Source organism: Solea solea, chromosome 3 (assembly GCF_958295425.1).
Source record: "Solea solea chromosome 3, fSolSol10.1, whole genome shotgun sequence".
In the NCBI taxonomy this organism is placed as follows: domain Eukaryota; kingdom Metazoa; phylum Chordata; class Actinopteri; order Pleuronectiformes; family Soleidae; genus Solea; species Solea solea.
Window position 1 is genome coordinate 20883670 of NC_081136.1, and position 560767 is coordinate 21444436.

The window sequence follows — 560767 nt, forward strand, 5'->3', positions numbered from 1 at the left end:
CCACTTATTGTAATAATAATTACAATAATAATTGTTACATTATTAACAGTGCTGCTAGTTTTAGAGAGTGGGATGAAATAAACATTCCGATCTGAGCGCTCCGACTTTCCGTTCTTTATTATCCAGTCACCATTTGTCAATGCAAACAGCTAAATGACTGATATTATTTTATAGAAACACAAGTCTGTCAACTTGAATGGGATCGAGAACACCTGGTGCTGTGTGTTTCTACACAAGAAGAAGATCTCACCGTGAGATGCAGTTACTTGTCTCTCTCCACACTATATATCTGCAGAGAGAGGAGAGGGCTGAGGCTTGTAAGTTGTCCTTGCAGCTGCATGCTGCAGCTGACAGCCCTAATGCAGAACCACAGCACGGCCAATCTCACTGTCCATCTCGCCGTTCGCTGTTTCTTTTTCTGTGATGTAAAGGTCAACAGGAAACTGATTCAATACGCACTGGCTTATAGAGAGATACAGCACCACCTACGGAGGCAGAGTCAGACATACACGGCCAATATATCGATGTTCTCCTCTGCGTCTATACTTGGCATGTTGTCCAATTGCCTGTTTAAGTTGAACGTAGGCCTTAGCTTCATTAAACTGTGCATGTAAACATACTCACTGACTCGTACTCAGCACTGATTGTGCCCCGAGAATAACAACCAGCCTGAGGCTGGCAGAAATGCTACTGATGACAGTAAAAAACACACACATTTATCACATTCACTGAAGTGACACAAACAAGTCAGTAGTAGACCATAAACCCAAATGATACCATTTTATTGATCCAGATAATGTTCACATTTAAGTAGCAAAAAAAACCAACAACCCTCAAACGGAATAATTGACAAAATAGTTGACAACTAATTTAGCAATCAATTATGAATCTTTTTCTTCTTCTATAAAAGAAAGTTACATACATAAAGAGACATAAAACATAAAAAGACACATGACATGACATTCATACTTCATCATCATTCAACATAATCTTCATCATGGGTGTTAGAGGGAAGGGATGAATATAAAAAATAAATAAATAAAATAATAATAATGATTAAATATATATATTTAATCATTGTTTATTATATGTACACATACATCCATAAATATGAATGGTAACAACAAGCATAATAATAATTCTAATAATGATGATAGTCAACATTTTACAAAAAAAAAGGGTTTGTGTCAGTATCTGGTGTGACCACCATTTCCTTGGCATAGAGTCGATCAGAGTTACCACTCCGTGGGGTGAAGTAACAATGATCATAATAAGAAGAAATAAATAAATGGAGAGAAACAAGGGATCTGCCTCAGATCCCCAAACAGCCACTGTGTAGGCCACCCCCACCCATGTCTGGACAAGGGGGGCAGCAGGCCACACCATTTGGCATCTGCCCGTGACCCACAATCCCTTGCTCTTATCATGATTTATATTGTGATTTGGGTCAAGACAGTGTGTGCTGTCTGTAAAGAGAAAGTTTGGGGGAAAACTGGTGTAGACTATGGTTGCAATTGATGGAAAATGATAAGTGGATGGTGAACTGGTCATTTATTTATTTATATTGTGAGAACAGTTCTTCGTTTGTTTCAATTTTGCCCCCCCTCCCCTCTATGAAGACCATGTGATGTGGTTGAAAAATAAATCTATTAGAAAATTAAACATGATTATACTAAAGACTTAATCGTACTGAGATGTGAACGTGCTTTTTCAGCACTTTTTTAGACCAGGATCATTTTTCTGTTTGTCGGAACACGTGGAGCTGAGAGGCCACAATGCCCAAGATCGTCTAAGTGTGCGAAGATGACTCACTCAGCAATATGTTCAATCTACTACACCCACGGTGACATTTTATAACAAATTAACAGAACAGATCACTACGGTATGTAAATGAGAGACATAATGCAGAACAGAACTGTGTTTTGTTTTCATAGGAACTTGGAAGTCAGAACCTGGAGTGATGTCACCTCTGAGTTCACAGCATTCCAGTTGAAAAGTCAGAAAAAACATGGACACAAATGTATCTCGAGCTAGTCAATGTTAGCCATTTTGAGCAATACCAGATTATAACAATGCTATATATGGTATTTTGCACACACAAACAGCGTGGCACCATGTCTATGGTTAAATTTAAACAGTACTATGTGTACAAGTGATTTACTGTGGAACAAATATGACAGCGGTGCTATTAACGGTAAAAGCTAGCAGTGTTTGTATGGTCCAATGTCGGGGTTGGTGAGGTCAATATGAGTATCCATGACTTAGGAAATTCTAAGTTCCGACTTGGAAGGCACCATAAAAATGCCACTGTTGTGATTAAGTGATTAAGTAATTTAAGCTGTAGTGCATGCATTTTTTTTTGTGTCTGTGGACACCCTGATGGGTGCAGTGTGGATTTCATGCTCTGTGAAATTACCGATACACTGCATGGATGTGAGTAACCCAAATTTTGTGTTGGTTGGGCATGACAGCGCATGTGATGCGATAATTCATGTTTGGTTTGAACGCAGAATATAACTTCAGTTAGCATAAAAACTCAAAAGATGCTTAGTTTCTTCATTGTAGGCTACTGCAAATACACAGTGGTCCAAAATGGTGGCCTCTGGATGGGTAATGAAAACCAGTAATTCATACACTCACTCAATCTCTCTTTCTATCCCATTTTATTCTCCACATGAGGGTCGCAGGGGGCACTGGTGCTAATCCCAGTTGGCATAGAGCTGACATAGGTACGCCCTGGACAGATCAGGTGAATATACATTTATAAAAAAATAATAAAGACAAGTATAATTATCTTGTTTTTAATTTCTGCCATGTGGAAAAATCCACCTAAAATGTACACACTTGCCCTTTAAAGCAAAACTGTTGCAACTGTAGCAATACTATCAATGACTGTACTTATTGTGGCCAGGATAATCATGACTACGTGACGTTTCCTTGTCGCCCTATGCAGGCAAAGGGGAAACACCGAGTGAGACATCTTCCTCTATCGAGCATCTTCGACCATGCGGGGCCCCGACGTAATGCAAACCCACACTGCCGTGTTGTAGCTTGAAGCGGAGAGTGTGAGTGGAGGAGAGGGGGCATCCCGGGGCAACTTTTCCACGGGAACATTACTCAAATAGATCGGCGTGTTGTTCCAAAATGGCTCAAATCACGAGCGAGGGGGCAGAGCAAGATTCACAGTCGAAGCCGGAGCAAAACGGGACCGGTGAAACAGCAGAAACCGGCTCAGAGGAGCAGGCCGTGCCGGACCCCAAACAGGAACCGGGCGACAACAACGAGCTGAGAACAGGAATGGACGCGAGTGGTGGTCGCGGTGCACCGGAAGAGCACGATGGAGAACCGTCCCGAGTCGCCGAGTCTGACAAAGAAGCCGACTCTCCAACTGAAAAACAACATAGCGACGAGGGGGATCCCGGTGACAAACTCTCTGAACCGGGGAAAAGTCCCGTTCAGGGGAGTTTGGCGAGTAGTATCGATTCTGCACAAGAGGGCTCCCGGGTGCTGAGGCAAGAACAAAGAGAAGGGGAGAGCGTGTCCTCCTCACCGCCTGCCGAGCGCACAAAGACCGCGGAGAGAGCCGCCCACGGCACCAAGAGACGGGCCAGCGTGGAGCTGACCTCCTCGGATGGAGAGCCGCTGAGCCGCATGGATTCTGAGGACAGGTCTGTTGAACCAACGAGAGGCCTACACTGATTTCTACAGCAGCCGAGGGCTGTTGATAGGTCACAGCAACTTCACTGTGTGCTTTATGTTAGCTACACACTGTGACTTTGCTGCTTTAAATATTTCTCCTCCGCCAGATTCTATAGTTCCTATAATATATTCACTCACAGTATGACGAGTTCACAGTAGTCTTTCTGTGTGTGGCGAGTTTCTCCATCTGTGATGAGTCTAACAGCAGCACGACTGAGGAGGCTTGTTCCGTTAACCCTAAAACACACCTTTTCCCTTTAACACACGTGGTGTAGGGATACAATGCCACTGCAATGACTTTAAAGGTGGCAGAGACTTAAATAAACGCTGCCAAACTTTGTGACCCTTAATACAAAAGATACTTTCCTTAGTTTGAAATTGCTAGAGGGATGATGAAGTAAAACTATTAAAGGTGTGGTAGACATCATTTTTGGTGTAACAGTTTTTAGGTCCATTTAGCAGAAATATGTAAAATAATCATACTGATGTGTAATATTTGAGTTTTCATCACTGCAGAATCGACCCTTAATGTTTACAACAGGAGTGGGTCCCCTCAATGGAGGCCACCATGTTGGCCCGCCACCTTTTTAGGCTTATAATAACGTAAATGCGTGTTCCATTTGTAGTTGGAAACACACTGCAGCTTTCATTACTTTTACCATTAATAGCACTTCTGTCGCATTTGTTTCATGTTAAGTCAGTCGCGAACAAAGTAGTTTTTTATGTATTCTATTGTTTAAATGTACACCTGTTTATGTGTGTTAAATAGTTCTTTGTCGTTGACTGGTATTGCTAACAAAGGCTAGCCAAAGATATGTTTGCGTCTATTTTTTTTTTCCAACTTCTCAACTTGAACCAGTGAACTATATGCTTAGGTAAGGAAAGGTTGAGGTGAGAGCGATTCTACACACTAAAATGCACAATTCAATAAGGCAGTAACTAGTCCTTGGTATAGTTTTATTGCATTATTCTGTTAGCAGTCCATTCCGCTCCAAACGACTTTCAACGTTTGTTAATTATACCCCAAAAACCAGCCATGCCGAGAGCTTTGTGTGTTTTAAATGTGTCCTGAAGCTCCACACATGAAGCTAAGTAGGTCTGCGGGGCCTGTCCACGGGCTCCGGGTTTACCTGCGGGACAAGTCGCTCACCCTGTGTGGGTTGGGCTAATCCAAAATAGTGAAAACAAGGGGGGTGTTCTCTGAAGACACGCAAAATATGTAATTAAAGTATGTATGATTCGTGCTGACATCGGATCAATATCGGTATCGGCCAATACTCAAGGCTGCAATATCTGTATCATATCGGAAGTGAAAAAGTTGTATCGGGACATCCCTAGTTGTTAACAGCTTCATAGTTTAAAGGTTCTACAATGACTGTATTGGACTGATATCAATATGGGCAGACACTTGAGTTTGTGATATTGTTATCGTATCGGACACGAAAAAGTGGTATTGTGCCATCCATAGTCCTCTTCCATACACAGTCTGTCAAAACCATGCCAAGTTAACAGGTGGCAATAAACTGTAAAGCCTTGTTGGCAATCAAGTGTTATTAATTTAATAACACTAATCACAGTCACACAAGAGTGTTGTTGATGACGTATATTCTCCGCAGCAGCAGGTGTGTGTGTGTGTGTGTGTGTGAAGCAGACAATCGTGATGTGTGTGTGTCCCCCACATTGCACGTGATGTGCATGGGAGGGTGCGTTTGCGTCTTTATTTGCCACCAAATGACATGCACTTTCATCCTGTCCAGTGTCCGAAGACCTTTAGAACGGTACATGCTTTCACGTCAGATTCTCCAAAAGTCTCTAGTAACGCCAGAAAAAGTGGCTAGATTTGTCACTAGTCTTTTGAAAAAGAGTTGCTACAAGGATCTGAATACTCTGTATTAAATACAGTAAAAAGTTTGCTAGGTAAGCAACACTGTTTGCTGGATGACAAGCGGGACAGCAAGTCATGTACATACATACATGTTGCTACATTAAAAGTGTTATTTTCAGAATAAAAGCCCCCATTTTGTAATTGATTTGTTTTGATTATATTGTTTTTGTTAAAGTTTGGGCCCATAATTGTAATTGAAACACAAGTTTTGATTAATTGCACAGTCCTAGTGCTAACAACAGCTTGACATTTTAATTTGATATCCATAGCCTTGTGACAGCAGGGTGTGGGTGGGTATAAATTATGTATGATAGAAAATGCGCTGCACATAGATGCGCTGTATGAAAGTGAGTGAATGGCAAACCTGTAGTATAAAGCAGCTTTGATTGGTCATCAAGACAAGAAAAGCACCGTTTACTGAGGTTCACATGCAGAAGTGATGATGTTGGTGATTAACAGTAGTTGACAATGTCAGTTGGCCACTTTTGCTAGACTTGCACATACATAAACACGTTCCCCATGACAACAAGATGGGAAATGAGTAGACTGACACTAATCACTAACACCTACACTGCTAATCATCAGGTGCACTGTGGGTACAGTGTAGGTTCACTCAAAGCTCCACGACTCATAGAACCACAAACAGTTTCCAGATCTATATATTAATTATCTACTGCATTGTTCTCTCATCAGCAGCTATTTCTGTGAATCTTGCTCATATACATTCATCTAGTGAATGATTAGGTGGGACCTTTCTAATCAGGCTCTAATCTCTAGTTGTTGGATATACCAGGGTTGCATGGTGAAAACTTTGCAGCCTACTCAATGTCTTCTGAGTGGAGAGGAATGGCAGCTTTCTTGTTGACTAAGAAATTAAAGATTTGTGTGTTGATAGTTTTCTTCTTCAAAGCTATAGCACTCAGTAGGTTTTATTATTTGAAATATTAATTGGATGAGGAAGGGATGTAATAAAGATAAAATAGTAATAGTATTGTAAGTATTGTAAGAGTTTCACATTTCCAGCTTCTTCTACCTGCAATGACTCTTACAACCAGCCATTTATTGGCGAAAACAAGCACTTTTTATGGATATAAATGGTGTGATTGTGCCCAAAGATTACACTGCAGCCATTGCCACCTGTCGCGGCTGTCGCCCAAAGCGATCTGCTGGACCAATTATGAAACTTTTTAAATGCACACTTGGACCTAGTGGTCTGTCCCAGATCAGAGCTGAAGAGTAGAGCTGAAACGATTATTAATTGATTACTAAATTAATCGACAACTTAATATTCGATTCATCGGTTTGAAGCTTTTTCCATGATTGAAACACAATTTATTTGCTCTGGATAACAAAGAAATCATAAAAAAGTTAATAATTTTGGTTTGTGGCCAAACGAGACATTTGTGAACATCATCATTTCCAGGTTTGACAAATGCCAATCAACATTTTTTAAGGTTTTCTGATATTTTATGGACCAAACAATTAATCGATAACGCGAGAAAATAATCGACAGATGAATCGATTATGAAAATAATCGATAGTTGCAGCTCTACTGAAGAGACAGCCAAAGTAGGAGAAATGCCTATGTTGGAAATGATAGTGCGATTAATCATCATATTTCCAGTCAGTGTAACTATAAAATAATTATGATGGATTTTGTTAAGGTAAAATTGTTACCCTGTATTACTTTAAAGGTGAGGAAGTAAGTTCAAATAGCAAAGAACAAAACATTTCAAGGCCTTTGGAACAATTGATGACCTTCCTTGACAAAAGTGTCTGCAGATCATGTAACTTGCAACACTGTTGGACAGATTTACATGAATTCAAAGCAGTTTGAGCCATCTGATTTTCTACTTGTCTTATTTTCTAAGACAATTATGTTGAAGTTGATAAATAGCAATGGAAGTGTTAAAGAAAATAATGTTAACACATTAACAGCAAACATGATTTAGTAACTAACTTTGAGTGGCCTATGCTTGAGTAAAGTGCTGTAGGATACACATTGATGAAGATGGGGGATGGAAGCATCTGTGTTAGCGACATATCTGCCTCTTAGATGTCTTATTCAAACAACGACAAAGTCAGCCAGGTTTGAAGCCTGTGAAGGGAACCGTTTTTATGTTTTATTCGCTCACTTTTTTGGTCCTGTAATTTCAGGACTTCTAGCCACTGAGTAGTCAAACATTAGGCCTACAGTTTAAAAACTAACTGGATAGCATATAACTGATGGTGATATTCTGAATGTTGAACTGATCAATTAATATTTATTTATACAATTATATTTGGCTTTAGTTATTTACAAAAATCATGTAAATCATTTTCAGTGGAAAGGTAGTGAGGGGACCTGGGAGAGAGCCCTAACCCTTGTGATTATCCTACCGTGACATTTATAATCCCGGTTAATCGTAAAACTGGTTAATCATGACATTCCTACTCCTTAATCTATTTTCTTTTTCTTATACAAGATCCTGAATAAATGACCTTAATACTATAATAAATGAAGACATTTCTTTTTAGGAAGTCATATAAATAGGGCTGCTCCAGGCTTATGATGCATTTTAATATATGTTTTATATGTGCTTTTAACCTGCCTCTGTAGCACTTTGAGATTAAAAAAAAAAGTAAAGTGCTTTATAAATATGTGAATTATTATTATTATTATTGTTATATTTTTGAATAATTTTATCCATCAACAATAGACAACACAGGTGCAGGATGTGAAAGGATCTGAAAACTCCCTATCTAACCAGTCACACAGTATAAGTCTTCATTCACACCATAATAAAATGTGATTTAGCAAATATACAATTGTTTTCAGTGCCATACCAAGCCTGACTCTAGTACCAGGGTCTTTGAATGCATCTTTTACTCTAAATCAACAGTCAAATATAAATCAACATATGTTACCAAATACCTACTAGGAATGGGCATTTGTAGCAAAAATGCTATGTGAATATTAGGGCTGTAAACTAATAGTAGACTGGTTGATTTATTGGTCGATATGTTTTGGCTTGACCAAAATTCTGATCAGTCGATTTTTTGCCGTGTTAATTTCATACAGTCTATGGTTAATTTCATCAGGAGGAGTGCCAAGTGCTAATAGGGGTGTTTTCAGAGCACCACTGTTTCACAGGTAACTGCTTGTCTTCAGAGAACACCCCCCTTGTTTTCACTGTTTTGGATTAGCCCAACCCACTAGAGACAGATAGAACTTCCATGTTCTTCAACGTCCTCCAACTTCCATATTCAAAGGCATCGGCAGAGTGGCAGCATTTAACAAAAAATGATGGCGGGAAAAAAGTCTAATGCAAAGTTTGTATACCACAGCTCGACTACAAACATGGTATATCATATAAAAACGGTAAGCTAAGTCTGCGTTAGGTTGCGCCGTCCATTTTGAATATATGAACATATCAGAATCGGCATATTTCAATGTTTTAGTCAATTAATTGTTGATTTGTTTTATAACTGCAGGCTATGTTCAGTCTCACTCTGTGCGAGGCCATGCACAGAGCCAAATAATCTAAATGTTCCTCAACAGTTCTTGTGCTGATATCACTAGTTGGCATAGTATATTTTCGGAAATCATGGGCTAAGATATTGCACTTCAGTCGACCAAGAAATTCTTTGTTTGATTACATCCCTAGTGAATATTCAATGGTATTATTTGTCAATTATTTTATACATGTTATAGGCCCATGAATGGTGTATGAGAGCTAGTGAAAGTAATGCAGGGCTCACTGTGTTGAGCTACAAGGAGCAGCTTACAAGATGCATTCAAGGACCCTGTTGAATTTCTTCACTTCTGTGGGATCTACAGCATGTTGAGCTTAGAGGAGCAGCTCCAAGGTGCATTCAAGAAACCTTGTAAATTTCATGAATTCTTCAAACACTCATGAAGTCACTAAATGATTGCTGCGACATTTGTATCTTTTAAATACATAACAAATAGTCTGAGTAATTGATCGACTTTTTATAATCAAGCTTTTATCAACTACTCATGCCTACGATATTTAATCATCTATTAAAGCCGTTAGTGGACTAGTCCTCACACAATATCATTACGATTGTGTTTTTGGTATATTTTGGGTACATTTACATTTTGGGGTCACTTTTTCAAGAGAGACCTGTTGAAGAAAATGCCATGAGTTCAAGTAAATTTTTTTTATTACATCTTACGATATTGTACAATTAATGGTTACTCCATGAAGACAAGTTGGAGCAAAAAATCTGATTAAATCAACCTTTCGCTTTCTTTAGATTAGATTTGACTGTATTTGTCCACACTGGGGAAATTCATTTGTTACTGCAGCAAAAGGGTCCGAGGTAGGCAAGTGATAATTACAAAAAAGTAACACAAAAAGGATATAAAATTATAAGTAAGTTTACAAATACAAATGGAAATACAAAAGGCACTACCATTTAAATATAGAAGTATGTGGGAAAGTGTTGAAATATTAAATTATATTTATATTATATATTAATTATAATTATATTTTAAAATATTTACATATATGGAGTATGCAATTTACAATTGATTTTGTCTCCCTCTCACCTCTCAGGTGTTACCACGGTTCTCTACTTCCCATTATCCACCATTTCACAATAAAAGCCCTCTGCACAGTAAAGTAAATCCATGATGCTGCAGCTGTGCCAATACCACAATACATGTAAAATAATTGACTATAGTGTGTGTGGCCCAAAGAGGAGAGAAGCTTGAAAATAGTTGAAACAATCTGCTGCCTCTTAACTGAGTAACTGTACTGTTGTAGCAGCTGTAAGACAACACTGTCAACTGTAGTTCCCATGCAAAGCAGCAGCTGGACACCAAATGTGTGTGTGTGTGTGATTTGTTTTTTCTTGTATTTGTTACCCGGGTTAGGGTTAGGCAATAACTGGTTTTGTCAAAGTTAGGGATATGGCCAGGCTGTCTAAGGGAACAGAGGTCAATGCAGAGTCTTTAAAAGGATTGCCGTGCCAACCTGTGTGTGTGTGTGTGTGTGTGTTTCAGAGGTGTTAATCCTCTGGTAGGATGTGTAATCTCTGCTCCCACAGTGAACCAGTATGGACACTGATCACAGCAGATGTCGCCTGGCCACACACACACACACCTGCTGCTGTTGCTCTGTAAGGGCTGTAAAATGAGCTCATATCACATTTGCATCATGAAATGGTTGCGAAATTTGAGATAAAACTTAAGCCGTACGCTGTGTTGCATTCACATCGCGAGTTTACTGTGTTCCAGTTCAGAAGTTGGAAAAAAAACATGCTAGCAATGCTAATCTATAACAATGCAAAATACATGGCATTTTGTGCACACTAATAGCGTAGCAACATGTCCACTGGTAAACGATTAAACAGTACAATGTGTATGACCGATTTACTGTGAAACAAATGCAACAGAAGTACCATTAACGGTAACAGTACCAGTATATGTATGGTGTAATGAAATCCTGTAATAAAACCTAGGAGTCTACAATATCTTAAGAATATGTGGAATCTCAAACTTGCACCAAAGTCCATAGAGAAAGTTGGCATTTTTTGCTGATGGGGACATATGGGTTAATAAGTTTGTGTTGCTTGGGTAAATCAAAAAGAATAATATAACATTTGAAGTTACTGATGGAGGCAGCAGTGGGCCAGTAGGCTCTGAGTCCCCGTATGCTAAAATTGCTGATTTATTGAGCATCATGAACTTCTATGTGTGGCTGTGAAGAGGAGAACGTATTCTGAAGATGGTGATTTTATTTGGTGTTCCTGTTAAGTGGCTAAAATCATTTTCCTTGTGTCCTGCCGGTAGCCAAGACTTCCAGAAATTCTTCCTGGAAGTCTTTAAGCTGTTTTCACACAAAGAATAAAGACACACACAATTGGGTTGAGAATGCAGAAAGAAAACACTTTGAATGTGAATCATCCAGAGATGTTTCTGCATAAATTAAACGTTCATATTCTTTTCCAGCGTATTATTAATGTAACCTTTGTCACAGTCATTTGTGGTGTTGCCCATCTGATATCTTTTTTGTTGTCTGTATTCTGCTCTAGTATCAGCAGCACCCTGATGGACATGGAGAGCACGGCGTCCAGTGGTCGCTCCACTCCGGCCATGCTAAATGGCCATGGTGGGGGTGTGGTGTCAGGGAGCGGCGCGGTGCCCACTGGAGGAAAGTCTCTGAGCTACACTTGCTGCTGGGACCACTGTCAGTTGCTGTTCCTCAGCAGCCCGGACCTGGCTGAACACATCAGAGCCATGCATGTGGACGGACAGAGAGGAGGGGTCAGTGTCCGTCTCTCTGTTAGCTCATTGTACTCTCACAGCTGTTGTTTTATTTGGAAGATTAATATATGTGATGGAATAAAACTCACTTTTATGTGTGTTTTTCTATGCCTGTGTCATCACTGAAGGATACAGAGGAGCAACTTGAGTCGGCAGCTGTTGATTTGTGATGTTTTTGCTGCTTCTACCCAGTAATATTTGCACTAAGAGTAATGTTGAGGTTTCCTCATCAGTCCACACGGCAGTGTAAACACATTTAGATTAGTGTTTAATAACTGGTTACTGAAGTTAAGTTATTTTCCTATTTGATTTATAAAAATCAGCCATAGATATGTTAGGTTACGTCCTCCTCTTGTGAAAGTACCTAGAACACACACATGTACAGCATCATCTGCTGGTCCCCACATGCAGTGTAGAGAAACTAAGACTTTATCCACACTGTTACATTTTCATTTTAAAGCTCATTAAATCTGCTAGAGTGCTGTCAAACTACAGTTTTTGTGCACCTTAAATGTGAATTTTGAAAATGCTGTGTGCTTTGTTTCCTTTTCAAATCCTCAAGATTGTGGTTCATTTGTACAGACCGATGGATAACACACTATCAGCTTTTTCTAGAACTAGACTAGAAAATCTGCTTCCTGCTTATGGAAGAGAAGTGGACCAAAGGCCTGGACAATAAACCTTTAGGTTTCTTTTGATGTTAAATAATCTGAAAGCTGTTTCTTCATCTTCAGTCTGTCTTTCTCTGATTTGACTGTTTGTGTTTGTGTGTCACAGGTGTTTGTGTGTCTGTGGAAGGGCTGCAAAGTGTACAACACACCATCAACCAGTCAGAGCTGGCTGCAGAGACACATGCTGACCCACAGTGGAGACAAACCGTTCAAGGTGACCACACACACACACACACACACACACACCCACCCCTCATGTATACCACACTGTGCATCAGCGTGTTTACACTGACTATAAATCATCCGTGTTCCTGCAGTGTGTCGTCGGAGGCTGCAACGCCACGTTTGCTTCCCAGGGGGGGCTGGCCCGTCACGTCCCCACTCACTTCAGCTCCGGTTCATCCAAACTGTCCAGTCAGGGCAGAGTGAAGGAGGAGTCTCCGTCCAAGGCCGGCCTCAACAAGAGGAGGAAACTGAAGAACAAACACAGACGCTCACTCCGTACGGACAACACACACACAAACACTTGATTTTATATCTTAGTGAGGACACTAAGGCCCCTTACCCTAACTTTAACCATCGAAACTAAGTCCCTAACCTTAACCCAATTCTAACCCTAACCCTGAAGCAAGGTCTTAACCCTGAAAAAGCCCTTTAAAGATGTGGGAGAAAATGTCCCCACAAAGATAGATTCTTCCATTTTTTGAACCTCACGAGGTATGAGGGCTGAATATTGCTGCTGATTTCCAGAATGGATTTGATAACGATGAATTAAAAACGAGATATTTCAGTTTCCATTAATGCACTTTTGTTTAATATGACCACACAGTGTAACTCTACAGTACAGTTGTGGATGGCAATTCAAACTTTAAACCTTTTTAAGTTCAACAAAACTCTTCAAAAGTAATTTAAAAAACTGTCCAGGAGAGGGTGCCGCGCGCAGGTGGGCCTTCATCCTTATACTCTTTGCTCATGAGAAGACAGCGGTGATGTTGTGTTGTTTTGATGTGACAATAGAGGAAATAAACAAAGTAAACTGTCCTCCTGAGCCAATAATCACGACACCAAAGCTGCTGAAAAGCAACAAATGTACGATATGTATGATATGATGTGTTTCTGGTTCTACATCAAGCAAAGTAACGCTGCGTTCCGTTTATATCGGAAGTTGGAATTTGTAACTGGGAGTTGAATTTTATTTGTATAGTGCCGAATCACAACACACATTATCTCAAGGCACTGTACATGGACAACATCATAGAGTCTTGTGTTTGTCTTAGCCTTGCCAGATTTGTGTACAGGAAACAGAAAATTGCATATGTTAAATGATCGATCTAAGGAATCAATATCAGATCTTCCATAATCATAATGATTTTTATTTTTTATTTTTTTCAGCCCGACCCCATGACTTCTTTGACGCTCAGACCATGGATGCCATCCGTCATCGAGCCATCTGCCTCAACCTGGCAACACACATCGAGAGCCTGGGCAACGGTCACAGTGTCGTCTTCCACAGCACGGTGAGCTCACACACCAACACACTTAACATGGCACAATTATAGGTGATACTGCAAGTCCCAGTCGACTGGTCGATTTATGAGTCGATACGTTCTGGCTCGACTTAAATTCTGATTGGTCGACTTGTTGCCGTGTTCATTTCATACAGTCTATGGTTAATTTAATCAGGAGGAAAGTGCTAATGGGGAGGTGGTCAGAGCCCCCCTGTTTCACACGTAACAGTGCGTCTTCAGAGAAAACCCTCCTTGTTTTCACCATTTTGGAAAACAATATTCAACAGTTGCACAGATGCACATGATGCATGATCCCCCCTGATTAGTTGATTTTTAGTCAAAATTTCAGAGCTTCAGTCGACCAAGAATTTCTTGTATGAGGTATTAATGTGGAGTTAGTGTGTGACATAAAGAGAGTGTTCTGTCTGTTTGGAAATAAAGACAGAAGCTTTGATTAAAACAGTTTTCTCTGCAAGCAGGCAGCATGCTGTAGGTTGTTGACTGTATGAAACACACTAACACTGAATAAGTGTCTTTATAACCCCACACATAAGTGGCCCACCACTTCTTGCCAAGTCATAATAAGTTATTGCTCTATGTTTTTTAATGGGTAGATTCATTTTGTTCATAAATAAATTTTTTGTGTGAATGATATATCATTCCATGTCAACTCAAACACTTTTATTTTGAAAATCTGTAAAAGGTGTGTCACAAATAGTTATTACGTTATCGTGATGGAATATCCTGAGACCCCTGATATAAGTGTTGGTGTGTGTTTTCAGGTAATAGCCAGGAGGAAAGAGGACTCTGGGAAAGTGAAGGTCCTGCTACACTGGACCCCCGAAGACATGTGAGACCTGATCTTCTCATCTTAGCCCTGTCCTCTTGTTTTTCTCTGCCATTAGATTCGATTCATTGTTAAAGCTGCTGACATCATCTGAAGGCTACATCCACACTGTGGTTTTTTACAATGAAAACAGTCTTCATGAACTGAGTATGATGTTTCCTGTCCACAGACTGCCAGATGTGTGGGTGAATGAGAGCGACAGACTGCAGCAGAAGACCAAGGTGGTTCATCTGTCAAAGCTGCCCACAGACACGGCTGTGCTGCTTGACCCCAACATCTACAGGTGTGTATGTGTGTCCAGAGTGATGTACTGACACTTAACAAAAGACTCAACCAATAAAATCCACACATGCTTAGTCCATAGAGAAAATCATTGATTTTACGGCACAGCAGACAGCACTTGTTGATCCTAAAATGGCCATGTTCTCAGTGCATGTGGTATTAAGTATATACCAACAGCACATCATATAACTCGTGTAACGTTTGTAAACATTTACCACTGATGAATAATGAAGCATTTCTCCCACAGGATGTTCTTCTAGCAGCTTCAGTGAAGCTCTGTTGTCACTTCCTGCTAATCAGACCCTTCGGAAGGGAGGTCGTCTCCTCATCCACTCCTCTCCAACCCCCCCCAGAGGATGTTGGGAGTTGTAGTTACTCGTTTCTCATGGCTACGTGAGACCTTCAGTGTTTCTTCTCAATAGGTGCTGAGTTTACTGAGGAACTTTAGAGCATCACGTTTGCTTTATTTAGGTGACACAACTAGACTGTAAACTAACTGATGGTGCTTTAACTGTAGACAGTTAGACATGTGTAGAGAGAAGCTTTTCTGTAAATACTTGAGATTTGTAATATATTTTTATACTTTGAATTTTTTTTTTACTTCACTGTAGATGTCTTTGTTTTCCCTTCACTGAACATGTTTAAATAGATGATTTTAAAACTGATAATATTGCCCATGTGCATATAGTGTTGCTATGATTTGATGTTATTAAACTTTTCCACCCTCTACCTGCTCTAGTTACTCATTTTATGTCTAATAAATATTGACACCATCACAGTTTGAAGTTTTAAATGAAGGGGATAAGCAGAAATATTGCAAAAGCTGTTCTGGAACTACAGCCATTTTATTCATTGTGTTCCTCCATTTTCAGAAGCCCAAAATTAGTAGTGGAACAAAACATTTGGGGGTAATCAGCTGCTTTTTAATATTATTTATTACTCAACACAGACATCAATCTACATAAATGACGATAACTTGTGATTTGATAAAGTAAAACATCTAAAATATTCAGTTTGTCTTTTATACAATGTTAGTGTATTATCCAAACTCTGCTGGACACAAAGCAGTTTCCCACCAGTGAATGAACATTTGTGCCCATTATACAATTGAGATTATAGAGGATACTATATAGAGTATAGTTTAAGAAAAGTACACTTTTCTCTTTATGTGCAATCTTAACAGCTTTTTTCCAAAACAATACAAATACAAACTGATACACACCTGTCAAAGACATCTAGTAAGTGACAACAGTGTAGTTTTAGATGTAGTTTTAGTCTTTGTTATTAATAACAGACAAATCAAGTCCAGCAATTCAAAATTCTGTACAACAACATAAATAAAATAATAAATGTATAAACAATCATATCTTTCACTTGGCGGCACTCCGCGACATTTTTTTTTGCAAACATACAGAGCCAATCATGATTTAGAAGTGCCAAGAGAGATGCATTACATCGCCAGCAGAGGGCGCCTGTCTGTGACAAGGCTACAATTTAAGCAGGGGTTGTTCTCTTTGTTTTTGTTACGTTGAGTTCCTGTAAAAAGGTCATCAGAGAAGTGTTATGCTTGAGCAGCCACCGTAAAGTTCAGGTAGAATATTGTGAAGAAGCAGTATTTTACCTGTTCGATTACATATAATAAAAAAAGAAGATATTTTCAATATCGCTTTTACTAAAAATACATTCATTTACCTGAAAGCCAAATCTGAATATTATAAATTCACTGGAAGGGTAGATATAATTAATCATTTTGAAGTGGATTTCTTTTGTTTTGGATGGAAATTGGTATTTATGAAATTTGGGTATATATTTTTTGTAGGTCAAAAAAGTTCAGAATGTAATTCCTTTAAGATTGAGCAGGGTATAAATCATTTTAGCGGATCTATTGAATTCGTTTGAGTATTTTTTTTATAGATACAAATAGTTCCATGTGTACACTTTTTCCAACACAAGAAAAAGTTAATAATATATAATAAATGTCGCATAAATATGACTATCCTACGTCAAGTTTAGTAGCCGGAAGTGGCTGGCGAGACTATTTCCGGTGAGCGATGGCTGGTCTATTGAAGAAGGTACGAATAGAGGTCATGATTTTGTTTTAAATGACATTTAAATAGGAACAACGCCATATAATGCGAAAGCATTTGCTTGACATTGCTCGCGGCAGCTGTTTATTAACGCGTTTGCGCTGCCGCGGTGACTTCGTGAGCTGTCGTTTGTTTTGCTAACGCAGCTAGCATTAGCTTTGCTTACTGGTTAAAATATGGAAACAGTGAAAGCGGATTGTGGTCACTACGTTCGCCAGCCCAGTCCTCCATGAAACATGCTGCACTTATCACCATCGACCTACAACTTTAAACCCGGCATAAAGATTTGATGTTCGCTCCATCAATGTTTAGCTAAATGTCACATTCAGACTTTTTTTTTTTCCTATTTAAATGCAATGTTTTTCTTTGACACTGTGGTCAAATCTAAGAGCTAATGTGCAGGTAAACACGAGGAGCATGTCTGCACAGGCAGGTCGGAGGTCATCTGACTGGTAAAGACAGGAAGATAACGATGAGGAGAAGAACAGGCTGTAAAAGATGACGGACACCAGTGAACAGAAATAACTGTGATTTTAACCAGCGACTCTGCTGCTGTTCTTTTCTAGACAACCGGTCTGGTTGGCCTTGCCGTGTCCCACAATCCACATGAGGTGAGCGCGCACACACACACACACACTCTTCCCTGCATGTTGTGTTTGTGTCTGGTGTGGAGAGTCCTGCTGCTGTTACACCTGTGTATCTCCATATCCTTTATTTTATTTTATATCTATATACAGTGCTTAACAAATTATTAGACCAGTACCCAATGTAAGGTTTATGCCACAGCTGCCCTTAATTAATTGGTAATTATCAAAATCATATAACGATTAACACACCAGTATGTAGAAGCTCTTTAAATGAAATTATATTTTTAATGCTAAAATTGTTATCCAGGAAATTTCAAATTTTCTGTTTCACAAAAAAAATGAAATGCTACTAGAGCACATTAATATTTCTTGATTTAAGATGTAAAATTATAGTTATTTAATTACATTCCTGAACAGAAAAATGTTAGCCTGAGTTGACAGCACATTTTGGCTCAGCTCGCTTTGAACCTGGCCAGAGCAGGTACCAAAAAAGCAAATAAAACAAGTAGGTGGCTGATTGGAAACATTTTCCATATCACGTAGCCCTACTGTAAAAGTGATTCCTCACTTATTTGATTCAGTATGTGGTCATGCAGCATGTGTTTTCTGCTCTGCTCTCTCCTTCTCAGCGTCTGAGGATCCTCTACACAAAGATCATGGCGTCTCTGCAGACGATGCCACAGGATGCCGCATACAGGAAGTACACGGAGCAGCTGGTCACTGAGCGCTACAACCATGTCAAAACGGTCAGTAACCGGCCGCAGTGCAAGTGTGTGTGTGTGTGTGTGTGTGTGTTTATACATCCATGAGCATCAAGGACATGATTAAAAAAAAAAAAACTCTCCACAGGAGCCTAATGTTGAGGAGCTGGAGAAGAAGCTGAACTGTGGTCAGATTGAAGAAATCATATTCCAGGTACGTTATTGTTCCACTCAGTTGATAATAATGAGGTCATCATATTCAAAAGCACTGCCAGAGTGTTTAGAGTGTTTGTACTAGAAATGTTATTTGCTCTCCACACGTTCAAAGTGTGACTACTTCCTGTCAAAACAATGTACACCAGGTTCAGGGATTTTTAAATAAAATGTGTAATATAACTATCTTGGTAGTTATTCTTATAAAACAGTATAATGTACATTAGGGATGCACCGAAATGAAAACTGTTGGCTGAAACTGAAAATCAGCACTTTTCACTCCGTGGTCCGTCAACCTTTGTGTAGAAGGCACTTTAGTTCTGCAATTAAGGGACTAAGGTCTCTTTACTTCACTGCTCAAAGGGGGCGAGAAGAGAGAGAGAGTGTTCTCTGGTGTGAAGTGAATGTCATAATCTGCGCTGTATGCAGCCAAGTTTCGCTTTTGTGCAAAAAGACGTTCAACAGACTGCAGTCCTGTTTTGTTCGTTTTGTTTCGGTGATAAGTCTTTTGGACAAAAACTGAAAATTTCGACAGGCATTAAATTTTTTATCATTTCACAGCGGTGATAATACATAACAGGAAGTACTCACTCCACTGGTAATGTCATCCTTTTCAGGTCACGTTGGACCTAAAAGGGATAGTTCAGCATTTTTTTGTAACTGACGCTGACTTTGTTTAAAAAAAAAAACCTTAATTTTTTGAAAAAGTACCAACTCTATTAGATACTCTACTTGTTTCTTTCTGTGATGTGATTTACTCACATGAATTGAGCCATTTGCTTAATGTGTATAGTGAAGGTGTGATAAGAAGCTCTTATTTGAAACTTTTACCATTTATTTTACTTAACTTTTGATGTGGAAAGACTTGAAATGTCCAATTTATTGTTAAAACGGTATAGAAATGTTTCAGTGTCACTGACTGTGTGTGTGTGTGTGTGTGTGTGTGTGTGTGTGTGTGTGTGTGTGTGTGTGTGTGTGTGTGTGTGTGTGTGTGTGTGTGTGTGTGTGTGTGTGTGTGTGTGTGTGTGTGTGTGTAGGCGGAGTGTGAGCTGGCTCTCTCCAGGAAGATGTCACAGTGGAAAGCCTGGGAGCCGCTGATAGAGGAGCCTCCAGCCAACCAGTGGAAATGGCCTATTTGAGTTCACTTGTGTAAACTGTTGTCTGAATGCGTGTGTGTGTGTGTGTGTATGAACCATACTTCTACAAAATGATGTACAAATTAAACTCCTGCAAATATTCCCCATTTATTCTCTAGTCATTAATTGACCAGACAGATCCATTTTCACATGTCTGCGCGTATTAGTGTGAAGATCATGAAGAGGAAAACTGCTCCTGTGATCTGGATTCAGTCTTTTACAGACTATAGTAATCGTTTCGGGCTATAACTATCTATTAGTCAGCTTCTATAACAACTATTTACTTTTTTCTGTGATTTCCCCATTTTAAATGTAGTAGGTTCTAATTGTGTGACTTTTGTATGACTGAAAACTGAATTTGAACAAAACAAGAGATTTGAGGCTTTTCACCATTTTAATGAGCAAATAACTAATAAATTGAGAAAATACAGATAAATTAAGTAACAATGATAGTTGCAGCCCTAAACCAGAGATTAACCATTCCAATAATATTCAGCTTTTTGAGTTAAAGCTGCGTCAGTTCACATGAAGCCACACAGGCTCCGCCTTCACTCTCACTTATGTGGTCATGATGCAGCAACAGCATCTTCAGCCTCTGACATCCTGTGAACCACTGGTGGCTCTCTGCAGCAGCCGAAGCATGATGGGATAGACGGGCGCAAACTCCTTCCCCTGCCGAGTCCTCACCGACTGCACATAGGCCTCCAGAGCGCCCCTAAGAGGATGACAGAGGAAACGGTTACACTCAATTCTCAATAGCGAGACTGCAATTTCGGTTAGAAATCCGTTAGGAAACAGGAGTTTTTCAAAGTTAAATGTCTCGAGTTACTTTCACCTCTGTGCCTCAGCTGTTTTTTTTTTAGCTGAGTAAAAAAATAAAAATGGTGAACCCAAAAAACACATTAAGAAGCAAATCAATCTGATGAAGATTATTCTAAACTTAGTGTATGAGAGCTAGTGAAAGTAATGCAGTGTTCACAGTGTGTTGAGATGCATTTAAAAACCCTGGTAAACTTCATCACCTCTGCTGCATCTATAGCGGGGTCTCAAACCTTTTAAACATAACACAAATAGTATTTACAGTGCCTTGTGAAAGTATCCGGCCCCCTTGAACTTTTCAACCTTTTGCCACATTTGAGGCTTCAAACATAAAGATATAAAATTTAAATTTTTTGTCAAGAATCAACAACAAGTGGGACACAATCGTGAAGTGGAACGAAATTCATTGGATAATTTATACTTTTTTAACAAATATATAAATTATTCGGCCCCTTTACTTTCAGTGCAGCAAACTCACTCCAGAAGTTCAGTGAGGATCTCTGAATGATCCAATGTTGTCCTAAATGACTGATGATGATAAATAGAATCCACCTGTGTGTAATCAGGTCTCTGTATAAATGCACCTGCTCTGTGATAGTCTCAGGATTCTGTTTAAAGCGCAGAGAGCATCACGAAGACCAAGGAACACACCAGGCAGGTCCGAGATACTGTTGTGGAGAAGTTTAAAGCTGGATTTGGATACAAAAAGATTTCCCAAGCTTTAAACATTGCAAGGAGCACTGTGCAAGCAATCATATTGAAATGGAAGGAGTATCAGACCACTGCAAATCTACCAAGACCCGGCCGTCCCTCCAAACTTTCATCTCGAACAAGGAGAAGACTGATCAGAGATGCAGCCAAGAGGCCCATGATCACTCTGGATGAACTGCAGAGATCTACAGCTGAGGTGGGAGAGTCTGTCCATAGGACAACAATCAGTCGTACACTGCACAAATCTGGCCTTTATGGAAGAGTGGCAAGAAGAAAGCCATTTCTCAAAGAAATCCATAAAAAGTCTTGTTTAATGTTTGCCACAAGCCACCTGGGAGACACACCAAACATGTGGAAGAAGGTGCTCTGGTCAGATGAAACCAAAATTGAACTTTTTGGCCACAATGCAAAACGATATGTTTGGCGTAAAAGCAACACAGCTCATTACCCTGAACACACCATCCCCACTGTCAAACATGGTGGCGGCAGCATCATGGTTTGGGGGGACAGGGAAGATGGTTAAAATTGATGGGAAGATGGATGGAGCCAAATACAGGACCATTCTGGAAGAAAACCTGTTGGAGTCTGCAAAAGACCTGAGACTGGGACGGAGATTTATCTTCCAACAGGACAATGATCCTAAACATGAAGCCAAATCTACAATGGAATGGTTCACAAATAAACGTATCCAGGTGTTAGAATACCCAGTCAAAATCCAGACCTGAATCCAATCGAGAATCTGTGGAAAGAGCTGAAGACTGCTGTTCACAAACGCTCTCCATCCAACCTCACTGAGCTCGAGCTGTTTTGCAAGGAAGAATGGGCAAGAATTCCAGTCTCTCGATGTGCAAAATTGATAGAGACATATCCCAAGCGACTTGCAGCTGTAATTGCAGCAAAAGGTGGCGCTACAAAGTATTAACGCAAGGGGGCCGAATAATATTGCACGCCCCACTTTTCAGTTTTTCATTTGTTAAAAAAGTTTAAATTATCCAATAAATTTGGTTCCACTTCACGATTGTGTCCCACTTGTTGTTGATTCTTGACAAAAATTTCAATTTTACATCTTTATGTTTGAAGCCTCAAATGTGGCAAAAGGTTGAAAAGTTCAAGGGGGCCGGATACTTTCACAAGGCACTGTAATTCACCTCCATGTGTATTTTGTGTTTTCTGTAATACAGTACAGTACAAAACAATGCATTTACAATTGCACCAATATTATGGCTTATTCACGTTTCATTTTGTTATTATCTGCCCACTTGTTACTATATCACATGTACAGTATAGTATGTTTTTGGCCTCTAACTGTATGAGCAGTTGCCACAGTCATTATTGCTGCACATCTCACAACACCACTCACTCATCACGCTGACAGCAGTGCAACTGTTTGATTAACTAATTGGTAAATGATCACTTAGTGTTAGAGGGCAGGACACCTCTGAGTTAGATTGGATACAAATGTATGGTTTATGTTTAGTAATGAACCAACGAGTTGGATCTACAATGTGCTGAGTTGAGAGGAGCAGCTTGAAGATGTATTCAAGGAACCTCATAAATGTCAGCACTTTTGCAAACATATGATGTCCACTAACTAAATGCGTGATGTCGCTGCCACCTTGTAATAACAGATGCACCACAAATGAGGTTGTCATTGGAGTTGAAAGATTGCTTTCGTTTGTTGTGCAGCTTTTTAATATATTACTACAGTACTAACACACTTTTTATTATCAGTGAATAATCAAATATGCATGCCTGTTGAAAAATGATTGTTGTTTCTTAGAGTGGTTCTTAAAGGTTTTGTTTGTTGAACATTTTAGCCAGAGGTCGATCGAAAAGCCAGACTAAAACTCAGAGTCAAACAAAAGAGTCCGTCTTGCAGTCAGATCAAAGTTCACATTTAATTTTTATCAGTGGCTTCTTTCCTGCAGTCTAGTCTAGTCTGCACAGGCAGCAGCAGTGTCCATCATCCATTTCAGACTCCTGGCACATTTATGCATCAGCCTGGAACACACAAAACCAGGGCACCAGTAGTTTGTGCTTGTGCGTCGTTATTCCCATGACAGACAGGTGGCAGTACTGAGCTGTGAAACAATCTGAGCTAAGAAATGTGTTTTATGATTCATTTAAACATCATTATAATTAAAAAAGTATTATAAATGTCACTGTTATAATTGTATCCCATATTATCTTGAGTCTGTGTCTTGAAGGTTTTCCTTTTTTCCTCAACATAACATAAGATGTAATGCAAATAAAACTGGATTAAATAAAGGTGAACAGAAGAGGCAAAAAAAAGCTGACAGTTTACCTGATGAGGCTGAGTCTGTCTCTCTCTGACGGATGATCATCCAGCCACTGAGAGTAACGAGCAATGGACCACTCCGCTCTCTGAGGGGGAGGAAGCACCGTCATTCACTATCATTTTCAAATCATTAATAGTAAGAATTGTAACAGGTCAGGGTTTTTTAATAGTGGGACTGTATGAGGTAGTAACATAGTCAGAGCTGTTTGCTCTGTACACTGAGACACAAATGATTGCCCTCAGTGAAAAATGGATGTCAAAGTGGACACAAGGGAAAAAAAAACACCTGATATATCTTCAGAAAATGTTGACCTCTTAATCTCACTTTGTATTGATCCACTGCTGCCTCCATCAGTAAGTTCAAATGTGTTATTTTGTGACTTTGGGATTCAGAATTTTGGAAACATTACATGTTTTTTATTAACTTATTTACAAATATAAATCTGACAAGTATTGAGTGCATATGTATTTACCCACTCGGGTAAGTAAAATCCAGTGGAACCAATTGCCATCGGAAGTCACACAACTAGTAAATAGAGTCCTCCTGTGCACAATTAGATCTCCGAATAAATACACCTGTTCTGTGACGGCCTCAGAAGTTTATTTTTTTACCAAACAAACAGCATAGTGAAGACCAAGGAGCTCACCAGACAGATCAGGGATAAAGTTGTGGAGAAGTTTAAACAGAGTTAGGTTATCAAAGAATATGACAAGCTTTAAACATCTCACTGAGCATTATTAAATCAATCCATTGAAAATGTAAGGAGTATGGCAAACAGCAAACCTACCAAGAAATGGCCGCACTGGGAGCAACTATGCGTGTCGTATGCTGGTTCTCAGTGCAGGGAACCAGCATACGACAGTCAGCAGCTCAGAGAACATGAACTGTGTGTGTCTGTGTGTGTCTGTGTGTGTGTGCGCTGACCTGATGAGGGGACTTGAGTTCAGACGGGGCTCTGGTGAGGAGGAAGTGCAGCAGGGTGCTGTAGGGGATCAGATCCCCCACAGCTGGACTGTTGGCTATCAGCTCACTGGTCTGAAACAGCAGGGGTCTGGAACACATGAACACACTCTCAATGATATCTGTCCATTAACAGCAATGGGCTAAAACATGTTTGAACAATGACCCTGATATTATGGCCTGGTCATGTTTATGGCTGTGCTCCAGGTTAGATGCAAACATGTAGCTTTTGAACGCACATTTATGGCAGTATTCAATCTTAAGTGAAAGATGTTTTTGAAGGTACTGAACTAAAACTTGGACAACTACACACATCATTCTTTAAAGTAGACACATCATGATCAGTTTGAACACTGATCTCAAAGCTGCCGTCGGGGCTGTTTTCTTTCAGCTAACTTCTCATGAAAGCATTATGTTAGGTGGCTGACAAACAGCCTGCAGTCACGAGCAGAGAGGACGGCCTCTTTGTGGAGTTCTGGCTCTGATTAGATAAAGTGTTGAGAGACACTGGAAACATTTCACCTTGATTTAATGTCTGAGCCTAAGACTGAAGCTGTGTTTCAACTGAGTGGAACAGTAAGGTACAAATCTTTTTGCATTCCATTAGGAAAAGTACCAAAATAACCAGGTCCAAATGTTCCACTTTTGGCACACTTCCCTTGGGGTACCAGAGTGAAATGGTACAGTGCAGTCAGCTGATTGGGCGACAGAAAAACGTCCCTCCCCTGCGATCGGGGTAAATATCCCATGGAAGTCGAGGCAAATGCCCACAGTCTATTCTCGTACAAGCTTCGTCTTGTCTGCTTGTAGATGACAGTGACAGCTATCAGAATTAGAACATATCAGGAATGAATTATAAACCATTAGATGGTTACTCAAGGTCTGCAGTTTAATGTTAAATTTCAACCCCTATTTATTTTTCTATTTTCCATGAACTATTTCACGAAGTGTAAATTGTATGAAAATGTGAATTGTTGTATTTTGTTTGTTTGTCACCTACAACTTCAATTAGCAGCTTCTGCTAATTCAGGCATATTTACATGTGTGTTTAATCCGGATTTGCTCTGCCCTTCTTTAAATGAATGAGATTTCAAATACAGGATTTCACTGAAAGTAGACAGACATTTGTCAGTGGCTGCTGTTTGAATATACAGTATCTCCTCCACTGCTTCTACACCACGAAGTGATACCACAGAGGACTGTTGTGAGTGTTGATGTTTACACACCTGAAGGAGCGCAGCATTCTGTATGGTTTCCCCAAATCAGACACTCTCCTGCACAGAGGAGCCACTGCCATCTCCATCTGACACACACATGAGAAAACGCACAGTTCACGTCACTACTGCTGCATCACTGAGCCAAACTCTCCGATGGACCAGACACAGCTTGAGAGGATCCGCCTCACCTGAGCAAAGTCAGCAGCCAGTCTCATCTTGCCTCCCTCGCCCAACGGGCGCAGCAGGCTGGCATGGCGGATGAACAGCTCGATGGCTCTCTGAGCGATGGACTCCGTGCTCTGGTAGATGAAGTCGGAGCACTGGACGTGTCTGAAGTAGTCGCTCATTACTCTGGAGATGAAGCCCTGCAGCTCCTTCATGTACAGGGAGCAGGGCACATCTGGTTTGTCAGGGCTGGACAGGGGCCTGCAACACAAGACACATTTCAGTTACCATGGTTACGCTAAATATGGTAAAACCACAAAAGAAAAACATTCAGTCTTGTTTAGAGGATGAAACACAAATCACTGCAGTTGCTTTCAATCTGCCTGCATGTGTGAACACAAATGTTCATTAAATGACAATAACTTAGGTTTCTCTCCCTCCCTCTAGTTTGAGCTCTTCCTCTCTGTCCTTACTAAATATCATTACTGCTAACGCTAATATTATCCTTATCCAGTCTTCATCTAAGGCTTGTCCTTTTCTGAGGGTCGCATGAGGAGATGGAACCAACCCCGAATGGGATTGGGGCAAGATGCATGATGTCACACCCTGGAAGAGATGATGAAAATGATAGTGATGATAATAATTGTTATTTATGTTATTGATTTTTGAAATGCTCCTGGTCTCAATGTCTCCTCTATCTTCTTCTCTCCTTTCCATTCTTCTTTTCACCCACCTCTCCTTGACTAGCCCCTTTCCTTCCCCCTCCTTTCTCTCCTCTCTCCTACCCTGAATGGTCGAGGTGGAGGACCGTACTCTCCAAGTCTGGAGATTTAGTCCTGTTAAGAGAGGTTTTTTTCTCTCCACCGTTGCCTTGCTCACTGTGTTCCTGTTGCGTTTCTCTGTAATAATTGTAATATTTTGACCTTACAATGTAAAGTGCCTTGAGATAATGTATGTTATTAACGAGAGAACAGAGAATAATGTAGTAATAATCCCCCCCCCCCATCTGTCCTTCTGCATTCTTTATATGTGGACGACAAACCCAAAACAATGTCCAGACACAGATTTGCATTCTGCCAGAGTTCATGTCTGAAAGCAGGTTGTAAAACTTAATGCAGGTGTTTTAAACCTTAATTTGGGGCAAAGTCAACAATCTCTTAATTTCTTAAAATCAGATTTGACTCATAAATCGAGTTCTAAGTCCCTGCAACCTTAAACGGTAAAACTATGACTGTCCACCCATTCATTTAAATAAGGGCCTGGGTTAGTGGTTTCCAGAAATCCCTGCCGGGTCCATGGAAAAGGTTCCTCTGGTTCTTCTTGAGGTTTCTTACCCCGAGAAGTCCTCCTGGTGTAGTGTGATGATGATGGCCTCTATGGAGTCACTGACTGACTGCAGCAGAGGCTGCACTGCGCTGCTCATCAACGCCTGCACTTTCTGCATCATCAAAATAACAAAAAAAAAAGAGAGGGAAACACAGTTGAAGAGCAGGAAGATGAATTTGTACCCAGAGCTGGCAGAAGACAACAGCTCCTGGTCCAAATCACATTAACTCTTGAGACTTAGGGGCACCCTGTTGCCATAGCAACACAATTGGGTGAGCAGTGGGCACACGCATGCGCGCACACACACACACATATGTGTATAAATATATATAAATATGTATAAATATAGGTTTGATGAGTGGTTCACCTTTGAAATATCAGCTGTGGGTGTGTGCGTGTGTTGACAACAGTGCTGTTTTCACTCTTCTGATTTTCCACCAACGTCAGCGGAGATTCAATATGTGATCTACTAGTGTGTGTGTGTGTGTGTGTGTGTGCATATTAAGCTGCTTTCACCCTTGTGTAGAAAGATAATGTATGTATCATAAAATCTGATACAACCCAAAAGTTATATGTATCACATGCTTTACTATGCACAAACTGTAAAAAAATAAATAAAATAAAATAATCAGCAACAGGAATTTAGTCATGTTATGGGCTTTTTATTTCTTCTTTATGGTAGAATATTTGTGACACAGTTTGATAATTATATTTTTGAAATAGCTTGTTGTGTGTTGTTAACAGCTAAATACATACTACTCTAGTTTGTGATATCGGTATCGGACACAGAAAGGTGGTATATTGTCATCCCTATTTAAAAGTAATAAATGACGTTACAATATTACTTTCTTTACAAAATAATGCATTAGTTACTTTTATCAAAACACCTGCTGGCGCATACATCCATAAGTCATATTATTTATTTAATTCAGTCACTAAATTAAGTGTTTATTAAGGTAAAACATGACTTTTTTTTTTTAACAGTTCGTAAAGCATACCAAGAAATGTGTAATCTGTAATAACAGAGCATATACTTGGAATTAATTAATCAATATTTTATTACCGACAAAACCATATGTAAGAAACAGACAGTTGCAGAAAAACAAGAGCATCAAATCATGATCCTCAGTGTTTTATACTTGTGTTCATTCATGTTTCTTTCAGTATTGAATGATATGATATATTCAGACAAATGGAGAATATCACCTCGAGGAGAAAGAGTAAATGTTTTGGGGCATTTAAATACCAAACTCTGAACATAACCTCATCCCCACCAGGTTAAGTTACCATGGTGATGTGGGTTAAAAGAGTCTCTCTCACGACACTGAAGAGACACTTTGGTCACTGACATTGTTTCACACAGACATGTGGTTTTATAACATCTCATGTCTGACCACCACCTGAAGCTTCCACAGTTCACAAAGAGCTCCAGGGAATTAGGCGCTGTATTACTTGATATATAATGTCATTTTGTTCATCACTTTGTTCCCAAAAATATTATTTATAACCACAAGAAACAAAACAACCGTTATGTTGTGTTTCTGATCTCCTCCACACTGTTTCTGGATCAGCAGGACACCTACACACTAACAACACAAGCCAGAGTCATGTGTGTGAAACCATAATGTGCCAAAATAAATTTCATTTCAATTTAGTGATGAATAATAATAATGCTTTGATACATTACTGTGAAAGTCTGACTTTCAATGGAATCGTCAAATGTAGAAATAGCTTTTTTTCTACCCTAACCTGTACTTATTTCACATGATCAACTGTGTATTTGTTGATTTCTATTATTATTAGTTAGTATTATCGATTTTTAATTTAGGCATTTTTGGTCCTCAATAGAAAATCAGGAGGCAAGCAGAACAGATGAAGGACTGCTTTCAGAAGAGTCTCTTCAAACAAAGAAATGGCGGCTTTTGAGTGACAAGCCAGAGTTTGAGACGAGTCTCTCAGCTTAATCCCCGTTTCAACCAGATGTATCTAAGGAGTTATGATCACTATGGCAACCATTTATTTCAGCTGGGAACACACACAGACACATGACTGAGATCAGTGGATCACAGTTTGCACACACACACAAATTCCTAAGTTAAAAAGATGCAGAGAGACACACAAAAATACAGCAAAATAAATCTGTCATCTGTCAATAAATACAAAACAAAAAAGATGACATTTTCAAGATTGCTGTGTGTCCCTAAGCAATAACACGACTACATTGCTGTAGTTAGTTAGTGTTATTTGAGTATTGAGTATGGTGCCCCTGTTGGTCTTGTTTTATTTGCTTTATTTTATTTTTTGTTGCTTTTCATCTGTTAATTTTATGTTTCATATAAACGCTATATATACACTGAATTGCCGAATGCAATAATTAATATTATTTCTAATTGATTAAACTGATCGAATGTGTAGAATTGCCAAGAAGCTGATAAAGAAACTTAAAATTAGTATTTGCAGCTGCAATTTAGCAGCGGAAGGTCAGAGGGACGATTCTTGGCTCATCAAGTCCACATGCCATGTTATTGATTGTTTGTGTGTGTGTGAATGTAATGTAAAAGTGGTTAAAAATACACATGTACAATAAAAAGCTTGGAGGAATATTTTTGTTATTTGTGAGGAAGTGCTATTTAAATTATATACACAAAACTTCTATAGCAAGGACACATGTAATTGAGATGCTTTCAAGTGTCAATTGCTTCAAAGAAAGTGTGTTTGCAATTAAAAATATGACAAAAATGTTTTGCTGCAATACCTCCAGAGAAGAAGACATGGCCTCTGCAGCAGCTGGTGGACAAGTCCCCAAACCTGATATAATCTGCAGGGCAAAAGTAAACAACAACATTAATAAAATCAAGTCATTTCAACAATAACTGTAATGCTACTTTCATATTTGACATTATCCTCTATGTGCCTTTCATAAAACTGTTGGTGACAGAACACATGGAGAGACATATGCTTTATTTGATTATGATTACAAGAGAGGAGGAGACTGCAAAGATTCAACTCTTTATGTAAGACACCAGAAATACTAATACTGCGATTATGATGTTGCATTCACACTGAATGTGTGAATTGCTGTGCCGTTCATACCATTTGCACAGCATAATTTTTGTGATATTTTTTGTGTCTTCACTTCTTTCGCATGGGTAGCTGACTTTATTCCTTTTTCTTTTTTTAAACAGTCTCTGTAGATAACATTTCTAGTGTCATAGAGCTCTATGTGTGAACACACAGAGGTGATACGTGTTTACTTTATCGGACTCAAGTAAGTCGGCCTAGCGCCGGACATGGACATAGCATTCAGCATAGCATAAGTTGCATAGCATAAGTTGAAAAATGTCAAAATGAGGTGACATCTTTCAATTTAAGCATAAAAATGCAAATTTTGCAAAAATGCGCCACCTAGCAACACCAGTGTAACTGCAATATTAGTGACCTGTAGTACTCTAATAGGACAGGGTACAAGTATTTGTCCACTAATCTAATATAAAAAATATTTTATCAATTAAAAATCGGGTCAAGCCCTGGAGGAAACTCAGTGAATTAGCTTCAGCATCAGATCTGGCTATCAGCCACTCTCACTTACTCATCTTCTACCACTTTATTCTCCACATGAGGGTCGCTGGTGCCAATCTCAGCTGACATAGTGCGAAAGGCAGTGTACACCCTGGACAAGTCACCAGTCCATCACAGGGCCACATATACAGTAGAGACAAACAACCATCCACTCTCAACTACAATCAATTTAAAGTGTCCAATTTGCCTAATCCCCAAATCTGCATGTCTTTGGACTGTGGGAGGAAACCGGAGAGCCCGGAGAAAACCCTCCCCGGTCTTCTTGCAGCAAAGGCAAGAGTGCTAACCACTACACCACCATCCCAAATTTAAAACTTTTCGAAAACATTCACTTAATTCCAAACCAGTTTCCAGACCTGGAAAACAGTCTTTCTAATTTCAAAACCTTTCTGGGAACTTTTCTAGGAACTTTTCAAGGAATTTTTCTACAGTGACACAGCTTCACTTGTATACTGTATGTATCATTAGAGACGTTCTTTTTCTTCCCACCTTGGCCACAGCCTGCTGCAGACGGTAAAGGGAGTTGATCACAGCCACGTTCCTCCTCTGACCCTCTGTTAATGGACCGATCACCTGACTGGCATCACCCTGAGTACACAACTGCACACAGAGGAGGGTGTGATTAATGGACTGACTGATTAAAGAGAGACACACAGCAAGAAGGTATATGGTGTACACATATGACATTTAAATGTCATATTATACAAACCAGAATAACTGCATTTCACAATATTAGTTTGATAGTAAAAGTTGTAAAAAAAAAATGCTTTAAACTCATTAAATGGCTCTAAGATAAACTGAAAACACATTTCCTTACATTTTTAATACTTTAAAGTGGAAAAAAGGCAATCAAAAACATTGTGTTAGAATGACTGGAAAAATGCATATTCCCTCATGTGGAACCTCGCAATAAATCACTAGGAGCTTACTGTGAGTGTTTTATTTTTTATCTGAATGTGTGATGAAACTGTGTATGGCCCTACCCTTACATAAACAAGATACATATAAGAATGTATCACATTTTCAAACCTCAAAAACTGTAACCTCATCCTAACGGAACATGTCTTCACCTTAAAATTTAATAATTTACATTATGTGAGGACTTGATTTTTTTGTCCCCATATGTGACTGTATAAACAGATTTAGGTTCCCACAACATAGGTAATAACTGGATCTCTCTCTCTCTCTCTCTCACACACACTCACTCTCACACACACACACACACACACACACACACAGCATACATACCAGCTGTTCGGACTTGACAGAGAACAGTTGGACAGTCTTGGCAGCATTCTTCGCCACAGCCAGGGTGAGATCTGGATCTACCAATGCTACATTTAACTCACTGTAAACAAACAAACAAACATGCTATTTCAATTACATCACCTGGCTAATTACCACATGCAAGCTGTACGCTAATAATTTGTGAGCCTAATCTAATTTAGACAATTCATGTAATGTGAGATGTTTGCTTCCTAATGCCAAACATGAGCAATAAATGGACATGACTCCAGACTCTGATGGACTCATTAAAAACAGGTCTATATATCTATAGAGCCCCTCGCTCCTCCTGAAGCATAGGCCATTGTCAATTGCCCTCAGGCGCGCTTAAATAGTGACCGTTTCAATTATTGCCGACCTGGCTCATATATGCTACCATATATAACATAACATAATAACAGCTTGACCAGTGACTGTACAGCTATATATTAAGTTACTGCAAATGCAGGATGAACAATTAAGTTTCTACTGCTCCATCTTCACATTGAAAAATCTGTAGTTAATAACTTTTAAATGCTCACAATGCTGATTAAGTCAACATGACTCTCAGTATTGGGACATTGCTGTGTTGCACACAGGAAGGAAGTTATTTTACATCAAAGCAGACAGAAGCAACAGCAACATTGACCTAGTAAAGGGAGATGGCTAATGTACATGCCTGCTGATGGTCTTGATGATGCTGTCCAGCTCATCACTGGAGGGCGGGTTGCGGCCACCCATAGGGAACACAAGGTTGATGGGATCGAACAGCCGAGAGAGGGACTTGGAGAGGTACGCTGCTTCATAAGGCTGCAGAGAGTCCTTCAGGGCCTTCTCTGGACTGCCCACATACACATTGACAACAATTCACAAAAGAAGAATGTTATGGGTTGAGCGGTATCAGTAACATTGTAAAAAAGATCTGGAACCTCACAGTTTTTTTTTAAATTGTTCCCCCTGCAGTAAAATCTTCTTCATGTTTCTTGGTAGATGTTTGATGTGGATCTGTGTTATCACACGCGAGAAAACTGTAACACAACATGAGTTTTCTAACTGCGACTATAAGAGAATGTGTTTTGTAAAGATTATTGATTATATTCTAATATAGTGACATACTGTAATTACATTAATGTAATTAAAACCAGCTGAATGGACGATACATTTCAGGGTTCTAGCTAGTGTATATTAGCATAACAGCCCTTTATCTTATACTTTGTGGGCTTTACGTTAAATAGAGGGTGTTACGTTTTTTTGTTTTTTTAAGCATAACACCCTCAATTTAGCGCCAGTGTCAATACTGTGCTGATTTCCTTGCAGTAACATAGCATGTTCGTGGCTACTGTGATCTAATCATGCCAGTGTAACCGAGCGTCCGGGGGTCGCCTGAACTCTTCATAAAATCAATAACCAAACATCAATAAACTGGACGAGACACGAGTTAGCCGGTTCAGGTATCCATCACTTCCCATTCATTCTTTTTATTATTAGCGTAGAACAAGAACAGTGGTACAACGACATTAGTCATCTATGAATCGATGATGTAAAGGCAGATTGCTCTGCGCAGTTCATTCATACAGCTGTCTTGAATTAGCAACCTATCAGCCAAATCAGAAAATAGTATTTATTGTTGCAGGGGAAAGTCTGAAAAAAGGTTTCCGCTACACTACTCGTTCCACGAAGGCTCAGGAACACGCATGAATGCTGTGAATGTGTGCACAGGTTTCGAATGAACGAGCACAGTCAGGTAATCACTTCAATTATATCACTTAATTTATGATAATAGATGCTTATTAAAGTGTACGTTTGAAGTGTAAAGAGTATGAACTTAATGTTTCTCTGTTCTGCCATAAACACTTAGAACACACAACACCATTCATAAGCTCAAACACAGGCATGTACACACCAGAGGTTGCGCTAGACTTTTTCGTTGTCTGTCATTTTGACTGACAGTGTCATAAAAATCCCGTCATAATCAATTTTTACCGGTCACTTTAAATGATAATAATGACATATTCAATTGCATTGTTCATATTGCAGTGGAATATGAACAGTTCACCTGTGGCCTAAACGCACAGTCTCACACCTTCCTCCTCGTCCACATGGACTTAAATCGCGTGCCTGCTTGCGCGTAGTTGCGCGTGGTAGGAAATCCCGCAACATGCGCTCCTTCTGCACAAGTGGATCAGCTGCACCGGTCACAGACGCGCTCCAAAGCCTCCTGTCCATAGCTCTTTAACACGCTGTCAGCACTACAAGGATAGCGAGATGCATTGAGTACGGTGTCCAGGTCAGAAATTATGCTCAGATTCTCCGATGGGAATCTTTATTTTGTCGCACAACATTTTTCTATCCGCCCTCCTCAGCCAGGAGAACTCCCGCTCCTACTGAACTCGCCTAACCTCCTTACTGCCGCTTCCTCGCTCCGCTGAGGCCAAGGGCTGAGTTTGTCCTTCATCTGCATCTATCCCTCTTTTTTCACCTCTTTTATCAACATAGTTTTTAGGGCTGTGAATTGCAATCTGTCAAAATGACGGATGGCTCTCAGATTTTTCCGTCACCGTTTTAAAAAAAACGGTCAATGACGGAAAATATTCGGTTAACGCGACCCCTGGTACACACACAGACAGACAATGAACCATGCTGTTTTTAAGGGGACAATTTGGGGCCAAAAAGGCAAAAATAGGTTTAGTGAAATATGTTCTTTATTATATTAACATATTATCTTCAGTATCTTTTTAATATATAATGAATCCCCACAGTAACTGAATTGAACAATTGTATACTGAAATACGTGAGGAGATAACAAATTTATACTATTAAGCCTTTTGTTGAAAACAACCCATATTCAACCCATGTGATTGACAGGTGTATTAGCCAATAGTCACAGGAGGAAGCTCTCCTCAGACTTAAGATAATTTCTGACACCAGTGGATGGACAGAGGATGAGTCCAATTGAAAAGAAGATGTCAGTTTGTGGGCTCACCTGTAGTCTTGTTTGCCATGTGTGAAGAGGTCCTGGGTGTCTGTTTCCTGGGACATGATGTCCAGTGACACATCCATTCCCCCGTTGCTTGTGAGCACTCCCTGCAGACTGGCACTGTACTGCTGCAGGCGGCGCCACAGCTCATTGTACAGACGCAACAGTTTAGGGTACTCTCCTTCAAATGCCTGTTTTAGAGAGGATGAGGCTAGAGAGAAAGAGACAAAACTTAGAGGTAAGGGGAGTGACCAAAATGGTTTGGAACCACCAAGACTCTTATTGTTGTTATGTTATTGATACTTATATTAATGGTTGTTATTACAATATGGACCTCTACAGGCCATTAGTCTGTAAACCCAACTGAAGGGAAACCATTTCACCATGGGAACACAAAACAGCATATCAGAAAAACTTTATTGAACTCACTAACAGAGGCTCTCCAACTGAAGGCCCTTCAGTACGGAGCTAAACAAGATCCCAGCAACAAGATAACCCTCTGCTGATTTCCAACTGCTTGAAGCAGCCTGTTATCCTCCCATCAGAGGCAGTGACACTGAGCCTGTCTAAGGTTCAACCAAGGATCCAGAACCAACCAAAGAGGAACAGACACCAGAAACATGGTCACCATCTACTGTCTCTGGACCAACGCAACAGCACCTTAAAAGTACATTTCTTACATCTTTCAAGGACTTGGTAACATAAACTGGGCCTAGCATAGCATCACACAAATTGGCTAAGCAACCTTGTGAAATATTGTATTGAAGTTACTCGGTGCATATGGGTTGCTGTTATGTCTAGATTTAGGTTACTATGATGTTAGTGATGTAGTGCTTCTTAGCAGCAACCATGCGGTCAAGAAGTGGCCATCTTTGTCAACTGCCATCTTGATTTGTAGTCTATCTCTACCTGACTGACACAGACAAACCGACACACACACGTCTTTATAATAAATGTTTCTAAAAATATACAGTCTGGTCTGATTAATATTGCACAATTGTGAATATTGCCACACTCTTCCCAATTGAATTCCAATCTTTCAATTCAAGCTAACTATTTATTAAGTATTTATTGGCATTCATTAAGTTACTTACTAATCAAAATTGAAATTGGTATTCGGCAAAATGTATAATTCTATAATTCTTCTTCTATCTTTTTCCTTCTTTTGAAGGATGGTGCCCTGAGGAACTGTATTAAATAGTCATTTAATCATATTCATGTTTATATTATTATTACTAATAATAACAATAACAATGATGATAATAATAATACTAATGATAACAATACCTGATACAAAGTCCCCATTTTATGGTACCTCACTTGATACAGGGAACTGATCCCACACAGAGGTGTACTGTAGTAGACTAGAAGAATGTGTGGAATGAAAAATATGCTATTTATGGTTTTGTTACATTAATCAGTGCCTCCCGGACCCTCCACATAATCCCAAGTAACCTTTGTCGCTGTGATTAGTTAATTTTACCCATAATACACAAATGTGCACTGACATACATTTAACTTACTCCCTCAATTATAATAGTGAAGTTGCAGACATGTTTGACACAAACAGCTAACATGTATCAACAAATGTATTGCTGAAGTACGTGGTGGTGGAGATAAACTGATTTGTACCATTAACAACATTAGACCTACCTGAGCTGTTGGGTAATGTACATGTAATGCTTTTAACTTTTAATCAAAAACTGTGTGTAGAGTTACATATTACGAACATGCTTCTACATGACTAACATGTTCAACACTCCACCTCACACAGCATTCTGGAATTGCATGTTTTTCAGAAGTGTGAACAGAAGCTGATTCTGTTAACAAGCAGCCAAATGTGTTCCTGTTCTCACTTTGTTATTCCCTTCAATCAGACAACTTTCTGCTGACATGCCACCATATGTGGTGTGTGTGTGTGTGTGTGTGTGAGAGAGAGCAAGTGCAAGATTATTGTTAGCATAAACACCCATTGTTTTTAATTCTTTTAAATACATATTTATTTTTAGATTGATTTAGATTTATGATTTACAGTTCAATCAAAAGGTCCATGGTCCACGATACCAATAATATCACAATATGATTCTGTGATAATCAACATATTGCAAGACAATCATAAAGCGATACACTGTCTAACTGAAGAAAACAAAACGGTGAAAAGTTGCAAGATTTCTGTATTTATTCACAACATAGAGAACAAAGTGCATTAAGTCGATGTGTTAAACGTGGATGGGGAATCTCTTAACATAGCTTTCTCCACCAGGTAACTACCCAAGTTTCCCTTGTTCATTTGCGCTAGGCACATCAAGTAGCGACACCCTGCCAGTTTCACTTTCCTTGTTTACTTTAGTGCGCCTTAATTTGTTAATTATCAATAATTGTATCAGTTAATGTATTGCACGAGTAAGGACAACGATAAATCACCAAATTAATATTTTGACCCACCCCTAACTAGTAGGGTTGCAACAGTTGATTAATTGATTATTAATCAACTAAACCAACACGTTTGATCATCAATTAATCTATTTAAGTGTTTTATGATGTTAGTTTTATGAATTTTCAGCTTCCAAAATCTGAATGTTTTCTGGCTTCTTTGCTCAATTGAGAAATAAATGATTACAACTGAATAAGTTTGGTTTGGGAACAAAACAAGACATTCGAAAACATCATAATTTACAGGTTTGAGAAACACTGGACAGTTTCAATATTTTCTAACATTTTATGGACCAAACAACTAATTAATTAAACAAAAATAACTGAGAGATTAATCAAATTCTGAAATAATCATAAGTTGCAGCCCTAAAAGCTACATCAAAGCTGCTGTCAGTTAAATCTATGTAAAACAGCTCTATATTCTGAACCTGGTTGAAGCCTATAAAAAAAGGTGATTAACACTATTCTTACTGTTGGTGGTTTTTCTGCCTTGTGGTTTTTTCCACCCCTGAGTCACCCACACTGTGATGTCACAGATTTGCCAGGAAGGACAAAAAACACACCACAGAGCAGTGACAACTCTACGAGTGTTACACTTTTGTACTATTTCAATCAATCTTTCAGTTTATCAAAAAAACTGTGAGCACTTTCCCTCAAAAGTAAAGTTAGTTTGTCCAGGTTCTGGTCATGGTCATCTTCAACTCAAGTATGTCAAGATGCCTACACCTAACTTGTGAGGATTTAGGTGTTAATGAACGTCCTCTTCTGCACCTCACTCTGTCCAATGCCTGATTTACTAACATGACTAGGTATACAGGGTTCCCACACCTTGGTTGACATCAAATTCAAGGACTTGTATGGTTTCACATTACCACCACCCATCACCCAGAGCCAGACACAACCACTTCTAGCGATACTTTTGCATGACAAGCAGCTAATTTGACGATTTACATATCGTGAGCAGACCAGGATTTACCGGAATGATACCAACTACAGGTATTTCATCCCAGCTGCGGATGGTCTGCCCGTCATGCAGAATTCTAGTGCCGTATTGCTGGAAACTGTTCTCATCCATATGGAGCTCCCAAAGATAACAGTGAAACTTGCCGAGCTGTGTCCGGCTCCGGGTTGTGGTGTTGTGAAACCACACATGACAGCTGTTTCTTCTCCCTCGTTTCACTACTCAACATTTATTTCCATATGCAATCATACAGAGAACAAATACACAACAATCACAAAGCAAATGTTTTCACTCCACCTTGTTCTTCAAAATCCAAATCAAATTACACACACAGCAGGCATCCGATGCAATTAATTAAAGCCCATATGCAATCATCCATGTATGAACACATTATTACCACAACAAATACTCATTGTTTGGTCTTTTTGTTTTATGATAACTTTTTTGTTTTTCCTTATTCAGTGCCCACAACACCGCTAGTAATTACAACTCGACATTCTACGTACAAGTCTACGTACATCAAGCAATGCAGGGTGCTTTAAATATTTACCTAAATATCAACTTAACTTCTTTCTTGCAAAAAATTCAATCACTTTCAATTACCTATGTCTATTTAGGGTGATTTTCAAAAACTTTCAAGGATTTCCATGGTAACCCTGACTGTCAAAACAACCTGTGGATGAAACTCAAAGCTAGTTTTCTAGCCCTCCTGCTGACTGCAGCTTTAACTAGTACAGGTTACAGCTTACCCATGTCTAAATCTAAAAACAGATTGTAACAGACCTCCAGACCTGTAGCTGTAAAGCTACAAAGTGATGCAACCTGCTCCATCATGAACAACAGGCAGCTCATTACTTGCATTACTGCAGTTCCACTGATTTCCTGCTATTAACAGAGCTCTTCTTACAGAGCTTGATTATTATGGCTCCGTAAATGAAACCTCCCACTAGTTGTTTGTACAATATCTATCTAGTGTGTGTCTAAAGGAAGCTTTAAAGGCACACAAAAACACAAACACACCCTTTAAGCAGTTCATCTTTGCTTTCAATTAGCAGCTCTGATACTTTCAGCATCCTAGATGGCGAGAAAATGGCTGATCTTACCTTCAGTTGCTTTGTGAAACTCCTCACTCAGTGTGTTTGTTACATCAGTCCAGAAGGTATACAGGATATCAGGCTGGCCATCCTGGCATTTAGAAAACAGAAAAGGAAAATAGTAACAAGAGTTAACAAAGTGACATACACGCAACCTTAGTTTAACACTCAGACCCTCTTTACACATGGCATTAAAATGCATTTACTGCAGTCGGATTGCAATCTGATAGTGCCTATAAGTACAGGTGTAAATACACCAGAGGACAGATTGTTAAATTACACATAACATATTTCATTACAGGCAGGAAGACATGAACTCTCTCTGGAATAATCTGCTCTCGGCTCATTCATTATCAAAAGTCTAGTTTACACCAAGCTCTGATTGATCAACCTTGAAACTAGCTCAGTTGTCACTGTTGTCAGTGCTCAGTGTACAATAACATGTTCTCCTAACAACTGGAAATTAAATTATAGCAACAGCTCTATGTTTATAATTAATAATATTCAATAATGCTAAAGAACGAATAAAGGATTGTGAATTTCCCTCACAGACAATTTTAGAGCACTGCTACACATGTCATGTGGGTTAGAAGAGAGAAGGGCTGACAGAGATACCACTAAATCTTCACGTCCTCCACCAGCAGATGTACCTTCCTTGTCACCAGTCACCCTGTTCACACCTGATGCCAACACCCAGGATTTTTACACCTGTGTTTCATGAACACTTGTTGATTTGTGGCCTCGACTAACCCATGGTCATTTCTGTTCTGGCACAATCTTCTATGGTATTTCACCAATATACTGTACTTAAAAATATTGGAATTTTGACTCTGTTGGAAGGGTTCATCCATTTGTGATATTATCAAATCTCATTCTTCAGAAAAAAAGGACATTTTATGTTTCACAATACAGCTGCATGGAGCACATTGATTTGGCCTCTCCTGCCTCTGCAGTCTCTCAGTCTACCTCTTACATTGATAAATAAAAGCACACAATGACAGTACACACTAGGGCTGTTGGAACAAATTTTGGAGTCGAATATAATTTGAATAATTAAAAAAAATCAATAATAATGGAATGTTGTAATTACTGTTCAAATGTGTATGTTTTTTTAACACAGAGACACACAGTGTCACACTGAGTTGTGTCAGATTTCACACACTACTATGACACGGCAAGCGGTGGAGAGAGGCAGCAGTGGAAGCACCAATTTATGGTGTGGGTATGGTGAATATAAGAGTGAGGAACAGAGAACAGTCAACAAAAAGATGACTTCCTGCAAAACTTGTGCAGTCTGTACAGTCTGTACAGTCACACTTATTTACATTTAAGCATTTAGCAGACGCTTTTATCCAAAGCGACTTACAAAAGAATTAGCTAAATAGAAGAAGTTTTGGAAAGAAATCCACTGGCTGGACTGACAGAGGGTGAGAGTGCAGAAGGAGATTGTGCAGGGGAGGGGGGAGGGGTAGGGTAAGTGCTAGGACAGAGCATACTAACCTGTGTAACTATGCATAAAAAAGCCCAGGGGATGTGTAGAAGCTATTTCTGAATCAAAGGCTTTACACTTTAATGCTCTGCTACACTCATTACACTAAATATTATCATCTTCATAATGGGTTCCAGCTATTTTTTTGCATTTCTGAATGCCTCACTCCTTCTTCATCTGCTTTCTTTGTAATACAAAGACAGAGATCTGATGCTTTTGACTCAATTGTCAATTGTTGTATATATATATATATATATATAACTGAAGTTAAATATGCTGACACCAGATACAGTCCTGGGTCTGTCCATTCATGAGACAAAGAGTGACAGTGCACCTGCAACACTGAGGAGGCCTTATACATTTAGACATTTCATTAGGTTTTCAACTCACACCTACATCTCTGGGTAATTTGTGTGCGCGTTGTTTCCATAGAAACAGTCTCTCACTCTAATTTGTATTACTAGCCTTCTGTGGAGGTAAGAGAGATGATGGTCATGAGGATGTGTTAATGATTGCCATAATTAAAAATCCCCATATAAATGTGTAGCAGCATACTGATATATGGACCTGAAACTGACAGCTTCACTTCATGTAACATTTCTTGCTCAAATTTAATGAAATCACTTATTTTATGTTTTATATCGACTGTAAGAAAAATGAACATAAATCAATACACAAAAACTACAGTGGTGTTGTTAATCTACCTTGCTTATCTCATCAATGAAGCTCACATGAGTGACAGGGTCTCTCTTCTTCATCAGGACCTTCTGTAGATGCTGCACCTGTGAACACACAGCATTGAAATTGTTGTATTTACAGTATAAAGCACTCTTCAAGTCTTGATGACCACTCAAAGCTACTTTACATTATTGTCATTCACCCAAACACTTTCATACAGCGCATCTACGTATGTGCAGCGCAGCCATCAAGGTCGAACACACAAGGATATATCGGTAAGTAGACTAGTAGCAGAGTCGGGAATCAAACCCACAACCTTCAAGTTGAAAGACGACTATCGCCCCACAGCTTCACGGCTAATTAATCTGCACTGTTAACTGACCTGTTTTAAATGTGATTTCACAGTGGTTGTACACTAACGTAGCTGAATACACACCTGTCTGCATGCAGCACATATTTTGTCCATCAGTTTTTCCAGGTTGGTCCACAGAGCAGCACGGAAAGCAGCCGTGCTCCCTGGTGTTGGCAGTACTGCTCTACCTGGAGCTCCTGCAGAGATACATTCTTTATTCATTTCTTTATTTCACTGTTTGTTTTTTGATATTTGGCCTAAAATATCACCATATTTTTTCCTTGAAGATAATTTTTTTGTACAAAAATATAACATATACCTGTATGTATATATATATATATGTATATATATCTATATGTATATGTATATGTATATGTATATATATACACATATACGAGGGCTGCTTATGCATTAATTAATTAGAACGATGAAGTGACTGCTTCATCAAAACTATGAAAATAACACAGGCCCTTCAGCCAGAATTGACTATTCTCTGTGGCCATGGTTTAATTATCTATTTTGGATCGAGTCAACTGATGAACTAGGTCAAATTTTAAAAATGCAAAATGAGGACAATGTATCCAGTGTGTGTATGTTTTGACTTTCTCCTCCTTGGGTCTCACCTCTGGGGTTCGCCGGCTGCGTCATGGCCTTGATGTCAAGAGCACTGGTGATGTTGTCCTGTATGGTGGTGTGGTATCCGCCCACCACACCGCTGATGGTGTCTCTCAAACTTCCCAGGTTGTAGAAGACCTGCAGGGCTGTGCCAACCTGGGTTGGATTCTGCCCGACAAAAGGAAGAGAGCAAGACAAAGACAAAAATAGTTGGCAGTAATTCAGAGAGTGACTATTTTTAACACAGTGCAATTAACTTAATGCATCTGAAAGTTTCACATGCAAAACAATCCTAGAACTAAGGTGACAACAGCAGCTAAAAATAAAGCGTAAGGAAGCGGGGGAGGGTGGCGAGTTATCTACACTGTGTATACCTCATACATTTTCTTTGACTTCTTTTATTTCAAGACTGTTGTTTCATGCCAAACAGGAGTTGTATTTGTCACTGTATAATGCATTTGAAAGGTCCAATTTGCAACATTCTGCCTCAAAAGATGTCAGGAAGCAAATATTAACTATGTAAATATACAGTATATCAGTGATTCAATTAAACAGATTACATCAACAAGAAACAGTTCTTGGTACAATAAGTTATTTATTTAAAATTGTTGAACGTCGGTCAACTCCGAATTTCTCAAGCTGTGGCAGACTTGAGATCCAACAGTGTCTGGCATCTCTTCGTCCCAGCTATACTTCTGTCAACAAAAATACTAAAAGATTCTTTTGGTGGGCAGTATTACTGGAGCGAGAAAGCCCAACGGGTCAAAGATGGAACTGACAAGGGAAAACAGGCCTTTCCTAGTTTGTGGTTGATCTTGAAAAGGAACTGGTCTGCTTCGGCACACAAATGAATGCCCAATGTTCTCTCAATTGGCAGGTTGTCTTCATCAAAATCCAGATCTTGAAACCCTTGTGCTTGTTGCTTGACCATGTAAGCTGAAATCCACCTTTTGCCAACATACTCTTCAGCTCAGCACAAATGGCTGTATCTTCATCAGTAGCTGACTTAAGACCGTCATCTATGGAAACATTTTCTGTTTTGGCCATCTCATGATACAATTCATCCACAAAATCGGTTGGTTGCAACACTTGGTGATGAACCTCAGGAGGACCCCCAATAGAGAGCTTGTTTAGATCTGGCCCCTGCAGTAGCTGTTGGCTCAATAATGTTTCTCAAAAGCTTGCTCCACAGTCAAAAACACGTAGTTTCTGCTTGGTTGGATGGATGTCTGACTGGTGAGGCAGATATCACGTTTGTTTGAACCACTGAACTCCATGTTCAATGGTCTAATATTCCAGTGAGTTTTGATTTGATTTTATTTTATTTGAAAGGGACCATGTGCAATTAAAAACATAAATGTCACCATTTGATGCATTACAGTTGCCCTTGAATGTTGGAATGGTAAGACATGGTAGATATAGAGATGGTAGAGATATAAGTAGAGATGCTTTGTGATTCTTCACAAGATACTCTATGACATTGGCTTGCTGAGAGATGGCTTGGCAAAGTCCATCAAGCATTAGTCCTGATCCTTTGAATAGCTGCAGGAGGAGCATCATGTTTAATGCTGGGTGTTGTTAAGCTGTGCTGTGATGGTAGCTGAGAGGTAGGGCTCCTATCTGCTTTACTAGCCTGCACACCAGCTCCAATGACACTTTTGTCTTCTTGTGTGTATTTATATTTGTGCAAATTCTCCATTTTAGCATCAGACTCTGCAAGCACGGTCTCCATTGCATGCATTTCCTTTTTGCCTTTATTGCAGTTTCTAATCTCTTTTGCTGGGCCTCAAACTCTTCAGCTTGCAGTTGAGCCTCCCTGCATCATTTTTGTGCATGCCACTCTGCTTCTTCCTATTCTATAGCCAACTTTTTTTTAAATGCAGCAGCCTTTGCCTTTAACGATGCCCGCTCCATTTCTGCCTTTATTCTGACTGAAGAAGATGACGACATTGTGCTTCCACATTGTGATGCAGATCTACTTTGGCGTCTACTGGTCAACTTTGATAATTTAGACCTACAGCAGGTGGTACCTGTCTATCACAATCTTCAGCCTGCTCAGCACATATATTTTTTGGATCAAACCAACTCCTTTAATCGTCCATAAATTCCTCTTCAGTTTTTTTACAGTGTGCACATTTTTATCGTCTTCCATTAATTGCTCAATTTGCTTCATCAAGTGAGTTAACTGGGATAGCTTGTTCCTGCGTGTTTAGATTTATCTAGTCTTGTGTTCCTCTACTGCCTTCTCAGTCATTTTTACTGTTCGTTTCCCGCTATTTTGTTCATCAATGACAAGGTTTTTTTCACCTTTAATTAGCAGAAGAGTCAAAGCATGTAACAGCTTTACACATTAAATGTGCTCCACATTTTAATTCAGCTAAATGGTCCTTTGTATCTCTCCTTTTTTTCACATGTACTGACGCATGTCAAATAGACTCGCCCAGTGCAATCATCTGTCACCAGGCAGAGAAGCTCACTCTGCGGTCCGCCAAAAGTCGCTATGGACATTTTCTGGAACTTTTCCTGACAGTTCCCTAGTCATAATTGCAGATAATGTCCAAGTGAGCTCATGAGAGAACCTTAAAATAAAGTTTGTACGAAAGTACGTAACTCTTAAATAAAAAACAAATACCTTGTGGTGTTGTAATTTGTTTTATGTGAGGAGAAATGGAGGGAAGTTAGTGAAGCAAGATGGCCACAAACAGGTTGCATGAAACACAAAGAAGCAGCCATGAAAAGTTGTATAAGTGGGGAAAAAAATCAGTCAGCTGATGGGATAAATGTTTACTGCCCACCTTTCTTCAGAAGAAAGAAGTAGCAAATGCAAGTAATATTGTATTGCTTCTGTTGATGAAGACCAATCAGGGGCATAATAATAACATCAAAAAACAAACAAAAAATAACCAAAAGTTATGCACTGCAACTTTAAACCAGGCTCCACCCCTTGCTATGATGCTCTGGATATTCTCCTGCTGTTGTGAAAACCCAGACAACCTCCTGCTGCTTTCTTATATCATTCATATAGCAGTGGCAACCTCCAAGTCTCCAGATATTTTCAGCAGCTCATGTCTAAATATGGCTGTCGTGGAATTGAATGGGGACCAAAATACAGAATAAATAACTGTAGGCCAGAAAAAAAAGGCTAATAGTGGGGGTTAGAGTAAGGACTTAAGAAGAGAATACTATGAGACAATAAGTCGAAGTTTGCACTTTTGTGGAAAATATGCCTATTGTCCTCATTACTAGAGTATAAAAGAGACAAGACAACAGGTCCCACCATCATAGGGATATAGTCATGCATATTGGATAGCGCCATATCGTGTTAAGGTATCTGTGATAACTGCAACTGTTGCATTGATAATCATCATATTTATTACATTGAATACATTTCCATGAACTATTATAAATGATATATAATATATAATGATTAAAAGTAAAGTAAATATCATTAAAATCCAAATAAATTAACCAAGTATTATCTGAAATGTATTTTAAGCATGAAATACAGATCATAAACAGATATCTTATTTTAGAGTGTATTTACAGTGCATACAGTGTATTATCACTCTCCTTTGAGAAGCACAAACATCTCAAAAGAATAGAAGAGAAGAGAAGAGAAGAGAAGAGAAGAGAAGAGAAGAGAAGAGAAGAGAAGAGAAGAGAAGAGAAGAGAAGAGAAGAGGATCTTCTACGTGGGTCAGTGAAGCTCCCACTCAACAGATGGGCCACAGGGTCTCTGCTGGCACAGAGAGAGCGCTGAGGTGAAACTTGCTCCCACTCAGCTATGCCAGCATGTCCAACTGCTTACATAATCTTCACAATAAACAACTTCCTCAGCTGATAAAAGAAACTGTCACTGTGTGCAGGGATTATTCTAAACTGGGTAACAGCGGATGCCATGCCCTCTTGCAGTCGTGTATATGAAGTTTTCCCGTAAATATAAGAAATTTATGCCAGTAGAAAATACTCCCGTTTGCTAGAAAATGCACAATGACTCCTTAACATTACCAAAATGATGGTAAATAGACAGTCAGACAGCTTAAACGCTGTTTAAGAGACTCTCTTAACCTGAGATAAACGCTGCCATCCCGGTGTTGTTTATTTGTCACTGTCACCAGCCATTTTGCTATTGCAAAATATTACCTTTAAGGTAAATTCAAGTAGAAATAATAAATTCCCCCAGCAAGGAGGAATACTTCCTCTCTGACAGCCAAGTTGGGTCGAACCCTGTCACCCTACAGTGACTGGACCTGTGCTGCTTCTCGTGGGGAGGGGGTGCAGCAGGTGGGCTACTGCTCTGCTCCATGGATGTATGGCAGAGATACTCTGGCTACTACTAGCAAGGCATCCCCCCAATATAATGGTAGGGGAAACACTGGAATGGATGGACATAAAACAGATGAAAATGAGGCCGATTTTCAAAGCCCCCTTTTTACATTCACAGTCATAACAAAGTTGTAAAAGTAGCTTTGTCGAGTCGAAGTCATTTATCAATTGGCTGAATCATTGTAAATCAGCTGATTGACAACTCAACATGCTTTACACTTCAGTTTTGCAGTTTTGTTTGTGTTTGGCTCACGCCACAACAAAATGAACGAGGCAAAATTGCTATCAGACATCCGCAACTCTTACTCTCTTCCCCTCTACAAATCCAGACTCAAAATCCACCTGTTCAAAATAGCCTACTCTCTGTAATCACACTCCATTTTACTGTTTACTGTGTTGTCCTGTTGCCTTGTGTGATGAAAAGGCGGTTACAAATAAAATGCCGCAATACCGTAATTTAAGATGTTTTAAACTATGAAGCTGTTAACGACATGTTTGTGCTAGCCATTTCAAGCTATTTCAAAGACATATTACCCAACTGTGTAACAACAATTCTTCTACTATAAAGATGCAATTAACAGCCCACCACATGACTCAGCTAAAATGATGTTGGTTTAGATTATGTGATGAAGATGTCACCGTGGATGGCCGCCTCAGTATTTCACTCTCTAATACTTGTTTTTTTTTTTGCTGCTATACTCCCGTCACTTTCACCACAGAGGAACTCTGTTTTTTTCTCCAGTTTACACCGACCCTGACATTTTTCATTTGGTTGGAGGCGGCTCTCTGTATAATATACAGGAGACGGAGACGGGGAAAGCGTGCTGGAGTGCTCGTGAAGCTGCGCCAGCAGGGCCTAAGTGCCCCACTCCCGTCCATACACCTGGTGAATGTCCGCTCCTTTGGAAATGAAATGGATGAGCTGCTGCTCGTTAATCAAAAAAACTTGGACTTTGTTCCGCCGCCCTCTGTTTCACCGAAATGTGGCTAGGTGAACACATCCCGGACTGTGCACTTCAGCTACCGGGCTTCTGGCTGTTCCAAGCGGACCGCAGCGCTCACAGGGAAAAGAGAGGAGGTGGAATATGCTTCTATGCAAACAAAGATTGGTGTACTGATGTCCCAGTGTTGGAAAAGTCATGTGGCCCTAATCTGGAGTCCCTTTCCATAAACTGCAAACCCTTTTATTCACCACAGGAGTTTTCCTTATTCATTCTGGTCGGAGTTTATATCCCACCACAAGCCTGTGTGTCAGAGGCTCAACAACTGCTGGCTGACCAGATAATGGTCAGATGCCCTCATCATTATTCTTGGGGATTTTAACAGTGCAAACCTGACCCACAAACTCCCAAAATACAGAAAGAATACTGTACTTACTGGACCACCGCTACACTATTTTAAATGATGCCTATTGCGCTGTTCCCCGGGCTACTCTTGGACTCTCTGATCACTGTCTGCTTCACCTCATACCTAACTACAGACAGAAATTAAAAACGTCTAAGCTTGTGGTAAGAACTGTGAAGAAGAGGACAGAGGAGTCAAAGCAGGAGCTACAAGCTTGCTTTGACTGAACTGACTGCAGTGTCTTTGAAACAGCAGCCACTGACCTGAACAAACTCACTGACACTGTGACATCATATATCAGTTTTTGTGAGGAACTGTGTGTGCCAACCAAGACATTTCGTGCATTCAGTAATAATAAACTATGGTTCACACCAAAATTAAAGAAGCTGCGCTAGACCAAGGAGGAGGCCTACGGCAGTGGGGCCTTGTGCAAGCAGGCCAGGAACAAACTGACCAAGAAGACGACCCTGCGTCAGTTTGAAGAGGCCTGCAGCCTATCACCAACTACAGGAGCCTATCCCCCCACCTTGAGAAAAATCCTTGACTGGCTGAGAACCTCAACAACTTCTTTAGCAGGTTTGAAAAGCAGCACTTCACACCTCACAACCACTCACCTCCTCCACTCACCTCCACAAAAGGACTGCCTGCTGCGCCCACCACCCATCGACACTTACAATCTGTGAGGAGGATCCACAGATCCAGGACCTGACAACTAGCCCCCCCATCTTCACCCAGATCCCTGGAGCTGTGCAAAGTGCCCTCCTGCTTCAAATGCTCCACCATCATCCTGGTCCCTAAGAAGCCCGCCATCACAGGATGAAATGACTACAGGCCTGTCGCCCTGACATCTGTAGTCATGAAATCCTTTGAGAGACTGGTGTTGAGCCACCCTCACACCCCGGACACAAACTATTTAAACTGCTGTATTTATGTGAATTTTTGGATCATATCAAATCTTACATTTTTATCTGTCTGTCTGTCTGTAATTTGACCAGTATCGGACCGATACTGATATAGAGTACAGAGTTCCCAAACTTCCGTTGACATCCAATTCAAGGACTTTTCAGGACCAATTCCCTCAAATTCTGGGACTGAATGTGCTGATACAGCTTGGAGGGCAACTTGTAAGTGCCACTTCGCCCATGGCCTCCACTTTTATCAATTTCTAGCACGCTCTACATTTGGTCAATTAATTGTCTTTGGAACTTGGGCAAGCCAGTCTTTGTAATTTTCTTTGGTGAGGGTCACCAGAATTTGCATTTCCCAGGCATCAAGTAATTTTTAATTAACTGTTCTGCATGGAATCTCATGTCAATGGTGGAGAGAGACGTGTACAGTGCCCACAACACTGCTAGTAATTACAACTCAACTTTTGTTTTGCTTAGTCCTTGTATACTTACATAAAGCAATGCAGGGTGCATGAAACAGTAGGTGGCGTGGTAACAAACAAGGGCACATCATCGGTTGGAGACATTTACCTAAATATCAACTTCACTTCTTTTTTGCATGAAATTCAAGCACTTTCAATGACTCATGTCTATTTAGGGCTATTTTCAATAACGTTCAAGGGCCTTAACATTTTCTTTCTAATTCATAAGCTTTGAAGGATTTCAAGGACCCATGGGAACCCTGTATCGTATAAGCTCATCCCTACCTTCGGCTATCCCTCAACTTTTGATATACAGAATTTGGATTTAGCCGATCCAACACAGTGTTCATAATAAGTAAATGATTATGAGGTAGTCAGTGTTCATGTTATAGTGGTGACCACAAATTTAAGTATGGGAGACAGTGAGAAGCAACTACATTTGGTTTATGACAGTGTAGCAGGCCAGAGAATGCCAGCCGAGTAGGCGTTTCCAGAGTGAGAACATGTTCTGCTTTTTGGGTGCAAGCTGCTTTATGATCAGTATGATTATATCAAAACCCACTGACATAACTTAACTGTAAACAGAGGCCAGTCATTTTAAAAGACATATATCCATTCCATTCCTAATTATGCTGTATAATTCTGTATAGTTTAGTAGAGTCCTTCCCATTCAATTTGCTGTTAAAGAGGCATTTCATTGATTTTTACACACATGTTGTATAAAAACAAAAATCAATGAAATGCTGTTTACTCATCACTAGTGCTCGTAAACCAATACAAACAGTTGAATGGAGTCTTGTGTGCTTCTGAAAGGGCACTTTCCTCCGAGGGTGTTATCAGGATTATCTTGAAGGTTGGCTTCTCAACAGAAATACCATTAACAAAACAAAAAAAGGTTTTATGACACGTCATGTGTCACGTGTCACTGAGCCACACGTGTTTTACAGTGAGGGAGAAGCTCTAACGTCAGCACCGAGCAAATGTCTTTGCTACTTTCGGACATATGGTGCATTTGTATTCAAAGGTTGTAATTTCCCTGATAAGAGCAGCAACTTTCAATTGGAACACTGCCAAAAGTTGTACTGTTATGTAAAAATTGCATCAACCATCAATGGTGAGAAAGCTGTAGTTTTATTTTTTTTTATTACCAATTTTAAAAAGTGCTGTACTAATACTGGTATCTGCTCACTTGTTACTGTTCACTTTGGTTAATTTCTGAGGAACTGGTTAAGTTTATGGCTAAGATCTAAACAGTCGTTTGGTTCTGGTTCTGGTTAGACTGACTGGGGATAAGGCCTTGGTTAGGCTGTCCAATTGAGTGAAAGTCAATGCAGTGTCCGAAGCAGAATAGCTTTATGCGTGAGTGTGTACTTGTATTTGTATATTGTTGTGAGGTCCAACAAAATGTACAAATCTATCTTTGTGAGGACATTTTGACCTTGTGGTGACATTTTGTCTGGGCCCAACAACATTAAAGAGTTTTTTTTCAGGGTTGAGACCTGGTTTTAGGGTTACAATCGGGTTTAGGTTAGATAAAGTAAGGCTTAGGATTAGACATTTATGGCACTTTTCCATTATAAAGTTTTATCACTACTCAACTCTACTTGGTTTTTTTTTTGCTTCTCCATTAGGGATAGTACCTGGTACCTGGCGCTTTTGTGGGGCCTGCTCTGACGAGGTTCCAAGCGAGTTGAGTCGATATTAAAATGAGACGTTAACAGACTGCTGGCCACTGAGAGTGTTGTCACTGGAAGAGTCATGAGTGTGACCATAGATCTGTAGATCAGTTAAAAAGCCAGGGATCGTGAGCCGAATCACAACCCGTTCAATTATACTTCAGTGACTGTGTCAGACGGAGTCTGCGCTCCTGTCATGCAGGAAGGGTTGAACGATTCGGTAAACAAATCTTTTTAATGAACTGATTCTAATGATTCAGTACCAAAAAGAACTGCTTTGCCCGTCACTAGTTTGCGTGTTTGTGTTGCGTATAAAAAGGCGTCATGGCAATTTCAAGCAGCTGTGCTAAAAAGACCCTGCCCCCATTGAGGAGGTACTATGAAGTACGAATGAAAAATGACGTGCCTGAAACCAAACAGTTAGAGTCGAGGAGAGCCGAGTACTGCCAAAACTGTATAATGCAAAAACACCATTAGTTGCAATGGTTAAGGCTAGGATACGGGGCTGGGGAATGCAATATCAATGTCTATGGTTTGTATTTATGTAGTCTTGATGACCACCCAAAGCTGCTTTATACTACAGATTTGCCATTCACCCATTCATGCCCAATGACTCATTCTTTCATATAGCGCATGTGCTAGTTCTAGTGTCTTGCCCAAGGACAGATCGGCATGTAGACTGGCAGAGCAGGGAATCGAACACACAAACTTTGAGTTGAAAGATGACTTGCTCTACTACTGAGCCACCGTCGCCCCAGTGAGGTGTCCTCACTAAGATACAAAAATACATTTGTGTGTGTGTGTACCTGTATCTCCATGCCCTGCTCCAGCAGTCTCTTGGCTTGGTTCTCCACCTCCAGTCTGGCTCTGCTAATCATCAGCAAGTCATTTTCAATGACCTCAATGCCGCTCAGGTCTACGCCTTGTGACAGGTAGTCTGGAGAGAGTGCAAACAAACATCGAAAACATGAGTCAATACTCAGAAAACCAAGGTAACTAAATTTCTGCTAATGTATATTTGTGTGGATATATGAAATATCAGAGTCAGATATCAGACTGTTATTTTGAAAGGTTCATATATCTGGGGTGATGCTAAATACACTGCAGAAACTGCAGTCATATGTTCATAAACAAGAAATTATTTACTATTTAAATATTTTAATGAACTTGTCTCATTATTAGCTTGGCCTCGTTTTTAATCTGGCAATGTATATAAGTATATAAATGCATATAGTGTGTAGGTGCAGACAAGTCTTTAGTTGAGAGAGAGAATGTATGTTTGAATTTAAACATGTTATTAAATCATGTATCTTGTAAATGTAAATATAAAAAAAATCCTTAAACATCAATATTTACACGCTTCAGGATTATTCACTTTTTTGTTATAATTTCTATTGTCCATCAGTAATATGTGTTGTCTCCCTGAGGGTCAAAGGGACAAAGTTCACTGTAAAGTGATGAGAGGGGCCATTACTAATCATGCCTGCTTTACTTCTCAGTTCATTAACCAAACTATTTATATTACACTATTATATGCAGAAGAGCAGTGAAAGCTGCATCACATCAGTTTGTCAAAACTGTTGCTTCACCTCCTGTATTCATTCTTAAGAGTGAATTTTATTATTATATTATATGTATCTATTGTTAATAAACATGCACTTATTATCTACTCTTAACAACCACTCAAAATGCTTTACACACATGCAGTGCTGCTATTTATAGCACTTCTCTGTCACACATCTCATTCTCCCACTCTGTGACTTCGCAGTCATCAAGAGACAAAAGGGATTCCAAGCTGTGTACTGAACTACAAACTTCTGATAAGTGGACAACCCACTCATGAGGACATGGTCCGGAGGTTAAGCCAATTAACGTTAATTAAGCGTTTTTGTGTGTATCTGCGTCATTACCTCGTTTATGAAGCCCTAAAAGTCCATAAAAATCAGTTTATCCACTGCTGAGAGGGCAGGGTTTGATTGTTTTCCTGAGCTCTACGAAGCGGAACGGCACTTCGGTTGACTAGTTACGTCACTGGAGAATTTCACCACTCCTCTAAACGGCAGCGCCTCCTAGTCCAGGCACTAGAGTCTGGTTACTTCCAACTGTAGAAGAACTACTCTCGTTTTAGCTGCTGAGCTCCGTACAACCGATAAACTCAGCAGCTACAACAAGGGTAGTTCTTCTTCTTCTTCTACAGTTGAAAGTAGCAATATAATAGCACCAAACTTCACTTAGAGGAAGGAGCAGAGCCAACAATACATATATTATAATTTTTACAAACCGTAAAACTGTCTTGGTGTGCTTGTTTTGTCGTTTAGCATTAGCGATAGCCGGCTACATGCTAAGCTACACGCTACGCTCGTGTTTCATTTGCATGTGTGTTTATCATCTCAGACTCTGGATCAAATGCGTAAGGGATTATGGCATTACTCAATGTTTTGATAAATGCTACCGGTGCATCCGGGTCTGAGAGCTAATGTGCCAATTACGTCACTTCCAGGTAATTGGCCAATCACAAGACAGTGGGAAAGCTCTCGTTGGCTGGCCAATCACAGGACAGTCCGTGTTCTGCGGGTGTGGTTTTGGTCTGCAACAGTGCAGCTGACGAGAGTGATGAGACATGTACAACGGCTCGTTAGTAGCGACTAGGACATTTTTGACCCTAAAAACGACTTCATGTTTGTAAGTACACCTCCATATCTCACAGTAAGTGAGATAGGACCATGCTATGGCCTCTTTAAGTTAAGTTTATCGTCCACCTGCACCTTATTCAGAGTTCCTATCAGAGTTCTCTGAGTTCTTATCTGACTTAGTGCTTAAGACAGATAAAATCATAATTGTAGGGGATTTCAACATCCATGTAGATGTTGACCGTGATAGTCTTAGCTGCGCATTAAACTCGCTGTTGGAATCAATTGGTTTTATTCAACACGTTAATAAACCAACTCATTGCCTTAGTCACACCCCCGATCTTGTTTTAAATTATGGTATTGATATTGATAACTTAAACATATTTCCTCAAAAATCCTTACTGATCATTATTTACTCACATTTAATTGTACAATAATGAACTACAATAACATAAATAAGAAATACAGCTACAGCCGGTGCATGTCTGATAATAATATTAATACATTCAAAGAGACAGTGCAACCTTTATTTAACTCGGTGCCATATGTCAGTACATCTGAAGGTACCTTTTGTGATTTTACTCCCGCCCTCATAGATAAGTAAGTACAGCGGCCTCACTGCGTACTACATTAGATTGCGTTGCCCCTCTGAAAAAGAAAGTGGTGAATCAGATGAGACGAGCACCATGGTTTAACTCCAATACTCGCGCTTTTAAACAGGCGTTACGTAGATTAGAAAGAAAATGGCGTTCCAGTAACCTAGAGGAATTTTATATAGCCTGGAAAGATGGTTTTGTAAAAAAAGCCCTACACAAAGCTAGAGTTGCCTATACTTTTTACCTTATATATGCTTCCTCTAGGAAACATTATTAGGAAGCACAACATACACTTTCATTGTTATGCAGATGACACACAGCTATATTTATCAATGAGGCCGGATGAAATAAATCAGGTTGTTCAACTCCAGGAATGTCTCAGAGACATTAAGTCCTGGATGACCTGTAACTTTTCTACTTTTAAATCTGAGGTCATTATACTTCTCCATACAGACAGCACTGGCTTGTAAGTGTTTAGATATTTACACTTTGTTTCTCTGTTATAGTGTTGCCTCTGTGCTGCACCACAATGGAGTTGAAAGTAAGAAGTATGAACACCCATATAGAATGATACTTGGGGTTGGAATCACAGGGTACTTCACGATATGATAAGCAATACATGATCTACGACACCAATAATACCAATACAATTTTATGATAATCAATATATTGCAAGATAATCATAAAGCAATACATCAATACATTGTCTTGCAACACAATCATTTGAGTTGAGCCCTGTGAGCTTTCACAAACCCTCTGAAGCACAGTCTCTTTCTCACTCCCTTCTGCCTGAGACAACTTAAAATATCGATATTTGCCCTGGTGTATCGATTACCATATTGCACAAGGAAGGACGACGATATAACACTGAATCACTATTTTGACCCACCCCTAAATGACAGACAGCTAGTTTTATTTAAAATCCAAAACTTGCAGCGTGATGCCCAAAATCCATCCAAAGCCAACACCGGAATAGGACACCATCAACAATGTAACCAATGCAACTAAACATGAATAATGATGAATAATAGCCATAATACCCAGAGTTTCCAGTTATTATCTTGACTGTAGCAGTCTGCCATATTCTCATAATAACATATAACATATACAGATCAGGGATTGCTTGATCAATTCGCTTGATTGTTCAATAGATCAGTTAGTGTGAGTATTATATTATATCACGCTGTAGACCCTGCTATGGCTGGGCGACCTGGCTTATAAATAATATTTCAATATTTTTTAGGCTATATCTAAAGGTGGGCAAGATATAGCATCTGATATAACATGGCGATTGTTGTTTTAAAGATATGCAGATTCTCAAGTATTGAAATGACCGATAAAACACACACTAAAACGCTACACATTTGCATGCAGCAGAAGCCCACCTTACAGCATCGGTGAGCACGATTCAGTGTTACATGACCACTAGTGCTAGCATCCTCCCTGCCACACAGGTTAGCCATGCTTGGTTATGCCAGTAGGGATGAAACATGGAGACACCAGCCCACGCAACTAAGTCTTCGAAATTATTTTATTATTTGCTCTTGCCTGTTTTTGCACAACAGTCGAGCATCTGACTGTTTAGCCAGAGTTCAATGTTTCTACACTGTAGTTCAGTTATTCAGTTAAGTCTTTTTACTTGAATGCTAAAGATTAAAGAAAATAAAGAGTTGTTTTCCTGAAACACTGTGTCCATAAATATAATCTGTAAGCAACAATGACTTAAACTATTAAAATAGGATATTGACTAAATATCGTTATCATCAAAATCCAACAATTAGAGATATTTGCTCATGCCCTATTGCCCACCCCTAGCTCTAAGAGGATATAAAGTTAATGCTTCTCAAAGGAAAGTGACAATACTGTAAATACACTCTAAAATAAAATATCTACTGTTTATGATCTGTTTTAAATGCTTAAAATACAGCTATTACCTTCATTTTTTTTAGATAATACCTGATTTATTTATTTGGCTTTTTAATGTTAATTGAAGGATAATTACATGTGTTACAAACAATGAATTTGACTATAACTACGGTCAAGTTCTGCTATGACACAAATAATTAGACTTAAAATGAATGTATTCGGTGACTTTTTTACAATATAATTTTATCGATTCTATTTATTTTTTAATCAGTATAATATTTAATGTATAATATTTGGTGTATTTCACACATCTATTCAATATAATAAATTATCAATGCAACAGCCTATAAAACCAGGAAAAATCTGTCTCATGTCACAATATAGATATAATATTGTTCGCCAGGCCAGGCAAAATTATCGAAAGGAATTATTGGACATAAGCCTCCATTTAAGAATTTTTAATAATTTTTAATCTAATTAATCCCCTTAGGGAAATTATTCCTCTGCATTTGACCCATCCTAGAATTAGGAGCAGTGGGCTGCCACATTGAGTAGCACCCGGGGAGCAATGTGGGTTGGGTACCTTGCTCAGGGTTACCCCAGCCCTTTCTTATACTAACTATACTTTTTGGGCAGTGGTAAGCTCAATCAAGAGTGTGGATACAACCACAGCCTATCATGACCTGGCAGAACCTTATGAGTTGGGTTGGGTTCTGACAAATATGAATTTTCGTTTTAGGTGAGGTTCAGTTACACTAGTTGAGCTAGCCTGAGTACATGTGTGGCAGTTCACTGTGTGCATATTGATTGTCATTTACACTGCACATGTCTGGAAACAACACAACCAGTAACCATGGCAACAGTTGCTTGCCAGAAACAGGCTAAGACAAACTCAGTGCAGCAGCAGTGGTGGCAGCAGAAGCGGCGGCGACAGCAGCAGCTTATATTAACTAAATTGGTCTAAGGTCAAAGATCCCAGGCACGCTTTAACTGAGTGTTCCTTTATCCATAATGCAGCTGCCACCTTCCTGAGAAAGATGTCAGGAATTCAGTGATGGAAATTATTGTGGTGAAAACCCTTTCAGCTCTTCTTTTTGTGCTGTGATGCCTGCTGCTGATCACTCACATTCCTCATATGCATCAAACATACATGTGGTTTACGCCTACGTTTTTTTTTTTTACATTCAATGAAATGTATAATTATTCACTCTTTAATGTCCTGTTTTTGTACAAAACTCTTATCTTCATGTGGCTACACTTGTTTGTAGCCACATTGTTGTTGTTTGTCGAACTCGCTTGAAGCATGGACTTTTTCCAACCTGTGGATGTTAATTTTTATATACATACATATATATATATATATATAAAAAAACACATATATGTGTTCTTATACATATATATGTATGTATTTATGTTTACATATATACACAGAGAAATACATACATATATATGCATACATACATAAATATACATTAATAGTGTTTTTTGCTACCTTAATATCTATCTACTGTATCTATCTGAACAAGGCAGATGGCAGCTATGTCATTTATAATGTCTTTTACACTACAATACTGATTTGAATTGCACACTGAGTATTAGCATCTTTCTGATAGCTGTTTTATAAAACAGGAGGATCAAAAGATAAATGAAAACCAGGCTCTGGTTGTGAGAGGAAAGGTGTTGAATTGTGGGGTGTTAGGACGGATATCACACCCTTTTAGATTTGCCATTTGTCTGGAGCTGCATGTCTATTCTTCCCAAAGACACATAGAGATGGAGCATATTATCAGGCAGGTGGCACACTGGGGTACACAGGGGTTGAGGAATTGGATAGAAGCCATATTAAATACAAAAGCAATCCACTCAAAGCCTCAACCCAAGTGCAAAGCCTGCCAGAGACCACGATGGAACAGCTGAGCCCAGCATCGCTTTGCTTGTTCATATATGCTCAGGTGTGTTAAGAGAGAGGGGAAAATCAGAATTTGGTTCTTGGTGACTTGTGTCATAATTTGGTCGGGGGGATATACACACAAGCACAGATGTTTTGGTCTTTAAATGAGTTAGTGGTGGAAATATCTTCCATAACTGTAAAGAAGCATCATCACAACCGTAATATGAACCAATACAGAATAGTACCTTTACTTGGTAGGGTACAGATGCTGCCCGATGGCAGTATCAGTGAGATACGTAGCATGAAATTCATTGCAGTATGATGACAGCAAACGACGACATCGAACGTGACACAACAGACAACAATGGAAGACATTCAGCAGCTCTTTTTATCCCTGCTCGGTTTGTAGCACCATATGTACCATTTCACCTTTCTCAGGTTCCAGACTTGAATACTAATTATATTTCACTGATTTATCACTATGGTTATGGATCCATTCAAATTCAACTTATTTTGACTTATTTTGAAAATTCACCCAGAAATCTACAGATTTTCCCTATTCAACTAAGACCATACAAGATAAATGAAATTTGACTCGAAAGGGAATATATTTCTTACTAACAAAAAAGTTCTAATATAAATATATATACAAAGCTGAGGGAGAGATGCTGGAGCAGATGTACAGCACTTGGCTATAGGAATACCAGTAAACGGGCCAGAAGTACGTTGGCCGACGGGCAAACGCACTGCAACGACCCAAAACACATGCAGGAGGAGAAACAAGCTGCATATAGTTTTGGGAGTTGCTGGCGTTTTGGGACTTGCCGGTGTTTTGGGACTTGCCAGCATTTTGGGACTTGCCAGTGTTTTGGGAATCTGCAGCATTTGTGAATATGCAGCTTGTTTCTCCTCCTGCATGTGTTTTGGGTCGTTGCAGTGCGTTTGCCCGTCGGCCACCGTACAGAAGTGGTGGATGAAGCTGGCATGAACACGTCATCATCATCATTATCATCACCTTGATCACTATAACTAATCTCACTAATTCTAAAGTTTCATCTCAAAAAACGGTGTAAAAATGCCTTGGACGTGATCAACTGTGTGCGTTATGCGCAACCATGAGTAAAAGTGAAATGAGGGTCTACGCATGCAAATATCTCAGCAACCCAATGTTCGATTTGGATGATTGACACCTCTATCGATCAATCACAGTCAGTGGAATTTGGGGGTGGCACCAAAATTCCCCTTAGAAACACCAATGATGGACCAGAAGGAAGTAAATCCATACTGTATATAGTATATCGAACAAAGAACACATACTCCACTCTAAAACACATCTGTCTTTATGTAAACAACCAGGAACTTGCTGATTCGCATAGGGGTTGACATTAGCAGCGTTTTTTCCAGCAGGAAATAGATTTTTGGGAGATTTTTGACCACGGAACAGCCAACGAAAGACATACTTTATGATTTTGCAAACTTTTTTTTGGTACTGTCTGGCTTCTAGCTTGCGGCGCTTTCGTCACACAGTGATGAGACATACATCTTTGTAATCAGCAGAATCTGCTTTCACATGACATCTTGACACATGGAAATGGACATACGCTGTTTTCGCATTTTTGTTATATGCCCATATAATTACTTGGGGTTTGACTTGTGTTTCCTTTAGGTGGCTATGCTGGTAGAGGCTTTAAGCTGAGTTTCTTCACGTCATTTTGGCATGCTACATGTTAGGATTGGTGCTTCCTACTGTGTGCAGAGATCGCCTGTATCGCCACGCATTTTGCGCTGCCCCCTGTACCGGGGCTCTTGTATGAAAGAGGTTAATGGAACAGTTGGGGCGGGTTATTTTGGTACTACTCCGGAAATGCAAAGAAAATACATACAGTACTGCTTTCACTCGCTGGAAACACAGCCTATGTGAACCTTGGGAAGGGTAGATGTTATGTAGAGTTACATAGAGTTGCATATAATATAGAAGGGTGGGCTGCAGTAAAGCCAGTGGATATGTGGTTAACTAAGAAATAGCACAGGGGCAGGTATTGGTAGAAAGCTCTAGGTACCTAACTTTGGTACATTGCTGTAGATTATGGAACATATTACTGAGGAGACCAGGAAAAGAAAAAAAACTGTGAAACTCAAACAACAGTGTTTAATACAGACTTTATATGGTTGGTAGATAGGGTTCACACATACTCAGGATCTAAAAGACAGGAGCCAGAGCTGGGGGTGGGAAAGCTGAAGATGCTGAGATTTTCGTTGGGAGTGGCCAGGATGGACAGTACTGCTCAGGTTGAACGGTTTGGAAATAAAGTAAGAGAGGCAAAGATGAGATGGTTAGGTCTTGTGCAGAGGAGGGATAGTGATTATATTGGACAAAGGATGTTGAAGATGGTGGAAAAGAGGCCACAAAGGTCACAGAAAAGGTTTATGGATGTTGTGAAGGAGGACCTCTAAAGGGAGAAGCCGATAGAAGAAGAGGGTCATGATGGACCCAGCTGACTTGTGGACATAGAAAGTATCAATTGTCTTTCACTTAATACAGCAACATTTTTTTCAATAGTTAAACTAAAAGTAGCTTAGACACCGAGTGTACTTTCTGTGTGCTTTAGACGTTAGATGGCTAAAATAGACTTCTTGTGTGTTTGTTCCTGGGGGATATATTGTGCTGTGAAACAGATGTGCCCACTTTCAGTGCAGGGGGGAAAATGATCCAGCTCATTCTTCATTGGGCAATGACAAGAATATAACCGATATTCAAAGATACCCATGTGCGAATAATACTTTATGACATAACAATTATTACAGCATTCAAAGTTGTAGCATGGTAGTTTGTTCTCCCCTTCAGCATCACCTTGGTGATGGAGGTATCTGCATCTTACTTATCAGAGAGGCTAAAAACAGCAGTTCATTTATCCAAGTCATTTACTTTAACGCGTGAATCAGATTAGTTTCAGTGAACTCTGTGACTTCTGCAGTTGAAGTAAGGCTTTTAAAAAAACTGGGAGTTGCAGTTAGCTGAAGGAAATACAGAAGACAGACATTGGCCGTTTCTCAATATCCATACATCCTATGTGCGTACGGACAAGGACCAGTATGTGCGTACTTGCATACTCCCGTACAGCCTCAGTCCAAGTTCTGTTCCAATTCTCAAGTCTGTGAACAGCGAGTATGGTTCTCAAACCCGGAAGTGTTCTCGCTCCGCCCAGTTTACCAAGTATGCATCGGGTGGAGTGTACTTGGGAAAGCCATGTATCCCAGAATGCATTTTGGTGGAACATAGCAGCAGATAATACAAATATAGATCTGAAATAAATATTTTTCTGTGACCAGGAACGCAGTTTTAAGATCATTTGATGCGAGAAATTAGTCATTTAGAATTCAAACATCGTGGTTTGTGTATTAAGATATGACGTAATTATAGTTTGGCAGCGACGTTTGTCGGCGGTGATCAGCTCCGCCTCTGCGGACGCTTGGCGCTCACAGTGCCTGGTGCAGGGCAGCGTTATCTCGGCCTGTCCTGATGAAATGATCCGCTGGCTCAGACGTCGCTGTCATTAGATGCTTGGTGTGATCGATAGATTTGTTGTTGATGTGTTATTTTGTTTTTAATGTAAACGTTTTGACCTGACAGTTTAAAAGTTTGTATATTGTTAATGTTTTATTTATTTTATCTTTGAATTTTAGATTTATATTAAAGTCTCACAGTCATTGTATCTGTATTCAAATATGTACATAAATACATATATATACACACACACTACTCTACAGTGCTGTAATATAGCTATTTCCACATTGTACTGTATATTTTAATAAAAAATAAATTAATAAATGAAGTTAAATAAATGCCTCAGTTCTTTATAAAAAACATGCGTTGATTACACGTAGAAACTTCTTCGTGCGCCTCGCAACTGAACTGCGAGAAGTGAAATGATTTGATATACATATGTTAATTACATTTTAAGTTTTAAGTTTAAGTGGGCATTTAATTATTGTAAATTATTGTCATAACATTTATACCATGGATATTATTTTAAACAGAGGTTTGTAAGTCCCACAGCATTGTAAGTGGGCATTTGCGTGTTGTTATTCAGCACCGTTTTCTGTATGCGTTCCGGGACCTGTGTCCGTCTCATCATCCCTGCGCTGTCATATGTATACTTTGCGTTCCGGCACCTTATGATTTACAAATTACGCGCTGGTTGTAGGCTATACCTGGTCATATTGCTGTTGGTTATGTTTAACGTGATGATTACATGCTGCGCAAATAGAGTATATGATAATAAAAAATATTTTAATAATAAAATAATAATAATAATAATAATTGTGCCCCCCCATGCATTTCATAGGCCCACCTTAAGACTGAGGTCTGGCGACGGGTCTGAATATACGGACCAAACAACTAATCAATTAATCAACAGTTGAAGTGATAATGAAGACAATTCACAGTACTGAAGGCTGAATTGGTCAAATGTTTCATATGCTTCTCTGCTGAATATAAAGTCTACTCTCTCCCCCAAAACCAAATTCAATGCTTGCATGCGACTATAGCTTATGTCATTTTTGTTTGATTCTTTCTTTAAGCTCAAGAACACACATTGTCTGACAAATATTTATGAGCCATGTGACAACACAAAACAGACTGCTTGTTTTATGCAGGAAGTTGTGTTTTTTGGCTTTCAAGAGAAAGAATGTCTGCAGCTTCTTAAACAGAGCATGCATAAAGAAGCACAGAGACTGTCAGGCTGCACTGTATCACCACCACTATTGTAAACTATGAAATGACACCATGTGCATTTTCTTAAAGGCACAATGAAAAATACATTTTACATTCTGTTTGATGCAAATGTGATCACACTGAATATCAGAAAGAGTGTTTACATTTTATCATACCGGTTTTCTTCCTCACCCATTTTTATCGTATGAATTCCTTTTAACATGCTGGCCATAGTATATGAACAAGAACCACCTTTCTTCAAAGTGACTTGTGCTTTTGTGCTCTGTACCAAACTGATCTCTATCAAAGATTAGGTGTCATTACGACAAGGAAAACGCCATTTTGTCATGTTCTTTGCTATGAGGTGTCACTACATTTGTGGCAACAAGCACAGTATGTTATAATCATCCATTTTTTCCACAGTTAACAAGACATTTACTGAAAAGCAGCTACAGCTTCCTGTAGCCAGTCACCATCAGAAAAAAGCTCTTTCCTCAGAGCACAGAAAGGGTTTCACACAAAAAGTAGATTTTATACTCCTTTTCAAAAATCTTATTTGGGAATCATGTGTGCATTCATGGTTCAACTTTTGTGGTCGACACCAATACCTAGAGGTGTCAATAAATCATGATTCTTATCATCAAAGATTCTAAATTGATTCAAAAACGTCCAAAAATGTTGATTTAGTTTACAATCACTAACGTAAACGCAGACACTCTCTCCTGCAACAGTACAACAGTGAGCATTGCATCAGCGAGCTAGCTCTACTCCAGTGTTGTGTAACGTATTACCGTAAAGTAACTTCTTTTTCCCAGATTAAAAATTTAACTGAAAATTTGGTAACGAAACGTAGTTCCTTTTTCAATTCAGCGCAACGTTACTTTTCCCAGGGACAGATTTGACAGCAACACTGCCTTCTCATCTGCGCACTTAAACAGTAGTCACAAGCACTCATTTCACACGGTACGTGACAAAGGCTAGTAGCATAAAGAGCAAAGGTACCGTAAAGGTAATGTAACGTAAAGGTAACAAGTAACATGAAAAGTTACTTTCCATAGAGTGTAACTAAGTAAAGTAACAGACTACTTTGTTCACAAAGTAAAGAGTAACGAGCAGACACCACTTTTTAAAAACAACTTCTCAAACACTGCACTGAGTTAGCAGTGTTAGCATGGAGCAGCAAGCGAGCATTTAAGTACACTTTGGATTCTACAGTGTGCCGGGGGAAAAGCAGCTTGACAAGACCCAGATAATATGCATGCTGTGCAATTTTTTGAAAATGCAAGGACGCAACCGCTGTCACCCCGAGTTAAAGGAAATGGAACAGCAGCTGACCAGCACACATTGCACCACTTTAATAAACATCCAGCCGATTCTGAACAAGTAAAAAGAATAACCATAGCCTACTTCATTTCAAAAGACCGCTGCTCTTACTGCGTAGTAAAAACAAAGGCTTTTATGACTCCAATTGAGCCAAGGTATGTCATACCCTCACATAACCTTTTCAGGTTATACACAGGATACTTGGTCAAGTTTAGGTGAAATAAATGTATACATTTTTCTTGAATTTGCTCGCATTGACGTTGCCGTTTTCCAAATATAAAAGTTGTTGAATATTTTGTAATTGTACTTTCGATAGGGATACATATTTAAATTGCCACTGAATGTTTTTCACAACAACAAACTTTTAATGGCGCAGCTGAGAGTCTGGAGGTGGTGTGGGTTATCTGCTAATTGGAGGGTCAGTAGTTCAATCCTTAATCTGACTCATGCGTCCTTGGGTAGAATACTAATACATGGTGGTGTGAATGTGAATGAGTGAGTGTAAAACCATTTGAGCGGTCATTATTTGATTTAACAAGGTAACTGCCCTTGCATGATCGGAGTGCAATCAAAGTTCATGACTGCTCTTTAATAAATTAAGCACTCACGTCGAGAAAGCTTACTTTCAATCACATGCATTTCTGTTTAGAATAGCACAACTGGAGATGTGATAAAAGCAAACAGCCTTTTGGTTTATACATATTTTCTACTGCAATAAATTGAGCTTACAGCAATTTAAGGTGTGAAACTTGCCTCTCACACATCAAATCTGTCATTTCTATCTTGGTCTGTGACCTGTCTCAAGAAAGAAACATCTACAATCATCTCTTTTTCTCCCTCTCCTTACTGATACTTGGATCTCGGAGAAAACATGCCCCCCACTGAGCTGCACGTGTCAGTATAAGAGTCTCTGCTTAGATGACAAGAATAAACAGGCAGAATGTGGGAGATGAAGAGCCCAAATATAAAACTAGGAGTTCTTTTTTTGTCAGCGGATAACCCAGAAGAGAACAGATGGGCTCTGATTTCAATTCTGAAGTCATATCTTGTTTCCTTTGGTCAGCAATGCTACCATGTAACCCTTGTTAATGGATTTCTAGCACTTTAGCTCACCAAGCAACAATGGGAAAACAGTTACTGGTAAAATGGTAGCCAGATTGGCACAATTAAGCATGTATTCATCCGGTAGGTGAAATGCAAACACAAACAGTGGAGGGAGTGCCCAAAGTCCTGAGAGGAAGGATGCTACCATTAGTATCGTCATGGCCACCGTTTCCCACCTGCGCTCTTTAATGAGGGCAAACAGTCTTATGTGGGTAGCCAGCTGAGAGGAAAAGAGACATAAACAAGAAGTGAAACACAAAAGAGAGAGATTTGTGTTTTGCATGCATGAAGGAAAAGAGACTGCTTTATGGGGCTAATTAGACAAGCAAAGAGGTGTAAAAGGAACAAAAAGAGGAGGAGAAGAGAGTGGTGGGGGGGAGGGCACAATGGGTGAGTAGGAGGGCTACTGGAGGAAGATAGAGAGAGAGGCAGGAAGCAGGACAGAAACAGACCAACAGCAGAGAGAGGAGAGCAGCAGTGTCAATATCTCATTTCTCTCATTTCTCCAGGATCTGTGACTACATGCTGAAATCTGCTGTTCACATTTGTACTCTGAAAGAACTGAATACGGTGGAGTAACATCTATAAATGATGGACGGCTGAATTAAACCTCCGGCTTATCACCTGTGGGCGCAACGCTGCCTTAAGGGGATTGAGATTGAAAAGCACTACAGGGAATGTGAGAAACCCAAGGATCACTGAGGAACGGATTTCATCTGGAGGTAAACTAACACATGGCGTCAGATTAAATTATCAAGTGTTAAGAGCAAGACAACGTGAATGTGTTGGACAGAGGCAGGGTAAAAATCAACACATTCTGCTTTAGGTAAACACACACAGCACACTGACATGTTGCTAAGCCCACGAGTCACGACTTTCTAGAAGAGATTACTTAAAGTGAAGACTAATTGCAGTAAATGAGTGGTTGTCAAACAACAGCAAGGAAACGTTGCTCTTCCCAAAGCAGAGCGGAGTTCACAGAGACAGTCTCCTGTCGTAAGAAAGCTCATACAGAGCAGAACAAACCAGACAGAAGATAGAACTCATTTATCCTCACAGGGAGGTCATCTGGAGGACAGATATATTTAATGTAACACAAGACATGGCTCAAATATGAGACAAGCAGTACGAAAAGTGTATTGAGCCGTGAATTAAACAGAACATTCTCATGTGTCTTCACAAAAAAAAGATTACGGGAAATACATAATACAGCAGACACAATATAAGAACAAGTCAGTGAAGGCTGAGCAAAAATCATTCAGAAGGATACACCCACTGCTCTAGGGCTGAGCGATATGGGTATTGCCTAGGATATTGATATATATCACAATATAAATCAAATCAGTATTATGTAACACCGGCCAATATGGATTATAAATAACATCTTGATATTTTAAGGTTATATCCCGATATACAAGATATATCGGGATATAAAGCTGCACACAGGTTGTTTCTCTGGACTCAAAAAAGTTTGTGCTTCTCAAAGGAGAGCGACAATACACTGTACATTCTGTAAAAACACAGGTAATACCTGGCTTATTTCTTTGGCTTTGTAATGGTAAATGGATATTAAGGTGTGTTAGAAACAATGAAGTTGCCAATAAATATGGTCAAATTCTGCTATAAAACAAATAATTGTGCTTAAAATTAAAGACATATTAGAGATACAATTTATCTTTATTACTTTAACTAGGGATGGGTATTGCTACGATTTTAGCAATAACAAAAGAATATGTGAAATTAAAAGGTGTGAAAAGATTCAAAAGGTATTTTATCATAATAAAAGTGACTGTGACAATGTCTTGAATAAGTAGCTACACATTGAAACAAACTGAGTAGGGGTCAACCAATTATTGGCCTGACCAATTATTGGGGGGGCCAATATTAGACATTTTGCCAATTATCTGGGTCTGCATTTTATTTTAAGGTTCACCGTTATTGTTAATTATAACTACAAAGTGTGCTACTGTGGCTCGCTCCAGGCCATTTGCTCTTAATCTGTAGATTCCACTGCTGACAACAAAATGGAGTCTCTTTCTGCTAATTAGAATTTGTTACCAAACGTCCATATAAAAGTTAAGAGAACAAAGAAGAAAAGGCTGTTATTGTTATCATTATTTCTTGCACTTAGCTCATAAGAGGGCAGTTCAAGAATTGGAGACAGTTTATGCACGATTTTTTTTATTTCAATTTCATGTAAAATTTGAGGTATTAATAAACATTAAAGGCATTAAATAAAGTTGTATGTTATTTTGACAAATATTTTCTTTTTGTTACTGTAAATGCATATTGGTTCTAAATATTGGTTACCAACTCATTAAATTGTATAAAAACAAGTGTAAACCAATATTGATTTACCTTTACTCACCATAAGGCTGCTTTGAGAAATATTAAACACGCTTCATGTTTATATATTGCTGCATTTGTAAATGTTTTGTTGGGTAGCTAGGGTAATTTGACATCTTAATCAAGATATAATAATGTGCTTTACTATACTTTTTTGTAAAACAGTAAATATGAAAATTCATGGATAACAATAATATTCATATTTAGCTTTAAAAATATACTGCCTGGCCAAAAAAAAGTCGCCACCTAAAAAAATGGGCCACACACTCTAATATTTGATTGGACTGCCTTTAACTTTGATTACGGCACTCATTCGCTGTGGCATAGTTTCGATAAGCTTCTGCAATGTCACATGATTTATTTACATCCAGTGTTGCATTAATTTTTCACCAAGATCCTGTATCAATGATGGGAGAGTCAGACCACTGTGCAAAGCCTTGTCCAGCACATCCTAAAGATTCTCAATGGGGGCCTGAACAACTCTTTCACAATTTGAGCCCGATGAATCGTGGCATTGTCATCTTGGAATATGCCAGTGCCCATCAGGGAAGAGAAAATCGATTGATGGAATAATCTGGTCATTCAATATATTCAGTTAGTCGGCTGACCTCATTCTTTGGGCACATAATGTTGCCGAACCTAGACCTGACCAACTGCAGCAACCCCTGATCATAGCACTTCCCCTACAGGCTTGTTCAGTAGGCACTAGGCATGATGGGTGCTCACTTCATCAGTTAAATCCAGATGGCAGGCAGTGTATAATGTCTGTTAAAGAGCTTTATAGACACATACAAAAATATTTTGGTAATTACCAATGCTGTTAATTTATGGCAGCTGTGGCTTTGAGTGGTGGCCAATGAATTTGTTAAGCACTGTATATACATCTTTTCCTGTACCCAACTGCAGAGGTCATTTAGTCTTTACTGTAGTACTAATGTCGCAGCAAAAGTAAATTAAAATTTACTTAATTGAGGAAAATAAATAAACATTAAAAAAAAAATGTCATAGAGGGCACCAGTATAGAAATCAGGGAGGTAGCAGCCTACTTTGACCACTGTTGTAGTCATTAGTCATAACGGCAGATCTTTGTGTGTTTGCTGATATCCGATAATACATTTTAAAGGCAATACTGGTATTGTACCAATAATATTGTGCATCCCTAATCTACAATGTCAAAACTGACATCTTGCCCAGGCTTGCTAGGTTTATCTTCAAATTATTATTTTATATAAATGCGGTCCAAGGCAGCACTGGAGTCTGGGCATTTGTGTCTTTGTGTTTTGTTTATTTGTTTTGTTTATTTGTCCCATATAACAAAGAAATCACTAAAACTGAATAATTCTGCTTTGTGGACAAAACAAGACATTTGAGAGTTTGTTTTCCTGCCCCAAATCATACAATAATAATATATCTGAAAAAAAGCCAGCTGACTCCTGTGGTCTGCTTTGTGAAGTCATTCTGCAGAGTACCAGCTCACTCTTCAACACTCATTTGCTGAAGAACACATGACAAGAACCATCAAAGACCAAAAGCCAGTATCAGAACCAATTAAACACACACTCCGCATGCATGTACACACACAGAAAAAGGCACACAGCTCCACGGGGATGGTAAATGAGTTGTCAAACACATCCACAAGCAGAGAAATTATGAATTTTCAATGTGATAAATTCTTTTCTTTTATGCTATTTAACTAATGTCTTTTATCCTTCGACCTCTGCAGATCAACAACGGAAAGCGACCAGGCAGAGCACGAGGAAAGGGGATGGTGATGATGATGATAAGCGGACATGTCGTAAATCCATTTCAATCAATTCTTCTCTTCCAGTCAATTAAGGATTAAATGCAAATACAAAGGCTTTGGATGTCCAAGAGTATCTCTGGGTGATCACCAGTGACTTTTCATGACCTATATCTGTGTCTGTGACAATTGAGCAAGTATGCCCTCCTGCCCTTTGGAACCTTCCATCCTTCCATTTTCTTCCAATATGAAATCAAAAACCTGACAAGGTGCCATGGACTGTATCGGGACAAGCACCATCTCCAGAGAGATAAAGACAAGAGTGTGAAGAACACCTTAAAGGTTGAGAGTATAGTGTTCCAGCACTGGCATCATTTTCCAGGCCGGGATGACACCATGAGCAGTGATTCAAACACAACAGACAATGACAAGACAGAGGTTGGAATGAAAGAAAAGCATTGATCACGACGCACTGGACTGATGCTGCAAACCACATGCCCCCCTATGAGGGGAGGGCATGTGTTTTCTTTGCTGTTGCACAAACAGAGTCTTCCCTTTGCCTGAGAGAAGCAGCCACTGTTGCCAACGCGATAGAGTTTTTCATGTTTCATGTCAAAATCCAATGTGCTCACAGACAATGATACAAATCAAGCAGCAAGTTCCTTGTGGTCGCTTTGATCGCTAAACTGGAGAACACCCTGCTGGGAGGGAGCGGTGAGTTTAACTCTGATATCACCAATATAATTGTTTTTTCTTTAGTCCAAACTAATGGGAAACTAAGGTACATTATCCACATATTCTAGTATTTTGTGTATTTGGTGTGTTTAGGCTCAGCAAGAAAACAAAGTCTCACAATTTGACAATAATGACCTCTTGTTCCTTTTTGCCAAAAAATGGCATAACAAATGATTTGGCGCTATAATAATACAATTGAATTGAATTGAATTGAATTGAATTGAATTGAATTGAATTGAATTGAATTGAACCATGCCTGGTATTGTCTTTGTTGGCTTCTCTGTCAGTTACAAGTACAAGTACAAGTGTATATATTATTATTATTTGCCACATAATAAATATGTAGTATTTTAAGTTCAGCTCAGCACATCATTCTTTGGTTTAACAACAGTAAAGCATGGTGATTTTTATCACAATAAGTAGGTTAAATAACTATTCCATCATATAGCAATACATATTTTACAGAATTACAAAAAGTGTTTGTTTTGATTGGAACAGTATATAGTTCACAGTAAAAAAAACATTTGTACGATGCAAAATGAATTTGGCTTTTACTGTTTATACCTTGCATTCTTTTAACTTTTGTAAATCCTCTTTTTCATTGACTGTTGCTTCTTTAAAGTCAAAGACTAGTGTCAGCTGCAAACACACACGTGTGGATACAGTATATCTTTGGTTAAAATAAAAAAAATCATAAAACATTGATATGTAATGCAAACAGCTAAAGTTTTCCTTTTTCAACCTGCCCTTCAGGCGACTTCCTCACATCAGGATAATGCACACACCTCCAATGCTGATCTTTGCAGCCGCCATGAGCAACATGACTGTGATTGACACTGCTGACCCCTACGACCTTGACTTGACTTCGTCTGAGGATATTTATCCCATCAGCTTCCAGGTATGGCAGAAGTCTCAGACAAAATCTACTTTTTTGTTTCTTTAGTCAAATTAGATTAGATTATTTGATTGATTCCACAGTGGGGAAATTCACATTAGCGTAAAATCATAGCATTGTGTTTGCTTACAAGCAAGTGAATAAAATGTATGTATGAACTGGTAATTTCCTTGTTAATTACCATACAATTGATAAGTCTGAATGACAGATTTTGTTTATTTATTTTTAGAATTATATGTAAGGACACTTCTAGAATTCCATTTCTTTTTTACAAAAACATGGTTCCATTTACTTACATTTCTGACAATATATAGTGAGGTATATACTAATAAATAATCATTCTTATACATATTTTGACCCAATTCAGGGAACTGCTTTTTTAACATTTTCAGAACAAGTATTCCACAGTTTGTCCCCTACTGAGTGACATTTGTTTATATCTTTTTTTGTTTGTTTTTCTCAAATATGAATGTTGCCGTTATATGCTATTCAGTAGAAAGTATAAATTAATCTTCAATGTTCTCACTGACCACATATTCCATATTCTCTCACTTTGTCTTGCTAGATTTCTCTGACAGGCTTCCTGCTTTTGGAGATAGTTTTGGGCCTGAGCTCCAACCTCACTGTGTTAGTCCTCTACTGCATGAAACAGAACCTCATCAGCTCTGTCTCAAACATTATCACCATGAACCTGCATGTGGTGGACGTGTTGGTGAGTTCTGACCTATGTTATCAGCTATACCTCAAAGGGCCAGTTCATTATTTCAGTGTACTATATGTCAGTCTGCTGAGGTCCATGTAACGTAAATTACATTATGCATCCATGTTTAGGTAATGAGCGTATGTACCACACGTCAATAGCACATCCTCCAGATAAGACAATTTATTGGATCAAAGGTGGCTCAGAGGTACAGTTGTTTTCCAATTAGAAGGTTGTGTGTTCAATTCCTAGCTCTGTAAACATTTTGATGTGTCCTTGGGCAAGACACATGATTCTACGTTGCTCCTGATGGCATGTGCATGGCTATGAAAAATGTGTGACTATTGCTGCACATAGATGCACTGTATGAAAGTGTGATTGAATGACAAACAATGTAGTGTAAAGTGGCTTTGAGTGGTCTAGAAAGGCACTACATAAATACAGACCATTTACCATTGTCCACCTGGTAGATGGCTAGTCTGATGAGCTTGTCCAAAACAGACACCCAAAACGTTTTTTTCTGGTCATGAAAAGACAAGAAAAGTGCTATATAAATACAGATGGTTTACCATTGTCCACCCAGTAGATGGCTAATCTGATGACCGTATCCAAAACTGAGAGCAGCTGCTAGAAAGTAGCACTAACTGCGTGACTAACTCAAGCCACATTAACTGGCAGTCAGTGATATACTCATCATGTATCTGTATTTCGCTTATGCTACAATACAAATATTCACTCACACGCAACATAAGAGACAATATAGTCTGGTGTCTGCTACCATACAAATAAAATGCTAACTATTCATATCTTACTGAGGTATAGTGCATATTGTTTGTGAGTTAGAACTTCAGTCTGAGGACTGGTTCTCTACAGAAGACCGTTGATAACAACAGTTTACACACGTCAAAACAAAGAGTTAACAGGCCATTGAACCTATGAAATATGAAATGAAACAACTGAAAAGACAAATGAAGTGATGGCAAAAAAATATGTCTGCTAATACTAACAATATGACAAACATGGCCATATGGATTATGAGGCAGTTTCTAATGGCATTGCTTCCGTCGGATGTTATTTATTTCATGCTGTGTGACCATAAGGATAGGGAAATACAGTCAGAAATCACAATGACAGAAAAAAGGCAACTAGCATTCATGCAGCACAGTAACCAATGTGCAGGAGAAACCAGTGTTGGAGCTTAGTGTGCCAGTAAAGTAAAGTAGGCACCATGTGCGAGTGTCTGTTGACATTCTGCTGCTAAGCACCTTCCACTGGACTATTGTTAAACCAAAGGTTATTCATGTCTTTTTGTACATATATTGCGCAACCAACCAGAGTCACCTTCTCGTGTTATCCCGTGTGATCAACACCTGACAGCATAGTCAAGAGACACGTAAATAGGATCTGTAGTGTGCTCATTTTAACCAACTACAGCCACTTTCTCTTCCTGTGAGGAAATCTTCAGTTCAATACATCACAGGTGATAATCATGACCGATGCCATAAAAGAAATCAAACAGTCAGATAAGAAAAAAAGATTTTTTTTGTAGTATTATTTATATTATTAGTTTTATTATATAGTATTATATAGTAGTGTTGTTGTATCATTTTGTTATTATATGCCCACATGTCACTGTATCACTTCACAAGAGAATCCACATTTACAACTGTATATATGAAGTATACTAGGTATTTATTCATTTAGTGCGATGACTGGCACTGCATGGAATGAACAAGAGAGGTTTATGCTGGAGTGTATCCACTGAAGTGTCATTTAAATGTCCATCTGACAGTCTTGTGCTGAACCTTTAATTTGACACACACGTCACACTGACAGCAGTGCAACTGTTTGACAACTAATTGGCAAATAATCATTTAGTGTTAGAAGGGGTGGGACACCTCTGAGTTCGATTGGATAAAAATGTAATCAGGGGTATGTTTCATTATTTAAACCTTTGGCAAGCTACTTGGCAAGGGACTGGGAGCTACTGGTAGCTCACAAGCTACTCCTTGGAGACCCCTGCCCCATACTCAGCAGTCTGGTGTTAGCCAGGCTAATTAATCCCAGGAATACCTGCTAAATTTAGTAAGGAAACTTCTTGAGCAATAGAGAGTGACCAACTGCACCCATAGTCATGATTACACTATGCAATTGGATCGACACAGGAACATAACAGTGATTAAAACCAACACCAAAATTGATTTTGGTCCTTAACTTACTGGTAACAGTCTTAAGACCAGATAAAAACTGTATTTGTGTTGTGACCTATATTGTGATCTGTTTTCAGGTATGTGTATGCTGCATTCCACTGACAACCGTGGTGGTGCTACTTCCTTTGGGGTCAGACACAGCCATGATATGCTGTTTTCACGAAGCCTGTGTCTCTTTTGCGAGTGTTGCTACTGCTTCCAATGTCCTGGCCATCACTGTGGACCGCTATGACATCTCAGTGCGGCCAGCTAACCGTGTGCTTACAATGGGCCGGGCTGTGGCTCTGCTTGGATCTATCTGGGCTTTATCTTTCTTCAGTTTCCTGGTCCCCTTCATGGAAGTAGGCTTCTTCATCAACTCTGGTTCAGACCTTGTGAACCAGACTACAGTAGTCACAGTGGCTCATACAAATGAGTACTACACAGAGCTGGGCTTGTACTATCACCTGCTTGCACAGATCCCCATATTCTTTTTCACAGCAGTGGTAATGCTGGTGACTTACTACAAGATCCTACAGGCACTTAACATTCGCATTGGAACACGCTTTCAGCAGAACCTTCCTAAGAAGAAGCATAAGAGTAAAAACACGATCTCTTTGAGTACTGCAACACAAGCAGAGTCGACTGATGCTTCACAGAGCAGCACAGGAGTGAGGGCGGGTGGCAGTGCACCTCTGGGCATGCGGGCTTCTGTGTCCGTCATTATTGCTCTGAGACGTGCAGTAAAGCGTCATCGAGAACGGCGGGAGAGACAGAAAAGAGTCTTCAGAATGTCTCTCCTCATCATCTCCACCTTCCTGCTCTGCTGGACTCCAATAACTGTGCTCAACACCATCATCCTTAGCACCGGGCCCAGTGACTTTATGGTCCGCCTTCGGCTGGGCTTCCTGGTGATGGCCTACGGAACCACCATCTTTCACCCGCTCCTCTATGCCTTCACTCGGCAGAAGTTCCAAAAGGTTTTGAAGAGCAAGATGAAGAAAAGAGTGGTGTCTGTGCTTGAAGCTGACCCAACACCAAACAATGTGGTCATTCATAACTCGTGGATTGACCCCAAGAGAAATAAAAAGGTCACCTTTGAGGACACCGAGGCCAGACAAAAATGTCTATCCACACATAATGTGGAGTGAAATGTAAATATGTCAGAAACATTTAGATGAGAATTACAACACTGGGAGTAACTTTCAAAAGAGAAAGTAGTAGATATGTGTTTCAGAGGGAGATGATTAATGTAAATGCCAATGACTCCATGATGGACGAGTTGATGGTTTCTTAGGGTTGAAACCCAAAGAAACACAAAATCTACCAAAACAGAAGAGACAATTTTAAGTTACAGCTCAAATTGACTGGTAAATGTTTCAGCAAGTGTCAGCAGTCTCTGGAAACACCAGTACCTTGGATATATTGGATTAATTTTCATACAGTGAAGGAGGAGGAGGAGATGTGTCATCCATATTGGTTTTATGCAAAAGTGAAAGTTAAAATAAGAAAAAATGGGGTCTTTGTTCATTAACAGAGTATATATTCTGGGCAGCTTACTAAATGTATATAATATGGTGACAATACAAATTATGTTTTTTTTGTCAGATGAATAATCAGTTTATGTTAAGGGAGCTTCTTAATATCATATGTAAAAATGGAAAAGAAAAATGCAGTTCAAGGTTGGCACTTAGAGCTGATCTTTTTCTTCAAGGCAAAAGTTTCTCAAAATACTGTAGGTATCACACAGGCACATTGAAAAGGGTAATTTATTGCTATTTATTGTGTGTAGTGTGCTATCAAGAATAATTTAGTTGTTAACTATATCTAAGCATTGGTGTGTGAGTGTTGTTCCCTGGTTAGCATAATATGAGACAAATGTACAGTAATATAATACTTTAATATTGTTTGTCACCATTTGTAATTAAAAAAATGAAAGGCACAAAACGTGTCAGTATCCTTTTGTTCCCTTGCTTATTTAAATGGAATTGAGACATGAATATAATCTAGGCTAGGCCTGCAACTAATGATTATTTTCCTCATTGATTAATCTGTAGATTATTTTCTCGAGTGATCGAGTACTTGTTTGGTTTGAATAATGTCAGAAAATGTTGAAAAATGTTTACCAAACCTGGAAATGATGATGTTCTCAAATGTCTTGTTTGGTCCACAAACCAAAATTATTAAGCTTAAATGATTTCTTTGTTTTATTGAGCAAAGAAACTGCCTCCTTGACTTCTGTACTTTTACAACACTTATTTTCTTTTATATATATACACAGTAACTAACAGTTATTGGCCCAAGCACTGCTGATACAATATATTGCCATATCGGCAAAAATTCCAATGTTGTGCATCCTTATTAAATGCCTCATGTCATCCCAAATTTCTCCTGCCAATTCTGTTTACTTATTCAAAACACAAATATATAACTTTGCTCACTACACAAAGTAGGGCTGCAAAGTCTCAGTCGAGGGGTTGATTTGAGTCGATACGTTCTAGTTCGACTCAGATTCTGATAAGTCGACTTTCTTCCGTGTTAATTTCATACAGTCTTTGGTTAATTTGATTTCATCTGGAGGAATGTACCAAGTGCTAATGGGGGTGTTTTCAGAGCTACCCTGTTCCACAGGTAACAGCGTGTCTTCAGAGAACACCCCCCTTGTTTTCAGTATTTTGGATTAGCCCAACCCACAAGTACGTTGGTGGTTTTATTTAATCATCTAAATATTCCTCATCAGTTGATGTCACGCTGATATCAACGTAGTACAGTATAGTATATAGTATATTTTCGGAAATCATGCGCTATGATATTGCACAGATGCATGTGATGCAAAACGTTTTGGTACCAGGTACTATTTTTAGTACCTGCTCCGGCGAGGTTCCAAGTGTGCTTAAGTAGGTACTATGCGATGATTGGTCAGACTGCTGGCCGCTGACTGGCCAGAGTCCCGTTACAGAAAGAGACGTCCCACACACAAATCAAGCCGAACAGCGCCTAACTGTAGACTTAAAACTACTTAACAATCCTAAAAACGTGGGTTAATCTCGAACAACTACAGAAGTTTGGGGGTAAAGTCACTAGTCACTTGTGTGTGAGTGTGTTTCGCGTATAAAACAAAGTCACCGCAGTCTCACTTAGCCGTACAGTGATGACTCCGCCCACGTTAAGTAGATACTTTTTTGTAGTGGAGATGCAACCTAATCGTGCCGTGTCGTACCTAGGCGAGTAGAGCAGGTGGAAATGCGCCATTTGAGTCGAAATTTCAGGGCTTCAGTCGACTAAGAATTTATTTGGTTGATTGCAGCCCTAACACAAAGTGTACAACACTACACTATCATGTAATTTTTTTCATGCAACGATGAGAGTAATGGCATTAACCGGTTGGTTTACAGCAGTGGTTTCCAAACTATTTAAGCCTGGTCCCCCCATTAGCAGTTTCAATTCTCAAGGAGAATATAAAAAATATAAAGAAATATAAAAAAAAAAAAAGCCAGACAGTTGTTACAAATGCCACAAAGTGCATTATATGAAGTGGGATGCAAGTTTCCTATTTTTCCATCTTAATTCCAGATTGTGTTCTTAGTGTGTGTGTTAATTAATTTTATCAAAGACCCTGAGAAGTAAGAGAAGTAAACATCCTCATAAAATGGACACAATGACATTAAGTGTTAATAACCTTGGTTTAGCATGCTGATAAACTGGAGGGACAAATTAAGGGATCATGGAAGTGATTACAGCATATCGTGAGTAGGTTTTAATGGGCAAACCAAATTTCATGATAATTTGTCTGTCGAGACATTTGAACTCAGAACTACAATGAATGTGTGCTCAACTGGTCACAACTTAATGGAGTACTGACTATATTTCTTAAATGGTACCAGGTATCGATTATGAAAATAATCGTTAGTTTCAGCTCTAAATAATTATTTATTTATCTGTATAAACCACCTCACCGCTTCCCCCCTAGGGGGGCCCGCCCCACTATAGAAGTACTGCACTAAATAGCCAATGTGATAATCCGTTAATAAAACCAAGTTCTGGGATTTCAGCTTGTTAAATGTGCTGTTTTTTGGCTCTGACAGATGTTTGAGGCCATCTTCATTTTGAGGTTTAAACTATATTTCTTACATTTTCTGGCATTTCAGGGACCAACCATCTAATTAAATAATTGTGAAAATAAATGATAAACCTATTAATGAAAAAATATAATGAGGAGTAGGACATGCACAATAAATACAATCTAACAGAATACAATATGTAACACAGCTCATATATCCTTCAACCCTCTTTACAATGTATTTGTATTTAATTCCTTCAAAGACTATTAACAAGGGTTAACATACACCAAAAATGCATGTAAAGAAAGTAAATATAGAGTGTATATATATATATATATATACACATATATATATAGTAGACTACTTGCTCTGTTAATTAGTTGCACAAACACGGTAAGTGTTTGTTGCTGTCTTAGAGAACCACAAGGACATTGACCTTATAAAATGTTCTACAGCCAATGGAATGTGTGTGTGTGTTTGTGTGGTATGAGAAGTGGTCACTTGTGCCTGTGAACCCACTCTATCATGCTTAATACCTTTAGACAACTAAGGTTAATATGGTGCAAAGATACAGTGGCTGGTGTCAGAGATATGTGCTGCATCAATGTCACTTCTCCTCTGTTGACATGAGAAGAAGGTCACACAGTTCTCAGCATCTACATCAACCACTGGTTGACACAACAATCCCAACATGGCCGCCACTAATCACCATCTGTGTCCTGATTTTTAAAAACAATAATACTGGAGGCACACGTGTGTCACATCGCAGATCACTGTATTGGCTCACAAGTTTGTCTCTCTAAAGCTGTGGAGAGCAGCACCCAAATGGCAAGTGAACAGAAATGGCATCCTGCTCAATTATGTCTCTCAGCAACTGAAGTTGTAAAACAAAGCTACAACAGCCAATATTTGGCAGATATTCATATCTAAGTCGAGCTTTGACAAGATTTCAGGCAATTGAAAAAAACAACGGAACAACGGTCTACAAAGCCGCACAGACCTCTGTTTCCAGCTGGAAAGGTCTGTCCAACAGTGAAATAAAGCAGCGACATATTCTAGTGATATACTCAAGATAACCAGATGTAGGTTTTAATGAATGAGCTGTTTGTTAAATGACAAATATGAGTTTTTCCTAAAGTCCCTGCTAGTTGCCAGGTTTTCACAGGGAGCATGCCTGCCTTTCAAATGCAAGTTAAAGGAGGGGGTGCAGAGTAGAATTATATTATTATTCAGATTTGTTTATTTGTAATTAGCTGTATGTAAGACAGTAGCCATGTGTCAGTATCTCATACAACTCACTGTTAACACCTATCAAACATACGATTTCTATTCAAGAAGATCCATTTTACCTTTGTAAACACATGGTCAAATTCACTAAGTGTTTAGAAATCAGATAACACTCACCTCTAGTATAAAAAGTGTTGAAGTTGTGAAGCTTGTGAACACATGTAGGTTTTTTTCTTACCGGAATACTACAGCAACAGTTTCCTTAGAAACAGATATGAAAATGACGTCAAGACAGATGTATGCCCTTACCGAGTTCACTTAGGCTTTGAGCAGCCTTGGTGATCTCTCTGCTGCCTCCCTGGAGCTGACCCTGGAGCCTCTTGCTCAGGTACAAGATACGAATGATCCGCCGTAGAAGGTCGCAGGCCACCTGGAGGAGTGAAATGGATCAAAGGGGATCAATGTGGCTAATGTCGTTATGGCAAGTTATTCACACTGCAAAATATGCCTCGTTTCTGGGAATTGTGCTAAAATAATGATAACAAAAGTATGAGTGAATGGGTGTGAATGTGTGAACGGCAAAACTGTATCAAGACTAGAAAAGTATGTAATATACTATAATTGCAATGCCTTGACTTTAGTGAGGTAAGTACACAAAGTCCCAGCCATAACCACAAAATAAGACATAAAAAAAAACAACAATGGTACATAATTGGCATAATAATTCTTATATTATTAATTATACCGAAAATAATTTTCCGGTAGGGACTTTTTTTTCGACAAAACGACCGAAAATCCACATGGGCTCACCTCGACAAAAAAAAAATCGGGGAAAAAAAGTCGAAATGTCGGGGGGGCGGGGCTTGTGGAATTTTCATGTGTATTTGTGAATTGCATTTTGTCTTTCAAGTTATTACATTGCCTATTCAAATAAACATCATAAAGTGCGCTATACAAACCCAGTCAAGATCCTGCACACTGGTGGACACTTAACTACCTCTGCATCCCTGCTACATCCGTGCCAGCGGAGAGAGTTTTCTCTTCCGCGGGATGAATAGTGAACAGACTCCGCACTCGCCTTCTTCCCAAACATGTGGACATGCTTGTGTTCTTGAACAAAAACTAGGCCGAAATGGCCAATAATCTGCAGAGCGGGTGGATTGCGTGCGGGCGGGTTGCGGTGGAAATAAATAAATAAATAAATAAATAAATAAATAAATAAATAATACGTAGGTTAACATATTGACTAGATCTGAAATGAGGCAGAAATAAATTCACCTAGAGGATCTACGCAGCTGCTGTGTTCCATAACAGCATATTATGTTTATCAGACTGCTACTACAATGAATGATGATCGGGTGGCTGGCGAGTGTGGGTATTATTTGTTGAAAAAAACATTGCTGCGGGTGTATTATTGATATTTAGCAGCGGGTGCGGATGACATTACAGCTCACCCACACATCTCTATCACCTATTTTACTCTTCATTTTATTTGTGATTAGCTCAGCGTGATTGATCTTTTTGTTTCGTTTAGTTGTTGGTCACTGCTTTGATGTGAATATTGGACATTACATCCATGTTTTTGAGCCTAAAATTAAGTAGTAGCCTACAGTGTAGAATATTTTCCACCCTCCTCCCTGCTGAGAAGTTCCCATCTCTAGTTTCCGGCCAAGTGTTTCCTGATTTTCCGTTTCGGTCAACACTTTTCATTTCGGTGCATCCCGCGTGATATTGTTCTTGCCAATAAAGATGTTTCTTGTTGATGTTATCCCAGCTGCTTCCAAAGTACATATATATACACACACACACAAATATATATATATATATATATATATATATATATATATATATATATATACACACATGTTTGATGTAATGCAGTTCTGTAATGTTCTGCGTCTGTGGTAAGTTGCTCCTATTTCAGTTACTTGCCCTTACTTCATGAGTCACCATAATGGTCCTTCAATAAGCCTAAGAAAGCCCAATTTCTACCTCAAATTTACCTCAAAAAAAGCTCTGCATCCACCCCTGCTCAGTCACTCGGCTCCCTCACCATACTACCTTGCTAAATTTTCCTATAAAAAACCCTGTATAGTATAGTGTTGTTGTGATTGAGCCTCTGTTTTGGCAACACCAAAGCTGAGTAATTGTTCTTCTTTTATAATCAATAATAAAACCCTTACATTCACTTCATGTCTCCCATTGTTAACACCTGCAGGACACAGTCCATCATTGAAGCTCATCACAAATTTCAAAACCCAGGAGGGAAATTCCCCCAGTGACTAGTCAGAGCTGAGTCGCAACCAGCTCACGCAGCCTGAGAGTGATATCACACACATGGAAAATCAGAGTGACACTGAGCCATTAGCCCAGGAGAGAGACCTCACTGACCTTTTGGCAACTGCCGTTTCATTAAATCATGATTTACCTCAGCTGCTCATGCAGTAGTGCTGCAGCCTGGTGCCTTCACTGCATGTTTGGTGCTCTGCACAAAAATTGTGCCTATTATGGGCAAATGCTCATTCTCCCTCCTACACAGTATTGATTTCTCTATGGGTTTGGGAAAGCTTCATAGCAAATGCAAAATAAAATGTTCTTTGGTAAAAACTACCAAGCAAAGAACAATTTTGCCTCTGTGTAAAATAAGGCACTGAGTGATTAGCAACACAGCAACAGAAGTGTTAAAGCTGCTGTCAGTGATGTATTGTCATCTATTGCTGCTGTTAGCACTGTCCCCACTCCTCTTTACATTACCTTAAGAACATGTTTGGTTTGTATTTTTCAGAAATCTGTCAGAGTATAGTTATTTAACACAGATAACACTTCAACAGCAGCCTTAATATCATACAATTATTGTGAAATGTAGTGTGGAGACTCACCTGTAGCCTGGCAAGCTGTGTAATCCTAGCCATGATCTTGTTGTACGGGTCAATGATCTTAGCCCTTATCCTGGGGAGATGTAAACATTTTCATTAAGAACTAACACAGTTAGAAAAGCAGACATTTTATGTTGAAGAAGCAAAATCTGGAGCTTCTTCTCCCAACCTGAACTTTTAGCAACATCTGACCTCATCCACTAACCATCCTTAAAAAAGAAATGTCTTCTTAAAAGCCCATGTAGGCAGTTTTTACAAGGGATGACATGAAACCACTTTTTCTTGTCCGATACTACTACTGATATCACTAACTGGAATATCTGCCTATACCGATATTTCAGACCTTTCAAACTATCCAGGCAAACCAGACCTACATCAAGATGTACCGTTTGCTCATACTGTTTGACACAGTACCGTAGTCCTGTGTCAAACAGCATGAGGCGAATACACGTACTGCTACACCCCAAGTGCACAACATATCAGATTTTTTGATTGTATCGGATATTGGTCCGATAGTAAAGCGGATAGTAAATCTGACCAATACTGAGTATCATTTAAACTCATCCCTAGTTTTCACGCAGATTCTTCCGAAAATGTTTTCTTATTATGTGCAAACAGAATCTAAACACTGAAACGTTGTGAAAATGTCATGTAGACATGTGTATTCTGACCAAAATAATTCTTATTCATGATAATATTGTGATAATTATGTAAACCTTAAGTAAGCAAGATGCAGATTTCCTGCATCAAACGCATCACAAAATAACACATTACCATGTGCCATGTTGTAAAATCACACATTTTCTCTATGAACTTCGGTGTGGGAGACTAAGCAGTCTACAAAGTGACATAAACTTAAATTTTCTGAGGGAAAGGGTTGTCTAATATGACATGTTTTCAGTGAGGGCAAGTGTCTATGTTTCAGGTTGGTTTCTCTCATCGGCAGAGAGCAGGGAGTGTGTATGACTAAGTCAGTACAAGGCAATAGTACCTTATACAACCACAATTCAAAAAGCCTGAACTATCTCTTTAAATCACATGCACAATTATGGAATCTGACACCATTTTTATTAAAGGCCAGTAATCGTCACACAAGAGAATGTGAAGCCACAGACATCTCTAAAAAATGTGTATCTGCGTAAAATATGGTTTTATTGTTTTCCTGGGCTCTGCAAAGCGGAAAGGCACTTCCGTTTGCTGATGACGTCATCAGGAAACCTCACCACCGTAGCTCCTCCTGGTGCGGGCACTAGTCTGGGCACATCCGGTTGCGTACATTCAACCGCAGAAGAAGAAGAACTACTCTCGTTGTAGCTGCTGAGATGCAGAGCATCCATCGTGCCAGAGGGGGAGCTGAATATTTGAGAGCTTACGTGCTAATTAGGTCACTTCCAGGTACATCACAACACAGTCCACGTTCTGGGGGTGGGATTTTGGTCTGAAACAGCGCGGCTGACGAGAGCGTCAGTGAGGAGATATTTCGATCGGCTTGTTTGCAGTGGCTAGGAGGTTTTTGACCATAAAAACAAGTTAATAGTAGACCTCCATAACTAACATATATGTGCGATACGAACATTCAATGTCAGCTTTAATGGATTAATCGAGAAAATAATCGACAGATTAATCGATTATGAAAATAATCATTAGTTGCAGCTTTAGTTATATGATAATATTAATAACCTTTGCTCAACTCAAGCCATGATAAAATACATTTACCTGTCGACTGCTGCCTGCAGAGCACTGATCCTTGTCTGCATCATTTGAAGGACCCCTGAAAAAAAGAGCAACACAATATTTTTAAGTCTGACTTTAACAGCTACTGTAAGGACACTTCATCTAAGGACAGCTGGCTCGCTCTTGTGGTAAAACCCAAGAACTGCAACAGTTGCAGTGTATAAAATCCCTGTTCCTGCATGTAATTCTGTAAACATTGATCAAATTATGAGAAGTTGGAGTTTATGACCGCTGAAAGATATGTCACATGACATTCATATACTGAAATGATAATTGTTCCGTATTTTATAGCACTTGTTCTCAGCCATAGTTTATATTAAAAGAACTGGCAAATTTGGTCACACATGTGCGAGTAGATGTACTTGCATTGTCTCAAATGTTGGTCTGGAAATCTTTTCAATGACATTTTCTTTTCTTACAGTTATTGTGATGTATCACTATATGATTGTTTTGCAATACATTGACTATCACAGAATCATTGTATCATGATATTATTGGTATACATTGCGTGTCGTACTGTATCCTATCGTATCATGAGGTACCCTGTGATTCCCACCCCTACCTGAAGGTGTGTGCATTTTTTGAACTGCGACTTTAAACAGGGAGGGAGATGATGTTGATACTGTGCCATGTCTGGGTTTAACAAACTAATGCTATCTGCTGAACTTGCAAACCAAGATGCTAGTAGAAGAAAAATACCATGAATATTATTCTTTGCTTTTGCAGCCTCTATCATTTGACATAGGCTATACGCACTGTGCATGGAGAAAAGGCGCAGACAAACTCAGCGGATTGTGTGTGTGTGTGTGTGTAAGAGAGAGAGAGCTGCAGTGAGATGAATGAACAGAATTTTTAAATCGTTTTGGGGGGAAAAGACAGAATGCTTTTGTGACAGTCAGTGCTGATTCTGCTGCCATGCATTAATAAATCTATGTGAAACTCTGGGCACCAGTGTTACCATCGAAAAAAAATGTTGTCGCACTCCAAAGATTTTTGGTCACACTCTAGAGCATGAATTATTGCTTTTATTAACCAAACTAGAAATGAGTGCAATTGATCTGCTGAAGACATTGAAACAAACTGAATTCAATGGCTGCCAGGAAGGGAAAAAAAAATCAAGTAACAAAATTTGAATTTCTTTACCTTCAAGAGACTCGATCCCAGTCGCTTGAGATAGCAAGTCTTCATGTCTAGCCACAACCTGCAAGAAAGAATAAATAAGATGGAGATGGCTGCTGTTATTATGTATGATGATGTTTTAAATCATGGGATCTCCAACCATTCAGCTACATGCTCAGTTTTAAACTACAACACAAAAAGCTGTGAAACCATTTGACATTTTAACATTTAACTCCAAAAAGAATGTGGTTGTAATATTAGGTTGTGAACCTGGCTGTGAAGCTCTTTATCCAGTTGACTGATGCCCTGTGCCAGCTTGGCCAGCTGCTCTGCGATAACAGCATGGTGTATCGCCTGAGCAGTGTAGGTCTTTACATCAAAGTCATCTGCCAGGAAATCAGCATAGCATGCTGAAAACAAAGAAGCAAAACATTAACAAACCATTTAATACATTCACTCCTAAAGTAACTGAAAAACTGAAGTAACACTGAAAATGTGACTTTTCTTGACGATATCGCAATTGTAGTTTAATTTGCAATACAATTTTAAGCTGCAGTTCAACATTCACTGTGAAATTTAGTTTATTATAGTGAATTTGTTTCAAGGACAAAATACATCAATCTTATGATGAACAGATGATATGCCTTACTAAATGTTACTAATTTAGACAGAGAATAGATTATAGATCATTCAAAAATCTTCTGGATAAAAAATATATATATAATTTTTGTGCATACATCACAAATTTGATTAATATGTATAAATGAGTACCAATCACAGTGTTTCTCATTAATTATGTAGTAATGATGACCCACAATAGTCTAGTTATAGTCCACAGCATTTTAACTTGTCGGTAAAGACAGATGACAAAGAAGTTTGTTCTTACTCTATAAACTCTATAACAAAATCTCAGGAATATGATTTATTTCACTGACATGTATACATATACATTTTATTTTTTGATTTTTTTTGAGTTAACTAAACAGTTATCTACTTTGAACTAAATCATAAATGATTCTGAAGCATGATTAGAATATTAGAATTCTTAGAAATTATAATTTGGGACTTTAATGGACAAAAGTTTTTGAGGGGTCAGGGCCCCCTCACATGGGATTATGTTAATTTTACTACAGAAAATACAAAATTACCTCTACAGTTGGGCACATGAAAAAACATAGATATATCGGTATCACCCAAGCACTTCTGATGCATCAACATATCGGATAAAGCAAATAGTCCAATACCGTAAATCCAGTATGATCGGAATACCCTAAATATGACATTGATGCTTCACTTTGCACAGGCAACGTGTTGAAAAGAGACATTTCCGCGTCTCAGAGCTGCAAATGCCTGCTACACAGGCATTGTGGAGCATTATTTATTTGAAATGGCTAGTTATCCGTGGTTTTTAAGCATCGTCATATACACGTGCACATTGACATGTGATGTGTATATATTGCAGCTTATGATATTAGTTAACGGTAATGTTTAAAACTGCTATTTAGACTTGAAAACGATTATGTATTTGTGGAGCCTTCTCTGTTTTCTCAAGACGCGTCTCTGTCAGAGTAGTTTCAAACACTGTCCTCTGCACCTTCATTTTCTTACTGTCAGTATCCGTGCAATTTTAAAGCTGAAACCAGTGATATCAACATTTTTATAAGGTAGAACCACTGTCCACGAATACGTTTTCAGGTGATGCTATTTGAATACTACAAGGCATATAACTAACCTAACTTGCTAGCTAGCTTGCTCGATAAGTGTTTGGGTATTCTGCGGAGCGAATGTGGAAAAACTTGACAATACTGGGAATAATGTGTCAAAAGATTGTCTCCGAAGTGCAGCACAGACACCGTCGCTGTAGTTCATAACCCTGTTTTACCATCTTTCAGAAGTGAATTCGTGGAAGCTTCTCTGCCATCCTCCATGTTGACAGTTCCGCATGTGACGTTGTTTTAGGGGGACGTGTCCGTTCGCGTCACGTTGGTTGGTATGGTCTTAAAGGGACACAGACACATATATATAAAGAGTAGATGTCTCGTCCGCGCTGCTGGCCAATGGAGTCGAACGTCCGTACTGGCGGCTATCTTGCCACGTTCAGCTCGCTCACCCATAACATGTGTTGTAGTGGTACATGGACTTTTTAAATAACCATAACTTGCTCAATTTTCTACCGATTTTCAAACGGTTTGATTTGTTGTAAACGTCAGAGATGTAGTTACACTGCATATTTATGAATAATTATAACCATGGGCTTCAGGCTTCAACATTAAACAGAACAGAAAGGTGCAATGAATACATACATTCACAAGGCATTATGTTAAATCAATATATGGGCTACTAAAACTCAGGATACAGAATGGCATGAGATATATGTATACTTTTATAGTAGAAATATTACCAATATAATATAATAATGTATTTAATAATTATTACTTGTTTAAACTAAACATGTAATAATTGAAATTATTGGATTATATTAGTAATATTCCTAGTATTATAAAAGTATACATATATCTTATGCCATTCTGTATCCTGAGTTTTAGTAGCCCATATATTGATTTAACATAAATACCTTGTGTGTGGGGCCACACGGTGGTGTAGTGGTTAGCACTCACTCTTGGAACAAGGGCCTTTCTGCATGGAGTTTGCATGTTCTCACCCGTGTGTGCGTGGGTTCTCTCCAGGTTCTCCGGCTTCCTCCCACAGTCCAAAAACATGCAATGTGGGGATTAGGTGAATTGGACACTCCAAATTGACCATAGGAGTGAGTGTGAGAGTGAATGGTTGTTTGTCTCTATCTGTGTGTGGCCCTGCGATGGACTGGCGAACTGTCCAGGGTGTACCCCGCCTATCGCCCGATGTAGCTGAGATTGGCACAGCACCCCCCGCGACCCTCTGGTGGAGGATAAAGCGGTAGATGATGACTGACTGACCTTGTGTGTGGGGCCACACGGTGGTGTAGTGGTTAGCACTCACTCTTGGAACAAGGGCCTTTCTGCATGGAGTTTGCATGTTCTCACCCGTGTGTGCGTGGGTTCTCTCCAGGTTCTCCGGCTTCCTCCCACAGTCCAAAAACATAAATGTGGGGATTAGGTGAATTGGACACTCCAAATTGACCATAGGAGTGAGTGTGAGAGTGAATGGTTGTTTGTCTCTATCTGTGTGTGGCCCTGCGATGGACTGGCGAACTGTCCAGGGTGTACCCCGCCTATCGCCCGATGTAGCTGAGATTGGCACAGCACCCCCCGCGACCCTCTGGTGGAGGATAAAGCGGTAGATGATGACTGACTGACTGACCTTGTGTGTGGGGCCAAACGGTGGTGTAGTGGTTAGCACTCACTCTTGGAACAAGGGCCTTTCTGCATGGAGTTTGCATGTTCTCCCCATGTGTGCGTGGGTTCTCTCCGGGTTCTCCGGCTTCCTCCCACAGTCCAAAAACATGCAATGTGGGGATTAGGTAAATTGAACACTCTAAATTGACCATAGGAGTGAGTGTGAGAGTGAATGGTTGTTTGTCTCTATCTGTGTGTGGCCCTGTGCCTATCGCCCGATGTAGCTGAGATTGGCACAGCACCCCCCGCGACCCTCTGGCGGAGGATAAAGCAGTAGATGAGGACCTTGTGTGTGGGGCCACACGGTGGTGTAGATGTTAGCACTCACTCTTGGAACAAGGGCCTTTCTGCATGGAGTTTGCATGTTCTCCCTGTGTGTGCGTGGGTTCTCTCCGGGTTCTCCGGCTTCCTCCCACAGTCCAAAAACATGCAATGTGGGGATTAGGTAAATTGATAGATGGCTGACTGACTGACTGACCTTGTGTGTGTATATTCATTGCACCTTTCTGCCCATGGTTATAATTATTCATAAATATGTAGTGTCATAATAACTACATCTCTGACGTTTATAACAAACCAAACCGAAAATTGAGCAAGTTATGGTTATTTAAAAAGTCCATGTGCCACTACAGCCCGTTATGGCAAGATGGCCACCCTGTGCGGACGTTCGACCTAATTGGCCAGCAGCCGGACAAGACATCTACCCTTTATATATCTATGAGAGCACCGCCCCCTCTGAGTTGAAGACATTTTTTCTAGTGGCCACACGCGGTACTGCAACAAAAATACTTATGGCCCAAAAAGTTTCCTATTGACCACAATAGAAAAAGAGACACCTGTACAACTGTTCACAGGACACCTCGAGACATGGACATAGGCATTTTTAGATCTTTATATTTTATATATTTAATTCATGAAGTTTCATATTTGGAAAACCTTCCTATAGACCATACATAGTCCAGAAACTGGTGTGTACGATCTGCGATCAGTTTCCTTGGCTTGCGTTTGATGTGTTTGCTCACTGGTGTGTGTGCAAATTAAACTACTAAACTCCACCCTCTTCGAACTTGCGTTACCACGTCTGTCACATTCAGTACATTTGGCAAGGACAAACTTCATGGTTGAAACACTGCCATGTGAAAGGCTTTTCTGGGATTTGAACCCAGGACCTTTCACGGCCATTGCATTCATTTTCTTTTTATCAAGTGGTCTTGCCTGAGGTAAGTTGAAGACATTTCACCTCACATCCAAGAGGCACACTCTGCTAATGTGTGTTGGAGTTCACCTTTGTTTGTCAGTGGTTGAGTGTTGACCCCTAATGGAAAAGAGCTAAGGGCAGCATTGTAGGTGACTAATAGTTGGTGTCTGAGGCCACCTTCTCTGTTGTGTGATGGTTTTCTAGGTTAAAAAAAGAAGATGATTTCATTCCTCTTTCAAACCATATGTCCCACTTGGCCAGAATGTGGACATTCTCGTCATCAAAAGAGTATCTTTAGTTCTTCAGATGCAAATGGGCAAATCTCAAAAAAAGCCTTTCACACAGCAGTGTTTCAACCATTAAGTTTGTCCTTCCCAAATGTACTGAATGACTCACACAGTCAAGACAAGCCCCTCACGACACTATCTCAACTCTAAATTACGTCCTTACTAATGCAAGTTGTGACTGTGGTTGTATTGCATATTTAAAGTGGCAAACTCTATGAACCAACTGTAACGTTTGAGAAGATCGATTGGAAGTTCCCTATCTCGTTGGACTCGCAGTGCGATTCTTGCAGAAAGGCCTTTCACACAGCACTGTTTCAACCATGAAACCAGTCCAGTCTTTGCCAAATGTAGTATGTGACAAAGCTGTTATCTCACATGCTTAAAGAGCCGTTTCATTTGCGCACGCACACCAAATGCAGGGAATCCAAGGAGCAGTGGGCACCACCTGAGTACACCAAGGGAGCAATGGGTGTGAAAGGGGGCGAGTTGTTTGTTATGGGCTATGCCAGTTGTTGACGTGTGGAGGGATTTGAACGCCCAACTGTTGTCTTATGAGGCAAATTCCGGCTGCCCCAAAAGTTATCCTGTCAGAAGTGGGATTCAAACCCACGCAGCGCCTTGGACCGCTTGGCCATCCTGACTTGGCGGGTGGTCGCGACTTGTCCAGACCGGGCTGCCCATTTGCATCTGAAGAACAAAAGATACTCTTTTGATGACGAGAATGTGGACATTCTCGTCATGTGGACATTCTCTCACTTGGCCAGAATGTGGACATTCTCGTCATGTGGACCAAACCATATGGTTTGAAAGAGAATGTGTGAGGTGTCTCTCAGGTGACCCCATGGCTTTGCAATGGCAGTGAAAGGTCCTGGGTTCAAATCTCAAAAAAAGCCTTTCACACGGCAGTATTTCAACCATTAAGTTTGTCCTTCCCAAATGTACTGAATGACTCACACAGTCAAGACAAGCCCCTCACGACACTATCTCAACTCTAAATTCCGTCCTTACTAATGCAAGTTGTGACTGTGGTTGTATTGCATATTTAAAGTGGCAAACTCTATGAACCATGATCAAAAGTGAAGACGTCAGAGAAATAGTGAGATTTGAAGAACTTGACTCACCTTTATAAAAAGAAAAGGAATCCAAAAATGTGGTCCATTTCTTATCGCAATCTTAGGTCTTAGCAGACACGCTTCCCTGGAGAAATGTGTACATTTTGTTGGTCTTGAGGTATAATTCTCACTTTGGCTGAAAGAGGTCCCACATTCAAAATCCCACACAAAACATTCACTGGACTATAGCAAGCATAAATCCTCATCAATGTAAGTCCTTTGTGACTGAGGTGGAATTGCGGGTTTGCAGATGTAGACTCAAAAGCTCTGTGACCCATTCTTGACGAGTATTTCTCACATAAAATCTGTAACAGGACACCTACATAGAATGTTTTCTCTTTCAGCGGCTCGTTGGTCTAGGGGTATGATTCTCGCTTCGGGTGCGAGAGGTCCCGGGTTCAAATCCCGGACGAGCCCTCTGCAGGTGTAGTCCAACTGTAACGTTTGAGAAGATTGATTGGAAGTTCCCTATCTCTTTGGACTCGCAGTGCGATTGCAGAAAGGCCTTTCACACAGCACTGTTTCAACCATGAAACCAGTCCAGTCTTTGCCAAATGTAGTTAATGTAACAAGGCTGTTATCTCACATGCTTAAAGAGCCGTTTCATTTGCGCATGCACACCAAATGCAGTGAATCCAAGGAGCAGTGGGCACCACCTGAGTACACCAAGGGAGCAATGGGTGTGAAAGGGGGCGAGTTGTTTGCTATGGGCTATGCCAGTTGTTGACGTGTGGGGGGATTTGAACGCCCAACTGTTGTCTTATGAGGCAAATTCCGGCTGCCCCAAAAGTTATCCTATCAGAAGTGGGATTCGAACCCGCGCAGCGCCTTGGACCGCTCGGCCATCCTGACTTGGCGGGTGGTCGCGACTTGTCCAGACCGGGCTGCCCATTTGCATCTGAAGAACAAAAGATACTCTTTTGATGACGAGAATGTCCACATTCTGGCCAAGGGGGACATATGGTTTGAAAGAGGAATGAAATCATCTTCTTTCTTTAACCAAACAGAGAAGGTGGCCTAAGACACCAACTATTAGTCACCTACAATGCTGCCCTTAGCTCTTTTCCATTAGGGGTCAACACTCAACCACTGACAAACAAAGGTGAACACCAACACACATTAGCAGAGTGTGCTTCATTCCATTCTTCATCAATTTGGCAAGTGTAAGTACTAGGTATTGTTCAAAGTCAGGTTCCACCGAGATTTGAACTCGGATTGCTGGATTCAGAGCCCAGAGTGCTAACCATTACACCATGGAACCACTGGGAGCACACCTGTGCAGTTGAAATGTTTTTAAAGTGTATACAGTCAGGAAGGCCCTGCATTCAGGTGACAGTCTTTCCCTGGAGTGGTGGGTTAGAACCCTACGTCTCTCAGTAAAACCTAAATCTGGATTGTGGTCTGGGCTGTAGCACAAAACATCATACCACTCTGGTCAGAAGCTGGATATTTTTTACACCTATTCTGTGAGGTGTCTCTCAGGTGACCCCAACAACGGTCATTCTCAACTTGACTCAGGTGAAACTAACTACCCGGAAGTGGGTCAGAGTGTGAACCACCTGCGCTGTTCAATGTAACGTTCTCTTTACATGTATCCAGCCTACAGAGGCTAAATACCTGGATTTTTTCTTTTTTATCCACAAGACAGTCAGAAGTGAAGAAGCCTCGTGGATGAGTGTTAAAACATCTTCAACCTAACTCCAGCAAGTCTAGTTGTCTACAACAAACTCCTGACAATGACCTGAGTTGTCTACAGCAAACTCCTGACAATGACCTGGATGACCAAGAACCTTCACAGACAGAATATAACACATAGTCCAACAGTGTCTTTTCCCAATTTCCCTTTTCTTTTTAACTTCATCTGGTGATATTGTAATAGTTCTCACATAAAATCAGTTACACGACACCTACATAGAATATAGCACAACAGTCGTGGCTCGTTGGTCTAGGGGTATGATTCTCGCTTAGGGTGCGAGAGGTCCCGGGTTCAAATCCCGGACGAGCCCTGTACAGCCCGGTTCTCCTGTGAGGAAGCTCACCTGCAACGTTGGTTTCGTTGGCTTTGCAATGGCAGTGAAAAGTCCTGGGTTCAAATCTCAAAAAAAGCTTCCCACATGTACTGAATGACTCACACAGTCAAGACAAGCCCCTCACGACACTATCTCAACTCTAAATTCCGTCCTTACTAATGCAAGTTGTGACTGTGGTTGTATTGCATTTTAAAGTGGCAAACTCTATGAACCATGATCAAAAGTGAAGACGTCAGAGAAATAGTGAGATTTGAAGAACTTGACTCACCTTTATAAAAAGAAAAGGAATCCAAAAATGTGGTCCACTTCTTATCGCAATCTTAGGTCTTAGCAGACACGCTTCCCTGGAGAAATGTGTACATTTTGTTGGTCTTGAGGTATAATTCTCACTTTGGCTGAAAGAGGTCCCACATTCAAAATCCCACACAAAACATTCACTGGACTATAGCAAGCATAAATCCTCATCAATGTAAGTCCTTTGTGACTGAGGTGGAATTGCGGGTTTGCAGATGTAGACTCAAAAGCTCTGTGACCCATTCTTGATGAGTATTTCTCACATAAAATCTGTAACAGGACACCTACATAGAATGTTTTCTCTTTCAGAGGCTCGTTGGTCTAGGTCTAGGGGTCTAGGGGTATGATTCTCGCTTTGGGTGCGAGAGGTCCCGGGTTCAAATCCCGGACGAGCCCTCTGCAGGTGTGGTCCAACTGTAACGTTTGAGAAGTTCGTTTGGAAGTTCCCTATTTCGTTAGACTTGCGGTGCGATTCTTGCAGAAAGGCCTTTCACACACAGTCTTTCCACCAGTCCAGTCTTTGCCAAATGTAGTTAATGTGACAACGCTGTTATCTCACACGCTTAAAGAGCCGTTTCATTTGCGCACGCACACCAAATGCAGGGAATCCAAGGAGCAGTGGGCACCACCTGAGTACAACAAGGGAGCAATGGGTGCGATAGGGGGCGAGTTGTTTGCTATGGGCTATGCCAGTTGTTGACGTGTGGAGGGATTTGAACGCCCAAGTGTTGTCTTATGAGGCAAATTCCGGCTGCCCCAAAAGATATCCTGTCAGAAGTGGGATTCGAACCCACGCCTCCATGGGAGACTGCGACCTGAACGCAGCGCCTTGGACCGCTCGGCCATCCTGACTTGGCGGGTGGTCACGACTTGTCCAGACCGGGCTGCCCATTTGCATCTGAAGAACAAAAGATACTCTTTTGATGACGAGAATGTCCACATTCTGGCCAAGGGGGACATATGGTTTGAAAGAGGAATGAAATCATCTTCTTTCTTTAACCTAGAAAACCATCACACAACAGAGAAGGTGGCCTAAGACACCAACTATTAGTCACCTACAATGCTGCCCTTAGCTCTTTTCCATTAGGGGTCAACACTCAACCACTGACAAACAAAGGTGAACTCCAACACACATCAGCAGAGTGTGCCTCATTCCATTCTTCATCAATTTGGCAAGTGTAAGTACTAGGTATTGTTCAAAGTCAGGTTCCACCGAGATTTGAACTCGGATTGCTGGATTCAGAGCCCAGAGTGCTAACCATTACACCATGGAACCACTGGGAGCACACCTGTGCAGTTGAAATGTTTTTAAAGTGTATACAGTCAGGAAGGCCCTGCATTCGGGTGACAGTCTTTCCCTGGAGTGGTGGGTTAGAACCCTACGTCTCTCAGTAAAACCTAAATCTGGATTGTGGTCTGGGCTGTAGCACAAAACATCATACCACTCTGGTCAGAAGCTGGATATTTTTTACACCTATTCTGTGAGGTGTCTCTCAGGTGACCCCAACGACGGTCATTCTCAACTTGACTCAGGTGAAACTAACTACCCGGAAGTGGGTCAGAGTGTGAACCACCTGCGCTGTTCAATGTAACGTTCTCTTTACATGTATCCAGCCTACAGAGGCTAAATACCTGGATTTTTTCTTTTTTATCCACAAGACAGTCAGAAGTGAAGAAGCCTCGTGGATGAGTGTTAAAACATCTTCAACCTAACTCCAGCAAGTCTAGTTGTCTACAACAAACTCCTGACAATGACCTGAGTTGTCTACAGCAAACTCCTGACAATGACCTGGATGACCAAGAACCTTCACAGACAGAACATAACACATAGTCCAACAGTGTCTTTTCCCAATTTCCCTTTTCTTTTTAACTTCATCTGGTGATATTGTAATAGTTCTCACATAAAATCAGTTACACGACACCTACATAGAATATAGCACAACAGTCGTGGCTCGTTGGTCTAGGGGTATGATTCTCGCTTAGGGTGCGAGAGGTCCCGGGTTCAAATCCCGGACGAGCCCTGTACAGCCCGGTTCTCCTGTGAGGAAGCTCACCTGCAACGTTGGTTTCGTTGGCTTTGCAATGGCAGTGAAAAGTCCTGGGTTCAAATCTCAAAAAAAGCTTCCCACATGTACTGAATGACTCACACAGTCAAGACAAGCCCCTCACGACACTATCTCAACTCTAAATTCCGTCCTTACTAATGCAAGTTGTGACTGTGGTTGTATTGCATTTTAAAGTGGCAAACTCTATGAACCATGATCAAAAGTGAAGACGTCAGAGAAATAGTGAGATTTGAAGAACTTGACTCACCTTTATAAAAAGAAAAGGAATCCAAAAATGTGGTCCACTTCTTATCGCAATCTTAGGTCTTAGCAGACACGCTTCCCTGGAGAAATGTGTACATTTTGTTGGTCTTGAGGTATAATTCTCACTTTGGCTGAAAGAGGTCCCACATTCAAAATCCCACACAAAACATTCACTGGACTATAGCAAGCATAAATCCTCATCAATGTAAGTCCTTTGTGACTGAGGTGGAATTGCGGGTTTGCAGATGTAGACTCAAAAGCTCTGTGACCCATTCTTGATGAGTATTTCTCACATAAAATCTGTAACAGGACACCTACATAGAATGTTTTCTCTTTCAGAGGCTCGTTGGTCTAGGTCTAGGGGTCTAGGGGTATGATTCTCGCTTTGGGTGCGAGAGGTCCCGGGTTCAAATCCCGGACGAGCCCTCTGCAGGTGTGGTCCAACTGTAACGTTTGAGAAGTTCGTTTGGAAGTTCCCTATTTCGTTAGACTTGCGGTGCGATTCTTGCAGAAAGGCCTTTCACACACAGTCTTTCCACCAGTCCAGTCTTTGCCAAATGTAGTTAATGTGACAACGCTGTTATCTCACACGCTTAAAGAGCCGTTTCATTTGCGCACGCACACCAAATGCAGGGAATCCAAGGAGCAGTGGGCACCACCTGAGTACAACAAGGGAGCAATGGGTGCGATAGGGGGCGAGTTGTTTGCTATGGGCTATGCCAGTTGTTGACGTGTGGAGGGATTTGAACGCCCAAGTGTTGTCTTATGAGGCAAATTCCGGCTGCCCCAAAAGATATCCTGTCAGAAGTGGGATTCGAACCCACGCCTCCATGGGAGACTGCGACCTGAACGCAGCGCCTTGGACCGCTCGGCCATCCTGACTTGGCGGGTGGTCACGACTTGTCCAGACCGGGCTGCCCATTTGCATCTGAAGAACAAAAGATACTCTTTTGATGACGAGAATGTCCACATTCTGGCCAAGGGGGACATATGGTTTGAAAGAGGAATGAAATCATCTTCTTTCTTTAACCTAGAAAACCATCACACAACAGAGAAGGTGGCCTAAGACACCAACTATTAGTCACCTACAATGCTGCCCTTAGCTCTTTTCCATTAGGGGTCAACACTCAACCACTGACAAACAAAGGTGAACTCCAACACACATCAGCAGAGTGTGCCTCATTCCATTCTTCATCAATTTGGCAAGTGTAAGTACTAGGTATTGTTCAAAGTCAGGTTCCACCGAGATTTGAACTCGGATTGCTGGATTCAGAGCCCAGAGTGCTAACCATTACACCATGGAACCACTGGGAGCACACCTGTGCAGTTGAAATGTTTTTAAAGTGTATACAGTCAGGAAGGCCCTGCATTCGGGTGACAGTCTTTCCCTGGAGTGGTGGGTTAGAACCCTACGTCTCTCAGTAAAACCTAAATCTGGATTGTGGTCTGGGCTGTAGCACAAAACATCATACCACTCTGGTCAGAAGCTGGATATTTTTTACACCTATTCTGTGAGGTGTCTCTCAGGTGACCCCAACGACGGTCATTCTCAACTTGACTCAGGTGAAACTAACTACCCGGAAGTGGGTCAGAGTGTGAACCACCTGCGCTGTTCAATGTAACGTTCTCTTTACATGTATCCAGCCTACAGAGGCTAAATACCTGGATTTTTTCTTTTTTATCCACAAGACAGTCAGAAGTGAAGAAGCCTCGTGGATGAGTGTTAAAACATCTTCAACCTAACTCCAGCAAGTCTAGTTGTCTACAACAAACTCCTGACAATGACCTGAGTTGTCTACAGCAAACTCCTGACAATGACCTGGATGACCAAGAACCTTCACAGACAGAACATAACACATAGTCCAACAGTGTCTTTTCCCAATTTCCCTTTTCTTTTTAACTTCATCTGGTGATATTGTAATAGTTCTCACATAAAATCAGTTACACGACACCTACATAGAATATAGCACAACAGTCGTGGCTCGTTGGTCTAGGGGTATGATTCTCGCTTAGGGTGCGAGAGGTCCCGGGTTCAAATCCCGGACGAGCCCTGTACAGCCCGGTTCTCCTGTGAGGAAGCTCACCTGCAACGTTGGTTTCGTTGGCTTTGCAATGGCAGTGAAAAGTCCTGGGTTCAAATCTCAAAAAAAGCTTCCCACATGTACTGAATGACTCACACAGTCAAGACAAGCCCCTCACGACACTATCTCAACTCTAAATTCCGTCCTTACTAATGCAAGTTGTGACTGTGGTTGTATTGCATTTTAAAGTGGCAAACTCTATGAACCATGATCAAAAGTGAAGACGTCAGAGAAATAGTGAGATTTGAAGAACTTGACTCACCTTTATAAAAAGAAAAGGAATCCAAAAATGTGGTCCACTTCTTATCGCAATCTTAGGTCTTAGCAGACACGCTTCCCTGGAGAAATGTGTACATTTTGTTGGTCTTGAGGTATAATTCTCACTTTGGCTGAAAGAGGTCCCACATTCAAAATCCCACACAAAACATTCACTGGACTATAGCAAGCATAAATCCTCATCAATGTAAGTCCTTTGTGACTGAGGTGGAATTGCGGGTTTGCAGATGTAGACTCAAAAGCTCTGTGACCCATTCTTGATGAGTATTTCTCACATAAAATCTGTAACAGGACACCTACATAGAATGTTTTCTCTTTCAGAGGCTCGTTGGTCTAGGGGTATGATTCTCGCTTTGGGTGCGAGAGGTCCCGGGTTCAAATCCCGGACGAGCCCTCTGCAGGTGTGGTCCAACTGTAACGTTTGAGAAGTTCGTTTGGAAGTTCCCTATTTCGTTAGACTTGCGGTGCGATTCTTGCAGAAAGGCCTTTCACACACAGTCTTTCCACCAGTCCAGTCTTTGCCAAATGTAGTTAATGTGACAACGCTGTTATCTCACACGCTTAAAGAGCCGTTTCATTTGCGCACGCACACCAAATGCAGGGAATCCAAGGAGCAGTGGGCACCACCTGAGTACAACAAGGGAGCAATGGGTGCGATAGGGGGCGAGTTGTTTGCTATGGGCTATGCCAGTTGTTGACGTGTGGAGGGATTTGAACGCCCAAGTGTTGTCTTATGAGGCAAATTCCGGCTGCCCCAAAAGATATCCTGTCAGAAGTGGGATTCGAACCCACGCCTCCATGGGAGACTGCGACCTGAACGCAGCGCCTTGGACCGCTCGGCCATCCTGACTTGGCGGGTGGTCACGACTTGTCCAGACCGGGCTGCCCATTTGCATCTGAAGAACAAAAGATACTCTTTTGATGACGAGAATGTCCACATTCTGGCCAAGGGGGACATATGGTTTGAAAGAGGAATGAAATCATCTTCTTTCTTTAACCTAGAAAACCATCACACAACAGAGAAGGTGGCCTAAGACACCAACTATTAGTCACCTACAATGCTGCCCTTAGCTCTTTTCCATTAGGGGTCAACACTCAACCACTGACAAACAAAGGTGAACTCCAACACACATCAGCAGAGTGTGCCTCATTCCATTCTTCATCAATTTGGCAAGTGTAAGTACTAGGTATTGTTCAAAGTCAGGTTCCACCGAGATTTGAACTCGGATTGCTGGATTCAGAGCCCAGAGTGCTAACCATTACACCATGGAACCACTGGGAGCACACCTGTGCAGTTGAAATGTTTTTAAAGTGTATACAGTCAGGAAGGCCCTGCATTCAGGTGACAGTCTTTCCCTGGAGTGGTGGGTTAGAACCCTACGTCTCTCAGTAAAACCTAAATCTGGATTGTGGTCTGGGCTGTAGCACAAAACATCATACCACTCTGGTCAGAAGCTGGATATTTTTTACACCTATTCTGTGAGGTGTCTCTCAGGTGACCCCAACGACGGTCATTCTCAACTTGACTCAGGTGAAACTAACTACCCGGAAGTGGGTCAGAGTGTGAACCACCTGCGCTGTTCAATGTAACGTTCTCTTTACATGTATCCAGCCTACAGAGGCTAAATACCTGGATTTTTTCTTTTTTATCCACAAGACAGTCAGAAGTGAAGAAGCCTCGTGGATGAGTGTTAAAACATCTTCAACCTAACTCCAGCAAGTCTAGTTGTCTACAACAAACTCCTGACAATGACCTGAGTTGTCTACAGCAAACTCCTGACAATGACCTGGATGACCAAGAACCTTCACAGACAGAACATAACACATAGTCCAACAGTGTCTTTTCCCAATTTCCCTTTTCTTTTTAACTTCATCTGGTGATATTGTAATAGTTCTCACATAAAATCAGTTACACGACACCTACATAGAATATAGTACAACAGTCGTGGCTCGTTGGTCTAGGGGTATGATTCTCGCTTAGGGTGCGAGGGGTCCCGGGTTCAAATCCCGGCCGAGCCCTGTACAGCCCGGTTCTCCTGTGAGGAAGCTCACCTGCAACGTTGGTTTCGTTGGCTTTGCAATGGCAGTGAAAAGTCCTGGGTTCAAATCTCAAAAAAAGCTTCCCACATGTACTGAATGACTCACACAGTCAAGACAAGCCCCTCACGACACTATCTCAACTCTAAATTCCGTCCTTACTAATGCAAGTTGTGACTGTGGTTGTATTGCATTTTAAAGTGGCAAACTCTATGAACCATGATCAAAAGTGAAGACGTCAGAGAAATAGTGAGATTTGAAGAACTTGACTCACCTTTATAAAAAGAAAAGGAATCCAAAAATGTGGTCCACTTCTTATCGCAATCTTAGGTCTTAGCAGACACGCTTCCCTGGAGAAATGTGTACATTTTGTTGGTCTTGAGGTATAATTCTCACTTTGGCTGAAAGAGGTCCCACATTCAAAATCCCACACAAAACATTCACTGGACTATAGCAAGCATAAATCCTCATCAATGTAAGTCCTTTGTGACTGAGGTGGAATTGCGGGTTTGCAGATGTAGACTCAAAAGCTCTGTGACCCATTCTTGATGAGTATTTCTCACATAAAATCTGTAACAGGACACCTACATAGAATGTTTTCTCTTTCAGAGGCTCGTTGGTCTAGGTCTAGGGGTCTAGGGGTATGATTCTCGCTTTGGGTGCGAGAGGTCCCGGGTTCAAATCCCGGACGAGCCCTCTGCAGGTGTGGTCCAACTGTAACGTTTGAGAAGTTCGTTTGGAAGTTCCCTATTTCGTTAGACTTGCGGTGCGATTCTTGCAGAAAGGCCTTTCACACACAGTCTTTCCACCAGTCCAGTCTTTGCCAAATGTAGTTAATGTGACAACGCTGTTATCTCACACGCTTAAAGAGCCGTTTCATTTGCGCACGCACACCAAATGCAGGGAATCCAAGGAGCAGTGGGCACCACCTGAGTACAACAAGGGAGCAATGGGTGCGATAGGGGGCGAGTTGTTTGCTATGGGCTATGCCAGTTGTTGACGTGTGGAGGGATTTGAACGCCCAAGTGTTGTCTTATGAGGCAAATTCCGGCTGCCCCAAAAGATATCCTGTCAGAAGTGGGATTCGAACCCACGCCTCCATGGGAGACTGCGACCTGAACGCAGCGCCTTGGACCGCTCGGCCATCCTGACTTGGCGGGTGGTCACGACTTGTCCAGACCGGGCTGCCCATTTGCATCTGAAGAACAAAAGATACTCTTTTGATGACGAGAATGTCCACATTCTGGCCAAGGGGGACATATGGTTTGAAAGAGGAATGAAATCATCTTCTTTCTTTAACCTAGAAAACCATCACACAACAGAGAAGGTGGCCTAAGACACCAACTATTAGTCACCTACAATGCTGCCCTTAGCTCTTTTCCATTAGGGGTCAACACTCAACCACTGACAAACAAAGGTGAACTCCAACACACATCAGCAGAGTGTGCCTCATTCCATTCTTCATCAATTTGGCAAGTGTAAGTACTAGGTATTGTTCAAAGTCAGGTTCCACCGAGATTTGAACTCGGATTGCTGGATTCAGAGCCCAGAGTGCTAACCATTACACCATGGAACCACTGGGAGCACACCTGTGCAGTTGAAATGTTTTTAAAGTGTATACAGTCAGGAAGGCCCTGCATTCGGGTGACAGTCTTTCCCTGGAGTGGTGGGTTAGAACCCTACGTCTCTCAGTAAAACCTAAATCTGGATTGTGGTCTGGGCTGTAGCACAAAACATCATACCACTCTGGTCAGAAGCTGGATATTTTTTACACCTATTCTGTGAGGTGTCTCTCAGGTGACCCCAACGACGGTCATTCTCAACTTGACTCAGGTGAAACTAACTACCCGGAAGTGGGTCAGAGTGTGAACCACCTGCGCTGTTCAATGTAACGTTCTCTTTACATGTATCCAGCCTACAGAGGCTAAATACCTGGATTTTTTCTTTTTTATCCACAAGACAGTCAGAAGTGAAGAAGCCTCGTGGATGAGTGTTAAAACATCTTCAACCTAACTCCAGCAAGTCTAGTTGTCTACAACAAACTCCTGACAATGACCTGAGTTGTCTACAGCAAACTCCTGACAATGACCTGGATGACCAAGAACCTTCACAGACAGAACATAACACATAGTCCAACAGTGTCTTTTCCCAATTTCCCTTTTCTTTTTAACTTCATCTGGTGATATTGTAATAGTTCTCACATAAAATCAGTTACACGACACCTACATAGAATATAGCACAACAGTCGTGGCTCGTTGGTCTAGGGGTATGATTCTCGCTTAGGGTGCGAGAGGTCCCGGGTTCAAATCCCGGACGAGCCCTGTACAGCCCGGTTCTCCTGTGAGGAAGCTCACCTGCAACGTTGGTTTCGTTGGCTTTGCAATGGCAGTGAAAAGTCCTGGGTTCAAATCTCAAAAAAAGCTTCCCACATGTACTGAATGACTCACACAGTCAAGACAAGCCCCTCACGACACTATCTCAACTCTAAATTCCGTCCTTACTAATGCAAGTTGTGACTGTGGTTGTATTGCATTTTAAAGTGGCAAACTCTATGAACCATGATCAAAAGTGAAGACGTCAGAGAAATAGTGAGATTTGAAGAACTTGACTCACCTTTATAAAAAGAAAAGGAATCCAAAAATGTGGTCCACTTCTTATCGCAATCTTAGGTCTTAGCAGACACGCTTCCCTGGAGAAATGTGTACATTTTGTTGGTCTTGAGGTATAATTCTCACTTTGGCTGAAAGAGGTCCCACATTCAAAATCCCACACAAAACATTCACTGGACTATAGCAAGCATAAATCCTCATCAATGTAAGTCCTTTGTGACTGAGGTGGAATTGCGGGTTTGCAGATGTAGACTCAAAAGCTCTGTGACCCATTCTTGATGAGTATTTCTCACATAAAATCTGTAACAGGACACCTACATAGAATGTTTTCTCTTTCAGAGGCTCGTTGGTCTAGGTCTAGGGGTCTAGGGGTATGATTCTCGCTTTGGGTGCGAGAGGTCCCGGGTTCAAATCCCGGACGAGCCCTCTGCAGGTGTGGTCCAACTGTAACGTTTGAGAAGTTCGTTTGGAAGTTCCCTATTTCGTTAGACTTGCGGTGCGATTCTTGCAGAAAGGCCTTTCACACACAGTCTTTCCACCAGTCCAGTCTTTGCCAAATGTAGTTAATGTGACAACGCTGTTATCTCACACGCTTAAAGAGCCGTTTCATTTGCGCACGCACACCAAATGCAGGGAATCCAAGGAGCAGTGGGCACCACCTGAGTACAACAAGGGAGCTATGGGTGCGATAGGGGGCGAGTTGTTTGCTATGGGCTATGCCAGTTGTTGACGTGTGGAGGGATTTGAACGCCCAAGTGTTGTCTTATGAGGCAAATTCCGGCTGCCCCAAAAGATATCCTGTCAGAAGTGGGATTCGAACCCACGCCTCCATGGGAGACTGCGACCTGAACGCAGCGCCTTGGACCGCTCGGCCATCCTGACTTGGCGGGTGGTCACGACTTGTCCAGACCGGGCTGCCCATTTGCATCTGAAGAACAAAAGATACTCTTTTGATGACGAGAATGTCCACATTCTGGCCAAGGGGGACATATGGTTTGAAAGAGGAATGAAATCATCTTCTTTCTTTAACCTAGAAAACCATCACACAACAGAGAAGGTGGCCTAAGACACCAACTATTAGTCACCTACAATGCTGCCCTTAGCTCTTTTCCATTAGGGGTCAACACTCAACCACTGACAAACAAAGGTGAACTCCAACACACATCAGCAGAGTGTGCCTCATTCCATTCTTCATCAATTTGGCAAGTGTAAGTACTAGGTATTGTTCAAAGTCAGGTTCCACCGAGATTTGAACTCGGATTGCTGGATTCAGAGCCCAGAGTGCTAACCATTACACCATGGAACCACTGGGAGCACACCTGTGCAGTTGAAATGTTTTTAAAGTGTATACAGTCAGGAAGGCCCTGCATTCGGGTGACAGTCTTTCCCTGGAGTGGTGGGTTAGAACCCTACGTCTCTCAGTAAAACCTAAATCTGGATTGTGGTCTGGGCTGTAGCACAAAACATCATACCACTCTGGTCAGAAGCTGGATATTTTTTACACCTATTCTGTGAGGTGTCTCTCAGGTGACCCCAACGACGGTCATTCTCAACTTGACTCAGGTGAAACTAACTACCCGGAAGTGGGTCAGAGTGTGAACCACCTGCGCTGTTCAATGTAACGTTCTCTTTACATGTATCCAGCCTACAGAGGCTAAATACCTGGATTTTTTCTTTTTTATCCACAAGACAGTCAGAAGTGAAGAAGCCTCGTGGATGAGTGTTAAAACATCTTCAACCTAACTCCAGCAAGTCTAGTTGTCTACAACAAACTCCTGACAATGACCTGAGTTGTCTACAGCAAACTCCTGACAATGACCTGGATGACCAAGAACCTTCACAGACAGAACATAACACATAGTCCAACAGTGTCTTTTCCCAATTTCCCTTTTCTTTTTAACTTCATCTGGTGATATTGTAATAGTTCTCACATAAAATCAGTTACACGACACCTACATAGAATATAGCACAACAGTCGTGGCTCGTTGGTCTAGGGGTATGATTCTCGCTTAGGGTGCGAGAGGTCCCGGGTTCAAATCCCGGACGAGCCCTGTACAGCCCGGTTCTCCTGTGAGGAAGCTCACCTGCAACGTTGTTTTCGTTGGCTTTGCAATGGCAGTGAAAAGTCCTGGGTTCAAATCTCAAAAAAAGCTTCCCACATGTACTGAATGACTCACACAGTCAAGACAAGCCCCTCACGACACTATCTCAACTCTAAATTCCGTCCTTACTAATGCAAGTTGTGACTGTGGTTGTATTGCATTTTAAAGTGGCAAACTCTATGAACCATGATCAAAAGTGAAGACGTCAGAGAAATAGTGAGATTTGAAGAACTTGACTCACCTTTATAAAAAGAAAAGGAATCCAAAAATGTGGTCCACTTCTTATCGCAATCTTAGGTCTTAGCAGACACGCTTCCCTGGAGAAATGTGTACATTTTGTTGGTCTTGAGGTATAATTCTCACTTTGGCTGAAAGAGGTCCCACATTCAAAATCCCACACAAAACATTCACTGGACTATAGCAAGCATAAATCCTCATCAATGTAAGTCCTTTGTGACTGAGGTGGAATTGCGGGTTTGCAGATGTAGACTCAAAAGCTCTGTGACCCATTCTTGATGAGTATTTCTCACATAAAATCTGTAACAGGACACCTACATAGAATGTTTTCTCTTTCAGAGGCTCGTTGGTCTAGGTCTAGGGGTCTAGGGGTATGATTCTCGCTTTGGGTGCGAGAGGTCCCGGGTTCAAATCCCGGACGAGCCCTCTGCAGGTGTGGTCCAACTGTAACGTTTGAGAAGTTCGTTTGGAAGTTCCCTATTTCGTTAGACTTGCGGTGCGATTCTTGCAGAAAGGCCTTTCACACACAGTCTTTCCACCAGTCCAGTCTTTGCCAAATGTAGTTAATGTGACAACGCTGTTATCTCACACGCTTAAAGAGCCGTTTCATTTGCGCACGCACACCAAATGCAGGGAATCCAAGGAGCAGTGGGCACCACCTGAGTACAACAAGGGAGCAATGGGTGCGATAGGGGGCGAGTTGTTTGCTATGGGCTATGCCAGTTGTTGACGTGTGGAGGGATTTGAACGCCCAAGTGTTGTCTTATGAGGCAAATTCCGGCTGCCCCAAAAGATATCCTGTCAGAAGTGGGATTCGAACCCACGCCTCCATGGGAGACTGCGACCTGAACGCAGCGCCATGGACCGCTCGGCCATCCTGACTTGGCGGGTGGTCACGACTTGTCCAGACCGGGCTGCCCATTTGCATCTGAAGAACAAAAGATACTCTTTTGATGACGAGAATGTCCACATTCTGGCCAAGGGGGACATATGGTTTGAAAGAGGAATGAAATCATCTTCTTTCTTTAACCTAGAAAACCATCACACAACAGAGAAGGTGGCCTAAGACACCAACTATTAGTCACCTACAATGCTGCCCTTAGCTCTTTTCCATTAGGGGTCAACACTCAACCACTGACAAACAAAGGTGAACTCCAACACACATCAGCAGAGTGTGCCTCATTCCATTCTTCATCAATTTGGCAAGTGTAAGTACTAGGTATTGTTCAAAGTCAGGTTCCACCGAGATTTGAACTCGGATTGCTGGATTCAGAGCCCAGAGTGCTAACCATTACACCATGGAACCACTGGGAGCACACCTGTGCAGTTGAAATGTTTTTAAAGTGTATACAGTCAGGAAGGCCCTGCATTCGGGTGACAGTCTTTCCCTGGAGTGGTGGGTTAGAACCCTACGTCTCTCAGTAAAACCTAAATCTGGATTGTGGTCTGGGCTGTAGCACAAAACATCATACCACTCTGGTCAGAAGCTGGATATTTTTTACACCTATTCTGTGAGGTGTCTCTCAGGTGACCCCAACGACGGTCATTCTCAACTTGACTCAGGTGAAACTAACTACCCGGAAGTGGGTCAGAGTGTGAACCACCTGCGCTGTTCAATGTAACGTTCTCTTTACATGTATCCAGCCTACAGAGGCTAAATACCTGGATTTTTTCTTTTTTATCCACAAGACAGTCAGAAGTGAAGAAGCCTCGTGGATGAGTGTTAAAACATCTTCAACCTAACTCCAGCAAGTCTAGTTGTCTACAACAAACTCCTGACAATGACCTGAGTTGTCTACAGCAAACTCCTGACAATGACCTGGATGACCAAGAACCTTCACAGACAGAACATAACACATAGTCCAACAGTGTCTTTTCCCAATTTCCCTTTTCTTTTTAACTTCATCTGGTGATATTGTAATAGTTCTCACATAAAATCAGTTACACGACACCTACATAGAATATAGCACAACAGTCGTGGCTCGTTGGTCTAGGGGTATGATTCTCGCTTAGGGTGCGAGAGGTCCCGGGTTCAAATCCCGGACGAGCCCTGTACAGCCCGGTTCTCCTGTGAGGAAGCTCACCTGCAACGTTGGTTTCGTTGGCTTTGCAATGGCAGTGAAAAGTCCTGGGTTCAAATCTCAAAAAAAGCTTCCCACATGTACTGAATGACTCACACAGTCAAGACAAGCCCCTCACGACACTATCTCAACTCTAAATTCCGTCCTTACTAATGCAAGTTGTGACTGTGGTTGTATTGCATTTTAAAGTGGCAAACTCTATGAACCATGATCAAAAGTGAAGACGTCAGAGAAATAGTGAGATTTGAAGAACTTGACTCACCTTTATAAAAAGAAAAGGAATCCAAAAATGTGGTCCACTTCTTATCGCAATCTTAGGTCTTAGCAGACACGCTTCCCTGGAGAAATGTGTACATTTTGTTGGTCTTGAGGTATAATTCTCACTTTGGCTGAAAGAGGTCCCACATTCAAAATCCCACACAAAACATTCACTGGACTATAGCAAGCATAAATCCTCATCAATGTAAGTCCTTTGTGACTGAGGTGGAATTGCGGGTTTGCAGATGTAGACTCAAAAGCTCTGTGACCCATTCTTGATGAGTATTTCTCACATAAAATCTGTAACAGGACACCTACATAGAATGTTTTCTCTTTCAGAGGCTCGTTGGTCTAGGTCTAGGGGTCTAGGGGTATGATTCTCGCTTTGGGTGCGAGAGGTCCCGGGTTCAAATCCCGGACGAGCCCTCTGCAGGTGTGGTCCAACTGTAACGTTTGAGAAGTTCGTTTGGAAGTTCCCTATTTCGTTAGACTTGCGGTGCGATTCTTGCAGAAAGGCCTTTCACACACAGTCTTTCCACCAGTCCAGTCTTTGCCAAATGTAGTTAATGTGACAACGCTGTTATCTCACACGCTTAAAGAGCCGTTTCATTTGCGCACGCACACCAAATGCAGGGAATCCAAGGAGCAGTGGGCACCACCTGAGTACAACAAGGGAGCAATGGGTGCGATAGGGGGCGAGTTGTTTGCTATGGGCTATGCCAGTTGTTGACGTGTGGAGGGATTTGAACGCCCAAGTGTTGTCTTATGAGGCAAATTCCGGCTGCCCCAAAAGATATCCTGTCAGAAGTGGAATTCGAACCCACGCCTCCATGGGAGACTGCGACCTGAACGCAGCGCCTTGGACCGCTCGGCCATCCTGACTTGGCGGGTGGTCACGACTTGTCCAGACCGGGCTGCCCATTTGCATCTGAAGAACAAAAGATACTCTTTTGATGACGAGAATGTCCACATTCTGGCCAAGGGGGACATATGGTTTGAAAGAGGAATGAAATCATCTTCTTTCTTTAACCTAGAAAACCATCACACAACAGAGAAGGTGGCCTAAGACACCAACTATTAGTCACCTACAATGCTGCCCTTAGCTCTTTTCCATTAGGGGTCAACACTCAACCACTGACAAACAAAGGTGAACTCCAACACACATCAGCAGAGTGTGCCTCATTCCATTCTTCATCAATTTGGCAAGTGTAAGTACTAGGTATTGTTCAAAGTCAGGTTCCACCGAGATTTGAACTCGGATTGCTGGATTCAGAGCCCAGAGTGCTAACCATTACACCATGGAACCACTGGGAGCACACCTGTGCAGTTGAAATGTTTTTAAAGTGTATACAGTCAGGAAGGCCCTGCATTCAGGTGACAGTCTTTCCCTGGAGTGGTGGGTTAGAACCCTACGTCTCTCAGTAAAACCTAAATCTGGATTGTGGTCTGGGCTGTAGCACAAAACATCATACCACTCTGGTCAGAAGCTGGATATTTTTTACACCTATTCTGTGAGGTGTCTCTCAGGTGACCCCAACGACGGTCATTCTCAACTTGACTCAGGTGAAACTAACTACCCGGAAGTGGGTCAGAGTGTGAACCACCTGCGCTGTTCAATGTAACGTTCTCTTTACATGTATCCAGCCTACAGAGGCTAAATACCTGGATTTTTTCTTTTTTATCCACAAGACAGTCAGAAGTGAAGAAGCCTCGTGGATGAGTGTTAAAACATCTTCAACCTAACTCCAGCAAGTCTAGTTGTCTACAACAAACTCCTGACAATGACCTGAGTTGTCTACAGCAAACTCCTGACAATGACCTGGATGACCAAGAACCTTCACAGACAGAACATAACACATAGTCCAACAGTGTCTTTTCCCAATTTCCCTTTTCTTTTTAACTTCATCTGGTGATATTGTAATATTTCTCACATAAAATCAGTTACACGACACCTACATAGAATATAGCGCAACAGTCGTGGCTCGTTGGTCTAGGGGTATGATTCTCGCTTAGGGTGCGAGAGGTCCCGGGTTCAAATCCCGGACGAGCCCTGTACAGCCCGGTTCTCCTGTGAGGAAGCTCACCTGCAACGTTGGTTTCGTTGGCTTTGCAATGGCAGTGAAAAGTCCTGGGTTCAAATCTCAAAAAAAGCTTCCCACATGTACTGAATGACTCACACAGTCAAGACAAGCCCCTCACGACACTATCTCAAATCTAAATTCCGTCCTTACTAATGCAAGTTGTGACTGTTTTATTGCATTTTAAAGTGGCAAACTCTATGAACCATGATCAAAAGTGAAGACGTCAGAGAAATAGTGAGATTTGAAGAACTTGACTCACCTTTATAAAAAGAAAAGGAATCCAAAAATGTGGTCCACTTCTTATCGCAATCTTAGGTCTTAGCAGACACGCTTCCCTGGAGAAATGTGTACATTTTGTTGGTCTTGAGGTATAATTCTCACTTTGGCTGAAAGAGGTCCCACATTCAAAATCCCACACAAAACATTCACTGGACTATAGCAAGCATAAATCCTCATCAATGTAAGTCCTTTGTGACTGAGGTGGAATTGCGGGTTTGCAGATGTAGACTCAAAAGCTCTGTGACCCATTCTTGATGAGTATTTCTCACATAAAATCTGTAACAGGAGACCTACATAGAATGTTTTTTCTCTTTCAGAGGCTCGTTGGTCTAGGGGTATGATTCTCGCTTTGGGTGCGAGAGGTCCCGGGTTCAAATCCCGGACGAGCCCTCTGCAGGTGTGGTCCAACTGTAACGTTTGAGAAGTTCGTTTGGAAGTTCCCTATTTCGTTAGACTTGCGGTGCGATTCTTGCAGAAAGGCCTTTCACACACAGTCTTTCCACCAGTCCAGTCTTTGCCAAATGTAGTTAATGTGACAACGCTGTTATCTCACAAGCTTAAAGAGCCGTTTCATTTGCGCACGCACACCAAATGCAGGGAATCCAAGGAGCAGTGGGCACCACCTGAGTACAACAAGGGAGCAATGGGTGCGATAGGGGGCGAGTTGTTTGCTATGGGCTATGCCAGTTGTTGACGTGTGGAGGGATTTGAACGCCCAACTGTTGTCTTATGAGGCAAATTCCGGCTGCCCCAAAAGATATCCTGTCAGAAGTGGGATTCGAACCCACGCCTCCATGGGAGACTGCGACCTGAACGCAGCGCCTTGGACCGCTCGGCCATCCTGACTTGGCGGGTGGTAGCGACTTGTCCAGACCGGGCTGCCCATTTGCATCTGAAGAACAAAAGATACTCTTTTGATGACGAGAATGTCCACATTCTGGCCAAGGGGGACATATGGTTTGAAAGAGGAATGAAATCATCTTCTTTCTTTAACCTAGAAAACCATCACACAACAGAGAAGGTGGCCTAAGACACCAACTATTAGTCACCTACAATGCTGCCCTTAGCTCTTTTCCATTAGGGGTCAACACTCAACCACTGACAAACAAAGGTGAACTCCAACACACATCAGCAGAGTGTGCCTCATTCCATTCTTCATCAATTTGGCAAGTGTAAGTACTAGGTATTGTTCAAAGTCAGGTTCCACCGAGATTTGAACTCGGATTGCTGGATTCAGAGCCCAGAGTGCTAACCATTACACCATGGAACCACTGGGAGCACACCTGTGCAGTTGAAATGTTTTTAAAGTGTATACAGTCAGGAAGGCCCTGCATTCAGGTGACAGTCTTTCCCTGGAGTGGTGGGTTAGAACCCTACGTCTCTCAGTAAAACCTAAATCTGGATTGTGGTCTGGGCTGTAGCACAAAACATCATACCACTCTGGTCAGAAGCTGGATATTTTTTACACCTATTCTGTGAGGTGTCTCTCAGGTGACCCCAACGACGGTCATTCTCAACTTGACTCAGGTGAAACTAACTACCCGGAAGTGGGTCAGAGTGTGAACCACCTGCGCTGTTCAATGTAACGTTCTCTTTACATGTATCCAGCCTACAGAGGCTAAATACCTGGATTTTTTCTTTTTTATCCACAAGACAGTCAGAAGTGAAGAAGCCTCGTGGATGAGTGTTAAAACATCTTCAACCTAACTCCAGCAAGTCTAGTTGTCTACAACAAACTCCTGACAATGACCTGAGTTGTCTACAGCAAACTCCTGACAATGACCTGGATGACCAAGAACCTTCACAGACAGAACATAACACATAGTCCAACAGTGTCTTTTCCCAATTTCCCTTTTCTTTTTAACTTCATCTGGTGATATTGTAATATTTCTCACATAAAATCAGTTACACGACACCTACATAGAATATAGCACAACAGTCGTGGCTCGTTGGTCTAGGGGTATGATTCTCGCTTAGGGTGCGAGAGGTCCCGGGTTCAAATCCCGGACGAGCCCTGTACAGCCCGGTTCTCCTGTGAGGAAGTTCACCTGCAACGTTGGTTTCGTTGGCCTTGCAATGGCAGTGAAAGGTCCTGGGTTCAAATCTCAAAAAAAGCTTCCCACATGTACTGAATGACTCACACAGTCAAGACAAGCCCCTCACGACACTATCTCAACTCTAAATTCCGTCCTTACTAATGCAAGTTGTGATTGTGGTTGTATTGCATTTTAAAGTGGCAAACTCTATGAACCATGATCAAAAGTGAAGACGTCAGAGAAATAGTGAGATTTGAAGAACTTGACTCACCTTTATAAAAAGAAAAGGAATCCAAAAATGTGGTCCACTTCTTATCGCAATCTTAGGTCTTAGCAGACACGCAGCGCCTTGGACCGCTCGGCCATCCTGACTTGGCGGGTGGTCACGACTTGTCCAGACCGGGCTGCCCATTTGCATCTGAAGAACAAAAGATACTCTTTTGATGACGAGAATGTCCACATTCTGGCCAAGGGGGACATATGGTTTGAAAGAGGAATGAAATCATCTTCTTTCTTTAACCTAGAAAACCATCACACAACAGAGAAGGTGGCCTAAGACACCAACTATTAGTCACCTACAATGCTGCCCTTAGCTCTTTTCCATTAGGGGTCAACACTCAACCACTGACAAACAAAGGTGAACTCCAACACACATCAGCAGAGTGTGCCTCATTCCATTCTTCATCAATTTGGCAAGTGTAAGTACTAGGTATTGTTCAAAGTCAGGTTCCACCGAGATTTGAACTCGGATTGCTGGATTCAGAGCCCAGAGTGCTAACCATTACACCATGGAACCACTGGGAGCACACCTGTGCAGTTGAAATGTTTTTAAAGTGTATACAGTCAGGAAGGCCCTGCATTCAGGTGACAGTCTTTCCCTGGAGTGGTGGGTTAGAACCCTACGTCTCTCAGTAAAACCTAAATCTGGATTGTGGTCTGGGCTGTAGCACAAAACATCATACCACTCTGGTCAGAAGCTGGATATTTTTTACACCTGGCTTTGCAATGGCAGTGAAAAGTCCTGGGTTCAAATCTCAAAAAAAGCTTCCCACATGTACTGAATGACTCACACAATCAAGACAAGCCCCTCACGACACTATCTCAAATCTAAATTCCGTCCTTACTAATGCAAGTTGTGACTGTTTTATTGCATTTTAAAGTGGCAAACTCTATGAACCATGATCAAAAGTGAAGACGTCAGAGAAATAGTGAGATTTGAAGAACTTGACTCACCTTTATAAAAAGAAAAGGAATCCAAAAATGTGGTCCACTTCTTATCGCAATCTTAGGTCTTAGCAGACACGCTTCCCTGGAGAAATGTGTACATTTTGTTGGTCTTGAGGTATAATTCTCACTTTGGCTGAAAGAGGTCCCACATTCAAAATCCCACACAAAACATTCACTGGACTATAGCAAGCATAAATCCTCATCAATGTAAGTCCTTTGTGACTGAGGTGGAATTGCGGGTTTGCAGATGTAGACTCAAAAGCTCTGTGACCCATTCTTGATGAGTATTTCTCACATAAAATCTGTAACAGGAGACCTACATAGAATGTTTTTTCTCTTTCAGAGGCTCGTTGGTCTAGGGGTATGATTCTCGCTTTGGGTGCGAGAGGTCCCGGGTTCAAATCCCGGACGAGCCCTCTGCAGGTGTGGTCCAACTGTAACGTTTGAGAAGTTCGTTTGGAAGTTCCCTATTTCGTTAGACTTGCGGTGCGATTCTTGCAGAAAGGCCTTTCACACACAGTCTTTCCACCAGTCCAGTCTTTGCCAAATGTAGTTAATGTGACAACGCTGTTATCTCACACGCTTAAAGAGCCGTTTCATTTGCGCACGCACACCAAATGCAGGGAATCCAAGGAGCAGTGGGCACCACCTGAGTACAACAAGGGAGCAATGGGTGCGATAGGGGGCGAGTTGTTTGCTATGGGCTATGCCAGTTGTTGACGTGTGGAGGGATTTGAACGCCCAAGTGTTGTCTTATGAGGCAAATTCCGGCTGCCCCAAAAGATATCCTGTCAGAAGTGGGATTCGAACCCACGCCTCCATGGGAGACTGCGACCTGAACGCAGCGCCTTGGACCGCTCGGCCATCCTGACTTGGCGGGTGGTCGCGACTTGTCCAGACCGGGCTGCCCATTTGCATCTGAAGAACAAAAGATACTCTTTTGATGACGAGAATGTCCACATTCTGGCCAAGGGGGACATATGGTTTGAAAGAGGAATGAAATCATCTTCTTTCTTTAACCTAGAAAACCATCACACAACAGAGAAGGTGGCCTAAGACACCAACTATTAGTCACCTACAATGCTGCCCTTAGCTCTTTTCCATTAGGGGTCAACACTCAACCACTGACAAACAAAGGTGAACTCCAACACACATTAGCAGAGTGTGCCTCATTCCATTCTTCATCAATTTGGCAAGTGTAAGTACTAGGTATTGTTCAAAGTCAGGTTCCACCGAGATTTGAACTCGGATTGCTGGATTCAGAGCCCAGAGTGCTAACCATTACACCATGGAACCACTGGGAACACACCTGTGCAGTTGAAATGTTTTTAAAGTGTATACAGTCAGGAAGGCCCTGCATTCAGGTGACAGTCTTTCCCTGGAGTGGTGGGTTAGAACCCTACGTCTCTCAGTAAAACCTAAATCTGGATTGTGGTCTGGGCTGTAGCACAAAACATCATACCACTCTGGTCAGAAGCTGGATATTTTTTACACCTATTCTGTGAGGTGTCTCTCAGGTGACCCCAACGACGGTCATTCTCAACTTGACTCAGGTGAAACTAACTACCCGGAAGTGGGTCAGAGTGTGAACCACCTGCGCTGTTCAATGTAACGTTCTCTTTACATGTATCCAGCCTACAGAGGCTAAATACCTGGATTTTTTCTTTTTTATCCACAAGACAGTCAGAAGTGAAGAAGCCTCGTGGATGAGTGTTAAAACATCTTCAACCTAACTCCAGCAAGTCTAGTTGTCTACAACAAACTCCTGACAATGACCTGAGTTGTCTACAGCAAACTCCTGACAATGACCTGGATGACCAAGAACCTTCACAGACAGAACATAACACATAGTCCAACAGTGTCTTTTCCCAATTTCCCTTTTCTTTTTAACTTCATCTGGTGATATTGTAATATTTCTCACATAAAATCAGTTACACGACACCTACATAGAATATAGGACAACAGTCGTGGCTCGTTGGTCTAGGGGTATGATTCTCGCTTAGGGTGCGAGAGGTCCCGGGTTCAAATCCCGGACGAGCCCTGTACAGCCCGGTTCTCCTGTGAGGAAGCTCACCTGCAACGTTGGTTTCGTTGGCTTTGCAATGGCAGTGAAAAGTCCTGGGTTCAAATCTCAAAAAAAGCTTCCCACATGTACTGAATGACTCACACAGTCAAGACAAGCCCCTCACGACACTATCTCAACTCTAAATTCCGTCCTTACTAATGCAAGTTGTGATTGTGGTTGTATTGCATTTTTAAGTGGCAAACTCTATGAACCATGATCAAAAGTGAAGACGTCAGAGAAATAGTGAGATTTGAAGAACTTGACTCACCTTTATAAAAAGAAAAGGAATCCAAAAATGTGGTCCACTTCTTATCGCAATCTTAGGTCTTAGCAGACACGCTTCCCTGGAGAAATGTGTACATTTTGTTGGTCTTGAGGTATAATTCTCACTTTGGCTGAAAGAGGTCCCACATTCAAAATCCCACACAAAACATTCACTGGACTATAGCAAGCATAAATCCTCATCAATGTAAGTCCTTTGTGACTGAGGTGGAATTGCGGGTTTGCAGATGTAGACTCAAAAGCTCTGTGACCCATTCTTGATGAGTATTTCTCACATAAAATCTGTAACGGGACAGCTACATAGAATGTTCTCTCTTTAGAGGCTCGTTGGTCTAGGGGTATGATTCTCGCTTTGGGTGCGAGAGGTCCCGGGTTCAAATCCCGGACGAGCCCTCTGCAGGTGTGGTCCAACTGTAACGTTTGAGAAGTTCGTTTGGAAGTTCCCTATTTCGTTAGACTTGCGGTGCGATTCTTGCAGAAAGGCCTTTCACACACAGTCTTTCAACCAGTCCAGTCTTTGCCAAATGTAGTTAATGTCACACGCTTAAAGAGCCGTTTCATTTGCGCACGCACACCAAATGCAGGGAATCCAAGGAGCAGTGGGCACCACCTGAGTACAACAAGGGAGCAATGGGTGCGATAGGGGGCGAGTTGTTTGCTATGGGCTATGCCAGTAGTTGACGTGTGGAGGGATTTGAACGCCCAACTGTTGTCTTATGAGGCAAATTCCGGCTGCCCCAAAAGATATCCTGTCAGAAGTGGGATTCGAACCCACGCCTCCATGGGAGACTGCGACCTGAACGCAGCGCCTTGGACCGCTCGGCCATCCTGACTTGGCGGGTGGTCGCGACTTGTCCAGACCGGGCTGCCCATTTGCATCTGAAGAACAAAAGATACTCTTTTGATGACGAGAATGTCCACATTCTGGCCAAGGGGGACATATGGTTTGAAAGAGGAATGAAATCATCTTCTTTCTTTAACCTAGAAAACCATCACACAACAGAGAAGGTGGCCTAAGACACCAACTATTAGTCACCTACAATGCTGCCCTTAGCTCTTTTCCATTACGGGTCAACACTCAACCACTGACAAACAAAGGTGAACTCCAACACACATTAGCAGAGTGTGCCTCATTCCATTCTTCATCAATTTGGCAAGTGTAAGTACTAGGTATTGTTCAAAGTCAGGTTCCACCGAGATTTGAACTCGGATTGCTGGATTCAGAGCCCAGAGTGCTAACCATTACACCATGGAACCACTGGGAGCACACCTGTGCAGTTGAAATGTTTTTAAAGTGTATACAGTCAGGAAGGCCCTGCATTCAGGTGACAGTCTTTCCCTGGAGTGGTGGGTTAGAACCCTACGTCTCTCAGTAAAACCTAAATCTGGATTGTGGTCTGGGCTGTAGCACAAAACATCATACCACTCTGGTCAGAAGCTGGATATTTTTTACACCTATTCTGTGAGGTGTCTCTCAGGTGACCCCAACGACGGTCATTCTCAACTTGACTCAGGTGAAACTAACTACCCGGAAGTGGGTCAGAGTGTGAACCACCTGCGCTGTTCAATGTAACGTTCTCTTGACATGTATCCAGCCTACAGAGGCTAAATACCTGGATTTTTTCTTTTTTATCCACAAGACAGTCAGAAGTGAAGAAGCCTCGTGGATGAGTGTTAAAACATCTTCAACCTAACTCCAGCAAGTCTAGTTGTCTACAACAAACTCCTGACAATGACCTGAGTTGTCTACAGCAAACTCCTGACAATGACCTGGATGACCAAGAACCTTCACAGACAGAACATAACACATAGTCCAACAGTGTCTTTTCCCAATTTCCCTTTTCTTTTTAACTTCATCTGGTGATATTGTAATATTTCTCACATAAAATCAGTTACACGACACCTACATAGAATATAGCACAACAGTCGTGGCTCGTTGGTCTAGGGGTATGATTCTCGCTTAGGGTGCGAGAGGTCCCGGGTTCAAATCCCGGACGAGCCCTGTACAGCCCGGTTCTCCTGTGAGGAAGCTCACCTGCAACGTTGGTTTCGTTGGCTTTGCAATGGCAGTGAAAGGTCCTGGGTTCAAATCTCAAAAAAAGCTTCCCACATGTACTGAATGACTCACACAGTCAAGACAAGCCCCTCACGACACTATCTCAACTCTAAATTCCGTCCTTACTAATGCAAGTTGTGACTGTGGTTGTATTGCATTTTAAAGTGGCAAACTCTATGAACCATGATCAAAAGTGAAGACGTCAGAGAAATAGTGAGATTTGAAGAACTTGACTCACCTTTATAAAAAGAAAAGGAATCCAAAAATGTGGTCCACTTCTTATCGCAATCTTAGGTCTTAGCAGACACGCTTCCCTGGAGAAATGTGTACATTTTGTTGGTCTTGAGGTATAATTCTCACTTTGGCTGAAAGAGGTCCCACATTCAAAATCCCACACAAAACATTCACTGGACTATAGCAAGCATAAATCCTCATCAATGTAAGTCCTTTGTGACTGAGGTGGAATTGCGGGTTTGCAGATGTAGACTCAAAAGCTCTGTGACCCATTCTTGATGAGTATTTCTCACATAAAATCTGTAACAGGACACCTACATAGAATGTTTTCTCTTTCAGAGGCTCGTTGGTCTAGGGGTATGATTCTCGCTTTGGGTGCGAGAGGTCCCGGGTTCAAATCCCGGACGAGCCCTCTGCAGGTGTGGTCCAACTGTAACGTTTGAGAAGTTCGTTTGGAAGTTCCCTATTTCGTTAGACTTGCGGTGCGATTCTTGCAGAAAGGCCTTTCACACACAGTCTTTCAACCAGTCTTTGCCAAATGTAGTTAATGTGACAACGCTGTTATCTCACACGCTTAAAGAGCCGTTTCATTTGCGCACGCACACCAAATGCAGGGAATCCAAGGAGCAGTGGGCACCACCTGAGTACAACAAGGGAGCAATGGGTGCGATAGGGGGCGAGTTGTTTGCTATGGGCTATGCCAGTAGTTGACGTGTGGAGGGATTTGAACGCCCAACTGTTGTCTTATGAGGCAAATTCCGGCTGCCCCAAAAGATATCCTGTCAGAAGTGGGATTCGAACCCACGCCTCCATGGGAGACTGCGACCTGAACGCAGCGCCTTGGACCGCTCGGCCATCCTGACTTGGCGGGTGGTCGCGACTTGTCCAGACCGGGCTGCCCATTTGCATCTGAAGAACAAAAGATACTCTTTTGATGACGAGAATGTCCACATTCTGGCCAAGGGGGACATATGGTTTGAAAGAGGAATGAAATCATCTTCTTTCTTTAACCTAGAAAACCATCACACAACAGAGAAGGTGGCCTAAGACACCAACTATTAGTCACCTACAATGCTGCCCTTAGCTCTTTTCCATTAGGGGTCAACACTCAACCACTGACAAACAAAGGTGAACTCCAACACACATTAGCAGAGTGTGCCTCATTCCATTCTTCATCAATTTGGCAAGTGTAAGTACTAGGTATTGTTCAAAGTCAGGTTCCACCGAGATTTGAACTCGGATTGCTGGATTCAGAGCCCAGAGTGCTAACCATTACACCATGGAACCACTGGGAGCACACCTGTGCAGTTGAAATGTTTTTAAAGTGTATACAGTCAGGAAGGCCCTGCATTCAGGTGACAGTCTTTCCCTGGAGTGGTGGGTTAGAACCCTACGTCTCTCAGTAAAACCTAAATCTGGATTGTGGTCTGGGCTGTAGCACAAAACATCATACCACTCTGGTCAGAAGCTGGATATTTTTTACACCTATTCTGTGAGGTGTCTCTTAGGTGACCCCAACGACGGTCATTCTCAACTTGACTCAGGTGAAACTAACTACCCGGAAGTGGGTCAGAGTGTGAACGACCTGCGCTGTTCAATGTAACGTTCTCTTTACATGTATCCAGCCTATAGAGGCTAAATACCTGGATTTTTTCTTTTTTATCCACAAGACAGTCAGAAGTGAAGAAGCCTCGTGGATGAGTGTTAAAACATCTTCAACCTAACTCCAGCAAGTCTAGTTGTCTACAACAAACTCCTGACAATGACCTGAGTTGTCTACAGCAAACTCCTGACAATGACCTGGATGACCAAGAACCTTCACAGACAGAACATAACACATAGTCCAACAGTGTCTTTTCCCAATTTCCCTTTTCTTTTTAACTTCATCTGGTGATATTGTAATATTTCTCACATAAAATCAGTTACACGACACCTACATAGAATATAGCACAACAGTCGTGGCTCGTTGGTCTAGGGGTATGATTCTCGCTTAGGGTGCGAGAGGTCCCCGGTTCAAATCCCGGACGAGCCCTGTACAGCCCTGTTCTCCTGTGAGGAAGCTCACCTGCAACGTTGGTTTCGTTGGCTTTGCAATGGCAGTGAAAGGTCCTGGGTTCAAATCTCAAAAAAAGCTTCCCACATGTACTGAATGACTCACACAGTCAAGACAAGCCCCTCACGACACTATCTCAACTCTAAATTCCGTCCTTACTAATGCAAGTTGTGACTGTGGTTGTATTGCATTTTAAAGTGGCAAACTCTATGAACCATGATCAAAAGTGAAGACGTCAGAGAAATAGTGAGATTTGAAGAACTTGACTCACCTTTATAAAAAGAAAAGGAATCCAAAAATGTGGTCCACTTCTTATCGCAATCTTAGGTCTTAGCAGACACGCTTCCCTGGAGAAATGTGTACATTTTGTTGGTCTTGAGGTATAATTCTCACTTTGGCTGAAAGAGGTCCCACATTCAAAATCCCACACAAAACATTCACTGGACTATAGCAAGCATAAATCCTCATCAATGTAAGTCCTTTGTGACTGAGGTGGAATTGCGGGTTTGCAGATGTAGACTCAAAAGCTCTGTGACCCATTCTTGATGAGTATTTCTCACATAAAATCTGTAACAGGACACCTACATAGAATGTTTTCTCTTTCAGAGGCTCGTTGGTCTAGGGGTATGATTCTCGCTTTGGGTGCGAGAGGTCCCGGGTTCAAATCCCGGACGAGCCCTCTGCAGGTGTGGTCCAACTGTAACGTTTGAGAAGTTCGTTTGGAAGTTCCCTATTTCGTTAGACTTGCGGTGCGATTCTTGCAGAAAGGCCTTTCACACACAGTCTTTCCACCAGTCCAGTCTTTGCCAAATGTAGTTAATGTGACAACGCTGTTATCTCACACGCTTAAAGAGCCGTTTCATTTGCGCACGCACACCAAATGCAGGGAATCCAAGGAGCAGTGGGCACCACCTGAGTACAACAAGGGAGCAATGGGTGCGATAGGGGGCGAGTTGTTTGCTATGGGCTATGCCAGTTGTTGACGTGTGGAGGGATTTGAACGCCCAAGTGTTGTCTTATGAGGCAAATTCCGGCTGCCCCAAAAGATATCATGTCAGAAGTGGGATTCGAACCCACGCCTCCATGGGAGACTGCGACCTGAACGCAGCGCCTTGGACCGCTCGGCCATCCTGACTTGGCGGGTGGTCACGACTTGTCCAGACCGGGCTGCCCATTTGCATCTGAAGAACAAAAGATACTCTTTTGATGACGAGAATGTCCACATTCTGGCCAAGGGGGACATATGGTTTGAAAGAGGAATGAAATCATCTTCTTTCTTTAACCTAGAAAACCATCACACAACAGAGAAGGTGGCCTAAGACACCAACTATTAGTCACCTACAATGCTGCCCTTAGCTCTTTTCCATTAGGGGTCAACACTCAACCACTGACAAACAAAGGTGAACTCCAACACACATCAGCAGAGTGTGCCTCATTCCATTCTTCATCAATTTGGCAAGTGTAAGTACTAGGTATTGTTCAAAGTCAGGTTCCACCGAGATTTGAACTCGGATTGCTGGATTCAGAGCCCAGAGTGCTAACCATTACACCATGGAACCACTGGGAGCACACCTGTGCAGTTGAAATGTTTTTAAAGTGTATACAGTCAGGAAGGCCCTGCATTCAGGTGACAGTCTTTCCCTGGAGTGGTGGGTTAGAACCCTACGTCTCTCAGTAAAACCTAAATCTGGATTGTGGTCTGGGCTGTAGCACAAAACATCATACCACTCTGGTCAGAAGCTGGATATTTTTTACACCTATTCTGTGAGGTGTCTCTCAGGTGACCCCAACGACGGTCATTCTCAACTTGACTCAGGTGAAACTAACTACCCGGAAGTGGGTCAGAGTGTGAACCACCTGCGCTGTTCAATGTAACGTTCTCTTTACATGTATCCAGCCTACAGAGGCTAAATACCTGGATTTTTTCTTTTTTATCCACAAGACAGTCAGAAGTGAAGAAGCCTCGTGGATGAGTGTTAAAACATCTTCAACCTAACTCCAGCAAGTCTAGTTGTCTACAACAAACTCCTGACAATGACCTGAGTTGTCTACAGCAAACTCCTGACAATGACCTGGATGACCAAGAACCTTCACAGACAGAACATAACACATAGTCCAACAGTGTCTTTTCCCAATTTCCCTTTTCTTTTTAACTTCATCTGGTGATATTGTAATATTTCTCACATAAAATCAGTTACACGACACCTACATAGAATATAGCGCAACAGTCGTGGCTCGTTGGTCTAGGGGTATGATTCTCGCTTAGGGTGCGAGAGGTCCCGGGTTCAAATCCCGGACGAGCCCTGTACAGCCCGGTTCTCCTGTGAGGAAGCTCACCTGCAACGTTGGTTTCGTTGGCTTTGCAATGGCAGTGAAAAGTCCTGGGTTCAAATCTCAAAAAAAGCTTCCCACATGTACTGAATGACTCACACAGTCAAGACAAGCCCCTCACGACACTATCTCAAATCTAAATTCCGTCCTTACTAATGCAAGTTGTGACTGTTTTATTGCATTTTAAAGTGGCAAACTCTATGAACCATGATCAAAAGTGAAGACGTCAGAGAAATAGTGAGATTTGAAGAACTTGACTCACCTTTATAAAAAGAAAAGGAATCCAAAAATGTGGTCCACTTCTTATCGCAATCTTAGGTCTTAGCAGACACGCTTCCCTGGAGAAATGTGTACATTTTGTTGGTCTTGAGGTATAATTCTCACTTTGGCTGAAAGAGGTCCCACATTCAAAATCCCACACAAAACATTCACTGGACTATAGCAAGCATAAATCCTCATCAATGTAAGTCCTTTGTGACTGAGGTGGAATTGCGGGTTTGCAGATGTAGACTCAAAAGCTCTGTGACCCATTCTTGATGAGTATTTCTCACATAAAATCTGTAACAGGAGACCTACATAGAATGTTTTTTCTCTTTCAGAGGCTCGTTGGTCTAGGGGTATGATTCTCGCTTTGGGTGCGAGAGGTCCCGGGTTCAAATCCCGGACGAGCCCTCTGCAGGTGTGGTCCAACTGTAACGTTTGAGAAGTTCGTTTGGAAGTTCCCTATTTCGTTAGACTTGCGGTGCGATTCTTGCAGAAAGGCCTTTCACACACAGTCTTTCCACCAGTCCAGTCTTTGCCAAATGTAGTTAATGTGACAACGCTGTTATCTCACAAGCTTAAAGAGCCGTTTCATTTGCGCACGCACACCAAATGCAGGGAATCCAAGGAGCAGTGGGCACCACCTGAGTACAACAAGGGAGCAATGGGTGCGATAGGGGGCGAGTTGTTTGCTATGGGCTATGCCAGTTGTTGACGTGTGGAGGGATTTGAACGCCCAACTGTTGTCTTATGAGGCAAATTCCGGCTGCCCCAAAAGATATCCTGTCAGAAGTGGGATTCGAACCCACGCCTCCATGGGAGACTGCGACCTGAACGCAGCGCCTTGGACCGCTCGGCCATCCTGACTTGGCGGGTGGTAGCGACTTGTCCAGACCGGGCTGCCCATTTGCATCTGAAGAACAAAAGATACTCTTTTGATGACGAGAATGTCCACATTCTGGCCAAGGGGGACATATGGTTTGAAAGAGGAATGAAATCATCTTCTTTCTTTAACCTAGAAAACCATCACACAACAGAGAAGGTGGCCTAAGACACCAACTATTAGTCACCTACAATGCTGCCCTTAGCTCTTTTCCATTAGGGGTCAACACTCAACCACTGACAAACAAAGGTGAACTCCAACACACATCAGCAGAGTGTGCCTCATTCCATTCTTCATCAATTTGGCAAGTGTAAGTACTAGGTATTGTTCAAAGTCAGGTTCCACCGAGATTTGAACTCGGATTGCTGGATTCAGAGCCCAGAGTGCTAACCATTACACCATGGAACCACTGGGAGCACACCTGTGCAGTTGAAATGTTTTTAAAGTGTATACAGTCAGGAAGGCCCTGCATTCAGGTGACAGTCTTTCCCTGGAGTGGTGGGTTAGAACCCTACGTCTCTCAGTAAAACCTAAATCTGGATTGTGGTCTGGGCTGTAGCACAAAACATCATACCACTCTGGTCAGAAGCTGGATATTTTTTACACCTATTCTGTGAGGTGTCTCTTAGGTGACCCCAACGACGGTCATTCTCAACTTGACTCAGGTGAAACTAACTACCCGGAAGTGGGTCAGAGTGTGAACGACCTGCGCTGTTCAATGTAACGTTCTCTTTACATGTATCCAGCCTATAGAGGCTAAATACCTGGATTTTTTCTTTTTTATCCACAAGACAGTCAGAAGTGAAGAAGCCTCGTGGATGAGTGTTAAAACATCTTCAACCTAACTCCAGCAAGTCTAGTTGTCTACAACAAACTCCTGACAATGACCTGAGTTGTCTACAGCAAACTCCTGACAATGACCTGGATGACCAAGAACCTTCACAGACAGAACATAACACATAGTCCAACAGTGTCTTTTCCCAATTTCCCTTTTCTTTTTAACTTCATCTGGTGATATTGTAATATTTCTCACATAAAATCAGTTACACGACACCTACATAGAATATAGCACAACAGTCGTGGCTCGTTGGTCTAGGGGTATGATTCTCGCTTAGGGTGCGAGAGGTCCCCGGTTCAAATCCCGGACGAGCCCTGTACAGCCCTGTTCTCCTGTGAGGAAGCTCACCTGCAACGTTGGTTTCGTTGGCTTTGCAATGGCAGTGAAAGGTCCTGGGTTCAAATCTCAAAAAAAGCTTCCCACATGTACTGAATGACTCACACAGTCAAGACAAGCCCCTCACGACACTATCTCAACTCTAAATTCCGTCCTTACTAATGCAAGTTGTGACTGTGGTTGTATTGCATTTTAAAGTGGCAAACTCTATGAACCATGATCAAAAGTGAAGACGTCAGAGAAATAGTGAGATTTGAAGAACTTGACTCACCTTTATAAAAAGAAAAGGAATCCAAAAATGTGGTCCACTTCTTATCGCAATCTTAGGTCTTAGCAGACACGCTTCCCTGGAGAAATGTGTACATTTTGTTGGTCTTGAGGTATAATTCTCACTTTGGCTGAAAGAGGTCCCACATTCAAAATCCCACACAAAACATTCACTGGACTATAGCAAGCATAAATCCTCATCAATGTAAGTCCTTTGTGACTGAGGTGGAATTGCGGGTTTGCAGATGTAGACTCAAAAGCTCTGTGACCCATTCTTGATGAGTATTTCTCACATAAAATCTGTAACAGGACACCTACATAGAATGTTTTCTCTTTCAGAGGCTCGTTGGTCTAGGGGTATGATTCTCGCTTTGGGTGCGAGAGGTCCCGGGTTCAAATCCCGGACGAGCCCTCTGCAGGTGTGGTCCAACTGTAACGTTTGAGAAGTTCGTTTGGAAGTTCCCTATTTCGTTAGACTTGCGGTGCGATTCTTGCAGAAAGGCCTTTCACACACAGTCTTTCCACCAGTCCAGTCTTTGCCAAATGTAGTTAATGTGACAACGCTGTTATCTCACACGCTTAAAGAGCCGTTTCATTTGCGCACGCACACCAAATGCAGGGAATCCAAGGAGCAGTGGGCACCACCTGAGTACAACAAGGGAGCAATGGGTGCGATAGGGGGCGAGTTGTTTGCTATGGGCTATGCCAGTTGTTGACGTGTGGAGGGATTTGAACGCCCAAGTGTTGTCTTATGAGGCAAATTCCGGCTGCCCCAAAAGATATCATGTCAGAAGTGGGATTCGAACCCACGCCTCCATGGGAGACTGCGACCTGAACGCAGCGCCTTGGACCGCTCGGCCATCCTGACTTGGCGGGTGGTCACGACTTGTCCAGACCGGGCTGCCCATTTGCATCTGAAGAACAAAAGATACTCTTTTGATGACGAGAATGTCCACATTCTGGCCAAGGGGGACATATGGTTTGAAAGAGGAATGAAATCATCTTCTTTCTTTAACCTAGAAAACCATCACACAACAGAGAAGGTGGCCTAAGACACCAACTATTAGTCACCTACAATGCTGCCCTTAGCTCTTTTCCATTAGGGGTCAACACTCAACCACTGACAAACAAAGGTGAACTCCAACACACATCAGCAGAGTGTGCCTCATTCCATTCTTCATCAATTTGGCAAGTGTAAGTACTAGGTATTGTTCAAAGTCAGGTTCCACCGAGATTTGAACTCGGATTGCTGGATTCAGAGCCCAGAGTGCTAACCATTACACCATGGAACCACTGGGAGCACACCTGTGCAGTTGAAATGTTTTTAAAGTGTATACAGTCAGGAAGGCCCTGCATTCAGGTGACAGTCTTTCCCTGGAGTGGTGGGTTAGAACCCTACGTCTCTCAGTAAAACCTAAATCTGGATTGTGGTCTGGGCTGTAGCACAAAACATCATACCACTCTGGTCAGAAGCTGGATATTTTTTACACCTATTCTGTGAGGTGTCTCTCAGGTGACCCCAACGACGGTCATTCTCAACTTGACTCAGGTGAAACTAACTACCCGGAAGTGGGTCAGAGTGTGAACCACCTGCGCTGTTCAATGTAACGTTCTCTTTACATGTATCCAGCCTACAGAGGCTAAATACCTGGATTTTTTCTTTTTTATCCACAAGACAGTCAGAAGTGAAGAAGCCTCGTGGATGAGTGTTAAAACATCTTCAACCTAACTCCAGCAAGTCTAGTTGTCTACAACAAACTCCTGACAATGACCTGAGTTGTCTACAGCAAACTCCTGACAATGACCTGGATGACCAAGAACCTTCACAGACAGAACATAACACATAGTCCAACAGTGTCTTTTCCCAATTTCCCTTTTCTTTTTAACTTCATCTGGTGATATTGTAATATTTCTCACATAAAATCAGTTACACGACACCTACATAGAATATAGCGCAACAGTCGTGGCTCGTTGGTCTAGGGGTATGATTCTCGCTTAGGGTGCGAGAGGTCCCGGGTTCAAATCCCGGACGAGCCCTGTACAGCCCGGTTCTCCTGTGAGGAAGCTCACCTGCAACGTTGGTTTCGTTGGCTTTGCAATGGCAGTGAAAAGTCCTGGGTTCAAATCTCAAAAAAAGCTTCCCACATGTACTGAATGACTCACACAGTCAAGACAAGCCCCTCACGACACTATCTCAAATCTAAATTCCGTCCTTACTAATGCAAGTTGTGACTGTTTTATTGCATTTTAAAGTGGCAAACTCTATGAACCATGATCAAAAGTGAAGACGTCAGAGAAATAGTGAGATTTGAAGAACTTGACTCACCTTTATAAAAAGAAAAGGAATCCAAAAATGTGGTCCACTTCTTATCGCAATCTTAGGTCTTAGCAGACACGCTTCCCTGGAGAAATGTGTACATTTTGTTGGTCTTGAGGTATAATTCTCACTTTGGCTGAAAGAGGTCCCACATTCAAAATCCCACACAAAACATTCACTGGACTATAGCAAGCATAAATCCTCATCAATGTAAGTCCTTTGTGACTGAGGTGGAATTGCGGGTTTGCAGATGTAGACTCAAAAGCTCTGTGACCCATTCTTGATGAGTATTTCTCACATAAAATCTGTAACAGGAGACCTACATAGAATGTTTTTTCTCTTTCAGAGGCTCGTTGGTCTAGGGGTATGATTCTCGCTTTGGGTGCGAGAGGTCCCGGGTTCAAATCCCGGACGAGCCCTCTGCAGGTGTGGTCCAACTGTAACGTTTGAGAAGTTCGTTTGGAAGTTCCCTATTTCGTTAGACTTGCGGTGCGATTCTTGCAGAAAGGCCTTTCACACACAGTCTTTCCACCAGTCCAGTCTTTGCCAAATGTAGTTAATGTGACAACGCTGTTATCTCACAAGCTTAAAGAGCCGTTTCATTTGCGCACGCACACCAAATGCAGGGAATCCAAGGAGCAGTGGGCACCACCTGAGTACAACAAGGGAGCAATGGGTGCGATAGGGGGCGAGTTGTTTGCTATGGGCTATGCCAGTTGTTGACGTGTGGAGGGATTTGAACGCCCAACTGTTGTCTTATGAGGCAAATTCCGGCTGCCCCAAAAGATATCCTGTCAGAAGTGGGATTCGAACCCACGCCTCCATGGGAGACTGCGACCTGAACGCAGCGCCTTGGACCGCTCGGCCATCCTGACTTGGCGGGTGGTCGCGACTTGTCCAGACCGGGCTGCCCATTTGCATCTGAAGAACAAAAGATACTCTTTTGATGACGAGAATGTCCACATTCTGGCCAAGGGGGACATATGGTTTGAAAGAGGAATGAAATCATCTTCTTTCTTTAACCTAGAAAACCATCACACAACAGAGAAGGTGGCCTAAGACACCAACTATTAGTCACCTACAATGCTGCCCTTAGCTCTTTTCCATTAGGGGTCAACACTCAACCACTGACAAACAAAGGTGAACTCCAACACACATCAGCAGAGTGTGCCTCATTCCATTCTTCATCAATTTGGCAAGTGTAAGTACTAGGTATTGTTCAAAGTCAGGTTCCACCGAGATTTGAACTCGGATTGCTGGATTCAGAGCCCAGAGTGCTAACCATTACACCATGGAACCACTGGGAGCACACCTGTGCAGTTGAAATGTTTTTAAAGTGTATACAGTCAGGAAGGCCCTGCATTCAGGTGACAGTCTTTCCCTGGAGTGGTGGGTTAGAACCCTACGTCTCTCAGTAAAACCTAAATCTGGATTGTGGTCTGGGCTGTAGCACAAAACATCATACCACTCTGGTCAGAAGCTGGATATTTTTTACACCTATTGTGTGAGGTGTCTCTCAGGTGACCCCAACGACGGTCATTCTCAACTTGACTCAGGTGAAACTAACTACCCGGAAGTGGGTCAGAGTGTGAACCACCTGCGCTGTTCAATGTAACGTTCTCTTTACATGTATCCAGCCTACAGAGGCTAAATACCTGGATTTTTTCTTTTTTATCCACAAGACAGTCAGAAGTGAAGAAGCCTCGTGGATGAGTGTTAAAACATCTTCAACCTAACTCCAGCAAGTCTAGTTGTCTACAACAAACTCCTGACAATGACCTGAGTTGTCTACAGCAAACTCCTGACAATGACCTGGATGACCAAGAACCTTCACAGACAGAACATAACACATAGTCCAACAGTGTCTTTTCCCAATTTCCCTTTTCTTTTTAACTTCATCTGGTGATATTGTAATATTTCTCACATAAAATCAGTTACACGACACCTACATAGAATATAGCACAACAGTCGTGGCTCGTTGGTCTAGGGGTATGATTCTCGCTTAGGGTGCGAGAGGTCCCGGGTTCAAATCCCGGACGAGCCCTGTACAGCCCGGTTCTCCTGTGAGGAAGCTCACCTGCAACGTTGGTTTCGTTGGCTTTGCAATGGCAGTGAAAGGTCCTGGGTTCAAATCTCAAAAAAAGCTTCCCACATGTACTGAATGATTCACACAGTCAAGACAAGCCCCTCACGACACTATCTCAACTCTAAATTCCGTCCTTACTAATGCAAGTTGTGATTGTGGTTGTATTGCATTTTTAAGTGGCAAACTCTATGAACCATGATCAAAAGTGAAGACGTCAGAGAAATAGTGAGATTTGAAGAACTTGACTCACCTTTATAAAAAGAAAAGGAATCCAAAAATGTGGTCCACTTCTTATCGCAATCTTAGGTCTTAGCAGACACGCTTCCCTGGAGAAATGTGTACATTTTGTTGGTCTTGAGGTATAATTCTCACTTTGGCTGAAAGAGGTCCCACATTCAAAATCCCACACAAAACATTCACTGGACTATAGCAAGCATAAATCCTCATCAATGTAAGTCCTTTGTGACTGAGGTGGAATTGCGGGTTTGCAGATGTAGACTCAAAAGCTCTGTGACCCATTCTTGATGAGTATTTCTCACATAAAATCTGTAACGGGACAGCTACATAGAATGTTCTCTCTTTAGAGGCTCGTTGGTCTAGGGGTATGATTCTCGCTTTGGGTGCGAGAGGTCCCGGGTTCAAATCCCGGACGAGCCCTCTGCAGGTGTGGTCCAACTGTAACGTTTGAGAAGTTCGTTTGGAAGTTCCCTATTTCGTTAGACTTGCGGTGCGATTCTTGCAGAAAGGCCTTTCACACACAGTCTTTCAACCAGTCCAGTCTTTGCCAAATGTAGTTAATGTCACACGCTTAAAGAGCCGTTTCATTTGCGCACGCACACCAAATGCAGGGAATCCAAGGAGCAGTGGGCACCACCTGAGTACAACAAGGGAGCAATGGGTGCGATAGGGGGCGAGTTGTTTGCTATGGGCTATGCCAGTAGTTGACGTGTGGAGGGATTTGAACGCCCAACTGTTGTCTTATGAGGCAAATTCCGGCTGCCCCAAAAGATATCCTGTCAGAAGTGGGATTCGAACCCACGCCTCCATGGGAGACTGCGACCTGAACGCAGCGCCTTGGACCGCTCGGCCATCCTGACTTGGCGGGTGGTCGCGACTTGTCCAGACCGGGCTGCCCATTTGCATCTGAAGAACAAAAGATACTCTTTTGATGACGAGAATGTCCACATTCTGGCCAAGGGGGACATATGGTTTGAAAGAGGAATGAAATCATCTTCTTTCTTTAACCTAGAAAACCATCACACAACAGAGAAGGTGGCCTAAGACACCAACTATTAGTCACCTACAATGCTGCCCTTAGCTCTTTTCCATTACGGGTCAACACTCAACCACTGACAAACAAAGGTGAACTCCAACACACATTAGCAGAGTGTGCCTCATTCCATTCTTCATCAATTTGGCAAGTGTAAGTACTAGGTATTGTTCAAAGTCAGGTTCCACCGAGATTTGAACTCGGATTGCTGGATTCAGAGCCCAGAGTGCTAACCATTACACCATGGAACCACTGGGAGCACACCTGTGCAGTTGAAATGTTTTTAAAGTGTATACAGTCAGGAAGGCCCTGCATTCAGGTGACAGTCTTTCCCTGGAGTGGTGGGTTAGAACCCTACGTCTCTCAGTAAAACCTAAATCTGGATTGTGGTCTGGGCTGTAGCACAAAACATCATACCACTCTGGTCAGAAGCTGGATATTTTTTACACCTGGCTTTGCAATGGCAGTGAAAAGTCCTGGGTTCAAATCTCAAAAAAAGCTTCCCACATGTACTGAATGACTCACACAGTCAAGACAAGCCCCTCACGACACTATCTCAACTCTAAATTCCGTCCTTACTAATGCAAGTTGTGACTGTGGTTGTATTGCATTTTAAAGTGGCAAACTCTATGAACCATGATCAAAAGTGAAGACGTCAGAGAAATAGTGAGATTTGAAGAACTTGACTCACCTTTATAAAAAGAAAAGGAATCCAAAAATGTGGTCCACTTCTTATCGCAATCTTAGGTCTTAGCAGACACGCTTCCCTGGAGAAATGTGTACATTTTGTTGGTCTTGAGGTATAATTCTCACTTTGGCTGAAAGAGGTCCCACATTCAAAATCCCACACAAAACATTCACTGGACTATAGCAAGCATAAATCCTCATCAATGTAAGTCCTTTGTGACTGAGGTGGAATTGCGGGTTTGCAGATGTAGACTCAAAAGCTCTGTGACCCATTCTTGATGAGTATTTCTCACATAAAATCTGTAACAGGACACCTACATAGAATGTTTTCTCTTTCAGAGGCTCGTTGGTCTAGGGGTATGATTCTCGCTTTGGGTGCGAGAGGTCCCGGGTTCAAATCCCGGACGAGCCCTCTGCAGGTGTGGTCCAACTGTAACGTTTGAGAAGTTCGTTTGGAAGTTCCCTATTTCGTTAGACTTGCGGTGCGATTCTTGCAGAAAGGCCTTTCACACACAGTCTTTCCACCAGTCCAGTCTTTGCCAAATGTAGTTAATGTGACAACGCTGTTATCTCACACGCTTAAAGAGCCGTTTCATTTGCGCACGCACACCAAATGCAGGGAATCCAAGGAGCAGTGGGCACCACCTGAGTACAACAAGGGAGCAATGGGTGCGATAGGGGGCGAGTTGTTTGCTATGGGCTATGCCAGTTGTTGACGTGTGGAGGGATTTGAACGCCCAACTGTTGTCTTATGAGGCAAATTCCGGCTGCCCCAAAAGATATCCTGTCAGAAGTGGGATTCGAACCCACGCCTCCATGGGAGACTGCGACCTGAACGCAGCGCCTTGGACCGCTCGGCCATCCTGACTTGGCGGGTGGTCGCGACTTGTCCAGACCGGGCTGCCCATTTGCATCTGAAGAACAAAAGATACTCTTTTGATGACGAGAATGTCCACATTCTGGCCAAGGGGGACATATGGTTTGAAAGAGGAATGAAATCATCTTCTTTCTTTAACCTAGAAAACCATCACACAACAGAGAAGGTGGCCTAAGACACCAACTATTAGTCACCTACAATGCTGCCCTTAGCTCTTTTCCATTAGGGGTCAACACTCAACCACTGACAAACAAAGGTGAACTCCAACACACATCAGCAGAGTGTGCCTCATTCCATTCTTCATCAATTTGGCAAGTGTAAGTACTAGGTATTGTTCAAAGTCAGGTTCCACCGAGATTTGAACTCGGATTGCTGGATTCAGAGCCCAGAGTGCTAACCATTACACCATGGAACCACTGGGAGCACACCTGTGCAGTTGAAATGTTTTTAAAGTGTATACAGTCAGGAAGGCCCTGCATTCAGGTGACAGTCTTTCCCTGGAGTGGTGGGTTAGAACCCTACGTCTCTCAGTAAAACCTAAATCTGGATTGTGGTCTGGGCTGTAGCACAAAACATCATACCACTCTGGTCAGAAGCTGGATATTTTTTACACCTATTCTGTGAGGTGTCTCTCAGGTGACCCCAACGACGGTCATTCTCAACTTGACTCAGGTGAAACTAACTACCCGGAAGTGGGTCAGAGTGTGAACCACCTGCGCTGTTCAATGTAACGTTCTCTTTACATGTATCCAGCCTACAGAGGCTAAATACCTGGATTTTTTCTTTTTTATCCACAAGACAGTCAGAAGTGAAGAAGCCTCGTGGATGAGTGTTAAAACATCTTCAACCTAACTCCAGCAAGTCTAGTTGTCTACAACAAACTCCTGACAATGACCTGAGTTGTCTACAGCAAACTCCTGACAATGACCTGGATGACCAAGAACCTTCACAGACAGAACATAACACATAGTCCAACAGTGTCTTTTCCCAATTTCCCTTTTCTTTTTAACTTCATCTGGTGATATTGTAATATTTCTCACATAAAATCAGTTACACGACACCTACATAGAATATAGCACAACAGTCGTGGCTCGTTGGTCTAGGGGTATGATTCTCGCTTAGGGTGCGAGAGGTCCCGGGTTCAAATCCCGGACGAGCCCTGTACAGCCCGGTTCTCCTGTGAGGAAGCTCACCTGCAACGTTGGTTTCGTTGGCTTTGCAATGGCAGTGAAAGGTCCTGGGTTCAAATCTCAAAAAAAGCTTCCCACATGTACTGAATGATTCACACAGTCAAGACAAGCCCCTCACGACACTATCTCAACTCTAAATTCCGTCCTTACTAATGCAAGTTGTGATTGTGGTTGTATTGCATTTTAAAGTGGCAAACTCTATGAACCATGATCAAAAGTGAAGACGTCAGAGAAATAGTGAGATTTGAAGAACTTGACTCACCTTTATAAAAAGAAAAGGAATCCAAAAATGTGGTCCACTTCTTATCGCAATCTTAGGTCTTAGCAGACACGCAGCGCCTTGGACCGCTCGGCCATCCTGACTTGGCGGGTGGTCACGACTTGTCCAGACCGGGCTGCCCATTTGCATCTGAAGAACAAAAGATACTCTTTTGATGACGAGAATGTCCACATTCTGGCCAAGGGGGACATATGGTTTGAAAGAGGAATGAAATCATCTTCTTTCTTTAACCTAGAAAACCATCACACAACAGAGAAGGTGGCCTAAGACACCAACTATTAGTCACCTACAATGCTGCCCTTAGCTCTTTTCCATTAGGGGTCAACACTCAACCACTGACAAACAAAGGTGAACTCCAACACACATCAGCAGAGTGTGCCTCATTCCATTCTTCATCAATTTGGCAAGTGTAAGTACTAGGTATTGTTCAAAGTCAGGTTCCACCGAGATTTGAACTCGGATTGCTGGATTCAGAGCCCAGAGTGCTAACCATTACACCATGGAACCACTGGGAGCACACCTGTGCAGTTGAAATGTTTTTAAAGTGTATACAGTCAGGAAGGCCCTGCATTCAGGTGACAGTCTTTCCCTGGAGTGGTGGGTTAGAACCCTACGTCTCTCAGTAAAACCTAAATCTGGATTGTGGTCTGGGCTGTAGCACAAAACATCATACCACTCTGGTCAGAAGCTGGATATTTTTTACACCTGGCTTTGCAATGGCAGTGAAAAGTCCTGGGTTCAAATCTCAAAAAAAGCTTCCCACATGTACTGAATGACTCACACAATCAAGACAAGCCCCTCACGACACTATCTCAAATCTAAATTCCGTCCTTACTAATGCAAGTTGTGACTGTTTTATTGCATTTTAAAGTGGCAAACTCTATGAACCATGATCAAAAGTGAAGACGTCAGAGAAATAGTGAGATTTGAAGAACTTGACTCACCTTTATAAAAAGAAAAGGAATCCAAAAATGTGGTCCACTTCTTATCGCAATCTTAGGTCTTAGCAGACACGCTTCCCTGGAGAAATGTGTACATTTTGTTGGTCTTGAGGTATAATTCTCACTTTGGCTGAAAGAGGTCCCACATTCAAAATCCCACACAAAACATTCACTGGACTATAGCAAGCATAAATCCTCATCAATGTAAGTCCTTTGTGACTGAGGTGGAATTGCGGGTTTGCAGATGTAGACTCAAAAGCTCTGTGACCCATTCTTGATGAGTATTTCTCACATAAAATCTGTAACAGGAGACCTACATAGAATGTTTTTTCTCTTTCAGAGGCTCGTTGGTCTAGGGGTATGATTCTCGCTTTGGGTGCGAGAGGTCCCGGGTTCAAATCCCGGACGAGCCCTCTGCAGGTGTGGTCCAACTGTAACGTTTGAGAAGTTCGTTTGGAAGTTCCCTATTTCGTTAGACTTGCGGTGCGATTCTTGCAGAAAGGCCTTTCACACACAGTCTTTCCACCAGTCCAGTCTTTGCCAAATGTAGTTAATGTGACAACGCTGTTATCTCACACGCTTAAAGAGCCGTTTCATTTGCGCACGCACACCAAATGCAGGGAATCCAAGGAGCAGTGGGCACCACCTGAGTACAACAAGGGAGCAATGGGTGCGATAGGGGGCGAGTTGTTTGCTATGGGCTATGCCAGTTGTTGACGTGTGGAGGGATTTGAACGCCCAAGTGTTGTCTTATGAGGCAAATTCCGGCTGCCCCAAAAGATATCCTGTCAGAAGTGGGATTCGAACCCACGCCTCCATGGGAGACTGCGACCTGAACGCAGCGCCTTGGACCGCTCGGCCATCCTGACTTGGCGGGTGGTCGCGACTTGTCCAGACCGGGCTGCCCATTTGCATCTGAAGAACAAAAGATACTCTTTTGATGACGAGAATGTCCACATTCTGGCCAAGGGGGACATATGGTTTGAAAGAGGAATGAAATCATCTTCTTTCTTTAACCTAGAAAACCATCACACAACAGAGAAGGTGGCCTAAGACACCAACTATTAGTCACCTACAATGCTGCCCTTAGCTCTTTTCCATTAGGGGTCAACACTCAACCACTGACAAACAAAGGTGAACTCCAACACACATTAGCAGAGTGTGCCTCATTCCATTCTTCATCAATTTGGCAAGTGTAAGTACTAGGTATTGTTCAAAGTCAGGTTCCACCGAGATTTGAACTCGGATTGCTGGATTCAGAGCCCAGAGTGCTAACCATTACACCATGGAACCACTGGGAACACACCTGTGCAGTTGAAATGTTTTTAAAGTGTATACAGTCAGGAAGGCCCTGCATTCAGGTGACAGTCTTTCCCTGGAGTGGTGGGTTAGAACCCTACGTCTCTCAGTAAAACCTAAATCTGGATTGTGGTCTGGGCTGTAGCACAAAACATCATACTACTCTGGTCAGAAGCTGGATATTTTTTACACCTATTCTGTGAGGTGTCTCTCAGGTGACCCCAACGACGGTCATTCTCAACTTGACTCAGGTGAAACTAACTACCCGGAAGTGGGTCAGAGTGTGAACCACCTGCGCTGTTCAATGTAACGTTCTCTTTACATGTATCCAGCCTACAGAGGCTAAATACCTGGATTTTTTCTTTTTTATCCACAAGACAGTCAGAAGTGAAGAAGCCTCGTGGATGAGTGTTAAAACATCTTCAACCTAACTCCAGCAAGTCTAGTTGTCTACAACAAACTCCTGACAATGACCTGAGTTGTCTACAGCAAACTCCTGACAATGACCTGGATGACCAAGAACCTTCACAGACAGAACATAACACATAGTCCAACAGTGTCTTTTCCCAATTTCCCTTTTCTTTTTAACTTCATCTGGTGATATTGTAATATTTCTCACATAAAATCAGTTACACGACACCTACATAGAATATAGCACAACAGTCGTGGCTCGTTGGTCTAGGGGTATGATTCTCGCTTAGGGTGCGAGAGGTCCCGGGTTCAAATCCCGGACGAGCCCTGTACAGCCCGGTTCTCCTGTGAGGAAGCTCACCTGCAACGTTGGTTTCGTTGGCTTTGCAATGGCAGTGAAAAGTCCTGGGTTCAAATCTCAAAAAAAGCTTCCCACATGTACTGAATGACTCACACAGTCAAGACAAGCCCCTCACGACACTATCTCAACTCTAAATTCCGTCCTTACTAATGCAAGTTGTGATTGTGGTTGTATTGCATTTTTAAGTGGCAAACTCTATGAACCATGATCAAAAGTGAAGACGTCAGAGAAATAGTGAGATTTGAAGAACTTGACTCACCTTTATAAAAAGAAAAGGAATCCAAAAATGTGGTCCACTTCTTATCGCAATCTTAGGTCTTAGCAGACACGCTTCCCTGGAGAAATGTGTACATTTTGTTGGTCTTGAGGTATAATTCTCACTTTGGCTGAAAGAGGTCCCACATTCAAAATCCCACACAAAACATTCACTGGACTATAGCAAGCATAAATCCTCATCAATGTAAGTCCTTTGTGACTGAGGTGGAATTGCGGGTTTGCAGATGTAGACTCAAAAGCTCTGTGACCCATTCTTGATGAGTATTTCTCACATAAAATCTGTAACAGGACACCTACATAGAATGTTTTCTCTTTCAGAGGCTCGTTGGTCTAGGGGTATGATTCTCGCTTTGGGTGCGAGAGGTTCCGGGTTCAAATCCCGGACGAGCCCTCTGCAGGTGTGGTCCAACTGTAACGTTTGAGAAGTTCGTTTGGAAGTTCCCTATTTCGTTAGACTTGCGGTGCGATTCTTGCAGAAAGGCCTTTCACACACAGTCTTTCCACCAGTCCAGTCTTTGCCAAATGTAGTTAATGTGACAACGCTGTTATCTCACACGCTTAAAGAGCCGTTCCATTTGCGCACGCACACCAAATGCAGGGAATCCAAGGAGCAGTGGGCACCACCTGAGTACAACAAGGGAGCAATGGGTGCGATAGGGGGCGAGTTGTTTGCTATGGGCTATGCCAGTTGTTGACGTGTGGAGGGATTTGAACGCCCAAGTGTTGTCTTATGAGGCAAATTCCGGCTGCCCCAAAAGATATCCTGTCAGAAGTGGGATTCGAACCCACGCCTCCATGGGAGACTGCGACCTGAACGCAGCGCCTTGGACCGCTCGGCCATCCTGACTTGGCGGGTGGTCACGACTTGTCCAGACCGGGCTGCCCATTTGCATCTGAAGAACAAAAGATACTCTTTTGATGACGAGAATGTCCACATTCTGGCCAAGGGGGACATATGGTTTGAAAGAGGAATGAAATCATCTTCTTTCTTTAACCTAGAAAACCATCACACAACAGAGAAGGTGGCCTAAGACACCAACTATTAGTCACCTACAATGCTGCCCTTAGCTCTTTTCCATTAGGGGTCAACACTCAACCACTGACAAACAAAGGTGAACTCCAACACACATCAGCAGAGTGTGCCTCATTCCATTCTTCATCAATTTGGCAAGTGTAAGTACTAGGTATTGTTCAAAGTCAGGTTCCACCGAGATTTGAACTCGGATTGCTGGATTCAGAGCCCAGAGTGCTAACCATTACACCATGGAACCACTGGGAGCACACCTGTGCAGTTGAAATGTTTTTAAAGTGTATACAGTCAGGAAGGCCCTGCATTCAGGTGACAGTCTTTCCCTGGAGTGGTGGGTTAGAACCCTACGTCTCTCAGTAAAACCTAAATCTGGATTGTGGTCTGGGCTGTAGCACAAAACATCATACCACTCTGGTCAGAAGCTGGATATTTTTTACACCTATTCTGTGAGGTGTCTCTCAGGTGACCCCAACGACGGTCATTCTCAACTTGACTCAGGTGAAACTAACTACCCGGAAGTGGGTCAGAGTGTGAACCACCTGCGCTGTTCAATGTAACGTTCTCTTTACATGTATCCAGCCTACAGAGGCTAAATACCTGGATTTTTTCTTTTTTATCCACAAGACAGTCAGAAGTGAAGAAGCCTCGTGGATGAGTGTTAAAACATCTTCAACCTAACTCCAGCAAGTCTAGTTGTCTACAACAAACTCCTGACAATGACCTGAGTTGTCTACAGCAAACTCCTGACAATGACCTGGATGACCAAGAACCTTCACAGACAGAACATAACACATAGTCCAACAGTGTCTTTTCCCAATTTCCCTTTTCTTTTTAACTTCATCTGGTGATATTGTAATAGTTCTCACATAAAATCAGTTACACGACACCTACATAGAATATAGCACAACAGTCGTGGCTCGTTGGTCTAGGGGTATGATTCTCGCTTAGGGTGCGAGAGGTCCAGGGTTCAAATCCCGGACGAGCCCTGTACAGCCCGGTTCTCCTGTGAGGAAGCTCACCTGCAACGTTGGTTTCGTTGGCTTTGCAATGGCAGTGAAAAGTCCTGGGTTCAAATCTCAAAAAAAGCTTCCCACATGTACTGAATGACTCACACAGTCAAGACAAGCCCCTCACGACACTATCTCAACTCTAAATTCCGTCCTTACTAATGCAAGTTGTGACTGTGGTTGTATTGCATTTTAAAGTGGCAAACTCTATGAACCATGATCAAAAGTGAAGACGTCAGAGAAATAGTGAGATTTGAAGAACTTGACTCACCTTTATAAAAAGAAAAGGAATCCAAAAATGTGGTCCACTTCTTATCGCAATCTTAGGTCTTAGCAGACACGCTTCCCTGGAGAAATGTGTACATTTTGTTGGTCTTGAGGTATAATTCTCACTTTGGCTGAAAGAGGTCCCACATTCAAAATCCCACACAAAACATTCACTGGACTATAGCAAGCATAAATCCTCATCAATGTAAGTCCTTTGTGACTGAGGTGGAATTGCGGGTTTGCAGATGTAGACTCAAAAGCTCTGTGACCCATTCTTGATGAGTATTTCTCACATAAAATCTGTAACAGGACACCTACATAGAATGTTTTCTCTTTCAGAGGCTCGTTGGTCTAGGGGTATGATTCTCGCTTTGGGTGCGAGTTGGGGATTTGAACGCCCAACTGTTGTCTTATGAGGCAAATTCCGGCTGCCCCAAAAGATATCCTGTCAGAAGTGGGATACGAACCCACGCCTCCATGGGAGACTGCGACCTGAACGCAGCGCCTTGGACCGCTCGGCCATCCTGACTTGGCGGGTGGTCGCGACTTGTCCAGACCGGGCTGCCCATTTGCATCTGAAGAACAAAAGATACTCTTTTGATGACGAGAATGTCCACATTCTGGCCAAGGGGGACATATGGTTTGAAAGAGGAATGAAATCATCTTCTTTCTTTAACCTAGAAAACCATCACACAACAGAGAAGGTGGCCTAAGACACCAACTATTAGTCACCTACAATGCTGCCCTTAGCTCTTTTCCATTAGGGGTCAACACTCAACCACTGACAAACAAAGGTGAACTCCAACACACATCAGCAGAGTGTGCCTCATTCCATTCTTCATCAATTTGGCAAGTGTAAGTACTAGGTATTGTTCAAAGTCAGGTTCCACCGAGATTTGAACTCGGATTGCTGGATTCAGAGCCCAGAGTGCTAACCATTACACCATGGAACCACTGGGAGCACACCTGTGCAGTTGAAATGTTTTTAAAGTGTATACAGTCAGGAAGGCCCTGCATTCAGGTGACAGTCTTTCCCTGGAGTGGTGGGTTAGAACCCTACGTCTCTCAGTAAAACCTAAATCTGGATTGTGGTCTGGGCTGTAGCACAAAACATCATACCACTCTGGTCAGAAGCTGGATATTTTTTTACACCTATTCTGTGAGGTGTCTCTCAGGTGACCCCAACGACGGTCATTCTCAACTTGACTCAGGTGAAACTAACTACCCGGAAGTGGGTCAGAGTGTGAACCACCTGCGCTGTTCAATGTAACGTTCTCTTTACATGTATCCAGCCTACAGAGGCTAAATACCTGGATTTTTTCTTTTTTATCCACAAGACAGTCAGAAGTGAAGAAGCCTCGTGGATGAGTGTTAAAACATCTTCAACCTAACTCCAGCAAGTCTAGTTGTCTACAACAAACTCCTGACAATGACCTGAGTTGTCTACAGCAAACTCCTGACAATGACCTGGATGACCAAGAACCTTCACAGACAGAACATAACACATAGTCCAACAGTGTCTTTTCCCAATTTCCCTTTTCTTTTTAACTTCATCTGGTGATATTGTAATATTTCTCACATAAAATCAGTTACACGACACCTACATAGAATACAGCACAACAGTCGTGGCTCGTTGGTCTAGGGCTATGATTCTCGCTTTGGGTGCGAGAGGTCCAGGGTTCAAATCCCGGACGAGCCCTGTACAGCCCGGTTCTCCTGTGAGGAAGCTCACCTGCAACGTTGGTTTCGTTGGCTTTGCAATGGCAGTGAAAGGTCCTGGGTTCAAATCTCAAAAAAAGCTTCCCACATGTACTGAATGACTCACACAGTCAAGACAAGCCCCTCACGACACTATCTCAACTCTAAATTCCGTCCTTACTAATGCAAGTTGTGACTGTGGTTGTATTGCATTTTAAAGTGGCAAACTCTATGAACCATGATCAAAAGTGAAGACGTCAGAGAAATAGTGAGATTTGAAGAACTTGACTCACCTTTATAAAAAGAAAAGGAATCCAAAAATGTGGTCCACTTCTTATCGCAATCTTAGGTCTTAGCAGACACGCTTCCCTGGAGAAATGTGTACATTTTGTTGGTCTTGAGGTATAATTCTCACTTTGGCTGAAAGAGGTCCCACATTCAAAATCCCACACAAAACATTCACTGGACTATAGCAAGCATAAATCCTCATCAATGTAAGTCCTTTGTGACTGAGGTGGAATTGCGGGTTTGCAGATGTAGACTCAAAAGCTCTGTGACCCATTCTTGATGAGTATTTCTCACATAAAATCTGTAACAGGACACCTACATAGAATGTTTTCTCTTTCAGAGGCTCGTTGGTCTAGGGGTATGATTCTCGCTTTGGGTGCGAGAGGTCCCGGGTTCAAATCCCGGACGAGCCCTCTGCAGGTGTGGTCCAACTGTAACGTTTGAGAAGTTCGTTTGGAAGTTCCCTATTTCGTTAGACTTGCGGTGCGATTCTTGCAGAAAGGCCTTTCACACACAGTCTTTCAACCAGTCCAGTCTTTGCCAAATGTAGTTAATGTGACAACGCTGTTATCTCACACGCTTAAAGAGCCGTTTCATTTGCGCACGCACACCAAATGCAGGGAATCCAAGGAGTAGTGGGCACCACCTGAGTACAACAAGGGTGCGATAGGGGGCGAGTTGTTTGCTATGGGCTATGCCAGTTGTTGACGTGTGGAGGGATTTGAACGCCCAACTGTTGTCTTATGAGGCAAATTCCGGCTGCCCCAAAAGATATCCTGTCAGAAGTGGGATACGAACCCACGCCTCCATGGGAGACTGCGACCTGAACGCAGCGCCTTGGACCGCTCGGCCATCCTGACTTGGCGGGTGGTCGCGACTTGTCCAGACCGGGCTGCCCATTTGCATCTGAAGAACAAAAGATACTCTTTTGATGACGAGAATGTCCACATTCTGGCCAAGGGGGACATATGGTTTGAAAGAGGAATGAAATCATCTTCTTTCTTTAACCTAGAAAACCATCACACAACAGAGAAGGTGGCCTAAGACACCAACTATTAGTCACCTACAATGCTGCCCTTAGCTCTTTTCCATTAGGGGTCAACACTCAACCACTGACAAACAAAGGTGAACTCCAACACACATCAGCAGAGTGTGCCTCATTCCATTCTTCATCAATTTGGCAAGTGTAAGTACTAGGTATTGTTCAAAGTCAGGTTCCACCGAGATTTGAACTCGGATTGCTGGATTCAGAGCCCAGAGTGCTAACCATTACACCATGGAACCACTGGGAGCACACCTGTGCAGTTGAAATGTTTTTAAAGTGTATACAGTCAGGAAGGCCCTGCATTCAGGTGACAGTCTTTCCCTGGAGTGGTGGGTTAGAACCCTACGTCTCTCAGTAAAACCTAAATCTGGATTGTGGTCTGGGCTGTAGCACAAAACATCATACCACTCTGTTCAGAAGCTGGATATTTTTTACACCTATTCTGTGAGGTGTCTCTCAGGTGACCCCAACGACGGTCATTCTCAACTTGACTCAGGTGAAACTAACTACCCGGAAGTGGGTCAGAGTGTGAACCACCTGCGCTGTTCAATGTAACGTTCTCTTTACATGTATCCAGCCTACAGAGGCTAAATACCTGGATTTTTTCTTTTTTATCCACAAGACAGTCAGAAGTGAAGAAGCCTCGTGGATGAGTGTTAAAACATCTTCAACCTAACTCCAGCAAGTCTAGTTGTCTACAACAAACTCCTGACAATGACCTGAGTTGTCTACAGCAAACTCCTGACAATGACCTGGATGACCAAGAACCTTCACAGACAGAACATAACACATAGTCCAACAGTGTCTTTTCCCAATTTCCCTTTTCTTTTTAACTTCATCTGGTGATATTGTAATATTTCTCACATAAAATCAGTTACACGACACCTACATAGAATATAGCACAACAGTCGTGGCTCGTTGGTCTAGGGGTATGATTCTCGCTTAGGGTGCGAGAGGTCCCGGGTTCAAATCCCGGACGAGCCCTGTACAGCCCGGTTCTCCTGTGAGGAAGCTCACCTGCAACGTTGGTTTCGTTGGCTTTGCAATGGCAGTGAAAGGTCCTGGGTTCAAATCTCAAAAAAAGCTTCCCACATGTACTGAATGACTCACACAGTCAAGACAAGCCCCTCACGACACTATCTCAACTCTAAATTCCGTCCTTACTAATGCAAGTTGTGACTGTGGTTGTATTGCATTTTAAAGTGGCAAACTCTATGAACCATGATCAAAAGTGAAGACGTCAGAGAAATAGTGAGATTTGAAGAACTTGACTCACCTTTATAAAAAGAAAAGGAATCCAAAAATGTGGTCCACTTCTTATCGCAATCTTAGGTCTTAGCAGACACGCTTCCCTGGAGAAATGTGTACATTTTGTTGGTCTTGAGGTATAATTCTCACTTTGGCTGAAAGAGGTCCCACATTCAAAATCCCACACAAAACATTCACTGGACTATAGCAAGCATAAATCCTCATCAATGTAAGTCCTTTGTGACTGAGGTGGAATTGCGGGTTTGCAGATGTAGACTCAAAAGCTCTGTGACCCATTCTTGATGAGTATTTCTCACATAAAATCTGTAACAGGACAGCTACATAGAATGTTCTCTCTTTCAGAGGCTCGTTGGTCTAGGGGTATGATTCTCGCTTTGGGTGCGAGAGGTCCCGGGTTCAAATCCCAGACGAGCCCTCTGCAGGTGTGGTCCAACTGTAACGTTTGAGAAGTTCGTTTGGAAGTTCCCTATTTCGTTAGACTTGCGGTGCGATTCTTGCAGAAAGGCCTTTCACACACAGTCTTTCAACCAGTCCAGTCTTTGCCAAATGTAGTTAATGTGACAACGCTGTTATCTCACACGCTTAAAGAGCCGTTTCATTTGCGCACGCACACCAAATGCAGGGAATCCAAGGAGCAGTGGGCACCACCTGAGTACAACAAGGGAGCAATGGGTGCGATAGGGGGCGAGTTGTCTGCTATGGGCTATGCCAGTAGTTGACGTGTGGAGGGATTTGAACGCCCAACTGTTGTCTTATGAGGCAAATTCCGGCTGCCCCAAAAGATATCCTGTCAGAAGTGGGATTCGAACCCACGCCTCCATGGGAGACTGCGACCTGAACGCAGCGCCTTGGACCGCTCGGCCATCCTGACTTGGCGGGTGGTCGCGACTTGTCCAGACCGGGCTGCCCATTTGCATCTGAAGAACAAAAGATACTCTTTTGATGACGAGAATGTCCACATTCTGGCCAAGGGGGACATATGGTTTGAAAGAGGAATGAAATCATCTTCTTTCTTTAACCTAGAAAACCATCACACAACAGAGAAGGTGGCCTAAGACACCAACTATTAGTCACCTACAATGCTGCCCTTAGCTCTTTTCCATTAGGGGTCAACACTCAACCACTGACAAACAAAGGTGAACTCCAACACACATTAGCAGAGTGTGCCTCATTCCATTCTTCATCAATTTGGCAAGTGTAAGTACTAGGTATTGTTCAAAGTCAGGTTCCACCGAGATTTGAACTCGGATTGCTGGATTCAGAGCCCAGAGTGCTAACCATTACACCATGGAACCACTGGGAGCACACCTGTGCAGTTGAAATGTTTTTAAAGTGTATACAGTCAGGAAGGCCCTGCATTCAGGTGACAGTCTTTCCCTGGAGTGGTGGGTTAGAACCCTACGTCTCTCAGTAAAACCTAAATCTGGATTGTGGTGTGGGCTGTAGCACAAAACATCATACCACTCTGGTCAGAAGCTGGATATTTTTTACACCTATTCTGTGAGGTGTCTCTCAGGTGACCCCAACGACGGTCATTCTCAACTTGACTCAGGTGAAACTAACTACCCGGAAGTGGGTCAGAGTGTGAACCACCTGCGCTGTTCAATGTAACGTTCTCTTGACATGTATCCAGCCTACAGAGGCTAAATACCTGGATTTTTTCTTTTTTATCCACAAGACAGTCAGAAGTGAAGAAGCCTCGTGGATGAGTGTTAAAACATCTTCAACCTAACTCCAGCAAGTCTAGTTGTCTACAACAAACTCCTGACAATGACCTGAGTTGTCTACAGCAAACTCCTGACAATGACCTGGATGACCAAGAACCTTCACAGACAGAACATAACACATAGTCCAACAGTGTCTTTTCCCAATTTCCCTTTTCTTTTTAACTTCATCTGGTGATATTGTAATATTTCTCACATAAAATCAGTTACACGACACCTACATAGAATATAGCGCAACAGTCGTGGCTCGTTGGTCTAGGGGTATGATTCTCGCTTAGGGTGCGAGAGGTCCCGGGTTCAAATCCCGGACGAGCCCTGTACAGCCCGGTTCTCCTGTGGGGAAGCTCACCTGCAACGTTGGTTTCGTTGGCTTTGCAATGGCAGTGAAAGGTCCTGGGTTCAAATCTCAAAAAAAGCTTCCCACATGTACTGAATGACTCACACAGTCAAGACAAGCCCCTCACGACACTATCTCAACTCTAAATTCCGTCCTTACTAATGCAAGTTGTGACTGTGGTTGTATTGCATTTTAAAGTGGCAAACTCTATGAACCATGATCAAAAGTGAAGACGTCAGAGAAATAGTGAGATTTGAAGAACTTGACTCACCTTTATAAAAAGAAAAGGAATCCAAAAATGTGGTCCACTTCTTATCGCAATCTTAGGTCTTAGCAGACACGCTTCCCTGGAGAAATGTGTACATTTTGTTGGTCTTGAGGTATAATTCTCACTTTGGCTGAAAGAGGTCCCACATTCAAAATCCCACACAAAACATTCACTGGACTATAGCAAGCATAAATCCTCATCAATGTAAGTCCTTTGTGACTGAGGTGGAATTGCGGGTTTGCAGATGTAGACTCAAAAGCTCTGTGACCCATTCTTGATGAGTATTTCTCACATAAAATCTGTAACAGGACACCTACATAGAATGTTTTCTCTTTCAGAGGCTCGTTGGTCTAGGGGTATGATTCTCGCTTTGGGTGCGAGAGGTCCCGGGTTCAAATCCCGGACGAGCCCTCTGCAGGTGTGGTCCAACTGTAACGTTTGAGAAGTTCGTTTGGAAGTTCCCTATTTCGTTAGACTTGCGGTGCGATTCTTGCAGAAAGGCCTTTCACACACAGTCTTTCCACCAGTCCAGTCTTTGCCAAATGTAGTTAATGTGACAACGCTGTTATCTCACACGCTTAAAGAGCCGTTTCATTTGCGCACGCACACCAAATGCAGGGAATCCAAGGAGCAGTGGGCACCACCTGAGTACAACAAGGGAGCAATGGGTGCGATAGGGGGCGAGTTGTTTGCTATGGGCTATGCCAGTTGTTGACGTGTGGAGGGATTTGAACGCCCAAGTGTTGTCTTATGAGGCAAATTCCGGCTGCCCCAAAAGATATCATGTCAGAAGTGGGATTCGAACCCACGCCTCCATGGGAGACTGCGACCTGAACGCAGCGCCTTGGACCGCTCGGCCATCCTGACTTGGCGGGTGGTCACGACTTGTCCAGACCGGGCTGCCCATTTGCATCTGAAGAACAAAAGATACTCTTTTGATGACGAGAATGTCCACATTCTGGCCAAGGGGGACATATGGTTTGAAAGAGGAATGAAATCATCTTCTTTCTTTAACCTAGAAAACCATCACACAACAGAGAAGGTGGCCTAAGACACCAACTATTAGTCACCTACAATGCTGCCCTTAGCTCTTTTCCATTAGGGGTCAACACTCAACCACTGACAAACAAAGGTGAACTCCAACACACATCAGCAGAGTGTGCCTCATTCCATTCTTCATCAATTTGGCAAGTGTAAGTACTAGGTATTGTTCAAAGTCAGGTTCCACCGAGATTTGAACTCGGATTGCTGGATTCAGAGCCCAGAGTGCTAACCATTACACCATGGAACCACTGGGAGCACACCTGTGCAGTTGAAATGTTTTTAAAGTGTATACAGTCAGGAAGGCCCTGCATTCAGGTGACAGTCTTTCCCTGGAGTGGTGGGTTAGAACCCTACGTCTCTCAGTAAAACCTAAATCTGGATTGTGGTCTGGGCTGTAGCACAAAACATCATACCACTCTGGTCAGAAGCTGGATATTTTTTACACCTATTCTGTGAGGTGTCTCTCAGGTGACCCCAACGACGGTCATTCTCAACTTGACTCAGGTGAAACTAACTACCCGGAAGTGGGTCAGAGTGTGAACCACCTGCGCTGTTCAATGTAACGTTCTCTTTACATGTATCCAGCCTACAGAGGCTAAATACCTGGATTTTTTCTTTTTTATCCACAAGACAGTCAGAAGTGAAGAAGCCTCGTGGATGAGTGTTAAAACATCTTCAACCTAACTCCAGCAAGTCTAGTTGTCTACAACAAACTCCTGACAATGACCTGAGTTGTCTACAGCAAACTCCTGACAATGACCTGGATGACCAAGAACCTTCACAGACAGAACATAACACATAGTCCAACAGTGTCTTTTCCCAATTTCCCTTTTCTTTTTAACTTCATCTGGTGATATTGTAATATTTCTCACATAAAATCAGTTACACGACACCTACATAGAATATAGCGCAACAGTCGTGGCTCGTTGGTCTAGGGGTATGATTCTCGCTTAGGGTGCGAGAGGTCCCGGGTTCAAATCCCGGACGAGCCCTGTACAGCCCGGTTCTCCTGTGAGGAAGCTCACCTGCAACGTTGGTTTCGTTGGCTTTGCAATGGCAGTGAAAAGTCCTGGGTTCAAATCTCAAAAAAAGCTTCCCACATGTACTGAATGACTCACACAGTCAAGACAAGCCCCTCACGACACTATCTCAAATCTAAATTCCGTCCTTACTAATGCAAGTTGTGACTGTTTTATTGCATTTTAAAGTGGCAAACTCTATGAACCATGATCAAAAGTGAAGACGTCAGAGAAATAGTGAGATTTGAAGAACTTGACTCACCTTTATAAAAAGAAAAGGAATCCAAAAATGTGGTCCACTTCTTATCGCAATCTTAGGTCTTAGCAGACACGCTTCCCTGGAGAAATGTGTACATTTTGTTGGTCTTGAGGTATAATTCTCACTTTGGCTGAAAGAGGTCCCACATTCAAAATCCCACACAAAACATTCACTGGACTATAGCAAGCATAAATCCTCATCAATGTAAGTCCTTTGTGACTGAGGTGGAATTGCGGGTTTGCAGATGTAGACTCAAAAGCTCTGTGACCCATTCTTGATGAGTATTTCTCACATAAAATCTGTAACAGGAGACCTACATAGAATGTTTTTTCTCTTTCAGAGGCTCGTTGGTCTAGGGGTATGATTCTTGCGTTGGGTGCGAGAGGTCCCGGGTTCAAATCCCGGACGAGCCCTCTGCAGGTGTGGTCCAACTGTAACGTTTGAGAAGTTCGTTTGGAAGTTCCCTATTTCGTTAGACTTGCGGTGCGATTCTTGCAGAAAGGCCTTTCACACACAGTCTTTCCACCAGTCCAGTCTTTGCCAAATGTAGTTAATGTGACAACGCTGTTATCTCACAAGCTTAAAGAGCCGTTTCATTTGCGCACGCACACCAAATGCAGGGAATCCAAGGAGCAGTGGGCACCACCTGAGTACAACAAGGGAGCAATGGGTGCGATAGGGGGCGAGTTGTTTGCTATGGGCTATGCCAGTTGTTGACGTGTGGAGGGATTTGAACGCCCAACTGTTGTCTTATGAGGCAAATTCCGGCTGCCCCAAAAGATATCCTGTCAGAAGTGGGATTCGAACCCACGCCTCCATGGGAGACTGCGACCTGAACGCAGCGCCTTGGACCGCTCGGCCATCCTGACTTGGCGGGTGGTAGCGACTTGTCCAGACCGGGCTGCCCATTTGCATCTGAAGAACAAAAGATACTCTTTTGATGACGAGAATGTCCACATTCTGGCCAAGGGGGACATATGGTTTGAAAGAGGAATGAAATCATCTTCTTTCTTTAACCTAGAAAACCATCACACAACAGAGAAGGTGGCCTAAGACACCAACTATTAGTCACCTACAATGCTGCCCTTAGCTCTTTTCCATTAGGGGTCAACACTCAACCACTGACAAACAAAGGTGAACTCCAACACACATCAGCAGAGTGTGCCTCATTCCATTCTTCATCAATTTGGCAAGTGTAAGTACTAGGTATTGTTCAAAGTCAGGTTCCACCGAGATTTGAACTCGGATTGCTGGATTCAGAGCCCAGAGTGCTAACCATTACACCATGGAACCACTGGGAGCACACCTGTGCAGTTGAAATGTTTTTAAAGTGTATACAGTCAGGAAGGCCCTGCATTCAGGTGACAGTCTTTCCCTGGAGTGGTGGGTTAGAACCCTACGTCTCTCAGTAAAACCTAAATCTGGATTGTGGTCTGGGCTGTAGCACAAAACATCATACCACTCTGGTCAGAAGCTGGATATTTTTTACACCTATTCTGTGAGGTGTCTCTCAGGTGACCCCAACGACGGTCATTCTCAACTTGACTCAGGTGAAACTAACTACCCGGAAGTGGGTCAGAGTGTGAACCACCTGCGCTGTTCAATGTAACGTTCTCTTTACATGTATCCAGCCTACAGAGGCTAAATACCTGGATTTTTTCTTTTTTATCCACAAGACAGTCAGAAGTGAAGAAGCCTCGTGGATGAGTGTTAAAACATCTTCAACCTAACTCCAGCAAGTCTAGTTGTCTACAACAAACTCCTGACAATGACCTGAGTTGTCTACAGCAAACTCCTGACAATGACCTGGATGACCAAGAACCTTCACAGACAGAACATAACACATAGTCCAACAGTGTCTTTTCCCAATTTCCCTTTTCTTTTTAACTTCATCTGGTGATATTGTAATAGTTCTCACATAAAATCAGTTACACGACACCTACATAGAATATAGCACAACAGTCGTGGCTCGTTGGTCTAGGGGTATGATTCTCGCTTAGGGTGCGAGAGGTCCCGGGTTCAAATCCCGGACGAGCCCTGTACAGCCCGGTTCTCCTGTGAGGAAGCTCACCTGCAACGTTGGTTTCGTTGGCTTTGCAATGGCAGTGAAAGGTCCTGGGTTCAAATCTCAAAAAAAGCTTCCCACATGTACTGAATGACTCACACAGTCAAGACAAGCCCCTCACGACACTATCTCAACTCTAAATTCCGTCCTTACTAATGCAAGTTGTGATTGTGGTTGTATTGCATTTTAAAGTGGCAAACTCTATGAACCATGATCAAAAGTGAAGACGTCAGAGAAATAGTGAGATTTGAAGAACTTGACTCACCTTTATAAAAAGAAAAGGAATCCAAAAATGTGGTCCACTTCTTATCGCAATTTTAGGTCTTAGCAGACACGCAGCGCCTTGGACCGCTCGGCCATCCTGACTTGGCGGGTGGTCACGACTTGTCCAGACCGGGCTGCCCATTTGCATCTGAAGAACAAAAGATACTCTTTTGATGACGAGAATGTCCACATTCTGGCCAAGGGGGACATATGGTTTGAAAGAGGAATGAAATCATCTTCTTTCTTTAACCTAGAAAACCATCACACAACAGAGAAGGTGGCCTAAGACACCAACTATTAGTCACCTACAATGCTGCCCTTAGCTCTTTTCCATTAGGGGTCAACACTCAACCACTGACAAACAAAGGTGAACTCCAACACACATCAGCAGAGTGTGCCTCATTCCATTCTTCATCAATTTGGCAAGTGTAAGTACTAGGTATTGTTCAAAGTCAGGTTCCACCGAGATTTGAACTCGGATTGCTGGATTCAGAGCCCAGAGTGCTAACCATTACACCATGGAACCACTGGGAGCACACCTGTGCAGTTGAAATGTTTTTAAAGTGTATACAGTCAGGAAGGCCCTGCATTCAGGTGACAGTCTTTCCCTGGAGTGGTGGGTTAGAACCCTACGTCTCTCAGTAAAACCTAAATCTGGATTGTGGTCTGGGCTGTAGCACAAAACATCATACCACTCTGGTCAGAAGCTGGATATTTTTTACACCTGGCTTTGCAATGGCAGTGAAAAGTCCTGGGTTCAAATCTCAAAAAAAGCTTCCCACATGTACTGAATGACTCACACAGTCAAGACAAGCCCCTCACGACACTATCTCAACTCTAAATTCCGTCCTTACTAATGCAAGTTGTGACTGTGGTTGTATTGCATTTTAAAGTGGCAAACTCTATGAACCATGATCAAAAGTGAAGACGTCAGAGAAATAGTGAGATTTGAAGAACTTGACTCACCTTTATAAAAAGAAAAGGAATCCAAAAATGTGGTCCACTTCTTATCGCAATCTTAGGTCTTAGCAGACACGCTTCCCTGGAGAAATGTGTACATTTTGTTGGTCTTGAGGTATAATTCTCACTTTGGCTGAAAGAGGTCCCACATTCAAAATCCCACACAAAACATTCACTGGACTATAGCAAGCATAAATCCTCATCAATGTAAGTCCTTTGTGACTGAGGTGGAATTGCGGGTTTGCAGATGTAGACTCAAAAGCTCTGTGACCCATTCTTGATGAGTATTTCTCACATAAAATCTGTAACAGGACACCTACATAGAATGTTTTCTCTTTCAGAGGCTCGTTGGTCTAGGGGTATGATTCTCGCTTTGGGTGCGAGAGGTCCCGGGTTCAAATCCCGGACGAGCCCTCTGCAGGTGTGGTCCAACTGTAACGTTTGAGAAGTTCGTTTGGAAGTTCGTTTGGAAGTTCCCTATTTCGTTAGACTTGCGGTGCGATTCTTGCAGAAAGGCCTTTCACACACAGTCTTTCAACCAGTCCAGTCTTTGCCAAATGTAGTTAATGTGACAACGCTGTTATCTCACACGCTTAAAGAGCCGTTTCATTTGCGCACGCACACCAAATGCAGGGAATCCAAGGAGTAGTGGGCACCACCTGAGTACAACAAGGGTGCGATAGGGGGCGAGTTGTTTGCTATGGGCTATGCCAGTTGTTGACGTGTGGAGGGATTTGAACGCCCAACTGTTGTCTTATGAGGCAAATTCCGGCTGCCCCAAAAGATATCCTGTCAGAAGTGGGATTCGAACCCACGCCTCCATGGGAGACTGCGACCTGAACGCAGCGCCTTGGACCGCTCGGCCATCCTGACTTGGCGGGTGGTCGCGACTTGTCCAGACCGGGCTGCCCATTTGCATCTGAAGAACAAAAGATACTCTTTTGATGACGAGAATGTCCACATTCTGGCCAAGGGGGACATATGGTTTGAAAGAGGAATGAAATCATCTTCTTTCTTTAACCTAGAAAACCATCACACAACAGAGAAGGTGGCCTAAGACACCAACTATTAGTCACCTACAATGCTGCCCTTAGCTCTTTTCCATTAGGGGTCAACACTCAACCACTGACAAACAAAGGTGAACTCCAACACACATCAGCAGAGTGTGCCTCATTCCATTCTTCATCAATTTGGCAAGTGTAAGTACTAGGTATTGTTCAAAGTCAGGTTCCACCGAGATTTGAACTCGGATTGCTGGATTCAGAGCCCAGAGTGCTAACCATTACACCATGGAACCACTGGGAGCACACCTGTGCAGTTGAAATGTTTTTAAAGTGTATACAGTCAGGAAGGCCCTGCATTCAGGTGACAGTCTTTCCCTGGAGTGGTGGGTTAGAACCCTACGTCTCTCAGTAAAACCTAAATCTGGATTGTGGTCTGGGCTGTAGCACAAAACATCATACCACTCTGGTCAGAAGCTGGATATTTTTTACACCTATTCTGTGAGGTGTCTCTCAGGTGACCCCAACGACGGTCATTCTCAACTTGACTCAGGTGAAACTAACTACCCGGAAGTGGGTCAGAGTGTGAACCACCTGCGCTGTTCAATGTAACGTTCTCTTTACATGTATCCAGCCTACAGAGGCTAAATACCTGGATTTTTTCTTTTTTATCCACAAGACAGTCAGAAGTGAAGAAGCCTCGTGGATGAGTGTTAAAACATCTTCAACCTAACTCCAGCAAGTCTAGTTGTCTACAACAAACTCCTGACAATGACCTGAGTTGTCTACAGCAAACTCCTGACAATGACCTGGATGACCAAGAACCTTCACAGACAGAACATAACACATAGTCCAACAGTGTCTTTTCCCAATTTCCCTTTTCTTTTTAACTTCATCTGGTGATATTGTAATATTTCTCACATAAAATCAGTTACACGACACCTACATAGAATATAGCACAACAGTCGTGGCTCGTTGGTCTAGGGGTATGATTCTCGCTTAGGGTGCGAGAGGTCCCGGGTTCAAATCCCGGACGAGCCCTGTACAGCCCGGTTCTCCTGTGAGGAAGTTCACCTGCAACGTTGGTTTCGTTGGCCTTGCAATGGCAGTGAAAGGTCCTGGGTTCAAATCTCAAAAAAAGCTTCCCACATGTACTGAATGACTCACACAGTCAAGACAAGCCCCTCACGACACTATCTCAACTCTAAATTCCGTCCTTACTAATGCAAGTTGTGATTGTGGTTGTATTGCATTTTAAAGTGGCAAACTCTATGAACCATGATCAAAAGTGAAGACGTCAGAGAAATAGTGAGATTTGAAGAACTTGACTCACCTTTATAAAAAGAAAAGGAATCCAAAAATGTGGTCCACTTCTTATCGCAATCTTAGGTCTTAGCAGACACGCAGCGCCTTGGACCGCTCGGCCATCCTGACTTGGCGGGTGGTCACGACTTGTCCAGACCGGGCTGCCCATTTGCATCTGAAGAACAAAAGATACTCTTTTGATGACGAGAATGTCCACATTCTGGCCAAGGGGGACATATGGTTTGAAAGAGGAATGAAATCATCTTCTTTCTTTAACCTAGAAAACCATCACACAACAGAGAAGGTGGCCTAAGACACCAACTATTAGTCACCTACAATGCTGCCCTTAGCTCTTTTCCATTAGGGGTCAACACTCAACCACTGACAAACAAAGATGAACTCCAACACACATCAGCAGAGTGTGCCTCATTCCATTCTTCATCAATTTGGCAAGTGTAAGTACTAGGTATTGTTCAAAGTCAGGTTCCACCGAGATTTGAACTCGGATTGCTGGATTCAGAGCCCAGAGTGCTAACCATTACACCATGGAACCACTGGGAGCACACCTGTGCAGTTGAAATGTTTTTAAAGTGTATACAGTCAGGAAGGCCCTGCATTCAGGTGACAGTCTTTCCCTGGAGTGGTGGGTTAGAACCCTACGTCTCTCAGTAAAACCTAAATCTGGATTGTGGTCTGGGCTGTAGCACAAAACATCATACCACTCTGGTCAGAAGCTGGATATTTTTTACACCTGGCTTTGCAATGGCAGTGAAAAGTCCTGGGTTCAAATCTCAAAAAAAGCTTCCCACATGTACTGAATGACTCACACAATCAAGACAAGCCCCTCACGACACTATCTCAAATCTAAATTCCGTCCTTACTAATGCAAGTTGTGACTGTTTTATTGCATTTTAAAGTGGCAAACTCTATGAACCATGATCAAAAGTGAAGACGTCAGAGAAATAGTGAGATTTGAAGAACTTGACTCACCTTTATAAAAAGAAAAGGAATCCAAAAATGTGGTCCACTTCTTATCGCAATCTTAGGTCTTAGCAGACACGCTTCCCTGGAGAAATGTGTACATTTTGTTGGTCTTGAGGTATAATTCTCACTTTGGCTGAAAGAGGTCCCACATTCAAAATCCCACACAAAACATTCACTGGACTATAGCAAGCATAAATCCTCATCAATGTAAGTCCTTTGTGACTGAGGTGGAATTGCGGGTTTGCAGATGTAGACTCAAAAGCTCTGTGACCCATTCTTGATGAGTATTTCTCACATAAAATCTGTAACAGGAGACCTACATAGAATGTTTTTTCTCTTTCAGAGGCTCGTTGGTCTAGGGGTATGATTCTCGCTTTGGGTGCGAGAGGTCCCGGGTTCAAATCCCGGACGAGCCCTCTGCAGGTGTGGTCCAACTGTAACGTTTGAGAAGTTCGTTTGGAAGTTCCCTATTTCGTTAGACTTGCGGTGCGATTCTTGCAGAAAGGCCTTTCACACACAGTCTTTCCACCAGTCCAGTCTTTGCCAAATGTAGTTAATGTGACAACGCTGTTATCTCACACGCTTAAAGAGCCGTTTCATTTGCGCACGCACACCAAATGCAGGGAATCCAAGGAGCAGTGGGCACCACCTGAGTACAACAAGGGAGCAATGGGTGCGATAGGGGGCGAGTTGTTTGCTATGGGCTATGCCAGTTGTTGACGTGTGGAGGGATTTGAACGCCCAAGTGTTGTCTTATGAGGCAAATTCCGGCTGCCCCAAAAGATATCCTGTCAGAAGTGGGATTCGAACCCACGCCTCCATGGGAGACTGCGACCTGAACGCAGCGCCTTGGACCGCTCGGCCATCCTGACTTGGCGGGTGGTCGCGACTTGTCCAGACCGGGCTGCCCATTTGCATCTGAAGAACAAAAGATACTCTTTTGATGACGAGAATGTCCACATTCTGGCCAAGGGGGACATATGGTTTGAAAGAGGAATGAAATCATCTTCTTTCTTTAACCTAGAAAACCATCACACAACAGAGAAGGTGGCCTAAGACACCAACTATTAGTCACCTACAATGCTGCCCTTAGCTCTTTTCCATTAGGGGTCAACACTCAACCACTGACAAACAAAGGTGAACTCCAACACACATTAGCAGAGTGTGCCTCATTCCATTCTTCATCAATTTGGCAAGTGTAAGTACTAGGTATTGTTCAAAGTCAGGTTCCACCGAGATTTGAACTCGGATTGCTGGATTCAGAGCCCAGAGTGCTAACCATTACACCATGGAACCACTGGGAACACACCTGTGCAGTTGAAATGTTTTTAAAGTGTATACAGTCAGGAAGGCCCTGCATTCAGGTGACAGTCTTTCCCTGGAGTGGTGGGTTAGAACCCTACGTCTCTCAGTAAAACCTAAATCTGGATTGTGGTCTGGGCTGTAGCACAAAACATCATACTACTCTGGTCAGAAGCTGGATATTTTTTACACCTATTCTGTGAGGTGTCTCTCAGGTGACCCCAACGACGGTCATTCTCAACTTGACTCAGGTGAAACTAACTACCCGGAAGTGGGTCAGAGTGTGAACCACCTGCGCTGTTCAATGTAACGTTCTCTTTACATGTATCCAGCCTACAGAGGCTAAATACCTGGATTTTTTCTTTTTTATCCACAAGACAGTCAGAAGTGAAGAAGCCTCGTGGATGAGTGTTAAAACATCTTCAACCTAACTCCAGCAAGTCTAGTTGTCTACAACAAACTCCTGACAATGACCTGAGTTGTCTACAGCAAACTCCTGACAATGACCTGGATGACCAAGAACCTTCACAGACAGAACATAACACATAGTCCAACAGTGTCTTTTCCCAATTTCCCTTTTCTTTTTAACTTCATCTGGTGATATTGTAATATTTCTCACATAAAATCAGTTACACGACACCTACATAGAATATAGCACAACAGTCGTGGCTCGTTGGTCTAGGGGTATGATTCTCGCTTAGGGTGCGAGAGGTCCCGGGTTCAAATCCCGGACGAGCCCTGTACAGCCCGGTTCTCCTGTGAGGAAGCTCACCTGCAACGTTGGTTTCGTTGGCTTTGCAATGGCAGTGAAAAGTCCTGGGTTCAAATCTCAAAAAAAGCTTCCCACATGTACTGAATGACTCACACAGTCAAGACAAGCCCCTCACGACACTATCTCAACTCTAAATTCCGTCCTTACTAATGCAAGTTGTGATTGTGGTTGTATTGCATTTTTAAGTGGCAAACTCTATGAACCATGATCAAAAGTGAAGACGTCAGAGAAATAGTGAGATTTGAAGAACTTGACTCACCTTTATAAAAAGAAAAGGAATCCAAAAATGTGGTCCACTTCTTATCGCAATCTTAGGTCTTAGCAGACACGCTTCCCTGGAGAAATGTGTACATTTTGTTGGTCTTGAGGTATAATTCTCACTTTGGCTGAAAGAGGTCCCACATTCAAAATCCCACACAAAACATTCACTGGACTATAGCAAGCATAAATCCTCATCAATGTAAGTCCTTTGTGACTGAGGTGGAATTGCGGGTTTGCAGATGTAGACTCAAAAGCTCTGTGACCCATTCTTGATGAGTATTTCTCACATAAAATCTGTAACAGGACACCTACATAGAATGTTTTCTCTTTCAGAGGCTCGTTGGTCTAGGGGTATGATTCTCGCTTTGGGTGCGAGAGGTTCCGGGTTCAAATCCCGGACGAGCCCTCTGCAGGTGTGGTCCAACTGTAACGTTTGAGAAGTTCGTTTGGAAGTTCCCTATTTCGTTAGACTTGCGGTGCGATTCTTGCAGAAAGGCCTTTCACACACAGTCTTTCCACCAGTCCAGTCTTTGCCAAATGTAGTTAATGTGACAACGCTGTTATCTCACACGCTTAAAGAGCCGTTCCATTTGCGCACGCACACCAAATGCAGGGAATCCAAGGAGCAGTGGGCACCACCTGAGTACAACAAGGGAGCAATGGGTGCGATAGGGGGCGAGTTGTTTGCTATGGGCTATGCCAGTTGTTGACGTGTGGAGGGATTTGAACGCCCAAGTGTTGTCTTATGAGGCAAATTCCGGCTGCCCCAAAAGATATCCTGTCAGAAGTGGGATTCGAACCCACGCCTCCATGGGAGACTGCGACCTGAACGCAGCGCCTTGGACCGCTCGGCCATCCTGACTTGGCGGGTGGTCACGACTTGTCCAGACCGGGCTGCCCATTTGCATCTGAAGAACAAAAGATACTCTTTTGATGACGAGAATGTCCACATTCTGGCCAAGGGGGACATATGGTTTGAAAGAGGAATGAAATCATCTTCTTTCTTTAACCTAGAAAACCATCACACAACAGAGAAGGTGGCCTAAGACACCAACTATTAGTCACCTACAATGCTGCCCTTAGCTCTTTTCCATTAGGGGTCAACACTCAACCACTGACAAACAAAGGTGAACTCCAACACACATCAGCAGAGTGTGCCTCATTCCATTCTTCATCAATTTGGCAAGTGTAAGTACTAGGTATTGTTCAAAGTCAGGTTCCACCGAGATTTGAACTCGGATTGCTGGATTCAGAGCCCAGAGTGCTAACCATTACACCATGGAACCACTGGGAGCACACCTGTGCAGTTGAAATGTTTTTAAAGTGTATACAGTCAGGAAGGCCCTGCATTCAGGTGACAGTCTTTCCCTGGAGTGGTGGGTTAGAACCCTACGTCTCTCAGTAAAACCTAAATCTGGATTGTGGTCTGGGCTGTAGCACAAAACATCATACCACTCTGGTCAGAAGCTGGATATTTTTTACACCTATTCTGTGAGGTGTCTCTCAGGTGACCCCAACGACGGTCATTCTCAACTTGACTCAGGTGAAACTAACTACCCGGAAGTGGGTCAGAGTGTGAACCACCTGCGCTGTTCAATGTAACGTTCTCTTTACATGTATCCAGCCTACAGAGGCTAAATACCTGGATTTTTTCTTTTTTATCCACAAGACAGTCAGAAGTGAAGAAGCCTCGTGGATGAGTGTTAAAACATCTTCAACCTAACTCCAGCAAGTCTAGTTGTCTACAACAAACTCCTGACAATGACCTGAGTTGTCTACAGCAAACTCCTGACAATGACCTGGATGACCAAGAACCTTCACAGACAGAACATAACACATAGTCCAACAGTGTCTTTTCCCAATTTCCCTTTTCTTTTTAACTTCATCTGGTGATATTGTAATAGTTCTCACATAAAATCAGTTACACGACACCTACATAGAATATAGCACAACAGTCGTGGCTCGTTGGTCTAGGGGTATGATTCTCGCTTAGGGTGCGAGAGGTCCAGGGTTCAAATCCCGGACGAGCCCTGTACAGCCCGGTTCTCCTGTGAGGAAGCTCACCTGCAACGTTGGTTTCGTTGGCTTTGCAATGGCAGTGAAAAGTCCTGGGTTCAAATCTCAAAAAAAGCTTCCCACATGTACTGAATGACTCACACAGTCAAGACAAGCCCCTCACGACACTATCTCAACTCTAAATTCCGTCCTTACTAATGCAAGTTGTGACTGTGGTTGTATTGCATTTTAAAGTGGCAAACTCTATGAACCATGATCAAAAGTGAAGACGTCAGAGAAATAGTGAGATTTGAAGAACTTGACTCACCTTTATAAAAAGAAAAGGAATCCAAAAATGTGGTCCACTTCTTATCGCAATCTTAGGTCTTAGCAGACACGCTTCCCTGGAGAAATGTGTACATTTTGTTGGTCTTGAGGTATAATTCTCACTTTGGCTGAAAGAGGTCCCACATTCAAAATCCCACACAAAACATTCACTGGACTATAGCAAGCATAAATCCTCATCAATGTAAGTCCTTTGTGACTGAGGTGGAATTGCGGGTTTGCAGATGTAGACTCAAAAGCTCTGTGACCCATTCTTGATGAGTATTTCTCACATAAAATCTGTAACAGGACACCTACATAGAATGTTTTCACTTTCAGAGGCTCGTTGGTCTAGGGGTATGATTCTCGCTTTGGGTGCGAGAGGTCCCGGGTTCAAATCCCGGACGAGCCCTCTGCAGGTGTGGTCCAACTGTAATGTTTGAGAAGTTCGTTTGGAAGTTCCCTATTTCGTTAGACTTGCGGTGCGATTCTTGCAGAAAGGCCTTTCACACACAGTCTTTCAACCAGTCCAGTCTTTGCCAAATGTAGTTAATGTGACAACGCTGTTATCTCACACGCTTAAAGAGCCGTTTCATTTGCGCACGCACACCAAATGCAGGGAATCCAAGGAGTAGTGGGCACCACCTGAGTACAACAAGGGTGCGATAGGGGGCGAGTTGTTTGCTATGGGCTATGCCAGTTGTTGACGTGTGGAGGGATTTGAACGCCCAACTGTTGTCTTATGAGGCAAATTCCGGCTGCCCCAAAATATATCGTGTCAGAAGTGGGATTCGAACCCACGCCTCCATGGGAGACTGCGACCTGAACGCAGCGCCTTGGACCGCTCGGCCATCCTGACTTGGCGGGTGGTCGCGACTTGTCCAGACCGGGCTGCCCATTTGCATCTGAAGAACAAAAGATACTCTTTTGATGACGAGAATGTCCACATTCTGGCCAAGGGGGACATATGGTTTGAAAGAGGAATGAAATAATCTTCTTTCTTTAACCTAGAAAACCATCACACAACAGAGAAGGTGGCCTAAGACACCAACTATTAGTCACCTACAATGCTGCCCTTAGCTCTTTTCCATTAGGGGTCAACACTCAACCACTGACAAACAAAGGTGAACTCCAACACACATCAGCAGAGTGTGCCTCATTCCATTCTTCATCAATTTGGCAAGTGTAAGTACTAGGTATTGTTCAAAGTCAGGTTCCACCGAGATTTGAACTCGGATTGCTGGATTCAGAGCCCAGAGTGCTAACCATTACACCATGGAACCACTGGGAGCACACCTGTGCAGTTGAAATGTTTTTAAAGTGTATACAGTCAGGAAGGCCCTGCATTCAGGTGACAGTCTTTCCCTGGAGTGGTGGGTTAGAACCCTACGTCTCTCAGTAAAACCTAAATCTGGATTGTGGTCTGGGCTGTAGCACAAAACATCATACCACTCTGGTCAGAAGCTGGATATTTTTTACACCTATTCTGTGAGGTGTCTCTCAGGTGACCCCAACGACGGTCATTCTCAACTTGACTCAGGTGAAACTAACTACCCGGAAGTGGGTCAGAGTGTGAACCACCTGCGCTGTTCAATGTAACGTTCTCTTTACATGTATCCAGCCTACAGAGGCTAAATACCTGGATTTTTTCTTTTTTATCCACAAGACAGTCAGAAGTGAAGAAGCCTCGTGGATGAGTGTTAAAACATCTTCAACCTAACTCCAGCAAGTCTAGTTGTCTACAACAAACTCCTGACAATGACCTGAGTTGTCTACAGCAAACTCCTGACAATGACCTGGATGACCAAGAACCTTCACAGACAGAACATAACACATAGTCCAACAGTGTCTTTTCCCAATTTCCCTTTTCTTTTTAACTTCATCTGGTGATATTGTAATATTTCTCACATAAAATCAGTTACACGACACCTACATAGAATATAGCACAACAGTCGTGGCTCGTTGGTCTAGGGGTATGATTCTCGCTTAGGGTGCGAGAGGTCCCGGGTTCAAATCCCGGACGAGCCCTGTACAGCCCGGTTCTCCTGTGAGGAAGCTCACCTGCAACGTTGGTTTCGTTGGCTTTGCAATGGCAGTGAAAGGTCCTGGGTTCAAATCTCAAAAAAAGCTTCCCACATGTACTGAATGACTCACACAGTCAAGACAAGCCCCTCACGACACTATCTCAACTCTAAATTCCGTCCTTACTAATGCAAGTTGTGACTGTGGTTGTATTGCATTTTAAAGTGGCAAACTCTATGAACCATGATCAAAAGTGAAGACGTCAGAGAAATAGTGAGATTTGAAGAACTTGACTCACCTTTATAAAAAGAAAAGGAATCCAAAAATGTGGTCCACTTCTTATCGCAATCTTAGGTCTTAGCAGACACGCTTCCCTGGAGAAATGTGTACATTTTGTTGGTCTTGAGGTATAATTCTCACTTTGGCTGAAAGAGGTCCCACATTCAAAATCCCACACAAAACATTCACTGGACTATAGCAAGCATAAATCCTCATCAATGTAAGTCCTTTGTGACTGAGGTGGAATTGCGGGTTTGCAGATGTAGACTCAAAAGCTCTGTGACCCATTCTTGATGAGTATTTCTCACATAAAATCTGTAACAGGACACCTACATAGAATGTTCTCTCTTTCAGAGGCTCGTTGGTCTAGGGGTATGATTCTCGCTTTGGGTGCGAGAGGTCCCGGGTTCAAATCCCGGACGAGCCCTCTGCAGGTGTGGTCCAACTGTAATGTTTGAGAAGTTCGTTTGGAAGTTCCCTATTTCGTTAGACTTGCGGTGCGATTCTTGCAGAAAGGCCTTTCACACACAGTCTTTCAACCAGTCCAGTCTTTGCCAAATGTAGTTAATGTGACAACGCTGTTATCTCACACGCTTAAAGAGCCGTTTCATTTGCGCACGCACACCAAATGCAGGGAATCCAAGGAGTAGTGGGCACCACCTGAGTACAACAAGGGTGCGATAGGGGGCGAGTTGTTTGCTATGGGCTATGCCAGTTGTTGACGTGTGGAGGGATTTGAACGCCCAACTGTTGTCTTATGAGGCAAATTCCGGCTGCCCCAAAAGATATCCTGTCAGAAGTGGGATTCGAACCCACGCCTCCATGGGAGACTGCGACCTGAACGCAGCGCCTTGGACCGCTCGGCCATCCTGACTTGGCGGGTGGTCACGACTTGTCCAGACCGGGCTGCCCATTTGCATCTGAAGAACAAAAGATACTCTTTTGATGACGAGAATGTCCACATTCTGGCCAAGGGGGACATATGGTTTGAAAGAGGAATGAAATCATCTTCTTTCTTTAACCTAGAAAACCATCACACAACAGAGAAGGTGGCCTAAGACACCAACTATTAGTCACCTACAATGCTGCCCTTAGCTCTTTTCCATTAGGGGTCAACACTCAACCACTGACAAACAAAGGTGAACTCCAACACACATCAGCAGAGTGTGCCTCATTCCATTCTTCATCAATTTGGCAAGTGTAAGTACTAGGTATTGTTCAAAGTCAGGTTCCACCGAGATTTGAACTCGGATTGCTGGATTCAGAGCCCAGAGTGCTAACCATTACACCATGGAACCACTGGGAGCACACCTGTGCAGTTGAAATGTTTTTAAAGTGTATACAGTCAGGAAGGCCCTGCATTCAGGTGACAGTCTTTCCCTGGAGTGGTGGGTTAGAACCCTACGTCTCTCAGTAAAACCTAAATCTGGATTGTGGTCTGGGCTGTAGCACAAAACATCATACCACTCTGGTCAGAAGCTGGATATTTTTTACACCTATTCTGTGAGGTGTCTCTCAGGTGACCCCAACGACGGTCATTCTCAACTTGACTCAGGTGAAACTAACTACCCGGAAGTGGGTCAGAGTGTGAACCACCTGCGCTGTTCAATGTAACGTTCTCTTGACATGTATCCAGCCTACAGAGGCTAAATACCTGGATTTTTTCTTTTTTATCCACAAGACAGTCAGAAGTGAAGAAGCCTCGTGGATGAGTGTTAAAACATCTTCAACCTAACTCCAGCAAGTCTAGTTGTCTACAACAAACTCCTGACAATGACCTGAGTTGTCTACAGCAAACTCCTGACAATGACCTGGATGACCAAGAACCTTCACAGACAGAACATAACACATAGTCCAACAGTGTCTTTTCCCAATTTCCCTTTTCTTTTTAACTTCATCTGGTGATATTGTAATATTTCTCACATAAAATCAGTTACACGACACCTACATAGAATATAGCACAACAGTCGTGGCTCGTTGGTCTAGGGGTATGATTCTCGCTTAGGGTGCGAGAGGTCCCGGGTTCAAATCCCGGACGAGCCCTGTACAGCCCGGTTCTCCTGTGAGGAAGCTCACCTGCAACGTTGGTTTCGTTGGCTTTGCAATGGCAGTGAAAGGTCCTGGGTTCAAATCTCAAAAAAAGCTTCCCACATGTACTGAATGACTCACACAGTCAAGACAAGCCCCTCACGACACTATCTCAACTCTAAATTCCGTCCTTACTAATGCAAGTTGTGACTGTGGTTGTATTGCATTTTAAAGTGGCAAACTCTATGAACCATGATCAAAAGTGAAGACGTCAGAGAAATAGTGAGATTTGAAGAACTTGACTCACCTTTATAAAAAGAAAAGGAATCCAAAAATGTGGTCCACTTCTTATCGCAATCTTAGGTCTTAGCAGACACGCTTCCCTGGAGAAATGTGTACATTTTGTTGGTCTTGAGGTATAATTCTCACTTTGGCTGAAAGAGGTCCCACATTCAAAATCCCACACAAAACATTCACTGGACTATAGCAAGCATAAATCCTCATCAATGTAAGTCCTTTGTGACTGAGGTGGAATTGCGGGTTTGCAGATGTAGACTCAAAAGCTCTGTGACCCATTCTTGATGAGTATTTCTCACATAAAATCTGTAACAGGACACCTACATAGAATGTTTTCTCTTTCAGAGGCTCGTTGGTCTAGGGGTATGATTCTCGCTTTGGGTGCGAGAGGTCCCGGGTTCAAATCCCGGACGAGCCCTCTGCAGGTGTGGTCCAACTGTAACGTTTGAGAAGTTCGTTTGGAAGTTCCCTATTTCGTTAGACTTGCGGTGCGATTCTTGCAGAAAGGCCTTTCACACACAGTCTTTCAACCAGTCCAGTCTTTGCCAAATGTAGTTAATGTGACAACGCTGTTATCTCACACGCTTAAAGAGCCGTTTCATTTGCGCACGCACACCAAATGCAGGGAATCCAAGGAGCAGTGGGCACCACCTGAGTACAACAAGGGAGCAATGGGTGCGATAGGGGGCGAGTTGTTTGCTATGGGCTATGCCAGTAGTTGACGTGTGGAGGGATTTGAACGCCCAACTGTTGTCTTATGAGGCAAATTCCGGCTGCCCCAAAAGATATCCTGTCAGAAGTGGGATTCGAACCCACGCCTCCATGGGAGACTGCGACCTGAACGCAGCGCCTTGGACCGCTCGGCCATCCTGACTTGGCGGGTGGTCGCGACTTGTCCAGACCGGGCTGCCCATTTGCATCTGAAGAACAAAAGATACTCTTTTGATGACGAGAATGTCCACATTCTGGCCAAGGGGGACATATGGTTTGAAAGAGGAATGAAATCATCTTCTTTCTTTAACCTAGAAAACCATCACACAACAGAGAAGGTGGCCTAAGACACCAACTATTAGTCACCTACAATGCTGCCCTTAGCTCTTTTCCATTAGGGGTCAACACTCAACCACTGACAAACAAAGGTGAACTCCAACACACATTAGCAGAGTGTGCCTCATTCCATTCTTCATCAATTTGGCAAGTGTAAGTACTAGGTATTGTTCAAAGTCAGGTTCCACCGAGATTTGAACTCGGATTGCTGGATTCAGAGCCCAGAGTGCTAACCATTACACCATGGAACCACTGGGAGCACACCTGTGCAGTTGAAATGTTTTTAAAGTGTATACAGTCAGGAAGGCCCTGCATTCAGGTGACAGTCTTTCCCTGGAGTGGTGGGTTAGAACCCTACGTCTCTCAGTAAAACCTAAATCTGGATTGTGGTCTGGGCTGTAGCACAAAACATCATACCACTCTGGTCAGAAGCTGGATATTTTTTACACCTATTCTGTGAGGTGTCTCTCAGGTGACCCCAACGACGGTCATTCTCAACTTGACTCAGGTGAAACTAACTACCCGGAAGTGGGTCAGAGTGTGAACCACCTGCGCCGTTCAATGTAACGTTCTCTTGACATGTATCCAGCCTACAGAGGCTAAATACCTGGATTTTTTCTTTTTTATCCACAAGACAGTCAGAAGTGAAGAAGCCTCGTGGATGAGTGTTAAAACATCTTCAACCTAACTCCAGCAAGTCTAGTTGTCTACAACAAACTCCTGACAATGACCTGAGTTGTCTACAGCAAACTCCTGACAATGACCTGGATGACCAAGAACCTTCACAGACAGAACATAACACATAGTCCAACAGTGTCTTTTCCCAATTTCCCTTTTCTTTTTAACTTCATCTGGTGATATTGTAATATTTCTCACATAAAATCAGTTACACGACACCTACATAGAATATAGCACAACAGTCGTGGCTCGTTGGTCTAGGGGTATGATTCTCGCTTAGGGTGCGAGAGGTCCCGGGTTCAAATCCCGGACGAGCCCTGTACAGCCCGGTTCTCCTGTGAGGAAGCTCACCTGCAACGTTGGTTTCGTTGGCTTTGCAATGGCAGTGAAAGGTCCTGGGTTCAAATCTCAAAAAAAGCTTCCCACATGTACTGAATGACTCACACAGTCAAGACAAGCCCCTCACGACACTATCTCAACTCTAAATTCCGTCCTTACTAATGCAAGTTGTGACTGTGGTTGTATTGCATTTTAAAGTGGCAAACTCTATGAACCATGATCAAAAGTGAAGACGTCAGAGAAATAGTGAGATTTGAAGAACTTGACTCACCTTTATAAAAAGAAAAGGAATCCAAAAATGTGGTCCACTTCTTATCGCAATCTTAGGTCTTAGCAGACACGCTTCCCTGGAGAAATGTGTACATTTTGTTGGTCTTGAGGTATAATTCTCACTTTGGCTGAAAGAGGTCCCACATTCAAAATCCCACACAAAACATTCACTGGACTATAGCAAGCATAAATCCTCATCAATGTAAGTCCTTTGTGACTGAGGTGGAATTGCGGGTTTGCAGATGTAGACTCAAAAGCTCTGTGACCCATTCTTGATGAGTATTTCTCACATAAAATCTGTAACAGGACACCTACATAGAATGTTTTCTCTTTCAGAGGCTCGTTGGTCTAGGGGTATGATTCTCGCTTTGGGTGCGAGAGGTCCCGGGTTCAAATCCCGGACGAGCCCTCTGCAGGTGTGGTCCAACTGTAACGTTTGAGAAGTTCGTTTGGAAGTTCCCTATTTCGTTAGACTTGCGGTGCGATTCTTGCAGAAAGGCCTTTCACACACAGTCTTTCAACCAGTCCAGTCTTTGCCAAATGTAGTTAATGTGACAACGCTGTTATCTCACACGCTTAAAGAGCCGTTTCATTTGCGCACGCACACCAAATGCAGGGAATCCAAGGAGTAGTGGGCACCACCTGAGTACAACAAGGGTGCGATAGGGGGCGAGTTGTTTGCTATGGGCTATGCCAGTTGTTGACGTGTGGAGGGATTTGAACGCCCAACTGTTGTCTTATGAGGCAAATTCCGGCTGCCCCAAAAGATATCCTGTCAGAAGTGGGATACGAACCCACGCCTCCATGGGAGACTGCGACCTGAACGCAGCGCCTTGGACCGCTCGGCCATCCTGACTTGGCGGGTGGTCGCGACTTGTCCAGACCGGGCTGCCCATTTGCATCTGAAGAACAAAAGATACTCTTTTGATGACGAGAATGTCCACATTCTGGCCAAGGGGGACATATGGTTTGAAAGAGGAATGAAATCATCTTCTTTCTTTAACCTAGAAAACCATCACACAACAGAGAAGGTGGCCTAAGACACCAACTATTAGTCACCTACAATGCTGCCCTTAGCTCTTTTCCATTAGGGGTCAACACTCAACCACTGACAAACAAAGGTGAACTCCAACACACATCAGCAGAGTGTGCCTCATTCCATTCTTCATCAATTTGGCAAGTGTAAGTACTAGGTATTGTTCAAAGTCAGGTTCCACCGAGATTTGAACTCGGATTGCTGGATTCAGAGCCCAGAGTGCTAACCATTACACCATGGAACCACTGGGAGCACACCTGTGCAGTTGAAATGTTTTTAAAGTGTATACAGTCAGGAAGGCCCTGCATTCAGGTGACAGTCTTTCCCTGGAGTGGTGGGTTAGAACCCTACGTCTCTCAGTAAAACCTAAATCTGGATTGTGGTCTGGGCTGTAGCACAAAACATCATACCACTCTGGTCAGAAGCTGGATATTTTTTACACCTATTCTGTGAGGTGTCTCTCAGGTGACCCCAACGACGGTCATTCTCAACTTGACTCAGGTGAAACTAACTACCCGGAAGTGGGTCAGAGTGTGAACCACCTGCGCTGTTCAATGTAACGTTCTCTTGACATGTATCCAGCCTACAGAGGCTAAATACCTGGATTTTTTCTTTTTTATCCACAAGACAGTCAGAAGTGAAGAAGCCTCGTGGATGAGTGTTAAAACATCTTCAACCTAACTCCAGCAAGTCTAGTTGTCTACAACAAACTCCTGACAATGACCTGAGTTGTCTACAGCAAACTCCTGACAATGACCTGGATGACCAAGAACCTTCACAGACAGAACATAACACATAGTCCAACAGTGTCTTTTCCCAATTTCCCTTTTCTTTTTAACTTCATCTGGTGATATTGTAATATTTCTCACATAAAATCAGTTACACGACACCTACATAGAATATAGCGCAACAGTCGTGGCTCGTTGGTCTAGTGGTATGATTCTCGCTTAGGGTGCGAGAGGTCCCGGGTTCAAATCCCGGACGAGCCCTGTACAGCCCGGTTCTCCTGTGAGGAAGCTCACCTGCAACGTTGGTTTCGTTGGCTTTGCAATGGCAGTGAAAGGTCCTGGGTTCAAATCTCAAAAAAAGCTTCCCACATGTACTGAATGACTCACACAGTCAAGACAAGCCCCTCACGACACTATCTCAACTCTAAATTCCGTCCTTACTAATGCAAGTTGTGACTGTGGTTGTATTGCATTTTAAAGTGGCAAACTCTATGAACCATGATCAAAAGTGAAGACGTCAGAGAAATAGTGAGATTTGAAGAACTTGACTCACCTTTATAAAAAGAAAAGGAATCCAAAAATGTGGTCCACTTCTTATCGCAATCTTAGGTCTTAGCAGACACGCTTCCCTGGAGAAATGTGTACATTTTGTTGGTCTTGAGGTATAATTCTCACTTTGGCTGAAAGAGGTCCCACATTCAAAATCCCACACAAAACATTCACTGGACTATAGCAAGCATAAATCCTCATCAATGTAAGTCCTTTGTGACTGAGGTGGAATTGCGGGTTTGCAGATGTAGACTCAAAAGCTCTGTGACCCATTCTTGATGAGTATTTCTCACATAAAATCTGTAACAGGACACCTACATAGAATGTTTTCTCTTTCAGAGGCTCGTTGGTCTAGGGGTATGATTCTCGCTTTGGGTGCGAGAGGTCCCGGGTTCAAATCCCGGACGAGCCCTCTGCAGGTGTGGTCCAACTGTAACGTTTGAGAAGTTCGTTTGGAAGTTCCCTATTTCGTTAGACTTGCGGTGCGATTCTTGCAGAAAGGCCTTTCACACACAGTCTTTCCACCAGTCCAGTCTTTGCCAAATGTAGTTAATGTGACAACGCTGTTATCTCACACGCTTAAAGAGCCGTTTCATTTGCGCACGCACACCAAATGCAGGGAATCCAAGGAGCAGTGGGCACCACCTGAGTACAACAAGGGAGCAATGGGTGCGATAGGGGGCGAGTTGTTTGCTATGGGCTATGCCAGTTGTTGACGTGTGGAGGGATTTGAACGCCCAAGTGTTGTCTTATGAGGCAAATTCCGGCTGCCCCAAAAGATATCATGTCAGAAGTGGGATTCGAACCCACGCCTCCATGGGAGACTGCGACCTGAACGCAGCGCCTTGGACCGCTCGGCCATCCTGACTTGGCGGGTGGTCACGACTTGTCCAGACCGGGCTGCCCATTTGCATCTGAAGAACAAAAGATACTCTTTTGATGACGAGAATGTCCACATTCTGGCCAAGGGGGACATATGGTTTGAAAGAGGAATGAAATCATCTTCTTTCTTTAACCTAGAAAACCATCACACAACAGAGAAGGTGGCCTAAGACACCAACTATTAGTCACCTACAATGCTGCCCTTAGCTCTTTTCCATTAGGGGTCAACACTCAACCACTGACAAACAAAGGTGAACTCCAACACACATCAGCAGAGTGTGCCTCATTCCATTCTTCATCAATTTGGCAAGTGTAAGTACTAGGTATTGTTCAAAGTCAGGTTCCACCGAGATTTGAACTCGGATTGCTGGATTCAGAGCCCAGAGTGCTAACCATTACACCATGGAACCACTGGGAGCACACCTGTGCAGTTGAAATGTTTTTAAAGTGTATACAGTCAGGAAGGCCCTGCATTCAGGTGACAGTCTTTCCCTGGAGTGGTGGGTTAGAACCCTACGTCTCTCAGTAAAACCTAAATCTGGATTGTGGTCTGGGCTGTAGCACAAAACATCATACCACTCTGGTCAGAAGCTGGATATTTTTTACACCTATTCTGTGAGGTGTCTCTCAGGTGACCCCAACGACGGTCATTCTCAACTTGACTCAGGTGAAACTAACTACCCGGAAGTGGGTCAGAGTGTGAACCACCTGCGCTGTTCAATGTAACGTTCTCTTTACATGTATCCAGCCTACAGAGGCTAAATACCTGGATTTTTTCTTTTTTATCCACAAGACAGTCAGAAGTGAAGAAGCCTCGTGGATGAGTGTTAAAACATCTTCAACCTAACTCCAGCAAGTCTAGTTGTCTACAACAAACTCCTGACAATGACCTGAGTTGTCTACAGCAAACTCCTGACAATGACCTGGATGACCAAGAACCTTCACAGACAGAACATAACACATAGTCCAACAGTGTCTTTTCCCAATTTCCCTTTTCTTTTTAACTTCATCTGGTGATATTGTAATATTTCTCACATAAAATCAGTTACACGACACCTACATAGAATATAGCGCAACAGTCGTGGCTCGTTGGTCTAGGGGTATGATTCTCGCTTAGGGTGCGAGAGGTCCCGGGTTCAAATCCCGGACGAGCCCTGTACAGCCCGGTTCTCCTGTGAGGAAGCTCACCTGCAACGTTGGTTTCGTTGGCTTTGCAATGGCAGTGAAAAGTCCTGGGTTCAAATCTCAAAAAAAGCTTCCCACATGTACTGAATGACTCACACAGTCAAGACAAGCCCCTCACGACACTATCTCAAATCTAAATTCCGTCCTTACTAATGCAAGTTGTGACTGTTTTATTGCATTTTAAAGTGGCAAACTCTATGAACCATGATCAAAAGTGAAGACGTCAGAGAAATAGTGAGATTTGAAGAACTTGACTCACCTTTATAAAAAGAAAAGGAATCCAAAAATGTGGTCCACTTCTTATCGCAATCTTAGGTCTTAGCAGACACGCTTCCCTGGAGAAATGTGTACATTTTGTTGGTCTTGAGGTATAATTCTCACTTTGGCTGAAAGAGGTCCCACATTCAAAATCCCACACAAAACATTCACTGGACTATAGCAAGCATAAATCCTCATCAATGTAAGTCCTTTGTGACTGAGGTGGAATTGCGGGTTTGCAGATGTAGACTCAAAAGCTCTGTGACCCATTCTTGATGAGTATTTCTCACATAAAATCTGTAACAGGAGACCTACATAGAATGTTTTTTCTCTTTCAGAGGCTCGTTGGTCTAGGGGTATGATTCTTGCGTTGGGTGCGAGAGGTCCCGGGTTCAAATCCCGGACGAGCCCTCTGCAGGTGTGGTCCAACTGTAACGTTTGAGAAGTTCGTTTGGAAGTTCCCTATTTCGTTAGACTTGCGGTGCGATTCTTGCAGAAAGGCCTTTCACACACAGTCTTTCCACCAGTCCAGTCTTTGCCAAATGTAGTTAATGTGACAACGCTGTTATCTCACAAGCTTAAAGAGCCGTTTCATTTGCGCACGCACACCAAATGCAGGGAATCCAAGGAGCAGTGGGCACCACCTGAGTACAACAAGGGAGCAATGGGTGCGATAGGGGGCGAGTTGTTTGCTATGGGCTATGCCAGTTGTTGACGTGTGGAGGGATTTGAACGCCCAACTGTTGTCTTATGAGGCAAATTCCGGCTGCCCCAAAAGATATCCTGTCAGAAGTGGGATTCGAACCCACGCCTCCATGGGAGACTGCGACCTGAACGCAGCGCCTTGGACCGCTCGGCCATCCTGACTTGGCGGGTGGTAGCGACTTGTCCAGACCGGGCTGCCCATTTGCATCTGAAGAACAAAAGATACTCTTTTGATGACGAGAATGTCCACATTCTGGCCAAGGGGGACATATGGTTTGAAAGAGGAATGAAATCATCTTCTTTCTTTAACCTAGAAAACCATCACACAACAGAGAAGGTGGCCTAAGACACCAACTATTAGTCACCTACAATGCTGCCCTTAGCTCTTTTCCATTAGGGGTCAACACTCAACCACTGACAAACAAAGGTGAACTCCAACACACATCAGCAGAGTGTGCCTCATTCCATTCTTCATCAATTTGGCAAGTGTAAGTACTAGGTATTGTTCAAAGTCAGGTTCCACCGAGATTTGAACTCGGATTGCTGGATTCAGAGCCCAGAGTGCTAACCATTACACCATGGAACCACTGGGAGCACACCTGTGCAGTTGAAATGTTTTTAAAGTGTATACAGTCAGGAAGGCCCTGCATTCAGGTGACAGTCTTTCCCTGGAGTGGTGGGTTAGAACCCTACGTCTCTCAGTAAAACCTAAATCTGGATTGTGGTCTGGGCTGTAGCACAAAACATCATACCACTCTGGTCAGAAGCTGGATATTTTTTACACCTATTCTGTGAGGTGTCTCTCAGGTGACCCCAACGACGGTCATTCTCAACTTGACTCAGGTGAAACTAACTACCCGGAAGTGGGTCAGAGTGTGAACCACCTGCGCTGTTCAATGTAACGTTCTCTTTACATGTATCCAGCCTACAGAGGCTAAATACCTGGATTTTTTCTTTTTTATCCACAAGACAGTCAGAAGTGAAGAAGCCTCGTGGATGAGTGTTAAAACATCTTCAACCTAACTCCAGCAAGTCTAGTTGTCTACAACAAACTCCTGACAATGACCTGAGTTGTCTACAGCAAACTCCTGACAATGACCTGGATGACCAAGAACCTTCACAGACAGAACATAACACATAGTCCAACAGTGTCTTTTCCCAATTTCCCTTTTCTTTTTAACTTCATCTGGTGATATTGTAATATTTCTCACATAAAATCAGTTACACGACACCTACATAGAATATAGCGCAACAGTCGTGGCTCGTTGGTCTAGGGGTATGATTCTCGCTTAGGGTGCGAGAGGTCCCGGGTTCAAATCCCGGACGAGCCCTGTACAGCCCGGTTCTCCTGTGAGGAAGCTCACCTGCAACGTTGGTTTCGTTGGCTTTGCAATGGCAGTGAAAAGTCCTGGGTTCAAATCTCAAAAAAAGCTTCCCACATGTACTGAATGACTCACACAGTCAAGACAAGCCCCTCACGACACTATCTCAAATCTAAATTCCGTCCTTACTAATGCAAGTTGTGACTGTTTTATTGCATTTTAAAGTGGCAAACTCTATGAACCATGATCAAAAGTGAAGACGTCAGAGAAATAGTGAGATTTGAAGAACTTGACTCACCTTTATAAAAAGAAAAGGAATCCAAAAATGTGGTCCACTTCTTATCGCAATCTTAGGTCTTAGCAGACACGCTTCCCTGGAGAAATGTGTACATTTTGTTGGTCTTGAGGTATAATTCTCACTTTGGCTGAAAGAGGTCCCACATTCAAAATCCCACACAAAACATTCACTGGACTATAGCAAGCATAAATCCTCATCAATGTAAGTCCTTTGTGACTGAGGTGGAATTGCGGGTTTGCAGATGTAGACTCAAAAGCTCTGTGACCCATTCTTGATGAGTATTTCTCACATAAAATCTGTAACAGGAGACCTACATAGAATGTTTTTTCTCTTTCAGAGGCTCGTTGGTCTAGGGGTATGATTCTTGCGTTGGGTGCGAGAGGTCCCGGGTTCAAATCCCGGACGAGCCCTCTGCAGGTGTGGTCCAACTGTAACGTTTGAGAAGTTCGTTTGGAAGTTCCCTATTTCGTTAGACTTGCGGTGCGATTCTTGCAGAAAGGCCTTTCACACACAGTCTTTCCACCAGTCCAGTCTTTGCCAAATGTAGTTAATGTGACAACGCTGTTATCTCACAAGCTTAAAGAGCCGTTTCATTTGCGCACGCACACCAAATGCAGGGAATCCAAGGAGCAGTGGGCACCACCTGAGTACAACAAGGGAGCAATGGGTGCGATAGGGGGCGAGTTGTTTGCTATGGGCTATGCCAGTTGTTGACGTGTGGAGGGATTTGAACGCCCAACTGTTGTCTTATGAGGCAAATTCCGGCTGCCCCAAAAGATATCCTGTCAGAAGTGGGATTCGAACCCACGCCTCCATGGGAGACTGCGACCTGAACGCAGCGCCTTGGACCGCTCGGCCATCCTGACTTGGCGGGTGGTAGCGACTTGTCCAGACCGGGCTGCCCATTTGCATCTGAAGAACAAAAGATACTCTTTTGATGACGAGAATGTCCACATTCTGGCCAAGGGGGACATATGGTTTGAAAGAGGAATGAAATCATCTTCTTTCTTTAACCTAGAAAACCATCACACAACAGAGAAGGTGGCCTAAGACACCAACTATTAGTCACCTACAATGCTGCCCTTAGCTCTTTTCCATTAGGGGTCAACACTCAACCACTGACAAACAAAGGTGAACTCCAACACACATCAGCAGAGTGTGCCTCATTCCATTCTTCATCAATTTGGCAAGTGTAAGTACTAGGTATTGTTCAAAGTCAGGTTCCACCGAGATTTGAACTCGGATTGCTGGATTCAGAGCCCAGAGTGCTAACCATTACACCATGGAACCACTGGGAGCACACCTGTGCAGTTGAAATGTTTTTAAAGTGTATACAGTCAGGAAGGCCCTGCATTCAGGTGACAGTCTTTCCCTGGAGTGGTGGGTTAGAACCCTACGTCTCTCAGTAAAACCTAAATCTGGATTGTGGTCTGGGCTGTAGCACAAAACATCATACCACTCTGGTCAGAAGCTGGATATTTTTTACACCTATTCTGTGAGGTGTCTCTCAGGTGACCCCAACGACGGTCATTCTCAACTTGACTCAGGTGAAACTAACTACCCGGAAGTGGGTCAGAGTGTGAACCACCTGCGCTGTTCAATGTAACGTTCTCTTTACATGTATCCAGCCTACAGAGGCTAAATACCTGGATTTTTTCTTTTTTATCCACAAGACAGTCAGAAGTGAAGAAGCCTCGTGGATGAGTGTTAAAACATCTTCAACCTAACTCCAGCAAGTCTAGTTGTCTACAACAAACTCCTGACAATGACCTGAGTTGTCTACAGCAAACTCCTGACAATGACCTGGATGACCAAGAACCTTCACAGACAGAACATAACACATAGTCCAACAGTGTCTTTTCCCAATTTCCCTTTTCTTTTTAACTTCATCTGGTGATATTGTAATAGTTCTCACATAAAATCAGTTACACGACACCTACATAGAATATAGCACAACAGTCGTGGCTCGTTGGTCTAGGGGTATGATTCTCGCTTAGGGTGCGAGAGGTCCCGGGTTCAAATCCCGGACGAGCCCTGTACAGCCCGGTTCTCCTGTGAGGAAGCTCACCTGCAACGTTGGTTTCGTTGGCTTTGCAATGGCAGTGAAAGGTCCTGGGTTCAAATCTCAAAAAAAGCTTCCCACATGTACTGAATGACTCACACAGTCAAGACAAGCCCCTCACGACACTATCTCAACTCTAAATTCCGTCCTTACTAATGCAAGTTGTGATTGTGGTTGTATTGCATTTTAAAGTGGCAAACTCTATGAACCATGATCAAAAGTGAAGACGTCAGAGAAATAGTGAGATTTGAAGAACTTGACTCACCTTTATAAAAAGAAAAGGAATCCAAAAATGTGGTCCACTTCTTATCGCAATCTTAGGTCTTAGCAGACACGCAGCGCCTTGGACCGCTCGGCCATCCTGACTTGGCGGGTGGTCACGACTTGTCCAGACCGGGCTGCCCATTTGCATCTGAAGAACAAAAGATACTCTTTTGATGACGAGAATGTCCACATTCTGGCCAAGGGGGACATATGGTTTGAAAGAGGAATGAAATCATCTTCTTTCTTTAACCTAGAAAACCATCACACAACAGAGAAGGTGGCCTAAGACACCAACTATTAGTCACCTACAATGCTGCCCTTAGCTCTTTTCCATTAGGGGTCAACACTCAACCACTGACAAACAAAGGTGAACTCCAACACACATCAGCAGAGTGTGCCTCATTCCATTCTTCATCAATTTGGCAAGTGTAAGTACTAGGTATTGTTCAAAGTCAGGTTCCACCGAGATTTGAACTCGGATTGCTGGATTCAGAGCCCAGAGTGCTAACCATTACACCATGGAACCACTGGGAGCACACCTGTGCAGTTGAAATGTTTTTAAAGTGTATACAGTCAGGAAGGCCCTGCATTCAGGTGACAGTCTTTCCCTGGAGTGGTGGGTTAGAACCCTACGTCTCTCAGTAAAACCTAAATCTGGATTGTGGTCTGGGCTGTAGCACAAAACATCATACCACTCTGGTCAGAAGCTGGATATTTTTTACACCTGGCTTTGCAATGGCAGTGAAAAGTCCTGGGTTCAAATCTCAAAAAAAGCTTCCCACATGTACTGAATGACTCACACAGTCAAGACAAGCCCCTCACGACACTATCTCAACTCTAAATTCCGTCCTTACTAATGCAAGTTGTGACTGTGGTTGTATTGCATTTTAAAGTGGCAAACTCTATGAACCATGATCAAAAGTGAAGACGTCAGAGAAATAGTGAGATTTGAAGAACTTGACTCACCTTTATAAAAAGAAAAGGAATCCAAAAATGTGGTCCACTTCTTATCGCAATCTTAGGTCTTAGCAGACACGCTTCCCTGGAGAAATGTGTACATTTTGTTGGTCTTGAGGTATAATTCTCACTTTGGCTGAAAGAGGTCCCACATTCAAAATCCCACACAAAACATTCACTGGACTATAGCAAGCATAAATCCTCATCAATGTAAGTCCTTTGTGACTGAGGTGGAATTGCGGGTTTGCAGATGTAGACTCAAAAGCTCTGTGACCCATTCTTGATGAGTATTTCTCACATAAAATCTGTAACAGGACACCTACATAGAATGTTTTCTCTTTCAGAGGCTCGTTGGTCTAGGGGTATGATTCTCGCTTTGGGTGCGAGAGGTCCCGGGTTCAAATCCCGGACGAGCCCTCTGCAGGTGTGGTCCAACTGTAACGTTTGAGAAGTTCGTTTGGAAGTTCCCTATTTCGTTAGACTTGCGGTGCGATTCTTGCAGAAAGGCCTTTCACACACAGTCTTTCCACCAGTCCAGTCTTTGCCAAATGTAGTTAATGTGACAACGCTGTTATCTCACACGCTTAAAGAGCCGTTTCATTTGCGCACGCACACCAAATGCAGGGAATCCAAGGAGCAGTGGGCACCACCTGAGTACAACAAGGGAGCAATGGGTGCGATAGGGGGCGAGTTGTTTGCTATGGGCTATGCCAGTTGTTGACGTGTGGAGGGATTTGAACGCCCAACTGTTGTCTTATGAGGCAAATTCCGGCTGCCCCAAAAGATATCCTGTCAGAAGTGGGATTCGAACCCACGCCTCCATGGGAGACTGCGACCTGAACGCAGCGCCTTGGACCGCTCGGCCATCCTGACTTGGCGGGTGGTCACGACTTGTCCAGACCGGGCTGCCCATTTGCATCTGAAGAACAAAAGATACTCTTTTGATGACGAGAATGTCCACATTCTGGCCAAGGGGGACATATGGTTTGAAAGAGGAATGAAATCATCTTCTTTCTTTAACCTAGAAAACCATCACACAACAGAGAAGGTGGCCTAAGACACCAACTATTAGTCACCTACAATGCTGCCCTTAGCTCTTTTCCATTAGGGGTCAACACTCAACCACTGACAAACAAAGGTGAACTCCAACACACATCAGCAGAGTGTGCCTCATTCCATTCTTCATCAATTTGGCAAGTGTAAGTACTAGGTATTGTTCAAAGTCAGGTTCCACCGAGATTTGAACTCGGATTGCTGGATTCAGAGCCCAGAGTGCTAACCATTACACCATGGAACCACTGGGAGCACACCTGTGCAGTTGAAATGTTTTTAAAGTGTATACAGTCAGGAAGGCCCTGCATTCAGGTGACAGTCTTTCCCTGGAGTGGTGGGTTAGAACCCTACGTCTCTCAGTAAAACCTAAATCTGGATTGTGGTCTGGGCTGTAGCACAAAACATCATACCACTCTGGTCAGAAGCTGGATATTTTTTACACCTATTCTGTGAGGTGTCTCTCAGGTGACCCCAACGACGGTCATTCTCAACTTGACTCAGGTGAAACTAACTACCCGGAAGTGGGTCAGAGTGTGAACCACCTGCGCTGTTCAATGTAACGTTCTCTTTACATGTATCCAGCCTACAGAGGCTAAATACCTGGATTTTTTCTTTTTTATCCACAAGACAGTCAGAAGTGAAGAAGCCTCGTGGATGAGTGTTAAAACATCTTCAACCTAACTCCAGCAAGTCTAGTTGTCTACAACAAACTCCTGACAATGACCTGAGTTGTCTACAGCAAACTCCTGACAATGACCTGGATGACCAAGAACCTTCACAGACAGAACATAACACATAGTCCAACAGTGTCTTTTCCCAATTTCCCTTTTCTTTTTAACTTCATCTGGTGATATTGTAATAGTTCTCACATAAAATCAGTTACACTACACCTACATAGAATATAGCACAACAGTCGTGGCTCGTTGGTCTAGGGGTATGATTCTCGCTTAGGGTGCGAGAGGTCCAGGGTTCAAATCCCGGACGAGCCCTGTACAGCCCGGTTCTCCTGTGAGGAAGCTCACCTGCAACGTTGGTTTCGTTGGCTTTGCAATGGCAGTGAAAAGTCCTGGGTTCAAATCTCAAAAAAAGCTTCCCACATGTACTGAATGACTCACACAGTCAAGACAAGCCCCTCACGACACTATCTCAACTCTAAATTCCGTCCTTACTAATGCAAGTTGTGACTGTGGTTGTATTGCATTTTAAAGTGGCAAACTCTATGAACCATGATCAAAAGTGAAGACGTCAGAGAAATAGTGAGATTTGAAGAACTTGACTCACCTTTATAAAAAGAAAAGGAATCCAAAAATGTGGTCCACTTCTTATCGCAATCTTAGGTCTTAGCAGACACGCTTCCCTGGAGAAATGTGTACATTTTGTTGGTCTTGAGGTATAATTCTCACTTTGGCTGAAAGAGGTCCCACATTCAAAATCCCACACAAAACATTCACTGGACTATAGCAAGCATAAATCCTCATCAATGTAAGTCCTTTGTGACTGAGGTGGAATTGCGGGTTTGCAGATGTAGACTCAAAAGCTCTGTGACCCATTCTTGATGAGTATTTCTCACATAAAATCTGTAACAGGACACCTACATAGAATGTTTTCTCTTTCAGAGGCTCGTTGGTCTAGGGGTATGATTCTCGCTTTGGGTGCGAGAGGTCCCGGGTTCAAATCCCGGACGAGCCCTCTGCAGGTGTGGTCCAACTGTAACGTTTGAGAAGTTGGTTTGGAAGTTCGTTTGGAAGTTCCCTATTTCGTTAGACTTGCGGTGCGATTCTTGCAGAAAGGCCTTTCACACACAGTCTTTCAACCAGTCCAGTCTTTGCCAAATGTAGTTAATGTGACAACGCTGTTATCTCACACGCTTAAAGAGCCGTTTCATTTGCGCACGCACACCAAATGCAGGGAATCCAAGGAGCAGTGGGCACCACCTGAGTACAACAAGGGAGCAATGGGTGCGATAGGGGGCGAGTTGTTTGCTATGGGCTATGCCAGTTGTTGACGTGTGGAGGGATTTGAACGCCCAACTGTTGTCTTATGAGGCAAATTCCGGCTGCCCCAAAAGATATCCTGTCAGAAGTGGGATTCGAACCCACGCCTCCATGGGAGACTGCGACCTGAACGCAGCGCCTTGGACCGCTCGGCCATCCTGACTTGGCGGGTGGTCACGACTTGTCCAGACCGGGCTGCCCATTTGCATCTGAAGAACAAAAGATACTCTTTTGATGACGAGAATGTCCACATTCTGGCCAAGGGGGACATATGGTTTGAAAGAGGAATGAAATCATCTTCTTTCTTTAACCTAGAAAACCATCACACAACAGAGAAGGTGGCCTAAGACACCAACTATTAGTCACCTACAATGCTGCCCTTAGCTCTTTTCCATTAGGGGTCAACACTCAACCACTGACAAACAAAGGTGAACTCCAACACACATCAGCAGAGTGTGCCTCATTCCATTCTTCATCAATTTGGCAAGTGTAAGTACTAGGTATTGTTCAAAGTCAGGTTCCACCGAGATTTGAACTCGGATTGCTGGATTCAGAGCCCAGAGTGCTAACCATTACACCATGGAACCACTGGGAGCACACCTGTGCAGTTGAAATGTTTTTAAAGTGTATACAGTCAGGAAGGCCCTGCATTCAGGTGACAGTCTTTCCCTGGAGTGGTGGGTTAGAACCCTACGTCTCTCAGTAAAACCTAAATCTGGATTGTGGTCTGGGCTGTAGCACAAAACATCATACCACTCTGGTCAGAAGCTGGATATTTTTTACACCTATTCTGTGAGGTGTCTCTCAGGTGACCCCAACGACGGTCTTTCTCAACTTGACTCAGGTGAAACTAACTACCCGGAAGTGGGTCAGAGTGTGAACCACCTGCGCTGTTCAATGTAAAGTTCTCTTTACATGTATCCAGCCTACAGAGGCTAAATACCTGGATTTTTTCTTTTTTATCCACAAGACAGTCAGAAGTGAAGAAGCCTCGTGGATGAGTGTTAAAACATCTTCAACCTAACTCCAGCAAGTCTAGTTGTCTACAACAAACTCCTGACAATGACCTGAGTTGTCTACAGCAAACTCCTGACAATGACCTGGATGACCAAGAACCTTCACAGACAGAACATAACACATAGTCCAACAGTGTCTTTTCCCAATTTCCCTTTTCTTTTTAACTTCATCTGGTGATATTGTAATAGTTCTCACATAAAATCAGTTACACGACACCTACATAGAATATAGCACAACAGTCGTGGCTCGTTGGTCTAGGGGTATGATTCTCGCTTAGGGTGCGAGAGGTCCCGGGTTCAAATCCCGGACGAGCCCTGTACAGCCCGGTTCTCCTGTGAGGAAGCTCACCTGCAACGTTGGTTTCGTTGGCTTTGCAATGGCAGTGAAAAGTCCTGGGTTCAAATCTCAAAAAAAGCTTCCCACATGTACTGAATGACTCACACAGTCAAGACAAGCCCCTCACGACACTATCTCAACTCTAAATTCCGTCCTTACTAATGCAAGTTGTGACTGTGGTTGTATTGCATTTTAAAGTGGCAAACTCTATGAACCATGATCAAAAGTGAAGACGTCAGAGAAATAGTGAGATTTGAAGAACTTGACTCACCTTTATAAAAAGAAAAGGAATCCAAAAATGTGGTCCACTTCTTATCGCAATCTTAGGTCTTAGCAGACACGCTTCCCTGGAGAAATGTGTACATTTTGTTGGTCTTGAGGTATAATTCTCACTTTGGCTGAAAGAGGTCCCACATTCAAAATCCCACACAAAACATTCACTGGACTATAGCAAGCATAAATCCTCATCAATGTAAGTCCTTTGTGACTGAGGTGGAATTGCGGGTTTGCAGATGTAGACTCAAAAGCTCTGTGACCCATTCTTGATGAGTATTTCTCACATAAAATCTGTAACAGGACACCTACATAGAATGTTTTCTCTTTCAGAGGCTCGTTGGTCTAGGGGTATGATTCTCGCTTTGGGTGCGAGAGGTCCCGGGTTCAAATCCCGGACGAGCCCTCTGCAGGTGTGGTCCAACTGTAACGTTTGAGAAGTTCGTTTGGAAGTTCGTTTGGAAGTTCCCTATTTCGTTAGACTTGCGGTGCGATTCTTGCAGAAAGGCCTTTCACACACAGTCTTTCAACCAGTCCAGTCTTTGCCAAATGTAGTTAATGTGACAACGCTGTTATCTCACACGCTTAAAGAGCCGTTTCATTTGCGCACGCACACCAAATGCAGGGAATCCAAGGAGCAGTGGGCACCACCTGAGTACAACAAGGGAGCAATGGGTGCGATAGGGGGCGAGTTGTTTGCTATGGGCTATGCCAGTTGTTGACGTGTGGAGGGATTTGAACGCCCAACTGTTGTCTTATGAGGCAAATTCCGGCTGCCCCAAAAGATATCCTGTCAGAAGTGGGATTCGAACCCACGCCTCCATGGGAGACTGCGACCTGAACGCAGCGCCTTGGACCGCTCGGCCATCCTGACTTGGCGGGTGGTCACGACTTGTCCAGACCGGGCTGCCCATTTGCATCTGAAGAACAAAAGATACTCTTTTGATGACGAGAATGTCCACATTCTGGCCAAGGGGGACATATGGTTTGAAAGAGGAATGAAATCATCTTCTTTCTTTAACCTAGAAAACCATCACACAACAGAGAAGGTGGCCTAAGACACCAACTATTAGTCACCTACAATGCTGCCCTTAGCTCTTTTCCATTAGGGGTCAACACTCAACCACTGACAAACAAAGGTGAACTCCAACACACATCAGCAGAGTGTGCCTCATTCCATTCTTCATCAATTTGGCAAGTGTAAGTACTAGGTATTGTTCAAAGTCAGGTTCCACCGAGATTTGAACTCGGATTGCTGGATTCAGAGCCCAGAGTGCTAACCATTACACCATGGAACCACTGGGAGCACACCTGTGCAGTTGAAATGTTTTTAAAGTGTATACAGTCAGGAAGGCCCTGCATTCAGGTGACAGTCTTTCCCTGGAGTGGTGGGTTAGAACCCTACGTCTCTCAGTAAAACCTAAATCTGGATTGTGGTCTGGGCTGTAGCACAAAACATCATACCACTCTGGTCAGAAGCTGGATATTTTTTACACCTATTCTGTGAGGTGTCTCTCAGGTGACCCCAACGACGGTCTTTCTCAACTTGACTCAGGTGAAACTAACTACCCGGAAGTGGGTCAGAGTGTGAACCACCTGCGCTGTTCAATGTAAAGTTCTCTTTACATGTATCCAGCCTACAGAGGCTAAATACCTGGATTTTTTCTTTTTTATCCACAAGACAGTCAGAAGTGAAGAAGCCTCGTGGATGAGTGTTAAAACATCTTCAACCTAACTCCAGCAAGTCTAGTTGTCTACAACAAACTCCTGACAATGACCTGAGTTGTCTACAGCAAACTCCTGACAATGACCTGGATGACCAAGAACCTTCACAGACAGAACATAACACATAGTCCAACAGTGTCTTTTCCCAATTTCCCTTTTCTTTTTAACTTCATCTGGTGATATTGTAATAGTTCTCACATAAAATCAGTTACACGACACCTACATAGAATATAGCACAACAGTCGTGGCTCGTTGGTCTAGGGGTATGATTCTCGCTTAGGGTGCGAGAGGTCCCGGGTTCAAATCCCGGACGAGCCCTGTACAGCCCGGTTCTCCTGTGAGGAAGCTCACCTGCAACGTTGGTTTCGTTGGCTTTGCAATGGCAGTGAAAAGTCCTGGGTTCAAATCTCAAAAAAAGCTTCCCACATGTACTGAATGACTCACACAGTCAAGACAAGCCCCTCACGACACTATCTCAACTCTAAATTCCGTCCTTACTAATGCAAGTTGTGACTGTGGTTGTATTGCATTTTAAAGTGGCAAACTCTATGAACCATGATCAAAAGTGAAGACGTCAGAGAAATAGTGAGATTTGAAGAACTTGACTCACCTTTATAAAAAGAAAAGGAATCCAAAAATGTGGTCCACTTCTTATCGCAATCTTAGGTCTTAGCAGACACGCTTCCCTGGAGAAATGTGTACATTTTGTTGGTCTTGAGGTATAATTCTCACTTTGGCTGAAAGAGGTCCCACATTCAAAATCCCACACAAAACATTCACTGGACTATAGCAAGCATAAATCCTCATCAATGTAAGTCCTTTGTGACTGAGGTGGAATTGCGGGTTTGCAGATGTAGACTCAAAAGCTCTGTGACCCATTCTTGATGAGTATTTCTCACATAAAATCTGTAACAGGACACCTACATAGAATGTTTTCTCTTTCAGAGGCTCGTTGGTCTAGGGGTATGATTCTCGCTTTGGGTGCGAGAGGTCCCGGGTTCAAATCCCGGACGAGCCCTCTGCAGGTGTGGTCCAACTGTAATGTTTGAGAAGTTCGTTTGGAAGTTCCCTATTTCGTTAGACTTGCGGTGCGATTCTTGCAGAAAGGCCTTTCACACACAGTCTTTCAACCAGTCCAGTCTTTGCCAAATGTAGTTAATGTGACAACGCTGTTATCTCACACGCTTAAAGAGCCGTTTCATTTGGCACGCACACCAAATGCAGGGAATCCAAGGAGTAGTGGCGCCACCTGAGTACAACAAGGGTGCGATAGGGGGCGAGTTGTTTGCTATGGGCTATGCCAGTTGTTGACGTGTGGAGGGATTTGAACGCCCAACTGTTGTCTTATGAGGCAAATTCCGGCTGCCCCAAAAGATATCCTGTCAGAAGTGGGATTCGAACCCACGCCTCCATGGGAGACTGCGACCTGAACGCAGCGCCTTGGACCGCTCGGCCATCCTGACTTGGCGGGTGGTCGCGACTTGTCCAGACCGGGCTGCCCATTTGCATCTGAAGAACAAAAGATACTCTTTTGATGACGAGAATGTCCACATTCTGGCCAAGGGGGACATATGGTTTGAAAGAGGAATGAAATCATCTTCTTTCTTTAACCTAGAAAACCATCACACAACAGAGAAGGTGGCCTAAGACACCAACTATTAGTCACCTACAATGCTGCCCTTAGCTCTTTTCCATTAGGGGTCAACACTCAACCACTGACAAACAAAGGTGAACTCCAACACACATCAGCAGAGTGTGCCTCATTCCATTCTTCATCAATTTGGCAAGTGTAAGTACTAGGTATTGTTCAAAGTCAGGTTCCACCGAGATTTGAACTCGGATTGCTGGATTCAGAGCCCAGAGTGCTAACCATTACACCATGGAACCACTGGGAGCACACCTGTGCAGTTGAAATGTTTTTAAAGTGTATACAGTCAGGAAGGCCCTGCATTCAGGTGACAGTCTTTCCCTGGAGTGGTGGGTTAGAACCCTACGTCTCTCAGTAAAACCTAAATCTGGATTGTGGTCTGGGCTGTAGCACAAAACATCATACCACTCTGGTCAGAAGCTGGATATTTTTTACACCTGGCTTTGCAATGGCAGTGAAAAGTCCTGGGTTCAAATCTCAAAAAAAGCTTCCCACATGTACTGAATGACTCACACAGTCAAGACAAGCCCCTCACGACACTATCTCAACTCTAAATTCCGTCCTTACTAATGCAAGTTGTGACTGTGGTTGTATTGCATTTTAAAGTGGCAAACTCTATGAACCATGATCAAAAGTGAAGACGTCAGAGAAATAGTGAGATTTGAAGAACTTGACTCACCTTTATAAAAAGAAAAGGAATCCAAAAATGTGGTCCACTTCTTATCGCAATCTTAGGTCTTAGCAGACACGCTTCCCTGGAGAAATGTGTACATTTTGTTGGTCTTGAGGTATAATTCTCACTTTGGCTGAAAGAGGTCCCACATTCAAAATCCCACACAAAACATTCACTGGACTATAGCAAGCATAAATCCTCATCAATGTAAGTCCTTTGTGACTGAGGTGGAATTGCGGGTTTGCAGATGTAGACTCAAAAGCTCTGTGACCCATTCTTGATGAGTATTTCTCACATAAAATCTGTAACAGGACACCTACATAGAATGTTTTCTCTTTCAGAGGCTCGTTGGTCTAGGGGTATGATTCTCGCTTTGGGTGCGAGAGGTCCCGGGTTCAAATCCCGGACGAGCCCTCTGCAGGTGTGGTCCAACTGTAACGTTTGAGAAGTTCGTTTGGAAGTTCGTTTGGAAGTTCCCTATTTCGTTAGACTTGCGGTGCGATTCTTGCAGAAAGGCCTTTCACACACAGTCTTTCAACCAGTCCAGTCTTTGCCAAATGTAGTTAATGTGACAACGCTGTTATCTCACACGCTTAAAGAGCCGTTTCATTTGCGCACGCACACCAAATGCAGGGAATCCAAGGAGTAGTGGGCACCACCTGAGTACAACAAGGGTGCGATAGGGGGCGAGTTGTTTGCTATGGGCTATGCCAGTTGTTGACGTGTGGAGGGATTTGAACGCCCAACTGTTGTCTTATGAGGGAAATTCCGGCTGCCCCAAAAGATATCCTGTCAGAAGTGGGATTCGAACCCACGCCTCCATGGGAGACTGCGACCTGAACGCAGCGCCTTGGACCGCTCGGCCATCCTGACTTGGCGGGTGGTCGCGACTTGTCCAGACCGGGCTGCCCATTTGCATCTGAAGAACAAAAGATACTCTTTTGATGACGAGAATGTCCACATTCTGGCCAAGGGGGACATATGGTTTGAAAGAGGAATGAAATCATCTTCTTTCTTTAACCTAGAAAACCATCACACAACAGAGAAGGTGGCCTAAGACACCAACTATTAGTCACCTACAATGCTGCCCTTAGCTCTTTTCCATTAGGGGTCAACACTCAACCACTGACAAACAAAGGTGAACTCCAACACACATTAGCAGAGTGTGCCTCATTCCATTCTTCATCAATTTGGCAAGTGTAAGTACTAGGTATTGTTCAAAGTCAGGTTGCACCGAGATTTGAACTCGGATTGCTGGATTCAGAGCCCAGAGTGCTAACCATTACACCATGGAACCACTGGGAACACACCTGTGCAGTTGAAATGTTTTTAAAGTGTATACAGTCAGGAAGGCCCTGCATTCAGGTGACAGTCTTTCCCTGGAGTGGTGGGTTAGAACCCTACGTCTCTCAGTAAAACCTAAATCTGGATTGTGGTCTGGGCTGTAGCACAAAACATCATACCACTCTGGTCAGAAGCTGGATATTTTTTACACCTATTCTGTGAGGTGTCTCTCAGGTGACCCCAACGACGGTCATTCTCAACTTGACTCAGGTGAAACTAACTACCCGGAAGTGGGTCAGAGTGTGAACCACCTGCGCTGTTCAATGTAACGTTCTCTTTACATGTATCCAGCCTACAGAGGCTAAATACCTGGATTTTTTCTTTTTTATCCACAAGACAGTCAGAAGTGAAGAAGCCTCGTGGATGAGTGTTAAAACATCTTCAACCTAACTCCAGCAAGTCTAGTTGTCTACAACAAACTCCTGACAATGACCTGAGTTGTCTACAGCAAACTCCTGACAATGACCTGGATGACCAAGAACCTTCACAGACAGAACATAACACATAGTCCAACAGTGTCTTTTCCCAATTTCCCTTTTCTTTTTAACTTCATCTGGTGATATTGTAATATTTCTCACATAAAATCAGTTACACGAAACCTACATAGAATATAGCACAACAGTCGTGGCTCGTTGGTCTAGGGGTATGATTCTCGCTTAGGGTGCGAGAGGTCCCGGGTTCAAATCCCGGACGAGCCCTGTACAGCCCGGTTCTCCTGTGAGGAAGCTCACCTGCAACGTTGGTTTCGTTGGCTTTGCAATGGCAGTGAAAGGTCCTGGGTTCAAATCTCAAAAAAAGCTTCCCACATGTACTGAATGACTCACACAGTCAAGACAAGCCCCTCACGACACTATCTCAACTCTAAATTCCCTCCTTACTAATGCAAGTTGTGATTGTGGTTGTATTGCATTTTTAAGTGGCAAACTCTATGAACCATGATCAAAAGTGAAGACGTCAGAGAAATAGTGAGATTTGAAGAACTTGACTCACCTTTATAAAAAGAAAAGGAATCCAAAAATGTGGTCCACTTCTTATCGCAATCTTAGGTCTTAGCAGACACGCTTCCCTGGAGAAATGTGTACATTTTGTTGGTCTTGAGGTATAATTCTCACTTTGGCTGAAAGAGGTCCCACATTCAAAATCCCACACAAAACATTCACTGGACTATAGCAAGCATAAATCCTCATCAATGTAAGTCCTTTGTGACTGAGGTGGAATTGCGGGTTTGCAGATGTAGACTCAAAAGCTCTGTGACCCATTCTTGATGAGTATTTCTCACATAAAATCTGTAACAGGACACCTACATAGAATGTTTTCTCTTTCAGAGGCTCGTTGGTCTAGGGGTATGATTCTCGCTTTGGGTGCGAGAGGTCCCGGGTTCAAATCCCGGACGAGCCCTCCGCAGGTGTGGTCCAACTGTAACGTTTGAGAAGTTCGTTTGGAAGTTCCCTATTTCGTTAGACTTGCGGTGCGATTCTTGCAGAAAGGCCTTTCACACACAGTCTTTCCACCAGTCCAGTCTTTGCCAAATGTAGTTAATGTGACAACGCTGTTATCTCACACGCTTAAAGAGCCGTTTCATTTGCGCACGCACACCAAATGCAGGGAATCCAAGGAGCAGTGGGCACCACCTGAGTACAACAAGGGAGCAATGGGTGCGATAGGGGGCGAGTTGTTTGCTATGGGCTATGCCAGTTGTTGACGTGTGGAGGGATTTGAACGCCCAACTGTTGTCTTATGAGGCAAATTCCGGCTGCCCCAAAAGATATCCTGTCAGAAGTGGGATTCGAACCCACGCCTCCATGGGAGACTGCGACCTGAACGCAGCGCCTTGGACCGCTCGGCCATCCTGACTTGGCGGGTGGTCACGACTTGTCCAGACCGGGCTGCCCATTTGCATCTGAAGAACAAAAGATACTCTTTTGATGACGAGAATGTCCACATTCTGGCCAAGGGGGACATATGGTTTGAAAGAGGAATGAAATCATCTTCTTTCTTTAACCTAGAAAACCATCACACAACAGAGAAGGTGGCCTAAGACACCAACTATTAGTCACCTACAATGCTGCCCTTAGCTCTTTTCCATTAGGGGTCAACACTCAACCACTGACAAACAAAGGTGAACTCCAACACACATCAGCAGAGTGTGCCTCATTCCATTCTTCATCAATTTGGCAAGTGTAAGTACTAGGTATTGTTCAAAGTCAGGTTCCACCGAGATTTGAACTCGGATTGCTGGATTCAGAGCCCAGAGTGCTAACCATTACACCATGGAACCACTGGGAGCACACCTGTGCAGTTGAAATGTTTTTAAAGTGTATACAGTCAGGAAGGCCCTGCATTCAGGTGACAGTCTTTCCCTGGAGTGGTGGGTTAGAACCCTACGTCTCTCAGTAAAACCTAAATCTGGATTGTGGTCTGGGCTGTAGCACAAAACATCATACCACTCTGGTCAGAAGCTGGATATTTTTTACACCTATTCTGTGAGGTGTCTCTCAGGTGACCCCAACGACGGTCATTCTCAACTTGACTCAGGTGAAACTAACTACCCGGAAGTGGGTCAGAGTGTGAACCACCTGCGCTGTTCAATGTAAAGTTCTCTTTACATGTATCCAGCCTACAGAGGCTAAATACCTGGATTTTTTCTTTTTTATCCACAAGACAGTCAGAAGTGAAGAAGCCTCGTGGATGAGTGTTAAAACATCTTCAACCTAACTCCAGCAAGTCTAGTTGTCTACAACAAACTCCTGACAATGACCTGAGTTGTCTACAGCAAACTCCTGACAATGACCTGGATGACCAAGAACCTTCACAGACAGAACATAACACATAGTCCAACAGTGTCTTTTCCCAATTTCCCTTTTCTTTTTAACTTCATCTGGTGATATTGTAATAGTTCTCACATAAAATCAGTTACACGACACCTACATAGAATATAGCACAACAGTCGTGGCTCGTTGGTCTAGGGGTATGATTCTCGCTTAGGGTGCGAGAGGTCCCGGGTTCAAATCCCGGACGAGCCCTGTACAGCCCGGTTCTCCTGTGAGGAAGCTCACCTGCAACGTTGGTTTCGTTGGCTTTGCAATGGCAGTGAAAAGTCCTGGGTTCAAATCTCAAAAAAAGCTTCCCACATGTACTGAATGACTCACACAGTCAAGACAAGCCCCTCACGACACTATCTCAACTCTAAATTCCGTCCTTACTAATGCAAGTTTTGACTGTGGTTGTATTGCATTTTAAAGTGGCAAACTCTATGAACCATGATCAAAAGTGAAGACGTCAGAGAAATAGTGAGATTTGAAGAACTTGACTCACCTTTATAAAAAGAAAAGGAATCCAAAAATGTGGTCCACTTCTTATCGCAATCTTAGGTCTTAGCAGACACGCTTCCCTGGAGAAATGTGTACATTTTGTTGGTCTTGAGGTATAATTCTCACTTTGGCTGAAAGAGGTCCCACATTCAAAATCCCACACAAAACATTCACTGGACTATAGCAAGCATAAATCCTCATCAATGTAAGTCCTTTGTGACTGAGGTGGAATTGCGGGTTTGCAGATGTAGACTCAAAAGCTCTGTGACCCATTCTTGATGAGTATTTCTCACATAAAATCTGTAACACGACACCTACATAGAATGTTTTCTCTTTCAGAGGCTCGTTGGTCTAGGGGTATGATTCTCGCTTTGGGTGCGAGAGGTCCCGGGTTCAAATCCCGGACGAGCCCTCTGCAGGTGTGGTCCAACTGTAACGTTTGAGAAGTTCGTTTGGAAGTTCCCTATTTCGTTAGACTTGCGGTGCGATTCTTGCAGAAAGGCCTTTCACACACAGTCTTTCCACCAGTCCAGTCTTTGCCAAATGTAGTTAATGTGACAACGCTGTTATCTCACACGCTTAAAGAGCCGTTTCATTTGCGCACGCACACCAAATGCAGGGAATCCAAGGAGCAGTGGGCACCACCTGAGTACAACAAGGGAGCAATGGGTGCGATAGGGGGCGAGTTGTTTGCTATGGGCTATGCCAGTTGTTGACGTGTGGAGGGATTTGAACGCCCAACTGTTGTCTTATGAGGCAAATTCCGGCTGCCCCAAAAGATATCCTGTCAGAAGTGGGATTCGAACCCACGCCTCCATGGGAGACTGCGACCTGAACGCAGCGCCTTGGACCGCTCGGCCATCCTGACTTGGCGGGTGGTCACGACTTGTCCAGACCGGGCTGCCCATTTGCATCTGAAGAACAAAAGATACTCTTTTGATGACGAGAATGTCCACATTCTGGCCAAGGGGGACATATGGTTTGAAAGAGGAATGAAATCATCTTCTTTCTTTAACCTAGAAAACCATCACACAACAGAGAAGGTGGCCTAAGACACCAACTATTAGTCACCTACAATGCTGCCCTTAGCTCTTTTCCATTAGGGGTCAACACTCAACCACTGACAAACAAAGGTGAACTCCAACACACATCAGCAGAGTGTGCCTCATTCCATTCTTCATCAATTTGGCAAGTGTAAGTACTAGGTATTGTTCAAAGTCAGGTTCCACCGAGATTTGAACTCGGATTGCTGGATTCAGAGCCCAGAGTGCTAACCATTACACCATGGAACCACTGGGAGCACACCTGTGCAGTTGAAATGTTTTTAAAGTGTATACAGTCAGGAAGGCCCTGCATTCAGGTGACAGTCTTTCCCTGGAGTGGTGGGTTAGAACCCTACGTCTCTCAGTAAAACCTAAATCTGGATTGTGGTCTGGGCTGTAGCACAAAACATCATACCACTCTGGTCAGAAGCTGGATATTTTTTACACCTATTCTGTGAGGTGTCTCTCAGGTGACCCCAACGACGGTCTTTCTCAACTTGACTCAGGTGAAACTAACTACCCGGAAGTGGGTCAGAGTGTGAACCACCTGCGCTGTTCAATGTAAAGTTCTCTTTACATGTATCCAGCCTACAGAGGCTAAATACCTGGATTTTTTCTTTTTTATCCACAAGACAGTCAGAAGTGAAGAAGCCTCGTGGATGAGTGTTAAAACATCTTCAACCTAACTCCAGCAAGTCTAGTTGTCTACAACAAACTCCTGACAATGACCTGAGTTGTCTACAGCAAACTCCTGACAATGACCTGGATGACCAAGAACCTTCACAGACAGAACATAACACATAGTCCAACAGTGTCTTTTCCCAATTTCCCTTTTCTTTTTAACTTCATCTGGTGATATTGTAATAGTTCTCACATAAAATCAGTTACACGACACCTACATAGAATATAGCACAACAGTCGTGGCTCGTTGGTCTAGGGGTATGATTCTCGCTTAGGGTGCGAGAGGTCCCGGGTTCAAATCCCGGACGAGCCCTGTACAGCCCGGTTCTCCTGTGAGGAAGCTCACCTGCAACGTTGGTTTCGTTGGCTTTGCAATGGCAGTGAAAAGTCCTGGGTTCAAATCTCAAAAAAAGCTTCCCACATGTACTGAATGACTCACACAGTCAAGACAAGCCCCTCACGACACTATCTCAACTCTAAATTCCGTCCTTACTAATGCAAGTTGTGACTGTGGTTGTATTGCATTTTAAAGTGGCAAACTCTATGAACCATGATCAAAAGTGAAGACGTCAGAGAAATAGTGAGATTTGAAGAACTTGACTCACCTTTATAAAAAGAAAAGGAATCCAAAAATGTGGTCCACTTCTTATCGCAATCTTAGGTCTTAGCAGACACGCTTCCCTGGAGAAATGTGTACATTTTGTTGGTCTTGAGGTATAATTCTCACTTTGGCTGAAAGAGGTCCCACATTCAAAATCCCACACAAAACATTCACTGGACTATAGCAAGCATAAATCCTCATCAATGTAAGTCCTTTGTGACTGAGGTGGAATTGCGGGTTTGCAGATGTAGACTCAAAAGCTCTGTGACCCATTCTTGATGAGTATTTCTCACATAAAATCTGTAACAGGACACCTACATAGAATGTTTTCTCTTTCAGAGGCTCGTTGGTCTAGGGGTATGATTCTCGCTTTGGGTGCGAGAGGTCCCGGGTTCAAATCCCGGACGAGCCCTCTGCAGGTGTGGTCCAACTGTAATGTTTGAGAAGTTCGTTTGGAAGTTCCCTATTTCGTTAGACTTGCGGTGCGATTCTTGCAGAAAGGCCTTTCACACACAGTCTTTCAACCAGTCCAGTCTTTGCCAAATGTAGTTAATGTGACAACGCTGTTATCTCACACGCTTAAAGAGCCGTTTCATTTGGCACGCACACCAAATGCAGGGAATCCAAGGAGTAGTGGCGCCACCTGAGTACAACAAGGGTGCGATAGGGGGCGAGTTGTTTGCTATGGGCTATGCCAGTTGTTGACGTGTGGAGGGATTTGAACGCCCAACTGTTGTCTTATGAGGCAAATTCCGGCTGCCCCAAAAGATATCCTGTCAGAAGTGGGATTCGAACCCACGCCTCCATGGGAGACTGCGACCTGAACGCAGCGCCTTGGACCGCTCGGCCATCCTGACTTGGCGGGTGGTCGCGACTTGTCCAGACCGGGCTGCCCATTTGCATCTGAAGAACAAAAGATACTCTTTTGATGACGAGAATGTCCACATTCTGGCCAAGGGGGACATATGGTTTGAAAGAGGAATGAAATCATCTTCTTTCTTTAACCTAGAAAACCATCACACAACAGAGAAGGTGGCCTAAGACACCAACTATTAGTCACCTACAATGCTGCCCTTAGCTCTTTTCCATTAGGGGTCAACACTCAACCACTGACAAACAAAGGTGAACTCCAACACACATCAGCAGAGTGTGCCTCATTCCATTCTTCATCAATTTGGCAAGTGTAAGTACTAGGTATTGTTCAAAGTCAGGTTCCACCGAGATTTGAACTCGGATTGCTGGATTCAGAGCCCAGAGTGCTAACCATTACACCATGGAACCACTGGGAGCACACCTGTGCAGTTGAAATGTTTTTAAAGTGTATACAGTCAGGAAGGCCCTGCATTCAGGTGACAGTCTTTCCCTGGAGTGGTGGGTTAGAACCCTACGTCTCTCAGTAAAACCTAAATCTGGATTGTGGTCTGGGCTGTAGCACAAAACATCATACCACTCTGGTCAGAAGCTGGATATTTTTTACACCTATTCTGTGAGGTGTCTCTCAGGTGACCCCAACGACGGTCATTCTCAACTTGACTCAGGTGAAACTAACTACCCGGAAGTGGGTCAGAGTGTGAACCACCTGCGCTGTTCAATGTAACGTTCTCTTTACATGTATCCAGCCTACAGAGGCTAAATACCTGGATTTTTTCTTTTTTATCCACAAGACAGTCAGAAGTGAAGAAGCCTCGTGGATGAGTGTTAAAACATCTTCAACCTAACTCCAGCAAGTCTAGTTGTCTACAACAAACTCCTGACAATGACCTGAGTTGTCTACAGCAAACTCCTGACAATGACCTGGATGACCAAGAACCTTCACAGACAGAACATAACACATAGTCCAACAGTGTCTTTTCCCAATTTCCCTTTTCTTTTTAACTTCATCTGGTGATATTGTAATAGTTCTCACATAAAATCAGTTACACTACACCTACATAGAATATAGCACAACAGTCGTGGCTCGTTGGTCTAGGGGTATGATTCTCGCTTAGGGTGCGAGAGGTCCCGGGTTCAAATCCCGGACGAGCCCTGTACAGCCCGGTTCTCCTGTGAGGAAGCTCACCTGCAACGTTGGTTTCGTTGGCTTTGCAATGGCAGTGAAAAGTCCTGGGTTCAAATCTCAAAAAAAGCTTCCCACATGTACTGAATGACTCACACAGTCAAGACAAGCCCCTCACGACACTATCTCAACTCTAAATTCCGTCCTTACTAATGCAAGTTGTGACTGTGGTTGTATTGCATTTTAAAGTGGCAAACTCTATGAACCATGATCAAAAGTGAAGACGTCAGAGAAATAGTGAGATTTGAAGAACTTGACTCACCTTTATAAAAAGAAAAGGAATCCAAAAATGTGGTCCACTTCTTATCGCAATCTTAGGTCTTAGCAGACACGCTTCCCTGGAGAAATGTGTACATTTTGTTGGTCTTGAGGTATAATTCTCACTTTGGCTGAAAGAGGTCCCACATTCAAAATCCCACACAAAACATTCACTGGACTATAGCAAGCATAAATCCTCATCAATGTAAGTCCTTTGTGACTGAGGTGGAATTGCGGGTTTGCAGATGTAGACTCAAAAGCTCTGTGACCCATTCTTGATGAGTATTTCTCACATAAAATCTGTAACAGGACACCTACATAGAATGTTTTCTCTTTCAGAGGCTCGTTGGTCTAGGGGTATGATTCTCGCTTTGGGTGCGAGAGGTCCCGGGTTCAAATCCCGGACGAGCCCTCTGCAGGTGTGGTCCAACTGTAACGTTTGAGAAGTTCGTTTGGAAGTTCGTTTGGAAGTTCCCTATTTCGTTAGACTTGCGGTGCGATTCTTGCAGAAAGGCCTTTCACACACAGTCTTTCAACCAGTCCAGTCTTTGCCAAATGTAGTTAATGTGACAACGCTGTTATCTCACACGCTTAAAGAGCCGTTTCATTTGCGCACGCACACCAAATGCAGGGAATCCAAGGAGCAGTGGGCACCACCTGAGTACAACAAGGGTGCGATAGGGGGCGAGTTGTTTGCTATGGGCTATGCCAGTTGTTGACGTGTGGAGGGATTTGAACGCCCAACTGTTGTCTTATGAGGGAAATTCCGGCTGCCCCAAAAGATATCCTGTCAGAAGTGGGATTCGAACCCACGCCTCCATGGGAGACTGCGACCTGAACGCAGCGCCTTGGACCGCTCGGCCATCCTGACTTGGCGGGTGGTCGCGACTTGTCCAGACCGGGCTGCCCATTTGCATCTGAAGAACAAAAGATACTCTTTTGATGACGAGAATGTCCACATTCTGGCCAAGGGGGACATATGGTTTGAAAGAGGAATGAAATCATCTTCTTTCTTTAACCTAGAAAACCATCACACAACAGAGAAGGTGGCCTAAGACACCAACTATTAGTCACCTACAATGCTGCCCTTAGCTCTTTTCCATTAGGGGTCAACACTCAACCACTGACAAACAAAGGTGAACTCCAACACACATTAGCAGAGTGTGCCTCATTCCATTCTTCATCAATTTGGCAAGTGTAAGTACTAGGTATTGTTCAAAGTCAGGTTGCACCGAGATTTGAACTCGGATTGCTGGATTCAGAGCCCAGAGTGCTAACCATTACACCATGGAACCACTGGGAACACACCTGTGCAGTTGAAATGTTTTTAAAGTGTATACAGTCAGGAAGGCCCTGCATTCAGGTGACAGTCTTTCCCTGGAGTGGTGGGTTAGAACCCTACGTCTCTCAGTAAAACCTAAATCTGGATTGTGGTCTGGGCTGTAGCACAAAACATCATACCACTCTGGTCAGAAGCTGGATATTTTTTACACCTATTCTGTGAGGTGTCTCTCAGGTGACCCCAACGACGGTCATTCTCAACTTGACTCAGGTGAAACTAACTACCCGGAAGTGGGTCAGAGTGTGAACCACCTGCGCTGTTCAATGTAACGTTCTCTTTACATGTATCCAGCCTACAGAGGCTAAATACCTGGATTTTTTCTTTTTTATCCACAAGACAGTCAGAAGTGAAGAAGCCTCGTGGATGAGTGTTAAAACATCTTCAACCTAACTCCAGCAAGTCTAGTTGTCTACAACAAACTCCTGACAATGACCTGAGTTGTCTACAGCAAACTCCTGACAATGACCTGGATGACCAAGAACCTTCACAGACAGAACATAACACATAGTCCAACAGTGTCTTTTCCCAATTTCCCTTTTCTTTTTAACTTCATCTGGTGATATTGTAATATTTCTCACATAAAATCAGTTACACGAAACCTACATAGAATATAGCACAACAGTCGTGGCTCGTTGGTCTAGGGGTATGATTCTCGCTTAGGGTGCGAGAGGTCCCGGGTTCAAATCCCGGACGAGCCCTGTACAGCCCGGTTCTCCTGTGAGGAAGCTCACCTGCAACGTTGGTTTCGTTGGCTTTGCAATGGCAGTGAAAGGTCCTGGGTTCAAATCTCAAAAAAAGCTTCCCACATGTACTGAATGACTCACACAGTCAAGACAAGCCCCTCACGACACTATCTCAACTCTAAATTCCCTCCTTACTAATGCAAGTTGTGATTGTGGTTGTATTGCATTTTTAAGTGGCAAACTCTATGAACCATGATCAAAAGTGAAGACGTCAGAGAAATAGTGAGATTTGAAGAACTTGACTCACCTTTATAAAAAGAAAAGGAATCCAAAAATGTGGTCCACTTCTTATCGCAATCTTAGGTCTTAGCAGACACGCTTCCCTGGAGAAATGTGTACATTTTGTTGGTCTTGAGGTATAATTCTCACTTTGGCTGAAAGAGGTCCCACATTCAAAATCCCACACAAAACATTCACTGGACTATAGCAAGCATAAATCCTCATCAATGTAAGTCCTTTGTGACTGAGGTGGAATTGCGGGTTTGCAGATGTAGACTCAAAAGCTCTGTGACCCATTCTTGATGAGTATTTCTCACATAAAATCTGTAACAGGACACCTACATAGAATGTTTTCTCTTTCAGAGGCTCGTTGGTCTAGGGGTATGATTCTCGCTTTGGGTGCGAGAGGTCCCGGGTTCAAATCCCGGACGAGCCCTCTGCAGGTGTGGTCCAACTGTAATGTTTGAGAAGTTCGTTTGGAAGTTCCCTATTTCGTTAGACTTGCGGTGCGATTCTTGCAGAAAGGCCTTTCACACACAGTCTTTCAACCAGTCCAGTCTTTGCCAAATGTAGTTAATGTGACAACGCTGTTATCTCACACGCTTAAAGAGCCGTTTCATTTGGCACGCACACCAAATGCAGGGAATCCAAGGAGTAGTGGCGCCACCTGAGTACAACAAGGGTGCGATAGGGGGCGAGTTGTTTGCTATGGGCTATGCCAGTTGTTGACGTGTGGAGGGATTTGAACGCCCAACTGTTGTCTTATGAGGCAAATTCCGGCTGCCCCAAAAGATATCCTGTCAGAAGTGGGATTCGAACCCACGCCTCCATGGGAGACTGCGACCTGAACGCAGCGCCTTGGACCGCTCGGCCATCCTGACTTGGCGGGTGGTCGCGACTTGTCCAGACCGGGCTGCCCATTTGCATCTGAAGAACAAAAGATACTCTTTTGATGACGAGAATGTCCACATTCTGGCCAAGGGGGACATATGGTTTGAAAGAGGAATGAAATCATCTTCTTTCTTTAACCTAGAAAACCATCACACAACAGAGAAGGTGGCCTAAGACACCAACTATTAGTCACCTACAATGCTGCCCTTAGCTCTTTTCCATTAGGGGTCAACACTCAACCACTGACAAACAAAGGTGAACTCCAACACACATCAGCAGAGTGTGCCTCATTCCATTCTTCATCAATTTGGCAAGTGTAAGTACTAGGTATTGTTCAAAGTCAGGTTCCACCGAGATTTGAACTCGGATTGCTGGATTCAGAGCCCAGAGTGCTAACCATTACACCATGGAACCACTGGGAGCACACCTGTGCAGTTGAAATGTTTTTAAAGTGTATACAGTCAGGAAGGCCCTGCATTCAGGTGACAGTCTTTCCCTGGAGTGGTGGGTTAGAACCCTACGTCTCTCAGTAAAACCTAAATCTGGATTGTGGTCTGGGCTGTAGCACAAAACATCATACCACTCTGGTCAGAAGCTGGATATTTTTTACACCTATTCTGTGAGGTGTCTCTCAGGTGACCCCAACGACGGTCATTCTCAACTTGACTCAGGTGAAACTAACTACCCGGAAGTGGGTCAGAGTGTGAACCACCTGCGCTGTTCAATGTAACGTTCTCTTTACATGTATCCAGCCTACAGAGGCTAAATACCTGGATTTTTTCTTTTTTATCCACAAGACAGTCAGAAGTGAAGAAGCCTCGTGGATGAGTGTTAAAACATCTTCAACCTAACTCCAGCAAGTCTAGTTGTCTACAACAAACTCCTGACAATGACCTGAGTTGTCTACAGCAAACTCCTGACAATGACCTGGATGACCAAGAACCTTCACAGACAGAACATAACACATAGTCCAACAGTGTCTTTTCCCAATTTCCCTTTTCTTTTTAACTTCATCTGGTGATATTGTAATATTTCTCACATAAAATCAGTTACACGACACCTACATAGAATATAGCACAACAGTCGTGGCTCGTTGGTCTAGGGGTATGATTCTCGCTTAGGGTGCGAGAGGTCCCGGGTTCAAATCCCGGACGAGCCCTGTACAGCCCGGTTCTCCTGTGAGGAAGCTCACCTGCAACGTTGGTTTCGTTGGCTTTGCAATGGCAGTGAAAGGTCCTGGGTTCAAATCTCAAAAAAAGCTTCCCACATGTACTGAATGACTCACACAGTCAAGACAAGCCCCTCACGACACTATCTCAACTCTAAATTCCGTCCTTACTAATGCAAGTTGTGATTGTGGTTGTATTGCATTTTAAAGTGGCAAACTCTATGAACCATGATCAAAAGTGAAGACGTCAGAGAAATAGTGAGATTTGAAGAACTTGACTCACCTTTATAAAAAGAAAAGGAATCCAAAAATGTGGTCCACTTCTTATCGCAATCTTAGGTCTTAGCAGACACGCAGCGCCTTGGACCGCTCGGCCATCCTGACTTGGCGGGTGGTCACGACTTGTCCAGACCGGGCTGCCCATTTGCATCTGAAGAACAAAAGATACTCTTTTGATGACGAGAATGTCCACATTCTGGCCAAGGGGGACATATGGTTTGAAAGAGGAATGAAATCATCTTCTTTCTTTAACCTAGAAAACCATCACACAACAGAGAAGGTGGCCTAAGACACCAACTATTAGTCACCTACAATGCTGCCCTTAGCTCTTTTCCATTAGGGGTCAACACTCAACCACTGACAAACAAAGGTGAACTCCAACACACATCAGCAGAGTGTGCCTCATTCCATTCTTCATCAATTTGGCAAGTGTAAGTACTAGGTATTGTTCAAAGTCAGGTTCCACCGAGATTTGAACTCGGATTGCTGGATTCAGAGCCCAGAGTGCTAACCATTACACCATGGAACCACTGGGAGCACACCTGTGCAGTTGAAATGTTTTTAAAGTGTATACAGTCAGGAAGGCCCTGCATTCAGGTGACAGTCTTTCCCTGGAGTGGTGGGTTAGAACCCTACGTCTCTCAGTAAAACCTAAATCTGGATTGTGGTCTGGGCTGTAGCACAAAACATCATACCACTCTGGTCAGAAGCTGGATATTTTTTACACCTGGCTTTGCAATGGCAGTGAAAAGTCCTGGGTTCAAATCTCAAAAAAAGCTTCCCACATGTACTGAATGACTCACACAGTCAAGACAAGCCCCTCACGACACTATCTCAACTCTAAATTCCGTCCTTACTAATGCAAGTTGTGACTGTGGTTGTATTGCATTTTAAAGTGGCAAACTCTATGAACCATGATCAAAAGTGAAGACGTCAGAGAAATAGTGAGATTTGAAGAACTTGACTCACCTTTATAAAAAGAAAAGGAATCCAAAAATGTGGTCCACTTCTTATCGCAATCTTAGGTCTTAGCAGACACGCTTCCCTGGAGAAATGTGTACATTTTGTTGGTCTTGAGGTATAATTCTCACTTTGGCTGAAAGAGGTCCCACATTCAAAATCCCACACAAAACATTCACTGGACTATAGCAAGCATAAATCCTCATCAATGTAAGTCCTTTGTGACTGAGGTGGAATTGCGGGTTTGCAGATGTAGACTCAAAAGCTCTGTGACCCATTCTTGATGAGTATTTCTCACATAAAATCTGTAACAGGACACCTACATAGAATGTTTTCTCTTTCAGAGGCTCGTTGGTCTAGGGGTATGATTCTCGCTTTGGGTGCGAGAGGTCCCGGGTTCAAATCCCGGACGAGCCCTCTGCAGGTGTGGTCCAACTGTAACGTTTGAGAAGTTCGTTTGGAAGTTCGTTTGGAAGTTCCCTATTTCGTTAGACTTGCGGTGCGATTCTTGCAGAAAGGCCTTTCACACACAGTCTTTCAACCAGTCCAGTCTTTGCCAAATGTAGTTAATGTGACAACGCTGTTATCTCACACGCTTAAAGAGCCGTTTCATTTGCGCACGCACACCAAATGCAGGGAATCCAAGGAGCAGTGGGCACCACCTGAGTACAACAAGGGTGCGATAGGGGGCGAGTTGTTTGCTATGGGCTATGCCAGTTGTTGACGTGTGGAGGGATTTGAACGCCCAACTGTTGTCTTATGAGGGAAATTCCGGCTGCCCCAAAAGATATCCTGTCAGAAGTGGGATTCGAACCCACGCCTCCATGGGAGACTGCGACCTGAACGCAGCGCCTTGGACCGCTCGGCCATCCTGACTTGGCGGGTGGTCGCGACTTGTCCAGACCGGGCTGCCCATTTGCATCTGAAGAACAAAAGATACTCTTTTGATGACGAGAATGTCCACATTCTGGCCAAGGGGGACATATGGTTTGAAAGAGGAATGAAATCATCTTCTTTCTTTAACCTAGAAAACCATCACACAACAGAGAAGGTGGCCTAAGACACCAACTATTAGTCACCTACAATGCTGCCCTTAGCTCTTTTCCATTAGGGGTCAACACTCAACCACTGACAAACAAAGGTGAACTCCAACACACATTAGCAGAGTGTGCCTCATTCCATTCTTCATCAATTTGGCAAGTGTAAGTACTAGGTATTGTTCAAAGTCAGGTTGCACCGAGATTTGAACTCGGATTGCTGGATTCAGAGCCCAGAGTGCTAACCATTACACCATGGAACCACTGGGAACACACCTGTGCAGTTGAAATGTTTTTAAAGTGTATACAGTCAGGAAGGCCCTGCATTCAGGTGACAGTCTTTCCCTGGAGTGGTGGGTTAGAACCCTACGTCTCTCAGTAAAACCTAAATCTGGATTGTGGTCTGGGCTGTAGCACAAAACATCATACCACTCTGGTCAGAAGCTGGATATTTTTTACACCTATTCTGTGAGGTGTCTCTCAGGTGACCCCAACGACGGTCATTCTCAACTTGACTCAGGTGAAACTAACTACCCGGAAGTGGGTCAGAGTGTGAACCACCTGCGCTGTTCAATGTAACGTTCTCTTTACATGTATCCAGCCTACAGAGGCTAAATACCTGGATTTTTTCTTTTTTATCCACAAGACAGTCAGAAGTGAAGAAGCCTCGTGGATGAGTGTTAAAACATCTTCAACCTAACTCCAGCAAGTCTAGTTGTCTACAACAAACTCCTGACAATGACCTGAGTTGTCTACAGCAAACTCCTGACAATGACCTGGATGACCAAGAACCTTCACAGACAGAACATAACACATAGTCCAACAGTGTCTTTTCCCAATTTCCCTTTTCTTTTTAACTTCATCTGGTGATATTGTAATATTTCTCACATAAAATCAGTTACACGAAACCTACATAGAATATAGCACAACAGTCGTGGCTCGTTGGTCTAGGGGTATGATTCTCGCTTAGGGTGCGAGAGGTCCCGGGTTCAAATCCCGGACGAGCCCTGTACAGCCCGGTTCTCCTGTGAGGAAGCTCACCTGCAACGTTGGTTTCGTTGGCTTTGCAATGGCAGTGAAAGGTCCTGGGTTCAAATCTCAAAAAAAGCTTCCCACATGTACTGAATGACTCACACAGTCAAGACAAGCCCCTCACGACACTATCTCAACTCTAAATTCCCTCCTTACTAATGCAAGTTGTGATTGTGGTTGTATTGCATTTTTAAGTGGCAAACTCTATGAACCATGATCAAAAGTGAAGACGTCAGAGAAATAGTGAGATTTGAAGAACTTGACTCACCTTTATAAAAAGAAAAGGAATCCAAAAATGTGGTCCACTTCTTATCGCAATCTTAGGTCTTAGCAGACACGCTTCCCTGGAGAAATGTGTACATTTTGTTGGTCTTGAGGTATAATTCTCACTTTGGCTGAAAGAGGTCCCACATTCAAAATCCCACACAAAACATTCACTGGACTATAGCAAGCATAAATCCTCATCAATGTAAGTCCTTTGTGACTGAGGTGGAATTGCGGGTTTGCAGATGTAGACTCAAAAGCTCTGTGACCCATTCTTGATGAGTATTTCTCACATAAAATCTGTAACAGGACACCTACATAGAATGTTTTCTCTTTCAGAGGCTCGTTGGTCTAGGGGTATGATTCTCGCTTTGGGTGCGAGAGGTCCCGGGTTCAAATCCCGGACGAGCCCTCCGCAGGTGTGGTCCAACTGTAACGTTTGAGAAGTTCGTTTGGAAGTTCCCTATTTCGTTAGACTTGCGGTGCGATTCTTGCAGAAAGGCCTTTCACACACAGTCTTTCCACCAGTCCAGTCTTTGCCAAATGTAGTTAATGTGACAACGCTGTTATCTCACACGCTTAAAGAGCCGTTTCATTTGCGCACGCACACCAAATGCAGGGAATCCAAGGAGCAGTGGGCACCACCTGAGTACAACAAGGGAGCAATGGGTGCGATAGGGGGCGAGTTGTTTGCTATGGGCTATGCCAGTTGTTGACGTGTGGAGGGATTTGAACGCCCAACTGTTGTCTTATGAGGCAAATTCCGGCTGCCCCAAAAGATATCCTGTCAGAAGTGGGATTCGAACCCACGCCTCCATGGGAGACTGCGACCTGAACGCAGCGCCTTGGACCGCTCGGCCATCCTGACTTGGCGGGTGGTCACGACTTGTCCAGACCGGGCTGCCCATTTGCATCTGAAGAACAAAAGATACTCTTTTGATGACGAGAATGTCCACATTCTGGCCAAGGGGGACATATGGTTTGAAAGAGGAATGAAATCATCTTCTTTCTTTAACCTAGAAAACCATCACACAACAGAGAAGGTGGCCTAAGACACCAACTATTAGTCACCTACAATGCTGCCCTTAGCTCTTTTCCATTAGGGGTCAACACTCAACCACTGACAAACAAAGGTGAACTCCAACACACATCAGCAGAGTGTGCCTCATTCCATTCTTCATCAATTTGGCAAGTGTAAGTACTAGGTATTGTTCAAAGTCAGGTTCCACCGAGATTTGAACTCGGATTGCTGGATTCAGAGCCCAGAGTGCTAACCATTACACCATGGAACCACTGGGAGCACACCTGTGCAGTTGAAATGTTTTTAAAGTGTATACAGTCAGGAAGGCCCTGCATTCAGGTGACAGTCTTTCCCTGGAGTGGTGGGTTAGAACCCTACGTCTCTCAGTAAAACCTAAATCTGGATTGTGGTCTGGGCTGTAGCACAAAACATCATACCACTCTGGTCAGAAGCTGGATATTTTTTACACCTATTCTGTGAGGTGTCTCTCAGGTGACCCCAACGACGGTCATTCTCAACTTGACTCAGGTGAAACTAACTACCCGGAAGTGGGTCAGAGTGTGAACCACCTGCGCTGTTCAATGTAAAGTTCTCTTTACATGTATCCAGCCTACAGAGGCTAAATACCTGGATTTTTTCTTTTTTATCCACAAGACAGTCAGAAGTGAAGAAGCCTCGTGGATGAGTGTTAAAACATCTTCAACCTAACTCCAGCAAGTCTAGTTGTCTACAACAAACTCCTGACAATGACCTGAGTTGTCTACAGCAAACTCCTGACAATGACCTGGATGACCAAGAACCTTCACAGACAGAACATAACACATAGTCCAACAGTGTCTTTTCCCAATTTCCCTTTTCTTTTTAACTTCATCTGGTGATATTGTAATAGTTCTCACATAAAATCAGTTACACGACACCTACATAGAATATAGCACAACAAGGCTTGTTGGTCTAGGGGTATGATTCTCGCTTAGGGTGCGAGAGGTCCCGGGTTCAAATCCCGGACGAGCCCTGTACAGCCCGGTTCTCCTGTGAGGAAGCTCACCTGCAACGTTGGTTTCGTTGGCTTTGCAATGGCAGTGAAAAGTCCTGGGTTCAAATCTCAAAAAAAGCTTCCCACATGTACTGAATGACTCACACAGTCAAGACAAGCCCCTCACGACACTATCTCAACTCTAAATTCCGTCCTTACTAATGCAAGTTTTGACTGTGGTTGTATTGCATTTTAAAGTGGCAAACTCTATGAACCATGATCAAAAGTGAAGACGTCAGAGAAATAGTGAGATTTGAAGAACTTGACTCACCTTTATAAAAAGAAAAGGAATCCAAAAATGTGGTCCACTTCTTATCGCAATCTTAGGTCTTAGCAGACACGCTTCCCTGGAGAAATGTGTACATTTTGTTGGTCTTGAGGTATAATTCTCACTTTGGCTGAAAGAGGTCCCACATTCAAAATCCCACACAAAACATTCACTGGACTATAGCAAGCATAAATCCTCATCAATGTAAGTCCTTTGTGACTGAGGTGGAATTGCGGGTTTGCAGATGTAGACTCAAAAGCTCTGTGACCCATTCTTGATGAGTATTTCTCACATAAAATCTGTAACAGGACACCTACATAGAATGTTTTCTCTTTCAGAGGCTCGTTGGTCTAGGGGTATGATTCTCGCTTTGGGTGCGAGAGGTCCCGGGTTCAAATCCCGGACGAGCCCTCTGCAGGTGTGGTCCAACTGTAATGTTTGAGAAGTTCGTTTGGAAGTTCCCTATTTCGTTAGACTTGCGGTGCGATTCTTGCAGAAAGGCCTTTCACACACAGTCTTTCAACCAGTCCAGTCTTTGCCAAATGTAGTTAATGTGACAACGCTGTTATCTCACACGCTTAAAGAGCCGTTTCATTTGCGCACGCACACCAAATGCAGGGAATCCAAGGAGTAGTGGGCACCACCTGAGTACAACAAGGGTGCGATAGGGGGCGAGTTGTTTGCTATGGGCTATGCCAGTTGTTGACGTGTGGAGGGATTTGAACGCCCAACTGTTGTCTTATGAGGCAAATTCCGGCTGCCCCAAAAGATATCCTGTCAGAAGTGGGATTCGAACCCACGCCTCCATGGGAGACTGCGACCTGAACGCAGCGCCTTGGACCGCTCGGCCATCCTGACTTGGCGGGTGGTCGCGACTTGTCCAGACCGGGCTGCCCATTTGCATCTGAAGAACAAAAGATACTCTTTTGATGACGAGAATGTCCACATTCTGGCCAAGGGGGACATATGGTTTGAAAGAGGAATGAAATCATCTTCTTTCTTTAACCTAGAAAACCATCACACAACAGAGAAGGTGGCCTAAGACACCAACTATTAGTCACCTACAATGCTGCCCTTAGCTCTTTTCCATTAGGGGTCAACACTCAACCACTGACAAACAAAGGTGAACTCCAACACACATCAGCAGAGTGTGCCTCATTCCATTCTTCATCAATTTGGCAAGTGTAAGTACTAGGTATTGTTCAAAGTCAGGTTCCACCGAGATTTGAACTCGGATTGCTGGATTCAGAGCCCAGAGTGCTAACCATTACACCATGGAACCACTGGGAGCACACCTGTGCAGTTGAAATGTTTTTAAAGTGTATACAGTCAGGAAGGCCCTGCATTCAGGTGACAGTCTTTCCCTGGAGTGGTGGGTTAGAACCCTACGTCTCTCAGTAAAACCTAAATCTGGATTGTGGTCTGGGCTGTAGCACAAAACATCATACCACTCTGGTCAGAAGCTGGATATTTTTTACACCTATTCTGTGAGGTGTCTCTCAGGTGACCCCAACGACGGTCATTCTCAACTTGACTCAGGTGAAACTAACTACCCGGAAGTGGGTCAGAGTGTGAACCACCTGCGCTGTTCAATGTAACGTTCTCTTGACATGTATCCAGCCTACAGAGGCTAAATACCTGGATTTTTTCTTTTTTATCCACAAGACAGTCAGAAGTGAAGAAGCCTCGTGGATGAGTGTTAAAACATCTTCAACCTAACTCCAGCAAGTCTAGTTGTCTACAACAAACTCCTGACAATGACCTGAGTTGTCTACAGCAAACTCCTGACAATGACCTGGATGACCAAGAACCTTCACAGACAGAACATAACACATAGTCCAACAGTGTCTTTTCCCAATTTCCCTTTTCTTTTTAACTTCATCTGGTGATATTGTAATATTTCTCACATAAAATCAGTTACACGACACCTACATAGAATATAGCACAACAGTCGTGGCTCGTTGGTCTAGGGGTATGATTCTCGCTTAGGGTGCGAGAGGTCCCGGGTTCAAATCCCGGACGAGCCCTGTACAGCCCGGTTCTCCTGTGAGGAAGCTCACCTGCAACGTTGGTTTCGTTGGCTTTGCAATGGCAGTGAAAGGTCCTGGGTTCAAATCTCAAAAAAAGCTTCCCACATGTACTGAATGACTCACACAGTCAAGACAAGCCCCTCACGACACTATCTCAACTCTAAATTCCGTCCTTACTAATGCAAGTTGTGACTGTGGTTGTATTGCATTTTAAAGTGGCAAACTCTATGAACCATGATCAAAAGTGAAGACGTCAGAGAAATAGTGAGATTTGAAGAACTTGACTCACCTTTATAAAAAGAAAAGGAATCCAAAAATGTGGTCCACTTCTTATCGCAATCTTAGGTCTTAGCAGACACGCTTCCCTGGAGAAATGTGTACATTTTGTTGGTCTTGAGGTATAATTCTCACTTTGGCTGAAAGAGGTCCCACATTCAAAATCCCACACAAAACATTCACTGGACTATAGCAAGCATAAATCCTCATCAATGTAAGTCCTTTGTGACTGAGGTGGAATTGCGGGTTTGCAGATGTAGACTCAAAAGCTCTGTGACCCATTCTTGATGAGTATTTCTCACATAAAATCTGTAACAGGACACCTACATAGAATGTTTTCTCTTTCAGAGGCTCGTTGGTCTAGGGGTATGATTCTCGCTTTGGGTGCGAGAGGTCCCGGGTTCAAATCCCGGACGAGCCCTCTGCAGGTGTGGTCCAACTGTAACGTTTGAGAAGTTCGTTTGGAAGTTCCCTATTTCGTTAGACTTGCGGTGCGATTCTTGCAAAAAGGCCTTTCACACACAGTCTTTCAACCAGTCCAGTCTTTGCCAAATGTAGTTAATGTGACAACGCTGTTATCTCACACGCTTAAAGAGCCGTTTCATTTGCGCACGCACACCAAATGCAGGGAATCCAAGGAGCAGTGGATTCCCTGCTCCAGGTACACCACCTGAGTACAACAAGGGAGCAATGGGTGCGATAGGGGGCGAGTTGTTTGCTATGGGCTATGCCAGTTGTTGACGTGTGGAGGGATTTGAACGTCCAAGTGTTGTCTTATGAGGCAAATTCCGGCTGCCCCAAAAGATATCCTGTCAGAAGTGAGATTCGAACCCACGCCTCCATGGGAGACTGCGACCTGAACGCAGCGCCTTGGACCGCTCGGCCATCCTGACTTGGCGGGTGGTCGCGACTTGTCCAGACCGGGCTGCCCATTTGCATCTGAAGAACAAAAGATACTCTTTTGATGACGAGAATGTCCACATTCTGGCCAAGGGGGACATATGGTTTGAAAGAGGAATGAAATCATCTTCTTTCTTTAACCTAGAAAACCATCACACAACAGAGAAGGTGGCCTAAGACACCAACTATTAGTCACCTACAATGCTGCCCTTAGCTCTTTTCCATTAGGGGTCAACACTCAACCACTGACAAACAAAGGTGAACTCCAACACACATCAGCAGAGTGTGCCTCATTCCATTCTTCATCAATTTGGCAAGTGTAAGTACTAGGTATTGTTCAAAGTCAGGTTCCACCGAGATTTGAACTCGGATTGCTGGATTCAGAGCCCAGAGTGCTAACCATTACACCATGGAACCACTGGGAGCACACCTGTGCAGTTGAAATGTTTTTAAAGTGTATACAGTCAGGAAGGCCCTGCATTCAGGTGACAGTCTTTCCCTGGAGTGGTGGGTTAGAACCCTACGTCTCTCAGTAAAACCTAAATCTGGATTGTGGTCTGGGCTGTAGCACAAAACATCATACCACTCTGGTCAGAAGCTGGATATTTTTTTACACCTATTCTGTGAGGTGTCTCTCAGGTGACCCCAACGACGGTCATTCTCAACTTGACTCAGGTGAAACTAACTACCCGGAAGTGGGTCAGAGTGTGAACCACCTGCGCTGTTCAATGTAACGTTCTCTTTACATGTATCCAGCCTACAGAGGCTAAATACCTGGATTTTTTCTTTTTTATCCACAAGACAGTCAGAAGTGAAGAAGCCTCGTGGATGAGTGTTAAAACATCTTCAACCTAACTCCAGCAAGTCTAGTTGTCTACAACAAACTCCTGACAATGACCTGAGTTGTCTACAGCAAACTCCTGACAATGACCTGGATGACCAAGAACCTTCACAGACAGAACATAACACATAGTCCAACAGTGTCTTTTCCCAATTTCCCTTTTCTTTTTAACTTCATCTGGTGATATTGTAATATTTCTCACATAAAATCAGTTACACGACACCTACATAGAATATAGCACAACAGTCGTGGCTCGTTGGTCTAGGGGTATGATTCTCGCTTAGGGTGCGAGAGGTCCCCGGTTCAAATCCCGGACACGCCCTGTACAGCCCGGTTCTCCTGTGAGGAAGCTCACCTGCAACGTTGGTTTCGTTGGCTTTGCAATGGCAGTGAAAGGTCCTGGGTTCAAATCTCAAAAAAAGCTTCCCACATGTACTGAATGACTCACACAGTCAAGACAAGCCCCTCACGACACTATCTCAACTCTAAATTCCGTCCTTACTAATGCAAGTTGTGACTGTGGTTGTATTGCATTTTAAAGTGGCAAACTCTATGAACCATGATCAAAAGTGAAGACGTCAGAGAAATAGTGAGATTTGAAGAACTTGACTCACCTTTATAAAAAGAAAAGGAATCCAAAAATGTGGTCCACTTCTTATCGCAATCTTAGGTCTTAGCAGACACGCTTCCCTGGAGAAATGTGTACATTTTGTTGGTCTTGAGGTATAATTCTCACTTTGGCTGAAAGAGGTCCCACATTCAAAATCCCACACAAAACATTCACTGGACTATAGCAAGCATAAATCCTCATCAATGTAAGTCCTTTGTGACTGAGGTGGAATTGCGGGTTTGCAGATGTAGACTCAAAAGCTCTGTGACCCATTCTTGATGAGTATTTCTCACATAAAATCTGTAACAGGACAGCTACATAGAATGTTCTCTCTTTCAGAGGCTCGTTGGTCTAGGGGTATGATTCTCGCTTTGGGTGCGAGAGGTCCCGGGTTCAAATCCCGGACGAGCCCTCTGCAGGTGTGGTCCAACTGTAACGTTTGAATAGTTCGTTTGGAAGTTCCCTATTTCGTTAGACTTGCGGTGCGATTCTTGCAGAAAGGCCTTTCACACACAGTCTTTCAACCAGTCCAGTCTTTGCCAAATGTAGTTAATGTGACAACGCTGTTATCTCACACGCTTAAAGAGCCGTTTCATTTGCGCACGCACACCAAATGCAGGGAATCCAAGGAGCAGTGGGCACCACCTGAGTACAACAAGGGAGCAATGGGTGCGATAGGGGGCGAGTTGTTTGCTATGGGCTATGCCAGTTGTTGACGTGTGGAGGGATTTGAACGCCCAACTGTTGTCTTATGAGGCAAATTCCGGCTGCCCCAAAATTTATCCTGTCAGAAGTGGGATTCGAACCCACGCCTCCATGGGAGACTGCGACCTGAACTCAGCGCCTTGGACCGCTCGGCCATCCTGACTTGGCGGGTGGTCGCGACTTGTCCAGACCGGGCTGCCCATTTGCATCTGAAGAACAAAAGATACTCTTTTGATGACGAGAATGTCCACATTCTGGCCAAGGGGGACATATGGTTTGAAAGAGGAATGAAATCATCTTCTTTCTTTAACCTAGAAAACCATCACACAACAGAGAAGGTGGCCTAAGACACCAACTATTAGTCACCTACAATGCTGCCCTTAGCTCTTTTCCATTAGGGGTCAACACTCAACCACTGACAAACAAAGGTGAACTCCAACACACATCAGCAGAGTGTGCCTCATTCCATTCTTCATCAATTTGGCAAGTGTAAGTACTAGGTATTGTTCAAAGTCAGGTTCCACCGAGATTTGAACTCGGATTGCTGGATTCAGAGCCCAGAGTGCTAACCATTACACCATGGAACCACTGGGAGCACACCTGTGCAGTTGAAATGTTTTTAAAGTGTATACAGTCAGGAAGGCCCTGCATTCAGGTGACAGTCTTTCCCTGGAGTGGTGGGTTAGAACCCTACGTCTCTCAGTAAAACCTAAATCTGGATTGTGGTCTGGGCTGTAGCACAAAACATCATACCACTCTGGTCAGAAGCTGGATATTTTTTACACCTATTCTGTGAGGTGTCTCTTAGGTGACCCCAACGACGGTCATTCTCAACTTGACTCAGGTGAAACTAACTACCCGGAAGTGGGTCAGAGTGTGAACGACCTGCGCTGTTCAATGTAACGTTCTCTTGACATGTATCCAGCCTATAGAGGCTAAATACCTGGATTTTTTCTTTTTTATCCACAAGACAGTCAGAAGTGAAGAAGCCTCGTGGATGAGTGTTAAAACATCTTCAACCTAACTCCAGCAAGTCTAGTTGTCTACAACAAACTCCTGACAATGACCTGAGTTGTCTACAGCAAACTCCTGACAATGACCTGGATGACCAAGAACCTTCACAGACAGAACATAACACATAGTCCAACAGTGTCTTTTCCCAATTTCCCTTTTCTTTTTAACTTCATCTGGTGATATTGTAATATTTCTCACATAAAATCAGTTACACGACACCTACATAGAATATAGCACAACAGTCGTGGCTCGTTGGTCTAGGGGTATGATTCTTGCTTAGGGTGCGAGAGGTCCCCGGTTCAAATCCCGGACGAGCCCTGTACAGCCCTGTTCTCCTGTGAGGAAGCTCACCTGCAACGTTGGTTTCGTTGGCTTTGCAATGGCAGTGAAAGGTCCTGGGTTCAAATCTCAAAAAAAGCTTCCCACATGTACTGAATGACTCACACAGTCAAGACAAGCCCCTCACGACACTATCTCAACTCTAAATTCCGTCCTTACTAATGCAAGTTGTGACTGTGGTTGTATTGCATTTTAAAGTGGCAAACTCTATGAACCATGATCAAAAGTGAAGACGTCAGAGAAATAGTGAGATTTGAAGAACTTGACTCACCTTTATAAAAAGAAAAGGAATCCAAAAATGTGGTCCACTTCTTATCGCAATCTTAGGTCTTAGCAGACACGCTTCCCTGGAGAAATGTGTACATTTTGTTGGTCTTGAGGTATAATTCTCACTTTGGCTGAAAGAGGTCCCACATTCAAAATCCCACACAAAACATTCACTGGACTATAGCAAGCATAAATCCTCATCAATGTAAGTCCTTTGTGACTGAGGTGGAATTGCGGGTTTGCAGATGTAGACTCAAAAGCTCTGTGACCCATTCTTGATGAGTATTTCTCACATAAAATCTGTAACAGGACACCTACATAGAATGTTTTCTCTTTCAGAGGCTCGTTGGTCTAGGGGTATGATTCTCGCTTTGGGTGCGAGAGGTCCCGGGTTCAAATCCCGGACGAGCCCTCTGCAGGTGTGGTCCAACTGTAACGTTTGAGAAGTTCGTTTGGAAGTTCCCTATTTCGTTAGACTTGCGGTGCGATTCTTGCAGAAAGGCCTTTCACACACAGTCTTTCAACCAGTCCAGTCTTTGCCAAATGTAGTTAATGTGACAACGCTGTTATCTCACACGCTTAAAGAGCCGTTTCATTTGCGCACGCACACCAAATGCAGGGAATCCAAGGAGTAGTGGGCACCACCTGAGTACAACAAGGGTGCGATAGGGGGCGAGTTGTTTGCTATGGGCTATGCCAGTTGTTGACGTGTGGAGGGATTTGAACGCCCAACTGTTGTCTTATGAGGCAAATTCCGGCTGCCCCAAAAGATATCCTGTCAGAAGTGGGATACGAACCCACGCCTCCATGGGAGACTGCGACCTGAACGCAGCGCCTTGGACCGCTCGGCCATCCTGACTTGGCGGGTGGTCGCGACTTGTCCAGACCGGGCTGCCCATTTGCATCTGAAGAACAAAAGATACTCTTTTGATGACGAGAATGTCCACATTCTGGCCAAGGGGGACATATGGTTTGAAAGAGGAATGAAATCATCTTCTTTCTTTAACCTAGAAAACCATCACACAACAGAGAAGGTGGCCTAAGACACCAACTATTAGTCACCTACAATGCTGCCCTTAGCTCTTTTCCATTAGGGGTCAACACTCAACCACTGACAAACAAAGGTGAACTCCAACACACATCAGCAGAGTGTGCCTCATTCCATTCTTCATCAATTTGGCAAGTGTAAGTACTAGGTATTGTTCAAAGTCAGGTTCCACCGAGATTTGAACTCGGATTGCTGGATTCAGAGCCCAGAGTGCTAACCATTACACCATGGAACCACTGGGAGCACACCTGTGCAGTTGAAATGTTTTTAAAGTGTATACAGTCAGGAAGGCCCTGCATTCAGGTGACAGTCTTTCCCTGGAGTGGTGGGTTAGAACCCTACGTCTCTCAGTAAAACCTAAATCTGGATTGTGGTCTGGGCTGTAGCACAAAACATCATACCACTCTGGTCAGAAGCTGGATATTTTTTACACCTATTCTGTGAGGTGTCTCTCAGGTGACCCCAACGACGGTCATTCTCAACTTGACTCAGGTGAAACTAACTACCCGGAAGTGGGTCAGAGTGTGAACCACCTGCGCTGTTCAATGTAACGTTCTCTTGACATGTATCCAGCCTACAGAGGCTAAATACCTGGATTTTTTCTTTTTTATCCACAAGACAGTCAGAAGTGAAGAAGCCTCGTGGATGAGTGTTAAAACATCTTCAACCTAACTCCAGCAAGTCTAGTTGTCTACAACAAACTCCTGACAATGACCTGAGTTGTCTACAGCAAACTCCTGACAATGACCTGGATGACCAAGAACCTTCACAGACAGAACATAACACATAGTCCAACAGTGTCTTTTCCCAATTTCCCTTTTCTTTTTAACTTCATCTGGTGATATTGTAATATTTCTCACATAAAATCAGTTACACGACACCTACATAGAATATAGCACAACAGTCGTGGCTCGTTGGTCTAGGGGTATGATTCTCGCTTAGGGTGCGAGAGGTCCCGGGTTCAAATCCCGGACGAGCCCTGTACAGCCCGGTTCTCCTGTGAGGAAGCTCACCTGCAACGTTGGTTTCGTTGGCTTTGCAATGGCAGTGAAAGGTCCTGGGTTCAAATCTCAAAAAAAGCTTCCCACATGTACTGAATGACTCACACAGTCAAGACAAGCCCCTCACGACACTATCTCAACTCTAAATTCCGTCCTTACTAATGCAAGTTGTGACTGTGGTTGTATTGCATTTTAAAGTGGCAAACTCTATGAACCATGATCAAAAGTGAAGACGTCAGAGAAATAGTGAGATTTGAAGAACTTGACTCACCTTTATAAAAAGAAAAGGAATCCAAAAATGTGGTCCACTTCTTATCGCAATCTTAGGTCTTAGCAGACACGCTTCCCTGGAGAAATGTGTACATTTTGTTGGTCTTGAGGTATAATTCTCACTTTGGCTGAAAGAGGTCCCACATTCAAAATCCCACACAAAACATTCACTGGACTATAGCAAGCATAAATCCTCATCAATGTAAGTCCTTTGTGACTGAGGTGGAATTGCGGGTTTGCAGATGTAGACTCAAAAGCTCTGTGACCCATTCTTGATGAGTATTTCTCACATAAAATCTGTAACAGGACACCTACATAGAATGTTTTCTCTTTCAGAGGCTCGTTGGTCTAGGGGTATGATTCTCGCTTTGGGTGCGAGAGGTCCCGGGTTCAAATCCCGGACGAGCCCTCTGCAGGTGTGGTCCAACTGTAACGTTTGAGAAGTTCGTTTGGAAGTTCCCTATTTCGTTAGACTTGCGGTGCGATTCTTGCAAAAAGGCCTTTCACACACAGTCTTTCAACCAGTCCAGTCTTTGCCAAATGTAGTTAATGTGACAACGCTGTTATCTCACACGCTTAAAGAGCCGTTTCATTTGCGCACGCACACCAAATGCAGGGAATCCAAGGAGCAGTGGATTCCCTGCTCCAGGTACACCACCTGAGTACAACAAGGGAGCAATGGGTGCGATAGGGGGCGAGTTGTTTGCTATGGGCTATGCCAGTTGTTGACGTGTGGAGGGATTTGAACGTCCAAGTGTTGTCTTATGAGGCAAATTCCGGCTGCCCCAAAAGATATCCTGTCAGAAGTGAGATTCGAACCCACGCCTCCATGGGAGACTGCGACCTGAACGCAGCGCCTTGGACCGCTCGGCCATCCTGACTTGGCGGGTGGTCGCGACTTGTCCAGACCGGGCTGCCCATTTGCATCTGAAGAACAAAAGATACTCTTTTGATGACGAGAATGTCCACATTCTGGCCAAGGGGGACATATGGTTTGAAAGAGGAATGAAATCATCTTCTTTCTTTAACCTAGAAAACCATCACACAACAGAGAAGGTGGCCTAAGACACCAACTATTAGTCACCTACAATGCTGCCCTTAGCTCTTTTCCATTAGGGGTCAACACTCAACCACTGACAAACAAAGGTGAACTCCAACACACATCAGCAGAGTGTGCCTCATTCCATTCTTCATCAATTTGGCAAGTGTAAGTACTAGGTATTGTTCAAAGTCAGGTTCCACCGAGATTTGAACTCGGATTGCTGGATTCAGAGCCCAGAGTGCTAACCATTACACCATGGAACCACTGGGAGCACACCTGTGCAGTTGAAATGTTTTTAAAGTGTATACAGTCAGGAAGGCCCTGCATTCAGGTGACAGTCTTTCCCTGGAGTGGTGGGTTAGAACCCTACGTCTCTCAGTAAAACCTAAATCTGGATTGTGGTCTGGGCTGTAGCACAAAACATCATACCACTCTGGTCAGAAGCTGGATATTTTTTTACACCTATTCTGTGAGGTGTCTCTCAGGTGACCCCAACGACGGTCATTCTCAACTTGACTCAGGTGAAACTAACTACCCGGAAGTGGGTCAGAGTGTGAACCACCTGCGCTGTTCAATGTAACGTTCTCTTTACATGTATCCAGCCTACAGAGGCTAAATACCTGGATTTTTTCTTTTTTATCCACAAGACAGTCAGAAGTGAAGAAGCCTCGTGGATGAGTGTTAAAACATCTTCAACCTAACTCCAGCAAGTCTAGTTGTCTACAACAAACTCCTGACAATGACCTGAGTTGTCTACAGCAAACTCCTGACAATGACCTGGATGACCAAGAACCTTCACAGACAGAACATAACACATAGTCCAACAGTGTCTTTTCCCAATTTCCCTTTTCTTTTTAACTTCATCTGGTGATATTGTAATATTTCTCACATAAAATCAGTTACACGACACCTACATAGAATATAGCACAACAGTCGTGGCTCGTTGGTCTAGGGGTATGATTCTCGCTTAGGGTGCGAGAGGTCCCCGGTTCAAATCCCGGACACGCCCTGTACAGCCCGGTTCTCCTGTGAGGAAGCTCACCTGCAACGTTGGTTTCGTTGGCTTTGCAATGGCAGTGAAAGGTCCTGGGTTCAAATCTCAAAAAAAGCTTCCCACATGTACTGAATGACTCACACAGTCAAGACAAGCCCCTCACGACACTATCTCAACTCTAAATTCCGTCCTTACTAATGCAAGTTGTGACTGTGGTTGTATTGCATTTTAAAGTGGCAAACTCTATGAACCATGATCAAAAGTGAAGACGTCAGAGAAATAGTGAGATTTGAAGAACTTGACTCACCTTTATAAAAAGAAAAGGAATCCAAAAATGTGGTCCACTTCTTATCGCAATCTTAGGTCTTAGCAGACACGCTTCCCTGGAGAAATGTGTACATTTTGTTGGTCTTGAGGTATAATTCTCACTTTGGCTGAAAGAGGTCCCACATTCAAAATCCCACACAAAACATTCACTGGACTATAGCAAGCATAAATCCTCATCAATGTAAGTCCTTTGTGACTGAGGTGGAATTGCGGGTTTGCAGATGTAGACTCAAAAGCTCTGTGACCCATTCTTGATGAGTATTTCTCACATAAAATCTGTAACAGGACAGCTACATAGAATGTTCTCTCTTTCAGAGGCTCGTTGGTCTAGGGGTATGATTCTCGCTTTGGGTGCGAGAGGTCCCGGGTTCAAATCCCGGACGAGCCCTCTGCAGGTGTGGTCCAACTGTAACGTTTGAGTAGTTCGTTTGGAAGTTCCCTATTTCGTTAGACTTGCGGTGCGATTCTTGCAGAAAGGCCTTTCACACACAGTCTTTCAACCAGTCCAGTCTTTGCCAAATGTAGTTAATGTGACAACGCTGTTATCTCACACGCTTAAAGAGCCGTTTCATTTGCGCACGCACACCAAATGCAGGGAATCCAAGGAGCAGTGGGCACCACCTGAGTACAACAAGGGAGCAATGGGTGCGATAGGGGGCGAGTTGTTTGCTATGGGCTATGCCAGTTGTTGACGTGTGGAGGGATTTGAACGCCCAACTGTTGTCTTATGAGTCAAATTCCGGCTGCCCCAAAATTTATCCTGTCAGAAGTGGGATTCGAACCCACGCCTCCATGGGAGACTGCGACCTGAACTCAGCGCCTTGGACCGCTCGGCCATCCTGACTTGGCGGGTGGTCGCGACTTGTCCAGACCGGGCTGCCCATTTGCATCTGAAGAACAAAAGATACTCTTTTGATGACGAGAATGTCCACATTCTGGCCAAGGGGGACATATGGTTTGAAAGAGGAATGAAATCATCTTCTTTCTTTAACCTAGAAAACCATCACACAACAGAGAAGGTGGCCTAAGACACCAACTATTAGTCACCTACAATGCTGCCCTTAGCTCTTTTCCATTAGGGGTCAACACTCAACCACTGACAAACAAAGGTGAACTCCAACACACATCAGCAGAGTGTGCCTCATTCCATTCTTCATCAATTTGGCAAGTGTAAGTACTAGGTATTGTTCAAAGTCAGGTTCCACCGAGATTTGAACTCGGATTGCTGGATTCAGAGCCCAGAGTGCTAACCATTACACCATGGAACCACTGGGAGCACACCTGTGCAGTTGAAATGTTTTTAAAGTGTATACAGTCAGGAAGGCCCTGCATTCAGGTGACAGTCTTTCCCTGGAGTGGTGGGTTAGAACCCTACGTCTCTCAGTAAAACCTAAATCTGGATTGTGGTCTGGGCTGTAGCACAAAACATCATACCACTCTGGTCAGAAGCTGGATATTTTTTACACCTATTCTGTGAGGTGTCTCTTAGGTGACCCCAACGACGGTCATTCTCAACTTGACTCAGGTGAAACTAACTACCCGGAAGTGGGTCAGAGTGTGAACGACCTGCGCTGTTCAATGTAACGTTCTCTTGACATGTATCCAGCCTATAGAGGCTAAATACCTGGATTTTTTCTTTTTTATCCACAAGACAGTCAGAAGTGAAGAAGCCTCGTGGATGAGTGTTAAAACATCTTCAACCTAACTCCAGCAAGTCTAGTTGTCTACAACAAACTCCTGACAATGACCTGAGTTGTCTACAGCAAACTCCTGACAATGACCTGGATGACCAAGAACCTTCACAGACAGAACATAACACATAGTCCAACAGTGTCTTTTCCCAATTTCCCTTTTCTTTTTAACTTCATCTGATGATATTGTAATATTTCTCACATAAAATCAGTTACACGACACCTACATAGAATATAGCACAACAGTCGTGGCTCGTTGGTCTAGGGGTATGATTCTTGCTTAGGGTGCGAGAGGTCCCCGGTTCAAATCCCGGACGAGCCCTGTACAGCCCTGTTCTCCTGTGAGGAAGCTCACCTGCAACGTTGGTTTCGTTGGCTTTGCAATGGCAGTGAAAGGTCCTGGGTTCAAATCTCAAAAAAAGCTTCCCACATGTACTGAATGACTCACACAGTCAAGACAAGCCCCTCACGACACTATCTCAACTCTAAATTCCGTCCTTACTAATGCAAGTTGTGACTGTGGTTGTATTGCATTTTAAAGTGGCAAACTCTATGAACCATGATCAAAAGTGAAGACGTCAGAGAAATAGTGAGATTTGAAGAACTTGACTCACCTTTATAAAAAGAAAAGGAATCCAAAAATGTGGTCCACTTCTTATCGCAATCTTAGGTCTTAGCAGACACGCTTCCCTGGAGAAATGTGTACATTTTGTTGGTCTTGAGGTATAATTCTCACTTTGGCTGAAAGAGGTCCCACATTCAAAATCCCACACAAAACATTCACTGGACTATAGCAAGCATAAATCCTCATCAATGTAAGTCCTTTGTGACTGAGGTGGAATTGCGGGTTTGCAGATGTAGACTCAAAAGCTCTGTGACCCATTCTTGATGAGTATTTCTCACATAAAATCTGTAACAGGACACCTACATAGAATGTTTTCTCTTTCAGAGGCTCGTTGGTCTAGGGGTATGATTCTCGCTTTGGGTGCGAGAGGTCCCGGGTTCAAATCCCGGACGAGCCCTCTGCAGGTGTGGTCCAACTGTAACGTTTGAGAAGTTCGTTTGGAAGTTCCCTATTTCGTTAGACTTGCGGTGCGATTCTTGCAGAAAGGCCTTTCACACACAGTCTTTCAACCAGTCCAGTCTTTGCCAAATGTAGTTAATGTGACAACGCTGTTATCTCACACGCTTAAAGAGCCGTTTCATTTGCGCACGCACACCAAATGCAGGGAATCCAAGGAGTAGTGGGCACCACCTGAGTACAACAAGGGTGCGATAGGGGGCGAGTTGTTTGCTATGGGCTATGCCAGTTGTTGACGTGTGGAGGGATTTGAACGCCCAACTGTTGTCTTATGAGGCAAATTCCGGCTGCCCCAAAAGATATCCTGTCAGAAGTGGGATACGAACCCACGCCTCCATGGGAGACTGCGACCTGAACGCAGCGCCTTGGACCGCTCGGCCATCCTGACTTGGCGGGTGGTCGCGACTTGTCCAGACCGGGCTGCCCATTTGCATCTGAAGAACAAAAGATACTCTTTTGATGACGAGAATGTCCACATTCTGGCCAAGGGGGACATATGGTTTGAAAGAGGAATGAAATCATCTTCTTTCTTTAACCTAGAAAACCATCACACAACAGAGAAGGTGGCCTAAGACACCAACTATTAGTCACCTACAATGCTGCCCTTAGCTCTTTTCCATTAGGGGTCAACACTCAACCACTGACAAACAAAGGTGAACTCCAACACACATCAGCAGAGTGTGCCTCATTCCATTCTTCATCAATTTGGCAAGTGTAAGTACTAGGTATTGTTCAAAGTCAGGTTCCACCGAGATTTGAACTCGGATTGCTGGATTCAGAGCCCAGAGTGCTAACCATTACACCATGGAACCACTGGGAGCACACCTGTGCAGTTGAAATGTTTTTAAAGTGTATACAGTCAGGAAGGCCCTGCATTCAGGTGACAGTCTTTCCCTGGAGTGGTGGGTTAGAACCCTACGTCTCTCAGTAAAACCTAAATCTGGATTGTGGTCTGGGCTGTAGCACAAAACATCATACCACTCTGGTCAGAAGCTGGATATTTTTTACACCTATTCTGTGAGGTGTCTCTCAGGTGACCCCAACGACGGTCATTCTCAACTTGACTCAGGTGAAACTAACTACCCGGAAGTGGGTCAGAGTGTGAACCACCTGCGCTGTTCAATGTAACGTTCTCTTGACATGTATCCAGCCTACAGAGGCTAAATACCTGGATTTTTTCTTTTTTATCCACAAGACAGTCAGAAGTGAAGAAGCCTCGTGGATGAGTGTTAAAACATCTTCAACCTAACTCCAGCAAGTCTAGTTGTCTACAACAAACTCCTGACAATGACCTGAGTTGTCTACAGCAAACTCCTGACAATGACCTGGATGACCAAGAACCTTCACAGACAGAACATAACACATAGTCCAACAGTGTCTTTTCCCAATTTCCCTTTTCTTTTTAACTTCATCTGGTGATATTGTAATATTTCTCACATAAAATCAGTTACACGACACCTACATAGAATATAGCACAACAGTCGTGGCTCGTTGGTCTAGGGGTATGATTCTCGCTTAGGGTGCGAGAGGTCCCGGGTTCAAATCCCGGATGAGCCCTGTACAGCCCGGTTCTCCTGTGAGGAAGCTCACCTGCAACGTTGGTTTCGTTGGCTTTGCAATGGCAGTGAAAGGTCCTGGGTTCAAATCTCAAAAAAAGCTTCCCACATGTACTGAATGACTCACACAGTCAAGACAAGCCCCTCACGACACTATCTCAACTCTAAATTCCGTCCTTACTAATGCAAGTTGTGACTGTGGTTGTATTGCATTTTAAAGTGGCAAACTCTATGAACCATGATCAAAAGTGAAGACGTCAGAGAAATAGTGAGATTTGAAGAACTTGACTCACCTTTATAAAAAGAAAAGGAATCCAAAAATGTGGTCCACTTCTTATCGCAATCTTAGGTCTTAGCAGACACGCTTCCCTGGAGAAATGTGTACATTTTGTTGGTCTTGAGGTATAATTCTCACTTTGGCTGAAAGAGGTCCCATATTCAAAATCCCACACAAAACATTCACTGGACTATAGCAAGCATAAATCCTCATCAATGTAAGTCCTTTGTGACTGAGGTGGAATTGCGGGTTTGCAGATGTAGACTCAAAAGCTCTGTGACCCATTCTTGATGAGTATTTCTCACATAAAATCTGTAACAGGACAGCTACATAGAATGTTCTCTCTTTCAGAGGCTCGTTGGTCTAGGGGTATGATTCTCGCTTTGGGTGTGAGAGGTCCCGGGTTCAAATCCCAGACGAGCCCTCTGCAGGTGTGGTCCAACTGTAACGTTTGAGAAGTTCGTTTGGAAGTTCCCTATTTCGTTAGACTTGCGGTGCGATTCTTGCAGAAAGGCCTTTCACACACAGTCTTTCAACCAGTCCAGTCTTTGCCAAATGTAGTTAATGTGACAACGCTGTTATCTCACACGCTTAAAGAGCCGTTTCATTTGCGCACGCACACCAAATGCAGGGAATCCAAGGAGCAGTGGGCACCACCTGAGTACAACAAGGGAGCAATGGGTGCGATAGGGGGCGAGTTGTTTGCTATGGGCTATGCCAGTTGTTGACGTGTGGAGGGATTTGAACGCCCAACTGTTGTCTTATGAGGCAAATTCCGGCTGCCCCAAAAGATATCCTGTCAGAAGTGGGATTCGAACCCACGCCTCCATGGGAGACTGCGACCTGAACGCAGCGCCTTGGACCGCTCGGCCATCCTGACTTGGCGGGTGGTCGCGACTTGTCCAGACCGGGCTGCCCATTTGCATCTGAAGAACAAAAGATACTCTTTTGATGACGAGAATGTCCACATTCTGGCCAAGGGGGACATATGGTTTGAAAGAGGAATGAAATCATCTTCTTTCTTTAACCTAGAAAACCATCACACAACAGAGAAGGTGGCCTAAGACACCAACTATTAGTCACCTACAATGCTGCCCTTAGCTGTTTTCCATTAGGGGTCAACACTCAACCACTGACAAACAAAGGTGAACTCCAACACACATTAGCAGAGTGTGCCTCATTCCATTCTTCATCAATTTGGCAAGTGTAAGTACTAGGTATTGTTCAAAGTCAGGTTCCACCGAGATTTGAACTCGGATTGCTGGATTCAGAGCCCAGAGTGCTAACCATTACACCATGGAACCACTGGGAGCACACCTGTGCAGTTGAAATGTTTTTAAAGTGTATACAGTCAGGAAGGCCCTGCATTCAGGTGACAGTCTTTCCCTGGAGTGGTGGGTTAGAACCCTACGTCTCTCAGTAAAACCTAAATCTGGATTGTGGTCTGGGCTGTAGCACAAAACATCATACCACTCTGGTCAGAAGCTGGATATTTTTTACACCTATTCTGTGAGGTGTCTCTCAGGTGACCCCAACGACGGTCATTCTCAACTTGACTCAGGTGAAACTAACTACCCGGAAGTGGGTCAGAGTGTGAACCACCTGCGCTGTTCAATGTAACGTTCTCTTTACATGTATCCAGCCTACAGAGGCTAAATACCTGGATTTTTTCTTTTTTATCCACAAGACAGTCAGAAGTGAAGAAGCCTCGTGGATGAGTGTTAAAACATCTTCAACCTAACTCCAGCAAGTCTAGTTGTCTACAACAAACTCCTGACAATGACCTGAGTTGTCTACAGCAAACTCCTGACAATGACCTGGATGACCAAGAACCTTCACAGACAGAACATAACACATAGTCCAACAGTGTCTTTTCCCAATTTCCCTTTTCTTTTTAACTTCATCTGGTGATATTGTAATATTTCTCACATAAAATCAGTTACACGACACCTACATAGAATATAGCACAACAGTCGTGGCTCGTTGGTCTAGGGGTATGATTCTCGCTTAGGGTGCGAGAGGTCCCGGGTTCAAATCCCGGACGAGCCCTGTACAGCCCGGTTCTCCTGTGAGGAAGCTCACCTGCAACGTTGGTTTCGTTGGCTTTGCAATGGCAGTGAAAGGTCCTGGGTTCAAATCTCAAAAAAAGCTTCCCACATGTACTGAATGACTCACACAGTCAAGACAAGCCCCTCACGACACTATCTCAACTCTAAATTCCGTCCTTACTAATGCAAGTTGTGACTGTGGTTGTATTGCATTTTAAAGTGGCAAACTCTATGAACCATGATCAAAAGTGAAGACGTCAGAGAAATAGTGAGATTTGAAGAACTTGACTCACCTTTATAAAAAGAAAAGGAATCCAAAAATGTGGTCCACTTCTTATCGCAATCTTAGGTCTTAGCAGACACGCTTCCCTGGAGAAATGTGTACATTTTGTTGGTCTTGAGGTATAATTCTCACTTTGGCTGAAAGAGGTCCCACATTCAAAATCCCACACAAAACATTCACTGGACTATAGCAAGCATAAATCCTCATCAATGTAAGTCCTTTGTGACTGAGGTGGAATTGCGGGTTTGCAGATGTAGACTCAAAAGCTCTGTGACCCATTCTTGATGAGTATTTCTCACATAAAATCTGTAACAGGACAGCTACATAGAATGTTCTCTCTTTCAGAGGCTCGTTGGTCTAGGGGTATGATTCTCGCTTTGGGTGCGAGAGGTCCCGGGTTCAAATCCCAGACGAGCCCTCTGCAGGTGTGGTCCAACTGTAACGTTTGAGAAGTTCGTTTGGAAGTTCCCTATTTCGTTAGACTTGCGGTGCGATTCTTGCAGAAAGGCCTTTCACACACAGTCTTTCAACCAGTCCAGTCTTTGCCAAATGTAGTTAATGTGACAACGCTGTTATCTCACACGCTTAGAGAGCCGTTTCATTTGCGCACGCACACCAAATGCAGGGAATCCAAGGAGCAGTGGGCACCACCTGAGTACAACAAGGGAGCAATGGGTGCGATAGGGGGCGAGTTGTTTGCTATGGGCTATGCCAGTTGTTGACGTGTGGAGGGATTTGAACGCCCAACTGTTGTCTTATGAGGCAAATTCCGGCTGCCCCAAAAGATATCCTGTCAGAAGTGGGATTCGAACCCACGCCTCCATGGGAGACTGCGACCTGAACGCAGCGCCTTGGACCGCTCGGCCATCCTGACTTGGCGGGTGGTCGCGACTTGTCCAGACCGGGCTGCCCATTTGCATCTGAAGAACAAAAGATACTCTTTTGATGACGAGAATGTCCACATTCTGGCCAAGGGGGACATATGGTTTGAAAGAGGAATGAAATCATCTTCTTTCTTTAACCTAGAAAACCATCACACAACAGAGAAGGTGGCCTAAGACACCAACTATTAGTCACCTACAATGCTGCCCTTAGCTGTTTTCCATTAGGGGTCAACACTCAACCACTGACAAACAAAGGTGAACTCCAACACACATTAGCAGAGTGTGCCTCATTCCATTCTTCATCAATTTGGCAAGTGTAAGTACTAGGTATTGTTCAAAGTCAGGTTCCACCGAGATTTGAACTCGGATTGCTGGATTCAGAGCCCAGAGTGCTAACCATTACACCATGGAACCACTGGGAGCACACCTGTGCAGTTGAAATGTTTTTAAAGTGTATACAGTCAGGAAGGCCCTGCATTCAGGTGACAGTCTTTCCCTGGAGTGGTGGGTTAGAACCCTACGTCTCTCAGTAAAACCTAAATCTGGATTGTGGTCTGGGCTGTAGCACAAAACATCATACCACTCTGGTCAGAAGCTGGATATTTTTTACACCTATTCTGTGAGGTGTCTCTCAGGTGACCCCAACGACGGTCATTCTCAACTTGACTCAGGTGAAACTAACTACCCGGAAGTGGGTCAGAGTGTGAACCACCTGCGCTGTTCAGTGTAACGTTCTCTTTACATGTATCCAGCCTACAGAGGCTAAATACCTGGATTTTTTCTTTTTTATCCACAAGACAGTCAGAAGTGAAGAAGCCTCGTGGATGAGTGTTAAAACATCTTCAACCTAACTCCAGCAAGTCTAGTTGTCTACAACAAACTCCTGACAATGACCTGAGTTGTCTACAGCAAACTCCTGACAATGACCTGGATGACCAAGAACCTTCACAGACAGAACATAACACATAGTCCAACAGTGTCTTTTCCCAATTTCCCTTTTCTTTTTAACTTCATCTGGTGATATTGTAATATTTCTCACATAAAATCAGTTACACGACACCTACATAGAATATAGCACAACAGTCGTGGCTCGTTGGTCTAGGGGTATGATTCTCGCTTTGGGTGCGAGAGGTCCCGGGTTCAAATTCCGGACGAGCCCTGTACAGCCCGGTTCTCCTGTGAGGAAGCTCACCTGCAACGTTGGTTTCGTTGGCTTTGCAATGGCAGTGAAAGGTCCTGGGTTCAAATCTCAAAAAAAGCTTCCCACATGTACTGAATGACTCACACAGTCAAGACAAGCCCCTCACGACACTATCTCAACTCTAAATTCCGTCCTTACTAATGCAAGTTGTGACTGTGGTTGTATTGCATTTTAAAGTGGCAAACTCTATGAACCATGATCAAAAGTGAAGACGTCAGAGAAATAGTGAGATTTGAAGAACTTGACTCACCTTTATAAAAAGAAAAGGAATCCAAAAATGTGGTCCACTTCTTATCGCAATCTTAGGTCTTAGCAGACACGCTTCCCTGGAGAAATGTGTACATTTTGTTGGTCTTGAGGTATAATTCTCACTTTGGCTGAAAGAGGTCCCACATTCAAAATCCCACACAAAACATTCACTGGACTATAGCAAGCATAAATCCTCATCAATGTAAGTCCTTTGTGACTGAGGTGGAATTGCGGGTTTGCAGATGTAGACTCAAAAGCTCTGTGACCCATTCTTGATGAGTATTTCTCACATAAAATCTGTAACAGGACACCTACATAGAATGTTTTCACTTTCAGAGGCTCGTTGGTCTAGGGGTATGATTCTCGCTTTGGGTGCGAGAGGTCCCGGGTTCAAATCCCCGACGAGCCCTCTGCAGGTGTGGTCCAACTGTAACGTTTGAGAAGTTCGTTTGGAAGTTCCCTATTTCGTTAGACTTGCGGTGCGATTCTTGCAGAAAGGCCTTTCACACACAGTCTTTCAACCAGTCCAGTCTTTGCCAAATGTAGTTAATGTGACAACGCTGTTATCTCACACGCTTAAAGAGCCGTTTCATTTGCGCACGCACACCAAATGCAGGGAATCCAAGGAGCAGTGGGCACCACCTGAGTACAACAAGGGAGCAATGGGTGCGATAGGGGGCGAGTTGTTTGCTATGGGCTATGCCAGTTGTTGACGTGTGGAGGGATTTGAACGCCCAACTGTTGTCTTATGAGTCAAATTCCGGCTGCCCCAAAAGATATCCTGTCAGAAGTGGGATTCGAACCCACGCCTCCATGGGAGACTGCGACCTGAACGCAGCGCCTTGGACCGCTCGGCCATCCTGACTTGGCGGGTGGTCGCGACTTGTCCAGACCGGGCTGCCCATTTGCATCTGAAGAACAAAAGATACTCTTTTGATGACGAGAATGTCCACATTCTGGCCAAGGGGGACATATGGTTTGAAAGAGGAATGAAATCATCTTCTTTCTTTAACCTAGAAAACCATCACACAACAGAGAAGGTGGCCTAAGACACCAACTATTAGTCACCTACAATGCTGCCCTTAGCTCTTTTCCATTAGGGGTCAACACTCAACCACTGACAAACAAAGGTGAACTCCAACACACATTAGCAGAGTGTGCCTCATTCCATTCTTCATCAATTTGGCAAGTGTAAGTACTAGGTATTGTTCAAAGTCAGGTTCCACCGAGATTTGAACTCGGATTGCTGGATTCAGAGCCCAGAGTGCTAACCATTACACCATGGAACCACTGGGAGCACACCTGTGCAGTTGAAATGTTTTTAAAGTGTATACAGTCAGGAAGGCCCTGCATTCAGGTGACAGTCTTTCCCTGGAGTGGTGGGTTAGAACCCTACGTCTCTCAGTAAAACCTAAATCTGGATTGTGGTCTGGGCTGTAGCACAAAACATCATACCACTCTGGTCAGAAGCTGGATATTTTTTACACCTATTCTGTGAGGTGTCTCTCAGGTGACCCCAACGACGGTCATTCTCAACTTGACTCAGGTGAAACTAACTACCCGGAAGTGGGTCAGAGTGTGAACCACCTGCGCTGTTCAATGTAACGTTCTCTTTACATGTATCCAGCCTACAGAGGCTAAATACCTGGATTTTTTCTTTTTTATCCACAAGACAGTCAGAAGTGAAGAAGCCTCGTGGATGAGTGTTAAAACATCTTCAACCTAACTCCAGCAAGTCCAGTTGTCTACAACAAACTCCTGACAATGACCTGAGTTGTCTACAGCAAACTCCTGACAATGACCTGGATGACCAAGAACCTTCACAGACAGAACATAACACATAGTCCAACAGTGTCTTTTCCCAATTTCCCTTTTCTTTTTAACTTCATCTGGTGATATGGTAATATTTCTCACATAAAATCTGTTACACGACACCTACATAGAATATAGCACAAGGGTCGTGGCTCGTTGGTCTAGGGGTATGATTTTCGCTTAGGGTGCGAGAGGTCCCGGGTTCAAATCCCGGACGAGCCCTGTACAGCCCCGTTCTTCTGTGAGGACGTCACACTCACCTGCAACATCTCAACTATAAGTTCCGTCCTTACTAATGCAAGTTGTTTGTGACTGTGGTGGTATTGCATATTTAAAGTGTAACAACAGTGAATACCAATTTCTAATTGGCTGATAGGTCGCTAATTCGAGACAGCCGTATGAATGAACTACGCAGATCAATTTGCCTTCGCCTGCCTTCAACTGTCAGTCACAGCACTTTGGCGCGCAAACCAACTCGGGAATGGCACTGACAAAGAAGAGGAACATAGATTCATAGGTAACGTTGATTTAAGATGATAGTGAAGTGCGTCATATGTTCTATGCAACGTTTTTGTCAAAAAATTGGCTAAATTGCTAGCTTGCATTAGGTACAGCCCATGGGTTGCTGGCTAATGTCAGCCATTTGACATCCGAAAATACAGAATGCAGACTGCATGGGCAAAATTTGTGGCTTTATAGACCATATCTGCTGTTTTATCCTGTTTTTTTCTAATTGAGTTGAACCGAATGGCTTACTTGCTAGCTAAAAAGATCGCTAGCGAGCTAGCTAACTATTAACTTCAACACACTTTTAATTTCTTTTTAAATTATTTTTTATTGTTATGTTGTCACTATTGTCGTTTTAAAAACAACTACATATGTTGCTTAACATTATCAGGTTTTACGTTACATCATTTTTAGATTTAAAAAAAATAAAAAAACATTTATTTTACGTTATCCCGTTCATGACGTCAACAGTGTGATTCCTCAGTGTAGTCTATACGGAGATTTATGCCGACGCGCACTCGGACAAAGGCACTTGTCCATAATTTATATTAATTTATGGTTAGTCTAGTATAGAGTTGAAAGAAGCACGTTAATTAGTTAGTTAAATTAAAAGTGGAGCTGGTGAAGTGCCGTTGTAAAGAAGACTGTCTAAATAGGTGTGTTGTGTCGCCTGAGTTATAGGAATTGTATACTAAGTTAGCTTTTGACTTTTGTTTTTATGCGAATGTTAGCTTGATTGAGTGAAGCCTTTTGTGTGCCCACTATGCCGCTGATTGTTGTACTTGTGCTCCTATTCATTTGTCCAGGTGCGTGTGTATGTTTTGCGCCCACTCTGTTTTCACATAACGTTAGCAGTAGACTCGGTGTAGCACAGACCAGCTAACGTACACATGCAAGCTACCAAACCTGGCGTTATTTATTTTGCTAATTTAACAGTAGCTTAGTGCTGGGCGGTATAGAGGTTCATACCGAATACCGGTGTTTTTTTTATTTATGATATTTTCATATACCCTAATACTGGTGAGTGTGTAGCGCACAAAAAGTTGGGAACGCAGAGCGGGACACACAAAAACAGATTTTGCATGGGCACTGCATTAGTAGTAATGGAAAACAATACAAACCCTGTGTAGTTGAAAAGCACCATAAGTTATTTGTGACTGAGGTGGATTTGCAGGTTTGCAGAGGTAGATTCTATAGGTCTGTGATCTGTTCTTGGAGGGTATTTCTCACTGAAAAACTGTAAAGTTTACATAGAAATATGCCTGTGTTTTGTGGTCTTTAGTCCAGGGGTCTCATTGTTGCTTTGATTGTGAGAGGTCCCAGGTTCAAATTGTGGATGAGCCCTATACAGCATTGTTTCAACCATGCAGTTAGACTGTTTCACATTAAAAAAAACACTGACCTTGATTTTTGCATTGGCTGTGAAATTTCCTGGGTTCATTATCTCAGATATGTCCTACACACATCAGTGTTGCAAACTGGCCTAAGACACCAACTATTAGCCACCTACAATTCTGTCCTGAGCTTCACAGCACCATTCATCCATGGAATTGCACGTTTGCAGAGGTACATCATATAGATCTGTCACCTGTGTGTTTCAAATCTCTTACAAGAACATTACATGGTTGGACAGTTCAATTTGACTCTTCATAAAAGGAGAAAGGACAAATGAGGTCCAATTTGAATGTTAAATATTTTGTGTTTGCTTGCGAAGTGTATTTACTTAGATGAACACATTAACACAGCTAAGTTTTGTCTTGAATGTCTTAAAGATGTACATTTTATTGTATTGATAAGCAAACAGAAGATCTCTCAGGAGAGAGTTATTTTGGGGTTAGATGTATCACCTATGACAGTTTACAACAGGTTCACAACAGAGTCTACAGGTCAGGCCTGGACACTGCCTTGTTTGGGCTCTGGTCAGCACAGAGAATGTATACATATATAGTTTAGTAACTAGGTTTGTTTTTCAGGGACGATGCACCTCGGCAATGGGAGACTTTGGTCTTCACCAGGTGGCTTCTATATTAAGATAGAATACCTAAAATGGTCAAATGTGAGGTATAGGATGATGTCACAGAACCTTTAAAAGCATGGCCCTGCTCTTATGCGGGCAGAATTGTTCGGCGATTCGGCAAGAACACCCGAGCTGCTGCAGACGCTTGGTCTGATACCTGACTTGTAACCAAATAAAATCCCCTTTTGTTCGGTGCGAGTCCTGTGTCAGCGAGGTTTCTTTCTACACCATCAACTCATCACCTATCGTTCGAAAGAGGAAGTAGGCCTGACTAAAAAAACGACACGTGTATGTGGAATGATTAGAAAGTTTCCTAGCTTATTGATCTAGCTGTAAGATCATGGGAGCAAGAGGACCCATATTCAAATCCCAGACAAAATCTATAAACCTGTGAGGCATGCTCAGTGGGTATCCTGAATTAAAGAGCAACATTGAATGGGATGTTATAGACATGTAATGGAAATGGTTAGTCTTGCTGAATAAAGAGACTGAAAAAAGGAGAGTTCACCTTAACTCTTTTCATAAAAATAAAATGAGTCAGAAGCCATTTGGTTCATTACTTATGTGAAATCTCCTTAGCTGACATGCAGGTCCTACAAATCAGAAATGGTTAATTTAGTGAACTACTTTTCACTTGTAATTAGCAGGGAGATGCCTGCAATGATAAACAATTGCATAAAATAGATAAGACACTGATGATGTAATTATTTTTGGTTAAGGGGTTATAAGCAAATGCACTCAAATGAATTAATGCATATGAGGGATAGTTGAAACGTTCCTAGACTGACTAAGAACGAGTAATGCCAAAGCAACTTGGCATGCATTAAATTCAACCTTCCATCATACTAACTGCATTTTTGTTTCCTTCCAGATAAACCTTCATTTGATAGACATTTGACAGGCATATGCAACCTATGGATTGTACAATAAAATGCGTTGTACAATAAGAAATAGATTTCACAATGTCAGTATACATGTAAAATTTATACATTCTGTGTTTATAATCCAGTTATTGTTCAAGGACACACATCTCACCTGTTGTTTTGTCAAATTATTCATATTGTTGAAGCAGATGTTTAATGTGACATTTTTAATTCCATTTTTCCTCATATTCTACGTTTTCCCACTGCTCTTTTTTCCCACAATCACTCTGAACCTGTCCCATTATGTCTGTTTGGTCATGAGACTAAATCCTTTCAGCTGCAACTGAATAATGAATATTCATGAATAGCCCACTAAGAGTGTCTATATTTTTCCAAGGTGGTAACTGTAGAAGTGCATGAAATTGGCCATGGTCTGGTTTTGCCTTGAATATACAGTGTTGTGCAGGTTATATAGAGAAGAGAGTTAATGGGTTTCAGAAAACAAGGCCATTGAATGCATTTTGTGCAAAAGGAGTTAACATTTGATCCACTGTTTGGTTATGAATACTTGTTTTACTGACAGTGAGGATTTCAGAGAATGTGACATAATAATAATAATAATAATAATAATAATAATAATAATAATAATAATAATAATAATAATAACAACAACAACAACAACAACAACAACAATAATAATAACAACAATAACAACAACAATAATAATAATAATAATAACAATAATAATAAATACATAAATAATTGTTTGACTAAAAGGCAGTGCATGCAATGGAAATAGTATAGTTTGTTTGACTATCAGGACGATCACCTTCTATACCAAGGGTATCCAAGTGCTGCAACACTGATGGAAAAAGTATGTAGACTTCAGGGGAGACTATATGGAAAAATAAACCTTATTTGATCAAATTTGACCATTGCTCGCCCTTTCATGTTGTGTTTTATGAGACAATAGATCAGCATTCCTGATAATATATTTTACTTTTCTATTTTCTTATATTATTTCTGATTCAATGGATTTAAGTGACAGCAAAAACTGTTCAATATTTATGCAGATTAATTGTCTGATACAAAAAGGAAAGCACAGACCAGAGTGCCGATATTTCTTTACAGCACACAGCAGACTTTTGCCACTGTACATCTGTGAGTGTATGTTCAACAAGGCCATCATTTTAATTCTTGTGGTGTGTTGCTATTTGTCACGAGTCCAGCTGTTGCCATATCCTCCAGGTTGTCCTCCAGACAGCTATCTGTTTATATTTTTGTAACATCTATTTGTGTAAGTAAGAGAGATATACTTGATAAAAAATGTAAATTGGGCTTTGTCATTGTGATTCTATTAGAGCACAATTTGATCAAAGCAAAGCAGCTGCTTTGATTTTGTATTGGTTTCACTGCAAGGTCATGCAGTGTAGAGATCCATCGATCGCTGCCTGTCTTGTCTTGCTCAGAGGTTTCAAAGAGGTTTCATGTATGTGTGTGCTTTTGACCACTAGATGACACTAGAGTTGTATGTAGAATAAGTAGACGATGCAATACTGGAGAAGAGAGGTAGACTGCAGTATTGATAAAAATGTTTTTTCATGTGCACAGTCCTCCTATTTTAAAGATCACTTTTGTCAGAGAAAATGCTACATGTACCACCATCATTATGGTTACTACTCAGTGGAGCAAAACCATAGGTGCTAGTTAATTGTTAAAGTAAGCTCAGAGATCTATCATTATGAAGATTCATCTTTTAAAATGTTTTCAATTTTAGAAGAAATATAGCACTACATTTAACACCAATTATCATCAATATGGTCTATTCTCTTTCTCTATATAAAGTTATTAACTTCAAAGGCCTGAAACTGCATTAACAAAAACCTCCAAATACGTATATTTTGACAGGCATATGCAACCTGTATGGATGCCACAATAAAATGGAAAATAATCAAAAGATTTCACAATGTCAGTATACATGTAAAATGTATACATTCTGTGTTTATAGTCCAGTTATTGTTCAAGGATACACATCTCACCTGTTGTTTTGTCAAAATCTTATACTGTTGAAGTAGCTGTTTATTGTGACATTTTTACTTCCATTTTACCTCTACATATTCTACCTTTTCCCACCATCGCTCTGAATCTGTCCCATTATGTCTGCTTGATTATCTCTTGATAAGAGACTAAATGCTTTCAGCTGTGACTGCATCATGAATAATCACTACTTGGCTAAGAATTTCTATATTTTTCAAAGTGGTAACTGTAAAAGTGCATGAAATTGGCCATGATCTGGTTTTGCCGTGAACATACAGTGTTGTGCAGGTGGTATAAAGCAGAAATGAGAAGAGCGTTAATGGGTTTCAGAAAAAAAGGTAATTGAATTCATTTTGTGCAAAAGGAGTAAACATTTGACCCACTGTTTGGTTATGAAGACTTGTTTTACTGCCTGAGGATTTTTGAGAATGTACGGAAGCCAGTGCATTCACTTGAAAAAAAAAATTATGGTTTGTTTTTCTGAGTAATTATTTCAGTTTTTCTGAGTAATTTATTTTTCTTCTGTTTTTCAGAGTAATATTTTTTCATGGTTGTTTTTTTTCTGATTTACTGAATTATTTTTTTTCTGAATTTAGAGCACATTTGAAACAATAAACGCATACATTCCTTTATTGAGAGTTCGATTTATAACAACACGGACGGCTTGTTTAGTTTAATCAAGTTTTACTTTGATCTGACACTGGGAGATAGTCCTGTCCTTAAGTCACATATAGATAGTTTTACCATCAGTTTGTCGACTGTCGACTTTGCGGTTGTTCAGAAGGAAAGCCCATTCAGATCTGCTAGACATAGCAATGTTTCTCCAGGATCAGTTGGACAGATATGGCATGCACCATGGATACAAGATGATGCATTTGAAATGCATTCAGGCTGGCTACGTGGTGACTCAAGAGACAATCAGGAGACTGTTGAAAATGCAGGTTGGAGGTTCTCGTGAGAGTTCTCAATAGTTCAGAAAAAAAATTACTCCGAAAAGCAGAAAAAATTACTCCGAAAAACCGGAAAAGATTAACTCAGAAAAACATTTCTGTCATGTGACGTAATAATAATATTAATAATACAATAACAACCTTTAGAATAGTGCTTGAAGTGGGCTTGTCAGGTATGCAATACTGGCACTTTTAAGGAGATGCTGGTACTCTGTTTAGGTCAAAGTCATGATTATGACTCAGCATAATCATTTCCATGGTGTTTGTTTCTAGATTCTAGATTATTATTTGTATTGTTTAACAACAACAATATCTATTGGAAAAGTTTAAAAAGGTTTAACTAATTGCCACATTTGTGTCCTGCAGGACAGCATAATAACAGGACAGTGCTTATAAGTGCTTGGAGTTTAAATCATTGTTGGAAATGTTAAGGATAATCTAAATATACAAGTCGGTAAAAACATAAATCATACATTTTTAGCAAGTTTAATATTTTAGTGTTTGACAATAAATTATTCAAATAAGGGGTACTTCATTTTTCCACACTTCAACACTGCTTTTGAACAAAAGCGCACATGTGGACGAATCCAATATCGAAGAGCGGGGGCGGCCGACTTTCACCAGCATCACCACCCCTCTCTGCAGCTCAGTAGTGGTACGCTCCGTCTTGGAATTGTTCGACTCTTTGACCGGCGGACAAACCTCGTCAGTACCAGGGGGAGAGAGAGAGACAGAGAGAGACAGAGAGAGACAGAGAGAGAGAGAGGGAGGGAGACACACACACACACAGACAGACTCTGACTCACTCACTCACTCACTCGCCGCACCAGCGCCTTCATTCACACACAAAGCGAGGAGCAGCCCCCAGCGTGTCCGCCTGCCATGAAACAGACTCTGGCTGAAGTGATGAGGATGAGCAGGATATGCCGGATGATATTTGCCACATGTTTGGGATCCTTTATTCTGGTCATCTTTTATTTCCAAAGTATGTTCCAACCAGGTAGGTTGTCTTTCTCTCTCTGTCTCGTGTACTTGTGTGCGCGCGCCCGTGTGTCTGGCACCTCCTGGCATGATCATATATGATGTTATGTTCAGTGTGTACAATAACGCAGCATGTCAATGATGGAGGCGGAATTCTGCAACAGTTGATGTTGATATTATCTTGTGTCTTTCATTTTGGCACATGTGTCTTCTTGTTGCGCTTTTGTCTGTCTTTGAACGCCTCTTTCTTTGTGGAGGTGTGTCAGTTTGGCTGTTATTAGACGTAGCTTCGCTCGCTGTCTCTCAGCTGACAAGTGATATGAAGGTGCAGATACTGTGTTTTGTCTCTACAAAATGAGTCGGTACTGTGCTTTGGCAAAGTAGATACTTTGACAAACCACGAGAGGTTCCTAACGCAAGGGTTAAGTTAAATTGCCAAACTGGTCACACAGTAACCAAAATCCACACACCGTTATTGACTGTTCCATGAGAAACAGCGCATCATGTCCAGCTCTGTGCCCAACCTGCATTGATACCCTCCAAGCTGAAACACTGTGGTCCAATGAGTCCCAAACTAAGGAGACTGGACTCTCCAGGGGGCCGTGAGACACACAGTGATGAGCCTTTAGATAACTCCTATATGTCAAAAACAATAAATATACATATTTTTGTGATGTCAATTTTATATAATGGACAACACTTTAAGAAATCATATCTCTCACAAAGTTTAATTTCTTCATCTTTCCCAATTACAAATCGTTAATGTGCATGGTTCAGTCTAATTTAACAAGTTCAGATGTGTACATTTGAGTGACATCTTAACAAATCAGGATTATTTTTTATTTTAAAGTTCTACACAGTCTTCTGGATCCAGTTGATCAAAATGTAAATGCATGTGACACGCCTTGGTGGAGATCTGTGCTCTCTGATTGCTCTTGTCTGAAATAAATTATTTGATAAACTTATACTTATATATACCCCAAAATATGTCAATAAATAAAATATGCTATCAGCCTTAGATTTTATTTCCTCACATGACTTCTGAAGTGATTATGACAGACAGCAGCATCAGTAACAGCAGGTCAGTTTTATCACATCACATGAAACCCTATCATTTATGTGTTTTTGAATGATTTGCCTCATTCAGAGTTTCAAGTCTCAGGAATGTGCCCACATTTTAAAAGTCCGTTTTGTGTAGCACAATCATTTTTTTTTTCCTCAAGTCATTTGGACAGAGTCATATGAGATTGCCCCAAACTGAATGACAACAAATGCCAGACAGATGGATAAGTGGACCACAGTTAGTCCTTTTTCTTGTTAACACTGACGTTACCTTCACACCTCACTGCTACATGTGTTAAAGTAGTTTGTAGTGCTTAATGGGGTTTAAGTTTTCATCAGTGTATAAAAGGGCTGCATACTATTGCCTACTATTTTGAAAATCAAACAACAGTTTGAGTTTTTTACAGCTTTTTAAATGTGCTTAAGTAATAATATTTGACCACAGCTTCAATTTCCTAAGTGTTGCATGTATTAGGGTTTCCCAAAGACTGGATCAGGACTCAGAGATGGGTCACCAGGAAATGTTTTAGGTCCCCACACACATTTGCAGAATTTTCCCTAGACTAATTCAATGCATACAATTAAGTTTTAATGAATTTACTGAACATCATCTTGGAAATTATTTGTTAACTCATTCAAAGTGATATTAGGTATTACAGTGTTGCATTCAATTAAATAAATAGGTTCCCAAAAAGAAATAGTATATCAGAAATGTTGATGCTGTTTCAAAGTAAAAGCACTCTAGCCTTACTTTTCCCAGAAACCTTGATTGTGAATTTTCTGCTGGACTGACAGATGCATGGCTCATTCTGTAGAGTCCTGGTATTTAGTTGAGTAGAAGCTTTAACTATGTAATACAGCGGTTTTCAAAGGAATACCCCAGGGCTGCACGATATTGGAAAAAACTGACTTTGCAGGGTTTTTTTGCGATGCATATCACAATATTAAAAAATACAAGAATTCAGACAGATGGGGCTCATCTGTGAATAAACAAGATTGCTGTTGAATCATAACATATAGAGAGGAGAAAATGAAACCTATTTTTACTTGAATAAACAATACAGCTCATCTGTGACTGTGTGTGTGCTGTGCGCCATTCTCGGCCCGCAGTAAAAACAGTTGGATGGATCTCACTCGTGCGGCAGAATTGTGTTTTTCCTTCTCAGAAAGTATTTCGGATTATGACAGAAAGTCAGTAGATTTGTCACTATTCATTTTTTTGAAGAAAAAAATAGTTGCTGCGTCCTTTTTTCCTCCTCCTAAAGTCTGTAAATATGCACATGGAAACGGCATGAACAGCTGAATGACCTGAGTCTCATAGTGACAGACGGGCAGGTGGTATGGAGAGGAGGGAGGCTGAGGAGGAATGGAGAATGTGAGAAAGTGTGTAAATGTGGAGGAGGTCAGTGAGGTATGGAGGGCTTTGAATGTTAAATGAAGGAATTTGAGTTTGATGCGGAAATGGATGGGGAGCCATAAAAGTTGTTTCAGGACTGGGGTGATGTGTTGTGCGGATGGGGTTCTATTGATAATACTAGCAGCTGATTTCTGAACCAGTTGAAGTTCACGGAGGGATTTGTGCGGTAAACCATTTGGAACTCCATTGCAGTAGTCAAGACATGATGTGACAAGAGCATTGACCAGGATGGCAGTGGTATTGGGAGTGAGTGAGGGACGGGGCTGTTTATATTGCAGAAGGTGAAAGTAGGTGTACCGGGTGATGTGGTTTATGTGAGCTGTGAAGGAGTGGTTGCTATCAAGGATGACACCCAGACTCTTAACCTGAGGGGACCGAAGAACAGTGGAGTTGTCGATTGATAGAGATAAATGAACATGTTTGGAAAGTGGATTTGGAACTAAGGCTGTTGGAACGAATTTCGGGAGTCGAATATAATTCAAATATTAAAAAAAAGACTCAAGCAAGGCCCTCTTTTCTCTGCATATCCACTACATGTGAAAAACAAAATGCTTTGGTCGTGTACGACCCTTGCAGAACAATAAAGTTTTATGAATTACAACACTCACGTTCAGTCAGAAACGATGGCGATAAAACAACCACAGAGATCAACACTGCTTACCATCTAAAGAGCAATGTGGGGAAAGTTTTTGGCTTTCCATCAACAAACTGAAAAAATACAAATAAAGATATCGTAATCTGCAGAATATGCAACGTTAAAATGAAATATCACTCGACAATGAGCAACCTGAGGGGACACCTGCCAAAACTGCACCATGGCATACCAGCCGAGATTAAGTCTGAGCAGGCAAGAACTAAATATTTTTTGCCTCCCTCCACATCAGCTGCCTGTCAGAATGCTATTACGGAAGAACTGGTACGCTTTATTTGCAAAGACATGAGACCGATTAACATCTCACAATCACCAACAGAGTTGCCACGGAGGTATATGTGACCATCACTACACATTTCATAGACAGTTATAATTCACAAAACGACCGAAGCTCAGACAATGCACACTGCCAAAAACATAGCCAGACGCATCGGCGACATTGAACATGAAACAACCATGTGATATTAAGTTAAAATGTACAGTATTTAAATATTACATTACATGTCATTTAGCAGCGACTTACAAGACAATTGGGTACAATCAGCCAGGGGTGGAGTTGAACTTGCGACAATGATGTCTTTTGCACACAGGGTACAGGTCCTAACCACTGAGGCAATCCATCCCTGTACATATAATATAATTTGTATATAAAAAATAATAAGGAATGGATCTATAAAAGGAAAATAGACAGCCCTATTTTACATTGCATGTCATTTAGCAGACTCTTTTATCCAAAGCGACTTACAAGGGAATTGAGTACAACCTGCCAGGGTTGGAGTTGAACTCGGGACCATGAAGTCTTTTACACACAGGGTACCTGTCTTAACCACTGAGCTACCCCACCCCAATGAGGAGGAATTCAGCATATTTTCTGTCCAGGCATGATATAAAATTCTTTGTGAGACAATTATTGGTATCCCCCATGTGGATGTTGAAATCTCCTAGCAGAACGATGTTGGATGACTGGGAGCTTGAGGTGGAAATGTAGTCCATAAATTCAGGATTAGGTTGAGGTGGATGATACACACAGGCAATAATAGTGGGAACCAGTCTATTCAGTTGAACAGCAATACTGCAGCCCATACATATCAGCTATGACAAGAATTGTTGGGATTATGTCTAGAGCTAAACTTTTGGCCTAAAGACATGGTTCTATGGCAGTTACTTGCTGTAATATGATATAACAGCACTGGAAATGGCAGCCATGTTTTAAAATGGCCGCCATCTTAAATTTGTAAATGGCCAGTATCCTTTTTGTAGTAAGTAGACCCTAAAGAAAATGTTTGCCAAGTTTCATGCGTCTATGACTATTTCAAAAATTCTTATGGAATATGCAATTACCCGCTGCAGTACATGTGCTGGGGTACCCCTGAGCAAGGTGCCTGATCCCCATTGCTCATCGTTAATTGGACATTCTAAATTGACCCCAGCCATGGAGGGCCACATCCAGTGTACTCCTATAGTTGGTCCCAAGCCCATATAAAAGGGTGGGTTTTGTCAGGAAGCACATCGGTGTATAAATCTCTGCCTAATAAGCAGATCATCCGCAAAAACACATAACAATAAAACCCTTTGTGTCTATGTATTAAATTAAATGACAGCTCTATCCTCAAGAAGAGCAGCACAGCTCACTCATGTGAGACTTAGCAGATAAATGTCTGATGCAGGCAGTGTGGTTGCTCTAATCTGTTAACATGGCTGCTAAATGTAAAGCAAGACATTCTTTGATGTAGACATGCTGTGCACACGTGCAGTGAGGCCCAGTCCTTGGATCAAGGGTGACAACAAGCTAGAAATTAAAGCAGTATATATTTTCTTTCTCAGCTGATGGTCACTTGTGTGACAAATCAGGAAACAAATGTGTCATTGATTTCAAAGGTCTACATATTTGCTGGCCAAGAATAAACCACGGCGTTACAGTTTTCAAACAAAGCAGAGTCCAGTGTTTCCCCTATATGCACGTAGCAGTGGCGGGCCGCCACTTACGTTACATTATTTTGCGCTGTGGACGCTTCATATCCAGGTCAACCACACCTGTTTGAAACGATTTTATTTATGAAAATAAATCACGAACCTTCGCTACATACTGGACATATCATCCAGATATATGTTACCGGTTTATGCAGGTGAAAACAGTCCTGCAATTTCACGTGAGTGTCGCACAGTAACGTTACAGCAAACACAATCATTTGACAGAAATAGCAAGGAAATACATCTAGGCCTATAGGCTTATCTGTGAAATTAACAACATTTGGAAGATCCATCTTCATACAAAGGTTGTAAGTATTTCACATGCACCGTTTACTTTATGCTGCGTTCAAAGACAAAATCAGAGGTCGGAATTTCCCAATTGAAATTTCCACATGCATGTCATTGCCATTGTTGTGTGCCGTCAGATAACTGATTCTCCATTAAGTCGGGGTAGATGGATTTAGTAAGTAAGGACTCCGAGTGGAGTTCCAGTGTACTTTTTTCTAGTAGGAGGTTGGAAACTTCCTACTGTCTCGAGTGCAGAGATACGTTAGCCTACATATTATTTGGATAGTATTATCCAAGAAATGTTTGGCGGGCCGGAGGTGTTAATGATGGGTGGAGGGGAGGATTGTGATGGGGACAGGGGAGGCAATGGGAAGATGCATGGGTTGGAGGCACAGACCTTTTGGATTGTTGTTGTACTTGTGTTATGTGATTTTACTGTATATGGTTGGTTGTTAATATATTTGTTGTTAAATTATTGTCAATTATTGTGTTAAAGATTATATGTTATTGTGTCCAATAAAAGTGTATTTTCCTATAGCTTGAGACACATCGTATGTAAGCTCGACAGACATTTCCCCTGCTCATTACTGTGCACAAATGTACTGTTATTTACTTAAGCCTAAAGAGCCCCTCTGACACACAGAAACCTCCCGGGCAGGGTGCACCTTGCGCTTTACTTTTGCATGCAGGTGAAAACTCACCTCCACTGCTTCAACTCCATCTTAGGGGAAACAGTGTTTCCTACATTGGCTTGAAAAATAGAAAAATAAATGTGATGCATATTAAAATGCAGTAGGGTGGGTGTGGCCTAAGACTTTACAGTGCTACTATTCACCTCCCTGTCTGCCAGACAAGACAACACTCCACTCACTCCCGTTTGGTCTGTTTTGTTCTGTCAATTAAAGGGAAATAACTTGTGACATTCAAAAAAAATGCTGCTACATTAAAGGACGAACAACACAGTGATTGAGCACACACAAGTACATTTTGCCCCAAGGTTGTTTTTCCCTTGCTCCCTAATAGGCTACACAATTTCTAAGGAAACAGCTTAAGTACTCTACCAATTCAAAACCATTATTAGAGGTTACTCTTGTAAAATATGTATAATAACCTTTGACACACCTATCGCTTCTGTGTTGAGTCTGGATGCTAAGATTACAAGCTGCATACTATAGCTTCATATTACCTTTACTGACAGGGTCCCAGTTATTTATACATACATTCTGCAAATGAACGACGAGAAGAAGGAAACGTGATGATTCTGTAAAACTGAAATGCTATAATAGTGTTTTTGTGGCTAAATGGCTTTAACGCTGAGCAATAACGACCAGCTATTTGTCTCCAGACTTCCCTTGCAAAATCCGCACAGGACTGAGGCAGACAAGCTTCCACTGTCATGTCAAGACTTCAAGGAACCTCCACCTCAGATGGCCCTATAATCAGATATGATTTACTTTACAATTACCTAAGTGTATCCTGTCATGGGAAAATGGTGTGCTACTGTATGCTATTATATAAATATATTTTAAAAATGGAACGTAGACTCCATTAAACTCCTGTTAAACCCCTGGATTGTGTGCCAATCTCCACAGGCCTTGCATCAGCGTCTGTCTGACACACACACCCTGCTGTGAAGCATTCAGTTTTGTCCTCCATCTCTATCATGTCATCTGCCGTGCAGATCTACAACTACCAATCCTGCCTTTTTATTACCATATTTGGATTTCCTGGATGTACCCTTCCAGCTCAGGTCAACTCAAAGAAATTATTGTTTAAACCTGTGACTTCTGCTCATAAATTATGGGTTAGGGTTAGTTCATTTTAGTTTGCTTCCTTTGTCTCTATAGTGGGTCTGGCAGAAGAAAGAAAATGTGCATTATTGCATAGAATTTCAATTTCAGGAACATGTCTGGACTTAAGGATATGTCTAAAAGCAGCTGTTACATCAAACATTTTGATGGTATTTAGTGTGTTTTCCTATGGTTTCTGTATAGAACCACACCCACTGCCACATTTTTCCATTTTTTCACACCATATATCCCTGTGGTTGTATTATACAAATTGTTTTCATTGCCAAGACAAGTGGATTATGGAGGTTAACTTCTAAAAACTGTGTGTGTTTGTCACATCCCTGTCATCATCTCTATAATGAAGTCCAGACGCTCACACAGATGGTCATCAGTCTAGTAAATGAGGCATCCTCCATGTTGCGCTCCAGCCTGCAGCCGAGTGATTTTGCATGTGTCTAGTCTGACAGTGATTCACAAAGACATGGGGTTCTTACAATGAGGAGATAGACACTGCATGGTCTGAAGCCAGCTGGTAACCACCACAGAATGTAGACTAGGGTTGGGCGATATTACGATAACAATATGTATCACGATAGACACTTCCACGATATCAATAGAAAAAAACGTTAAATAGGACGTCACTCAAAAAGGAAAAAAACAAAACAAAAAGGCGCTATAAAAATAGATGAAGCAGGTTTGTTTGCATAAACAAACTTAGTCTCTCCTTCGTAACCAAGTTGCTACCATGCTTGCAACCTGTAGAGTGGCCAGAGCCTCTGGAGTGGCAGTCAAACAGCCGATCACTGAACAGTCAAGTTTGGTGGCTTATCACAGATGCTTCTAAGAGCTTAATGACTATGATAGATGAAGTTAAAAGTGAATTCAGTAAAAATATTATTCACTCCAGAAAAAAGCAAAACTTGCCCTGGCTTAATGAACAAGTATGGGCCTTAATGAAGTAGAGGGATTATGCATTAAAACTGCAGTTAAGTCGGGTTTAGCCCATGATAGGAGAACTTTCCAACAGTTACGCAATCAAGTTGTAAGGGAATTGAGAAAGTCTAAAGCAAAATTTTTTATCAATATCACCAAAGGTCACAGCAGACAAATTTTGAAAAAACATTAACAGGGTCTTAAAAAAAGATAATAATAATAGAGATAAAGGGTTTGAACTACAAGTGCAGGGGACCTTAACTCAGGATATAGTTAAGATCTCTTCTGTGTTTAATACTTATTTTATTGACTGTGTTCAAGACTTGGCAAAAAGCTTTGGTCCTAGAGAGAAGAGCATTACACCACCAAATTATAATCTTCCACTTTTTAACATCTCTGAGGTGACAGAACCATCTATAGTTAAAACCAAAATCCAGTTTAGTCTAAGGCTAAAGATAAGTTTGACTATGACAGTGCCTTTGTGAGGAAGTATAAAAAATTACACATCTGGTTAATCTGTCTATTAAACATAGTTTTTTCTCTATTGCCTGGAAGTCAGCAGTGATAACTCCTGTTTTTAAAGCTGGTGATGTAACTGACATTATTAACTACAGACCTATCAGTATACTTCCTATATTCTCCAAAGTAACTGAAAGGATTGTGTGTGACCAGTTGATAGCCCACTTAAATCAAGGCCATTTCCCACTGCATTCTATGCAATTTGGTTTCAGGAAAAATCATTAAACAGAGACAGCAAACGCTGTAAAGCTGTCAAGTGTCAAAAGCTTTAAAAAACTTTTGACACTGTAAATCATAATGTTCTGTTGTCTAAGTTGTTCAAATTTAACTTTTCATCTGAAGCTCTAACATGGATGAAATCTTATTTAGATTCAAGTAAGCAGTGCACCAGAATTAATGATACATGCTCTTCTTTTGCTAATAGCACCATTGGAGTCCCACAGGGATACATTTTAGAACCAATTTTATTTAGCTTATACATTAATGACCTGCCTCTGATTTGCCCAGAAGTGCATATACAAACGTATGCTGACGACACAGTTATCTACATACATGCTAAGGATAGAGATGAGGCTGCATCAAAACTCACTGCAGTACTACACAATGTCTCAGACTGGCTAATTAGCAGCTGTCTGACTCTCAATGTCAGTAAAACAGTTGGTATGTATTACTCCAACAAGAGAAATGCATAGCAACAACCTGATATTTTTGTCAAAGGAGAGGGGATTAAAATTATTGACAACTTCAAATACCTGGGCATAATCATTGATTCTAATTTAACTTTTAAAAAGCATATTAAAATGATAACCAGAAAAGTTAGAGCTAGTTTTATTAATTTTAGACATATTAGGCATCAGTTACCTATACATGCTGCTAAATTGTTTATGCATTCATTGATCCTCTCACATCTGTCATATTGCACTACAAGCTGGTCCCAGTCAGGTGTGACTACGCTGAAACCCTTGTACACCCTTTACAAACAGGCTGTTAAAGTTCTTGATAAAAAACCAAGACACTACCTTTATAAAAAAGCATAACCTGTTGACCTTAAACAATTTTCTTTAATGTGCTTGATGTACGATCCAGATCATGGAGATGATAAAAGGAGGGACCATGGTTGCCATGGTAATTAAAACTATTATGGTAAAGTTCACTGGTAACCGTTGCAGCCCTAGCTGCACATGTTGCTGTCGCACTCGCAAACATAGAATTGAAGTGAATTGCTCGGCCTCATTATCCGATACCCGATCCGGCTATTTAGTCAACATTTGGGCCGATATCTGATATTAATATCGGATTGGTGCATCCCTAATTGTTTGGTCTATTTGTTTTATGATCAATTTTACTATCTTTCCTTGTAATTGTAATATATACTTATTCGATTAAAGCTTTATTTGAAAGAAAAAAAATTGTACACAACACACATGCTTTATGTGCATGCTCAACGTCTCCTTTTCTTTTTTGGTATATTTCCGTCACAGAGCCACATACAGGCCTGGCATATGCACTACTGCATTTATAGTCATTTTCAGGGATTTCTTGTTGATGAAGACATTTCTTGAAATGGGAAAATCCTAAAAAATTACAAAGAAAAACATTGTGTAGATAAAGTTCTGTTCCCCTATGGATAAGGACTCATTATTTAACAACCTGGGGATGAGCCTTAACAATCAACTGTTTTTCTAGTGATCCTGCATAGTGCAACTTTAACAGCACTCACTTACAGAATATGATATTTGCACATACATGTTGCTGCAACAGAGCAATTGAAAAGTCTGATGATGGCCGCATCACACACACTATATTTCCTGTGGCTCTGCTTTACCACAGAAACCACTTTATTACTTATTCATTATGAGTGATGTCCTGATCCAAGTCTTTTAATATTGGGCATCTGAGTTCAGTAATGAATCTGATCTCATAGTTTATTTATTTTACTACAACATTGATTAAACAGCTTGTACCAGACGCAATGAAATACCACAGCAGATGATTAGTTCAATTCAATTCAATTCAATTTTATTTGTATAGCGCCAAATCAGAGAACCCCAACAGTTCACACAATGAGCAAGCACTAGGCATCAGTGGAGAGAAGAAATCTCTGACAGAACCAGGCTCAGAGATGTGTGGTCATCTGCCTCGACCGATCGGGGTGAAAGGAAAATGGGGGACAGCGGAGAGGTGGGGGACAGAAAGGGGGGAGAGAAAGGACAAGTTCACCTCTTCCAAACACTGAAGGACTAAAAATATGTTCTGCAGGCTTCTCTCGCAAACTGTTTGACCAGTTACAGTTACTTAAGAATTGCAGCATGTAGGAGGAGATGAAGCAAAGGAAAAAGAAGATAAATGCAGTAATGCAACATGATAGACATGTGACTATCCCTGGGATTGGTGGCTGCGGGTCTCTCCTGCCCTGTGTGGCTGCTTGATGCTCTGCACCTCTGGATCCTTATTGGTCTGAAGGTGACGCCGTCCCCCGCTTAGATTCATAAACCACATCTAATGACAACCCCTACACATATACACAGTTATGTGCATTAACACACACACACACACACACATAATAAAATAAACTCAAACTGATACAGTTGTTGTAAGCTTGGTTACCTTTTCTTAATGTGGTTGTTAACGATTACTGTAGTTGTTGTACCTGTGATTGTCAGTGCCATTACTGTTATTGGACTGTGTTGTCAAAGTGTACCTGTACTATTTCTGGTGTGGTTTCTCGCTCTCTCTCTCTCTCTCTCTCTCTCTCACTCTCTTTCCCACTCACTTCTCCCTCTTCCCTTAATTTTGTCTGTACACTCCCCATCCCCTGTCCGGTCCAGTTATCCCACATTGCCACATCGCATTATAATTCCCATTATAATTTAATGTTATATAGATCCCAAAATAATTGAAAAGTAGTCAACACATTAAGTGGTTCTGAAAGAAATACTTAGTTGCAGTAATTGTCTCTACAGTGACAGCTGTTACACAGCTAATGATATTGCTTTCACCACTCTAGTCTCATTTGGTTGAAATAAAGGTCAGCATTGTCATAAAGAAGTGTTTTTACGATTATTAGGGTTCACAAAGTGAACAAATTTACATTACCTCTGTGGGAGAATCCATGCGTTCCTGCTTCTGTCTCTTCTCTGGTTAATTGTTTCATGAAGAGTCTGGCTGATGATATCCTACATATACTGTACATCTGGCCTGAACACATTAGGTGTGCTTTTATACCTAGCTCGTTGTTCCGACAGCAAAAATAAAAGTGCTATATAACAAAGTGGTTTACCTGAACTGTCCGGTGAATATGTCATTATGCCACCAGAACACATCTTCTTCTTCGGAGGTGTCTGTATGCAGCAACACTGCGTCTTCTTATCGTTATCAGATATAGGGCATTGTTTTCTCGGTGTAGCCTAGTTGCTCGCTCAAATTGGAAATGTTCATATATTGGTCACCAGAAGCACAAGAAATAAGCAGTTACAGTTAAACAATACTGTATTTTTGAGACTAGATTGGACAACATAAAACATGCCTGTCTATGCTAGTTTAAAATTCTACTATTGTGACTATAGTTTATGGGTCCTAAAAATAAACCAGTTAGCAGTATAATCATTGCTTTCATTTACTTAATCATTACCTACTGCTTTATTCTCCACATGAGGGTTTCGGAGGGGCTGGAGCCAATCCCAGCTGAAATATGGTGATGGGGAAGGGATACAACTTTGGTCAAACTGGGATTGAACCGGTGACCTTTTGATGTGAGGTAATAATGCTAGCTGCTGCAATACCATGTGATGGCTGTGTGTCCAACCATTAGTCATGGGAAGATTTGAGCACAGTCACATGTCAAATTTAAGGTATCAAAATGTTCTGCTGTTTTGGAGCTATGATAAGAAGTGTAATTACTTGTAGTGTATTAGGTTTAAGCTAATGTACTTTACAGATTTGGTGTTGTGTGCATAAATTCACATGTCTGATACAATATTTTCAGTATCACAAGATCTCTAGCTGTGTCCCCACACACACAAAGACACAAATACGGTGTTCCATTAAAATGATTAGTTAATCAATCACTTGCTCATTCAGGGTTTCCAACTGACAACAGATTAGAAGTCTAAACATGGATGGCTCTATGCCACTTTTTCATCTCTTGTGAGTACTGATATTAGCCCAATGCACCTATTAATTTAGCTTTTTGAAAATTCTTGTTTCATCTCATAATAAATCCACATAGCTCACATGATGCCTGCAGACATGTCACTCACTCCTCACTCACATTATGGTCACATGATGTCTGTTGCGCACATCCCCTTTTACATCTGTACTTGATGCGTTTTTATGAGGCTTTTGGTTTATATTGGATTTAAAAAGATTTTTTTTATCCAATATACAACCCAGTGATTTTGACCAGTCGGATCAATACAATAATCAATATTGTACTGCTCATCCCTAGTATTGAAGTCCATTTCTCCAATTAGAGGCATGTTTGAGAACAGTGACCCCAATGAGACTCAGCTCTCTCTCTCTCTCTCTCTCTCACTCTCTCTCTGTCCCTGCACAGCTGACACTACCACTGAAGGTGTGGAATTTTGAGTTTCCCACAGACATTCCAAGCAGGAATATGTTATTATTTTTCCAGACTTTCCCCTTCCTTGCTTCAAACCACTTCATGACTGTTGTTCTGGAAATCTCTCCCTCACACTCAGACACACACACATACACATACACAGTAAAAGAATAAGGCCGGGCTTTTAAATAAGGTCATTCAGGTCAGTGTCTGTGTGCAGCTGACTGCTCCGCAGACACAAGGACTTTGACGGAGACGTGAAATGTGAGTGTGTGACTTTAAGGCCTCAGCGTACGAGCAGGTTACCACGCAGAGGCTGAAAAAAGGCACACTCCACACAAATACACACACACACACGCACACACACATACACTGACTGACTAAAATATCCCAGAGGCAGTTCACGAAAAACCAAACAAGGAGCCCACAGAGGGAACTGCCTTATTAGCTGCACTGATGTCAGCAGCAGCACAGACTTGGCTAGATGAGGCTGTGACTGCCACTGTCATAGACATCAATTTACCCTGAGCTCACACTGAATTCAGAGAGAAACAGGTTCATCGCTCACAGCTGTCAGTGAGCGATGCAGGTTGCTGAAATATGACAACAGGCATGTCAACCTCATTTTAGCCTAAATTACCTAAATGTCAGGCTCTCTCTATGTGATTGGATGTGTACTTGTATTTGTTTTACACACCCCTTGTCAGAACCAGAAGTCCTTATCTGGACAAAAACCTCATTTCTGAGGAACTTGTTAAATTTAGGACTAAGATTTGAATTGTACTTAGGTTAGGCATTAACTAGTTATGGTTGTGGTTAAGGATAAAGTGGATATTCTGCTTTCTGGTTTGCAGTCGGTAAACAACAGAATTTATGGACAAAATGTATCATTTAATAACATTAACATGTTGTAATGTGGGGAAATTGTCTGATTTATGGACCAAACAAATCAGTGAAGAAATAACCATTCATGTAGGTAATCATATAATTGTCTTTAAATTTATGTTTCTCAGAAAAGTGAATGGAAAGGTTTTTGTAGAAGACCAGCTTGAAAGTTGATTTATGAATGAAGTACTAACTTACAATGCAGAGCTAAGAACCTCACAGCATATATGAGATACACCACCACTGATTAGTGGAGAAATGTCTCTGTCTTTAGTGATTAATGACTAAAACTGTATATAAACACTAACTATTGTATGCATACAGTGAAGTAAAAGTTATCAAAATATCATTTACTTTTAAAGGGATAGTTCAGGTTTTTTGAAGTGTGGTTGCATCAGGGTGGACAGACACTGACATGGCAACTTTAAGTTTTTCAAATGATTAAATGCCTTATGACTTGTGACTATGAGTAGCAAAAGCTCTGAGAACACCTCTGTTATCTCTCTGGATTCCACATCATATTTATGGAATAGAAAAAGAGTTGTTCGAAAGCAAAGGTGGAATCGAGGATTCAACCACGCCCCCCAGTGTGACGTCCGTCAGGCAAGCCAGAGGGGAGAGAAGCAGTGGTGTAGTCCAGGGTATGTGCCGGTATATGGCGTATACCTACTTATTTTCCAGTCAGCATTGCGTATACCCACTTCTAAATCCCCCCTGATGCACACCATTCAGTAATATCTGTGAGCCACCCTCCTCTGTCTCTAATTGGCTGGTACTTGCTGCTTTCACTGATTAGATTGGTTAACTTTAGGCATGAGGATTGATGAGCCAATCAGAGGCAGAGTAGGGCGGGTCATGTACCTCAGGTGCCAGTGAAAAAAAACCAAAACAATAAAAAATCTTAGGTGCCAGTGCCACTTGACTACGATATCGGCAGCAGACCAAACAACAGATTAAGAAAAAACACAACAAGCGGCGGTGTGTGTGAGTTTTCAGCAGACCCATAACAACCGCCCTGAGCTTTGGAAAACAGTGTAACAGGCAGCTGAGCTTCAGACCCGTTCCTCCACTACAAGCCCCGCCCATCGCTAACGTCACTGAGCGTGAGCAACTCCTGATGCGTTCAGCGTACAATCTATGAAGAGGAAATATCATCCTCCAAGGTGGAAATCATCAGTATTTATGTTCAAAGTTGAATAACTTGTACTTTTATGACAGTGCACATTTAAGTTTATCTGATTGGTTTTGATGTTTGGAAGAGAATGATTTGTGTGTTTTATTTAAGATGAGATATGAACAAGGGTGCATTGTCAACTTCAGATTTGAAGTCAGTCAGTCATCATCTACCGCAGAGGGTCGCGGGGGGTGCTGTGCCAATCTCAGCTACATTGGGCGATAGGCGGGGTACACCCTGGACAGTTCGCCAGTCCATCGCAGGGCCACACACAGATAGAGAAAAACATTGCATGTTTTTGGACTGTGGGAGGAAGCCGGAGAACCCGCAGAGAACCCACGCACACACGGGGAGAACATGCAAACTCCATGCAGAAAGGCCCTTGCTCCAACCGGGGCTTGAACCCGGGTCTTCTCGCTGCAAGGCGAGAGTGCTAACCACTACACCACCGTGTACCCCTGGGTTGAAGTATTTTATTTAAATAAATGTGCAAATAATAACCGAAACACCATGTTTGCCTCATGATAAATACATTTTACATTCATCCAGGCTGCTTGTGTGACCAGTAGTAACTACAAACTGCTCCTAATCAAGTCATGATGATTTTATAATAGTGAGTAGAAATGACGGATTTTTGGGTAAATTAAATAGAGTAGTCTTACATGTCACTGTTTCTAAAACAGGGCTTTTTTTCTGGACTACTTTAAAAAAAAAAAAAGGGGAAAACTGAGAGTACACCCATTTCTCCAGGGACCACTACAGACGAACAAAACAAGCATGCAAATGGAAATTATCCCGGCCAACTTTACTCTTTCTCTTTTGTACAAATTACAGATACAATTAAAACTATTAACAACTATTTAATGTGTTGATACTGTATATTGTATTGCCTTCATATGTAAATATGGTACAAATTTGGAATTGCAAAAAGTGTCCCACATGACACTAATCCACACTCCTTTTTTTTAAATCTATCTGTCAGTCTGTCTGTGCTTTATTTGTTTCCTTATTTTTTTTTTTTTTTTCGGGTACTTACCAATATCAGTTTTGTACAGTCAGGAGGAATACTTCCTCTCTGACAGCAAAGTTGGGTTGAACCCTGTTACTCTATGGTGACTGGACCTGTGCTGCTTCTCGGGGGCGGGGGGTGCAGCAGGTGGGCTACTGCTCTGCTCCATGGATGTAGTCTGCTCCGTGCTTGAACCAGCAGTGGCAGAGATACTCTGGCTACTACAAGCAGCAGAGCTAACGTTTAACTCGCCAGAGTCACTTTGGGTGACATGGATATTTTTGCCTGTTTTTCAGGCAGTGGGGGTCGACACAACATGTTGTCTTCCTCTCTCTGTCTGCCCGGTCGGTGTGGGAGGATCTCCTCGTGGGCCCTCTCCCCGGCCGTAACTGGCTCTAGGTCGGCTTGGAAAAGCTTGGGGCGAAGGTGGCAGGCGTTAGCCTGGCTGTAGGTGTGTGTGTTCACGTGTTTGTTTGTGTGTACAGCGGTGGGTAGCTCCTTCCATCGTAAAACAGAGAGCGCAGGAGAAGTGTAGATGTGCGACGATTCAGAAAATAAATGAAATATGCCCGCTTAAATGACATCATTATTTATTAAAAGAGCATTTTACAAGAGGCCGTGACACAAAGAGACCTGGAAGAGAGGTGAGAGTTTGCATAGGGAGGCCAAACAGGATTCCCAATGCCTGCTGAACATGCCTGTACCATGGAGATGGAAATGTATCTGATGGACAACAATGGTGCTGTTGAGCATGTGGGTGTGAGAGAGAGTGAGAGGGAAACAGGAATAGAATCAAAATAAAGGAAAAATCCAGATGGGGAATTGCAAAATAATGACGCAAAATGTAAGCACACTGGGATAGAGGGGCACTAAACACACATAGGCAAAAGTGTGCACACATTTGTATACACCCATATAATTCACATTAATTCATCAACACACAGTGCATCATTGAAATTTTCACCCATGTGCTCTCTCTCCACTTTAGACATTTCTTCAGTCAAGTGTGTCCTGAACACCCCGGATGTGGGTGTGTAAGAGAGAGTTTAACACTTCTGCGCACACTGCCTAAAGGCATGGTGGTAATGTAGATCTTGAGAAAAAAATGCCGTCACCCTGACTGAAAAGCCATTGTCTGTCTGGTGAACAAGACTCTGTCGTCCTCCTAATCCATGGCCCATTTCGTTTGTAACTGAAACCAAACTTAGACAAAGAGTACTATCAGAAAGTGTGTGTTACACTCACTTCAAAGAGGGTAGTGTCAGTGTCAGCAGCATGGTGGGTCGTCTCAACATCTGACTGTCAGAATGAAACCGTAGAGACTGCGTTGGCTTTAAATATTTAATGTAATATTTAAATAATATAATGCATATTCAATGCATTAAGGTGAGATAAAATTGTAGCTTAATTATGCCATTTAATTGGACCACTGTAATTTTCTCAGCACATGAGCACTGGCTTAGGTGGCGATATGTCCCCTTTCAGCTTGTTAATATCAGGCATTTTCAGGTTGACCTTTTACAACACAGACCAAAACAACTTTATCTAGCTGCAAAGTATTTAAGTAAGTATAAGTCTCTCTACTAGAGGTTGACCGATATGGGTTTTTCAATGACATACACATACATATACCTATCTTTTAAATCAGGGCACAGGTGGATAAAAATAAAAGCATTCATTTTGAAAACAATTACCCCCTGAGCAGAGTCTTTTATTGAAGTAAAGATTTGGCTCAAATAAAATTAGGACGGTCAAAACACTCATGGTTACTGCAAAGGTACCTACATGTAGTTCCAGGGGAAAATTCCTGTGGTCAAAATGTGGTTTTAAAAGTCTAGAGTCGAGAGAGCTTCTGCCTTTGATGAGTCCAGCTTTGTGTGGATAGAGTGTTCACTCTTGCCTCTATTTAGGAAAATGTTCCACTGATTGTTGCTGATTGGTCATTTCCTTTGAGCAAAGCGAAGAGAAGAGAAACTCTTCTACCAGAGAGTTTAAAATTAATGTGTGTGTGTCTGTTGTGAAGTAAGTCAGTCTACTGTTGAACCAACGTAGATCAGTGTATTTGTGTAATTATGATAGAGGTCAACTTCCGTGAACTCTGTTGTTTACCGACTGCAAACCAATAAAGACAATTAGGTCTTGGTCACATGATCCACAAGTAGCCGCTACATTCCAGCACCAAATGTTTTGTCAGCAGTGTTGCTGTACCACTATGAGAAGGGACTGGTTTTTGGTGTATTTTTGTTTGATACTGAATCTTTCATGTTGTTTTAGATCAGGGGTGCCCACACTTTTTCAGCTCTGGAGCTACTTTTAAAATGACCAGGTCAAAATGATCTACCTTAATCTACATAAAAAACGCTAAACACATACATGATGACTTGCACTTTCTCACCTCGCTTTTCGGAGGGAAGTCAGTGTCGTACGTTCTGTGAAGTGTCCGAAGTGCATCTACGTCAAGCTACAGACATACTGCTGTTACTTCCTCTGTAGCCGTATGGTCATTTAAAAATAAGGGTATATGTTTCCAAACATTACAGACGATAGGCTAATTGTTTTGTTTTTTTTCAATGCCATGCGATCTACCCACTCTACCTTCAACGTATTGGGCACCACTGTTTTATATAACGGTGATTGCTTAAGGCTGGGTTATGCCCTCTGTGCCAAATGCGCATGCTTTGGGGTAGCATTGTCTGTGAAGGTTCTCAGTCATCCAGGTCCTACTCATCTTCAGGAGTTAGCTGTGGGCAACTGGACTTTGTTGAGTTAGGTTAAAGATGTTTTACCTCTTCACCTGCAGAGGCTAAATCCAGGTATTTAGCCTCTGCAAATCCTTCCAAAAAGGATGATCAATCAAACACAGAACAACACAGGAACACAATAGCAGACTCTCTTTCACACCTTTTCTCAGGTGAAAGTAACAACCTGAAAACGGGTCAGGGGGTGAATGACCTGCTTTGTTAATAAGTATCCAGCCTTCAGAGGCTAAATGTAGAAGAACTGACAGTTACCAATGCTGCACAGTGCTGATGAATCTGTGTGAAACCAACGCTCTTCATGAACAAGCATTGTGTGTTTCTGTGCTCTGCAGGCATAGCTTCGGAGGGAAGTCTGAAGAAAGGTGCTTGGACTTTTGAATTCAAAAGTAGCCTGCTCGAACAGTTTTTCCAGGATCACCAACCCTACCTTTAAGTAAAGCAAGTCCAGTTGTCTTCAGATAACTCCTGACTTGGGGGTGTTCTCTTTTTTTTACGGTAACCATGGAAATTTACTTGAGGTTATGTAAGGAGGTCCACCAGGACCCATTCAAACAACTCAGCACTCAATGAACACAACAACAATCAGTGCTACTGGAATGGAATGTGAGGTTGCATTTGTGTAATGCTAGACTTTTCTTGACCATTATTTTAGTATGAATGAAATATGTATGCATGTACAGAAATGCAAGTAGGCCATTGGGAATTTGGAAGGAAAAAATATAACCTGACCCTCTGCTTCAAATTGACTACAATTAGAAAGTAAATGTTTGACTATCTCACTTACTTCAGTTGGTAACACACAAGTTAATTAAGTTAATTAATTAATTCAAAATAAAATTAGGTTGACATTTTTGCTTGAGGGAATTAAATGAATTTGCATTAGTAATTGAAGGTTTTTGCATTTTCTTTTTCTGGGGTAACAAGCTGTGTCTCAATCATCTCCAGACACACTGATTTACATGACAACTAATTAGAGCTGTGCTTGGTGATGCCATCCTTGGGCAAGCTTTTCGCTAACTTCCTGTTCGTGCACTGGAAAAGGAAAATGGCTGAAAAACTTAAAAAACTTTCAAAATACATTGGATTAGATTGGACTTTATTGATCCCACACTAGGGAAGTTCACTTGTTACAAGAGCAGGGTTGAAAGCAGACAGTACTATACTATGATATTTATAGGCAATATAAATTTATTTTAATTTACAGATTATGGTACAATTTAACACAGCAGGAGTATATTCAATCATTTCACTGACAGCAGCTAGCAGAAAGTCAATTTGTTAAATGTCACATAAGGCAGTCTATGGGGAAGACACAAATAAATTGTTCCCAGAGAACACAAAACAACCTCAATTGTTGATTTGTTCATACAATTCAACAGTTAATGCCTTGCGGAAAAATACTGTATATCATAGGTCACTAATAGGTGGACCGCGGTCCTGTCCGGACCCAGAGGCGGACACAACATATCATTGACTTTTAATCAGTTTTGGCGTTTCTACACACTACTGAATTACAGGGACATCCTGCCTGTCCCTGATTGGCCAGTACTAGTCAGCTTATCACAGGCAGAGTAGGGTGGGCCTTCATTGAATAGAGGTGTGGAAAACAGCTGGTGACAGCGGCAGTGACAGGGAGAGAGAAATACGAAGGATTGAGAAGACAAGTGAGAGAGAATAGCGGCGAAAGTGTGAGTCAGTGTACCATTATTTATTTTTCTTATTTATTTTATCTATGATTTATTATTGTATATAGTCCTCCAAAGTTGCACTGAAAATAAATATTGTATGGCATCGTCAAATAAATCTGTGAAATTGCTCAGCTCTGACCAAACCACCTCTTTCAAGCAGACCTTGGTTAGCAACCAGACAAAACAAGGCTGATGTGAATGCACCCAAAGATGACTTATTAGGCACACATTAACAAACACAATGTGATAAATGTACCTCAAGGAGATAATTCAATAATAAGCATTTGAAAATGGAATCTGTGTCTTTGGAATCGGTAATGCATTGATTTTGAAAAGAGAGAACATAAATGGGCATGGTGCAGCCCTGATACAGACTGTAAAGTGGATTGAGGCTTCGGCAGCGAATGATGAGGAAAGGTGAATTTGCGCTAATTAAGGTCCTCTCAGTGACCTAAACCCATTTTGACTGATACATTATGTGTTTACATATTTTATTTTGTCAGCACTTGGGTTAAAGCTTTGCCTTTTATTAAAAAACAATTAATGTGAAATTTCTATCCCCCTGTCCCTTTTGCAAGAGAGAACCCCTTCATTTTAAACAAGCTTTTTTTTTTTTACTTAAACTTCAGTACATTTTTAGACCAGTACTTGTACTTCAGAACTTTTATAAAAATAGTGGTACTTTTACTGGAGTAGAATATAGCAGTACTCTTTCCACCTCTGGTTGACACCATATCTTATTTTACATAACTACATCAATGACACATACTAAAAGCAGGAAAAAAAACAGAAGCTATTGCAAATCCAGCATTCTCCTCTCATTCTGTAGTTGGTGAAACATCTGTTTCTTGTGTTGACAGAGTATATGTAGTTTTTGAATTACCGCTACAAATCCCTGTCTCACGGCTCTAGCTGTCCAGCAGTGCTGCACGCTGTGAATTGAGCCACATGGGTTTTGATGGCTTGAGCGCACACAGCAACAGTTGAACGGAGGCATCAGAATCAGAATCAGAATACTTTATTGATCCCCTAGGAGTAATTCTTGTGTTATAGCTACTACTATTCAAAGAGCGTGAAACAATGATAGAAATATATAAGAATAATAAAAAGAAAATGAACAAGAGTAAACGTAAAGTTAAGTAAAATGACAATATTGACAATATTGTAAAATGTCAATATGTACAATATATAAAGTATTCAATGGATGAGATGGTTGTAATTTTGTTATTAAACATAAGTTGGTTATTGCACAGATAATTTAAGAAATTCCCAACACGTATGTCAATCATTAAGAGAGGGAGGAGTTGTGGAGTCTGATGGCCACAGGTAGGAATGACTTCCTTGCTCTGTGGTACATTTTGGGAGAATCATTCTTCGGCTAAAAGTGCTCCTGTGTTTGACCAGTGTGTCATGGAGTGGGTGGGAGACATTGTCCAAGATGGCATGCAGCTTTGACAGCATCATACTCTCTGGCCAGCAGTGTCAAATCTGTTAAAAAACATATTCATCTCAATGGCTCTGGCCATGCTGCCTTCTACTCCTCTGTTGTTGTTATTATTGAAGCCTGTGATTGTCTTCATTCCACTCCAGACCTCCCTCATGTTGCTCTGCTGGAGTTCCAGCTTCTTCCAATATTCCTCCTTAGCCTCTTTGATCTGAACCTATCAGTTCCTCCTGGATTGTTCTCACCTCCTCCCTGTTTCCAGCTTTGAAGGCCCTCTTCTTGTTGTTGAGGATGGCTTTAATGTCCTTTGCCACCCAGGGCTTGTTGTTTGGGTAACATTAAACAGTCCGGGTTGGAACAGTGGAGTCCACACAGAAGGTGAAATATTCTGTGATGCACTCTGTGAGACCATCAATGTCTTCTCCATGTGGCTCACAGAGCTTCTGCCAGTCCGTCGCCTCAAAGCAGTCCTGTAGTGTTTCATAAATCTCTTCTGACCATCTCCTCACTGTCTTCATGGTTGCAGGCTGACTCTTCACCAGAGGCAGATAACAGGCTGAGGAGCACCAAGTTGTGGTCTGACCTACCCAGAGGGGGGAGGGGGGAGCAGCTGTATGCATTCTTAACATTAGCATACAGCAAGTCCAGTGTTCTTTCTTCTCTGGTAGGACAGTCCACATACTGTGACTTGTCCATAGTGACGTGATTGAGATGGTGATGAATGCATTCGGGTGATGAGTTTGGAGACGGGCTATAGCGGAGTGAATGACGTCACATGCCGCTGTCGGGTTGGCGGAGGGAGGAACGTAAACAGCCACTATAATAACGTAGGAGAACTCCCTCGGAAGATAATAAGGCCTGAGTCCAACAGCCAACAGTTCAGTGTCCGGGCAACAGATACTTTCCTGGATGTGACCAGGATTACAGGAGCGGTTATTAACTAGCACAGCAAGTCCCCCTCCTTTGCGCTTACCTTTGCGTCTGAAAGCCAGCGATGGAAACGTTGTCATCCGGAATGTCCTGGTGCAGCCATGTCTCCGTAAAGCACATCAGACTACACTCCCGGTATACCTTCTGACTCCTGGCTAGCGCTGTCAGCTCGTCAGTCTTATTAGCCAGCGCCCTCACGTTACCCATGATGAGAGGGGAGATACGGCTTATATCTCCTCCTTTCCATAAGCCTCTGTCTTCTCCTTCTGCTTTGCTTCGATCCTCCCCTGCATCCTCTCAATCTTGTCGCCATGCCGGCCGGCTTCAGCATGATCAGCTGATCCCCGGTTTAAACAGTGCGTTCATGGAGTTGCTGCACAACAGCGGTCCAGCAGAGTGAAAGAAGTATTTCCACTGTGAAAATAAAGACCAGGACTCTCTCTATCCACAACTAAGTAAAATATTAAGTTAAAACACTTATATAGAAAAGGTAGTTTAGTTAGAAAGAAAAAAAGAGAATAATAAACGGCAGTGACTGCAACAGGCTGCATGCACGTTGGCACATGCGCACATTAGTGCATGCACATCCACATCCAAATCCACATCTTTTGTGGATTTTGTGAAGTTCTGGCTTCACCTTCTTTTCTTGTGTGTGTGACTTATGTGGTTTTTAGATTATAACACCACCAATTTTACACCGAAATGTTAGTTTACTCATAATGGCAGGAGCTGGAGGAGCTTTGTTAACTGATGATGCCAAAGTGGTTTGACTGTACATCTGGCTCAAAAACTACAGCTGTAAAAGATAAAAAAAAGACTCTAACGTCAAGTTAATGTTGACTGCATTATAGAAAATTTAGGATCTAATATTTTTGATCGTGATCATTATTATAATAATAATAATAATAATAATAATAATTATTATTATTATTATCATTATGAATAGAATGAAAGCCTCATTGATTCTGAAAGACACCTTTCCCCCACAGAAAATTGAAAAATATAATAGCAGTCCACAAAAAGCCTTTGAAAATGAAGAACCTCTTTTTGATTGGTTACACTGATTATGAGATTTTTTCCCTCTCTTCACAATCTTGACAGCTGTCAGTTTCTACCACAGCTGAATGAAATTACTTCTTTTCTTTTTTTTTCAAAACTGACAGCACGACAATCCAAATCTGTGCACTCCACCACATTTTTTCCAAATTGCTTCTGTCTATTTCCCTTCCTCGCCTCTCTTTCCTATTATCCGTCATCTTGGCTCAGGGTCAGGGGAGCTTTCCAGGCCATGGTTATTCTGCCAGTTTGGCCAGTTTGAAGTGGTGATGAAGTGGTGAATGTTGCCGCCAGCCTGCTCAGCTGACCGGTCCAACAGAGGCTCAAAGCCTCCTCTCATGTCTCTCCAAAGAGGGTCAGGACGGGCATGTTGGCAGAGATGGTCAAACAAAACTCTCCTCATCCCTGACTCAGCAAAGAGTAAGCACACACAGACACATAGGGCTGCTGTCTGTCAGACCATGGTATTGTTGACTTTTGCCCAGAGGTGGTGCTAAATAGCCAACATTTAGGAATGGAAAGGATCCATCCTCTGGACAGCATCACTCAAACTGGTTTAGGGAGAATTTTAGTCTCAAATGGCCCTTCTCCACTATAGACCCAGCTCACCTCATCACGACACGGCACATCACGGTTTAGACCAGTTTTCCGGTGGGCGGAGTCATCACTGCACGGCTGCATGAAACTGCCGTGACTATGTTATACATGCGACACACAAACGAGTGACTAGTGACTTTAACACATAAAATAGGGGACATGGCTCACAATGCTTACCTTGCGGGGGCAAGGGAAAGTAAATTCTGAGCCAAAATGGCGCTGCGCACGGACTAGGCTGTAAAATGACGGTGTCCTGAGAGAACGCTTTTGCTTAAACTCCTGCCACACAGACAGTGCAAGAGATACCTTGTGGCACAAATAGGTCACTGCCTTACATAAATAATGACATTTACTGTCAATACTGTAATTTGTTTTTATTTTTTGATTTCATTTAATAAAACAATTAACAACACTACGTTTAGTTGCACATTACTTGAATATTTAAGTCTAATTGTAAAAAGTGCATAGCGTAACAATTGCGTTTAATTTAATGTTTAAAAGTGCTGCATTATGATCCTGCCACCTTTCATAGTTTCCGCTACATGTTGAAACTTACTATATGACAAAAACAGCAGACTGAGATGTCTCAGTTACTGAATCATTGTACTGTGCGTTAAATCAGCGTATCAGTTCACCATTTCAGTGATTCAACGGCTGAAACTGTCAGAAAATCTGCCTCAGCAAGTCCCAGAACAATGACGAACTTCCTCTTTCTATTACTTCATGGATGATCAGTCTACAAGATTGCAGCTATGGCTGGTTTCAGTTATAAGGAATAATTTGACATTTTGGAACTCAGTGCAGTTCCTCCTGCATTTCCTGAAATGGCAAATTATTATCACTACCTGTTGCTGTCTTTGCAAAGTTGTAAAACCTTCCTGGATCAATATTATGTCAATAATCTAGGATGTGTACTGGCCTGGAAAGCTTCAGCTTTAGACTGTATGATGAAATTTGTATTTGTGCCATATATTAATCAATTCCTATGTTGTCTTAAACTGGCAGAGATGGTAGCACAGTAAACTGCTAACTGCAAAATGCAGTGATGAAGACTTTGGAGGTAAACATAGATCTCGTCACAGTAATTATTCTAAATGATGTTTCAGAATGAATGTGTTTATGGTTTGTTGATGTGTACATGTAGCACTTTTAAAAACATGGCAAGGTTGTTTTGTGAGTTGTCTTATTGTAGCAGAGAGTTAGAGCCAGACTTCAACCAAACACAGCACGTCATAATACCGGAGATTTGTTGACAACTGTCTGAGCCTCTCCTCTTTGGTCTGGTAGTCTTCTTTTTTTCCTCCTGTGTTCTATCTTCTATAACCTTCTGTTAAGTGAGGAATTACTGATGCTGTCTCATCTCAAAGGACATTAGCTGGCAAATATTGTTATTAGTAGTGTTATCTGTATATGCAGATGATGTGAATGTTTTTATCAAAACATAAATGTAATTTAAGACTCTAGCAGAGACTTTGTTGTTATGTAAAAGAGACTCCAGTACACAAACTAACTCGCCAAATAATTCATTTATTCAGTAGAGGTAGATTGAGATGTAGGGGTGTTTTTAGGAGTGAATGAGTAAAAAAGGGTAACCTGGTTGGATGTAGGGGGAAAGGTGAGTGCCAAACTGTCACACAGGGATATAGTCCTGCTTGTTAAAACCTCAGTCATAATGTCACTAAGCTTGATTGATTGTTTTAAAAGCAAAATTGCAGCTTATACTATAACTTGTTAGGGTAACAAACTGCCAACGTGTTTGTGTGTTTGAAGATACAGTTAGCTGGATGCTGTCCAAGTTATGGCTGACTTATGACAAATACTTACTGGGAAAACCTTTTACCATTAAGTTTCTACCATCTTTGAAGGGCCATGCTAAATGAGGCCTCCTTTACAAAGTAAATCCTCAACTTATTAAAAAAATAATATTTGCACCAGCCAATTATGACATATTTAAGATTCTTGGTTATTGCATGAAAAAACATTTTTTTTCATCACAATGTTTCTTTTTTTTATTAAATTCTATTATATTCTATTTATATTATATATTATTTATATTATATATTTTTTATTAATATTATTATATTATACTTCATCAGATGGTTTAAGAAAATCAGCCAAACATCAACCAAAAAATTTGTCATCACATACCGGCCATTGGCTGCACTAATTTCTAAAGACCCGGCATCAACCACACATACATTCACAATGTCCCACCTTCACAAAGGTGTGCCTTTTGTCATTTCTTTTGTTTCATCTCGTGTCATGCATACAGATACAACAAAAGTTTTAGTGGCCATTTTAGTGGCCAGACCTCTGCACCCTGGGAGATGATGGATGTTTTTTCTCTCCTCTTCTCGCCTGGCCTTGCCTCACCTCTCCTCCAATGATGGCCTAGGCACATCCACCATTCAGCCCAGAATAATCTCTTCGTAATTTGTCACCCTTGCCTTGACTAGCTGGAAATCTGTTACCTGCTGATAGAAGCAGAGATGGATGTTGTTGGCATCAGGTATGAAAAGTAACAGATTAACATTGAGAGATGGCAGAAGAGGTGGGACAATCAGTGAACAAAGCTTTTACACCTTCCTCCTACACTCAGCCTGCTTTGGAGAAAAGGGGGGTTGCCATGGAGATAGTGAGGGAGGGATTTCATGGATGTATGGCAGTTTTCCATTTGTCTGGGGTAATTCTCATGCTGTAATATAATGGAAGGCTTCATTCTGACAGTGAGTTTGTCTGGCAAACCTTTTTGAGTAAATAATTTGATAAGCATTGCAATATATATCATTTTCTTCAATATAAGGTCAATATACTGTATATCACTTTGTGCAAACCTGCTTCACCTCAGAGGGTTAGCAAATACAACTGCAGTTAGCACAGATAACCAAACAACTTTTAGAACGCTGAACCATGAATAATGTTTTAGAGTTTACTAACTACAGGTCCCACAAATATGATGATTAGCACCATACAGTCTTATGCCTTGTCCACACATAGCCGGATATCATTGAAAACTGAACTTTTGTTCTTCCAGCCACATATAAACAGAGTTTAATGACACTGTAAACAGATACTTTTGAAAACTCCATCCAAAGTTGCATTAAAAATACTGTTGTATACTGTGACACCGTTCATACTGTACATACATGTATGCATATATAAATGGATAGATAAAAGAAACATATGTATACCATGATTCATTGTGTTGATTTCTGTCTGCAAACCCAGCAGAAAATGTTTAGAAATACCCATATAAATGGAACTTATGAAACCTAATCAAATATGAAACAGGTATACCTCTATGTTATGTAACTTTTAATTTCATACTATTTAACCTTTGCTCAATCATAACAAAACACCTATGTTTTTTCCAGCAAAAACTTGTTGAAATGGCTGTGCATCACCGGTTGCTTTCACCCAGGAGCAAAAATGTAATCAAGTCACATTAATCACTGTTATAATCATAATAAACTTTTAGACCAAACCCAGTTAAAGGTGATATGTGCTGTAGATTATGACTGAAGTAAGAAATAAAATATGTGCAGAAAGAGAAAAATAATCTTAAGGACACCCTCGAAAATGAGATGATTCATCTCAAGGGGCTATCCTGAATAAATAAATTCAAATTCAAATCTTTACAGAAAGTAAACTTCAGCTGTGTTTACTGCCGCTGTATATTTTTGGGGTTTCAAAGGGTTTCATCAACACAAGCATATATAATTTTCTCAACCCATTGAACAGTATGACCCTTTCATTTAGGTTTAACTCGGAAAATTACTAAATTTGGAATCTTAACATTGCCACGTTCTGTTGGTGTGTGTTTTAAGCTACTGAAGTACATTTTTCGTATTTTTTCCTATTATAGTAAGACATATTTCTGTTTTCTCATCTGCCCTGTTGTAATTTATTGTTGTAGCTGTTTGCTAGCAACCAAAGCTTACATATGTTTTCTGTCAATTGGTGGAGCCACCATGACTTGTTGCAATGACAATATCAGAAAACATCTTGTTTTGTCCCTGCCTAGGCTAACATTTTATTTTAAATGTATCTATTTAATATCATTATATTATCTATATTTAAATCTTTTTAAATCATTATCTCAATTTTCAGGGCTGAAAAATGCTAGGATAGTGTGGATGGCAGGCATATCCTGTGTTAAAATTTATGCATTTTTCAATGAGTTGTGTGGATGTAGCCTTAAAAAAGTGGGGATAGTGTGAGTGGTGCTCTGCCAACTTATGGACGCACCACCACTTATTGCAGTGACCCAGAGATCAGAAAGTATCTCTTTTTGTCCCCGCCCAGGTTAAATGTGTGCATTTATAAATGACAATGGAGTTGTGTGGATATATCAGAATCAGAATCCTTCTGCAATGACAATAAAAGGATTCTGATTCTGATTGTGATAGCCTTAGAAATGTAGGGGTGATGTGAGTGGTGTTTTGCCAAATAATGGAGCCACCATAACTTGAAATGAGAAAACAGGCATACAGGCACACATTGTGCACAGGCATATACTGTTTTAAATGAAAACTGAGTTGTGTGGTTGTAGCCTTAGAAAAGTGTTAGTGGTGTTTTGTCAATTAGTGGAGCCACCATTACTTGTTGCAGTGACACAGAAATATCTTTTTGTCCCTGTCCAGGCTAAAATTTTAAAACTACTCAATTTTCAGGGCTTGAAAATGCTGGAATAGTGTTGATGGCAGACATAATCTGTGCAGAATGCATGCATTTTTAAATGAAAACTGAATTGTGTATGTAGCCTTAGGAATGTGGGGGTAGTGTGAGTGATATTCACGTGGTAGCAAACTCACTGTCACATGCCTACACTCTGTCTAATGTTAGTAAAACTCAACATTTCCTCCATGTGTTTTACACGAAAAGCCTTCCAGCCTCACTGGAGTCATTTAATGTAAAATCTAGAGGATGTGTTCCGTTTCACTGACTGTGGATTAACAACAATAACAAAGCAGAAGCAATTTACCTAGGTAGGTAACTATATATACATGTATAAATATACATATACAACTATATATGTGTATATATATATGTATATATATATACATATATAGTGTAAATATATATATATATATATATACAGTAGCGTACCGTGGGCCTTCAGTAAAAAAAAAAAAAAAAAAACACAACCACATACAAAACACACATACAAACTGAATGCACTATATTCACGAGACAGTTGATCTGCAACAACCATAGCGCACACGCACACCACTGCGCATCTATAGGCTACTGCATCATTACCACCACATCTTCCGTTACGTCACTCAGCAAACGCAATTTCACAAGCCACCATATGACACAAAAACAAGCTTCCACATAAGCATTGGCGTCGGCTACGCGGGGAACACGTCCCCGTCCCCTCACCACAATTTTATAAATTTATCATTAACACTCGAACTACCGGAAATTATGTACCTCTTCGGTGTAGGTCTTCCTCTTGAAATCATTTCCTTCTTTTCTCCAAACGATCGCCGTGAAAAGTGCACACGAAGGAGATCAGAAACATGATCGATCGGTGGTGTAAATGCAGTGGCCATAGCTTACTTCAAAACCCGCCAAAGGTTCAAACGTCGTTGATGACAACAGCAGGGACTAGCGCCAGACACGTCGCTGGGCCTGGGGCGTTCTGTCACTATGCATCAAATTTTGATTGGCTGACGACACACGTCAGTCAAAGTTATAACCAAATAGAAAATGGCAGCTTCAACAAAAGGCCAGCAATACTACGAGAGCAGGTCCACGGAGCTATGATGCGTTTAATGACATATGGAAAATCCAGCTCAGCTTCACGACAAGGTGCAATCATTTTTCATTTTGTCCTGTAAATTAAAGTAACAACAAGTCAGGATTATACTTCTGCCTTTCCTCCATGCTGTAGCTACGGGAAGTTTCACAGTCACCAAAGACTTCCAAGCTTCCAATTTGTGCGTCATTCAACCCAGACCTTGCTGTAGCCGTCGAGGTGATGCAGAAGTACAAATCAGTATCCCTGAAAACACGCAATTTTACCACAGAGAAAGTGGTCGGGTGTAGGGGTGGATAGGAACCTATGGCTCGCCAAGTCTGTTGTTGTAAAATAATGGAAAATGTGATAAGAGGACCGAACATGTACTGGTGAAAACATTCATGTACATTAAGCTACATAAACATAAATAAGTATGTTTATAAGTGTATAATCACATTAAAATAAAAGCCTTTGGTTTGTGTAGCCTTGGAATAAGCCTTTTATATGCACCTACAGGATTAATTCCCCACTGGAAAGCTGAATGTCTATTAAAACTGGTTCATCTATGTAGTAGAAATGTGAAATAATATTTGAAGCAAGTGCCTTCTTGGCTGAGAAAGGCAGACAATTTATTTCTGGCTCATGTAGATGAATGACAACAACTCCCAGAATGCACTGCGCTCACTGCCCTGCGAGGCACAGCCATAGGCCATACCCCCTCCTTACAGAGTGAAGCAGACAAAGAGCTATTTGTGTAAACACACAAATCCCTGTAAGGAATTAGTTGACAAATACATTATAGACTTCTAAAGTACTCAGGTTTTTTTCTGTGGCGCTAAATTGTACTGGAATGTGCAGTAAAAACAAGGAAAGGACAAGCAGTAAGTTCCCATCATTTGCCGTTCAGAGATTCAGAGCGGTGCAAACAACCTGATAGCTGATAGCGTTAGCCTGAAAGGCAAGATGAAGGCAATTCACTTCAGTTTGCGACATCGGAGGACATTTCACAGAACTAAGAGGGAAGATATTTCTCAACTCAGGTGAAACTCAGGGAGGAAGCACATTATTCAAAAATACTACTGCCCCTCTAGTAATACAAAGCTTAATGCAAATCGGTGAAGTATCCCTTTGAACAAAAATATGTTTTTACAGCCTGAACAGATGCATGTTCCAATACACCCACATACATGCCCAAAGCCATGAAGATGAGGAAGGAAACGGGAAGATGGAGAGAGTTGTGAAAAAGTGTTAACATCCTTTCTGGTACTTAAAGGTTTGTTACACTCTTAAGTCTTACTATTACATGTCAACAATTATTATAGTTACACAATTTATTTTTTATATCACATTAAATCAAAGCAGTTAACATGATGATTTTGGCAGCACTTGCTTCTATACAGCTTAGATGCAACAGAAATATAAACGTGTTCAGTTAAGACTCTCGCAGTTTTTTTTTTTTATGACAGTGAAATATCCTCGTCTGGTTTAAAACTGAAGCAGTTCACAGCTGTTTGTTTACACCATTTTTTTTACTGAGCTGAACCAAAGAGCTCCTGTTGTCTGGACCACAGACTCTGGACATGGACATGGTGTCTGGTGAGACATCCTCTACCACCTCCAGACAAATCCAAAAAAGTGTTTCCCTCACAATTTAGTATAGTTAAGTATAGTAAAGCACAGTAAAGTAATTTGGATGAGTCAGTTTTGGTCTCTCTCTCTCTCTCTCTCTCTCTCTCTCTCTCTCTCTCTCTCTCTCACACACACACACACCCTAAAAAATGGGCACACAGGGCCATAATTTCCTCTGCTGTCTATTTAAAGTCCTGGAAAAAAACATACACATGCTATAATTTAGAGATCTGTAAGTGCTGCAGTGTTGCAATAACAGGCAACACTAAAGGTATCTTAGAGCACTGAGGAAGATGAGCTGACAGACATCACACATGGCTCAGTATCTCTGTCCTTCATTTATGTATCGTTCCACTTAATGCTGTGTTTCCTGCTAATGCCTGCATAAAGAATAAGCATAACCAGTGCCCCTAAAGTAGTTATAATGGCTCAGTGCTCATTTGAAGAAGACAGTGTCATTTATCAAAGGCTCTGCCAGTCTGTGTGTGCATGTGTGAGTCTCCTGCTCAGGACGCTGCTCGGCAATAAAACAGATGAAGGTTAGAGTCTGTGCACGTCATTAGGAAACAAGATTAAAACGGGGACAAAAATGTGTGTGATTCTGAATGCTCATCCTCGTCTGTGTTATGCGTGTGCATTTTTCTTTTCAAACCTGCTCAGAGTCCAAGAGAATATTAAATGAGCTTTACCCGCTACCAGCAGCCATTCTCTTTTTGTTTTGTTTTTCTAACTAGAGCACGCATACCCAAACCAACACTGTTAGGACCCAATGACACATGATTCAGGTCAGGTTTAGACATATTATTACATATCACATTTTTTTTTATCAAATTCAGGTCATGCCACATGCATATGCTGTATTTTTGTTCTACATCTATGTGTGTTTTGAATTACTAAATTAATTGTCAACTATTTTGATAATCGATTTATGGGTTTGAGTGTTTTTTTTTATAATTTTTATTATTCAATTCAATTCAATTCAATTCAATTGTATTTGTATGGTGCCAAATCATATACACATTACACAAAATACCTTTACAATAATATGGAGAGAAGAGAAACCCAATGCAGCATGAGTAAGCACTAGGCATCAGTAGAGAGAGAAAAAACTCCCCTTTAACAGGAAGAAATCTCTGGCAGAACCAGACTCAAAGATGTGCAGCCATCTGCCTCGACCGGTTGGGGTGAAAGGAAAAATGGGGGACAGAGGAGAGGTAAGGTAGAGACAGAAGCGAGAGACCAGGAGCAGATATATAACAGTTGTATCAAGTTAAAGGTCTATAGGACAGTTCTGAAACAGTTATGACATGTTTGAAATGTCATTTATACAAGCAGCAGTAGAGATTGTTGATTTAAAATTGATATCAACTTCAATTATAACATATTAATAATTATAATAATACTACTGCTAGTGATAATAATAATAATAATAGCATCGAAACTGGATCTGGATCCCACAGCCTGCAAGATGAGGACAGTTAGAGAGAGGACAGGAAGGAAAGGCACAAACTAGGGAGAGAAATAACAAGGTGAATGACATGTAATTAAGTCATGTTCATACCCTGAGTATGAGGGAGTGTGAGTCGACCACAGAAAAGATGGTTCAGGTTTCCCTGAGCCAGCTTTAACGATAAGTTTTATCAAAAAGGAAGGATTTAGGTCTAACTTTAAATATGTTTGCACTTTAAATGTACACCTCACAAGTAAGCCTGATTTTAGGACCAAAAAAAAAAAATATATATATATCATCCTTTTCGGATGATATATATACTAGGTCCTTAAGGTATGGTGCCTGATCATTAATTGCTTTGTACGTGAGGAGGAGGATTTAAAATGTAATCCTAAACTGTAAGTGAAGCCAGTGTAGAGAAGGTTACACTGCAGTGATGTGGTCTGTCTTTGTAGTTCCTGTCAGAATTTGTGATGTAGCTTTTGAATTAACTGGAGGGTTTTAACAGACTTGTGGGAACATCCTGATATTAATGAGTTGCAGTAATCCAATCTAGATGTTTTTTTCTTCATCTTTCTTTAATTCTTCATTTTTTTCACTCCTGCGTTGCTTAAATTTGGTTGCATTTCCATTACTTTTTTTTTTTTCTCATAAAACAGTGCATTTGTATGTAAATGTTACTATTAAAAAAAGGTCTGAAGTGACCATTGTCCCCCAGAAATCTTCATATTATCAAATCTGGCCCGTGTTAAAAACGTTTGGACACCCCATTCCCGACAATTATGATTTTTTTTCTGCAGGTAGTAATACTAACGAAAAGGTGCAGGTGGATGATAAACAGTAACTATCAGAACTGGTTTCTATGATTTCCAACTAGGATTAGATAGACATTAAAGCATTTTAAAAGAGAAATATGCAGGTTTGGACTTGGGGTGTATTAATAATCTGGTATTAAAAATGGCTGTGACTCCTCCTCCTAGTCTTCTTAAATGTGAACATTTTCTGTTTTTTTTGCTCCATATAACAAATAAATAATCTTTTCAAGGTTAGAGAAACACAGATAAAACATTTTCAACATTTTCTGACATTTTATGGACCAAACAATTACATGATTAATTGAGAAAATAATTGACAGATTAATCAATCAACAACCAATCAGACCAGTGAACTGGACGACATATGCAGAGCAGTGGAAAATGTGTCGAAAAACATGTTTGTTTTAGTTTAGTAGTTTTCTAGGAACGATGGCTATGCCGCGATGGCATCTAATGACTTTTGCTCCCGACTTTTGAAGTACAGGATACTGTCAGGACTAATAGATGTTGAAGATAACTTAATCACAGCCACTGCAGAAACACATCTTAGCCAATTAGGTCTCTATGTTTTTCCTCCTGCTTTGAACTAAATGAATGGCACATGTGCCTCTCCTGGCACAGAATGCTCATTAAATATCTTCAGACCGAAACGGTTTCTGTAGTGACTCCACTTTGTGCAGCCAAACATGAGCTTGAGAGGAGCCTATGCTAGCTCTTACTAAAATCATGGCTGCAAGCAAGGATATCAGGGGAAAACAAAGGGCTCACCTTAAAAAAAACATATGCCTGTTTCTATTTACAATATCATAATAGCATGTGCATCGTTTATCTCTCCATTTAGACGACCTTTTTTTCGACTTTTTCTTTGTAAACCTCTCACTCCCCACACCAAAGTCCATAGACAAAATCAGTCGTCTTACATCACAGCCTGCTTCGATCAGATAGTTCAAATGTGTCGTTTTTTTGACTTTGGTGTTGGATATCATTCTTTCAGATTTACCTCAGTGACACAAACTTACCAAACGGTAAGCAGTACACCAGCAGCTCCTGCTGCAAGCGAATGACACTTTATTTTCTCTTTGGACTTTAGTGCAGAAGAGTACGGAGTTTAAGCAGGCAGCCATTTTTAAACCAGATGAGCCTTTTATGAAGTGGCTGCAGTCACTGGTCGCCATGTTTTCAGTAAAGCCATGTTTCCACCGAGTGGAACAGTTCGGTTTGGTATGTATTTTTTTTTCCATTTCTGGCACCCTTCCCTTGGGTTTGGAGCTAGACTGGCTTCACCCACGACTCTCAGCTGATTGGGAGAATGTCACTAGCTTGCGACCGGTGTTTCGTCAATGCCCACAGTCTATTCTCATACAAAGCTTGACTTCTTGTTGAGACGAACTGCCATTAACCGAGCAGGAAATGCTGGATTTCCTCCATTGTTGTCTGTTGTACTGTTGTCTGGTGTGTCGCGTTTAAAGGGGACATAGACCAGAAGCTCCAATTAACGCTGCGTTTGTGTGTGTATCTGCGTCATTACCTCGTTTATGAAACCCTAAAGTTTCAGAACAAACAGTGCAGCCACTGCTGAGAAAATAGGGTTTTATTGTTTTCCTGGGCTCTGCGAAGCGGATCGGCACTTCCGTATGTTGATGTTGTCATCAGAATACCTCACCACTCCTCTCACCACCATAGCTCCTCCTGGTGCGGCACTAGTCTGGGCACATCCAGTTGCGTACATTCAACCGCAGAAGAACTGTCTCTTGTAGCTGCTGAGATGCAGAGCATCCACCGTGCCAGAGGGGGAGCTGTGTATCTTAGAGCTGGCCTACCAATTACGTCACTTCCAGGTACCTGGCCAATCACAGGACAGTGGGAAAGCTCTCGTTGGCTGGCCAATCACAACACAGTCCACGTTCTGGGGGTGTGGTTTTGGTCTGAAACAGCGCGGCTGACGAGAGCGTCAGTGAGCAGATATTTTGATCGGCTCGTTTGCAGCGATGCGGAGGTTTTTAACCATGAAAACAAGTTAATATATGTAAGTAGACCTCCATAACTAACATATATGTGCGATACAAGCATTCGATGTCACCTTTAATGGTTTGTTGTTGCCGCACAGCTACGCCGTCAGGCTACATATCTCACTGGTGTGGATGCACAGCCCACACCTTGTCTACCAAGTAAAGGTACTGTTCTCAGTTGAAACGCAAGCCTGACCCAGGGCTTTACCTTTCCCAACCATACGGCACTGTACCATGAAGGAAACATGGCATATGAGTGAGTTTTCCCTGTGTCAGGCTGATTCGTAGGGGGCACACATGCACAACACAGTATCTCATACAAGCACACTAACGATCACTTGAAAATTATCTGCGAGAGGGACTTATCTAGAGTGCTTTTACTTTGAAGCTGTTGAACAAATTTTTGTGTGTGACATATTTGACACTGAAACTGATCAAAGATCATTTTCACTGTCTGTTTTGCTGTGAAATCTGTGGCACATGGCAAAAATAAGACAAATTGACTCTTTAAGAGAAAAAATGCAGCATGCACCAATAGAACATACTTGAGTGTCACAAACACGATTACATGGATGATGAAATGAAAAGCCACATATTTTTTGACTCTCTTTTGCTGTTTTTGAGGAGAGGGTGAGGGGAGGGTGAAGTCATTGGTCATTAGTGAAACTGCTGATACGGTAGTCCATCCAGTAATACAGCTCTTCCATGTTGCACTCAGCTGTGCCTGGTTGCACTTGGTTGCATTTGGTTTGCACCAGTGGTTACGATCACCCAAAATTAAAATACGAACAAAACATTGCTGATATTTTGCTTGCGTTTGCATATGTGCCCTGTTTCATGAAAATAAAGCTCCATCTACTGTATATTCTATCATTATGTTCACATTCTTTACTATCAAAACGGTTGTGCAGCATTTTTGGAGGGTGGTTTTAGGAGGTGCTGACTATGAGTGCTGACTTTGTGTGCTGCCATTATGCATTAAACCAACCTGAGACAAGGACAGCCATCCTCACTGCAAACGTGGCTGCAAGTGGAAACACAAGTTTAAAAAAAAACAAAAAACAAATTACACCTCCTAGCTCAACCTAAAAAAAATCCCCATCTGATTGGGTCTACAATATCATAAGAATATGCTTATCTCAGAGTCTTTTCTGACTGGAAATTCAAGTTTTTCCATTCAAGATGTCACAATCTGGCTCAGGGATGCAACAAAAATGGAACACAGATGCCAATAAACAATATAACAAAACTATTTATTTATAATTCAACTGAAGATCAAACAACCCACTCAAATAAGGTTAATATGAAATGGAGGTGAGTATCAGTGTGTGTGCCATGTTGGAAGGACTGTAGGTGTGGTGAATGTTGTAAGGTGCATCAAACCAACAAACAAGAAGTCTGTCTGCCTGTGGAGAGGTGGAAGCAGGACAATGGGAGCAAGAGAGAGAAACTTCTGGGCAGCATGCAATTTATACTTGGGACACACATGGCAGGTGTGCCACATCAGTGTAGATGACGCTCCCAGCCCCGCCTTCTTCAACAGACAGGAACCTGAAAAGAGAAGTACACAACCAGCCCTGCTGTGTTATGGGAGAGAGGGACGTCACAAAGTCCAAAGAAAAAATCAGCAGGTCCACTGCTGCCTCATGTGCTAACTTTATGCTTAGGATTTCAAAACCTAAAATCACAAAATAAATAGAGTTGTCAATAGATAAAAAAAAAATTAACCCATTAATCATAACCTCATATTTTGAAATTTGTTAATATAGATTAATCGTGAGTAAACGTTTGTTTTTCTCCTAAGGATTAAATTAATGTGTAGTCAGACATTTGTGTGCATTTCATTGTTTATCTTTCTTTATAAACACAAAACTACACATACAATTATGTGATACAAAGGCACTAACCGCACAATCAAATGCCAACCAGGTAATCTTAAAATAAAGGTTCAACATAGATGACTGCCGTCCTGCATGCAACAAGAACATTGTGTTAACATCACAACACAAACATTTCACATTTGTCATGATGAAGAGAGCGAGAGAGAGAGAGAGAGAGAGAACGAAAGCACAGTCAGCCACATAGGACAGGTGTCTAAATAGAAGTCGTCGGGCAGCTGCCAGCATGTTACGGGCACTATCGGTGCCTAGAGTGGTTAGTTTGCCACTGACTTTCCACTCGTTGGCGATGTCGAGGAATTCCTCTGCATCTCAGCAATTAGTCGCTGTCAATCTGTTTTTTGACAGACAAGGCAAAGGATTGCAACTTCCAGTCAGTGTCAATAAAGTGTGCCATGACACCCAGGTAGTTGTCATATTGCATAAAACCTATGATTCCATCACTCAGCTTCTTAAAATGAAACCTTCTGCCCAACAATCCCTCACCTCTCTCCATCTCCGTCTCTCCTGTCTGACTGACTTCAGGCAAATGACTGTTTCGCACAGATAAAAACACATTTCTTCCGACTCTACCTTGACTGAGACGATGACGACGACAAAAAAAAAAACGTATACATCGCACTTATGATTAGCACTTCATAGTTTGGTTTACTTGAAGCTCTTACTTACTTCTAGCTCTTATTTGTACCCAAATGTTTAATGCACTTATTGTAAGTCGCTTTGGATAAAAGCGTCTGCTAAATGACATGTAATGTTATGTATTGTAATGTAATCATTTCCAGTGGTCAGCGCACATTCGAAATGAACAAACTTGCGTTAACTGCATTAAAATATTTTATCGTGTTAATCTCGGCTGTATTACTCACAACGATTAACGCGTTCACTTTGACAGCCCTAAAATATAACACATTTGAACACTTGCTGTGATATAAAATTGTTGATTTTCTTCCTATGGACTTCGGTAAAGGGTGAAGAGGTTTGCAAATCCACCCTAACTTCAGTTTTCTGTCAGAAAAGGACTAATAATAAGATCAAGCAGTCAACATACTGTATTTTTAAAGAGAGCAGGTGAATATTTAATCAATTATTTTTTCTTTGTGTCATCATTTAATATGTGTGTTGGTGCCTTTAATGAATGGTTCTCAAACTCATGGTTATGGGGCAACAAACTTGCCAACCTTTTAGTTAAGATGTGCTTTTATTTGTTTTAAATTAAGTGTTAATTAAAAACATCTTTTGGCTAATTTATCAGAATTCAGAATCCTAATTCCCAAGGGGAAATGGGGTGTCTTATATTTACTCCTTCAGAATTAAAATTAAAATAATGAATAAAATTAAGAAAATACAATATTAGTAGCAGATAAATAAATACCTTATCATGAAATATACGCAACATAGGTATGTGCATGACCTTAAAGTTCTATGACAATTAATAAGTGAATCATCAGTAGAATGTGTGAATGTGAAGTATTTATGCAAATAACTGTTTAGCGGGCGACGGTAGCTCAGTGGAAGTGCGAGTCGTCTTTCAACTCAAAGGTTGTGGGTTTGATTTCCGGCTTTGCTAGTCTACATGCAGATGTGTCCTTGGGCAACACCCACATTGCTCGTGACGGCTGTGCCGGCACCGTGTGAATGGGTATGAAAGATGAGTGATAGGTAATGTGCTGCGCGTAGATGTGCTGTATGAAAGTGTGAGTGAATGAGTGAATGGCAAATCTGTAGTGCAAAGCAGCTTTGATTGGTCATCAAGGCTAGAAAAGTGCTATAAATACCTACCATTTAGTGTAATTATGCTGTCAAACCCACAGGGTTTATAAGAGCATAATTATGTACATAAGCATAGGAAATGTATTGCACATGGATTAGTGTACCAAGTATTTTGTTATTGCACAGGTGGTGGTATGTCATGTTATGGACAAATTTGCTCTTGTCATGATTTGTATTGTGATTTGTGTCATGATAGTTTGCCATCTTTTAAAAGTGGTTCTTGTGTGTGGCTTGTGCAACCACATTTCAAAAAACTCAATGATCCCTTTTAATTCCAAACTGCAGACCAATTAACAAAGACAGTACCCTCCTATGGTGGTGGTGGTGGTGTGTATGTGTTTGGGTTTAGACCAGAGGTCCAATAGAATAATTAACACAGACCCTTTTATTTTGAAATTCTGTGTAATGTCTATTATATATATATATATATGTACAGTAATATTGAGCTCATATGAATAATTTTTCACTTAACTGGCCCACTACTGGCCAGACTAAATACTCCAAGGTCGTTTGTGTTTGAGAACCCTGGTTTAGACCAAAGTGCAATGAAAAGAGAACAGAGAAAAAAACCTTTAAAGGAATAATAGTAATTTCATTCGAAGGCGTAAATGAGGCACTGATTGCCCTAAATGTGAGTGGAGATGAAAGTGTCAGCCTGCACCAAAGGAAGTAATGAAGAAGAAAATGACAACACGCACTCCTGCATGTGAGAAGGAACGCAGGGCGATAAACAACCTATTAAAAGAATTACAGCCCTGATGTTTCTGTATTGCTGACACACACACTTAGACACACAGTGCATCAACCTGGCTGGAAAACACTTTCAAGGTACTTGGAGTATAGGCACTTACTGATGCAATCATGCTGGGCACACATAATTATCATCATCATTACTGTTATTTTGTTTGTTTTGTTAGCCTTGCACACACATGCGCACACACACACACACACATATAAAAACATTTTAGCTGAGTCATGTTGTGGGCTGTTTATTTCTTCTTTATAGGAGAAGAATATTTGTTACACAAATATTGTTGACTAGAGACACTAGAGGGAACTGTCCTTAGAATGTAAACACATTTTCTGAAATGACTAAAGCCTTATCCACACAGAAACAGCAATTTCCACAAATTATATTTTTCTTTGACGTTTTAAAAAGGTTTTCCATAAATATGGTATAATTTCAAGAAACATCCACACAAAACCCCCTGTAGAACATATGCCAGGCCTGTATGTGGCACTGTAGCAATGCTAAAGAAAGTTACCAGATTATATATGTATATGTATATATAAACATATATAGGGAGAGCTGGCCAAGATAGCAGCAGCACAGTTACTGTAAGAGTCAGAGCACTGACATCGACTTAAAACCTTAACACTCATCTAAGTCAATTTCTGGAGACAACGTGGCCCAAGTGTAATACTGTGGACTGCTGTGTTATGGTTCACAGTGCAACTTCAATTAACTCCTGTAGATTATACTACATCTTTTTAGAAAATAAACATACTTTTTCATAATCTCTGTGAATTTTTATCCTGAATGTTAGCTATATAAGCAATGTAATTATAAACTTCAATTATCTTCTTTAGATTATACTACAATATAGTTTTAGAGAAAACAATGCTTGAGAATTAAGAAAACATATCATGATGTGGCACCCTTGGTTTTAAAAACATTGTTATCACACACTCTTAGAAGTCATATGTTAAAGGAATAGATTTTTGAACATTAAATTGTATTACACAGTGGATGCAACATTATTAAATCATTTAACTAGGCTCCAGTTTGGGATCTCGCCCTGTTTCGGAGCCGAGAAAAGGATTTCTGCAAGTGAGTGTTGGACTCATTACTAATGAGTTTTAAACCACAAACATGCATGCACATGTTATGTGAACACGTTTGAACAATAAAACTGTATGATTTTGGTGTAATTAATATGTCAGATCATGCTAACAGTTTGGCACTATTTTCTGGCCCGTATCACTACGCCGGGCAGCCATGCAAGTCACAAGTCCCAGTGTTTCAGCTGTTTTAGTCAGAGAGAGTGAGGGAAATTAAACAAACAAACACGTCTGACTATGAAACTGAAGAAGATGAACCATGTAGAGAAAATCCAACGGGTTATCTTTATGAACCAGAGTACACAGACAAGAAACTTCACCAGAGAGAGAAGCGATTAGCTCACTGATAAAGTGTTTTACAAAGCAGACGTGACTAATAGTCAATTTATTATCTTTTTCCATACTTTCAACCAAATCTCTTATTGATTGCACTAAGAGAACCGTGAGATGCAGTTGGGGAAAAGTACTGGATATTAACTTATTGTTTATAAGTTTAAGATAAATCATGAATGCCTGTGCTTAAAACAACAACACAATTATACTGTTAAAGGAAATAATTAAAGGGATATTTCAGATGTTTTTGAAATCAATTTTTTTGTGTGTGGCAGAGTGGGCTGTGTCACAGCAAAAGAAAACATGTTAGTCACTTAACAAAATGCTCATTAGAAACGTAACATGAACAAATGCGTTGTGTTCATCAATGTGTTTCATGATGTAATCAAGAATTGCGCTTTTTCACTATGGACTTTGTGTCCATAGTGTCACAGATTTCAGTTTCTACTCTGGAAAGGCTGTCTAATAGTCTGTCTAGTTTATAAGATGAGCATTTTGCCTAAAATCTGTTTTTCCTTGTGCCCCTGCAGACAGCCATGTTTTCACTGAGGCGCACTTTTCCTGTCTCATGTTGGTTCCCAGTGTAGGCACTGCAGAGCAAGGCAAAGTCATTTGTTGACATGTGTCAGTACCTCTTATAACAACATCTAAAAATAAAATGTAATTTCCATACTTCACTGTCCTAAACTGGAACTAATAGCTGCCTGGTAGTGTTGTTGCTGCTGCTACTGCTGTTGTTGTTACAAGCTTCAGGCAACACAGAGCATAGATACATACCCTGCCTGGAACCATTCCCTGCAGTGTGTCTTAAATCACTTCAGTCCACAGTGAAGCTCGGATTTCTAGAGCTCTGTAATGCCCTCATGTCCTCTTCTCACGGTCTTTTAAAGATATTTTTCTTATCTCTCTCTGTGTAACCAGCCTCTTGGGTTTGTATCTCAGATTTTCTCTTAAGATTTTTGTTGCACTACTATTTTCTTGCATCCACTTTCCTATGGATATGCCTGCCTTCTACACTACTCTGCTGGTTCAGAGCACTTAAAACAGGTTTAAAAAAACTACTGGCTCCATTTTATTTTGAAAACTCGAGGGAATGCATTTCACTCTGGATGGCAAAAATAGAAACCTTTGGAAATGTTGACAGTTATCCACATGGCTTCCTGAATAATTTTGTCAGGTGCTACTTAAAAGGGCTATTAAGACTTACTTACTAAAAAAAAGGCAAATTCCTATTCTTATTGCCAATGCTTATTGCCCTGTGTTACTTTTATGCTGTGTCACCTGTGCATTAAATGTGACAAATGTCTCCTCCTTCCAAATTCAATAAAATGATGCCATGATTTGCATCACTGCCAAAAAAATTGCCATATGAAGAAGAAATTAGAATGTTCTTCTGGGTCGTGTGCCCTCACTAATACTGATTAGAGCCAAAGCGGATTAAATCCTGCAAGTGCAGATTAAACACATACTAAATCAGATTAACTTTTTTGGGGGGAATAGGGTCTAGGTTGTGTTTTACCTCCCCGTTTGGCCAATAACAGAAACCCCATGAGTAGTCATTTCTGAAGTTAGGCAAAGAAGATGATCAGCTTCCCATTTTCACCACTATGCATATGCTTAGGTACATGAATGGTCATGTGAAAATGTTATTTTACTGTTGTTTTCTTTCTAAATTGCAAGGTCTGAGCTTGGACTCTATGGCTACAACCACCCCCTATATGCATCACATTTGCTATGGCTATGCCACACGATCTCAATGTTTTTTAGCCCTTATAACAGACACGTTTGAAAACACTGCAGATCCAAGTTTTGTCTCAAAACTCAAGTTCATTTGGTATGGAAAACAGTAATTCTTGAAGTGGTGGTATAGTAGGTCCTCCCAGTTCTTATCAATTATGACATGACAATAGACATGCATTTTGGGAGTATGGACTTCTATTATTTCTAATGTGGCACTGAAACACTCCCGTGGATGCAGATGGTTCAGTCATTCAGTCATTGTCTACCACATGGTGAACTGGTGACCTGTCACTTCATTGCTGGTTCATCGCAATATATAGAGACAAACAACCATTCACTCTCATATTCACACTTACGATCAATTTAGGGTTTCCACTTAAAGTCTGCATGTTTTGGACTGTGGAAGGAAACTGGAGACCCTCCGTCAGACCGGGTTGTGAATGGGGGTTTTCGTTTTGCTGTAAGTAAACAGTTCTAGCTAATACCCTGCCATGTGGCCAGATGCAGGTAAACTTTTAGATGTGACCCTGGAAGGGGCTGATCTGGTCAGCAAAAACATAATTTTATGGGCCAAACCCCAAACAGGAGCTACACGATTGAGATGCTGCCAAAGGGAGAGTGAAGAAAAGACTGCACTATAACCGAAAATAGGGGTAGACTGGAGAGAAGATTGAAAGTAGGTTTAAAAGATTGCGCGAAAGAAATGCTGAAAATGGGCCCATTAATGCAGCTCATTAGCTTTGTGCAGAAATCTTATTTTCAGCATCTAAAATGAACAAAAAAGGGGAAATAAAAGAAGGAAAGCTGGCACACAGAGGAGCCTAGGTTTACCACTAACACTCATTTATTCCACAGAGAGGACATTCAGTGTCTCCATACCCCTCTGTGAGTTTTCTCCTTTTCCTGTTTGTTAACAAGAATCACAGGTGATAAAAATGCTATGTAGGATGAGTCAGTTGTATTGTTTTTATTGCCAGTAGTTACCATGGTAGGCATCCTGCTGAGGCTCATTACACTGCACATACCATTTGTTAGGAAGAATGGTATGTCTAACATGAGAGAGTCTGAGCAAGACCAAGTACCAAACCACAGTTACATCACAGTGGGTGGAGCCTGAGGGCTTGTCCACCTACACCTGCAACAATGCAATTTACAAAATTGTCATATAGGGGAAATCTTAACTGATATGTTGGTAATTGATTGGTTTAAGTTAGCTTTGGGCAGATGATGCTTGTAAACCAGTGATGGTAGCCCATCTAGGAGAAGAAAAACTATTAAATTAACAATTGAAACCCTCTACTGCCTTGTATATATGCCCACTCATGAGAAAGGCTTTGGAAGTAAACCCTGAGGAAAAATCCACAGTCCTTAAGGCAGTATCTGGCAGCTCCTGCAATGTTTCTGGTGCCAAACCACAATGGCCCTGCCATTTTTTTGTATCTTTAGCATGGGCTATAGTTGGTCCTTAGTAATACACTCTAGTCCATGATGTCCTGCTTTCTCTGTTCCTCCATTACAGTAAATTGAATGTGTGGATAAAACAAGACATTTGGTCTGGAAAGCAAAAAAGTCAGAAGGAGGGCCATTGTCTCATTTGGCGCATTTCCACTGGCTCTACTCGCCTCGCCACGCCATGGCACGGTTTAAGTAGCGTTTCCACTAGCCTAGTACCAGGTACTATTTTTAGTACCTGCTCCAGCGAGGTTCCAAGCGTGCGAGTAGCAGGTACTATGCGATGATTGGTCAGACTGCCGGCCTCTGACTGGCCAGAGTCCCGTCACAGGAGGAGACGTCCCACACAGAAATCAAGCCAAACAGTGCCGAACTGTAGATCACTTAAAACTACTTAGCAATCCTAAAAACGTGGGTTAATCTCCAGCAACTACAGAAGTCTGGGGTAAAGTCACTAGTCACTTGTGTGTGTGTGTGTGTGTGTGTTGCGTATAAAACGAAGTCACCGCAGTTTCACTCAGCCATGCAATGATGACTCAGCCCACATTAAGAAGGTACTTTTTTTGTAGTGGAGATGCAACCTAATCGTGCCGTGTCGTGCCGTGCAAGGCGAGTCGAGTAGCGCCGGTGGAAATGTGCCAATTGATTCACATACGTAGAAACTATTAAAGTTGTCTGTCTACCGGAGATCATGGTTCAATCCCTGGCCCCACTAGTCTGCATGCTTATGTGTTGCTGTGTGTGTGTGTGTGTGAATGGGTATATGGTAAAAACTTTCATACAAAGCACTTGAAATGGTCTTGAAGTTTTGAAAAAACACAATATTAATACAGACATTTTCCCCCCGATGGCCATTCAAGAGAATGCGGGTGTTAGGAGACACTTCTACATTGGGTTTAATCTTAACACTGGGAGACTTAAGATGAACGTGTCAGCAAACATATCAATGTTAAAAATTATTAGGAGTAGCAGTCTTTAACAATGCTTTACATGGTATGTGGAGCACACAACCAGTGAGACAACATAATCCAGATACAAATTATCTATACTATGTATGAATGACTTACTGTGAAACAAATACAACTGAAGTGTAATTAGCAATAAAAGAAGCACAGTTTGCAGTTGGCAGCCATCTTGGAATCCTGACTCGTGGTACGTGAGGTTGCTCCGAGGTTCTAAGTTGGAAATTCCAAGTTCCGACTACAAATAAAAGGCACCCTTCCATTTGCGTGTTTATAAATTCACCACAACAGTTCACAGTGAAAAGTAAGCATAATAGTAAGCATGTTTTTTTGGCAAAAATAAATGTTACCCATAAATCTAAGCAGATGTACCGTATTTTCCGCACTATAAGGCGCACCTAAAAACCTCAAATTTTCTCAAAAGCCGACAGTGCGCCGTATAATCCGGTGCGCCTTATATATGGACCAATACGGTAAGCAGCCGCTGACTTCACGTTCACCAAGACAGGGAGACAGCGCCGGACGACATACGCCACTATCTGCCAGTGGATCGTAAATGCCTGGGCTGATATATCAGTCTCAACTGTGGTCCGAGCTTTCAGGAAGGCAGGAATTGTCACTGAACTGCTAGACAACAGCAGCGACACTGACTCGATTAGTGACGACGCCGACGAGACGGAGCCGGGCATGTTGGATCCCGTATTCGCCCAACTGTTTAATTCGGACACTGAAGAAGAAGAATTCGAGGGATTCGCGGATGAGGAATAACTTGAGCTTTACATGTTTATTTTGTGTGTTGTGTTGTGTGACATTAACGTTTGAGCAACGTTGAGTTATTTATATATTGTTATTGCTTTGCACTATTTCGAGTGTTACTATATTGTGATAGCACTAACGTTTGATTTACCGTAACAGTATCAGACTGTTTTTTACGTGTTTATTGAATCCAGGAAAAGTTCCCCTCCACTATGTGATATAAATGTTGCACTACATGTTATACCCTGCTGTTGTTAAAAGATAAACGAAATACCACATCACATAAAACAGCTGTTTATTCATGTTGGGAGTAAACGGAGTTGTCAGAACGCTGGTCTGTAATCTATAAATAAAGTTTGACTGACCTATCTGACTGTTTTGTTGACATTCCCTTTAGCGCAGCTCCATCTAATGAATGCATAACGTAACCCCAGCCTCTACTGTAGCGTCTATTCTATGCGCCTTATAATGCAGTGCGCCTTATATATGGACAAAGTTTTAAAATAGGCCATTCATTGAAGGTGCGCCTTATAATCCGGTGCGCCTTATAGTGCGGAAAATACGGTAGTTATTTTTAGATAACTTTATCTTGTAACCTCCTCATACATAATTAATGTACACAGTTCCTGAAACTGTACCTTATACAGTATCTTTGATATGAAAGCGGTGTTAAAAGGTTCACCAAAACTCCCATAAATCCCTATTTAGATGTCAAATTGAGCTATTATACCAAGGTGTAGACAGCAGCGTGAGATTGCAGTGAAATACGAATGCTTTTAGCTATCAGATTTGGTGTCAGATCAGATCAGTTGCCAATCTAGATATCCATCAGAGGAGGCAGAGAGATATGTGTAAACACCCACAGTAGTGCAGGCACACAGTCCAGAACTAAACACAGCTACCAGATGTGTTTTCAGTAAATACTACAATTTGCATTTTTGTTTTTGTCATGCCACGACTACCCCTCAACCTCACCTACATATCTCACCACATGGTTGGCATTTCTGTGACCAGATGTGTAGAAGTGTGTGTACAATAAAGGCCTTATGATGGCAACACCCACATTTAACCATGTTTGGACACACTGTTATTAAGGTAATATGATTCTGTCCTTACATGTATCTATAAATGTTCTTATAATGGCACCAGTCTCTGGGTTGAAAGTTGTGTTTTGTCAACATGCCTACATCTGACTACAGGCTTATACTCTGTGGCTTGATGAAAGACATTCTGGGAAGTGTAGGGAGCCTATAACTGATGCAGGGGTTGTGAATACCCTGAGAAAAATTTCATGACAGAAATAATTCCTCGTATGCCCTGAGCATCATAAAATGATTATGTACAGCAGCAGGTGGTGATCATGTCTTCCAAATAAAGATAAATGTGGCATTTTTGCAGGAGAAAAACAAATGAAATTAAATACATCTAAATGAACAGGTTTAGTTGAAACAGAGGGGAAGATATGTTGGAGGTCACTATTGAAAACACACCTCATGCTGGTTACGTCAGGCAGGTAAGTGGATGGGTTGATTTTGAACATAGGCTTCTTTGCATAGACAGTATGAGGTTAAATAACCTATCTGCTTTCCAGCATGCAGAGTATTAGACCCAGGTTTGAGCAGTGGGAGGCAGAATACTTACACTCACTCATCGCAAATCATACAGAACTTCTCCTGCTGTGTTCTCACGGAAGCTCATGAATTTGAGTGGAGAGCTAGCAGGAGAAGTTTCGGAAAAAATCCAGAGTGACTTTTTGAGGATGTTGATGCAATGCAGATAAAAATCATGATCACAAAACCATATTTGTTCCTAAATCAAACTACATTCATAACCAGGAAATGGTTATCACCCCCAAATCTTCAGAAGTCCCTAAAGCACCAATCACATACTGTTTTTTTTCCCTTGCAGCACTATAGGCAGGGTTAGCACGTTGAAGATAGAGATGCGATGTCTAGCAGCTTTTGTATACATCCAACATGGCGGCCACAACAGAGCAGCTGTCTTTTGATTTGGCTGTTGCTTCCATTTCAGATGCCATCAATAGAAACCATCAATCCTAGTGTCACCCGGATCATAGGTCTGTACGCAGGTCTATCTAACTGCATACTGAGGCCTTGTGATCTACGTCTATTAGTCACGCCTCTTGGAAGTGGGAGGTGACTACACCCTTTCCAGTCTCATAATCAATCTCAAATTAGATTGAGATTACGGTCTGGCATCAGCCATCTTGGACCATCACGATTATTTCTTCAAAAGCGCCAAAAGCACTTAAAACTTGGATATGCACATCTGTAGACATCGTCTTTTTTTTTTCTTTTTTTTTAGAAGCCGGACTTTTAATGGCAACATACAATCTGGGAGATTTTATGGAAATATAACAATCGTTCTTTGTGTAGACGTGAAGATCAGTACAACTGGATAAAACAAGAACACACACACTTACACTGATTATGTTGGTTCAGCTTTCCCAGGAGAAAGTAAGATAGATGAACCTCGTACTTCACTCCAACACAAATAATGAAAAATGAAGAGAACAAGCATGACAGTGACATACTCCTAAAAAAAAAGTCCTTCAGGTGATGTATGGAGAAAAGAGCACTGCAGTGTGAGAGATTACCAATACATCAGCATCTGTCAGACTTCCCCTCACCTCACGTGCTGACCTTGGGGCGACATTAGCCTCTGACAGTGACAAATACTGTTGGCTTCACAGCACTACCATTCTCTCACACACATGCACACATAACTTGTGCTTTCTCCTAATATCATCACTTGTTTTGCACCAAGCTTTTTTTGCTGACTCTGACTCTCCACCTCTCTCTCCCTCTTTCATCCGGTTGAAAGATATACTGTACCACATGTGGTGATGTAGATCAACGCACTGTGTCAACAGCACACCAAGGCTGAGCTGACATCAATCAAAACAGGCATTCCACAAACACTGGCTTGGTGAGGGGGAAGCACTGAGTACTACGAGTTAGTGGCATGTGCTGTGTTCATGCCTGTGTGTGTCATCTGTTGTTCATTTATGGAAACATAGATTGGATTCATTGAACGGATTTTATTGCAATTAATTAACAACATGGTTCATATTAAATATTTTGCATCAGAACCAGGACAGGGAGTGACCTCATATTTATCTGTGTGTGATTCGGTATACAACCAGTGCACTTGAAAACATGGTATTTAGTTTTCTAATGACAATGACCACAGTCTTCACCTTTTATTTGCAGAAAGCAAGCACTTGATTGTAAGTCCTGTGTTGTTACGTATCAACAAGTGTTTTTAAGTGGTTCCATGGAAATCCTGGTCATTTTATAGTACGGATATGGCTTACAAGTGTGTGTCATGTACCAAGGATAACCTATTTCTTATCATCTCAAATCATCTCACGTTTCTTGTTTATCACTGTCCTCATGAGCAGTGTAAAGGAATGGATGGAATTATAGTCAATCAGAGGTGAAGACCCGCCCCTTCTTTCACTGGTTTTGGCCTTCCTTGAGTGTGAGTTCAGGGCGGTGAGGGAACACAATCTTGGCAGATAGACATTAGGGACGATGAAAGCATAGACACATGAAACAAATTAAGTAATTTCCAAAAGTTTTTTGGTTGCATATATTGGTTACACTCTAGCGGTCTAACACTTTTGAACACTCCCAGATCAGTGTTCAAGATGTTCTGTTTATGATTTGAATGTCATTTTTAAAAAGTTTATGAGAATGACATGACATTAAATGAGAATCCACCTGAACACAGAACAAATTAGCTGTTACATAGTGGCAGAAAAGTAGTTCAAAACATCCAGGTGAAAGCATCTCTACTTTTGGTAATAATAATAATAATAATAATAATAATAAATAAATAAATAAAGCTTCTTACAAGGAGAGAGGTAAGACAAGGATTCATATTGGAGTTGTGAAAAGGCTCCAAAATCCAGTGGACTTTTATGTAACTTGGCTAGAATAGGCATGAAAGACACATATTGAAACAAATCAATCCCTCACTCACTCAGTGATTCCCCACTGTTTTAACAGACTTAAACAGTAAGCACAAACGTAAACGTTAGGCTGGTCTGTATGTGAAGACAGTGTAGAGACTCAGCAATGCTGCACTGTGATGAGAGAAGGAGTACAGTGCAACACCTTGTCAAAATAAATCGCATAATTTTCATCATTTATTTTTATTTTCTGTTTCATTTTCATAAAAAAAGTCTGCCTCAGCAAATCCTAGAACAATACCAAACTTTAGATCGGCTCAAAAGACCTACAATTACAGAAAATGTGTGTTAAACTCAAAGTGTAAATTTATAAAATTTCTATTTAACAGAGGGGGTTTGGTGTATTTAGCGACAGCACTGACGAGAGCCAAAGTACTGAGGAACTGAATCACTCTGTTTCAGTTCAGTGACTCAGTGAGTCGGATGGAGTACATCTGCCTGTGGGATCAATTACTTGTGTACCAAGTCTCACATGTATTAGAGGACTGTTTTGAACCCTTTTCCTACCTCTGCATTTGCATTTTCCAATCCTTTTGAAGATTTGAGGTATAGCCTTTGACGATTTTCAACTTGTTTCAAGTCAAGACTTCCAATTATGTCTTGGTGCCAAGACCAACATGATGAAGTCGATTAAGTCGATTTAAGTTTAAAGTTCATATTTTCTATTTTAATTTAAATTGTTACATTTTTCTAAAGGGTTTGTATTAATATGTCCCATTTTTGTTTTTGGTTTAGATATTTTTCTTCTCAAAGTGATCATAAGTGTTGTATACATAACAATTAAAGAAGTGAGCAACATATTTAATTCTCATATTATCATTCTTCTAGTCCACCTGCTGCCCACCACCACTGATATTTGGGCCGTTCAGTATCGCGATATTACTTTTTGGATATCGCCCAAGCCTAACATGAGGCAATATGTCTCAATCCATAAAGAGAACTATTAAATAGAACTATTAGAGAACTGCTGTAATATTTAACAGCAGCCAAAGTTAAATACCAGCAGTGGTAGAGTGAATTGACTAGCAGTGGTAGAGATATGCACCCTGGAAAAACAGAATGGAGCCAAAATTCCACTTTTATTACCAAAAGTCCAGCTAACACTGAGAGTTCCACCTTCCCATCAAATGGTTTAAATCTGTTCTTGTTAGTTTGTAGTTTCATTAGAAGGCCTTTTATTTCCTCCTATACATAGATTTTGTTGGCCAACATAGAGTTTGATGATAATGTACTAATGTTCTTTTTCCCTGCAATGTTAAACCTAAGATGGTGCCAATGAGTATAAGCTTCACATTTAAATCACAGATGAGACACTGATCTGCCCAGTCAATTTTTATTTATTTATTTATTTATATGTGACTGTATCAGACTGATTCTGTGCTGGCGATCAGCGGTGCTGTCCCTAAGTCTTTTTAACTTTACAGTTCGGCACTGTTCGGCTTGATCCTTGTGTCAGATGTCTCTTCCTGTGATGGCACTCTCTGTGAAAATCAGTTAAAAATACTTAGGGACAGCACTGCTGATCGCCACCGCTGATCGCCAGTGGCGATCTGCATAAACTGCTGCTGCAAAGTGGTGCGAACACACAAACACACGTTTGCTGACTTTATCCGGCACATTAGCTTCATATATAAAATCCTCTGAGGCTGGAAGTTTGTGTAAAACACTGTGCTCCACTGTGCAGCTACGAACAGCACACTTGTCCCTCCGCGTTGACATAATACCGCCCTTCCTCCCTCGCCTGCACTCTCGCATTTTATAGAGACAAGGTGGAGCTAAGGTGGAGCTCTTGAAGTAAACTTACTGGTGGGGTGGTAACATTCGTGGTGAAATGCGCATGCTGTCATCATAAGCGGAGGTAATTCAACATCACGTGTTTTATCACCTATACTTACACTAAGGGGGACCACGAAAAAGGACTGAGTATTCTTTTTCCACACTTTGACGACTTGTAGGGCCTCCAGAGTCCCAAATATAAGTATTAAAATGATTAAAAAGTTGATTTTGCATAATATGTCCCCTTTAAAGTGCTTTACAAATAAAGTTGGATTAGTTTGGATAATTTCAAAATATAATTGGTTGTTTTAATATGCAACCATAAAAAAAACATATTTATGATGCAAAATGAATCTATTCATTCAAAAATAAAACACATACAAATGACTCGTTACAACTTGATATTGTTTGGAGGGCCACATGTGGCCCCATCGGGCCGCCACTTTGAGACCCCTGCGTTACATAATACATTCTTTCCTTTTACCTCGGTAAGGGAGAAGTAGTGTCGATATTTCCACTTAAATAACGCTACGCTTCCCTGGCTTGTTGCCATTGTCTCTGTCTTAGGGCGTACAGTGAGACAGCATGAGCAGGGCACCCGTCCACCCAGCCAATCATCATCGCGTTTGCAACGGTGTCGTCATCAATGATCTCCACCCCTGCTCTCTCCTGGCAGTTGATGTGTGGCTGTCAGATAGCCCGACACCACTGGGCTTCATTCAACCGAATTGTAACACAAGTAACGCGCCACTTTACATTCTCAGTAACGGTAACGGCGCTGCAACAATAGGTGTTGGAGGTGTTGGACTTTCTCTGAGTACGATCCAGCATTACCTTTTCATTTAATTAACCTATAATCAATGTGCTTAATGAGCTACATTACGGCACAGCTCCTCCACTGAGGTTACAGCTCAGCTGCACATTTACAGCACATGATTAAAACTGTTCACACTCTGTGGCTTTTTGTACCTGTCCTCACAGAAGTATTGGGTCCATTATCAGGCATAGTGTAGACTTTAATTATTTCATTCATGCATACTTGTTTCCTTATTACTTTGTGTGTCAGCAGGATGAATGCAAAGCAAATGGTTTTCTATGCATAATGGAGAACAGCTAGGCTTTGGGCCAAGGATTGATTCAATGCCAGTGGGAATCCAGATCTACAGTTTTTTCCATGAGACAATTCAATCTTTCTCCGTTACTATCAAAGTGACTAAGACAGGAGCTTGGCTTTAAGGACTGAGTGTGTGTTTGCGCGGGTACTAATGAGAGCACTGAGCTGTATTTTGTGCTTGCTGTGTTGTTGGCAAAAACTTCAGGACCTTTACTAAGTCTTTGTCATGTGACCTTGATCCCTCACTGTCACTGGTGAAACAAATCCATTTAAACCCATGTTTAAATAGGTTTTTTGACCAGTAGGAATGTATTTAGTCAACATTCAGCCCTGAGTAAATTTGGTGCAAAACATACAGGTTTTTATCAGCTTTGTCTCTCATTGGCATGGGTGGGAACACAAGGCGAGGGCAGCCCATGGTCAAGAGAAAAGCAATTAGGCGCATAACTAAAAGCTTGCCAGTTCAAATCCCACAAAGGGTCAATGGGTGGGGTGCCCCGATCAATGTCCAGGTGCAGATAAGTGCTGCCACTGATTCTGTGTGTGCAAGTAATTCTAAAATGCCAAATTCTTCTTTGTCTGCTTAATTCTTGGCAGCGATGCCAGTTCCCATGTCATTTCTGCTTCTCTGATGCAATTTGTTTCATAGAGTTAGCACATCTGTTACACATAAATGTTTTTGGTGGACCTTACAGCACTCAGTATTGTATTTTTTCATCTTACTTCATTTAATTTCATTTTATTAGTACCTTAAATTCATTCACAAATTTTTGAGTTTGAATGATGGAACATTGTAAAAGATGCAAGTTATAGTAACCATAGTTACATGCACACAAAAATTTGTTCAGGAGAATTAAAAAAAAAAAAAAAAAATCATATCAGCTTTTTATCCACACAGAACCAGCATTTTGGGAGCAGTGAATTGTTTTTTTGGACGGCTCCCGGGGTGGGAAAATTTCAACATGCCACCCTTGCACTTTTGTGTAGACAACCAATATGCAAATTTGTGGAAAAAATAATGTCCTAATCCTAGGAAAAAGTTAGTACCCGGTGCGCATGCTTAATGTCTCCTTCCCTGTTTTGGTATATGGCATATGGTGTATAAAGTTGTTTTGGGGGGTTTAGTGTGGATGAAGAAATGATTTCTGGGCCTTTTCTTATAAGTTTAATATCTGATATGTCTTCTATTTGGTGATAAAAGTTTCATGAACAGCCAAGTCAGGATGGCCGAGTGGTCAAAGGTGCTGCATTCAGGAGGCGTGGCATTGTAGCTCACATCTGACATGATTACTTTTGGGCAGCCCATTGATCTTGTAATTGGTCACTGCTCTTGCACATGTAGAAAGAATGGGTCAAATTCACTATCACTAATTGTTGTGTGTGCAAATATAACTATTTCCATTTTGTCTTGAAAAGATTCTGTGTTTTTGGAAACAAAAACATTGTATAGGGAAAGTGTGGATGTGTGGATAAGGCCTGAGGCCTATGGTAGTGGTGTTGTTTTCCTTGTCATCAAGCTTGTTTTATTAGTGGTGCATTCATAACATCACATATTACCCTCGGGTCATTCATGGCATTCAAGGCTAAAAAAAATAATAGTTTAAAGTAAAGGTGTAGATCAGCCGGAGTGTTGGGCCCAGAAGGAACTCAGTGTTGGTCTCGTCATTTGCCATGAGATTTAAAAATGCCAATTAACTGAGTCAGTGGTTGAAAGTCACAAGTTTTAGCATCTCTCTCTCTCTCTCTCTCTCTCTTCCTCTTATTCACCATCTGTCTGTATCAGTGAGTTATTATGGTGCCATTTCAACCAACAAAACCCATTAATAAATTAGCTTTAATCATCCATTTTACTTAATGTGTATGTGATATGCATCTTCATATATGCCTTTCCCCCATCTCTTAAATCTATAATTGAGTTTGGTCTGACTTTTAAATGATGCACTTGTTTCTGTAGATGTTTAGTAATGTATGCGTGTGGCACTCTATCCCTGTTGGAGGAGTCCTGTAGGCTGATAGTGACATAAACAGAATATCAATAAAGGGGAAGATATTTAACAGTAAATGTTTGCTGTTGTTGAGGTTTAGTTATCTTTTCTGTCAAATACTTGCCAGTACAATTTTAACACTCCAAAAGCCTCACCCCAGTGCTAAAGGTAGGGGTCTTTCTTAAATTGGCCACACTGAGACTGTCCACACCAGAGTTACTTTCACTGTAAATTGAATATCCAGCATATTTAAAAATAAAAAACACACACAAAACAACAAAGATACAGGTCATACAGTGGATGGAGGGAGAAGGGTGTGATTGTGGTGGAGAATAGGTGGAGGAGCAAAACAGGTTATACAACCGTGGATCAGTGAGAAAAAAGGTAGCAGTTTGTTTTCCAACCAAACGTTTGGACGTTTGATCGCGGGTCCTTTAGACTGCATGCAGACTGTGTCCCTTGCTGAGGGACAATTTGTAAATCCAAATTGCCCCTGGAAAGAATGAATATTATGTGTAGTAAATAGTGCTGCATTTACTGTTGATGTGCTGCTTGAAAGGAATACTTAACCGATTTGCATTTAGCTTTGTATTGCTAGAATAGGGTTAGTATTTTTGAAAAATTGTGCTTACCAACCTCAGTTTCCCGATTTGAGAAATATCTTCATTGTTTTCTTTGTTACGTACCCACCAGTGACACTTTGTCCTGTTAGTGTAACTGTTAGCAAAGATGACGGATACTATTTACTTTCTGGGAATGAGGTCCCGTCCCCTTACGAGTGGGTCTAAAAAGTGCAGAATTAGCATTGCAGTTTCAAGCCTCGGACCAAGTGTCACTGGTGGGCACCTAACAAAAAAGGAATGAAGATATTTCTCGACTCAGGGGAAACTGAGGTTGGGAAGCACAATTGTTTCAAAAATACTACCCCCTATTCTACACTCGTAGAAATATTTCACCCTAACCTTTAAGATTTATGTAATATGATTATATGACAAAAATTCTATTTAATATTTTTAATTTTTTGAACATAAACCTACCCAATAAACTTTACATGATGCATATGCATCAGTGTAATAAACCTATTCATTTCAAATGCATATTCACCAGGTGTATGTATTCATTTTTAATATAATTTATTGATTTTAAATGCATATTAATCAGATTATGTATTCAGAATACATTAAGTATGTATGTATATATATATTATGTTGAATTACATAATAGTTAGGTTACCTATTCAATATGAATACTGTGTATTTGTTTGAAATATATAATAATTAAGCTTAAATTCAATCAAAATGCATAAAATCTATATATTTTATGATTAATATTCAATGTTTTTTTTCTATTTCCCATTCAACAATCCAATGAAGCATACAATAAGACAACCTTGTTGATTCAACAAATGTATACAGTATATAACTTCACCCAGACACAGGCACAGCTAGATGGAACATGAAAAATGTTTTGCTAAAGCTAAATGCAAATCGATGAAGGATTCCTTTAATAGCAAAATTGTATTGTGAGGCACTATGAGTGTACATCAAGACTAGAAAATTGCTATTTTTTTAGACTTATATTGTAGATTCCTGGCCTCATACATGCTTAAAATAGACCAGACCCTAAAAAGCAATTTGGAGCTGGCATATTGATGTGGATTTTTCTGTGAGCAAAATGATGAAATTACTCTGGATGGGCACTATTTGATTATTTGCTTGATGGTAAAAATTTGATCAGTTACAGTGACTATTCGTGATATATTAAAAAGAAAAAAAAAGAAAGATTGCATTCATAAAAACTCCAATGACCTAATGACCTAATTTGTGATGCATCATTACTAGAAGGTGGCAGCTGGCATTTAGTAAGTGGACTCAATGTGTGTTGGCAGAAGTGATCACATTTTTGAGGTTTCTTGAATGCATCCTGAAGCTGCTCCTTTAAGATCAACACACAGTGGATCCCACTGAAGTGATGAAATTTACGAAGGTCTTTTAATGCATCTCGTATGCTGCTCCTGTTAGCTCAACATGTAGTGAACCCTGCATTACTTTCACTACCTCATGTGCTGGAGTTAAGAATATTCTAATATTCGACTAATAAGTTATTCATTCATTGTCTACCACTTTATCCTCCACAAAGGTTGGGTCACACCCTGGAGAGGTCTTTAGTCCATCACATGCCAACACACAGACAAACAACCACCTGCGGTCAATTTAGTGTCCAATTAACACTAAATTGTCCAATGTGCATGTTTTTGTACTGTGGAAACCAGAGAACGCAGCGAAAATCCACATGCACATGGGCAGAACACGCTGAAAGGCTTGCGGGTCTTTTTTGCTGCATACCAATGAATATTAGAATAACATTTTTGCAAGAAGGCCCGTCCCTAGACATTACATGGCCACTGAAAGCATGTGTGGACTGGGCATAAACTGCATTTATCAGTTGATCGGAGCAGATCGGTCATTCATTCTCTCTAAAAGAGAAGCAGCACACATTACAACCTTTGTTTGTAATACAGATTAGATTATATAGAGTCTTGATCTGCTGTGAAATTACGATTGGACTGTTTTCATAATATGTTTACAACAGAGCCAGCACAATGAAAACATCCATGCCAAATAAGACCTGGCAGATTAAGTGTTTCAACAAATCAATCATCTTTCCTTTATTTCCAACATCTCCTTAGCCATCTCTCTCTCCAGGGAGGAGAAGACAGTGGCTGGAACATCACAGATTTCAGATGAAATTGAAGTTTTTTTGCTCCTAATTTTAGTTTTAGTCTCTTGGGAGCTTTTCCGCAGGGGAAAACCAATTAGGTCTGGATTTGCTTTTTATTTTGCCCAGAAAAAAACAGTCCAAATGAAAGATATTGAACATCAGCTCAAACTGTGTTTCATATTGCAGTGATTCATTGCTTGTGCAGGAGAAGTGTGGTGTTTGTGTGTGCTTGCTTTTAAAAGCTTTGGATGCGTTACAGCTACAGATTGGAAGTAATCGCTCTAAAAACACAGATGGTGACAGAAAGTGAACTGAATGCACAATGCGTGTGCGTGTGTGTGTGGTGCATTCTGACTGCAGGGAAGTAGCACATTAAGTTAGCCAATTAAATTAGCCAAGTGAAGAAATAAAACACCACTAGTGGCTATGGTTACTGTAAAATGTAGATGTAGTCCTCAGGGCGCAACTGAATAGAGTAAAAGCTGAAGAATTTTAAGAATTCCTCTCCTGGGAAGCATGAGTAGGTCATTCTGCTCAGCAGATGTAGTAGCATATGGAAACGTTAGGACAATCAATATCTTTCACTAATTTAACTGCAGTCACACTAGTTGTTTTAAGGAACTTTTGACTGATCAAACTTGCTGGGATCCGAGTTTTTGAAGTTAAATTCACCAGAAATGTATAAGCTCCAAATGAATGCTGTTGATCTTTATGGTAAATTAAAGAAATCCTATGATCTATTATATAATAACTTCTCTGTCTGACAGCTAGAACTCAGGACACTCAAGCATATTTACATCTCAGTTTCTACTACTGTTTTACTTCAGACTTTATACCATCATATGTTTACATAGGTGTAATAATTGTAAATATTTGATATTGTATTATATTATTTGATTATACCTACCTTTTAATGCACAGTATGTTCTAAGCCTTCCATCCATAGGGACAGCTCAGGTTTTCTGAAGTGTTGTATGAATTACTGACACATATGTGTCACTGCTGTCTCCCTGTGCTGCAGAACCAGCATAAGATAAACGTGCACATAGAACACATGACTGCAATTGGGAGTGTTTTCTCTCCACTAATGCCTAGTGCTTGCTCATTGTGTGAATTGTTGGGTTTCTCTGCTCTCGATAATAATTGTCTATGTACAGTGCCTTGAGATAAGGTATGTTGTGATTCGGTGCTATACAAATAAAAAAAAAAGTGGCAAACATATTTTTAAGATTGATCCGAACACAAGTGCTCAACACTAGGTTCAGGTCAGGATACATATTAATACATCTTGAATGTGTCTTTAGATCAATCACTCAGACCACTTTCAGAGATGGTCTCTCTGGGACTCATGTGGTAACATTTTCTTGACATGTGTGAATTCATATCCATCCACAGAAAACATTAAAAGCCACCTCCCCCGCTGATATCCTGGGCCCTAAATGTGCTTAATTTGAAGCAAATGACACAAAATTAACACTGATGAACACACGTTTCAGTTGCTTTTTTAAATGGAGCAAATCTCATTTCATGTTACAGCAGTGTGAGTAGTGCTTTGAATCACTCAGCCAATCCTAACTTTTCTCTATCTCAGTCTCTCTACCTGTCACTAACATCTCTAACAGACTGTGGTGGGGATGTATTGGTGTGTTTGTGGTTACTGTGTTCTGTCTTGAATATCGTCACCCTGTTAAAATAATGGCCTTACTCATGTTTTCAAGTTTTTCAGGAAACACAAAAAACAAATCCGCTTCACTCACACACTTGACATAGGCCATTATCTTAAAGGGGTAAAATCACATGATCTGATCAACTGAGGATGTAGGCGATTTTACCATAGGTGGCTGGCATCATGAGGAGATGATTTAGGCAAAAAAAACAATTTTGACAAAAAATGATACCACTAGGTGGCACTGTTGTAAAGGAGATGGGACATAGTATACAATGGAAGAGCGTAGAAGACGGTAAGAGAATATGGCGACCAGCTGAACGTCTTATTATGCTACACTACTGCTCAACTTCAATGTGTATTATTCATGTTTAAGTAAACAGCATTATTCAAGATTCCCACATCATTTGTTCATCAATCTACCCTACGCAGGTGAAAATTAAGTTACGGTAATTAGACAAATGAATGAGACAATTACGATTTTTTTTTGTTATGCTCCATTTTCACCGAAAGTTGGGAGTGATGTCACCCCAGACAACTGGAATACACCCAAGGTTTAGTTACAAGATTGGTGAAGACCCAGTTCAGTTTACTCCCACAGAAGAAGAATATTTGTTACAGTCTGAGAATGATGTATTTGAAATAGCTTGAAATGGCTAACACAACTGTGTTGTTAACAGCTTCATTTTAGTTTAAAGGATCTAAAATGACTGTATCGGACTGATATTGGTATCGGTAGATACTGTACTCAACTTTGTGAGATCGGTATCAGAATTGGACACAAAAAAGTGATATTGTGCCATCCCCATGATGAACACAGATTGAGCTTATGTGGGTCTGAAATACTGAAGTTTGACAAAAGAGCTAGCAGGAGAAGTTGAGGATTCCCACATAAGCATTCAGCTCCCTTGACAAATTCAAAAAAATATTCAGTCTTCAGAAACCAGCTTATGGTCCTTAGACGATTTCAGAGTTTCCAGGGGCCCCATTTTCAGGCACGTTGCCTTCTTTGCCTGCCCTGCACACATTGATTATCCATCAGTGAGAGTGTCTTAGTGGTGTGGTCTCTAGTGTGCCAGGCGTCTGTGGGACCTGCAGCCTCAGACTTCCAGATGAGTTATTCTGGGATTCTCCCCTAAACCCGGATTTAAGTCTGAATGTAGCCTTCCTTTCCTTGCTGTTTCACCCAGGCCCCATTCCTCCTCTTCTTCTGAGCTTAATCTACCACTAACAGAGATTCAGCTGCTCCTTATGTCCAGTTTAAATTGAGTTATCACTTCAAGGATCATTTCATGTCCACTCCTCCCTCCTGTGCTTATGTCTGACTCACTCCTCTCTGTAAATAAACCAAGGACTCTGTAATATTAACCTCTATTTTTAACATCTGTGATCAGCCCTCTGTGGTTTTGATTCCTGCTCTCCTTACTGTGTGGTTTGGTGATTTTCAGGAATGAGCTTTTCTGAGATTGCAGTTTGTGTTCAGCTGCAGATGAGAAGCTGAGGGAAATATAAAAGCACTAGCAGCTGTATTTCTACAGCTCCCCCAGGCTTTCCTTTAGGAATATGGCTTTAGCTATTTTAAAGCAGCTGAAGAATCATGGTGACATTCTGGTGAAGGTCGAAACGGAATCAGCAGTGTTTCACACAGTTGCCGTATGAAGAAAGTGAATTTCAGGATCATTCAGGAAATGATTTTATACATAAGACAAGATATTGTCATAGATGTTGGATATTGTCATATCATGATAAGGTGACTTTCCCTGGTTTTAAAAGCTGTTGCATTGATAATCATCATATTTAGTATATTTAGTATATACTTAATAATGCTTTAATTTTGAGAATAATTATTTGTGCTATAGCAGAATGTGTTCTCTAACAACAGTGAATATCCTTCAATTAACATTAAAAAGCCAAATAAATAAACCGGGTATTATCTGAAATGAAAGGTAATACATTTAATTAAAGTATGCTAAGGTATGGTAAATGGTCTGTATTTATTTAGTGCTTTTCTAGGCTTGATAACCACTCAAAGCTGGTTTACACTACAGTTTTGCCATTCACCCATTCACTCACACTTTCATACAGCACATCTATGTGCAGTGCATTTTCTATCACTCATCTGTCATACCCAGTCACGCACTCGCACAGCCGTCAGGAGCAACATGGGGTTAAGTGTATTGCCCATGGACACATCGGCATGTAAAATCGGTCCCATAACCTTCGAGTTGAAAGACAACTCGCTCTACCACTGAGCTACTGTCGCCCCAGATCATGTAGTACAGATCATACAGTTCCTAATGTGCCAACTCTGTTTGTCAGCCATATTACTTAATAGCATTGTTAATATGCTTCCTAAAAAGAAACATGTTGAAGACATCTTTGACTTCTTTTGACTTCTAGTATCTGTCTTTTTCATGTATATGTGTCTGATTATCTGTGTAATCTGATTGCATAATCCCACTGCTTAACCGTGGTTGGTTGTACTTTTGAGTTTTGCCCTGCAGGGAAGATTTAATTTCAACATAGCCAGTCCCCTCAGGTCCTCATCAGCGCTGCCTCGTAATCTCTCCTTCCTTGAAGGAATCTCATGGCTTAAAACCGTCATGAATTACTCAAAAGTGTTTCTCCAACTTTAGATGTTTTATGCATAAGACCTTGGAGTGCAGGCAGCAAGGAGCAGGAATGACTAAAACCATTTTAGTCTCTTGTGTGAATTAAGTGTCTGCATTGCTGCCTTCACTTGACAGTGACTGATTCTTCTCCCAGCAATCTCTATGTTCTCACCTGTCTGTGGATACCTGCCTGTCTGTCTGGTAAACCTCAGGGAACAGATATGCCTCATTTACACTCTTGTGTGTGTTTGAGATTCAAGTTTTCAAAAGGCATTTCAAACTACATATAAAGCTGGTTTCGAATGCAATTCTGATTGGATTTTTACTGATCCACTTCAATCTAAACATCTCGGTTGCTCAGACAGGATTTAAAATTGTCTTCCCCTGGGATTCCACTGAATGTGTATCGGTTGTGTAGCATCTCCATCGCAGCATCGGATAGACATCCACTTTAATCAGTGTGACAGCTTCCACCAACTCCACTTGTGTTGCATACCGGCTCCGTCATTGTTCCATTTTACCGTATGACGAACACAACACTTTAATTCAGCAGAATTTAGCGCAAGTGGGTCATGAAACGGCAATTCAACATTAATTGTCTGGTTGTTGTTTTTTTCAGAATAAAAGCCCCCATGTTGACACCATATTGTATTTACGCGCATGCAGTGGAATCCCAACATATGACACAAAACACTGACTTGAAACTATAAAAGTTGTTTTTGTGATACAAAATGTGTCTCTGGAATCAGTCAAAGCCTCTCGTGACAAATCATTTGTTCTATTAACTCAATACTTTCCATATGGTTTTCCACTAAACACTGGGTCCTGTCTATGTTTGTTTGTTTTTAACTGATCATAATTGGTTTTCATAGTTTTTTTGACAATACACGGAAGTGATTTTAGAACTTTTTTGATCTGATTTAAAGACAAATCTAAAAAATGCACAGGTAGAGGATTCTATATTTTGCATTCTCTATAGAGATTGCTAAATTGGATTGATACGGAAATGAGGGGCTCTGAGGGGATTGGAGCTATGCATAAAATGTGTATGAAATTGATGGCTGTAAATATGTGTATAAGTATAATATGGATAGGTCCTCTTCTTTCTATACTGAATTAATAATGTACCCCTGTAAATATGGGTTATTTATAAGGGTAATTTATGATCTAAATAATATTTATTGACTAGTTGCTGCCTGGAGAAGACACTTAATCCCACGTTGCTCCTGATGGCTGTGATTCAGTCTGATTTCCTTTACAAGACAAGGTCTGTAGACTGACATGAAAAACTCACACAAACTTAAACCATGTATGTATTTCCACCATCTGTGTGATTCATGCTCTGCCAACAGTTTCCATTCTGACACGCTCATCTTTGCAATGAACCACGTGTGTTGTTGTGGGTCATAAAAGAGCCACAAAGAGTTAAGTGAACATCTGAGGTCTCAGTTCCTCTCTTAAAGCTACTGGGCAAGAATTTCTTTCCTTTTTAGTGATGGGGAATGTTGAGTCAGGCAGTGAGAGGGCAGCTCTGACTCAGCCTTCCTGAGACTGTGGGAAAAGGCAGATGTGAGTGAGGAGGTGACATCATACACAGGAGGACATAGAGCTTTCCACACAGTTTATTCACTCTGGAAACACGAGTCTGTGAGGTTTCGGTCTCCACCGTAACATTCTGAAGGAGAGGATTGTGTGGTTTGTGGTGCTTGCAGATAAATCCACTTGTAACCGGCCTCATGTCTTTTCACGACCTGCTGTGAAGCTTTTATGGGAACTATATCTGTGATAGTGTAATAAAAGTCATTACGAAAACTGCCTAGTGAGTTCTGAGGATGATTTAGAGTTCTCAAACTGTGATACGTGTACCACCAGTGGTACACACGCTTCCTCTGGTACTTGGAGGAAAATCAGAAATACTGTTCTACTGTGTATACCATGGTATATATGTGAGAGGAGTGGAGCTGGAGTTTTGACCAGAGTGAAAATGAAACAAATAATAAAAAAAATAATATAATGCAGCAACAACCTTCATTAATTGGGTCTTTTTGTTATTACGCTCCACAGCTGCCATCATATTGTCAAACTGTTGTATGGTAAATGACACCTGCTGCCTGTCTCTGTGCAGAGCTGTCATTTAAAGCTGGTGTTGGGTAATGAAACAAAGTGCAGACAAAGCTCAGCATTGAAGGAACAAACAGTTTCTTTTCCTGAGTGTGTGTTTGTGTGAGACAGAGAGAGAGAGAGAGAGCCTGAGGATGACGCTGGAATTGCTTCTGTATTATCTTCATGTTAGTAATATCATTAAAAGGAATTAGACCAAGCCCTCAAGACACTAATTCACACACACACACACACATCATTGACATAATGCATTCCCTAGCCCCTTACCCTAACCCAGGGCTGTCATACTCATTTTAGTTCAGGGGCCACATATGGCGCAATTTTATCCCAAGTGGGCCGGACCAGTAAAATAATAGCATGATAACCTTTACAAGGACTCCAAATTTCCCTTTGTTTTACATTTAATAAAGTGTCAATTTTACAAAAAACATATTATAAACAACCTGACATTTACGTGAGAAAAATAATTGCAATTTCAAAAATATGATCCCTTAAGTTTATTATTGTTTACTATATTAATATTGTTTGCTAAGCCTAAATTTACTATGTACACATGTACACAAATTTATCCTGCGGGCCGGATTTGAAAAACCCAATTCTTAGCCTAACCCTAAAACCCAGTCTTAATCCTGAAAAATCTCTTTAAAGTTGTATGGACCCAGACAAAATGTCCCCACAAAGATAGGTTTTTCCCTTGTATTTTCCCCACTCAATTAGTTATACAACACCTGTCATACAGCAACTCCATTGGCTCCCTATCAATAATGGCATCATAAGATCCTGCTCCTCAGATGTTCACGGCGCACTGAGCATGTGCATGAGTGCACCTGCTCTTTATACTAGGGGTCAACCGATATTGTTTTTTTCTGGGCCGATATTTATATTTAGATTGTTACTAGTTAATGAGGCAGATAGCTGATGCATTTACAATGAAAAAGGAAAATCTCTGTCAAACACCAACACAAAACAGTTTCAACACCTTTGATGTTCGTCAGTACAGAACTTTTATAACAAAATTAACAAATTAATAATGTATAAACACAATTAGCTCCCTTAGGTCAAGGTTTTAAAAAACAAAGTAATAATAAATACACCTATACTGATTTAGTAGGAGCAGTATAAAGTTTAATATTGGTGACCGTTACAATAAACCGCTAATACAGAATAAAATGCCTCATATCATCCCCCAATAAATGATCCACCCCTACTTTGTATGGTTTTGCATTAGGAAAGCAAAGTTCACTTTCATGCTTCATCAAGAACTCAAGAAGTCAAATAGGTTTTTTTACTGCACTACAAGGCCTTTCTTTGTGGAGTTTGCATGTTCTCCCTGTGTGTGCGTGGGTTTTCTCCAGGTTTTCCAGTTTCCTCCCATATGTCCAAAAACATGCAGAGGTTTATTGAACACTCTAAATTAGGTCCATAGGTGTGAGTGTGTATGTTTGTTTGTCTCTATGATGGCGAAGCGATGGACTGGTGACCGGTCAAGGGTGTACCCTGAGGGATTGGCACCAGCGGCCCAGCAACCCTCGTGTGGAGGATAAAGCAGTAGACTATAAATGAATGAACACACTACAATGTCTTTCTTTCATTTTGTCTCACACTGTGTTATGTGCGATAAGCAAGTCTTTAACTACAACCTGCCTGAAAATATGGCTGCCAGGGGGGTTACAAGAAAATACATTTGTGCCACTTATTAAAATGTTCACTTAATAAATCTACACGTGTTGTATGGTGTGTATGGTATCTGTATAATATATTCACCACTTGTGGTGTGAGTGACAGAAACTTAAATCTCGAGTTGGAAAAGGCTGTCTAAAGGCAAGATAAAAATGGCAGTAGATGTTGTTAGGTCAGTCGAGTGCAGAAATTATGACCCAGGTCTACAGGTGGTACTCTCACTGTTTATTTGTTTATATTTAAAGTCAACAGACATTCTGCTGGATGTTTTAGGTCAGTTGTAAAAGTTGTGTGTTTCTGACTCTCCTGGGCACATTGCATCTCAATTATAAGGAGCCAAGCTTGTCTGAGGAGATGTTAGGAGCATTAAGTTTTACTGTGAAGCACTCAGAGAGTGTTCCCCAGGGATCTCAGTGGACGACAGAGGGGTCTGTTTGTTGTATTGAGCTGGAAGTGTGCCAGCTTTGCCCCCGCTTGCTCTTAAAAAGGACTAGTAAAGTAGTAATGGCAGTGTTTTGGGTGCATGTTCTGCTGCAGGATGATGGGAGGAGGAATAGACAGTATACTTGCTAAGAAAAAGTTGAAGAGAGAGAACACCGTTTACTGTTCTCTCTACTGTGTTTGGATGTTTGTGCAGCTCAAAGAATAGCTCTTTCCTTCAGTATTGGTACTGACTGGACTGCTGTTGGTCGGACATGGATGTGCTCTTAGCAACAGAGCCAGCAGAAGATTGGGTGTACTGTGTGTAGCAGGGGCTAGAGGTTGTTCAATAACACTTTTTACTTAACTTTTTTTTGGTGGCTGTCTTTGTGTCTGCTTCTGCACTTGCTTGCATCTTTGAAACATCAAAACTGTCAACATTTTTTTACTGAAGAATAGGGCAGACCACGGCCTAGTGGAAGGGAATTGGGCTTGAAACTCTAGGGTCACTGGTTTAAATCCTGGGTCCAGGTCAAGAGCTGGGGTGCCCCTGAGCAAGGTACCCAACCCCCATTGGTCCTCTGGCTGCCCACAAACAAACTGCTCTTGCGTGCAGTTTGTTTTCTTCACTGGTGTTTAAAAAGGGTGTAAAATGCAGTCAGTTCTAATTTACCATTAAACGTAGACACATTTCACAAATATAATTCTCCAACTGTATAACAAGTACTGCGCTCCAAATACAAAGAAATTCACAGCCCACATTTTGATAGACTTTGCTTAAAGAAGCTTTTATGTGAAATTTAGAGGGTTTGTTTTATTTTGCATATTACTGAGCTTAGTATTTAACTTGTTTTGATATCCAAACTAGTTATTTCCCAGTATTTAACTGATAACTGATACTGTGTGTTGTATCAGCTCTTCCCTGGTAGGGACATGTCATGTTAAGATGATCTTAACATTTTAAATCCCTTCTACTATCAATGAGATTAACGCAGCAGCTATATACAAACAATCATACAGCAATGCATCGCAACAGTCACGGCTGCTTCAAAGACACCATGGACGAGTGAGCTGGGAAACAAGAATGGTTCAGCCCATGCGTCTGTAGAGGGGGGAAACACAGCTCTATTTCTGATGAAGAAGAAGAAAAGGCCATAAAAAGGGAAAGTTTTGGGTTGTAAAGCCCTGTGCATGCTTGATTTGATTGGCTGCCTGGGCCAAGTGACACAGTGATATGTTGAACATATTTTAACTAAATAAAACGGCTGGGAAAACGTGTGGCACGGTGTATAAAAAGCACACTTCAGGTCCGATGTGCTGCAGCAGTGGTTTTGCTGGTGATGTCTCGTGATTGGCCTCTTAACCTGTTCACACCCTTAACTTATCAGACACAGATATGTTTTACTTCTACTTTAAGGGTAGAGTCGGGCAAGTACAGAGAAAAGATTTCACATGGAAGATATTGCCCTGATATTGCACGATGTATTTCACGGTTATATTATTAAAATGAGATGTGGTGCATGTGGTCTGTTGAGACCAGTACTGGTTGTACTAGTTTTCTACTTCTTTAAAGCTAAGCTTTTCCTAGGTTTAACCTGCTGCAAGTGATGTTTTTTTTCTGCAGGATTTTTGTTTTGCTCATTTTAGACCCATGAGGGTGACATGCACCTTCATAAACACATTTATTATTTATAGGATACATATGTTGTGTGTTAGTGGTTTTCTTTTGCATGAAAATGTGTTTAAATCAGTTAAGGCTTTCTGCCAGAGGCATTAGTAAAATGCTGCAAATCTGGAAGGATTCCCTCCAGATTTTCTGAACTTAGCATTTGACCTGCAATCGAATCAGTCCATGAAGTCCAAGTCTATGTTCAAGTTTAAAATGATTCCCTCCATACATTCTTGAAATATCACATTAAGAGTCATAAAAAAGGCAGTTGAATTCTTGAACATTTTCAGGGTGAACTTGTGGGATGAGAAAATTTGTTGTGCTCTTTCGAGTGATGGCACAATTACCACAGCAGCCTGAGATTGAGAGTGAAGTGTGGTGATTCAGGGGTTATTCTGGTTGGCTTTCAATCTTGTTTATTTTGGTGTCTGTCATCATTAGTGGAAGATTCTCTGGTGCTTGCAGATACCTACACATCATCACAGCTGTGCGCCATGTGGTGTAGTCCCAAACACCAGCACCAAGTCCTCATTGCCTTAGCCTGTGTCTTCTCTAATCACCAGAGCTCTGCTGATTCAGCCTGCGGAGGGGGGGGGGGGGGGGGGGGGGGGATGGGGTCTGCATATGCGTGTGTGAGTGTAACATTGCACTCAGAGCTTTTGTCCTACGATGAACAGTAATTGTCGGAATACATCGTCCGCAGAAGAATACATGTGAACTGCATGAATAAAGAGCAGCAACAAATCATTATCAATCAATGTTTGTGTGTGTGTGTGCATGTGTGTGTGGGGGGGTCAGAACCTAATATCTGGGGAACTGGTTAAAGCCTAAGATTTGAATTCTGGTTAGCTTTCTTCAGGCTGTCCAAATCAATGGAAGTCCACTCAGTGTCTGAAGAAGAATAGCTGTGGAAATCTGAGTGTGTGTGTTAAGAGTGTAAAGACATCTTTCGATCCTTCCCTTGGCATTTGAAGGTCATGGCTGTCTGTTAGGGTTCATTACAATAACAAGCACTCAGCTCGCTCCCTGAGGCTCTGGCAGTGTCAGTGGATCTGGTTTAGGACTGCAGACAGATTACACGACACATCAGTGTTGTAATCAAGACCACAATAACTGAGACCAAGACCAAGACCAAGATCAAGAAAAGTTTTATGTTTTATTCATCTTTCAGTCTACCTTCGGTCATTTGCTAAATGATGGGATAATGTTTCTTCAGCTCCTTTTTTTACGTGTGATTGATTTTGGCCTTAATGTTTTAGTTGTAGAAGTGAGTGAGTGTGGATGTGACAATCAATCAGTAGATTGATCCTACCGACCAAGACTATAGTGTACGAAGACCCAGATAACACACAGGGACCAAGTTAAAGTCAAGTCCAAAATCTAAATAAACAAGAAAAATCATGACCAAGACTGATGCACTGTATATGTACTGAAATAATAGCAGTGCAATGAAATAGCAAACTTTACTGAAGAATTATGAATTGCCACAACCAAATATTTTGCAATTCTGTAAATCCAGAAAGACTTCACATCTGCTGATAGCAGACAACGTACTGATGAACCTGGGATCGCCCAGTACAGCATCTTCCAGCCCTTACAGTACTGGAGGTTTAGGAAATGCAGACTAATTACATGTAGTGTAGATTGCCACATGACAATACTCAGCCAAACCTATCAGTGAATTGGATTTGAATTGAAGTGAATGCATGAACAGAGCTTCTGCATTGCTGAACCATCTTTGTTTGATTATGGGTCTGGACACATGATTACAGCAGCCACGCAGAGTAAACCACACTGGTTTTCTTGGGATTACAGCTCTGTCCTATTTTTACGATAAACTGTTTTGCGTTTCACAGCAACATAAAGTGACTGTAATTTACTAGCTTGATAACAGAACCTATTAAGAGGGTACATTGATATTACAGAGCTGATACATGAATTAAAGAAAGGCAGATATGTTGGTTTTATGAACCTCTACACACGACACTCTTCTTGAAGGAAAGGCTTGTGTATTTTGTCATCACTACTGTTGGAGCAGCTGAGACCAACACAGAAAACTATCCATTCCTATTGGGGCTTGCCCCACAATAATGGCGCCCTGCCCACATTTGGTACTGTGCCGGATTCATTTATATAAGTGCGCCATAATCCAGCAAAGATGTAAAAGTGTCAGCAACAATTCTCTTTTTCGGCTTGAAAGGAAAGACAAGACTAGATTCTAAATTTAAACACCTAATTTCAGCTTTGGTTGTTTTGCATCCTGTTGTCGTAGTGCAAAGTGTATACGCAAACATGCAGAAGAAAAAGGGAGGGTTTGTTTGTGGTGGTTTTGTGTCTCTTTGTGACTTTTATACGGGTGACTGCGGCTCAGGAGGTAGAGCGTGTCGTTGTCTTACCATAAATTTGGTGGCCCAAGTGTCCTTGGGCAAGATGCTGAACCACAAATTGCTGCTGGCTGCTCTGCTAACAGTAGCAGAATGGGTAAATGGCGAAAACTGTAGTATTGAGACTCACTTTATTGCCAAGAATGTTAGAAACATTCAAAGAATTTGACTATGTAATACTCGATGTTTGACAGAACAACAACAACAACAATGTTCAAGAAAGACGGGTCAAATCAGTCTTGACAGCATGTTTCTCACAGTAAATTAATCCGATGTCATTACAATTTCCCTTCCACCGATTAGTACACTAACACATTAGCACATTAGCTTTTTTGCCTTCAAAGTCCTCACTGCATGTTGATGCATGACTGTGATGCAGATGAAGGAAGTGAGACTCTCCCTCCTGTCGATGCACTGCCGTCCTTCAGCACTTTTCCATGCAGAGTCATTGGAGAGACAAAGTGTGCCGACGGGGGCGGAGTGTTGGGCTGGCTCCTTGCACTGAGCCACTGCCAGCAGCTACTGCTCAGTATTGAGCTGTGTAAAGAGCTGAGATCCAGCCAAACAGACACTGAACTGTGGCTTCGCCCTTGGCATACAGTCACTGCTCTCATTATTCATCCCTTTAGCTTTCAGCCTCCTTCTTGCAGCAGTTTAAAGTTATTTAAAGTGATGGTTCCCAAAGTGGCGTCCTTGACGAGGTGTCCAGCAGTCCACAGCTAAATAGAGAGAAGCCAGATTTCACTCTGCTATCAATCACAGGAACTGACATGAGTGAAGGAATAATGCAAGGACTTCTCTGTCTGCCTTTAGAGACAGATAATAAATATACATTGGTGGTTTAAAATCTTCTACATCATTTTTGTGTTCTCTTTCTGCTGTTTCATTGGTGGTGTAAAATGAAGATCCAGTTCAGTCTGTTCCATGCATGATATTCCTGATCCATTTACCATTGCAAACTGTATAGTACTGTAGCAAACCAAACCATACCATGACGGAAACACAGCAAACACAAAGTATTTTGTTCTGACTGATGTCTCATTTGATTTGCAGTCATGCGGAGGAACCCCTTCATGGTGGACAGCTGTTGTAGGAAAGGGTCCCGCAGTGCCCTGCAGGAGCTCTACAACCCCTCACAGGTAAAAGGCTGACACATTTGTTTTCCTATCTGCTCTTTCTCTCTGTAGTTGTGTTCTAATTCATGTGCTGGATCCTCCGGAGTGTGCATTCGGTGACTGGATGTTGTCAAAATGCATCACAGTGCAGCAACCTAGGCTGTCCCATTTCAATTTTATTTGAAATACAGCCGACCATACCTCCAAATTTGTTGCATGCCAGTGGAAGTATTCTCCAAAGGATCAGTCCTTTAATCAGAAACCATGTAAAAAGTCCAAACTATCAGGCAGAGGTACAAAATCAATATCTGAGGTTTACAAAACTCACAAAGGTGTGACAAGAGGCGAGAAACACACCTAAAATGAGACGAGATGTGGATTTCAAAATAAAAATTGACTAAACAAGTAATATAAGAAAAAATAAGAGAACTTAACTAAACCAGGACATGACTCTTTTTGTTCCTTTTTTTTAGTTGTAGAGCTATTTTCACACATAAAGTACAGGAAATGTTCAGTAAATTCAGTATTTACAGTTTACCACTCACATATAGAGTGCAGCAGGAGGTTGTCTGAATTTTTTTTGTCTAGTCCAATACAGGTCCAGTTTGAGTAAAGCAATATGCTATTTTTCAATGCACACTTCCCTTGGAGCCTCGGCAACAATTCTCTCAATTAACTGATAAATATCTCTTTTGGATTTTGAGAGTAGCAGCACCAACATCGTTTTTTGAAAATTTACTGAAACCAATCCTCAACTTTGTAAATGAATATATTTAACACATTTAAATAAACTACATGATTGGTAACTCAGCAAATGTGTTTTAGAGATCACAGTGGAACTGTGAAAAAAATACTTTTCATAGAAGATGCTAACTATGGCCAAGATACGTATGTGTCTAATTACTTACCTTTATACCTGCTTGTTATTTTAGTTTTTTGTTGATAAAATGCAAACAATGAATGTAATATTGGATGTTGGGACTTTGGATTTGATGAGAAAAGGGGGTGGTGGCTACAAAGTTTAGTTGTACCTCCTGATTTTTTTCTGCAGATAAATAGATTCTGTAATATTGGAACAAAATAATGCAAATAAGAAGCCTTAGAACTTTACTTGTTAAGACTGACAGGAAGAAGTGCCAGGCATTAGCGTTACTATGTACCTACTCGTCTTCTTGAAGTGCAGGATAATTTTTATGCTATAAGTGTCTGTTCCAGTCAGTGGAGCCACACTTCATTTATGTTTCATAATTTAGATATATAGAGCTTTATAAAGTGGCAGCCATTGAAACATAACACCTGCTGTAACTACATGATTGCCTGCATTAAATTTAAAGCATAAAACTTTAAATGGCTTTTCCTCTTCACTGATCAGAGAAAAAGTTGTAGAACAAAAGACTGACATGGTGGATTAGACGTACACCTGTGACTCAGCACTTCTCAGCTCATCTACTTTGTTTATGTTCATGTTCATTACATTTCAAAGAATATAAAACATGAAAGGGATGAGGCATCTCTTTGGACAGCAGACTTCAAAGAGTGGTAACCTTATCAAAGAGCAAATTTATTTATTTAATAGTTTTTAAATAATGGTTGATAAGTTCCTTGTTCTTCCTCTTTTGGCTTCTCCATTTATGGTTCACCACAGCGGATTATCTGCCTCCATCTTATCCTATTCCTTGAGGTCTCTTCTGTTACACCAACTGTCCTCATGTCCTCCTTCACAAATCCATGAACCTTCTCTGTGGTCTTCCTCTTTCCCTCCTGTCCGGCAGCTCCATCTTCAACACCCTTTGACCAAACCATCTCAACCTTGACTTTCTGACTTTATTTCCAAACCGTTCAACCTGAGCTGTCACTCGAATATGCTCATTTTGAATCCTGTCCATTTTGGTCACTCCCAATTTTCATTGGGTTAGGGTTAGGGTTAGTGTTAGCTGGTATTGCGATTGTCCACTCAGCAGGACATTGAGTTTGAATACACCTTCTGATGCTACTTGGACATGTCATCAGTGAAGTACCCGGGGTCATAGGGTGTTTCTGGTCTTTAATCTTTATACACCCTCGCCCAGGTGCCCAGATTGATTCTGCCAAAGCTTTTAACACTTGGTCGTGGTGCCAGTGTTACTGTCCCTCCCCTGTGTTCCAGGGTGCCCCTTTTCCGGTACAGATTGCACTCAGGGGTGTCTACCAGTCCCCAGATATGTAGGTTGGCCGAGCTTGTAGGACATCATAAACTGATTGGACGAGAAACTTAATGCAAGATGGTTCTGCTTTCCAGAGCTCTGCCCAGGTGACTTTCAGGAATATGCCTGTTCCACCTGATCGACGCTCCTTGTTTGGACATGCTTTACTGCAGCGTTCTTCCTCCATCTCTGCTCATATCTATTCCTGGATCAGTCGGCACTTCTCCTCTGCACAGGCCAGATCGTAATGCGGCTGTAAAGAGGCTGACTGCCTCTTCCACCTTCTTCAGGGTGGGTTCAGCGCTGTTTAATTTGATCCCTGGTTCTGGCAGTGCCACCAGTTCCCTACATGGTCCGAGCTCATGGTCCCTCAGGATGTCACTGCAGGTGGCGTGGAGATGATGGTCAATCTGCTTTAGGCCCAGTAGTCTCTTGGTTAAGCCGAAAGGATTGCCAATGAAAGCGTTGCATTTCCGAGCCCTGTCCAGTCCCTTCCTTCAGTGCTGTTCCACCCTCCTCAATGAAATGTCTCTTCCTCCAAATGACTATGGGATTTTAGCTCTTGTCTCAGCTGACTAATCTTGGCTTCTTGCCAGTTGAACTTCGCTGGATTGTTTGCTCCTAGTCTTTCTATGACGCCAAACCGCTCTGCTCCTATGTTCATTATGATGGTACACATGGTCTGGAGTTTCTGGTAGACACTGCCCTTAGAGATGGATTCCAGGCACTTGTCGACATCCTCATCCAGCTTTAGCCACTCCTTATTGTTAGCGGCAGGCCACTTCACCCTACGGTGTTCCAACTTCCTGCTTGATGGGGGGACTTGTGTTGCTTGGGGGGTTGCGGGTACTATGGAGAGATTCCGGACCTGGTTCCTCCTCCTTCTCATCAGGTTCAGCAGTAGGCACAACGAGAACTGTCAGCCGCCACTCCTGAGCATTGCTTCACTTGGTCCCTCCTGAGACAGGCCATCCTTGCCTGGTGGATCTTCAGGCCCTTCTGGTTTTTGCAAACCTTGCTGCAGAAACAGGCTGTGCTTGTATTCCTTTGTCCATTTCCTTGGGTCATTTCCCCTAGTTCTGTCCAACTGGGATGCAAAGTAGACCTTCAAAGGAAAAGATCATGAAAATATGGAATGAAAATAATAGATAGCTTGATAGCTAAATGGATAGATAGATAGATAGATAGATAGATAGATAGATAGATAGATAGATAGATAAGAATGTTACTTGTTGGGAAGTATAGCAGACAAACTTAATTACTCATTTAAAATGGATGACACAACAGATGCATGAAAATGGATGGATTAAACTATTTAATTGCAGCAAGCAATCAACTGTGCTTCAAAATGTGCTTTTTTTCCTCTCATAATAAAACTGAATAAATGATGTGTGTGTGTGTGCTTGCATGCCATTATATAACTTAAAGCAGCAGTATCACTTTGTAAAAAAGTATATAATGACAACATTTTCTGAGCCAAAATGATGTCACTTATTTAACTGTCTAGAGACATGTACATTAACACAATAGTGTTTTACCCTTGTCTTCATATTACAGTGTTACAACACACTAAAAAACACACTAAAAACCACCAACCCCAACTATGGCTTTCAACTGAAGAGGATAATATTTTTTTTTTTTATATATATATATATAATTCTGAGATTTAAATCAAAATTCTGATGGGTATAAACATCTTTAATCTCATATTTCTGAAAAATATTGTTCATGTGGCTCAAAACCTCTTCCTCAGCTTTCACATTTAAAAATGGAAAAGCTTTATTTTCTTATAGCCTGTGTATATGTGCCCAGCCATGGCAAAACTAGCAACAGGTGGGTCAAGGGACATTTTGAGTTATTTACATATTATGAAAGTGTGATTTCTAAGCTTTCTAACAATGTCTAACACATGTAAAACTATTTATTTTTATTTGAAAATATTTCAAGAAGATATGGCCATTTGAATGTAGGCACTCCTCAACTGATGCATCACATTTACATAGTGATGTGATGTCTTTTGCCTCGTCCGAACAGAAAGGCCTGCTTTTTTTTAAAAGATACTCCTGCCTGTCCATGGTCAGTACAGGTGGGGCCAGGACGGGAAGACTCTCAACAGGGGGTAGTACTCCTCGGTTGCGCAGTAGCTGAAACTTGATAGGCTCTGCATCACTGTGATTTTTAGCAAGCACCACACCTGGTCTGTTGGCATCAGAGCTGTGACAGAATAGAAGCACACAACAGGATATTTAAAACAATGTGCACTGTTTTCACATTGAACACCAACAATGTCCATTAAATATTCTTTTATTTTACACAATGCGGAATTTTGAATATAAAAACCTGAAGTGCTGATAACTCTTGATCTGTTCACAGTCTAACTCTGTCTGGTTATTTTTTAGTTGTATTGTATTTTTTGTAGTATTTTTTTGTAGATGACACATCTGATCTTATTACCAATAACATCAAAACCATTTACCACAGTGAAGTAGAGGAGCCAGTAAGGTGGTGTGAGAACAAGAACCTCATACTTAACATCTCTAAGGAGCTGGTTGTTGATTTCAGAAAGGGGACCACCCCCCTCCTCCCTCTCTCCATCAATGGAGAAGTGGTTGAGAGGGTCACCTACTTTAAGTTCCTCGGGACCACCATCCATCAATCCCTATCATAGGAGCTCTACACCAGTCTCATAATCAGTAAGTGCCACCAGTGACTCTACTTTCTGCGGCAGCTCAAAAAATTCAGGGTCAGTCGACCAGCCATGACCCACTTCTATAAGTCTACCATAGAAAGCATACTCACATTCTCCATGCTTGTCTGGTCACACAACCTCACAGGATAAGACTCGGCTGGAGAGAGTAGTAGCTTCTAAGATCATCGGCTGCAGCAGACTTTCCTCACTCACATCACTTTTCTCATCAAGACTCACCAGAAAGGCCAATAAAGATTATAGCAGACCACTCTCATCCAGCACACTTCCTCTTTAATCTCCTCCCATCAGGTAGGAGATATAGAAGCATTAAAAGTAAAACATCTCGCTTTAGAGACAGCACCTACCTCCAAGCCATCAGACATTTAAATCTGCACTAATCACTATGCACTTCTCTTGCACTTGCACTTTCGCTTAATATGACGCTGCTGGGTACTTCCTATATATATTTTCTTTGGTACAGTATTGTCTGTATCATTTATTGTGGCGTATGCGGCGGGTTGTATATGTACTGTATTGTATCTGTCTGAAAGTAAACCAAGACACATTCCTATCACTTGTTTGTAAACTTCTTCGAAAGTAGTAGTAGACTGCCAGATGTGTCTGCCAGTCGAAGGTCTTAATTATCGCTCTGCCATCTGCCATTCCGACCATCTGCTTCTCACCTGACTGTGGGTGTGTGCATCCAAACTGAATCAGTATTGATAGATCAGTAATATTGCTTGAATAATGTGTGAAGGCCACACCTTTGTGAGCATGAATCACACGTTTGATTCACATGTGTGTTAATCAAAATTAAAAAGACAGCATCCAGCATGAAAAAACTGTGACTTCAAATGATCAGTAACATAGATTAACGACGTTAATGAAAACTCACCCCATAAGAAACTGAAAAGTATTTGTGCAGACTTCATTGCCTCCGATTCAGATAAGAGGTTTGGGTTTGTTTTCTTTTCACCACAGGCTTCTTGGTGGATGTTGTCATCTCAGAAGTGAGATTGGTGCTGCATGACCATGAGGTATCTGTCCTCGTTAAGAAGTATTGCCAAACATTTGCACTGTAACAGCCACGATTGAGTTCCTCTGCAATATGTTTTTCCCGGTCCATCAATATAAAATCAATATACAAACAGTAAAATCGATGGTGTACTTTTAAACTACATTTAAAGTACATGATGACATTTTTTAAAGCATAGAAGTGAATTGAATGTATGCAGTGGTAAAATAGATGTTACAGATTCAGTTCACAATCTCAGACGTAGACAATAATAGTAGTTCTCAATCCTTTCATACCAAGTTTTACCTCTCTCAAGCTCTCTTAGCTCTCAATTTATGACCATTATTGTCAACATTGAAATCCAGTGGTGTAAATAGGCCGAGCAAAGTCAGCTACAGTCAGGAGGCAGATTTATTCCCAATAAGATAATTTGCTTTCTCATCATCATCCTCTTCCTTACATATACTTCAGACACTGGTATAGTGAAATTAAATCAAGATGGAACGAGAGATAAGGTGACTCTAATTATTATTATTTAATTTGTTATTTATTTTTAGTTATTTGTTTTATTTTCTACACACTCCAAATTTCAAAACACCCAGAATATACAGTAGAACATTGGATGTATTTCTGACTCCAAGTACCACCAGAGGAAGCATGTGTACCACTGGTGGTACACATACCACAGTTTGAGAACCATGGGTCTATGTCTTAGAACGTTGGAGAGTATACATTTTGTCAGTACATGTTGTGTAATCTGTACTTTGTGTGAATACCACAACAGTAACTTATTTTATTCTGCTTTCAACTGAAGTTTTTCCTTCTTCTATTGTTTTGCTCCCTCTGTCCTTGAATGTATCTCCAGCAGTTTTCACCACTCCTCCTTTGCAATGATAATGTAATTTGGACAAAAAGCAAAGGGACCTTGTTCATTGTGCTATATTTGCAATCCTAAACTGAAGTGAAGCCAATGTTGCCTTACAGGTTGGAATTTGTACTTGAATTATTCATGTGCTGTAAATCTGCTTTTCCTCCAAAGTGTATGTATGCATGTAAAGTATGTATGAATGAATGAATGAATGAATGAATGAATGAATGAATTAGCCAAACACTTTGTTCAGGTAAGTGTTTTGTGTTTGAGCTCAATTTGTCGGGAAAGTGTGGTGCAGACAGGCGGACACTGCAAGAGGTGATGCTATCACAGTGATGAATGAGAGCGAGTTTCCTCTTCCTCTTCTCTTCTGTCATCACCATCTTCTTCACTATCTGTCACTTCCTGTCTGTCCATCTGTCCTCTATCTTCTATAATTAACCTCATCTCTGTCCACTCTACACCTAAACAATTTACCGTTGTTAGATTGAAATCACAATTCGAAACAACACAATTAGCAACTCAGCTTTAATTCTTAAAAAAAAAAATTATATATATATATATATATATATATATATGTATATATATATATATATATATATATATACATACATACAAAATGTGTGGCCCTTAAGTTGTTATTTCGGTAAATGTATCCCATCATTGATGTGCTCTTGTTTGTTACGACACCACCTACTGTTTCATGCCCTGAATTGCTTGCTGTATACGTAGACTAGGCCTACACAGAAGAACAACCTGTCCTCCAACTGAAACGTACATATAGGTCGTTTTCTGAAAATGTGACTGTGGGTCGTTTTTTTCAAACCCCTGAATGCGACGTAAAGGTATGTTTTTACTAGTATTTTCCAACTCGAATATGCACAGATGTTACTGAGGGTAGGGTTAGGGCAAAAAAGACAGGGTTAGGTAGTAAAAATTTAAAAGGTGGTATAGTTAGGAATCAAACCATTGTCGACCGCGCAGTGCTCTCGCCACTGAGCCGACTGCCGGTTCTGACATCAGCGAAGCTACTAGATACCATGTCTAAGGCGGAAGTGGTTGCTGTTATGTATACAACCGCTAGGGGCGGTGGTTTTGAAAATGTAAACATAGGTCGTAATTCCTGCATACGACCTATATGTACGTTTCTTTTGAGGACAGTCTGCAGAAGAAATGTCAAGTTGTAATTACTAGCGGTGTTGTGGACACTGGACAATGCATCCTAAGATCTCTGGCTCACCAAAGAAAATTACAAAGACTGATTTGCCCAAGATCCCAAGGACAATCACTTGGCCGGATGCAGAGTGCGCTGCAAATCAATAAAGGTGGACAACATGGACGGAGCGGCTCTTATAAGTTTTCTTTAAGCTGTGTCAGCGCATTTTGTCATTGAATTGTCATTGGGGGGACCTTGTCTATCATACAGTGAATGTTAAACCGAAACTTTGACTTATAACTTATATTGTAAATTCAAGCACAATGGCAATGTCTGTTAGGAAAAACACAATTAGACAGTTCAGCCCAGTCCTCACTTGCCACGTCTCACTTTTCTACAAAATGTTATATATATATATGTAGTTTGTGTGTGTCATGTATAAAACAAGGTCAATGCAGTTTCATGCAGCTATGCTATGATGTCTCCGCCTACGCTGAGGTGGTACTCTAGTAACGGAATTTTTTTTAGCTCTAAACCTCAAGATATCCATTACCAGGTAATGGTTACTATCATCTGCTTTTCTGTTAGCGTAGCCTACACTACATAGATTTTCAGTCCAATAATGCAGTTAGTTAACAACATTTGCAACTTGCAGCCAATCTTCTTTTATCAGCAGCTGCTAAGAGTGAAATTACCAAAGACGTGACCCTTCATGATGCATCTCATTTTCAGTATGCTGAACATTTGATATAACTGTATTTGGCAATCCATTTGTGACACGTACAAACAGGAATACAACACCTGTTCATCAGAGAAAAGACGAGGGAGAAGGAACGCAGAGTCACAGTCATGCACGTGGGAACATCATTTTGCTAAGGGGTGGTGTATGGTATACGCATGCAAGACTCTGTTTGTGCATGCTCCAACACACTGTCCTTCCTTCAACGCACATCAAGAGCTATGAGAAACATCCTTAAAATTATGTAATGAACGATGTTAGAGTAACCAGCAACACACTTTGATGTTAAAGTCAAAAAATTTTAAAAGGTCACTTTATTTCTGTAATTTTTCCAAAACAATTTTGCTCACATCCTTCTAACGTTTTCTCTTGGGCTAACAAGGGCTGATGCTCAGGCTCCTGAACTTCTCTAGCGGAACTCGACACACTTGTAACATGTAACACTGTAACTTGCACTGACTGCATCCTCACTGTGTTTTGGTTGCTTTTGGGGTTTTTAGAAAAATGTACATCTAACCCTATGTACATCACTCATCTTTTCACCATGACAGCCATCAGGAGAAAAATGGGGTTAAGTGTCTTGCCCAAGGACACAGCGGCATGTAGACTAGCAGAGCCGGTAATCTAACCATCAACCTTCGAGTTGAAAGTCGACTACCACTGAGCTACCGTTGCCCCGTCGATAGTAGCAAGTAATAATTCTCCATATTACACGTTTCAATAACAAGCAATTCACAGATTTTAAAAAAAACTATATCTTATTTAAAAAGGAGAAAAACAACCAAACTATTTACATGCTGTGTGTTACACCCCTTGTCAGTAGGATGTCGCAGCACCCTCAGCACCCCACTTCCTGTGCCCCTGGTCACAGACAGCACTGCTTCATTAAAAACGCAGTGGTCAACCTTCCAACTGTGCTGTATTCTCTCATGTCTTCCAAACTTTACCATGTCAAGCTTTCCTCCTCTCTTCCTCATATTCTCTCTCTCTCTCTCTCTTTCCCAGTCTGTACTTTTTCCATTATTGGCCATTCATCACCATGCAGCTTTTAAAAGTCTCCATGGGGTTTGAGTTTTTTTCTTTTTATTATTTCTGTGCAGCTAAGATTAGACCAGGGCTACAATAATTTAATGCAGTTTCATTTTCCACGTGTTCTCCCTCATGTGAAGTCACATTGATATATTTCTGTGTGCTGTGTCGTGAAAGCAAACTTTAGTGGATAGGGGTCAGTGTTCAAGAGAAATCTGCAACGTGTGTGTGTGTGTGTGTGTTTGCTTGTACCCTGTCACCTGCTGTCTGCGGCCAGTCGAGGAGGATTTCTGGAAGGTGGGAGTCCCACATTCTGGTGAGCAGGAGCTCACTCATTGCTATTTTTACTTTTATTTTATTACAACTCAAGCGTGAAATTAAACTTTGTATCCTCAGGACCAACACTGTTCATGTTATTTTTTTTAATTAAAATTAGAATGAGATGATTTGACAAATGTGATTAAAGTGCCTATAAAGCAAATGCAGAGATCCACCTCTTCACACATTATATATATATATGTTAGACCCATGGTTCTCAAACTGTGGCGCATGTACTGCCAGTGGTACGCCAGCTTCCTCTGGTGGTACTTGGAGGAAAATCAGAAATACTGTTCTACTGTATATACTAGGTAATTTGAAATTTGGAGTGCATTAAAAATAAAACGAACATTTATAATAAATTAAATAATAATTATTAGTCACCTTATCTCTTGCTCCATCTCTCTTCTAATTTCACTATACATCTTCACTATATAAATCTGGACCACTGTATTTTAACATGTGATAATGGTGTTATTTCGAGAGCTCAATATTTACTCATGTGGTGCTTGGTATAACAGGTTTGAGAACCACTGATCTAGAGAATCATGGCTGAGGACATTGAATTATGGAGAAAAGACTGATAACCGTTTCTCTCCAGTCTTCTCTTGAGGATTTTTTAGTTAGGTCTAAAAATATTGCTCGAGGAGACATAGTTAGCATAACTGAAATGCGGTGACAATGTAAAACCCTGCTTCTATGACTGTCGACTCGTTAACTTAGATGTCTTTATCCAGAAAATGTGTCTGACATGAGGAAATGAAGAACAGAATGAAGAGAAAACCCCTGCTTTGAGGCTGCAGTACCACTAATAGAGAAAGAGGGAGACAGAGAGCAGTTGTTCCGCTGGAATCACAAAATTATCATAATATAGATATAATATCAATATTTCACATTGTTATGTGGCTTTAGGGCCCTATTAAAATATCTGGAGAGCAGAGGGTTGGGCTTCAGGGCCCCCTAAGCCCTTGGGCCCCTGGACCTGGGCCTGGGAGACCTAGTCAGTAATCCATCCTTGTACATGAGGCCAACGTAGTATCCAAACATGCAGTCTCTTCATTAGACATCAGAAATGTTTACACACTCAACCTTTAAGGTCTCATGACCATAAGAAGTGAAAAGGATGAAAATTACTTATTGAGAAACTGGCTTTATATTTGATGATAACAAGTGTGGTCAACTCGAAAAAAGGCTGACATTCCTCCAAATGAAAATTTGAGGAAGACGAATCAATCATCTGTCATTTTTAGAAAAGTTTTAGATCATTATCTGAGTATTTTCCATGCAGTGTAGAGGAGTCAGACCTTTTGTGAATGAATGTATTCAGTTGTGAAAGTGTCTGCATGTGTCTGTACCAGTTGATAATACCTCTCTGGGTTTTTTTCACCAGCCTAAAAATGAAAGCCTTCATATTAGTGGAGAGCCTGTTGTTTTCTCATAGCTCATCTCTGGGCCACATTACAGGCGGAAGACAGAAACAAAGAGTGGCATGGACTTGAAAGAACTGTCACTCCTTTTACCCACAGCAGACGCTAAAGCAGCTGTGTGTGTGTCTGTGCGTTGCGTGGGTGTGTGAGTCTGCTGTAAAACGATCAGACCAGTGCACAGCTGTACTCGGTGTCAGTGGGTTTAAGGTGTGTATGTGTGTTTGTGTTTGAAGCTGGATAAGTCACAAGTCAAATCACAGGGATTTAAGGAGAAGGCTGCACACTTTTTATCCCTCAGTCTATCTACAGTGTTGGAGGAATGAAGAAAGGAGGTAAAAGGAGAGAGACAGAGCGATTTAGAGATGAAGAGATAAACTGTGTCAAGAGACAAGACTGTATGGCTCAGTCCCTATCCACATGGACACCAAACGAAACATAAACAACCTTTTTCTTTGTTTTGTTTTCACAAAGTACCGTATTTGGTGTCTACACAAAAATGCAAGGGTGGTGTATTTAGTTCTCCCAAAATGCCATTTCTGTGTGGATAAAATGCTGATACGATGAAAACGAAATTGCGGATTCACGTAGACTAATTTTCGTCTGGATTGCCCCTTACGCAACAAGGATAAACATCTTTAGTTTAATTATCATGAAAGGAGAAGAAGTGTGGTGAAGAACTTCGAACTGTGGAGGGCAGGGCAGCATTACACTACTCAGTGTACAGCCTGCCAAAATGATTAGAAGAAGCAGAATTTACAACACAAATCATGATATAATGTCTTTCCAGGACTATAAACAAATCTGTCTCCCTTCATATATTTTTACTCATCTGCCCTGTCATCAGTGCTCAATCACTTGAAGTCTCAGCATCTCCTCCACCTCCTGCTGTAATTTTCCTACCAGATGCTGTGGAACTCTCCCTCTTGGTATGTCTGGGCGGTAGTGGCAGAAGTGCTGGTCTGGACACTGCACTCTGTCGTGTAGGTGGTCATCCTCTGCGGGTGTTGAGGTATTGTAGGCCCAGCTTGGCAGCTGTGAGACCATCTGCTGACTCATGCTCCTTCACCCAGATCCTCACCTCGGATGGTAGCACGCAGAGTAGCTGCTCCAGGATGATAGCCTTGCCAACCTCCTCCTTGGTGCACTGCTCTGGCCGGATCCAGTCTTGGTACAGACCCTTGAGGTGGTGGTAGGTCTCTGTTCTCTCCAGGTGGTACCATCGTAGATGGGAACTGCTGCTGATAGCTCTGCTGAAACTTTGCTAGCAGTGCAGCCTTCAAGTCATGGTAGCATTGGGTCCACTCCTCATCCATGGCTGTGTAGGCCTCCAATGCCTTCCCTGAGAGCAGTGAAACGAGTTTACAGGCCTTGTTCAATGGCCATCGCCACGTTTTGGCTATGTGTTCAAAGTGTAACAAGTAATTTCAAATGTTCTCACCCCTCTGATATGGTGGTGTCTTGGGTTCCCCATACAGTCTCCTCTCTTGCCTTTGCAGCTCACCTGTCACCTGCAGACAACCGAAGGGAAGGTACTTTCAACGTTGTCTCGAGGTGGCCGCATGGGGGAGCTGGTGTTGGCAAGAGATTGGTGGAAGAGACGTTCTCAGGCCATGGATCTCTGCCAATAGACCCTACTCTCTTCTGTCTTGTGCTGCCAGGAAGTCTCTTATCATTGTCAGTAACTCTGGCCCTGGTCCACCTGTTGCTACTGATTGGGCTGTAGGTACCGCCCACGCTCCCTCCATACCCTCGTCTTCATCTACTTTATCTCAGGCCGGGACAGCATCAGCTGCCACTCCCTCCTGCTGCTGTCGCCTCTGAGAATGCAGCCTTGTGCGCTGTTTTGGGAGAACAATTTTTTTCCGACTAGCCATCCTACTTCTGACACCAAATGTCACGGGCAGAGATTGTGACCACTGGTTGCCCTTCCTCCTCTTCGCCTACCGTGTTGTTCCCCAGGCATCAACTGGATTCTCCCCATTTGAACTGCTGTATGGTTGGGACATCCAGGGGCCAATGGACCTGCTTTGAAAGCATTGGGAGGCTTCATCTTCCAATTTGCATGACAGAGGGGTAGTGCAGTACGTGCTGGAAATAAGGGAGTGGTTGGCCAGATACCAGGAGGAGGCAGAGGTCAACCTGCTCAGAACCATCAAAAGACCTGGTATGACCAACAGGCTTGACACCAGGAGTTGCAGCCAGGCCAAACAGTCTTGCTGCTTCTGCCATCATCAAATAAACGAGCAGCCCGACTCCTCCAGGTTTTCAAGAAGACCCCTACCTTGTTTGCTGCCAACCAAGGGAAGAGGACATTTGTTGAGCATGCCATTCGCTTAAAGGATAGACAACTCATATGCCAGCGTCTCTACCCGATTCCACTGTATCTGGTGGGAAAATTACAGCAGGAGGTGGAGGAGATACTGAGAAGTGATTGAGCCATCTAACTCAGAGTGGTGCAGTCCAGTGGTCATTGTTTTCGACCTCTCCAAGTGTGAATTGGCGAAACAGGAAACAAGTTACCTAAGATATCAACTGGGCCGAGGAGAGGCGCGCCCACAAGTGGATAAGGTTGAAGCTATCAAAAAAATGCCCTCGTCCGCAAACAAAGAAAGAGGTACAGTCCTTTCTACGATTGGCCGGGTGGTATTGAAGATTTGTGACCCAATTCACAACCATTGCCACCCCACTCACTGAGTTGACCTGTAAGGACTAGAAGAAGCTGGTGAATTGGTCAGATGACTGTGAGGCCGCTTTCAGCACCTTGAAAGCTCACCTGTGCTCTTCCCCTGTCCTGCGGAGTCCAGACTTCAAACAGAGGTTCCTGGTGCAAGTTGATGCGTCTGCCGTTGTTCTAGGAGCAGTGCTAGCCCAAGGCATCCTGGGAGAGGAGTATCCAATCTTGTACCTGAGCCGCAAGGTACTCAAGGTACTCCACTGTGGAAAAAGAGTGCTTCAGATATTACCTACTAGGATGGGAATTTGGCTTAGAAACTGACCACCAAGCGCACAGACAGATATATACACACACACCGCCGCAGTTAACACACGCACCCAACTGCTTTTGCCAGTTTTCATCAACATTTGTAGACAGTCAAGGGTGCACACTTGCCTCTCCTACATAGTCATCCTGTTAACATTAATTCGGTTCAAACTTACTTAACTCTCATCCTCAGTTTGCGGCTGCAGCATTCCAAACATTGTTTACGTCAGCAGCGCACTTAAATGACAATGATGGCAGGACGCTTTGTGTGGCGTCACTTTTTTTTGTAGTTCTGTTAATTATCTATCAACGTTGTTTATTATATAACAATTATTGTGGCACAGTCAATTTGGGAAATACTTTGGCTTTATTTTCATTTGGGTTGTTAGTTATAATAATCATGCTTGTGTTCATTTATTGTGATTTGGTGGATAATTTGTGTTTGGATGAGAGGGGCAGAGGACCTATATAATGAGCGGTCTACCTCCCACTTGGGCAGTTTATATTGGGTTACAGAGGAGGCTACACCTATTTGCTCACAACTGGATTTAATTGTTTTGATTTGGACTTGCATTTCTATATTTTTTGTAAACAGCATTTTGGACATTTTTCATATTTTCTTTGTTTTTCACTTGTAAATATATTTCACTGTGTGCACCAACCCAAGGTGCACTGTGTTGGGTTTGACAAATCACACCAAAACACAAGTGCAACGTTTAGATATTTAAATGCACAAATGTTACATAATGTCTTTAAGTAAATCAGTTGTGTAGACTGAACAGACATTCTGCTGTGTCGCCGTTTGAGGGCAGCTATCTGTGAACTTCCTAGATTCAGGATCCCAAATTGAAGGACACTAAGTGATACGTTCCTTTTCCTCTCTCCTGTTAAGATTGTCCTCCTCCCTGGCTCACGTTTCCTGAGGGAGGACCACAGAGAAAAAGTCTAAAGTGCTGCTGAAAAGGGGCAGGAAATGTCACAAAAGGCTCTGAGGGAAAGTCACAGCAGTCTGTTATTATCTCTTCTGTGCTCCTGTAATTATACTCCCACTGTCTCTATGAGATATACTGACACACACACACACAGTAACAAGTAATAGTGCATGCACATATGTTCAAGCAGAAACATATGCAGTGTGCCGCTGCATCAGTGAGGCCGTTTCGTCTGTACTGTTTCCAAATCTGGATCAGAGTCGGACTGTTTGTTCCTGCTTTTATGGTTCAGTATAAGGCAAGTTAAAACGATAGTTCAGGGGTTTTCCTAAAGTATGGTTGTAGGAGACAACACATAATCAGTAGCTATGTTTACATCTGACAAAATGTCTTCATTCTGAACAGATTAGTTCTGATTGGAATTTAAAATTCCATCGTCATAAAATGATCCAACTGTGGTGTGGGCACACATGTAGCAAGCGTTCAGTCAGAATGGACTATTTTGACATGCGCAGTGTTGTCTAATTTGTCTAAAAGTAGAAGCAGAAGATAAAGCTTCACTTTCACATTTGTAGTAAACAAATGCTGCATGTGTCTGCTCGTCCTCTGGCTGTCCACTCTCCATCTCATTTTCCTCTTCTTCATGTGTGTTCATTATTCTATTTTGGAATGGAAATACAGCAGTAACAAAACAGAAATATTCCACGTTTACGTGGATCAGACACATGATAGCACCAAACTATAGGAAGTCATGATCGGATTGACTAGCTACTGTGCCATCCCCACCACTATCCCCAGCATATATATCCACCCTCACTTAAAACATGGCTGCCAGTTTGTTTGTTTGCTAAGCTAAAACTGCTTCATTTCATTGACTCAGGAGACTGTCAGACAGTTTGAAAAGTTCCAGGAAGGTTCTGTTGGTTATCAGTCCCTGCTGTGCACATTTGTGTTCTTCATTAGAATATTTCATGTTAACAATACACATTTTGATTGGTTAGATGTGTACACATTTGAAGTAAAATGTCAAAAATTATACCTCACTCAGAAAAGCAGCAGTATGATGTAGATATCTCTGATGTAGAAGCCCACACTGACTGCATTGACGTGTGGAACATATTATCGACATTAAAATAATTGCATTAAATTAAAACACATATATATTGCATAGGCCTTAGAGTTCCCATGGCAACAGAAATCAGCAATTTTAGTGCTTTTATCGCATATATGTTGCTTGAAATGTAACCAACACACCTGTATACAACTTAATAATATCAAACAAGCATTTTTCCTATTGTTCCTTTTGAATGTTATAACTTGCTATGCTCACCAATATAACACTACAAGTTCTCTGAGAGCTATGACTTTGAAGCTTCCTTCACTGTGGCACACATGGCTAGCACACAGCAAGAAGGTTGCCAGTTTGCATTTTAGTTCAGGCCTCTCCGTGTGGAGTTTGCGTGTTCAATTAAATTTTATTTGTATTGTGCCGATTCATAACATACACTACCTCAAGGCACTTTACATGGTAAGGACCTTACAATAATATAGAATAAACTCCCTTTCCACAGGAAGAAATCTCTGATAGAACCAGACTCAGGGTATACAAACATCTGCCTCAACCTGTTGGGGCATGAGAGAGGAGAGAATGGAGGGGGAAGGGAGGGGGGGTTAGTGAAGCAGAGACAGATAAAGATAGAGGCTATGAAAGGTTATATTCTCCTTGTGTCTGCATGGGTTTCCTCCCAGTCAAAAAACATGCAGAGGTTAATTGGACACTCTAAATTGACCATAGGTGTGAGTATGGGAGTGAATGTTTCTCTCTGTGTGTTTGCCCTGCAACCTGATGAGGGTGTCACCCCACCTTTTGCCCTGTGTCAGCTGGGATTGGCTCCACCCGCCCTGTGACTCTCATGTGGAGGACAAAGCGGTCGACAATGAATTAATGAAGGAACCTCTGTGCCCCCCTCAGGAAGCTGGAGTATTTAATATAACACTGCTGGCTAACTGCTGAATATCCATGTATTTTTAACAGAATCAATTTTAGAAAGTTTTCTTCATTTGAATGAATGATAAGTTAGTCAAAGCATCATGACTGAAACTTTTACCCTCCAGCTCCTTCATTGGAACATTCCTGTGGTTTGATGCAGGTCTGACTGTGTGCAGCTGCAGTGATCAGTACAGATAAAGAAAGGTTTTTAGTGAAACCTTTGGGCACAAGTGGCGAGACGCTGGTCAGATGTCTGCTCTCCCTCTGCTGACCTCATGTCTTATTAATAGCATTATGGAAAGTTAACATGCCATCGGCCTCACTGCAAAGGATGAATCAACTGTCAAGCCTTTCTTATTACAGGGCCCTGTTGCTCTTTACAGAGACGCAGGTGAGGCAAGGATGTGTGTGTTTGTGGGCCCGCATGTGTGTGTGTGTGTATGAGAAAGAGACAGTTTGGTACAGAGGCAGCTTTATGCATGCCTGCTCTATGAATGCCAGTCTGTAGGCAGTGAGGTGCAGAGACAGACTGCCCTCAGTGCTATATGTGTGTGTGTGTGTGTGTGAGAGAGAGAGAGAGAGAGAGAGAAGGAGCGCACACACGTTTCTTTGATGAATCTTATTGATCTTTGTTTAGATCCTACACTTCACAGACAGCATATGGAGTAAGAATCAGATGCACAAACGTAAAACAAGGTTACAGGATACAACAGAATAAGTCACAACAAAAAAAATCATCCTTCCAACATCATTGACATCAGACTGAAACCACAGGATAAATTGCGCTGCAGTACTTAAAATTCACCTACTTTTCTAGTTACAAGTTACATTTGAACTCTTTTTACACCTATTTTTATACCTATTGTTTATAGGCTGAGATTAGGTTGAAATATGTGCATAAGGATTTTCTGTCAGTTTTCGGCAGCCTCTGAAGATCAGTGACATTAAGTGGAATTTTGAGAAGTTCCTGGTGGGGCCAGATGCACTCTAAAAAATAAAACATTGGGTCAACACAAAAACATGTGTTAACTTTTTCCACTAGAATTTTTAAGTTAAGCCAACTGCTGGCAGAATTACATTAATTCAAAGCAATATTTTGAGTATGGGGAAGTAGCTTTTTGGCCACAATAAAACACATTTCTAAGTAACATGAACTTAATAATTGTCAACATGAATGCAAGTATTTAAGTTGATCCAACGTAATATTTTAAGTATAGTGAATTACCTTTTAGACCACAATAAAATGCATTTCTAAGTAACAAGAACTTAAAAATTGTCAATATGAACGCAAGTATTTAAGTTGATCCAACATAATGTTTTAAGTATAGTGAACTAGGTTTAGACCACAATAAAATGCATTTCTAAGTAACATGAACTTAAAAATTGTCAACATGAATTATTTAAGTTAAGTGTTTCCCAGGAGGCCAAGTTGCTCAAAACTCCAACCTTGGATTGGATGGTTTTGTGACAACGCAGACAGAAATTCAGACATTAGTATTCAAATTAATTAGAAACATTTATTAAAATTCACAGTAGCACTAAATCCTTTAAAGTGCAAACAGCACCATGCACTCAGATGCTTTATGAGGAGGAACATTTTTATAAACTAAAACCCTGTGCATGAATCACCATCATTTGACTTGTACACATGAAAATTATTAAAAAAAAAAGACAGATGGCTGTACATTAAAAGCACTAATTTCAACATTATCATCTCTGATCACATCAGACTGCTCAAACTCCTAACTCCAGCAAAAGGAGGCACTGCATATAAAGTTCAACAAAGACAAACACCCTCAGAGAACAGAGGTCATCCTTTTCTAAGCTGATACCTTCACTCAGTAGATATTCATCCAATCAAAGAAACAAAAGAACAAGGATGTGGATGTGTGTGTGCGTGTGCGTGTGTGTGCGCGCGTGTGAGATGTGAGCTTTTTCCTCACGCTAAAAAATACCATACTTGAGATTCATTACTTTAGAGCTGGCTTTTTGTCCATCAAGCTCAAGGCATAGCTTCTGGAATGCCTCAAAGGTAAATTTCAACTGCTTGGGGTACCTTAGGTTAAGAGCATAGATTACTCCCATCAGCAAAGCACAGGATCTGGCGACATCAATCCCCTGCAGGATCTTGGTTCCCTCGACTACGATGGTTGCACACCCATCACCGATGATGGCAATCTTCATCACTTGCATCGCAAGGTCTGCGTCAAGCTCCTCTACATCCTTACAGAAGAAATTAAAAGGTGTTAGGATGTATAAAATACATGTCTCAAGCTCATCAGTGTGTCATGCATACGGGAATGCAGGTATGTACTTCAATGCCAAGCCCACAGGAAGCTGGTGCACAGGATTGAAACAGATATATCTCCATATGGAAAGGCTACAGAGAAAAAAATAAAAGCGTACTCAATTACTTACCCAGTACTGTTTGAAAAGGTCCTCCTCCTTCTCTCCAAGATAGACCATGAGGCAGCGAATGGCAATTTCTCTCTGCCTTTCAACTGTGTTGTCCTGATTCATCGAAAAAATAGATCAGGTGTTCAATAAAGTTAGATGCAAGAATTAACATGAAACAGTGAGGCAGAAACATACATTTAAAATAAAGGTCTATTCATAATAAAGTAAATCATTTTACCTCAAGAAGCATGTCCTTAATGTTCCTTATCTTCAGGCCTGCAGCTCCTCCTTTTGATTGGGTCAAGGCCATCAATTTCGGGGTGCACTGGTCAAGCTTGGCCAGAAAGGTCGATTGTAGGTTAACTGTTGTTATCCTCTTGAATTCTTCACTTATCTACAGGGCACACCAGTATGAAGGATGTGACACAAGTATAAATAAATGCAGAAAGTACATTTTGGAAATGAAAAAGGTTATTTCTGAATTTTTACATTTTTCTAGCATTATTTATTTATTTTATAAATTATATCCACATTGTATCAATCCACAGTACAAAAATATTGGTTTAATAAACATTTTATAATCTCACCTGTGCTTCACTAAAAAGCGCAGGCCAGCGCTTCATGCATTCACTGATTGCAGGGGCCTCTTTCACTATTTCCTCCCGACGAAGGCTGAACGTCTTGGCCATTTTCTGAGCTACCACCTTGGAGTTGTCCCTTTTCATCATTTCACTTAGGAGCTCCACTCTCTCTTTTTCCAAACTTGCAGTAGTTTCACCTTGAGCATGAGGGGGTAGGTAGTTCACCTCCGCCTTCTTTGGTTTTTTCAGATTCTTTGCCGGATACTGGTCATGTGTTTGTTTTCTCTTGAGTGAGTTCACTTCAACTTCAGGGCAGCCGAGACCTCGTAGTTTGCTTCTGAAATTGTTCATCTTATATTTTAGGCGCTGCGCCCATCCATAGGACCCATTAAATGAGCCTGGTTCTTTGAGGCAGGGATGCTTTTGAGTGAGGGCCTCTGCAACCTCACTGATCTGCAGACTAGATGGATAAGCAGTGTACTCATAAATAGCCTCCGCTAGTTTTCCAAGGATGTCTGGGAGTAGCGGAATTAAATCTTTGGTAGTGAGAAGAGTCATATATTTATTGAAGCGCTCATTTCCTGACTGAATTTGGATCTCTGTTAAGCCAGAAAAGCTGGGAATTGAAAACTGAGCGGGCCAGCGCTGGGAACGGTGGCCTGGACTATCTTCAGATGAGAGAATTAGTGTGTCATCGGTTGACACGGATGCGGTGTCGTCAACATCGGGCTCCTCACAAGGCTGATTATTCATGTTGGTCACATCAGTTAAGGTTAAAATGATTGGAGGCTCCTGGTTTGGGAGAAACACAACCTTGATTGTGTCCTTATCCTTGAGGTCAGTTGTAGATAAAAGGGTGAAAAACTCATCAAAATCCTCATCTTTGTAGTGAAGACTGAAGTCTTTGGCAATGGAAAATGTATCACGAATGACTGAGTGAAGGTCATCCAATGTCTCAGGGATTCCAGATGGTAGTACAACTTTACGGACATCATGATCTGCAATGATCACTCGGAGTTGAGCCGGTTGTGGCATCTGGCACCTGTACACAAACTGTTTCACATGTTGCAGTAATTTTTAGTAACAAGTAAATGGTGAATAATGTTAAGTGCATATTATATTTTACCTCCAGGTATGGAAATCAGGAACACATCACTGTATATGCCAAGTCTGAACACAGTGGGAAGACTGCAATATGAGAGTTTGTATCATTTCATCTGATAATCTCCACAAAATATGGGCACCATCTATGGAACATAAATGCAGCACTTAAGAGTCATAATGCTTGTTCCACCAAAGATGTAAGACATTTGTACACATTTTGCAAGGCCAATCCATATTGGATGTTTCTGTCTTACCCTGTACTTCTTCAAGGCTTTTTTCAGCAGGTTGATCACGTTTTAAATTGAACCCCTCATTCAACGACAGCAGGCAGAAATGCCTGCACACACACAATAGTATTTTCAATTTGACTTGTGATTCTTCAATGCATTGACTTAAGTTACACCTATGTCATCGCCACTAATTATAGATTGGCTCAGACTGCTCCTCACCTCAGGGGAAGGAGAAGGTGATATCTCGTTTGTCCTGAGAGGCTGACCACGTCTCAAATTGAACCCCTTGAAACCAGGATACCAGGAGAAGATGAAGAGTTTTTTGTCCTTGCAAGGCACACGGCAAAGTGACTGAAGACCTGAGTAGGGAGATAAATTAGGTAAAATGATTTGAAATTTGTAATGCCCAGTGGCAGGGTGGCCCACCAGAGGCCAAGTGTGTTTTTTGTGACAGGGGCCAATCTTAAAGCAAGCCATGTGATGCTGGTAAGTAAGATAAATTATAACAAGAACATTTCAGGGAGTATGGATATTTTAGTGCAAACAAAACAATTACACCTCATGAATTCACAATCTGTATTTTAAATAATACAAATTAAATTACTTGCTTTTATTAGGAATTATGTATATTTTTAAACAGCTTTCCAATCAGCATTTATCTTTTTACCACCCTTTTTAAATTGTAATACATTTATCTTTTAAACATACATGTAACACTCTTTTAATATATTTCCCTGTCAAAACATTTAAATGAACTATATTACCATTACTGTCATTTCTAATACAACAAAGGCATAATTGTAATAGAAATTAGACTGTGTACTTTAGGGCTGCAACTAACAATTGTTTTAATTATTAATTAATCTGTCGATTATTTCTTTAATTAATTGATAAATTGGATTAAAAAAGTCATTCATTTCCAACACTTACTCAAAACAGAACTGACAGTGCAAATTCACAGTGCAAAATCTTCAGTGCATAAACAGGTTGCTCCTTAAACATCCCTGAGCTGTTAAACTAATAATTAAAAAAAACAATAAAAATAGACTAACACAAAAACATACATATGAATGCTTTACATCTGCCAAATATATAGGCTTTTTTTTTTTTTAATAAAGTGAACAAAGTCTCGTTTTTACTTTTTTAACATATGGGCTTATAAACAATACATAATATACAGTATATGGAACACCATGTGCCTGGTATCATTTTTATTGAATTTTTTTGTAACGTTACATTATAATTATAAACATTAAAAACACACACTTTTGTGGTAAAATACGAGTAAAAGGTAAAAAATGGAACTCCAAAAAACTAAAACGGAAAAAAATCGAATCAACGAGCCAAAATGGCGGCCTAGCCTCTTAGAAAGCAGTGAGTATTACCGGAACTAGTTAGCCTAATGCTAACGGACTCCGGTAACGTCCTGCTAACGTAAGCTAGACATGATTAGACTATGATTCAGATGAGAAGAACTACGAAAGATAACTCGCACACACAACCTATTTGTGCACTAGTTTGTTAGTCAGTCAGTGAAAGTAAATGAGGTGTATACTTGTAGTTTATAAACGTAGCTAGCGAACATGCTAACCGGAGCAGTGGCTAATAGGTAATCCCATATTAAGTTAGCTTGCCAATACGTTTCCATTGCTATCTGGCCACCTATTACTCCCGAGTTACTTCAAGAAAAAGGACTTAGGTTTCGGTATTCAGTTACAGCAGGCTATCACCAATAGAATGCAAATATGTGTAATTAACATAAAATTACTTACCATTCACCACGACGCTTTGATGAGTTTCAGCTGTGGTCACTCGTCTCGCCTTGAACATGCCCGTGCGCGCATGCAGGAGAGGGAAACTGTGGGCCGTTACGCGTCATCAAATTGTATTTTACATTAACAGAACTTAAAATTAAATGACTTGTTGATTAATTTAAAATTTTAAACTCTGACAAGTCATGATAGTATATTGAACGAATAGGCATAATTTGTGTGTCATCCAAACTCAATAAAATAATAATTAAAAGTAAAAAGTCTAACAGTATCTCAGAAGTTGATTTTTTACTTCACAACAATATATATATTTAAGTAATGACTAAAGGTCCCCTGACTTAGTTTTTAGAGTGTGGGAAGCCTGTGATGAGGTGCCACCCATCGGTCAACATTTTTGTGGTCCGAGCTGACGTTCACAAACAAAGGTTTATCAATTAGATCCATGGTCAGAATTATCTGTATGTTTTACACTTAAGAAAGAGGGGTATCTCTCATACCCAGTCTTACATCTAAATCCATCTGTGGTGTCTGTTTACAATGAGGTTAATTATCATGTAGCAGCAGGTAAACTGCTGAGCTCAAGGTTAGAGGTACAATCAGAAGAGGGCAAACCAAACCTTTTTTTTATGTGAAGCTGCATGCTTTTATGACTTTTTGTCAGATTTGTATATGATGCTGACACAAGTTTATGTCAGCAGGGGATTTTTGGGGTAAATAGCCGAGTAATGACATCAACTGTCCCGTGGGAATAGCTTGACATATCCAGAGGTCAGTGACTTCCATCACAGCTTCCTCTCTGCATCAACTGATCTCACCTCCTCCTCCTCCTCCTCCTTCTTCTCCTCCTTTACTCCCTCATCCTCAGTCTTTCATCAGAACTACACAAGAGTTTGAGTGACTGAGCTGCTTGAAGAGATAAAATAGCTGACAGAAATCCTGATGAAAGAAGGAAGATAAGAACAGAAAAAAGTAAAGGCACTGCAGATGACCAGATTCTCTCCCTCTTTGGTTCTTTTCTCATGTTAATTACAGCATTTGTCCTCCAAGATGGTGTGGGGGGGGGACTTAGATTTGCTGCAACATTCATGTGAATCACGGCCGGATGTCTCTGTGAGCAGATAAAAAATCTAAGATTTTCATCAACAAAGAGCTGCTATTCACTTGCCACTGATGCAAAGGCTTTGAAGTGATGGTGTTTGCGTGAATAGGGAGGTGTGGAGACCACACAGTGGGTGGGTAGGAGATGAGGCCTTCTTCTTGAGCAGATATCACGCTGTTTATAGTGTATACAAGTAATTCATTCAATACGATCATTAAATATGTGCAATATGAATTATTGGGAAACATGGCTAGCATGTTTGCTTTACAGAGAGAAGGTTGCCATTTCGAAAAGCTGTTTTCTCCAGGTTCCCTGTTTCTTCCCACAGTCCAAAAATATACAGAATTAATTTGACACTCTTGTGAATGTGAATTTGACAGTGAATGGTTGTTCGTCTCTGTATGTTGGCCCTGGCCAGGGTATGACCCTGCCTTTCACCCTGTGTCAGCTGGGACTAGTTCCAGCAATCCCGCAACCCTCATGTGGAGGATAAAGCATTAGACAATGAATGAATGACTGACTGAGGGCATTTTGGATCATTTACAGGGCAAAGTTACCAAATGTTGGAGAATACCTTGTTTCTTCTTAGAAGGTACTGTCATGGTTCTCAAAATCAAATTTAAGTATTTTTAGAACTTTGGTAATACCACTTACAATTTAAATTCAATGTCAACTGCTATAATAGAGGATCAGTACAGATTATAAGCCCTAGAATACTATTATTTACCATGTTGCATAACAGACCAACATTCAGTGACCACCAAGTGCATTATTAAAATCGATACAGCAATATTCATGTAGGAAATAATTATAAGATGGTCACTTTAGCCCAGTTACAAGTAATTATTAAAATTAAAATAATAATGATATTATCCATTATTATTATGATTGTGATTCATTATTATTATTATTGTTGTTGTTATCATTATCATTATTATTATTATTATTATTGATAATAATAATCATAATAACAACAACAATAATAATAATAATGATCATAATAAAAACGTAATTTGTGAACAATATTTGCCATCAACTTCCATTAGACCAAATGAATGTACTTTTTGAGAAAATGCTATACAAAGGAAAAGGTACGGGGGCAGGTAGGATAATGTTGTTTCAACACATATTCTCTCCACCACATATGTAATGTTCATGTGTAGGGGTGTGTTAAAGGTGACATCGAATGCTTGTATCACACATATATGTTAGTTATGGAGGTCTACTTACATATATTAACATGTTTTCATGATTAAAAACCTCCTAATCGCTGCAAACGAGCCGATCAAAATATCTCCTCACTGACGCTCTCGTCAGCCGCGCTGTTTCAGACCAAACAGTTGCTGTGATTGGCCAGCCAACGAGAGCTTTAAAACTGTCCTGTGATTGGCCAGGTACCTGGAAGTGACGTAATAGATAGGCCAGCTCTCAGATACACAGCTCCCCCTCTGGCACGGTGGATGCTCTGCATCTCAGCAGCTACAACGAGACTAGTTCTTCTTCTTCTTCTGCGGTTGAATGTACGCAACCGGATGTGCCCGGACTAGTGCCCGCACCGGGAGGCGCTACGGTGGTGAGGATTTCTGATGACGACATCAAATTAAGGAAGTGTCGATCCGCTTCGCAGAGCCCAGGAAAACAATACAACACTATTTTCTCAGCAGTGGCTGAACTGTTTGTTCTGAAACTTTAGGGTTTCATAAACGAGGTAATGACGCAGATACACACACAAACGCAGCGTTAATTGGAGCTTCCGGTCTATGTCACCTTTAAGTATGTAGTCATTAATATGTTCAAATATGTTCTTTATTATGTTCTTCACAGAAAATGATCCAAGGCCATTGAGTCTGAGGTTAAAAAAGCCTTTTAGTAATAACTAAAAATGGGTCCTGCACTAAACCCAAACACCACACAAGGATTAATAATAGTATAATAATCCTCTATACTTTAATACTTTTGTAGGATTGCAGGGTTAGGAGTTTGTGTGTTCCACAGATGCCTAGTTGGCCATTTTCAACACAGGCTTTGCAAAAGTTAACTATCTTTTTTATTGGGCAGTAAAAGCCTCCATCAAGTGTTTTCCAGCTGCAATCAGTTATTTCAAGGGCATTTGCCTCAAGCCCCTTCTAATGTCCTACCCTGATACACAATAGTCACGTTTATTGTCTTGTAAGAAATTATTATGTATGTTCACACAAGATTTTAAAAGGTAACTATATGGCTGTAATGCACATTTTTCAGATGACGGATAAACTTGTAGTTGTATCAACAAAAGAGACTATTTGCGGCATCTTAAAGCTGCTGACAGTTTTACAATGTACTTAAAATAAAATGTGTTAAAAAGTCCTGTATGAAATACTTAAAGTGTAATTGAACCCCCTCTTCTGAGGCGAAGTCCACTCAATGCCGGATTTTGAAAAAAGTCAAGACGTGTGCTGAGAACTTAGTGAGGGAGAGGACGGAGAGAGAGTGGGGAGCAGTGCAGCGGGCAAGCTTGCAGTGAATCTTACTGTGAAGAAAATCTCCACCGTTAATAAGGTGCTCAGTCTCAATCACTCACGCTGTGCTTTGAGTGACATAGCAACAGTTCTGGCGTTTAAAAAAGGGGGTAGGAGTCTGGGATAACAAGCCTAGCACGATTGGACAACAAGGTGATGAAGAGTGTAACATTGATGAAATCATAGACTATGAAAGCCGATGGCAAAATCTGAATGTGAAGATTAGCATCCAGGAGCAGAAATACTACTTATTTTGGAGTCCTTCTGCAGCGCTCCATCACAAAACTCCTTGACCAGTATTAACCCTGGTCATATGTTTCTGTTTCTCTGAATCCTTTCAACCAAGGTATTAGCTTTTTGGGGGGTAAATCTGGAGAGTTGCCTTCAGCTGTACACTTTGAACGTACATATTCATATGCTGAAGCTGACATAGATTTTATGAGGTGAGCCATTTGTCTACCAATGCCAATCCCAGCTGACATACATGTCAAGGTCACCTTCAGCAGCTCCGAGGTTGCTCCTGTAGTTGGTCAGATGCTGAACTCCCTGCCACACCTGCCTGTTTGTTGTTACTGCTCAGGTGGTCCTCTATCATCTTCCTGTAGTCTGCCTTGGCCTCTCTGATGCCCTTCAGGTTTGCTAGGGCTGTGCTGTAGAGTTCTTTGTTGCCGGACCTCCAGGCGGTGTTCCTCTCTTGTAGAAGCTGCTGGACCCTCCGTGTCATCCAGGGTTTCTGGTTGGGGTAGACCCAGATGTGTTTGTCCACTGTGACAGTGTCTATGCAGTTCTTAATGAAGCACATAACACTATCTGTGAACACTTCCAGATCCCCCCCAGTTGGTCCTTTCAAAGCAGTCCTGTAGCTGCTGGGAGGCAACCTCTGGCCATGTGGCAACAGTCTTCCTGAGGGGGGAATATGCGGGGATTAAAAGCAAGGACAAGTGGCCGGACTGGCCCAAGTGTGGTAGTGATCTTGCCTTGTTGCCCTGTTTTAATGTTCGAGTATACCTTGTCCAAGTTGTTATCTCCCCTCGTAGCACACTTAACATGCTGGTGAAATTTAGGGAGTGCTGCCTTTAAGTCTGCATGATTGAAATCTCCTGCTATGAGATTCACAGCGTCAGGATACACCTGTATGTAAACAAAGTGACTGTGGTTACCTCACTTGAAAAATGCTGAACTGTCCCTTTAAAGTTGAAATGCACACTGTAAACCTTTTTAACCAATATCCATTTCCTTCATGACTGCTCCGTCATGTGAAAGATCATAACATACAACAGAGCTGCCTTTGTTTTTTATCAAGTGATAAAAATGTAAAAATGTTGGTTTCCTCACATGTTCGTGATGAAATTTGTATGGTGTTGGTCCCTGAGGTATTTCAGCTCTTCAGCTCTGGCCACTGTAGCCCTGAAAGACCACACTTGTGTGATGGAGCTGAAATGCTGCGGGCAACATTACAATCAATTTAGAGTCCTTGAGGAAACTGCGGCACTACCCTGGAGGAGAATTCAGACCCAAAGGAAAAATAACATGAGAGAACGTTACTATCTTTCAGAATGAAAGCCTCACACTGCCATCCCCACCCCCTCAGACTCTTGTCATTCCTCCACATCTCTCTTCTTTCCTTCCTGTCAAGGTCCACTTCATCACAAGCATCACTGAATATGAAATGTGCCTCAGATGAATGCCAATTATATTTGCTCATACTGAACACTCAATATCAGTAATATGCTCCAATATCATTATTTCCTCCATGGACTAATCTCTATATGGTCTGTGGATTGACTTCAGGAGAAAAAGATTGAGTCTTGAAAGAGATAGAATAAAAATAAACTTAATAAACCTCTCTCACAGTGTCTGTCTTCCCATATATCTTGGTTCAGTTTCATTCATTTTAGAGTGCTTTATTGGCACAGCCAATGAAATTATATAACAGCAGCACCACAACAGATGATTACAGAGATAAAAGCAATTGTTTTTTTGTTGGTGAAAATCTCAACACCAAACAAAATCAATTCAAAATGTTGTTCACTTGAATTAAATCCCAAACTATATTATATGTATGATTATATGGAAATTTCCAGTTTACTCTATCAAATGCTTTTCTCATTGAGTCTAGTCTATTATATTCACTAGTCTGCCTGTATTATTTGTTAAATGTCTGCCCTTAATGAATCTTGTCTGGTCTGCGTGAAATATGAAGGGGGTCATTTTTTCCAATCTTCTCTCTAAGGCTTTTCTTTTAGATCTGCATTTATGAGTGAGATAGTTCAATGTGTGTGAGTGTGGGGTCTTTATCAGTTTTCAGGTGGAGACCGATATGTGCTGTGTTTATGTTTGAAAAATGCTGCTTTCCTTAATTTATATGACCAGTTTATTGAAATGGGTACTAATATAGACCAGAATAATTTGTAAAATTTTGCCTGGAATCCATCTAGTCTCTGGGCTTTCCTGTTTGGCATACGATGGAGGGCTTCATGGAGTTCTGTCATTAAGATAGAGGACTCCATGGCCTTGAGCTGATCATTATTAATCTGTGGTAGAGCTATAGAGTTTAAAAATGTGTCGGCTTTCTGAGTATATGTGGGGGAATTGTGGTGAGGTGAACTGGCAATCTGATTTAGATAGGTGAGTCTCTAGTAGTAAGCCAATGTTTGCTTGTGGATTATTTAGGTGATTAAGAGCTTAAAGGGGACATATTATACCCTATTTCTCCAAGTTAAAATAGTTCCCTGGTGTCCTAATGAACATGTCTGTGACATGCTTTGGTCAAAATACCATAAGGATGAAGCACCATAGCACTTCAATAACCCTGCCAAAACCGCCCCTTTCAGAACACTCGGTTTTGTGCATGGTCCCTTTACATGCAAATGAAACACAGGCAAACACACACCTGCTTCTTCCAGGGGGTTTCTGATTTGTCCTTTTTACTGGGCTCACTCTCTCAGCTCCTGTTCCCTCCGCTCCATTCCTCTCCCCCTCCCTCCACTAGTTCTCTGACAATATCAACATGGCAGCGTGCGTGGAAAACAGCGAGAGTGCCGTCACAGGAAGAGACGTCCGATACAAGGATCAAGCCGAACACTGCCGAACTGTAAATCAGTTAAAAACACTTAGGGACAACACCGCTGATCGCCACTGGCGAGAGGCGAGCTGCATAAACTGCCGCTGTATGTGACTGTATCAGACTGAGTCTGTGCTCCGGTCATGGAGGACGTACTGGACATAATGTGTGTGTTTGTACGTCGGTGAAATACGGTCGCTGACTAAATACGGCGACCGCTGGCCGCATTCTGATGCGAAGTGATGCGAACACACAAACACACGTTTGCTGACTTTATCCGGCACATTAGCTTCATATATAACATGTCATTTTATATTAAATGACATGTAATATAAAATCCTCTGAGGCTGGAAGTTTGTGTAAAACGCTGTGCTCCACTGTGCAGCCACGAACAGCACACTTGTCCCTCCGCGTTGACATAATACCGCTCTTCTTCCCTCGCCACATTTTGTAGGGACAAGGTGGAGCTAAGGTGGAGCTCTCGAAGTAAACTTACTGGTGGGGTGGTAACATTCGCGGTGAAATGCGCATTTTGTCTTTATAATGCGCAGGCAATTCAACATTGCATGTTTTATCGCCTATACTTAAACTAAGGGGGACCATGAAAAAAGGACTGACACAATTCAACATCGCGTGTTTTATCGCCTATACTTACACTAAGGGGGACCACGAAAAAATGACTTTCCACACTTTGGCAACTGATAGGGCCTCCAGAGTCCCAAATATAAGTATTAAAATGGTTAAAAAGTTGATTTTGCATAATATGTCCCCTTTAAGTCTTTTATGTTTAGAGCTGATTCCTCGCACATTCCAAGTGACAAGAATGTGTGTAGTCATATTAACTAATCTAGTGTAAGCTGTGTGTATTCTCTTTGAGCAGGGGTGTGTGTGTGTGTGTGTCTAACTAGGTGGTGATTTGTAGTTAAGAGAAAATGTTTAGTCTAGATGCACACCGCCATTGATTTGCACAGATCCTCCTCAGTGTGTCTATTTCAAACGTGGCAGGGCACCTTACCTGTTCAGTGCCTTGTTATGTAACAGTGTTACATGCATTACTAGCAGTCATTACAACAATTGTAATTACAACCCACTATAATAACAAAACAACAATAATAATGATAATAATAATAATAACAATAACAACAATAATAATAATAAGAAGAAGAATAGGATTGATGGATGGATAATAGGAAAATAAACATAACCAATGACAAGGCACTTTTGGCTAGAAATTACATGCTGAATTAAAAAAATTAAATAATGTAACAAAGATCAGTGAAAGCATGTAAATCAATCACATAACAGAAAATACAGTATATTGTGAACACATGGCATCACTGAAATCATTGACCAATTTTTTCCAAACTTTCTATATTGTGAACCAATTTATTTTTTTTTAATGATTATTGTGATCCAAATCAGTCATTATAAAATAAATTGATCACTCCAAAATATATTGTAACTTAGTTGCATGCATCCAAAGTCCAAAATACATCTACTTCAATTAAAGTTTGGGGACCCACCTGAGGGTCCCAACCCAGACATTGGCAACCACTGCCATAGTCTGTGGGTGGAGATGGCTGTCTTTAACCCAGTTTAACAGGATTTATGTGCAACGAGCAGAGGCTTGTGTGTCAATTTGTAACAGTTCTAACATAGTGCAGTTTTTCTCGAGGGCAAACCTAGTAAAAACACATTTTCCCCCAAATTCTGATGCTGTGTTGTGCACCAACAATCAGTTTTTCCCTCATGTTTGCATCCATTCAGACCCTTGACTTTGCCTGAAGAAGGTTGAGCACAGACGTGTTGCCAATACAGTGAGACAGTGTGTGTGGGTTTGCTACTTTAAATCCATTTATCATCTTCCCACACACCTGTCTCATGAAATTGTTGTGAAATGCATTCTTCTGCTTCAGCTTTATCTTTTATCATTTATCTTTTTTTTTTTTTACAGCTCACTAATGCACACCACGTAATAAAAGACAAAAGTAGCAGTTTTAGTAACTCCTACATCACGATACAAACAGATACAGGTGAATGCCCTCCAAAAAATTGTATGTGAATTTCACAGCACTGTCTCTTCCTCTCTCCATCTCCCTCCATCTTTGCTCCTCCCCGACCAGATGGAGTTGTCAGCAGGGGCAGTACTTCACCAGGCCAGGAGGGATCAGGTAGTGGATTCTTGTCGCATGTACAGCGCATCCAGCCGCAAGCGGCGAGTCCTGACGCCCGGAGACCTCAAACATCTTGTGGTGGACGAGGACCATGAGCTCATCTACTGTTATGTGCCCAAGGTGGCATGTACCAACTGGAAACGTGTCATGATGGTGCTCACTGGTCGAGGCAAATACAGGTGAGTCTGCTACCTGTGACACTGGCCAGTGAGAGATAGTTGCCTACTGACTACTATTGCTCTGTGATGAAACAGCTTTTTCAGTGATCTGCATATTTGATTTAGGACAGATTTAAAGAGATGAGCCAATACCATACTCAGTATCAGTTTTGGTGTGATACTGATCACACCTGAAACTGATACTGAAAGTAAACTCAGGCCAGCTGAATGTTGGAACCCCCAATTGAACCATAATCATACTGAGTCTATCGGACTGTTAGGTGTGAATATGACACTAGAGTGTGCAATTAACTGATCAATGGGGGGCTTGTTCAAAGGTTCCCTAGTACTTGTTGGGATTTGAACTGGAAACCCAAGTTTTCCTGACTTAAATCATTGAATAATTGATTTATTGTTTATTTTATTAATGACTGCATTAAAAAAAAGTAAGTTTGGTTGGACACCAAGAGGCACAGGTTAGCATTGAATGTAGTAAACCGGGTTAGTACTAACTGTATTTTGCAGCCAGTGGTAAGCACAATTGAGAGCATGGAGACTCTACTGTAGCTTGTTGGAACCCAAAAGAATCTGATGTGTCAAGCTGTCCCAGTGAAATAGTGGACAGGGTGACAGACCTAGTCCAGCAACAGTTTTATAATCTAAAATCTTAATATATAATCTTCTACCCAAGCCGCTCTCTGAGTGTTCCTCCCTTTATCCATCATGAAGCTGCCACCTGACAGAAAAAAATAAATATGTGATCAGGAGATCCTTGTGGTGAAAATGTAGTGAAAACCACAGAGCTGTAAACCGTAAAGTATTGAGATGTGTTTTTTTAATGACAGACCTGCATGAAATGACTACATCAACTTTTTAGTGGAGAAATGGAACGATAGCCGGCACACTTTCATCTGCAGTTGTCTTACAAACAATGATCAGTCACTCTTACATAACATCTCTACCTACATATTTGCAATAATCTTTCACTTTCCCCTCTTATGTGACTTCAGGAATTTGACAGACATGCAGCCTTCATTTACATGCACATATCTGACTCTCCTCAGCATCTGTTAAGTGGTATTGGTAAACAAAACCAAATCCTTCCGGTCTGGGATGGAAAATATAGCCATACAGGCAGCAGCTCACGGTTCTCTCTGGTTAGGATTGGATCTTAACAGGGCCTCACATTAGCTTTCCCTGCTGCTTCTCCACATGTGAAGTTCCTAACAGAAAAATAAAGTTATTTGAATTGAATTGATTGATGTAGGTCCAGAAGTCTGCAATCTGGGATGATTTATGTCACACCATGTGATCATAGAGTAGAGGATTATCTTTGATCTGATGTAAGGTGGATATAAATATCAAGCAAAACAGGATCAAGCTAAAATTGTGACTTTGGGCATGACTTGGTTCTGTTGGTGGTTAAAATATCAGTCCAAAAAGGAAGTGTTCATGGTTCAATGTATTTCAATCAACTGTATGTAATGTTTTTAGATAAAATAAAGGGAACCAATGACAACGTTTTCCTTCTTTTTAAAAAAACAACAACTAAGCTCTATACAAATCTGTTATGATAGAGAACATTCAACAAAGGATGATTAAAGCACAATATGTGCCCAGCCATGAAAAACCATGACATATCTGTTAGCCCACAGGACAGAAACTATTGTAGTAGTTTGAACAATGGTTATCAACAACAGGTCTAAGGACCCATAGGGTTCTATCAAGAGCTCCCATAGTTCCCAGAGAAAGGAATGAATGTAGTTAGCTTGTAGTTAGAATGTAGCTTAAATGCTAACGTTAGCAATAAAGCATAGCAGAAGTGAGATCGGCGTCAGCATGGCCAGAAGCCTCTGTCTTCATTAAGAAGTACAGCAAAAGATTATCGCTCTAACAGCCACAATTTAGTTCTTCTGCAATGCGTTTTTCCTTGTCCAGATTCATTCAACAGTGAAAACGCACACAGCCTCTTGAAGTAGCAGCAACAGTGAAGAGTCCTGCTTCTTAATATGCAGTAGCGGGAACAAAGGCACTGGAATGTGTTTCACCACACCCTAACTATGAATTGATTCATAGTTAGGATGGAACTGGAACTGGAGATGATAGACCTGCATTATATTTTTTTATTTTGTTCCTCACAAAAACCTGTGCTTTTTCTTACAGTGACCCCATGGACATCCCCTCAAATGAAGCCCATGTTCCATCCAACCTGAAGACACTGAACCAGTACAGTATTGCAGAGATCAACCACCGCCTCAAGCACTACCTCAAGTTCCTCTTTGTCCGTGAACCCTTTGAGAGGCTGGTCTCTGCATATCGTAACAAGTTCACCCTCAAGTACAACTCGTCCTTCCACAAGCGCTTTGGCACCCGTATAGTCCGACGCTACCGAAAGAATGCCACACACGATGCCCTGATCAATGGTGATGATGTTAAATTTAAAGAATTCGCGGAGTACTTGGTGGACCCAGCCACTCAGCGAGATGGCCCTCTCAACGAACACTGGCAGACTGTTTACCAGCTTTGCCACCCATGTCACATCCACTATGACCTGGTGGGCAAGTACGAGACGCTGGAGGAGGATGCAAACTATGTTTTACACTTGGTGGGCGTTGGCGACTCCCTGCACTTCCCAAGCTATGCCAAGTCCACTCGTACCACAGATGCCATGACGGCCCAGTTCTTCAGCAATATCAGCTCTCAACAGCAGATCCAACTCTACCAGCTTTACAAGTTGGACTTCCTCATGTTTAACTACTCCACACCCAGCTACCTACGGCTGGACTAACAGAGGACAGAGCTGGTACTCTGAGAAGGGTTGTCTTGTTCAAAGACAGGCAACAAAATGAGTGATGGCCAGAATTTATTAGGGGAGCAAACCTGATTTCAAATTTTTTATCGTACCTTGCAGATGTGGTGTCTGAAATGAACAATATAACAAATGCTGAAAGAAGGAAAATAACAGTGTTAGTCTGGGCATAAGTGGAAGGATGTCCAGTCAACTCTGGGTAACAAAGAGAGCACTGATCGGGGTAGAATGTGGACTAAATGGACTGAACGCATGCAGAGACTTAAGTGAGTGGGTGAAGCAGGTCTTCAAGAGGTTTTAAAAAGGGAACTCATCCTCATAGGACAAACTTGAAGATGGGCTCTCCAGATGAAGTTCCTGACATGTTTAAATAAACTGCTGACAAATTAGGCTGCTTTAGATTCTGCAAAGTAAACAGCGGCCTCGCACGCGCCCTGACCCCAATGCATCGTGGGAGCAAAGCTTGTCTCCCCCTTTCCTGATCAATAGAGTCACTCCGTCAAATTGTAAAAGACAGTTCATGTCCCTTGCTGCTTGGCCAGCACCCGTCTTCCTTGCCATCATTAGATTCATACATGTCAGAGAGAAACTGGCTCAGCACCACCTCAAGGACGCCTCATCATGGATGGCTATTAACTTATTTCTCAAGACCTCCACAACTTACTGTATGTTATGATGGCATGGTTTTCAGCCATCAGTTCCAACCGAACGACTTCTGTCACAGGTCTCTGTCATTGTGATGATGGCAGGAACCTCTAGTGTTGCACACAGAGGACGCCTGCTGCAACTGTAAAGTATGGAAGTGTTTATGATTTATTGCGTGTAAAGATCCTTGACACTTTGATCTACTGGATGTGGTGAGAAAGGTACAGCAAGTACTCACAGGATTGGGTGGCACCCACTGAGTCCACTGCTGAGTTGTAAGAAGTCAGTATGGTTATAAAAGTGTTAAATGTGTTGGATCTAAAACTACGCTTACCCTGCCCAGCTGCTCCCGGGTCACCATATCCAGGACCACAACCCTAAATCCCCTGTTCTGATGACTGAACGTGTGTTTCTTTAAATTAAGATGATCCTTTTTGTCTACATGCTTAGTTTTGTTTGTATTGAAGCATTGCTGCGAGCAGCAATTACAAACGGTTATTTAATTTTCTCTGTTCATTAAATTGAAAAAAACCACGTGATGTTTTGTTTTCTCTTAACTCATGAACATATTGAAAGGTTGTTTAAGAGTTTTTTTTCCTTCACAAGTCCCCTCTGATGCCATTACATGATTAGTACAGCACTTTCATTTCAGACAGGAGGTATATTTTAGCCAGGACCTTTTTCCTTCTATGTCTGACATCATCAGAAGTTTGTGGGTGATTTTATTTGCTGTCATCAATCATTTGGTGCCAAAAATAGCTGTGACAGCATCAACAATCCATACTTAGTGTTAAGTGCACTTCCGTGCCGTCAAGCATATTCATGGTCTGACTCGCTTTTACCCATCTGGAACATGAGAGTTAGCTGTATCAGTATTTCACTGTCCATATCACACAATCAGATTATCAATCATATACTGTAATGTGACTAATGTTTGGGATTTTAAGCAATGTCAAGGTTAATAACTGCACTCTCTATCATGCTGTGAAACAGATTACAGGCTTTGGAAGCATCATACAGGAGGGAACGAGAGAGGGTGAGAAGGAAACACAAAACACCTGACTCACCTCTCTTGCACTGGAGAGAGGGAGAGAGAGAGTGAGTGTGTGTGTCATTTGTTCTCCTCCACCCTCTTTGTAAATTCTAAACCACTTCAGTTCCACAGTAAAAGCAGCATTTGTGGAAAAGCTGCATCTCTACCAGAATTTACATATTTTTCTGTGTCCCTGAGTACATTGTAAAGGGTTTATATTTATATAGTGCTTTTCTAGTCTTAATGATCACTCAAAGTGGTCCACTGTTTTGTGTTTGCAGTGGTGCTGGGTTCGGTTCCTAGTCTAGGATCTTTATGTGTGGAGTTGGAGGTTTCTTGGCAAGTACATGTGTGACGGTAGCTCCGTGGTAGAGCGAGTCAACTCGAAGGTTGTGTCGATTCTTGGCTCCACTAGTCTACATGCTAATGTGTCCGTGGGCAAGATGTGTGAGTGGGTATGAAAGATGAGTGACAGATGCACATAGATGCACTGTATGTAAGTGTGAGTGAATGGGTGTGAATTGGTGAATGGCAAAACTATAGTGAACAGCAGCTTTGAATGGTCATCAAGACTAGAAAAGTGCTATATAAATAGATGCCGTGGATCAGTGGTAAAGGGGCATCTGCCTTCAACCTAGAGGGTTTAGGGTTTGAACTGCAGGTCTTTGTTTGTTCCATAGCTGTATGCCACACCGTGTTAGAATGCTTTCCTGTTATCCTATTGGTCAACATCTACGAGCACATCATATGAGATGTCAGACTAAAAATAGAAACTAAAATAGAAACAATTCAAACAAGCTAGACTTCTCATCAGGGTGTCATGGAGCGTCCCAGACGCCAAATCCCTGTTCTTCAATTATGTTTCACTTCAGGGCCTGAATTCATGTAGTCAGCATAAGACTGGATAATTAATACCAGATCTTGAGAAGTTTGAAAAGTCAGGGTTTTAAGACCCCATAAAACAAACATTAGAGCCATTTGTAATTTGGTTATTACTTCATCCCACTGAGTGGGAGTGTAGTATTGTTTTTAGTGACTATGTATGTCTGTCTGTTTGTGTTTCCGCACTTGCACTTAACCAATATGACCAACGGAGGCCGACATTGTGTGAATGGGGTATAGACTGCCATCTCTGATAGCCTTGTTTATGTATGTTTGGAATAAATAAGGGCCACACGGTTGGTGTAGTGCTCAACACTCTTGCCTTTCCAGCAAGAAGACCAAGGGCCTTTCTGCAGAGAGTTTGCATATTCTCCCTGTGTGTGCATGGGTATTCTCAGGGTTCACCAGTTTCCTCCCACAGTCGAAAAACATGGACCGAGGACCCTCATGTGGAGGATAAAGTAAAAATATATAGCGCTCTCAATGTACTTTTTTTTTGTTATTTGTTTCATTTTCTTCGCACTCCGGTTGGAATTCCTCTGCTCCACTTGATTACATACCCTGGTATATAGTATTTTTAAAGCTCAGTTTTACTAGGCAACACACAAATCAGGCAATATGTCTGACAACTCATCTCTTTGCTGGCTGTTTTCATCATAAAAGTGAGGATGGTGGATGGATGTTGTGCCAAAGCACAGGCTAAAAGGAGAGCATTTTACCGGATCCCCACAGATCCAAAGAAGCAATGGAGGTGAATCACTGCTTCTGCTCACTGTGAGCAAGAGACGGTGCGAACCCACAAGCAACACATTATGTGGTTAACTCTAGTCTAGACTGACTGTTAACTCTATAGTCTTCACAGCAATGTTAACACAGCAATTAATTACATTACACTGTCTAACATCATGCTGTGTTATGCTGATGCAACACTCTTCCAACAACATTATATTTAGTCAGTAGACTCAAGAGTTTAATGTTTGTCACAAAGCCAGATTGTGTCCATATGTTCTCCTCCAGGCTCTTGTAAACTTTCAGTAACTCTCTGGAGTAAGATGAAGGGAAGTTAATCAGGAAGTTGAAGATCAGGATACTGCAGGTCTGGAAAAATGTCCTCCAAATGTGTAAAAAACCACACCAGTGGCATTATAAGTCTCTAGAGCTGCAACTATTGATTATTTTACCAATCGAGTATTCTACTGATTATTCTATGGATTCATCGAGTAATTGGATAAAATATCTTTCTTTTCTTTTTTTTTAAATTAAAGAACAATATTAAATATACAAAAAACAAGATGTGTCTCTCAAAACTGGATTATTTTTTACAAAAACAAATATTTTATTTGTTTCATTGCACATTTCTGAACATGTTTTGGCAAAGGAAAATAATAATAATAATAATAATAATAATAATAATAGTAATAATAAAAAAAAATAACCTTCAGGTTGCATGTCTTAATTTTCAGAACCAGTTCAGGCCTAACATAAGCCTTGAGTAAAGTCACAGGATTAAATATAAAAACCGCTGCATTTGGGCTGTGTTGTCTTTTCTTCCCTCATTACTGTCCATTATATCTACTATGCCACTTCTTCCTCTTCCTTGTGTGCGGCGGTTAGCATTCTACATGTTGCGGTATTTCTGCTTCCCTGTCCATGAGCAAAACACAGTGCTCTGTTTAAACAGTAGTCAAACCTCGATGCAAAGTATTTCTGCCTCGAGGATTTTTTATATTCCAATTACTCTGGTTATACGTTTCAGCCCTATAAGGATCAGATATATAAATATATACATATATATGTGTATATATATGTATATATATATATATATACATATATATATATCTGTCAAGTTATGCAATGTATTTGTCGATCTCCATGGATTTAAAGCATCTTAGGCTGCCAACAATGGCAATTCATAGAAAGTGAGTCGTGTGACATCCGGAGCTTTATTAATTATAAGCAGACATGGATAGATGTTTTAGCTGCAGACCTCATGTAGTTTCTGAATCATTACTGTATGTATGTGTGTGTGCGTGTGTGTGGGTTGTAATGAGTTTTATTTTTACACAGACATCTGGCTCTAATAAACGAGAAACGCTAGCGGTCCTGCCTGCAGCTGTGCCGCTGCACAAACAATGGCTGTATTCTCAGTGCTGCCTTCTCACATTAGCACTTGTGCTGATGTTGATGCCACGCAGCATTTTACTCAGCAGTTGCAAGCAGAGGCACAGGCAGGCATCGCTATTTCACTTGAACACATTGACTGAGTCTGGACTTAAACTGCTAATTTAGCCCCAGAATGGATGAGAAACAATCCACAAAGGAACACTAGTCTGCAAACAACTCCTTGCAGTGGCCTCCGTTTTCTTCTCCAGGAAACCTCGCTTTAAAAGTATATAAAAATGAAAAAGGAACAGAAGCCAGTTGGTGTCAGTGATCCCTGCTGTCCCTGCAGGGTAAGGGCAGTTTAAACAAACAGAGCTGAAGTAAAACCTCCACAGGGGATTTTCTGTTTCAGACACAAACAGACGACCACAGTCTGAGTGCTTTTGTCTTTATTCTTGACTCCACAGTCTCACAGTCTGCATAAATCCAGGTTCACTGCCCACATGTGTCAGAGTGTAGGAGTGTTTATATTCAAGCTGAGCCAACAGGTTTATTTCTGTTGTTTTTTGAATGTCTGGTTTTTAGACTGGATTAAATCTGCTTTTTTGTTGAAGGGACACAGGAAATCCTCTAAACATAAATTGTAAATAATAATGTTTTTCTCATGGAGGGCTGGGTAATGATTTGTGATCATTTATTTTGTTATTTAATGGCAATTATAATGCAATAATAATGATAATAATAATAATAATAATAATAATAATACACTTTTGCCCAAATGTAATGGTGAACATACTTGGGTGATCACCTACACATCACAAACAACTGATTGATCTGTCAAAAACTGTAGACGTGTGGGAGCTTACAGGACCAGGGTTTTTTTTGTTTTTTTTACTACTTGTTGGTAAAATGGTTAGGTCTTGAAAAAGACCATGTTTTTTCCTCATTGTGTCAAAATGCTCTTCCTAGCAAACTCACACCTTCTGAACTTTTGCAAGCAGAAGTTCAAAGAAGCCTGAAACCAGGCACCTATTTGACAATACTAGCTGTGCTTGCAGTGCTTTATGTTCAGCTAGATGGGAACATTATGTACAAAACTGACATCATGTTCTATTGGAGAAGATGTAACACACAGGACTGGACCCAAATGCAGGACGGTGGTAAGTAAAAAGGTTTATTTTTCTTAATACACAAAAAACAGGTGAACATCCTCAAATGAGCGACAAAAAAGCCGCTGGTGCGAGATCGATGTGGGACAGGACAGAGACTGGAACCGGTAATCAGAGGTTAGCAGATTCACTGAAGCATGAATGTGCAATAATAAATAATATAATAATAATAATAAATCCACTGAAGAGTTGCAAAAACGGGGAGAGCTCAAAAAGAACATATGACAGTGGAGACCCAGGAAATGAGAGTGGTTAAATACACTGAGTAATCAGGGAGACGACGAACAGCTGAGACGAACAAGACACACGTGAAACCGATAGTAATCACGGAAGGGAAAAGTAAAGAGCACGCAGACGAGGGACGAAAAAGACTTCAAAATAAGAGGGGAAATTCATAATAAAATGACATGGACCGGAACGGAACATGACAGAAGACACACAATTAGTGATCAAGACCATCAACTCCTTAGTGAAATGTTAACTGATTTTACTACCCAAGTGAGTGTAGTAAATGTATTACACAACCAACAACCCCTCCTGTTTTTGAGAATTGTGCCTCAAATGCATCTGAACTATACTACATAAAAGCAGTGTTTCCCAGACTTTCAGTATGGGGACCACAATTTTAAAGACGGCAAACTATCAAGACACAAATCACAGTGTAAGTCATGACCAGATCAAATTTGTGGCTAGTAAATAATCCACAGTCATATCTGTATGTCACACCTAATATCATTTCTGAATTGGTAAATTAATCATTTCTAAGTGCCCAGCCATGGCAAAACCAGCAACAAGTGGGCTGAGGGACATTTTGAGTCATTTACAGATCATGAAAGTGTGATTTCTAAGCTTTCCATCAATGTCTAACAATGGCCATTTGAATGTAGGCACTCCTCAAACTGCTTTAGAGAGAATTTTTAGTCTCAAAGATTTACACCATCTGGGAGCCAAGAGACAGTATCATCACATTTACATAGTAGTAGTTTGAATAATGGTTATCAATAACAGGTCTAGGGACCACAAAGGTTCCATGAAGAGGTCCCAGGGGGTTCCCAGAGAAAGGAATGAATGTAGTTAATGATAATGTTAATGTCAATGTTAATGTAGTGTTATTTGCCTTAAGCACTTCAGTGGACTGATAAGAATCAGAATTTACTGAGCGAAATTCTTCTGTTACAAAAAGCACTTGAATAAAAATTAAAAACAAGAAAGGTAATATACTTAAGAGTTAGACGGATCAAATATTTCTCATATCAAATCAAATAAAATGCATTCAAGTGGCTCTCTGGTGTAGTGTGGGTGGATCACTCTGTTGCTGAATGAGCTGAATGATGATGATGATATGCTAACTCTCAGCTAGTTTGTAAATCATTAACATCACAGTCAATACTTCATGCACAAAGCTGTGTCATTCACACATTATTCAAGCACATCAGGTTGGTTTGTTGTTCATAATAATAGCAGATGCTCACATGCTCCAGTTACAGCAGGGTTGTCCAAACTTTTTTTTAGACCTTTTTTTAACAGTAACTTTTACATACAAGTGCACTGTTAAATTAAAATGTAATTTTCATTGTCACAATTATCCCTTTTAAATTGCAATGTAACCACATCTAGGCCACACAGGAGTGAAAAAAGAAAGAAAAAGAAAAAATGTGGTTGTCACAGGTGGGTATCGAAGCCTCTGTCTTCGTTAAGAAGTACAGCCAAAGATTTGTGCTGCAACAGCCACAATTTAGTTCTTCTGCAGTGTTCCTTGTGCATCTTCATTCGAAGCAGCAGTAACAGTAATAAGCAGCAGTAGCAGTGAGGCTCCCTGCAGCAGCAGCAGCAGCAGCAGCATATTAAGTAGCCATGTGTTTCTTCTGTGACTAGCAACTGATTGACCGAAAAAAACAATAAAAGCACTGGAATGTGACATCAATTCATGGCGATCAAACAACACTAATTCAAATACAGTTTATGGTTTTAAGATGCACAATACTGTGATTTGAAGCATGTAGGGGCTTCTTCGAAACTTCAACTTGCATAATTTTGAAAAAAACGGAAACGAAATCCCCTATTTTGTAAAAAAAAAATTTGTCTTTGTTTACTCGGTTTGTGCTGGGCCGACTTGTTGCTACTTTTGGCGTGGCGGGTCACTTGTTTGGTTCATTAATGACAACAAAATGTACCTAAAATGTTGGGAAAAGTGTGCGCTGTGGCTATATAGACAGTCATGTTGGAATAGGAAATAGACTTCCTTAAACTGTTCCTTAAACTGAAAGCAAATATATGTATCATCCCCATAACTGCCGACGTTTGTCATGTAGAGCAGAAGATATCTGGAGTATTTCTAGTTTTTCAAATGTAATTCTGGATCCTATTTGGCACCAAACACATAATATATGAAATAAAACACCTCTAAATGTGTTACTGCATCATACAGCATCAGAACAGAGAGACAAAGTAGGTAAGTTCTCACTTTCTTTGCCTGTTTCATTATTGACGTATCAATCCCAAAGTGGGTTATTTTACAGTGTACTCATTATCCACATTTTGAGCTGTCATGTTTGGCTGTTAAACAAATTACTATTACTATTGATTGGCTGCCTCAGACACATACACACACAAACATATACTTGTCACTTACTCAAACAGAAAACAAAGAAACAGCAGTGAAATTAGCTGGAGGATCTGGTATACTACAACATTTCATTGAAATCTGAGAGAACAAGTAAACATCAGGGGGTTAAGAGACATGAGCAACCACACAGGTTCTGGATAAGCCAATAGTTCATCAAAATAACTTTCCAATACTTCAAATGGATCCTTTGGTTCAGCTACATGTAAACAGCTGAAAATTCAGGGCTATGTTCAAAGGTGAATGAATAGAGATTAACATTACCATTAACATTAACAGTAAAGGGAAATGTTGCAACAGGACATCTGGAAAGAGGCATTTCAATAGAGTTTGAAGACGAGCGCTGAAGTCACCTCAGGAAGATGTATTTAAACAATCGCTCCTCAGACATTAATAGTTTAGTCAGAAATCAGTATACCGATAGATTGGCTCTTCTTAGAATTTAAGAATTTAAAGGAGTTTTTTTCATCCATTTCTTCTTTTTTTTAACCTCTACTGAGAGGACACCATAAGTGCAAGCCAAGTGTGTGGACATTTCTACAGAGAAAAGTGTCATCCAATGCACTTAACTGTCTAGTTTCTGGTGTGATGGAGTATAAATTAGGCTGAACAGTGATTCCTGCGAGGTTTGGTCTGATGCCACCTCACTGAGTAGAGGTCACACACCTCCTGTGTTGCAACCAGATGGTGTAGATGTTGTGCCATGATATATACACTGATATGTGTGTGACCTTATGAGTAACAGGTCAAAGATTATATAAGATGAGGAAATTTGTGAACATTTTAAGAAGTGTAACTGTGTAACTGGGTAAAGGTGGGTCTTCTCTGATGTGGCCACTGTGTTAGATCACTATAATTTTGTGCAAACTAAATGTGCATCACGGAGCTCTTCGAGTCAACTTGTTTCTTCTTTTCTTCTTGCTCTTATGTGCCAAGTTCTGTGCAACGGTATGGTCTGCAAACAAATTCAGTGATCGGGTGACCTTATTACAAAAACAGTGTCATTTTGGACTTTTCGATCCAAGCACGCTTGAGAGTCCAAGCACGCTGGACTCTCACCCCAAGCTAACATGCTATGTCGACTTGACGCAAGGCCGGCCCCTAACATGGAGCTTCCCTGACAACAGACGGGGAAGAGTTGAACAAAGGCTCCGGCGAAGATTCCGGTGCTTGGCTAGCAGTGGAAAGTTAACCCTCTTGGTCATACAGTGCAAACATCCAGTCTCTAGAAAATAAAATGGATGAACACTCAAATGTCCACGCAGAAACACATACAGGATTGCTCCATGCTGGGTTTCTGTGAAACACCCGTAACCCTGGACGACTGCACGGCCTTCAAAGAGGCCTGGAGCGCTGCGGAAAGTGGCAAGTGGCTGTCCTTGTCAAACAATCCTGGTGCACCGACTAGAGGATTATTTCAAAATCTTGCTCAGAGAATGTGGAATATCTGACCTTAAAACTAAGGCTGTTTTACCTGCCCAGACAACTGCAATGAATCTCATTGTGAGTGCTGTGTACATCCCACCATCTGCCAAGGAGGAGGTTGCACTCAAGCAACTACGTACACGACATTATCAATGAGCATGAAAACACGTATCCTGATGCTGCTTTCATGATTCTGGGAGATTTTAACCACTGCAAACTTCAAAAAAAGATATCCAAACTGTATCTGACCTTCCCCATCAGAGGAAATAAAATCCTAGACTACTGCTACAGCAACATTAGAAAAGCTTGTTCAGCTGAACTAAAACCTAATTTTGGTAAGTCTGACCAGTAAGCAGGCTTGAGTCAGCAAGCCTGCTTACACACAAAGCTCAAGGCGAAACCAGTCACAGTTAGGACTGTTAACACCTGGACTGGCAGTGCACAGGCTAGCCTGCAGGGCTGCCAAGAGACCACAGACTGGAACATCTTCAAAGAGGCTACAGAAGACATCCATTAATGAGACTGTAAATGATTACACCACCTGGTGCTTGTCCATATGTGTCCCTCACAGAACTGTGTGTGTGTTTCCCAACCAAAAACCCTGGTTTAATGGGGACATATAACAGGAAAGCAGGAACAGGCGGGAAGCCTTCGAGTCAGGAGATCAAGTGGCATACAAGAGAGCCCGGTATATAAGTCTATAGAAGCTATAGACTTCTATAGAAGTCCATCAGAGCTGGAAAGAGGGCTCACCTCCCAAAAACTAACTGAATAACAACACACGCAGTATTTGGCAGTCACAAACCACAAGAAAACCATGATGACCCCTGAGACATCACCCTTCCAGACAGTCTTAATACCTTCTATGTCAGGTTTGATAGACTGAACAAAAACACTCACTCAAAAGCACCCTGCAATCCTACTGCTATTTAGGTGACACACACACAATTCCTGAAGGCTATAAAACAGGTAAACCCCCACAAGGCTGCGGGACCAGGTGGCATTCTTCCTAGAGTCCTGAAGGCCTGTGTGGAACAACTAGCTGGTGTGTAAACAGACATCTTCAACTTGTCTCTAACACAAGCAGCAGATCCTCATATTTTCAAATCCTTCACCATTATACCAGTCCCTAAAAGACTAAACACATCCACCTTGAATGACTTCAGGTCGTCTCAGCCCCAAACTTAATCCCCTGTACACATACAACTGTGTCGCCACCCAGGACAACGCCATCATCATCAAATATGCCGATGACACCACCATCCTGGGCCTCATCGGGGGGGGGGGGGGGGGGGGTGAAAAGACAGGGTACAGGAACCGGATAAATGACATTCTTGTTTATGGGAAGGAGAACAACCTCATCCTCAACATAGACAAGACAAAATAAATAATAATGGACTTCAGAAAGAATCCTTCCCCTCTGCAGCCTCTCTTCATCAAAGGGACTGAGGTGGAGAGGGCTGACACCTACCGATTCCTGGGACTGCAGGTAACATCTGACCTGAGCTGGACTCTAAGCACTACTTCCCCAGTGAAAAAAGCCCAACACAGACTATACTTTGTCAGGCTGCTCAGGAGAACTGGACTGAATTGTTGCCCTCTCACCCAGTCCTAGAGCGCATCCTCACTACAGGCATCACTGTCTGGTATGGTAACACCACACAGGCAGAGAGGAAGGCTCAGCAGAGGTCATAAAGATTGCAGAAAGGATCATTGGGACTAAACATCATTCCATAGACTCACAGTACATGCAGTGCTGTCGAAAAAGAGCAGAGGGAATCATCAGACTCACTCCATTCAGCTCACTCTCTGCTCACACAAACACTGCACATATAACCTCAGACACAACAGAGCGGACAGTATCATTACATTGTTTATGCCACACATTGTGTAAATAATCTTTTAATCATTGCAATAAGCTGGTTCCTTGTTTTTACAGCCCCTTTGTCTTCAGGACTTGGTTTATTTTATTTTTTGTTATTTCTATTTTATTCTATTTCTTTTATTGTATAATCTTCTTATGCACCTCTCCTCTCTGATCTTTCTTGCTGGACCACAAGAGATCTTCTGCCTGGTGTGCCTAGACTGTACTGGTTTTATGTACAAATGGCAAAATAAAGAATCTTGAATCTCTTGACTTTTGAATCTATCCCTCATCTACATGCGACCAAACCATCTCAACCTTGACCCTCTTACTTAATTATTAAACTGTTCAAGCTGAGCTGTCCCTGGAATATGCTCATTTGTAATACTGTCCATCCTGGTCACTCCCAACGAAAACCTCAGCATTTTCTGCTCTGTCACCTCCAGCTCCACCTCCTGTCTTTTAGACAGTAAATGGTAATAGAAAATAATTTGTATTTATATAGCAATTTTCTAGTCATCTTCTAGTCTTGAGTCTTTCTCTGTGTTTGGGCAAATGAAACATCAATGTTTTAATAATACCATAGTTACCCTCCCTATGTTTGGAAGGGAGGGTGAGGTGAGAGATATTCAGCTGCAACATACAACACCAACTTATGTATCTAAATCCTACAGACTGTACCTTTAAAACAATTTAAGGATGCAGCAACAATTGGACACCTCACATACGCTTTGCTAATGTCACTCACTACGTTATTAGGGAACCAGGGATGGGCTGATAAAGGGTTCAGTGTCCTGGTCAAAATCACTAGACTGGTAAATTAAAAACCTAAAATCTGATACAGAAAATATGTAAATGGTTCATTAAGCAGAAGTTGTACAGAGAGATGTGTGCCACCAATGTCATGTGACCATGATGTGAGTGAGTGCTTTTCTGCAAACATTTCCAATGGTTTGCAGAAAAATAAAAATAAAAATGTTTTTTGGGGGACCAGACTGTGGAGATGTAGGAATGTGTGCGTTGTATCTGCTCAACCTTCGAGCGATATTTATTTATTTATTGTACCCTCACGTCTTCTTCTCATCCTTAACTCTGTGTTTCCTCTTCGTTTCCACCCAGGATGGCGCCTGGCTTCTTTTTCTGTCCCGTTGTACCCAGTTCATATTCAGGCCAACTCTCTGAGATAACAAATAATTGAGTGTTTTCTAGTTGGGTGTGAATGTGGAAGTGTGGTGTTGCTCCTGCAGCAGGACTAAGCCCTTCACTGATGTTTTCACTAAATCATAACACTGAAACAACAGCATCTCCTATGCCTTATTTCATGTGTGAATGTCAAATGTGTGCAGCTGCTACTGACAATGAATATTTATCATGGAGAAATTAATTTTGTGAAAGTTCAAGAGGAGAGCAGTAAGTCTTTTCATTTCCTCCTTTGTTTTAATGGAGTCATTTGTAGCCTGTCCTGTCAGCCAGTAATCATTTCTGCTAAAGGTTATTAGTGCTCTCTGCTGTCATTACCATCTGTGCTGCTGCACCATCACCAGACTAAGCCACATCTATAACTCCACAGGGATGGAGCAGGGAATCATTGAATAGCTAGCTGGCCAGCGGTTGTGATGTCACCCATAAGAATCCAAACTCCTGTTTTAAAGCCTCCAGAATCGCGATTTGGCCAACACCAGGTTGACATTTTGCAACCAGGCTTCTATTTAATACAGACATTTAATTAACAGCTATTAAAGAAGATGTGAGATAAGCAATTCAGCCAAATTATGGAAATGTTGTTACTCAAACAACATCAGTAAACACATCAGAGTGGAGTCAACCCTAATGGTTATTCAATATATTGATACACCGAGGTTGACTTCAGCAAGGAAACTAGAAGACTATGTAAAAAATGTACAGTCTTTAGTTTAAATCATGTTAATTGTCACTGTGTTGATTTCTTAAACTGAAGCATGTGCACAGAAATGTACTTTCAAGTGATTTACAGTATAACATACTGTATTCTTACAATACACTTTAAGACAGATGATTTAAATGTGAGCCAACAAAGAGGGACATACTGTATATAGAAAAGGTAAAAGTAAAAACAAAACAAAGAGCAATAAAGATGCTTTATTGTAATGTGACCAACAAAGCAGATTCATTCTTTATATTTTATAAGAATATAGATAAAGGTGGGTGTGGCAGTGGGGCTTGGTTAGAGCGACGGCTGCTGGAGGAAAGGAGGGAGTGGCTCAGCCGGTGATCAGACAGCTGGACAGAATCAGGTAATTAGTCAGCTATATAAGCATGTTTGTAACCTGGTTCTGATCTCTTGCAGTAGGCTGGGTCCTCACGCAGACACACACAGAGAGAGAGAGAGACGGAAAGTCAGAGAGAGAGAGTGAGAGCAGCGCAGCGCAGCAGAGCGCGGACATCGCAGCCACAGCTGACTTCTTTCATTTGTTTGGTTGATTGTTTTGGAGTTAACAATAAACCGGTCTATTTACTCCCTCAACGCCGCCTCCTCGTCCTTCCCGAACCCCAGTGAGTGGGAAAAGCTCACAGTGGGCTATTATAGATTCACAGACATGGGTCATTAAAGCTTGTTGCTGAGTCACCTGTAAGAAAACACTATTACTGTACACTAGTACTACACTCTGTTAACATAATGAACAGTACAGGTTGATAAAATGATCCCTCCTACCTGGCAGAGAAAAGGAGCTGCAGCACATTCATGCACTGTCGCCCAAGCAAGCATATAATGCCTGTCTGCTAGTGATACAGTAATACATAGCGGCTTCAGTTGTTGGACCAGCAGTTTTCTATTCAACATGATGGCAGTTTGGATCCACTCATTATAAATACATGCAATACTGTATTTCAGGATAGATGGGTCCTCCCAACATGACCAACAATTCTCTGGATAAACTGATCTCTGATCTCCAGACCTGTGGGCATCACCATGGACCATGGCCTCGGCTACATTCAAATTACCAGGCCAAAGTGAGCCATATCAGACTTTTTCAGTTGACATGACTGATACAGGATTTATTCTGTATGTACATGTACTTTAACATCAGTATTAAGTGTAAAAACAGATCCAAGCATTTAAGTTACTGCACTTACTTTTCCCCTTAACTGCAGTCTAGGAAGCTTCAGTGCTGTGATTAATGACAGTACGCAGTTATCCCTCTACAAGCCAGTATCTATGGGTTCCCATCACTCCATCTGCTACTGCCAAAATACTTTTGCGTTCCCTCGCAATAAACTTTGCATTTATAACCTCCATGATACTTCCAGGTGCTCCCTGGCTCTCCCCATGCCTCAGGCTGCCCTACCTGGCCGCACATGACACTTGCTCCCTCAGGCCAACGCTCATACTCCAGCTGGGCTCTGTGGCTCCAATAACTGGAGCTACAAATAAACAGCTATAATATACAGAGTCCAGTTCCCTCATAATAGATAGCCTGGGCTCCGAATACTGTAGCCATTTATTTGTAGCTCCATTCATTTGGAGGAAGGGATGGGGCCGCAGAGCTCCATGGAGCTCCACAAAAAATTGCAAGGAGCACAAAAATATTGCAGGGGAATGTGTGTTCATGTGTTCCTCAGGGATGGGCAATGTAAGCTTTAAATAAAATAGATCATTCATCAAGACAAATAATTAGATAAAATCATATCACAACAAATCCCACACAGAGTAGCATAGACATTGCAAGGGAATGCATATTTTACCTTGGGAAAGCAAAGTTATTGTGGGGGAACGCAAAACAATGGCAAGGGAAAGCAAATCTATTGTGAGGAAACACACAGTTTTGCAAGGGACGTAAAAAGTATTGCAAGGAATGCATAGTTACTGCAGGGGAATGCAAAACTTTAGCTTAGAAACGCAAAGCTTTTATGAGGGATTGTGAAAGTATCAGACTGTCCTCCAATGAAACGTACATACAGCAACCACTTCCGCCTTAGATGGGGTATCTATAGTAGCTTCGCTTATGTTGGCACCAGCAGTCGGCTCAGTGGCGAGAGCACTGCGCCGCAGCGCGGTTGACAATGGTTTGATTCCTAACTATACCATTTCTTTAATTTTTACTCCCTAACCCTGTCTTTTTTGCCCTAACCCTACCCTCAGTAACATCTGTGCATATTCGAGTTGGAAAACACTAGTAAAAACATACCTTTACGTCGCATTCAGGGGTTTGAAAAAACGACCCACAGTCACGTTTTCAGAAAACGACCTATATGTTGAAAAATGACCTATATGTACATTTCAGTTGGAGGACAGGTTGCAAAGTATTGCGATGGAAAGCAAAATTATTGCAAGAGAATGCAACGTTTTTGTGAAGGAATGTAAAAGTATTGCAAGTGAAAGCGTAGCTATTGCGAGGGAACACATAGTTATAGTGAGGAAACGCAGAGGGTTTGCCACCCTGACCCTAGGGGGGCTCTAAAGAAATCGTCACACGACTTCTTAGGTTTGGCAAACATAAATTATCAAGAGTGTCAGGTGGTGGGGTATAAATCAAGCTTAACAGTGGTATACTTCTGGAATGGTGTCCATACATAAAATACAAATACAACTTCCTGCTACTAACTATTGCAAATGAAAACTTTTTTCCAAATGTCCTGAATCAGTTTTTGTAAAACTTTCATCATCAGTAAAAAAGAAATGACTGTGCTATAAAAAATATCTGGGTCCCACTCACTAGGAGCATTTAAGATTGTGAACTTTTATGTTTAGGGACTGTTTTCTTAATTGCACTGCAAAGCAATTTTCTGACATAAATAAAATTGGGTCTGCTCATTTTCCATAGTTTGCCATTCTGTCTGCCCAGTCTGAAAGCAGCTTAATGAGGTCTTACACTTTTTATGTGTCCATGCTGAGTTATTAATGTTGTTAACGTGCTCACTCGACCAAGTCTCAACTGAAAGGATTTGAAGCTATGTTTGGACAATGTCCAAACAAATACTCAAATTGTCCCGGCAAATGATCCTACTATGGAGCCAGGACACTGACATTACATTTTGGCATTGAAAATTGAATTTGGCATTGTAGAAAAAGTTGTTGGCACTAAAACAAGTATTGGCACTGAAAAATGTTCCATTTGAAGAAAAAAATACAGGCATTCAAAAACTACAATATTTCATACCCATGAACACAGCCATCAGGAGCAACATGAGGTTAAGTGTCTTGCCCAAGAACATATCAGCATCTCGACTAGCGTAAACTTTTTTCACTTGACAATTTCAGTGGCCCCCAGGTCATTTGAATTTGAGGCTCCTGACATACACACACCAACTTAATCTGCATGTTTTTGGATTGTGGGAGGAACCGAGAGAACATGAAAGAAAAACCCACGCACACACAGGGAGCACAAGGAAACTCCACACAGAGTGACCCTCAGTCAAACCGGAATTTGAACAACTGTGCTAGCCACTAATCTTAAGTTTAAGTTTAAAAAAGCAATTCAAAATGTGTAAGTAAGATGAAGTGACACTTTTCTTACGACTTACTTTTATGTTTATAAATAGTTGTACTTAAAATTTGTGGAATGGAGTTATTTATTTATGTTGGATACTTGGATACTGACTTGTGCCTGTGCTGTGCTTATAGGCTCTATACTGTGGCTCATTAAATCTGCACCAGCTGAATGTGTCACCACTAAGACCCTGTCATCTCTCTAATTACTCCAACTCTGAGCTTTACTCCCTTCAGTGGCTCCATTAATGTGGGAATGGCCCTAGGTCCAAAAAGGACCACATGACAGTGAAAAAACGTCACTGACCTCACTTCTGATCTGATCAATGAATAATGCTGAAAAATTTGAAGTTGACAGTAGAGAGAGTAGAGAGAGAGAGCCAGTGGGTTTGTGTGCATGTTAAAAGTCAGATTATAGTCAAAATAAGACAATAATTCAGTTTGCTTAATGTCATGTAAACAGGTTAGTCTGACTAACATATCTGGATAATGTGATTCATAGTCCGATTATGAATCAGACTCGGCGTACTGCACAGGCACCTGGAGGAGTAGGAAGAGACGTTGTGTATTCAGTTCTACGGTGGCTGTGAAGACTCAACACAAAGGCAAAAGCTTTTTGTCAAACAAAGCTTAGTGCCAAATCACAACATACATTATCTCAAGGCACTGTACATAGTAAGGCAGAAACAGCAATGGGCAAGCACTAGGCATTAGTGGAGAGAAAAAAACTCCCTTTTAACAGGAAGAAATCTCTGACAGAACCAGACTCAAAAATGCATGCCCGTCTGCCTCAACTTGTTGGGTTGAAAGGAAAAATGGGGGAGAGGTGGGGGAGATAAAGTGAAAGAGTATAAACTGCAGTACTGTTGCCAGAAATCATACGACAGAGACGTTTTTCTTCGGACAACACAACAACCACAACCGCCATGCTCAATCTAATTTGTATCACAATTAACATGTGCAGCACGTGTGAAACTTACATTTAAACCACAGCACCTCCATCTCACCATCCATCTCGCCGTTCGCTGTGTTTTTCTGTGACATAAAGGTCAACAGGAAACTGATTCAATACGCACTAGCTTATGAGAGACACAGTACCACCCACTGAGGCATACACAGCCAATGAATCTGTTGTTTCCTACGTATACTTGGACTCTGCTAGTTGTCTAATTGTCTGTCTTAGTCAGACTACTGCAATTAAACTGTGCATGTAAATGATGTACTGACTGATCCAGACATTGTTAGCATAAAAGAAAGCATACAACATTTTCTAAACTCAAAGTTTGGTATTTATTTTAAAATAAAATTAGTGGGGAAACATGCAGTCATTCAAGGAAACTCTGACCCATGCATACAGACCAGGGTACCCTAGAACACTAACGTCAGGGGATGTAAAAAAGATGTAAGCTCTCATTTAACTTATATGTGATTATGTTCGGGTTTATGGCAGTGACGTTGACGTATCCCGGCAACGTACTGGTTTGGGCACAACTGACCACAACCATACTGTTCAGTCTCACCTGAACCTTGGCAAGTCTCTATAACATTGTTGCTGTTATGTTTAAAGCACTGTGTGTCCTCGGTGCTGTAAACAGGAAATGAACTGACAGGGAATGGAGTTGTTTTGATGGGCAACCACCACACACACACACACACACACACACACACACACAAGTGACCTTGTGGTGTTGACTAAAATACACTGCTGCTCTTCCTCTGGTCGCCAACCACACACCCTGTCATTAGGGTGAGTGTGCGTGTGTGTGTACTAGTATTTGTTACCTCTTTAGACCATTTTATGTCATAAATACTGAGTAGACCAGGGCCCCATTTCAGAAAGCAGGTTTAGTGAAAACTCTGAGTTAGTTAACCCTGAGATGAGGGAAACTCTGGTTTTTCGGTTTCACAAAGCCAGTTCAGCTTAACTGTGAGTCAGTTACCCCGGCAACATACTCCATGAACCTAACCTGCTCGCTTTCTCTCTGTCTCCTCCTCCTGAAGCAGCTGTCTGACACTCCGTCTCATTTCCTCATTCATACAGCCGCTATCAAAGCACATATCAGAGCGCATTCACCTGCCAAATTAATGACATTTACATCTTTCAAAACATCAAAATCCCAATCAGATGTTACTTCCATTGTGCAAACTAACTTTGTCCGAGACCGAGACAAGACCGAGAACTTCAAAAAGAACAATCTCGAGTACTACAACACTATCTGTACGTCTACTTGTCTTAAGTCAGCGCATATCGTCACATATCGAATCCAACCTCCACACACTATTACATCTGAATCACATCAATCAAAAAACTATATTTTGCCAATATTTTAGAGATGCCCCCAAAATCTCACAAATTATGTTTCCAGAGGAGCTCATGTCTCATTAAGGGGGGCTGAGACCCCATTGGCTCCCTCATAGTTCACACCAACACTGCGACTGTGTGCACATTAAGACTCTGTCAGATTGTTTTACCCTGTGTTACTGTAGGCGAATCATCACTGTAGACACTCTCTGGTACTGTAGACATCATGTGTCAGGTTGTGAAATGTTCCTATCATAGATCACATCATGATGAAGATTATAGCTGATGGAAACACTTTAACATCGATGTAGTTTAGAAGTGACTTTTTGAATCTAGCTGTAGTCGAAATCTTAATGTTTGACAGCATTTCAGTGACTGCGTTTATATTTACACGTCGAAATATAGTCATGAAATAGCGTTGAGCAAAATGTTTTAATGTAACATAAAAAAGTCCAAAAAGTGAATCAGTTTGAACATCGACACCTCAGTTGGACTTTATAATTATACGTCAGGGGTGCTCAGTACGTCGATTGCGATCTACCAGTCGATCGCAAACGTAGTGTGGGTAGATTGCATAACGTTAAAAAAAATTAGACGTCAGCCTATCACTCATCCTGTCACTTGATTGATATACAGGGCAGCCAGTCAGCTGACATCTGACTTTTTCTGACACTGCGCATGTGCAAACAACGGCGCTAAGTGCAGCAGCAAAACTAACAAGATAGCTCGCGAGTTACCTCCAATTTTTCTCTTAAACTTAAGAAAGGGTATAAAAATGAGTGGGGGAGCTGGACCAAGTAAAAAGACAAAAACTTATCACTTTCATACAGAATGGGAGGAGGACTTTTTTTCACAATGACATTTTCGAAGTGCGTTTGATGATCATTTGGAAGTGTGCTTGAGGCTGGCTGTCAGCAGCTACTGTGCTGATTCCATTCAGTGCAAGTCATCAGAGTAAAGTCAGGTAATCACAAAAAATGTACATAGTTAATTGTGTTGTGTTGTGCAATATGGGCTCATGTGGTTTTGCAAGGTACATCAACATACTTGTAGATATAAAGAATTCTCAATATATTTATAAATAAATAAATGTTATGCATTTTTGTAGATCATTTAGACTTGGTCATTTTATAAGTAGCTCGCATGCTGAAAAAGTGTGAGCACCCCTGTTCTACTGTAGGTCCATAAGTAAACTATGTTTTATCAGTTTGATCCATATTCTCATCTTCAGTTTCTGTCTCTGAATAAATATCAAATCAAATGTAACATATGGTAGGACTGCAGCATTTCAACATCCATTAATGAAATTAAAGTCTGTTAAATGATGAATGAGTGGATCACACTGTGGAAAATGTAATAGTGTTCATTTATTGATTCGTCTTTTCACTCCTGTTTTTGTCCATAAATGTCATGGTCACTGACATGCGTTAATATTTCTGCTCAACAGGATTAAAATGGAGGCTGTGCTCTTTGTTTACCCGTTGCCATGGTGAATCAGAGCTCCATTGATGATGGCTTTTTTTATTCCCAATGCACACGCTTAACTCAGAGTGAGCATACTCAGAGTTGATTGAACTCATGCTGATCAGCTGTTCTGGAACCGAAAACTGAGAGTTTGACAGCTCAGAGTTGGCCAACCTAGAGTTAAGGTTTTAACTCAGAGTTTGTTGAACCTGCTTTCTGAAACGGGCCCCAGGAGTCCTCATGACCAAAATCTGGTCCTAATGAGGCACAATCTCATTTCTGGTTAAGTGTAGGACTAAGATTTAAATTGTGGTTAGGTTAAGGTTAGGGTTAGTCATTAACTTGTTATTGTCAAGGTTAGGGATAACGATTTGTCAAACCTGGGTGTGTGTGTGTGTGTGTGTGTGTGTGTATAAACAGAGAAGCAACGTCATATTCCAAACAAGAAAAAGGTAAAAATGCGGGAGACAGGTTGCCACTGGTCTAATCTGAAAACATGTATGTTTTCACCCTCTATTCAAAAACATTCTACAAGAGGCACTTTACAACCTCTCACTGCATTTTCTATACCACGCTCTATAGCTGTAGCCTTAGCTACTGTATACATTGTTTCCTATAATAACACGGTTATATTTATTATGCTCATATTTTCTGTTGTATATCAAGTTGTGTCATATCATCTTTGAATTTACCTCATTATATAATATCCTTCTTAACTTTGGCTGTAATGTGTGGGTGTGTGTGTGTGCGTCCTTGAACATACATCTTTGTGAGGACCAAAAAACCTACACTGTAAAATATGATATGTTAATGCAGGAACTTTCTTCTGATTTCTTTAACTTTTGTCTTCCACTGTGTAGATCGTTTAATGGGCCTCCAATTAACTTCCCTCTCTTTGCATCTCTGGTCATTGTTGTTGTTGTTCAAGTTGCACTGTGCTGCGAGTGATGCAGAAGACACTTTGAAATCCTCTCCAAGTGACCAAGACATTCAGATTAAAAGAGATCTCTAAAAATCTGATCAGAATTGCATTCGAAACCACCTCCATGTGGTTTGAATCATCTTTGTTTTTTTAGCTGTCCAGACTTATGCTTAAATCTCAATAGGGCTGCAGGCTGAATAAGGCCTAATTTTCATCCGGATCTGATCCAAAAAACTGTATACTGACAATATAATGCCAGAAATGTTAGCTATTTTAATGCTCAATATCCCAAAATGTATTTAATGCAATTTTGGTTGATAAAGATAAAGATCTTTTCAATAGTAACTAAAGTCCATCACAGGAAAAGAAAAAGAAAAATAATATCATCCTATTTACTTGTATTAGATGTACCTGTGTAACTGTGTGTAACTCAGTGTTTAACTGCTGTTTTTCCCTCCCTGTTATTTAGTTGTCTGTTGTTGTGTCTCCCTGGTCAGATTGTCAGTGTCCAGTCTGGACAACGCTGACTCACTTTCCTGTCACTCTACCCACACACCTGCCATTCATCATGTCGATTTCCACTCATAAGCCACCTGCTTCATTTTCCTTGTTCTGGATTCACAGCCTGACAGTGATTCTAAGGCCCAGTCCACATGAGGTGGTGAAAACGTAGCTTTTTCCATGAGTTTTGGTCTACGACACACACACAAACTGTGGGTTAGGCCTCTGAAAATGCACATTTGGTAGGAGTGACAGCAAACCTACAAGTTGGCAGGTTTATTTTGTTCTGTGCTTTGTGCTTTTATTTAAAGGTGACATCGAATGCTGGTATAGCACATATATGTTAGTTATGGAGGTCTACTTACATATATTAACTTGTTTTCATGGTTAAAAACCTCCCAGTCGCTGCAAACGAGCCGATCAAAATATCTCCTCACTGACGCTCTCGTCAGCCGCGCTGTTTCAGACCAAAATCACACCCCCAGAACGTGGACTGTGTTGTGATTGGCCAGCCAACGAGAGCTTTCCCACTGTCTTGTGATTGGCCAGGTACCTGGAAGTGACGTAATTGGTAGGCCAGCTCTCAGATACACAGCTTTAAATATATTGTTTATTCATTCATTTATTTGTTACCTGTGTTTTTGTCATTCTAATGCTATTGTACATTGGATTGGATATAAGTGCTTGCGAGACATCCTGAGTGAGTGGATTATCTGATGTGATGATAACTCTGTGGAGTTGGATCTAGTTTGGAACTTTCTAATCCCAGTGTCATTGTCGCCTGTATAGAGCTAATAATGACACTGTTTTGTTGTGGGTTTTTCACAAAGTTGACTAAACTTGTCTGGGTATAAATGTGATAGTACTTTAACTGCTTTGGCTCTTTTGGTTGAAATGAGGCTGATGATAAACATTTCAGGTTATGAATGTGGTTAGATTTAGGCACAAAAAGCACCTGGAAATTATTTTCGTTTCCCTCAAGGCATCAAACTCCTCTTCATAAAAAACACCCTGGAATATCTAGCCTAGCTAATGCCAGAGTCTGGAAAGGGTGTATTCACCTCCCACTTCCAAGAGGCGTGACCAACAGACGTAGATGAAAATGCTTCTGTATGGTTAGACCAATATGATGTTGTCATGGCTTGTCATTTACAGAGATCACTGGCTGACATTTACATTTACTTCCATCTGCCTCTTTATGCATAAACATAATCCCAGTTTTTATTTAATCATTCCACTGTCAGAGGCTTAACTGATGCCTTTTTAATTCTATCTGCATTAGGTTAAAGGTAGTGACACACTGTGAGTTTGATCCCCTTGCTGGCTCCTAATGAAATCTGACATTCGTGTCACTTTGTAAACTCCTCACTCTTACATCACTGCACACATTGATCCACTGTTGCCTCCTAAGTGTAAATGTCTTATTTTATGTCTTCAGTGTTTGAAAACTTACTTTCTGATTCATTTGAGACATGAACTTTCCAAATTAGACAGCAGTAGACCAGCACTGTGTCACTGTAAACTATAAATAAATTGATTTTCTCTATGGATTTTGGTTCAGGAGAGTTTCCACTAAGAAAGGTTGTCTTACAACGTAAAATGGTGAATTTATTCTGAAGATATCATAGACTAATGCTGGTGAACCTTTGGTCAATGGTCTAAAATATGCGTTTCCCCACTGGCAGCCATGTTTTCAGTCAGATTGTTCATCAGTACCTCATTAGGGGTGTCAGGATTCTCCAAATCCTTGAGTGGACGAAAATCATGATGATTTTAACATCATGATTCGATTCAATTTCTATTCTTGAGTCTTTATTTTTTTTTTTTCATTTAGCGTAGATTGGTCAGCTATTTTTAGACTCTTCTTTTTGTGAGCCTCCCCCAAGCGTTCTTCCCATGGCACCGTCAGCTCCATGATGAGGATGTTCTTGGTAGCCTCTGAGACCAGAAGTATATCTGGCCTCAAAGTGGTGCTGACGATGTGCTGCAGGAATCTCAGCTGTTTCTCCAGGTCCACTAAGAGCTGCCAGTCCCAGGCTGTTGACAGGATTCCTGCTGCCAGTCTTGTGTCCTGGCCTTGGCTGCACTCCTGCCTTGACAAACGCTATTGCGCTGGTGATGTTCCGCACTCGGCTGCAGCTGCTGATACCCTTGCTGATGGCATCCACAATCAGTTTCAGCACCTGGTTATGGTGCCAGGTGTACTGGTCCTCGCCGAGAGCTTTTGGGCAGGAGCTCAGGATGTGCTCCAATGTTCCCCTTGCTGAGCACAGAGAGCAATTCGGGGTCTCCACCTTCCCCCAGATGAAAAGGTTTTCCGGGCTAGGCAGGACTGCCAGAATCAGGAAGGTGATGCGGTATGGCTCAGCCTGCCATAGGTCTGTCCAGGTGACTTTTCGGTCCATTGCCTGCTCCCACCTTGTCCAGGCCGCTTGTTGCTTCAGACCAACCGCTCTGCTTGATTTTCCTTCCTCCACTGCAGCCCTCACCTCCTCCTGAATTAGCCTCCGCTTCTCTTTCCCCTTGCGCTCCCTCTACCGGGGTGTTGGGAACAGCCTCAAGCCTACTCTGCCATAAGCCACCACGCCCACCAAATGTTTTTGGTGCAGCCGGGATTCTGCATCCAGCACAGCAGCCTCAGGCCTCCACTTCCTTCCCATCTTCACCTCCACTCCAGCCTGGGCCACCTTTGGGTCTCTTGAGTCTCTGTACATCAGCACCTCTCGAGTCCACGTGACCTTGAATTCCTCTTCCAGAGACTTCGGGGCAACCGGAGCTTCATGTTGTTCCCGTAGAGGGCGATGTTACAGAGACTTCTGGGCAACCCCAACCATCTCCTGAGACAGCTGCTGACCCTCCTCTCCAAGATCTCCACCGTGGAAATGGGGACCTCATAGACAAGTAGCAGCCTTGGCAGAATACCATGCTGGTTAACCCACGCTTTAAACTTGCCTGGGAGGCCGGATCTGTCAACTGCTCTTAGCCAAGTGTCTAGTTCCTGGCAAGTGGACTGCACCAATGAGGAGTCCTTGAGGCTGCTGTCAAACACCTTGCCCAAGCTCTTCACTGGCTTCTCAGAAATGGTTGGAATTTGCTTCCCTTCGATGTTGAATCGAAACCGGTAACCTTGCCCTTCTTCACCACTAGTGCTCTAGACTGGCAGTGGGGAGAAAGGAAACCTTAAATCTTAGTCCGAAGGGTAGGCACCTTCCACCGACGGCGACAGTACAAATTCAGACTGAAGAGGTTGATCTGCACATTCCAAAATCAAAGAAGCCTTTCTGACCACTTGTCTACTACAGTATACAGGTCAGTAAGCTGGACTTGACTCCTCACTGGAACCTTACTGGCCACTTTAACAAGGTTACCAAGCCTGTTTCTATTGGCAAGGGTCAGGTTTACATACCAAGCAACAATACAGAACATAAAAACTGATTCAATAAGACTTCTATAAAAGAGGGTCATCATTTCTGAGAGGACATTAAAAGATGACATTTTCCTCAAGAAATAGCGCCGTTGCTAAACTTTTGTTGTGGAGGCAAAGTGAGCTTCAAAGCATAATTTATCATCCACAACCACTCCCAGGTATTTATAGCTGTTCACCAACTCAATATCTGCACCTTTAATGATGGTTAATACAGGGCAAGGACTGGACTTCCTAAAACTGACCATCATATCTTTTGTTTTGGACACATTTAGTTGGAGGAAGGATTATCACACCAAGATACAAAATCATCTACAACAGGCCCATGAAGAAGCTCATCCCCTTAAAGAAGACTCACAATGACAGAGTACATTTAAGAATGTGTCTATTTGCATAGTTGCTGCGACAGTCATTAGTGTACAGAATGTAAAGTAACAGGGGGAGACAGCATCCTTGAGGAGATCCAGAGGAGGACTGAAGCTGATTTGAAAAGCAGCCATTTACCCTCACACACTGGGACCTGTTTGTCAAGAAGTCAAGTATCCAACCAACAAGATTAAAATCCAATTTAAAAAGACTGATTAGCTTCTCTGCTAACAGATGTGGCTGGATAATCTTAAAAGCAGATGGGAAATCCATAAACAGTCGTGCCTGAGCTTTTGATCCCTCAAGGTGGCGATACAGAAGATGTAACAGTGGCGTCCTCCACACCTCTACCAGGCCTGTATGCAAATTGTAGGGGATCCAATAATTCCTCTACCTGCGATAAAACTTCACTTTTAATGAGCTTCTCCAACATCTTAATAACTAAAGATGTCAACGCCACAGGCCTGAAGTCATTTTTATCTTTGCAACAGGGACAACAGTGGAATGTTGCCATAACCTAGGGACCTTTTGGTGCTCAAGGGAAAGTGTAAAAATAAAATGGAAGATGTTGCACAGCTGTTCAGCACAAGATCCAAGAACATGACCACAAATGTTGTGAGGTCCAGGGCTCTCTTTTTAGTCTGTTTTAAGTGTTTTTCGACACTTGACGTCCAAAGCAAAAGCAGGAAGAGCTGTGGTGCTGTCCTTTAATGTATTCATCGTGTCCATGGAGTCATGATTATCAAATCTTAAATAGAAAAAGTTTAAATCATCAGCCAACAGAATTAACACCAGTCAGGGCAATGTTCCTATGACCTCTATCAGTACACCCAGTCATAAGTTTCATAACATTCCAGGCTTCTTTTAAGTTATTACTGCGCAGTTCAGCTTCAATTTTGTCCCTTTTAATTTCAGACCTAATCTCCTTTTAAGTATCTTTAATCGCCGTAACATTAACCTCCTTTACTCCTATTACCCTCCGTTTTTCCTTTTTCAAATCAAGCCCTTAAGTGCTGATGAAGCCCAAGGTTTATTATTAGGGAAAAACTTCCCAACGTTAGTCGGAATGACATTGCTGCATGTTCAGCATGAATAATTACACTGCAACACAAAATATGCAACATTTTACCTCCAGGCTGCAGTGCAGCTGAGATGCCACTCTTCTGTGGTGAGCTGTCTGCACTGAAACAGTCTCCAGCTGCAGGCTGATCCAAAGACATTACAGGAGCTGGACCTCCTAGTGCTGAGAACAGCCACATGTCACTGAGCTGGTCATATGGCAGGAGGTCCCACAGGCCCAATTTGGGCTTCACCACAGATGAAACATTTGGTTTCTGAGCACCTCAGATTCACTTTACTGACTGGTCGATTTGGACTCAGACTATATATTTGAAAAAGAATTATAAATTATAACTAATAATACAAATGTGTCACATGAGGAAGGATGGAATTGTGTGCTGCATTGAGTTCAAGTGTATGCAATCTGCAGATCGTTCAGATTTTGACTCAATCCCATTTCACCCCTTGCCACATTAACTTAACATACAACACCGCCTGACCTTGGGAAGTTTCCGGCGACAAATGGAGCACACCGTTAGCCCTATCCTTCCATTTTGTGCATTGATATGTAGGTATAGTGTGGTCTACTTCTTGATGAGGTATAGCGGGGAAGTGTGAAGGCTAACTATTCAGATGAAGAGTTTTCAGGTTGAGAAGTTTTTCCTAAATTAACCATAACAAAAAAAAACACCTATTGCTAGCATCATCAAGCTAATACATGTTAGCATGTTGTGTAGCTATGCTGACCACAACAAAACTTGTTTATCTTGTCTCTTGTACATATACTGGTCCACCAGGATTCCCAGGTGATGAAGACATTTTCTGACATGTCTACACTAAATGTGTAGTCCACGGTACAAACATAACAAGTGAAAACAAATATGGTGCAGGGTTTTTTTTTTTTTTTTTTATTATTACCCAATTTGGATACGATTTGTTCACCAATTCAGAAATTATAGGTGTTACAGACTTAGCTGTTAATCACTACATTATGCACACATTTATATTGTATATTGTCACAAATTGGCATCTTAAGAAAAACTGGGTCCTCATATAGAAAGTTTGGGAGGGCTGAATGTTTACCATTACCACTTTACACACATTCCAATGAGAAGGGATAGGGACAAGTTAATGCAACTAATTGTAACAGGGTCAGGAGAGGACCCAAATGCAGCACATTTAGGCAGACAGTCGATAATGACTTATTTTTCACCTTTTCAAAAGGACAGTTCAAAGATGGCACAATCTTGTTAACTTGCTTTGTGGAGTGCAGCCGGTGATCCCTGTGGCTGCGGCAGCGAACAGACACTGAGGAGATAGCAGCAAATGGATCTGAGACTGAGCTGTTCCGTCACAGCAAGCAGACCGAAGACAGGCGGGGAGCAGGCAGAATCCGTAGTCGGGGGTGAAAGGCTGGGTCAATCACTGGGACAGAAACAGCTCAGGGACAGGCAGGGTCGATACCAGGGAATCAGTCCAAAACCCGCTGGAGAGACTAGTACGAACAACAAAGAACAATCTGGCAGTGAGTGCATGGTGGAGAGGAGGATATATAGTGGACTGATTAGTGATCAGGTGCAGCTGCTGTGAACAGGTGAGTGGAGTTGAGCTGATGAGGAGGGAGAGGCTGGTGATGAGAAGGAGGGAGAGAAGAACTGTGAGGGGAGAATCATGACACTTATCATTAACTCATTATAGATAATCATAGCTAATCTTCCCCTAATGATTCTCTATGTTTTTTTGTTTTTTTTATATCTTCTAGTAAAATATTATTTGGCTTTTCTTAATTTACTTAAATGTTATTGTTTTAACTGAGCAGGCAGGAAACAGTGCAGGTGACTTTTTCAAGTGTCATAGACAGTAGGGACATTATCTTCACGCATGCTGCCTCCTCACCACTCCACCATCCTGATGCCTTGTGTGACAGTTTCATTTGTGTTATAGTCAAACTCGCTTAGTCTCCATGACTGAGCTAAAAACACTAATGAAAAACTGTTGTGTGTCCTAAGTTGGACTTGGTATACAGTATATTTTGATTAATTACGCTGTATTATTTTGTAGCTCTGTAATATTGAGCTATTTTGATCATGATCTCACTTGGAAAATTTATTTTGATTTTACGGAACATCCTGGTAGAATTAAATCAATCAGACGTGCATATTTATGCATAAATAATGTTTCTTCAAGTTGTTCATTCTGTCTGAGCTATAAGGCAACTTCCTGTAACAATATAACACTTTTTTGTCCCCTTTTTTTAAGAAACAAATGCAAATGAAAGCCTCATAAAACTGTGGATCAAAGATTGTTAATTTGCTTGTTAGAAGTTTTAAACACTTTGTTTTATCATTTCAATTTGGTAAAGGTGGTTAGTAACACATTTTCCTGGTGGTTGACAAAGTCAGAAGAGACACTTTTTATTGTTTTACACGCACTTTAATGAAGCTGCAGCTGTGTTCGGGAAGGAAATCTCTCCTCATGACTAATTTCTGAGGATCTTGGCTGAGTTTGCCAGTCCTGTCAGATGATTTATGACACTCTCAGTCAGTGTTCCTAACCTTTTATATGTGTACCCACTTTCTGAAGATGAGAAACCGATGCGTTCCACCAAATGTATTAATAATTTAATATTTCTACTTTCTGTAACAATTTGTATTATTTGTAATAGTTAGAAAAAGCAATTACCAAGATATACTGTTTATATTTCATTAATGCATCACCACTTAATTTTAAGATTGTCTGTCTTATTTAATCATGCTTAAGTTAAAAGGCTGGAAAACCCACCAGTGTAGTACTAACACTGACAAACACGCAGAAGAACTGAACAGCGCATGCAGTTATCAGTGTTTAGATTTGCAACGATTCATACTTATAATAGAACATTGGAATTTATAATCTTTTGTGTTTTCTTCTTGCTATTTCATTAGATGTTGTTAAAACAACTTAGAAAAGACATTGATCAGTTGCTTTTTAACTTTATTTGGAAGAACAAAACTCATTATATTAAATCTGTCTTATGTTAAATAACTATAATAATGGTGGCCTCAATTTTCTTGATTTTAGTACACTAAACAACACATGGATTAAGCATTACTTAAAAGAAACCATTATCTCACATCAGGTTTTTTCTAATTTGGGCAGTCTGAAGTTTCATCTACTTTTTAACTATAATATTGATCAGATACATGTCTGTCTCTCTGTCTCTCTGTCTCTCTCTCTCAGATTTTCATAAGCAAACCCTTTTGGCTTGGTCTATTATTTATAAGCACATTTTTTTTCTCCTAAAAGATATTTTATGTGGGGTTTGTAACAAAAATAAATCTTTAATCTCTTTTAATCTTTTTTTGACAATTGGTCCAGGAATGGACTCACTGGAGTGAAGATTTTTAATTACCATGAATGTCTTTGTCATTATAAGATCCCTGTGACTTGTTTTTGACGCCACCATGCTCTATACGGGTCATACTTTTCCACCTTCTATCATGACACTATCGCTGGATCCATTTGACACACCTGTAGGGAAATGATGTTGTCAACCAGCGTCCTGTAAAAGTAACACAAAAATCCTATCTTATTCCAAACTGAACAACTGTGTCGCTGTCCCATATGCAATTGCTACCTGGAATTAAACTTGTTCAGAACTTATGTTGGGGAAACATCCCTTCCCAATAGTTTTCTACTGGCCAATAAAATTAAATACAATTCTTATAAGATCATTCATTGCTGTCAAGTCATTTTTAGGAAGATTCAATAAGGACATTGATGTGTCTTGCTTTTTGTAACATGCACCCAGAGACTGTTTTCCATTTATTCTAGAATCTATATTGTTTTATATTGGACTATATTTATGTTTAAGTACTTTTGTACTTTGGATGATTTATTATTTGCTTTTACAGGCTATAGGAGAGAAACACATTTTTTGTTTCTAATCTCATCATATTTCTGGCCAAGTTTTATATTCCTAAAGGTAAGGTGTTTTATTAAACCCTCTTTTTGTACCTTTAAAAAGGGAGGTGGAGTCTTACAGTAAAACAGTATCTACCTCTTGCAATAGAAAAACTGTGAAAACGTTAGATGTGTGCTCCAAATTTAATGTATTTTTATCATTTTAAAATATATATACTAGGGATGCATCGAAATGAAAATTGTTGGCCGAAACTGAAAATCAGGAAACAACAAATAAACAAATAAAGAAGTTAAAAATTAAAAATAAGTAAATTAATTAATGAATGGAAACGCAGCATTATTTGATTAAACCGGATGTTTCATTGCACTCAAGTGATGACGTGCAAGGTTCAAACGGAAACTTTTCATTCTGCCTGAAATATTTCCTCACTCTTTGTCCCTCTGTGGTGACAGGAAATGAATGTGTCTGGGGCATTCACACTTACATGAGTGAATGTAGATATAATGGCTGTCAGCCTCCTCCTGCTGTCTGTGTTTGGTGCCAAATGAGAACGACACGTAACTAAGTAAAGACGGATCGAGCAGTGGTTCACTCTGAGAACCCCAAGCTCCCGCTGAAAGCTGAGTCATCCCCTCTCGGCAGCAGCGACATCGATCTTCCAGTGTTGGGAGAACAGTTACTGTCAGAGCAAAAGACAGAGGACACGGTGGTGAAGGTACAGAGGTCACGGTGTCACGTCAGGCCACTTAGCTGCTGTCTCCCAGCCACTGTGAGAAATGACAACATTTACGAGAGCGGGATGTTGCCTGACAGTGTGGAGAAAGACTCTAGGGGAGCACAGAGAACTGCACGTCAAAGCAGATCAATACATTTCAGAGAGTATGAACACTGTTGCACATAATAAAGGTCTGTGACTCTGTCTCGCTAAGAGCTGCTGTTTCTTTGTCCAGAAAGGTTGAGCTGAGGTGGTTCAGGTCAGAATGCTTCCTGATTGACTACTTTGGAAGGTCTTCTGAGCAACAGCGTCAGGAAGAACCTGGGTTCTGGGATTATATTTCTCATCTGGCTTGGGAATTCCTTGGGCCTCCAGTAGAAGCTGTAGAGTGAGGCTCTGGAGAGAGATGTCTGGAAAACCCTGCTTACAGGACGCTGCCTCCATGATCTGATCCAACATAAGCTTAAGCACAGAAGTTATGTTTTGGGACAAATTAAACAGGATTTAGCTTCATTTTAAGATGGAGGTTCATGAATGTATCCTTTGTTTTAGCATGCAATGTTTTCTCATCAGGGGCCACCAATCTGCCACATGTGTGAACACAATGTTAGACTGCTATTAACAAGGCAGGTCTACCTCAGCAGCAGCTTTACATTGGTTTTTATTCACAAATAAAAACCATTATACAGTTTTAGCACTACTCTGCTCAAATCGACTCTCCTTTTAGTACCTGCTCTGACGATACTGGAATGTGACGTCGACAGACTGCCGGCCACTTATAAGTGTGACGTCCGACACAAGAATCAAACTAAACAATGTCGAACTGTGGATCAGTTAAAAGACTTAAAAATCCTGTAAAAGTGTTAATGTCCAACATTTAGCAAGGACATTTCTAAAATAACAAAATTTAAAAGAGGAGTCTAGGTGTATTTAAAGGCTACCACTGCGCTCCGGTCATGCAGCAATTTGGTGAACACGTCTTTTTAATGAACTGATTCTAATGATTCAGTAAACTGAAAAGAACTGCTTTGCTAGTTTGTGTGTGTGTCGCATATAAATGACACCACAGCAGTTTTGTGCAGCCGTGCTGTGAAGACCCTAACCCACATTGAAGAGGTACTATGAAGTCATGGAAAATGACGTACCTGATACAAAAACCGAGTAGAGTTGAAGCGACTAGAGCTGCTAAAACTGTATCATAGAAAGAGCATCATGTCCACCGGCTGTGGCTCGTTCGCACACACTTTCAATACATCACTTTCGACATTGCTGACAAAGAACCAAGTAGAACTGTTCTACTGTGGGCACCTTCTAGGCTTCCTGCGGGCGAGCAGGTGATTGTGGGCATTAAAGCTAATTTCAGAGCGGCACTGATGTGCACAAGTGTTGCTAAAATTGCTCATGTCTGAAAAAGGATATACGGCTTTGGAGCTGAGACCGCTCTTAAAAATAACATTGGTATGAAGGTGATTATGTCACGTCGAATCCTCATCATACATCGGTATTTGATTACTGCTACTTGGTTGGGAGTTAAACGTCGGTTTTGTGATGTCCAAATGCCCTGGCTTGACTGTGAAGACCGTGAGAAATCTGTTTCCAATTATGTTGTGAAGCATCTCTTGTTTTCCTGAAAGCCTTGGGAGCTGCTGGGGGATTCACAAGTAAGCTGCCATATACTGCCAGACCTCCCAGAGGCCCCTGGAGGATGTCTGGAGGCTTACAGCTAGACATAAGGGTGGGCTGGAAGACTGAAAGATGAGGAGTTAGATTTCACAAGTAGCTCCTGTCTGGGTCACTGCTGCTGAACCGCACCTCCAAAACCTCACAGCTGCATTTATCTGCCAGAAGTGCACTCCAGCTTGTTAAAAAAATACACTGTTGGGGCTTATTTCAGTGGTGCCAGCCCACCTGGTATGTGCAAGTACTGTGAGAAAACACAACCTTTTCACCTAAAGGTAATGCAACATGCAGAATAAAGTATAACCAACAGCTTGAATCAACTGAGTCACGTTGAAATGTTCCGATCTTACCAGATAAGCCACTTTACAAACTCAGTTTTGGCAGAGTAATGCTTAAAAGTTTAGTCTGTGTGCACATATACAGCTGTCCAGTTCTGATGAGGACAATGTGTGGATTCAGAAAGAATCTTAACACTGAAAGGCAAGAAATTGCAGCACTGGAATGTTTTCAACAAAGTTCAATTATTTCAACTCAACTACTGTAATTATAAAAACTACCAGATTGAACGTAGTGGTCATTTTGAGCATTATTTGTATTCCGGGTTCCCACACATATTTTACCAAACTTCCATGTCTCTATTGAAGTAGTTTAACAAAGGTTGGCCCTTATAGTTACTATAGGACGCTCTTACTTCGATGTGATAGCCCTATAGCAAGCTGTGTAGCGATAATGTAACTTGTGGTCTTGATGACCACTCAAAGCTGCGTTACAATACAATTTAAAGCACAATTTCTCTCGCTCATCTTTCTAAACTACACAGGAGTGAAAAAAGAAAAGAATAAACAAATCTGACTGCCACAGGTGGGTTTCAAACCAGGGTTCCAACTCCTTACCAGCTGAGCTAATGTGGGTGACACAAGTCCCGCCCATAAAGTCCCTGGCCATAAATAATACATTATAAAACTGAACCTGCGAGTCGCACAAAATCTCACCGAGGGCCGTGATTGGCCCGTGGGCAGGACTTTGGACATGGCTGTCCTATGTGATATCAGATCATCCCGAATTAGATGTCATCCTGAATTAAATTTTCCAAAACATTCACTTAATCCCAAACCATTTCCAGGCCTGGAAAACAGTTTTTCTAATCTCAAAACTCTCTCAGGAATTTAATAACTGTGGGAACCCTGTGTATTATTTAAATATCCAATCCAATCTAAAAAAAAACAAAAAAAAACTAAAAAAAACCCTGCAGTGTCAAGATTGGCGATAAAAAACATCAGTATAAACACATATAAAACTTAAAAAGCCCCAAATGGGCAGTCTTATGGTTACAGACAAATATAACTGTATTTACTAACTGTTGTGCACTAAGTGTAGTATCATCATGAAAAATGAGTAAAGCCAACTCTGCCTGTAGTGTTTCATGGGTTTAGTGGGCCGGCCTTTTTCATTAAGCAGGAAAAATGATCAAAAGCTAACATGCTACGGCATTGATCTATGCACTCAAAAGGACCACGATGGACTTAGAACCCATGTGTGTTTTGTAGAAATAAAATAAACATTTCAGATTTTATATTTAGGAAACGTAAAGTTTACATAGGTATAGGCATGGGGGATTCTGTTTAAAATAGATTTTTACTTTCAAACAAATAAACAAGTAAAAATGACCATCTTATGTTCAGAAATGATGGGAGTTTTGCATTTTTCTGTCACACGGTTCACGTATCCCATTATCAATTAGCGCCAATTTTGTCCCAAATGTACTTAGATCTTTGCATCAACTTTATCTATAATCATATATTTATTAGGTCTTATACTATAAGGCAGGGGTTGGTTAGTAAATTTGGCCTAAGCAAAAAATGATATCTTAAGAATAAACCTTTGGCACACAAAGAGCAGTGTGTTGCTAATCCCAATGAATGCTCACACACTTGCTGATATAAATTAGTCATAGCTTCTCTCCTTAATAATGAATTAAAAAAAGAGTGCGCCATGATGTGAGCTGTTGTTCAGATCTCTAATAATGAGGAGTTTTTAGATGTTGTAAAAAAAAAAAAAAGAGTGCAAGTGATTCTCTCAGCCATTGAGAAAATCTATACGCTTGAATAATTGACACGTGCTGCCTTGATCACATGAGAGGTGAGAAAATCCATTTGACAATGTAAAATAAAAAGTTTTGAGCAGCGTTAAAACAAAGGAACTGGAAATCCATCAGTTACAACCAAGAACTCTGAAGTTAGACCACAGTCATGGTCTGACACACACACACAAACACACACACTCACACACACACTGGCATTGACCTTTAACGTTTTAAATTTGATTTTTAAAGCTGTTTTCATGAGAAGCCATGTAACCAGAGATACATGTCTATGCTTTTATCTGCTTGTGCTTCTCTGTAAAACAGAACATTATTTATTTATAGCCATCAGAATGTGAAGAGAATTTCACCAAATGACATCAATATGGCATCATTTTTGTGCATTCTTTGTTTTGTAGGCTTATTCTTGATGTTTTGTAAGATCATACTCTGTTTTGTTGTCGTATTCTTTGCTGTGTAAGCATGTTTTGTTCATATACTCTGTGATTTGTAGGGTCATACTCCGTTCTGTTAGCGTATTCTTTGTTTCGTCCTCCGAGTAGATCCAAGATCCACAGGAACATAGCCCACAGATGCATGTATGCAACTTACTTGTCGCTGCTATGGATGGCGTGATATAATTTTTTCGTGTCAATATCCCAAACTTGAGTATCTACCGATACCGATATCAGTCACATTCAGTAATTTCAGACCTTTCAATGATGAAGCATGAAAAACCTGAAACATGAAAAGCTGTTGCTGATTTTTATTTCCATTTTTATATTCTGTGTATAATGAATTTGTATAATTTTTAAATTTTATCGTATCGTGTGTTGTATTTTACAATTTTATCTTCCTGATATCCAATCCAGAGATTTGACCACTATCGGACCAATACTGATACTGAGTATTGTATCAGCTCATCCCATGTGGGCAACAGAAGAGTATGTTTTTTGGCCTCTCAGGGATAATCATTCCATGTTACGTTTCCTAATTTCCATCCATCCTTTATCTAAGGATTTTTTTTAAGGATTCATCGATTATCAGAATTGTTGATAAATTCATTCATCGATAAATGAAGTCAACTAGCTTACTTTAGTTATTAATTTAGGTGTAGTAAAAACATTCTTTTCCCCTCAGTCCTATATTTACTGTGTGTTTCTTTTGAACTTTAATTTGTGTGTGTTAATATATTCTGGCATATGTCATATTAAATGCAATCATACCAATTAATTACTTAAAAAGTGATGGTTTACTAGCTGATTGGTCACACTAAATGTGTACACACATAGCTGTGTCAACAGTGTTGACATGGATATAGAGAAACTGTCAAGAGGAGGAAAGTCTATCTATCTATCTATCTATCTATCTATCTATCTATCTATCTATCTATCTATCTCTATGGGGAATAAATAAGGAAGAAAGCATCCATTTTGACTGGGTAAACATCATGTTAGTGAAGCACAGAGCAGTGCTACAGAAAACTGACAAATATAAGTAGTAAGTAAGTAATAAGAGACACTTTCATGTTCCTCCTTGGAGACATGAGCAGCTGTATGTTGGGGGGGGGATAATGTGTGACATCTGCACAGGTTTAATCAAATGGATGAGCGTTGTCTGATCGTGTTGTCACGGAGACCATCTGAGAACATACATCATATTAGAACTGGGAACTAAAGTTTCACCTGCTGTATTTGTGCAATGGCTGTCATGTGGATCAGAGGATGACTGCTCGCCAGCTGCACTATCAAGAATATAACCTGAAATGAGACACTTTCAAAGTGAAGAACATTTATTTAGACATTAATGGCTTGAATGAGCCACAAAGCAAACAAAAGAGAGAGAGAGAGAAGAAACTTAAGACAATCAGACAATGTGATATACAAGTACTTTCATGCCAGTGAAAAAATCTTCAAAAACAGAATAGTCACTGGCGTACAGCTTAAATTTGAGTACAAAAGGATCATCATGTTATTGCACTGTATTATAATGTCTTAGAAGGAAACTTGCATTCATGGCATGACAGAGAGACATATTTCACCTTAATTGGTGAATCTCAAGAGGCACATATTGGGAAAAGAAAAAGCACCACCGGCCATATTCTCACGCTCATGATAAGCTGCTCAATTATAACAGATTGAAGGTGGTTGGATTTTTTTTAAGCCAGAGGATTAACCGCACCGTTTCTCCAAGAGTTGCAGGGACTGACTCTATATCAAACTTCTAGGTAAAGGTATTATGTGCACAATATTAGTTTGATATGAGACTGACTGAATTGACATAAAAGCTGATAATTAAAAGGGATACTTTTGAGGTGAAACTTAACTCTGCACTAACTGGCCCTGCACCTGGAACCAACAAACATGGCTGCCAGCAGGGACACATGAATACAATTTTAGATCTTGACCCTCTTAACAGAAGCCTAATAACATCTAAGCCTGCTTAAGTCTAAATTATCATAATGTTTGCCACTTATCTTACAATTCGACATAAAACAAAGAGAAAATCAATGTTTTTAGCTCAGGGGGGACACAAGAGCACTGCTGTGTCGTTTGGTAAGTTTATGTGATTAGGGCAAATCTTAATAAATGATTTCTAAACACTAAAGTCACAAAACAAATTTGAACTTACTGATACAGCCATTACTAGATCAGCCATTGCTGTATGCTGTGATGTAAAATTGCTGGTTTTCTCTATGGAATCTGGTATGGGAGAGTGATCAGTTCACAAGGCGACCCAATCTTCAATTTCCTGATGGAAAAATATTGGAAGGTGAATCAGGAAATTCTTAAGATACCATAGACTTAAGCGCACATGATTTTTTATTAGGCAAGTCTTTTGTTAAGGGGCTACTTTATACACTATATTTATATATACACTACCAGTCAAAAGTTTGGACACACTTCTTCATTCAAGTAAATGGAAAGGTGTGTCCTAACTTTTGACTGGTAGTGTATATATATATATATGTATATATATATAAATGTATTTTAAATCGTGTCCATGGAGACGGCCATGTTTTCACTAACAAATTTACTTTAAGTTTATTTGTTTAAGCTCATACATATGTATGTAAACACTACACATATGTGGACAGCATGTGAAAACAAGGATGTTGGAGCAGTGTGTAGCTGTCATTTAACAATGCACATGATGATTGATCTACAGCAAATCATGGACGTCCTTAAATCCAGCTGTCATGGCTACATACATACAGTACAAGACTGAGGCTAAAGCTCACTCTAAATACAGCCTTACTGGTGCCTCCATTGGGGTCAAATCCAAGGCGAGCTGTGAAGAAATGTCATTCCTGAATACCTGCTTTTCTACAATTGGACGATCACTGTTTGGGGGACGGTTTTTGGCAGATTCTCAACACTTGACTATGCTTTGATGTGTTTGAAGTGTTGGCTGTCAGGCGGCAAAGACACTTTAAATTTCCCTTCCCATTACAAATGTATTATTGATTTAATTGTGCGCCTCTTCCAATGCAAACATCACACACTACAATGACTTTAGCGAGTTCTTACTTCAGACACACAGTAAACACAGTGACAGTGCTGGACTGTAAACACTGGACTTACTCTATAGTCCCTAGAACCAAAATGACACATGAGGCAGATTAGAAATGGGCAAAACTGGTAAACACCACAGTATTCAGAAGGTGATCAGATATAATAATTATAATAACAACAGGTTTCCCCTCTCTTGGCGTACACCCCATTTGCCTCTATCCGTGTCCGTGCACTGACAAAACAAATGCTGTGACACAGATGGTGGTAAATCTGCAAAATATAATCCAGCTAATCAGATTTTTTTTCAGGAGAAGACCTCCAGTTTATACTCATCCAGGTTTCTTTAGCATTGTGGCCTGGTGTTTTCCTGATCACCTTTTTCAAAAGCAGCAATATACGTGTGCTTTGCTGCAAATAAGATAAACATTGCTACAGTCCAGATTTATGAAATATAATGTCTTAAAAAAAAAGAGCCGGGAGCAGGAAATAGTTTCAGAGCCATCATGTGGTTGAAGTTCATTCAGTATTTCGTGAAGCGCATTGCAGGAATGTGCCGGCCAGTGACAAAGCAACCGATTTCCCGTAAGGCTTAAGATGTCAGCTGGCGGGCAGAAGAGTTACAGTCGCGCTGTCGTTACCCTCAGTCACCCACATCACTGTCCCGGTCTCCTATGAGCCACAGGAAGTGGAAGCTGAGAGCCAGGAAGGCGGTGCCCAGCAGGTCTCCCAGAGCCGTCAGATAAGGGATGGAAAAACTGTCTGGGTCTTTGCCGCTCCGCCACATTGAGTGCACCATCCAGTCTGCAATACACAACAACAACAACACCTGAAAGAAAGAGAAAAGCATTAGGGATTAGAAATGGTCTGTATTTATATAGCACATTTTCTATTCCCATTCACAAGCTGTAGTCAGGAGCAACATGCGGTTAAGTGTCTAACATCGACGTGTAGACTAGGGGAGCCAGGAATTGACCCCACAACCTTTGAGTTGAAAGACAACTTGCTCTACAACGGAGCTACTGTCACCCCATAGCCAAAAAAAGCCTTTGAATTTACATGGTGTCATGAGTGATATAATGTTGATCATTTGTTTGCAATGTACCACACTAAGGCCTAATTGTCAAATTTAAACACTTTATTAACAATAGTATTGTTACATTCATGTTACCAATATGAATGTAACAATAACCAGTCAATTGGAAACTTAACTGTAAAAAGAACAGAAGTCATAAGGAGTTATGTAGCTGTGTTGCTCTGAAGGTCCAGCAATTGGTTGTTAAGGCCACTAAATCTACTCAGACCTCCAATAAATACTTCCTTGACATTATCATACATGGAAGGCAACACCTTTGTAGTAACTTGTGTCCTGGTTTCCATTACGCTAATTAAATGCTTAAATCCAGATTTTTTTCACCGCTGAATAAGGTCACAAACACGCCTACAGCAACAGTTTCCTGTGATTGGATGGTACCTGCCCACTTGTACGTACAGGTGTAAATACACCCGAGGACAGATTTTTATCAGATCTGCCAAAACACTTGGGGAGGTGGTAAGAAACGCACTTCTTATCAATCTGGTCATAATGCGTCTCCGACCACCTCCACACTCGTTCTTTACACCTGGACTTACATGTGGTCAGGCGCTATCTGATTGCAATCCGATCACGGAAGACACATTTTAACGCCAAGTGTAAAGGGGGCCTATCTATGCAAAAACACAGCCCCAAAGTTTTCAAATTAAAATGGAGCCAGCAACAGCGACACAGTTTACCATGTCTGGGGCTTGACTACACTGGGATAGTGTTAATGGCAGGTGCACCCGTAGCAGAATTTGTGCATGATAAAAATAAAATGGAGTAGTTTGGGTGTAGGCAGTTAACCTAACCCTTATGTGCAAGTCTAAGACTACGGGAGGAAGCTGGAGTACCCAGAGAAAACCCTCCACACAACATGTCAACTCAGGATTCAAACCAAGAACCCTCTTACTGTGAGGAGACTGTGCTTTCCACTGCATCACCATGACGCCCAGTGACGAACATTACACCAGCTTCATATTTATATGTTAGCTAAGAGCAGCAAAATGCCTCAGTACAGCCTCACTGAGCTGCTAACATGGCAGCAGTCATGTTTTCTTCAAAATGACAACAATAAGGGTAACAATCAAGGTTTCCCTAATTTCACTAATTACTGGATCTTGTAGAGGTGGGTCTGAGTGTTCATTCATTTAAAAAAGAAGTGTATTCAAGATTTGTTCTTAATGGTGATAAAAGACGGTAAGACAAGGTAGACTGAGTGTAATTTATAACCTATAATTACAAAAACAAAAAGCCTCAAATAAAGCAATTAAAAGGCTTGTATTGTGACAAGTGCTTGTTTCACAATGCCACACAGAACGGCACTATCACTGGCCATTTAGTGGAAACAGCGGAGGAATAATTCACAGAGAGCAACTGACTGTCAAGAGGAGATGAGATAGTGTGATTCATAATTCAAGATTCCACTCAGGAAAGAAGTGAGGGGAAAAAAGAGAAAAGTCTATTAAATGATAAGGACAAGTCTTTAATTTAAGGGGGAAATGAGCTGTCCAGTGTCTGGATTGCAAACATTAAAAAAAACTGCTGCAGTTAAAAGATAGTGAAATGCTAAGAATTAAAGCTGGGATGATAATATCAAGGAGAAGTGAGAGGAATTGATTATTGGGCATTGGCTGATTAGTATTTAGTGATTGGCCAATTATTACATATTATGCATTTTTGTTATCAGAATCCTGATAAATGTTGATAAGTAGGGCTGCGACTAGGGCTGAACGATTTTGAATAAATATCTAATTGCGATTATTTTGGCAGGAAATGCAAAAGTGGAATGGTCATTTTTACATCATTATTCTCATTTTCATTCAAAAAAACACATTTAAAAGGATTAATGTGTGATATTTGTGCCGCTCTGTGGGAAACAAAGATGTTCTCTTCAGTCTGTAGAATAAGATGTGTAATAATAATTAATCTAAAATTATATTTTGACACACATTTTGGCTTGAACAAATATTGCGTCTCCTGCGATTTGAAAATTTCGATTAATTGTTCAGTCCTAGCTGCAACAAATGACTATTTTCAAAATCCAGTAATCTGTTGATTATTTTCTCAATTCATCAAGTTGTTATGTGGTCCAGAAAATGGCATTCAAGTTTGATGTTCTCAAATGTCTCATTTGACAAAGAACCCAAATGATTCAGTCTTAATGCGTTTTTTGTTATATGAAGCAAAGAAACCAGAAAATATTCATCTCAGACAACTAATTTTTTTAAATTATAAAACAAAACATTAAAACCAATTAATTAAATGATTTTTAAATATTTAGTTCATACATTTTTTTATTGCACTGCAGTTTTTGTAATATTTGTGATTATTAAATGGTTATATTTTATCAGATGGAAGAGGGAAAAAAAAGAAAATCTGCAAAATATATATAATATGGGAGATAAAGGCTTTAAAATGTATTATCTGATATTGGCGACCACGCCAAGCTGAATAGGCAGCTACCTCCTTGACTTCTATGCTAGTGCGCTCAACGACTATTATTTTTTACATTTATTTATTTTGCACAATGGCACAAAAAATTGCTACGAGTATGGAAAATATGTTAATTTCGTGACAGAATAAACAAAATTACCTCTGTATCAGGGTGCAGGGAAATACTCTTTTGGTATTGGTTATGGGCCCAAGCAATTTTGATACATCTCCAATTTAGATATCGGCATTCGTAGACACAACAATCATCAACATCAATCATTGGCTGTTGATTTCTAAAAATTGGCTGTAAAAAAAATAATAATAATATTGGCCAACCTATAACTATGACCAAATAAGAAGTTCTCAAAAAAACCACTAACTTCGGACAATCTTTTTTTTTGGGAAATTGATGTGATCAAAGTGTGGAAAAAAACTGTCAAGCCCAACCATTCATGTGTAAAGGTGTCATAGCTTTGTCTGTTATTCATGATGACAGCGCAGCACAGTTGGACTTCCTCTCTGTTGCTGCAACTGCTGCTTTAATGCCATCACCTGCCTCAAAACTGTCAGCGACAATCATAATTTGCAGTACACAAGACATCTGTTAGTTTCTTTCCCCACAGACAAACAGAGTTCTGATTTGTCATGCTGTCTGCTTACACCTGGTATTAGTCGAGGTTTTCACATTAGACACTCAGTCACCGGCGACTGAGCGTGTTCCCTGCTGCCTCGGTGAAGCATACGTGAAAACATAGCTGTCAGTGGGCCGGGGACACAAGAAAAAACTGAAACAACAGGTTTGAGCCACCTAAACAATTCTATGCGTGCTGCCAAAAATAATCATTCAGTCAAAAATATCATTCAAACAACTGGCAACTGAACCACTCACTCCCTGCACCAAACGCCATAGGGAAAATCAGTGAATTTATATCACAGCACACAGGAGTTGTTGAAGTTTAAATGTGTTCTTAAGTGACCTCAGTTTTTGAAATTTTTCCATTTGATTTTCCTCAGTGACACAAACATAACAAGGCAACATTAGATTAGTAACTGTCTCTGTGACCGTAAACTGTAGGACAATACGTTTACAATCTTCAATTTCCACTTGAAAAGGGCAAGATGATATTTATAGGATATAACAGACCAACACAGATGTAGGAGGAGGCTAAAACAATGAGACTCTTGCTTGAAAACCCCACTTGTGTCAGCCTGTCATTAAGTGAGACAACAGAGAACACCCACTTTGATGACACGGCTCTTGGAGATATAACTTGGGGAAGAAAGGCGAGTTAATTTTTCACCAGTCAACAGGATTTATACACAGGAAGGGGGGAAGTTTTCTTACTTTGGCTTTAGTGCTGTTAGATCCACAGGGAGCTGAGGCAACACTGTCCTCTACTTGAGCAATGGCTGGAGTGGTGCTTCCCTGCACTTTGACTTCTTCTGCTATTTACAGTATGTTAGTTATATATATATATATATGTATATACATATATATACATATATATATATACATATATATATATGTGTGTATATGTATATGTATATATGTATATAGTTATATATATACACATTTGTATATATATATCTATACAGTATATATATAAACCTATCAATGTTATTGATGTTATGGTCTATTTGTTTACATCCTTGTCATCGTTAATTAAAGAATTGCAGTTGTTTAACGCTTTCAATTCATCGTACTGTTGCTTTTTTTCCACGATTATTTATTTTCTCTGCAATGATGGCTGAGGTGAAGGCCCAGCTGTTGTGCTCACAGTTGTCACTGTTGTAAGTGAGAAGTGCGGCATTTTTATATTTTCTTTCTTTTAAGTAAATAATAATAAAAATTAAACTGAAACATATACATAAGAGCAAAAACAAAAAGGAGAGAGAGGAGTAAAGAGAAGACAAAATCTTTTAACCAAGAGGTTGTGCCAGGGGGATTTGGACTCTTCCAATGTAGTAAAATGCGGGGTTTGGCCATGAGAGCGCAATGAGGTCTGCTTGATATTTGTTAAACCTGTCCACAGGTACACAGACAAACAGACACAAATTTAACGTCATCGGACGCATCAGTCTTCTCGATTTAAAATCATAAGTATGATCAAACATGTTTGATATTTATGAGTGGAGCGATTGGGGCGTAAGCAGAACACCAAATGAGAGTGAGTTGACTGGAAAATGGATGTTGTGTACTTTTGCGACACAACAGATGCTGACAGTCCATGTATGTTTACATTATGAAGTCAAGTTAAAGTCAGAGTTTCTGTGAGATCCCAAAATCCCTGGAATCTCCTCCCTAAGATTGTTTGATTAAATGCTAAGTGTGTCTTTAGTCTCCCACGTTTTAAAAATCCAGTCAGATTTGAAAATCCTCCAGTGTAAACATAAAGCTGTTCTGCAGCAACGTGGGTTGATCAAGCTTTGAAAGTTGGTGCTACCATTTCCATCAGTTGTCCCAAATTTTCTTGATTACTTACAACCCCCTCTGTCTGCATAAAAGTAGTGTTGGAACACACTGTGTGGTACCATACAGTACTGTACTTTAGACAGCATTGTGTTGCTAAGAAATGGCGAGAAAAAGGCACATTCCAATGGAAGACCATCATAACACTTTTTTTTTCCCTATGGAGAAATTGTGAATAAAGTCAAGGTGTCAGTGAGTAGTTTCCTTAACCATCAAAAGGCACTCAGAAACTGGGGAAAACTGATAGTAAGAGGTCTGGCAGACCCAAAGCCACAACAGAATCAGAAGATAAGTTTCTGAGCGTTAACTGCTTGATAGTTAAGCAGCTTTCAGGATAACAGCTTCAAGCACGGCTAAATAGTGGTCATAGTAAGCAAGTCTCAGTTTCAACTGTGAAGAGAAGACTTTGAAATTGCAGGTTTTACAGGTCGAGTTGCACTAAGAAAGCCATTGCTAAGATGTCAGAATAAGAAACAGGGACTTTTCTGGGCCATGAAACACCAGGAAGGTGTTATGGACTGATGAATCAAAATTCAAATCTTCAGTTCATCAAACAGGATTTTTGTACACTCTAGAGTAGGCAAAACAATGATTGTGTGACCACGGTGTATTTCTGCGGACAGCAGCTGCTTTATGCTCACTATCATGCTCTTGCCATTTTTAGAAAATTGTGGGTTTGATTCTTGTGTTGGACTGTTGGCGTCACATTTTAGTACAGGCTCAGCTTGCTTTGAACCTCACCAGAGCAGGTACCAAAAAAAGCATCAGGTACCAGGTACTATCCGGAATGGAAAAGCAAAAAATCCAAGTAGATTCGAGTCGAGCCAAATAGTGCTGGAACTATGTATATGATGGAGAAGTGCTATATGTGTTTATGAACAGGAAGTTTCATACTGGAGGGTTTATATATTTACTCCTGCTTTTTTCCCAATAAAGTGTGTGTGTGTTTGGATACTCCAGTGTCTCAATTTACTGTCAAGATGTACATGGTTTAAAACATAATATTTAAATATTCAACAACTTATTTAATTATTCAAACCTGGCAAGATGGTTATTTTTCTTGTGGGGAGACAAAGTCAGAATAATTTTAGTTTTTTTACTCAAACACACACTTTTTAATACCGTATTTTCATGTCTTTTCTTAAAGGGAATCACTGTTGAGACGCCAAACTTTCCGTCTTGTGTTTATTCAGATTTACTTCTCTGAGCTTTCCTCTGCCTCCATGCTTTAATTATGTATGCAACTACACACAGCCATCAATCCTGAGCTGACGGAACACACACAGTGTTGCTTTATATACATCATCTGAACATGATTGAATTAAAGGTCCAGTGTGTCAGGTTATTTTCATTTGGCAGAAATGAAGATTTTTCATAAGTGTATTAACTCACCGGATTGTATGAATTGTTGTTTTTCATTATCCATATAAGCCTTTTATATTTACTGTATATCAGGAGCCAGTCAGCTCTATGGAGGCAGCCATTTTGGACCACCATGTTTTTACAGTAGCCCACAATTGACAAACTAAACATCTTTTTGACTTTTGATGCTAACTGAGGGCTAGTTTCTCCAGTACAATTGGAAGGTAAAGGTAAAGAGTAAGGTAATTTATAACATAAGAAAATGTTTCCAGTAGCTGCTTCTTCTTCCAAATGGGTTTGTGTCTAGCACGCTCTCAAAGTTGCAGCGTGCATTCCCCAGGGCAGCACAGTAGATCAGTGATGACAAAGTCAATCCTGTATTTCTGTTGAAAAATGTCAGCTGCAGCGCGGAGCAGCGAGGACAACATGCAAGACTACTGAACATGAGAGGCTCTCTCTCACTGCAAGAGCGGTCTCATAAATACCTTTGTACAAACACACAGCGCCCGGCACTCATCTGCGTTGTGTTTTCATCAGCTGGTAGTAATGTAAATAAAAGTGTGTAAGTTAAAAGTAAAAGTAAGTTATACAAAATCAAGGTGACAGACTTGTGTTTCTAGCAAATAATAATTCATAGAAAAGAAAATAGAAAATTAAGTTGTTTGCACTGACAAATGGCTATAGCATTATTAGATGAGAGGGGATGAATATGAGCTATTTACGGGTAACAAAAACAATAAACACAAGATGGAGGGGTTGCTCTGTACAGAGACACAGCTATACAATGTAAACCTTTAACATTAACGTTTATTATCCCCATACTTATTTATTGAAGTATGGGGTAACACCTATAAAACAAAATCAATTTTCATTTTGCAAAAAAGGGCTATAAGAATTATCACCTATTCTACTTATAATGAACCAAGTAATGCATTATTCATGAACCTTCAGACATTACTATTTTATGACTTATGGACCTTTGTACTTTAAAATTTACGTTTAAAATAAAAAATACCAAAGAGAATGCAAAATCTATTCACAACCAGATGACCAGACCAAAACTACTAACCCATTATAAGCGATATAAATATGGCTCTTACAAGAGTTTCCTGACATCGTATTTGTCATCGACTGTATTCTTGTGCTGCACTTTAATGACTTACTGCATTAAATGTTTCCTCATTCTGAGCTCCAATGTGCTGTAGGCCTATAATAAATATGTATCACGCTTACTTCGAGGCATAGTCGTTTTTCATGCTGAATTAGTGTAAAGGCATCAACCACTATATAGTATATACATATACACTACCAGTCACTACCAGATTGTCTTTATTTTCTTGACTATTTACATTGTATATCCTCACTGAAGGCATCAAAACTATGAATGAACACATATGGAATAATGTAGTCAACAAAAAAGTGTGAAATAACATGTTTTATATTTTAGAGTATTCAAAATAGCTACCCTTTGCTTTGATTACTGCTTTGCACAATCTTGGCATTCTCTCGATGAGCTTCATGAGGTAGTTTTAAGTTATTTCACGAGATAAGTGACAGTGAAGGCAGAGCTGGGAGTATGACAACATCATTTTTGCAAAATAGGTTATTGGTTGTCTTCATGAAAAAACTGAAGACTGGCGTTTTTACGATTTTTTCTCACTCTTACTCCTTTGACCCATGGGAATATTTTAAAGATTGCACTATAGTTTTAAAGCAGCTATAATGGCTGCAGACATAACTCATTTGGAAAAACTCAACTCCTCCCGGGCCTCCATTTCTCATCAAAGATTTATGAAAATCCATTAAAAAGTCTTTGAGCTAAGCCAAACTCCAATTCACTTGAAAAAACACCAATCAACTTCTTAAAATTCCACAAAGATCACGGTTCACCTGAAAACTAACAGCGGCCATTCATAATTCAAGGTGCTCCTTTGTAATTATCTTGACTGCTGCCAAAAAAATGTTCTGAAGTCAGATTACTGCGGGCACTTCCCCAAACTACAGACACACAAACATGTATCTTCTCCTGCACTACAGGGAAGCACAGATTCATCTTAAAACTTTTTCACATATTTACTTGGAAGAAAATTGTTTTTGTTCCACCAGCTACTAAAAGAAAGGGTTCAGTGACTTTTTTCCACCACCTGCACTGACAATGTTCGGTAAAAACACAAAATATTAGAATTATCGGTTTGTTCTTGGGTTAAATATATTAAAGATCAGATCACAGTTCATGAAAGATTCATGTCAATAGACAGGATCATACATCTTCTCACAACTGTATATAGGAAACAGATATTTACACAGCCAGCAGACACAAAGTAACATAATTCATTTCCATGTGTATCACTGTAATGAATGATAATGACATAATTACCGTAAATTTCGGCCTATAAGCCGCTACTTTTTTCACACGCTTTGAACCCTGCGGCCTATTCAACGGTGCAGCTAATTTATAGATTTTTACTGGCTAACGGCCACCGGGGGGCACTCTCTAGCAGTAAACGCAAAAGTGAGACAGACGCGGGGAAAGATTATGCACTGAAGATGAAGACTTCAGTGGCTTTAGTGCGCAAGAAGAAGATGAAGATAGCGACCAATGACTTTTCTGGTAGGCTAAAGTGTTTTCTTTTCTAACCAGGCGTGTTACTGTCGTGTTGGTGCAGTGTTTATTTTCTAACCAGGCATGTTGATACTGTGTCGGTGCTGTTTTATTTTCTAAACATGCAGGCATGTTCACCCCAGGTTTAAATTACGTTGTTTTAATAAAAACAACAACAAAAAACTTCCATGTAGCTTCTTTCTATGTAAATATTTCATATTACAACCATACGTGGCATTACAGTTGGGCCCACTTCTGTCTGTGGCCCACCCACGATCACGGACGCATCATTCAGTGCTAGTCACGCGCACTCACTCGCCATTCATAAAGTTGATGCATTCATTAACAAACTCCTTTGATAAGAGATTGAATCCTGGCGCCGCTACTGGTTACAACATGAAAACCTGTGGCTTATATTCAAGTGCCGCCTATATATGTACAAAATGTATTTCTTTTCAAATTTAGCTGGTGCAGCTTGTAGTCAGGTGCGCTCAATAGGCCGAAATTTACGGTAGATGTTTTTTTATTTTTCTTTACCGCACAAAATTTGCGCAGCACATTTAATGTGTAAGACGATTATATTGCTAGAACTGCCAATAAAAATGCTGTTTCCTTGTTCTGGATCTGGGCCTTCTGCAGATGTACAAAAAGTACAAGAATATTGAGATTATTGCACGTTTTCGAGGTTTAAGTCTACAGTTTGGCATTGTTTGGTGTGATTCTTTTGTCGGACGTTGCACTCATGACTCTTCCAGTAACAACACTCTGACCAATCAGTAGCCAGTAGTCTGTTTACATCACATTTTAGTATTGACTCAGCTTGATTTGGAACCTTGCCAGAGCAGGTACCAGGTACAAACCCTAATGGAGCCAAACTGTGCTAGAACTGCCATAAATTCTCCAGGGCCGACTCCAGGACCGTCTTCTCTGTTCTCCAAAACCTCAGTAGCAAAAATTACCAAATGCATAAATTTATTGTCACCAAACATGGGGGTATCTTGAGATCATTATCTTTTGGAGCTCAGGGTGTCCCCCAGTGCACTATAAGCCTGGCGTGCCTCCAGGCCACCAGGCCTTACTTGCCTTATTTACTTATTTATTTTAAATAGATTTTTTTATACACCAGAAACAGTGATAAACCATATCACCAAGCGCCATAGTGACATCTTACAGTCAATATGTGAACATTGGGGGTGTGAATTCAGGTGTATTTTTCATCACCTGAACCCCCAAAACCACTGCCTGTCTCTATCAGTCTACACACTAACAACTTCATCAAATAACGTGACATGTCACAGAGAAAGGGTCAAAAAACGTTGGACGTTCTTTTTCGGAGTCGGAGGAGCACTGGAGGAGACGATGAGCCCGCTCGGTCACTCGCTGAGCTAGCACGGATGTTAGCACGTCGTCAGAGCAGCCTTTCCGTGAGCTGCGACGGTAAACATTGAACTAGTGGAGGTATGTTTAGCCGGGTGTGTCGCAAACACCGCCAGCGGGCAACTCAAGGATCCTCATCCAGAGTCCTCAAGGAAGCTCCTTGTAGAACTTATAGGCAAGTTGTGCTAAACGTACATATTGGCTCTCGACAACCATCACACTAGCATTGAGATGGCAGCAAGCAAAAGTAAAATTTTAAAATAATAAATAAATAATGTAAATAAATTACATTGATTAAAATGAAATATCCAATAGCTTTCTCGTTTTTCATGTTCTAGGCATGTCAATCACTAAAGCCTTTGAGCCAGTGATTAACACTGAGCACACGGCAATATTTGGTGAGTTTAAACGCCTTTACTGGTTGCTAAAACATGAAATTGCCTACCAAGCAAATTATGGAGCCTTGCTCTCTTTTTTGTTTAGATTGACAAGAGGGCCTTAATTAGGATTTAACTTCAGTGAAAACAATTGATTTTTCTTGTGTTTGTTAAAACAGTATTTCAAGAGGGTGCCTTTTTGTAAGACTCTGTAGTTAGTTTTTAAGTATTGTTAATACATGTCTTACAATAATACATCAGTCAGTCAGTCATCATCTACCGCTTTATCCTCTGCCAGAGGGTCGCGGGGGGTGATGTGCCAATCTCAGCTACATCGGGCGATAGGCGGGGTAAACCCTGGACAGTTCGCCAGTCCATCGCAGGGCCACACACAGATAGAGACAAACAACCATTCACTCTCACACTTACCCCTATGGTCAATTTAGATTGTCCAATTTACCTATCCCCACATTGCATGTTTTTGGACTGTGGGAGGAAGCCGGAAAACCCGGAGAGAACCCACGCACACACGGGGATAACATGCAAACTCCATGCAGAAAGGCCCATGTTCCAACCGGGGCTCGAACCAGGGTCTTCTCGCTGCAAGGCGAGAGTGCTAACCACTACACCACCACGTGGCCCACAATAATACATAATAGTGATCATTTCAAATTTCTGGGGGAAACTGGGAGCTAAAGTTCAAGTTCAAGGTCAAAATTAATTAGAAAAAAAACTACTTCTCACTGCTATGAAGCTCATTATTGTGCTTACCTGCAGCATAGCAGCAGCCAGGTATACGGACATAAAGATGACTGTCAGGGTCGTGTGTCCACTCTTCATCAGGTGGATGGTGTAGAGGAAGATGAGGTGACCCGGAATCACCAGGAGGATAAGCACCTGAGCAGACCTGTGATTGGCTCCTGGGGAAAAAACAAAAGGAATGGAAGGCAGGTTAATCAGGAGGAAACTCACCAGATGTCTAAAGCTGTAGGTGTGTTCTTCATACAATGATTCAACAGTCAAGTGAAAAACTGTGTAGGCAGATATGCCAGCTACAGTCCCCAGGTTTCAAAAACACCCTGCTGCTTTGCTTTGTTTTTAATTCTAGACAAGGAAATAATTTACACCTGACAGAGCAGGAGGAAACAGGAACAGACTATTAAGACACAGAAAGAGATGCAGTTCCCTTAGAAAAGAGCAAAAAACCTCAAGCTTTATTATAATGAGAACAACATGATATCCAAACCTATTTCTAACATTCTAGATTGTGTGAAAATTAAGTGTGTATAAATCATGACTCTTATTCTCTAAGAGTCAATTCAAAAATTCCAAAGATCCTTGCCTTTTTTTTTAACGTTGATTCAGTTTTGATTGGTATAGCCTATGTCATTTCAAAAGACCCGTGCCCTCACAGCACAGAACTCACATAACTTTTTCAGGTCATACCCAGGATACTTGAGCAAGTTTAGCTTTGATAAATGTTAAAGAAATTCCAAATATAAAAGCTTCCTAATCTTGCACTTTAATCTGATTTCATGACGAAAGAACTTTTCTTACACACAACAGCAGAATAGATCCTCAAATTAGCAGCTATATGTATTGAATCAATTTTGAACCACAAATGAAATTTTTTTATTGAAACATGACCCAAGGAAATGGACAGAGGAGACGGAGGTGATATGCTGTTCTGTTGCACACAGGCAAATATTTTTGTCTTCCCCTTTTTCTCCATGCCTTCTCCTAAAAAACAACTAGGTAATTGGCAAACATAATCACGAGCCAGGCTCATCAGGGCCTGAGGAAGGTGGCGGTAACTCTCAGCCCACGGGTCGGGTTGGTCCAGGTTTGGCTCAGGCAGAGATTGATGATTTTATTTAATGGGGAGTATTAAATAAATATATTTTATTTAACCTTTATTTTACAAGTCCCATTGAGATTAAAAACCTCTTTTGCAAGGGAGTCCTGGATATGCTTACCTGTACCAAAGAATGTGCGGCAGGGGTAGTAGCAGCCCTTGGCCTCTTCAGGAACCTCCCCAGGAGCACAGTGGAAATGTAGATGAGTGGAGATTCTGCTAGACTGAATAGCCACCAGGTTTCCTCCAATACCTGGACATGAAAGACATGTTCATAGTTCAATGGAGCAAAAGATTTAATATATAACAAGTCAATGTGACATAGAAATTAATATACCAATTATCATCTCTGGCAAAGACATTTCTAATATTCCCAAAGTAATGAAATGTTTTTATACATATATTAAAGAAATGTACCAAAACGTTTTAGCTACCTTAATGCGGAAACAACTTAAACAAATACTGGAACAAAATGCCAAATGTTTCACCACGAAAAAACACTTATACCAGAGTATAGTATAATTTGAAGTCACATCTGTGATGTCACATCACACACACATGTCTGTAGGGGCAGGTATTGTACATTATTGCATTATTATTATTACATTCATATTGTTAATAAATCATTTAAATTTGAAGAAACCACAAATTGCTTAGCAACTTTGCTGATAAAACAAACTTTGCTGCATCTGGGTCCACCTGCTGATTGGTTCATGTTTGTCACATGACTTTAGGGATGGGACAATACCACTTTTTTATGTCTGATACCGATATCACAAACCTGAGTATCTACAGATACCGATATTAGTCTGATACAGTCATTTTAGACTATTTATAAACTATGAAGCTTTGAAGCTATGAAACACATTTATGCTGAGTCATTTCAAACACACTTCCCCGATTGTGTCACAAACGTAGTTATCAAAAAAGTCAATACATGACTCAGCTAAAATACTTTTGCTGATTTGTATTTACATTTGTTACAGTCACAGTGCATAGTGAAGCATGAGACACATAGGAGTTTTGGATTGGATTTTTCATTTTTATCTGTACGATATACGATCCAGTGATTTTGACCAGTATCGGACCGGTATCGATACAGACTGATACTGATTCCCATCCACACATGACTTGTAATGCACTCACTGCATTAAAACTGCATTTTTTTCTTCTCAGTGCGCTCTTGATGCCCCAAACAAACAAAGCCCGACATGGGATTCAAAGACGGCAAACACTGCTATGTGTACCATTAACTCATTGCCTGCCAGCCATTTTCAGAGCAGTGGCCGAATTGACGTCTATAGCAGTCAATGGCAGCCAATGATTAATAACACTTCTATCATATTTGTTTCACAGAAAATCAGTCATACAAATAATACTGTTTAACTGTACTGTGGACAAATTGCTTCTCTATTTAAGTGCAAAATGTAAAGCGTTGTTTGTTTACAATAGCAAGCCCGATATATGTTTTGAATTACCGACTTCTCAACTGAGTTCCGAAGGTGATACATGGAACACAGCCTAGAAAATTGGGGGCTTTCGATGATCAGAAGGTCTTGTGGAAAAATGTGTAATGTGAAAAAAATCTACTTTTTGGAAGAGAAACCTCTAAAAGAGGAAATGTCTCTATAAATAACATTAGGCAAGAGAAAAGGCAAATATGCCCAGATGAAAAACAAATATTAAAAGACTCAGCTGGGTGCTATATGGTGGAAAAACAGATATATGATCATATACTGTATACAGCTTCAGATTTATGACTTTAACACCGGCAGAGATTAAATTTAAATCCCAATGCAGACAATTCAGCCAATCTCATTTCTGAGGAGTCATACTGAAGTTAATGAAATTGGCAGACACTTCCATTCTGAAACACCTTTTAAGATCTTATATATTAATATAATATCTGCAGCCATAGATACCTTCGCCTGCCAAAAAAAGTCATTAAAAAGCTTGAATGTTGTAAATTATGAAGGTCAGTGTGGTCAAATGAAGATTTCTCTCTCTATTTTTTATTTAACCTATCTTTGCTTATCAAGGTCTACACATTTTTTTGTAAACATCCACACACACACTCACTCAGTCATTCTGCTCTGCTCTTTGTTCAGATGTAGTTTTTAATAGGACATGATCCTCTGAAATACATAAGAAGAGCGTCTCACTGTGAGCTGGCACATTTATAATGTTGGACACTGCAAACTTAACAAAAAACATATTCACCCTCACAGAATAACACACACTTGACGCCACAGATGCTGTGTCCAGGATGCGTCCCAATGGGAAACCACTTACGAGTCCAAATCGTACTCCATCTTGTTAAATGTTTCTCATTAATGCCATATAATTAAAAGCTTATCTCTTGTTGTTGAGGTGCCAGAACCCTGGCAGCCGTCGCTGAGCCTGTTAGTGGGAGATGGAAGCAGGAGGAAATGGAGGACTAGTTTTATGAAGTGGAGACAGATGGGCTATGGCCTCAACCAGTCTCATTAGGTAACCTGTTTCTGTTTATGAGCCTTTTTAAGTTACCCTAGTTTATTCAGTGACTGTTGACTGAGCACACCTTTATCAGATTTCGCTCTCACATACTTTCACAGCTGGAAGCCACACACCTCAAGACAAATATGACCCGATCTTACACCCAGCACAAGCGGTGCAACTGTAGCACAAGTGTCATTGCTAGTTTCCAACCAGCACCCATCATTGTGTATGTAGGTAGCAAATGCAATTGTGCTTATCAATGCGCCTGTCGTTATGTCTTAAAATGAGGTTTAGTCAGGTGCAACGTTGGCGTATTGTTATCTTGAGGCAGCAGAAAGCCACTGTGCCCTTGACCAACAAAAACCTGATTCAAGTCAATGGCGCAGTAATTTCATGCTTATTTAAGGGGCAATGTAGATGCGCCAACATAACAGAGGGTTCACAGTCCACATACGCTGTGCTGGTGTCAATCAATTGAACACTTTATGAATGTCGAAGAATTTCTTTATCCTGTGCAGTCTAATGAATTTGTTGTTGTGAAAGTGAGTCAGTAGACGGTGGAGGCAGAGCATCCACCCACCAAGGACCACATACTCATTAGGGACCGCAGCCCCCTCCTGTGCATAAAAGCGCCAAGAAAAAGAGGCACAACTTTCATCTTTCACCGTGAGATTACAGGACATATCTACCACTGTGCTTCTGTCTCTTCCTTCTCTCTTACAAGTAAATGTTTACTTAAGAATAATGAATTATTTGAATCAGAGATGCACATCAATATCCATCTTCTCAGCAGAGAATCGTTGACTCCAGTTTCCCACATCTGCCATTTAAATAGCAATGTGGCAGGCACAGGTTCACCTGGTTTTTAATTGGAATGACAAACAAAACTCTGACCTTCCAAATGTCTGTGCACCCACTGTTGAGACACTAAATACACTTTTCGCCTCTATCAGACACTATTGTGTTTTATCTATCTTGTGCAGACTCTCTTTCTATTTGATCTTGTAGGGTCAAAGACTGCATCTATTACAAATCAGAGAGGAAAATAGCAGGCACACAATAAACAGTTTTTCCTTGTGTTGCAGTACTTTACTGTTATTTTTAGTCACATTTCAAAGATAGTAGTATGCAGCTCAGCTACAGAAGCAGGTGCACAACTGCTAAAGGCAATAGATGTCATTTTAATTAGTTTAATTTTACTGTGGGGCAGCATTCCAGGGAAAATGAGAACCACCATTTTCTTGAGTAGAAATGAGATCATAATTTTCTATCAGGCTTTTTGCCAGTTAAATTATATTTTTGACCCAGGCCAAAAAATTGTCTTGCAATAAGTACGTAAATTTCGAACTCCATCCGTTGAAAAACGTCCATCAGTGTTTCCCAAACCTTGAAATGACTATGTTCTCAAATGTTTAAATGATTTCTTTGTTATATGAAGCAAATAACCTAGAAAATATTCACATTAAACACGACAAAAAAAAATTGGTTTGTTTTAATTGTAAAAAAAATGATCAAAAAAGTTGATTCATTTAGTAACGGATTAGTAATCAACTCATCGATTAATTGTTGCAGCACTCACAACAACATTAAAAATGCAACAGCTGTTGTGATCTCTCCACTTCAACAACGACAGATGACTGAATAACTGTGCTTTAGCTGACACAGCGGTACAGTTGCTCCTGGGTGCTTCAGTAATTGATCACATTAATCAACTGTAATTAATGCGCAGGTCTACTTCAGTCCTCGGCTGTACCTTTAACACCCTTGTGGTCTTCTTGTGGTTTTACAGTGTTCAGTTCTTTACAGACTACCCAAGTTTAACCAACTGTATCAGGTTATTATTGTCACGTTGTCACTGGTTGAAGGAGAAATGGAGCACTTGTTTTGATGCAGCTTAATGTCCCTCATTAAAATCACTGTCATTTGGAAATGAGATTGCACATAGGTTTGACATTAGATCAAATTAATCATGCAGCCCTACTTCATTTCAGGCTTCAACCAAAACACCTGCAAAAGTAATTAAGACACAAAGGACTTGTTTTATACTTGTATTAATTTGCAACTCAGTAATGGAGCCTGTGGTACCTTTTCTCTACAGACTTAGGTACAAGAGAATGGGTGGTTTTTACAAAGCAACACAAACTTCAGTTTGCTTTCAGAACGTGACATATTCTTAAAACATGCCCTCTGACAGGAAACAACGCTGTTCACCTCGCAGTAAACTCTGAAAAGGTTGAATCCATTACCGGTCCTGATCATTTTTGTGGCATGTCAGGCTGCCAACATGGTGGTTCAAAGAAACCAGTCACGTGACATCTGACATCTGAGTTGAGCTTTTTCAGTGCAGTGCTAAGCCCAAAAAGTAGATTTTTATTTGCCAAGGGTTTCTTTGGTCTGGCAGCCATGTTTTCAGTGTGAGCCTAATGCCATTTCTCAGAGCAAGGTGCAGTCATAACACAGCCAGCAGTGACCATGAGTCAGTACATCATACAACCACATACAATAAACCTAAACTATGAATTTAACACAGACACCTATGTCAGTATAATTTTTTACACAAATGTGCATGTCTTATCTTGAGCATTTAGGAAGGAATTATATAAATAGCCTTGATGCTGATGAGTCTTCGACCAGAGTCCCCTCCCCTCGTCTGTTTGTGGCTCAGGGGCAAGCAAATGCAAATCAGAAACACTACTGAGTATTAATTCTCTAAGTCACTCACCATTGATAACTGGGGTGTATACCACGATGCCGGCCATATCTGGATGAGACACTGTTTTGTCCAGGATGAGTCCTCCAATACTGCAAAGCACAACATAATTAGACCAACTGGTGATATGGTGGTGGTGGTGGGGGGAGAGAGGGGGGCAATGCATGTACAGAGACACAACACTGTCTTATCTAAACAATTTCCACAGAGGATAAGGACATTAAACATTTTGTGAAGCTACACTGAGAAGAGACTGGTATTATTAGGATTTTATCAATACTGTTACTGCTTATTGATACAGATGACTAATAATACTCTGAGTGATAGTCACGAAGGTGTGGTAGAGAGTTTTACCAATGGTAAAACTCGATGGAGCTGTCGGTTTACCTTCATATGGATTCACAGTGTGTGCCCCTAAATTTTCTGGTTGCGCCCCTAAGATTTTTAGCTGGGGGCCACTGTGTTCCTAGTGAAAAAAGTTGGTCTGGGGCCCTGCATTGCTTGACATCAAATTCAAGGACTTTTCAAGACCTTTCCAAATTCAAGGACTGAATGTGCTGGCACAGCTTAAGATGGGAGGGGAACTTGTAAGAGCCGCTTCGTCCATGGTGTCCACGTTTATTGATTTGCAGCATGCTCTGCATCTGGCCAAGTGATTGTCCTTGGGCAAGCCAATCTATGTAATTTTCTTTGGTGAGCCAGAGATCTTGGAATTTGCATTTCCCAGGCATCACATAATTGGCAGAGAGAGACAGTGTACATACAACCCCACTAGTAATTACGATTCAAAGTTTGTTCGTCTAAGCAATGCAGGGCACATGAAAGAGTAAGTGGTGTCTTAACAAAGGAGGGCACATTGCTAGCAGGAGACATTTACCTAAATCTCAACGCAACTACTTTCTTGCACTTTCAATGACCTGAGACTATTTAGGGTTTACAACTTGCAAGTAATAAGAAGGATGTCAATGACCCGCGGGAACACTGAATAAGGAATAGCCTATGAGATACATTCAAGGACTCTCATAACCATTATCATTTTCGCAAACACACATGGTCTCCACCAACCAAAGGCCTGCTGCTTCCTTGTAATAATATATGTACTACTAACTGGTAGGGATACAACAATTCTCTGTATATTATAGGGATGACACATTACCACTTTTCCATGTCTGATACCAATATCACATACTTGAGTACTACTGATACTGATATCAGTCCGATAGTCATTTCAGACCTTTTAAACTATGACACTGTTATATGTAAAACATTTGTGCTGAAGCATTTCGAGCTACTTCAAAGACATAATTCACAAAAGTTAGCATTAATGCACCATACAGATGCTTATTAATACTTTGGTATTAACCAATAGGGGAGATATTTCAATTTAATACCAGTTATTGATACCAATCCCCTGAACTGAGTGACAGAGACATGAGATGCATTGAAAACCAAACAATCATTTTCTCTCTATGAAATGTGGTAGCACCTGCACTAAGAATTGACAGTAGGGCTGCAATAATTAATCAATTACTAAATTAATCGTCAACTAATTTTATAATCAATTCATCGGTTTGAATGTTCTCTAGGGCTGCAACTAACGATTCACTTGGTTCAAAAAATTACAATAAATGTTGATCAGTGTTTTCAAAACCTGCAAATGATGATGTTCTCAAATGTCTCGTTTTATCCACAAACCTAAATTACACATTTAATAATTTCTTTGATATATGGAGTAAATGTATAATTAAAACAAGTTCTCTAACTGTTCAACTTCTAAAATGTGCTTTATTTGATCCATATAACAAAGAAATCATTAAAACTGAATCATTTTGGCTTGTGAACAAAACAAGACATTTGAAAAACATCATAATCTTGAGGTTCAAAAAACACTAACCAACAATATTCAACATTTTCTAATATTTTATGGACCAAACAATTACTTGGATTAATTGGAGTGAGAGAAAGACAGTAACTCCTACTGGATGTATTTGTGAGGCAGCCCTTGTGCTACAAATAGTTGAGGAGATGAGTCACCAAGCAAACCAGACACTGGAGTCACAGACGCAAGATAAGCTTTTCCTTTCAAGACTGTACAGACAGAGACGCACAGATTTCCATTAACACTCACCTGCTGATGATCATGGCAGTGATGACTGGTTCCCATCCAGAGTAGAGCAGGGTGCGGCTGGCTGGGTGCTTGGATGAGATGATGATCCACAGTGGAGTCAGACACATGAAGAAGGCGCAAAGCAGGGACGACACATACGGGTAGGAGTCTGGAGAAGAGGAAGAGTGTTTTTTATATTTCTAGCTCTGTCCTGCAAAATTAGGAAGCTCAACAAGGGATTTTGAACCTCAGTGAAAAATAAAAAAGTGACTAACACGTTCCTGTTGACAGTGGAATGTCTGTCACGTGGTGCTTTTTTTCACCCTTTTGTCACCTGTGCATGACTTGTGATGTGACAAATGCACCAGAAAAAAATTTAATCTTTCAGTTCTACACTATTTTCTATCTTTTACTTGAGTCCTTCATTCTAACTCAATGACAAGTGAATGATTTTAGGAGAAAGGTGAAATAAATGTCATCAATTATTGATTATCAATGCAACAGTCTTTACTAGGATATGACAATATCCGAAATCTAAGACCATATTCTTGTCTCATATCGCAATATAGATATAATATCCATATATTGTCCAGCTCTAGTTTAGGTGCCAATACAATGAAGTAATATGAAATTTAAAAAAATACTGAGTGCTGTCTTAAGTTGTGGGGAAAAAAAGCTAATTGCTAATGGTGATGCTAACATCTGGAATATAATTGGGCATCTTAGTGTCATGGGAAGACTTAATTAGTGCGTCCACCTGGGACTTGCAGCCTCACTAATGTTGAATCGAAGCCGATTGAAAGCCACAAGCATTGCAGATTCATATAACCTGTGATTGAATTTTGTTGTAGTCAAAAATCGGATATATGATGGTATTTTGGGATATCTGCATTTTATCCCACCCCTAACACTCATTATGAATGACCTATATATGTATGGGAAAGCATATTTGCATTCATTCATGTGTTCAATTTTTATACAGAGGTTGTAGTGCTGTTCAATATATCCATATATTTGAATGGAAGGAAAGTTGAACAGTGAGAGCAACACAGCGAGGGTTTGTCTGAATTTCTCTCTGCAATCATTCATATTTGTTTAAACCACAATGTAGCGCAACACAACTATTCTGAAGGAGTAATTAGGGGAAAAGCACCTGCTTCAGCTCAGCCCCAGATGTTTCCAGCAGAATCCTATTCCAGGCACTAAATAACTGTCATTAGGACACAGTGCCAGATTTATTATCTCATAGCTGGAGAGCAGAAAGAGTCTGGTGTTCAGTTATAATGGGCTTGCTTGCAGGCAGACTTTCAGTCCTACAATAAAAAGTGGAGTCAGGTATACTGAGGGCCCACATTTGGAAGAAGGACCTTGTGTCACAGCAGCCTTCCTTTGCTCCAGAGGGAACCTGACACCGCTTCAGTTGTTACACAGGGAAAGTTGGGTATCAGCCAAGCTACCATTAAGGTAATCTGCAGGTTAAACTGATTATGTGAACCTCTGACTGACTGCCTTTCACTATTCCTCTTAATTAAAATAATGAAGGAACAATTAGTATTCCTGTTCCTCTCCAGGACAAAGAATGGTGCAGCTGCCAAATGTCTCCCTGAGCTGAACAAAAACACAAGATACCTATGCATTGGTGCAGCTATGATGGTCCCAATAAAAGCACACATCCAATGTGGGATTTCACAAACTTACGGTACCAATTAGTCGACATAATTATTGTTGACATGTCATCAATTTGTTTAATTAAAACACCACATCTCAGGAACTACGTTCCATTACTGGAACAAAGAAGATCATCCCGACATTAACCACTTCACTGGATGTCATCCCGCTTATTACATGGCTTCTTACAAAGAAAACAAATAATCAGAAACACAGTATTGATTTGACGGTTATTATATTGATTCGAAAAACAGTCGTATTGCACTTAACATGTTAAGTGCACTTAACATGTTAAGTGCAATGACACCAGAGTCACTGAAAGTTTACAAGGCTAAAGATAGTGTTGTCATCACTGGAAGGCAAATGGTCTGTATTTATTTCTGTGTTGTCAAGTACCATGGTTCTCAAATAGTGGAACGTGTACCACCAGTGATACGCAAGCTTCCTCTGGTGGTAGTTGGGAGTAAAATCAGAAATACTGTTCTCCTGTATATTCCAGGGTATGTGATCAGAGTGGAGCTAAGGAATTTTGTCTGCATAGAAAATTGAACAGGTATTACAATATTTCACATTTTCCTCCAAATACCACGAGAGGAAGTTTTTGAATGGGTGTAGACACTGTGGGTAAAAGAGAGGCAAATCACTTGCCCAAACTTAAATTGGAGAGGCATTCACAAAACATTAAGCACACTGTTCAAGACTCGAGTGACTGTAGAATCTCTACCTGGGTCATGTTTCCTGTCTAAAACTGAGGGGGGATATAAAGCTGCTGCTGCTAAATCTGTTACTACATTGGCATGAAGGAATTCTGGAAATATTCAAAATGGAAAAAATGACTAAATAAGCACCTTCTTTGTATGCAATGTATGTATTTATTCCTCTAAAAATGCAAGCACCCTTGGAGCGTAGGTTTGCACAAGCATCTTGGCTGAATACAGGTGGGCAAATGGGGAAATAAAGAAGTGTTTGTCAGTAGACGAGTTGAAGCAGAGGACTATACAAGGACGAATTCTCCTGAAAAGGAAGCTGACGTTGGGAAAGTTTGTGAAGGACGGATCAATGGCACGACTCATGGACATTTTTCTGTGCATATTCACGTGTATATTTATGATAAAAAAAAAAGAACTGGGCAGGGGCCTCATGTGAAGTCATGTGTTTATGCTGAAAAGCATTTTTTTTAGTTAACATATCAGCATACATCCTTCATCGCAGCCATTTTGACTCTGCTGCTTGAGAAGAGTAATGTGCCAGGTCATAGCAGCACACTAAGATTCAGTAAATTAAAAATACCATACTTTCACTGTTATTGCTAACAGTGAGTCATAACAGCACAATGGGATTTTACCTTATGAATCTAATTGTTCAGGTGCACTAGTGTCTCTGCCAGTGTGTCTGTATTTGAGTCCAGACCGGAATTATCAGTTTCAACAGCCAAACAACCGCCATTTCAATTCATATGTCTTCCGCTGAATTCAGCTTCTCTCCACAAGCTCGAGCACTTTTTCTTGGTGTTTATATCCCTGTTTTGATCTATTGTTGCTGAGGCACACTGCCAAAGTCCTGTTGGTTAAACGCACTCTATAAATAAACTAACGCTGGACTGGTGTTGACTCCTGCGGCTGCAGCATCTAGCTGGTGTCTCATCTTAACTCAGGTGGTCTAACTTCTCAGCTGCATACATAATCGTGTAATTAAAATTCGGACCCGACCTGTTCCTGTTCAGTGGCAGCATGACAAGCACAAAAGGACCACTGTCCTGACTCTGAAAACTGAAGTGTGTTTAGTATATTAAGCAGCAGACAGCACTCAAGTGTTCTTTTCATAGTGGTGAACATCCATGTTGCACAATTAGGTGTGACAGCTGTAGCTGGTGTGAGACACTTTCCAGGGGAAAACAGCTTCCAGTATGGATGGACTAAGTCACACACTGTGTTGTGACACAGGTCTGGCTGTGACGAGAGTTATGTGGCAGGAGGAAAAGAGAGCATCTGTTCAACAGCTGGACAGCAGAGGAAATACAAAGTGAGGCAGGAGGGACCTCTGCTGGCCAATTTTGGAAAGTGGATCATTACACAGCACCACAAGAATAGAACAAGGCAATTAGAGATAAAAGACTTCACCCCGTCATCCAACAAGCCTCTGTCGGCCTCTGTTGGTCATATTGGCAAGTGCGGAAACACAAACAGACAGACACACTGAGCCACTAAAAACAATATTTCACTCCCACTGCATGGGGCGAAGTAATAAAGAAACTTGAAGAGCTGGATCAAAGTAGGGCTGGGCAATATATCAATATTATATCTATATTGTGATACAAAATATAGTCTTAGATTTTGGATATTTTGATATGTCTGTTGCATTGATATACAGTAAATATTATAAATTAAATATTAAATATTGATGAAAAAACATGGAATTGACAAAATTATATTTAAAAAAAGTCTTTACATCTTTAATTTTAAGCCAAATTATTTGTGTTACAGCAGAATAAGACCATAGTTAAAGTCAATTTCATGGTTTCTAACACATGCAAGTATCCTTCATTTAACATTAAAAAGCCAAAAATATGAACCAGTATTATCTGAAATTAAAGGTAATATTCAGATAATTTGCAGTGTATTGTTACTCTCCTTCGAAAAGTTTATTTTGTTTTTATTCCCTTTCTGGGATTTAAACAAAGTTTCTCCTTTGGGTTAAAAAAATAAAAGCCTCGAAGCAAGCATATAAACAAGATGGCTGACCCTGCCTTTGTAAACAACAGCAAAAATATAACTTCTTAGGAGTGGCGGCCCGTCCATAGGGGGCGCGATGGTGCCGCCCCACCAGTCTCACATGACGAAGAAGAAGAGATAGGAATCATCTAAAATTATCTTTAAAAACAAGGAAAATTTTAATAAACGAGCTGCACATTTTACGGTTTGTGGCTACCATATTTAATCTGCATTGAAGTGCAGTTTAAAAACATTCCCTTGCTCATTTACAGCAAGTGCCAGTCAAGTGATGTATTTCTGGTTAATTTGGGGCGCACAGCTCTTACACCCTCGCTACAGTGAGAATGCACACAGACACGCCTTTGCAATGCAAAAGATAGGAAAACTCTTGGGCGTAGTCTTTGGGCACACAGCCGAGCAGACTGGCCCAGATAACTAGATACAAACATCTTACTCCGGTAACTACCGGGAGTCTGGGACGTGCTCTTGTGCGCAGCTGCAGATCTGTCAGTGTGAACACACAGCCTCTCCACAGCAGGGGAAACACATGATGACTGAGTCAATTATGTCTTTATAAACATTTGTGAATGTCAAACTAGTTTCAAACATCATACTGCCACAGCAAGAGGCAACACTCTGCATCTCTCTTTCCCTCAGTGCCATGTCTGATCTCTAATCGATCGTGTAGGCTGTTTTTTTGTAGTGCTTTTTTTCCTTTGCTCATTAAAAATACGCCACCCCGCCCAAAATTTTTATCACCAGCCACCACTGCTTCTCAGTAAGCTTTCTACTGGCTTCAAACAATGTCAACGAGTAGGGGAGCCCAAAGCACTGGGGGTGCAAGTTAAAGAGAAAACTGATTTTCATTAAAAACAAATCACCCTTAACTACAAATGCAAATGAATCAATAAAATTGTTTTATCACCTAGCCCTATGTTCAATCATTTCTTTTTTTGTCATTTGTATCAACTGAAAAATGATCAAATCAAATGCTTGTGATTATCACAATTCAGGCAAGGGAGAAAAAAACACCAGCATTGTCATTAGTGTTAGCACTTTTTGTTTAAGCTCATTTTACTGTGAAAGAGGCGTATGCACAAGTACAACAACACAAAAACCGGAACTATCTATAAAAGTGAAACCTTTGTGATAGTGCTCAGTCACTGATTGTGGACGGTGATAAGACAGCTCCAGTGACACATCAGGCAACAAAACATTTGTGTTGACCTTGTGGTGTAGTAAAACCAACCTCCTTAAGTTTGATTAGCAATGGCTTTGGCAGTGGCTCGCTAAAGTCAATCATGCACCAGCCAGAGCCAGTCAGCAGATTTTCATTTTAGGCCACTGACTGCACTTGTCAGAGATAAGTACAAGAGTGGAAAGACAAACTTTTAATGTAGTCGTGCAGTTTGTGTGTGACTCACTACAACAGTGAACAGTTTTATGAAAAGTTAGTTCACTTACCCAGGCACTTGTAAAGGCCCTGACTTATCCAGGCCAGGATTGCCAAGGTTATGAGGTCACCAAAACTGGCAGCGATGGGTGTGGCTACGTTGTCTGGGTTGATGCCCGTCTTCTTTGATCCCACGATCACACCCACCATGATGATACCTGAACATGAAACAAGAAGTGGGGATGGTGGAGCACTTTGTTAATGGTCATTAAATTACTCATAAATTACTACTTTGAGACATTGAGGAGCAGCTCTGAAACATTGTCCATTTTTGTTTTTACATGATACAGACCTTCATTAACAATAAACATAAAAATTCAAGACACCAGAAACAAACACTAGAGTTTCGCAGAGTCATAATGCAGCCTGGACAATGATTACTCTGGGCCATAATAATCTCATGAGAAGTGCGTGTACACAAATACCTGTAGTAAAAAAGTACCTGTAGTCAAAAGAAATACTAACATACTCTGCAATCTGCACCACATCCACCTGCAGCTCTGTTGCTAAGCAACAGTGGTGAAATGATAGGGATTTCCCCAAACAACAGAGCATATCATTTCGATTCTGTCCACTTACTCTAAAGGAAGCAGCCTCTAAGTCGAGACACAGCTAGTGTGTTCAGGGAGGTGACCGAGCTTCTGTGGGACTGCCAGTGAGTGTGTGCGTCTGTGTGTGTGTGTGTGTGTGTGCGTGCGTGCATCTGCGTGCGTCTGCGTGTGTGTGCGTGCGTCTGCGTGTGTGTGTTTACCCTGCAGCAGTGAGGCGATGAAGGCCGTGGCCACGCTGCTGGAGCACAGCAGCACAGCGTGGCTCATTTGGAACTTCCCCTCTGGGATCCAACCGAGAACCACAGCTGCTACAGCTGCAAGGAAACCCACCACAGTGGCCTGGACCTGGAGCACGGGGGGGAGAAAACAAGCATTATTATGTGTGTGAAAACTGGCAAACAGTACGTGGAGGATTATTATCTGTGTTACAGCTTCATATTTATGACATAACACACACAAATTCTGTTCTATAACTTTTGTATGTTTATCGTCGTGTGGTGTAGATTAGCTGAGCCTGTGCTCGATCTTAGTCAATGCCCACTAGGGTTAAAACAATTAATTTAATAATAAATAATAATAATAAATAAATAAAATAATAAAATAATTTAATCTACAGCATATCACATGCTACAGACTTACATAAGTGTGACAAACTGCATAGTAGGCATGTTTTAGTACATACTGTATAGGGGACAATATAAATCTCATATTATACCTGTAAAAATCTGCTATCTCTAAAATGTTAATAATAATAAATAAACCATTAAGACTGTATGTTGGCGAGCTGGATAGCCTTTCCCTCATATAAATTCTCCACAATCAAGTTGCTGGGATGCTTTTTATGGTAATGCACAATAAATACGTACAGTATAATCATCCAATCTGTATTTGGTAGCTTTGCGAAATATTTACTCAGCATATCTGTGTGGTATAGAAAATATTAACAGGTGTGTGTGTGTGTGTGTGTGTGTGTGTGTGCGTACCTGTTTCAGTGCCAGGTTGCCTATGATGAGATTCCACTTCTCTATTGGAGAATCCATCTTGCCCACATTTACCTGTGTTGGGAGTAAAGACAGAATAACATGAGAAAAGTAACATGTTTTCATCGACTGCTATGTAATGACTTCCCTTCATGGCTAAGGTTTTTTCATACACAGATGTACAGTGGGAAGATTCAAGGTGCTGTACAGATTTTAGCAGCAGCTCATTACAATTTGCTAAAAGCAAAAGGAGCAATATCCCAAAAAAAATACATACATTATTAGGGATGCACAATATTATGATTATTTATTTGTTTATTTAGCACAGAATCTTTATCTACATCTGGTGTGACATAAGTATGAAAAACATAATGTTTATTTCACAACAGAAGAGACTAAATGACCTCTGCTGCTGAGCACAGGGAAAAGTATACCAAATAAATTAAAGAAATCTAGTAATACAAATGAAATAAACACAAACATGTGAAATAATTAAGAAGAGAACATAATGTAATGATATAACTTTTGGAAAGGTTTTCAGGCTAAATTTCAAAACACAGAACTCTTTTTATTACAGGGATGAGAAAGACGATGAAGTATCACATTAGTAAAAGAGATTTCTTAAAATGCCACCTCTTTATCTCAGTGAATAGCAAATGTTTCTTCGTAAAACTAACATATGTATGCTTCAATATGAGTTCTCATCTGTGCAATTGTTTACAAATGATTTGCTTCAGGCTAACATTCCTCTCCGCTCCAGACATCTTGTATGATAGCTGTCAATCAAATGCAAGAAGCTTGTTGTGGGTGTGATAACACTGAAACTGACCAATCATAAGAGGGCCAGTGCCCATGTTTGACTTTTGACATAAATGTGATGCTATAAAAAAAATCTCAAAGAAAACACAATTTCAAACTCAGTTTAGAGTTTTTCAAAGTGACTTGAAGGTGGAACGTTTAATCAAAGTCCAGTATCTGATGGGGTTTTTATTTGTCATTATTGGTTTCATTTATAAATGAAACCATAATACCAGTGTGTTTTCCATGCAATGTATTATTTAATGCTCTGTTGTTTGCACAATGATGTATTTTTGATGTCAATTAAACTTCCTATAAAAGCTCCATTACAGTGAGTTATTGGAACCACTAGATTAAAGAATTGTATGTAACATAAAAACTGCTTTTATCAGTTAAATCCGAGTCATCCACTCTCGGGTCCCTGTTGAGTCACCAATCGTAGAAAACAGGAATCAAAACTTGACTCAAGTACTACAACTGTGACACAACAACATAATCACACTCTACCACACCCATGTTCCGTTTGTGGACTGTAAGCTCAAACTGCAACATCATGTATGTTTATCTCAGACTTAACAGGGCTGCTCTTGACCATTGCGAATGATTTCATCATTAATATTCCAGCACAGATCAATGTCTGTGTGAAGTCTAATATCCACAGAGAGGAACACACACACACACACAATGTAATGTGATGCATTTATAGTCCTGTTCTATTACAATTTTTTTGGCTTTAGCTTGGTGTTACAAAATAAAATCTTAGGTCCAACTAACTGATCTGACCATTTTAGTAATTAGAATATGAAGATGGAAATGACAATTTCGCTGCTAAACAACATTATCAGAGAGAAAAATGTACGACATAAGTCATCTAGTCATATGAGCATCTGAAGAGGAAGCATGTTGGAGCCATGGGTGAAGGAGATTCACAGTAAGTTCGTAATAAGTTAATTTCATCCGATTATCAAAATAATCGTTAGTTGCAGCCCTAGCTTAAACTGTCAGAAAACCTGCCTCAGCAAATCCAAGAACAATGCCAAACTTTAGATCAAACAAATGTGTGATTCTAAAGATTCAGTACACCGAAAAGAAATGTTATTCCTATCACTAACATAAATAGGTAATCCTAGTAAAACCCAGGATAATTAGTCTGGACTAAACTATAAAACTGAATGGTCGTTCGTTCGTCTCTGTGTGTTTGCCCTTCAAAGGACTGGCGAACTGTCCAGGGTGTTTTGCCCCATGACAGCTGGGATTGGCTTCAGCTCCCTGCGACCCTAATGTGTAGGATAAAGTGGTAGATAATGAACGGATGAATCATGGTGTCACTGTGGCTGTGTTTGTCTCACCGCTGTGGACAGCCTCGAGGCCAGCGTCATCTCCAGGTTCCCCTTGAGGCCAAGCAGAGCCGGGACAAGGATGAAGATCTCTGTGATGTACGAGAAGGCCTCCCAGTGCTGTGGACAAAGTAAATTTTTTAAACATTAACTGACCTGGTAATAACTGCACTTTTACTAATCTGTGAATGACGTCGACTGACCAAAACCACTGAAAAGTACATGGTCTGCAACATGATTCATGCTTCACACTAATATGTTCATTCTGAGTCATGTTTTTACAAGACAAGACACAGAATTCTCTAAAGAATGTAATCTCTTATGGTGCTGTGCAACATATCAATATTTTATCTATATCGTGACGTGAGACAAGACATGCTGATGACTTTTCCTGGTTTTAAAGGCTGTTGCATTGATAATCATCCTATTTATTAAATCGACAAAATTATATTTGTCTAAAAAGTCTCTTAATAGTACTTTTCATTTCCTATATTGCCCAGCCCTAATCTCTTGTGTTCATTTGAAAAGCAAGAATAATATGCAGACACACTGAGTGAAAACATGGCTGCCAGCAGGCCAGGAACAGGAGGAAATACAGATATTAGCCTCTTAACAAAATGCTCAAGTGGCAAAATCAATGTAAACTTAAAGGAATACTTCACCAATTTGCATTGAGCTTTGTATTACTACAATAGGGGTAGTATTTTTGAAAAATTGTGCTTCCCAACCTCAGTTTCCCCTGAGTTGAGAAATAACTTGATTCTTTTCTTTGTCACGTGCCCACCAGTGACACTTGGTCCTGTTAGCGTAACTGTTAGCAAAGATGGCGGACACTGTTTACATTCTGGGAATGAGGTCCCGCCCCCTACGAGTGGGTCTAAAAAGTGCAGAATTAGCATTGCAGTTTCAAGCCTCGGACCAAGGCTCGGACCTTTAGTCACTGGTGGACACGTAAAAAAAAAAAGAATGAAGATATTTCTCAACTCAGGGGAAACTGAGGTTGGGAAGCACAATTTTTCAAAAACACTACCCCTATTCTCTTAACACAAAGCTAGAAGGATTCCTTTAAGTCTAGAATATGTTCACCTCTTTATCGCACTGTTAGACAAGCTTTTATGACTAGACATTGAAGTTTGTAAACCGTTCAGTCCCCCCACACCAAAGTCCACAGAGATGTCTCCATATGCTGTTAATCTACTGCTGTATCATTTCATCACCAGTTATTTAGGTAAATATGAACAAAAGATTTAAAGGGCTAAAGTCACAATATGACAATTTTACTTACTAATATGGAGGCAGCACTGATTAAACATGTGCGTGACATTATGTAAAATCGCCAATATTCTCTATGGGATTTGGTGAGGGAGAGTAGGCAGTAAGTTCAAATGTGTTATTTTATAACGTTGGTCTTTGGAATCCATCTTGAAGATTAATCTAAGTGAGGCAGCAGTAAAACAGCAGCTCCTGTGTCCCCACAGGGTAAAACGCTGATTTGGTGTGGAAGCAACGACTTTGGTGTGGAAGCATAAGGGACACAATCTTTAGTTTCAAGTCAAAATAGTCTGTTCAGTGGTTGGTTAAAGTGGCAAACACTTAAGCAGATGTAGATTTTATTTATCAAGTGCTTAAATCTATGTTTCCCGGTGTCCACGCTGGCAGCCATGTTGTCACAAGGTAAAAAGAGCTAAAGAAGTTACTTAGAAGACAAAGTGTAAGGCAAAGATTGGTGGGTATTGTCTTTCACCTGCACAATATCCAGCACCATCCCAGCTGACACAGTTCCAAATCCAGCAAGAAGAAAGGGCACCAGGATCTGCAGCGCCATAGATAGTGGAGACTCCTTGGGCATGTTATGCAGAGCAGATCCCTGCCTCTCCTCCTGCCCTACCTCCTCCTCTTCCTTCTCCTCCTCCTCCTCCCCCCCTGCCTCCTCACTGGACAGCCTCCTCTCAGCCAGCATTGGCTCCATCTCAGAGAAGTCCCCACAGTCAGATAAAGTCACAGAGGAGCGAGAGGCGCGGTCCACGTGTCGCCGGCTCTCCACATGAGACAATGTCTCTTGTCTGTAGCCATTCTGGAGCGAGGAGCTGACCTCAGGTTTGGCTCCGAGGTCCACCATGGCCAGTCGCTCCTCCTGCAGCTTGGTGTATCCAGTAGGGACCATGGTCTGGAACAAAGAAGCGATTCGTCCAGAGGAAACGGGTTTCAGGGAGAGGGAGCTCCACCCACCACCTGCACCGCTCATACGCACCGTCAGGCTAGAGCCCAGGGATTCCCCTATAGCTCCTCCAAGCCTCTGGATACTCATGGTTTAATGTGGGGCTGCAGGGTCTCATCTCCAGTCATCCAGTCTGGGGAGAGTAAAGTAAAACACACAGTGAAATTTGTTTGCATGCCACACCTTATTTAAAGACGCCCTCGTTTTTAAACAATTGTTTGCCTGACAAAAGTCTAGGACAGAAACATTGCAACATAAAATGAATTATTTTAAGTTTAGACAGTGTCTCTTTGCAACTCAGTGTTCTTATGTTGCTGCAGTTCTGTCTTGTTGCCGTTATCACAGACATTTTGCAGAATCCAAGCTGTTTAACTTTTTCTACTTCTTGATGTTACAAATCCATCAAATATGTAGGTTTCTTTTTTTTTTTAAACCTTGGCTCATAAAATAGTGAAGCAGGGAGCCGAAAAGCAGAAAATCGGACAGTAGTAAAGTGCATGGTGATAGAATATTAGGGCTGCAAAAATCGGTTACTAGATTAATCGTCAACTATTTTGGATGAATCAGTTTGAGACTTTCTTTAAGATTAAAACAACTTATCTGATTTGTATCTATCTATCTATCTATCTATCTATCTATACTGCTTGGGATGAGTAAACAATAAGTACAATATTACTATATTACAATAATAATATTACATAAACCCAGGAAGTGAGTACTCTATGGAGACAGTGTGATCATTTGTGTTGCGATATTATATCGCCTTTGAAACCTTTTTTTTGCGTATCAGTTTTTAACTGATGTTACCAACACATTAAACCTTTTGCAACATCGTGATAATATCATGCCTTATATGTCATGATAATACCGTATCGTAGTATCTCTGGCAACTCCCACCTATAGCAGACACCAAAAATGGATACTTTATTTCCATTCAAACGTGGTTAACATCCGTCTGTCTCGTGCATGAACCAGCAATTATACATAAAAACTCAAGCACAGGCTGGCTAGCCGTGAACATGCGACTTTACACAGATGCTAGCTAGCTGTGGACAAACCCAAACAACTATCTTAAATTACCCGGTAGCTAGTTTATCTCATTAACACCAAATTTGTCTTTATTTTCCAGACGTTACCTTTGTGCTGCGTAGCCACTTCATCCAAGAAAAAAGGCAGCAAGACTAGTCCTGAGAGACAGACAGACAAGACAGTAATTGAGCCGCGTCACAGAAAACTCCGTCATCAAAGATCGTCTACGTAAATAAGATGATGGATTCGGATTGAAAATAGTGTCTCTGATGTTATTGCGTTTTCCCACTTTCACGTTTTACATTCGAACGTGTAACAGCAAACAAAAGATGCGCTTGGTTCACATTTAAACCTTTGATTTGTACAATTGTTGCTTTTAACAGATACAAATTAATGTAAAACACTAGCGGGTGGGAGTGAGACCTCTCGCGAGATTTCCACACTAACCGCAAACTACATGTATTTGCACAGCATAACACACATAAGTCACTTGTTTTGTTTCACAACAACTCAGTAACATATGTCGCCTGTTTTAAGTGCTCGTGTTTTAGCCTCCATTCTCAAGTTGTGTCTACTTGGTTTTTTTTCAGTGCCAACCTGAGTTAGTTCCACTACAACAGGGGGCGCTGTGTATATCACAGCCTCATGTCTGCCGTGACACTTAACCCGGACGCTGATCTCAGTCGGTAACACGCGCTAATGAAAACAGACATGGAGCTGAACGAAGAGAAGAAAAGTTCACAGGCTCTGCTGTCGTGTGGAAATGGTGCAGGTCTGTATGTTTACTGTGTATTTGTACATGTTTTTGTTGTGGGAACCTCTTCCGCTACGAACACTGACCTTGTCAGGACCAATAGTCCTCATGGAGAGACCAAAACCTGGTCGTAATGAAGCAGAACCTCATGTTTGTCGGTCTGGTTTAGGCTTAGTTTAAGTGGTTAATGGGTCAGGTTAAGTTAAGGTTTGTTAATGAATGGATGTCAACGAAGTCAATGTCCTGACAAGAATAGTTGCACAAACGTGCGCGTGTGTGTGCGCGATGATTCAACAGTGACTGTGTGGACATGGTTCAACTTGGTTCAACTTCAAATTGACTTTTGAGTGTTAGGACTTCGATTAGCTAGTGTAGGTTGTTTAGGTTGAATAAGGCTAATTAAAGATTAAGTTTTGCTCTTTAGTGAATTCATTTGACATGAATGTGTTCTTTCTCAAAGTGTGTTTGCACAGAGCATAGATATTATCATATATTTTATTGAACCTTTGTTATATTGTTGAAAGTATATCATTATATCAAGGTTAAAGTGTCTGTGCAACTATAGAGGTGTGTCTCTTTAGGACTTTTTCTGACACTGATCAGTAGTACTTATGGAGACCAAAACCTGGTCCTAATGAGGCATTTCTGAGGAGCTCGTTAAGTTTAGGACTACGGTTTGAATTGTGGTTAGGTAAAGTAAAGGCGTTTACTGGTCATGGCTGTGCAAATAAGTGGAAGGCAATGTTAAGTCTTAAGAAGAATAGCTGTGCAAACCTGTGTGTGTATACATGTCTTTATAGGCTGTGAGGACACATGTTTACTGTTTTCAGTCATGAGTCCATAATTCTTTATTCCACAGTTATATTGTGCTAATAGGGATGTACCAATACCACTTATTTCTGATTGAGTGTTCATATTTAAGTATGATTTGTGCTGATATATCGCATCAAAATCGGTATCAGCCAATACTCAAGGCTGCAATATCGGTATCGGAAGTGAAAACGTTGTATCGGGACATCCATAGTGTTAAGTGGTACCGGGTGCAGCAGAATCGGATTGGTTACAAATTAGTATTTTTAACCAATACTTGTACTAGTGTACACAAGGGCAGCTTCAGACCCTTAACAAATCATGATAAATTAACTGCTTCTTTTAATACTTGGTTGAAAATCCTTTGCAGTCAATGACTGCCTGAAGTCTGGAATCCATTGACGTCACCAAAAGCTGAGTTTCCTCCCTGGAAATGCTTTGCCAGGTCGCCTTCAGTTGCCACGTGTTTGCAGGTCTTTCTGCCTTCTGTTTAGTCTTCAGTAAAAAGTAAAAGCATGAGATCAGGTGACTGACTTGGTCACTGAAGAACATTCTATTTCATTACCTTCAAAAACTGTTGCTATTACACTATGATGTGGGTCATTATCCATCTGTAATGTAAAATGCCACCCTATCGGTTTTGCAGCAGTTAGCTGAATGTGAGCAGAGAAGATAGTCCTGTACTCTTTAGAAGTTATCCTGCTACTTCTATCGGCAGTCACATCATCAATAAACACAAGTGAGCCTGGTCCACTGGCAGCCATACATGCCCAAGCCACAACATTGTCTCCTCCATGGTTGACTGATGATGCGTTATGCTATGGATCATGAGCTGTTTCTTTCTTTCTCCACACCTTTCTCTTCCCATCATTCTGGTACAAGTTCATGTTTGTTTCATCTGTCCAGAGAATCTTTTTCCAGAACTCTGCAGGCTTTTATTAAGATATTTTCAAGCAAATGCTAATCTAGCCCTCCTGTTCTAGAGTGTTATTCATGCATTCATGCATTCATGAAGGCATCTCTTGATTGTAAACTTTGACAATGGCACGCCTAACTTCTTGACTTGGCTGGATGTTGTAAAGGGGTTTTTAAAGGGGTGGTGTACAGAGGCAAAATGACAAAATGTGTGTCTTTGTGTCCATGGTTACATTCATTCTTATTTCAGGGTCTGTGTCAGTGAAGCATTCCATGTGTGCACAATCGATCTCACACTCAATAGCATTAGGTGGTGTCAATGAGCTTCATATCATTTGCTATAAATAGAGGCAGAGGCGTGTACTGAAACATTTGGTAAGTACCAAGGCAAAAGTAGGCCTGCAACTTGCTCCATTTGTTAGATGGAGCAAAGAAACCACAAAATAGTCACATTTAAGTAACTGAGAAATCAGAAAACTTGTTTTAATGATTGAAAAACCACTCAAATCGATTATCAAAATAGTTTGGCGGTGGCTTTAGTCATTTATATTCAAGTAATTGTTTCAGCCATAATTGTTGGTGGTTTTGATTAATGAAGAAGCAAGAAGGTCAAAAAGAGGATGTAACATGCTCAATGCTAACAGGACCATGGATTTAGTTATAAATGTAAAAAATATTAGCATAAAACATGGATGGAGAGAAATATCTGCTCCATAGCCTATGTAGAGACAGGTGTTAAATCAATTGTGGTTGTATTTGCTTTATTGTCATGAACTTGTATGTTTTGCTGCCAGGTCTCACTGAGAAGCTTCTGCTCAAGCCAAAGTCCAGTGGAGTCCTGCAGACCGCGAGGCTGCCCAAGAGCAACGGTGAGACCCAACATCACGTCCCTTACCTCATGTCTTCCTTTTAAATTTGACTGTTTATGTGGAAACGGTAGAGATGATGGGATGTGTTTGTGTGTGTGTGTGTGACAGTGTTGGAGCGGCTGCAGAGCTTCCTGCCTCAGATGGCAGAGGCTAATGAGAAGCTCAAGCAGCAGATGGAGGAAGCTCCTGCTGGACACTTTGATATCGAGAGAGTGGACGAGGCTCAGAGGGTCATAGAGATGGTGAGTGTTGTCCTCATGGGACATATGGGCATTTTCAGTTGGGGGGACCAGATCCCAACAAAGTAAAGGGACAAAGAGAATTTTTATGTTGGACAATAGGGGTGGGAATCAATATATTATATATTGCAAGACATATCAATGCATCATGATATCTGTGTAACTGAAGAAAACAAAAAACTTATTCACAACATGGAGAACAAAGTGCATAGTCTATGTATTAAACATTACATTTTCTTCACTATAATCGCGCGGTAAAACTCCCTCTTCTTCTAACCTGTGGTCTCTCTTTCTCGTCTTCAGGACGTCGCACTGGTGGAGCTCAGTGGCTCAGACAGCGACTGTGACAACGAAGGTGACCTGTCAGACTCTGAAGACGACTCGGACTCCGAAGAGGATGAGCCCAAGGTCACGGAGCAGAACCTGAAACTACCTGGAGGCAAAGGCAAGAAGAAGGCCAGCATCCAGGTTCTGGACCAGCAGGGGAAGTAAAACTGTGGATTCAATTCATTGACTTATGTGAAGACGTTATTCATATACATGCTGGATGCAGAGACATAAGGAGCAAACGGAAGCAGGAGCATCGCTCTGGAAACAGCAACAAGTGCCTTGAGAGCCAGAACGGACGACGTGATGACGTCAATCAGTCTGGCAATCAGCTGATCATGTGACCTTTGAATTCATACTTAAACTGTGGATCAGGTGTGTGTGTCCAGATTCATGGACTGTGAGGGGAAATGTCACTGCTCATAATCTGCTGTGTTTGTTTGTTTTTCTTTCCTTAATTTAATGTATTAATTAAGGTTTGGCTGCTTAGCAACAACAGGTTCGACAGAAGCCAGAGCCGTTTGCGTCACTTTGAAAACCACAAACAGGAAGTTGTAATGTGTTGTTGAAATTGACCTCAGTGACACCAGCATCAGCCTATTTTATTTTTTAAGTTAAGTGATGTGGGTTAGGGATGCACGATCTTGGACTTTTTGCCAATACATCAGGAGTGCTTGGGCCAAAAATCGATACACCTATGTATATATTTGTTTTTTCCTCCAGTATCAGCTGATATTGATATTGTGCCAATAACGTCATGCATCCCTAATATGGGTTTTTCTATGTCCAAGTCTGGGCTGCTCGTAACTGATAATTAATGCTGATATTTTTTTTGGCCAGTATATTTAGCCAATTTAAAATATAATTGTTTAATGATAACAAATACCAAAAAATAGCTTAACTTCGGTAACTTTTTTTTTAAAAAAAATACACTTAATGGTGTGTCTTTGAGGGTTAGGTTTCTTTGCTCCATTTAACAAATCATTAAAATTGTTTCACTTTGGTTTGTGTAAAAAAAATAAGACATTTAAGAACATCCTTTCATGGATTAGGAAACATTGATCAACATTTTCTAACATTTTATGGACCAAACAACAAATCCATTATTTGATAATTTTATTTATCAAGTCTCAAAAAAATGGGTCATTTGTAATAATTGGCAGATTAATAAATAATAATCATTCAATGTGGATTATTGGGGAAAATAAAAAAGTTAATCAGTTTTTGTCTAGACTTTCAAATGGTTCACTTTATAGCCTTCAGACTTGGCAAAGGGCACCAATGTGTGCATTGCCGACCTATTTGGAAAAAGAAATGCGTGAGTGTGGGTGGGTACTGCACTAGTTATTTGAGATGCACAGCATATTTCTTTGTTTTGTGTTTTTAAAAGGTATGCAAAGCAACAAAAAGACAGGACTTCAGGGAACTGAATGTTAAACACGTGTGGTCTAGTTTTAATGCAGGAGTTTCTCTAGAATTCTGACCACAGCGGAGGACGTCCAGGTGATGGACACTTGTGTTTGTGGTAGTGTCGCACACACTGTTTAAAACAAACCCAAACCTTTTTTTGCAGAACCCATTTGTGTAAAGCAAGAGCAAATAAACTGTCTTATTTTTTATCTTTTTGACTTCATGTTTGTTTATTATAAAGTCTAATCCAATCTGTGGATTTCGTCAGACGAGACGAGAACCAATGTCCTGAAACGCAGGCTAATTTAACATGCATATCCAGGCTGCATCCATTATTAATTGATTACTAAATGAATGGTCACTATTTTGATAATGATATTTTAATCAGTTTGAGCTAACCCTAATAATTTAGTTTTCAGCTTCAGAATATTTTCAGTTTTCTTTGACAAAAAAAACTAGTGAGGGAAAAGTCCTAACTCTGGCTCAGTCATAAGAATTATTAAAACTATTTATTATAACCATACTCAAACTCACCACTTAATATCATCATATTAAGTCATTGACCTAATTTTAGATTCTGTTTTGTTTTGTCTATAACATATTTATTTTGCATCATAAATATCTTTTTATTCTGTAGTAGACATCATTCTAAACCAAAACAAGCACTTTTACTTTGAAATTCTGTGAAAGGTCATCATGAATATCTTTATCATGACGGAATATTGTGTTATAATTGGCCCCTGGGTCATTTGAGTTTGACACACCTGTCCAGCTGTTCAAAAAATGTGAGACATTTGGTCCAGTGTGTAAGATTTAGTGACATCTAGTGGTGACACTGCAGAGCACAGTGTGGCCTTCACATACCAGAAAGGATGTCAAACTTCTTCGTTTATGTAGAAAGGGAAACATTTTTGGCTGGTTATGTCCAAAATGGCTACTACTCCTCATGTGTACTAAAACATAATTTCGACTAATAAATCCCTCCAAATATAACACACTGGACCTTTAATTAACTTCCACGGACACAGTGAATAAACAGCAGCAGCATCACACACATTAACAGTCAAACTGAATTTAATTCAGCATGGTGTCACATGACTGGCTGTAAACAGACAAAGTGTGGCATCATCAAACACTTGTTGCTTGCATACCCTGCGCTGCCTTCAATGACACGTGGGACAAATAGAAATATTCACAACTTCTTCACTTTAGTGACGCATTAAAAGCTTCACGTCTTCTGTGAATATAATATAGTGTCATAAACATAGTATAGTAGTGTCTCTGTCCGACAAAGAAAATGTCCAAAAAAATATAATCATTCTGTTTATCGTAAGGCGCGAAAGAAAAGACTTTTCCCTTTAGATCCCCATCCACCCCTTGCTTCTGAATAGATAAAAAGAAAGAAAGGATATTTGACACGTCATTATAAACTGTGGGCAAAAATAATCTACCTACAAGTTAGGAAATCAGTCCTCACTGAGACTTGCAACATCAAAGCATGAAATCAGCGATACATTTTATCATTGAAAGAGAAAATAGTGGACAAACTTTCAAATATAACACCTAAATGTAATAAGTTCATTCAAACCAAAGAAAGTTGTTTTCTTAAAAATGTTGCCATATTTACTTTGACCGAACCCAAGTCAAATTATTTCTTTAGGTTTGTCGACCATTTTCTTTTTCCAGTGTACTGTTTGATTTTAATTTCATTCACGTCTGTAAGAGATACGTTATTGACACGACCTGAAAAGTGAATTCTGCTTTTTGTTTGCTTTAATAAATCGCTTGAAAATCTGCATTGCAAGATGTCAGGAAACTGATATTAACCAATGTAAATATACTGTGAAGTTGACTATGAGTTAGGGATGGGCACGAGTATTCGATACTTTGCTTTATTATAAAAACTGGATCCACATATATTAAAAAGATACAAAACTACTTTTCGTCTTCCTCTGACTACTTAATCTGTGGTGCATCGATGATCACAAGGTGGCAAAAGTAAGCATTTAGTTACTTTTTCATGATACAGTTCTAGCACTACTCGGCTCAATTCTACGATGTTTTTTTTTGCTTTTCCATGGTGCTTTGTTTGGTACCTGCGGGCGAGGTTCCAGGCGAGCGGAGCCGATGCTAAAATGTGACGTCAACAGACCAGCCATGAGCACGACATCCGACACAAGAATCGAACCGAAAAAAGGTCGAACGATCAGCTCAAAAGAATTAAATATCCTGAAAACACCCGTTCATCTCCAACATTTAGCAAGGACATTTCTAAAATCTCAACATTTAACACAGGAGTCTGGACAGTGAAAGACGGCGATCGTGAGCCCAATCACAACCGGTTCAGCTGTATTTCAGTTCAGTGACTGAATCCTGAATTACTATGAATTAATGGAAAATAATGTGACTGATACCAAAGCGAGTAGTCGAGCAGCGCTAGAACTGTTTCATGGAAGATGGCCCACTCTAGAGTATAAGGGGGTTATTTTATTTTTTTTAATTTTCTAATTTTCAGGTGATAATAAATGAATGAAAATGTCAATTTCTGTGGATTTCCTCTCTTAATTATAACACATGTTGCAGCTGAGTGTAAATGAAATGATATAGATAGAAATGAACATTTCCTATGTATTATTGCTACATAAAGACCGGCACATTTTAAATGGCAAACTCTGTTTGTGATTGCTATTCTGCATTATCTCAACAATGATCCACGCAGGGTTCTATTTAACATATCTAAAAATATATACATAAATAAAACTAATAAAAGTACCTTAAAAGATACAATAAGAGAAGTAGCAGTGTGTTCTTGAGTGTGTTGGTACACTGTGAATGGGGGGAATTCCAGCACTGCTGCCAAGTTACTCTTAATGCACTAATTGATGAATCCACTTAACCGGATTAATTATTAATTAACTGTTAACCACATCTAACAAGGAACCATGTGGAGATTAGTTTGTAGTATTATAGTACAATACAGTACAGTATTGTACTATCGATATGTTTGCTACCTAAAGCTCAGGTCTGTATTCTTTTTCTGAAAAGATTTTTATCATATCTTTTTAAAACAAGAAAAAGAAAAAGTTTCCCTCTGTAGCCCTGGCAACACTGAATGATTGGCTGATGTACCCGTCTGTGACAAAAAACCCGTCTACTTCTTCCCAACAAGCCAGAGATAGCCTGAAGTTAGCAAGCTAGCAAGTATGAAAAAACACAAAAGTTCCACTGCAGACAACTACTTCCTGTGTGATAGGGGCGGGGCTCTTGCAAGATTGCTGATGGGAGGGGAGGGGAGGGGAGGGGGCCGGGTGCATGAGGTACATTTTGCAGTGTGCTAATGCTAGCTTTTCCACACTTACTGACCCGTGCTTTAACGTGTCACATGGAAGTTCAGATCCATGGATTGGAGATACAGCAAATTAAAGAGTTTAAAAATGATAGTATAGATATAACATTTATCCAATTGGTAAATTCTGATTCTAAAAATAGGTTTCAGGTGGAAGTTTGAGAGAGTGTTGTGGGGTGACACACTCCTTTATGGAACCTTGACGTCACAGTCAGAGGCAGCATCCAAGCTGGGTGGATTTTATGTAAGAAAAAAAAAAATAAAAAAGTCACATGTCCCGTATCCATGACAGGCGAGAGATGACAGGCAACACTGTCCAAACTGTGGCCCACACACACACACTCACACTCACACTCACAACTACGCTCTCCTTTCACTCCCACAGTCACACACATAAGAAACTGTTCAAATGAAGGTGGATGTGAAGCAGACAGGGGAGTCCTCTCCTCTTCCTGTGTGAGTCAGAGTTCTGAGGGAGAGTCTGGCTTTCAGTACTCCACAGTCACTGCTTTGGTCTTGAGGTATTCCAGGAGCGCGTCCTCTCCTGTGAGCAAAAACACACAAGAAACAGCGTCAGTCTAACTGTGAAGGTCAAAGACGATTGCTCTGCAGTCGCCGCGTCTCACCGAGGTCTTTGCCGAAGCCGGACTGTTTGAAGCCTCCAAAAGGCGAAGCCACGTCGGTCTTGTTATAAGTGTTGACGAACACGGTTCCCGCTTCCAGTCGCTCGCTCACGTACATGGCCTTGTTGATGTCGCGGGTGAAGACTCCAGAGGCCAGGCCGTACTCCGTGTCGTTGGCTCTCTGCAGCACACCGTCCACATCGCTGGGAGGACAAAGAATAAAAGAGTTAGGGACTCAAACTGTATGATGTGTCACAGGAGGATTTCTGTAAGATTTACCCGTTTTTGAATTTGGACACCACCATGATGGGGCCAAAGGACTCCTCTTTGGCCAGGAACATGTGGTCCTCCACACCAGTGAACACAGTGGGCTCCATGAAAAAACCTGAGGGAAAACAGCCACGGTGAGGAGGGTTTTCTGTGATTAGGAGTGGGTGATAGGACCTTAAAGTAGAACTCTGCAGGATTTTTACACTTATTTAGATCAGGGCCGTCAACACTGGTCTGGGGGGAATGGGGCTGTGTGTCAGTGGTGAGTGTTTACAACACTGAAGAATAAAGAGGTAGACAATGGATGGTTGTTTACAGTGGTGTCATAAGATTATGTACACCACTGTAAACAGCTCCACAGAGGAAAAAGGCGAAAAAGCCACCAGACTTGCAAAGGTCCGCTTTCAATAAATACCAAATAAAGATCTGTCGTCAGATCTATGAGTGAGTTTTCAGTTAATTAAAGTTAGTTTCAAAACGTTTATGGACAAAAATACATTGAAAATGTTGAAAAAATGTCTTTAAGAAAGAAGAAAGGCTAAAAGCTTTTAAAAAGTCACTCTAAATACAACTGTAGCCCACACAAATATGCTGTAGTGTTGCAGTACATGTGTGATATGAGACCTGTCTGTGTGCAGTTTGCATGTTTTCCCCCACCATCAAAAACATGATATTATATCATGATAGTCAGGTTGGTCCCTTGTGGTGGCACACTCAGTCGTAGCGGCTCTGATCAACCCTCCTCACATCTGACCTCGAAATTTCATTGTGCGATTTTGGTTAATTTTATAATGCCAATAAGGATGATTTCCTTTTCCCCTTTGTGGACTCTTCTGTGTGTAAATCTGAGGACAGAGGCTTGGCGTGTTGGTTTGGTCCTACCTGGCCTGTCAACCTGTCTGCCTCCGTACACCAGCGTGGCTCCCTCCTTCACTCCAATGTCGCAGTACTCCAGCAGCTTGTCCATGTGAGCTTTGTGATTCTGTGGCCCGTGGTCTGTGGAGCGATCCAGAGGATCTCCAATCTTCATCTTCTTGATCTCCTCCACCTGTGGGGAGCCAGTGAGGAGAAATGTCAGGCTTGTTTTCATATCACTTCAGTCTGTGTGTGTGTGTGTGTTCTACTCACCACCCGGCTGATGTACTCATCATGTATGGATTCCTCCACAAACAGACGACCAGCAGCAATGCAGTTCTCCCCTTTGTTGAAATATACAGAGCTCATGCCCTGAGGAGAGAGAGACACACACACACACATACAACATTATCTCCACATGTGTTTCACTTGTTAACAGACAAAGACTTCAATCTTCTCTCCTTTTGTCTGTATACATTTTTCTTCATCCCACAGTTGAAAGACATGTTGGATTAGTGGTAGAGCGAGTCGTCTTTCAAACAGAAGGTCGAGGGTTTGATTTCTACATGCCAATGTGTCCCTGAGCGAGATAATTAACCCCAAGTTACAGTTTGGGGTTAAGTTAAATGAAGTGTAGGTGTGAATGGTTTTAGGCTGCAGAACTGCCCACTACTTCTAAACTTTGAGGTCCTAAAAAAAAAAATCTGTTTTATGTTATTAAAACATTATCACATTGTTGTGTGTTGTTCTCAGCTGCTCCAGCTATAGCGATATTAAAAAAAATATAGTAACAAGTAGGTGTTTACTTCATGAAGAGTGTGTTAAGTCCTAACAAAAACACCCTCCTTCTCTCTCTCACCATTCGAACCGCCTTGTCCATGTCACAGTCACTGAAGATGATGAGAGGCGACTTCCCTCCCAGCTCCAGAGAAACCTTCTTCAAGTTACTGAGTGCACAGCTGCAACATGACAAAGAGAACGAGAGTTGAAACAAAAAACAACAACACTATTTTACTTATAAAGCCAAACAACAGTGAATCAGCTGGGTCAAACCTCTTCATGATCTGTTTGCCGATCGGTGTGGAGCCCGTGAAGCCCAGCTTGCGTATGTCAGGGTGATCGGACAGACGCTGTCCCACCATCCCACCTGGAGGACAGTGAGGGATGAAGTGGGGCGGATTAAGAAGAGAAGAAGAAGAGTCATGTTAGAAACATGTTAGGAATAGTGATAAAGTTCATCCTCCTCTGTTTTTCACCAATATATAGCATTTCTAAAGCACTGAGAAACCCATACTATTTTGAAACATTTTGATGTGTAATCCCTCTGATACATATATTTAATCATGAGATACCTAGAAATTGTACCACAAACTTTATTTCCATACCAATTTGTAAGACAAAAAACACCATATTTATTCAAGTAAACATACTGAAATGTAAAGTTTAAACACCAAGTATCCAGCAATGTTGTTTTAAATGAGAGGCAGAACCAAATATACAAATCAGACATGAAGTTAAACTATTGAATACTTAGTAATATACAATGAATAGGCTCAAAAACAATGTATACGAATGAGTACTCCTTGCATTATACTATAAAAATTTAAGTCAATGGAAATATGTTAAAACTAGTGTTGAAACAAGCCAGCATAACTGATTGATTGTATATTGATTTAGTGAGGAAAAGGGTCGAATACGATTTTTGATTGAGGAAATTAACCTAAATAAATAAATAAATAAATAAATATCAAATCCCACCCCAATCATAATGAAAATTTTAGAGCAATAATATTGCAACATATGGCACTTTAGATCTATGAAGCATTAATAACCAGATAATGATCTACATTTTAGTATCAGTACACTTTCATATTTTCCTTGGCCTAAAGAAACAACAGTTGGCCAGAAAAAGGGAAGGGGACAGTGTTTATATATTTATATGTACATAGTGAGTGCTTGTTACCTGAGCCTGGCAAAATGTTGATAACTCCTTTGGGAATACCAGCTTTCACTGACAGCTCAGCAAACTTCAGTGCTGTCAGGGGAGTGACCTGTAAGTATATATATACATATATATATATGTATATATGACAAGAAGCACCATAAAGAGTTTATCCTGAATGAATGGAAATAAACTAGATAAATAAGCAGGGTATGATGTTAACAAGTGCACAGACTTTCATCATCATTTAATTTTTTAATGAAGAACTATTTTGTCACTGAGCCAACATCATGTGGTAATCAATATGATATTGATTTTGTAGTGGCAGTATGTCGAGAGTCAAACTTAATCAAAAGACCACCATTGCAACGCAAATGTGAATCTCATGCAGGCTAAAGAAATGAATGTCCAATGCAGATTATTCGTTCACACCTCGTTATTCGTTCGTTTATATTGTCTTTGTGGTTTGTTGTACAAAAGCAAGCAAGCAAACAACAAGAACAAAGGAATCCTGCCTGCCTCTCTCACTCTGATATAAAAAAAACACAAACATGGTAACTGGTAAGGTGCATACTGGTCCCTAACCAAACTTCTGACCGAAATAGCAAGTGATGCCCCCACTATGCACAAACCGATCATTAAATAACAAAAACAAGCAAAAGAAGGTCATGGGGGGCGTTGGTGCCAATCCCAGCTGACATAGGGCAAAAGGTGGGGTACACCCTTGACATGTTGCCAGGGCCACATAGAAACAAACAACCATTCACTCTCAAACCCACAGTCAATTTAGATTGTCCAATTTGCCTTATTCCCAAATCTGAATGTTTTTGGCCTGTGGGAGAACCCAGAGAAAACCCACGCACACCCGTGGAGAACATGCAAACTTCATGCAGAAAGGACCTTGTTCCAACCAAGTTGCAAACCCAGGTCTTGGTGCAAAGGCAAGAGTGCTTAACACCACACCAACCGTCACTATCAACTTAATTGACAAAAATATAAAGCATTTTGTTCTTTCTTCAGCTTCAACATACCTGTTTTGTGAGAGATTTTTACACTGGATGCCCATCCTGACAAAACCCTCCCATTGACCCAAGCTTGGGCCCGACACAAGGAGTGCATATATACATATATACACGTATATATATAACCCTAACCCTAACCATATATATATGTATATATATATATATATATGTATATACACATATCTATATATATACATATATGTGTATGTGTATGTGTGTGTGTGTGTGTGCATATATGGTGTATTCACCTGAGCAGGTTTAAGCACAAGTGTGTTTCCAGCAGCAAGGCAGGCTGCACTCTTCCATGCCAGCATCATTAGAGGGTAGTTCCATGGAATGATGATGGCACACACACTGTCACAGACAAAAAAAAGAAAAAAGAAAACACAATTCTGCACTTAGTAAAAACCAAAAGAAACACAACTTCCCTACTCTAATATCACAGTGTGGCGGGTGGTGATTTTACCCCAGAGGTTCTTTCCTGGTGAAGGTCAGATTGCGGTTGGGTCTGGCCTGGTTGATGGGGATGGTCTTGCCCTGCAGACAACGACAGCGTGTGTTTCTGGGTCAAATCAGAGAGAATTATTAAACACCCAAAGTGTGCAAGAGTATCAATAAAAACTGACCTGGATCTTGTCACACCAGCCGGCGAAGTAACGGAAGGTCTGGATGGACATGCCTACATGGGTCTTCAGGGCCAGTGTGTACACAGCACCTGAGTCAATGGACTCGATGGTGGCCAGCTCCTCCTGGTGTTCTTCCATCAGGTCAGCAATCCTAGAGGAGAGGAGGACAGAGGCCATGGGAGTTAGGATGGCAGTATAGAATAGTATTGATTAAAAAATACAAAGAATTCACAAAATGACATTTTTTTTTAAAAGTGAATTTACAGCTTACTGTCACTCTCTGTAGAAGCCAAGTAGTTGATTTTGTGATTTATTGGATATTTTGCATTAGTTTATCAGTTGTTTGTTGATTATGTATTATTTAAATGAATTATTAATTAATGCCGAGTGTTTGAGGAAAGGACAGTGTGTAATACAAACTCCGGCCCACAATTGAAGGAGCTAGTGCAACTGCTAATGAATATCAGCTGTGCTCAGTCTGGGAACTGGGTCCAAGGCATGTACTGTATATATATGTATATATGTATATATATATATATATATATATATATATATATATATATATATATACACACACACATATATATAACTAAAAATTCAGTTATGCATATAGCTGTTTTATTTATCTAAATTAATTTGCAGAACATGCTATTGCAGTGGTCAAAGAGAAACAATATTTCAGTCAAAATAACATTTTCCTATCTTTACATTTCACTTCAGAGTGGAGAGGAATTTTTAAGCTTGACAGAAATATTGAGGTGATTTATATCGATATTGTATAATATAAATAAAGTCAGTCAGTCATCATCTACTGCTTTATCCTCCACCAGAGGGTCGCGGGGGGTGCTGTGCCAATCTCAGCTACATCGGGCGATAGGCGGGGTACACCCTGGACAGTTCGCCTTTCCATCGCAGGGCCACACACAGATAGAGACAAACAACCATTCACTCTCACACTCACTCCTATGGTCAATTTAGAGTGTCCAATTTACCTAATCCCCACATTGCATGTTTTTGGACTGTGGGAGGAAGCCGGAGAACCCGGAGAGAACCCACGCACACACGGGGAGAACATGCAAACTCCATGCAGAAAGGCCCTTGTTCCAACCGGGGCTCGAACCCGGGTCTTCTCGCTGCAAGGCGAGAGTGCTAACCACTACACCACCGTGTGGCCCTATATAAATAAAGTGATAGTGATAAAAAAAAATCTGTATAGGTAACTTTTCAAATGGTTTTTTTCCTCAAAATCTTTTCAAAAATATGTCTAATTTGTGACTGACTCAAACCAGTGATGTCGAGAGGGAGACAGTGTCCTGTGTTTGACGGGTGGATTGACATCAGTCAAGCAGCTCTGCAGTGAGAGCCCTACTCCTTTTTTTTTAAGACCATTGGATCAGAGGTAGGGCTGAACGATATATCGTTATCGTATCGATATCTAGATATGAACATTCAAGATATTCATATCGCAAAAGCAACGATATAAACAATATAGATTTTCCCCCGCGCTCGCCCTACATGTACATTTCTGGCACAATAAACTTAATTTTTACGATTGCCCTTGAATGCACCACTGCGGCCAGCCAACCACAAACCTTATTTCATGCTTGCTGTGGATCGACAGCTGAAGCCAACCAATGACAAACATAGGAGGGCGGGAGGGAGACGGACACTGAGACGCGCACACACACACACACGACATACACAGCGGGAATGAAAGTGACATGAGCGCGGAAGATAATGCGGCCAAAACATAAATCATCGTATTTTGGATTTAAAAAGGATGATGTCAACCAGAGCGAGGTGTTGTGCAGGTCGTGCTTGGCAAACATTGCGACGAAGCAAGGTAGCACAACAAACATGTTTCACCACCTGAAACAACACCATGGCGTGCTGCACGAAGAGTGTAATACAATGAGGGAAACACCGGGGACTTCTCAGTCATCCCAAAAGAAGCCCAAGCAAAGTGTGTTTACTGATGCATTCAGTAGCGTTACACCGTATGAGTCGACGTCCACCGGACATAAAGGCGTTACAGAAGCTATAACATCAGACTTTGCAAAAGACATGGTACCCGTGTACACAGTCTCACAGTGAGTTCTCATCAATAAAACTGCACTTTCCATGTGGAAAGTTTCTACAGTCTTTTGTATTATGATGTTTTTATTTTTCTGAAAAATGCTTGGTTTTCACCGAACCCGTAGTCATATCGTATCATATCGATATCGAGATATCTGACATGAATATCGAGATATGAAATTTTGTCCATATCGTTCAGCCCTAATCAGAGGTATAAAAAACATCAGTCTCAATATGTGGGATGAGAGGCAAACACACCTGGTGACCCCAGCTATAAATGTCAGTGGCTGAAAGAGTTAAAGTAAGAGCCTGACAACGTTAGTGAAGCACTACTGTAACTCATCACTACTGTAACTCATCACTCACTCTGAGTTCTCACACGTACTTGAGAGTTGTTACACGAAGACGAGACAGAGAGAATGTGAGGGAGGAGGAGAAACAGACAGGTGAGGGTGAAGCTGTTTCACTGTTGCTGTGAATCTGTTGTCAGGAATGGGGCATCTTGATACACAACGTTGTACAATCACATCTTGTGATTGTACAAGATGCCACCCGCCACAACTCCCATGTCTCTGAGACTAGGGCTGCAACTAACGCTTATTTTCATAATCAATCTGTTGATTATTTTCTCCTTTATCTGGTCTGTAAAATGTCAGAAAATGTTGACATATGTTAAACGTTTTAATGATTTTTTTTTCTTCTTGAGCAAAGAAACTAAAAAATATTCACATCTAAGAAGCTGAAAAATAAAAAAATAAAATGTTTTAATTATTTAAAAAAAAAAAATTAAACTTAATTATCAAAATAGTTGACAATTAATTTAGTAATCGATTATTTCTAGATAGCACTATAATGGCAGTTCTGATACACACTATGACGGCAGACTAAAAGCATGATCATATCTGATCAATAAACAGGACTGAATTGTTTCTAGCCTTTAATGATCATGTAACCCACATGCAGTCCTCTAGGTGGAGCTACCTACTTGTATAGTAGACTTCCTCTGTCTCTGGGGTTCATCCTGCCCCAGGGCCCATTATTAAAAGCTTCTTTGGCAGCTGCCACTGCACGGTCCACATCCCCCACTGAGGCATAGGACACTTTGCAGATCACCTGGGTGAAGGACATGATGGTCACATGCTGTATTCTTCAGAAGATTTTAGGTGTTTGTGTATGCATGGATTCACATGTGACAATGTTCACTCACAGATCCGTCTGTAGGATTGATGGTGTTATACGTCTTTTCGTTTTCTGCATCCTCGAACTTGCCGTTGATAAAGCACTGGTGTGGCATTTTCAGTGTCATGTTGTTCGCGTCTTTGGTTGCCTAGATACAAGAGACAGCATTATTAAAGTATGTGTGATATACACAGTATTTACCTATCATCGGTTTACGTTCTACTTTTCTGGCAGTCTTGTTTCCATTTTGTCCTGCACTTTGAGGTACCCCAGGGCTCCATTTTGGATCCAATATCGTTTTTTTATATATATCTGGTCCACTAACATGAATAAAATTAATGAATGAATACATTTCTAGAGGTGTGAATATTTCAGAGTCTCCCAACTCAATTTGATTCCAATTCCTTGGGTCACACTTTGATTAAAAATCAATTTTTGATTCAAAATTGAGTCATAGAGCTACTAATTTGAGGGTCTACTCTGCTGTGTGCTAAGAAAAATACTGTCGTCATGAAATCAGAGTGGAGTGATTGTAAGACTGGCTTTTATATTTGGAAAACGGCAAAGTAAACACAAGCAGATCCAAGAAACAAATTCACATTTAAGCTAAACTTGACCAAGTCATCTGGGTATAATCTGAAAAAGTTACATTGAGAGTATGACACACACACACACACATACATATACAGCAAAAAAATCTATTTTGAATCAATTTAAAATATTCGAGTATAAGAATCACAATTTTTACATGAATTCATTTTTGACACCTCTATTGTCATCTCTATACAGTTAACTTTACTATAACTGTGGCAAAGTCACACCGAGTGTATATGCTGATTTACTGTGGAGCACCACAGTTAATGAGGGTGAAACTTGGAGGCAACAGGGGGTGCTTGGACTCACATAGTCAATGACCAGCTCCTCCTCCTGGTCTTCTCCTCTCAGCCTGCGGACGAACATCTGGATGAAGTCCTGGAAGGTGGGGGCCATGTACACGTCTTCGTTTTGAAGCTGCACACCAGCGCATTTCTGCTTCACCTCCTCCACCAGCCTGGACACAAAAAACACACTCCTTTATATTGGTTGGTAGTTTTTAAGGTGCTTCTCAGAGCTTCTGTAAACCTTCCCAACTGTCATATCAACATTATTGACACAGTTGATCTAAAATCTAGTTTCAATTAACCTCCTTAACATCTCCAAATGTATGCATGTGTCAGTTTTGGTGCCCAGGTGAGCAGGCGCATTTATATTTTATAGATCCCAACTTTTGCACAGGAAGCAGCGTACCTTTATTTTTGTGTATGCAACATTTATAAATGTGGCCCCAGAGCTGTCATTGTTGTATTCATTTCTTGTCAAAGTAATTTGATGAGACGTCTGTTTTGTGGTATTTTTCCCTGTTGGCTGACGATAAAAACTTTAGTGTAAAGTAGTTTTCGGTCATCATCACAACTAGAAGAACATACACTGCCTGGCCAAATAAAAAGGTCGCCACCTGGATTTAACTAAGCAAATAGGTAAGGGGTTGCTGCAGTTGGTCAGGTCCAGGTTCAGCAACATTATGTGCCCAAAGAATGAGGTCAGCTGACTACCTATATAATGAATGACCAGATTATTCCATCAATGCATTTTTTTCTTCCCTGATGACATGGGCATATTCCAAGATGACAATGCCAGGATTCATCTGGCTCAAATTGCGAAAGAGTGGTTCAGGGAGCATGAGACATCATTTTTACACATGGATTGGCCACCACAGAGTCCAGACCTTAACCCCATTGAGAATCTTTGTGATGTGCTGGAGAAGGCTTTGCGCAGTGGCCCAACTCTCCCATCATCAATACAAGATCTTGGTAAATAAAAAATGAATGCAACACTGGACGGAAAAAAATCTTGTGACATTGCAGTAGCTTATGGAAACAATGCCACAGTGAATGAGTGCCGTAATCAAAGCTAAAGGCGGTCCAACGATGTGACCCTTTTTTTTAGGTGGCGACTTTTTTTTTGGCCAGGCAGTGTATATACATCAAAGTCGCCACCTGCACCCATCATGCCTAGTGCCTACTGTACAAGCCTGTGGGGGCAGTGCTTTGATCTAAGGTTGCTGTAGTTCTAGGTTCAGCAACATTATGTGCACAAAGAATGAGGTCAGCCGACTACCTGGATATACTGAATGACCAGATTATTCCATCAATGGATTTTTTCCAGACCTTAACTCCATTGAGAATCTTTGGGTTGGATGTGCTGGAGAAGGCTCTGCGCAGTGGTCCGACTCTCCCATCATTAATACAAGATCAAGATCGTAAATAAATCTTGTGACATTGCAGAAGCTTATCGAAACAATGCCACAGCGAATGAGTGCCGTAATTAAAGCTAAAGGCGGCACAAACAAATATTAGAGTGAGTGACCCTTTTTTTAGGTGGCAACCTTGTTTTGGCCAGGCAGTGTATATAGATTTACCATTTATTTAAACTAACAGAAAAACAAATCATAATATCAAGGACTATGTTATCCTAGATTTAGGCACAATGACAAATAGACAGTGGAAGTAGTAAAAATAATTAATAAAAATAAAATATTTCCAGATAAAAATGTTGATTAATTGTCTTTGACTGTCACTGGTAAAGATCATAGATAGTTACAATGGTGATGAATCAGAGAATCATCCTGAGACATGAGGTCTAAAGTAGAAGTTCAGCTAAATGATTTGGAAATGATTGAGAAACCAAATTCTGGCCAGTGTCTGCCTCCCTCACCTGACCACATCCATGGAGGCAGCTCCAGATTTGAAGAAGTCTGTGGTTTCCTCAATGGTGGGCACATTGCTGAGAATGCCTTTCCAGATGTTCTATGATTCAAAAACACATGTTACAATGTTTAAAACAATGCCTTTCTTCCTAACACAGCATGGAAAAAATCACTGTGTACTTACCCTGATCTCCTCTGCCATTTTCTTCTCCTCATCAGTCAACTCCACACTGGAGCTTTCCCCAGAGGAGAAGTATTTGGAAGCTTGGATCATCTTTCCGTCCTCAAACTGCAGGCTCTTCACCATGAGCTGTGGACCAAACATAAAGTGGATGAAGTTCAGCAGCAAGATGAGAGGAAACACAATAACTAGGCCACAGGTATATTCGAATAACAAAGCAACAAATTACAGAATCACTCACCGCCTTTCCATCAGTCCCGTACAGGACAAGCCCGTTCTTGGTGACCAGGCAGGGCTGCGACGCCCCCTCGATCTCCAGGGGCTGACCAGCAGGTACTGACCCGCCTAACATGGACGAGCCATACAGGGTCACAGACTGAGGAAGAACACGATGGGATACTTTGTGTGAATGGGACTCATATTTCAATCATCAAATCATGATTGGATGCCAGTCTGGACATTATAGATTAACCTGACATTTAAAAGATATTTCATGGTAGGTATAAGATGTTTAAATGAAAATTAAATGATCTCATATTACTATTGCAAATCAAGAGCACTGTAAAGTTATAAATCAATGTTTTTCTCAGTGTATATGTAAGAGGTACTGACACATTCAGTACTGAACATCCTGTCTCAGCCTTACATGAGACAGTCATGCATGCTCTCAGTGAAAACAAATGCTGCGTTTCCATCATGGCACGGTTTGGTTTTGTACAGTATGGTACAGTACGGTTTGGAATGGTATAGCCCTGGGTCAGGGTGCGTTTTGACTGTGAACAGTACATTTACTTGATGGGCGGGGAGTAAAGAACACAACACAGACAACAATGGAGGACATCCAGCAGCTCTTTTTTTACTGCTCAGTTTGTGGCTGTATGTTTCAACAAGATGTCAAGCTTTGTATGAGAATAGACTGCGGACGTTTCCCTCGACGTCCATGGAATATTTACACTGGGAGTGATGTTTTTCTGTCGCCAAATCAACTGCCGACTGCCGTGTCAGCAAAGTGCCGTACTGTAGAAGAATGAATTGGAACGGGATATTTTAGTACTATTTCCAATGGAAACACAAAAAAAAAAATGTACCTACTGAACCAAACCAAACCAGTACCTTCATCCAAAACCCTGAACTATGTCTTCAAGGGTGTAAACTATAAATAATTTTAGACATTTAAAAATATTCCAGAATAAGCTGACACCCTGTGTGAGGTAGTGGATATCAGCCTCTGCCCAGATACATTATATCAGCTTTAAAAACCTCTCCCTTTGACTTGGTAATAGATACAGAGGGACGATAACTCTTCTCGTCCGAGTTCCAGGAAACCCACCTGACCATCAATGACAGTCCAGGCACCAGGGACTTTGTCATGTCCACGGATCCAGTTGTGGATGGCCTCAGCTGGCTGGGCCAGGTTGATCTGGGGGGAGGGGGGCAGGACGAAAACATGTTGACATTTCAGAGCAGGTCAACTAAAATTTCTGAGAATGAGTGGGAATCCCAACAGCTGGCTGCCACTCGCTGAGCAACACATGGTGAAGTCATGGTGGAAAATAATCCTGTACACTAAGAATAGCACATTTAAGCAGCGCCAGTAACAAATTGGAGAGTTACTGAGAACAGACTAATCACACTCTCTCTTTTTGTAAGATCAACACCACTTTGATACACCTATTTGAATGTTCTTCATGTGCTAAAGGGAAAGTTTGTAAATGTAAAATGTAAATGAATGTAAAAAGAACTGCAGCACTTTGATGTCACATGATGCAGTAAAGTGAGAAGTTGCACCTTGGAGTTGGACCTCTTCTGGATGCCTTCATAGCTCGCTCCTTCCTCTGTCTGTGGAACTTTGGGAGCTTTTCCGTCAGCGATGAGCTGTACTGACTCCACCTGCACCAGAGGGACATGCATCTATGTCAGTGGTGCAACAGCTGCTTTACAACAGGCTGTGTGATATGGGTTTCACATAGAGCTGAAACTATTAATCGATTATTAATCGATTACTAAATTAATCGACAACTATTTTGATAATCGATTAATCGGTTTGAAGCTTTTTTCATGATTAAAACAAATTTTCAATTGTTTAAACTTCTTAGATATGCATATTTTCTTCATTTCTTTGCTCTGGATAACAAAGAAATCATTAAAAGTCAATCATTTTGGTTTGTGGACAAAACAAGACATTTGAGAACATCATCCTTTCCAGTTTTGACAAACACCGATCAACATTTTTTAAGGTTTTCTGATATTTTATGGACCAAACAATTAATCGATTAATCGAGAAAATAATCGACACATTAATCGATTATGAAAATAATCGTAAGCTGCAGCTCTAGTTTCACAATATACTTCTTTTATGTCATTCAATTTCAATATATATCAAATTAATATTTCTGTAAGACTGTGTGATATGGCTTATAAATAATATCGACATATTTAGGCTATTACCCCATATAGGAGATCTATGGGGATATAAAGCTGCACACAGGTTGTTTCTCTGGACTCATGAAAGGTTTTCTTTTAAGATGGTTGTGCTTCTCAGCGTGACAATACACTGTAAATAAAAGATCTACTGTTTGTGTGTATTATATGCTTAAAAAACACGTATTATCCTTCAGATAATACCGGGTTTATTTATTTGGCTTTTTAATGTTAAATGAAGGACATTTATGTGTTAGAAACAATGAAATGTAAATATGGTCAAATGCTGCACAACACAAATAATTAGGCTCAAAAACAAAGAAGTGTTATTGTGAATTATAACTTTAAATATAATAATAATATTTAGTGTATTTCCACAATTTTTTAAATATAATAAATATGATGAGGATCAATGCAACATCCTTTAAAACCAGGAAAAGTCATCACACATACCTTATCATGATATGATGATAACTGAAATCTAAGACCATGTCTTGTCTCATGTCACGATATCTATATATTGCTCCCTATTTACAACAGTTTGGAGTTTATGGAAATATAATGCTATTCCATGGAAACTGTATGAATTTCACCTTTTGTGAACAATTAGTGAATTCATTTATCCAAACAGTGTTCTCTTATATGTGCTGTTGATATTCTCCTGACAACAGTAATTGTGTGCTAAGAAAAGGATGAGGCGACCCAAACATGTCACATTCCAGGTGGTTACCATGGCTTTGATGCCCTCCGGGAAGAGGAAACGGTTGTAGAGTGTGTCCACGGTGTCATTGGGCTCAACAGCACAGTCCTTCTGCAGCAGGATGGGTCCCGTGTCCAGTCCATCGTCAGCCCAAAACACTGTGAAGCCAGCTTTCTTATCACCTTCAATCAGGGTCCTAATGACACACATATATAGAAATAAATAGTTGGAGTTGTGCCATAACACACTTGTTTATAGAGCAGATAGGATGTAAAGCCAGCTATAAACCTGAGGAAACTATGAAAAGTCAGATAAGAGTCAAGACTGTGGCAATCAACCTGTTGATAAGACACGATTAGGTTGTCAACAAAGGTTTCGCCTTCTGTACTGTCATACATTTGTTTGTTTGTAAAGGAAGCTATTTGGAAGTATGGTTTGCCACGGGCATCAGGAACAAGCCTGAGACACAGAAGCTTGCTTGCACTACCAACATGGCTGCCAGCAGGGACACAAGAACAAAAATAATTTATCCATTATAATATCTTAAGAATATATGTGGTGCTTTGTTTCACTATTGGACAGTCTTTTCAAACTTGAAACTGAAGTTTGTAAACCTCTCCTGCACCAAAACTTTCATAGAGAAATACAGCATTTTTTGCTTGTGGTGACACAGGAACTGGTGGTCTACTGCTGCCACATGTTTGTGTCACTGAGGTAAAATCTGAACAAATGATTTTAAACACCAAAGTGACAAAAAAGACACACTGGAAGTTACTGATAAAGGCAGCGATGGATCAACAACTCTTGTGTAACATAATGTAAAATTGTAGATTGTTTTTATGGACTTTGGTGGGGGAGAATGAGACAGTATGTCAGCTGGCATACATTTTATTATTTAAATGAGACTTTTGTTATGTAATCAGATTTTTCCTTGTTCCACTGAGCTAATGCCTGCTTGCACAGTCACTTTTATGTAACAAGCTGATTATATTTAAAGCCCAATTCCTTTTATACTCCCCCTTTACTGCAATTGCACTGTATTATGACAGTAGGGATAAAAGATTTTTAAAACTCTGGACCTTTGTCACTACGAATGAATGGTCACTTCTGGAAATTAAGTAAGGGCTTAAAGAAAAAAACAGTACAAGCTGACAACAAATGGAAGCAGTTCATAGAGGGTGGAGAACAGACGCTAACTGGCAACTGGAGCTGATAAGAAAACAGCTTTAGTTGTAGGCTGACCTGAACTGGTTTAAACCTCCTGCCCACTCTGATAGCTGCACTGTTATCAAGGACATTGACAGTGTGAACTACATTGTTGACTTTTATCTTCGCCTTGTAGCTGCTGTGGAGATATTAGAGCTTAGGTAAAGTTCCTGCTTAGTATCAGTGTAAATATGGCAACATGTGACAGTTACACAATAACTGTGAATAATAAAATGTAGTAGAGCTACATATTTGCTCATTGATGACAGCTACATAACAGAGTTCATTGATCTGATGTGAGCTGATGTTAGCTAACAGTCACAACACAATATTGGTCATAAACAGACTGTTGTAGCAGCATTTATGCATTGCACTTTTTGAATTGGAATACAATATAGAATAAACAATTGATATTAGACTCATTTAACTATGGTCTTTGCAATTTTTCAATTGGGTACATTTAAATTGAGATTTTGATTTAAAAAACATTACATATTTACTAAAACATACAGCAGGACAGAAAACTGTATGTGCAGTAATTTCCAAAGTCTGATGAAAGATTCATAGATAGATCTCATCACATGTTTGAAAAAGAGTAGGCACAAGTATAAACTTATATGTTCCTACCTCATTCCTATTACATACAACTCAATTACAATTCCATACCAAATCGACGAGTACTGGAGTCCAGGCACCATTTACCTCATCTACCATCTACCAGCATCTTTAATTGCTTCTCCTTGTTCCTGTTAGCTCAACACGCTGTTGACACTGCATTACTCACCAGTTGATGGCCGAGGCTCCTCTGTGCCGTGGTAGGATGGAAGGGTGATAGATGATGGAGCCATGCTTGGGATGGTCAATGATGTTCATGGGAATGAACTGGGAGCAGAAGGGCATGACATTGAGCTCAGCGCCCACCGCATTGTAGGCCTCCAATACCTCCGGGATGGGTTTACCCTTGACACGCCATCGTGGGAACTTGAACACTGGCGTCCCGTCTTTCTCTGCCGCCACAGCTGTAGAGGAAGATGACAGTTTATCAGCACAGGTCATAAATCAGAAAAGATGTCTAGCTGTGGTGTGATGATGTATAACATCCTTTGCTTTAGGGGTGTGCGATATATATCATCTACGATAGTATCTTAATTGTTGTTTTAACGATGTGTGAAATCACAATATCCAGGATGTCAAAATCATTTTTGCAAGAACCAATCAAAACACGCCATTTTGAGAGGCCACACATTCACTGCATGATCAAGCCTAGTAGGACAGACTGCGGTGCAAATGCATTGAGAACACATGCCGTATCCATGCTTCACAACAACAACAAACCAAGCTAATGTAGCTGCATATGGCTGAAGTTAAACATGAGTGAACAAACTGCGCCAGGAGACAAAACACAAACTCTACCAGCCTCGGAATCGACGCCGTTAGATTTAATAGCTAAACGTGGATCATCCTCACTTGCATGGAGGTGGTTTGGCTATGAAAACACTGATGTTACTCAAAAGACGCCAATCTGCAAACTATGTCGGAAAGCAGTTGCCGTCAAAGACAGCACATTTTTTTCCCATCTGTGAATTAACCACCTCACAGAATATAAAGAATATGAAAAGCTTCGGCAGTCAGCCACACAGGACACCAAGACCTGACAGCGAATATTACGAGTCCTTTACCTGTCACAAATCTTTCTACGATGAGATAATATACAATGTCAAATCAAAGATACACTAATTTCTAGGGCTGTAATCAACCAAAGAAGTTGGGGGGGGGGGGGGCAGTTATAAAACAAATCAGTGATTATTAGACTAAAACATTGAAATATGCCAATTCTGATTTGATCATGTACTCAAAACAGAAGGAGCAACATAACAAAGACAAGTTAGCTTACCGTTTTTATATGATATGTCATGTTTGTAGTCGAGCTGTGATATGCAAACTGTTGCTGGCAAACTTTGCATTTGACTTTTTTATCGCCATCTATTTTTGTAAAATGCTGCCACACTACCGATGACTTTGACATGTTAGAGGAGGACTGACTGGAGCTCAAAATAAAATAAAAACAGCGGATAGCTTTTCACCACATGCATTTACACCTGGTATTGACATGCTTCTCGAGTGCCCCCTTAAGTCACATCCCCCTATGTGTACTGCCATATCAAGAACAACAATGTTCAAATGAAGTTGCGCTATAGTATTGACTCCTCTTTTTGAAGCAGGGAAAAAAGTCGTCTTTGACAAATGGAAAACCGACAAAAGCGGAGGAGACTGCTGTCATGCTGTCATGTCAGCTGTGCTCAGAACTACCAAGTACGCATCGGAAATCCAACTGACCAAACCAACAGTTTGCCAGATTGGATAATAATCTGTCCTCCGGTGTATTTACACCCGTACTTAGATGTGGTCAAGCACTATGCCATTACAATCAGATCACAGAAAACACATTTTAATTCCATCTAAAGGGGCCTCTGTTGGCCTTCGCATACCAGAAAGGAAGTTGTTGTTCTAAGTTTACAGAGTTATCTTCTGCTTCAACACACAAAATACATGCTCTGGTTGGTTTATCCCTTCAGGCTACTGTAGAAACATGGATGGTGACCTCCGTAAAGCAAAGACTTGCCCAATACACTAGAGCTGTCACTTTTTGTTCGAAAATAGAATTTATGCCAAATCTAGCATTAAAAGTTAGCGTTCGAACTATTATGTGTTCAAGAGCACTGGCTCTAATCCACGCAAATAAGAACAGGACACAGTGGAAAGAAAGGGGCTACGGATGAAGGTCAAGAGGCCATCGACTGATGATGAACAGACTGCATACAAAAGACTGGGGTCCGAACACAGAATATTCACCTCAGAGCTGTATCTCCAGGCCACACAGGGCCTCTCTTTGCACAATGAAGCCACAATGCTACAGCTAAAACAGAGGAGAGACCTTTTTTGTCCATGTAGCTCACTTTTACACATCATCAGACGCCATCACATGTCTGACATTTGTTCCTAATAACTTCTGTCCAAAAGTAATGAAAGACCTATTCATACATCAACTGATTAACTGGGTCTTTATCAGGCAGTTTATGAGCCAATAACTGCACTCTCAAGACCAAACAACAAGGACAATAAAAGGTTGGACGTGCTATGCATAAGGTCTTAGACATACCTTAGTTGTAATAAGTGTTCATTTTAGTTAATGTTGCCTTTCTTTTTTATCATCTCTGACCTCTAACACCAACAATTATTTTCTCTCAAAGAACAGTTCCCTTTTTCAGACAATTCTTAAAATTCTCTGCAATGTTCAAAGTCACTTGAATCATATTTCTTTTCTCATTCTGATGCTTGATCTTCAGCAGATCATCTTCACCTTTTTCTTTTTTTAACAGTCTCTTTAGATAAAACTTTTAGTGTCATAGTGCTCCACATGGGAACACACAGAGATAGGGCTGCAATGATTAGTCAACATTGTCGGCAATAAATTGATAAAATTAGTTGCAGGCAAATTTAATTGCCGTAAATTGTAGGTTATGTCATTACACAGCTTTGTCACGCTGTGACATCTCACTTTCTACCCATCTCTGCTGGGAGTCGCTTGTGTACTGAACAGTGGGAGAGGACAGATAAACATCAGAGTGATATGGCTGCTGCCAATCTAACACCCTGTCGCCCAAAATGATCAAGGTATGACAGGTATGGGAGCATTTCACTCTGGTCACACCAAGAAAAAAAATCACGGGTAAAATTTGCAAAGCCGAGTTCTCATATCATGGGAGACACCTACATCTGAAGGACAAGGGACTCTCTTTTGAGGTTCAAAAGATCATGTTCACATTCTGGCCAGGAAAGACGGTTTGAAAAGAGTGAAGGAAGCCTAATATGTTGACCTGGAGAAACCATCACTCAACAGAGGAGGTAGACTAAGACACCTACTATCAGCCACCTATAATGCTGTCCTGAGCTCTCTTCCAAAAAGGATCAACAAGCAAACACATAACAACAACAGCGAAGCCCAACACCCACACAACAGCAGACTCTCTGGACCCTTCACACCTTGTCTCAGGTGAAACAAACAATCTGAAACTGGGAGGGGTGGATGATTTCATTACATTACATTACATGTCATTTAGCAGACGCTTTTATCCAAAGCGACTTACAAGGGAATTGAGTACAACCTGCCAGGGGTGGAGTTGAACTTGCAACATGAAGTCTTTTGCACACAGGGTACTGGTCTTAACCACTGAGCTACCCCACCCCCATCTGCATGATGATGATCTGCATTCTTTAACTTAACAACTCTCTAGAGCAGTATTAAATACCTGGTTCTTCTTACTACAGTACATTACATTACATGTCACCCCTACTAGTTAGTCAGAACTGAAGAAGCCTCTTGGATGAGAGGTTTAATGTCTTCAACTCAACTCAAGCAAGTCTAGTCACCCACAGTCAACTACTGAAGAAGATTATGACCTGGATGACTGAGAACCTTCACCAACACATCTGAAATATCATGTAATCAGACACTGTATATAGTACTGTGCACAGAATTCATGGCAAACACTTTCTTTTTAAACATTTTTTTTCTTGATCAAGATTCCTTGGTTGACAAAACATTGGTACTTATCTATACTGTATCAGCATTTTGCCAGTCCTTGGATAAACATTTGAAATAAAAAAATGTATTTGAACATTGTTATTTATCTTTTGTAAGAGGTATCCTAAACAGCAGCAATGCTAATTAAATACTTTTGAATCAAGTATTTTTATTGATTTAATTGTTAGTTATCACATGTCCAAAACAACCTCAAGCTAAATTCAAAAGCTGGTAACATAAAATAATCATTGACTAATTGTTTCAATAATCGATGATGAGTAGACTCTCATAATAGTCGTTAGTTGCAGCCCTCCATCGTGAACCAACTGAGTCGGGCTGGCTGCTGGTCACAGACGTGACATTACATGACATCAGCTGGAGAATCTCAACATTATGTTTTTGCCAAAGCTGACATTTTCGTGAGGTCAAGACCTTACAATTATTACAGAGAAACCCAACGGGAACATAAGCAGCAAGTAATAGGCTGAATGGAGAAAATAGGATTGGGCCAGAATAACCCTTTACTAGTATGAGATAAGAGAAAGAGCAAAACAGGGAGGTTGCAAGCTTTCTGGTGGTGGACAACTGGGGGGAGAAAACCAGAGAACCCAAAGGTAAAAAGGGAGGGAAACACTCACCCAGTGGATCAGCTTTGCCATCCTTGTCAGGTACAGTAAACACACCCACCACTCTGTGACCCTGCTTCCTCAGGCTGCTGTACACCTCCTGGCCAAACAGACTCTGGCCAATAATTGCTAGTTTTAGCTTATTTTGGTAATAATTCTGTAACGAAGAGGAAACAACACATTAGTCCAAACCAAACCTAAATACTCTTCTGTTTTAAGACTACCGCTCCTGTTATCACACTTTACACAAAAACCTTCCATGTATTTAACCCAGTCAAAGCTTTCATTGCTGGTGGTTCTCTGCTAAAAATAAACTTTTACATTTTTCAAAAACATTTTTTTCAAAATTTAATGCACAAATCTAAAATACACATGACAGTTTGACCTTGTCAGCATGAGGTTTTTCACTACTTTAACTACATTTAATTCTTCCATAGACTGTTAATTACATATATATAAAAAAAACAAAAAACATATCATATATGTGATATCATACTGTATATCACACATCTCCTTCGACTCTACCTCGACTAGGACGACAGCGACTACACAAAAAAAAAGCACTTATGACTTTGCACTTTATAGTTTGGCTTACTTGAAGCACTGTAATATATACACAATACAGGCAAGCTTTGCCCTTTTCAAATAATCAGCATCAATCAACAATGACTTTTGTTTAACTAACCAGGCAATTGCTATTTATTTATGCAAGTCTGTCAACCTCTGCTTTGGATACCAGTAGCCTCTAAGGCTGCAATGATGAATAAATGAATCGTCAGCTAATTTGATAATAAATTAATCAATGAATAACTTGACAGCTCTCTGAGTTTTCAGTTTCTTAAAAGTGAATATTTTATTATTTCTTTGCTCTATATAACAACTGTTAATTAGTTGTTAAAAAGACGTTATCAGACTGATATTAGTATTGGTGGAAGTCCAAGGCTGTAGTAGCCAGCCTTACAACTCCATCTGACTGCAGGGGCACACGTGAGGGGAAAGGAAGGAGGTTTCAGGTTTCATGCACAGCATATGAATGGTGCTGTCAGGCGCACGAGGCACCCTCTCCGGCTTACACTGGACTGTCTAACGTGCTCTGTCTTGCATTTAAAGACATTTATCCCCAAAGCAGCTGCTAGCTACTATACACACACACACACACAGCAAAGGTGGGGGAGCAAGTGGCTTCTCCTCTCTAAGCCGCTGACGGTCTACTCTACACTCATACAGTGCACAGTGCGGAGCTGCCGTGCTGACGCAATTCCTCCACAGATTGTACAGTACAGGCTGGGGATGAGGGCTAACGTGGCACACTGTGACGCCGCTACACCTCTCCAATATGCTAACACTAACCTGTGGAGGAGCTGGACGTGAACTACGTGACGGACCGCTCACTGCCAATGTCACTGTTTATTATTTGTATTATTACAATTACTATATATCAAAGCAGCACAACGGTGTGTGCTGCAAAACACGTCTATACTCACAGACGACGTGGAGAACCTCCGTAAGGCTTGGGTCGCAGTCCACAACATGGTGACGGTGTTTGCGTAGGAAAAGACGTTACGACTGAAAATGTGTCCGCAGCAGAGGAAGCGCGAGTTGCTGTCAAAAACACCTGCTTGTCTGCGTGTGTGTGACAGAGAGAGAGCGAGGAGGCAGAGGCAGGGCTGTCTGAGCTCTCTCTCACTCACTCACTCACACACACACACACACACACACACACGCGCGCGCACAACCACACAGCCCGGCCTCCACAGCAGCAGCCGTGGGCGTTCAACGGGCTACACTCGGCGCTGTACGTGCGCGATCACGACGCTCTCCCAACCCCTCTTCGAGGAAGCGCGCAGTCGCGCGTGGGAATTTACACACGTGTGGGCCACAGAGGCGCAGAAGAGTTATGTAACTAAGCAAATAGCCTGTCACTGACTCACTGTGTTTTCCAACAGGTTTTTTTTGCCGAAAAAAGTCTGAATTTAGGGGGAAAAATAAATCTTTAATTAAAAGTGTGGGGTGTTTGTTTCCCCGTTTTTGAGGTGGAAATGTTAGCGTAAATACTATTCTGACTTTAAATTAACCAAAATAACGAAGAAATTTATGATTATATCACGTCATGTAACTTACAACCAACGAACCATCTAAATCTGACTTTTCCTTCAGAAACTTGAATATATGAGCATTTCTACAGAAACTACACTAAAGGATGATGTTGCCTTTGATCTTTCCAGGGGAAAACTACAGTTAATCCCATTGCCTTTGATATGTACTCTCAATGAATTTCCTATGTGAGAAAGGTTACAGAAATTGTTCAACATTTCAAAAAGTGTAAACAATAAAAAAGAGTGATAATATCAATGCGATGTATACCTGTGTGTTTGTGTGAATGTGTGTGTTACAGAAGTACACTGTGAAAAATAAAAAAACAAACAATAATTCTGCTTGCTTTACGAAAATCCAACACAACCACTTTAAAATCAGGATTCTAAAAAGAGTTTCATCAAAATTGTTAATTTAAGAACTCTCATTTGGCGCTTTCCATGATAGAGTACTGAATCATTAGAATCAGTTAATGCCTATCCCCAACCTTATCCTAGCCACTAATCAAATCTTAGCCCTCAGAAACGAGGTTTTGCCTGATTAGGACCTGGTTTTGGTCTGATAAGGTCAATTTTCATGACAGAAAAGGTACTAAAGAGGAAACAAATACAATAAAACACACATATTTATGTACAAAAACAGTCATTGCTCTTTTTCCTAGAACTCTGACTTGAAATGAACAACTTTAATTTCAAACTCAGAATTTTCACTTTAAGAAGCAACTGATGATTAAATACTGAAGAAGTTAGTTAAATACTGGGACTGAACAACCAACCAGTCTCAGAATTCCGAGTTAGATCTCAAAGTTCCTAAAATTTCCTGAGATTTTAGACTTTGAAAATGAACAATTCTCTTAAATTTTTTAAGAAAAACAAAATAAAACACAATTTTCCTTTGCAACACTCACACACACCAACTTTAGAACATCATACAGATAAACCAATGGGACATTTAATTCCACTTCTACAAAGTCATTAGTTTTTTGCAGCATTGACCTGCCCTTCACCTGTCTGATCTCCCACACAGAACAAGCTCTCACCAAGCACACATCTGGCATCAGCCACACTTAACTGCCTTGCTCAGGCTCCAGTGGAACAAAGGTACACATGGGAGGCAGAGCAGTTACACACGTTCATTCATTCATTCACGCTGTTGTTTAGACAAGGTACACAGGTCAGACGGCCTCCTGATCAATTCCTGCCTAATACGCCTCCCTTTCACTGTCCTTCCTAATAATTCAACTCAAAAACACATTACAGTGTCCCAGAGCTGCTGCACCACTGCATTGTTGGTGTTACCAGAAGGGATAGTACAGGATTTTTGAATTAGGGGTGTGAAACACTTGGAGTGATTTTTCAGTGTATGTGTTTCTATTTAACGTTATCTTACCTCTGAATCTTTTGCTTTGACTGCTTTGGAACATACATGTACCTTTTGGGCAATAAAATAGTACATTCAGGTTGATAATTTACGGAAGCGCATTGCATTCACTTGTTTGTTTCTTCGGAGAAATTATTTCTGTTTTTCTGAGTAATATTTTTTCATGGTTGGTTTTTCGGAGTAATTTATTTTCTGAGTTTAGAGCACATTTGAAACAATAAACGCATTAATTCCTTTATTGAAAGTTTGATTTATAACAAAGACTTGTTTAGTTTAATCAAGTTTTACATTGAGTTGGGTTTAAGACACTGGGAGATACAGTGGTCTGTCGACTTCACACAGGCACCTGAGAACTTAGCGGTTGTTCAGAAGGAAAGCTCATTCAGATGTTTCTCCAGGATCAGTTGGACAGATATGGCATGCTCCATGGATACAAGATGATGCATTTGAAATGCATTCAGGCTACGTGGTGACTCAAGAGACGATCAGGAGACTGTTGAAAATATGGGAGTCACTTGCAGGTTGGAGGTTCTCGCGAGAGTTCTCGATAATTCAGAAAAAGTACTCCAAAAAACAGGAGGGGGAAAAAAATTATCCAAAAAAACAAACCAAAAAATTAAGTTTAAGTTTTAAGTTTAAGTTGAGTTTTTTTTTTTCAAATGAATGCAAGGCGCTTCCGTAATATATATATATATATTTATATATGTATATATATATATATATATATATATAGATAGATAGATAGATCCAGTAACTTAAAATGTAGTTTGTGGTACAGAAATGGACTCGAAATGTACCCCTATTTCTGAGGTTTACAAAGCCATTGAAGTTTATACACATGACACAGTAAAGTGAGGTTTTGTTCATAAAGTATGTGTTTTTTTTTTTGTTTTTTTAGCATTGTGGAGATAATGGTTATGAAGGGGGCATCTGTGTATTCATGTTCATGAAAATGTCTCATTCTTATGGCGAATATTTGACACAAATACTAGTACCAAAAAAGTAATTAACTAATGAATGAATAGCCAACTATTTACATAAAGCTAAATCTGTTTGGTTGTGTGTTTTCTGATACACCATCTTAAAAAAAGTGAATATATGCTTTGGTGTTTTGTTTTTGTAGCTTTTGCCTTAATGTTTCTGTCCCTGTGGTTCCTGTATTTACTGTCAAAGCACTCGGTAAACTTGAATCTAAACTTGAAACTATTATCTTGAATAATGAATAGCTATTATTCAAGATATACTACAGTATATAACATTATTTCGTTTGCTGCCCCTTCTGCTGCTATATGACTACCTGTAAAGGTACACACAAAAGAGACACAAATGAAACAATACCCAATATCCTATCCTCCTTCCCTATGTCATCAAAGCAGGTATTTTGCTATTATTTTTGACTGAAATTATCCAGTGGGAATTTAATGAAAAAGGACACAGGAGGAACCAGGGGAGCAACTGAGATTTATTTTTGGCAAGAGCCTCAGCAACATCAAAAAGAGGACTAAAGGTAAGAGGACTGGTGGTAGATGTTGTTGGGGTGGGGTGTATTCTTGAACGATCCACTTTGGCATAAGCGTCAACTCTTCATTCTCTGTCTGCTACTGCAATCATTTAGTCACACTGCGCCACTGGACTGAAGTCAAAGTCACGAGAATGTGTCGTGCATTAAGCTCTCAAGTCGTGCAGCGGGATACGATGCTGTCCTGGGGAGGCAGCTGAGGAACATGCCCACAAATCTCTCGATACATTGAAAAAAAGAACTATGGGTGGAAACACTGGTAGGTGACTTTTCCACAGACAACGTGCCAAAGAACACTCAAGACCAAAGGTGCTGATGTGTGTCAGTTTTTTAAAAATATGCACCATGAGTGTATTTGCACTCACATACATAATTATTATGCTATACATTTACGAAATTCAAACTGTGATTTTGGACTTCAAAATGCTGTTGCTAGCATGCTTTAGTGTACAGCCTGCTGGAACTTAAGGAAGAAGTTAAGAAGGAAGAACTTCAGCTTTACCATAAGTAAAAAGCATTTTCAGGTTGTAGAAAGGTTCTTGATTGTGTGGCCCCGCAACTGGACCCTAGGTTCATATCAAAGGAGGGATGTAGGGGCTCAAGCATGTTTCCCCAGGAGTCATAATAGTGTTACATAATCTACAAGTTACACTTGACCAAACAGCAAAATTACATTCTCCCTTTTCCCAGCACAACCTTCGCTGTGGACGGCCAAGATGAGTGGAGAGAGGAGGCTACAGGAAGCGGATTCCTGCTCCGAATTGGACGCCGTCACATATCCTGGGAGAGGGAAGGAGAAAGAAAAATGTTGGGGATCAGGTGGGAAGTAGGTTTTGTGGTCTGAGCACCTGTTTGAACAAACGTTCAGCTTGGAGCAGAAAAAAGGAAAAAAACTGATTTTGCCCACATTAACAAACTCAACTAATAAAATCTAGCTTTTATGGATGCTATTTCAAGAACAAGTTTAGTTCTTTATCTCACGTTGAACAGCTTTTACCAACAGGAAACTGAAGTTTGTGTCAATGTAAACTGGTCAATCTCCTGCACCAAAGTCCATGGAGAAAATCTGTGTTCTAGCTTCCGAAGAAACAGGAGCTGCTGGTCCACTGCAGCTTTAATTTGGTAAGTATTTGTCATATTGGCTTGATATAAAATGCTGATTTGATGTCAATACTTCATACAACCACAACTAAAAACTTGCATTTTAAACTTAAAGAACTGCTTTGTCACTAGCATTATTACGAAGGCCCAGTGGATTTTTTTGTTAGATTTTTACTATAGACCCGCCCCCACACACACACACACTGAGGACTAAACATTTAAGGTGTAAAAGAGTAACACATCATGAATGTCACCTGTCTCCACTCTGAACTCCCATGGGCACACAGTAGTTGAGCTCCAGTCTGGCGATGTTTCCCAGTCGCAGCACGATACCTGCTCCGTATGACCAGCGGATACACTCAGCTAACTTCTGCAGGTGTGCCCGAGGACCATCACCTGCACACGCACACACACACACACTCAGGTTAGTTAAGGGTTCAGAACCCTACACATATATATATACATATACACACACACACACGTACACAATATACAATTTGCATGTTGTTGGATTTGTTGTTGATATTCTGGGTTATTTTATAAAATGTACAGGTTAGGGCAAAACATTTTTCAGTCATTGATTGATTGAAAAATGTAGGGCGAACTTTTTTGATTTTGCCACTCTAGGACCCGTTTTCATAAAATAGCGCTTTAGTACTCTTTTGGGGTGGATAAAATGCAGATTTAATGAAAAGATTTACGGATTCACCTAGACTCATATTCGTGTGAACAGCCTTTTTGTGTTGGTATAACGACTATAATGATAGTAATAATTATAAATAATGTTTTGAGTGTACCAACCATAGTTAAGGTTACAGAGGTTGCCAGCATTGAGAAAGAAATGGGTCCTGAACAGGTCTCCGAATCCACCCTTGCCTGGTCTGAAGGGCAGAGGGGTGTAGAGATGCAGGCCACCTGCCCAGTACGCATCTCCACCCAGGTAATCACCTACGAACACACCGAGGAGCAGAGGGACACATGTTACCAAACCAGAAAATACTTCTCTAAGACAATTGAGCCGTGTTAATCGTCCTGTCTGCTCTGTAGTTTCTATGATTATGTTACAGTCAAAACAGGGTTTACCTTCACTTTGAGGCCCAATGCTGTACATCCCAAAACCTCGTACACTGGTGGGACCTCCAAGGTAGAATCTGGACAACATACACAATATCAGAGAATCAGTGAGCAAACAGATGGAAGGTAAAAGATTCCAGCTGCTGTCAGTGATGTCATCTTTTAGCCAACTTTCTGTCCATCACACTGTGCTCAGACCCTAAAGAGTAGATTGGAGTTGTGTTGCAACTGTATAATAGAAAAGCCATTACATTCCACCCCCGCAAAATCCACTTGCATTTTCATCCCTCTAGAGGTAGTATTGTGTAATGTCCATACCAAAGCAAAAGATGGTAGGGACAGAGACTATGTTTGGGACGGATATACAGCACATAAAACAAATAAAAATGAAGTATAAATGGGACTTTGGGCAGAGAGAATTGCACATATTTAATCTAGTTTTGTGTGTATTGCATCCCAGTATCTCCTTGTAACTTAATGAAGTTTAGGAAAGCAGCACGGAAAGTTTTAACTCCAGATCACAGCTACTGGATAAATCAAACGTACCTGTCAGCGATACAGGACTGTTGTCCTCCAATGGGAAACAGCATGCCCCCCCAGAGAGAAGCAGATAAGACCTGAGGGAATGTGAAACATTACCTTTAGGCCCAGGAGACCACAAAATTATCAATACACCTGATCGGCCACAATATTTTTACATTTGTGGCAGATCTGATTTACTGTTCCTATAAAATCTTATTATTGGTGTTTCAAAGCAATTGAGTTGAGTTGCCCTCTAGTGGCTCTATGTGGTAACTACAACACCAAAGCATATCTACCAGTGCATGTACCACAGATATCACATTATTCCGTCACATATATTTCACAGTAGAACACACAGCAAACCACATAATTCATTTATTCACAGACACTAACAATAACCATAATTATTACAATCATGCCTGCATGTTTTTGAAGGTCCAATATGCACAATTCTGCATCACAAGATATCAGGAAACAAATAATTCCTATGAAAATGTAGAGAAGAGTACTGATGTGTGTTATTGAGCCTCTGATTTTGAAGCCTGTCTAGCAGTTGTATTAGGGGAACATGTTGGAAATGCCTGACCCTTCATCAGGGGTCGGCAAGTAAATCTTTGACCATGGCCAATTTATTTCTAAGCAAACATCATATCTTCATAGACAAACCATTTTTTTCTACTAACCCTTTTTCTTCTAATCTATTCAATCTTGTACAAAAATGCGTTGATTTAAAAAACGTGCCACGGACTGTTCCTCGTGCCTTAGGTTAAATGCTTATTATGCTATTCTGCATGACTTTATGCATTAATGCTTGGCGGGCCAGTTTTGGCCGATGCTGCCAATTGCTGACCACTGCCCTACATTTTTTTAAAATGCTCCAAGATCTAGATGATATGAAGTGGATGTCATGATTATAAGTTCATGAGTTCCTCTTGAATGCAGCAATAGACCGTAAGTAATGAGCTGTATAGATAAAGTAGTTCAAAGCTGAAGGCAATTCTCAGGATCCACTTAAAGAAGAGCTTGTTCTTTGGCTTAAAAAAAAAAAGGCTTCAGACACGGAGAGAGGGAAAAAAAAGTTTAGCATTTCTGCGACGGAAAGGTCTCCAGCATCATTCAGAGTTTGTCTTCTCCTCCAGGACTGTTACATGTCTGTTTTCAGTGGTAACTGGCTAGAAAGGCTATGTTTGCTTACTGCAATTTGCTATAAAGATTGTTTTCATTTTGGTCTCGCATATATAGAGTAATGGCATTCAAGAATTGCATATTGGACCTTTGCATTCATTTATATCGACATGGAGTAATCGATGTCTTACCGAGTCCCAGAAGAGCCGTCTGTTGAGCTGCAGCTCAAAATCCTCTTTCAAGAAGCTGGCATCTCCTCCTGTGTAGCCAGCCAGCTCCTGCAGAGCAAACACACATCACTCTCATGGTTTTCAAAACTGGATCAAACAATCATGACCCTTGTTCAGACCAGGCCTCATGTATATAAACAGTCTCTTCCTCCCTCCCCAGTTTCCACAACACAATAAGTGACAGTAAATGAATCATTACATGGAATAACTCAGTGAGCACAATTTGTGCATAATTCTATCATGACGTGTGCCACTGACACATTTATAGATAAATGATCTGTCACGTGTAAACATACATATTATATCAGAAATGAAATCACCCGCAGCATCAACAATCTTTTAAGCATTAATATTAAATGCACAGCTGCTGTGACACTCAGTTCCTTTGCGTTTATCACTAATTCCAGGAAATAAACCACTGAAATAAAATATTTTTCAGGCTTCTACATCACAGATTAATGCTTTGATCGTGCAAAGCACATTTTATTTTCCTTCTTCTTCGCTGCCGCATTTGCCGTTGTTCTTCAGGAAGAAGACGTCAGAGCAGGGGCGTTTTAGAATCATTTGCAGAAATATTTTTGGGTGTGTTGCGTGTTCAGGTGCGCAAGAATGCGCACAGAATCGAGATATTCTTGGCATACATACTTTGTATTGTACTTGTGAGTATGCCATCTTTTTTTGGTGAGTACTAACACATAAGGTCAATTTGTAAAAACATTTGCAGATATACACAAATGTCTATTATATTCAAACAGGTGTCAAATGAGTTCACACAGTGCTGATTCAGCCGATCAGATACTACATATGAATACAAGTAAATATTGACCTGGTTGATCCGGAGTAAGGCACCTCTGCTGGGGAAAATGGCCGAATTCCTTGAATCAATTGAAACAGTGTGCTGCAAATAAAACCAACACAAGTTAAGAACCCTGACACATTCCATAAAAATGATTCATATATAATAGAACAGTGATTCCCAAAGACGACTGGGGTTGTGACCCCATAGCTAGGTCAGGGGGGGATTTCTTTTTTGGCTCCAAAAACAAACGTACAAAAAACAACTGCTTTTACATGTATGTTTTAAATAGCATACATAAAATGAGGTTGCTACTCATTTAAAACATCTCTTGGAAATAATGTGTTTATAATTCAAAATGATATTACGTGTTACAGATATAGCTGTAATGTATGTAATGTGATTTGGGTCACCATCTTAAAAAAAAGTGGTCCCGGAATTAAAAGAAAGTTTGGGGAACACTGTTCTAGAAGTTGGGGGAAAAAAGTCTCCAGGCTTCACCGATAGGGCAGACTTCAGAGAGTGTCCACTCTCCTCCCGCACGGCAAAGGAAGCGCTGCGTGCCAGGCAGCCCAGCTCCCTCCATACACCCTCCCATTTCAGCGTGTGGTGGGTTACTCCGAGAGGAAACTGCAGGACGACAGGACGAAATGTGATTGAAGATAGATGTTTAAGCACAGAAACGCTGAAACTGTGTTACTGGTGTATATTGTTTACTCAGAGAATATATGTCATGGCTTTACTTTATTTACTTTTAAATGAATATACATATATATACACATTTACATAATTCAATATTAATATATATAGCAATATAAATCAAGGCTGGGAGATATGGTTTATAAATAATAATGTTATATATATCAGGCTACTGTATATCTAGATATGAAACAAATAGAGATATAAAGCTGTACACAGGTTGTTTCTCTGGACTCATGAAAACTTTTCTTTTAAGATGTTTGTGCTTCTCAAAGAAGAGTGACAATACACTGTAAATATACTGTATAACAATATACTTATTATCTTTCATTTCAGGTAATACCTGGTTGATTTCTTTGGCTTTTTAATGAAGGATATTTGTGTGTTAGAAACAATGAAATTGCCTATAAATATGGTAAAATTCTGCTATAAGACAAATAATTAGGCTTAAATTTAAAAATGTGTTATTAAGTGACTTTTCACAAAATATATAATTTTCATTTAATAATAATGATAATTTGTTTTAATTATTTAATGTATTCAATGTAATAAATATGATGATTATCAATGCAACAGCCTTTAAAATATTTTGACATCCAAAATCTAAGACCATATCTCGCCTCATGTCACCATATAGATATAATATCGATACATATATACGTGTGTGTGTGTGTGTGGTCAAACAAACACATGCAGGCACTTACGTTGAGTTCTGATGACAGGCCTCTGTCAGTCTCTTTTAAGGAGCTCCATGGGAACTGACCAGTGACTTTGTACATGTTGAGAATGAGGCTGAAACAGAGGAAACTGGCTTTGAAAACATACCATCCCTGATTTAACATGTAACAGGAACTAAAAGGGATAATCCATGTTCTTTTAAGCATCGATTTGGGGCTGAACAGTAAAGTGATCGCAATGAAGAATAGAATAGAACAGAAGATGCAACAAACAAAACACAAATCATTGCACTAAAAGTAGGTTGCCATTTTATTGTTATCTCTTTGATTGTTCTTTGTTCTATGCTGAATAAAGATCAGAAACAATTCATAGCTTTATTTTCTTTTCCGAGCATTAGAGTATAATATTCTTTCTTGCACAAAATTCCAGTACTTTCAATGACTTATGTATATTTAAGGCAATTATCACAATTTTCAAGGGCCTTATTTACATTTGGTTGTGCTTGGCAATAATTCCAGTTTAGAAGTGGTCATGGGACAATGTTTTGTCCATAAACTATTAAAAGGTAATCTCCTGAATCAACAAAACAATATCAATAGATATTGATATAAATCACCATATAAACTGCATGGACATTTCTGTCAAGATTAAAGGTTCCTTTTCACTCTTAAGTGAAAGGCAAAGATAGGAAAATGTTATTTTGGTTTAAATATGTATTTTTGTTTAAGTTGAACATGACAACAGTAGGACAATCAGCAAATGAATTTCAAATAAATAAATAAGTAAATAAAGGAGGTATATATTAACTAAAATCGTATTACTGCCAAGTTCTAAGCTTCAAGTTTTAAATGGGAACTAACTGAGGTTAGGGTTCGGATCATATATCAGAAACTATCTACATACTGTGTCATTTTCTTTGTAGTTTTAAACAGACCTTCATTAATCCTAACATGACGTAGGTGCAGCTTTTTCCAGCCACATGATCGTTTAAAACACTATTTCTCTCAATATAATTGTCTTTCAAAATGTGGATGAAACGTGTTTTATATTGAAGTTATCATTGTCAACCATCTACTATTTTTGAATGTAGATAATAATCGTTTTATAGTTCATGAAGGGGGAATTTAATATTTATATGAGCCTATACCGTAATAAACTGACACCGTGACTTTTCTTTTAAAATGTACAAACATCATATAATTGTTATATCATGTTAGTAACATATGTGGGACGTGTGCGTGTTGCTGACACACTTGCGTTCAAAGTTTCCAGGCTGGGGCTTGAAGAAGGACAGGCCGTAGGACGTCTCCTTGGTCCCGTACGAGAACTGGAAGGTGAGTTTCTCAGCACGACCGAACATGTTGGGTAGTTTCAGACCCAACACCTGCAAAACAGGACAGTGAAACAAACAATCAGAGAATCAGAGCTGATGAGCAGACCTTTCTCATTTTTCCAGCATACTAGCAGCACAGAGAGCATGTGTAATTGTTGATTTTGGTGGTAAATTAGATTTTTCTGCCTCTATTTGGTCTTTACGTCATTTTTAAGATGCGTCCTTCATCTGAAAACAGGCTCTGTCAAACAATACTATCAGACCTGACAGACTGCGAGTGTGGTCGGGTGTTTGAACATGGCTGTTTTCACATTGAAAATGAATTGCTTCCTGTGTGCAGCACGCTAATAACAAGTTCTAAGTACCACTGTACTGAGAAACAACAGCAGTGTTTGACACCAACATGGTTCTAGCACAGTCACACTTCTGGTTGCTGATCTTTTAAACTGGCCAACGCATTCACACTAAATTTAAACTGGTTCTGAACCTGAAAAATTGATTCCCAGAGAGTAACAACTGTGATTCAACAGCAATACAATAAAATTTGTGATGATTTTATAATCATAATTCATAGTAGTCAATACATTGAGAGATTTATAGCTGCCACTTCTGTTTGTGTTTACATTCGCGTTGGTACTTATTATTATTATTGAAAACAAAATAAAAAACTAAGTTTGCTAAATTAGACTATTTTGTCAGCTCTACATTTGACCGAATGATGCTGACAGGCAAAACCAGCTACCTCCTGAGCTAACAGCTGGCTAGTATTAAACCTCTGTGTAAATATTAAATATCAATACAAAACAAATTAGTGTAGCAATTCTAAAATAGTAATGAATAAATAAATAAATAAATAAATTTTTCTTGGCCATTTGGTGTCCATTTTAAAACTAACCCCATGAAAAACAATTGCAGTAAAAACATTATGAATTGTTTCATCCAGTCCTTATCCTGAATCTTACTAACGGACACTTATTACTGATTTAAAACCATTAACTTCATTGTTGACTGGAACAAATTTAAAAGTATTTTCCACGTGTTGCTATAAAAATGACTAATGTGTGTGTGCAGGATGTGTGAGAGCAAACTTGCATGATTAGTGTGTAGGATGTTCTTAGATTAATATGTCAGGATAGGTTTTTCTCACCATACTTCCTTCATTGTTGCCAACCATAGTGTTGTAGCTTCCTGACAGTCTCTTCACCTCCGTCACCTCAAAAGTTACATCTAGACCGTTGGGCAGAGCGTCCGTACCTGAGAAGCGAGAAGCAATCAGGGTAATGCAAGTTTGTACCTTCACATGAATGATTGATGCTTGCAATGCAAAAGACACAGCGAGGTATGTAGGGTAGTGACGGAGATAATGTTTGCTGACTAAAATTAACTATAAATGGTCCTCATATGGACCTTAATGGTGAGCAGGCTCCTACATTTTTTAGAAGCTAAAAAGAAGAATCAATCACAATTAATGTGATTGTGTTAAATAGTGAAAAAGGATGACACAAATTTGTGAAACAAATTAAGTAATTTCTCGTAGGTTCAGAAGTGGGAGGGAAGGAAAAGGAAAAACCACCCCACCATTTTTAGGGGGCCATGGGTAACTGGCTAGCATCACCTGTCGCTGTGCAGACAGACGCAGTTGTATTGCATGCACAGCATATATACTTGTCAATTTGTGTTTATGACTGCAGGCCCAAAAGGGCCGTATGTGGCTCCCGGGCCATCGCCAGGTCTGCTCCACGTGGTACTTTGCACACACAAACAGCGTAGTAACATGTCTATGGATAAAAATTAAACATTACTATGGGTACAAATCTTTTACTGTGGAATAAATACGACAGAAATGTTAATAACGGTAGAAGTAGCAGTGTTTGTACAGAAGCTAAAAAGCTAAAGGGACAGCAATCCTATGTCGGGGTTGGTGAGGTTGCTCCAAGTTTCAGACATTATAAAAACAAAGTTTTACAACAAAAACTGGAATGCATAAACAATGTTCATAACTATGTTTCTCAGTATTGCAGTGTCGGGAATGTCATTGGGTGACATTCCCGCGCTACACACAGGAAGTGATTTCTTTTACTTTACTTTTACTTTTTAGTTTTATGTGTTGTTTTATTCTGATTCAAACCTAAAGATGTTTAGTTTTGGAAAATACAATAAAGTCTATATTATTATTAATACTAAAGTCCAATTACCTTCAGATGTATCAATGAGAACTTCCACATCTTTGAAGATTCCCAGGCGCAGCAGTTTCTGTCTGGCAACGTGAGCCTTTTTCATCACCTGGAACCGCACACAAACTTAGCATGTCACGTTACAATCAAACTAAGGTGTGCTAATAGTTTATGGTAGAACAGGACTGTACAAAGCTCTTTAAAGCTGGTGACTATTCCTGACAGTGTATACAATCACAGTGTTTTAATATACATTTGGAAACAAGTGCAGTCTGTCACAATTATGACATTTTAAGATATCAAGGCATTCGATAGCTGATAATTAATTATCAGATATGCAATAATTAATTATGCAAACATTTAGATATCAGAGCAGCCTACGGCAATAACTGATGCTAATTTTTAGATATCAGGCCAGGTAACGGCCAATAGTTGATGCAAACGTTTAGATCCCAGGGCAGCTAATGGCAATAACTGATGCCAATTTTTAGATATCAGGGCAGCTAACGGCCGATACTTGGTGCAAACTTTTAGATATCAGGGCAGCTAACGGCCGATAGTTAATGCAAACTCTTAGATATCAGGGCAGCTAACGGCCAATAGTTGATACAAACGTTTAGATACCAGGGCAGCTAACGGCCGACAATTGGTGCAAACTTTTAGATATCAGGGCAGCTAACGGCCGACAATTGGTGCAAACTTTTAGATATCAGGGCAGCTAACGGCCGATAATTGGTGCAAACTTTTAGATATCAGGGCAGCTAACGGCCGATAATTGGTGCAAACTTTTAGATATCAGGGCAGCTAACGGCCGATAGTTGATGCCAATTTTTAGATATCAGGGCAGCTAACGGCCAATAATTGGTGCAAACTTTTAGATATCATGGCAGACAAAGGATAACAATGAATGTCAATTTTTAGTTATTAAGGCAGCTAACGGACAATAACTGATGATGATTTCTAGATATCAGGGCAGCCCATGGCAATAATTTATGCCGATTTTTTGATTCTACTGTAGCCACTGGCCGATAATTAATGCCGATTTTTTAATATCAGGGCAGCCGATGGTAATACATTTTTTTGGCCCATATATTTAGCTGATTTTCTTAATTTCCTCAATGCGGTTAAATATAACTGATTAACAATACAAAACAAGGCAATCAGAGATGGCAGACTTCACCCCATTCAGGCAACTAGTGGCCACTAGTGGTCATATTGGCAAGTCCGGAAACACAAACAGACAGACAGACAAACAGACAGAGCCACTAAATGCAATACTTATTGAAGTAACAAATGCTGGATATAACCACTTATATAACCAGTTATAGAACAACACTAATGGTCTGTCTCTTCAATCTACATTTTATGATATTCAGTATTTTCAATAGAAATAATACACACTAAATATTCAATTCATGAAATGGGTCATCAAAAACAAAAAAAAGTAATATTTTCAGTACCTGAGAAGGAACATAAGAGAACAGTGGTAAACACATACGTCAATGAGGTTTTTGGCGAGGAAGACATCAGAGATCTCATAGCCGAGCAGATCCTCTTTAGTTCTTCCAAGACCTTGAATGTTGACATGTTGGACCACCACCTGCAATCAAAGACACTAACATATCACCAACAATAACAATAATATGTATAGACCGAATAATATTGTGTTCAGCCGTTCTAATGAATTTATAAATTGATAATTATTATGATAAATATTAGATGATCAAAGACAATGTTTTGCTCTCAACTGAAAGTTAAAGAAAACTATAAATGGTGTTTTTAGACTTTTTATGGGCGGAAAAGAACAAACAACATTTCAAGTGTTGATTCATTACATCATGATTCAATAAAAGTTTAACATGTGCTGATATTGAATTATTGAGACAAGATAGGGTCTTAGATTTTGGACATCGTCATAATGTGATAACGTATCTGTGATGACTTTTCCTGGTTTGCATTTATAATCATATTTATTATATTGAATACATTTGTGAAATACTGTTATAACTGAAATCAGCAAAAAAGTAACTTGTTTAATTTGAAGCCTAATTATTTGTGAATTAGACCATGATTAAAGTCAATTGCATTGTTTCTAACACACTTACAATATACTTGACATTAAAAAGTCAAAGAAATTAAGCAGCCTTTATCTGAAATGAAAGGTAATAACTGTATTTTAAGATCATAAACAGTAGATATTTTATTTTAGAGTGTATTTACAGTCACCCCCTTTGAGGAAGCACAAACATCTCAAAAAAGTGTGCAGCTTTATATCCTTATATATCTTGAACTAAAAATATCCAGATATTATTTATAAGCCATATCACCCAGCCTTAGAGAAATACTGATTTGATTTACATCTTGATATATTACATTATTACATTACATTACATTACATGTCATTTAGCAGACGCTTTTATCCAAAGCGACTTACAATAAGTGCATTTAAACATTTGGGTACAAACAAGAGCTAGAAGTAAGTGCTTCAAGTAAGCCAAACAAAGTGCTAGTCATAAGTGCGATGTACAAGTAAGTGTTTTTTGTTTTGTTTTTATTTTTGTTTTTTGTCATCATTGCTGTCTTAGTCGAATATATATACTGATATCGAATGATATATATATAAAAAAAAGTGTATTGTGATAAGCCCTATAATGCTACTGATATTACTACGACTCACATCTTTGTTCTCGAGGATCTCCTGCTTGGCCTCCTGCTCTGGTTCTGGAGACTCCATCAAGTCTTCAGGGTTGACGCCCAAGTCACGGCCATGCATCGGCAGAGTATCCAGACTCTGCACATTAATAGAGAGAATTAGACAGTAATCATTTTTAAAATAAACTACTGAATTAATAACTGGATACAGAAAGTGAAAAAGGTGAGAAAACAGATTTAATTCTGTGATGTGACCCGGTTGTACTCTCCTCTGTTCCAACTTGTTTTGAGTAGGTTGCAAAATAAATCAATTTTGGAATTGGTTATTTTTGGTCTTTTTTTTTTTAATTGTATTTTTAGACAGTGTCACAACTTTTCTTGTAGATCTCTTTTTAAAATAAAAACAGTTTTGTAGCAACTTTTGTAGCCATGAACAAGCTTTTTATATGTATTTTATGCAAGGGTGTCAATTTATGGAGGACACCATTTTGTTTGAACACTAGCAAACATGTAGGTTCAGATTACTACACAAGCAATGAATGTCTCACTATATGAATAATACTTTAAAACAACTGCAATGTTGGAATTACACCGTGACATTTGAGGAGCCCTATTTTTCAGGTGGCACCACAAATAAAAATGTCACATGCACACAGACATGGAAGTGTGTGGCAGTGACAGAGTACTACAAAAAAACAACAACATATGTGTCTCTCTCTCTCTCTCTCTCTCTCTCTCTCTCACACACACACACACACACATCACGTCACTTTCCTGTCATTTCACTACTGTCTTACCAGAAGTTCAAGATGGAGCGTAACATGTAGGCGATTTGAGTGCAGCACCGCCACATGAGTGGCAACAGCAGGAATACAATTTATTAGTGGGGGGTGTTGACAAATGTTCGGAAATTGGTACATAATCAGCAAATAACCACAATTATTGCTATGTTTTACTATTATAAGGTTATTTATTCCAAGGACCTCATTGTACAGAAAATCAAAGTCTGTAACATGGGACAAGAAAATGGACGATGTTTCAGAGCTGACCCTCACGGAAGCCGAATTCCCTTTCGCTTCCGTGTAACACACTTGTTGATGACAACATCCTTTCACCATAGTTCCTTGGGAAATGGCAATCTGCAGTTTTACCATTAGATGTCACTGATTCTTAAACACTGCACCTTTAATATATAAACATGCATCAATACATATATTACTGTGCAATAACATAATATATTTTCTATATTTAACATTTTTTAAATGATAAATGAAATGTTCTGTTGCTATTTCTGTGGCACCTGTGGTCTACCAAAGGGTTGATTGCTAGCATAATATAAAACGAATTAAAGTATTGATTTGGGGCATTTTAACAGGACTTCTGGCTACTGTGGCGTGTTAATGAAAAAGGTGTGTGCTGCTGAAAACAATATTAGTCATTTCAGTGCGGTATAATGTGGAAATCCCATAGAAATATATCTATATGACCATGAGTGATGAAAGCAAGACTTGAAAATGGCGCCCAGGCATTTGAATTGGCAGCAAGAACACAGGGATTTCAACATAGTGCAGACAGTTGGATGATTTGTCAGCTGTTGTTTCTCTGAACCAGTTTAACAGACAGAACCAGGACACAGAGGAGGACAGAGGAGGACACAGGAGGACAGAGAGACACATGCAGAGGACAGTGCAGCCTTCAGTACACACCGGGCACGGAGGTCATGGTCAAATACCCTCTTTACAGGCCTCAAAGACAATATAAACAGGCTTTACCTTAGCATGGACAGCCCCCATGGTGAGTACCGCTCCCAAAAATCGTCCTCAGTGGGAGCTAGTGTCTGTGTTTGCGGGACAAACGTGAGAATGACAGCGGCTACTTTCTGCACCAACACACCTCTGGCAAGGGAGACGCCATGACAGTCCTGTGTTGCATTCGAGTACTCCTCCCAATGTACGGAAACTCGGCTTTCAACACTTGAAAGAACGTGTTTTCATTTGCTAACGCGCATTGGTCCAAACTAAAGTCACAAATCAACTGTGAATCTTTTTTTTTTCTCCTTCATATTCCCTTTTTCCACAATAACTGTTTTCAATACTAAAACACAATATTATGCATTGCTGTAGTGAAAATTATTATGTATGATAAAATTAAATAATTACAAAGTTGAATGCAGTAACAGCTATCAACTCATTACCAAATAGACAAAAGCAACAAAACAAGAGGGTTTTATAACTTCAAGTAAAGATGTTTAACATTGAAATTGAAAGAGAGCATTGAAGGATAAACGGAGGACAAAGGAAATAAAAAGTGTTGCAATTCAGCAAGATAAATATCTGGGGAAACAACAGATGATATGTGCATGATTTCCCAGTGAAAACTGAACTACTTATTACAGTGAAACACAGTATGTTTACATTTGACATTTTGAGTTTGTGTTTTACTTGATTCATATTAATTAGAAGAGTCATTTAAGTGTTAGTTGTATTCTGTAGTGATTCACATTCATGTATCAAAAGTGTTAGTGATATTGGAGGTGGGCATAATTGTTATAGTATAATTGGTATAACTGGCCAAGAAGCATGTTAGTAATGTCACCTGTGTCAAGAGCAGGGCCGGCTCTTGGCATAGGCGATATAGGCGGTCGCCTAGAGCGCCATCTGCTGGAGGGGCGCCGCGAGGCCCCCCTTCCAGCAGAAAAAAAAAAAAAAAATTAAAAAAAAAAAAAAAAAAAAAAAAAAATAAATACATTTTTTTTAAAACAATGAAAATAAAAATGATTTTCTATTCCCAGTCGCCCTCATTTGTGTGTTCTCTCTTGAAAATAATAAATATTAACAAATGAATAAACAATAATGTTCCTAAAATGTGGTGCTGCTGAATCACATGACGGGTGACCTCAGGGTCAGAGCAGGGATCAGAGGTCAGGTCACAGACAGGTGAAGCTTTTGTTATTAACGACATGAAAAGGCCGTCCAAGCCCTCGGGAGCGCAAAACCCCTAGAGACGAAAAGAAGAGGAGAAGAGGAAATTACAATATAAAGGTAACATTAGCCTGTACAATTTTTTTTAATTGTGCCGTTTTGTGTGAAGACGTTTTATTAACGCTATTTATTTAAAACAATAAATGTTTTCATATTTCTGCTTGCTAGCTACATCGTGTTTAATGTGAAAATGCGCACTGCATCAGCGCTGTTTATATTTGTGATGAGTTTTCATTAGTTTTCAGAAAAGTAATGAAAACTCATCACAAACATAAACAGCGGTGATGATAACTGTTATCATCTCTGCCTGCCTGCCTGGATGGGGGGGGGGGGGGCACCGGAGGGCAATCTCGCCTAGGGCACAAAATTAGGTAGAGCCGGCCCTGGTCAAGAGTATTGGGATAAAATGTCTTCAGTATTGATAGAATCGTGTTCACAATAAAAAAATACTAATATTTATTAATCATATAATGAATGATAAAAAGTAAAATGAATGTTACTGTATTATAAAACTATAAGGAAAAGCTGTGAACTAGAAGATCAGCACTGACATGTCAGAAACATGGTACACTTGAAGGCACCACCGAGCCTCCCACAGTGTTGACAGAGCTCGTCCAGCAGAGGGCGTCATTTCATTTTTGTTGGAGCAGAACAGAGGCAGCGACGCGCTGCACAGAGCAGACGTTCGTTATTAAGTTGTGAGGACATACTTGATTGTTGTCGTCTGTGAACATTAGCAATGACGTAAAGGCACAGACGTAGCAGGTTACTGATAAGCTACTGCGTCAGCTAACAGTGTAACCATGTGCATCTCAGACAAAATAAACATATCATTACTGGTTTTGATATCTTTTCAATTATCAGCTATCACAGTTCACAACTTAAGTGACACCTTGATTCCGGGTGTTCCCCCTTAAACTTTCCCTAGGCACACTTCACTACCCCGGAAACTAACCCGACATCAATGTTCCACTGACATAAGAACAAAGAAGTAAATACATGAACACATGTAGAAATAAATGCTGAAAAAATGTAGAAATACAGAAACACGTGCACATAGGAATTTAAGAAAGAAAGAACGAAAGAAAGAAAGAAAGAACAAATAACGAAAGAAAAGAAAATATTGGAGTAAGTCAAAATAAATATAAACATTAAGAATAAATTCATAAATAAAGGAGTATAAAGAAGTAAAATAAATAATTTAATATCACATAAATCAATAGATAAATAACGAAAGAAAGAGAAACAAAGAAAGGAGTGTAAAGAAGTATAACTAATGTAGAATCACATAAATAAAAATTAATAAATAATGTTAAAACACATAACTAAATGAGTGTAAAGAAGTTAAAAAAAAGTAAATAATGTGGAAATATATAAATAAATAAGTACAGGGGTGTAAAAAAAAGAAGTAACCAACAAACAAATACATGATTTTGGCCAAAATGCATACTCCATAAATGCACTGTACATATAAATACATAATGTAAACACGTGTGGGATGACAGATATCAGGTCATTTATCTATGTATTTAATTATTTCTGTCTTTACAATGTGTTCATTGTTTATTCATACATTCATTAATTTACAGTTATGTCCCATTTGTTGGTCCTGACCCTGGGCTGCACATCCCTCAGTAAATAGTCTCTCTCTCTCTCTCTCTCTCTGTGAGTGTGAGTGTGTGTGTGAGTGTGTGTGTGTGTCCACACTGGCACAAACAAGCCAATCAGAGAGCCCGGGTTGTCTCCCTTCTCTCTCTCTCTCTCGCGCGCTCTCTCTCTCTCGCGCTCTGTAAGCAGTTGCCAGTACAGCAAAAGCAGAAACACACACGCGCGCGCTGTCTCACTCTCTCTCCACACACTTTTTCAGTCAGTCTCTCTGTCTCACACACTCTTTCCCTCTCTCTCTCTCTCTCTCTCTCACACACACACACATACACACACGTCAGTGTAAAGCTCAGTCAGTCAGTGAGTGTGTCTGTCTGTGGAAAAGCTCGCTTGAATCAGCATGGGACGCTTCTCTCGGGACGTGTGTTTGTTTCTCTTGGTCATAAACAGTTGCAGGATGATGCTGGACACTGTGGCGCTCTCAGGTAAGAACTGACCGTTCCGCTAACTCTGTCGCTGTGTGTTTCTCTGTGTCCTCCATCATCATATATATATCACACCATCACCAACCATCATCACTGTAGATTTCATTATCATCACTATCATTCACATCAGCCTGATGAATCCAAAGCCTAAGTCCTCCATCTGAGTCCCCCCCCTCTCTAATTCACTGGAACTTCTGTTTCCTGTGCGCAAACGTCAACTCCAATGGGAAACCGCAGCTTGATCCCCGGGTTACGCACTTGGTGTGAGAGGGCGGATTGTTTTCACATTTCACCGTCTGGAAGCGGTGGTTTTGGAGAAGAAGGAGCCGCCGCGCACACAGCATCTTGTCTGTGGGTTTGTGTGTGTGGAGTGGGGGGTGTTTATGTGTTTGTCTGGAGCCTTTTTTTCCTGCTGCAAACACTGTCCTTGTCAGGACCAGTGGTCCTCATGGAGACCGAAACCTGGTCCCAATGAGGCAGAAGCTCTGGTTAAAGCTGCAGTAGGTAACATTTGTGGTTCAGATTCAGATGATTTGGCTTTGTGCTAGATATTGGACATTTTGCTTTTTGCACTGCATGAGGGATCGACACTAACACAGTGCACAAAAAAGAAAAAGTGCAATTTTGCATATAGCTGTGAAAGCAGTCCCTTACTGAAAATGACTTAAACTGTAGTCTAACATTTATATTGGTCTCGGTACAGTTGAACAGTTTAAGCACTTATATATATATATATATATATATATATATATATATATATATATATATATATATATGTATATATATAAAATCATTACATTTATAAATGTTATTATTTTATCTTTTTATTTTTAAAGATTTGGAAGTAAACAGCTGGTAAGAAAGTAGTTAGAAGTTTGTAGGGCTGTAATCAACCAAAGAAATTCATGGTCGACTGAAGCCCTGAAATTTCGACTCCAAATTGACTAGTCGGGGCAATGACGGGTCTGAAAGCGTTTTGCATCTGCTTAATATCATAGCGCATGATTTCCAAAATACACTATATACTATACTATGTTGATATCAGCGCGATATCAACTGTTGAGGAATATTTAGATGATTAGTCTCTGTGCATGTCCTCACACAAAGCGACACTGAAAACAGGAGCTCAGCTTTGCGGCTGAGACATCAAATAGATCGTTGCTGTTGCAGTTATAAAACAAAATCAATGATTATTAGACTAAAACATTGAAATATGCCAATTCTCATATGATCATGTACTCAAAACGGACGGAGCAACATAATGAAGACAAGTTAGCTTAGTGTTTTTATATGATATGTTTGTAGTCGAGCTGGGATATGAAAACTGTTGCATGACTTTGCATTTGACTTTTTTTATTGCCATCTTTTTTTGTAAAATACTGCCACACTGCCGATGTCTTTGACATGGATGTTAGAGGAGGACTGACTGGAGCTCCACATTAAATAAAGCCACCAGACGTTCTGTAGTCTTTCTGTCTCCTGTGGGTTGGGCTAATCCAAAATACTGAAAACAAAGGGCCGTGTTCTCTGAAGACACGCTGTTACCTGCTCTGAAAACACCCCCATTAGCACTTTCCGTACATTCCTCCAGATGAAATGAAATTAACCATAGACTGTATGAAATTAACACGGCTAAAAGTCCACTTGTCAGAATCGACCAGTCGACCGGGACTTTGCAGCCCCAGAGGTTTGGTCCAGAAAATTCAAAAAATGTTGAAATCTTGAAATGATGATGTCCACAAACCAAAATTATTCAGTTGTAATGATTTTCTTGGTCATGTGGAGCGAAGAACCAAAACATTTCAGAAACTAAAATCTTGCTTTATTTATTAAAAAAGATGAATCCCTCACTGATTTATTTTGTAATTGATTAATAACCGTTGCAGTCCAAAAATCAGTACACAAACTGACTCTATATATCTACAGAATAAAACCAGGGCGACAGAAGTTCAGTGGTTGAGCTAGTTGTCTTTCAACTGGAAGGTTTTGGGTTAAATTCCTGGCTGATGTGTCCTCGGGTAAAACACCTAACCCCACGTTGCTCGTGACAGCTGTGCTGGCCATGTGTGAATGGGTATGAAAGGTGTGTGATAGAAAGTGGGCGGAGTGAATGTGTGACTGAACGGGTGTGAATGGGTGAATGGCAAAAACTGTAGTGTAAAGCAGCTTTGAGTGGTCATCAAGACTAGAACAGTGCTATATAAACACAGGCCTTTTATAATCTTAGCCCAACGAGGTTTGTGCAATATATACACCGCATTATATTCTCACATTAAGTGTATACAGTATATACTTTAAGCCCTTTTCAACAGATCAGCTGACACATTTTATCAAAACCCACAGAGCTCAGACAAATATTGTGTAAGACACACTGTGTGTACAGTTGTACAGTACAGAGCTAGAGATGTGGGTTAACCAGGTCATGGAGGAAGGGATGTCATTAGTCATTCAAAGGCAATTATAAATAAATAATAATAATTTTAAAAAAATCCCCATGGTTTTCCAGATACCACTGCTGCGACTCTGGTGGTCCATCTGTGGGTCCCGACCCAGTGTTTAAGAACCCTTGACCTACAGTATATTGCAGTTTGATTAGCAGTACATTTATTAAAACAAGCATCAGATTACTATTCTACTATTACTATCAGACTAAGATATTTTTAATTTATTTATACAGACATTTACTCTCAAAACAAGGATATCCATTACAACAGCAGTGTTTTATTTTTATAGTGTATGTCAGTTAATTGTCAATTCTAGCAACATAATCTCTTTTTTTTCAGAATAAAGGCTCTGAATTCAGTATGAAATCAGATTTTTGAAATCACCTGCCAGGCCAAATTCTGATGCACGTTGGCCAGTTTTGGCTCACAGACTGTGGCAGCAGTGTTGGCCCGTCAATAGAGGGCGCTAGGGCGCCACCCCATCTGTCTCACATGAAGAAGAAGAAGAAGATAGGAAAAAACATGTCAATTTGAATAAATGAGCTATACATTATAGACCGTATAGACATTTATAACTCGTTATAAATGGTGCATACAGTAGACCCCCCTCCAATACAAAAGATAGCTTCAACCAGCATCAGTTGTTTTTTTTTCTTTTGTCATGCTTCTTTTTTTTTTTTTTTTTTTATCCAATGTATTTATTCAGCACATTCACAGCACTTGAATAAAGTGTTGTACAGTAGTCATACAATAAATAATCAGATGCAAAAACAAACAAACAAACAGAAAAAGACATAAAACGTGCGAGTAGACAATGACATCTCACCCGGAAAGTGCAGAGCAGCAGACTCATATTGTGTTAAATGCAAAGGAGAACAGGTGAATCTTTAAAGGCGACATAGAATGCTTGTATCGCACATATATGTTAGTTATGGAGGTCTACTTACATATATTAACTTGTTTTCATGGTTAAAAACCTCCTAGTTGCTGCAAACAAGCCGATCAAAATATCTCCTCACTGACGCTCTCGTCAGCCGCGCTGTTTCAGACCAAAACCACACCCCCAGAACATGGACTGTGTTGTGATTGGCCAGCCAACGAGAGTTTTCCCACTGTCCTGTGATTGGCCAGGTACCTGGAAGTGACGTAATAGATAGGCCAGCTCTCAGATACACAGCTCCCCCTCTGGCACGGTGGATGCTCTGCATCTCAGCAGCTACGAGAGTAGTTCTTCCTCTGCGGTTGAATGTACGCAACCGGATGTGCCCGGACTAGTGCCCGCACCAGGAGGCGCTACGGTGGTGAGAGGAGTGGTGAGGTTTTCTGATGACATCATCAGCATACGGAAGTGCCGATCCGCTTCGCAGAGCCCAGGAAAACAATACAACACTATTTTCTTAGCAGTGGCTGAACTGTTTGTTCTGAAACTTTAGGGTTTCATAAACGAGGTAATGACGCAGATACACACACACAAACACAGCGTTAATTGGAGCTTCCGGTCTATGTCGCCTTTAAATGGTATGTTGTGGGGAGACTGGTAGCTGTCTCTACTCCCACTAGAGTCTGTTTGCGGAGTCCTCAGATTCAGGAGGTCTCATGAAGTCTTGGGTCTCTTGAGAAACATAAATTGCTTCATGGCACCACACACACCCTGTAGCCAGGTACTGCCTGTAAGATCAAGGCAGCTATAGCATTATTTTAGATGTTCGTCATGGCAGAGTGAAAAAGAAGCAGAGAAAACTGTTGTTGGAGGAAGTGAGGAAGAGGAAATGACTGTGTGACTGAGTGAGGGGCCACACGTGAGTAAACATCAGACCATCAGGCCATCTTTGAAGGATGCCAAACTGATGCTGAACAGCATGGACCTGGCTCCACAGCTTGTATTCACTAGCTGCACTTGTCAGAAGAGGGGAAGGGAGAAGGCCGCGGTGAGTTTTTACAACAGTGAGGATAAAGTGGAAAACAATGGATGGCTGTTTATGGTGGTGATGTAAAAATGTGTACTTTGATTTATGAACGTAAAATTAGTGAACCTGATTTCTATATAAAGGATGGTGTCGTCAACATATTATTACTATAAAGTAACGTGTTGCAAACGCATGTAATGATAGCTCAAGACTTTTAAGTGCTGTAGTTTCTGTATGAGTTAAAATTCATTTTAAGAGCACGGGCAAGGGAATAAATGATGTTCATTAGTGTCCCTGTGACCGTAGAAAGACACATAATATGTGCATGTGTATTGAGGACGGGGGTTGGGTGATGGCAGAATGGACGTCAAAGTCCCAGGAGGGACAGACAAGACAGGCAGCGTGAGTGCAGTATTGACCAGTGAGCAGCAGCAGCAACAGCAGCCTCCATCCACAGTGAATAGGTGTCAATACAGAGACACTCGGGTCCCCCTCCTCCTCCCCTCCTGCCCTCTGTGTCCGTGTGTGTGTGTGTGTGTGTACACTGTGTAATGAGTTGGCCCTCTGCCCCGGGATTCAAACCCAGATGTGACCGACTCTTCTATCAATAAGCTGATCATTTGTGCAGCTGTTAAAAACCTCCGTCCTTTGAATGTTGTCTTACGCTGGACCTTGACCTTTGACCTCTCTCCTCAGTGTCATACAAAGGCCTTGTGATTCCCCTCCTGGCTCTTAAAGGATGTCCTGGAGCAGAATAATCTGGAAAAAGTAAACCATAATCAATCCAATCCAGTTTTATGTTTAAAGCCCTTAACAAAGTTCAACACATAATTACAAAGAAAAGCTAAAATCGGAATCAGTGTTCTTACTAACACATGACAATGGAAATCGTATATCACTGGACTGTTCGGGAATCTGATTCTCAAGAAACAACAATGGCAAAAAAAAAATCAGAGCTTGAGCTGTCACTTTGTCCACACAGCAGGTGCTTCTGGAGTAGCATTCATTTATTTACAAAACCAGATCAGTGTGGATGTAGACTTAGAATGTAGGCCTTTGCACATCGACAGCACAAAATTGCAAGTCAGGTGTGAGGTGTGTTTTGATGCATCCTCTCTATTCCACCTCAAACATGACATGACAAGTGAATCAATTATACAGAAGTAACACTGTAGGTGGCATCAGCTTCAAGAAGGGTTAGGCCAAATGTCGATTTGTACAATACGATCATTGATACGCAAGGGGAAGTTGCGTAATATTGCGTAATATTCAAGGGGAATATTAATATTTTAATAAAAAATGGGTAGTAACACATTTTTCCAAGGGATGACAAAGACAGAAACGAGATCTTTATCACTTTTAATAACACAGTTGTGATGATGATTTCATCACTGTGTCATATCTAGCCATATATGCTCCATATGCCAAATATTCTTCTCCCAAATTGAAATAAATAAATTACTTGCAAGTGACTGTCCTCCAACAAGACGTAACATGGGTCGTGTGCAGGAATTACGACCCATAAGTACATTCTTAAAATGGGCACCGCTAGCAATAGCATAAATAACAGCAATCTGGTACCTTGTGTGTCCTCATCAAGCTTCAATTTGGTTTCCATAGCAGTTTGCTGAGTGGTTAAAGCATTGTACTTGTGATCAACACGGTTTCAACTCCCATGTGAGACTTTTACACAGCCGACATGCATTTTTGTTTTGGTTTTTTAGTGACTCTTTACAGTCTTTAGTGACTCTTTACTGTCTTTAGTGACTCTTTACAGTCTTTAGTGACTCTTTACTGTCTTTAGTTACTCTTTACAGTCTTTAGTGACTCTTTACTGTCTTTAGTGACTCTTCACAGTCTTTAGTGACTCTTTACGGTCTTTAGTGACTCTTTACTGTCTTTAGTGACTCTTTACAGTCTTTAGTGACTCTTTACTGTCTTTAGTGACTCTTTACAGTCTTTAGTGACTCTTTACTGTCTTTAGTGACTCTTCACGGTCTTTAGTGACTCTTTATGGTCTTTAGTGACTCTTTACAGACTTTAGTGACTCTTTACTGTCTTTAGTGACTCTTTACAGTCTTTAGTGACTCTTTACTGTCTTGAGTGACTCTTTACAGGCTTTAGTGTCTCTTAACAGTCTTTCTTTAGTGACTCTTTACTGTCTTTAGTGACTCTTTACAGTCTTTAGTGACTCTTTACTGTCTTTAGTGACTCTTTACGGTCTTTAGTGACTCTTTACAGACTTTAGTGACTCTTTACAGTCTTTAGTGACTCTTTACTGTCTCTAGTGACTCTTTACAGTCTTTAGTGACTATTTACTGTCTTTAGTGACTCTTTACAGTCTTTAGTGACACATCCAGTGATTTTCTTGACCAGTACCTTTGGAACTGAAATCACAACTGATTTGGGATCAGCACATCTGTTATGTTAATGCCAGGTATGAACAGGGCCAGAATGAAGCAACTTTACATATTAGTGTGACAAAATTTATACCATTAAATATCAAGCTTTCAATTTCCAGATCTTTCATCAGCGCAGTACAGACATCACTGTGATAGAAAAGTTTGTATGTGAACAATATAGCCTCACTGCAGTCACTACAATCAGCAGGATGAGTTGTGTCATATTCTCGCATAGAAATAATAACAGAACCAGGCCCATGTTAAAGTGCAGGTTGAATCAAAACCACCAAGGCCAATAAAATAGACATCAGCTGAAATGGCAATTATTTCTTAAATGAACTAGTAACATGAATGTAAACACAAAAATACAGTATGTTCCATCTTTGTGCGAGTTCCATTTCAAAAAGGTGCAAATATAAAAAACTTCGGAACACTGAACATTTTTCACTTCGTTCAGCCAGTTACTGCGGCAGACCACTTTGTTTACATTATCAGGGGACAAAGAAGCTCGCTTCTTTTCAATGATGTGGCCTGAGAGTGAGAAGGGTTAAGTGGGCCGTGCAAGGCAAGGTGTTCAAATGGAAGTAGCTTCACAGCTGCAGCCATTTCCTGGACTTCTGGTACCATAAAGTCTAGAAAACCTGCACCAGCTAAAATGCAAACGCATATGTGTAAAACGTGGTCATTCAGTTTATTTATACCCTGTTGTAGGGCAGAACAATTCATTGAAATTTTAATCAAAATCGCAATACAGCTTACTGCAACTTTCAAATTGCAGGAGACGCAATATTTGTTCAAGCCAAAATGTTATATACAATTAAATATTTATTCAAAATTGTTCAGCCTTACCCTGTTGGCAGATTTTGTTTGCAGTGAACAGGCAAACAATGTACTGTATTTCTCACAGACATACATTGAGATAAAACTGCACAAGACATGGGGATGGATAAGCTCTCAAAAGGGATTTAAAACTGAATAAAAGAAGATTAAAACTAACCAAACATACTAAAGGACATGCCACAATAAAAGACCTATTTAGGTCTTCTTATTTCAAAAGATTATTGCTGCAGGGATGAAACTGTTTCTGTTGCGCTTTAACTTTAAATCTCCACTAAATAAAGGGTGGGAGTCATTATTATGAATGGAGCTGGCTCGCTGCTGTAACTGTCTGGTGTAAAGTGACTCTGGGCACAGCCCTGAATTATCAGTGCCTTATGATTTTACATATTAACAGTCAGACTTGTAACTGTCTTCATGTCTGTACAGAGATCTGCGCACTGTGTCAAGGAAAAAGCTGAATGAATGTTGATGTCTTCTGTGTGTCCAGATGCAGACGAGTGCGCCGAGGGTTCAGATGACTGTCACATCGATGCCCTCTGCCAGAACACGCCAAAGTCCTACAACTGCATCTGCAAGCCGGGCTACAAGGGAGACGGCAAACAGTGTGAGGGTGAGTGAGCCTCCTACATTTATCCTCTCTTCCCACTAATTGCAACGTGCAAATTTGTGCAATGAATTACTGCGAGGTTCAGAACACATCATAAACATATTTACCTCAAGGCATGATGGGACGACACATCGTCTGCTCAGTTTGAAAAAGAGAATTTTTGGCAAAGTCTCTGCCAGAAAGTCATGTGTATTATGGATAAATGTGTAAAGCTGAAAATACAGTAAGGTCCTTGTGTGTGGAGGGTTGATGTCAGTGACACACATTTTAAGACAGTATTCATTGTTCATTCATCATCTACCGCTTTATCCTTCATATGAGGCTCGCGGGGCCACAGGTGACATAGAGCTAAAGGTGGGGTACCCACTTGTTCTTGTTCCTGCAGGTTTTGCCACCTGACTGTTTGTTTGTTAGTGTTTTTGTTCTGATCTATCTTTTTTTTCCTACTTGGGTTATTATCATTATTATTATTCTTACCCTGGACAGGTCCCCAATCCAACACAGTGACAAACAACCATTCACTCTCACACCTACGGTCAATTTACACAGGTATCTGGAAGTAAAAATTCTAGTGTTTTAGAACATGTCAAGACCTAGAAATAATTTTACTACACATCTATGTAGTATTCCTGAAAGTTAAGTGGGAGCTAATAAAAATGCAACCCCAGGGGACAAATTAGGAATGACTGTATGTATAACTACATAATTGTAGTTGATTATCTTTAATGTGGTATTAGCTTCTTCTGGACAGTGGTCGGGGAAGCACAGGGGAGATATTACCTCCAGGGGCTGGAGCTGTGGCTGCAGGTTAACACCCTTACTTCTACAGATAGGGGATGAACAGGTGATCTGGAAGAGTCGGAGCGTTTATTTCTCTCAACAGGCTCGGAACACGACACATATTTACCCCACTTCATAGTGACTATATAATGCTAACTCTGCCCATACTCTCATCTCTCGCTCTCTCTCTTTCCCTGCATGCACACTTGCCCGGCTCTTAAAGGCGCCACAGCATTCTTACAACGTTAGTTTACACAAATTGATCTTGCGGGCCGGATTGGACCTTCTGGTGCGCTGGTTCTAGCACACGAGCCATCCGTTTGACACCCCTGATTTAGAGTGTCCATTTAACCTCTGCATGTTTTTGGACTGTGAGGGGAAACTGGAGAAAACCAATGCCAGAACATGCCAACTCCATGCTGAAAGGCCCTCATTCCAACTGGGTCGTGAACTTGGGTTCTAACCACTCCACATACTGTGTAAACCTTTAATACAGTATCATTGCAAACAAAAAACACATTTTGCAATAATCCAGATGACTCTAACCTTTTAGTCACCCCCCCCCCCCCCGACCATTTCCCAATCATTCATATTCGTGACTTCAAGTTTTACATAATAAATGTCATATAATAGTATCCAAACCCTCAATGTTGGGCCCACATAGCTCCACAATCGACTTTGCCAAGTTAAATAGCTGTTATTCCACGGTGTCAGGTGCATATTTAACAACATATGATGTACTCAGTATGGACTTGGATCAGGATACAGGATACGGAGTGTCCCATCAGATAAAATGTAATGCAAGAACAGAGCCTGTGATGTGATGACAGCTGTTTCACCCCTGCCCCTAAATGAGTTCACCTAATTAGCAGAGAGGAAGTGCAGTGAGCGGTGGTGTGAGGGTGAGACAGGGGCAGAGCCTGACTGTGCGCTCACACCTCTGCTCACTTCTGCCTCACAGCACAGCACAGCACAGCTGGAGCCTGCCCACTTTCTCTCTGCAGTCCTACCTCAGTCACACATGCATACATGCACACGTATGCACACATGAATGCACACACTGTAGGCTTCACTGCACTTAACGTCACATCTGACTACACAAATTCCGGCCGATTTTCAAGCGATTTGGTCGTGAACACATTTCCAGTATCGGATTTGATTATGAACGTCTGAAGCGATGAACGGACGTGTAATGTAACATAGCTGAAGAACAGAGATTTGCTGTCTGGGACGCTTCACAACGCCCTGACAAGAAGTCTAGCATGTTAGAGTTGCCAAGTCTGACTTCTCCTACAATGTGCACCTGGAAGTTGACCATTTGGATAGAGTACACTGACACGGTGTAACATACAAACATGGCGAAGAGGATTACCTCAAGTTCTCTCTGAAGGAAAGGTCTACAACACGGTAGTGAGATCTGCTATGATGTATGGCTTGGAGACAGTGGCACTGCCTAAAAGGCAGGAGGCAGAGCTGGAGGTGTCAGAGCTGAAGATGCTGAGATTTTTGTTCGGAGTGACCAGGATGGACAGGATTGGAAATGAGCATATTCCAGGGACAGCTCAGGTTAAATGATTTGGAGATAATCTAAGAGAGGTTGAGATGGTTTGGTCACGTGCAGAGGAGGGATAGTGATTCAACTGGACAAAAGATGTTGAAAACCACAGATTAGGTTCATTTACAGTATGTTGTGAAGAACATGAGGACAGTTGGTCTAACAGAAGAAGACACAAGGGATAGGGTAGGATGGAGGCAGATGATTTGCACCTAAAGGGAGAAACTGAAAGAATAAGTCTATAATAACTCTCTACACTGGGGAAAAAGTGATGCAACACATGTTGTCTTCTTCCTGTCGTGTGTTACTTTAACAACAAATTAACTTGTGCACCTATGGGCAGGTTAGTGTTGAAATGGGGTGTGGTCAGGCACATTTTTGGCACAATGCTATCTTTAGAAAAGTAGTGGACCATCAGAAAACTGGTCTGAAGACTGAGGTGCAGTATTTCAGTGTTAATGTGGATACACTCTACCTCCTCCCACGCATGCTTCACCTTTGGTGGAATCCTGCTGTTGCCAGAGATGTTTGCTTCTGTCTTTTACTTTTACTGCACTAAAGTTATCTCAAAAAAGCAGTTTATGTAACTTCATTTTGTTTACTTCTTATAGCTTCAGACCTTTGACCACAACTGCAACCACACCATCCAAAGAAGACGAATTAGACACTTGTTTTTGTCCGATACAGACATCACAACCTTAAGTATCTACTGATATCAGTCTGATACAGTCATTTTACACATTTAAAATGATATTGCTGCATCTTATATCCATTACAGTCTGTGTGTAGTGAACCATGTAATATATATAGGATTTTTGGACTGTATTGGAGTTTACATTTTATCTATCCAATAACTGTTCCAGATTAAGATTAATAATAACATTAATAATAAATAATAATAATATGACTTCACTTAATACAGTTTTTTGGGGGCCCCACCCTTTAGAAAGAAGGGACAATATTTACTAATTCAGTCTCATGAATTTAGCCAATTACTAATTTGGATTCTGATTAATAATTCATTTAATAATTGATAAATCACAGTGCCACATCAATCAATCAAACATCATCAACAACAACACACATGCACTGAGTAAGCTCAATACAACATTTCACACAGTTAAACGTGCTTATCCAATTTGTGTTAATGTTCTGCTACACCCAGTTATGTTACCAAGTCCTTGAAAGATGCAAGGAAATTCTTTTTGAGTTGCTGTCCAATGGTCCAGAAACTGTAGTTGGTTCACCATGTTTCTGGTGTCTGTTGCTCAGGTTATCCTCACAAAGTTAGCTAGTTGGAGCAAACTTGGCTCTTGATCCTTAGGCAGGCTCGCAGGCTCTTGAGTCATTGCCTCTGATGGGAGGATTACAGGCTACTTTGTGCGTGGTGATCAGTAGAGAGGGTTCTCTTGCTGGTGGGAGGTTGTTTAGCGCTGTACTGAAGAGCTGATGTCTGGCTCTTGGAGGGCGTCTGTGTCCTTCCTCCATCCTGGAGGAGGAAGAATAGGACTCTGTGTTCTCCTCACAGGATGGCCAGTTGAGAAGAAGAAGGAGGAAGAGGTGTGCACTGGTCGTCGCTTCTCTGTTGTCATTGTGTTAAGCCTGCCCCTAGTGTGCCAGGGTTTTGTGACTGGCTCTCCTTTTTTAGGGGATTCTGTAGTTGTCCATCATGGTGTCCTTGGCAGACGTGTCTTCAGAGCAAAATCAAATCATTGGCAGACTCTGCTGCTGCCTTCACCCAGGATAGGAGTTCCCCTACTAAAATCCAAGAAGACCTTAGTCATGTAGCTCTGTTGTGATTTATTGCAGTGAACACACTCTGTCTGTCGGAGCATCCTGAATATCAATTGCTGTGTCCTCTGAGAGGAGACAACACAGGGTTCAGGCTTTTCAGGAACAATGATCCTCCTCCCCTGAACCTGCTGTCTGTACAAATGTGCTCTGTCATTACATCATGGTTATTAGGTGAGCACTGAATGTGTGAGTGTGTTTCTGTGTTGGTCTGAGTGTGTGTGTGTGGAGGTTCTGCTGCAATGGAGCCAGAATGTCAACTGCATTTTATTACATCATTGTATATCTGTGTATTTGTTACCTCTTTAGGACCTTTTCGGTCAAAACACTGACCTTGTCAGGAGTAGTAGTACTCATGGAGAGTAAAACCTGGTCCTAATGAGGCCAGAACCTTGTTTCAGAAGAACTGGTTAAGTTAAGTTAAGTTAAGTTAAGTTAGGTTAGGTTAGGTTAAGTGAAGTTAAGTTAAGGGGCTAAGATTTGACTTGTGGTTAGGTTAGGGTTACGTATTAATTGGTTATGGTTAAGGTCCAAATGTCCAAATGAATGGAAGTCAATGTAGAGTCCTTAAAAGGACAGCTGTGCAAACCTGCAAAGGTTAAAGGTCAGATTTATTTAAGGTTGTGTGGTTGCATGGTTTGGTTAGCACTGACAGCACTGTGCACGTCCCCAGGGCTGAGAACCAGCCTACGACATGGAGGTAAGCTCTCAGTGAAACCATGGCTGCTCGTGGGTACACAAAAGTTAAACACCCTATAAAATCTGCACCTGCTCTATAGCTTTATCTTGTTGTCAGATACCTTTTTTGACTGGAAATTTAAGTTTGTGTCGCTTGGTGAACTGCTCATTACCTGCACCAGACTCTATAGAGAAAATCTACAATTTACAATCACATCACACAGGAGTTGTTGATCCACAGCTGCCTCCATTTAGAAAGTTCAAAGGTCTTGGTTTGTGACTTCTGTGTTTGAAATTCCTAGTTTGGATTTACTTGACATTTAGTGACATGAACTGACCACATGAGGCAGCACTAGACCAGCAGCTCCTCTTGCAATGAGCTAAAAATGCAGATTTTCTCTATGGACTTTAGTGCGGGAGAGAGTGAAACTTCAACTTCCAATCGGAAAAGGGTGCCTGGAGAAAATACGATATCACAGAAAAATCAAGCAGCTGTAGATTTTAGCTGGTGTGCCTTTTACTATGAGGCTAAAATCTGTTTTTCCAGGTTTTCAATGAGTGAGCATCAGTGACTCGCACACTTGGTGAAGCTAGTGCTGAAAAGGTCTCAGTAGCTCATACAACTACACTTCAAATACCCTCTTAAAGTTACGGTGAGGTGATAATTAGGTTTAGGTCACTCTAGGGTTAAGGGTTGTGGTTATGGCTAGTGTCATCTCTGGAAATGAATGTAAGTCTATCGTACGTCCTGAAATGTGACCTGAGAAAGTGTATGTGCATGTGTGTCTCCTTATTGACTCCTGACTGTACACTGAGATCCATCATCCTGCCTCCAGTGATGAGGTAACAGCTTGTGACTGGCATGCCAAATGAAGATGAATGGTGGATGAGAGTTGACCCCTGACCCTGTGATTAGATATGGGTGCCGTAATTGTCCGGCTGTGTTTTCCATCAACAGGCATTAGAGGCCACTTTGCTGGCCAGTGCACATTAGCTGGCTCTGCTATTCCTGGAAGCACCTGGAAGCAACAGAGACTCCAGTGCCCGCTCTCCTCAGCCCGCAGGTCATCATCAGCATCACTCCATATCAGCTAACAGTCACTCAACAGTCCAGTAAATCATGCAGTGGATTTGGAGGAATTAGATAAAAGTTAATGTTTCAGAAAGGCTGTGCTTTTTGTTGTTTGTGTGATTTGGCTCAGAAATGTATGATCTACCCACTGTGTTATCTCTCTGTTGTCATCTTATCAGACATATATGTCCAGAGCACCTCAGCACTCATCATGCTCAATAATACTGGATGTTGAATACTGTTTTGGATAATGATGCCTGATGTTGACTAGGGCTGAACAACTACAGTTTGAAACAACGATTCTTAAGACTCCGGGTTGGTGGCTCTGATCTTGTAGGGGGAGTGGAGACGGTCCCCAATCTCCCTGTAACAAGACATTTCACCATCACATTGGCTATGAAGCTGTTAAATTAGGATAGAAATCCTGCATAGTTCTGCTTGAAAGTGACACAGTGTAGTATTTCCAAGATTATTTTGACAGTACATCAACTTATAACAGGGTGAATGGCACCTCTGTCAAAGCCAGAACAGGTCCACTCTGCATTACCTTCATTGGCAATATGGAACTTCTGGTTTTGAGTCTGTGCCTTTTGGTAGCCAGTCCAGCTGTTAATTACAGCCAGAACTGCTGCACCCAGGTTTTAATAAAGCTGTGTGTAATGGGATAATTTTCTTAATTATCAGGAAGTGAGTGAGACTCCTCACCTGTCTTATACAACCGTCGTATTTAGTGTGTCTGTAATTTTATTAGCACTTTGTATATTTCTATTGTATTCTTATCAGTTTTTAACCTTCTGCATTGTGTATATTTTATTCTACTTTGTGTGTTTTTATTTATTTACTCTAAAGCACTTTGATGGAAAGCGCTATACAAATATACACTTCCAGTTAAAAGTTTGGACACACCTTCTCATTTAATGGTTTTTCTTTATTTTCATGACTATTTATCTTGTAGATTCTCACTGAAGGCATCAAAACTATGAATGAACACATATGTAGTAAACAAAAAAGTGTGAAATAACTCAAAACATGTTTTATTTTAGATTCTTCAAAGTAGCTACCCTTTGCTTTGTTGACAGCACTGCAAACCCTTGGCCTTCTTTCAATGAGCTTCATGATGTAGTCACCTGAAATGGTTTTCACTTCACAGTTGTGCCTTGTCAGGGTTCATTTGTGGAATTTCTTGCCTTCTTAATGGGGTTGGGACCATCAGTTGTGTTGTGCAGAAGTCAGGTTGGTATTTGACAACTGTTAGAATTCATATTATGGCAAGAACCAATCAGCTAAGTAAAGAGAAACACCAGTCCATCATTACTTTGAGAAATGAAGGTCACTCAGTCCGGAAATATGCAAAAACTTTGAATGTGTCCCCAAGTGCAGTCGCTAAAAACATCAAGTGCTACGACGAAACTGGCTCACATGAGGACCACCCCAGGAAAGGAAGACCAAGCGTCACCTCTGCTGCTGAAGATAAGTTTATCCGAGTCACCAGCCTCAGAAATCGCAAGTTAACAGATTAGAGCCCAGATGAATGCCACACAGAGTTCTAGTAGCAGACACATCTCTGCATCAACTGTTCAGAGGAGACTGCGAATCAGGCCTTTATGGTCATAGCTGTTAGCAATAGGTGTTAAAAAACACTACTAAGGAAATGCAACAAGCAGAGGAGATTTGTTTGGGCCAAGAAACACAAAGACCAGTGGAAATCTGTGCTTTGGTCTGATGAGTCCAAATTTGAGATCTTTGGTTCCACCCGCCGTGTCTTGAACGGATGGTCTCTACATGCATTGTTCCCACTGTGAAGCATGGAGGAGGAGGTGTGATGGTGTGGGGGTGCTTTGCTGGTGACACTGTTGGGGATTTATTCAAAATGGAAGGCACACTGAACCAGCATGGCTACCACAGCATCCTGCAGCATCATGCTATACCATCCAGTTTGCGTTTAGGTGGACCATCATTTATTTTTCCAAAAGGACAATGACCCCAAGCAAACCTCCAGGCTGTGTAAGGGCTATTTGACCAAGAAGGAGAGTGATGGAGTGCTGCACCAGATGATCTGGCCTCCACAGTCACCTGACCTAAACCCAATCAAGATGGTTTGGGATGAGATGGACCGCAGCGTGAAGGCAAAAGGGCCAAGTGCTCAGCATCTCTGGGAACTCCTTCAAGACTGTTGGAAAACCATTTCAGATGACTACGTCATGAAGCTCATCGAGAAAATGCCAAGGGTGTGCAAAGCAGTAATCAAAGCAAAGGGTGGCTATTTTGAAGTATCTCAAATATAAATGTAATGTAAATAGTCATGAAAATAAAGAAAAACCATTAAATTAGAAGGTGTGTCCAAACGTTTGACTGGTAGTTTGACTGGTAGTGTATGTATTATTATTATATTCACAAAAATTCTCATATCATAGTAAACTTCAAATAAACTATCCATGATGCATTTTTACATTTTTTAATTACTTTAATTCACCTGGATGAAATCTAGCACGAGATGTTTTGAATTATGGTTCAATTAAGAAAAATGTACGACCCGTAGGTGTGTGTTTAAAAGAGGTTCCCTTAGCTGTTCGACTCCCCTGTTAGATTTTTACACACATTTTTTCTACGTCATTTTCTGTAACTTACTGCCTCGTCTCGTTTTTTATTTTTTTTAGCCCTAACCGTAACCTCACTAACACTTGTGCATAGTTGAGTTGAAAAATACCGGTGTGCTAAAAACATATCTGGGTCGTATTCTGGGGTTGGCCAAAACGATCCATAGTTTGAGTTGGAGGACAGGTTGTTTATCGAGATGCTTTTGAGGTTCAGGAAAGTCATCCCTGATCCCTCAATGCCTGTTTAGTTTCTGTGTCCTGAAAATACAGCACAATGATTCGATTTTATCATAATCCTTTGAAATGTTATCCGAGTTTGTTTAGTTTAAAGTATACACAATCAACAGCCTGTTATGGGTTTCTTCGATCTGTCTAAACAGGGAGACAACTTCGAGACGGTTTTGCACAACACACACACACACACACACACAGGCAGTAAAGCAGACTTAAGTGATGCACACATACTCTTCGTAAAAGTTCACATTTTTCCAGAACAAGAACAAAGAATCAGATGGTGTAACAGTCTACAGCAGCACAGAAAATCACCTCAGAAACAGCACTTTTGCAAACATTAAAGGGATAGTTCAAGTTTATTTTGACATGTTTTATCAATTTTATGAAATACTGACACATAATCAGTACTGGTTTTGTTGTGTGTGTGCCACCAGGAACCAGCCTGAGACACAGATTCTCTGCAAAAATATAACAGACACTGGACAAAAGGTTAATCTCCTGCACCAAAGTCCATAGAGGAAATGAACATTGTTAGCTCTCAGAGATGCAGGAGCTTCTGTTCTGCTGCCTCATGTGGTATGTTTGTGTCACTGTGGTTATTCTGAACAAAGAATTACATACACTGATGTCACAAAATGACATTTGAACTTAATGATGGAGGCAGCAGTGGGTCAATAGTGCTGTGACGTCAAATTGCTGCTTTTCTCCATGGACTTTGTTGTGGGTGAGCGAGTGGTTTACAAAGCACAAACACAAACTTAAAGGTAGGGTTGGAGATCCCGGATTATTTGTTCAAGCAGGCTACATTTTGAATTGAATCTAAGCCCCTTTCATCAGACTTCCCTCCAGAGCACAGGAACTCACAACAGACACAGATTCATGAGCACTGCGCATTGGTTACAATCGAGGCGTGAAGAGGATTTTAATACGGTAAAAAAATGCTAAGTAAGCTGGTGATTGTCATTGATTCAGGATGTGTGATGTGTCAGTTCATCAACAACACTTCACCTATGCCTGTTAAAATACTTGGTGACAAGAAGGTAAACAGCCATGATATAACTCTGGTGGTGATGTGGGTCCACAAAGACCTGCTGAACTGTAGTGGGCAGCTGGCTCCTGCCTGAACAAAGCTTCCTGCGAGTTGCTAATCTGTAGTGCGGAAATGTAGCAGGGGCTTAGAACACAGGTCATCTCCGTGGTCACCACAAACTTTGGTCCCAGCATTTACAAAAGCACAGGAGCCAGAGTGGCTTTTTCTCACACTGACCACTTCCATTTTAACTTTTTCCTCAGTCCTATTGGTACAATTCTCAAATGATGTCTAATATTTGCAGGGCAGTGAGTACATCATGGATTCCCTGCAAAAGCGTGTCACTTATTTAAATTGTCCATGAACACAACAGTGTCGTCAGCATATATTATTTTGAAATGAGTGTAAAGTCACGATTCACGTTTTTCATCTTCAGTACTTTAGTAAGTTATGTGTTGTATTTCTGTCTTTTACCATATCATTACTTACTCGTGCATCCAGGAAGGACACAAGCAGGCACATTATTAGGGAGTTGTTTAAGGTAGTGCTCACAGAAACTAAAATCATGATTGTGATAAAAACACAGAAGTCCTACAGACGCCCAGGTCCAACTGTTTGCCGCCATCTCCCTTGACACTACACTGTAAAAACAGCCCCATTAGAAATAAGCCAAATATTATTAACTTAATATAAATGTTCTTGTTTTAAGAAAAACAAACTGCCAATGGCTTTAAGCAAATTTGCTTGGCCAGAATTCTTAAAACTAGCTTGTTAATCTGCAACCACTTTCAGACTGTGATGTGCCTTAAAAGACATTTTTTTATCCATTTAAACGTCTTATATTTTCACACAGGGCCACACAGTGTCTCACGTGGCTAGCACTGTTGCCTCACAGCAAGAAGGCCTTTCTGTGTGGAGTTTGCATGTTCGTGGGTTTTCTCTGGGTTCTCAAGTTTCCTCCCACATGTACAAAAACATACAGCGGTTAACCCTCTAAATTGTCCATAGGTTTGAGTGTGAGAGTGAATGATTGTTGGTCTTTATATTGGAGCTTCTCCACTATACAGTTCTGGAACGACTCAACTTATAGTAAGGATAGTACCTGGTACCTGGTGCTTTTTTTGGTACTGGCTAGGTTCTTAGCTGATAAGAAAATGTGACATTGACAGACTGCCGGCCACTGATTGGTCAGAGAGTGTCGTCACAGGAAGCAAAATGAACAATGCCGAACTGTAGTTAATCTCCAACACTCAGCAAAGAAGTATTTAAGTGAGTCTGGTAGAGTCTTTAGTGACAGCACTGCCGAAAGATGGCAATCGTATTTCAGCTTAGTGACTGCTCAGGTGGAGTCTGACTCTAATATTGGGGAGATGCCCCCACCAATATTAGCGACAGGGCAATGTGTACGATTTTATGAGCATCAGTGAACGCACAGCCGGGCAGAAATATCGCTTTGAGTCACATAGGAGACGAGAGACGAGAGTGCAGGTGATGAGTTTTTAGGGCGATACCTAAAGCACACAGTCAAATCTTTTTTTCTTCCCCTACCTCTCTGGCCTGCACTACTTACGTAACACACATCAACGAGTGTTCTGCTCTTTGTGTTTAGTGTTAGAATGAATAATTCACAGTGATGCCTCTCTCTAATATGGTGTATTGTTGTTGCCTCCCATCGGGGCGTAAAATGCGGCACTCTGTGTGCAGCGGGGGGAATGTCATGGGAGATATGAAAACAACTATATGACTATCTCAGCTATACTGAGAGAGTCATGTGATAGGCTGAAGGACAACTAATCCCCCTCTTCTGAGGCTAATTTAAGGCCCAATGCCTAATATTGAAAAAGGCCAAGTGGGCTAGCCGCTAATGCTGCGTTCTTTTTACATTGGACATTCTACTGGCAACCTGTCCAGGGCCTTTAGACCTGTCAGCAAGCATTGGCACCAGTGACTCTGTGACTCTCATGTGGAGGACAAAGCAGTAGACGAAGACTGGGACTAATGAAGGATTATCTTGTAACATGTTGCTGACCTGCCTGTGTTAGATGGTTGTCTTGTCACTGTCACAGGTCCTCCTTCACTCAGTGACGAACACCTGACCTGTTTTACAGAGACAGAGATGAGAGCGGGAGAGGCGGAACTTCCCATGGGAACAATGGATAGTGAGGGAGAAGTGGCAGACACTTACAAAGGCACTGTCTAGTGTCTACAGCACACATACACACACACACACACCACAAGTACAGATTTGGTCTGTGCACCTCTCTCTGTCTCTGTCTCTGTGTGTGTCTCTCACTCAGACTCAGTGATGCTTATGCTGTGTATATATAGAAACAGTGACGTCATGCCAGCACCTCCACCTCACTCTACTGTCACTCTATGACATATGATGTCTGGTGCTGTGGTGTGGAAATGTTCTGACTTTAGCTTCCCCTCAACTTCTGAGACATGTGTGTGTGTGTGTGTGACTGCAGAGATACTGTATGTATGTGTGAGATCCAAAACTGAAAAAAGGAGAAGAAGACGATATCCATGGGTACGCTCTTGGAATGTGCTAGTGGAACATACCATTCTAAAGCACCATTCTCATGCCACCATGACACCATTATTTTACAAGATTCACTTAAATGAAAATAAAAATTAAAAAAATTCAAGGGCCTTGATGGTTTTCAAAAATTGCAAAAATAATAAAGAAGGTAAATGTCTCCCTTGTTTGTGACAACACCACCTACTGTTTCATGTGCCCTGCATTGCTTGGCATCCCTGTGACAACATGAGATTTACATGTATGGCGTCACATTTATGTCAAAGGTCGTGAGAGAAGCAGCGCAGTTGTATGTTAATATTTGCGCTCGTGCAGTAATATTATTTGCCCATGAGCGTGTTTTTTTTACCTTTTTTTACCATAACAGGTCCTCAAAAAGAACGTTTGGATGAAAAAAAATGAATGTGATAAAAAATTTGGTGACAGCAAAAATGTGTAAATTATAAAGAATGATTAATTGATCTTTTTTTTGCTACCTGCCCTGCCGAGGTTGAGCTGAGCCGATCCTAAAATGTGACGTTTACAGACTGCTGACCACAGATCAGTCATGAATTAGAAGAATTAAACCTGCTTTCTATAAAAACAGGCAAGAGCATTACAGAGAGCATACATGCATCCATGCATGCTCAGTCATGTCACCACATGCATCCTCAGAGTGTTTTTTGTGATCTGAGGATACATTCAGGATTCATTGGGAGAGTTTAGCCTTGAATCTAACATGACCTGCAAGCAATCACCTTCCTTTCACCCCTGCATGTCCATATGTACATCTCATGTGACATGTATGTGTTATTATGGATGTAGTTATGGAAGACTGTATGTCAGTTCTGTGATTGGCTGCAGACCTGTCCAACTCTGCCTCTCATTCAGTCTCAGCTGGGATTGGCGCCAGCTCCTCCCATGACCCTCTAATGGTAATTGGTAGATAATGGATGGATGAAACATGTAATAATGAACCTGTGGTGGGACAAATGAGATGATGGTGAGATGCCACACTCTGGATAATTGATGGGAAACACCTCGCAGCAATTCCTGCTTTCAGGTTGGGTGGTCCAGTTTGTTGTGCTTATAGGCTAAGGGGCAGCCTTTAGCCTGTAGTGAATTCCCAACAGCTTGGAGCACATGTTGGTGGTATCTGCTTGTGTGTGAAGAAGCCTGAGAACATGCAGCTCCTCTTTGATTGTGGTTCCTTCAGTAGTCCAGTGGTTTGCTCGGTTTCTGTCACATCTAATGGTCATCAATGTAGGATTCCCAACTGCTTTGCAGCTCCGCTTTTACACTGATCCATGCCTCCCTCATCAAAGTGATCCAGCTCAAAATAAGACTACTGATTACATTCCAGTAAATATTGTAATATTTAAATACTAATGAAATAATATAATATCCAATATACCAATATGGATTGGTTGGCCATCCAAAAAGAATAGAGACGAGCAAAAGCCTGCTGACAGATCAAAGGAAGATGAGGGTGGAGTTTATCTGGGGGGGTGGGGGGGTGGACTTGCTGCATGACTAGTGGGAACACAAAATGTTTTTTTTCCCTGGTTTGCACAAGAGTGACACATGAGTTTTCGTGCAGGGCAAGACCCTAAAATGTACACTCAAGTGCTAACCACTCTTGACGACCAATATTATGCAGATTATTCAGATTAGATGCAGCTGAATGGTGGCATGGATATAAAGCAGCCTCATCTGATAAACAAAATAAATGAAACCATCAAACAAAATTAAACAGACATTGTCGGTTACTTTTGAATACATCTTTTATCAGTTAGATAATGAGAAAACAGGAGAAATATTTTCTACCAAGAATAATTAAATAGTTATATAGTTAAATTATAATTCTTTGTAAATATGTGCTGTCCATATTTGTGAGGTATGTTACATGTTTTTTTTATGTGGAGCCAAATGCGATTTTCCATATAATACATTTTAATTTATTTATAATTTGATTTAACTTTACCTAATTTAACCTAATTTAATCTTTTCTAATCTGTCCTATACCAACTTTACCTAATTTAACCTAACCTGACCTAAATTACGCAACCTGTGCTAACCTAACCTGACTTAATTTACCTAAACTGTCCTAATTTGATCTAACCTAACCTAATATACCTAACCTAACTTAATCTAACCTAACCTAATGCTAACCTGTGCTAACCTAACCTGACTTAATTTACCTAAACTGTCCTAATTTGATCTAACCTAATATACCTAACCTGGCTTAATCTAACCTAACCTAATTTACCTAAACTGTCCCAATCTAACCTAAATTCTTAATGGCGATTATTCAATTTCAATAGTCCAGATATTGTAAATATGAAGTTTCCTCCCAACAGATCTGTGCTGGTTTGTCTTTTCCTCATTTTCTCATGATATTTACGGATGAAACTCAAACCTTACCTGCAAAAACCCATCCTCTCCTCTGTCTCCCTCCTTCTCTGTCTACTGTCCGGTGCCTCATTTCCTTGATGAGATGTGGAGCAGCAAACCTTTCTCTGACAATTAAAAGCAGATGCAGCTGCTAGTCTGAAGCTGTCAGATGTCAGCAACAGCTCTGGGGCAGGAAGTGGCACCATTTGAGGCCGAGTTCACTGTCCTCTTTCCTCCACACACACACACACACACACACACACAACCATTCAAACACCTAATTGTCCTCCTGTTTTACTTTCACTGATAAAATGCAGACAGAGGTCTGGGGAATACTGTATATCTGTGGTTCTCAAACGTCTTATTTATACCAAGTATCACCAGAGAAAATATGGAACTCAGCTACAGACTTTTCACAGGAGGCAGATTTATTCCCAATAACAAAATGTGCTTTTTTTTCCTCATCATCCTCCTCTTCCTCACTTATACTTCAGGCACTCGTATTGCCAAATTAGATTAAGATGATTAAGAGATAAGTGATCAGTCAGTCAGTCAGTCATCATCTACCGCTTTATCCTCTGCTAGAGGGTCGCGGGGGGTGCTGTGCCAATCTCAGCTACATCGGGCGATAGGCGGGGTACACCCTGGACAGTTCGCCAGTCCATCGCAGGGCCACATAGAGAGACAGACAAACAACCATTCACTCTCACACTCACTCCTATGGTCAATTTAGATTGTCCAATTTACCTATCCCCACATCGCATGTTTTTGGACTGTGGGAGGAAGCCGGAGAACCCGGAGAGAACCCACGCACACACGGGGAGAACATGCAAACTCCATGCAGAAAGGCCCTTGTTCCAACCGGGGCTCGAACCCGGGTCTTCTCGCTGCAAGGCGAGAGTGCTAACCACTACACCACCGTGTGGCCGAGATAAGTGATCATTTAATTTAATTTATTATTTTTTCCTGTTATTAGTTTCATTTACTACACACATTCCTCAGCTTCACTCCATTCACATACCCTGGTATATAGAGTAGAAAAGTATTTGTGATTTTCCTCCAAGTACCACCAGAGGAAGCTAGCATACCTAGGATAAGCCAGCAATGGCTTTGAGATTATGTAATATACATAATATACATATATTACATTACATATCATTTAGCAGACACTTTTATCCAAAGCGACTTACAATAAGTGCATTCCAACACAATTTGTTGTTGTCGTCGTCTTAGTCGAGGTAGAGTCGAAAGAGATGTGTTTTTAGACGGCGGCGGAAGATGAACATTTTTTGCTCATTTGTGACATTTTCCCACCGATATAATGAACATCTTGCTGTTGTCACACACATGCAAATCTATTTGATTGCTTCACTGTTTCGTCTTTCATATTACAGTATTGAACTGTGACAGGACGACGTATTTATCCTCTCATCTGATCCCAGTCATGCTGCAGTGGCCCTCCAAGCAACAGAGACAGGGCGTCTCTGTCAGAGAGCCGACAAACACAATTAAAAATGCACTGATGTGTGTTGGCCTGTGTAATTGGCTTCCAGTAAACATGTCTGCGGCTCTTCATGCTGCAGAATGTGGCAGTGATTTGGCTTTTTGTCATGACGTTTCAACTCAAGTCAAAAATCCCTTGATGAGGAGCTTTGAGGTTCGGTGTCCGCTCTTCAAAGCGATGACACGCTCCAGCCGGAATCGCCATGTTAATCATCGTAAAAGGAAGCGTTTTGTGGACAGAAAGTCTCGAATGTGTGTGTTCATGTTGAAATTCCTTCATTTGGACTTGTGGTATGTGAGTCATTGTGCACGTTTCTTGTTTCCTGTGTGTTTGTGTGTGTGGGTGTGATCACCTTTGGATGTGTGCTGCTCTCACTACCAGTAATTTGTATGTATATATATGTTCAATGTCCAGGTCTGGGTTATGTCCTCTAGCAGGATGTGGAGGCTGAGAACCTTGTGTGTTCTTGTTACCTCTTTAGGACCTTTTCTGGCATAAACACTCAGTACGTTGACATGCACAGTTTAATCCAGCCAAGGCCATAATCCGACTATGACGGTCAACTGGATAACTTGCTAAGTCCGAATAGTCACTTTGTCAAGTCTGACTCCGCCTCCATAGATGGCGCTGTGTCTCTGTATAAGCTAGTGTGTATTAAATCAGTTTCCAGTTGACCTTTACATCACAGAAAAACAATCGGCGAACAGCGAGATAGACGGTGAGATGGCTCGTGCTGTGTTTCTCTGCACATGTCATTCGTGATAGAAATGAGATCAAGCATGGCTCTTATGGTTGTTGTGTTGTCCAAAGAAAGACACTGCTGGCAAGACTACTGCAGTTTATACGTTGTCTCCTTCTACTTCTGGATCAAAGACCGGGGAGGAATTTTGTTGCATGCGCAGAGCGCCAAGTACAACTCCAGTCCGACTAAGTGTAATCGGACTATGAATTGCATTATCCAGGTATGTTAGTCTGACTAACACTAGCTTGATTTTAGTTGGAATAAAAAGTTTACATCACATTTAGAAAACTGAATTACTGGCTTTTAACAACCCTGTTAATGCACTGAATGACCTTGGCAGGACCAGTAGTCGAGACCAAAAATGAGGTCCTAATGAGGCAGAACCTCATTTCTGAGGAACTGGTTTAAATTTTAATTATAGTTAGATTAAGGTTAGGCATGAACTGGTTATGGCTATAACTGGCTTTGGTTAGGCTGTCCAAATGAATGATTGTTTTTGAAAGTTTCTATTGTTTCGTAACAATACTGTATGAGTCATAGGTGTTGGTTGTGGCTGTTGGTGACACAGCATAGTGTCAAAAATGTAAGTGTCACCAAAAAGTTATGGTAACACTCGCTGTGTAAAATTAAGATGAAATTGTTTTCAATTCGCAGAAATCAAATCAGCATTTTACATTTATATCAGGAGGTGGGTCAGCTCTATGGATGCTGCCATTTTGGACCACCATGTGTTTACAGTAGCCCACAATAGACAAACTTTTTAGTTTTGTTGCTAAGTGAAAGCTACATAGGTTCAACAACACACAGGGTGAGGAATATTTAGCTGCAACATGAAAATTAATTTTGCACACTGAACCACTGAAAAAACCCCATCTCTTTAACAGTATTTTCAACTTCCGATCAAACCTGTATTAAAACATAAACAAGTTTTTTCCTGAGGTATTATTTTTCAACCTGGTACTCAAATGACTGATGATTTCCACAGATCTAAAAATGTCTTCCCAGTTTTGTTTCATAAGGAGGATAGTGTATTTGCTGAACCAAAACACATTTTTTATACATGTCTGCAGATCTGCTTGTCAACATGATAGTTTTAAATGCTTGTGGTGCTTTTGAGGAAATGCATATCCACTTCCTCGTAATGAATGTGGTTATGTTTAGGCACCAAAAGCACATGTTAGCGCTAGTAAAAGATCATGTTTTTTCCTCATAGCGTCAACATACACTGCATAATAAAAACACACTTCATAAAACACCATGCTTTTATGAAGCCACAAATCTTCTGAAGTTTGGTGTTAGTGGATGTACCACTTTGTTAAATCCTTCCACCACCAATTCCTCCCGCCATTGGGTGAGAACTGTGCCTCATTATACTTGTGAACTATGTCACATAAAGAAATCTAACATGGGAGATAAAATGGTCCTTGTCAAACGTAATTCAAGAATGCAGTTTAGTTGTGTGGGAATGTCATTTTTGTGACTCAAAGTTGTGCCTCTGCAAATCACTGGCACACACTAGCCTTGCTCAGTCTGGAAAGGGTGTAGTCACCTCCCACTTCCAAGTGGTGTGACCAAAGGACATAGATGACAATGCCTCTGTACACAATTGGATAGCTCTACAACTGTTCAAAACCATGATCTGGAAGATTTATGCAGAACTACGGAAAATGTTTCAAGAAAAATGCTTGTTGTTTTTAGGAGTGATGACTCTCTAGTAATGGCATCTAAGGACTTTTGCCTGGGGCAGTTCCATGGAGCAAGTCGCTTAAAATGGAAGCAACAGCCATATCAAAAGACAGATGCTCTTTAGTGGGATGTAAACAAAAGCTGCTAGATTACTTCTCTGTCATCATTGCTTTAAGCCCACCTCTGCCAAGGGTTTGTGATCGCTTCTGTTTTTAGGAGATTCGGACGTCCTTGCCAGATGTGTCTGCAGAGCGAAATCAAATCACTGGCAGCCTCGGCTGGATTCACCCAGGCTAGACACATACAGCACTTTATAAGGACACAGTGTTTGTCAGGGTGTTTATGTTATAGAAAACACGCAACCTTTAGTCACACTGATGGCATAGCTCTGAGGGCAGGACTGGTCCGTCCCGTCATTCCTTGGTTGGTTCCTGCACTGCTTTTGTCCAAGCTAAAATATCTTGACAACTTGTAGAAGGGTCATCATAACACTTGCTTTTTGCACTTTTGTGCTTCCTAGGGCCCATACTGTAATTATACAGTATTATTGCCTTACTACATGAAGGTCACAGATTCCGATTCGGGGTACTCCAGCATCCCCCACAGTCCTAAAACATGCAAATTAGGGATTAGGTTAATTGGACATTATAGTGGTTGTTTGTCTTGTGATAGATGAGTGTCCAAAGTGAAACCTGCCTTTCACCCTATGTCAGCTGGGAAAGGCTCCAGCCATACCCCTAAATAAATAAAATAAAATACGAATATAAATTTCATAAAAATGAAAACCAAGAAAGGTAATATGCTTAAGAGTTAGAAGGATCAAATATAGATGCACATTTCTAATATCAAATAAAAATAAAATATACGTAAATGGCTCTGTGTTGTAGTGTGGATGCATCAGTCTGTTACTGAATGAGCTCCTGGCTGTAGTGCTAACTCTCCTAGGTGCTAAATCATTAGCATCACAGTCAATACTTCATACCCAAAGCTGTGTCATTCACACATTATTCAGTCACATCAGGTTGGTTTGTTATTCATATTAATAGCAGATGCTTACATGCACCCGTTACAGCTTATAATACGATCGTATGATTGAACATAATTTCGATGTGCGTATCATTTGCATTTTAAATGACAATACTGAGCGAGCTAGGTCGACATGTTGCTGGTTTGCTCGTGGCGGGTCACATATATTTGCCAACCATATATGTGAATAATCAGACAGACATTTCTGAATAAGGAGGAGGTACATTTATAGTGGATATGCAGGATGTGAGTATAGCCAGATTGGATATCCAGCAGAGGATGCAGCATGCTGTTTCAGAAGAGCTAACAATCCAGAATCACATTTCCTCTCCTAAGCAAAACACAATAGGATTTATTTATGACTTCAACCTCAGTGTCGGTATTACATTTAAGCTTAATGTCATATAATTATGTAATGCTAACCTAGTGGACCATGTCAATTGGCAATTAAACCATTTGGAATTGAGACTGCTTGGAAGTTCAAGTTGTCATTTTGTAATTTCATGTCTCTCGTCAGTTCATTCCTGGTCTGGCAGTGGCTCTTGCTGAACCACAACCCAGTCTCCAGGATCATATGTATGTTTTTGCAAACCACATGAGGTCGTATTTCTGAACCAAAACGATAGTATGTTTACAGGCATGCATATCAGTTTGATTGTGTTTTAACCACCTGCATTAGTTTTGGCAGAAATGAGGAAATGAGGGTGATGGTAACCATTTCTTGGTTTAGGCAAAAAAAAAAAACGCCTGGTTCAAAAAAGATCATAGTTTTTCCTTATAACATCAAAATCCCCACAATGACTTTAACACACTGCTTTACGGCACACTGACATTTGGTCTTGGACTGCAATTTGTTGTCTCACTCTCACTCACTTGCAGTACGATGAGATTCATGTAGAAATGGTGAAATAAGTCAGATTCTTTATGTAGAAGTATGGATACTTGGTAGAAGTAGAAGAACTAATTCAACCTCTTTACTCAAGTAAAAGTAAGACATTAAAGGCTCTTAAATGCATGTGAGTATAAAAGTGAAATAAAACATTTAACTTCAACAATACATGACACTACTATTGATATTGCAAAAATGATAACTGCTGGTTATACCTTCTCTCAGCTATCTTCTATATTTCTTTTATATAGAGTAATTATACGTGATTGTTTTCACTCTATACTGTATTCACGCTATATAAACACATATATAACAAAATATTTTTGTTTAAATGTAGAAAATACAGTTACCTGAAAATCTACACTAAACAATAGAATAGAATATTTAATTGCTGTGGATCTGTGTCTGTTCATCTTTCAAAAACACTTTTCTGTACGTAACACACAAAGTTAATGGTTGCAGAAAGGTTGTTCTGGAAAACCAGGTGGGTGTATTCATAAGGGTGCAAACCAGACAACACATACAGTGGATGATAGGGCAATATTAGCCACTAATTCAGCTGATCGTCATTTTATCTATCCATCTATTCCATGGAAATAGAATTGTGATACACATAAGCACTGGGCTATATTAGATGGTGATGGTATGATAACCAAATATCACAGCATCACAATACTGCAATTACCTTATGTCACCCCCATTGGAAGCACAGCTGATTGACTGCTTGCACTAACCAAGAGGGGGCGGGGTCATGATATACAACTCTGCCTACAACTGGAGTGATTCCTTCACTGTTTTTGACAAGTTATTAAAAACAGCTGGATCACATGGTGGCAAATTTGCTAGCATTGATGATCACAGCAACCAGTTTGCCGGTTCAGATCTTGGTTTGACCACGGGAGTTAGCACGTTCCCCCGCGTGTGTGTGGGTTCTCCGGGTTCCTCCCACAATTCAAAAACATGATCGACATGATTCAGTGACTTTTTTAATACTGCAGTACACCTTGAAATTGGTCATCAGTAATAAGTAAAATATGAGAAGACACCAAAGAAGACATCTAATGGTGACAGACATCATCAAACGCTCATCCTGAGAGAAACACAGAGGACCATGGACAGTTCCAGAAGAGTGTATTGGTCCTGAATTGAGTCAATTCCACCTGAATTGAGTCAATTCCACTTGAATTGAGTCAATTCCACCTGAATTGAGTCAATTCCACCTGAATTGAGTCATCCTCTTAGGACAATGGCCTCATTTGCAATCAGATAGTGCCTGACCACTTATAAGTACAGGTGTAAATACGTCTAAGGACGGATTGTTATGCGATCTGCCTAACCACTTCAGGAGGTGGTCAGAGACACACTGTGAACATATTAAACAGAGGTGCTTTCCACTCCACCCACAACAACTACGTGAGCAGAAATACATTGGTGGCTCAGAGCCCAGCTTACGCGAAAGCATCAGAAAACGATTGTTTTCTGTTATTTGTCCTCCCAGTAACATCCATTTTGTCTCTTTTTAGACATGGATGAGTGTGAGAACGACTACAATGGGGGATGTGTCCATGAATGCATCAACATACCAGGAAACTACAGGTGCACCTGCTACGATGGATTCATGCTGGCCCATGATGGACACAACTGCATGGGTAAGAACAAGCCTTTTGAAATACTTTTTCATGTATGTCTGTGTTAACGGAGCTCCAATCACTCAACATTTTGAAATACTAGAGCAGCTGTATATTCAAAGAGTGGTCTTGCGGTTAAAATGAGTTCCCCAAAAGGTCTTGTTTACTCATTGTCTTGACAAATGTAAATGTAAATGAAGCAATCTGACAAAGAACTAGACTTCATCATCTTGTTTAGACTCTGTTTCAAGCATTGGGGTAATCTGACCCATGACTAGAGACTGTGATCAATCACAGGGCTGTTCAGACAGAGAGTTTGGCTAAGTAGCTGTAAATACACTGACCTTTGATGGAAATGCCGCTATTCTAGCAAGGGCAACACCTGCTTCACAGCATAGCATCCTAAAAAAGGAAAAAGCTTTAGAGAAAGTTGGATAATAACCCCAATAAAAAGACCTGCCTGATTTTAGTCACTCAAAGCACATGTAAATGACATTTCAGTGGACACCTCCATGTTGACTCCATGCAGTGCCAGTCATCGTATTAAATGAAAATACCCAGTATACATACAGTATGGTTACTCTTGTGACACAGTGACATGTGGGCAGAAAATAACAAAATGAAAAGCGACTAAAACAAATCTGTTGGTGTATTTGTGAATGCATTGTTCTGTTTTGACAGCATTAATATTTTAATTCAATAGTGTGTGAGATATACTAGAAATAATTGCATACAGAAATACAAAATGCACATGGAGCTGAATTAGATACTATTGTTGTTATGTTTATTGTTCAATGTGAATCGTGGACATTTGGGTTGAAATAAGCGATGAGGATAAATGTTAAAAAAAAACAAAAACAAAACATGAGTCGGCCATTTTCATTTTGTCAAAGTAGCTCTCAGAAGAAAAAAGGTTGGAGACCCCTGACTTAGACCATCATCTCCTGTGTTCCTGTGATTTAAAATGGAAAATACTGATTTTGGGGTTAGTGAGTGCGTTCAGTTTCCAGTCAGAAAAGACTGTCTTACATTAAGATAAGATGGCAAACATATTCCGAAGATATCATGGACTTGAGCAGGCATAGCTTTTATTAAGTCAGCCTTTTATTAATTGGCTGAGATTAGAGCTGAAACAATTAATCGATGAATCAATTATTAATCGATTACTAAATTAATCGACAACTATTTTGGTAATCGATGAATCGGTTTGAAGCTTTTTTTTATGATTAAAACAAGATTTCCCATTTTTCTTATTATGAGATTTTCTTCATCTCTTTGCTCTAGATAACAAAGAAATCATTAAAAGTTAATCATTGTGGTTTGTGGATAAAACAAGACATTTGAGAACGTCATCATTTCCAGGTTTGATGAACACCGATCAACACTTTTTAAGGTTTTCTGATATTTTATGGACCAAACGATTAATCGAGAAAATAATCGATAGTTGCAGCTCTAGCTGAGATTAGTTTTACACATCATAAACACACACTTCTAAAACCTGGACCTTTAATGTGGAATCACTGGATTTGCTTCCAGTGACAATGAAGGAGATGTTTTAAATGTGTGATTGTATAAATATGGTGACTTTGTGAATTTTTATGGTTGTGCATATTGTCTAAGAATCTTTCTGATTCAGTGTTATGAATAGATACAGTATATCTTTCTGTTTGTGCTTAAGAGAATGTGCTCCAGGGTGTGTGCGTGCATGTGTGTGTGTGTGTGTGTGTGTGTCTGGCTCGGTTTGTCTTTCACCTGAGAGATCTGTCATCGTTTGCAGGGTTTATATGATTTTTTTTGTCCGTGCTGCTCTCTGTACCATGAGTCCTACTGCACATACAGTATCTGGCCTTTATTACTGACAGTCCAGCCTATGTAGCCCCTGTGCTCTTGTACTATCTTGCTTTGAGCCAGACTTGGCATGGATGTGCTGAAACACATGTCATCCCTCAGTCCTATACTGCTGTGACAAAAGCAAAAATAAAACCAGAAACATAAAAAAAAAAACATATCACTTTCCACCCTGTGGGTCTGTGGTGAGATACTCTGTTGGCGTCTGTGAGTGTTGTAGGTCATGCTATGTTCCTTTGGCGAGACTGAGTGAGAGATTGAGTGGTAACAGCAGCAGCCAGCAGTGCAGTGAAGCTATTTAAAGTAGTTGTGGCTTAAGTCTATGATATCGTAACAATTTATTTGTTGGTTTATCTTGCCATTAGACAGTTTTTTCCAACAGGAAACTCAACTTGGTGTTGCTTTGTAAGCTACTGACTCCACCACACCAAAGCCTTTTCAGCAATTTTACCTCACAGCACACAGACGTTACTGATCCATTGCTGCCTCCATTGGTATGCTAATAATTGTTATTTTGGTACTTGAAATACAAACTGTATTTCTTTAAGATGTACCAATAAATGACACAAACTTGAGGCAGCAGTAGTGCCTCCTGTGTGGGGGTTCTTGGCACAGTGGCGTGCCAAGAAGCTTGATGTCTTGTTGAGACAAACAGCAACAAACAGAGCAGGAAAAAAAGAGCTGCTGGATGTCCTCCATTTTTTTTCTGTTGTGTTGCGTTTGATGTTGTGACACATGGTGTGACATCATGCTATGTATCTTGTTGACACTTCCAAACCGTGCCATACTATACCAAACTGGAATAGCTGTGGAAACAGAGCATTGTGTGCAAATGCCTTAAACCAGTGGTTCCCAAAAACTGGTGGGTCGTGGGAGATTTTTTTTGTATGCCCCCAAACAAATTTGCAGAATTTTCCAAACCTTGAAATGAACTAATGTACTAAACAACTCTTGGAAATGATGTGTTTACCATTTTAAAATCACATACAGATATGGCTGTAAGTTAGTCACAAATTTGTTGTCACAATTTGCAGTATATAGTGATTTGGGTCATAATAATTTGGCATTTTAAAGAAGTGGGCCCCCAGGGAAACACTGGGAAACACTGCCTACAGCACCCATCATGTAAAAAAATTACTGAACTACTACTTGACGCAATTCAATGTGACACACGTGTATATTGAAATAAGCACATTTGCTCAGTTGGAAATCAGTTAAGTGGTGAAGTTCAAGCTCCTGAAGCACGTCATCAGTGTTGACTGTATCCAGTACTATTTATTTCCTTTTTATTAAATAAAATGACTGACCAGCTCATCATTGTGAATGTGTAAAGTATCTATTCCTGTGATTTGTCGGGTGATTATAATTTATTTGCTAAACTGCTTCATGTTTAATGAGAAGTGACATGGACATGAATGTCTGAATTATTGGCACATTAGTGCAGTTAATTTGCGTCACCATTCCTGTTCAAAGGCCTGAAGAGTGGAATGTGATTGTTATGAAGTGAATGATCAGACACATATGTGCCGTCAGTGTGGTTTATATAGTAAACTACATGAAAAAGACCCTGTTTGTCTGTGTTACTGGTTAATGGTTTAACAAACCATTAACTCTATTCCTCTCTTTTTGCATGACTCGCTTTGTTTTTTTTTTGGGATAAATATCTTTATTGCAAATAGGGGGACATATACTATATATCACAGCAGTTATGTGTTTTGTGGCTTGCAGAAAAGATTGAAAGAATCATCAACTACTTCAACTAAAATGAACAAAGTAATAGGAAATGGCTGCATAGAGCTGGAACACCCCTGCACAGTGGTGCACACACACAAATATCTTGAAATACGTAAATGGTAGAAACCAAGTGACCAAGTGACACAACACTAATACAGATCAAGGCTGCAGGGAGAGAGCACTCTCGAGCCAGTAACTTGTGATCCTCACACCAGCGCCTCGCATCAGAACAACGCAACAACAAGAAACACACATGAACTTGCGCAAACCAAATAAAAAAGATACCTTGAACCCTGAACTTTTGGCCTAGAGATGAAGACCTCTGAAAGTGATGATGCAGTTACTCACATTCAGTTCACAACAGAAAATCCCTTTTGTTTTGTTCTTTCTGAAACAGAACTGAATGTCTTCAGGTGAGGACACAGATTTCTTCAGTTTGACAAACACTAGTTTATGAAGTTGTGTGCATTTGGGAATGTAAATCACTGAGTTAACTACATTACATTACACGTCATTTAGCAGATGCTTTTATCCAAAGCAACTTACAATGGAATTCAGTACAATCAGCCAGGGGTGGAGTCAAACTTGTCTTTCGCACACAGGGTACCGGTCTTAACCACTGAGCCCCTCCACCCCTGTAACTGTAGTAATAAGTCTCCATCAAATAAGTGGTAATAAGTCTCCATCAAAGTGCAACAGCTCTATTTGAAGAGAACTTGTTTGTCTCACCATTAAAGTTCACACTCAATTTATTGCTCATTTATCTTGCATGCTGTGGGGGAAACGACTGAGGATGTTGTGGCTTTGAACAGACCTGGAGCATGAACTCCAGAAACCTCAGAGCCTTGTGGTGCTCACCACCAGCTCTGGATGACAAATTACCCTGAGCAAAATTGCGTGAGTGTGCAGAGAGCCGATCAATCAGCTCCCAGATGCACTGTGTCAACAAGTTAAGGCACTAATTGATTTAAGATTGCCTAATTGTAGTGTGATTAAAGAGCACTTGCCTGTCGGTTCCTTTCTTCCTTTTTGATTTTGACTTTATTTATTTTGCTTTTGGCGTGGACACAGCTGGGCCCAATGTGTCCCCTTCATTCAGCTTGGAGCAGCTCTCTCTGTCTCTGAATGTCTACTGCAGTGGCATAGGTTTATTTTTCCCTTGTGGCGCATACTTTTAATTTCACTGTGTGATCTGAGAGGTCGCTGCACAGCAGGAAGCAGCGTGTCACAACATGTAAGTGCTATAATGTATGAATGAGATGGAGTGAAAGATAATTTGTTTTTGTACATAAGCTTTATATCAGACATGGACAAAGTCGTCTGGTTTCCTTGATGAATGCAATCTGGAAGGGAAGATATACTGAATATTCACCAAGGGGGTGACTGAGCTGGTTGTAAAACGAGGTCAATTGAATGGAAGTCTATGGGAAAATGAGCCTCTCCTTCTCGTTTGATTTATATAGTCAGTAATAGTAATAATGTGGACACTAGGGTGACTGACAGCTGGTGTCATCCAAAGGGTGAAAACGTCAACATTGGCACTGGTTCAGATGAGAGTTCAGATTCCTATTGGTGACATCACACTTGGTTTTGTATAACAAAGAGAGACAGTGGACACTTCCATACATTTTTATAAGGATACATTTAACAATCACTGCTCTCTGGTATGCATTAATAACAATATAATAATAATAATAATAACATTATTGATGTTGTTTTTTTAACAACTTTATTGCCAATTCAGTTGTGATACAGTAATAGTAAAGAAACAGTAACAGTAAAAGTACAATCATGGCTATAATGACTTGTTTTATCAAAATAAAATGTGCTTCCTCCGTAAGCAGCACACCTGCTGAATAATTACCTGCTATTCTATTTACCAATTTCTGGCACCCCACACTACCGAGCGCCACCTACTGTGGCTTCCAGGTATTACATAAAATAAACAAGGTCACACATAAACCAAAGAATGGCTCTAACAATGGCAAACATATGTTATTCTTAGCATTATCGTGACATTTTTTTGTAGACGATCAGCTACAAGCTACAACCACATGAGATTTGGAAAACTAGTTAAAGGTAAGAGGTCATGATGTGTTTAAATGTGCTTGTCCCCTTTGACACAAACATTTTAATGCAGCACATTTATAAAACAACATTTTTCTGGGTCATTCTGCATCTTTAGAGCCATAAATTGATAGATGTTGAGTCTGCTAATGAAGAAATGCTAATGCAGTATAAAGGCAAATTAAGGTAAAGTTGGATGGATTTAAAATCTAAAGTCTAAATTTTGTCAAATTGTGGAAAATGGAGAGTCTGGGGACGATTATTTTGGTACTATTGTTAAATGAAGCATATACCGTACTGTAACAAACCGAACTGTTCCACACGGTGGAAGCGCGGCTTTAGTGACTTAGCAAATATGTAAATGTGTACAGTATATAACAATCAATAATTAGCTGGTTAATTAAATAAAAATAGCTATATGCTGATTATTAAAATGGCAAATATCTGCCTACCTCTATGTAAAATGGATTAAGCTGGATTTGCTGTTAAAGCAAAGGCTCCATACACACAAGGAGTGAGATATGGTTCTGTGCCCAGAACATCAATGCTCTATTACAGTTGAATGAAAATGTATATGTGTAACATATGCTTCCTTGACGCAGAATGTTACGCATTAGACCTTTAGATAAACTGAGACACATCAGATACATCCAACAAACCTATCTTGTCTTGCAATTTCATAAAGGGCAGCTCATGGCCAAGTGGAAAAGGATTTGGCTCGCAAGTTGTTTATTTCATTCAAATTAAACAAATATAACAAATCCTTTCTAATGAAAATAACAATACCAAAAGGGATCAGAAAGAAGGACAGTCTTATATCAGCTCTCCTCTTTCACAGTATGTTAGTGCACAATACACAAAGTATACATTTTTTTTACACAAACAAGAGAGAAGAAAAACAAACAAACATGGAAATATAAACAAAGTAAGGCTAAATCACGTCATATTTATTCAAGATGTGAATCTTAATGACATTTTAATTGAATGTGATTCATTGTGTCTAAGCTCAATTTGTTCCCTAAACAGACAGTTCTGATTCTTGTTTGAAGTCCCTTCCAATCGTAAACACGTTCTATTGTTTAAGGTCTGTTCTGTAAGCTGCTCGGAAGACTTTTAAAAAAAACAAAGTGTTTATGATCTGAAGAAAACACAGATCTTTAAACTTGTAACAAGAGGGTTGCTGGTTCAAATCCTGGGATGGGCCAAGGGTCGGCTTTGGGTTACCCTTGAGCAAGGCATCAAACTCCCCATTGTTCCCCTGGTGCAGCTTGTGTGCGTCCACTACTGGTTGAATGCAGAGGTCAAATTTACTATCACTAATTGGTGTGTGCACAAAAACAACTCACTCTAATTTTATAATGCTTGTATGCATGTGGTTCTGGACAATGAAATGCCCTCTGTTCACACCTGGTTTTTAACACGTGCCCGTGCTCATCTGATCACAAGTGAACAGCTGTGAGTTCATCAGTTCACATCTGGCATGAGGAAAGACTCTGCACATGTGTCTCACTGACCACAGCGATCACAACTCACTTCCTCGCTCTACATATGTAAATAAACATAAACAACACATTTCCTTCGCCCCGAGTCTTTCATACCGGGGGCGTCAGCTGAATTTCAGTGTGGCCAAGGAAACATGTGCACACGTTCTATCTCTCTGTGTGATGCACATGTGTCCAGAGATGACCTCTGAATATAAGCAGATCAGTCAGTGATCTACACCTGGACTTAGACTCATCTAAGTCTAAGGTTGATGGTTTGGTGTCAATAACACAAATATAATTTATGCAATTTACAATGTTACATTTGTATCAATAATATTCAAACACCGGCTACATCCAGCATAGAGACCCATAAAGGCTAGGTGGCTGACAGTTTGTATCTGTAAGCTTTCACAACTTTGAACAAATATTTGTCAGAAGAGATGTTTCTATGACTTTATTTGGACTTCAACAGTGAACGCCGGTGGTAAAAATAACTGATCTTTAAACGGAAAATCAAAAAATGCTGGCAGTGGTTGAAAACACTGAGCACACAAAGCAACACAAGGGTTTGTGGTGTAATGAGGTAGCAGGGAAAATAATCCTGAAAGAAACACTCCAATAAATCAATACATTTTCTTACAAAACAGCAACACAAAATCTCCACATAGGATACAAAAAAGCACCAGACCAAGCTTTGATATGGAGGTATATGGTGAAGTGAAACACTTATGCCTCATTAGCTTTTAGCCTTAGCTGCAGATTCATGACAAACACTTTAAGTGTTAATTTAAGTTAGAATTAATGTAACATAAATATTGATTGTAGTGTTGTGGCAACATCTGAAATTTTAGCTTTAGACATTTTGTTAACAATGACTGATTTTGATCTACGTGTGTCTCCATTCAAACAGATGTGGACGAGTGTCTGGACAACAATGGCGGATGCCAGCAAGTGTGTGTCAACACCATGGGGAGCTACGAGTGTCAGTGCACACACGGCTTTTTCCTCAGTGACAACCAGCACACCTGCATCCACCGCTCTGATGGTAAGACATGCATAAGATGAGTCATTTCAAGCTTATATAAATGATCCGGATACTTGTTGTTCAACATAGTGTTACATACTTCGGGGCGAAGAGATGATTTATGGAATTAGATTTTTATCAATGCCTGCTGATTGGCTGGAGGTTTGGAGTGACAGCTCAATGGACCGGAAGTTGTCACGGCCTTGGAGTCGCTGTCTGTCTGGAACTCTTTCCAGAAGTTTTCCCCGTCAACAATGGGTGGAACGAGTTCCAGAGCGCAAAGAACACATCCTGGGTCAAATGTATTTACAAACAAGAAAATACAATATTTTTGAATGATTAAATCAATATTTTTTTTTTTGCTTCTTGAAAAGTGTTGTTTGAAAATATTGACACAAATCTAATTTCATCATGAGTTAGTTTTTGTCATAATTTGGGGCCATAGTCACAGCCCTAGCTGTGATCTCTGTCACCTTTTTAGATGTTGCCCTTTTTCTTTCCTCCTCGCTTTGATGAACCATTTTTGTATTCCTGTTCAGGTCAGGACTGTTAGAGGTCAAAGGGCTTCTATAGTGTTCCTGTCAAACAGGAGTTGGTACAGTACGTACATGTTTTTTTGCATTTCCATTTAGAAGATTTACCAAAATAACCAGCCCCAACAATTTCCCCAACATTCTTTGGTGCCCCTCCCAACAGTAGTGTTACTCTCATAATGCCCCTCAGCTATGTGAACGAGCCGTCTACTTGCTCGGTGCGTTCATGCACAGCCAAATGCACGATGGGAGTTTTTTTGACATTTTTACAACGTTATATTTTGTCTTATTACTTACTTATTTGAATTTCTTTTTAACCGATAGTGAAGATAAGAACCAGCCTCAGTCCACACTGTCATCTGCCCCGTGTCACTGCAGCTGCTGATGGTGTATGATGTCATATACAGATGTGGCATCACTTGAGGAAATAGGATTTTTCTGGGAGCAGCTTTTCAAGTGTCTCTTTTACTATTGTGGCTTTTTGGGCCGCATTAGTATTTTGTGTTGCAGTACCACGAGCGGCCACTGGGAAAAGAAATTGGCTGCAAGGAAGAGGGTGTGGTGCGCTATCCAGTTCTTATGATACATCCATATTACCAGAGTAAAATATTACCGTACAGGTCACGGCAGAAAAATGTGACTGTGTTTCTTCAACACGCACAGTCTATTCTCATACAAAGCTTGACGTCTTGTTGAGACAAAGCGCCACAAATTGAACAGGAAAAAAAGAGCTGCTGGGTACACATACCGTACTTTTAAAAGTTGAAAAGTTAAACCCAGCGAAACACAGCTTATGTGGCTGGGGTAGCTGGAGTTGGCGTAGACTTGGGTAAAATGTGTAGTGTCAACTAATAACTATAACATTTTCATGTTCTCTCTATTGAAGTGGATATCTTCCTTACATCTTATTTCTCATCGTTGTCCATGCAGGGCCTCCTAAAAAGTCATTTCCCTTGTGTTTGACCTGAATGAGGCATTCAAAGAGCCGTGGGATTTAAGGCTGCAGACACTGAGTGCTATGTTTCACTTGTGTTCCGCATCCATTTCATGTTGGTTAAAACTGTTTGACCCCACCACCCTGGCATCCCAGGGTCGAGGAGGTGTCGCTCTCTCCTTCCCTCCACACTCACACACACATTATCCAGGCACAATAGTAGCATGCAATGTGGCTGTGAATTGAAACAGTGTGACAGTGTAGTTCAAAGATGAAGGTGAAGACACAAAAAGGAGACACAGGCGTGACCCGAGTGGGAGGAGAGACAGGGGTCAAATAGGGGAAGAGGCGGCACCCAAGTGACCTCTCCTTTATCCTCTCCCTCTGTACCTCGGTGGTGCGGTCTGTGTGACGGCCTGTTAAGAGCCAGTGTGAGGAAGTTAGAGGATTCTCTGTGGAGACGCTCAGAGAAAGCGGTAAAAGAGAAGCTGAAATAGAAATAGTGTGTTTGCTCACTGGAAAGCCAATAAACCCAGCATATGAATATGTCTCCCTCTCCCTCTCCCACCTCACCTCCCCTTCACAACTATTTCTGTTGTGAAGGGGAGTTTTCGCCGTTGCTCACGATGATGGAACACTACTTCTTGCTTTATATGGGGGAATAGTGAGGTTTTATCACCAAACAAGACTAATTACCGTAAAGTAAGTGGAAAATCAAATGGAAGAAGCTGTTCAGGGAATGACTCAGATTTTTCTTTTTTTTTTTAAGTGTGGTTGTATGAGATACTGGCACACAGACAGCAGCCTCAGACATGGATGCTTGCCCTCACTAAAAACATGACTACTAGTGATGGCACAAGGAAAACCAAATACTCACCTAATAAAATCTACACATGCTTAAGTCTAGGATATCTTTTAGCTCACACAGTGTGTTTAAATGCATGTTAAAAGTCCGATTTTTCTCGGCCTGAGACAATAATTTCACTATATTGTAATTTAAATACGTTAGTCTGACTAAAATTGGATAAAGAGATTCATAGTCCTAATACTCCTGCATGTATAAGCTTAGTCAGACTGGAGTCAGACTGGGTGTTTTGCGCATGCACCAACATTTCCACCCCGGCCTTAGACCCAGAAGTAGGGGATGACGTATAAACTGCAGTGCTGATGCTGGAAATAATGTGTCGGAAATCACATGTCTTTCTTTGGACAACACAGCAACCACAAGAGCCATGCTTGATCTGATTTGTGTCACAATTAATATGTACGGCAGGTACGAAACATACAGAGCCACAGCACGAGCCATCTCACCGTCCATCTCGCTGTTTGTTTTTCTGTGACGTAAAGATCAACAGGAAACTGATTCAATACACACTAGTTTATAGAGTGATACAGCAACCACCTACAGAAGCAGAGTCAGACATACTCAGCCAGACAAATCTATTTTCTATTCTGCATTGATTTCCTGTCTTAGTCAGACTATGGCCTTAGTTTGATTAAACTGGGCATGTAAACATACTGACAATGAAATGAGGCAGCACTAGACTTGCAACTCCGGTGTCCCCGTGAGTTTAAAATGCTGCTTTTCGTTATAACCTTTGGTGCAGGAGAGTTAGCGGTATACTGTACAAGTCAGAAAAGACTGTATAACAATGAGATAAAGTGGCAAACATATAGTGAAGATGGCATATTTCCACCTGCTCTACTCACCTCACCACGGCACAGTTTAAGTAGCATAGTACCTGGTACCTGGTAGCAGGTACTAAAAATAGTACCTGCTCCAGCGAGATTCCAAGTGTGCTCAGTAGGTACTATGAGATGGTAAACAGTGCCGAACTGTAGATCAGTTAAAACTACTTAATCATCCTAAAAACGTGGGTTAATCTCCAACAATTAACAGGGAAACCTCAATATTTAACAGAGGAGTCTGTTGTATTTAGGGACAGCACCATGGCCAGCGAGCAGCATAAACCCTGCTGCTGTAGTCTGTGGAGTAGGAGTCTGTGCTCCGGAGACGTCCGACACAGAAATCAAGCTGAACACTGCCGAACTGTGAATCAGTCAAAACTACTTAACAATCCTAAAAACGTGGGTTAATCTCCAACAACTACCAGGAGTCTGGTGTATTTAGGGACAGCACTGCTGATCACGACCGGCATCACAGACCCTGCCGCTGTGCTTCAGTCCAGTGACTGAGTCAGCGTAGTCTTTGCTCCGGTCATGGAGGAAGTACTAAACAAATATTTTGAATTAACCGATTCTAGTGATTTGATTCAGTTACACTGAAAACAAGTGCTTTACAAGTAACTAGTCACTCGTTTGTTTGTGTGTGTGTGTGTGTGTGTTGCATGTAAAACAAAGTCACCGCAGTTTCACACAGCTGTGCAGTGATGACTCCGCCCACGTTGAGTAGGTACTTTTTTGTAGTGGAGATGCGACCTAAACTGTGGCGTGTCATGCCGAGGCGAGGCGAGTAGAGCCGGTGGAAATACGCCATTAGTCAGGGATATATTTTTATTAGATGAGACTTTTTAAGTTACTAAAATCTGTTTTTCCTTTCCTTGCCTCAAGCCTCAAGTCAGTGGTGACGTTAGATACCTCAGGTCATTTCAGTAGAACTAAAATATTCGGTGAGGCCTCCTTCCATTACTATGGTATGGTTACTATCTTTCTGAAGATGAGGTCAGCAGAGAAGGTGGACATTTTTTAAAGTAAACTTAAAACCTAACCTTTTAACCTGGCTCTTACCTGACTTTTATTTGAATCTCTTTACTTCAGGATCTCACACAAATTATTTTATTCTACCCAAGTCTGCTTTTGAACTAAATGTCTATTTTACTGCACCTATTATTTTATCATGTGCTAGTTTATCTTATCCTTCATTGCTTGTAGTATTTTCTTTCTGTATTTATTTATTGTATTGTATCTATTTAATTTTTATCTGTTACATTTCCCTATGTACTGTATTTTACTTTATCTGCTTTAAAAAGCTGTGTGTTTATACAAATTCAATTAAATTATAACATTTTTGTTGTTTTAAGTCAATAGCAAAGCTCCATTCATTCCATATGTCATATGTGTCCTCCAGCAATCTGTGGATCCTCAATCAGACACTTGTGGACAGGAATAGCATCAGCAGTAGCAGCAGTTCGGTTTCCCACAGGAAAATCCTTGTGCCATATTATTTTTTCCCCTCCAGCCCATCATGGCAAACCTTACTCTTTTCTTTATATTTTCTACTTTTATTTAGTTCCACTCTCTGTATTTTCCTAACCTGTGCGACAGCATAGCTGGAAGAAGAGTGTGCACGTGGACAACACATCTCAACAAGGACAGATTAGATCATTTCATGTCAGAGCAGATTAATCAAAGGTGAATGTCAAGAAAATCAATAAATGCAATTTTTGAGACCAACATTCACATAGATCAAAAAATATTAGCCATATGACAACAATGACACCAGGAAGTGATAGTCTTATTACAGTCTTAATTGCTAATCATTTTATTTGATTATATATATTATTAGCACTTTACCTGTCCGATTTTATAGTTTTAACTTTGTTACCTAGTTTTGGAAAGTGCCGTACAAATGGAATTTATTATTATTATTTTAAATATTGTCTTATAGTATAGCTAAATGGAAAAGTTCATTCAAATCTTTAAGTGAGATCTGCAGCTCATTTAGATTAACCAAGGGCGTCATTACAATATGAAACTACTCACATTTGATGTATCCAGCGACATTTTAAAGTGTAACGTTATTCAAATTAGTAGAAAATTCAATTTTAATATCATCAAGGAAAACAATGAAATCCTTTGATAATTAGACTCATATCAGCATAACTGATGGCAGTGAAGCTTTAAATCACATCACATTCACAACAGGAAATGTGGAATTGCAGTTAATGTCATATTGAAGTACAATATACACCACCACAGCAATAGTAGGGAGTTGTGGGATGAACTTGTGCGTGTGGTTTAAGAAGGAGAGACACTTTGTGTTTGATTGTTGCTTTGCACATGGTTAAGTGTCAGCCTGCGGCTCATTTCCTTCTCCCAGACACTCGACTTGGGGATAATAAAGCCTAGCAACAATTGTTTGTTCCATTATGGTGTGTTTCCACTCTGTTGTGTTTTCACAGTTTTGTCTGAAGCAGGTCCAGGCAAGAACTAAACCCTTGGACCCAATCATGAGTTTGAGGGAAGCAAATGTTCCTAAGTTGTAATGATGTGGCAGAGCAGATGACCCCGTAAGTCAGGGACGACTCACAGACATGCACGGCAGAGAATGAAGACACTTGTTTATTTTTTTCAGAGAAAGTGCATAAGGTTGTGTGCGATTTGTTGCGGCAGCACTTTGATTCAGATGATTCTGATGCCTCTGTGTCTGATGTATTAATTGTACCTTTCGGATGCCACCAAAACAGAGTGAAAACAATGTGCTTGTAAATACTTCTCAGAGCTAAACACCAAAAATTCCAGGAAAAGTTAGGAGTTGGCAGTGAGATGGGAATTTTAAACACCATCTCTCACTCCGAGAGAGTGTTTGGTCGCAGGAGTCCATGACTAGAGGATACTTAAGAGTCGACTGCAGGCTACAAAAACACAACTCTTGACAAAGAGCCTGGGTAACTAGATATTCATTTCTGTCAGTTTGAAATATCATTATATGACTAAGTCCTGCAGGTAAATGAACACAGTACTAGAGTAATTCAAATTATACAGATAATAACATCGTTTTTTCATCTTTATATCCCTATATGACGAGGAATAAAACAGATATTGTCAGGCTTTATAAATAAATGTACCAATATTATCTTAAGAGAAGTGAAACAGCTATTATCAGTCTTTATGTATAAAGTGTCTTTTTTCTACAAAGTGAATAGTCGCAATTTGCGATTGCTGCACTATATACTTTTGTATAGTATATGTGTATAAACCAGTTATTACAAATGAATTACACAGATAAACACGATAGATAGTACATTTTCATATACTGAAATATAGAATAAATCCAGGTATTGCATCCTGATCATACTAAATTGGTTATTATATCTTAATATACTGATTAGTTGTTACAGCTTCATGACACTATTTTACAGATAAATACATTCATTATAATATATGTTATACTAGTTTTGGAATAAATAAACCAGGCATTGAGAGTTTTTATATGCAATTACACAGATAAATAAACCAGTTATTATGTATTTACATTGAATTGAACTCACTCACTCACTCATCATATTATACTGTGTATACTGAATTGAGAGGCGTTCATGAACGCATTGTCCTTATTTAAAGTGTAGTGTGGCATGTGTTTGGGAGAGGAAGTGAAAGAGAGCAGTGGATTATGGGAGCAGGGGGTGGGGGAGGTGTGCATTTTGGGGTCAGAAGAAAAGAGAAAAATAAACAGAGAGAGACAAACATGGTGGAGTGGACCAATGGAAGCTGCGTGTGTTTATTTGAAGTTGTGCAAGGAGAGGAAGCAGACTCCCTCCCTCTCTCTCTCTACACACACACACACACACACACACACAGAAACAGATGCACAACCACTCCCACACCAACGTGCACCGATATGCACGTCCTCTCTCTGACAGAGGAATAAACAAACCGAAGCAGGAAATTGGAGGTAGAGGGAGCTTTTGAAATGGCAGAGCCAGGGGCAGTGTGGGAACTCTAAGTACAGGGAGAATGTCCAACCTACCTGTTATCTTCATTAATTACATCAGAAGCTATCAAACACCTACACCTATGTTTCTGTGCAGTACTGTGGAAACAGTGTTAAATGGAGAGGTAACTTTTACCACTTTGTTGATTGCCGTGGCAGTGGTTGCCAAACTTTCTCCTGCAGAACTGCGAAAAAAGACGAGGATAGTTGAGCTTGTATGTTGAGAGGCACAACACACTGTCGGCCATAGTTCACGAGAATGCACTAAAGTTTTTTATTTATTTATCCACACAGAACCAACGTTTCTGGAGCACTGAAACATTGGTGTCTTTATTTTTTTAATTCCTGTCTAAGGACAGATCTCTACGTGTCTTCAGGACACGTCTATATGTCTGCAGGACAGGTCTACAAATGTCTTCAGGACAAGTCTCTAAGACTTCATTTATGTCCTGGTGTTTGTCCTAAAAAGGAGGACAAATTGGAAGATTGAATCGATGTGTGTGTATGTGTGTGTGTGTGTGTCAGTTTACAACTTGGACAGCCAGGTTCTAAATACAAAGAAAGGAAAAGAGAAGATGTCTGTAAGGCCATTGTACATGTATGTTTTGATTCTCACTTTCAGTCCATTTCCCATGTTCTCTGTGTCTTCTACTGAGCAGCAGCTCCCCGCCCTTGTATACATTTCCACTGACCAAAGACACACTTGGGTCTAAAAATAACATTTGAGGAGGAAAAGAGCAAGAAAACACGTAACTGAGGAGATTTGCTCAGTTGTAAAGACCTTGTTTTCCACACACTGGGATAATATTTAAACAAAATATTTATAAAATGAAGAAAGAGTGGATGTTTGAGGAGGCAAGCATTAGTCACTTTCAGCGCCTCTGCCCACGCTGTGATCACTAAGTGTGTGTAAGTGTATGCATGGCTGATCGGCCTGTGGAGAGAAGGTAAACTACTGCACTGGACTTGGACTTTTCCAGTGAAATCGCCTATTATGCCAATTATTTTCTGAGGATTCTTTTCAAAAGGTCAGAGACCTGTCCTGAAGTTGTCTGGGAGACATTAAGAGACTTGTCCTGACGACACTCAGAGATCTTTCCTAACCTGCAGACATTTGGAGAAACACAGAGACCTGTCCTGAAGACATTTGCAGACCTGTGCTGAATAAAATAAGATACTTATCCCAAAGAGACATTCTGAGACTGTCCACCTGACGCTCAGAGACCCCAGCTGACCTGGTCAGGAAGGTGACCTAGAAGCTGACACTGACCCTAAACCCACCTGGGATTTTTAGACTCGTGTGAAGCCAGGAAAGAAGGTGATGAAGACCATTCTCATTGCAAGTGGTTGTTCTGCCCTGTGGTATTTTATTTCACCCCTGCAACAGGACAAGTCTCCAAATGTCTTTTGGGAAAATAAATCTCTGCAAATATCTTATAGTGTCATTAGGTCAACTGTCTGATTGCCTTCAAGACAAGTCTCTGAATGTTTTCAGGACAGGTCTCTGGGTGTCTTTATGGACAAGTCTCAAAATGTCTTCGCTCTGAGTGTGTCTCTGTCTTTGAGTGTCTTCAGGATAAGTCTCTTACTGACCATGAGTGGTCCAGACAAAGCTCAAGCTTAAGCTCTATACGTCTGTGAAGTATAAGTGAGTATAAGATCCAAGAATCTTCCAGGATGAAAGAGTCAAACTGCCTTAATTCTTAAAGGCTAGTAGAGACTTAATCAAAGAAGACTGGGAGCTGTAACTGCTGAGGAGCTTCTGCAAAGATTGAGTCAATTATTGTATTTAATAGATTAGCAAATGAGTGTACATTGATGTGCAAACTGGTCATTTATTTCATTTCAAAACCTACAAGACAAAGTGACCTTTGTGTTGTAATAAATGGGAAGGATCTGAATACTTTCTTGAGCCACTGTATATCTGTGGAGTAAACTGTCTGTCTCATTGTTTCCCATCTTTGAACCGGAAACTAACATCTGCCTCAACCACACACACACAAAAATGTATTTTTATATCTTAGTGAGGACATATCATAGACATAATGCATTCTGTAGCCCCTTACCCTAACCTTAACCATCACAACTAAGTGCCTAAACTTAACCCTTACCCTAACCTAACCTTAACTTAGACCCAATTCCAACCTAAACCCTAAAACCTAAAATGCCTAAAAGTCAAAATTGTCCCCGCAAAGTCAAAATATCCTCACAAATATAGGTTTGTGCATTTTTTGGACCTCACAAAGACATAAATACAAGTGCACATGCACGCACACATGCACACTGTGTGTAGTAGTTGAGTGAACAAGGGCTGTGTGAATCAGCTGCCCAAATGTTTCCCCTCTCTTTAACATTATAGCAGCTGGACTGTGTTAACATCACACAGTGAACTCTGGTTCGCCCGCTCATTGGCCTCTGTGTAAATGTTGCTGCTTTGATACCGTAGCCGTTGAGCAGCTTCACCGCTTGTATATTTAAAAGAACCATACCATGTGGTTTGGTTCTTTAAAAAAAGGACACTACAGGTTTTCACACGAGCACCATCCACAGGACAGCATCTGTTCATCAGGCATTTTCAAGTTCGTTCTCAACCTTCCGAAAAGTTCCCACACGACTTAACTGCACTCCGATTTGTAGGGAACGCTCATGTTTGTATGTGTTTTACATACAGGTCTGCATATCTATGTGCATATGAACACACATTGTTTTAACCACAAATGAGGAAACAAGTGTAACCTGTGACGACCTTATGGATTCACAGCACTCGCCTTTTACGGGTAAATGTATCACTGATGGTACTAATCAACACACCCTATCAGTCAGATCAGTACCTAAATTTGTGTTGTTATAATAAATATTTTACTTAAAGCAGAACTAGGCAGGATTATTAATCTAATTTAACAGCTTCAAAATCATTGTGTGTGGTTAAATAAATATAAATAATAAACTAAATAGTTAGTTGTGGGGCCATTTCAGTTGCCAGGCTCTGGAATAAGCTTCCCCCCGACATTTGTTTATTCTTTTCTTTCCCTTTGTATTCCTTTGTGTTTTTAATCAGTATTTTCATGAATTTGTTTTACTTTGTGTTTTTAATGCTGTGTGTCTGTAAAGCAATTTTTGGGTTGTTGTAAAGGACTATAGAAATAAAGTACATTGTATTACATAAATATTCTGATTTATAATACCATGTGCATGCATGTCCCACACCAGTTTTCCATAATAATAATAATAATAATGATAATAATAATACTAATAATAATCACTGATTTGGGGCAAATGTCATGGCAAATGCAGAGAGAATAAGAGGAAGTTCACACATTCAGAAATCAAGGCACAAAAAAGGTTTTATACAGAAGGTCAATGGTGTTACTCCAACAGAGCACACTTCTGCTCCTCTACGCACTGAGGGTTGTAGTAGCCACCACTTATGAGGGTATCCACTGTCATCTGGTTCATGGGGATTGACATTGTAAGCGGGTTGTTTGTCAAATTGGATTTGTCCGTACAGTAATCACCATATCCTGGATAGTATGTGGAAGTCAGAACTGCCTCACAATCCATTCACCAACACTGGCCAGCAGATCTTCAAGGTCTCTGAAAGTGATCTCCCTCTGAAGCTTCCATTTGTCTCATCCTCGAGAAGAGCCAATCGTGTGATTGGATTATTTTTTATTCCCTCCCCATTTGATTGAATCCGAGCGGCTTCAGGTGTGGCAACTGATCACAAATAAACGACTGTTGTTTTACAATAATAACTATATAATAATAATAATTATAATAATATATTTGATTAGAATTTGCATATTATCTAATCACTGTCACAACATTCTTCACAAAAATCAAAACCTGAAAATATCATTACAAACACAATATAATGATTTATGGAAGATTCACTCCAATCTGCTCAGTTAAAGCACACAAATCTAGATTTGTGCAAATGCAGTCTGTCCTCCTGTTCATACCACAAAAGTATTTGATAATTACAGCATTTATTCAACATTTTATCTTGCAATAACAGATATTTTGCATTTGTCGCTCGGGGAGTGTTCTTTTTCAGCAGAGGCTAAATTCACAATGTTTGCTCCAAACTATTCACAAAGTTGGTCTGTGTTTGTCCTGCTGTCAGTTTAGTGTTTTCGTTCCCTCCAAATTATTCCCAGATGATGCTCACATACAGAATCCCCGCTGACAGATTGGTGTTGTTTTTGGTACAGTAATAAAGCTGATGTCTGAAAATGAATGTTGATGTTAAAATTGGCAGTCCTGCCACTAATGTTAGAGCTAGATTCAAAAAAAAAGGGAAAGCCAAAGAATGAGTGAGAGACTGAGTGTGTGTTTGAAGAAGAGATTGTGAGGGGGTTCATAAAAGGCACAGTCCTTATGTAAAGCAGTTCAATACAGCCTGTTGAAGAATAGCTCTCATTGAAATTCATGGCTTAGCACCTATAGCTGTGTGCTGTGAGCAGGCAGACACACACACACACACACACACACACACACACAGTGTCTGACAGGATTTCAATTAAAATGGCATTTACATGAATGAAAATGTAGAGGGAGTGAAGGCGAGGAGAGGTGAGTTTTTCTTCTGTCTGGATAGAATTTCCCCTGTAAAACTCCAAAAAGAGTATTTTGTCAAACACTATCATTCATTAATGTCTGACATTTAAGACTATTTATTTAACTAATGACCTGCTGTGCAAATCTATAATAAATCTTGAATGTCAGATATTAATGTTAACCTCACAGACGAGTTTGTGGACCAGGATGGCAGTGGTGTGAGGAGTGAGAGAGGGTTGATATTAAGGAGGTGGAAGTAGGTGGACCGTGTAACATTATTGATATGGGATGTGAAAGAGAGAGTGTGGTCGAGGATGACACCCAGACACTTTACCTTAGGGGAGGGGGAGATATGGATATGGAAGGAAAAACTATGGAGTTTGGATAAGGTGGATTTAATGCCAATTAGAAGTAACACTGATTTATTGTTGTTTAGTTTAAGGAAGTTTGAGGTGAACCAGGACTTTATTTCAAGGAAACAGTTGGTGAGGGAGCAAAGAGGGAGAGTGGAGTTGAGTTTGGTGGACAAGTAGAGCTGGGTGTCATCCGTGTAGCAGTGGAAGCATTTGTGGTTTTTATGGAATATATGGCCATGGGGGAGAAGGTAAATGATAAAGAGCAGGGGCCCCAGGACAGAGCCCTAGGGCACACCTGTGGTGATGGGGACTGGATCAGATTTAAATGATTTTAAATGAATGTGAGTGGGAATGGAGAGGTAAGATTTAAACCAGGTGAGGGTTGAGAGGTCAGGGCCACAGTAGCACAAGACATTAAGAAAAAAACGTGCTGCAAATATCACAACACAACACATTAAGAAAAATGGGCTGCAAACCCCCAACACAACACATTAAGAAATTAGGACATCCGGTTTTCAAAATAAGATAATAAATGAAGAATTTGTGATATCCTGGTGGTATGACAATACACTGCTCCATCATTTCTGGCAAATTGTCCTAATCCTGCCTATCCGCACGTTTGGGATCTCAATGCATTTACCATGACACCAGAGAGTCCCCTGCCTGCAGGTGTGGAGACGGGTGTGCATCACTTTCAAGTGTCCCCTGGAAACACTCCCATTGTGTTGTGATATTTGGTGCACCCTGACCTCTCAGGGCCACCGTAGAAACCAGACTAAAACTATTCATACAGATTAGTATCAGAAAGATGGGTGTGGAGTTAAGTAGTGACAGTTTTTTTATCACATTTGCAAATTAGCATTTGACAAAAAAATGTAATTTAACAGTTTTAATCTCGTCAACAAATGGTTTTCATAATTTCCTCGTGCATTTGCATTGTTTGGTTCTGTTGTTGTAAAAGTGAATGAAAGTTCATTGTTGGGATGAGCCAATAAGATGCTCAGTACTGGTGTCATACTGGTCAAAATCACTGGCTCAGATATCACAAACGTTTTAAATGTTTACAAGATACAAAACAACTGTATCGGACTAGCCTGTGTGAAATCAAATCGCTGAAAATCACAAATGAAGAGCAGAGCTGTCTGTGACTTCCTTTTTAAGCGACTTGCTCCACGGAGCTCCCTTGGGCAGAAGTCGTTAAAAGCCAACAATAGCCATCACTCCTAGAGAACTACAACAAACACATTTGTTTACATATTTTCCATACTCTGCATACATCATTCAGAGGATTGGTCAGTTTAGTTGTATGTCTATCCAGTTGTGTACTAAATCATTTTCATCTAGGTCCATCAGAATGATGTGCAGTCTGACATTAGCCAATTTGACTATTATGTGTATTGGTAGACACTGATTTGCCGATGCAGTTTGCCTGTCACTAACAGCAGCAAACTTGTGCAACAATGAAAGAACCTGAATTGAACACGGTGTGGTTTTCCTTCAAAGTTGAGTGAAACTGTGAAATCAATCCTTGTCCCTGGTGAGGAGATCAAGCTGAGAGGCTGGCGTTCAGCATCACCTCATTCCTCATCAGCCACAGACAAAACAGGGAAGAGAGTGACTGTGTGACTCTTAAATTATCCTACACGCTCTCCATCTCTCCTTCTACCTTTCGACATTCCTCTTCTCTATCTACATTTTTTTGGTCTTTCACCTCATTCATTATTTTTCCTGGTCCACTTCACTCTGCCAGCCACACTGTTGAGGTTCTCTGTGGCGCAGCACTGCCAGAGCCAGGTTGTAATAACATGGCTGTGATATGCTTGGACCTCATCTGGAGTCAGAGCTCCCGAGAGAGCCAGAGAGATATGTGTGGAGAGGTGGATGAATAAAAGGCAGGGAGGGTGAAAGAGAAAGACAGACACAGGGTAATAAAAGAGACAGAGGAGAGACTATGTCCTGGGGGATCTTACTGGGCCATGAAGACGTGTCTCTGTGTTTTAACTGGACCTGCTGGGGCTCTCAGCGAGGAGCTTCAGTAGTGGTAAACCTGCTGACCTCCCCAGTCTAAACACTCTTGTACACCAAGCTGGAGACAAGAAACATTAGCCTCCTCTCTGTCTTTTCATTGCTAACTGGAGAGTTTCAGACAAAAGTGACAAAGACACCACTTGCTTTCAGAGCTGTAACAACTTTAAATTAAAAATACCTCAGTCAAAAACTTCTATACAGTTTGTATCATTTCACTCCAGGTAGCAACTGATTTCAGTTCCTTTCAGGTCATTGAAATTGTAGTATACTGAGCTTTTTTCCCTTGGGGATTATTAAGTATTTCTGATTCTGTATGACTTTTGAGTATTAACAAATGTCACATACATTCAAATCATTGTCAAATGAGTTCACACAATGCTGATTAAGCGCTCTCTGTTTCTCAGTCTAACAGTGTTTAGATCTCATGTCACTCAGCGACATTCCTGCGCTTCACACAGGAAGTGATTTGTTTTATGTCAAGACAGATGGATGATGCAGCAACACTGTGCTATTCAAGTGAGACAGCTGTAAAAAGGTTCGATTTTTAGATTTAGGTTTTTTTGGATAAGCTGTCAGCCAAAGATGCAGAGATGTTCTACAGTTGGTATTTGCAGACGTTACCAAAAGTAATTAGTGATGAATCATAGAATTAGTGATAGTGTGTGTGTCCTCTGCATTTAACCCATCCTTATTGCACACCAGGAGTGAACACATACAAGCGGCTCAGTTCGACCATGATTACTGTCTTGGTAAGGGATGACCAGAGCATTATGTTGGGTCGTAATGAGGTTGAGATGATCTCTTGAGGGAACCTGAGTAACTGACCGAGGCTCCAGGTGTCAGGAAAGACCGCACTCAAGTGGTGTTGGACAGGGCCTGGTTAAACTAAATAGATCTGTCTCTGCAATAGTACTGGGCTGGCCTGATTCACCTCAAGCCTGCATGCCTCCAGACATTGAGCCAGCTTATGCAGGACCAGGTTGTGACACCGCCTGTACTGACACTGGGATAATGCTGTCTTACAGCTGGAGAGAATGTGCTGCAGGCTTGATTTCTGGGAGCAGCAAAGATGGCAGTTATCCTCAGTGCTATATCAGATGTTAACGTTCTGAGGGCTTGGAAGGGTGTCATTGACCTGATCAAAAAGCTGAGTCAAGCTTGGAGTATCCGCCACATGTCAGGTGATCGTCCTGTTTGTCACCACCTCCCAGATTGTCCACTTCCCTTGGTGATGTTGGCCGACTGCTTTGATCTTTTATGACTCTTTTTCCATCTTCAGTACCTCGGAGATCACCAAGTCTCAACTCTCCTTTGCATTGGCTTTGGACCACGTCTTCAGCACGGGCCCCCTCAGTCAAGGCTGGTCCTGCCTATGTAGCCAAACCACAATTTCTATGTGTTTCAATTGGCTAATGGCTTGTTCTACCATTTGCACTGCATCCCACCTATGTCCTGTTCAGACCTGGCCCTTCGTGTTTCGGAGAGTTGGACCTGGTGATTCTCTCAGTTGGAACACAAGTCTCACTTTCTCCTGTTTGTAGCGCAGGTGGTCCAACATAATTCAGTACACCAAAAAGAACTACTTTGCTTGTCACTATTTTTGCGTGTTTGTGTCGCTTATAAAACGAACATCACAGCAGTTGCTATGATTACCCCGTCAACGTTGAGGAGGTAGTAACGGAAGTAATGGAAAACTATGAGCCTGATATCAAACCGAGTAGAGTCGAGTCGAGTCGAGCTAGAATTGTATAATGGAAAAGGGCCATTTGTTGTGTTCTCTGCAATGTTGCCTTCTTGTGGACACAGTCAGCCATGCCCTCTTCCCCTTCCTTTCTGTCTTCGCTCAGTGCTTGTCTTCATACTTCCCACTGACTGAAAACTGTGTAGTGTGAATTAGGCTTGGACATTGGATTATAAGAGCCTCAGCCAGGCTGCTAATGTTACATTAGGTAAAACACAAAGTTTGGTTTTCATTAATGTTACCTTGTTAAAACAATCAGATGTTAAATTGGATCACAGCTGAGTCAGTGTCTCTTGGTTCTGAAAGGTCCAGGTTCCAGCATCCATATCAAAAACAGGTCTGGTTTGAGTCTGAGCAGAACATTTTTTGTGCTCAGATACACATTTTTGGACCCATGTAGAACTTTACTGTGATTGGTCCACATGGTAACATGTCTCATCCATGTCTTTCAGTAGCTGCACAAGCATATACTGTACAACAACAAGCAGTAGCTATGGTCAATTTCAGACACTAGAAGCATAATGTCTGTAAAGTTTGGGTCAGACTCTGTTACTATGTTTTCAGGCATGGGTCAGGTTTAGACAATATAGTGTGAGTTTAAGTTTACATACGCAGTTGCATTTTATACAGTTTTTGCTTTGTATCTGAACACAGAGTCTCATAATACACTCATTTTTTATTCTCACAGTATGTTTTTTAAGAATAAATTTAGTTTTTATTCTTACATATATTTACAGTCATATTTGTTTTACACTTTCACATTTATTTCATTTATTGATGAGTACTTAATTCATTCATATAAATAATATATATATATAATACTTAATAATTAACATGTGCATTTATAGTCATTTTTCGCCAACCTGTGTAGTTTGTGTGCTTCACTCCATTGTGGTGACTACAGCAAAGAGTAAAATATTATTTGCTGTGCTTAAGGTAATGTAATATGTATGTGTAATATGTAATATTTATAAAATTGGCATTAGTGACTTACAAAAGTGAGGGGAAATGCCATGAAAGTATAATTATAAGTCATATGTCACTTATCCGTCACTTTCATATTCATGTTTCATTCATTTTTATATGACTGTGGATTTGGGCTTCCTGTCTGTCTGTCTGTCTGTCTGTCTGTCTGTCTGTCTGTCTGTCTGTCTGTGACAGTGAGTTAAACAGAGCTTGACATCAGATATGGCTGGCGTACGTCTCTGCTGATGTGTGTGTGTGGCTTTTCCGGGCCCTGACATGTGAATGTGTCAGTGAGCTGCGGCTTAACCGCCTCGTCACATCGGACATGGTGAGAGGCCATGGTCCGTGGCTGCCGCTAATGTTTGCTGTTTTAGGCTGGACTGTGCCGAGTGCCGGGCCTGTGTGCGTACTTCTCCCTCTGCCTCAGTTTATTTGACTTCTCCCAGGTTTAAATTGATTGTAGATATAAGGCTTTCTTATGAGTTTGGTTTTCAAACAGAGTCAGTGCATGCTTTGGCAACAGTTGAAACTCTTTCCCCCCTCCCTGGCTTCATTTGGCTGTCACTGTTCTGTATTGCACTGCAAGTTAACTACATTAGTATTTTGTCTGAATTATATAATGTTGAACAGGGGGTAGAATGGGATCTTTTGTTCATCATGTAAATGCAGATTTACTCTAAAGAGATGGGTCCTTTGATTTTGGACTTTGATGGAATGGTGCTGTTGGGAGTGGACACATAGAATAGCAGTGTTTAAGAAAGGACTTGTTGTGAAGGGGATTCTGTCGAGGGAATGGCACTCTAATGAGGTACTTGAAGTGCTCTTAGGCCCCATGAAGGGACATTATTCACCATGGGGACCAGGGAAAGGATGTGTCCTTGAACGGAGTCTAAATGGAATGTGATAAGTGCTACAGTACCATACTGATGCAAATCCTGAGGAGCATAAATGCAAGTGAATGATTTGTCTGATATTCTCTTTGCTTCTGACAAAGTACTTTATGGGATTGACATGTCATTGTTTCACTGCACAGAGAAGTGCTGATCCTTACTATGAACATTTGTTGCTTTCTGTTCCATATGCCCATACTGAATTGGGTAAAAGGGTTTTGTCCATTCTGCACCGTATGCATGGAATACGTTGCAGAAAGACTGGAAACTTCACTGAGGGTTTTTAAATCCATACTGAGACTCCACAACATGCACTTGTTTTTCATGACCTGCTTGTAAATCTAATCTGTTTTCTTTTTATTTGTCTTTTGCTTGTGTTTTAACTGTGTAAATGTGTAACTGTGTTGAGTGTTTTGTGTTTGCTGCCTATCTTGGCCAGGACTCCCTTGAAAAAGAGATTCTTAACCTCAGTGGGATTTTCCTGGTTAACTAAAGGTTAAATAAAAAATAAAATAAAAAATACATTTCAGCAGCTTTGTAGATCAGTGTTTCCCCAACCTTTTAATGTGGGGACACTTTTTAAAGGTGGCCGTTTTGATTTCAAATGATGTGTGAATGGGAATAGATGTAACTGTGATGCAACTCTTACTCTGTTAGGTGTTTTGACTAGATTCCCTGCATTAAAACAGTCTTCCTTCATTGTGTACATGTATTTGGGTCTGAAATCTTTCAACCACAACAGTAAAAACTGATCCGACTTTGATGCTGCAGATCTGGACTTTTCTTGAAGAATTTCTATGTGTCTGAGGAACACATGGAGGAGTAGAGGATAGCACTGTTGCCTTGCAGCAAGAAGGCCACTGGTTCAAATCCCAGTTTGACTGAGGACCTCCCTGTGCAGTTCTCCCTTTGTGTCTGTTTTGGCACTAATGATATACTGGTGGCATCAGTGAAGCCAAACCTTTAATAACAATTATACACTTCAACGATCTAAACGATCTAAACTATGGTTTGCTTCCACTTGATAAATGGATGCCAGTCTTCTTTACTGCCAATCAAAGAACCACTTTTGTTGTTGTCTGTGTTTAGCTCATATTTAGCAGTGGTATATTCAGTGTTCTGGCAAATTGTAGCTAAGTAAAGCAACTAAAGTGGGAATGAAAAGCTTCATTAATTCTCTCCACACTAGAAAGTACATTAGATATGAGGACACATATCTAAGGATTGTTTCTCCAGTAGAAAGCCCATGATTAGCTCCCCCTTGTGCCTACCATTTTATCCTCACTGTTGTAAAACTCACCGCTGGCACTTCTCGCTCCCTTCCCCACTCCTGGCCATGTGCATTAGACCAACAGCAAGAAGGCCAGGTTGGCATCCGAATTGGTTGCTTTGGTGTTTTTCTAAAAAAGCCAATATATTTACTCGTGTGTGGCCCCCTCGGTCAGACAGACGTTTCCTCATGTGAGAAACAGAATGATGTTGTCTGATGTGTTCATTTCTTTGTTGTGTCCTTGGTAAGACACTTCCCCTCTGTCCTCGTTTCTTCCCTGTACTCCCATTTCAGAAGAATAAAGAAGTTTAAGGAGGGAAATGTGATTTATCTGCATAAGGAGTAGAATGTAGCCGTCTCAGAACAAAATCTGCTTCTTAATCACCACATTTTGTGAGTGAAAACATCTAATTGTGCCTTCATGCGTGGAAGTTTACACTCTTTCCAGAGCTAAGTAGTATCTTTGGCTGGCTTCACCCTGTCTAGTCGCCTCTCTGGAGAGCAGTAGACCTCTGTCCTCAGCCTCCTTGCTTCCTCCCCCAGCTCCTCTCCACACTGATAAAAATCTTAATCACTTGCTTGTTTCGTTTATGGTGTTATTCCTGCATAATAAAGGGGATAGATGGGGAACATGTTGACCATTTGTGTCAGTGCTCGGGAGAAGAGATTTTAGACCAGTGATAGCAGAGAGCAACATAAGATGAGCCAACTTTGAAATTAAGGCAATTGTTCAGTTTGTTTTGAAGTGAAAAAACTGATTTCAGCCATTCAACAAATAGCTAAAAATAATCTATGCCAGCTAAAGTCGACAGTATTTGAAGAATATGTTTAATACTTTACATCACAATTGGACAGCCTTTCTCAACTAGAAACTGAAGTTTTATTATAGCTCATAGAAGTAGTGGTCTACTGCTGCTTTATTTGGTAACTTTGTATCATATAACTTTGTGTTCTCTCTCAGATCACTTCATTTATATTATGCTGGTTATTATGGAATTATGGATCAATAATGCCCCAAACAATCCTGTTGCCTGGACCTTTCGTGTTGAATATGTGTTGATACAATGACATGTCTTTGTATCAGCGTGCCAATACAGTTTCTCTGTCCCTTTGTCTCTGTTCTATGCACAGATGGCATGAACTGCATGAACAAGGACCACGGCTGTGCCCACATCTGCAGAGAGGCTCCGGGCAAAGGTGGGGTGTCATGCGAGTGCCGCCCCGGCTTTGAACTGGCCAAAAACCAGAAAGACTGTACATGTACGTATCATCCCACACACACACACACACACACACCAACCTTGTCTCCTAAATATTAGGTTTCCACCCAAATTAACTGCATTCTCTGTTTCTCTCTGATGTGTGATAGAAAAAGGCACTGTATGAATGTGTGAGTGAATGGGTGTGAATGGGTGAATGCAAACTAACCACAGATCATTTACCATTTATTCATTTTTTTTTTATATTTTTTTTAATTTATTTTTTTATATATATATATTTTTTTTATATCATTTACCATTTAAGCTCAAACTGAATGGAGCTGTCGGACAAAGTCCTTCTCCTTGTTTTTCTCGGACAGAGTGCATCCAACATGTTTGCCAAGGCTTTAGCAACATAAGCAACTCGTGCTATGCTACACATTCAGCCATGAATGAACACTGTCCCGCTAACTTCTTAAAGTCTTCAAACTGCCTGTGGTATTTTTTGGCAGAAATTAGGAAATAGGAGTGATGACAACCATTTGAATTTGGTTAAGCACCTGTTTTTTTTCTCCATAGCATCAACATCTTCTCTATATAAACATAGCTGATGAAAATGCTCCACATTGCAGTGTTTATGTTGAATACACTGAACGTCCTCATGGCAAAACGGAGCTGTAAATTATTCATGGGTTCATCTACTGACTGACTTGGAATATGAATTGGAGTCAGATCAGATTTCCCGTCTTAAGGATTGGATGTTACGTGCGCCCCTTGCCTCAGTTAACATCAGTGGCTGAGCTCCACCCACAGTTATCCACCCATATTAGAATCTGCTGATTAACAGATGAGCATCTGTCAGCACAACTCAGATTCCAACAGAAACCCCACAAAAGCATGTGCAGGACTTTCCCATCCATCCATCCATTTTCTACCACTTTATCCTCCACATGAGGGTCGCGGGGGGGTTAATATTTCTGAGTCATACTTTGAAAAATCTAAAACTCCTCTGAGCCCCACGACTCTGATTATCGCACAAGACTAGGATCAATAATTTCCATAAATATTATTGTTTTCATTTGAACACGGTGATACAAATGTTCAGAGGCGATTAATAATCAGTCCACTTCCTGTTATTTCTAAACCTACATATCTTTCAACCCAGGCCTATGGATATTACAGCAGTAATATTTGAAAGGTTTACCTTGACAACAAAGTATTCACTCTCAAAGGGCACAATTATCCATTGACATGCTGACTGGCTAACACTGCATACTTTCCCATAAAATGTCTATGTATATATATTACCTGCTATACTGCGTAAGTATGTCTTAAAAATCTATCGTACATATTTTACAGCAATTTAAAACCATATTTATTTATTTGACCTCACAGCCTACCCGCAGTACTGTTACAACCCACTAGGGGGTTAGCAGCCCACACTTTGGGAGACATTGGTGTATATGTTTTAAATAACATGCCGGAAAATACGATTTCCTGAATTTACCAAACATCTCTTTGAAGTCAGAAGTCTGTAACGCTCTTTGACCAGTGGGAGTATATCGAATTGGCTCTTACCACTGGGGTCAAACGCCTCTGCAATGAACACATTCCTACAGGATTTCCAGTGCAACACAATGGTGCTCAATCATCATTTGCATATTAGCATATAAATAGCCATGTGTGTTTGTAGCAATCCTTACTTTTTACAATTTAGGACACAGTAGGGCTGCTCGATAATGGAAAGAATCATAATCATGATTATTTCAAACGATTACTCTCCCACAAGGGAAATTAGCTGTCCTAAAAGTTGCTAAATGACATCATCACCTAATTTGCATAATTGGCCACGGGTATGTATAATTGTAATGGACGCTGTAGGAGAGATGAATAACGTTGTGGAATAAACACAAAGTGACTTAAAAAACATTAATATGTTTAGAACTACAATTTTTTTTGTTTAAGGTCACAATCAGAGTGCTGTTGATGACGTACAGTCAAAACATTTAACACGACAGCACATCGTTTGATTGTTGTTGTTTTTCCAAAACCCTGTTCTTTTTTTTTTAAAAAGAAAAAAGAATTACAAGACGTGTGGAGGGGGGTTATCATGGAGCTTCAGTGGGATGTGTGTAAATAAGAGTACTGGCACTTATTTTTTCCCACTTCACACTCTGGATATATCCAAAATAAATATGATATTAGGCCATACGGGGGAGCACATGGCTAGCACTGTTACCTCACAGCAAAGATATTGCCTGGTCAGTTTCCTCCCACTGTCCAAAAACATGCAGTAAACTGACCGTATGTGAATATGAGATTGAGTGAAACCCCGCCTTTCGCCCTATGTCAGCTGCGATTGGCTCCCTCACAACTCTCTTGTGGAGGAAAAGTGGTAGACAAGGAATTAATTAATTAAATATAACGTGAGAGAAAAAACATTCCTTAAAATATGATTTGAGTCTGCATTTTAGTGATACATCAGGCTTGTTTACATTCAATTTGAGTATGTTAACAATCCTACATGCATTAAACATGTTTCTGCGCAACACTCCCTGTCACCTGGTCCTCTTTAGTCAGGTGACTTATCACTTTTTTTTTTTAACAGTTCACATAGTAGTGAGGTATTAACACTTTGTTTTATAGACTGGACTTTATAGAGTTGCTGTTGCGATGAAGGATCTTAACTGTCCTTACAATAATAAACATCTGCAATAGCAATGATGGGGCAAGTTCCAGTGGGCCTTCACCCGTAAAATACGAGGGTGTATATTAATAGCGAAAATCATTGAAGCCTCTCAGACTGAGCTGAATGTGCTGGAGGATCCAGTTCACGTCTCTAAACCTCTAACCCCCAGCCCCCTCACCACCACCACATCCCCGCGTCTCTCACTCGCTCATGCTGAGTGCCTGCAGACATGAAATTTAGGGCTGCTGCTTTTCGAGAGAGGAAAAATAGCTTTTAGTTACACTTTGTTTGGCAACACATCATGTTCTCCTCTCAGGCGGTCAGAGTGTAAAGATTGTGAAAGGCTCTCACGTGTCCCCCGCCATGCTAATATTTCACTAGCAGCAAGGGGACCGTTGAGCACGGCGGCGGCACAGGACGGTAGTAAAGGGTGTGATGAAAGCAGCGGCACTCATGTCTGCAACCTCCTCTTCACTTTCTTCTTTATTTTCATAGACGTACCAAACCGTTATGGAACATGTCAGGCAAAAATCCCCAAATGTCACAGATTCATGTTTCCTTTCCCTCCTCACCTCCACAAACATGAAGGTAGATTACAGAAGGAAGTCAAATAAAATAGCAAATGTCTCACATAGTTAAGTGTCTGAAGAATTCGGCCGCAGCGTGTTTATCATGGCAAACTCTATCTCAGACTGTGGCTGCTTTCAAAGTACTTCTTAGCTGGCAGTTTTATAGCCAAGGAACTTCAGTTGAAACCCGCTTTGTCTGGTGGATAAGAGTTTAAGTTTTAAGAATTTCAATGTTTAAAAATAAGATTCCAAGAAAAGGTCATGCATTTACAATCTCTTTTTTCCATTCTTTCCATATTTCACCCTGTCTTTATCACTTCTCTATCTCTCTCCTTCATGTTGTTCACATCCTCTGCAAATGTTTCTTTTTTTTTCTTTCTTTCTCAAAGACTACATTAAAAAACCCACCACTTTTCTCTCCTCCTCTGCCCCTTGTTGTTTCTTTTTTTCTTTGGGTCTCTTTACCACAGGAGGTTTTTCCAAAACCATGGGAATGTGTTTTTTTTTTTTTTAGTAGAAGGAAAAAAAGTCCCACTTTGGTTCCCGGGTGACATTTGATCATATTTTTTTGTAAATATTCTAGTGACAGTAGCACTTTGATTGAGTTATGCTGAAACAAACGGCATAGACTGAGCCAATCGATTACACAGACAGAAGCAAAATGCATTTACTTTTTCCTCTAAGGTAAACTAACCCCCACCCAACGCTACTCTATCCTATCTAATAAAGTCAATCTTTAAACAAGAGTTGAATGCTCTATCCTATTTTCAGGAGACTTAAAATCCAGAATTTGATATTTTCGAAATTTAACAACTCCATGTCAACTCTCTGGTTCTCACTGTATGAAGAATATGACCCAAACATGTATGTTTCCTTCAGTGACGTGTAACTATGGAAACGGGGGTTGCCAGCACACCTGTGATGACACGGACACAGGGCCGGTGTGCGGCTGCCACCAGAAATATGCTTTGCACTCAGACAGCAAGACCTGCATCGGTAAGTGATGGCCATGTTGGCCTCCTAGTTCACACCTGCACGCACACGCACACGAACACACACACACATTTACCCCAAAGCTCTCACAGCTGTTCCACTGTAACACCTGTTGCGTGATAGGTGATGAGAGACGACTACGCTGCAGTTAGGAAATGCAGCCAGTGACAAAAATGATGAATGAGACCTTGTTTAAGACAGTTGTGGGCCAGTTTCATGCAGACCCACCTGTGCGTCAAACAACTGTCGAGACGTGAGGATATCGTTTTAAGATTAAAGCTGCAGTAGGCAAGATGGTGAGAAAACTGGGTCAGTGATTGTTGAGTTTCATCCGCAGGTTATGGGATCACAGCTTTCCTCCTATCAGATGAACACGGACAATCACAGGATTACTATTGTAACAACACATCATCAGTCGGGTAAAACCATCTCACAGCGGTCTAATGGTGCGTTATATTTATATCGGAACTGAGAGCAGGGGCAGTTGGTCAACACAGTGTGTGAATGTGTTGTTTTTTTCCTCTTTTTAATTAGAAACTGAATTATTGTTGTATTTTTTGATGTGTGATGTTTTACAAAAAAAAAAATGCTGTCAATGTTTTATTGCCTGTAGTTCATTCAGTAGTTTTAAAGATGTTTCTTATGGCGTTTGACAATGGTGTCGTAGATCTTGTCAGGCCTTGAAGGAAGGAAAGTGTGTTGGCACATGCACATGCATGTTGTATAGTATACGACACAACTTGGCAAAATAATGTTTTGTGCGCATGGCTGAGAGTGATGTCACCACTGAGTTCATTGTGTTCCATTTGAGCAGCCAGGCTAACATATCATAGGCTAGCAATTGTTAGCAATACCAGTTGCTCTACATGGTATTAGTAGAAGTAGCAGTTTTTCATTAGGTAGCACCCATGTTCGTGAGGTTGTGCCCAGTTGGTAATTCAAGATCAGAACCTCAGAGATGCCCCATTATCTCGTAAATTCTGAGTTCCGACTACCAAAGGATTAGCAGTTGTGGTAGAGCAGCTAATAGGAGCAGCCTTGTTGTCTCTGAACTGCCCTGTGATTAGTCAACATCTCCCATGCCAGGCCAGACTTTGCAAAGGCTGTGAACAGAAGAGGTGTAGAAGTTGTCATTCTCTCTCTCAGACAACTTCATTTACACTATGCTGAAAGATTTGAGTGGAATTATTGATCAAAAGTGCCAGAAAAGCCCTGCCTACTGTACCTTTAATCATAGCTAAAAGATCAAATCAAATGAGGAATAAACACATTTCTTCCCTGAAAAAAAAATCCATCCACTCTGATGTCACACAACACTGTATGCATTCATATGTCTCAGTATTCATTGAAAATAAAGCAAATTGAAATAATTAAAAATATTAATTACAAATTGATAGATGTCCAGGCATTGATAGTGATGAAGAATGGAGACTCTGATGAGGTGCAGGTTACACGTGACAGACAGGTCAGTTAGATTCTGATCAGACCTGGTGTTAACATCTGTCCTGAGTGATAAGATCACATGCACAACACATCCTCGGATCTCATCTCAGAAATCACTTTTGGACGTCGTGTGAGGATGCATTTCCTGAGTTGCATGAATGCAATTTGTCCTCAGCTGACATCCTATCACCTGCAGATGAAGCCAGATTCAAACTCATGTGTTCACAGGAGATGCAGTTTAATGACAGATGTGGACGACTGTACTTTGTGCTATGTGAAAACCTCACTGGATGTTAATAGCAGGTCTGAACGGGGTCTTACTGAGAGGTATGCCAATGTTGATCCATTCATTTATGCTCCAATTAACCTTTGCATGTGTTTGGACTGTGGGAAGAAACCGTAGATCCCGGAGAAAACTCAGGCCCCTATGGGCCGAACAGACAAACTCCATGCAGAAAGGCCAACAGTGCTCGCCACTGCTCCACTGTGTGGTCTCTGTCCACTCAGTCTCAATGTAATAATCAGTCGTGTTTTTTCCAGGCACCAGATTTCCCCCCCAGAGAGGACATGGAGAGCATCTAAAAAAAATAGATTCAAAATAGTGGATTGTAAACAAATTAATCCCACAAATGTTATTTCCTTACCCAATTTACAAAAAAAAGCATCTTCTCATTAGACTTACATACATTTCCAAAGTTGTCTGAAACATGGCATTAGTGTGTTCTAATAATCTCCCAGTGTCCGTTACACAGTGTTGGGATTGACTATTTCCAATAAAGTGGGTGCTGGAAGGGAAAATCACAACTGGATTGGTCTGAAAATCTGCAAAGACACATTCAGCTGGTTGGTGTGTCAGGGCCAGTGACTGGGCAGTAATATGTTTGTTACAGCAGGAAATGTCTGAGCTGGCTGGTGGTGAACAGATGTCTGACACTTCTCCCACTCTGAAAACACATTCGTCATGTCAGATTGAGCCCAGCCAGCGGGCAGCAGGCAGCTCTCTGCCAAAACAGGTCATTTGTCCACATGACTGTCACGAGAGGCAGCCCTGCCTCTCAAACACTGTCATCCTGCTATTTCTCTAATGAGTAGAGTGTGAATGAGGTGTTCCAGGTAAGTGGAGTTATTCCCTAGACATGTTTTTCCTCTCCCACCTCCTTCCTGTTGATATTAAGGCTAACTGTCTGGTTCCAGGAAACAACTTGGATCACCTCTTCAGTCACATAAAGTATTGGTTTCGTCCTTGCAGCAGAGTTATTACAGTACCGTGATAGTTATTGATAACTTGTGCACACAATTTTGTAACTTGTAGTAAATATTTTGTAGTAAGTTTGCCAACTTAAATCACCATATGTAGAACAACCCTGATTGTGCAATTATTAACATTACCCTAAACAGCGTTGTGCATTTGGGAGACATATTTTGAATCACAGTGATGTAGACAACAAGCACCAACCTCATTCTCATCTTCCATTCTGTAAATATCACAGTGGTACTGTACATGATAATACACGGTTCCTGTGCTCTAGTCCAGAATTTGTCAATATCTTCCTAACTTGACTTTAGTGTCACTGTTTCAAGCGAGGGTGCGCTCCATTTGCTTACCCAGCTGGCCAAGTTGTTGATGGAAGTTTATACTTATTTTGTGTGCACAAATTAATATTCCATGTACACAAATTAAAACAAAATACTAATTCATGCATTAGTTTAAATGTCCCCATGCTGTGTCGCGGGCTCCAAACACACCACCTCTAACCATTAAGAAAACTAGTTATAAAAATAAAAGAGACAGTGGGCACATTGAGTCAACGGAAACACACCAAGCACAATGAAACACAACCAAGGCTGTGCTGATGTGACTCAAGTAAAATAAAAACTTCAGCATAATGACTTGTCCAAACGCCCATCCATCCATCCATCCATCTTCTACCACTTTACCCTCCACAACAGGGTTGCAGGGGGCCTGACATAGGGTGAAAGGTGGGGTACATCCTGGACAGATTGCCAGTCCATCACAGGGCCACATATAGAGACAAGCAAACATCCACTCTCACAAAATAATTATAACATTGGGTTTCTCGTTTCCATCAACAACATGGACAGCTGGGTAAGCCAATGGAGCGCACCCTCGCTTAAAACTGGGTCACTAAAGTCAAGTTAGGAAGATATTCACAAATTCAAACTTCCGTGATCCATAACATTTAAACACACTCATGCTCAATTTAGAGTGTCCAATGAAGAAACCAGAGAAAACCCGTACACACACAGAACATGCAAACTCCATGCAGAAAGGCGTGTTTCAACCAGGTCACGAACCCCGGTCTTCAGTGAAATTGCAGACATTTTCCCCATTTGTTATAGGACATTTCTAAGGGTTTATTTCTAAATAATATGAATAAACTACTTTATGTTCAAGCAGATGTATGTGTGCACAACTTATCAATAAAGACAACACAGTGAAATTAAGAGGTTGTCCTACATGTTCAAACTCATATTCAGAGATATTTAATCAGACTGAGGTTTTCACTTTGGCTTATGTAGGCAGATGACAGCAATGAGATTTGATTTGTGGGTCAGGTTGAATATCACTAAAAAGGAAACTCTGTGACCTTTTTTTTTTTTATAAAAAAAACTTCAGTGTGGTTATTCAGGGATGAGGACAGAATCCAATTCAATTGCAGAAACCTCTCCAAACTCCAGCAGTTGAGATTGGATGTTGATATCTACTGTTCAGCAAAGTTTAGCATAACAACATGAACTGAGACCAAACCACAGTCTGGAGCCATGTTATCTAGCTCTACAAATGTTCACGATGTGTGCTCATGGCAGTGAGCAGCAGCTTCTTAAGGTCACAGTCTGGAATCACTGGTCACTGAATTGTTGTTTTTTTTCCTGTGTGTGTTTTTGACTGCTGTTGCTGAAGGGCAGGTCACCAGATAATGGACTGCTCTGATCCAAGTGACTTTATAAGTTCTGCTTCATTTGAAATAAGGCCGTGTAAACCTTAGCCCTGGGTCATACTCTCTGTGTCCATGTGTCCGCAGAGGTCTGCACAACTGAAATGTACCTCCTCATATGCAGACCGTGCATTTTCCCTGGAACGCAACACTTTCCAGTCTTGTTGAGACACAAACTCAAGCTCTTTTTTGGTGAAAGGAAACAAGGAAGACATGGTTTCCTTCATGGTACAGTTCGGTTTGATGCCGTACCTTTAATTGGTGTGTGGTTTGTGGGCTGTGCCCGATGACAGTGAAGATACCCAGCGAACCACGACGCGATGTGAGCCGACAGATTGAGGACAATCTAGCAACTCCTTTATTTCTGCTCAGTTTGCAACAAGATGTCAAGATTTGTATGAGAATAGACTGCCTCCACTTTTACCATTTACTCAGGGTGGGGGGAAATATCGATACAGTGAAATATCGCAATATTTTGCGTGGCGTAGTTTTATCGCTTTTGAGACACCAAGTATCGATTTTTTTAGTATATCATTTTGTAGCCGATGTTACAAATAAACATGAAACGTTTGTCGATTAGCATAGAAAAATCAAGGGAAGGGTAGAATGGAACCGTTGGGGCTCGATATTTTGGTACTCTTACTAAACACAAAAAACACGTATCCATACTGTGCTAAACCGAACTGTTCCACTAGATGGAAACAAGGCTATAGAAACTCACAGGAGGTTATGTGACGAGGTCCACAGGTATCCAACAATCCCACTGCACAAAGAATAAAAGGAAACTCGATGCTGTATGTATGCACAGAACACTAGACTGATCATACATATTCATATCATGCATACATTTGTAGTGGCACTCTACAGACACTGAGTGCGGAAAGTATGACCCAGCCCTTAAACCAATGAAACAAATGGAAAAGGAACTTATAAATGTACACTGTAAATACTTTGTAACATGTAACGTGGTGATATTAAACCACGTGGATGACACATGCACACACATTTCAATGTGCTTCTTACTGTATGCAAACACTGGAAACACCTCTCTCTCTCTCTCTCTCTCTCACTCACTCTCTCTCTCACTCTCTCTCTCCCTCTCAGACACACAGCACCGTTTTTTTGTCGGTAATAACCCATTTTCTTTGCAGCTGCTCTGAAGAAATGAAAGACACCATCAGGACAAAGCTGCGAAGAGGAGCGCAAATGAGAGCGAGAGCAGGATTCCTCCTCTCCCTCTTTCCCAAATGTCTCTTGTCTTTTCTCTCTCTCTCGCTCTCTCGCTTTCTTTCTCTCTCTCTCTCTTAAAAGAGAGAAAGAACCCCTGCGTCTGTGGTGTTCAAGACTCCCCAATTACTCTGTGGGCCTTTACCTTACCTCCCTACCTCCTCCCTTGCTCAGAACAACGCGACACTTCCCCTTCCTTCCTTTCTTTCTTCCTTCCTTCCTTCCTGCCTTCCTTCCTTCCTTCCTTCCTTCCTTCCTTCCTCCTCCTCCTGCTTTCTGGTGATAGTATCTGATTGCCTGTCTTGTCTGACAATCGTTAAAATCACATCAGGTGGAGATAAGGCTAAAATCCTCAGTGCAGAAGAGGAGAGAATGACTGTGTGTGTGTGTGTGTGTTGGGAGGGTGGGGGTGGGGGTGGGGGGATTAAACTCTGTGGTTTAAAGCAGACATCTCAATTGCAGCCTGATCTTGGGTGAAGCGCCCACAAAAGCAAACCTAACTACCTCCTCCTCCTCCTCCTCCTCCAGCTCTCTCACCACCTCCTCATCCTCCACCTCAAAAGAAATAAAACTGCTGACTCACTGAAAAAAAAAAAACTGCCAATGTCATGAAAAATGACCCCCATGCCTCATCATCATCATCATCATCATCATCATCCCCCCCCATCCCATCAGCCTCTGCTCCTCCTCCACTCACCTCCATCATACAAGGGCACCACTCATCTGTTCATCACTCTTACATAGGGGTGGGCAATATGGCCAAACATGTTATCACATTAGATTAGATTAGATTAGATTAGATTAGATTAGATTAGATTAGATCAGATTGCCTTCGATCAGATTAGATTATATTATATTTTGTAGAACGTGTCATAGTCAGACCACGTTATAATGTCCAGGTAATATCTTATTTTTTAAACAGATTTATTGCTCAGCCCTATATTCTCACAGCATGTAATTTCCCTGCTGCATGTGTGTGTGTGTGTCTACCACTGCCTCTGTCACTAATCTGTCTGTCTGTCTGTCTGCCTGTCTGTCTGCCTAGTTGCATGAGAGAGCCTGTACTGCATATGTATGGTTTCATATCTCTCTCTCTTTCTCTGTTTTCCTTTTTTTTTGGATTAATAATCATTCTTATTGTCTTTGTCGATATTTTATAGAAACCCTTGAGCCTCCTCTTTTTTAATTTTTAATTTTATTATAATTAATGTATAATTTTGTTTTGTCATAGCCGCTGTAGAGCTGTTTAACTCCCACCCCCCTTCTCCTCACCCCCACCAAACCCTGCTGCTGTCCTGTGTAGGTCTGAGCCCCCCCCCCACACACACACACACAGACATTTTATCTCACCATTTGACAGATTTTTTCACACGCTCAAGCAAGCATATGCTTACTTGTGTGTGTGTGTATGTGTGTGTGTGTCTGCCTGTGCACTCCAGCACCAGTGCTCAGCTAATACACAGCAGTTAAAAACTAGAAAACCTCCATTCATTCGCCGAGTGCACTTCAGATAGAGTCGTCCAGTTTGAGAGGAGAGTGACAGAGAGAGAGAGAGAGAGAGCGAGAGAGAGAGAATGGTGGAGAGCCAGGTGTAAGGAATGGAAGGGATGTTAATTACCCCAATATCCAACCTCCCCCAAATACCCCCACTTCCCCACTAGAGTGTGTACATCAAAGGCGAGTGGCATTATTCATTCACAGAGAGATGCTCATTCAGGCCCTAATGACTGAAGCCTAGAGAAAAGACCACTGCCTCCCTCACTCTCTGGCCCAAATGCACCACCCCCTTCCTGGTCCCCGACACCACACACACACATAATATGCTGTCCTAACAGCCATCTCACCCTCGTCCTCCCTTACACGGCTTTGGGATTGTGGTTTTTCCAGCGTTGACTGTGTTAACGCCATGCACATGGGATGTGTCCATAGACAAAACCAGGCAACCAGCGCTGCCCCCAGACTATACCTCCCTATACCCCCTGCTTTTTTTTTCTATATGTCTCTGCATGCCCCCCCCCTCATCCCTCACTATGTGCTGCCCTCCTTTTCCCTCCCATTGTGGCTCTAATGTTGTGTCTCTAGTGCCCCCTCTCTCCTCTTCTCTCTCTCTGCTTTTCCCTTCTTTCTGTTTCCATCGATATCTTCTCCCGTCATCTTGCCATTACTCTGCTCTCCTTGCTCCACTGTCATCACTTCCTGTCCGTCTGCCTCTGTTGTTGTGCCCACGTTTAAGGCGGAGTGTCTTGAAAGTGTCGGATGTGTACTCTGTCCTCCCTCTCTTTTCCTCGTCTTCCAAATTCATCCTAACGTGTGTGGAAGTCATTGCTGACAAAGTGCGGCTGTTTTGATATGGAAGACAGAAACTCCATCGGCGACAACAGCAATGTCAGCACCAGAACTAAAACCAATCCCCCAAATGTTTACCCAACCCTACACTATCTCCCCAAACCCCATACCTCTATCACCCCCCCCCCCCCCCCCTTTTTCCATATGAAAGCCCTTAACATTCTCCCCTCCCCTACCCCACCTGCCTACCAACTGCTTCATTTTGTGAGCTATACACCGATACTGATCATTTTCATTAATTTTGTTTTGTTCATTTGATTTCTTCTGGGAGATTTAATCATTTGTTTGGGGGATTAACACTCTAACTGGGATTTTGGCTCTTCTTCATCGCTTTTGCTTCTTGGCTTTGTCTTTTTTTTTGCTCAAACGCCAAGAGGGGCTGAAGGTCTGGTCATTTGGGCTTCTCATTAACCTGCTGCTCACTGTTTGTCCCCTTGTCACTTGTGTTTTAGAGAAAGATGAGGCTGCAATTGAGAGCTCTGAGTTCAATGCCACGTCAGTAGCTGATGTGGACAAGCGGGTGAAACGGCGGCTACTTATGGGTAACTCTTTTCTTCCTCTTTCTATGTGTTGCCATGGCGCTTGTGCTTGTATCCCCGACACTACTCCTCTCCGTTCTTCCCTGTCCTCCTCTCTCTGTCTTAATTTTGTTGATTTTTTTTTTCCTCTTTTTTGTAAACCTTTGGTGCCCACTGTGTCTACTCCCACAGTCAGTTTTGTTACAACTACCAAACATGATGACAAAGGAGTGAAAGAGGTCGCTGTTTCCCTTTAAACTCTTCCTCCCCAACTTTATTTACTGAAATTTCTGGTTTGCGGAATGAGGTTTTTCTCATTGACTAACTTTTACTTTTCCAGTTACACCGTTCTCCAGATGTTTTGTGTTCCAGTTCCACTATTTTTCATCACCTTTTGTCACAGCATAGTTACCTTACTATAGTAAGTAGTACCTATAATTGTCAATATCCCAACTCTCCACACAACTTTAGAACTGCACTATCAAAGTGATGTACTTGGTAGAGTATTCTCAAAACAGTAGTCCACAGTAGTTACAGTTCCCATGGTGCTAGTTAAACTGTCTCCCTCATCCCAGTCATAGTTAGTTATGGTTGAGGTGAAGCAGTCTGTGAACAAATAACTGTTTATTGTTGATGTTGAAGACCTTACATAACTTCCATACATTTTTGTTACATGTAATGTACATCAGTGACTGTCCCTTTGGATAATTGCAAGTGATGATCTTTGGCGGTACTATGGTACTGTTTCCCCGGAACTGCAGGAGTCGCAGTAACTCCTGGAGACTTCGGCCAGACTTAGATGGAATGTATGCAACTATATTGTCATACTTTTCAAACCAAAATGATCTGTGTCCAGATGAGCATTCCACTCTGTGTCAGAGGCAATCTGTGTTTATACGTAGGATTCATCTATACTATTATTATTGTTTCAATTTTAAAATAGCATTTTCAAACAGAAACTAGAAACACTGTCACCAAGGCTACTCAGTTTCCTACAAAGACCTAATAACATCTTCCTTAGGCTATTACCTATACTGTACATGTACAGAAAATTTAAAAAAAAAACTACGTAAGGGCAATCACTTTCACTGAAATTCATGAAAAATCCATTCAAACTTCACAGGAAAGGTTCTAATTCAAACCTTAAAAACCTGTTCAAATATAAGTGAATCAGACTGACTGAAGTAACTACTGCGTGGTCCAGCAGAGGGCGCTCTGAGTGTAGGTTGACCTTAGATCCATATTGGATACCGGAAAGCAAAACAAAGATGTTATGTTGTTTTTTTGGTGAAAATGGAGGTCCCAACACCAAAGCATCTCAATAGCAACACATGGAGGTATTTGAGAGTCTACACCATTGCTGCTAAAGTAATGAACACGTCTGCTAACTCAACTGTAAGCTGCAACAAGCCATTAATGGTAAGAGTAGTAATAAATAAATGTTGTTGTGTTTGTGTGTGTGCAGGCAGGCAAGGAACGTGTTATGTAATATTCTTTAGAATTTCTTTCTCAGAAAACCACAACAATCGTACAATCTGTCCTTTACAAACATAACCTCCTCGGTGGAGGGAATTATCTTCGTCTAGACAAGTATTTCAGCTCTGGGAAGCAGGAACAGGAAGTGTGGAGGTTGCAAAATTGGGAAAATTCCATGAATTTTTGAAATTGGAAACGTTCCATGGAAATTGAATGCTGTGAACACACACACACACACACACACACACATATATATATATATATATATACATATATACATATAGATAGATAGATACATATATAGTTGGTAAATAATATATTGTAGCATAATCTTTGGCTAAACAATCACATTTGATGATGACAACATTCATATTTTTGCTTTTCAGTGAAAGAATTGCACTGATAAAGCTCTACTCATAAATTAATCTGCGTTATGTTTGCATCATTTTGCATGCATGTCTGCTTATGACAAAACAAAATGTTTATATTTGTATTTGAAACCGTTTCTTTAAACTATCAAACATTTCCAATATTTCCCATAGAAAGTTTCCAATTTGGAATATTTCCAAAATTCTCAAACTAAAGTTCCCATGTTAAGCCCCTTTACAACCGTAATTTGGAGCAGACACGATGTGTTTTAAAATGTAATGAACTGCCAGTCAAACCTATCGGTTTTGTTCATTAACTCCTATACATGCTAAGGTAAATCTGTAGAATCAAATATTTAATATGTTACTTAAAAGAACATAAAAATTAATTGTTTTGTGATGTATTTTGCCATGCACATGTTGCTCTTTAGTATTGAAAATGTGAATGCAATGATTTTGCTGTGGCTCACACATGATAAAAAGGATCATTTAGTAAAACATGTGCTTTTCCAGAAACAATACTTTAATTCTCTGCTGTCTCGCTCCTGAATTTCACCTTTCTTTTGAGGTATATCAGAAATCTTTGTGAGTATTGCTACTTCAACATAATTAAACCATATTCCAGACATACAACTTTCATCCCAGTTGCCTCTGGCCAGAGTGGCTTGGAATAAGAAGATACATTTTGGTTTTAGGGATGCTACCTCATCCCTTTTCCTTCTACTCTCTTAGTACATTGGCTGAACCCTGATTCCTCCCCATTGTACCAGTTACTTGTAACCTGTGGTGGATTGTGCATCACGTTGACGTCACTGGGATCCATGATGGGGATTTCATTTATTAATCTCAGTACAGAGGGTTTTCTTTTAAACCAGCCGTTTCCACAACAATATCAGTGTCACTCACAGAAACATTTTTAAGAGACATTTCAGACCTGGTTTATAGTTTGAATGTACCACTCAGTCCAATCCCTTTATTTCACTTTACCGCAACTTTCTCCTGGATTCTGACTGTTTTCATTCCACCTCAAAAATAATCTAAAAGAATCAAAATATTAACAAAATTAAAAGTTCACTCAGGTAACAAAGAATCGAAAGGCATGCATTAATAAATAAATCAAGGAAAGGGAAAACAAATGAAGAGTGGAGATATTGCACAGTAGCAGTCTTGAGAGTTTAAAGTGTTGGATTCACCTACACTCCAACAGAGATTCTCAACACTTGGTTCAGTGCAACTAACTTAATCTGTGAATACATTATCTGCTGTAAATAGGTCTTTGTTATAACCACTGTGCTTTCAAAACACAATCCAAACTCTGAATTCAGTGTCACTGAATTAACTGTCATGGATAAAAACTAACTCATGACCTTACATATTTGGATCCTAACTCCTAACCATAAACTGATACTGAAACTACCAAACAACCAACCAACCAACCAACCAACAAACAAACTTAATTTGTAAAGCCCAAATTCACAAATCACTATTTGCCCCGTATTGGGCTGAATATTGTACAACCTCCTCTGTTGGTCAAGTGAAAAGTCAGAATAGTTTTATAATGTACTTGACTACCAGTGGGGACATATTTTAGCCATTAAACAAAAGGCTGACCGAATAAAATCTATACCTGTTTAAGTCTACAATATCTTTGCCACTTTATCTTGCCATTACACAGCATTTTATGACTTCAACATTACATTTCTTAACCACTCTCTCTTGCATCTCAAGACAAACAAAAACACTTACTTATACATAGCACTTTATAGTTTAGCTTACTTGAAGCACTTACTTACTTCTAGCTCTTGTTTGTACCCAAATGTTTAAATGCACTTATTGTAAGTCGCTTTGGATAAAAGCGTCTGCTAAATGACATGTAATGTAATGTAATGTCTTTGCAGGCGAGCTCTTTGTTAAGCGGCTAAAATGTTTGTCCTCGCGAGCAGCCATGTTTTCAGAGAGGGTGGGCCTCCACGTCTCAGGCTGGTTCCCATTGATGGCAGCATACTGGCGGCTTCCATGGACAAGTCAGAACTGACTTTATGTCAGGACTGTGCTGCACAGGCATAGCCTGAACAGCATCAGTATGCTACATTTGACACTGCTATCACTTTGTCTGCTTCCTCCAGCATGTCTCTGCCATTGCACAGTGCAGAGAGCATCAAGACAAATGCAAGTGCAGCTGAGCCTCTCATGAAAATGTGTGCATCAGATCAGAGGAAGATTGTGACACTGATATTGAATGTGTCTGTGTGTGTGTGTGTGTGTGTGTTTCTGCAGTGCTGCCTCCTTAGTATTTACATGTGCATAGATCAATGTATGGTAACCTGTGGTAAACTTTAAGCACAAAAAGCACCAGAGTTAGGGCTTAGAAAAGGTTGTCAATGCCATTACATCAACAACATAGAAACGTTAAAACACACTATAGCAGCGTAATTCGGTTAAAACTCGGAATGAGCTGATACAATACTCAGTTTCAGTATCTGTCTGATTACTTTGATTTGATATCAAAAAAGAAAAAAATTCAATCAGATATGATTTCTAACTTTGACACAAATTCTTATCTTTATTTAAGTAAATGGTTTGTATTTATATAGCACTTTTCTAGTCTTGATCACCATTCAAAGCTGCTTTAGGCTACAGTTTTGCCATTCACCTCATTCACTCACACTTTCATACAATGCAGCACATTTTCTATCACTCACATCATTCACACCCTGCTGGGAGCAACATGGGTTTAAATGTCTTGTCCAAAGACACATTAGCATGTAGACTAGCAGAGCTGGGAATCAAACCCGCAACATTTGAGTTGAAAGACAACTTGCTCTACCACTGAGCTACCGTGACCAGTGTCATGCACTCAATAGTCCAAGTCCATGAAGGCTTACAAGACACCAACAAAACAAGAGATAAAGATCACTGCATAGCATCCAACAGTATACACATTCACAATTCTGTGATGATAGTTCTCCAGGTAGAAATGGCAACAAGAAAAGCAGGTCATTCAATTTGATACAATGGGCTTTTTCTCAATAACCACGCATGATCTATAAATCCGGTTCAAGCAAAAATCCCATTCTTAAACAACCAACATCATCAGATAGCCAAAATAAATCAGGGTTCTCCCCCTGAACGTTTTTAAACAAAGGCAACATAATGTAAAGAGAGATGTCTGTCATATGACAAGGACGTAAGTGAAAGCTGCAAAAAGAATTATGATTTTGAAATGGCTGGTTATAGCTAGGTGGTAAAAGCATCAGTGCAAATAGCTATGTAAGTTGTTTAAAAGATGTAAAAGACAACATCAAAATGATGTCTATATTGGAAGATTCTCAGGATTGTGCCAGAAGTGTCATAGTGGACCCAGGTTTAAGTAGTACTCAGTCATTGGATGTCCTTATAGCAGTGCTGAAACACCATGTAACAGCGTTAAAAGAGTTAAAACTAGTCAATTGAAGTGGTATTAAAACACGCCAGGCCTTATTTAAATGACCTATAGTGCAGGGTTTCTCAAACCTAAATGTTTTAGTACTTCCTGCATGACCGGAGCGCATGTACTCCATCTGACACAGTCACTGAATTTAAATAATATAAAAAAAATATTGGGATGGGTGAAATCATTTATGGGTGGGCTCACTGGGCTGCTGGGGTCTCTGGGGAGATCATCGCCACAGGCTGCCTGCTGCCTGTCACAAATCTGGACATGAAAAGTAAAGGAATAGTGTGGAATAGGTTGAGTTTGAACAAGATTAATGAGTCTGCATGCAATCAGAACGTTGGCTAGTTGACTAAAGTATGGAAAACAATCGTATAATGATCTGAAAAATGGACAAACACTTAGAATTGTATTTTAGAACAGACAGTACAGCTCAACATAATGTACCTATTGACAATACATCTGCATATTATGTGCAGATGTTTTACTGTAACAGTAGTTAATCAGTGTTTTGTTAATTTTAACTACTGTATATAATGTGAAACTGTTGAAATGACAATAAACCATAAAAACTGATTGAAACATGTACATATATAGCATATATAGCATATATTATTCAAGTTGTTAGATCAATGTCCTTCATGAACCAAATTGGACGGTGGGCACTAAAAAAGATGCATGTTGACACTTAAAACACTTTAACTCTGGTGACCTGATTTTGGAGATTTCATTATAGGTTGAAATGATCAAAAACTGTGAAAATAGCAGATCTACATACTCAAAACACAATTTGTGTGAATGTATATGAGATGAAAGTACAAAACAGGGCTTAAGGAGTTAATAAAATAGTATGGTAAATGAATATGAATATGAATATGGTTATTGTTTTCCAATACTTTAGATAACTAGATTTAGTTGTAACACAACACACCATGCACAGTGTGCTATTTCTTATGTCAAGTAAAGTTCATAGACAGTTATAACCCTTCTGAACCATTTATTTGAGTTAATGTTTTTAACTCAAATCTTTTTATTTTGAGTTAATGTTTATCATCATGTTTATTTTTACTCGTAGTCTCGTATTTTTGTCTCTGTATCTCTCGCTCTGTCTCTCTTGCTCATCAAGATGATTAGACGAGGGGGGCTAGGGGTGCGTGGCTGGGCCTCTGTAGCCTCTCATAGGGCCATTGAACCAGGTATTCTTGACAGACATGCCACTGGGCCAATCAATCGTCGCGTCACTGTGTTGGACGGCCGTTATTTATTTTGTTTTGAGGCGCCTGCGTCTTGCCTTGGTAACTTCGCATACTCTCCTGGGCCCACAATGTGGGACATGTCCCCGGGCCGGCCTGGGAGAGCTACCGTAGTTTCCAAGGCAAGGTGCAGTAAAATTTATCTATTTATTTATTTTTTTTAAATTCCATCGGCCGGCCCAAAATTCATCAGCCCACCCCTTCCTCTGTTAAATATTAACATTTTAGAAATTTCTTTTGCTCCTAGAAAACTATAACAGACTCATTTGTTAGACTAGCGGAGCCAACCTTCGATTTGAAAGATGACTCGCTCTACCACTGAGCTACCGTCGCATAGTGGTTCAAGATGGCGACCTCTGAAAAGCAAGACCCTTGCCTTTACATAAAAGGGTTATTCAAACGGTACAAACTCATCTTTTATTTTAAAGCAATAATACGTTCATGTAAAATATATTCCATTTCTGACAATAAATCCTGCTGAAACTCACAATATTTATGTTCCATCAATCTCAAGCTGACATAGTCTCATTATAGTCTCACAGACAATAAACATGAATGGTTGAAACAAGTGAAGTAATTGCCTTGAAACACACCATATTGCAGATGTCCTTGTGGTGGCATTAAAGCTCACTGTGTCACACACTAAAACATCAGATTTAGTCTTTAAACACACCGTGACAGATGACCAGATTGACCTGGTATTAAACTTGTCCCTCACTTTTCACTTTTTTTACTTTGTCACACATCAACTATCTCTTCTACCTCTGGGTAAGAAGTTCACGTCAAATACTTTCGAATGATGTCATTCCTAAATGTAATATGTCAAAAACCAACATAATAGAGGAAGTACCTTCCTTACCAAACAGAATCCTAATAAGGATGCAGTTATGCAGTCATTGTTAGAAGCCATATATGCAGATTTAGGTGACTATTGCGTTGTAGCAGTCATGAGCACTGAAAAGTGATTGTGCCCCTCTCACCTGACGAAAACAGATCAGCAGTTGTTGTATTTTACACAGCATCCACGCTTTTCTCTCTCATGCTCTCCATCTTTATTCAATTGACCCTTCTCCCTCAGTGTGAGAGAGAGTTTTTGGAGCAGTCAGCATTCCTTCTCAGGAGAGTGACGGCTGTGTGTGTGTGTATACTCCCTGTCTTTCCCCCTTCTTCGCTCTCTGACAATTGTAACACATACAGTAGAAGCTTTTTCAGTGTCTGAGAGCTGAGCTGAATGCAGTTGCCTCAGTCTCCTCTCTCTGAAAACTCAAAATCATCTCATGAATTTCACCAATTTCACTTTTGCCTTTTAGTTTCATCCCCAGGTCAAAGACAGATTTGTTGTCATTTCAAATGACGCAACAACAAAAGGTCCATTGGGCACCATTTAGGAGAGTTGATTGGCAGAAATCAAATATATACTGTAGTTTTTGAGATTTGGCAGAGATTTTTACGCTGGACGACTTTCCTGACGCAAACCCTCCCATTTATCTGGGCTTGGGTTTGGCACTAGGAGTCCACTTGCCGGGCCCTGGCAGTGGACTGGTACCTTGCTCAGTGGCACCTCAGCTTAACTGGAAGTTACAAGCTCCATTTCCACTTGGCTATGGGCTGCCAACTTTGACAAAATGCTGCCTATACAGCTCACTACCTTCCCATTGTCTGAGATCACAGCTCCTGTAGTGGAATTGTGAATTTCAGCTTAGTTTTCTTTGCCATTTTTATGATATGCTAACTCTGTAATTCACACACTCTACTTTAGCTGAGTATACTGTATCCTCTCCACCTCTTGCACTTTCAGGGGCTGTTCCACACAGAAACGAATCTAGGTGAATACCCTAACTTAATCAACCAAATCATATTGGCTTTTATTCACAGTAGGGGTGGGAATTGATAGGTTTTTATCAATATAAATGCCATTGTCGATTCTGCCTATCAATCCAATAGTTAATCAAATGGAAAAAAGGACTTCTACACAGTCTTCTGCACCAAAAGCAACCATTTTATTGTTTTCCCAAAATGATGTATGCACAAGACTGTGAACATACTGAACGACACCATGACAAGATTTGGTGTAGAAAGAAAATATAGTCTAAATAATTTAGACTGATACAATAAATAAAACACAGGAATAGATATGTAATACTTACTAAAGGCTTGCATGCTAAATTACAGCTCCTTTTCTTAAAAGGGACATACAATGTAAATGAAACAGTGAACATAACTACATCCACTTTAGATAAATAGGCATGTATGCCTGCAAAACATTTTTTTTAAATGAAAATAACGACCTTCTTTCATCTTCTCCTCATTGCACCCAGCTTCTCGATCAGCAAGCGTGAAAGGGGAAACTTGAGCCGATGTCGAGGGACCAGCTGCCTGAGAGCTATCTGTGTCATCGTCAGTCTGTCTGTGCCTGCCATCGTCGTCATCTAAAATTCATTTGAAATATTTACATGTAATATTGGCTTTATTATTAAAAACTGTTACGTTACCGTCGTCAACGGAGGTCACAGTGGAGCTTTGACCAGAAACGTTAGCACTTGTGCGCAGGCGGTCAAACACATGACATTCTTGGTACTTAATGCCATGCTGATTTGACAGATGTTTCAACATGTTGCTAGTATTTGCACCCTTACACGATATTAACGCATTGCACTGATTACAAGCGGCAGAATTTGCTGCCTGTTTGGTCAAATGGAGCCAGACTTTGGATCTCTTTCTCCTCTCCATGACGCTTCCTTGTGTGGTGTGAGTTATGACGTAAATGTAGCGCAAAATTTCGGCGAAACTGGAAAAAAAAAAGTCGTGCAATGAAATGAGAGAATCGTTAAGAACAATCGATAACGTTGGAGGCGTACAATTCCGATGGATTTTCGAAAATCAGATAATGACACTCTTGCATTTTGTGTAGACAACCAATACACTACTTTGGGAAAAATGATGATGTCATAGTCCCACCTCTCTCTCTTGCATTTGCTGTCACTTATCTTCTTCGTTGTCGTCTTCCTCTTCTTGTGTTTGTGTTTGTGAACCACTGTTTTAGGGAAAAGTGTGTCATGTTATTGGTTCTAATTTGGCTTTTAGAAAAAAGCGACAACCCTCCAAACAACAGAACATTTAGTGATTGGATCCATTTCTGGTAACTCATCTTTCTCTCTCACACATACACATATACACACACCAAGCTAGGATGGAAATATGCCTAGTTACAAGGAGGGTGTCGAAGCTTGAGGAGGGGGGTTGAGGGGTTATTGTCCAGTACATCAATTCCGGTGGGGTGTAGCCCCCTCAACCTGCCCCTCTGGGGTTGGACGTGGCCTGGAGAGAAAGGGTGGAGGTCTGAGCAGGACTGTGCTCACAGTGCTCAGTTAATGATAGGGTCCACTGTACTCATATATAAATCACTCTGACCCATGAACACCACATCCAGCCCACTTGCATGCACCTTTAACACTCACACCAGCCTAATTGACTGTATACACCTGTGCAGGCATGTAGACCTCAACACAATTCATACACTCTTGACAGTGACTGCAGAGGGGACAGCACAGTGTAATACAGTGTCTAACGTTCCTGGAACTTCTCTGGTAAAGAAATCAGTCAGTATGTTTACATGCACAGTTAATCGGTCTATGATTTATTGGCCATGTACGTCTGGCTCTGCCTCTGTAGGTGACTCGGTATCTCTCTATAAGCTAGTGGGTATTGAATCAGTTTCCTGTTGACTTTTACTTCACAGAAAAACAAATAGCAATTTGCAACTAAACTTACTAAAATATGTTAACCATTCACTCTCCAACACCAGAGTACATACAGTGAAAATCAGCCAAACATTTTTTTAAGTAGCGAGGACAAAAGAGCAACTGTTGCCTCATTTTGTACATTTGTAGGTAAATCTGAAAGAAGGATTTAAACACCATGATAACCCATCTGACGTTATTGATGGAGTGAATAAGCAACGTCTGTGTTCTGTGATGTAAGATATAAGGGACTTTGGTGAGAGCATTACAGAGTGACACACACTTCCGTTGAAGTCTTGATTTTATGAGGTGAGCCTTCAGTTCAGTGGCTGAACTCAGTTTTTCCTTTGCGTCCCTGTCCTGTGTCAGTAACTTACTGTATATGGCCACAAAACCCAACTATCCTTTTAAGAATGCGGCAAATGAACAGACAGATGAACAGACGCAAGCTCGGAAACACAGATTTAAGGATGTAAGGCTGATTCTGTTTGAGGGAACACAAACAAATGCACAGGGACTCAGTCTTAGCTCTGATGTATTTGTGACACTGATTCTTAAAGGGGCATCATGCCCATGCCTTGACCTTTGTGGACGTGTGTTTGTGTGTGTGTGTGTCCGAATATGTTTATACCCTTTCACTCAAGCATGCTCTCTTGAGAAAAGCTGCCAGTAAGAAGGGAATTTGTATGAATTCTTATATATCAACTGTAAACCCAGTCTCCAGGACGTGAGTCCACATTTCTGAACCAAATGATGTGTCTTATTTACGACGTGCATACAACATGATTGTGTTTTGACTGCTAGTGGCAATTTTGGCAGAAAGGAGGTTGATGAAATCAAGTTCCACATATTATGTGTTTAGTTTTTAGCCTTGTTTTTACGGTACATCATTTCCAACCTGATAATCTGGTTGCCAATGAGTTTCACAGTATGTGACTGGCAGTTGCAAAATGAGAGCTATTCAAAGATGCGACTTGTAGAGACTCACCAAAGCCTATGAGATGCATCGCAGGCCCTAATCTGATTTAAAACTTAGAAGCTGGATCTGCACTAACTACTAAGTAAGCACTCAGAGAACGAAGACCTCGGCCAAATCTTAAATACTTAGTCACCTGCATTTTATATATCAGCAGTATACATTTTGATGCACTGGATCCAGAAGACTCTAGGCCTGCTTATAGCTATTACCATCTTACAAATAAAGCATGACAAAATGCATGCTGATCTGTTAAGATATCGCTGAGATATACACATCTGAACCTGTTTAATGGAAATTAACCATGTTACCATGTTATGTTTCTTTTTTTTTTTTAATATAACTATCTAGTTTTGCCCATTATTTAAGACATTTCTTGAACCCATTGCAAAATAAATCTGATCGATCAAGAAGTTGCTAACAGAAGGACAAAATTAAACCCATGCCGATCAAAACATAACCTCCTTGACAGAGATCACAAACAACACTGACCTGTAGACCGAGCTAACTTAGGCCTGGTTTCATGCAAATTACCCCATATCTATTCTTGCATGTCTGTTTGCGACCACATGTGCTTTTGTGATGCCACATACTTTTTTTCTGGTAAAACATTGAGTACCGTGAGATCCTCATCACTGGTCACTCAGATCCTATGATTCTGGGATATGTGTAGATTCAACTTGGCTTGTTTAGGTTTAGGCACTAAAAGTTCCTGTTTAGAGCTGGGAGAAGATCACAGTTTTTCCTCATAGCTCCAACATCATCTGCACAAAACAACACACCAGAATGTCTTCATAACACCATAACAAATCTGCCGACATTTGGCCTGTGATCTTCTGCTTGGCAGATGCTCCAATCCCCTTAACCCCTGGTTGGAATTTTGCCCCAAATATTTGAGAACTGCATCACTTTAGAAATGAAAAAAAAACTATTTGCCAAAATGCAACATTCAAACACGTTTATCTGTACAGAATGTACAAATTTACATTTACCATGGTTTTGCAGAAAAGTTAAAATAGAAAGGTTTCTTTCTCGGAAAACAGGCTCCAAACAGATTGCAGCCTTTTCATATGTATTTTAGTAAAATAAATTTGAGGATTATGGTTTTGCGTAGCCATTTGTGAAAACATGTAGGATTTTATCATGAATAACTGACCAAAAACAAGACAGATAGAGCGAAACTGCCTTATTGGGTGTACGTTCATGAAATCCCTTTCAACAAACATGAGTCAACATCAAATTTCAGCCTCTTCAGCACTTCATCTGCCTCACTGGGGAAGTGTGTGCGGAGCTTTGCTAAAGCAACAGCAGCCGGGCAGGTTAGCTAGAGTTACCATGAGCTTGTGTTTGTTTTGGGATCAGCTCAGGCAATATTCACAAATCCGAGCAAACCTTGTCTGCACCACATACAAGAACATATTTCTGGAGGAAAATATGTACACTGATTGAGCTGAGAGTGTTCTAGACTCACAGCACCTTGCACTAACTTTATTTTCCATCTGCTTAACTTAACCCTACCTTTTTATTTGTGTTTTAACTGATTTCTTGTCACTTTTGGAAACAGGACCGACCTCTGGGCCAAAGAGTTCTTCACCCTCCTTTATCAGCACAGTGCCATGTGTTATTGTCTTGTTTTGATATGTTACTGTCAATGAGAAAATAACCCTGATTGTGACTGTGTGTGTCTGAACATCATATTGATCTCCATATAAAACTGTCTCTACTCATGAAATCTGGGGTGTTGTGATGAAATTTCCTCATCTGTGTGTTGATAAAAGCTACATGTATATTGAATATCTTCCATTGCATGAAGCTTTGTCTCAACCCACATCACCTTCAGAGTGTGTAGTTTTATTTTTAAGATCTTTCAAAAGTAGGGGTCACCCATTAACTCTCTCCCCTCTCTTTCTCTTTCTTTTTTTCCCGTCTCTGTGCCGCCAACTGCAGAAACCTGCGCCGTTAACAACGGTGGCTGTGACAGGACGTGTAAAGACACGGCCACAGGGGTGCGCTGCAGCTGCCCAGTGGGATTCACCCTGCAGCCTGATGGGAAAACATGTAAAGGTCAGCAAATAATTTACTTTTATTTATTAATATTTGCCACTATTTAATACTACTGTCCTTGTCCCAATTCACAAGCACTAGTGGGGAATTGATTTATTGTATGAAGTGTGTCTGCCTCCACTATGCTAGATGGCGATATGCCCCCTTTCAACTTGTTGGTAAGAGGATGTTTTGGGTTAAGCTTGTGACTAGCTTTTAGCATGTTGAGCCCCATTCCACACTTACCTGTCATCTAGGAACTTATATTCAGTTCTTTAAGCTGACATAAGCATACAACTATGTCTTCTCATCTGTCCAAAAAATATACCGGCCCTGAATTTTGCCACATTTTTCTTTCTGTTGTCTCATTCTTCTGTGTACTGGCTTCTTTTATGATTCCTGGGTTTAAGCAGAGGTTATGAAATGTTGAGTTTGCATGTTCTCTGGTGGGTATCCTCTGCATTCTCTGGTTTCCTCCCACAGTCCAAAAACATGCAGATTAGGTTTAGGCTTTGAGAAATTTGATTTCGATTGTTTTGTAGTGTCATGTAAACGTACTGAGTTGTAGGAGTAAGTGGACAGTTGTTATGTTAACTACTGAAATCATGCAGCAGTAGATTCTAACATATCGTTGCATTGACAATGAAAGCTGTTTTGACTAGACTGTCATTAGGTTGGGTTGAAGGAAGGCTGGAAATGAATTCTGATTATAATTGATTATAATAATTCAGACATTTTCTGCAACTAAACCAACTAAACATTACATTTTTGTCAGAGTAATGAATGATTTAGTGGTGTTAAGGCTTTTGATTTTGTCTCCTGATATCTCAGGCAAATATGATGCCATTTGTAAGTGATGGGAATTGAAAATGTGCTGGGGTGAGATCTAAAAGCAGATTAATATGGACTTAAAATGTAATGAGATGCAAGAACCAGAGATTCCAGTGATGTGCACAAGTGCGTGGGTATACCTGTGTGTGAGGCCTGCTCTAAGGGTCACGGGTGCATATCTCATGCTCACTTCGTGCAGAAAAGGCCACGTCCACCTGGGCTTGCTATGACTGGCATCTGAGTGATCCAGAGCCAGATCCGACCTCACCATTCGTTTCACTTTCAAGTGCACAGAGTCCCGGTCATGGTCACTGGTGCTGCCACTGCTGCTGCTTGTTGATTTTTCCGCTGAACATTTCTCCCGTTCTGACTGCCTGCAAGTGACGTCGATGACGGTGGTCTGAGGAGAGGGCCGCTGAAGCATGGGTCTAAACATCCCAGAGCAGAACAGGTTATTACAGAGTTTTAGCTTTTGTCAAAACAAACAGTTGTACTGTGGAAGGCTGAGGTCACATTGAGTCAAACACTGATCTGTGCAGGCTCGTGCACAGACTAAGTCAAGACCAAGACAAGAGTGTACCAATACCAAGACATCATTAAGACTTAAGGATCAAGACCAAAATACCAATGCTTTTAGGGACAGAGGCTGAGTTAAGACCAAGACTAGAGTCTACCACAACCAAGACAAGAACAAGAATTTTAGAGGGAGAGACTGTGCCAAGACCAAGTCTAGAGCAAGGATTTTAAGGACCAAGACCAAAAGACTTTTAGGGGGTGAGAGTCAAGATAAAGACTAGAGTGTACCAAATGCAAGACATCATTAAGATTTTTAAGGGACAGCGACCAAGACTTTGAGGGACCAAGACTGAGATAAGACCAAGACTAGATTGTACCAAGAACAAGTAAGAGTCCAAGACCAAAAACCCAAGACTTACAGGGACACAAGACTTTTAAGTGTGAGTGAGACAGAGGCAAACAAAGACCTTTGCATTTACTATATATACTATATATACAATACTCTATAGTATAGTGTTAAACACACACATTACTATATATGGTACCTAAGTGGAAGGACAATGAATGTAAATATAGTGTTGTGTTCTAGTAACAAGACCAAATCAAGACCAAGACCAGGGTGTACCAAAATTCACTCGCTATTCGCTATTCTTTACAGTGAGTTAGATTTCATCTGTGTATAAATATTTACCTGTACACTAGAACTTTTTTTTTTTCCAGAGAAACTGTAAAAGCCAGCATTAGGAAATACTCAAACTCTGAAATAACAGTATACTGTATGTTATACGTAGCAGAGTCCTGAGGAGACTTCTGAAAGCCTGTAAATAGAGTGAGTGGTAACCAAGCAAATAAATAAAAAGCTCCATGTTTTCCATTTCACTTTTATCCAGATTTAATTGAAGAACTACTGTATTTGTGTCTTATTTCCTGCTTCTAAAAAGTTACAATTTTGACTAACTTTCCAGTATTGGGAAGGAATTTGTTTCCTTGACTGAATATTGGTCATTTTAACTTGTGTGTGTGTGTGGGATTTACAGTGAATACACTTTGACTCATGTTTCTTGGATGAAGGATAATGAAGCTCTACATTCCTCACCACTGGTTGATGGTCAGACCTCCCTCTGACCACTCCTATGGATGGAGAGATGGAGCCGGGGGGGGGGGAAGTTATATGGGTTGTCATAGTAACAGGGTAGAGGCCATGTGACAGTGGGCGCCTCGTATGATGTGAGTGCACTCTTATAAATTGTATAATACTGTGTAGTGTGTGTGTGTGTGTGTGTGTGTGTGTGTGTGTGTGTGAAATGAGTATCAGGCAGTTTGAGAATGTGGCGTGTAGGTGTGTGAAATCCTGGAGCCAGAGCTGTCTCAGGCCTGGCAGGCAGACGACACGTCGGCAAACTTTGAGATGTTTGAACAGTGAGGCCCACACTGGCCACTGTTTCTCTCTCTCTCTCTCTCGCCGTCTCTCACACACACACTCACAGACAGCACCATCCAGCTGTAGCTGCAGTAAATACAGCAGTTGTCCTCTAAATGTACATATTTTGAAGATGGCGTGATTTATTCTTGGCTTGGAAATGTCACTTCATTTACTTAAGGAAGAAAACATCAAGTCTTCTAAATTAAATGACAAAGTCAGCAAAACCTAGTCTGATTCCTGGTCTTTTGACAAATATGTCCTACCTGCACACCTGTAGAATGTTCTTATGTTTTGGACACCATCATACTTTGTTCTGCAGTGTACTAAGATGAACTCATATTCTCCCTGTTGCTCAATTATTTCGTTCATTGGATTTTGTCTTCCGATGTCATCTCATTAGTTCAAAATCCAAAACGTGGTGAGGATTGGGGCCATGTTTGTTTTGTTTTGTTTTCTGTGATTTTGTTTTGAAAATAATTAAAACCTGAATTCTGAGAAAAAATACGTAATTCTAAAATTCTGTCAGAATTATGATATTTAAGTTGGAAATCTAAAACAAAAATCTGACTTTGAGAAGAAAGTCAGAATTCTGAGCTTTAAGTCAGTTCTGATTTCCCCCCCCTCACATTTCTGTGATTAAAGTCAGTTCTTAGAATTTTGTCTTTTTCTTTTCAATTTTGTCTCCAAAAAAATTGTGGCCCTAATCCTCTTAGATGTTAATGTTTCCCAGCCATTGGAGTCAATAGTAGGTATTTATTAGAGACAGGAAAAAAACCAAACACCAACAACAAGGAAAGGATCAGGGTTTGGGTTTAAAAGATTACAATGTTAGTTGCAGGGAAGAATAACCATACGTTTAGGGATAGAAAATAATTTCCTTGATGTCACAGTTGAGAGAAACAAGAAGAGAAGTGAAAATAAACAATAGTTGTCCACCTCCCCCTATAAAACCATCATATTTCCCCTCTAAAACAGGGTGTATGTTGGCACTGACCATTTGGCTCGCCTCACAAGCATGTTGCATGCTGGGAGCAACATCTTGTCTGCTGCCCTCGATGTCAAGTTCAAGCCCAGCAGCTTGTGCGAACACTTCCACTCTGTCTCCTCAGGTGATTTGTGGTCCTGGCAGAACCCAGCATTTATAGCGGTGGAAAAAATGAAAAGTCTCCCCCTCGCCTTTTGGGCCTGAGCTGAGTGGGGAAAGATGGATAGGCACGCAGTCCAGCTGTGCCCCGCCCACATAATTTGGCTGTGGATCAGCCCCCAGGCCTCGTAAGTCCCCTGAGCTGAGAGACACAGAGCAGGCAGTGCTCATCGATCACTATCTATCACCTATAGGCACCGGGCAGGAAGACACACACACACACATTCACATACACACACACTTATTCAAACCTATAACTTCCTGTACACATGCACATGCACATGCACATCTTGACATCCTGCAACATTTGAGCTGCTGTTTGTAACTGAAAAACACAGAGTTCAGGTTTTTAAAGCTGAGGTGTGAGTCGGGCGTATGAATAATAACATTTTTAGCTTATGTCCTGATATACGATATATCTTGGTGTACATGTGTATACTGTATCTTGATATAATGTTGGACTTTTCTGCTAAGAGTTTTGCACTTGATTACATCCTTAGATAAAAATATTAATATTGTCTCTCTGACACCTTTTAGTTTTTATGATATTCGATTGAAAACAATTCAATTAACTGCATTTGTTTTAAAAACACAGTGAGGTCTCTCCTTTTAAATTATTTTTAGGATCATTTTAGTTGCCAATACTTTTTTTGTCACACCAATGAAGATGCTTTTACTATCTTCTCACAGAGCAATGACAGAACATTGTAAAACATACTAATATATCTATCTTAATCAGTATTACATATAAATACAGTTGATGGACATTTATTGTGTAGAAACAATGACTGTAAGCTCTACTGTCGGTTTGTAATAATCATCAATTTTTTATTTGGCTGATGCCTCAACATCAGTGCGGCAACAGCCTTTGAAACCAGGAAAATACATCACAGATGCCACAAAATGACATGATGATATCAAATATCTCCATATGTCATGATACTGATAAAATATGGATATATTGCCCATAAATCAGTGATATGTTGGATCCAAGGTGAAGCTTTGGTGGTGGAAAAATCTAAATTTCAGGGCGCATTCTATTTGTAGTCGGAATTCGGAATTTCTGAGATATTTGGATTTCAGGAACTCACATACTCTGAGTTATGTTTCCAAGATGGCTGCACTACTTTCAAAGTGTGAGTCAGTGGGTGTGAATGAGTGGTCACCAAGACTAGAAAAAGCACTATGTAAGTACAGAATACTTGAACAAATTGTGGTACTGTAGCAAGGGTAGAAGGATGGAGGCTCCCTCTTGTGGTCATTTGTAATGTTTATAAAGAATCACTGTTACCATTGAATTAGCATTATAGTATAAACTCGAGTGATTTTTGTTTTTAGAATGTTCCCTTTAATACAGTCTATTTGCAGTGCATGTGCAGTGTTTCACATTGATCTCAGACAAATACTGTATATATTTTTCTTTGTGTTTTACATTTATTGATTACACATGATAAAGCATATGTAGAAGTACAGATAAGAGCAGTATCATGATTTAAAGCTGCAGTAGGCAAAATCACCAGAACAATTCAGAATCTGTAGAACATTAAAATACCAAAACAAAAAAAAAAACGTACTGGTAGTGGAACAACCATTACATTTGGTAACCATGAATCATTGGTGGAGTGGAGGGTGGAGGTTCGATCCCTGGGAGATTTTTTTTAAATATGTATTTTACATAACTTGCTTTAATTTAAGTTTTAATCAATTTACCAACTAGCCACTAGATTATACACAAAATTGCTTTATATGTGATTTGGGTCACAATGGTTTGTCATCTATAATAAGTGGGTCACGAAACAGAGAGTTTGTGAAACATGTTATAATATATATACTACACACAGTATTTGATACAGTTTTACCTTCATTGTCATTGTGTATTCCGACCATTCTAGGCTGTTTAATTCACTGTTCAATAGCAAGAAGGCATTAACCTCATCTCTCCCTGTTAGAGTCAAATTATTATTTATTTTTTTGTCAAACATCAATGGCCTTCAGTTCATTGCAAAAAGCTTTGTCTAACCTGGAAACAGCACACACAGACTACAGTGGCTGCCCTATAGTGGGTATATAGGGTAACCGTGATTGGGGGACACATGTAATCATCACAGTCAGGGTGGCAGCGCTCGTGTTATTTATTTGTTTATTGAACAGAGCAGTTTAAATATGTGCCACGCTGTGAGGTGGTCTCGTCTGATCTGATGTTCGGCTAGAAAACTTGGCACGGGCAACTCTCTACATCTCTGGCCGCCACACATCTACGGTCCTCACTTTAAAGCTGAGAGGATGTGCCCTGTCATGCCTGTCTATCATAATCATTTCAATATAAACTATGTAGGTCATGTTTAAAACCCACCATTCTGATGAACGCCTTTTCATCCGTGCTGACAAATGAGACGGTTCAGCCTCCTTGATGACAGACACGCCAACCCGAGGAGGTGTTTTATCACAGGCCTCTCTTTGCTGAAAGCTGAGTGTGTGTTTGTGTGTGTGGTTTTTTGTCGTATTATTAAAAGATTCAACCTATTACATCATAATAACACACCAACAAAAAAAAAACAATAATTGAATCAAGGTGACCTTAGCACACTCCAGGTCAACAAGACACAACAGAACACGTCTGTATAACTCCACACATGAACTCCACACCGCAAATTCTCACTCTAATCACTTCTCTGTTCATAGTAACTGGTTTGTCTATTCAATTTGAGTCACGGGACATATGATCAGAGGGGCAGAGTTTTTACCACCATACTTAGGATCTGGACTGAAGTATGGGTGGAGATTCTCAGAGAAGGAGCAGCCAGTAAAGGAGTAGATAAGATCTGCAGCATCAACATCATAAAAGGAGACCAGCCCCCTGTCGTAATCCACAAACACCCCCACATTCTCAGGCTGAGATGTCAGAGAGAGACGGACTGAAGGAAAGGCACATCCACTGTACTCATTTCCATTTCTCAATATAATTGACCAGTAACCATTCTGAGGGCTCAGGGTGATCCGCCCCTTCCTATTGATCGATGATCTGGCGACTCCTAAATCCCAACCAGTTTTTCCTTTGACTTGAACCTCAAAGTAAAATCTGCCTGTAGAGAAACTCTGCTTTCCTAAGGCACATAAACATTTAGAAAATCTCTCTGGGTTGTCTGGTAGATTCTTCTTCTCACCACTATGATAAAGTTGTTTTCCATCATCAGACAGGACAAGTGCAGCGTGTGCTGTGTCAGGATCAAGAGTCACATCCACCGCAAACTGCTGGACCCTTTTCACTTCTGACTGCTTAAGCGCCTTTGCCTTTTTACGGAGATTTTCCTCCAGCTGAGCTACTGCTCTCACCACAGTCCCCTCATATGATGATGGTGGACAGACTGGGACCTCTGTCCAGTCCTTGGTGGGTGGAGCAGTTTTGAGGGATGGGAAGCTTTGGAGGAAATGGAGGTGGTCTTCAGAGAGAGAGACATGTTCCACCTTAATGTGCCTCTTCATCAGCTCAGAGACTTCATGCTCCAGCTCTGTGATGGTGTCTTCAGCCTCTTTCGCTGCCTTTCTCTGTTTGTCTTCGATTTCCTCAATGAGCTTGTTCAGGCCTCTGTCCACAGACTCCTTCAGCGCAGTAAAGAGCTGGACCCCTTCTGCTTTCTCTCTGTCTGCATCATCTTTACTCATCTTCACTGAGTGTTTGGTCTCCTCAATCTTCACTCGTCTGAACTGGATCATTTGCTGAAGCTCAGCCTCTGTCTCCATCAGCTCTTCCTTCTTCCCTTCATATTCTTCCTTCAGAGGAACAAACTGATGGTCCTTGTGATCTAAAACAGCACAGAGCATGCATACACATGTCTGGTCTGTCTTACAAAACAGCTCCAGTGGTTTTTCATGCTTCTTACACACCCTGTCTTCCAGATTCTCCACAGGGTGGATCAGTTGATGTCTTTTCAGACGTGGAGCCGTTAGATGAGGCTCCAGGTGAGTCTCACAGTAGGTGGCCAGACACACCAGGCAGGACTTCAGGGCCTTCTTTTTTGTCACAGTGCAGACATCACACAGAACTTCTCCTGGTGTGATAATGTCTTGCTCTGAGTTGCTGCTGCTGGTTTTCCGTTCAGCTTCATGTCTAAACTGAGCAACCATCTCAGAAATTAAAGTGTTGACCTTCAGCTGAGGTCTTTGTTGGAAAACCTGTTTACAAGCGGGACAATCATACTGGGCTTTTGTATCCCAGTGTTCAGTGATGCACTTGTTGCAGAAGTTGTGTCCACATTGTAATGTGACTGGATCAGTTAACACGTCCAGACAGATGTAGCACAGGAACTGATCTTCAGAATGTAGAAGGACTGCTGAAGACATTTCTGAACATGTAAGATCTGAAAAGAAGAACCATGATTTATTTTAAATCAGCTTATATAAACAGAATGTAAAAACTCCTTATATTAAGCTTTTCTGTTAAAGGTTCAGAATACAAAACAAGTATCAGCATGTCGGACAAGGCGCACATTTGTGACCATCTGGAAAACAGACGATGGTGTAGTGCTGTATTTATTAATATTGACATATAAATGTCTTCGGACTAGATTTGGACAGTTTCTTTCCACAACTTGCTCTGCTACTATGGCAACTTTAACTTTTGAATGTGAGATGAAGCACTTAACTTCATGGCTCTAGTTCCTTTACGTTTTATGTCAGAAGAGAATACACTACAAGATTGGCTAAAACTAGAGCTGCAACTAACGATTATTTTCTCGATTAATCGTTTGGTCCATAAAATATCAGAAAACCGTAAACAATGTTGATCGGTGTTCGTCAAACCTGGAAATGATGATCTTCTTGTTTTGTCCAAAAAGCAAA

General features: G+C 41.1%; 12 protein-coding genes, 222 non-coding genes and 1 pseudogene across 240 annotated transcripts in view; 112 read left to right on the forward strand and 123 right to left on the reverse strand.

The window, feature by feature from the left end:
* Positions 1–2897: 2897 nt before the first annotated feature.
* aebp2 (AE binding protein 2) lies at positions 2898–15895 on the forward strand. The gene is made up of 8 exons (XM_058624177.1): positions 2898–3668; positions 11627–11858; positions 12636–12743; positions 12847–13030; positions 13922–14046; positions 14820–14887; positions 15054–15167; positions 15414–15895. Exons 1-8 carry the CDS (start codon positions 3145–3147, stop codon positions 15424–15426), a joined length of 1368 nt encoding a protein of 455 aa, XP_058480160.1. The 5' UTR covers positions 2898–3144; the 3' UTR covers positions 15427–15895.
* A 1263-nt stretch (positions 15896–17158) lies between these two features.
* ndufa5 (NADH:ubiquinone oxidoreductase subunit A5) lies at positions 17159–19992 on the forward strand. The gene is made up of 5 exons (XM_058624180.1): positions 17159–17238; positions 17820–17864; positions 18470–18586; positions 18690–18755; positions 19792–19992. The coding sequence occupies exons 1-5, from the start codon at positions 17218–17220 to the stop codon at positions 19891–19893; spliced, it is 351 nt and encodes a 116-aa protein (XP_058480163.1). The 5' UTR covers positions 17159–17217; the 3' UTR covers positions 19894–19992.
* Positions 19993–20112: 120 nt separating this feature from the next.
* On the reverse strand, positions 20113–87264 carry cog5 (component of oligomeric golgi complex 5). The gene is made up of 22 exons (XM_058624176.1): positions 87174–87264; positions 85562–85701; positions 85316–85373; positions 84155–84209; positions 82442–82511; positions 79872–79992; positions 52351–52481; positions 42838–42997; positions 42299–42411; positions 41889–41966; positions 39705–39786; positions 35214–35418; positions 32910–33071; positions 32216–32315; positions 31457–31567; positions 30144–30206; positions 27397–27500; positions 26086–26323; positions 25907–25983; positions 24645–24771; positions 23726–23805; positions 20113–20605 (listed from the first exon to the last, which is right to left on the reverse strand). The coding sequence occupies exons 1-22, from the start codon at positions 87217–87219 to the stop codon at positions 20479–20481; spliced, it is 2448 nt and encodes an 815-aa protein (XP_058480159.1). The 5' UTR covers positions 87220–87264; the 3' UTR covers positions 20113–20478.
* Positions 66087–76573, forward strand: LOC131456134 (G-protein coupled receptor 22-like). The gene is made up of 5 exons (XM_058624178.1): positions 66087–66390; positions 69738–70469; positions 71244–71388; positions 71951–72097; positions 74373–76573. Exons 3-5 carry the CDS (start codon positions 71266–71268, stop codon positions 75423–75425), a joined length of 1323 nt encoding a protein of 440 aa, XP_058480161.1. The 5' UTR covers positions 66087–66390; positions 69738–70469; positions 71244–71265; the 3' UTR covers positions 75426–76573.
* Positions 87265–91568: 4304 nt separating the features above from the next.
* trnap-cgg (transfer RNA proline (anticodon CGG)) lies at positions 91569–91640 on the forward strand. Its single transcript has one exon. It is a non-coding gene; the product is annotated as a tRNA-Pro (tRNA).
* Positions 91641–92412: 772 nt separating this feature from the next.
* trnaq-cug (transfer RNA glutamine (anticodon CUG)) lies at positions 92413–92484 on the reverse strand. Its single transcript has one exon. It is a non-coding gene; the product is annotated as a tRNA-Gln (tRNA).
* A 673-nt stretch (positions 92485–93157) lies between these two features.
* On the forward strand, positions 93158–93229 carry trnap-agg (transfer RNA proline (anticodon AGG)). Its single transcript has one exon. It is a non-coding gene; the product is annotated as a tRNA-Pro (tRNA).
* A 628-nt stretch (positions 93230–93857) lies between these two features.
* On the forward strand, positions 93858–93943 carry trnap-ugg (transfer RNA proline (anticodon UGG)). The gene has a single exon. It is a non-coding gene; the product is annotated as a tRNA-Pro (tRNA).
* Positions 93944–94316: 373 nt separating this feature from the next.
* On the reverse strand, positions 94317–94399 carry trnal-cag (transfer RNA leucine (anticodon CAG)). Its single transcript has one exon. It is a non-coding gene; the product is annotated as a tRNA-Leu (tRNA).
* A 352-nt stretch (positions 94400–94751) lies between these two features.
* trnaq-cug (transfer RNA glutamine (anticodon CUG)) lies at positions 94752–94823 on the reverse strand. Its single transcript has one exon. It is a non-coding gene; the product is annotated as a tRNA-Gln (tRNA).
* Positions 94824–95496: 673 nt separating this feature from the next.
* trnap-agg (transfer RNA proline (anticodon AGG)) lies at positions 95497–95568 on the forward strand. Its single transcript has one exon. It is a non-coding gene; the product is annotated as a tRNA-Pro (tRNA).
* A 628-nt stretch (positions 95569–96196) lies between these two features.
* Positions 96197–96282, forward strand: trnap-ugg (transfer RNA proline (anticodon UGG)). Its single transcript has one exon. It is a non-coding gene; the product is annotated as a tRNA-Pro (tRNA).
* A 373-nt stretch (positions 96283–96655) lies between these two features.
* trnal-cag (transfer RNA leucine (anticodon CAG)) lies at positions 96656–96738 on the reverse strand. The gene has a single exon. It is a non-coding gene; the product is annotated as a tRNA-Leu (tRNA).
* Positions 96739–97090: 352 nt separating this feature from the next.
* On the reverse strand, positions 97091–97162 carry trnaq-cug (transfer RNA glutamine (anticodon CUG)). The gene has a single exon. It is a non-coding gene; the product is annotated as a tRNA-Gln (tRNA).
* Positions 97163–97835: 673 nt separating this feature from the next.
* trnap-agg (transfer RNA proline (anticodon AGG)) lies at positions 97836–97907 on the forward strand. Its single transcript has one exon. It is a non-coding gene; the product is annotated as a tRNA-Pro (tRNA).
* A 628-nt stretch (positions 97908–98535) lies between these two features.
* trnap-ugg (transfer RNA proline (anticodon UGG)) lies at positions 98536–98607 on the forward strand. Its single transcript has one exon. It is a non-coding gene; the product is annotated as a tRNA-Pro (tRNA).
* Positions 98608–98980: 373 nt separating this feature from the next.
* On the reverse strand, positions 98981–99063 carry trnal-cag (transfer RNA leucine (anticodon CAG)). The gene has a single exon. It is a non-coding gene; the product is annotated as a tRNA-Leu (tRNA).
* A 352-nt stretch (positions 99064–99415) lies between these two features.
* trnaq-cug (transfer RNA glutamine (anticodon CUG)) lies at positions 99416–99487 on the reverse strand. Its single transcript has one exon. It is a non-coding gene; the product is annotated as a tRNA-Gln (tRNA).
* Positions 99488–100160: 673 nt separating this feature from the next.
* Positions 100161–100232, forward strand: trnap-agg (transfer RNA proline (anticodon AGG)). Its single transcript has one exon. It is a non-coding gene; the product is annotated as a tRNA-Pro (tRNA).
* Positions 100233–100860: 628 nt separating this feature from the next.
* Positions 100861–100946, forward strand: trnap-ugg (transfer RNA proline (anticodon UGG)). Its single transcript has one exon. It is a non-coding gene; the product is annotated as a tRNA-Pro (tRNA).
* A 373-nt stretch (positions 100947–101319) lies between these two features.
* Positions 101320–101402, reverse strand: trnal-cag (transfer RNA leucine (anticodon CAG)). The gene has a single exon. It is a non-coding gene; the product is annotated as a tRNA-Leu (tRNA).
* Positions 101403–101754: 352 nt separating this feature from the next.
* trnaq-cug (transfer RNA glutamine (anticodon CUG)) lies at positions 101755–101826 on the reverse strand. The gene has a single exon. It is a non-coding gene; the product is annotated as a tRNA-Gln (tRNA).
* A 673-nt stretch (positions 101827–102499) lies between these two features.
* On the forward strand, positions 102500–102571 carry trnap-agg (transfer RNA proline (anticodon AGG)). The gene has a single exon. It is a non-coding gene; the product is annotated as a tRNA-Pro (tRNA).
* Positions 102572–103199: 628 nt separating this feature from the next.
* Positions 103200–103285, forward strand: trnap-ugg (transfer RNA proline (anticodon UGG)). The gene has a single exon. It is a non-coding gene; the product is annotated as a tRNA-Pro (tRNA).
* Positions 103286–103658: 373 nt separating this feature from the next.
* trnal-cag (transfer RNA leucine (anticodon CAG)) lies at positions 103659–103741 on the reverse strand. Its single transcript has one exon. It is a non-coding gene; the product is annotated as a tRNA-Leu (tRNA).
* Positions 103742–104093: 352 nt separating this feature from the next.
* Positions 104094–104165, reverse strand: trnaq-cug (transfer RNA glutamine (anticodon CUG)). Its single transcript has one exon. It is a non-coding gene; the product is annotated as a tRNA-Gln (tRNA).
* A 673-nt stretch (positions 104166–104838) lies between these two features.
* Positions 104839–104910, forward strand: trnap-agg (transfer RNA proline (anticodon AGG)). Its single transcript has one exon. It is a non-coding gene; the product is annotated as a tRNA-Pro (tRNA).
* Positions 104911–105538: 628 nt separating this feature from the next.
* Positions 105539–105624, forward strand: trnap-ugg (transfer RNA proline (anticodon UGG)). Its single transcript has one exon. It is a non-coding gene; the product is annotated as a tRNA-Pro (tRNA).
* A 373-nt stretch (positions 105625–105997) lies between these two features.
* trnal-cag (transfer RNA leucine (anticodon CAG)) lies at positions 105998–106080 on the reverse strand. Its single transcript has one exon. It is a non-coding gene; the product is annotated as a tRNA-Leu (tRNA).
* Positions 106081–106432: 352 nt separating this feature from the next.
* Positions 106433–106504, reverse strand: trnaq-cug (transfer RNA glutamine (anticodon CUG)). Its single transcript has one exon. It is a non-coding gene; the product is annotated as a tRNA-Gln (tRNA).
* Positions 106505–107177: 673 nt separating this feature from the next.
* trnap-agg (transfer RNA proline (anticodon AGG)) lies at positions 107178–107249 on the forward strand. The gene has a single exon. It is a non-coding gene; the product is annotated as a tRNA-Pro (tRNA).
* A 628-nt stretch (positions 107250–107877) lies between these two features.
* On the forward strand, positions 107878–107963 carry trnap-ugg (transfer RNA proline (anticodon UGG)). The gene has a single exon. It is a non-coding gene; the product is annotated as a tRNA-Pro (tRNA).
* A 373-nt stretch (positions 107964–108336) lies between these two features.
* On the reverse strand, positions 108337–108419 carry trnal-cag (transfer RNA leucine (anticodon CAG)). Its single transcript has one exon. It is a non-coding gene; the product is annotated as a tRNA-Leu (tRNA).
* A 352-nt stretch (positions 108420–108771) lies between these two features.
* On the reverse strand, positions 108772–108843 carry trnaq-cug (transfer RNA glutamine (anticodon CUG)). The gene has a single exon. It is a non-coding gene; the product is annotated as a tRNA-Gln (tRNA).
* Positions 108844–109516: 673 nt separating this feature from the next.
* trnap-agg (transfer RNA proline (anticodon AGG)) lies at positions 109517–109588 on the forward strand. The gene has a single exon. It is a non-coding gene; the product is annotated as a tRNA-Pro (tRNA).
* A 627-nt stretch (positions 109589–110215) lies between these two features.
* trnap-ugg (transfer RNA proline (anticodon UGG)) lies at positions 110216–110287 on the forward strand. Its single transcript has one exon. It is a non-coding gene; the product is annotated as a tRNA-Pro (tRNA).
* Positions 110288–110660: 373 nt separating this feature from the next.
* On the reverse strand, positions 110661–110743 carry trnal-cag (transfer RNA leucine (anticodon CAG)). The gene has a single exon. It is a non-coding gene; the product is annotated as a tRNA-Leu (tRNA).
* Positions 110744–111095: 352 nt separating this feature from the next.
* On the reverse strand, positions 111096–111167 carry trnaq-cug (transfer RNA glutamine (anticodon CUG)). Its single transcript has one exon. It is a non-coding gene; the product is annotated as a tRNA-Gln (tRNA).
* A 673-nt stretch (positions 111168–111840) lies between these two features.
* On the forward strand, positions 111841–111912 carry trnap-agg (transfer RNA proline (anticodon AGG)). The gene has a single exon. It is a non-coding gene; the product is annotated as a tRNA-Pro (tRNA).
* A 745-nt stretch (positions 111913–112657) lies between these two features.
* trnaq-cug (transfer RNA glutamine (anticodon CUG)) lies at positions 112658–112729 on the reverse strand. The gene has a single exon. It is a non-coding gene; the product is annotated as a tRNA-Gln (tRNA).
* Positions 112730–113504: 775 nt separating this feature from the next.
* On the forward strand, positions 113505–113576 carry trnap-ugg (transfer RNA proline (anticodon UGG)). Its single transcript has one exon. It is a non-coding gene; the product is annotated as a tRNA-Pro (tRNA).
* Positions 113577–113949: 373 nt separating this feature from the next.
* trnal-cag (transfer RNA leucine (anticodon CAG)) lies at positions 113950–114032 on the reverse strand. Its single transcript has one exon. It is a non-coding gene; the product is annotated as a tRNA-Leu (tRNA).
* A 352-nt stretch (positions 114033–114384) lies between these two features.
* Positions 114385–114456, reverse strand: trnaq-cug (transfer RNA glutamine (anticodon CUG)). The gene has a single exon. It is a non-coding gene; the product is annotated as a tRNA-Gln (tRNA).
* Positions 114457–115129: 673 nt separating this feature from the next.
* Positions 115130–115201, forward strand: trnap-agg (transfer RNA proline (anticodon AGG)). Its single transcript has one exon. It is a non-coding gene; the product is annotated as a tRNA-Pro (tRNA).
* Positions 115202–115828: 627 nt separating this feature from the next.
* trnap-ugg (transfer RNA proline (anticodon UGG)) lies at positions 115829–115900 on the forward strand. The gene has a single exon. It is a non-coding gene; the product is annotated as a tRNA-Pro (tRNA).
* Positions 115901–116257: 357 nt separating this feature from the next.
* Positions 116258–116340, reverse strand: trnal-cag (transfer RNA leucine (anticodon CAG)). The gene has a single exon. It is a non-coding gene; the product is annotated as a tRNA-Leu (tRNA).
* Positions 116341–116692: 352 nt separating this feature from the next.
* trnaq-cug (transfer RNA glutamine (anticodon CUG)) lies at positions 116693–116764 on the reverse strand. The gene has a single exon. It is a non-coding gene; the product is annotated as a tRNA-Gln (tRNA).
* A 673-nt stretch (positions 116765–117437) lies between these two features.
* Positions 117438–117509, forward strand: trnap-agg (transfer RNA proline (anticodon AGG)). Its single transcript has one exon. It is a non-coding gene; the product is annotated as a tRNA-Pro (tRNA).
* Positions 117510–118137: 628 nt separating this feature from the next.
* On the forward strand, positions 118138–118209 carry trnap-ugg (transfer RNA proline (anticodon UGG)). The gene has a single exon. It is a non-coding gene; the product is annotated as a tRNA-Pro (tRNA).
* A 368-nt stretch (positions 118210–118577) lies between these two features.
* trnal-cag (transfer RNA leucine (anticodon CAG)) lies at positions 118578–118660 on the reverse strand. The gene has a single exon. It is a non-coding gene; the product is annotated as a tRNA-Leu (tRNA).
* Positions 118661–119012: 352 nt separating this feature from the next.
* On the reverse strand, positions 119013–119084 carry trnaq-cug (transfer RNA glutamine (anticodon CUG)). Its single transcript has one exon. It is a non-coding gene; the product is annotated as a tRNA-Gln (tRNA).
* A 673-nt stretch (positions 119085–119757) lies between these two features.
* Positions 119758–119829, forward strand: trnap-agg (transfer RNA proline (anticodon AGG)). Its single transcript has one exon. It is a non-coding gene; the product is annotated as a tRNA-Pro (tRNA).
* A 628-nt stretch (positions 119830–120457) lies between these two features.
* On the forward strand, positions 120458–120529 carry trnap-ugg (transfer RNA proline (anticodon UGG)). Its single transcript has one exon. It is a non-coding gene; the product is annotated as a tRNA-Pro (tRNA).
* A 373-nt stretch (positions 120530–120902) lies between these two features.
* trnal-cag (transfer RNA leucine (anticodon CAG)) lies at positions 120903–120985 on the reverse strand. Its single transcript has one exon. It is a non-coding gene; the product is annotated as a tRNA-Leu (tRNA).
* Positions 120986–121337: 352 nt separating this feature from the next.
* On the reverse strand, positions 121338–121409 carry trnaq-cug (transfer RNA glutamine (anticodon CUG)). The gene has a single exon. It is a non-coding gene; the product is annotated as a tRNA-Gln (tRNA).
* Positions 121410–122082: 673 nt separating this feature from the next.
* On the forward strand, positions 122083–122154 carry trnap-agg (transfer RNA proline (anticodon AGG)). The gene has a single exon. It is a non-coding gene; the product is annotated as a tRNA-Pro (tRNA).
* A 627-nt stretch (positions 122155–122781) lies between these two features.
* trnap-ugg (transfer RNA proline (anticodon UGG)) lies at positions 122782–122853 on the forward strand. Its single transcript has one exon. It is a non-coding gene; the product is annotated as a tRNA-Pro (tRNA).
* Positions 122854–123226: 373 nt separating this feature from the next.
* trnal-cag (transfer RNA leucine (anticodon CAG)) lies at positions 123227–123309 on the reverse strand. The gene has a single exon. It is a non-coding gene; the product is annotated as a tRNA-Leu (tRNA).
* A 352-nt stretch (positions 123310–123661) lies between these two features.
* On the reverse strand, positions 123662–123733 carry trnaq-cug (transfer RNA glutamine (anticodon CUG)). The gene has a single exon. It is a non-coding gene; the product is annotated as a tRNA-Gln (tRNA).
* Positions 123734–124406: 673 nt separating this feature from the next.
* trnap-agg (transfer RNA proline (anticodon AGG)) lies at positions 124407–124478 on the forward strand. Its single transcript has one exon. It is a non-coding gene; the product is annotated as a tRNA-Pro (tRNA).
* Positions 124479–125106: 628 nt separating this feature from the next.
* Positions 125107–125178, forward strand: trnap-ugg (transfer RNA proline (anticodon UGG)). Its single transcript has one exon. It is a non-coding gene; the product is annotated as a tRNA-Pro (tRNA).
* Positions 125179–125551: 373 nt separating this feature from the next.
* trnal-cag (transfer RNA leucine (anticodon CAG)) lies at positions 125552–125634 on the reverse strand. The gene has a single exon. It is a non-coding gene; the product is annotated as a tRNA-Leu (tRNA).
* A 352-nt stretch (positions 125635–125986) lies between these two features.
* On the reverse strand, positions 125987–126058 carry trnaq-cug (transfer RNA glutamine (anticodon CUG)). The gene has a single exon. It is a non-coding gene; the product is annotated as a tRNA-Gln (tRNA).
* A 673-nt stretch (positions 126059–126731) lies between these two features.
* trnap-agg (transfer RNA proline (anticodon AGG)) lies at positions 126732–126803 on the forward strand. The gene has a single exon. It is a non-coding gene; the product is annotated as a tRNA-Pro (tRNA).
* Positions 126804–127430: 627 nt separating this feature from the next.
* On the forward strand, positions 127431–127502 carry trnap-ugg (transfer RNA proline (anticodon UGG)). The gene has a single exon. It is a non-coding gene; the product is annotated as a tRNA-Pro (tRNA).
* Positions 127503–127875: 373 nt separating this feature from the next.
* On the reverse strand, positions 127876–127958 carry trnal-cag (transfer RNA leucine (anticodon CAG)). The gene has a single exon. It is a non-coding gene; the product is annotated as a tRNA-Leu (tRNA).
* A 352-nt stretch (positions 127959–128310) lies between these two features.
* On the reverse strand, positions 128311–128382 carry trnaq-cug (transfer RNA glutamine (anticodon CUG)). The gene has a single exon. It is a non-coding gene; the product is annotated as a tRNA-Gln (tRNA).
* A 673-nt stretch (positions 128383–129055) lies between these two features.
* trnap-agg (transfer RNA proline (anticodon AGG)) lies at positions 129056–129127 on the forward strand. The gene has a single exon. It is a non-coding gene; the product is annotated as a tRNA-Pro (tRNA).
* Positions 129128–129754: 627 nt separating this feature from the next.
* On the forward strand, positions 129755–129826 carry trnap-ugg (transfer RNA proline (anticodon UGG)). Its single transcript has one exon. It is a non-coding gene; the product is annotated as a tRNA-Pro (tRNA).
* Positions 129827–130183: 357 nt separating this feature from the next.
* trnal-cag (transfer RNA leucine (anticodon CAG)) lies at positions 130184–130266 on the reverse strand. Its single transcript has one exon. It is a non-coding gene; the product is annotated as a tRNA-Leu (tRNA).
* A 352-nt stretch (positions 130267–130618) lies between these two features.
* trnaq-cug (transfer RNA glutamine (anticodon CUG)) lies at positions 130619–130690 on the reverse strand. The gene has a single exon. It is a non-coding gene; the product is annotated as a tRNA-Gln (tRNA).
* Positions 130691–131466: 776 nt separating this feature from the next.
* Positions 131467–131538, forward strand: trnap-ugg (transfer RNA proline (anticodon UGG)). Its single transcript has one exon. It is a non-coding gene; the product is annotated as a tRNA-Pro (tRNA).
* A 373-nt stretch (positions 131539–131911) lies between these two features.
* trnal-cag (transfer RNA leucine (anticodon CAG)) lies at positions 131912–131994 on the reverse strand. Its single transcript has one exon. It is a non-coding gene; the product is annotated as a tRNA-Leu (tRNA).
* A 352-nt stretch (positions 131995–132346) lies between these two features.
* On the reverse strand, positions 132347–132418 carry trnaq-cug (transfer RNA glutamine (anticodon CUG)). Its single transcript has one exon. It is a non-coding gene; the product is annotated as a tRNA-Gln (tRNA).
* A 673-nt stretch (positions 132419–133091) lies between these two features.
* On the forward strand, positions 133092–133163 carry trnap-agg (transfer RNA proline (anticodon AGG)). The gene has a single exon. It is a non-coding gene; the product is annotated as a tRNA-Pro (tRNA).
* Positions 133164–133908: 745 nt separating this feature from the next.
* On the reverse strand, positions 133909–133980 carry trnaq-cug (transfer RNA glutamine (anticodon CUG)). Its single transcript has one exon. It is a non-coding gene; the product is annotated as a tRNA-Gln (tRNA).
* A 775-nt stretch (positions 133981–134755) lies between these two features.
* Positions 134756–134827, forward strand: trnap-ugg (transfer RNA proline (anticodon UGG)). Its single transcript has one exon. It is a non-coding gene; the product is annotated as a tRNA-Pro (tRNA).
* Positions 134828–135200: 373 nt separating this feature from the next.
* On the reverse strand, positions 135201–135283 carry trnal-cag (transfer RNA leucine (anticodon CAG)). Its single transcript has one exon. It is a non-coding gene; the product is annotated as a tRNA-Leu (tRNA).
* A 352-nt stretch (positions 135284–135635) lies between these two features.
* Positions 135636–135707, reverse strand: trnaq-cug (transfer RNA glutamine (anticodon CUG)). Its single transcript has one exon. It is a non-coding gene; the product is annotated as a tRNA-Gln (tRNA).
* A 673-nt stretch (positions 135708–136380) lies between these two features.
* Positions 136381–136452, forward strand: trnap-agg (transfer RNA proline (anticodon AGG)). The gene has a single exon. It is a non-coding gene; the product is annotated as a tRNA-Pro (tRNA).
* Positions 136453–137080: 628 nt separating this feature from the next.
* Positions 137081–137152, forward strand: trnap-ugg (transfer RNA proline (anticodon UGG)). The gene has a single exon. It is a non-coding gene; the product is annotated as a tRNA-Pro (tRNA).
* A 373-nt stretch (positions 137153–137525) lies between these two features.
* trnal-cag (transfer RNA leucine (anticodon CAG)) lies at positions 137526–137608 on the reverse strand. The gene has a single exon. It is a non-coding gene; the product is annotated as a tRNA-Leu (tRNA).
* A 352-nt stretch (positions 137609–137960) lies between these two features.
* Positions 137961–138032, reverse strand: trnaq-cug (transfer RNA glutamine (anticodon CUG)). The gene has a single exon. It is a non-coding gene; the product is annotated as a tRNA-Gln (tRNA).
* A 673-nt stretch (positions 138033–138705) lies between these two features.
* trnap-agg (transfer RNA proline (anticodon AGG)) lies at positions 138706–138777 on the forward strand. The gene has a single exon. It is a non-coding gene; the product is annotated as a tRNA-Pro (tRNA).
* A 734-nt stretch (positions 138778–139511) lies between these two features.
* trnal-cag (transfer RNA leucine (anticodon CAG)) lies at positions 139512–139594 on the reverse strand. Its single transcript has one exon. It is a non-coding gene; the product is annotated as a tRNA-Leu (tRNA).
* A 352-nt stretch (positions 139595–139946) lies between these two features.
* trnaq-cug (transfer RNA glutamine (anticodon CUG)) lies at positions 139947–140018 on the reverse strand. The gene has a single exon. It is a non-coding gene; the product is annotated as a tRNA-Gln (tRNA).
* Positions 140019–141392: 1374 nt separating this feature from the next.
* On the forward strand, positions 141393–141464 carry trnap-ugg (transfer RNA proline (anticodon UGG)). The gene has a single exon. It is a non-coding gene; the product is annotated as a tRNA-Pro (tRNA).
* Positions 141465–141828: 364 nt separating this feature from the next.
* On the reverse strand, positions 141829–141911 carry trnal-cag (transfer RNA leucine (anticodon CAG)). The gene has a single exon. It is a non-coding gene; the product is annotated as a tRNA-Leu (tRNA).
* A 352-nt stretch (positions 141912–142263) lies between these two features.
* trnaq-cug (transfer RNA glutamine (anticodon CUG)) lies at positions 142264–142335 on the reverse strand. The gene has a single exon. It is a non-coding gene; the product is annotated as a tRNA-Gln (tRNA).
* Positions 142336–143008: 673 nt separating this feature from the next.
* Positions 143009–143080, forward strand: trnap-agg (transfer RNA proline (anticodon AGG)). The gene has a single exon. It is a non-coding gene; the product is annotated as a tRNA-Pro (tRNA).
* A 628-nt stretch (positions 143081–143708) lies between these two features.
* On the forward strand, positions 143709–143780 carry trnap-ugg (transfer RNA proline (anticodon UGG)). The gene has a single exon. It is a non-coding gene; the product is annotated as a tRNA-Pro (tRNA).
* Positions 143781–144153: 373 nt separating this feature from the next.
* On the reverse strand, positions 144154–144236 carry trnal-cag (transfer RNA leucine (anticodon CAG)). Its single transcript has one exon. It is a non-coding gene; the product is annotated as a tRNA-Leu (tRNA).
* Positions 144237–144588: 352 nt separating this feature from the next.
* On the reverse strand, positions 144589–144660 carry trnaq-cug (transfer RNA glutamine (anticodon CUG)). The gene has a single exon. It is a non-coding gene; the product is annotated as a tRNA-Gln (tRNA).
* Positions 144661–145333: 673 nt separating this feature from the next.
* On the forward strand, positions 145334–145405 carry trnap-agg (transfer RNA proline (anticodon AGG)). The gene has a single exon. It is a non-coding gene; the product is annotated as a tRNA-Pro (tRNA).
* Positions 145406–146033: 628 nt separating this feature from the next.
* Positions 146034–146105, forward strand: trnap-ugg (transfer RNA proline (anticodon UGG)). The gene has a single exon. It is a non-coding gene; the product is annotated as a tRNA-Pro (tRNA).
* Positions 146106–146478: 373 nt separating this feature from the next.
* Positions 146479–146561, reverse strand: trnal-cag (transfer RNA leucine (anticodon CAG)). Its single transcript has one exon. It is a non-coding gene; the product is annotated as a tRNA-Leu (tRNA).
* Positions 146562–146913: 352 nt separating this feature from the next.
* On the reverse strand, positions 146914–146985 carry trnaq-cug (transfer RNA glutamine (anticodon CUG)). The gene has a single exon. It is a non-coding gene; the product is annotated as a tRNA-Gln (tRNA).
* A 673-nt stretch (positions 146986–147658) lies between these two features.
* On the forward strand, positions 147659–147730 carry trnap-agg (transfer RNA proline (anticodon AGG)). The gene has a single exon. It is a non-coding gene; the product is annotated as a tRNA-Pro (tRNA).
* Positions 147731–148357: 627 nt separating this feature from the next.
* trnap-ugg (transfer RNA proline (anticodon UGG)) lies at positions 148358–148429 on the forward strand. Its single transcript has one exon. It is a non-coding gene; the product is annotated as a tRNA-Pro (tRNA).
* A 373-nt stretch (positions 148430–148802) lies between these two features.
* On the reverse strand, positions 148803–148885 carry trnal-cag (transfer RNA leucine (anticodon CAG)). The gene has a single exon. It is a non-coding gene; the product is annotated as a tRNA-Leu (tRNA).
* Positions 148886–149237: 352 nt separating this feature from the next.
* On the reverse strand, positions 149238–149309 carry trnaq-cug (transfer RNA glutamine (anticodon CUG)). Its single transcript has one exon. It is a non-coding gene; the product is annotated as a tRNA-Gln (tRNA).
* Positions 149310–149982: 673 nt separating this feature from the next.
* Positions 149983–150054, forward strand: trnap-agg (transfer RNA proline (anticodon AGG)). Its single transcript has one exon. It is a non-coding gene; the product is annotated as a tRNA-Pro (tRNA).
* Positions 150055–150799: 745 nt separating this feature from the next.
* Positions 150800–150871, reverse strand: trnaq-cug (transfer RNA glutamine (anticodon CUG)). The gene has a single exon. It is a non-coding gene; the product is annotated as a tRNA-Gln (tRNA).
* A 776-nt stretch (positions 150872–151647) lies between these two features.
* trnap-ugg (transfer RNA proline (anticodon UGG)) lies at positions 151648–151719 on the forward strand. The gene has a single exon. It is a non-coding gene; the product is annotated as a tRNA-Pro (tRNA).
* A 376-nt stretch (positions 151720–152095) lies between these two features.
* Positions 152096–152178, reverse strand: trnal-cag (transfer RNA leucine (anticodon CAG)). The gene has a single exon. It is a non-coding gene; the product is annotated as a tRNA-Leu (tRNA).
* Positions 152179–152530: 352 nt separating this feature from the next.
* On the reverse strand, positions 152531–152602 carry trnaq-cug (transfer RNA glutamine (anticodon CUG)). The gene has a single exon. It is a non-coding gene; the product is annotated as a tRNA-Gln (tRNA).
* A 673-nt stretch (positions 152603–153275) lies between these two features.
* Positions 153276–153347, forward strand: trnap-agg (transfer RNA proline (anticodon AGG)). The gene has a single exon. It is a non-coding gene; the product is annotated as a tRNA-Pro (tRNA).
* Positions 153348–154092: 745 nt separating this feature from the next.
* Positions 154093–154164, reverse strand: trnaq-cug (transfer RNA glutamine (anticodon CUG)). The gene has a single exon. It is a non-coding gene; the product is annotated as a tRNA-Gln (tRNA).
* A 775-nt stretch (positions 154165–154939) lies between these two features.
* On the forward strand, positions 154940–155011 carry trnap-ugg (transfer RNA proline (anticodon UGG)). Its single transcript has one exon. It is a non-coding gene; the product is annotated as a tRNA-Pro (tRNA).
* Positions 155012–155384: 373 nt separating this feature from the next.
* On the reverse strand, positions 155385–155467 carry trnal-cag (transfer RNA leucine (anticodon CAG)). The gene has a single exon. It is a non-coding gene; the product is annotated as a tRNA-Leu (tRNA).
* Positions 155468–155819: 352 nt separating this feature from the next.
* Positions 155820–155891, reverse strand: trnaq-cug (transfer RNA glutamine (anticodon CUG)). Its single transcript has one exon. It is a non-coding gene; the product is annotated as a tRNA-Gln (tRNA).
* A 673-nt stretch (positions 155892–156564) lies between these two features.
* On the forward strand, positions 156565–156636 carry trnap-agg (transfer RNA proline (anticodon AGG)). The gene has a single exon. It is a non-coding gene; the product is annotated as a tRNA-Pro (tRNA).
* A 628-nt stretch (positions 156637–157264) lies between these two features.
* Positions 157265–157336, forward strand: trnap-ugg (transfer RNA proline (anticodon UGG)). The gene has a single exon. It is a non-coding gene; the product is annotated as a tRNA-Pro (tRNA).
* Positions 157337–157709: 373 nt separating this feature from the next.
* trnal-cag (transfer RNA leucine (anticodon CAG)) lies at positions 157710–157792 on the reverse strand. Its single transcript has one exon. It is a non-coding gene; the product is annotated as a tRNA-Leu (tRNA).
* Positions 157793–158144: 352 nt separating this feature from the next.
* trnaq-cug (transfer RNA glutamine (anticodon CUG)) lies at positions 158145–158216 on the reverse strand. The gene has a single exon. It is a non-coding gene; the product is annotated as a tRNA-Gln (tRNA).
* Positions 158217–158889: 673 nt separating this feature from the next.
* trnap-agg (transfer RNA proline (anticodon AGG)) lies at positions 158890–158961 on the forward strand. The gene has a single exon. It is a non-coding gene; the product is annotated as a tRNA-Pro (tRNA).
* Positions 158962–159589: 628 nt separating this feature from the next.
* On the forward strand, positions 159590–159661 carry trnap-ugg (transfer RNA proline (anticodon UGG)). The gene has a single exon. It is a non-coding gene; the product is annotated as a tRNA-Pro (tRNA).
* A 364-nt stretch (positions 159662–160025) lies between these two features.
* On the reverse strand, positions 160026–160108 carry trnal-cag (transfer RNA leucine (anticodon CAG)). Its single transcript has one exon. It is a non-coding gene; the product is annotated as a tRNA-Leu (tRNA).
* Positions 160109–160460: 352 nt separating this feature from the next.
* trnaq-cug (transfer RNA glutamine (anticodon CUG)) lies at positions 160461–160532 on the reverse strand. The gene has a single exon. It is a non-coding gene; the product is annotated as a tRNA-Gln (tRNA).
* Positions 160533–161205: 673 nt separating this feature from the next.
* Positions 161206–161277, forward strand: trnap-agg (transfer RNA proline (anticodon AGG)). The gene has a single exon. It is a non-coding gene; the product is annotated as a tRNA-Pro (tRNA).
* Positions 161278–161905: 628 nt separating this feature from the next.
* Positions 161906–161977, forward strand: trnap-ugg (transfer RNA proline (anticodon UGG)). Its single transcript has one exon. It is a non-coding gene; the product is annotated as a tRNA-Pro (tRNA).
* A 364-nt stretch (positions 161978–162341) lies between these two features.
* Positions 162342–162424, reverse strand: trnal-cag (transfer RNA leucine (anticodon CAG)). Its single transcript has one exon. It is a non-coding gene; the product is annotated as a tRNA-Leu (tRNA).
* Positions 162425–162776: 352 nt separating this feature from the next.
* trnaq-cug (transfer RNA glutamine (anticodon CUG)) lies at positions 162777–162848 on the reverse strand. Its single transcript has one exon. It is a non-coding gene; the product is annotated as a tRNA-Gln (tRNA).
* A 673-nt stretch (positions 162849–163521) lies between these two features.
* On the forward strand, positions 163522–163593 carry trnap-agg (transfer RNA proline (anticodon AGG)). The gene has a single exon. It is a non-coding gene; the product is annotated as a tRNA-Pro (tRNA).
* Positions 163594–164221: 628 nt separating this feature from the next.
* Positions 164222–164293, forward strand: trnap-ugg (transfer RNA proline (anticodon UGG)). The gene has a single exon. It is a non-coding gene; the product is annotated as a tRNA-Pro (tRNA).
* Positions 164294–164666: 373 nt separating this feature from the next.
* trnal-cag (transfer RNA leucine (anticodon CAG)) lies at positions 164667–164749 on the reverse strand. Its single transcript has one exon. It is a non-coding gene; the product is annotated as a tRNA-Leu (tRNA).
* Positions 164750–165101: 352 nt separating this feature from the next.
* On the reverse strand, positions 165102–165173 carry trnaq-cug (transfer RNA glutamine (anticodon CUG)). Its single transcript has one exon. It is a non-coding gene; the product is annotated as a tRNA-Gln (tRNA).
* Positions 165174–165846: 673 nt separating this feature from the next.
* trnap-agg (transfer RNA proline (anticodon AGG)) lies at positions 165847–165918 on the forward strand. Its single transcript has one exon. It is a non-coding gene; the product is annotated as a tRNA-Pro (tRNA).
* A 628-nt stretch (positions 165919–166546) lies between these two features.
* Positions 166547–166618, forward strand: trnap-ugg (transfer RNA proline (anticodon UGG)). Its single transcript has one exon. It is a non-coding gene; the product is annotated as a tRNA-Pro (tRNA).
* A 364-nt stretch (positions 166619–166982) lies between these two features.
* On the reverse strand, positions 166983–167065 carry trnal-cag (transfer RNA leucine (anticodon CAG)). Its single transcript has one exon. It is a non-coding gene; the product is annotated as a tRNA-Leu (tRNA).
* A 352-nt stretch (positions 167066–167417) lies between these two features.
* trnaq-cug (transfer RNA glutamine (anticodon CUG)) lies at positions 167418–167489 on the reverse strand. Its single transcript has one exon. It is a non-coding gene; the product is annotated as a tRNA-Gln (tRNA).
* Positions 167490–168162: 673 nt separating this feature from the next.
* On the forward strand, positions 168163–168234 carry trnap-agg (transfer RNA proline (anticodon AGG)). The gene has a single exon. It is a non-coding gene; the product is annotated as a tRNA-Pro (tRNA).
* Positions 168235–168862: 628 nt separating this feature from the next.
* Positions 168863–168934, forward strand: trnap-ugg (transfer RNA proline (anticodon UGG)). Its single transcript has one exon. It is a non-coding gene; the product is annotated as a tRNA-Pro (tRNA).
* Positions 168935–169307: 373 nt separating this feature from the next.
* trnal-cag (transfer RNA leucine (anticodon CAG)) lies at positions 169308–169390 on the reverse strand. The gene has a single exon. It is a non-coding gene; the product is annotated as a tRNA-Leu (tRNA).
* A 352-nt stretch (positions 169391–169742) lies between these two features.
* trnaq-cug (transfer RNA glutamine (anticodon CUG)) lies at positions 169743–169814 on the reverse strand. Its single transcript has one exon. It is a non-coding gene; the product is annotated as a tRNA-Gln (tRNA).
* Positions 169815–170487: 673 nt separating this feature from the next.
* Positions 170488–170559, forward strand: trnap-agg (transfer RNA proline (anticodon AGG)). The gene has a single exon. It is a non-coding gene; the product is annotated as a tRNA-Pro (tRNA).
* A 627-nt stretch (positions 170560–171186) lies between these two features.
* Positions 171187–171258, forward strand: trnap-ugg (transfer RNA proline (anticodon UGG)). Its single transcript has one exon. It is a non-coding gene; the product is annotated as a tRNA-Pro (tRNA).
* A 373-nt stretch (positions 171259–171631) lies between these two features.
* Positions 171632–171714, reverse strand: trnal-cag (transfer RNA leucine (anticodon CAG)). The gene has a single exon. It is a non-coding gene; the product is annotated as a tRNA-Leu (tRNA).
* A 352-nt stretch (positions 171715–172066) lies between these two features.
* On the reverse strand, positions 172067–172138 carry trnaq-cug (transfer RNA glutamine (anticodon CUG)). The gene has a single exon. It is a non-coding gene; the product is annotated as a tRNA-Gln (tRNA).
* A 673-nt stretch (positions 172139–172811) lies between these two features.
* Positions 172812–172883, forward strand: trnap-agg (transfer RNA proline (anticodon AGG)). Its single transcript has one exon. It is a non-coding gene; the product is annotated as a tRNA-Pro (tRNA).
* Positions 172884–173510: 627 nt separating this feature from the next.
* trnap-ugg (transfer RNA proline (anticodon UGG)) lies at positions 173511–173582 on the forward strand. Its single transcript has one exon. It is a non-coding gene; the product is annotated as a tRNA-Pro (tRNA).
* Positions 173583–173955: 373 nt separating this feature from the next.
* On the reverse strand, positions 173956–174038 carry trnal-cag (transfer RNA leucine (anticodon CAG)). Its single transcript has one exon. It is a non-coding gene; the product is annotated as a tRNA-Leu (tRNA).
* Positions 174039–174390: 352 nt separating this feature from the next.
* Positions 174391–174462, reverse strand: trnaq-cug (transfer RNA glutamine (anticodon CUG)). The gene has a single exon. It is a non-coding gene; the product is annotated as a tRNA-Gln (tRNA).
* A 673-nt stretch (positions 174463–175135) lies between these two features.
* trnap-agg (transfer RNA proline (anticodon AGG)) lies at positions 175136–175207 on the forward strand. The gene has a single exon. It is a non-coding gene; the product is annotated as a tRNA-Pro (tRNA).
* Positions 175208–175952: 745 nt separating this feature from the next.
* On the reverse strand, positions 175953–176024 carry trnaq-cug (transfer RNA glutamine (anticodon CUG)). Its single transcript has one exon. It is a non-coding gene; the product is annotated as a tRNA-Gln (tRNA).
* Positions 176025–176800: 776 nt separating this feature from the next.
* Positions 176801–176872, forward strand: trnap-ugg (transfer RNA proline (anticodon UGG)). Its single transcript has one exon. It is a non-coding gene; the product is annotated as a tRNA-Pro (tRNA).
* Positions 176873–177245: 373 nt separating this feature from the next.
* Positions 177246–177328, reverse strand: trnal-cag (transfer RNA leucine (anticodon CAG)). The gene has a single exon. It is a non-coding gene; the product is annotated as a tRNA-Leu (tRNA).
* Positions 177329–177680: 352 nt separating this feature from the next.
* Positions 177681–177752, reverse strand: trnaq-cug (transfer RNA glutamine (anticodon CUG)). Its single transcript has one exon. It is a non-coding gene; the product is annotated as a tRNA-Gln (tRNA).
* A 673-nt stretch (positions 177753–178425) lies between these two features.
* On the forward strand, positions 178426–178497 carry trnap-agg (transfer RNA proline (anticodon AGG)). The gene has a single exon. It is a non-coding gene; the product is annotated as a tRNA-Pro (tRNA).
* A 628-nt stretch (positions 178498–179125) lies between these two features.
* trnap-ugg (transfer RNA proline (anticodon UGG)) lies at positions 179126–179197 on the forward strand. The gene has a single exon. It is a non-coding gene; the product is annotated as a tRNA-Pro (tRNA).
* Positions 179198–179582: 385 nt separating this feature from the next.
* trnal-cag (transfer RNA leucine (anticodon CAG)) lies at positions 179583–179665 on the reverse strand. Its single transcript has one exon. It is a non-coding gene; the product is annotated as a tRNA-Leu (tRNA).
* A 352-nt stretch (positions 179666–180017) lies between these two features.
* On the reverse strand, positions 180018–180089 carry trnaq-cug (transfer RNA glutamine (anticodon CUG)). The gene has a single exon. It is a non-coding gene; the product is annotated as a tRNA-Gln (tRNA).
* A 673-nt stretch (positions 180090–180762) lies between these two features.
* On the forward strand, positions 180763–180834 carry trnap-agg (transfer RNA proline (anticodon AGG)). The gene has a single exon. It is a non-coding gene; the product is annotated as a tRNA-Pro (tRNA).
* A 628-nt stretch (positions 180835–181462) lies between these two features.
* Positions 181463–181534, forward strand: trnap-ugg (transfer RNA proline (anticodon UGG)). The gene has a single exon. It is a non-coding gene; the product is annotated as a tRNA-Pro (tRNA).
* Positions 181535–181919: 385 nt separating this feature from the next.
* On the reverse strand, positions 181920–182002 carry trnal-cag (transfer RNA leucine (anticodon CAG)). The gene has a single exon. It is a non-coding gene; the product is annotated as a tRNA-Leu (tRNA).
* A 352-nt stretch (positions 182003–182354) lies between these two features.
* Positions 182355–182426, reverse strand: trnaq-cug (transfer RNA glutamine (anticodon CUG)). The gene has a single exon. It is a non-coding gene; the product is annotated as a tRNA-Gln (tRNA).
* Positions 182427–183099: 673 nt separating this feature from the next.
* On the forward strand, positions 183100–183171 carry trnap-agg (transfer RNA proline (anticodon AGG)). Its single transcript has one exon. It is a non-coding gene; the product is annotated as a tRNA-Pro (tRNA).
* Positions 183172–183799: 628 nt separating this feature from the next.
* On the forward strand, positions 183800–183871 carry trnap-ugg (transfer RNA proline (anticodon UGG)). The gene has a single exon. It is a non-coding gene; the product is annotated as a tRNA-Pro (tRNA).
* Positions 183872–184233: 362 nt separating this feature from the next.
* Positions 184234–184316, reverse strand: trnal-cag (transfer RNA leucine (anticodon CAG)). Its single transcript has one exon. It is a non-coding gene; the product is annotated as a tRNA-Leu (tRNA).
* A 352-nt stretch (positions 184317–184668) lies between these two features.
* On the reverse strand, positions 184669–184740 carry trnaq-cug (transfer RNA glutamine (anticodon CUG)). Its single transcript has one exon. It is a non-coding gene; the product is annotated as a tRNA-Gln (tRNA).
* Positions 184741–185516: 776 nt separating this feature from the next.
* Positions 185517–185588, forward strand: trnap-ugg (transfer RNA proline (anticodon UGG)). Its single transcript has one exon. It is a non-coding gene; the product is annotated as a tRNA-Pro (tRNA).
* Positions 185589–185964: 376 nt separating this feature from the next.
* Positions 185965–186047, reverse strand: trnal-cag (transfer RNA leucine (anticodon CAG)). Its single transcript has one exon. It is a non-coding gene; the product is annotated as a tRNA-Leu (tRNA).
* A 1097-nt stretch (positions 186048–187144) lies between these two features.
* trnap-agg (transfer RNA proline (anticodon AGG)) lies at positions 187145–187216 on the forward strand. The gene has a single exon. It is a non-coding gene; the product is annotated as a tRNA-Pro (tRNA).
* A 628-nt stretch (positions 187217–187844) lies between these two features.
* Positions 187845–187916, forward strand: trnap-ugg (transfer RNA proline (anticodon UGG)). Its single transcript has one exon. It is a non-coding gene; the product is annotated as a tRNA-Pro (tRNA).
* A 373-nt stretch (positions 187917–188289) lies between these two features.
* Positions 188290–188372, reverse strand: trnal-cag (transfer RNA leucine (anticodon CAG)). The gene has a single exon. It is a non-coding gene; the product is annotated as a tRNA-Leu (tRNA).
* A 352-nt stretch (positions 188373–188724) lies between these two features.
* On the reverse strand, positions 188725–188796 carry trnaq-cug (transfer RNA glutamine (anticodon CUG)). The gene has a single exon. It is a non-coding gene; the product is annotated as a tRNA-Gln (tRNA).
* A 673-nt stretch (positions 188797–189469) lies between these two features.
* Positions 189470–189541, forward strand: trnap-agg (transfer RNA proline (anticodon AGG)). The gene has a single exon. It is a non-coding gene; the product is annotated as a tRNA-Pro (tRNA).
* A 628-nt stretch (positions 189542–190169) lies between these two features.
* On the forward strand, positions 190170–190241 carry trnap-ugg (transfer RNA proline (anticodon UGG)). Its single transcript has one exon. It is a non-coding gene; the product is annotated as a tRNA-Pro (tRNA).
* Positions 190242–190614: 373 nt separating this feature from the next.
* Positions 190615–190697, reverse strand: trnal-cag (transfer RNA leucine (anticodon CAG)). The gene has a single exon. It is a non-coding gene; the product is annotated as a tRNA-Leu (tRNA).
* Positions 190698–191049: 352 nt separating this feature from the next.
* On the reverse strand, positions 191050–191121 carry trnaq-cug (transfer RNA glutamine (anticodon CUG)). The gene has a single exon. It is a non-coding gene; the product is annotated as a tRNA-Gln (tRNA).
* A 673-nt stretch (positions 191122–191794) lies between these two features.
* trnap-agg (transfer RNA proline (anticodon AGG)) lies at positions 191795–191866 on the forward strand. The gene has a single exon. It is a non-coding gene; the product is annotated as a tRNA-Pro (tRNA).
* A 628-nt stretch (positions 191867–192494) lies between these two features.
* On the forward strand, positions 192495–192566 carry trnap-ugg (transfer RNA proline (anticodon UGG)). Its single transcript has one exon. It is a non-coding gene; the product is annotated as a tRNA-Pro (tRNA).
* Positions 192567–192928: 362 nt separating this feature from the next.
* On the reverse strand, positions 192929–193011 carry trnal-cag (transfer RNA leucine (anticodon CAG)). Its single transcript has one exon. It is a non-coding gene; the product is annotated as a tRNA-Leu (tRNA).
* A 352-nt stretch (positions 193012–193363) lies between these two features.
* trnaq-cug (transfer RNA glutamine (anticodon CUG)) lies at positions 193364–193435 on the reverse strand. Its single transcript has one exon. It is a non-coding gene; the product is annotated as a tRNA-Gln (tRNA).
* Positions 193436–194108: 673 nt separating this feature from the next.
* trnap-agg (transfer RNA proline (anticodon AGG)) lies at positions 194109–194180 on the forward strand. The gene has a single exon. It is a non-coding gene; the product is annotated as a tRNA-Pro (tRNA).
* A 628-nt stretch (positions 194181–194808) lies between these two features.
* Positions 194809–194880, forward strand: trnap-ugg (transfer RNA proline (anticodon UGG)). Its single transcript has one exon. It is a non-coding gene; the product is annotated as a tRNA-Pro (tRNA).
* Positions 194881–195256: 376 nt separating this feature from the next.
* trnal-cag (transfer RNA leucine (anticodon CAG)) lies at positions 195257–195339 on the reverse strand. The gene has a single exon. It is a non-coding gene; the product is annotated as a tRNA-Leu (tRNA).
* Positions 195340–196436: 1097 nt separating this feature from the next.
* On the forward strand, positions 196437–196508 carry trnap-agg (transfer RNA proline (anticodon AGG)). The gene has a single exon. It is a non-coding gene; the product is annotated as a tRNA-Pro (tRNA).
* A 628-nt stretch (positions 196509–197136) lies between these two features.
* On the forward strand, positions 197137–197208 carry trnap-ugg (transfer RNA proline (anticodon UGG)). Its single transcript has one exon. It is a non-coding gene; the product is annotated as a tRNA-Pro (tRNA).
* A 362-nt stretch (positions 197209–197570) lies between these two features.
* trnal-cag (transfer RNA leucine (anticodon CAG)) lies at positions 197571–197653 on the reverse strand. Its single transcript has one exon. It is a non-coding gene; the product is annotated as a tRNA-Leu (tRNA).
* Positions 197654–198005: 352 nt separating this feature from the next.
* On the reverse strand, positions 198006–198077 carry trnaq-cug (transfer RNA glutamine (anticodon CUG)). The gene has a single exon. It is a non-coding gene; the product is annotated as a tRNA-Gln (tRNA).
* A 673-nt stretch (positions 198078–198750) lies between these two features.
* On the forward strand, positions 198751–198822 carry trnap-agg (transfer RNA proline (anticodon AGG)). Its single transcript has one exon. It is a non-coding gene; the product is annotated as a tRNA-Pro (tRNA).
* A 745-nt stretch (positions 198823–199567) lies between these two features.
* On the reverse strand, positions 199568–199639 carry trnaq-cug (transfer RNA glutamine (anticodon CUG)). Its single transcript has one exon. It is a non-coding gene; the product is annotated as a tRNA-Gln (tRNA).
* Positions 199640–200415: 776 nt separating this feature from the next.
* On the forward strand, positions 200416–200487 carry trnap-ugg (transfer RNA proline (anticodon UGG)). The gene has a single exon. It is a non-coding gene; the product is annotated as a tRNA-Pro (tRNA).
* Positions 200488–200863: 376 nt separating this feature from the next.
* trnal-cag (transfer RNA leucine (anticodon CAG)) lies at positions 200864–200946 on the reverse strand. The gene has a single exon. It is a non-coding gene; the product is annotated as a tRNA-Leu (tRNA).
* Positions 200947–202043: 1097 nt separating this feature from the next.
* On the forward strand, positions 202044–202115 carry trnap-agg (transfer RNA proline (anticodon AGG)). Its single transcript has one exon. It is a non-coding gene; the product is annotated as a tRNA-Pro (tRNA).
* Positions 202116–202743: 628 nt separating this feature from the next.
* On the forward strand, positions 202744–202815 carry trnap-ugg (transfer RNA proline (anticodon UGG)). The gene has a single exon. It is a non-coding gene; the product is annotated as a tRNA-Pro (tRNA).
* Positions 202816–203188: 373 nt separating this feature from the next.
* trnal-cag (transfer RNA leucine (anticodon CAG)) lies at positions 203189–203271 on the reverse strand. The gene has a single exon. It is a non-coding gene; the product is annotated as a tRNA-Leu (tRNA).
* Positions 203272–203623: 352 nt separating this feature from the next.
* trnaq-cug (transfer RNA glutamine (anticodon CUG)) lies at positions 203624–203695 on the reverse strand. The gene has a single exon. It is a non-coding gene; the product is annotated as a tRNA-Gln (tRNA).
* Positions 203696–204364: 669 nt separating this feature from the next.
* On the forward strand, positions 204365–204436 carry trnap-agg (transfer RNA proline (anticodon AGG)). The gene has a single exon. It is a non-coding gene; the product is annotated as a tRNA-Pro (tRNA).
* A 628-nt stretch (positions 204437–205064) lies between these two features.
* On the forward strand, positions 205065–205136 carry trnap-ugg (transfer RNA proline (anticodon UGG)). Its single transcript has one exon. It is a non-coding gene; the product is annotated as a tRNA-Pro (tRNA).
* Positions 205137–205500: 364 nt separating this feature from the next.
* Positions 205501–205583, reverse strand: trnal-cag (transfer RNA leucine (anticodon CAG)). Its single transcript has one exon. It is a non-coding gene; the product is annotated as a tRNA-Leu (tRNA).
* A 352-nt stretch (positions 205584–205935) lies between these two features.
* On the reverse strand, positions 205936–206007 carry trnaq-cug (transfer RNA glutamine (anticodon CUG)). Its single transcript has one exon. It is a non-coding gene; the product is annotated as a tRNA-Gln (tRNA).
* Positions 206008–206680: 673 nt separating this feature from the next.
* Positions 206681–206752, forward strand: trnap-agg (transfer RNA proline (anticodon AGG)). Its single transcript has one exon. It is a non-coding gene; the product is annotated as a tRNA-Pro (tRNA).
* A 628-nt stretch (positions 206753–207380) lies between these two features.
* trnap-ugg (transfer RNA proline (anticodon UGG)) lies at positions 207381–207452 on the forward strand. Its single transcript has one exon. It is a non-coding gene; the product is annotated as a tRNA-Pro (tRNA).
* Positions 207453–207841: 389 nt separating this feature from the next.
* Positions 207842–207924, reverse strand: trnal-cag (transfer RNA leucine (anticodon CAG)). Its single transcript has one exon. It is a non-coding gene; the product is annotated as a tRNA-Leu (tRNA).
* A 352-nt stretch (positions 207925–208276) lies between these two features.
* Positions 208277–208348, reverse strand: trnaq-cug (transfer RNA glutamine (anticodon CUG)). Its single transcript has one exon. It is a non-coding gene; the product is annotated as a tRNA-Gln (tRNA).
* A 1374-nt stretch (positions 208349–209722) lies between these two features.
* trnap-ugg (transfer RNA proline (anticodon UGG)) lies at positions 209723–209794 on the forward strand. The gene has a single exon. It is a non-coding gene; the product is annotated as a tRNA-Pro (tRNA).
* A 373-nt stretch (positions 209795–210167) lies between these two features.
* trnal-cag (transfer RNA leucine (anticodon CAG)) lies at positions 210168–210250 on the reverse strand. The gene has a single exon. It is a non-coding gene; the product is annotated as a tRNA-Leu (tRNA).
* A 352-nt stretch (positions 210251–210602) lies between these two features.
* On the reverse strand, positions 210603–210674 carry trnaq-cug (transfer RNA glutamine (anticodon CUG)). The gene has a single exon. It is a non-coding gene; the product is annotated as a tRNA-Gln (tRNA).
* Positions 210675–212047: 1373 nt separating this feature from the next.
* trnap-ugg (transfer RNA proline (anticodon UGG)) lies at positions 212048–212119 on the forward strand. The gene has a single exon. It is a non-coding gene; the product is annotated as a tRNA-Pro (tRNA).
* A 364-nt stretch (positions 212120–212483) lies between these two features.
* On the reverse strand, positions 212484–212566 carry trnal-cag (transfer RNA leucine (anticodon CAG)). The gene has a single exon. It is a non-coding gene; the product is annotated as a tRNA-Leu (tRNA).
* Positions 212567–212918: 352 nt separating this feature from the next.
* On the reverse strand, positions 212919–212990 carry trnaq-cug (transfer RNA glutamine (anticodon CUG)). Its single transcript has one exon. It is a non-coding gene; the product is annotated as a tRNA-Gln (tRNA).
* Positions 212991–213663: 673 nt separating this feature from the next.
* On the forward strand, positions 213664–213735 carry trnap-agg (transfer RNA proline (anticodon AGG)). Its single transcript has one exon. It is a non-coding gene; the product is annotated as a tRNA-Pro (tRNA).
* A 628-nt stretch (positions 213736–214363) lies between these two features.
* Positions 214364–214435, forward strand: trnap-ugg (transfer RNA proline (anticodon UGG)). The gene has a single exon. It is a non-coding gene; the product is annotated as a tRNA-Pro (tRNA).
* Positions 214436–214824: 389 nt separating this feature from the next.
* On the reverse strand, positions 214825–214907 carry trnal-cag (transfer RNA leucine (anticodon CAG)). Its single transcript has one exon. It is a non-coding gene; the product is annotated as a tRNA-Leu (tRNA).
* A 352-nt stretch (positions 214908–215259) lies between these two features.
* On the reverse strand, positions 215260–215331 carry trnaq-cug (transfer RNA glutamine (anticodon CUG)). The gene has a single exon. It is a non-coding gene; the product is annotated as a tRNA-Gln (tRNA).
* A 1374-nt stretch (positions 215332–216705) lies between these two features.
* On the forward strand, positions 216706–216777 carry trnap-ugg (transfer RNA proline (anticodon UGG)). The gene has a single exon. It is a non-coding gene; the product is annotated as a tRNA-Pro (tRNA).
* Positions 216778–217150: 373 nt separating this feature from the next.
* trnal-cag (transfer RNA leucine (anticodon CAG)) lies at positions 217151–217233 on the reverse strand. The gene has a single exon. It is a non-coding gene; the product is annotated as a tRNA-Leu (tRNA).
* Positions 217234–217585: 352 nt separating this feature from the next.
* Positions 217586–217657, reverse strand: trnaq-cug (transfer RNA glutamine (anticodon CUG)). Its single transcript has one exon. It is a non-coding gene; the product is annotated as a tRNA-Gln (tRNA).
* A 1373-nt stretch (positions 217658–219030) lies between these two features.
* On the forward strand, positions 219031–219102 carry trnap-ugg (transfer RNA proline (anticodon UGG)). The gene has a single exon. It is a non-coding gene; the product is annotated as a tRNA-Pro (tRNA).
* Positions 219103–219466: 364 nt separating this feature from the next.
* trnal-cag (transfer RNA leucine (anticodon CAG)) lies at positions 219467–219549 on the reverse strand. The gene has a single exon. It is a non-coding gene; the product is annotated as a tRNA-Leu (tRNA).
* Positions 219550–219901: 352 nt separating this feature from the next.
* On the reverse strand, positions 219902–219973 carry trnaq-cug (transfer RNA glutamine (anticodon CUG)). The gene has a single exon. It is a non-coding gene; the product is annotated as a tRNA-Gln (tRNA).
* Positions 219974–220646: 673 nt separating this feature from the next.
* Positions 220647–220718, forward strand: trnap-agg (transfer RNA proline (anticodon AGG)). The gene has a single exon. It is a non-coding gene; the product is annotated as a tRNA-Pro (tRNA).
* A 628-nt stretch (positions 220719–221346) lies between these two features.
* trnap-ugg (transfer RNA proline (anticodon UGG)) lies at positions 221347–221418 on the forward strand. Its single transcript has one exon. It is a non-coding gene; the product is annotated as a tRNA-Pro (tRNA).
* Positions 221419–221791: 373 nt separating this feature from the next.
* Positions 221792–221874, reverse strand: trnal-cag (transfer RNA leucine (anticodon CAG)). The gene has a single exon. It is a non-coding gene; the product is annotated as a tRNA-Leu (tRNA).
* Positions 221875–222226: 352 nt separating this feature from the next.
* On the reverse strand, positions 222227–222298 carry trnaq-cug (transfer RNA glutamine (anticodon CUG)). Its single transcript has one exon. It is a non-coding gene; the product is annotated as a tRNA-Gln (tRNA).
* A 673-nt stretch (positions 222299–222971) lies between these two features.
* Positions 222972–223043, forward strand: trnap-agg (transfer RNA proline (anticodon AGG)). Its single transcript has one exon. It is a non-coding gene; the product is annotated as a tRNA-Pro (tRNA).
* Positions 223044–223671: 628 nt separating this feature from the next.
* Positions 223672–223743, forward strand: trnap-ugg (transfer RNA proline (anticodon UGG)). The gene has a single exon. It is a non-coding gene; the product is annotated as a tRNA-Pro (tRNA).
* A 373-nt stretch (positions 223744–224116) lies between these two features.
* Positions 224117–224199, reverse strand: trnal-cag (transfer RNA leucine (anticodon CAG)). Its single transcript has one exon. It is a non-coding gene; the product is annotated as a tRNA-Leu (tRNA).
* A 352-nt stretch (positions 224200–224551) lies between these two features.
* On the reverse strand, positions 224552–224623 carry trnaq-cug (transfer RNA glutamine (anticodon CUG)). The gene has a single exon. It is a non-coding gene; the product is annotated as a tRNA-Gln (tRNA).
* Positions 224624–225296: 673 nt separating this feature from the next.
* Positions 225297–225368, forward strand: trnap-ugg (transfer RNA proline (anticodon UGG)). The gene has a single exon. It is a non-coding gene; the product is annotated as a tRNA-Pro (tRNA).
* A 628-nt stretch (positions 225369–225996) lies between these two features.
* On the forward strand, positions 225997–226068 carry trnap-ugg (transfer RNA proline (anticodon UGG)). Its single transcript has one exon. It is a non-coding gene; the product is annotated as a tRNA-Pro (tRNA).
* Positions 226069–226441: 373 nt separating this feature from the next.
* Positions 226442–226524, reverse strand: trnal-cag (transfer RNA leucine (anticodon CAG)). Its single transcript has one exon. It is a non-coding gene; the product is annotated as a tRNA-Leu (tRNA).
* Positions 226525–226876: 352 nt separating this feature from the next.
* trnaq-cug (transfer RNA glutamine (anticodon CUG)) lies at positions 226877–226948 on the reverse strand. Its single transcript has one exon. It is a non-coding gene; the product is annotated as a tRNA-Gln (tRNA).
* A 673-nt stretch (positions 226949–227621) lies between these two features.
* trnap-agg (transfer RNA proline (anticodon AGG)) lies at positions 227622–227693 on the forward strand. Its single transcript has one exon. It is a non-coding gene; the product is annotated as a tRNA-Pro (tRNA).
* A 6912-nt stretch (positions 227694–234605) lies between these two features.
* On the forward strand, positions 234606–343617 carry chst11 (carbohydrate (chondroitin 4) sulfotransferase 11). Of its 2 annotated transcripts, none has more exons than XM_058625875.1 (4): positions 234606–234845; positions 307162–307247; positions 339421–339650; positions 341793–343617. In XM_058625875.1, exons 1-4 carry the CDS (start codon positions 234728–234730, stop codon positions 342415–342417), a joined length of 1059 nt encoding a protein of 352 aa, XP_058481858.1. In that variant the 5' UTR covers positions 234606–234727; the 3' UTR covers positions 342418–343617. The 2 variants fall into 2 exon arrangements, with proteins under 2 accessions (XP_058481858.1, XP_058481859.1); XM_058625876.1 differs by having other exon boundaries at positions 234606–234830.
* Positions 326163–330949, reverse strand: LOC131457078 (sterile alpha motif domain-containing protein 3-like). Of its 4 annotated transcripts, none has more exons than XM_058625872.1 (7): positions 329084–329174; positions 328889–328971; positions 328657–328718; positions 327537–328583; positions 327188–327343; positions 326971–327063; positions 326163–326775 (listed from the first exon to the last, which is right to left on the reverse strand). In XM_058625872.1, exons 4-7 carry the CDS (start codon positions 328563–328565, stop codon positions 326497–326499), a joined length of 1557 nt encoding a protein of 518 aa, XP_058481855.1. In that variant the 5' UTR covers positions 328566–328583; positions 328657–328718; positions 328889–328971; positions 329084–329174; the 3' UTR covers positions 326163–326496. The 4 variants fall into 4 exon arrangements, with proteins under 4 accessions (XP_058481855.1, XP_058481854.1, XP_058481853.1 ...); XM_058625871.1 differs by having other exon boundaries at positions 328657–328777; XM_058625870.1 differs by lacking the exons at positions 328657–328718; positions 328889–328971 and adding an exon at positions 330637–330949 and having other exon boundaries at positions 329084–329223.
* A 23019-nt stretch (positions 343618–366636) lies between the features above and the next one.
* Positions 366637–377017, reverse strand: LOC131455997 (uncharacterized; annotated as a pseudogene).
* A 2823-nt stretch (positions 377018–379840) lies between these two features.
* On the reverse strand, positions 379841–415484 carry slc41a2b (solute carrier family 41 member 2b). 2 transcript variants are annotated; one of them, XM_058626022.1, is made up of 12 exons: positions 415280–415484; positions 414177–414276; positions 413670–414092; positions 411938–412045; positions 409794–409865; positions 409011–409155; positions 408271–408417; positions 402449–402596; positions 400333–400412; positions 395254–395385; positions 394049–394197; positions 379841–382407 (listed from the first exon to the last, which is right to left on the reverse strand). In XM_058626022.1, exons 2-12 carry the CDS (start codon positions 414231–414233, stop codon positions 382222–382224), a joined length of 1647 nt encoding a protein of 548 aa, XP_058482005.1. In that variant the 5' UTR covers positions 414234–414276; positions 415280–415484; the 3' UTR covers positions 379841–382221. The 2 variants fall into 2 exon arrangements, with proteins under 2 accessions (XP_058482005.1, XP_058482004.1); XM_058626021.1 differs by having other exon boundaries at positions 413670–414276.
* Positions 415485–415793: 309 nt separating this feature from the next.
* On the forward strand, positions 415794–420705 carry nopchap1 (NOP protein chaperone 1). Its single transcript, XM_058626024.1, has 4 exons — positions 415794–415944; positions 418446–418520; positions 418629–418762; positions 419063–420705. The coding sequence occupies exons 1-4, from the start codon at positions 415872–415874 to the stop codon at positions 419249–419251; spliced, it is 471 nt and encodes a 156-aa protein (XP_058482007.1). The 5' UTR covers positions 415794–415871; the 3' UTR covers positions 419252–420705.
* A 2859-nt stretch (positions 420706–423564) lies between these two features.
* On the reverse strand, positions 423565–446609 carry aldh1l2 (aldehyde dehydrogenase 1 family, member L2). Its single transcript, XM_058626020.1, has 23 exons — positions 446385–446609; positions 444913–445057; positions 440474–440708; positions 438514–438679; positions 437151–437252; positions 436693–436782; positions 435604–435738; positions 435366–435491; positions 435190–435281; positions 433339–433486; positions 432464–432583; positions 432242–432369; positions 429181–429331; positions 429021–429091; positions 428803–428908; positions 427554–427641; positions 426644–426737; positions 426450–426549; positions 425864–425962; positions 425618–425783; positions 424745–424850; positions 424469–424668; positions 423565–424386 (listed from the first exon to the last, which is right to left on the reverse strand). Exons 1-23 carry the CDS (start codon positions 446430–446432, stop codon positions 424331–424333), a joined length of 2772 nt encoding a protein of 923 aa, XP_058482003.1. The 5' UTR covers positions 446433–446609; the 3' UTR covers positions 423565–424330.
* A 3206-nt stretch (positions 446610–449815) lies between these two features.
* On the reverse strand, positions 449816–464211 carry samm50l (sorting and assembly machinery component 50 homolog, like). Its single transcript, XM_058626207.1, has 15 exons — positions 464050–464211; positions 462303–462416; positions 461124–461225; positions 459647–459734; positions 458599–458705; positions 457372–457502; positions 456145–456232; positions 455243–455371; positions 454772–454843; positions 453907–453993; positions 452615–452685; positions 452078–452145; positions 451796–451942; positions 451249–451390; positions 449816–450673 (listed from the first exon to the last, which is right to left on the reverse strand). Exons 1-15 carry the CDS (start codon positions 464068–464070, stop codon positions 450628–450630), a joined length of 1413 nt encoding a protein of 470 aa, XP_058482190.1. The 5' UTR covers positions 464071–464211; the 3' UTR covers positions 449816–450627.
* A 3007-nt stretch (positions 464212–467218) lies between these two features.
* Positions 467219–560767, forward strand: part of scube1 (signal peptide, CUB domain, EGF-like 1) — a 139579-nt gene continuing 46030 nt past the window's right edge. The window contains exons 1-8 of one of the 2 annotated variants that reach the window (XM_058625065.1): positions 467219–467348; positions 475429–475551; positions 497571–497696; positions 505719–505853; positions 525916–526044; positions 530121–530237; positions 538660–538749; positions 551919–552035. In XM_058625065.1, the coding sequence (XP_058481048.1) occupies positions 467264–467348; positions 475429–475551; positions 497571–497696; positions 505719–505853; positions 525916–526044; positions 530121–530237; positions 538660–538749; positions 551919–552035 (922 nt within the window). In that variant the 5' untranslated portion in view covers positions 467219–467263. The remainder of the gene's footprint in view (positions 467349–475428; positions 475552–497570; positions 497697–505718; positions 505854–525915; positions 526045–530120; positions 530238–538659; positions 538750–551918; positions 552036–560767) is intronic. The other variant, XM_058625066.1, reaches the window with a different exon arrangement.
* LOC131456598 (nuclear factor 7, ovary-like) overlaps positions 558046–560767 on the reverse strand; it is a 3613-nt gene continuing 891 nt past the window's right edge. Inside the window, exon 2 of the mRNA XM_058625067.1 lies at positions 558046–560286. Coding sequence (XP_058481050.1) covers positions 558623–560269 — 1647 coding nt within the window. The 5' untranslated portion in view covers positions 560270–560286 and the 3' untranslated portion in view covers positions 558046–558622. The remainder of the gene's footprint in view (positions 560287–560767) is intronic.

What these genes read in the sequence shown, in the direction of transcription:
- ndufa5 (XM_058624180.1), top strand. Translation starts at nt 17,218, where the DNA reads ATGGCTGGTCTATTGAAGAAG. An exon ending in GCTACAACCATGTCAAAACG is followed by an intron (nt 18,587 to 18,689) that starts GTCAGTAACCGG and finishes AACTCTCCACAG; the next exon opens with GAGCCTAATGTTGAGGAGCT. An exon ending in TTGAAGAAATCATATTCCAG is followed by an intron (nt 18,756 to 19,791) that starts GTACGTTATTGT and finishes GTGTGTGTGTAG; the next exon opens with GCGGAGTGTGAGCTGGCTCT.
- aldh1l2 (XM_058626020.1), bottom strand. Translation starts at nt 446,432, where the DNA reads ATGTTGTGGACTGCGACCCAAGCCTTACGGAGGTTCTCCACGTCGTCT. An exon ending in TGGCAAAGCTGATCCACTGG is followed by an intron (nt 440,709 to 444,912) that starts GTGAGTGTTTCC and finishes CTTCCTCTACAG; the next exon opens with CTGTGGCGGCAGAGAAAGAC. An exon ending in GCTGGTGTGACAAGATCCAG is followed by an intron (nt 429,092 to 429,180) that starts GTCAGTTTTTAT and finishes CGTTGTCTGCAG; the next exon opens with GGCAAGACCATCCCCATCAA.
- chst11 (XM_058625875.1), top strand. Translation starts at nt 234,728, where the DNA reads ATGAAACAGACTCTGGCTGAAGTGATGAGGATGAGCAGGATATGCCGG. An exon ending in AGCTCTACAACCCCTCACAG is followed by an intron (nt 307,248 to 339,420) that starts GTAAAAGGCTGA and finishes CTCCCCGACCAG; the next exon opens with ATGGAGTTGTCAGCAGGGGC. An exon ending in ACTGGTCGAGGCAAATACAG is followed by an intron (nt 339,651 to 341,792) that starts GTGAGTCTGCTA and finishes TTTTTCTTACAG; the next exon opens with TGACCCCATGGACATCCCCT.
- cog5 (XM_058624176.1), bottom strand. Translation starts at nt 87,219, where the DNA reads ATGGAGGATGGCAGAGAAGCTTCCACGAATTCACTTCTGAAAGATG. An exon ending in ATAAAGAGCTTCACAGCCAG is followed by an intron (nt 85,374 to 85,561) that starts GTTCACAACCTA and finishes TCTTTCTTGCAG; the next exon opens with GTTGTGGCTAGACATGAAGA. An exon ending in CTGCAGGCAGCAGTCGACAG is followed by an intron (nt 82,512 to 84,154) that starts GTAAATGTATTT and finishes ACATCTCCCCAG; the next exon opens with GATAAGGGCTAAGATCATTG.
- aebp2 (XM_058624177.1), top strand. Translation starts at nt 3,145, where the DNA reads ATGGCTCAAATCACGAGCGAGGGGGCAGAGCAAGATTCACAGTCGAAG. An exon ending in CAAACACAGACGCTCACTCC is followed by an intron (nt 13,031 to 13,921) that starts GTACGGACAACA and finishes TATTTTTTTCAG; the next exon opens with CCCGACCCCATGACTTCTTT. An exon ending in GTGTCGTCTTCCACAGCACG is followed by an intron (nt 14,047 to 14,819) that starts GTGAGCTCACAC and finishes GTGTGTTTTCAG; the next exon opens with GTAATAGCCAGGAGGAAAGA.
- slc41a2b (XM_058626021.1), bottom strand. Translation starts at nt 414,233, where the DNA reads ATGAGTATCCAGAGGCTTGGAGGAGCTATAGGGGAATCCCTGGGCTCT. An exon ending in TGGTGCTGGATATTGTGCAG is followed by an intron (nt 412,046 to 413,669) that starts GTGAAAGACAAT and finishes CTTTGTCCACAG; the next exon opens with CACTGGGAGGCCTTCTCGTA. An exon ending in CCGCACATTCTTTGGTACAG is followed by an intron (nt 394,198 to 395,253) that starts GTAAGCATATCC and finishes TTTTTTCCCCAG; the next exon opens with GAGCCAATCACAGGTCTGCT.
- samm50l (XM_058626207.1), bottom strand. Translation starts at nt 464,070, where the DNA reads ATGGGGGCTGTCCATGCTAAG. An exon ending in AGATCCTCGAGAACAAAGAT is followed by an intron (nt 461,226 to 462,302) that starts GTGAGTCGTAGT and finishes CTTTGATTGCAG; the next exon opens with GTGGTGGTCCAACATGTCAA. An exon ending in CATTGGGCCTCAAAGTGAAG is followed by an intron (nt 451,943 to 452,077) that starts GTAAACCCTGTT and finishes GTGTGTTCGTAG; the next exon opens with GTGATTACCTGGGTGGAGAT.
- LOC131457078 (XM_058625870.1), bottom strand. Translation starts at nt 330,694, where the DNA reads ATGTTCAAGGCGAGACGAGTGACCACAGCTGAAACTCATCAAAGCGTC. An exon ending in CACCTTCTCCTTCCCCTGAG is followed by an intron (nt 328,584 to 329,083) that starts GTGAGGAGCAGT and finishes CATGTGAAACAG; the next exon opens with TTTGTGTACAGGTGCCAGAT. An exon ending in ACCTTTTCAAACAGTACTGG is followed by an intron (nt 326,776 to 326,970) that starts GTAAGTAATTGA and finishes TTCTTCTGTAAG; the next exon opens with GATGTAGAGGAGCTTGACGC.
- LOC131456134 (XM_058624178.1), top strand. Translation starts at nt 71,266, where the DNA reads ATGCACACACCTCCAATGCTGATCTTTGCAGCCGCCATGAGCAACATG. An exon ending in TTTATCCCATCAGCTTCCAG is followed by an intron (nt 71,389 to 71,950) that starts GTATGGCAGAAG and finishes TTGTCTTGCTAG; the next exon opens with ATTTCTCTGACAGGCTTCCT. An exon ending in TGCATGTGGTGGACGTGTTG is followed by an intron (nt 72,098 to 74,372) that starts GTGAGTTCTGAC and finishes ATCTGTTTTCAG; the next exon opens with GTATGTGTATGCTGCATTCC.
- nopchap1 (XM_058626024.1), top strand. Translation starts at nt 415,872, where the DNA reads ATGAAAACAGACATGGAGCTGAACGAAGAGAAGAAAAGTTCACAGGCT. An exon ending in GTCGTGTGGAAATGGTGCAG is followed by an intron (nt 415,945 to 418,445) that starts GTCTGTATGTTT and finishes TTTTGCTGCCAG; the next exon opens with GTCTCACTGAGAAGCTTCTG. An exon ending in GAGGCTGCCCAAGAGCAACG is followed by an intron (nt 418,521 to 418,628) that starts GTGAGACCCAAC and finishes TGTGTGTGACAG; the next exon opens with TGTTGGAGCGGCTGCAGAGC.